This window comes from Heptranchias perlo, chromosome 5 (assembly GCF_035084215.1).
Source record: "Heptranchias perlo isolate sHepPer1 chromosome 5, sHepPer1.hap1, whole genome shotgun sequence".
NCBI classification, from domain to species: domain Eukaryota; kingdom Metazoa; phylum Chordata; class Chondrichthyes; order Hexanchiformes; family Hexanchidae; genus Heptranchias; species Heptranchias perlo.
Genome location: NC_090329.1, coordinates 101,655,006 through 102,231,721, shown reverse-complemented (window position 1 = coordinate 102,231,721; position 576,716 = coordinate 101,655,006). Strand labels below are relative to the sequence as shown.

The window sequence follows — 576,716 nt, the reverse complement described above, 5'->3', positions numbered from 1 at the left end:
TTACTCTGGCCCTGTTTAATGTTATACGCTACCTACTTAAATGAACAACCATTCAAATTTCTGAAAAACGTTGCCAGCAGACAAAGCTCCTCATCAGGACCGAAGTCGGAAAATGACCATAGAGGTTCCTTACTCTACCTTCCCTGATAGAATCATAGAATCATAGAATCATAGAAGTTTACAACATGGAAACAGGCCCTTCGGCCCAACATGTCCATGTCGCCCAGTTTATACCACTAAGCTAGTCCCAATTGCCTGCACTTGGCCCATATCCCTCTATACCCATCTTACCCATGTAACTGTCCAAATGCTTTTTAAAAGACAAAATTGTACCCGCCTCTACGACTGCCTCTGGCAGCTCGTTCCAGACACTCACCATCCTTTGAGTGAAAAAATTGCCCCTCTGGACCCTTTTGTATCTCTCCTCTCTCACCTTAAATCTATGCTCCCTCGTTATAGACTCCCCTACCTTTGGGAAAAGATTTTGACTATCTACCTTATCTATGCCCCTCATTATTTTATAGACTTCTATAAGATCACCCCTAAACCTCCTACTCTCCAGGGAAAAAAGTCTCAGTCTATCCAACCTCTCCCTATAAGTCAAACCATCAAGTCCCGGTAGCATCCTAGTAAATCTTTTCTGCACTCTTTCTAGTTTAATAATATCCTTTCTATAATAGGGTGACCAGAACTGTACACAGTATTCCAAGTGTGGCCTTACTAATGTCTTGTACAACTTCAACAAGACATCCCAACTCCTGTATTCAATGTTTTGACCAATGAAACCAAGCATGCTGAATGCCTTCTTCACCACCCTATCCACCTGTGACTCCACTTTCAAGGAGCTATGAACCTGTACTCCTAGATCTCTTTGTTCTATAACTCTCCCCAACGCCCTACCATTAACGGAGTAGGTCCTGGTCTGATTCGATCTACCAAAATGCATCACCTCACATTTATCTAAATTAAACTCCATCTGCCATTCATCGGCCCACTGGCCCAATTTATCAAGATCCCGTTGCAATCCTAGATAACCTTCTTCACTGTCCACAATGCCACCAATCTTGGTGTCATCTGCAAACTTACTAACCATGCCTCCTAAATTCTCATCCAAATCATTAATATAAGTAACAAATAACAGCGGACCCAGCACCGATCCCTGAGGCACACCGCTGGTCACAGGCCTCCAGTTTGAAAAACAACCCTCTACAACCACCCTCTGTCTTCTGTCGTCAATCCAATTTTGTATCCAATTGGCTACCTCACCTTGGATCCCGTGAGATTTAACCTTATGTAACAACCTACCATGCGGTACCTTGTCAAAGGCTTTGCTAAAGTCCATGTAGACCACGTCTACTGCACAGCCCTCATCTATCTTCTTGGTTACCCCTTCAAAAAACTCAATCAAATTCGTAAGACATGATTTTCCTCTCACAAAACCATGCTGACTGTTCCTAATCAGTCCCTGCCTCTCCAAATGCCTGTAAATCCTGTCTCTCAGAATACCCTCTAATGACTTACCCACTACAGATGTCAGGCTCACCGGTCTGTAGTTCCCAGGCTTTTCCCTGCCGCCCTTCTTGAACAAAGGCATAACATTTGCTACCCTCCAATCTTCAGGCACCTCACCTGTAGCTGTCGATGATTCAAATATCTCTGCTAGGGGACCCGCAATTTCCTCCCTAACCTCCTGGGATACATTTCATCAGGTCCCGGAGATTTATCTACCTTGATGCGCGTTAAGACTTCCAGCACCTCCCTCTCTGTAATATGTACACTCCTCAAGACATCACTATTTCCCCAAGTTCCCTAACATCCATGCCTTTCTCAACCGTAAATACCGATGTGAAATATTCATTTAGGATCTCACCCATCTCTTGTGGTTCCGCACATAGATGACCTTGTTGATCCTTAAGAGGCCCTACTCTCTCCCTAGTTACTCTTTTGCCCTTTATGTATTTGTGGAAGCTCTTTGGATTCTCCTTTGCCTTATCTGCCAAAGCAATCTCATGTCCCCTTTTTGCCCTCCCGATTTCTCTCTTAACTCTACTCCGGCAATCACTATACTCTTCAAGGGATCCACTCGATCCCAGCTGCCTATGCATGTCATATGCCTCCTTCTTTTTTTTGACAAGGGCCTCAATCTCCCGAGTCATCCAAGGTTCCCTACTTCTACCAGCCTTGCCCTTCACTTTATAAGGAATCTGCTTACCCTGAACCCTGGTTAACACACTTTTGAAAGCCTCCCACTTACCAGACGCCCCTTTGCCTGCCATCAGACTCTCCCAATCAACTTCTGAAAGTTCCTGTCTAATACCATCAAAATTGACCTTTCCCCAATTTAGAATTTTAACTTTTGGGCCAGACCTATCATTCTCCATAGCTACCTCAAAACTAATGGAATTATAATCACTGGTCCCAAAGTGATCCCTCACTAACACTTCTGTCACCTGCCCTTCCTTATTTCCCAAGAGGAGGTCAAGTTTTGCCCCCTCTCTAGTCGGGCCATCCACATACTGAATGAGAAATTCCTCATGAATACACTCAACAAATTTCTCTCCATCCAAGCCCCTAATGCTATGGCTGTCCCAGTCAATGTTGGGAAAGTTAAAGTCCCCTACTATTACCACCCTATTTTTCTTGCAGCTGTCTGTAATCTCCTTACATATTTGCTCCTCAATTTCCCATTGACTATTTGGGGGTCTGTAGTACAATCCTATCAAAGTGATCTCTCCCTTCTTATTTTTCAGTTCTACCCATATAGACTCAGTGGGCAAACCCTCGGATATATCCCCTCTCACTACTGCCGTGATGTTCTCCCTAATCAAGAACGCAACTCCCCCTCCTCTCTTACCTCCTGCTCTATCTTTCCTATAGCATCTGTACCCTGGAACATTGAGCTGCCAGTCCTGCCCCTCCCTTAGCCATGTTTCAGTAATAGCTATAACATCCCAGTCCCATGTACCCATCCATGCCCTGAGTTCATCTGCCTTGCCCATCAGACTTCTTGCATTGAAATAAATGCAGTTTAATCTAGACTTCCCTTGGTCTTTGCCCTGAGTGTACAGAACATGACCATCTGTCCGGTCATGTTCTGTACACTCTCCCTTACTGCCTTTTGTTTCTGTCACCACTTTACTTCCCACTGACTTCCTGCATCAGTTCCCATCCCCCTGCCACTTTAGTTTAAACCTTCCCCAACAGCACTAGCAAACACTCCCCCTAGAACATTGGTTCCAGTCCTGCCCAGATGCAGACCGTCCAATTTGTACTGGTCCCACCTCCCCCAGAACCGGTTCCAATGGCCCAGGAATTTGAATCCCTCCCTCTTGCACCATCTCTCAAGCCACATATTCATCCTAGCTATCCTGTCATTCCTACTCTGACTAGCCCGTGGCACTGGTAGCAATCCTGAGATTACTACCTTTGAGGTCCTACTTTTTAGTTTAACTCCTAACTCCCTAAATTCAGCTTGTAGGACCTCATCCCGTTTGTTACCTATATCGTTGGTACCTATATGCACCACGACAACTGGCTGTTCACCCTCCCCCTCCAGAATGTCCTGCAGCCGCTCCGAGACATCCATGACCCATGCACCAGGGAGGTAACATACCATCCTGGAGTCTCGGTTGCGTCCGCAGAAACGCCTGTCTATTCCCCTTACAATCGAGTCCCCTATCACTATAGCTCTGCCACTCTTTCTCCTGCCCTCCTGTGCAGCAGAGCCAGCCACGGTGCCATGAACCTGGCCGCTGACACCTTCCCCTGGTGAGCCATCTCCCCAAACAGTATCCAAAAGGGTATACCTGTTTTGGAGGGAGATGACCGCAGGGGACCCCTGCACTGCCTTCCTACTCTTCCTCTGTCTGTTGGTCACCCATTCACTATCTCCCTCAGTAATTTTTATCTGTGGTGTGACCAACTCACTGAACGTGCTATCCACGACTTCCTCAGCATCGCGGATGCTCCAAAGTGAGTTCATCCGCAGCTCCAGAGCCGTCAAGCGGTCAAACAGTAGCTGCAGCTGGACACACTTCCCGCAGGTGAAGGAACCAGGGACACAGGAAGGATCCCTGAATTCCCACATCCCACAAGAGGAACATGACACGGCGCTGGGATCTCCTGCCATGACTTAACCCTTAAGTTAGCTTAACAACAACTACAATGTCAAGAAAAAAAAAAGGAAAGAAAAACTACTTACCAGTCACCAACCAATCACTTACCTGTTGGCTGTGACTTTGTGCCTCCAGCAGCTGCAGCTGAAATAAACTAAAGACGTAAAAAAAAGATGGTAAAAGAAACCCTCACTGGCTAGCAGCAATCAGCTCCTCCCCTTGTGCTGACGTCACTTTTGATTGTCTTACCTCGCTCCTTGAAGCCCTGAACTCTTTATCGCTGATCCAGCGCTCCGATTGAGGCCTACTCCCCGGGCCTCGCTCTTTATTTAGTCCAGCGCTCCGACTCACTGCCCCCGACTCCGAACAGGTCCGCTCCTTACCTCAGGCGCTCTGATTGATAAAAAGGATGCAGAACTATTAATATCTCCATAACCCCCAATGCTCCCATCTCAGCAAATATAAATCCAGCTCCCCTTTAAAGGTGTTAATTGATACCTTCTCTCAGAGTCTGTTCCACATTTACCCACTAAGCCATCAGGAGAGCTCTGTTTTTTTTCTATATTTTTTTTAATTGAGTTGCAGATTATCACATTCTAGAATGTTTCATACTTGGTTGCAGAAATAAGCTTCTTTTTTCAACCAAACACTCCAAGTTAAACTTCAGAAAATGAATTATTTGTTTCTACACACATTAAATTGGTTTTAGTTTCCTGCTCCTTAAGCTACTGGGAATTTAAACTTATTTATTCACATAGTGTCCAATGATAGTATCAAATATTCCTCCCTGAAGTGTTGTAGTAACACCCTCTACTGCACCCAATTGTTTGGGTTCAATATCTTTAAAGTTTTTTACAGCACATTTTCCCAATTAGAGATGGATTGAATGCAGTTTTATCTTATAATCTTGTGTACACTGGGGTGTGAGCTCCACAGACTTGGTTCATTCAGTTCAGGCTGTTGGATTGAACCCAAATCCAAGAGGCGAAATGACATTAATTCTGAATAACATTCTGTCATAAATTTATCATTATTTTTGTATTTCATGAAGACTATCTTAAATTCAGTTATATGCTGCAGTTCATTGTACTAAAATAAGCCTAATCCAAGTCCTGTTCACCCATCACCCCTGTGCTCGCTGACTTACATTGGCTCCTGGCCCACCTCGATTTGAAAATTCTCATCCTCGTGTTCAAATTGCTCCATGGCTTCACCCCTCCCTATCTCTGTAACCTTCTCCACCCTTACAGCCCTCCAAGGACTCTGTGTTCCACCGACATTGGCCTCTTGTGCATTCCCCACTCCATTCACCCACCGTTGGCGGCTGTGCCTTCAGCCGGCTAGGCCCTAAGCTCTGGAATTCTCTTCCTCAACCTCACCACCTCTCTCATCATTTAAGATGCCCCTTAGACCCTACCTCTTTGAACAACCTGTCCTAATGTCTCCTTCTTTGGCTTGGTGTCAATTTGTATCTAATTACACTCCTGTGAAGCACCTTAGGACATTTTACTACGTTAAAGGCTCTATATGAATGCAAGTTGTTGTTGTTAATCGGGGCAGGGATGGGTGTTGAGCACTGGAACTTCAGGTAGTGCAAGGTTATGCAGCGAGTGATGCAAGATCAGAGTTAGGAATATTACCTTAGCAACCTTTGTAAAGTCATTGAACTTCTTCCTCCATTGGAGCCAGATCCGTGGAGGGAAGCTCCTGGCACTAACGCACTCTACCACCTGTTCCACTGCTGCTGAGCAGCTTGGCAGGATAATTCCCTGCCTTTGGTGGAAACAGGACACCTCTCCTCCAGCCGACCTCCTCCACCAGGACCTCTATTGCAGTATCGGAAAAGCACAGGGCCATTGAAGCATTTGCTTGTCCTACCATCTTCTGAATTGCCTTCCAGTTACCTGAAGCCAAAGTGCACCTCCCCTTTAAGAGTTGCAGGCTGCCTTTAAATATTCTGAAGAACGTCAGATAGTTGAAGGCCCGGTTAGATGAGCTGCCAATCAACAACAGAACCAGTGCTAGCAGCCGGCCTATTTAATTATAATGAGGGCCTCTGACTGACTTTCTATCCTTGTCCCATCCATGTGATTAGGTGCGCGCTGTCAGCGCCTCACCGATTCTCGGCCCGAAATAAAACCCGTGCAAATTTCTACCCAATGATGTACATTATGAGTTCAGAACTAGAGACCATGGACTGGTAGTTTCATTTCCTCTGGTAGTGTATTTGTTAATATATTTGTTTATTTTAAAGGGGTTAATGACTGTATTAAAATAACGCACAAAGGAATTTTACACCAATGTATTAACCACCAGAGGAAATTAAACCCATCAGAGAATTTTTACACCACAGAATTGTGCATGTGTAGAATAGATTCCAGACGAGAGTAAGTAATACTTTGTCAATCAACACCTTCTTTTAAAAAAAAAGCTGGAAATATGTGTCTAAGAGCAGTTTTGAAAGTTTCAAGGACAGGTCAGATATAAGTGATCAAATACTCTGAGCAACAAGATAGTTCCTGCGTGTCTTAGAAAATAGATCAGTCACGTGTGGGATGTAATTGGTCAGAGTTGTAACTGTGAGTCCAGTGATTTGCTTGAAATTTCGCAGAGCTCTCATCTCGGAGATTTAGCTGTGGGTGGATTGATTCTCTTGAGATCGATTGGGTAGTGCATCATGTTAACAACATTGCCCACTCTGAAAAACTTGCTTGGATGCACCACGGAGTCAGTCTGAAAGAAGAAAGAAAGAAGGACTTGCATTTATATCACGCCTTTCACGACCTCAGGACATCCCAAAGTGCTTTACAGCCAATGAAATACTTTTGAAGTGTAGTCACTATTGTAATGTAGGAAACACGGCAGCCAATCATCCACAATAGGACAAAGTTTACCTCAAAAAAATGGGCTCAAATTCAGTACAGTTTCTTTCTCATTTAAGTGGAGATACAATGATCAGAATCTCTCAAATAAACCAGTACAGCTACGTATTGTCACATTTTCCACACCCTACAAAATGAAGATGATAACATGGAAGTATGGTAACATGCATTGGTTTTATGAAGGGTTATGAATGTAGATTCAGCTCGGGATGAACTGCCTGCTGAATTTTAAATTCAAAGGTGAGTTAATTGGGCTCATTAATTTAAACAATAAAGGCGAGTACCTAGGAACATACCCAACATTGCCCACTCTGAAAAACTTGCTTGGATGCACCACGGAGTCAGTCTGAAAGAAGAAAGAAAGAAGGACTTGCATTTATATCATGCCTTTCATAACCTCAGGACATCCCAAAGTATTTTACAGCCAATTATGTACTTTTGAAGTGTAGTCACTATTGTAATGTAGGAAACACGGCAGCCAAATTTGTGTTCAGCAAAGACCCACAAAACAGCAATGTAATAAGAAAGAAAGAAAGAACGAATTTGCATTTATATAGTACCTTTCGTGACCTCAGGACCAGATAACCTGTTTTTTTCAGTGATGTTGGTTGAGGGATAAATATTGGCTAGGACACTGGGGAGAATAGAGTCATAGAGTTATACAGCACGGATAGAGGCCCTTCGGCCCATCGTGTCCGCGCCGGCCATCAAGCCCAGTCTAATCTAATCCCATATTCCAGCATTTGGTCCGTAGCCTTGTATGCTATGGCATTTCAATTGCTCATCTAAATGCTTCTTGAATGTTGTGAGGGTTCCTGCCTCCACAACCCTTTCAGGCAGTGAGTTCCAGACTCCAACCACCCTCTGGGTGAAAAAGTTCTTTCTCAAATCCCCTCTGAACCTTCCGCCTTTTACCTTGAATCTATGCCCCCTTGTTATAGAACCCTCAACGAAGGGAAAAAGCTCCTGAGTATCCATCCTATCTATGCCCCTCATAATTTTGTACACCTCAATCATGTCCCCCCTCAGCCTCCTCTGCTCCAAGGAAAACAAACCCAATCTTCCCAGTCTCTCTTCATAGCTGAAGCGCTCCAGCCCTGGTAACATCCTGGTGAATCTCCTCTGCACCCTCTCCAAAGCGATCACATCCTTCCTGTAGTGCGGCGACCAGAACTGCACACAGTACTCCAGCTGTGGCCTAACCAGTGTTTTATACAGCTCCATCATAACCTCCTTGCTCTTATATTCTATGCCTCGGCTAATAAAGGCAAGTATCCCATATGCCTTCTTTACCACCTTATCTACCTGTTCCGCCGCCTTCAGGGATCTGTGAACTTGCACACCAAGATCCCTCTGACCCTCTGTCTTGCCTAGGGTCCTCCCATTCATTGTGTAGTCCCTTGCCTTGTTAGTCCCTCCAAAGTGCATCACCTCACACTTTTCCGGGTTAAATTCCATTTGCCACTGTTCCGCCCATCTGACCAACCCATCTATATCGTCCTGCAGACTGAGGCTATCCTCCTCGCTATTTACCACCCTACCAATTTTTGTATCATCAGCGAACTTACTGATCATACCTTTTACATTCATATCCAAGTCGTTAATGTAGACCACAAACAGCAAGGGCCCTAGCACAGATCCCTGTGGTACCCCACTGGCCACAGGCTTCCAGTCACAAAAACAACCTTCGACCATCACCCTCTGCCTTCTGCCACTAAGCCAGTTTTGTATCCAAAGTGCCAAGGCACCCTGGACTCCATGGGCTTGTCCCTTCTTTTACATTCACCTGAGAGGGTAGACAGGGCCTCGGTTTAATGTCTCATCCGAAAAATGGCAATTCCAACAGTGTAGCACTCCCTAAGTACTGCACTGGAATGTCAGTCTAGATTTGGTGCTTAAGTCTCTGGATTGGGAATGAACAGTCTGGTAAAACATAAACTTCTCCTCAGCGTTTCTGCCAAAATTAATTTAACATAATGCTTTAAAGTGATTTTATTATACTGGATCAGTGATCTGATAACATCATTATCATACATCCTGGGATAACGATAACCTTATAGCTCAACCGATGACATCATCGTGTACCTCATTTACAAAGATGATGATTTTCTGCTTGATGACATGGCTCCTTTAAGAAACAGATAAGTAAGTAACTAAATATTAATGTTGCATTGTCTATCAGTAACAATTAATTTAAAATTATTTTGGCTGAAAATTGAATGTTGAAGAAAAGAGACACACTCCACTGCATGTAACTGAATTTAGACAATGAACCTTTTTTTCTAGCAATCTTTGACCTCCTGTGTATTTATGTGGTTCTACTCTAGCCCAGCAAATTCCACTATGCAGCTTTCAAAACATACACATATCTTCCGTTGTGAAATATCTGCAGAAGGTACAAGCCTGTGCACTTCCATTGCTGAATATTCCAAGACCGAATTAGGAAGTGTCAAGAACCAAGACCATCAACTTTAACTTCTACAGAAAACAATTCCAAGCTTAATTTGTTTCCATTTATTCAAAAGTTGCTGCAATGGGCCTTAAAGATTTAAAGCAGAATAGCCTTTTGTTATTTTGGTCGTTCACTGTGGCACTGCCGGTGAGGCAGGTCGCCCGATATTGATGTCTTCGCTCGGGCGAGCTGCCTGTGAAGGCACAACCAGTGCTGGCAGCTCACTCCAAGTATGCTGACCAGACCAATATCTACCCTCTCGGTCCTGTGCACAAACATTACTTCCTGCAACACTTTTGATGTCAATATTTATAATGAAAGTTCCCTATGTAATCATTTATAATTGGATTCTGTATTTAAACACTTATATAGATATTTTATAATGGGAAAAATCATATGTAAACATTTTGCTTTCATGGTGTATTGGTGAAGGTAGTTAAATGAAACTTCACTGAGGTATATAAAAAATTGAACAATACAGATAAAGTAAACCAACAGCCAGAGGAGATGAATTTAACGTAATGAAAAGTATATTTAAAACAGATATTAGGAAGATCTTGTTTATTCAGTAATAAATATTTGGGATAATCTGCCAGACAGACTAATAGAAACAAAAATGCTAAAGTCTTTCAAAATCCAGCTGGCTGCTACAGTGGGAGAGTTAGGGTACAACAGGGATGTGTATATACAAAAACCTCCAATACCTGCTGAACTCCCCAGATAGGGATACTGGGAATGAGAAGTTGAAGAATTTCTTCACTCCTCCCCCCACAAGGTTGGCAATTCCCCGCTTTATTCCTCTGCAATTGAGCCTGATACATTTGGGAAGCTTTGCAGCCAGGAGATTTTTATCTCCCCTTGTAGGGCACACCCAAACCTCTGCTTAGCTTAACTCCTATAGTAACTTGATCCTCTCACATGTCTTGCTCCATATGATTGGTTGGTCAAAAGCCAGGGACTAACTTATCCAATGCGCATATGATTCCAGACTCATATGACACCCTTGTTACAATAAGTACTAATTTCATTGCTATTCGTGTGACTCTGACCCTGATCTAGACAGTGACTGGCAAAGCACGGACCGCCAGACCTCCTGCAGGACGCTGCACAGATCTGTAACAGCCTGGTGAAACGCAGCACTGCTCCTCTGAGATGTCCAGGAAAATGACTCAGCCTATAGAACCAGTGAAGTGTCTTGGCAATGCATTCATCACAAAAGATCCAAATGAATGGGGGTGAGTGCCCCTTTAAATTTTGCTACCCGTCATGTCAGCCAGCTTCTGAGGTCAATCCCGGGGAGTTATTACTGAGCAGTTAAAATTGGCAGGTGCATTTTGGAAAGGAGTCAGTTACTCCATTAAAATTGGGACCGGTGAGTTCAGGACAGGACGGTAAGTGGATTTTAAACACTCACCAGCCCCATTCCTATTGGGCAAATAGGGCCAGTGTTTCTCATACAAGAAAGAAACTTGAATAAAATGTTTATGTTTTAATTTGAAAGAGTTCATTTCTGTGAGATTATTGTCAGGGTGAACTAACGCTGATCTCATGCTCACTCTATAAATTTTGTTGCTATAGTTTTTATATGTTTTGCTAAATTGTTGTTTCCATGTTTTGGGATTGATTCCAGCAGTAAAATTGTTGAATTCTACATTATTTTCTGTACTTATAAGCTCCTCACAACACAAAGCTGTAAATCAAAGTATTTAATGTGGTACATACCTTACAGATTCTGAAAAAATACAATTTTTGATATTTTCAGTAGATTGTGAGAAACACCCCAAAATTCACAAAACTCTGTGAGAGTCAGCAGGGGCCACCCCTGATAATCTTATTCTTATGAATCGAAGCAGTACGTTCCCCTACTCTCTTCTCCCAAAATGTACGGCAAATTCCTGTTATTTATATTCTCTCTTTCTCTTTATATAGGAACATAGGAACATTAGGAGGCCATTCAGCCCATCGAGCCTGTTAGACCATAAGACCATAAGAGATAGGAGCAGGAGTAGGCCATTCGGCCCCTCGAGCCTGCTCCGCCATTTAATGAGATCATGGCTGATCTGATTTTTACCTCAACTCCACTTTCCCGCCCTTTCCCTGTATCCTTTGACTCCCTTGCTGATCAAAAATTTGTCTAACTCAGCCTTGAATGTATTCAATGATTCAGCCTCCACAGCTTTTTGGGGTAAAGAATTCCATGTTCTGCCATTTAATTAGATCATGGCTAATCTGTACCTCAACACCATTTAACCGCCTTTGATCCATATCCCTTGCCAATCATGCCCCCTACATTCAAGTCCAAATCATTAATATTTACCACAAACAGCAAGGGACCCAACACTGAGCCCTGTGGCACACCACTGGAAATGGATTTCCATTCGCAAAGACATCCATCGACTTTTACCCTTTGTTTCCTGATACTGGGCTAATTTTGGATCCTATTTGTCACATTTCCCTGTATCCCATGGGCTTTTACCTTTCTGACCAGTCTGCCATGTGGGACCTTGTCAAATGCCTTATGAAAATCCATGTAGACAACATCCACTGCACTACCCTCATCAATCCTCCTTGTCACTTCCTCAAAGAATTTAATCAGATTTGTAAGGCATGACCTTCCCTGAACAAATCCATGCTGACTATCCCTGATTAAACCATGCCTTTCCAAGTGACAGTTTATCCTATCTCTCAGTATTGATTCTAATAGTTTGCCCACCACCGAGGTAAGACTGACTGGCTGATAATTGTTCGGCCTTTCCCTCGTACCCTTTTTAAACAATGGTAATACATTTGCAGTCTTCCAGTCCTCCGCATCTAGTGAGGATTGAGAAATGATCCTCAGAGCATCCACTATTTCCTCCCTGGCTTCCTTCAATAGCCTAGGAAACAATCCATCCGGCCCTGGTGACTTATCAACTTTCAAGGACTTCAGTCCCACTAGTACTTCCTCTCTCGTAATGTTTACCTTATCCAATATTTCACACCTTTCCTCTTTAAGTACTACGTCCAGATCATCCCTTTCCTTTGTGAATACGGAGACAAAATATTCATTTAAAACCCTACCCACATCCTCTGCTTCTACACACAAGTTACCCTTATCATCCCTGATAGGTCCCACCTTTTCCTTAGCTACCCTCTTGTTCTTAATGTACTGATAAAACATATTTGGGTTTTCTTTAATCCTACTAGCTAATATTTTTTCATGCCCTCTCTTTGCTTTCCTTATTTCCTTTTTTACGTCATCCCTGTACTTTCTATACTCCTCTAGGCTTTCTGCAGTATTTAGTTTTCTGTAACAGTCATAAGCTTTCTTTTTCTGCTTTATCTTGCCCTGTATACTTCTAGACAACCAGGGGACTCTAAATTTGGCAGTGCCACCCTTTTTCTTTGATGTGGAGATGCCGGTGATGGACTGGGGTTGACAATTGTAAACAATTTTACAACACCAAGTTATAGTCCAGCAATTTTATTTTAAATTCACAAGCTTTCGGAGACTTCCTCCTTCCTCAGGTAAATGTTCAAGAGCTCCTTGAAGCCTACGCATTTATACATATAGAACAATACATGGTGTTTACAGAATGCCCCTGCAACTGCCCGTTGCCAAGGCAATCACCGTGTTCAGACAGAGAGGTGTCACCTGCAGAACCCCCGAATACACATTCAACAAAAAAACAAACAGGAAAAAAAACAGAGAGAGGCAGAAACATCCGGAAGGCAGAGAAAGCCAGCAAATGACCCATTATATTAAAAACAGATAACATTTGTTCGCTGGTGGGGTAACGTGTAGCGTGACATGAACCCAAGATCCCGGTTGAGGCCGTCCTCATGGGTGCGGAACTTGGCTATCAATTTCTGCTCGACGATTTTGCGTTGTCGTGTGTCTCGAAGGCCGCCTTGGAGTACGCTTACCCGAAGGTCGGTGGATGAATGTCCATGACTGCTGAAGTGTTCCCCGACTGGGAGGGAACCCTCCTGTTTGGCGATTGTTGCGCGGTGTCCGTTCATCCGTTGTCGCAGTGTCTGCATGGTCTCGCCAATGTACCATGCTCTGGGGCATCCTTTCCTGCAACGTATGAGGTAGACAACGTTGGCCGAGTCACAGGAGTATGAACCATGCACCTGGTGGGTGGTGTCCTCTCGTGTGATGGTGGTATCTGTGTCGATGATCTGGCATGTCTTGCAGAGGTTACCGTGGCAGGGTTGTGTGGTGTCGTAGACGCTGTTCTCTTGAAAGCTAGGTAATTTGCTGCGAACGATGGTCTGTTTGAGGTTGGGTGGCTGTTTAAAGGCGAGTAGTATTGGTGTGGGGATGGCCATAGCGAGGTGTTTGTCCTCATTGATGACATGTTGAAGGCTGCGGAGAACATGGCGTAGTTTCTCCGCTCCGGGGAAGTACTGGACGACAAAGGGTACTCTGTTGGTTGCGTCCCGTGTTAGTCTCCTGAGGAGGTCGACGCGATTTTTTGCTGTGGCCCGTCGGAACTGTCGATCGATGAGTCGAGCGTCATATCCCGTTCTTACTAGGGCGTCTTTCAACGTCTGTAGGTGTCCATCGCGTTCCTCCTCGTCTGAGCAGACCCTGTGTATTCGCAGGGCCTGTCCATAGGGGATGGCCTCTTTGACGTGGTTAGGGTGGAAGCTGGAAAAGTGGAGCATCGTGAGGTTGTCCGTGGGCTTGCGGTAGAGTGAGGTGCTGAGGTGCCCGTCTTTGATGGAGATTCGTGTGTCCAAGAAAGAAACTGATTCTGAGGAGTAGTCCATGGTGAGCTTGATGGTGGGATGGAACTTGTTGATGTTATCGTGTAGTCTCTTTAGTGATTCCTTGCCGTGGGTCCATAGAAAGAAAATGTCGTCGATGTATCTGGTGTATAGTGTTGGTTGGTTGGAGGTCTTGTGCAGTGAAGAAATCCTGCTCGAACTTGTGCATGAAAATGTTGGCGTATTGGGGTGCGAATTTGGTCCCCATGCCAGATCATCGACACAGATACCACCATCACACGAGAGGACACCACCCACCAGGTGCATGGTTCATACTCCTGTGACTCGGCCAACGTTGTCTACCTCATACGTTGCAGGAAAGGATGCCCCAGAGCATGGTACATTGGCGAGACCATGCAGACGCTGCGACAACGGATGAACGGACACCGCGCAACAATCGCCAAACAGGAGGGTTCCCTCCCAGTCGGGGAACACTTCAGCAGTCATGGACATTCATCCACCGACCTTCGGGTAAGCGTACTCCAAGGCGGCCTTCGAGACACACGACAACGCAAAATCGTCGAGCAGAAATTGATAGCCAAGTTCCGCACCCATGAGGACGGCCTCAACCGGGATCTTGGGTTCATGTCACGCTACACGTTACCCCACCAGCGAACAAATGTTATCTGTTTTTAATATAATGGGTCATTTGCTGGCTTTCTCTGCCTTCCGGATGTTTCTGCCTCTCTCTGTTTTTTTTCCTGTTTGTTTTTTTGTTGAATGTGTATTCGGGGGTTCTGCAGGTGACACCTCTCTGTCTGAACACGGTGATTGCCTTGGCAACGGGCAGTTGCAGGGGCATTCTGTAAACACCATGTATTGTTCTATATGTATAAATGCATAGGCTTCAAGGAGCTCTTGAACATTTACCTGAGGAAGGAGGAAGTCTCCGAAAGCTTGTGAATTTAAAATAAAATTGCTGGACTATAACTTGGTGTTGTAAAACTTTTTCTTTGAGGGGACGTGTCTGCATTATACCCATAGAATTTCACTTTTTAGTGCCTCCCACTGGCTTGCCACTGATTTCTCCTCAAGTAGTTGTGTCCAGTCCACTTCTGCCAAATCACCTCTTAGTTCTGTAAAATTTGCCTTCCCCCAATTTAAAACATTTACTCCTGATTTAACTCTGTCCTTTTCCGTAATAATGCTAAAACTAACTGAATTGTGATCACTATCCCCAATATGATCACCCATTGTTACTTCACCCATTTACCCATCTTCATTTCCCAGGACTAAATCTAGAATTGCATCCCCTCTTGTTGGGCTTGTCACGTGCTGGCTAAAAAAGTTCTCCTGGACACCGATCAAGAATTTTGCGCCCTCTGTGCCCCTCACACTGTTTGAATCCCAGTTGATGTTAGGGTAGTTGAAGTCCCCTACTATTATTGCCCTCTTATTTTTGCACTCAGAAATTTGCCTACATATTTGTTCTTCTATCTCCCTTTCGCTATTCGGGGGTCTATAGTACACTCCTAGTGGTGTGACTGCCCCTTTTTTTATTTCTTAGCTCAACCCATATGGCCTCGATTGATGATCCATTTAGCATATCATCCCTTCTCACAACTGTAATTGATTCTTTAACCAATAATGCTACCCCCCCCCCCTCCTTTTTTATCACCCACTCTATCCTGCCTGAAAACTCTATATCCAGGGATATTGAGCTGCCAATTATCCCCCTCTTTAAGCCAGGTTTCCGTTATAGCAATGATATCATGCTGCTATGTGTCTATCTGTGCCCTTAGCTCTTCTGCTTTGTTTGTAATACTCCTTGCATTGAAGTATATACCCTTTAACCCAGTCAAATTCCTGTGCTGAACACTTTTTAACCTTTGCTTCTTATGCATTTCTGAGTTGCTAACTACGTCACTAACTGCTTTTCTACTTCCCGTTTCCTGGTCTGAATTTGTCCTATCTGTACCTGCCCTTTGGTTCCCATCCCCCTGCCATACTAGTTTAAACCCTCCCCAACAGAACTAGCAAATGCCCCCGCGAGGATATTGGTCCTGGTTCTGCTTGGGTGCAACCCATCCAGCTTGTACAGGTCCCGCCTTTCCCAGAATTGGTCCCAATGCCTCAGGAATTTAAACCCCTCCCTCCTACACCATCTCTCAAGCCACACATTCATCTGGTCTATTCTCCTATTTCTGCTCTCGCTAGCACGTGGCACTGGGAGTAAGCCTGAAACTTCGGACATCGGAAGCGGGGGGGATGACATCGGGGAGACATCGGATAGACATCAGAGATCGGAGCAGGGGGTGCAGGTGACATCATTTACAAGATATGTTTAGTTTTTTTTCTCAATGTGAAAAGTAATTTTATTTCATTTATTTACTTTATTTTTGCCTGAGCAGCCCTTCACACCTGGTTTCACCAGGCATGAGTCAGAAGCCGCCCAGGTATCTTCAAAATCTTTTTAAGTAGCCAAAATGCAAAAAATAAAGCACCTTAAGTACGGGTACATTTGCTCGTTTAAATATCGTCCAGCCAGCTTTAATTGCCAGCAGGACTTCTGGGTTCGGGAACAGCGCAGGCACCCTGATGACTCTGGGTCGTGTGCGTTCTTCGTGTTCGAGCTGGGAATCCTGCCCGCTCCGGATTTCTCCGATTTTCTTTGCTCAACCCCCGCCCCCAACGCACCTGGTCTTTCAATTGAAAATTGAGCTCCTTAACTCTGTTTCTTTCTCCACAGATGCTGCCTGACCTGTTGAGTATTTTCAGCATTTTCTGTTTTTATTTGAGATTTCCAGCAACCGCAGTATTTTGCTTTGGCAAACAATGAAGATTGAATCAATCCGCAAGGGTTTTAAATTTCTCCATTAATACAATAACATTTCAATAATTGGCGAAACTTATGAAGAAAACAGACTTTGTAGATTTCCTGACAAAATGGCCCAGAATTTCCACATCGTTTTCAGCATAATTTCAGCTTATAATTGAGGCAAGTGACTTGTTTTGGCAGCAAATGGGATGTAAGCCGTTTACGTTGGTTTTCTGCCGCTATGTTGATCAGACTCGAATTCCCTCGCACTTTTTGGCCCTTCCCGCAATCCGCCCGTCTGGTCCCGAATTTCTATATATTATAACGAGGTCCAGTGCTGTTGAATCTCCAAGTTTCCTGCTTCTGCATTCACACCACTCTCAGGATGAGTGAAACTGAAAATTATAAGGTGTAATTGTTGCCAGGATCAGTTGAGAAAGCTGGAATCCATCATTAAGGCTGTTGTAACAGGGCACTTAGAACATCATAATGTGATTAGGCAGAGTCAACATATTTTTATGAAAGGGAAATCATTTTTAATAAATTTATTACAGTTCTTTGAGGATGTAACTACCAGGGTGGATAAGGGGGTAACCAGTGGATGTCGTATATTTGGATTTCCAAAAGGCATTCGATAAGGTGTTGCATAAAAGGTTGCTACGCAAGATAAGGGCTCATGGGTTTGGGGTAATATATTAACAAGGATAGAGAATTGGTTAACAGACAAAAAACAGAGATTAGCGATAAACAGGTCATTTTCAGGTTGGCAGGCCGTAACTAGTGGGGTGCCACAAGGATCAGTGCTGGGGCCTCTGCTATTTACAATATATATGAATGACTTAGATGAAGGGACCGAGTGTAATGTATCCAAGTTTGCTGATAATACAAAGGTAGGTGGGAAAGTAAGCTGTGAGGAGAACACAGAGTCTGCAAAGGGTTAAGTGACAGGTTAAGTGAGTGTGCAAGAAGGTGGCAGATGGAATATAATGTGGGGAAATGTGAGGTTATTAACCTTGGTAGGAAGAATAGAAAAGCAGAATATTTTTTAAATGGTGAGAACCTATTAAATGTTGGTGTTCAGAGAGATCTGGTTGTCCTCATACAAGAAACACAGAAAGTTAGCATGCAGATACAGCAAGCAATTAGGAAGGCAAATGGCATGTTGGCCTTTATTACAAGGGGGTTGGAGTTCAAGAGTAAGGAAGTCTTTCTACAATTGTACGGGGCTTTGGTGAGGCTACACCTGGAGTACTGTGTACAGTTTTGGTCTCCTTACCTAAGAAAGGACATACTTGCCTTAGAGGCATTGCAGCGAAGATTCACTAGATTGATTCCTGGGATGAGAGGGTTGTCCTATGAGGAGAGATTAAATAGAATGAACCTATACTCTCTGGAGTTTAGAAGAATGAGAGGTGATCTCATTGAAACATATAAGATTCTGAGGGGGCTTGACAGGGTAGATACTGAGAGATTGTTTCCCCTGGCTGGCGAGTCTAGAACTAGGGACATAGTCTCAGGATAAGGGTCAGCCATTTAAATTGAGATGAGGAGGAATTTCTTCACTCAGAGAGTTGTGAATCTTTAGAATTCTCTACCGCAGAGGACTGTGGATGCTCACTCGTTGAGTATATTCAAGGCTGAGATAGATAAATTTTTGGACTCTAGGGGAATCAAGGGATGTGGGGATAGAGCGGGAAAGTGGAGTTAAGGCTGAAGATCAGCCAAGATCTTATTGAATGGCGGAGCAGGCTCACGAGGCAATATGGCCTACTCCTGCTCCTCTTTCTTATGATCTTATGTTCTTAAGTGAGGAGATTCTGAGCCTAGAAGGCATGGAAAATTTCACTCGTAATTTCTGCATCTGGGAATGAATTCTTGCAGTGATCTTTTTTATGTGGGGGGGGATTCTGCTCACACAATTCTTGCTTCTCGCTGCTTCAGACAGTGTCAGAACACAGGGAGATTTTTCACACCCCCAATTCCCCACCCACTGTGGGCATACCCTTGTATGCTATTATCAAGGAGGAGGAGGAGGAGCAGCAGCACAGGATGGAGCAAAGGAGACAAGGCAGCTCTTAAGAAGGATGGACTTGAATGAAAAGGAAAATCGGCGGGTGTATAACAAGCAACCAATCCGCTACTGCCCGCATTCCAACCTTGCCAAAGTTGAATTTCCCCCCCTCCCACCCCACAAATCTCAGGAGCCGGATGGGGGAGGGGTTGTTGTAGCTAAGACAAATATTGTCCTCACTTGACTTCAACATGTCAATACTTCCAGCGAAGGTTGCTAGACAGCAACCAGGAATGTTAATCAAAGCCAATTTCTCCCCCCTCCATCCCATGAAAACTGTAGCCAAATCTGTGCCTCCTACCAACACTGGCCTAGCTGAGATCAGCACAGACCAAGGATAGAATTTGAGACCATCCTGGTCTTTGTGGCTCAGTACTGCGGTACCCCAGTCATCAGACCTTATCTTTGAGAAGTATTTTTCTTTCCAAGTTCTGTTAGTTTACACTATCCTCCCCCCTCCTGTTTGCCTTTCTGTTGTTTCTCCTTAACAGTGGGACTTGCTTAAAGTCTGGCAGGACTGGGCATCAACAAATGGGTGGATCTATTTTAGAACACAAATCTATCAGAGCAAAGATAACAAATGAGAGGAATGTGTCCAATATAAATGGGAAAAGACATCTGAATGGAGCATTTAAAGTCCCTATTGGCCGAGGGAGGAATGTTGCTCAGAACAGTAGGAAGACCTGCTGCTCTTCAAATAGTGCCATCCTGCAGCAAATCCCACAATTTTGACTTTACAGCAGAACCTCACTCATCAATTTCTAGCCTTTTACTCAACAGCATGTTTCATAATCTTCTGTCTCTCTCAACCCACCCAACATTGAGGGAAATGTCTACCTGGTTACAACAACAGTTGGGCTTAAAATAGGCAACCATTCAGCTCACTGGCACTTTTTAAAATTAGACTCTGAATTAAAGTGCTAGAGATCATTTTCAACTTTGGCAGGGGGAGGAGAACTGGTGGAGCAGATCGGCCGCCCGTTATACAGACCGCCCGATTTCCCCTTCCATTGAAGTAAAAAAAGACGGCGTGTGTAACAGGCGGCCGGCCAATCCACTACCGCCATTTTAGAGCCCCCACTGAAGTTGAAAATTATCCCCCTGGTGCATTGAATGTTTTCTGACTAAAATACCAACTCTTACAGTAACCAGCTGGTCATACAGACTCAGAGTGATCTCCTGAGTACCAAGAAACTCTTCAAAGCTCACATTTGTCTCCTTCAATACATGCATCTGATTAAAATTAAAATGGAGTTGAGGTACAGATGCGCCATGATCTGATTGAATGGCAGAACAGGCTCCAGGGGCTGAATGTTCTACTCCTGTTCCTATGTTCCATCTTACCTACTGCCCCCCCACCCCTCAACTTTCACCGCAGTGAAACTTTTGCCTGAACCTTTTAACATCGACCTAAAACGGTTAGTTATGTCTTGGTTTAACACTCTGGCAATGTAGTAGTCCCACGGTGATGAGGTGTCAGCCTAGATATTAGGAAACATAGGAACATAGGAACAGGAGTAGGCCATTCAGCCCCTCGTGCCTGCTCCGCCATTTGATAAGATCATGGCTGATCTGTGATCCAACTCCATATACCTGCTTTAGCCCATATCTTTAATAACTTTGGTTGCCAAAAAGCTATCTATCTCAGATTTAAATTTATCAATTGAGCTAGTATCAATTACCATTTGCGGAAGAGAGTTCGAAACTTCTACCACCCTTTGTGTGTAGAAGTGTTTTCTAATCTCACTCCTGAAAGGTCTGGCTCTAATTTTTAGACTGTGCCCCCTACTCCTAGAATCCCCAACCAGCGGAAATAGTTTCTCTCTATCCACCCTATCTGTTCCCCTTAATATCTTATAAACTTCGATCAGATCACCCCTTAACCTTCGAAACTCTAGAGAATACAACCCCAATTTGTGTAATCTCTCTGGTAACTTAACCCTTGAAGTCCGGTATCATTCTAGTAAACCTACGCTGCACTCCCCCCAAGGCCAATATGTCCTTCCGAAGGTGCGGTGCCCAGAACTGCTCACAGTACTCCAGGTGCGGTCTAACCAGGGTTTTGTATAGCTGCAGCATAATTTCTGCCCCCTTGTACTCTAGTCCTCTAGATTTAAAGGCCAGCATTCCATTAGCCTTATTGATTATTTTCTACACCTGTTCATGACACTTCAATGATCTATGTACCTGAACCCCTAGGTCACTTTGGACATCCACTGTTTTTAACTTTTTACCATTTAGAAAGTACCCTGTTCGATCCTTTTTTGATCCAAAGTGGATGACCTCACATTTGGCTACATTGAATTCCATTTGCCACAGTTTTGCCCATTCACCTAATCTATCAATATCGCTTTGTAATTTTATGTTTTCATCTACTCTGAGCTCGAACCCCTGATATGGGAGTCAAATCCACAATCTTCTGACACCCCACCCCACCTAGTGCAACTAACTGAGCCAACCTGACCCACAAACATTAAGGGGTAATTTTCTGACTTTGTATTCCAGAGGGACCCTCGGCTTAATTTCCGATTTGCACTCCTGGTGGGTGAGGCTTCGTATCTATTTCCAGGTCTTGTGAAAATATTGCCGGGTCTATTAACTGGCAGTTTGATTTTCCTCTTCTTTTTAAGCACAGTATTTTTGAGCCCAAAAGGGGCGGGAATTGGATCACAGCCGACCTGGCAATTGATTGACAGGAAGGGAGAGGGGTGGGGTCAGGATAATAGACAAAAGCAAAGAGCAGCAGCGGGGAGAAGTGATGGAAAATACAGGTAATGTGAGGGGCAAAATAGGGAATGTGGGAGAAAGACAGGGATTTGGAACAGTGGAAGGGTCTCTCTTGGTAGAGAAAAAAATTCAGCAGTAACCCAAAAACAGTTCAGGAAATGGGTTAGGCACACTTGCCTTGATTTATAAATTATGTTGTAATTCATCTCACTGAAATCTTTGTATTCCACCAAACAAAATAACTGAAATATTTTATTTGGCCCTTGGTGATACGAACACTCAAATAATGAAAATGCAATAACATTTGCAAACAGTGGACACATGTCACATGATCAAAATGTCACACGATCAAAAACCACCTGTTCGAATAATATGGCGGAACCTGGACAGTACAGGAATTAAAATCAAAGCAGTAGACATACTGCTAATTTTCCACCCCACCACCACCTTCCCATCACTGTTTTAATAGGTTGCTAAGGCATCTGCCTGACTGAAGCGGGAGCCTTGTGTATACATTTAAATAGGGGTGCTATTACAATTGCAATTATGTATCTTGCAATTATACAATTGCAAGATACATAAAGTACAGCTCAAATATGATTCAAACAGTACAGTTGCACATCCTACATGATAATTACAGTTAATGACACTCTAGGATGCCTCATTTCATTACAATCAATACAGATTATTGATTACAGGTACACTACATTTCATTACATTCTGCCCAAGGGGTTTTTTCCCTGATTCCAGTCCCTCGGTATACAATGGTGGGAGGGCTCTAAACAGTGGCTTTTCCCCACAGAGCCTTTGCGGCGGCCGCACCCAGCTTCAGTGCATCCCTCAGCACGTAGTCCCGGACCTTGGAATGTGCCAGTCTGCAACACTCGGTCGGGGACAGCTCCTTGCACTGGAAGACCAGCAAGTTTCGAGCAGACCAAAGGGCGTCTTTCACCGAGTTGATGGTCTTCCAGCAGCAGTTGATGACTGTCTCGGTGTGTGTCCCTGGGAACAGTCCGTAGTGCACAGAGTCCTGTGTTATGGAGCTGCTCAGGACGAACCTGTACAGATACCACTGTATCTGTGATATGGCAACTGTATTGTATGCATTGTTACAAATTTTATGAATAAAGTATATTTTTGAAACAAAAAAAAATCTGTTCTTATCAGTTTATATCTGATACGACCCCTGTCTGGGGACCATATATTAAATTGATTTTTGGAACAGGGAGATGGAATAGGGGCTTGCTCCGTCCACTCCACGCATCGACCCAGTATTGCAGTGTCTCTGGGAATGGTGCACCTCCCTGTGGGGAGATATTCAAAATGAAAAACAGGTTTTTCCAGCGTCTCTGTATGTGTGTATGTAATATTACTGAGAATAAAGCTAATATATTGCACTTTAAAAAAAAATCGATAGGACCCCAGGGCCATTTTTTCAGCATACTGGGCAGGGCGTCCGGGCATGGCTCCTCTGCTCAGTGGAAACTGTTGGCCAAGAAGCGGAAGCCCTCAAAGGTAGGTAGAAAAATTATTTTTGTGGGGCCAGAAGAGGCAGGAGTGTCACAAAATTAATCTGGGCCACTGTCACCCCAAGCTCCCCCCCACCTCCCTACCCCCACTGTGTTGATCGCAAACTTGCTGTTTATGTGTTTCTCTCTGAAATTCTTTCCCTCTCTATTAGAATATGCCTGTCTTTTGCTTTCCACTTCCTCACAACAGCACTCAATATAGTAGAAAACTGGACTTGCATCGCAACATTTCATGGCACTGCCAAAACGCCTAAAACGATTATATACAGAGCGTGCACTGGCACGAGCAATATAGCGTTCTTGATCACATCTTGACATGATCATTATTTTTTAAATGTTATCATAATATTAAAAAATGAAAAATACATCAAAACAATTTACGCTACAGCAGAAACAGTATGCAAAATGGCAGCACTACAGTAGGGTTCTCAGAGCGACTTGTCCTTCATGTTCCAAACCTACTGAAAAAACTTGTAAAGCACAGACACTGCCCTCTTTAATTATGAGTCCAAGTAAAAGCATTCAACAGAGAATCCCAGTTCCTCTTCTCCATCCATTAGAAATGATGAATTAATGTGTATTTTCATTTGTCATGTGGCATTACCACCATAGATATTAAAACCAGAAAGGATTCATTACTGTTTGAGTGCTGACAGATACTTATTTGTAACGTATAGAAAAGAAACATCGACACATCAGTGTGACAGTCTGTAATTCCAAGGTACACGTTGTTTGCTTTATCTCTGACCCTATTTCTTCAATACTTTGTCTTTTCCTTTTCCTGACTAGCAGCAACAAGCAGTTCAACTCACCAAAGGCACCAAAGAACATAAACAGAATTTCATCTGAATCCCCCCCCCACTCCGAAAAAACTTCCTGAACTGAAAGAGAAAAAGGCAAATAAACAAAAGAGGGTAACTCGAACAGAGCGGTACAGAGCTCAGAGTTTTGTACAGAGCTCAAAAGTGCTGCGTTGAGCAATGATCACAGGGCTTTCTTTATTCTGAGGAACCAAATATGGCTGATGGGAAACCAGATGTGAGTGAGACCTAAAGTTCACAAATAACTACAGTGAATTCCTCCCTTGCCTTATCATTCATACACTTAGCGGGACACTTAGCAACTATTTGTACTGAACCTTGAGTTTATGCAATTGTTTCGGTACATAGGTTTTACTAGGTTTTCGTCCTCAGAACTTCTAACTCAGTGGGGTAGATTTTGACTTTGTGTGATTGCGTAAAACGGGTGATAGCGAATCGGCAGCCCATTTCACATCTCTCCCCGTTTTGATTTCCATTGAAGTTGTTGGAAATAAAAATGGGGCAAGATGTAAAACAGGCTGCTGACTCGCCATCACCTGTTTTAGGCAATCACACAAAGTCAAGATCTGCCCCACTGAGTTAGAAGTGCTGAGGTCTAAAACTATCACACAAAGTCAAGATCTGCCCCACTGACATTTTTTATCACTCAGATTTCCAAAACGAATGTATCCTGAATCTTTTTGCTCTGTGGTTTGTTATCCAATGACTATTATAGGAGTGAATGATATTGCATAAGTCCACATGTAAATGTAATTTTGAGAAAACAATGCAGCCAGATTTTACTGACAATCTGACTCTTATCTTCAGATAAAGGGGGTATAATTGGAACAGGAGATAATAAATCAGCAGCCCATTTTACATCCCGTCTGATTTTCTTTTTGGGGTGTAAAACGGCCAGCTTATTCGCTAACGTCCATTTTGCACTACTGCCAAAGACCAATTTCAGCCCCTAAGACTTTTTGTCGCTCTTATATGAACTAAATATTGGCTATAAATGAAAATGAAAAATATTTCACCAATAAGAACGTTCAACTAATTTCTGCGACACAGTAAAGAAGTATTATTCAGAACAAAAATCAGATATATCTTCCCGGAACATGCACTTGGCAGTTACCATACAAAAAGTTCTATGTGCCTGTATGTTACTAATATTGAACTGGTTTCAGGGTTCATTAAAGTCAAAGATTGATAAAGGAATAGATCTATTGAACACATAAAACAATTTAACATATAGCAGCATTCAACAAGTCCTGCTGGCTTCCAAAATCCAACTTGCAGACTGACTGATTTGTGAAGTCTGGATTTAACCAGTAAGAAGGAAAGAATGAAGAAATTAAAGAATGAGTTGTACCTTATCATGTGGCTCAAAACCATCTCCAAGCACTTCACATACATGAATTCATGTGAAGTAGAGTTACTATTTTTATGTAGGTTTAAATTGCAGGATTGAGAGGGTATTTAATGGTTTTAAGGAATGCCTCTAAATCCTCTACGTTTGCCTGACTGCAGTACTGGATTAACATAGTCCCTTATGCAAAACATTTGTATTTTGTAAACGGCATTTACACCATTTCTCTAGGGTTTCTGTGGATCTTCCGCCTAAGTTACAGCAGATGATTTGGATGGAAGCTTCAGACATGCACACCAGGCCCAACCAGAAGATAGAGTGGGGCCCAAAACCAGAGGAAATCCAGCCGCAAATTTGGGCATGAAGAAGACGAAAATCAGTCTCCATCAAGAAACGACATCACTACCTCCTCCAGACCTTTAACAGCACTGTCAACACCAAGTCCCCACCTGAAAGGTGGCTGGCATATCACAAGCTGTCCTGTGTAGGTCCCTTTACCCTGATGAAGGCAGATGTTTGTCAAATAACTGATGTGGAAACTCTGATACTTGGAATGACAGACAACTGATGGAAGGCATTACCTGGAGACTGTGTATGTGAACAATCACTCATATATCCAGGGTTGAGTGCCTACATTAACTGGATTGCAGAGAGGCTGCTAAAGCTCCATATTTCCAACAGGTGGAACCATCATTTAACGATGTATGTCAGTGCTTTGTTCAGGGCGATGGTGGCAATGCACGCACACATTTTGCAGCAATTTATACTGCACCCTCTACTGCTCAGGAGGAGTTCACGGTGCCTGCTGTCCCGCCTTGTGAGGGCTCAAACCTACATTTGGTTTAACAAAGTTCGGCAATGGGAAATTGGAACCAAGTTGGCAGAATCAATAATTTGATATCTGAGCCAAACAGAACCTCCTTACTCGAAGGCACTTTTGATGATTGACTAGCCAGTGTGGCTCATTGTTGGGATCTGAATGGGTTAACCTGCCACTGGGGGCTGGAATTCTTCACATTCACCTCTAGATAGTCTTGCAAACCAATTCTGTAATGGGCAGAGCAAGAATCTTAATCATTGGCCTGTGCTAATAAGTGACATAGTTTTGCCTGGTTACATGTAATCAGTACCCCATGCATTGTTGGGGGGTTTCTAAGTCTTGGCTTTCGTCAACCTGTGCCTAAGTTCCCTGGGCATAAGCACAGTGAGCCCCTATATGGACACACTGTGTACTCCTTATGTTTGAAGATTCCCAAGCACAGTGATAGGTTTCCACATGTGTCAGGCATTTGGCTAAAGAAAAAGGAATGACTGAAGATAAGATTTTTTTTTAAATGTTATGTGCGCATCTGATCTGTGAAATCATCCTGATATTTGTGATGGTTTTATGTTTATGTGATCAAGCTACTGATTACTTGGTCAGGAAGTAAACTATCCAATTGAAGTGTCTGTTTTCCATAGTTGTCTATGTGATAGCATCCATCTGAGGCAACTATGGTAGATATGTAGCCTATCCACCCGGCATCCTTGCCTGGTGTCTGATCCGGGCAGCTGTCTGTCCAAGGTATTCCTTTTCCCAGTAGACTGGAGAGAATGGAGATACTGCCTCCCAAGGCATCCATTTCTCCAGTAGTCTGAGGTGGAGGGGATGCTGTTTGTCTGAAGCGTGCAATTACTAAGCAGTCTATTCGGGGATATGTTTCAGTTCCCGAGCACCATATGGGGCTTAATCCTTGGTTTTTACCTTTATATACTCATCCTAAATTATCAGGTACAGAAAGAAATACAGGAGCATTGCAGTGCTAAGTCTTTTCAGGCCTTACTGGATTCTGTGCAGTCAGATAATGTAAATAGAATCACATTTAACCGCATTTTAGGATTCTACGAGAAAACCACATTGGAAGTGACAAGTCATGGCCTGCAGTCAGATTCAGCACATTTAGCTTGATGAATGACTGGTGCTGATGACTTCAACAGGCTTTTCATTCAGGACCAGCCTGTACGCTCAATTCTCATCTCTAATCACCCATGTAAACAGTTACACACAGACCTCATTAATAATTAGTGTACTCAGCATAGAAAATAAACACAGCCTGTTAACACAGGGTCGTGCCTATTTAATAACGGAGAATTACGGTGTGGAGCTCTGACTGTTTTGGATCATTTTTCTTGGTAAAAATGTTAGTGAGCACAAAGAATGATTCCAAACACCAATATACCTCACACTTTAGGAAAATTCCTCTGCATATTAGTACCAGCACATGCACTATAGTGCGTGTTAATATGTGGTAAATTGGCACATTAGCACTAATGGAGCAGTCACTAAGTATTGTCTATGCTCCTAAAATTCCTCCGGACAGTAATCTAGTTTAATACATACTGGCCTTGAATTTCCAAGAGGGTTCTCCGGATTTCCTGCCATAACTTTGGTGGGAGATCAGCGAAACCCCTCCGGAGAAAGGGAGTAAATGGCCATTTTGAGCTTGAGAACCACCGTACAAATTACCGGCAATTAGCTCCTAGACCCAGTGTTAACCCTGTCCTGGTTTGTTAAGAACTAATTAAAGGTGAGCGTGCAAAGTTTGCCAATGCTTGCCTTCCAGCCCTTTGCATTCGTGATGCTTCTATAAAAGGTGGCACTAAGGCAACATTGCCCTCCCACACCATAAATAGTATGAGCAATGCTCTGGCAGGTTCTTTTTTTGGATTGCTGTCTCAGATTGAATGTTGCCTTTTAGCACCCCAAAGCCTCCAAAAAAACACAATTTTATTCTCTTGATGGTGCGTTAAAAAAGGGCAAAAGAATGACCTCCCACGAAGGGAATTTCACAGCTGTTGATTTTGGGAGGCAGGCAACAGCAGCAAGCCAGCATTTATTGAACATCTCCAGCTGCCCTTCCCCCGCCTGGAGAGAATGGTGTGGGCGGGGGGGATTAAGATGGTGGGGGGAGAGGGGCTCGTGCCGCGTTCCCGATGCTTTCCCATCCCCCATCTTAACTCACCTTAGATCAGGCACGAGAGGCCTGCCCGCCGCAGAGAAGCGGAGGCTTAATTTAAATCGCAGTACGATGTCGTCGGTCGGACGCGCACGCCACTTTAACTGCAAGCCGACTAAGGGCCTCACAGTCTCAGGCCCACCAGAGGAGGCCCAGGCAAGTGTTTGTCTTAATTATTTTTTTAAAGGTTCCTTGTGCCTCCCCTGCCCCGGGCTTCACCCCCTCCCCTGACCATGATCGTTCGTGACACACACCCCACTTCCTGACAGTAAGGCAGGAACCCCTACATTGCCAGCAGCTTGCTATTGAGGCCTGAGGAACAATTTGGGCCTCCCTGTTCGGGCAGGCAGTGGTCGCGTAGCTCTGAGTTTGGCCCTGAAAACGGGTCCTGACTAATTCCTGCCCCAAAGAATCTTCACCTGCAACTTTAACCTATTTTTCTCTTCTCAGATGTAAATAGATCTCCTTTCTATTTCCAACATATTCTGTTTTGATTTCAGATTGTCAGCATTTGCAGTTTTTTGTTCTCATTGCTCTGGTTTATTTATGGCAATTCAAATTCACATTTCAAGCTGCTTCACTGGTATTCTGGAGTAAAAGAGTTGATTTATCGTGAGTTGAAATAGGTCCTGTTCCAGTGTGGGATTTTGTGGACCGCCACTTAAAGTTAAAGCCAAGAAAGAGTGTAGGATCTGGAAAGCATTTAGAAGAATTCCTGAGGAGGGGACAGGAGGTGGTGATGCATTGGTCATTAACTTCTGTTGACAAGCTCTAAACTTGTCCTTTAACACATGTGTTCTCTTTGGCCGTTTATCAACCTGAATTAGATCCTTTGTTCAAACACAAACATATCATCCTCCAAGGTAAGCACGAATTGTGAAATGTGGCAGCTATCGTTGGCACTCTGCTGCTTACATGTCAGTACTGCGGAGCTGACACATTGCGATCCACTTCTTTGCTGGTATGGATTTTTTATCACTCAAAATCAGTCCTCGTTTCTTATCAGTACCTTGTGTTTCTCAGGTTTCTCTTGAATTCAACACCATGACAGTGAAGATTTCATAGTACAAGAAGCTGTTGACAAAATGTTTTGTCACCTCCTTGACATGTCTTCATCCCATCTTAACAATGCGACACACAGTCCCGGGGCTAGATTGTGGAACGCACCTATGTTCATTTTTCAACACAATCACTCATCTAGACCTTAATAACAATCAATGTGACTACATTTTTTTTCTTCAGAAAATCGTTCTTTATCAGGTCGACCCTAATACAACAATTTTCCTTCAGTAGGTAGGTGGCCTGCTCGCTGATGATGAATGACAGTGTGGTACTCAGATTATTTTTTAAAATAAATTTCACGTTGGGTTAAAGCCCTGGAACCTTGGCTTTATGACACAATATTTAAACTAAAATTCTTCACTGTGCTGTACCACCTCCAACTTCGTGATCAGTCTGGCAGATGTTGAAGAAGGGATAAACTCTGGAAAACATACATCTGAGTTCTTTGTTTTACATGGCATGCAGCGGCATTATATCAAGTAACTAGGTAATTCGCTCCTGTAGCAAGCTGCTCAAGGTCACAGAGTGAATTTATTACAATCCCTAAATGGGCCATTATGGTTAAACACTCGATTTGACTATGTCTACAAAGCCATTCTTATTTAATGGGTGGCAGGACAGAGAATCACAGTGTCTCCATTGATAACACATGCAATTCCTTTGAGAGATACTCCATTCCAAAATTAGACTTGTTCAAGTTCCTTCAGGTGGGAGAGATTCTGGCAAAATCGAGCAGTTTCTAAATGAGTTTTATCACAACCTACTTGTCCTTCTTCTGTGGTCCTTCCTGTCCTAGTGGACCACCTTCCAGCACCAGTCTCAGACAAAAAGCTTGTGAGACCTCAACACCACCAGTGAATAGTTCAGTGGAATCTATTTACTTCGTCTGAGAAGTGTTCCCAAACTCACACCATTTACAGAATACAGCTCCAGTGTTTCCATGAATGTAACCTTCCAGTATACTTTATAGGGACTTTGTCAATTCTGTAAACCAAAATATTTCAAATGGCTGCACTCCTGTTGTCACCTTATTCTTTGATTTATTTTCTTAATATTTGGCTAACTGCTGGCAGACTTCGATGCCTTCCAAAAGGTCATTTTTGTCAGATTTGATGAAGTGAAAGAGTCTTCTTCAAATCCAGTGAAGTAAGTACAAGTGGAGACATACCCTTTCCTTCAATACCAAGCTACCAAGCAGTAAAGCCACCAGAAACTGTAGCTCTCCTGAGTGTATAAAACAGTGTATATTTGGTGATAAAATGTGAATCAATCAGCATCATGAATCAGTTTATTCCCCATTTCCAAGATGAAGTTAATAGGCACTTTCCCATTTTTGTGGCAATGACAAGTCTTCATTTCCTCCAGTCTCATCATTGTTTGCACTGCTTTGTTTTTCTGATTTATTTCACTTAGAATGTCTGGATCCGCGAGGTTCACCAGCATGTTAAAGTGTCAACAATCAGCTTAGCAGAATTTTTGTAATATTTCAGTATAAAGCCCCCAAAGGGTAGAACTTCCTCAGACCCTTTGAGGGAGGAGAAGTGTGGCGGGATTGGGACTTCTGCCTGCTGCTTTGCTCTGCCATTGAGACTATCCCAAATTGTGGGGATGGGGGTCATTAGAATATTGGGGGCAGGCCTCTGCACCTGGAGCGGTACGACAGAGACGCCCACCCTGCTAGGGAGGAGGAAGTCAGAGCATCACCTTTCTCTCAGTATAGCCTTTGGGTTTATTCTTCCTGGGGCCTTCTTAAGGCCCAGGATGGAATAGGAATATAGGAACATAGGAACAGGAGTAGACCATTCAGCCCCTCGAGCCTGTTCCGCCATTCAATTAGATCATAGCTGATCTGTATCTAAATTCCATTTACCCATCTTGGTTCTATATCCCTTAATATCCTTGCCTAACAAAAGTCTATCAATCTCAGTTTTGAAATTTTCAATTGACATAGCCTCAACAGCTTTGTGGGGTAGAGAGTTCCAGATTTCTACTACCCTTTATGTGGAGAAGTGCTTTCTGACATCACCCCTGAATGGCCGACCTCTAATTTTAAGGTTATGCCCCCTTGTTCTGGACTCACCCACCAGAGGAAATAGTTTCTCTCTATCTACCCTATCAAATCCTTTAATCATCTTAAACACTTCAATTAGATCACCCCTTAATCTTCTATATTCAAGGGAATACAAACCTAGCCTATGCAACCTTTATTGCAGGCATAGGTCATGCTGGGCCTGTCAGAAGCGAGTGAGGCAGAATTCGCCTGAGAGCTTGGAATCACCCCCCAAACTATCCCCATAGTTGTCCTTTGACGTTACAAAGGCAGAACAACAAGTAAAGCCCATACGTAATTTGGCAAAAACTTAGGAGAGACTGAAACCCAGCCAATCCGGGTTCTGCCCTAAATTGCAGCTTGTTAGAAATTAAGATTGAGAAATAGTAAGGGAAACCATTTTACGTGAAAGAATCACTTATGTTAGGTTCCATTTTATATTCTGTAGTTAAATCTTAGAATTAAAGATTGCAAAAGCAACTAATAGTACAATATCTGCACAAGAGGCATTCTCAAAGGCCAGTTGGCACATGTTCACATTTAGATTCACTTTATCACACTAAACTGGAGACTCAATATCGTTGTTTTGTTGGCATGGCTATTTTTGCGTCATGCTGACCCTAAAACATCAATGTTTTTCTGTACAACTCGAGACCGTAAACTGTGATAATGGAGATTGAGAATGGGTAAAGGGTTATGAAATGCCGAGACCTATAGGATTAGTGCAGTTAGCAACAGGATAAATGGTATAAAATTATAGGTTGGGAGATAAAGAAGGGAGACATCTGGAGTGTTGAACTCACCCGACTTTAATGTATGCATCTTCTGCAGCAAAGCATCCTTTGTGACCTCAGGTGTCGGTCGTGAATATGTTCAGGTTCATTTAACCTTTAATAAATCTTCAAGCATTTGACTGCGAGCTGAATTCATCCTTGGCATATAGGCACAGGACTGTAGCCTTTTGTCTATATTATTGCAAAATTCACATTCCTAACACCAGCCAGAATCATACCACACCCCCCAAAACACTGCTAGCTGGAATTTCCTCCCTCAAAAGTCCCAATGCCTGCTTGATGCGTCCTTATTTTAAAAGCAGAACCTATGAGATCTGGATCTCTTCACCCAAGGAGCAATATATCCTGACACTTTGGACAACAAGATCTTCCTCCTTGTGTTCCACCCCCAGTTCCAACTGCTCACTCATGCTTTGTTCATTACCCTGTGCTCTTCCTACCAGCTGACTCTCTAATGCGTCTCAGGTGGATATCTCTGCGCTGCTGATTGAGTGGGAGAGAGGTGATTGATGACATGTGACATGGCAGGGCCAGAAGCAGAGGAACCTGCTGCTTCTCCTTCTTCCTCAGATATATCTTGAGGAGGAAAAGAAGACAGGTTAGAATGGATTCACATGTGACTTTCAATACAAGGAGTTTCAAGAGTGTTTCATGATATATTATGCTGTGGGGCATAAAAGGATGAGAAGGAAGAGAAGCAAAATGTCATCATTAGCCTGCAGCCAGCACCTGCCCTTCTACTTTTCCCTATCCAACTTTATTGCCTCCCACCTCAGGAGCTCCAATGTTTGCTGCTCATAGGGGCGGAGAGGGCAGAGGTTTGGGGGTCTACCAGCTGTTGCTAATTTCTCCCAGTTGTTATAGGCTGCCTAGCCATGGAAAAAAGTACCCCCGACCCCGATCCTCCCCCCCAACTCCGATCCATCGATCCTTCCCCTCAACAATCGCGGACCCCCAATCCTGACGCCCCCCCACCCCGTGACTGACCCCTGATCCCATCCCCCATGACTCGCGACCCCTGTGCCAACCAATGCCCACCCATGCCCACCTATGCCCACCCCTGCCCCCATGCCCATCCATGCCCCCCCCCCAACCATACAAACAAAGACTTACCTGCAGACTTACCTGAAGATGTCCTCTCCCTGGCTGGTCTCCCATCCGACTGAGACCAGCCTGTCAATCAGGCCGGTCAGTCGGTCAGGAAACCAACAGAAAAAAATAAAAGACGTCCTTACGTCAAAATCGTAAGGACGTACGGGACCCGTACTAATGGGCTTCCCGGCCTTAATTTGACATCCCGCCCCCTTCCCAGCTCCATTTTAAAATTGAGCCCTAGGTGTCTGTATGCAGTCCAAAATGAAGGTGCTGACAGGTGAACACAACAAGCAATAGCATTCCATTTGAAACTTCCAATAGATGACTATACGTAAGGATGTCAGTGAAGGGTCACATGCAGGTAAAGGCTAGGGTGTACATTAACTAATGGGTATGGATGGTAAGCTCTTCAAGCATTTTAATGCAGTGGAGGGGGGGGTTGGCTTTAAAGGACAGGCATGCTTAGCACTCTGCATTCTTGAAAGGTGTGGCTAGATCCTCTAACTCTTACCTGGCATTAACTGGTCATGCATTGAATACTGGAATTGGCACTGACTGCCCTGGTTATCTCCTTCCACCTCTATGCTGTTCTCCTTCTAGCCCATTGCCTATCAATGCTACAAATTTCTTCTCTCCTATCCTAGCAGAAGTCCCTTAAGTTGAGCATCTGTGAAGTAAAGGGCACTGTGCCCAACAGCAGACCCATCTGACACTTTCCAAACAACCAAACAAATGGTTTGCACAAAGTCTTCTGATGCTACCTGCTGCAGGTGTTTAAATCTTGCAGAGCACCTATTTTCCCCATTCCCAAATGGTGCACACTGGTACAGTTCCATCCGCCAGACTTCCAGGAGTGATCGTGCTGCTGAGGAAAGTCCAGGATTTGGAATCAAAATGATCAAAATTTTACGCAATCTAAATATAAACTCTGAATTCAGACAGCACTCTGTTCCATTCAATACATTTAATGTCATTAATCACTTTATTCCACAAATCTTAAAAGTCCTGTTCAACCATCACCCCGTGCGCGCTGATCTACATTAGCTCCTGGTTCGACAACACCTCAATTTTAAAATTCTTATCCTTGTTTTCAAATCCCTCCATGGCCTCAACCCTTCCTATCTCTATAACCTCATCGAGTCCGACAACCCTCCGAGATCACTGCACTCCTCCAATTCTGGCCTCTTGAGCATCCCCGATTGTCATCGCTCCAACTTTGGCTGCCGTGCCTTCAGTTGTCTAGGTCCCAAGCTCTGGAATTCCCTCCCTCTCCACCTCCCTACCTCTCTCTCTTCCTTTAAAATGCTCCTTAAAACCTACCAAGCTTTTGATAACGCTCCTGTGAAGAGCCTTGGGATGTTTTTATTATGTTAAAGTCGCTATATAAATACAAGTTGTTGTTGTTTATTCACACCTATCCATGACAATAGGGATTAACTTTGTTAAGATGATATATTGCTTTAGATGATAATGTCTTCTTATTTCAATTGTAATCATTTTTACTGTATTCCCAAATGTGAGCCGAGTCATTTTTCAATATGTAAGTTTCTGTTTACCAGTTTATCTTTGCCTCCTCCACCAGACTATAGTATGGTCGGCTGCAACAGAAATTTCCTTATTGCCATGTCAACTGGCTAGTAATGAGTAAGCTATTAACCAGTAATTTGGTCGTATTTCCTGAACACAATTTTTGAAGTTTAACAAGACTACTGGATAAACAAGTGGCATTTGTACAGCAAATAATATCAGTCCCTATGTAAACATGAATCAGATCGTCAGATTTGCTGGATTAACAAATGTTAAATTAAGAAAACATTATTACACGCACACAAAATAAGAGAAAATGAAAAAAAGGTAAATGATAGTTTATATACTTAAGTGTAGTAAATTTAAATTTAATTAATCTGTGGAACACTCAAATGAAATTACAGCTAATGGAAGCTGTCAGACACTTTCCTTGTCTAAACAAGTTGGTTCCGATTTTAACTCCGGGTCAGTTTTGGGCCAGATGAGTTTTCGTTTCAGTTTAAAACTCACCCACTTCAGCCAAAAAACAGACCCCGGATATTTTAACTCTTGGGCTTCATTATAATCTCACCGGTGAGTTTCCCACTGAATGAGCTGACTCGGCCAGGAACCCAGACACTTTCAGGAAGCAATTTTTTGCAAGTCAGCAAGAGGTCTTTTTAAAGGGGAAATGCACCACTTAAAGGGAGGTTGCATTCCCTTCTGGCTTCTTTCATCTCTGAGGTCCTTGAAGAAGAATCTATTATGAGTCATGGGGAAGCCCCCAGGTTTGCAAAAGCCTCGGTGGAGATGTTTCTGGAAGAGGTGAGAGCGAGGACAGAATACCTGTTCCCCAGCAGTACCGGGGGGGTTGCCAAACACTGTCCACCTGGCAGGGGATTTCAGGTCGTCAGCACCAGGAGTATTACCCCCAGGACCTGGATACAGTGCAGGAAGTGCTTCAATGACCTCGCTAGAGTAGCAAGGGTGAGTACTGTTCTTCATTTATCCCCCTCTGCAGAACTCATGACAGCAATGCTTCACCGCCCCCCTCCCCCACCACTCCCAACAATTCCTTTCCCCCTATACTTCATTCACCTCCCAACACAAGGCCACACTGCACCACCTCTCATTCTCATTACAAACACACTCACCTCTTCTTTGCTACCTTCAAACCAGCACTACCACCATTCACCTCTCACTTGCTAGTCACAATCACCAACTTCTCTCAGAACACTTTCTTCACTTCACACTCCACACATTTACTTCCTATTCAACACCTCCCCATCCTGCTTGCATCATGCTTCTTCTCACTCTCAGCATATGCACTACCAGCACAGGCCCCACACATCCGCACTCTCCTTTCTGTAGCCACCCACTAACTCTCACCCTCTCTTTCTGCAGGACAAAACAGCGCATAATAATGAGAGGAGCAAGACCGGGAGAGGACCACCCAACCTCATGACCCTGAGCAAGCTGGAGCAGCAAGTCATGGAGATTTGTGGGCCCGACAGAGCTGGGCTGCATCAGCCACTTCAAGGCTGGGGGCTTCATTGAACAGGGTCTCTGACAATTACTTGTACCCCTTCATTAAGCACTTGAAAAATGCGCATTCATCCAGCTGGATCACTCCCAAGCACCAACACAGAGATTGGCGAGGTATTACTGAGCGGGTTGGCCGCTGGGGGGGGGGGCCTCCGTCCCATCCTGTTAAAATCACACTAGGGTCCCACTTACATCATGGGACCTCGATTTAAACACATTCATCGGGAACCTGCTGGTTTCGGGCAGCTGCATTTCTGAATGGAATTAATTACTCCATTAAAATCTGAGCCGATGAGTTGACAGTGGGAACGGTGTGGGAAGTGGATTCCCCTGATTTTAACCACTCACCCGCCTTAATCCCGCCAGGCGGGGAGTCTTAAACTCAGGGCCGGGGAGTTTTAACACAGTGCCGCTACAGAATGCCCACACTTACCAACACCTGTATTGAGAGCTGTTCACAGAATGGCTTCAGCACACTTTCAGCATCTGCTGCTTTCATTGAGTCCTAACTACAAATTGAAATACCACTGCAGCCGTTTTTTTCCATGCTCAAATGAAGTAAAAGCCCGTCAGAAATCCTCTTTAAACTGACCCTTATCCAAACAGGAAGTTGACCTTTGACACCCAGAGATGTAAGGCTACACCAATGGAAATTTCATTATCCCTGCTTCAGCTGTACTGAGTGAAATTTAATTGTGTAATTATCTGGGTGACTGAATGTGTAAAACTTTATGATGTGTCAGTTAAACGAAGCAGTGTATCGGTGAGCATCGTGCAAGTTGTTACGTGATTTAATGCTCATAAGGACGTTTTTACGAAGATACCTGTAGAACTTTAAAGGAAAAATAGCATATGTTAGAAGAATTGGTAAACAGAAGAAGTCGCTGGTATGATTGTTTTTTAACTCCCTGTTCTCTCTTGCTTAGAAACTGCCATGATCAGCCCTTAAACAATTCCATTGCAACTTGCAACAAAATTGTTGTTAATTAATCCAGACAATGTTTTGAAATACTTGGTCGATTCGCTTTGTTATATTCAGTCTGAGTATCAAGTCATCTCATACAAGTGTATTGTAGGGCTAGTTACTTCTTGTAGCCTGTTCACAATGTTTCTTATCACCAAATTCAAATGACCCTCCTTCCAACTGCACCAGCATTACATTTCCATTATGCAACCCAGCCATCCTTATGGTCTCTTTGAACCAGACTGGCCAGTAAATGACGCATTATGCAAAGTTTTTCTTCAACTCATGCATATTATCTGCTGAGAACTGGTCAGACTGTACATGGAACCATTCACAGTTGTAGCTTAGTTATCACAACCACTAGTTAATTTGTGCAATATCACTGCACAATTTGTACAAATACAATTTAATTTTTAAATAGAATTTTCCCCGTAAAAGTTTTTTTTTAGTGTGAAAGAATGCATATTGTATTATCTGTTTGAAATGTGAGAACATTTGCTGAATTTCCTTAATAAAGGGAGCCTTTACCCTTACGAAGAAGAGATATCAGTTACTTCATCACATTTTCCCTCACTGGATAAAAGGCAAATGAAAATGACTATGATTTTGATGCAGATGCAGGGCAGAGCTCGTGTACAGTGTTAAATTAGAAATATTATTTAAACTGGTTTAGTAAAACTAGTTCATTAGTTTTTTTAAAAATTTAGCTTTAAAAATGCCACTTCAGAAACAGAAAGCCTGTTAATGAACCATGGAGTGAGTTTATTCAGATGTAAACAGTTATCCCAAAAGTTTATGGGCCTTCCAGTGTATGTCCGCCATAGCGTTGACAGGATTCCAGCGGAAGAGCTAGAAATGTGGCCGGAACCCAGACACACCAGCTTTCAGCTTTATATCGGGAATTCTGGGTGGCCTGTTGGAGGTTGGGCCTCCACCTAGCCCAAACGTGGCCATTGGTGTAAGAGGAGGAGACAACTCCCTATGTCAGGAGTTCCTGCTTTCCTGGACTTCAGTGGGAGTCGGCATGGTGTCAGCAGAGGTCAGGGGTACCAGCCAACCAAGGGCAGAAGTGGGGCCCAGTGGGGATCTAGGCTGGGTATCGGAGAATCTATGTTTTTAAAGTATTTTTCAATACATCTCTCAATGGCAGGCTCCTTGGCAAATAGGCGCCCTAGATGTGCTCCCATTGCCATGGGTCCTGCCACTGACAGGCGTATTAGGGCAAATCCCCCTGACTTCAGAAAGTCTACTAGGGTCAGCAGAGGAGGTTCCTGGCAAGCACATCTCAGATGTTACACTGGAATGTGCCTATCACAGAATTTTGGAGCCCATGTGCATAAAATTCAGACCATATTTAGTGAATAGTCAAATGCTGCACTGCCTCATTCTTATTGTAAACAATTTTACAACACCAAGTTATAGTCCAGCAATTTTATTTGAAATTCACAAGCTTTCGGAGGCTTCCTCCTTCCTCAGGTGAATGTGAAAACCCAGCCTAGATCCCCACATTCACCTGAGGAAGGAGGAAGCCTCCGAAAGCTTGTGAATTTCAAATAAAATTGCTGGACTATAACTTGGTGTTGTAAAATTGTTTACAATTGTCAACCCCAGTCCATCACCGGCATCTCCACATCATTCTTATTGAGCTAAGTTTAAATTTTAGTTATTTGAGTTTATAACAAAACAAAGAAGAAGTTGGATGTAAGCTTAGCATCTGGAAGACACCTGCCTTAAACATTCCAGCTAATGAAGCAATCCATAAACCACTGGTCTCATATCTACTGTCCTCTTTATAACTTAAATCTGAACTGTCTACTCCATCATCCCATAAACTCTAGTGATGCTGATGTTTTAATTCATATGAACATAAGAAAGCCTGGAATAAGCCCACTCCTTCCATGAACATGAACAATCCATAATGTCACATATTTTACCCAACCTATTTAATCTCCTCAGGGAAAGTTCTGCATAAATATTGTCTGAATCCTAATTTATTGTGTCACTCTTCCTGCAGCAGGCCTTTACTGTAGCAACTGGATTTACAATACCTTAAACTTGATCTACTTTCACTAGTTCAATTAATTTATTTATTGGAGTGTGCACTTGTCCACATGTGCACTTGGCATTAGGCAAATATAACCAGCAGAATCAGAAATCTATCAGATTGTGAAATTATTTGTTTGCTTGTCAAGCCTCACCTTTCAAAAAAATTCCAGCATGTTAAATCCCATGGTTTATGTTTTATTGTTCAATAACCAGTTCTAAAATTCTTTATCTCACACCATAAACCCTGTTCGTTTGGTCTTCTGAATTCAGCAGTGGGTGGGTAGATTTACAAAGGGGTAAACCAACAAATGACTTAACAAGAGCTAGCTGATTTCTAAGATCGTTGGACTACATGCGCTAGAAATCAAAGTCTTTTGCTATTTTTCTACAAACGTGTATCCACCTCAGAGTGAAGGGGGCAAGAGAATTGCCCTGAGGTTTTACATTAGGTTTTGAGTGTTTTTTTCTTCAAATTAGGCATTTTAGACATCTGCAAATTTATGAACGGGAACCATTTCCTATTCTGAGAGATGTCCTCATTATGAACAGCTAGTCTTTGAGCTACATGTGTGTATTCAATTGTCCGTAGGAAATTTTGTAACACCCATTTAGCATATGTAAAACAAAGAAAAGACTTGCATTTATATAGCTCCCATCACGACCTCAGGATGTTCCAAAGTGCTTTACAGCCAAAGAAGTACTTTTGAAGTGTAGTCACTGTTGTAACGTAGGTATCACGGCAGCCAATTTGAGTACGGCAAGCTCCCACAAACAGCAATGTGATAATGACCGGATCATCTGTTTTACAGCAGAGGAGGCTGAGGGGGGACATGATTGAGGTGTACAAAATTATGAGGGGCACAGATAGGATGGATACTAAGGAGCTTTTTCCCTTCGTTGAGGGTTCTATAACAAGGGGACATAGATTCAAGGTAAAAGGCGGGAGGTTTAGAGGGGATTTGAGAAAGAACTTTTTCACCCAGAGGGTGGTTGGAGTCTGGAACTCACTGTCTGAAAGGGTTGTGGAGGCAGGAACCCTCACAACATTCAAGAAGCATTTGGATGAGCACTTGAAATGCCATAGCATACAAGGCTACGGACCAAATGCTGGAATATGGGATTAGAGTAGACAGGGCTGATGGCCGGCGCGGACACGATGGGCCGAAGGGCCTCTATCCGTGCTGTATAACTCTATGACTCTATGACTCTATGACTGATGTTGGTTGAGGGATAAATGTTAGCCAGAAGATTAGCAGTCACTTAGGACACTGGGTGAAAAATTGCCATCTGGCTGACATTAGCTATCACTGCAACAGTCACCTAAATTAAATGAGATTTTTAAAAGATCAATGATTTTAACTTGTAGAGGCAAGGCAAGAATTATTTATTTTTTTGTTGAAATTTACATGTGTGTAAAATTAAAAGTTATATAGTGAATACAAATTCATCTGAATTGTATTCAGTTTGTAATCCAGATTTTTTTAATGTTCTGGAAAAGTTTTCTTTGTTTAAAATGTTTTATATCAATCACTTCTGTGCCCTGTGTCTTTTTTAAATTCATGTTCTACATAAGGCTTGTACATAATGCCCACCTTGACAGAAAAACATAAAGCAAGGTTGTTGACAAACTTTCTGGAATCATCTGTCCCACATGGCATTGTTTTATTTGTGGGGCTTTCCTTCATTTACTCAGTAACAGTATATACTTTGGATTGTAAAAGTAAATGCAATTATTTGTTATAACCATAACATTGCAAATCTAGATTTTCCAAAAATGCTCTTTCAATCTAATGCAGTAACATAACAGCAATGGCAAGATTTAAATGATCAAATGTTAGTACCAACAAATTGTACAAGAGTCAATGTTTTCCCAATGGAAGTGATTGTAATCAGACACAAAATTATACAATCTGATATACTATGAACATAATTATATACCTTAGAAAAAATAAATTTGGTCTGTCTTACAGGTGACGTGGCTTTTAACCCTTAATGCACCATGGATGATTTTACTTTGTGGCCATTAACAAGTTTACCCATGTGTCGACAGCCCCTTCCTGCTCTGATGCATAAAAATGTATCAGAAATTGAACTAGTCACCTCTGTGATGCAACCACAATTGTCATATTTCTGGCTTTCAATTGTCTAAAATAAAATCGAAAAATATAATTGAAAAATAAAAATAAAACAAAAGGTAAATACTTTCCTTGTGCTTTCCCTGACATCCCATGTCTCCTCCTAGTCTCTTTTCCTCCTCTGTTTCATTTTAGTTTTTTTTATTTTACTCTTTGCTGATATAATCTATTCTACCTACGTTAACCTTTATTTTGAACTATTTTTAAGTTTGGGAATTTTCTATTTTTTTCTGCCTCGCTACTCTCAGCTTTCATTTTGGAAGTGGAAGCAACTTTGGAAAAAAAAATTGCTATTTGCTTGGCTAAAAACTATCTGCAAAGGCAATGTGAAAACGAATTGAAGGTCTAGACCTCAAGATTTACTCAACCAGGTGATCTTTGGCACAGTTCTCCTGTCCAAATATGGAGCTCTCAGCCACTGCAGAAGGAAAGTGCTCCCAGGAAAAATAAGCTTGTCCACAAGTCCCTAAGGGTTGGCTGTTTAGTTTTATAGTTCAGAGTTAACATTATATTAATAAAGCTACATCTAAAACTTTCAGTAGCTTTGTTAATGCAATATCAGTGTTTGCTTCAGTGTCACAGTGGGTGAAGTGAAAACCTACCAAACTAGCAGGCCGAAGGAGGCAATCATTTCTCGGGACCTGCTGGCCATCTAAGGGTTAAAACTAATTTAAATAGGTCAAAATTCTATGAATGGCAGAAGATTTCACGTCAACTTCCTGATTCAGCTGACTCCTAATTAAAACTGGATTGAACCCCTTATATATATAGAGAGAGAGACTATTAACATAATGTGGAAAATATTTTTCCCCAAATGAGCATAGAGTGGATGATTCAAATAACAGAAGATTGAAAGAAACCAAAATTAATACTCAATATCCAACTACTTATGTGTTTGAAAATTAGCAGAGGTCCTATCCTGGAAGATTCCTCTTTAAATCACTGAAAGAAAGAAAGACTTGCATTTGTATAGCACCTTATCATGTCTCAGAGGTGTCTTAGTTGTACTTCACATACAATGTTTTAGTTTGAAATGGACTGACTTCTCCTATGAAGGCAAATCATTCAAGCTAAATTTGTAATGATTTTAATTATGAAATGTAACTCCTTCTGTTAATGCTTATAGTCATAGTCCACACACAAAAAAAATTCAAGATTTCCATCAAAACAATGTTTATGAATACTGAGCACTGAGCACCTGCAAAAATTATAGAATTTATATACTGCATAACACTTTTTTTTTGCAGATCCATAAAAGCCTTTTGGGAAAAGCAATAATACCAGCAGTATGAGTAAGGTTTTTCTAAGTTTTAATCTCTTGATTCTTTCTTTCCCTCAGTATAGAACAGATTAGTTACCATCCCATAGTTCTACAGCATGGGAGTCTTCAGACTGCACTTTCAAAATAAACAGTCTGCTACTGCCATTTTAACATTTACAGTATATTCAATTGAACCCAGCAACCAAGTAGCTTATCTGCACCAAATAAAATCAAGGTTTGATTAATCTTGTCAACATAAATTAGGTTTATGAAACAGATTATTTCAAGTTGCTAAGAAATTTTATTTTATCTTTTCAATTTATGCCTTGTGTCATTCAAGTGTGGTGACTATGTAAGGGCTTTGGAATTCTGCAATATCAGTTCTTAAAAGCATGCATTTCCCAAGAGTAGCATCAGAGTTGGCAGTCCAGCCACCAAAAGTGATTATTGTATATTACGTGTCAGAAGTTTTAATAGTGTGGTGGAAAAAAGACTGATTGTTCTTATAAGGTAAAATTCATTTACATTCGGAAAAAAAAAGGTGTAAAATAACCCAAAAGCTAAGCTAAAAATAAAGCCATGGAGAATCGGAACTTTTTAAGCCAAACAATCCCTGATTGAAGCAAAGAAATCCAAGCCAGCACAGGGAATTCTTTCACTTGTTATCCCACTTTCATCCCACACATCTGAGGAAGTAAAATGAAAATTTCCTGGCATCCTGGGATAATAAAATAATCCCAATCTTCTTGTGAAACCACATTAATGCTGAGTCTTAACAGAGGCCCTTTGAGAAATGCGACTGCTGTCTTTCCCAGGCAAGGGCAGAATTCATATCAATTGACATGTGTAAAATAAAACACCATAATAAAATATAAGTGGAAGTAATCTGACAGAGCACAGCTAAATCTTAACTTAGGTAACAATTAGTAAGCAACACTGCAGAGCTACAGAGATATCCAATTAGGTCAAAGATTTATCATTCTTTGTTTTTGTTGTCCTTTTCCTAAAGTAGTTTTTCTCCGAGTATTTGAAAAACAAAGTATGGCAACCCCTCATGTTTCCTGTTTTATATATTTTTATTTTTGTTCTGTGTACCTATATGCATTTGGGCCAGATTTGTTATTGAGCTTGGAGAGATGTTAGCACTCCAATTTTAAAAATAATTTCATCACAAAAAACTTTTGTGCTGATATTATTAAACCCAATTCTTTGGCACCAACACCATTCTGCAATGCCACATTTTGCATTCTTTACTTTAGAGCTAAATTTAAGGGAGACTGATGCAGTTTTCAGAGAGCGATGGGGTTTTCAGAGAGCGATGGGGTTTTCAGAGAGCGATGGGGGTTTCAGAGAGTGATGGGGGTTTCAGAGAGCGATGGGGTTTTCAGAGAGCGATGGGGGTTTCAGAGAGCGATGGGGTTTTCAGAGAGCGATGGGGGTTTCAGAGAGCGATGGGGGTTTCAGAGAGCGATAGGGTTTTCAGAGAGCGATGGGGTTTTCAGAGAGCGATGGGGTTTTCAGAGAGCGATGGGGTTTTTAGCGAACGATGGGGTTTTCAGAGAGCGTTGGGGTTTTCAGAGAGCGATGCAGTGGTGGAGTAAGACACAATGGCAGAGAGTCATACAGTAGTAGATAATGCTACAATAGTGGGGCATTGTGCAGTGACAGGGAGCGGGGCCGTGACAGAGAGCGGTACAGTGACAGAGAGCGGGACAGTGACAGAGAGCGGGACAGTGACGGAGAGCGGGACAGTGACGGAGAGAGGGACAGTGAAGGCGAGCGGGACAGTGACCGAGAGCGGGACAGTAACAGAGAGCGAGACAGTGATGGAGAGCGAGACAGTGATGGAGAGAGGGACAGTGACAGAGAGCGGGACAGTGATAGACAGTGGGACAGTGATGGAGATGGCACAGTGACAGAGAGAGGGACACTGATGGAGAGCGGGACAGTGACAGAGAGCGGGACAGTGACGGAGAGCGGGACAGTGATGGAGAGCGGGACAGTGACGGTGAGCAGGACAGTGAAGGAGAGAGGGACAGTGACGGAGAGCGGGACAGTGACGGAGAGCGGGACAGTGACAGAGAGCAGGACAGTGACAGAGAGCAGGACAGTGACAGAGAGAGGGACAGTGACGGAGAGAGGGACAGGAATGGAGAGCGGGACAGTGACGGAGAGCGGGACAGTGACAGAGAGCGGGACAGTGACGGAGAGCGGGACAGTGATGGAAAGCGGGACAGTGACGGTGAGCAGGACAGTGAAGGAGAGAGGGACAGTGACAGAGAGCGGGACAGTGACGGAGAGCGGGACAGTGATGGAGAGCGGGACAGTGACGGTGAGCAGGACAGTGAAGGAGAGAGGGACAGTGATGGAGAGCGGGACAGTGACAGAGAGTAGGACAGTGACGGAGAGAGGGACAGTGACGGAGAGAGGGACAGGAATGGAGAGCGGGACAGTGACGGAGAGCGGGACAGTGACGGAGAGCGGGACAGTGATGGAGAGAGGGACAGTAACAGAGAGCCAGACAGAGGTGGAGAGCGAGACAGTGACGGAGAGCGGGACAGTAACGGAGAGCGGGACAGTAACGGAGAGCGGGACAGTGACGGAGAGCGGGACAGTGATGGAGAGCGGGACAGTGATGGAGAGCAGGACAGTGATGGAGAGAGGGACAGTGACGGAGAGAGGGACAGGAATGGAGAGCGGGACAGTAACAGAGAGCGGGACAGTGATGGAGAGAGGGACAGTGATGGAGAGAGGGACAGTGACAGAGAGCGAGACAGTGATGGAGAGAGGGACAGTGATGGAGAGAGGGACAGTGATGGAGAGAGGGACAGTGACAGACAGCGAGACAGTGATGGAGAGAGGGACAGTGATGGAGAGAGGGACAGTGATGGAGAGAGGGACAGTGACGGAGAGAGGGACAGTGACGGAGAGCGAGACAGTGATGGAGAGAGGGACAGTGACAGAGAGCGAGACAGTGATGGTGAGCGGGACAGTGACGGAGAGCGAGACAGTGATGGAGAGAGGGACAGTGACGGAGAGAGGGACAGTGATGGAGAGAGGGACAGTGACGGAGAGAGGGACAGTGACAGAGAGCGAGACAGTGACGGAGAGAGGGACAGTGACGGAGAGCGAGACAGTGATGGTGAGCGGGACAGTGACGGAGAGCGAGACAGTGATGGAGAGAGGGACAGTGACGGAGAGAGGGACAGTGAAGGAGAGAAGGACAGTGACGGAGAGCGAGACAGTGATGGAGAGAGGGACAGTGACGGAGAGAGGGACAGTGACAGAGAGCGAGACAGTGACGGAGAGAGGGACAGTGACGGAGAGCGAGACAGTGACGGAGAGAGGGACAGTGATGGAGAGCGGGACAGAGGTGGAGAGCAAGACAGTGACGGAGAGAGGGACAGTGATGGAGAGCGGGACAGTGATGGAGAGAGGGACAGTGACGGAGAGCGGGACAGTAACAGAGAGCGGGACAGTGATGGAGAGAGGGACAGTGATGGAGAGAGGGACAGTGACAGAGAGCGAGACAGTGATGGAGAGAGGGACAGTGATGGAGAGAGGGACAGTGATGGAGAGAGGGACAGTGACAGACAGCGAGACAGTGATGGAGAGAGGGACAGTGATGGAGAGAGGGACAGTGATGGAGAGAGGGACAGTGACGGAGAGAGGGACAGTGACGGAGAGCGAGACAGTGATGGAGAGAGGGACAGTGACAGAGAGCGAGACAGTGATGGTGAGCGGGACAGTGACGGAGAGCGAGACAGTGATGGAGAGAGGGACAGTGACGGAGAGAGGGACAGTGAAGGAGAGAAGGACAGTGACGGAGAGCGAGACAGTGATGGAGAGAGGGACAGTGACGGAGAGAGGGACAGTGACAGAGAGCGAGACAGTGACGGAGAGAGGGACAGTGACGGAGAGCGAGACAGTGACGGAGAGAGGGACAGTGATGGAGAGCGGGACAGAGGTGGAGAGCAAGACAGTGACGGAGAGAGGGACAGTGATGGAGAGCGGGACAGTGATGGAGAGAGGGATCGTGATGGAGTGAGGGACAGTGATGGAGAGCGAGACAGTGACAGAGAGCGGGACAGTGATGGAGAGAGGGACAGTGATGGAGAGCGAGACAGTGATGGAGAGAGGGACAGTGACAGAGAGCGAGACAGTGATGGAGAGAGGGACAGTGACATAGAGCGGGACAGTGATAGACAGTGGGACAGTGATGGGGAGAGGGACAGTGACGGAGAGCAGGACAGTGTTGGAGAGCGGGACAGTGATGGAGAGCGGGACAGTGATGGAGAGCGGGACAGTGATGGAGAGAGGGACAGTGACGGAGAGCGGGACAGTGATGGAGAGCGGGACAGTAACAGAGAGCGAGACAGTGACAGAGAGAGGGACAGTGACAGAGAGCGGGACAGTGACGGAGAGCGGGACAGTGATGGAGAGCGGGACAGTAACAGAGAGCGAGACAGTGACAGAGAGAGGGACAGTGACAGAGAGCGAGGCAGTGACGGAGAGCGGGACAGTGACAGAGAGCGATACAGTGACAGAGAGAGGGACAGTGATGGAGAGAGGGACAGTGACGGAGAGCGAGACAGTGACGGAGAGCGGGACAGTAACAGAGAGCGAGACAGTGATGGAAAGAGGGACAGTGACAGAGAGCGAGACAGTGATGGAGAGAGGGACAGTGACGGAGAGAGGGACAGTGATGCAGAGCGAGACAGTGATGGAGAGCGGGACAGTGATGGGGAGAGGGACAGTGACAGAGAGCAGGACAGTGTTGGAGAGAGGGACAGTGATGGAAAGAGGGACAGTGACAGAGAGCGGGACAGTGATGGAGAGCGAGACAGTGACGGAGAGCGAGACAGTGAAGGAGAGAGGGACTGTAACAGAGAGTGAGACAGTGATGGAGAGAGGGACAGTGACAGAAAGAGGGACAGTGACAGAAAGAGGGACAGTGACGGAGAGCGGGACAGTGATGGAGAGCGGGACCGTGATGGAGAGAGGGACAGTGATGGAGAGAGGGACAGTGACAGAGAGCGAGACAGTGATGGAGAGAGGGACAGTGACAGAGAGCGAGACAGTGATGGAGAGAGGGACAGTGACAGAGAGCGAGACAGTGATGGAGAGAGGGACAGTGACAGAGAGCGAGACAGTGATGGAGAGAGGGACAGTGACAGAGAGCGAGACAGTGACAGAGAGAGGGACAGTGACGAAGAGAGGGACAGGAATGGAGAGCGGGACAGTGATGGAGAGCGAGTCAGTGATGGAGAGAGGGACAGTGATGGAGAGAGGGACAGTGACAGAGAGCGGGACAGTGATAGACAGTGGGACAGTGATGGAGATGGCACAGTGACAGAGAGAGGGACACTGATGGAGAGCGGGACAGTGACAGAGAGCGGGTCAGTGATGGAGAGCGGGACAGTGACCGAGAGCGGGACAGTGACGGAGAGCGGGACAGTGACAGAGAGCGGGACAGTGACAGAGAGCAGGACAGTGACAGAGAGAGGGACAGTGACGGAGAGAGGGACAGTGACGGAGAGAGGGACAGGAATGGAGAGCGGGACAGTGACGGAGAGCGAGACAGTGATGGTGAGCGGGACAGTGACGGAGAGCGAGACAGTGACAGAGAGAGGGACAGTGACGGAGAGAGGGACAGGAATGGAGAGCGGGACAGTGATGGAGAGCGAGTCAGTGATGGAGAGCGGGACAGTGATGGAGAGAGGGACAGTGACAGAGAGCGGGACAGTGATAGACAGTGGGACAGTGATGGAGATGGCACAGTGACAGAGAGAGGGACACTGATGGAGAGCGGGACAGTGACAGAGAGCGGGACAGTGACGGAGAGCGGGACAGTGATGGAGAGCGGGACAGTGACGGTGAGCAGGACAGTGAAGGAGAGAGGGACAGTGACAGAGAGCGGGACAGTGACGGAGAGCGGGACAGTGATGGAGAGCGGGACAGTGACGGTGAGCAGGACAGTGAAGGAGAGAGGGACAGTGATGGAGAGCGGGACAGTGACAGAGAGTAGGACAGTGACGGAGAGAGGGACAGGAATGGAGAGCGGGACAGTGACGGAGAGCGGGACAGTGACGGAGAGCGAGACAGTGACGGAGAGAGGGACAGTGATGGAGAGAGGGACAGTAACAGACAGCCAGACAGAGGTGGAGAGCGAGACAGTGACGGAGAGCGGGACAGTAACGGAGAGCGGGACAGTGACGGAGAGCGGGACAGTGACGGAGAGAGGGACAGTGACGGAGAGAGGGACAGGAATGGAGAGCGGGACAGTGACGGAGAGCGGGACAGTGACGGAGAGCGGGACAGTGATGGAGAGAGGGACAGTAACAGAGAGCCAGACAGAGGTGGAGAGCGAGACAGTGACGGAGAGCGGGACAGTAATGGAGAGCGGGACAGTAACGGAGAGCGGGACAGTGACAGAGAGCGGGACAGTGACGGAGAGAGGGACAGGAATGGAGAGAGGGACAGTGACGGAGAGAGGGACAGGAATGGAGAGCGGGACAGTAACAGAGAGCGGGACAGTGATGGAGAGAGGGACAGTGACGGAGAGAGGGACAGTGACGGAGAGCAGGACAGTGATGGAGAGAGGGACAGTGACGGAGAGAGGGACAGGAATGGAGAGCGGGACAGTAACAGAGAGCGGGACAGTGATGGAGAGAGGGACAGTGACAGAGAGCGAGACAGTGACGGAGAGAGGGACAGTGATGGAGAGAGGGAAAGTGATGGAGAGAGGGACAGTGACAGAGAGCGGGACAGTGATGGAGAGAGGGACAGTGACGGAGAGCGAGACAGTGATGGAGAGAGGGACAGTAACGGAGAGAGGGACAGTGACGGAGAGCGAGACAGTGATGGAGAGAGAGACAGTGACAGAGAGCGAGACAGTGATGGAGAGAGGGACAGTGATGGAGAGAGGGACAGTGACGGAGAGATGGACAGTGAAGGAGAGAAGGACAGTGACGGAGAGCGAGACAGTGATGGAGAGAGGGACAGTGACGGAGAGAGGGACAGTGAAGGAGAGAAGGACAGTGACGGAGAGCGAGACAGTGACGGAGAGAGGGACAGTGATGGAGAGCGGGACAGAGGTGGAGAGCAAGACAGTGACGGAGAGAGGGACAGTGACGGAGAGCGGGACAGTGATGGAGAGAGGGACAGTGATGGAGAGCGAGACAGTGATGGAGAGAGGGACAGTGACATAGAGCGGGACAGTGATAGACAGTGGGACAGTGATGGGGAGAGGGACAGTGACGGAGAGCAGGACAGTGTTGGAGAGCGGGACAGTGACAGAGAGCGAGACAGTGACAGAGAGAGGGACAGTAACGGAGAGCGGGACAGTGACGGAGAGCGGGACAGTGACGGAGAGAAAGACAGTGACGGAGAGAGGGACAGGAATGGAGAGCGGGACAGTGACGGAGAGCGGGACAGTAACGGAGAGCGGGACAGTGACGGAGAGCGGGACAGTGACGGAGAGAAAGACAGTGACGGAGAGAGGGACAGGAATGGAAAGCGGGACAGTGATGGAGAGCGGGACAGTGACGGAGAGCGGGACAGTGATGGAGAGAGGGACAGTAACAGAGAGCCAGACAGAGGTGGAGAGCGAGACAGTGACGGAGAGCGGGACAGTAACGGAGAGCGGGACAGTGACGGAGAGCGGGACAGTGACGGAGAGAGGGACAGTGACGGAGAGAGGGACAGTGACGGAGAGAGGGACAGGAATGGAGAGCGGGACAGTGACGGAGAGCGGGACAGTGACGGAGAGCGGGACAGTGATGGAGAGAGGGACAGTAACAGAGAGCCAGACAGAGGTGGAGAGCGAGACAGTGACGGAGAGCGGGACAGTAACGGAGAGCGGGACAGTAACGGAGAGTGGGACAGTGACAGAGAGCGGGACAGTGACGGAGAGAGGGACAGGAATGGAGAGAGGGTCAGTGACGGAGAGAGGGACAGGAATGGAGAGCGGGACAGTAACAGAGAGCGGGACAGTGATGGAGAGAGGGACAGTGACGGAGAGAGGGACAGTGATGGAGAGCAGGACAGTGATGGAGAGAGGGACAGTGACGGAGAGCGGGACAGGAATGGAGAGCGGGACAGTAACAGAGAGCGGGACAGTGATGGAGAGAGGGACAGTGACAGAGAGCGAGACAGTGATGGAGAGAGGGACAGTGATGGAGAGAGGGACAGTGACAGAGAGCGGGACAGTGATGGAGAGAGGGACAGTGACGGAGAGCGAGACAGTGATGGAGAGAGGGATAGTGACGGAGAGAGGGACAGTGACGGAGAGCGAGACAGTGATGGAAAGAGAGACAGTGACAGAGAGCGAGACAGTGATGGAGAGTGGGACAGTGATGGAGAGAGGGACAGTGACGGAGAGAAGGACAGTGAAGGAGAGAAGGACAGTGACGGAGAGCGAGACAGTGATGGAGAGAGGGACAGTGACGGAGAGAGGGACAGTGAAGGAGAGAAGGACAGTGACGGAGAGCGAGACAGTGACGGAGAGAGGGACAGTGATGGAGAGCGGGACAGAGGTGGAGAGCAAGACAGTGACGGAGAGAGGGACAGTGATGGAGAGCGGGACAGTGATGGAGAGAGGGACAGTGATGGAGAGCGAGACAGTGACAGAGAGCGGGACAGTGATGGAGAGAGGGACAGTGATGGAGAGCGAGACAGTGATGGAGAGAGGGACAGTGACATAGAGCGGGACAGTGATAGACAGTGGGACAGTGATGGGGAGAGGGACAGTGACGGAGAGCAGGACAGTGTTGGAGAGCGGGACAGTGATGGAGAGCGGGACAGTGATGGAGAGCGGGACAGTAACAGAGAGCGAGACAGTGATGGAGAGAGGGACAGTGACAGAGAGAGGGACAGTGACAGAGAGCGAGGCAGTGACGGAGAGCGGGACAGTGACAGAGAGCGATACAGTGACAGAGAGAGGGACAGTGATGGAGAGAGGGACAGTGACGGAGAGCGAGACAGTGACGGAGAGCGGGACAGTAACAGAGAGCGAGACAGTGATGGAGAGAGGGACAGTGACAGTGAGCGAGACAGTGATGGAGAGAGGGTCAGTGACGGAGAGAGGGACAGTGATGCAGAGCGAGACAGTGATGGAGAGCAGGACAGTGATGGGGAGAGGGACAGTGATGGGGAGAGGGACAGTGACAGAGAGCGAGACAGTGATGGAGAGAGGGACAGTGACAGAAAGAGGGACAGTGACAGAAAGAGGGACAGTGACGGAGAGCGGGACAGTGATGGAGAGCGAGACAGTGACGGAGAGCGGGACAGTAACAGAGAGTGAGACAGTGATGGAGAGAGGGACAGTGACAGAAAGAGGGACAGTGACAGAAAGAGGGACAGTGATGGAGAGCGGGACAGTGATGGGGAGAGGGACAGTGATGGAGAGAGGGACAGTGATGGAGAGAGGGACAGTGACAGAGAGCGAGACAGTGATGGAGAGAGGGACAGTGACAGAGAGCGAGACAGTGATGGAGAGAGGGACAGTGACAGAAAGAGGGACAGTGACGGAGAGCGGGACAGTGATCGAGAGCGGGACAGTGATGGAGAGAGGGACAGTGATGGAAACGGGGCAGTGACGGAGAGCGAGACAGTGATGGAGAGAGGGACAGTGACAGAGAGCGAGACAGTGATGGAGAGAGGGACAGTGACAGAGAGCGAGACAGTGATGGAGAGAGGGACAGTGACAGAGAGCGAGACAGTGATGGAGAGAGGGACAGTGACGGAGAGCGAGACAGTGACAGAGAGAGGGACAGTGATGGAGAGAGGGACAGTGATGGAGAGAGGGACAGGAATGGAGAGAGGGACAGTGATGGAGAGCGAGTTAGTGATGGAGAGCGGGACAGTGACAGAGAGGGGGACAGTGACGGAGAGAGGGACAGTGATGGAGAGAGGGACAGGAATGGAGAGCGGGACAGTGATGGAGAGCGAGTCAGTGATGGAGAGCGGGACAGTGATGGAGAGAGGGACAGTGACGGAGAGAGGGACAGTGACGGAGAGCGGGACAGTGATGGAGAGCGGGACAGTAACAGAGAGCGAGACAGTGACAGAGAGAGGGACAGTGACAGAGAGCGAGGCAGTGACGGAGAGCGGGACAGTGACAGAGAGCGAGACAGTGACGGAGAGAGGGACAGTGATGGAGAGCGGGACAGTGATGGAGAGCGGGACAGTGATGGAGAGCGGGACAGTAACAGAGAGCGAGACAGTGACAGAGAGAGGGACAGTGACAGAGAGCGAGGCAGTGACGGAGAGCGGGACAGTGACAGAGAGCGAGACAGTGACGGAGAGAGGGACAGTGATGGAGAGCGAGACAGTGACGGAGAGCGGGACAGTAACAGAGAGCGAGACAGTGATGGAGAGAGGGACAGTTATCTGCAACACTATCTCAGACATTTCAGCATTTACGTGCGAAACTATAGAATCATAGAATCATAGAAAGGTTATGACATGGAAGGAGGCCATTCGGCCCATCGCGTCCACATCGGCTCTATGCAAGAGCAATCCAGCTAGTCCCACTCACCCGCCTTTTCCCCGTAGCCCTGCAATTTTTTTTCCTTTCAAGTACTTATTCAGTTCCCTTCTGAAGGCCATGATTAAATCTGCCTCCACCACCCCCTCAGGCAGTGCATTCCAGGTCCTAAACACTCACGGTGTAAAAAAGTTTTTCCTCATGTCAAATTTGGTTCTTTTGCCAATCACCTTAAATCTATGTCCTCTGGTTCTTGACCCGTCCGCCAATGGGAAGAATTTCTCTCTATCTAATCTGTCTAGACCCTTCATGATTTTGAATACCTCTGTCAAATCTCCTTGCAATGTTCTCTGTTCCAAGGAGAACAACCCCAGCTTCTCCAGTCTATCCACGTAACTAAAGTCCTTCATCCCCCTGGAATCATTCCAGTAAATTTCTTCTGCACCCTCTCTAAGGTCTTCATATCTTTCTTAAAGTGCAGTGCCCAGAACTGGACACAATACTCCAGTTGTAGCTGAACCAGTGTTTTATAAAGGTTCATCATGACTTCATACTTTTGACTCTATGCCTCTATTTATAAAGCCCAGGATCCTGTATGCTTTTTTAACCGCTTTCTCAACCTGCCCTGCCACCTTCAACAATTTGTGCACATACACCCCAAGATCTCTCCGTTCCTTAGTGGTATAAACTGGGTGACATGGACATGTTGGGCCGAAGGGCCTGTTTCCATGTTGTAACTTCTATGATTCTATGATTCCTGTGCCCCTTTTAGAGTTGTGCCCTCTAGTTTATATTGCCTCTCCTCGTTCTTCCTACCGAAATGTATCACTTTGCATTTTTCTGTGTTAAAATTCATCTGCCACGTGTCCACCCATTCCACCAGCCTGTCTATATCCTCTTGAAGTCTATCACTATCCTCCTCACTGCTTACTACCCTTCCAATTTCGTGTCATCTGCAAATTTTAGAATTGTGCCCTGTCCCAACCCAAGTCTAAGCCATTAATATATATCAATAAAAGCAGTGGTCCCAGCACCAACCCCTGGGGAACACCACTGTACACATCCCTCCAGTCTGAAAAACAAACATTCACCACTACTCTCTGTTTTCTGTCACTTAGCCAATTCTGTATCCATGTTGCTACTGCCCCCTTTATTCCATGGGCCCCAATCTTGATGATGAGCCTACCATGCGGCACTTCATCAGACACCTTTTGAAAGTCCGTATACACCACATCAACTGCATTGCCTATCTCAGACAATTGCTCACGTCCCTGTGGCACTATCTCAGAAATTCCCTCCTGTACTTATGCCACCATTCCACTAATGCAGGAGATGGACTCCTCTATCCTCTGCACTATTGTGGAGAGTGTCCAGCTGAGCAGAGCCTGGAGAGGAGTGCGCCCTCCGACGCAGACTCTCCACAGCTGCCCCTGCCACCAGTGTCTGCTTGTGCTCTCTTGTGTGTGGTGACGCACCAGGTGCCATCCCAACTAACTGACTACTAGGACCCACCGAGGTGTGAGTATCTGCGCTGGTGGATGGCTCGCTAACATGTAACAGTTCGCCCTCAGAGGCCGGCATGTCCTCTGAGGAATCGCCCTCTGCCGTCACTGCAGTCATTGAAGGGCTTGTCAGAGAACAGAAGGCAATATTAAGCATCATCACAGATGTGTCATGTTGCGATGAGCATACTGAGGTGTTATACACGCCAAGCATTGTTAACATCATTTCATGTTGTGTGTGATGAATGTTAAAGTTGTGTCACCAGAAATTTGTGGGGTGCCAGTCTCGGCGTCCCCGATGGACAGGCACTCGAGGGTGCAGCAGGGCCTCCTCCTCCGTGGCTTTGAGGACCAGTATTTTTTGAGGCCCCCCCCTCCAGTCCTCGTCCTCTCACCTGCATTTTGAGCTCTCTTCTCCTAGAAGGCAGGAAAGTATAGATGTGTGAGTGAGTGATGGTGAAGTGGCCAACTGATGAATGCATTGCTTTGGGTGAGGCTGACCATGAAAGAGGTGCATCAGAAGGTGAGTATAAGACATCACATTGGAATAGATTGGGGTGAGTGGTAGTGGTGGGGTCACAAATGGGGAGGTGAGGAAGTGCTCAGGAAGTGCAGGTAATTTGTGAATGAGCCTTAAGTGGGTGTGAGGAGTGATGTGATGGAGTAGTCTTGGCAGTGCAGAATGTGAGGTGGGGTGGGGGAGGGGTGATGAGCACCACGGAATGCAGGAGAATCAGTAAGTGTACTCACTTTTGCTGACCTAGTTAGGTCATTGAAACGCTTCCTGCACTGGACCCAAGTTGGGGATATGTTGCTGCTGCTGGTGACCTCCTCTGCCACCTCGAGCCAGGCCATCTTGGTGGCAGAGGCAGGGCCCTTCCTCCTGTCGGCCGGGTAAAATAGTTCCCTCCTCCTCCTCACTCCGGCCAGTAGCACCTGAAGTGAGGCATCACTAAATCTTGGAGCAGCCTTGCACCTGTACTGCTCCATTGGATCTTCTTGCTCTTTGCTGCAGCAAAATCCATTGGAGGACTGGCCCTTTAAATCCAGACGCTCCAGCTGACAGCCTGTCATGCGGGTTCGCAGTCCACCCACTGCGCAGCTTTTGGACGGAAAACCTGGAGACAAGATTAATGGCCACCAATTACATCGCGATCATGTGGGCAATGGTAAGTATTTATTAGTCGGGTTTGCCGCGTGTCCATTGACCCCCACCCTCCCCACCCCCCCCTCCCACCGCTGTCATCCTGTCGCCCTTTTAAAATCGAGCCCAGAGAGTCGGGCAGTAGTGGAGAGCGGTGCTGTGACAGAGTAAGGTAATGAGAGGGAACAGGGCAGTGACAGAGACCAATGTAGTGACAGAGGGGGTAAAATTGGTCAACACCAGTAGCACAAAATGAGCTGAGAGCAAATCGTCAGCCGGTCTTACGCAGCGTTGTAAAACGGGCTGCCAATTTGCATGTGAGTGACATTATTGTCAGAACATGGATGCGATAGCCCAAATATAGTAAGTGATACCAAGCAAAACTACAGGTATATGGTTTGGGACAGAGGACATATGAATGATGAACTACGAAGGAAGCAGTGATGTTATGCAGAATTCTGTCACAAGAATGAAAGATCCACAATTTGCCACTTGTCAGTTATGTCGGAACAAATGAATGACTGAATTCTCTATCATCATCAAAATTTTCTGTTTGGTATTTCCTACACTTATGCAAACCCAAACTAAGGAAATTAGAGGACATGTGATCCAAGTGTCTCTGATGTGGCTACTGCTAATAATTAACCTCTAGGAGAGGGGGCGTCAGAAATACAAAAAGGGCAGAGGGAGCACAAAAACAGAGACCAGTGGGAGTGCTCAGAGACACTGCAGCAATCAGGAAGGAGGGTTCTCAGAGATAGAGTGGGCAGGGGAGGGAATCTTAGTCATGGAATTGATAGGAGAGAGATCGTCAGCATGGAACAGGTTGGGGAGGGATCTCAAACATGGAATTGATGAGAGGATTCTTAGGCATAGAATGAATTTGAGGGCATCTTAGATATGCATTGGCAGAGATGTCCATGAAATTCACCTTAAACATTCACTCCCTCCACCACCGGCGCACCGTGGCTGCAGTGTGTACCATCCACAGGATGCACTGCAGCAACTCGCCAAGGCTTCTTCGACAGCACCTCCCAAACCCGCAACCTCTACCACCTAGAAGGACAAGGGCAGCAGGTACATGGGAACAACACCACCTGCAGATTCCCGTCCAAGTCACACACCATCCCGACTTGGAAATATATCGCCATTCCTTCATCGACGCTGGGTCAAAATCTTGGAACTTCCTTCCTAACAGCATTTTGGGAGATCCTTCACCACACGGACTGCAGCGGTCCAAGAAGGCGGCTCACCACCACCTTCTCGAGGGCAATTAGGGATGGGCAATAAATGCTGGCCTTGCCAGCGAGGCCCACATCCCATGAATGAATAAAAAGAAAACGTGCAAAAGTGAATAAATGGGAGTGGAAAACAATGAGTCAACATCATTTTCTGAACTGTAAAATAAAATGACAACAGCTCCTCTGGAGTATTTGATTTTTCACAATTCTGTTAAGTAAAATATAATATTACAAGATGCCACAGCAAAGATTAGTTGATACATTTACGAACCTACGAACATACGAATTAAGAGCAGGAGTAGGTCATTTGGCCCCTCGAGCCTGCTCTGCCATTTGATAAAATCATGGCTGATCTGATTGCGACCTCAACCCTACTTTCCTGTCTACCTACTATAACCTTTGACTCCCTTGTAATTCAGGAATCTATCTAACTCAGCCTTAAAAATATTCAATGACCCTGCCTCCACCGCTCTCTGGGGAAGGGAGTTCCACAGACTCACGACCCTCTGAGAGAAAAAAATTCTCCTCATCTCCGTCTTAAATGGGAGACCCCTTATTTTTAAACTGTGGCCCCTAGTTCTAGTCTCTCCCACAAGGGGAAACATCCTCTCAGCATCGTTTGTGATATTCTGCTGTGCTCCAGAAGATGAGAATGTACACGAAAGACGTAGTTGAGATGCAGAGGAAGCTAATGCACTCCAGACCAATTACAGTTAACTTTTCTTTTCCCATTCTATGAGAAAATACACTCCCTGGAATCTCTGATTTTAAATTATCAGAAAAACATGGACATAACAGATTACTCTGTGAATGAAAGCACAAGGCACAGGGTAAATTAATGTGAGATTTGTTGTTGAATGTTGTAAACAGCTGTTTGCCTAACCCAACATGAGCAATTAGAAAATTACACTATGTAAAGTGGAAGAGCAGGTTTTTCAGAGAAACAGTAAGCTAACAGAATAGTGGCAGGACGTTTTTCAATATAGGATAATCTAAACAGGATGTGCACGGTGCGATAGTGGGCCACAATTAACAAGACATTTGAAAGTGCAGTTATTGTTTTTTAAACTTCAATATGGCACTTTCATAGCAGTAACCAGTTAAAGAAAACTTTCCATAAAGCAAAGCATCAGGACAGATAAGCTCGGTGGGATTTTGCCCACTATGTTCCACCAGGGGGTTTCAGGAGTCAGTATAAGCAGCTCTCAGTCGGCCGTACATTCACAGTAGAATCTCACCTGGGACTAGAGATGTGGAGTTTCAGGGGCTCCTGAGAAGGGACGCAGCAGGAACATCACCAGAGAAAGAACGAAGCAAGACTTGGTTGTGAGAGGCTTGGCTGAGCCACATGCCAGGAAAGAAAAGTAGGCCATTTGTAAGGCATGTGCTAAGGCGGCTATATTTAGATCAGCTTCAGAGGTAGAGTGACTTTGAAAAAGATCATTATGACTCGTTTTTGCAATTGAACAGAAATAAATTTTACACGTTGTTCAGTAAAGTAAAAAAAAACAGACAAGGCTTTGTCTGAGTTTTGCTTTAAAATGTGAGAAAACCACCTTTACAGCTTTACACTAGGAGGGACCCCCATGTGTAAATGTATGGCACTCAGTTATATCATAGGCCAATTGCAGTTAACACACCAAATAAGTGAAGTCCAATACAAACTTACCATATGCCAAAACATCCCCAGCATCACCTGATACCCCATATATCATACACCACTGCTGAGGTTGGCAACAAACTGATAAAATAAAGCAGTGACATAGTGGAAACCAGAGGCGGCAGCCAGCACCTGAACTGATACTTTCCAGCAACACCTCCTGCCTTTTCCTCGGAACGAAATGATGGATCTCAAGCCAGCTGCTGTTTCACAATATAAATCAAGTAGATATGCGGCATCGTCACAGCAAAAACAGTGCGCGGAGTTTGAACCTCACTCAGGCAGGTACAAAGGATGACAGAGTTCGAAATGAAAGTTTCGCACTGATGTAATGGTCGGTTTCGTTGATGTTTTGGGTCAAGGCGTATTTTTGCAGCATAGCAGAAGGCGCATCATTCTGTACCTGGCCAAGCTATAACTAACCTGGGGGAGTTTGTTCTAAAAGCGGAACTGTTCCATTCTCCAGGACTGATATTCTTTCCAGTTCTGATGAAAGGTCATCGACCTGAAACGTTAACTCTGTTTCTCTCTCCACAGATGCTGCCTGACTTGCTGAGTGTTGCCAGCACTTTCTGCTTTTGCTTCAGATTTCCAGCATCTGCAGTATTTTGCTTTTGTATGACATTCTTTGCCTTGTTCACCTTCAAAAAAAAAATCACCAAAAATATTAAGGAAATAAAATAAAGGAGAAGCACTGGGTTCACCATCCAAACCTACAAATTGGTCAACGAGGCCCAGGTAGCAATAATTCATGGAGGTAATTTTAACCTAACTCGCCCAGTGGGAAACTGACGGGATCGGATTGCCCACTCATTTTACACTCCATCCAATTATGCTTTTCACTGAAGTCACTGTCAGCGTCAGTTTCTGACCAGGGAGATTAGGTTAAAATTATCCACCATAATTTGTTTTCAGGACATCGATGACACAGGCAAGGCCACATTTATTGCTCATTCCTCCATCCCTAGTTACCCTTGACAGCCAAGGAGCTTGCTAGGTCACTTCAGAGGATTGTAAGAGTCAGCAGCGTAGTGCGGGACTGGAGTGATGTGTAGGTCAGACCAGGCCGACTTTCTTCCCTGAAGGACATTAGTGAACCAATTAAACAATCCAGCAGCTTTCGTGACTATTTTCCCCTAGTGCTAGTCCACAATTCTCCAGATCTGTTGAATTCAATTCATTATCTTGCCCTTAAAATCAGCCGAGCCTCCCTGCTACTGCTCCTGGATGAGCCGATCATTCGCTAGGCCGCGTTCCCACCCGGAATAAAAATCGACTACTTAGATTCAAAACTATGCACGAACTACAGATGCTTTTACAATAATATGGTTGCAGAGGACAAATGACCACTTACTAACTAATTTACTTCAAGCACAGCAAATGTTTATAGAAACTGGAAATTTTACCTGAGGACATATCAGATTTTAATAAATATTGCTAGCATGTATAATAGAAAAGACATTACTATGCCGATATTTCTAACTAAAACAGACGCAGGAATTAATTATATAGCTTCCCAGACTCAGCATTAGACATTGACATTGCTGTGATGTAATCTTTGCCTTGAGGTGCACGGTTGAGCTACCATCTTTACAGATCATGAAAGGAATTTCCTGGACGCTCCATCAACCGACCAGTTGACTTGAATTTCGATGACAATGTTTCTCTTGCAAAGGCGATACGCTTTTTCTTTTGTACAGTTCTGCCAACGCCCAACGTTCCTTTTCAATTAAATATATTCCTCCTTGTTTTTACTGCACTGTCATTTTTCACCCTTTGCTGCACCAACTGCAGTAAGTTATGTCATCTTATTGGTAAAGTGGCTCATAACCTACTTGTTATGGTTGTAAACTGAAACAATCTCTACTCACCATCAGCCAGCACTAAGCCAAAAATGCAGCCCAATCACTACTCGTTAACCAAATGCAATTACTGCCCCAAACCTGTCTGAAAATAGCCCTCCAAGTTATCCCATTTTTCCTACAAGTGAAAATGTGTAGTTGGGCATCTTTGGATACAAGAAAAAAGAGGGAAGGAACTTGGATTATTTTGGTTGTTCTATTTGGCTCTTGAAAACATGGTTCTCAGATCTTCTCTCCCTCTTGGACTCTGCTACACAAGGAGAGTCTATTCTCCCAGAAGGAAGAATTTTGCCCCCTTGCCCCAGTCAATCTGCAATTGATGACCTGATCCTTGAGAGAAACAGAATGAGTCCCCAAGGTCCGGGTGATTGGCACTATTATGGCATCAAGGTCTGTGCTATCAGTGAACCTATAAGGCCTCAGAATGCCAATAATAGCAAATAGAAAAGATTTTCCATCTGTGGCAGGATGGAAATATATTAACTTATTGATCCTACTATGTGTGGAATTCCAAAAATCTTATCATATGTACAGGATTTGTTTCTTGAAGCAGCCCAGTCGATTTTTGTGTATGTAGTAGGGGTCTTAATTGGGAACATCTCTTTGTGTTCAAATTTATTAGAGAAACCTGGGAGACCAGTAGAGCCTCAATTACCTTAGCTCCAGCATCTGAATCTAACCTTGCATGTTGTAATGTATACTCACTTTAAAGCTATGTCCTCGTATGGCATTCGGTTCCTACCACAGTAAACAGTTAGTAAATTCAGTGTGTGGAATTGAAAGGGAGAAAAATGTTTTTAAAAAAGAATACAAGAAACAATAGAATGAAATAAGGCTGTTCACCCCATGAAGTTCCACAAACAATGCACAATGTACTTTATTGTGAACGGTGGCCCACCCACTTAATCTCCTGATGGAATAAACAAGCTTGTGCTTCAGGAGTCAATAAGGCAAATAACTACAGCCATTTTAGAGTACATATTTTCATAGAATCATAGAATCATAGAAGTTACAACACGGAAACAGGCCCTTCGGCCCAACATGTCCATGTCGCCCAGTTTATACCACTAAGCTAGTCCCAATTGCCTGCTCTTGGCCCATATGCCTCTATACCCATCTTACCCATGTAACTGTCCAAATGCTTTTTAAAAGACAAAATTGTACCCGCCTCTACTACTGCCTCTGGCAGCTCGTTCCAGACACTCACCACCCTTTGAGTGAAAAAATTGCCCCTCTGGACCCTTTTGTATCTCTCCCCTCTCACCTTAAATCTATGTCCCCTCGTTATAGACTCCCCTACCTTTGGGAAAAGATTTTGACTATCTACCTTATCTATGCCCCTCATTATTTTATAGACTTCTATAAGATCACCCCTTAACCTCTAAAGAAAAATATTTTTTGCCCATGAGGATACAATTGGGCCTTCCTCATTCAAAAGAGGGCTCCACCTAGTCTGGAAAGGTAAGTTGGCAACAATGCCACCTACCTCTGAGGTCAAATGTGGAGAACTCAATCAAGTGTGACTGGCAAAAAAGTGACAGAACAGGAAGCACGTTTAAACAACAAGCAGTGCGCACAGATGCATGATTTTTAATATATAATACAGATAGATGGGTTAACACCTCCCCAAAAGAGCGGAAAGACGAATTTCTGACTAATCATTAAGCATTCAGCCACTAGTAACCCACAGCGTAAATTCAGAGTCTTAATTTAAACAAGAACTACACGGTTATTAAAATATATCCAGTGTTATTGATGACATTTTATTACACAGATCTTTAAATTGTTTTTTCTGATAATCTCATCTTTTCTTCATGTAATCAATCCCCTTTTTGAATGTGAATTCAGGACTTGCTTTTCGTTTACATTCTGCCCTACGCAAATCTGCATGGTTTTCTCTTTACAGCCTTTAGCAAATGCTTAACAAGGAATCTTTTTTCATTAGTTTCCTTTTGGAGATTTAACGATTGGAACAAGACACGGTGTAGCAGTCGGAGCTGACTTTTGTCCATTACCTCTTCTATTGATCTTGCTTACCTGTTTACTCACATCTTTTTTTATTCGACTTAACGCCCAAGGAAAATAAGTATTGCAACAATATCTTTACATATATGAGGTCTTCTGGCAAAATAATTAGCCACCCATTGTGTTTCTCACTAGCTCTGAATAGAGCAGGCTCTGCATTTCTCTGTTGGTTGCCAGGAAAAATAGCCAGTGTTTCAAAGACACACTCGTTTCAAAAGTTGATCCAGATTATATTATTTACTGAACAATGTGCCTCATTGCACAGGCAGGGATCAGCCTGACTGCAATGCTGCGGGCTATTTTTAAAGAAAGTCATTTCATCTACTGTACACGGGTCCTGCCTCAAAAAAAATGCATGAGGTTAACGCACCATGGTAGCAATGATGTCACCGATGTATGTATTCTTCACACAGAAAATATTTAACCTTTGTCACACCACACAGGGTTTTTATTATAAATATTAAAAATACATTAAATAACACGCCAAATTAACTGTAGCAGCGTCGAAAGTTTAAATGTTCAAGTCCCCTGTGGGGAGCCGAAATATGTTCTGGGACTATGGAGGGAGACGGGAATAAAATGTTATGAAAAATGTTATGTGAGATGCTTGATGCTGCAATAATTCCCCGTTTGTGAGCAGGGTTCACTAACTGCTATTACCGTATGCCATTGTTGATGCAGATGTAAAAACTTTAAGCATGTTATATGAGCCACGAGAGGAACCTCTGTGGTAACCTTTCTGAGGGAGACACAGCTCAGCCAGGAGGAGAGACAACTATGAAAAGTAGAGATGCTGGAAGTCAATGAGTCGTTGCTGGTCTTGCTGCTGGAAGTGAGCCCTCTCTGCGGTCGGTCGGGTTGACTCCTCGTGCTTAGTATTCAGTAAAACCATGTTTAGGCTGTGTGTCTGCTTTCATTGGAGGCTGTTGTGCAAAGTGCTGGTGTTATATAATTCAGCCTATTTACACTGTGGGATTGTTGTGTTGTTGCATTGGCGGCAACACTGAAACAAAGGGATGTGCACAACTTGAAATTTCTGGCACCTTGATTTTCCCTGTAAGTTGGAGATGATCTGTTCAAGCAGGCAATTGGAAAGCCAGGCTGATCTGGGCGGCCTTAAAAATAATGGGGGCGACTGTTTATGTTTGCCACCAATGGCACAAGACTGGATTCACATCTTAAGATGGTTCCCGTGCCACCAAAATCACTAACGTCACCCCGTTTACATTACAGCACTGCTGACGAGGAGTCCTGGCTACCTTCAGGGAATGCACCATAACAAATGGAGCGTAACACTGCAGATTTGGATCAAAATTTTCCGAGATCCTGCACCACTGGCAGGGCCTCTCATGCAGAAGGCAGTTTATCAGAAAATCATGGTGGTTAAATTGGGCCATGTAGCGCCCATTTTTCAGGTGCTGCACAGCCTCCATAGGCCCCAAAATGGCAGGCAGGAAGTGTGCACACACTTCCGACCAGAAGTGCACTGCCTGCCATATTGGGTAAGGACAAACAAAAGGCGTCTTTTACACATGCCTGAAGCAAGTGTTGGGCCCTTTACATGTGCAAATAAGCTTCAGGTCCCTGAACATTAACATTGGGAAAACTAACCCTAAACATCGAATAATAAAAAAAAAGGTAAATACTTATCACGGTCACCATCCCCATTGCCGCCATTCCCGGTCACAAGATTCTCGCCCTCCGACTTACAGGCCCTGGTCCCGACCTCAGATGTCCCCCTCCCCCCCCCCACCAGATCCCAACATCCAAGTCTCCCGACCCCTGATCTCTCCCCCAGGCTCCAACCTCCAGTCCCCCTGAACCCCTGTTCCCGCTCGTACCCCCGATTCCAACCCCAATTCCCCAATCTCAACTCCAAGGCCCCCGATCCCGAGTCCAACTACTTATCGGTCCAGCGACCTAAACTTGGAGCACCTACTGTGCACTGTCTCCTCCCGCAGTGCCGTTCTCTTTGTAATGAGGTCCAAGACCCAATATCTGGGGCTCCTCAGACCTCGCCATTTGTGCGCAGGGTATTAACCCAGCGCAGGGGAGGAGCCCAAAAATGGAAGATAGGAGGCCGGCCAGAAGAGCAATAGAATAGTCGAGTCTGGACATAACAAAAGCATGGATGAGGGTTTCAGCAGCAGATGGGCTGAGGCAGGGATGGAGACAGGCGACATTACACAGGTGGAAGTAGGCGGTCTTGGTGATGGAGAGGATTATGGGGTCGGAAGCTCAGCTCAGGGTCAAATAGCAAACAGAGGTCACGAACAGTCTGGTTCAGCCTCAGACAGTGGCCAGGTTATATCACTGGGTTATAGGATTCGTATTACTTACAGATAGGATATTGGGGCATTACACCTATTACTACCAGTTACTGATAGACTATCAGTGAGTTATTGGGGGCTAAATTGGGTGATTTAGAGCCGTTTTGTAGATCTTGGTAAAGGCGGTTGCACTTAACCAACGCCGGCAGCATGTAGAGTAGGGAGATTATGACGTAAACCAGTGTGCAACGCTGATTTAAAGGGACCGGTGCTATTTTAGAACTCCACGCTCCAGCCAATGCACTGTCTTAACCTCGCACAGCTGAACAGGTCTTAAACGGCATGGAGGACCCCCCCACCCCCACCCCCATCAACTCTATTTAAAGGGATCGTGCAGAAGTTACAGGTTAGTTGCTGGATTATTGCTTCTGCCTGCTGATGCATTTGCACCTGTTTTTGGAGGTCTCCTATACTTGAATACTAGGACTAGGGGATATAGCCTAAAAATTAGAGCCAGGACTTTCAGGAGTGAAGTTGGGAAACGCTTCTACACAGGTGGTAGAAATTTAGAACGCTCTTCCGCAAGCAGCAGTTGATGCTCGCTCAATTATTAATTTTAAATTTGAGATTGATAGATTTTTGTTAACCGAATAAGAAATATGGGGCTAAGGCAGGTGTATGGAGTTAGGTCACAGATCAGCCACGATCTCACTGAAGGCTCGAGGAGCTAAATGGCCACTCCTGTTTCTACCTTCCTATGTTCCCTTAATAAAGTTTCAGTTCTCTACAGGGAGTGGGCTGGCTGGCTGACAGGAAACAGCAAGAGCACTGGCCGAATGGCAGGGGTGGAACAGGAATGCTGTCATCCTGAGAAAGAACAACAGGTTCATGTTCCATGGAACCACTGCCACTTGCTGCCTTCTGTTATGCGCCACCTTCTCCTGCAAGAAAGCGGGAAGTGTGTCATTCAGTGTCCTGAAAGATGTTTGGGTGATGTGTCATGGTTGAATAACTGCCAGTGTATTTTGTGGGTGTGCAGCTTGCAACAGCGGTAATGTGTGGAGGTGAGAGGAAGCATCTGATTGGAAGAGTTGACTACTGATGGAAAGAGTTTGTTGGTATGTGGGTGATAGGGGGGTGTAGTGCATGGAGCAGTGGATGTGGCTAGTGGTGCATTTGGTCAGAGATGCCACTTGACAGTTGAACTCACACACCTTGACCACTCGTGTCAAAGCAATGAGCTTCTTCCTGTACAGCATCCATGTTCGTGGTGCTATGCTCCTGGCATTGATCTCATTCCCTGCTGCCTCCCACTGCCTCGGGAGCATATGTCTGGAGGGCCTCTTGCCCCCCTGCGGCTATAGGATGCCCCTCCTTCTGTCCACATTTTCTGGCCTCTAGTGCATCATCAGAGAACCTTGGTACATGCTCTCTCACAGGCCCGGTACAAACTCAGATCGGCAGATTGGTGAGGTCTGGCGTCCAGATTGGAGGATGTGGGAAGTAGTTTTGAGAAACCTTTATTAAATATTTCAAAATAAAACAACAGTTTTTAAACATAAGGATGGAACCTGCATCTGTGTTTTACGTGTGCAATTTCTGGTCTCCGTTCAGACTCCGTTCAGACCTGTACCTTATATTTTGAAAATATAAGAGTCCTGCAAACTTTGAGCTGCCAAGTTGTTGCTCATTAAAAATTCCAGAGTTAACATCATCACCATGCTTCACTATATTGCAGCACTGTTTCGCTTCACAATTGACTGGCACCATTTCCTGCAGCCACAGTGCACCTCCCCTTTAAGAGGTGCAGACTGCCTTTAAGTGGTGCGAGCCACTCCTGATATCAGGGCCCCCTGCTGGTGCGTGCAGCCACTCAAAAGTGCAGGTAGCACTGGCTGCACGCAGCAATCATGGAAATCACCAGACAGCACGAATGTTACGTGTTGCCTGCATCGCAACGACTGGGCGTGAGTTAATCGCGCACTGTGATCCCCGTTTTCGGGGGTTAAATGATTTAACCTCCATTGTATTACCATTGGTTATGAACAGGTGCAGAAAATAATCAATAAGGCTAATGGAATGCTGGCCTTTATATCTAGAGGACTAGAGTACAAGGGGGCAGAAGTTATGATGCAGCTATACAAAACCCTGGTTAGACCGCACCTGGAGTACTGTGAGCAGTTCTGGGCACCGCACCTTCGGAAGGACATATTGGCCTTGGAGGGAGTGCAGCGTAGGTTTACTACAATTGTACCCGGACTTCAAGGGTTAAGTTACGAGGAGAGATTACACAAATTGGGGTTGTATTCTCTAGAGTTTTGAAGGTTATGGGGTGATCTGATCGAAGTTTATAAGATATTAAGGGGAACGGATAGGGTGGATAGAGAGAAACTATTTCCGCTGGTTGGGGATTCTAGGAGTAGGGGGCACAGTCTAAAAATTAGAGCCAGACCTTTCAGGAGTGAGATTAGAAAACATTTCTACACACAAAGGGTGGTAGAAGTTTGGAACTCTCTTCCGCAAACGGCAATTGATACTAGCTCAATTGCTCAATTTAAATGTGAGTAAGATAGCTTTTTGGCAACCAAAGGTATTAAGGGATATGGGCCAAAGGCAGGTATATGGAGCTAGATCACAGATTAGCCATGATCTTATCAAATGGCGGAGCAGGCACGAGGGGCTGAATGGCCTACTCCTGTTCCTATGTTCCTATGTTGTGCTTGACAAATATTGACAGCTAATTGGTACAGAACAGCTTAGACAAACAGCCCAGACTCACGCTGCAGTGGTGATCATTTATCACTATATTGCTGTCTCCCAGCCATCTGGCTGTTTATATAATACTGCAAGTGCATAACAACCGTAATATTCCAAAAATATTACAACTGGCTAATTTTTCCTGCCCTCGCCCAGGAGGCACTGAGATCAATTGTAGTACCCGATGCTTGCTGAAATTATGCAATATTCAACTTCTTTACTGTGGAAAGATGAGATCAAGTGGACTGAAGAACCTTCTTTTATCCAAACCTAGCTTGTGATCCTGTGATGTTTTATAGAAGGAAACTGCATACTATAACAGAGGTTAATGTGTAATTTAAGCAATAAACTATTCAGTCAGTCACAAAAAATAGCAAAACTCAACAAGAATGAATTTACTTGGTGTAACCAGAAAACACTTTTTGATTTTCAATGTCTAGTCACCTCACTAAAATAAGGTACATATTGAAATCACCAGGCAGCACGAATGTTAATAATATTTTTTAATGGACAGTTCAGTATTTAATTCCATTCAAACTTAATCTCTAAAGGAGCAACAAAAATATTTGGAAGGTTAAAAGGGAGGCAAATTGGAAGGAACACTTATCTCTTTAAACACAAAGAAATTACTTCATTTCTTAGTTAATTATCACCCTATCAAGGGACGACAGTGGAATTTCTGCGTTATAAAACATAACTTTACATTTAAGTCTTTTTCCCCCCAAATAAGGCCTTTAAAGAAGAGGCTAACTCTTTGTTAGTATGGGTATATCATTAAATTAATTAGCAGATAGTTATTTAAAAGATTAATGTTCCAGTGATTAGTAATTGTTTAGGTTGTCCATCTGTTGGAGGTCTGCTGTCTGCCTGTGCCCTATCAGTCCCATTGGAGAGAGGCCTGGTTGTGATGTCTTTAACCCACCCACCAAGCCATTATCCTCACTAATATGGATCCCTTCACTGTGTCCCCAGTGATAGATGATCATTCCCATTGTTGGCCTCTATTGTGACAAGAGAGAGCAGCGGTCTTTAATTCTCGCAGGGATAAAGACACGAGTTAACCAGTGCCGTTAGATCTAAGCAGTTCGTTAGAGAACGGGTCTAAGTGAGAATTGGATGAGTTAAGCACCCCACTGACAGCTTTGATGACAGCAGACTACAACTCCACCTTGATAAAATAAATAAATGTAACCTTTGGGTTGGAGCTTTATTATAGGGTTAACTGTGGATAGTTAACCCTCTGTCCAGTTTACAGCAATTTCAAATATTCAAATTCAAATAACAACCGTACTTAGATAGGTTATTGTAAACAATTTTACAACACCAAGTTATAGTCCAGCAATTTTATTTTAAATTCACAAGCTTTCGGAGATTTTCTCCTTCCTCAGGAAGGAGAAAATCTCCGAAAGCTTGTGAATTTAAAATAAAATTGCTGGACTATAACTTGGTGTTGTAAAATTGTTTACAATTGTCAACCCCAGTCCATCACCGGCATCTCCACATCATAGATAGGTTATGACATGTTTATATTGTAAGGGTTCCCCAATGTAGCAAGGCTGCTTGTCCAGTTTACATTGTAGAGAGAATTAAAACCATTGGCGACAATACTGAAACCATTGCATGCACAAAGTCAGACAAGGTTCATATAGACCAGCACTGTGAGAAACATGTATGTATAATTTGTGCGTTATGTTAAAAAAATACACAAAATTCTATATTCAGGAACGAAAATTGCTCAGCCCTTCACCGCGGTGCACGCCTGCTTCAAACTCCAGCGGAAGTGCAGTGGAAGTGCCACAAACGAGGTCGGAAGCCGAATACGCATGATCCTGGCCTTGCACAAGTTTCCTTTGGACTATGTTTTGGGCAGAACCTACGCCTTCCCCGAAGAATGTAGGTCACAGCTGGCCACTGCTCCTCCACCCACCCCCCCCTCACCCTCCCCCGGATTACTGCTGCCGCTACCTTCCTCCCCCGCCCCAGTCATGGCCACTACCTACCCCCAGATCAAGGCCAGTATCTCCCCCCATCCAGATCGCTACTGCTAACTCCTACCCCCACCCCTTCCTCCACCCTAATCGTCGCCGCTACCTTTCTCCCAACCGATTGCCGCCGCTACCTCCCTCCCAGCCACCCCTACCTCCCGACCCGGTCACCTTCCTTCCCAGTCATGCCCCTTCTTCACTTACCTCACTGCAGCGGCCCAATCTTCAATTGCACCTCACTTGCTCTTGGCAGCTCGCTGGCTCGATGCAAGTCAGACCCAAAGCCCAATGTCAAGGGCAAATCGAGCCTCGCCATTCAGGCGCAGGGATTGATGAGCACGGCGGCCTGAATTTCTGTGTTAACTTGCCTCAGTGATAGTATTCTCACCTCTCAGTCATACGGTTGTGAGTTCAACCCTGCCCTCCAGGATTTGAGCACAGAATCTAGGCTGACAATCTAGTGCTGTCTTTCGGATGCAATGTTAAACCGAGGCTCGTCTACTCTTTCAGATAGACATAAGAGACCCCATGACACTATTCAAAGAAGAGCAGGGAAGTTTTCCAAGTGTCATGGTCAACATATGTCCCTCAAGCAACAGCACTAAATCAAATTAACTGGTCATTTATCTTATTGTACGCAAATTGGCTACTGCATTTGCCTACGTAACAACAGAAACATCAGAAAGTAATTTATTGGCTGTAAAGTGCTTTTGGGACCTCGTGATAATGTGTACCGTGCTGTACAAATGTAAGTTTTTCTCTTTAATCGGTTTCTCAGAGACAAAAGCCAATCTACACAAATACTGGTGATGTAATTGCTCTGGCCAACTGAAAAGTTTGTAAGATTAACATGTTTTTTTAAGAAAAGATCTCTTCAGGGGTAAGTATTTTAGCATAATAAAAAGAAAAAATATGTATTTTGCAACCATTTAAAGATTTTCAACCCATTTTGCCATGGAGGGATTTGAGTGTAATTCATATGGCAGCATTACAGTTAAGTTAAAGTGAGTGTACAAAAGGTTTCAAATCCAATTTGCAGTCAGGGCTAGATATAGAAGGATATTTGTAGTCTTGCAGGACGAGCTGCCTGTTGGAATGTTGCCTGCCGTCTGCTCAAACAATGGGGGAAGGGGGTTGGGGATGGGGGGAGGGTAAATGCCATCAGACTATCCTTGTAAACCATCCAGGCTCATCGTATTGGGATAACACTATACATTCTGAAAACAGCAGGAGCTAAGTTTGAAAGAGCCCACATCTGGGGGAGGGGGATAGTTGGGTTAATTAGAGGTTGTTATGGCCAACACCTAGACAGCCAAGGGGGCATAAGTTGTACTTTCAACTTCCTGTCCACCAGGAAGCCACAAAAAAGACAAAGGGACACATGTTTGTGGTCAGCAGAGAGAACTGCTGCTAGAGGTAGGTCTGGGCTCAGGCTGAAAATTAAGAATAGAGCTGATTCGATTTCATTTAGGAGCTTATCAGAAAGAAAAAGACAAATGTTATTTAGCTCACTGATTGGGACAGTGTGGTGTGAGGTTCATTATTTTCTTTACGACATGGAGGAACTGAAATTAAGTTAAAGTAGGGTGAAGTCTGTTATAACTATTACTCGATCTGTTCACTTGCTGCCGGTAAAATAAAGCAGCTTAAGTGAGTGGTTATGATCTGGAAGTGAGTGGTTAGGATCTGAAATGCACTGCCTGAGGGGATGGTGGAGGCAGATTCAATCGTGGCCTTCAAAAGGGAACTGGATAAGTACTAGAAGGGAAAACATTTTTGGGCTACGGGGATTGGACGGGGGAGTGGCACCAGCTGGATTGCTCTTGCAGAGAGCTGACATGGGCTGAATGGCCTCCTTCTGTGCTGCAACTTTTCTATGGTTCTATAATTCTATGATTCTATTAATTTGTATTTGGCCTTGTCGCACTAAAGTACGTCTGATGGGAGATTGGGGAAACACATGTGAGGACACATGCAGGGATCATTGTAGCAACCCATTGGTTACATTATCATATGTCTAGATATTGGGTAGCAAAAGTAAACTGATTGTGAGGGACACAAGTCTGCTTACAGAAGAGAACAGTGATGCTAACTCCAGAGAATACTTAAGGTAGACCCAAAACTTGTAGCAAAAATAAACAGAAAAATAGCTGATTAAATTAATACTTTGTTCACCAATAACACGGCCCGAGAGAGCGGGGGGATAAGAGACGCGGTCAGGGGCGAGTCAGCACGCGGTCCGAGAGAGCGGGGGGGGATAAGAGACGCGGTCGGAGGTGAGTCAGCACACGGTCCGAGAGAGCGGGGGTGATGAGAGGCACGGTCGGAGGCGAGTCAGCACACGGTCCGAGAGAGCGGGGGTGATGAGAGGCACGGTCGGAGGTGAGTCAGTGCACAGACCGAGAGAGCGGGGGGATAAGAGGCACGGTCGGAGGTGAGTCGGCACACGGTCCGAGAGAGCGGGGGTGATGAGAGGCACGGTCGGAGGTGAGTCAGCACACGGTCCGAGAGAGCGGGGGGATAAGAGGCACGGTCGGAGGTGAGTCAGTGCACAGACCAAGAGAGCGGGGGGGATAAGAGGCACGGTCGGAGGTGAGTCAGTGCACAGTCCGAGAGAGCGGGGGGGATAAGAGACACGGTCAGAAGCGAGTCAGCACACGGTCCGAGAGAGCGGGGGGATAAGAGACGCAGTCGGAGGTGAGTCAGCACACGGTCCGAGAGAGCGGGGGGATAAGAGACACGGTCAGAAGCGAGTCAGCACACGGTCCGAGAGAGCGGGGGGATAAGAGGCACGGTCTGAGGTGAGTCAGCACACGGTCCGAGAGAGCGGGGGGATAAGAGGAACGGTCGGAGGTGAGTCAGCACACAGTCCGAGAGAGCGGGGGGGATAAGAGGAACGGTCGGAGGCGAGTCAGTGCACAGTCCGAGAGAGCGGGGGTGATGAGAGGCACGGTCGGAGGTGAGTCAGTGCACAGTCCGAGAGAGCGGGGGGATAAGAGGCACGGTCGGAGGTGAGTCAGCACACAGTCCGAGAGAGCGGGGGTGATGAGAGACACGGTCTGAGGTGAGTCAGCACACGGTCCGAGAGAGCGGGGGGATAAGAGACGCGGTCGGAGGTGAGTCAGCACACAGTCCGAGAGAGCGGGGGTGATGAGAGGCACGGTCAGAGGTGAGTCAGCACACGGTCCGAGAGAGCGGGGGGATAAGAGGCACGGTCGGAGGTGAGTCAGCACACAGTCCGAGAGAGCGGGGGTGATGAGAGGCACGGTCGGAGGTGAGTCAGTGCACAGTCCGAGAGAGCGGGGGGATAAGAGGCACGGTCGGAGGTGAGTCAGCACACAGTCCGAGAGAGCGGGGGGATAAGAGACACGGTCGGAGGTGAGTCAGCACACAGTCCGAGAGAGCGGGGGTGATGAGAGGCACGGTCGGAGGCGAGTCAGCACACGGTCCGAGAGAGCGGGGGGATAAGAGACGCGGTCGGAGGCGAGTCAGCACACGGTCCGAGAGAGCGGGGGGATAAGAGGCACGGTCGGAGGTGAGTCAGCACACAGTCCGAGAGAGCGGGGGTGATGAGAGGCACGGTCGGAGGCGAGTCAGCACACGGTCCGAGAGAGCGGGGGGATAAGAGACGCGGTCGGAGGTGAGTCAGTGCACAGTCCAAGAGAGCGGGGGGATAAGAGGCACGGTCGGAGGCGAGTCAGCACACAGTCCGAGAGAGCGGGGTGATGAGAGGCACGGTCAGAGGTGAGTCAGCACACAGTCCGAGAGAGCGGGGGGATAAAAGGCACGGTCGGAGGTGAGTCAGCACACGGCCCGAGAGAGCGGGGGGATAAGAGGCACGGTCAGAGGTGAGTCAGTGCAGAGACCGAGAGAACGGAGGGATAAGAGACACGGTTGGAGGCGAGTCAGCACACGGCCCGAGAGAGCGGGGGATTAAGAGACGCGGTCAGAATCGAGTCAGCGCACAGTCCGAGAGAGCGGGGGGATAAGAGGCACGGTCGGAGGTGAGTCAGCACACGGTCCGAGAGAGCGGGGGGATAAGAGACGCGGTCGGAGGTGAGTCAGCACACAGTCCGAGAGAGCGGGGGTGATGAGAGGCACGGTCGGAGGCGAGTCAGCACACGGTCCGAGAGAGCGGGGGGATAAGAGACGCAGTCGGAGGTGAGTCAGCACACAGTCCGAGAGAGCGGGGGTGATGAGAGGCACGGTCGGAGGCGAGTCAGCACACGGTCCGAGAGAGCGGGGGGGATAAGAGACGCAGTCAGAATCGAGTCAGCGCACAGTCCGAGAGAGCGGGGGGATAAGAGGCACGGTCGGAGGTGAGTCAGTGCACAGTCCAAGAGAGCGGGGGGATAAGAGACGCGGTCGGAGGTGAGTCAGCACACGGTCCGAGAGAGCGGAGGGATAAGAGGCACGGTCGGAGGTGAGTCAGTGCACAGTCCAAGAGAGCGGGGGGATAAGAGACGCGGTCGGAGGTGAGTCAGCACACAGTCCGAGAGAGCGGGGGTGATGAGAGGCACGGTCGGAGGTGAGTCAGTGCACAGACCGAGAGAGCGGGGGTGATGAGAGGCACGGTCGGAGGTGAGTCAGCACACGGTCCGAGAGAGCAGAGGGATAAGAGGCACGGTCAGAGGTGAGTCAGTGCACAGTCCGAGAGAGCGGGGGGATAAGAGACGCGGTCAGAGGTGAGTCAGCACACGGTCCGAGAGAGCGGAGGGATAAGAGGCACGGTCAGAGGTGAGTCAGTGCACAGTCCGAGAGAGCGGGGGGATAAGAGACACGGTCGGAGGTGAGTCAGCACACGGTCCGAGAGAGCGGGGGGATAAGAGGAACGGTCAGAGGTGAGTCAGTGCACAGACCGAGAGAGCGGAGGGATAAGAGGCACGGTCGGAGGTGAGTCAGTGCACAGTCCGAGAGAGCGGGGGGATAAGAGGCACGGTCGGAGGCGAGTCAGCACACGGCCCGAGAGAGCGGGGGATTAAGAGACGCGGTCAGAATCGAGTCAGCGCACAGTCCGAGAGAGCGGGGGGATAAGAGGCACGGTCGGAGGTGAGTCAGCACACGGTCCGAGAGAGCGGGGGTGATGAGAGGCACGGTCGGAGGTGAGTCAGTGCACAGTCCGAGAGAGCGGGGGGATAAGAGGCACGGTCGGAGGTGAGTCAGCACACAGTCCGAGAGAGCGGGGGGATAAGAGACGCGGTCGGAGGTGAGTCAGCACACAGACCGAGAGAGCGGGGGTGATGAGAGGCACGGTCGGAGGTGAGTCAGTGCACAGTCCGAGAGAGCTGGGGTGATGAGAGACACGGTCGGAGGTGAGTCAGCACACGGTCCGAGAGAGCGGGGGGATAAGAGACGCAGTCGGAGGTGAGTCAGCACACAGTCCGAGAGAGCGGGGGGATAAGAGACACGGTCGGAGGTGAGTCAGCACACAGTCCGAGAGAGCGGGGGGATAAAAGGCACGGTCTGAGGTGAGTCAGCACACGGTCCGAGAGAGCGGGGGGATAAGAGGCACGGTCAGAGGTGAGTCAGCACACGGTCCGAGAGAGCGGGGGGGGGGGGATAAGAGACGCGGTCGGAGGTGAGTCAGCCTTGTAGATGGTGGAAAGGCTTTGGGGAGTCAGGAGGTGAGTCACTCGCCCCAGAATACCCAGCCTCTGACCTGCTCTCGTAGCCACAGTATTTCTGTGGCTGGTCCAGTTAAGTTTCTGGTCAATGGTGACACCCAGGATGTTGATGGTGGGGGATTCGGCGATGGTAATGCCATTGAATGTCACGGGGAGGTGGTTAGACTCTCTCTTGTTGGAGATGATCATTGCCTGGCGCGAATGTTACTTGCCACTTATCAGCCCAAGCCTGTATGTTGTCCAGGTCTTGCTGCATGCGGGCTCGGACTGCTTCATTATCTGTGGGGTGGCGAATGGAACTGAACACTGTGCAATCATCAGCGAATATCCCCATTTCTGACCTTATGATGGAGGGAAGGTCATTGATGAAGTTGCTGAAGATGGTTGGGCCAAGGACACTGCCCTGAGGAACTCCTGCAGCAATGTCCTGGGGCTGAGATGATTGGCCTTCAACAACCACTACCATCTTCCTTTGTGCTAGGTATGACTCCAGCCAATGGAGAGTTTCCATTGATTCCCATTGACTTCAATTTTACTAGGACTCCTTGGTGCCACACTCGGTCAACTGCTGCCTTGATGTCAAGGGCAGTCACTCTCACCTCACCTCTGGAATTCAGCTCTTTTGTCCATGTTTGGACCAAGGCTATAATGAGGTCTGGAGCCGAGTGGTCCTGGCGGAACCCAAACTGAGCATCAGTGAGCAGGTTATTGAAGAGTAAGTGCCGCTTGACAGCACTGTCGACGACACCTTCCATCACTTTGCTGATGATTGAGAGTAGACTGATGGAGCGTTAATTGGCCGGATTGGATTTGTCCTGCTTTTTGTGGACAGGACATACCTGGGCAATTTTCCACATTGTCGAGTAGATGCCAGTGTTGTAGCTGTACTGGGAAGTTTGGCAAGAGGCGTGGCTAGTTCCGGAGCACTTTCACCATCTAGAAGGCACAAGTCAGGAGTGTGATGGAATAATCTCCACTTGCCTGGATGAGTGCAGCTCCAACAACACTCAAGAAGCTCGACAACATCCAGGACAAAGCAGCCCACTTGATTGGTACCCCATCCACCACCCTAAACATTCACTCCCTTCACCACCGGTGCACTGTGGCTGCAGTGTGCACCATCCACAGGATGCACTGCAGCAACTCGCCAAGGCTTCTTCGACAGCACCTCCCAAACCCGCGACCTCTACCACCTAGATATTTTTCTCTGTAGCCACGACCAAGAGTCCTGAAGGCTGTGTTGCCTGCACTGTGCCAGGTTTAAGGACATCGTCTCGTGGCTGGAAAAGAACTTGGAGCATAAGAGGGAGGATCCAGTTGTCGTGGTCCACATAGGAACCAACAACATAGGTAGAACTAGGAATGAGGTTCTGCTCAATCAGTTTGAGGAGCTCGGGTCTAAATTAATAAGCAGAACCTCAAAGGTAACAATCTCTGGATTATGACCTGAGCCACAAATTGGCATAGGGACAAACAGATCAGAGAGTTAAATGCGTGGCTCAAAGAATGATGTGGGAGGAAGGGGTTTCAATTCATGGGGCACCGGCACCAGTACTGGGGAAAGAGGGAGCTGGTCCGAAGGGACGGGCTCCACTTAAATCGGGTTGGGACCAGCGTCCTGGTGAATCAAATAACTTGGGCTGTAGATAGCGCTTTAAACTAAAAAGGGGGGGAGGAGTCAGGTGAGGGGAAATTTAGAAATCTAATGAGAAAAGTTAAGACAATAGAACAGTGTAGATACTTGGGTATAGATAAGCAAAGTGTGCCAGGAAGTGGCACAGAGTTTACCAATAATAGTGCAACAACAAGTAAGGTCAAAGCAGGAAAAAATGGTAAAAAGACAAAATTAAAGGCTCTTTATCTGAATACATGGAGCATTCATAACAAGATAAATGAAATAATTTCACAAGTAGAGATAAATGGGTTTGATCTAATAGCCATTACAGAGACATGGTTGCAAAATGACCAAGGTTGGGAACTAAATATTCCAGGGTACATGACATTTAGAAAAGACAGGCAGAATGGAAAAGGAGGGGGTGTAGCCCTAATAATAAAGGATGACATGAGGACAGTGTTGAGAAAGGATCTTGGCTCAGAGGATCAGGAAGTAGAATCAGTATGGGTGGAAATAAGAAATAACAAGAGGCAGAAAACATTGGTGGGAGTAGTTTATCGGCTCCCTAATAGTAGCTATACCATTGGATAGAGAATTAATCATGAAATAATAGGAGCTTGTAATAAACGAAATGCAGTAATCATGGGGGACTTTAATCTGCATACAGACTGGGCAAATCAAATTGGCAAAGCTAGTTTAGAAGACGAGTTCATGGAATGTATTCGAGTCGGTTTCCTAGAGCAATACGACATGGAACCAACCAGGGAACAAGCTATTTTAGATCTTGTATTGTGTAATGAGATAGGATTAATTAGTAATCTCACAGTAAAAGAACCTCCGGTGAAGAGCAATCATAATATGATAGAATTTCACGTTGAGTTTGAAAGTAACTCATAGCACAGATCCTGACGAATGGGAAAGATACAAAGATCAACAAAGGGTCACAAAACAGATAGTAAGAGCTACGAAAAGAGAGTATGAAAAGAAACTTGCAAGGGATATCAAAACCAATACGAAGAACTTTTATAGTTACATCAGGAAAAAGAGGGTGGTCAGGAGCAGTGTTGGCCCCTTAAAAACTGAAAGTGGGGATATTGTCATTGACAATGGGGAAATGGCGGACATGTTGAACGATTACTTTGCGTCAGTATTTACAGTCGAAAAAGAGGATAGCATGCCGGAAATCCCAAGAAAACTTATATTGAATCGGGGACAGGGACTCGATAAAATTAACATAAGTAAAGCAACAGTAATGAAGAAAATAATAGCACTATAGAGTGACAAATCCCCCAGAACCAGATGGTTTCCATCCCAGGGTTTTAAAGGAAGTAGGTGAGCACACTGTGGATGCCCTAACTATAATCTTTCAAAGTTCTCTAGATTCAGGAACTGTCCCTCTAGATTGGAAAATTGCACATGTCACTCCGCTTTTTAAGAAAGGAGAGAGAGGGAAACCAAGGAATTAGAGACCAGTTAGCCTAACATCTGTTGTGGGGAAATTGCTGGAGTCTATAATTAAGGATAGGGTGACTGAACACCTCGAGAATTTTCAGTTAATCAGAGAGAGCCAGCATGGATTTGTGAAAGGTAGGTCGTGCCTGACAAACCTGATTGAATTTTTTGAAGAGGTGACTAAAGTAGTGGACAGGGGAATGTCAATGGATGTTATTTATATGGACTTCCATAAGGCATTTGATAAGGTCCCGGATAAGAGACTGTTAGCTAAGATAGAAGCCCATGGAATCGAGGGAAAAGTACGGACTTGGTTAGGAAGTTGGCTGAGCGAAAGGCGACAGAGTAGGGACAATGGGTAGGTACTCACATTGGCAGGATGTGACTAGTGGAGTCCCGCAGGGATCTGTCTTGGGGCCTCAATTATTCACAATATTTATTAACGACTTAGATGAAGGCATAGAAAGTCTCATATCTAAGTTTGCCGATGACACAAAGATTAATGGCATTGTAAGCAGTGTAGATGAAAACATAAAATTACAAAGCGATATTGATAGATTAGGTGAATGGGCAAAACTGTGGCAAATGGAATTCAATGTAGATAAATGTGAGGTCATCCACGTTGGATCAAAAAAGGATAGAACAGGGTACTTTCTAAATGGTAAAAAGTTAAAAACAGTGGATGTCCAAAGGGACTTAGGGGTTCAGGTACATGGATCATTGAAGTGTCATGAACAGGTGCAGAAAATAATCAAGAAGGCTAATGGAATGCTGGCCTTAATATCTAGAGGACTAGAGTACAAGGGGGCAGAAGTTATGCTGCAGCTATACAAAACTCTGGTTAGACCGCACCTGGAGTACTGTGAGCAGTTCTGAGCACCGCACCTTCGGAAGGACATATTAGCCTTGGAGGGAGTGCAGCGTAGGTTTACTAGAATGATACCCGGACTTCAAGGGTTAAGTTATGAGGAGAGATTACACAAATTGGGGTTGTATTCTCTAGAGTTTCGAAGGTTAAGGGGTGATCTGATCGAAGTTTATAAGATATTAAGGGGAACAGATAGGGTGGATAGAGAGAAACTATTTCCGCTGGTTGGGGATTCTAGGAGTAGGGGGCACCGTCTAAAAATTAGAGCCAGACCTTTCAGGAGCGAGATTAGAAAACATTTCCACACACAAAGGGTGGTAGAAGTTTCGAACTCTCTTCCGCAAACGGCAATTGATACTAGCTCAATTGCTAAATTTAAATCTGAGATCGATAGCTTTTTGGCAACCAAAGGTATTAAGGGATATGGGCCCAAGGCGGGTATATGGAGTCAGGCCACAGATCAGCCATGATCTTATCAAATGGCGGAGCGGGCACAAGGGGCTGAATGGCCTACTCCTGTTCCTATGTTCCTAAGTCAGAAACTAGAGTCTTAAACTTAATAAAGCCAATTATATAGATATGAGGGGCGAGTTGTCAAAGGTAGATTGGGAAATTAAACGAAAGGGTTTGACAGTTGAAAAGCAATGGTAAACATTTAAATAAATATTTCAATACTCTCAACAAATATACATTCCATTGAGAAATAAAAACTCCACGGGAAGAGTGATCCACCCGTGGCTATCTAAAGAAGTTAAGGAGAGTATTAGATTGAAAGAAGAGGCCTATAATGTTGCCAGGAAGAGTAATAAGCCTGGGGATTGGAAGAGTTTTAGAAACCAACAAAGGACGACCGAAAAATTGATAAAAAGGGAGAAAATAGAATATGAAAGTAAACTAGCAAGAAATATAAAAACGGATTGTAAGAGATTCAACAAGTACGTAAAAAGGAAGAGAGTAGCAAAAGTAAACCTGGGTCCCTTAGAGGCTGAGACAGGAGAAATTATAATGGGGAATCAGGAAATGGCAGATGCGCTAAACAAATATTTTGTATCTGTCTTCACACTAAAAGACACTAAAAGCATACCAAAAATAATGGGGAACCAAGGGATAAATGAGAATGAGGAACTTAAAACAATTAATATCACTAGAGAAAAAGTACTGGACAAACTAATGGGACTAAAAGCCGACAAATCCCTTGGACCTGATGGTCTACATCCAAGGGTTCTAAAAGAGGCGGCTGCAGAGATAGTCGATGCATTGGTTGTGAACTTCCAAAATTCTCTAGATTCTGGAACGGTCCCAGTCTATTGGAAGGTAGCAAATGTTACCCCGCTACTCAAGAAGGGAGGAGAGAGAAAACAGGGAACTACAGGCCAATTAGCCTGACATCAGTCGTCGGGAAAATGATGGAATCCATTATTAAGGAAGTGGTAACAGGGCACTTAGAAAATCATAATACGATTAGGCAGAGTCAACATGGTTTTATGAAAGGGAAACCATGTTTAACAGATTTATTAGAGTTTTTTGAGGATGTAACCAGCAAGGTAGATAAAGGAGAACCAGTCGATGTAGTATATTTGTATTTTCAAAAGGAATTCAATAAGGTGTCACATAAAAGGTTGTTACAACGGTAAGGGCTCATGGGGTTGGGGTAATATATTAGCACGGATAGACGATTGGTTAAAGGACAGAAAACAGAGAGTAGGGATAAACTGGTCATTCTCAAGTTGGCAGGCTGTAACTAGTGGGGTGCTGCAAGGATTGGTGCTGGGGCCTCAGCTATTTACAATGTATACCAATGACTTAAATGAAGGGGCCGAGTTTAATGTATCCATATATTGCTGATGATACAAAGGTAGGTGGGAAAGTAAACTGTGAGGAGGACACAAAAAGTCTGCAAAGGGATATAGACAGGTTAAGTGAGTGCTCAAGAAGGTGGCAGGTGGAGTATAATGTGGGGATATGTGAGGTTATTCACTTTGGTAGGAAGAGTAGAAAAACAGAATATTTTTAAATGGTGAGAAACTATTAAATGTTGGTGTTCAGAGAGACTTGGGTTTCCTCGTACAAGACACACAAAAAGTTAGTATGCAGGTACAGCAAGCACTCAGGAAGGCAAATGGCATGTTGGTCTTTATTGCAAGGGAGTTGGAGTACAAGAGTAAGGAAGTCTTACTACAGTTGTACAGGGCATTGGTGAGACCTCACCTGGAGTAATATATGTGGTTTTAGCCTCCTTATCTAAGGAAGGGTATACTTGCCTTAGTGGCGGTGCAAAGGTTACTCGATTAATTCGTGGGATGAGAGGGTTGTCCTATGAGGAGAGGTTGAGTAGAATGGGACTATACTGTCTGGAGTTTAGAAGAATGAGAGGTGATCTCATTGAAACATATTAGATTATGAGGGGGCTTGACAGGGTAGATGCTGAGAGATTGTTTCCTCTGGCTAGAGAGGGGCATAATCGCAGGATAAGGGGTCGGCCATTCAAGACTGAGATGAGGGGGAATTTCTTAATGCAGAGGGTTGTGAATCTTTGGAATTCTCTACCCCAGAGGGCTGTGGATGCTCAGTAATTGAGTATATTCAAGGCTGAGATGGATAGATTTTTGGACTCTAGAGGAATCAAGGGATATGGGGATCGGGCAGGAAAGTGGAGTTGAGGTCAAAGAACAGCCATGATCTGATTGAATGGTGGAGCAGGCTCAAGGGGGCGGATGGCCAACTCCAGCTCCTATTTATTATGTTCTTATGTTTTTATCTTAACTACTACCAATAACTTTCACTCTCTCTCTGTCCCTCTTTTTTTTTAGCTCTGTCTGCTTCTCTATAACTCTGTCTGTGTATCTCTCTTTCTTTCTCTCTAGTTCTGTCTATCTCTGTCAATTTCTACCGCTATCTCTTTTTCTCCCTAGCTCTCTCTGACTGTGTATCCATCTCTTTCCATCTCTCAGCTTAACACACTTTCTGAAGGAAAAAATAAAGGGCTGAAATGGGATGAGACAGAGACTGTCCACAGTAAACTGGACAAATCTGTTAATGGATAAAACGACTGATGATCAGTGGTAAATGTTTAAAGAAACATTTAACGTGATACAGAATCAGTTTATACCCCTGATGGGCAAAAACAGCCATGGACAACTAAAGAGGTAAAGGGCAGTATAAGACATAAGGAAAGGGCATACAAAAAGGCAAAAAATGGCACAGATCCTGGCGAAGGGGAAAGATTAACAAAGGGTCACAAAACAGATAGTAAGGGTTACAAAAAGAGAGTATGAAAAGAAACTTGCAAGGGATATCAAAACCAATACAAAGAACTTTTATAGTTATATTAGGGAAAAGAGGGTGGTCAGGAGCAGTGTTGGCCCCTTAAAAACTGAAAGTGGGGATATTGTCATTGACAATGGGGAAATGGCGGACATGTTGAACGATTACTTTGCGTCAGTATTTACAGTCGAAAAAGAGGATAGCATGCCAGAAATCCCAAGAAAACCTACATTGAATCGGGGACAGGGACTCGATAAAATTAACATAAGTAAAGCAACAGTAATGAAGAAAATAATAGCACTAAAGAGTGACAAATCCCCAGGACCAGATGGCTTCCATCCCAGGGTTTTAAAGGAAGTAGGTGAGCACATTGCGGATGCCCTAACTATAATCTTTCAAAGTTCTCTAGATTCAGGAACTGTCCCTCTAGATTGGAAAATTGCACATGTCACTCCGCTTTTTAAGAAAGGAGAGAGAGGGAAACCAGGGAATTATAGACCAGTTAGCCTAACATCTGTTGTGAGGAAAATGCTGGAGTCTATAATTAAGGATAGGGTGACTGAACACCTCGAGAATTTTCAGTTAATCAGAGAGAGCCAGCATGGATTAGTGAAAGGTTGGTCGTGCGTGACAAACCTGATTGAATTTTTTGAAGAGGTGACTAAAGTAGTGGACAGGGGAATGTCAATGGATGTTATTTATATGGACTTCCATAAGGCATTTGATAAGGTCCCGGATAAGAGACTGTTAGCTAAGATCGAAGCCCATGGAATCGAGGGAAAAGTACGGACTTGGTTAGGAAGTTGGCTGAGCGAAAGGCGACAGAGAGTAGGGATAATGGGAAGGTACTCACATTGGCAGGATGTGACTAGTGGAGTCCCGCAGGGATCTGTCTTGGGGCCTCAATTATTCACAATATTTATTAACGACTTAGATGAAGGCATAGAAAGTCTCATATCTAAGTTTGCCGATGACACAAAGATTAGTGGCATTGTAAGCAGTGTAGATGAAAACATAAAATTACAAAGCGATATTGATAGATTAGGTGAATGGGCAAAACTGTGGCAAGTGGAATTCAACGTAGACAAATGTGAGGTCATCCACTTTGGATCAAAGAAGGATAGAACAGGGTACTTTCTAAATGGTAAAAAGATAAAAACAGTGGATGTCCAAAGGGACTTAGGGGTTCAGGTACATAGATCATTGAAGTGTCATGAACAGGTGCAGAAAATAATCAAGAAGGCTAATGGAATGCTGGCCTTAATATCTAGAGGACTAGAGTACAAGGGGGCAGAAGTTATGCTGCAGCTATACAAAACCCTGGTTAGACCGCACCTGGAGTATTGTGAGCAGTTCTGGGCACCGCACCTTCGGAAGGACATATTAGCCTTGGAGGGAGTGCAGCGTAGGTTTACTAGAATGATACCCGGACTTCAAGGGTTAAGTTATGAGGAGAGATTACACAAATTGGGGTTGTATTCTCTAGAGTTTCGAAGGTTAAGGGGTGATCTGATCGAAGTTTATAAGATATTAAGGGGAACAGATAGGGTGGATAGAGAGAAACTATTTCCGCTGGTTGGGGATTCTAGGAGTAGGGGGCACAGTCTAAAAATTAGAGCCAGACCTTTCAGGAGCGAGATTAGAAAACATTTCTACACACAAAGGGTTGTAGAAGTTTCGAACTCTCTTCCGCAAACGGCAATTGATACTAGCTCAATTGCTAAATTTAAATCTGAGGTAGATAGCTTTTTGGCAACCAAAGGTATTAAGGGATATGGGCCAAAGGCAGATATATGGAGTTAGGTCACAGATCAGCCATGATCTTATCAAATGGCAGAGCAGGCATGAGGGGCTGAATGGCCTACTCCTGTTCCTATGTTCCCATGAAATGCCAAGGGGGCTCCACCAGTCTCCTGCTATAATTGAAAATATACTCAAATTCATTGTCCAGTTAACATTCAAACCATTTCCAAAAATATTGTGGTACACAAAGACACAATTTGCTTTTTCCACAGAAAAAAATAAATAATATTACTTTTCTCAGTGGAAAAGTCATATTGTAATTCAAACATAAGCAAAAGCCTTTATTCAAATTATTTTGAAAAGAGAAAAACAGATATTGTTGGAAGCTGTCTCCTGGATTTGAAATGGGATCAGTGGTAGGTGAAAGCGGTGGGCAGATTCTTTGAGCTCGGAGGTCTGTGCAAGGCTTTTAATATATTACTAGCAGATCTCCCGTGGCATTGCTCACGGTGAGTCAGAGGATATATCTTTACAAATTCAGGCCTGCCAAAGATACTTTCTAGGGTATAGAGGCACAAGTCACTCTCGTAAGTGATCTGAGCATCTTACTTTAATGGGAATTGATTCACTCTGCCCTATATCTACTTGTACAATAGTGTAACCCAGGAATTTAATAATATAATGTAAGTATAGCGGGAGACAACGGAATCCCCAGGGAAATAGTGTGAGCATCTTAAAACGGCTGTTTTACCATTTGCCTGGGGGTTCAGGTGAGTAGTTTGACACTGGATTTACCATGTCCAATCGTCTGCAGTCTAGTTAATCTCTGAAGGAACCATTGACCCCAGGTTCAGAGCTCTGACACTCCTACTTGTGGAACCTAGAGGAGCAATCAATCATTACAATTCAATGATGGTGTATCTCTAACATACACTCCCAGAATTGCTTCACTACTTGTGCCCCCAGATGGACTTGACACAGACAAATGTATGCAGCAAAACCTTTAGCTTTAGGTGGCTCTAACTACTGCAAGATTTGTTTATGGAACTTCATGTTGGCCCCTCCTGCTTAAGTAGGTTTAAGATATCAAAGGTACTGGAGAAGTTTTGAAGAAGCCTTTAGTTCCCATTACCACCAAATATAAAGACTTATAACAGATGCCTTGAGGCATCTTTCAGCAACAGTATCTTATTTGTCTAAACTGCGCTGATCTGGAGTCATTCAATTGCTTTTCCCAACAGGAAACTTAACTTCATAATTTTTCTTTTTTAGGTGCACTTTTGAGTCTTACAGCAGGCTTATTCAGAGTCCATGCAGCAAATGTTCGGTGTTTGCACAGAAAGAAGAAACAAAAGTGAGAAATGTGATTTTTGCCAGGACCATCTGTAGGATGAAGGGGTTTGTGTGTGGTCCTTCACACAACCTACTTCTCTTATCCTCTTTCAGAACTGATTTAGAATCTATTGCTGCTGGCGCTTTTGTTCTGTTGCGACTGCATTAATAAATTATTCAGACCCTTTATTCGACTTAAAAATCTTGTAATTCAAGCCTCATTAATTTGAATGACATTGCCTTCTCCCCATTAAGAACAAAGATCTTGAAACAATAATATCTCGAGGCCATTGCTCGATATTTAAAATGTTTCCTACGTTTGGTTTATTTCTTATTGCTTATCTCTTCTTGTTATCACTCTATGAATGAGATGGAGAATGCATGACAGGGAGCAGTGAAATGCAGAAAAACGCAATGCCCCAGCGATATCAGACCAAATACCCGACAAGTGCCACCAAGGTCCAAATTCAAGAGAGTTGCATTTCCTCAGCTATTTCAGCAACCAGCTCTGTTTTATATCATAGACGTGAAAAGGGTATAACAGTATGCAAGCACTGCAGCTACACCCTGTGATTGTGATATCACTGGTATACACTCAATCTATGGGCCATGGATATTTTTTGGAACTTGAGGGGGGCAAAGAGTTGAATGAAATAGGTCTCCACTGCAAAAACCTGAATATATTCACACTGAACAGTTCTGGGAAGTGCTATTTTTAAACAGGTAAGTTTCTTTTGCTCCCACCTGTGCATCAGAAAATAATATTTATAGGCTGTATTTTCCTGTTTGCTAATTTTAGCAAAATGTAGCTGCAGGCATATATGCAAACTGTACTGCCAAATTGAGAAGTGAGGCTCTAAATTTCCTCATGGGTTCTGTTTGACTCCTGCTGTAACTCCAATAAGAGCCCAGCAATGTCCACCAGAATAAGGCAAGGACCCGATTGCATTGGAGCTCCCTGCTTCTAGGATTTTCCAGTCAGTCTTGTAAACGGTAGAATCTCTGCCCACACCTTACAAGGCTAATGACCTCAGGGGCAATCCTAAAGGCAGGGACTCCCTATGCCTGGAGTTCCTGCTTCCCTGGATCAGTCAGGACCCAGAGTAAGACTGAAGGCGAATATGCCTCATCTTATTCAGCCTCCACGTGGGCGTCGAGGCGAGGGGAGTGGCCTGGACCCATGTAGATGAGGAAATTTAAAACAAAATCTGGTTCAGCCCCCTTACATAGGGGGGCCAAAGGGGAGATGGCTGGGGTTTCAGGGAGGAGCAGACTGGGATTCCCCTGTTTGATAACAGACAGGCAGGCAATATTCTGGCTGCATTGGGCAGGAGAGCTACACCCATTGTGCCCCCATGCAAATTAGGTTCCCTCCCATTGACACCGCAAACTGCAGTTTGGTCAGCAATGGAGGGCACAATACCATCAGGATCCTATTCTGTGGATTTTCAGAGGCTAAGTATCGGATCTGACATTAGTTAATGTAAAACACACTGCCCTAGAAAACCATAGATGCAAAATTAACTACAGTGTTTGAAAGTTGTGGAACATGGCACAGAAAACAGTGATCATAGAGACCAAGCAGGGGCTGTACTGTACGATTGTTCCAGGCATCTGAAGCAAATTGCCAATAGTTTGTTCTTTGATCCTGATGGTAAATACACGGCCCTTGATGTATCTGTGTTCAGATTCTCTCCTAGCTCTTGTTACCCACAACTGAAGAGAAGTCTCGGTCTCCTGAGTGCTTCTTCCAAACATGCCTTCTCCTTCCAATACCGCAGGCATAAAGGATTGCCTTGAAAGAAAAGAATTGTGACTGCTGCCTGTGAAGTGGGCATTAACCTGCATAAATGATTATAATGGCAGAGTAGCTCAAGTAGTAACGGCAACGAAATTCTACAATGTATTCACGTCAGTTTTCAGGAACAACGGCCTCAAAATTAACCCCCCCCCCCCACAACCCACGATGGGAGAAAGAGGGTCGGGGGAGGGGTTAAAGAGTTAAATACGGTGAACGACTCCCCGACCTGCCATGCACACGCCCGCAACGTTTTTTAGAGCGGCAGATATCGGGGTGTCCAAGTGTCCCACTGTGGTGATGCGGGACACTTAATTAACATATTTAAATTGGACTCCCACAGTGCAATGGGGAGCCTGATTTAAAATTGACTGTTGTGCTGCACGGGTTTTCCAGGGGTCAGGAAACGTGGCAGTGAAAGGGAAGTGGGAGCTGCCAGCTCCACAGGGTAAATGCCTTTTTCAGCACTCCTTGTGGACCAGGAGGAGCAGGAGTGCTCCCCCCAGACCTTTCAAGGAAGCCATGGGCCTTCCCGCTCACCCAAATGCCAACCTCCCCCCTCCAGCCCTCCCAATTGGCAACGTCTCTTCCCCCTCCCGATTGTCGGGGACGGTCCCCGAGGATCCCCAGCTGCGGCTTCCTGCCTCTGGCTGCTGGCCAAGCTGTCCATTTGGCCGGCTGTCAAATTTTAATGAAGTCCTGCCGTTAAGTTCGCCAGGACTTCCGTGTCCCCGGCCTTGTTGGATTCTTTGGCCGCTTTCGGCCTCACCCGCACCCTCCCCAGCTCCCTGTAAATATCGGAGCCAATATGTTTTAGAACTGACAAGGGATATGGCCATATTTGAATAATGATGAGTATCGAACCATAATTGGTTAACAATCCGACAGAAAGGGAGCAAATTGCGAATAGTGATCATAATATTATTGATTTTGATATTAGGTTTGAGAGGGTGTAGCAAGAGTCACAAACCAAGGTTTTAAATTTAAGTAAGGCAAACTTTGAAGGGATGAAAAATAAATTGACCACAATAAATTGGGCTGAGTTGTTAATGGGCAAGCCTACAGATTAAGGAGTGGAAAGTAGTCAAAGAGGTTTTTAGCACAGTACAAAACTAGCACATACCCCTAAAAGACAAAAGCTTCACTTGTACAGTTAAACAACCATGATCAACAAATGAGGTAAGAGTCAGTATCAAGTTAAAAGAAAAGGCTGACACCAACATAAGGAAAAGTGGAAATCCAGCAAACTGGGAGAGCTATTAAAAGTAACAAAGGGATAAGAAGCAAATAATGAGCGGTGCATAAAGGGAGTTTAACAAAACTTACAGGGGATATAAAAGTTTATAAAAGTTTATAAAAGTTTATACATTTTTTATAAAAGTTTTTATAACTATATCAAGAGAAAGAGAGTGGTAAGGGGGAATGTGGGCCCATTAAACAGATGTAGGTGATATTATAAGTGATAATAAGGAAATGGCAGACTTGTTAAATTAATACTTTGTATCTATTTTCACAGTAGAGGAAGAGGACAAAATACCAGCGGTATAAAGGAACCTAAAAATAAGACAGGGTTATTATCCGATTTAATATAAGTAAGAAAATGGTAATGGAGAAAATAATGGGACTTAGGGTAGACAAATCACCAGGACCCAATGATTTCCACCCTAGGATATTAAGAGAAACAGGTGTGGAAACTGCAGATGCATTAGTCATGGAATCATAGAATCATAGAATAGTTACAGCACAGAAGGAGGCCATTCGGACCATCGAGCTTGTGCCAGTTCACTGCAAGAGCAATCCAGCCAGTCCCACTCCCTCGTCCTTTCCCCATAGCCCTGCAAATGTTTTCCCTTCAAGTAGTTGTCCAATTCCCTTTTGAAAGCAATGATTGTGACTGCCTCCACCACCCCCTCAGACAGTGCATTCCAGATCATAACCAATCGCTGTGTAAAAAGGCTTTTCCTCATGTCGCCCTTGGTTCTTTTGCCAATCACCTTAAATGATAGAAACGATAATCCGGGATGGAATTAACAGTCACTTGGACGAGGATGGATTGATTAGGAAAAGCCAGCACAGATTTGTTGAAGGCAAATCGTGTTTAACTAACCTGATAGAGTTTTTTGATGAGGTAACAGAGAGGGTAGATGAATCATAGAATCATAGAAAATAGGAGCAAGAGTAGGCCATTCGGCCCTTCGGGCCTGCTCCGCCATTCAAAATGATCATGGCTGATCGTCTAATTCAGTACCCTGTTCCCGATTTGCACTTGATGTGGTGTATATGGACTTTCAAAAGGGGTTTGATAAAGTGCCGCACGGTAGGCTTATCATCAAGATTGCGGCCCATGGTATAAAGGGGGCAGTAGCAACATGGATACAGAATTGGCTAAGTGACAGGAAACAGAGAGTAGTGATGAACGTTTGTTTTTCGGACTGGAGGGAGGTGTACAGTATTGTACCCCAGGGGTCAGTGCTAGGACCACTGCTTTTCTTGATATATATTAATCACTTGGACTTGGGTTGGTACAGGGCACAATTAAAAAATTTGCAGATGACACAAAACTTGGAAGGGTAGTAAACAGTGAGGAGGATAGTGATAGATTTCAAGAGGATATAGACAGGCTGGTGGCATGGGTGGACACGTGGCAGATGAAATTTAACGCAAAGAAATGCAAAATGATACATTTCGGTATGAAGAACGAGGAGAGGCAATATAAACTAGAGGGCACAACTCTAAAAGGGGTACGGGAACTGACAGATCTGGGGGTATATGTGCACAAATTGTTGAAGGTGGCAGGGAGGTTGTGAAGTCCAAAACCAGGGGTCACAGTCTCAGGATACGGGGTATGCCATTTAGAACTGAGATGAAGAGAAATTTCTTCACTCAGAGGGTGGTGAACCTGTGGAATTCTCTATCACAGAAGGCAGTGGAGGCCAAGTCATTAGATGTATTCAAGAAGGAGATAGATATATTTCTTAATGCTAAAGGGATCAAGGGATATGGGGAAAAAGCGGGAACAGGGTATTGAGTTAGACGATCAGCCATGATCATTTTAAATGGCGGAGCAGGCCCGAAGGGCCGAATGGCCCACTCTTGCTCCTATTTTCTATGTTTCTATGTAAAGCGGTTAAGAAATCATACGGGAACCTGGGCTTTATAAATGGAGGCATAGAGTACAAAAATATGGAAGTCATGATGAACCTTTATAAAACACTAGTTTGGCCACAACTGGAGTATTGTGTCCAGTTCTGAGCATCGCACTTCAGGAAAGATGTGAAGGCCTTAGGGAGGGTGCAGAAGAGATTTACTAGAATGATTCCAGGGATGAGGGACTTTGGTTATGTGGATAGACTGAAGAAGCTGGGGTTGTTCTCCTGGGAACAGGGATGGTTGCAAGGAGATTTGATAGAGGTATTCAAAATCATGAAGGGTCTAGACAGAGTAGATAGAGAGAAACTGTTCCCATTGGTGGAAGGGTCAAGAAACAGAGGACATAGATTTAAGGTGATTGGCAAAAGAACCAAAGGTGACGTAAGGAAAAACTTCTTTACACAGCGAGTGGTTAGGATCTGGAATGCACTTCCTGAGGGGCTCGTGGAGGCAGATTCAATCATGGCCTTCAAAAGGGAACTGGATAAGTACTTGAAGGGAAAAAATTTGCAGGGCTACAGGGAAAAGGCGGGTGAGTGGGACTAGCTGGATTGCTCTTGCATAGAGCCAGTGCAGACTCGATGGGCCAAATGGCCTCCATCCGTGCTGTAATCTTTCTATGATTCTATGATTCTGTGATGTCCTCTGGTTCTTTATCTTTCTGCCAATGAGAACAGTTTCTCTCTATCTACTCTGTCTAGACCCTTCATGATTTTGAATATCTCTATCAAATCTCTTCTCAACCTTCTCTGCTCTAAGGAGAACAACCCCAGCTTCTCCAGTCTATCCACATAACTGAAGTCCTTCATCCCTTGAACCATTCTAGTAAATCTTTTCTGCACCCTCTCTAAGGCCTTCACATCCTTTCTAAAGTGGGGTGCCCAGAATTGGACACAATACTCCCGTTGTGGCCGAACCAGTATTTTATTAAGTTTCATCATAACTTTCTTACTTTTGTATTCTATGCCTCTATTTATAAAGCCTAGGATCCTGTATGCTTTCTTAACCGCTTTCTCAACCTGCTCTGCCACCTTCAACGATTTGTGCATATATACCCCCAGGTCTCTCTATTCTTGCACCCCCTTTAGAATTGTACCCTTTAGCTTATAATTCCTCTCCTCGTTCTTCCGACCAAAATGTATTACTTTGCACTTCTCTGTGTTAAATTTCATTTGCCACGTGTCCGCCCATTCCGCAGGCTGTCTATGTCTTCTTGAAGTCGATCACTATCCTCCTCATTGTTCACTACATTTCCAAGTTTTGTGTCATCTGCAAATTTTGAAATTGTGCCCTGTACACCCAAGTCCAAGTCATTAATATATATCAAGAAAAGCAGTGGTCCTAGTACTGACCCCTGGGGAACACCACTCTTGTGTACGTTCCTCCAGTCCGAAAAACAACTGTTCACCACTACTCTCTGTTTCCTGTCACTTAGCCAATTTTGTATCCATGCTGCCACTGCCCCTCTTATTCCATGGGCTTCTACTTTGGTGACAAGCCAATTATGCAGCAATTTATCAAAAGCTTTTTGGAAGTCCATATACACCATGTCAACCTCATCGACCCTCTCTGTTACCTCCTCAAAAAACTCAATCAAGTTAGTTAAACAAGATTTGCCTTTAACAAATCCATGCTGGCTTTCCTTAATTAATTCATGCTTGTCCAAATCACTGTTAATTTTGTCCCGGATTATTGTTTCTGAAAGTTTCACCACCATCGAGGTTAAACTGACTGGCCTGTAGTTGCTAGGTTTATCCTTACACACTTTTTCAAACAAGGATGTCACATTTGCAATTCTCCAGTCCTCTGGCACCACCCCCATATCCAAGGATGATTGGAAGATTATGGCCAGCACCTCTGCAATTTCCACCCTTACTTCCCACAGCAACCATGGATGCATCCCGTCCGGAGCAGGAGACTTATCTACTTTAAGTACAGTTAGCCTTACTAGTATCTCCTCTTTGTCAATTTTTAGCCCATTCAGCATCTCAATTACCTCTTCTTTTACTGTGACTTTGGCAGCATCTTTTTCCTTGGTAAAGACAGATGCAAAGTACTCATTTAGTACCTCAGCCATGCCCTCTGCCTCTATGCGTAGATCTCCTTTTTGGTCCCTAAACAGCCCCACCACTCCTCTTACTACCCGTTTACTATTTATATGCCATAGAAGACTTTTGGATTCCCTTTTATGTTAGCCGCCAGTCTATTCTCATACTCTCTCTTTGCCCCTCTTATTTCCTTTATCACTTCACCTCTGAACTTTCTATATTCATCCTGAATCTCACTTGTATTATCAACCTGACATTTGTCATACTCCCCCTTTTTCTGCTTCATCTTAGTCTCTATCTCTTTCATCATCCAGGGAACCTTGACTTTAGTTGCCCTACCTTTCCCCCTCGTGGGAATGTATCTAGACTGTACCCGAACCATCTCCTCTTTAAAGGCCGCCCATTGCTCGATTACTGTTTTGCCTGCCAATCTTTGATTCCAATTTACCCGGGCCAGATCCGTTCTCAACCCACTTAAATTGGCCTTCCTCTAATTGAGTATTTTTACTCTAGAGTACTCCTTGTCCTTTTCCATAGTTAATCTAAACCTTATGATACTGTGATCACTGTTCCCTAAATGTTCCCCCACTGACACTTGCTCCATTTGGCCCATCTCATTCTCCAGAACCAGATCCAGCAATGCCTCCTTCCTCATTGGGCCAGAAAAGTTCTGGTCAAGAAAGTTCTCCTGAACACACTTCAAAAATTCCTCCCCCTCTTTGCCCTTTACACTATAACTATTCCAGTCTATATAAGGATAGTTGAAGTCCCCCATTATTACTAATCTATGGCTCTTGCACCTCTCTGTAATTTCCCTGCAGATTTGCTTCTCTATATCCTTCCCATTAGTTGGTGGCCTATAGAATACACCCAGTAGCATACTGGCACCTGTATTGTTTCTTAACTCTAACCAAATAGATTCTGTCCTTGACCCCTTGAGGGCATCCTCTCTCTCCAGCACTGCAATATTCTCTTTAATCAATACTGCCACCCCTTCTCCCCTCCTTTCTTTCCTTCCCTATCTTTCCTGAGCACCTTGTATCCAGGAATATTTAGTACCCAATCCTGCCCTTTTTTGAGCCAGGTCTCTGTTATCGCCACGACATCATATTCCCATGTGGCGATTTGCGCCTGCAGTTCACCAACCTTATTTACCACACTTCGTGCGTTTACACACATACACTGTAAACCTAACTTAGACCTTCTTGTATTCTCTCTTAGTCTGATCCCACATAATACTGTACTGTTTCTTACTCTAGTGCTATCTGTCTTTCCCAATCCTTTGTACACCTTGTTTCTCCTTTCCAATGCTACATCCTGGTGCGACCCCCTGCTAAATTAGTTTAAAAACCTCCCCCACAGCACTAGTGAACTTCCCCACGAGGACATTTGTCCCAGCTCTGTTGAGATGCAGCCCATCTGGCCTGTACAGGTCCCACTTCCCCCCAGAACTAATCCCAATGTCCCAGGAATCTAAAGCCCTCCCTCCTACACCATCTCTCCAGCCACGCATTCATCTGCTCTATCCTCCTATTTCTATACTCACTAGCATGTGACACCAGGAGTAATCCGGAAGTTACTACCTTTGAGGTCCTGCTTGTTAATTTCTTTCCTAGCTCCCTAAAATCTGCCTGCAAGACCTCATCTCTCTTTATACCTATGTCGTTGGTACCGATATGGACCACGACCTCTGGCTGTTCACCCACCCCCTTCAGAATGTTCTGCAGCAGCTCAGTGACATCCTTGACCCTGGCACCAGGGAGGCAACATACCATCCTGGAATCACGTCTGCAGCCGCAGAAACGCCTGTCTATTCTCCTAACTATTGAATCCCCTATCACTATTGCTTTCCCGATCTTCCTCCTCCCCTGTCCCTGTACAGCTGAGCCACCCATGGTGCCATGGTCTTGGATCTGGCTGTACTCCCGAGAGGAACCATCGCCCTCACCAGTATTCAGAATTCTTCAAAATTCTCTAGATTTGGCAATTGTGTCTTTGGATTGGAAAATTGCAGATGTCACTCCATTATTTAAGAAAGGAGAGGGGGAGAAACCAGTCAGTTTAACATCAGTTGTGGGGCAGTTACTGGAATCTATCACCAGGGACAGAATGACTGAGCACTTGAATAAGTATGAACTAATCAAAGAGTCTGCATGGATTTGTGACGGGTAGGTCATGTCTAACTAATCTAGTTGAATTTTCTGAGGAAGTCACTAGCATAGTGGACAGAGAAGTGTCTTTGGATATTGTCTACATGGACTTCCAGTAGGCATTTGATAAGGTTCCACACAAGAGATTATTAGCAAATATAAAAGCACATGGAATTAGAGATAACCTTGTACAGCAGCATAAAAAGGGCAAATCGAGCAGGGAAAATGTATCCATGCCTAATTTATCAGGCATCACATGCCCATTCCACGCTGATACAAGCATTTGCACTAAATCGAATCTCTACAGTATAAAGGAATACTAACTAATTGAAGGGAAGATTATTCAAGAGTCATATTATACATAGATTCAGGTGAAACCATCTAATGCCATGTTTACTCATATCTTTGATGCTTTTATTGATTTTTACCAGACAATGTTGTGCCGTTGTTTAAAAAGGGAGAGAGGGATAGACTGAGTAATTACAGGCCAGTCAGTCTAACCTCGGTGGTGGGCAAATTATTGGAATCAATTCTGAAGGACAGGATAAACCATCACTTAGAAAGGCACAGAGTAATCAAGGACAGTAAATGTGGATTTGTTAAGGGAAAGTTGTGTCTGACTAACTTGATTGAATTTTTTGAGAAGGTAACAAGGAGGGTCGATGAGAGTAGTGCATTTGATGTAGTCTACATGGATTTTAGCAAGGCTTTTGACAAGGGCCACATGGCAGACTGGTCAAAAAAGTACAAGCCCATGGGATCCAAGGGAAAGTGTCAAGTTGGATCCAAAACTGGCTCAGTGGCAGGAAGCAAAGGGTGTTTTTGTGACTGGAAGCCTGTTTCCAGTGGGGTTCCACAGGACTCAGTACTAGGTCCCTTGCTTTTTGTGGTATATATTAATGATTTGAACTTAAATGTAGGGGGCATGATTAAGAAGTTTGCAGATGATACAAAAATTGGCCGTGTGGTTGATAGTGAGGAGGAAAGCTGTAGACACAAGGAAGATATCAATGGACTGGTCAGGCGGGCAGAAAAGTGGCAAATGGAGTTCAATCCGGAGAAGTGTGAGGAGGGGAGGGCAAACAGGGCAAGGGAATATACAATAAATGGGAGGATACCGAGAAGTATAAAGGAAGTGAGGAACCTTGGAGTACATGTCCACAGATCCCTGAAGGTAGCAGGGCAGGTAGATAAGGTGGTTAAGAAGGCATATGGGATACTTTCCTTTATTAGCTGAGGCATAGAACGTAAGAGCAGGGAGGTTATGCTAGAACTGTATAAAACACTGGTTAGGCCACAGCTTGAGTACTGCGCACAGTTCTGGTCACCGTATTACAGGAAGGAAGTAATTGCACTAGAGAAGGTACAGAGGAGATTTACAAGAATGTTGCCAGGACTGGAGAATTTTAGCTATGAGGAAAGATTGGATAGGCTGTGGTTGTTTTCTTCGGAACAGAGGAGGCTGAGGGGTGATTTCATTGAGGTGTTCGAAATTATGAGGGGCCTAGATGGAGTGGATAGGAAAGACCTATTTCCGTTAGCAGAGAGGTCAATAACCGGGGGCATAGATTTAAAGTAATTGGTAGAAGGATTAGAGGGGAGCTGAGGAAAAAAAATTTCACCCAGAGGGTGGTGGGGGTCTGGAACTCACTGCTTGAAAGTGGGAGACTTCTACTGCCTCCCAAAGATACACAAAGCCAACACACCCAGACGTCCTATCGTATCAGGCAACGGAACCCTGTGTGAGAACCTCTCTGGATACATCGAGGGCATCCTGAAACCCATCGTACAGGGAACCCCCAGCTTCTGTCGCGACACTACAGACTTCCTACAAAAACTCAGTACCCACGGACCAGTTGAACCAGGAACACTTCTCACCACGGTGGACGTCTCGGCACTCTACACCAGTATCCCCCACGATGACCGCATCGCTGCGACAGCATCAATACTCAACACCAACAACAGCCAATCTCCAGACGCCATCCTACAACTCATCCGCTTCATCCTGGATCACAATGTCTTCACCTTCGATAACCAGTTCTTTACCCAAACACACGGAACAGCCACGGGGACCAAATTCGCACCCCAATACGCCAACATTTTCATGCACAAGTTCGAGCAGGACTTCTTCACTGCACAGGACCTCCAACCAACACTATACACCAGATACATCGACGACATTTTCTTTCTATGGACCCACGGTGAGGAATCACTAAAGAGACTACACGATAACATCAACAAGTTCCATCCTACCATCAAGCTCACCATGGACTACTTCTCAGAATCAGTTTCTTTCTTGGACACACGAATCTCCATCAAAGACGGGCACCTCAGCACCTCACTCTACCGCAAGCCCACGGACAACCTCACGATGCTCCACTTTTCCAGCTTCCACCCTAAACACATCAAAGAGGCCATCCCCTATTGACAGGCCCAGCGAATACACAGGGTCTGCTCAGACGAGGAGGAACGCGATGGACACCTACAGACGCTGAAAGACGCCCTAGTAAGAACGGGATATGACGCTCGACTCATCGATCGACAGTTCCGACGGGCCACAGCGAAAAATCGCATAGACCTCCTCAGAAGACTAACACGGGACGCAACCAACAGAGTACCCTTCGTCGTCCAGTACTTCCCCGGAGCAGAGAAACTACGCCATGTTCTCCACAGCCTTCAACATGTCATCAATGACAACGAACACCTCGCTATGGCCATCCCCACACCTCCACTACTCGCCTTTAAACAGCCACCCAACCTCAAACAGACCATCGTTCGCAGCAAATTACCCAGCTTACAGGAGAACAGCGTCCACGACACCACACAACCCTGCCACGGTAACCTCTGCAAGACATGCCAGATCATCGACACAGATACCACCATCACACGAGAGGACACCACCCACCAGGTACATGGTTCATACTCCTGTGACTCGGCCAACGTTGTCTACCTCATCCGTTGCAGGAAAGGATGCCCCAGAGCATGGTACATTGGCGAGACCATGCAGACGCTGCGACAACGGATGAATGGACACCGCGCAACAATCGCCAGACAGGAGGGTTCCCTCCCAGTCAGGGAACACTTCAGCAGTCAAGGACATTCAGCCACCGACCTACGGGTAAGCATACTCCAAGGCAGCTTTCGAGACACACGACAACGCAAAATCGTCGAGCAGAAATTGATAGCCAAGTTCCGCACCCATGAGGACGGCCTCAACCGGGATCTTGGGTTTATGTCACGCTACACGTAACCCCACCAGCGAACAAATGTCATCTGTTTTTAATATAACGAGTCATTTGCTGTCTTTTCTATGTTTCTGCCTCTCTCTCTCTGTTTTTTTTTGGTGGTTTGTATATTCGGTGGACTTGTAGGTAACACCTCTCTGTCTGCACACTGCGATTTCCTTGGCAACGGGCAGTTGGAAAGACTTTCTGTAATCACCAGGTATTGTTCTGTGATTTATAAATGCGAAGGGTTCGAGGATTTCATTTCCACAACATTCACCTGAGGAAGGAGGAAGCCTCTGAAAGCTTGTGAATTTCAAATAAAATTGTTGGACTATAACTTGGTGTTGTAAAATTGTTTACAACTGCCTTAAAGGGTGGTAGAGGCAGAAACCCTCAACTCATTTAAAAAGTACTTGGATAAGCACTTGAAGTGCCGTAACCTACAAGGCTACGGACCAAGTGCTGGAAAGTGGGATTAGGCTGGGTGGCTCATTTTCGGCCGGCGCGGACATGATGGGCCGAATGGCCTCCTTCTATGCCATAAATTTTCTATGATTCTATGATTTTCACACGGCTGTTATTGGTTGGAGGTCTTTTCATGTGGGTAAAATACGCTACAAAATTGCTACATATCACGATCACCAGCCAGTTTTATTTTCACATGTCAGACCATCCAACCATTCCTAATACAAGATTGTCATGTGAGGTGATGACACTCGTGTGTGTATTTTTTATTATTCATTCATGGGACGTGGGCCTCACCGGCAAGGCCAGCATTTATTGCCCATCCCTAATTGCCCTTGAGAAGGTGGTGGTGAGCCGCCTTCTTGAACCGCTGCAGTCCGTGTGATGAAGGTTCTCCCACAGTGCTGTTAGGTAGGGAGTTCCAGGATTTTGACCCAGTGGGTATATGTGTGTGCGCCTGACTCACAATTAAAAAATCTTTCTAATGTATAAGATTCGCTCAGTGTTGACAGAATGAGGTGTGCGTGTGTATGTGCATGGGTGGGTATGTGAGGATGGTTGTGTGTGTTTATGCGTGAGGGAGAAAATCTAGAAGAAGATTTAAAATGGGAGATAATAAAGCCTACACGTGCTTTTTTATATAAAGAAACTTAAATAAAGAAACAACACCCATGCTTCAGGGCAACACCATGGTTGAAAAGAATTGGAAAGAAGATGCAATTACCTAGTTAAATGAAGAATTAGTAGTGTAGGTTTTAAAATTCTATTGACTAGCTGTTTTCAATATATAGAATTCCCAAAGTTTAGGCATGGTAACAAATATTAATTCTATAGGAAACAAAGAATGACTGAACTTTCCTTCCCACCATCTGGATTGATGGCATTGATATTCAGGCTCTGCTTATTATTTGTGGCTAATGAAAAGAAGGGTGATAAGGGAGGAAATGTAAAGAAATTAAAATGAAAGGAAAGAAAGCAAAGCAAACCTGGATGGACAGATAAAAAATAGTACAATGATAAAAGTATCAAACTAAGATTGTCAAACTTTCAGGAGCAGCAATTGACATATTATTTAAAACACACATCTGTAGTTTTCCTGCTGTAGTGTTGTCGGTGGTTAATGGAATTCCCATATCATTGACGAAGTTGAATAAGCATTTCTAATACCAACAAATGTACACTTTGATAGGTTTGTAGAGGACTGAAGATGCAATTTGTAATGTATGTTTGCATTTGATGCAAACCATCCAATATCACCAACATATATCACTTGACTTTATTAAAACACAAAATATGTAATGTTTTCCCAACAGAGAATATTGTCAGTTTTTGAAAAGATAAAAGTTTGGCTATTACTGTGAGTGATGTTATTGTATGAATGCTTAATGCACTCATACCAAATTCCTTCCTCTGCTATTTTAACAGAGCCACTAACCCATTTATTTTAAATAAGTTATTGCCTCTGTTAAAATAGCAGATAAAGGAATTTGATATGAGTCTTTTAGGCGTTCATGTGATAACATTGCTTACAGCAATCTCTAGCCTTTGTACATCACCCTTAAAAGGAGATGTACAACAAATGCATTTATCAAGATCTCATATGAAAGAGCGAGTTGAATGAAAATGTGGGTGTGTGATGTCCAATAATGTAGTTTGTGTCAAATCATTTCCAACAACACTTGTAAAACGTTACTTTCATTGGATGCCAAATATGATGTCGTTTCCTATAAAGATAAGCCTTTACATCCTACATTTTGGGCTATGATTACCATTAAAACTAAAAAAGGAATACTTTGTGCAGTGACGGTTAAAAAGATCATTGTGATCCGTGCATTGTGATGGGCTGCTAGTTTTTCGTTTGCTTTCAGCTGAGAAAGTCGCATGGCATTGGAAGATTGAGAGATTGGAAAATGGAGAAGATAATAAATGCTTTAACAACAATAAATTGAAGAAACAAAGCTGCATGGTTCTGTCTTTATATCGAATTTGGATGCTGAAATCTCACTTTAGTTCCATGGTTCAGTGTTTCAACATATGGCCCAGAATTTCTGCATCACGCTCCCAGTATAATAGGAGTGTATCGGAGGGCGCAGGAAATCAGACAGGACTCTGAAGCACTGGACCCTAGCTTATGCCATGAGTTTAGTCGGTGCCTGTTGGAGGTGGAACCTCTATCCACTTCAAATATGACCCATGATTTTGGAGGGGGCGGGGTCTGGGGGAGAGAATTCCCAAAGCTCCAGCCTCCATTCCACCGAGCAACCTGAACACCTGGATGAACCCTGCATTTAGATCAGCTCAGGAGTGGAAGTGGGGCCCACCAAAATTTCCCAGCCAGAATCCTGGCCTGGAAGATCCCAGAAATTGTTCCCTGGACTTTTCCAGATCAGCTCCCATATAAAGGGTGGCGATCATTTTCAATCCTGCACCTTCTGGGTAAGCCCCCCCCACCCCGCCCTCTCCCCTCCCCCATCCAGCAGTTCTACTTTTTCTAGCCCTACTTTTTCTAACCACCTCTTGTGCCGGGCACCTTAGAGGCGTCCATAGTGATGTGGGCAGCCGTAGCGGCATGTTAATGAGGTGACCTCTCGTGAGCCCATATGCTCCAGCAGGGTGAGAAGTGGAGATTATCAGTTTTCAGTCCGCCATACTTCCACTCGCAGAGCGAGGCCATGGATTTGCAGCCCTGTTGTATTTTGGCCAAGAAGCTGGATGAATATAATTTTGGATCACAATTAAGCACATAATCTAGGCTGACCCTTCAGCACAATACTGAGGGAGGGTTGCATTGTCAGAAGTGCGATTTTTCAGATGAGACATTAAAGCAAGGCCCCATCTGCTCATTTAAGTGGATGTAAAAGCCCTATTCAAAGAACAGCAGGGCGTTCTCTTGGTGTCCTGCCCAACATTACTCTCTCAACCAACGCCACTAAGGAACAAATTAACTTGTCATTCATCTCATTTGCTGTTTGTGGGACCTTGCTTTGTGCAAAATGGCTGCCATATTTGCCTAATTAACAACTGTGACTTCAAAAGTAATTTGTTGGACATGAAGCGCATTGAAACAGCCTGAGGATGGCATAAGGTGCTACATAAATGCAATTTATTTCTTTCTCTTCTTACATATCATGTACTCTACCTTATTGTGGACTTTACTTATCACCCAGCAGTTTAGTATAATTTATATTTCCATTCATGAGGCTAACCAAAGCTCACTTGCAATTTCATCACCCATGATGTATTGGCTCTGTCTCACTTGTCGAAATATAAATCATGTTACATGGTTGGCCACAAGATATCCCTTATGTTTACTGAAAGCACTTTGAGATTTCCTGCACATGAAGAGTGCTATAAAATTTTAAGTTGTTATTGAAATACATTTCTCTGGGGTGACTGCCCGAAACACCTTCAACAGCACATTTTAAACAATTTTCCAGTTACAACGAATGTTGGGACTTGTGTGTGCAAGAATGAGTCCGAGTGAAAAATCTGGTCAGTGTTTTTATCAAGCGCTAAAGCTTTCATTCCACAAATGAATGTTGCCAACAGAAATATACTGAACATTGCAAGCAGCAGAATTCATTTTAAATTGTGGCAATCACTATGGACCAGATTGCAAACCTTAGACTCTGGCCGTGACCCACACTCCTATTTGTGTTCTTTTACTTTAAAGCAATCATCGGTGCCAATTTGGCTCACAATCTCACATAAAACAAGATTCTTTTCCTATTCTCTATCATTGCTTTGAATATCTACATAATACGGTGTTACATTCTATTACAAAATTAGAGATTTTCTTTGATGCATTGTGAAACTTTATACATATTATGTGAGGCCCCACGCTGCTGACGGGCTTCACAATCTGCAGGCATGAGTCAGAAAATCAGGTGCTGGACCTTGCGCATGCCGCAACCTGGATGGCTTCGAGCTTCTTGAGTGTTGTTGCAGCTGCATCCATCCAGGTAAATGGAGGGTTTTCCATCACACTCCTGACTTGTGCCTTGTAGGTGATGGAAAGAAAGAAAAGATAGACACTCATTTTATACAGCACCTTTCACGACCTCAGGACATCCCAAAGCGCTTTACAGCCAATGAAGTACTTTTTTTTGAAGTGTAGTCACTGTTGTAATGTAGGAGACACGGCAGCGCACAGCAAACTCCCACACATGTGATAATGACCAGGTATTCTATTTTAGTGATGTTGGTTGAGGGATAAATATTGGTCAGGACACCAGGGAGAATTCCCCTGCTCTTTTTCGAATAGTGTCATGGGATCTTTTATGTCCACCCGAGAGGGCAAACGGGGCCTCGGTTTAACATCTCATCCAAAAAACAGCACCTCCATCAGTGCAGCACTGGGGTAGAGAATTCCAAAAATTCATGTCCACTGGTTAATGGATTGAGGCTACCCAGACTAAATTTTTTTATAGTCAACATAGATAAGACATTCATTCCAAAAGTCTGACTGGAATTCAAACCTAACCAACTTCACCACCCAGACCCATACCTATTCTAGAATTAAAGAGCACGTAAAATACCATGAAGTATGTGTGTCGTCACATTTGTATCACACATATCAATTAAAAGTTGTACACCATTTGAACAGGAGACATTAATGGTATCTATATTTCACAGCTGCTGCCTGAATAGGGAATGCTGGACAAGTTGCTACCACCAGCTCTTCTGTCACCAGTACAGCTTGTGGTCTCCTGGACATTAGTTCTTGTGTTATGGAGGGTATGCAACTTACTGACTTTATGTTATACAAGCAGAGGAGTCACACTTTGGCAGGGGATCGATGGAACCTCTGAAGAAACAGCAAAAACAGCAATTTTTAACCGTTTATGCCTATTCTCCGAGGGTTCTGCCAATGTCCTGCCAGAGAACCACTGCCTAAATTCCAGGCACCATTGTCTACTGTAGCTTTGGTGCAACTAAAACACTTCAACAGGAAACCATCTGGTCAATGCACCACTCAGTGTGGAACGGTGTCATGCAGGCGGTAGAGTCCCAATTTTAGTCACTGATCTGTGCTGAGTTAGCTGATCTCAGCAAGGGGAACATGGGACATTTTGGAGGGGCCAAAATAGACCAATGTTCCCACTGCTGACTATTCAGCTCTACAACACCAAGTTATAGTCCAACAATTTTATTTGAAAATCACAAGCTTTCGGAGGCTTCCTCCTTCCTCAGGTGAATGTCAAGAAATCCTCGAACCTTTCGCATTTATAAATCACAGAACGATACCTGGTGATTACAGATAATCTTTCCAACTGCCTGTTGCCAAGGCAATCAAAGTGTTCAGACAGAGAGGTGTTAACTACAGGACCACTGAATATACAAACAACCAAAAAAAAAACAGAGAGAGAGAGGCAGAAACATAGAAACATCCGGAAGGAAGAGAAAGACAGCAAATGACCCGTTATATTAAAAACAGATAACTTTTGTTCGCTGGTGGGGTTACGTGTAGCGTGACATGAACCCAAGATCCCGGTTGAGGCCGTCCTCATGCGTGCGGAGCTTGGCTATCAATTTCTGCTCAACGATTTTGCGTTGTCGTGTGTCTCGAAGGCCGCCTTGGAGTACGCTTACCCAAAGGTCGGTGGCTGAATGTCCTTGACTGCTGAAATGTTCCCCGACTGGGAGGGAACCCTCCTGTCTGGCGATTGTTGCGCGGTGTCCGTTCATCCGTTGTCGCAGTGTCTGCATGGTCTCGCCAATGTACCATGCTCTGGGGCATCCTTTCCTGCAACGTATGAGGTAGACAACGTTGGCCGAGTCACAGGAGTATGAACCATGTACCTGGTGGGTGGTGTCCTCTCGTGTGATGGTGGTATCTGTGTCGATGATCTGGCATGTCTTGCAGAGGTTACCGTGGCAGGGTTGTGTGGTGTCGTGGACGCTGTTCTCCTGAAAGCTAGGTAATTTGCTGTGAACGATGGTCTGTTTGAAGTTGGGTGGCTGTTTAAAGGCGAGTAGTGGAGGTGTGGGGATGGCCATAGCGAGGTGTTCGTCGTCATTGATGACATGTTGAAGGCTGCGGAGAACATGGCGTAGTTTCTCCGCTCCGGGGAAGTACTGGACGACAAAGAGTACTCTGGTGGTTGCGTCCCGTGTTAGTCTTCTGAGGAGGTCTATGCAATTTTTCGCTGTGGCCCGTCGGAACTGTCGATCGATGAGTCCAGCGTCACATCCGGTTCTTACGAGTGCGTCTTTCAGCATCTGTAGGTGTCCATCACTTTCCTCCTCGTCTGAGCAGATCCTGTGTATTCGCAGGGCCTGTCCATAGGGGATGGCCTCTTTGACGTGTTTAGGGTGGAAGCTGGAAAAGTGGAGCATCGTGAGGTTGTCCGTGGGCTTGCGGTAGAGTGAGGTGCTGAGGTGCCCGTCTTTGATGGAGATTCGTGTGTCCAAGAATGAAACCGATTCTGAGGAGTAGTCCATGGTGAGTTTGATGGTGGGATGGAACTTGTTGATGTTATCGTGTAGTCTCTTTAGTGATTCTTCGCCGTGGGTCCATAGAAAGAAAATGTCGTCGATGTATCTGGTGTATAGCGTTGGTTGGAGGTCCTGTGCAGTGAAGAAGTCCTGCTCGAACTTGTGCATGAAAATGTTGGCGTATTGGGGTGCGAATTTGGTCCCCATGGCTGTTCCGTGTGTTTGGGTAAAGAACTGGTTATTGAAGGTGAAGACATTGTGATCCAGGATGAAGCGGATGAGTTGAAGGATGGCGTCTGGAGATTGGCTGTTGTTGGTGTTGAGTATTGATGCTGTCGCAGCGATGCCATCATCGTGGGGGATACTGGTGTAGAGTGCCGAGACGTCCATCGTGGTGAGAAGTGTTCCTGGTTCAACTGGTCCGTGGGTACTGAGTTTTTGTAGGAAGTCTGTAGTGTCGCGACAGAAGCTGGGGGTTCCCTGTACGATGGGTTTCAGGATGCCCTCGATGTATCCAGAGAGGTTCTCACACAGGGTTCCGTTGCCTGATACGATAGGACGTCCGGGTGTGTTGGCTTTGTGTATCTTTGGGAGGCAGTAGAAGTCTCCCACGCGGATGTGGGATGAGAGCGCGTAGGATGCTTTGAAGATCTGGATCGAAGGTCTTGATCAGTTTGTTGAGCTGGTGGGTGTGTTCTTTGGTCGGATCTGCGGGTAACCGTCTGTAGTGTTCCTGGTTGTCCAGTTGTCGGTATGCTTCTTTGCAATAGTCCGTTCTGTTCTGTATGACGATGGCTCCTCCTTTGTCCGCTGGTTTGATGACGATGTTGCGGTTGGTCTTGAGAGCGTTGATGGCGTTGCGTTGTGCTCGTGTGACATTCTGGTCTGTCTTGTGAGTGCGGCTGATGAATCTGGCATTGACGCATTTCCTGACAGCTTGAGCATACATGTCAAGCTGAGGGCAGCGACCCTCCGGAGGCGTCCAGTTTGACTCTTTCCTCTTTGGTTGCTGTACAGAACAGAACAGACCAACACTATACACCAGATACATCGACGACATTTTCTTTCTATGGACCCACGGTGAGGAATCACTAAAGAGACTACACGATAACATCAACAAGTTCCATCCCACCATCAAGCTTACCATGGACTACTCCTCAGAATCAGTTTCTTTCTTGGACACACGAATCTCCATCAAAGACGGGCACCTCAGCACCTCACTCTACCGCAAGCCCACGGACAACCTCACGATGCTCCACTTTTCCAGCTTCCACCCTAAACACGTCAAAGAGGCCATCCCCTATTGACAGGCCCTGCGAATACACAGGGTATGCTCAGACGAGGAGGAACGCGATGGACACCTACAGACGCTGAAAGACGCCCTAGTAAGAACGGGATATGACGCTCGACTCATCGATCAACAGTTCCGACGGGCCACAGCGAAAAATTGCATAGACCTCCTCAGAAGACTAACACGGGACGCAACCAACAGAGTACCCTTCATCGTCCAGTACTTCCCCGGAGCGGAGAAACTACGCCATGTTCTCCGCAGCCTTCAACATGTCATCAATGACGACGAACACCTCGCTATGGCCATCCCCACACCTCCACTACTCGCCTTCAAACAGCCACCCAACCTCAAACAGACCATCGTTCGCAGCAAATTACCCAGCTTTCAGGAGAACAGCGTCCACGACACCACACAACCCTGCCACGGTAACCTCTGCAAGACATGCCAGATCATCGACACAGATACCACCATCACATGCGAGGACACCACCCACCAGGTACATGGTTCATACTCCTGTGACTCGGCCAACGTTGTCTACCTCATACGTTGCAGGACAGGATGCCCCAGAGCATGGTACATTGGCGAGACCATGCAGACACTGCGACAACGGATGAACGGACACCGCGCAACAATCGCCAGACAGGAGGGTTCCCTCCCAGTCGGGGAACACTTCAGCAGTCAAGGACATTCAGCCACCGACCTTCGGGTAAGCGTACTCCAAGGCAGCCTTCGAGACACACAACAACGCAAAATTGTCGAGCAGAAATTGATAGCCAAGTTCCGCACCCATGAGGACGGCTTCAACCGGGATCTTGGGTTCATGTCACGCTACACGTAACCCCACCAGCGAACAAAAGTTATCTGTTTTTAATATAACGGGTCATTTGCTGTCTTTCTCTTCCTTCCGGATGTTTCTATGTTTCTGCCTCTCTCTCTGTTTTTTTTTTGGTTGTTTGTATATTCGGTGGTCCTGTAATTAACACCTCTCTATCTGAACACTTTGATTGCCTTGGCAACGGGCAGTTGGAAAGATTATCTGTAATCACCAGGTATTGTTCTGTGATTTATAAATGCGAAAGGTTCGAGGATTTCTTGACATTCACCTGAGGAAGGAGGAAGCCTCCGAAAGCTTGTGATTTTCAAATAAAATTGTTGGACTGTAACTTGGTGTTGTAAAATTGTTTACAATTGTCAACCCCAGTCCATCACCGGCATCTCCACATCATGACTATTCAGCTCAGTCTGCGACAAAGTACACGTCCATGGGCATTGGGTGAGGACAGGGTCAGGATCAGCTGTGATGCTCGTTATGGGCACTTCGTGCTATCCACACTTACACATCAAGAATATCCACTGATGGGCTGTGGACAGTACACAAGAAATCAGCATGAAAGAAAGACTTGCCTTAACATATCTCAAAAGCACTTCATTTACATATAGTGAAATATTTTGAAGTACAGATACATAGGCAAACGTGGTAGCCATTTTGCACACTGCAAGATTCCACAAAACTCAAGTAGATGAATGGTCAATGCTGGTTGAGAAAGGCATGTCAACCAGGATGCTGGCAAAACTTCCTCTTCTACTTCAACTAGTGCTCTGGCATCTTCAAGATTCAGAAAAGGAGATAAGGGTCTCAACTAAAAGGCAGCAACTCCAATAATGCATCATTTTCTCAGTGCCTCGTTGGAGTGTCAGCCTAGGTTATGTGCTCAAGTCCCAGAGTGGGGTTGAACCTTCAATCTTGTGATTAAGAGTGAAAGTGCAAAATTAGAGATTTTTGTTTTTAAAAAAGGAAAGGTCTTGGCCAAACCTTTTATTGTTTGGGGATGGAGAAGAGCACGTTTCAATGCAATTTACATCACTACCTTGTATGCTTGTAAAAAGTTTTTAAAAGTTCGCCAAACACAGTTTTACGATAACAGTGGCCTTTTAAACTGATCCACAAACACATTTAGCAAAAGCGAAGCGATGGCAATGACAGCCTATTCCTAGTAAGAGCGTTCGAATTGACGCTTTGTGCCGCTGGCAAGCTTAAGGACTAGAAATCTAACTGAAGTAATTCTTTCTGTACTACTTTTCTCAGTCTCACACCTGTTTCCTGTATTGCGCCAGTTTTGTTGCATCAGCTAATAAAAAATTCTAGGATTCTCATCAAAATTCTGTATTAAGTGAAACCTTTTTCATTATACACAACTGTTTTTAATACTTGCAGTCAAGTGTGAACTTGCCAGTTACACAGCAGCCCATCAATCAGGTTTTGGGCATGCTCAGTAGGTCCCAGAATCTGTCAGCATCAGTACTGTCAATCAAATAGACACCTATGACAAAATTTAATTAGATTTTATTCAGATTTAATTTATTTCATGTTTACACAGTGGAGAAGCCAATAATAACCTAACCCAAAGGCAAAAGGGTGTAAGTTATCCTTAAAATCTCCATTTCCTGTCAGTTTCAGAAATACTCTTACAATGTGCTCCTCGTTTTTGCATTAACGTACTATGTAAAATATGTGAAACAGATTTGATCTGTAAAGAAGCTTAACCTTGAAGTAATCCGACCAGAAAAACGAATGCCGTTGCAGGTGTTTATTTAGTTTCATGCTCCCTTATGTTTTCTTTGAAAAGGATTGCTGAGTTGGTAATTAAAAGTGATAGAAAAGAAAAAGGAATAAAGTCATTTTTCTAGTATTTTACTGGGAAAATATGGATTAAAACAATGCTGTAATAAGTGATTGTTCAGGTTTGAGGCTGGAATTTATGATGGAGAGCTCAATTCAGTGCAGTGCTCCACTGTCGGAGATGCCGTCTTTCGGGTGAGATGTTAAACCAAGGCCCCGTCCGCCCTCTCAGGTGGATGTAAAAGATTTCACAGCACTATTCGAAGAAGAGTAGAGGCGTTCGCCCCGATATCCTGGCCAACATTTATACCTCAACCAACACCTAAAACAGATTGTCTGGTCATTTATTTCATTGCTGTCTGTGGGGCCTTGCTGTGCGCAAATTCCAACATTACAGCAGTGACTTCATTTCCAAAGTACTTCATTGGCTGTAAAGTGCATTGGGACATCCTGATGTTGTGAACGCTGCTGTATAAATGCAAGTCTTTCTTTTTCTTTTAAAGCACAGGCAAACGGGGGCATTTCAATCTGAAGTCCAAACTAACTCAAAATTATAGAATCATAAATGTTACAGCACAAACAGACCATTTGGTCTATTAAATCTGCACCAATGTTTTTCTCCATATCAGGCCCTTGGGCTAATCCCACTCTCCTACTCAGTCCCCATAACCTTTAATATTCTTCATTTTCAAGCAACTGTCTGACCTTTATGGAGTTTGCTTCAATAATGTTTTGTGGCAGAGAATTCCACATTCTAAACATCTTCTGTGTAAAGAAATGTTCTCTCACCTTCCCTTTAATTCTTTTTGTGGTTATCTTTAATTGGTGCCCTCTAATTACTATCTTACAGAATCAAGGGGAAACAATTTTTCACAATTTACCTTATCGCAACTCTTCGTAATCTTGAAGACCATTTTCAGGTCATCCCTTAATTGTCTCAGCTCTGGTGAGAATAAAACCAGGAGCCTTGAAATTTCTCTGCTGTTTGAGTGTAATAATCACTCAAGCTGCGTGGGAGATGACTAGTTTCATTTGGCAACAAGATGTTCCCTCTTGCTATTGCTGTGGTCTTGTGTTCTGCACAGCAAAGGCTTGTATTGCATTGCTCATGTTCGCCCTTTGGACAATGTCAGCGCTGTCCAGCGACAGTGGCTGAATACGTGTTTCAGCACTGGCTGTCCTCACTTGTTTGACCATTCCTAGCTGAAGTAGTCACTCCTCATATGAGGTTCACTCTACTCCCCAGCACTGCACTGATTATGTGACCCTATGAACCCTTCCCTTTAGCAGCAAGGCACATTAGGTTGCTGTGTTGTAGACAAGAAATGTTTCGTTATCAGCCACATCGAGCTTCCATGAACAATCGATTACATGTTCCTGGCATGAAATAACTCTCTAAAGCCAGACTGTAGTGTGAGGCCTGTGTTCATTGTCTGTCTCATATAGTCCCTCAGTGAGGTGAACCTTTTCCAGTCCCACATGGTTCGTATTACACAGGGTGTCGTGGACATCTGGACACTGAGTGACATTCAGCACATGACTTGCTGGTACTCCTCCCATCTCTGCTGCATGTGTAGCCAAAACAGCAGACCTCCTGCCTGTAAGCAGACTGACATATAACTCTGTCCAACTGGGTAAGTCTCTGCCCCTCCAGCACACCGCAGCTCACCGTTCTGTTTTAGGATACATTGGGCTCCCTATTCCAACCCTAGCTTCTTTCTGTTTAATTAAATTGGACTTAACTCCCTCATCTTCCAAATCATCCCCAAACAAAACCTGAAATGGTGCAAATGATGAAACTACTACATCTTTCAGACCTGTGGAACATTCTATCTTAGCCAGGGATACATCCACCATCCCCCCAAAAATGCAGGAATGTAGGTAATCCCATTCTTTATATATATTGATCACTCTGTAGTAAATACAGTTGTGCCTGTGTCAGATGACACTCCATGACACAGAAGCCTTTTGTTTGTCACACGTTCACCATGATTGGGTGTAACAATATGAGGGCTCATCTTAATTGGACAGAAAATCATGCAGGGTGTGTTGATCTCTGCACCTGAATTCCTGACTCCAAGTACTCCAAGGCTTCTTCGACAGCACCTCCCAAACCCACGACCTCTACCACCGAGAAGGACAAGGGCAGCAGGCACATAGGAACAACACCACCTGCACATTCCCCTCCAAGTCACACACCAACCTGACTTGGAAATATATTGTCATTCCTTCATTGTCGCTGGGTCAAAATCCTGGAACTTCCTACCTAACAGCACTGTGGGAGAACCTTCACCACACAGACTGCAACGGTTCAAGAAGGCGACTCACCACCACCTTCTCAGGGCAATTAGAGATGGGCAATAAATGCTGGCCTTGCCAGCAATGCCCACATCCCATGAACGAATAAAAAAAATAGAAGGTTGTTGATTGGAGGCATCGCATACCAAACATCACCCACTGGGAATGTTAATTCATAGCATCTATCATAAGAACATAAGAACATAAGAAATTGGAGCAGGAGTAGGCCAATCGGCCCCTCGAGCCTGCTCCGCCATTCAATAAGATCATGGCTGATCTGATCCCAACCACAAATCTAAAGAACACAAGAAGTCGGAGCAGGACCCGGCCACACAGCCCCTGGGCCCTCTGCGCCACCCACAGGGCATTGACCGATCCGAACTCAGCTTCATGTCCAATTTCCTGCCCGCTCCCCATAACCCCTAATTCCCTTTACTTCTAGGAAACTGTCTATTTCTGTTTTAAATTTATCTAATGATGTAGCTTCCACAGCTTCCTGGGGCAGCAAATTCCACAGACCTACCACCCTCTGAGTGAAGAAGTTTCTCCTCATCTCAGTTTTGAAAGAGCAGCCCCTTATTCTAAGATTATGCCCCCTAGTTCTAGTTTCACCCATCTTTGGGAACATCCTTACTGCATCCACCCGATCAAGACCCTTCACAATCTTATATGTTTCAATAAGATCGCCTCTCATTCTTCTGAACTCCAATGAGTAGAGTCCCAATCTACTCAACCTCTCCTCATATGTCCGCCCCCTCATCCCCGGGATTAACCGAGTGAACCTTCTTTGTACTGCCTCGAGAGCAAGTATGTCTTTTCTTAAGTATGGAGACCAAAACTGTATGCAGTATTCCAGGTGCGGTCTCACCAATACCTTATACAACTGCAGCAATACCTCCATGTTTTTATATTCTATCCCCCTAGCAATAAAAGCCAACATTCCGTTGGCTTTCTTGATCACCTGCTGCACCTGCATACCAACTTTTTGATTTTCTTGCACTAGGACCCCCAGATCCCTTTGTACTGCAGTACTTTCCAGTCTCTCGCCATTAAGAAAATAACTTGCTCTCTGATTTTTCCTGCCAAAGTGCATAACCTCACATTTTCCAATATTATATTGCATCTGCCAAATCTCCGCCCACTCACCCAGCCTGTCTATATCCCCTTGCAGGTTTTTTATGTCCTCCTCACTCTCTACTTTCCCTCCCATCTTTGTATCATCTGCAAATTTTGATATGTTGCACTCGGTCCCCTCCTCCAAATCGTTAATATAGATTGTAAAGAGTTGGGGACCCAGCACCGACCCCTGTGGAACACCACTGGTTACTGGTTGCCAGTCCGAAAATGAACCATTTATCCCAACTCTCTGCTTCCTGTTCGATAACCAATCCTCCACCCATGCCAGAATATTACCCCCAATCCCGTGATTTTTTATCTTAAGTAATAATCTTTTATGTGGCACCTTGTCGAATGCCTTCTGGAAGTCTAAATACACTATGTCCACTGGTTCCCCTTTATCCACCCTATACGTTATATCCTCGAAGAACTCAAGCAAATTTGTCAGACATGACTTCCCCTTCATAAAGCCATGCTGACTTTGTCCTATTAAATTATGCTTATCTAAATGTTCCGTTACTGTCTCCTTAATAATAGACTCCAAAATTTTACCCACCACAGATGTTAAGCTAACTGGCCTATAATTTCCAGCCTTCTGCCTACTACCCTTTTTAAATAACGGTGTTACATTAGCAGTTTTCCAATCTGCCGGGACCTCTCCTGAGTCCAGGGAATTTTGGAAAACTATCACCAAAGCATCCACAATCCCTACTGCCACTTCCCTCAAGACCCTAGGATGGAAGCCATCAGGTCCAGGGGATTTATCCGCCTTGAGTCCCATTATTTTACTGAGTACCATCTCCTGAGTGATTTTAATCGTATTTAGCTCCTCCCCCCCGAGAGTCCCCTGTTTGTCCAGTGTTGGGATATTCTTAGTGTCCTCTACTGTAAAGACTGAAACAAAATATTTGTTCAGCATTTTTGCCATCTCCATGTTTCCCACCATTAATTTCCCGGTCTCATCCTCTAAGGGACCTATGTTTGCCTTAGCCACCCTTTTTCTTTTTATATAACGATAGAAACTCTTGCTATCTGTTTTTATATTTTTTGCTAATTTCTTTTCATAATCTAACTTCCCTTTCTTAATCAATCCTTTAGTTACTTTTTGCTGTCTTTTGAAGAATTCCCAATCTTCTATCGTCCCACTAAGTTTGGCTACCTTATATGTCCTTGTTTTTAGTCGGATACTATCCTTGATTTCTTTACTTAGCCACGGATGGCTGTCATTTCTTTTACACCCTTTTTTCCTCAGTGGAATATATTTATTTTGAAAGTTGTAAAATAACTCCCTAAATGAACACCACTGCTCATGTACCGTCTTACCCTTTAATCTATTTTCCCAGTCCACTTTAATCAATTCCGCTCTCATACCATCATAGTCTCCTTTATTCAAGCTCAGTACGCTTGTTTGAGAATCAACCTTTTCACCCTCTAATTGGATATGGAATTCAACCATGTTGTGGTCGCTCGTTCCAAGGGGATCCTTAACTAGGACATTATTAATTAATCCTGACTCATTACACAGGACCAGGTCCAAGGTTGCCTGCCCCCTTGTAGGATCAGTTACATACTGCTCAAGAAATCCTAATATCATCCCCAAAAGTCTTCAAATCACCGTGATTGCTTAACTGAACTGAACTGAACTCTCCAATAGTAGGTTCTTTGAAGCACTGTGCAACTTTAATAATAACTTAATTGTACAATAAATAAACAAGGCATGCTTTTAACATGACCTGCAGTATTTTATTGAATGAGGCAAATCCAATTGCTGCCATGATAAAAGCTCTATGGAATTCATTATTTCCATTAGATCAGTAGGTCATTAGAAAATGATGTACAAAATACTGATTGATGTTTAAAAATGGCAGTTGGTTGCATTAGCAGCAGGAACAATAAAAATTCCTATTGCATGTTACAAGTGGGTCTACTGGGGATTTTATAATGCTGTGGGAGCCAATTGTAGCAACTTTATTGTTTCAATAGCGATTTATTAGATTCTATTTGAAGAAGAGCAGAGAGGTTCTCCTGGTGTCCTGGCCAACAATTATCCCTCAGTTAACATCTTAAGTAGATGATCTGGTCATTTATCACATTGCTGTTTGTGGGACCATGCTGTGCTCAAATTAGCTGCCGTGTTTCCTGCATTACAACAGTGACTACACTTCAAAAGTACTTCACTGGCTGTAAAGCACTTTGGAACATTCTGAGGTTGTGAAAGGAGCTATATAAATGCAAGCTCGTTCCTTCTTTCTTTCTTCCCGCTATTCAGATTAATTCTGCAGCAGATTATCTATCCTCTTTCTTTCTTGTTTATTTACCAGTAATCATTTTGCCCCATGCGTCATAAAAATGTTACTGAATTAAAAGTTGTAATTGCATTAATGTTGTAACAGTGATGTTTTTTGGTAAACTGAGCAGAAGTTTTTGTTATGCTGGAAGAGTGACTTGTAATACTACCCTGATACCACAGTAAGTTTCGGTCATGCTACTACTGAGTTAGAATGAGCTTTTGATCTGTCACCTAACAATTGTGGACCGGATCCTGCAACTTTAAAACAGACTAAAGTTTATCCCTTAGTGCCAGTGCGATGTTCCATTTAGAGTATTCCTTCATCTGAATACCACAATTATGAGGACAAACGGTGTATGCTATCCAACACTTATATGTCACCTTTAAAGGTATCTGCGGGTCTGTTGATAGTAACACTACATCAAGGAGACTTTTGTGTGTATTTGTTAATCCACAGGGAGCTTATTTTAATAACTATGCTGCTTTCTGGTCATGACTATTCTTTTTTCATTGAGCAACTGAGGTGAAAGACCAATGACATAATGTAGTAAAAGTAGGAGGGAAGTCAAGGTAAATCAAAAAGTAATGGTTAGATGATGCCATGCTAAGGGTTTAAAGGCCTGTAGATTATAGGAGGAAGGAAAGATTGAGGGAGGTAAGGAGTTTGACAGTTTTGAGGTCTTGCAGGAAACAATGAGTCAGAGTAGATTCATGTTGATTAGAAGTTTGAGCTACAACATAATGAGGCAGAACTCTTCACCAGCATAAGCATGAATCACAACAGAAAACAAAGTTACAACCACAAATTGTATGACTTAAAAAACTCTTTACACGAAAAAGAGCTGCGTGTCACTGTTCTCCTGCACTTAGAGCAATTTGGAGATCAATGATTGTAAAGAAGAAAGGATGAAGTGGACTATTAATGGAGCAGAAAGCCATGGGTACAATTTCCAGACTCCACTGCACATTGTATCCCAAACGTACAGTTGTCCAAAGTGATCTAGGTCCAGTGTGGAAAGAAAAGCACAATCCGTCCTAAAACTACAGCTTCAACACTCAGTAGGTGTGATCACACACGTACAGATAATCGGAGAGTTAATATTCAGGTATTTAGGGGTAACTTTGCGAGGGAAGGCTCCCAGCATAGAGCCTCGGTAGCAGGCACACATAAGTCAGAGATAGGGCTATAACACGATAGAAAGAATGAACTTACACTTGTATAGCACCTTTCGCATCCTCAGAACATCCCAAAGTGTGTTGGAGCCAATAAATCACTTTTGAAATGAAATTACTGTTATTATATAGGCAAGCATGGTGGACATATTTGTGTACAGTCAGATCCCACAGCAGCAAATGAGACAAATGACCAGATAATTGGTTTGTGATGGTGTAGATTGAGGGAGGAATGTTGGCCAGAGCATTCAGACAAACTCACCAGGAAGATCCCAGGTTTGATCTCTCATTTGTGCAGAGTTAGCTAATCCCAGCTGAGGCAACAGTGGGCATTTTACGATAAGAATCATTATGAGAGAGTCAATGGACACTGGGGAAGTAGCAGTAGATTGGAAACAGGCTTACATGATGCCCATATTCAAAAAAGGTAATAAAACAGACACAGATAACTACGGATCCATTAGTATTACTTCCATTTCATATAAAATAATGGTATTGATTTATCAGGAGAAAACTTGAGGATTATCTGTACTACAACCTAGCAAACAGCAGTCAACACACCATTAAATGGGGAAGATCCTACCTGACTAACCTTCTTCATGTCTTTGAGGAAGTGACAATCCAAATCGACAACCCTACAACATTGTGCATTTAGACATCCAAAAGGCATTTGGTAAAATTCCACATAAGCGATTGCAAGTCCTAATTAAGCTCAAAGCAATGGGGGTTTCAGGGCAAAACTTGGGTATGGATAGGAAATTGGCTGAATGGTAGAACACAATGGGTGCTGATTAGAATGGTAAAGTCAGAAGCTTTCTTGTTCTCTTTTTTTCTGATTCATCTTCTTCTAACCTCACAAGGATGAGAATTTTAAAATCAAGGCGCTTCCGGACCAGGAGCCAATGTAGGTCAGCGAGCACATGGGTGATGGGAGAACAGGACTTAGTGTGAGTTAGAATACGGGTAGCAGAGTTTTGGATGAGCTCAAGTTTATGACGGGAGAAAGATGGGAGGCTGGCCAGGAAAGCATTGGAATAATCGAGTCTGGAGATAACAAAGGTATGGATGAGGGTTTCAGCAGCAGACGAGCTGAAGCAGGGGCGGTGATGTGGGAGATGTTACGGAGGTGGAAGTAGGCGGTCTTGGTGATGGAGGGGATATGTGGTCGGAAGCTTACCTCAGCGTCAAATAGGACGCCAAGGTTACGAACAGTCAGGTTCAGCCTCAGACAGTGGCCGGGGGAGGGATGGAGTCGGTGTCTAGGCAACGGAATTTGCAGAGGGGACCAAAGACAATGACTTTGTTCTTCCCAATATTTAGTTGGTGGAAATTCTTGCTCATCCAGCACTGGATGTCGGACAAGCAGTGAGACAAATCACAGACAGTGGAGGGGTCGAGAGAGGGGGTGGTGAGGTAGAGCTGGGTGTTGTCAGGATACATGTGGAATCTGACGTGTTTTCAGATGATGTTGCCGAGGGGCAGCGTATGGATGAGAAATGGGAGGGGATGGGAAGGGGCCAAGGATAGATCCTTGGAGGATTCCAGCGGAAACAGACATAAATGAGGGTTTCAGCAACAGATGGGCCGAGGTAGGAGTGGAGTGGGCAATGCAATACTACGGAGGTGGAAGCAGGCGGTCTTTATGATGGAGAGGATGTGAGGTTGAAAGTTCAGCTGAGGCCAAAATAGAATGATGATATTGCAAACAGCCTGTTTCAGCTTAAAACAATAGCTGGGGAGGGGGATGGAATCAATGGCAAGGGTACAGAGTTTCTCATGGGGGCCCTAACCTGTCCTTCCATGGAAACAGGACTTGAGACTTCTGATGATCTTACAGTGATTATGGTAATGCCCAGGGCCTCATTGAACCTGTTTTCAGTCTCTATCCTTGGATGTTGAAAAGGAGTCACCATCCAAGGCTGAAGTGGAAACCCCTGGTCTTGTATCAGCCATCGTGTCACAGAGCTTTGATTGTTCAGTGTAGGTATCCTGAGTTACCTGAGAATAAACAAATCATGGCTAGTCCCCGGGTAGCACGCACTGACAAGCAGAATGAACTGGCTTGCATCACTTACTATCTGGATATTCAGGGAATTAAATCCATTCCTGTTGATGACATTGATGACACTTTCAGACAGGGCTTTTATGGCCACACTCGTAGGAATCCAATCACTAGGATGAAGTTGATGGCTCTCTCTCTCTGCTTTGTTCGGTCCATGCAGAACTGAACAAACTCAGAGATAAGCCTGAATGTGGTATCCATGACCTGTCTAATATAGCCATGCACTGCTGACATGCATATAACATTGCTGTTGTTACCATCATTTGCCCTTTATGCAGCTGCAGTGAGCATTTCCCTCATTCTCAACAGCAGTAATCCTGTCAGGAGAGGAGATACCACTCCATCTCTGCCCTGCATAAGAAGTTAACCATGCCCCAGGAAAATGGGGAGTGGTTACAATGGAATCGCAATGTCAGGCCCATTGCACTTCCAACAGGAATCGGAGAAAAAATCCAATCCGATATAATTTGGGGTGCAACATATTCACTGCTTTATACCTAAAGCACATTTGCACGGATAAGATGTGCAATTGTAATTAAAAAAAACTAGGAGGACATTCCTTTCCTCCGACTTGCACGTTTCTGACAGTTTGCTTCTCCCTTAAAGCCTATTTGACCTGCTAGGTCCCATTTACTTTCCATACCTTCTGTTAAAGGCAGTGCTTCTCAATAAGAGGATGAAGAATATGCATTGAATGAGGAAATCTCCATCAACTTCTGGGCCAGTAGCTTCACATGCCAGCTTCACCCTTTGAATACTGGTAAGTTGCCCTTCTGTACTGTAGAGAGCAATTCACCACAGTCCTCGTGCCATCTACAATCATAGAATGGTAACAGCACAGAAGGAGGCCAACCAGCCCATCGAACCTGTGCCAGCTCCCTGCAAGAGCAATCCAGTTAGTCCCATTCCCCCGCTCTTACCCGGCAGCCCTGAAAATTTCCTCTCTTCAAGTATCCATCCAACACCTCCCCGAAAGCCACAATTGAATCTGCCTCCACCTCCCTTCCAGGCAGCACACTCCAGACCATAACCACTCGCCGCACAAGGAAGTTCCTCCTCATGTCACCTCTGGCTCCTCTGACAATCACCCCAAATCCGCGTCCTCTGGTCCTTGACCTCTCCGCCAATGGGAACAGCCTCTCCCCATCCGCTCCACCCAAACCCCCCATGATTTTGAACACCTCCACCAAATCTCCTCTCAACCCTCTCCTCTCCAAGGAGAACAACCCCAGCCCCTCCAGTCTATCCACACTACTGAAGTGCCTCATCCCTGGAACCACTCCAGCACCCTCTCCAAGGCCCCCACATCCTTCCCAATGAGCTGCAAGTTGTCATTGATTAATCAGGGTTTACATCTTCTGCACTCTCCTTCAATTTCTCTCAAAAATTGGGCGCTCCACAGCTGCTTTAGCCAACAGTGCTGAATAGCTATTGAAGTGGGTGAGCAGCAACCTCGCACCTGCTTTTAGATTGTCCGCTCAGTTAGCTCATCCGAGCTTCCAGAAAATGCCAAGTAAAACAAAAATTGACAAAGAGAAACTTCCATTCAATGGCTGTGTGCTAAGGAAATTCACCCTGTGCAATACTTTGCTGACCTCCGTGGCCAAAAACGGATTCACATTATACATCGATTGACGACTGTCCAGCCATGGCTATTTTTCCCCTAGATGCTGATCTTTTAAATATAACGTAAACTGTCGTAGCGTAGCGGAAAATTGTAATTCTTTAGAGCCGGTGTTTAATTACAGCCTGTGTAAGCCAACATAAAGAATAATATACTAATTTTAACGCAATCAATAGCACAGACCAAGCATTTCTGTCTGCATACCTAATGTCCAAGCAATCACTGGCACAATCCACTGATTCTTTTAACAACAACTTAATGACTATAAAAATCTGGAATTAATATGCTACAGCACTGGCCAATTAATCACTGATATTTTACATGATACTCTCTACAATGTATTGTCCGAAGTAATTTGGCTGCAATATCAAATAATTGTGCAATTATCTTTCATTTCATAATATTTACATTTTTAAGTATTGTAGTTGACTGGCCAGATACAGCCAAACGTGTTTAATAATACAAACATTGGATTGGAATAATTCCACTCAAGACTACACTGTTAGTTTAGGAAAATGGTCTCTGTGGATCATTGTGCTCTTTCAAGACAGATTTTCCTCATGTCAGAAGCCATTATGATAAAGGAGCAGTTTATAAACTCTTGAGGAAATCTGTGCACCTTCATCAATTTCTTTAAAACTGCATTATTATCACCTAATGAGGATTCCTCGCATTTGTAAGGTTCTGTTAAATAACAAGAGTGGAGAGAAAAGGAAAATATTAAGGCCATTAACTGCTTGTTGAGCCTATTGTACAAGAAGCAGTTGGTGCTTTCCTCAACTTTTATATATAGGTATATGTAAAGAAGTAATGATAAACCTGTGGAAAACATTGGTTAGTCTACAGTTAACGTATTATGTGCCATTTTAGGCAGCACATTATATAAAGGACATTAAAGCCATAGAGAGTGCACAGCAAAAATTTGCCAAGATGATGTCAAGGATAGGAAACTATAGTTATGAAGAGAGATGAGATACAGAGATTATTTTCACTGAATAGAGAAGGCTAAGTGGAGATTTAACAGAGCTTTTTAAAATTATAAATATTTTTGGTAAGAGTGAAAGGCTATTTCCTCTGGTTGGGGAGTCAGTGATAAGGGATAATCAATTTAAAATTGCCAGTAAGAGAGTGAGGAGAGAAGGTAGGAGAAATGTCTTTACAAAGGAAGCTTTGCCACAGGGAATGGTTGAGGCAGAGACCATTGCATCTTTTAAGGGAAAATTGGATAAAGAGCTGGCAAGACATAATGGCCTCGCCATTAACCACCCCACAATGGACGGGAGAGGGTGGGGGGGGTTACAAAGTGAAATGCACATAATCCGACCCCAACATGCCGCTCACACCGCCATTTTTACAGCAGCGGATATCGGGGTGTCCGAGTATCCCGCCATGGAGAGGCAGGACGCTTGTTAACATATTTAAATCGAGCTCCTACAGTGCAACTGGGAGCCTGATTTGAAGTTAACTTGTGATGCAGGGGTTTCCAGGAGTGGTCCTCCCCAGGCCCCTTCGGCTTCCTCCAGCCCCAATCTCCAGCCTTTCCCCACAGCCCCCCCCCCGATTGCTGACCTTCCCCAGCACTCTTGATTGCCGAAAACCCCCAGCCCTCCTGGTTGATGACCAGTGCTTCCGATCCCCTCTTCCCACTCCCAATTGCCGACCTCCCGCCCCCACCCCTGATTGCCGGGGACCGTCCCCAAGGGCCCCTGGCTGCAGCCTCCTGCCGCTAGTGTTCCTTCCCACCCACCAGCCAGGCTGTCCATTTGGCTGGTTGCCGGGTGGGAGGCAGAGCCATAAGATGCAAACGAGGCCCTGCCGTTAAGATCAGCAGGACCTCCACATCCCCAGCCTTGCCCAGTTCTTTGGCCATTTTCGGCTTCAATCCACACCCTCCCCGTCTCCCCGTAAAAATCGGGGCCAATGAGCCGAATGTTCGATAGTTCTTAATTGGAAATAATTTGAAGAGAGACATCTAGTCAATTCTACTGTTCATTTTCATAGGTGCAGCTGTCAAAGGAATATATTTTCCTCTATATGTAAAATTAAAGAAAAATACATTTACTAACTGCCTTTATAAATCAATGACAGTTTAATTCAACAATTTCTCTTTAATTAAACACAAAAAGGATACTATTCCTCAACTGGCCATAGATGGTTGTCTTTAGATCATCGTAGGCGATCACCCGCTCTCATTTCCCACCTGATCCCCTCATTCACACATGACACCACGGTCAGTAATGGGGCTGGATTTCCTTTCTCATGCCCCTACAGGGGCGGAATGGGACTTACGCCTGCTACCCTGATCCTGCCGTGACTTCAGCCCAGCTTCCAGGGTTGGAGGGGTCATTAAGCTTTCATGACGGCCTCCCGGTAGGAATCCCACCAGCAAATGGGAGCCCGCTAGTGACCCTGAGGGAAGTGCCAGCACCATAAAAGATGGGAGTCGCATTAAAGAGGCAGAAGAGCCTGCAGAATTGAACACATCTGCCACTGAAGGCTCAGCCTAGAGCGAGGCCATCAGGAAATAAGTGCTGGGTGGGAAAATGGAGGGAGAAAACGTCTCCTCATGGCCCTTTTCCAACATCTGGGAAATGGGACCTTCTTGTTGTTACCCCCAGGGATTACCACAGGGCTTCACCTGATAGTACCAGGGAGTGGCGGGAACAAAGGAAGATGGAAGGAAAAGGGGCTGGGAAGCTGGGCTTTACCCCCTCCCCCTCCAGCACTTGTATGCAGCGGGTGGGGAAGGATTGGCCAGTGGCAGTCCCAGCAGGGGCAGGCGGAGGGAAATTGAGATCAGGGCAGTGAGGCAGCAGTGGGTCTCACCGTTCAATTTTGCACCCTTCTCTGCTGTTATTCCACCTGATTTCAGGAAGGATAGCAGAGGAAAATCTGGCCCTTGGTCTCCATATTCAAACCTGGCTCGATGGAGCTGGAGAGTGATTTCAAGGAAATCAGATACTGGTGTATTTTCTTTGCTGGACAGCCTGTCATTTTCAGCGTAGTAAACTATATACACCGCAAATTTCTACTGGCATCCTGTAAATTCTCATCCTCAGCTACAAATCCCTCCATTGTGTCACCCCACCCTATTTCTGCAATAGCCTTGAGTGCTATATCCCCTCCTGCACCCTCAAGTCTTCTTACTGTGGCCTTTTGCCCATCTCCTACTCTCTTAGGCCCACCATCAGTGGCCACCTTGGTTCTATTTTTTGGAGTTCTCTCCCTAATTCCTTCCACCTCTTCGCTTCTCTGTCCCCCTTTAAAAGCTTTCTTAAAGCCTACCTTTGCAACCAAGCTTTTGGACACCTCTCCTAATCTCGCTCCTTTCTCTGAGAAGAGCCTTGGACATTTCTTCAAAGTAAAGGAGCTATATAAATGCAAGGTCCCAATTTTGTTGCAAGTTACCCTGCTGAGAACGCAAAATGCCATTGCTTCTTTCTATTATATATTGTTCAATTGGTATTAACTCGCAAAGCTATGCAAGTGATGTCAAGCAATGTAATCACTTACATATCTCAGTTCTGCACTCACCGTACATTTGTACATTTCTGCCGAGCCCTTGATCTCAGGCAGCACCATTGACGTTGTCAGCAGGATTGACAGGCAGCTGTTGCCTCCAACAGTGCTGCTCACCTCCTTCACTCAAGACATACAGTATTGCCGATTCCCAGGAAACCCACCAGTAGATCAATTATTTCTAACGGTGGGCTTTTCAGAGGTGAGCATGGATAGTTTATCTGTTGCTCTATAATGAGGAGCAGAAGGAAGATAACCTACCCTTGAGAAACTGATTGATACAGGCTGAGCCTGGGGGTTACTAGTATTCCTGCCCCTTACATTGACTGCCAACCAAGAGACTTTTGAACCCTGTGCTCAGTATTGGGCAGTATCACTGGTAGCCCACTGTGTCCCAGAAACAGAGGCATCTCTAACTTGCCCACCCACCTGAATCCTGATGTTGCTGCCTCTTATCATCCGTAGTTATAGAGACAAAGAGAGAGAGAGAGAGGGGTTAAACCAAAGAGTAAAAAGAAAAGAGAAGAAAAGAGTTGGAGAGAGAAAGAAATGAATACAGAGAAAGAGGGAGAGTCAAAAGTGAAGGAAGAGAGAAATTAACATGAAGGTGAAGTGAAAGACTGATGTGATGGAGGAGAGACCGAAGTAAAGGAGGAGAAAGGGTGAGATTGAAATGGATGAGCAGAGAGCAACTTAGGATGTATTTAAAATACAACTTCAGCATTTTGGTAAAGCAGTTTCTGTTTTGCACCCACACAAAAGCTATAAGGATAAATTCTGTGGACCCCCACTGCATGTCAAAAACAATTGCAAGCCAAAATTGCATCTTTAATCAGGTGCAGCCCAGTCACCAGTTCTATCGCAAGGATCCGGCTCATTGATCCAATAAAGTGAATGCTACTGGTCTAAGGGATGGTACTGGGAATGTAGTGAAAGACTGTGGTGACCAGGAAACACTGTGATGTGGCAAAAGTGAGAGCAGCAGCTAACAGAGCTGGGGAGCAGTGTTTTGAAAGGAAGGAATGGTGTGAGGCAGGAGCTGGGGGCAGTATAATGAAACACATTCTTGTGGCCACTGATTTATAGGATGTGGTTGACAGGATGTTGTGGTCAGTCTGTTTTTCTAAAGGACGTTCCCTAACCGGACAGCTTGTAATTGTTTCTGCCAGTTTCTATTTCTACGTTTTTCCATCAATCTAATTTGTTAAAGTGCACTCTGTGTGTTGATGGGATTAAGGGCTGAGGAGCATTGCCCAGATGCGTAAAGCAATGGTGTTGCATAAGGACCAGCAGTATCTGAAAGGGAAAAGGGACACAATGTGTAATGGAAGTGAGAGGTATCCGAGAGAGAGAGAGAGAGAGAGAGCAGTGGTAAAAGAGAGAGCTTGAGAGAAACATGCTTGAATTTAGCGCCTTTCACAACCTTAGGACGTCCCAAAAAGCTTCCCCGCCAACTAAGTACTTTTGAAGTGTAGTCACTGCTGTAATGTAGAGAAAAGTGGCAGCCAATTTGTGCAAAGCGAGGTCCCACAAACAGCAATGAGATAATGACCAGATAATCTGGCCCTGATTTTAGCTTCGGACGTGTTTTGGGTGGATGGGTGGTGGGGATGAGTTAAAAACTCACGCCTCATTAACATGCTGCCAGGAAGTGGTATTTAAGTAGCATCTGACCCGTCCAGGAGCCCGAGTAAAAATTGCAGTAAGCGGGATCCGAGCGGCTTTCCGGGTGATTGGTAAGCTGGGGCATTTTAACTGCCCACCTGCCCGGTTTCTATTGGACGGCTAGAGTTAAAATTGTCCCTACTGTTTTTTTTAATGATGTTGGTTGAGAGATAAATTTTGGCCAGGACACTGGGAGAACTCCCCTGCTCTTTGAATAGTATCCTGAGATTTTTTACATCAACCTGAGAGGACAGACAGGGTCTCGGTTTAACTTCTCATCCAAAAGACAACAGCTCCAACAATGCAGCCGTCCCTCAGCCTAGTAAAATGGTGTGGAATCATTTCCAATTCCACTACACTATCAGCTTCATTCTTCTTCAAATCCAACATAGGGAGCCCCTGCCTCCACCCCACCCACTTGGGGGCACTGTGGCTGTAATCTGGCACCCAAATTCACACGTAGCAAAGTGTGGAATGAAAAAAATCTTCTAACCCCAATTGTACACCCTGCAGCGCTGCCAGTGATGCCCCCACACCACCAACAGAGTCTCACAAAATTGGTCCTTGTATCCTAATGAATGGTGGTTTGACTAGTTGGAGATGCAGAGCTTCAGGAGCAGCTGCTTCCCTCTCTATTTATTCATAGGAGCCACCGATCCTATTTTTTTACACAGCGAATTATTATGATCTGCAATGCACTGTGTGAAAGGGTGGTGGAAGCAGATTCAATAATCATTTTCAAAAGGGAGTTGGATAAATATTTGAAGGGGAAAAATTGCAGGGCTATGGGGAAAGAGCAGGGGAGTGGGGCTAATTCAATAGCTCTTTCAAAGAGCTAGCACAGGCACACTGGGCTGAATGGCCTCCTTCTGTGCTGTACGCTTCTATGATTCTATGAACCCTGGCTATTTGAGCACATGCTCTCATACCTATTGTCTTTCTGTAGAAATTTAGCTTTCAAATGGTTACATGATAAACTTCAGGAATTTCCCTGGGGCTCATTCACCGCCATGACTTTGGCGGAAATCCCACTTCCGCGCACAATCGGGATCTCCGCCGAAGTTACATTGGCAGAGCAGGACAAGCCCTGAGGAAATTCAACCCCAAAGTGTTTTTCTAATTGCCTTGGGGTCAATATGGATGATTACAATTTATGCAGCTGTCTTCCCCCCCACCACCTTCAGTTTATAATTATGCTAGCGTACAGTGCCATACAAAGTATTTATTCTGTAGAATATTGTAGGAAAATCCCAGACTGCATTAAGTGGCTGTCAGATGCAGTTTGAGATGCCTCTTGGAAGTGCAGGTGGTCTTGGTGTGGGCTCCAGTGGTGGTTCCATGTTGTCAATAGAAGAGATTTAGTGCAGACATGGTATCTGTTATTGCTCATTTATTCTGCTCGATGAGCTAACACTCTGCACATACTTGTGGCCACTGATTTGTAGGATGTGGGTTGGCGGGATATTGTGGTCAATTGGTATTTGCCGAAAATGTTTCCTAATAGAGTGGTTAGTAACTTGTCTCTTTTTTGCTGTCCGTTTCTTTAAAAAAATTCTTACATTGTGTAGCATTGCTTTTAGAATTTGAACACAAGGAAGTATGAAACAAGAAAAGACTATTCCAAGCAATTGAGCCCACGTCTTCCAACAAATCATGTACAATCTGTACTATCATGGACTCTACCCAATTTACTTAATCTCCCAAGGGAAGTGAATAATCACAAGTAAAACTTCTAACATAAAACACTGGAAAATCTTTCAATGACTCCATGAGGCAATCAAGTGAAACCACCAGGATATCAGCCTACCGTCAATCTAAAGATGCTTTTATGTCACTGATTTTTATCTAATTTTGGCAGTGCACCACTCTCCCCTTTTTTACATTGCTCACCCTGCACTGCCCTCCACAGGCCTGCAGGAGGCTGATTGGAAATATCCAGCCAGGCTGCCTCTTTTAGCACACCTTTGGTGATATCCTGTATTCTCCCAATCCCCGCTCGGTTTCTAATCAGTCACTCTGTGAAGCATCGTGGGATGTTTCTCTATTTTAAAGATGCTATGCACATGCAAATAACCATCAATGAGCCCAACAAATTCTTGCCATAAAGCTTTTGCATTAAGAAATCAGCTGTTATTTTTAGGTGATTATTTTTTTAAAATTTTCTTACTTAACAACATAGAATCATAGAATGGCAACAGCACAGAAGGAGGCCATTCGGCCCATCGAGCCCATGCCGGCTCTTTGTAAGAGTATTAGTCCCATTCTCCCACTCTTTCTTCGTAGCCCCGCAAATTTTTTCCCTTCAACTATTTATCCAATTTCTTTTTGAAAGCCACGATTGAATCTGCTTCCACCACCTTTCAGGCAGCATATTCCAAGATCATAACTGCTCGCTTGGTAAAAAGGTTTTTCCTCATGTCGCCTTTGGTTCTTTTGCCAATCACTTAAATCTGTGTCCTCTGGTTCTCGACTCTTCTGCCAATGGGAACAATTTCTCTTTAAGAACATAACAACATAAGAAATAAGAGCAGGAGTAGACCCTACGACCCCTCGAGCCTGCTCCGGCATTCAATCAGGTCATGGCAGATCTTCAACCTCAGCTCCACTTTCCCGCCCGATCCCACGTCCCTTGATTCCCTTAGAGTCCAAAAATCTATCGATCTCAGCCTTGAATATACTCAACGACTGAGCATTCACAGCCCTCTGGGGTAGAGAATTCCAAAGATTCACAACCCTCTGAATGAAGAAATTTCTCCTCATTTCACTCCTAAATGGCTGACCCCTTATCCTGAGACAATACCCCCTAGTTCTAGACTCTTCTAGACTTTATTTATTTTATCTAAACTATTCGTGACTTTGAGCACTTCTCTCAGATATCCTCTTAACCTTCTCTGCTCTAAGAAGAATAACCCCAGCTTCTCCAGTCTATCCACGTAACTGAAATCCCTCATCCCTGGAACCATTCTAGCAAATCTTTCTGTACCCTCTCTAAGGCCTTCACATCCTTCCTAAAGTGTGGTGCCCAGAATTGCACACAATACTCCAGCTGTGGCCGAACTAGTGTTTTATAAAGGTTCAACATAACTTCCTTGCTTTTGTACTCTATGCCTCTATTTATAAAGCTCAGGATCCTATCTGCTTTTTTAACCGCTTTCTCAACCTATCCTGCCACCTTCAAAGATTTGTGCACGTATACCCCCAGGTCTCTCTGTTCCTGCACCCCCTTTAGAATTGTACCATTTAGTTTATATTGCCTCTCCTCATTCTTCCTGCCAAAATTTATCACTTTGCACTTCTCTGCGTTAAATTTCATCTGCTATGTGTCCACCCACTCCACCATACTGTCTAAGTCCTCTTGATGTCTGTTATTATCCTCCTCATGTTTACTACACTTCCAAGTTTTGTGTCATCTACAAATTTTGAAATTGTGCCCTGTACACTCAAGTCCAAGTCATCAATATATGTCAAAAAAAGCAGTGGTCCTAGTACTGACCCCTGATGAACACCACTGTACACCTCCCGACAGTCTGAAAAACAATCATTCACCACTACTCTTTGTTTCCTTTCACTTAGCCAATTTTGTATCCATGCTAGCGCTGCCCCTTTTATTCCATGGGCTTCAATTTTGCTGACAAACCTATTATGAGTTGTTTCTCCTTGACTTGAAAATTATTAAGCAATGTCAACTTGTTTTTCCTATTTCAAGGTGGTGAGGATAGCTTAGATCCTGTAAGTACCTTAAACATTGTGATTTTAGTGGTAATTTTCCAACTTTGCATTTCTGGTGAGCTAGGCTTCCCACCTGGAGCACAAAGATGGGAAATTACCTCTTTTGTACTAATGCCGATTTGTTTTCCACTGTGTGAGGATACTGTAGCTCAGACACTGCAATGTTGTCATTTTTGGAGTTACAGCCGCCTGTAGCACAGATACACCCATGCTGGCAGTCAGAGGGCTCACTTACTAATCGTGATAGGCTCCTACTGCCTGGAAAATGGGTGTTGGGAGCTAAACCCAGCGATCAACAATACTGTATGAAAGGTTGGTTAAAAAAAAACTGAAGAAAATATTTAAACATACTGGCCTACGCATCAAAATAACCAAATAGAGGATGCAAATTGCTACCAAACATATATTCTTCCATCAAAACAAACAAAACTTTTCAATGTACTTCCAGAAAAGAAAGGTAGCTTTAAGAATTTAACTACAATGGGCTAGGCCATTCATTTACTAATTTTATATGGTATTTTATAAGATCCTTCATCATCGCTGGGTCAAAATCCTAGAACTTCCTACCTAACACAAGAACTAGGGGGCATAGTCGGAGGATAAGGGGTCCGCCATTTAAGACTGAGATGAAGAGGAATTTCTTCACTCAGAGGGCTGTGAATCTTTGGAATTCTCTTCCCCAGAGGACTGTGGATGCTGAGTCGTTGAATTATATTCAAGGCTGAGATCGATAGATTTTTGGACTCTAGGGGAATCAAGGGATATGGGGATTGGGCAGGAAAGTGGAGTTGAGGTCGAAGATCAGCAATGATCTGATTTAATGGTGGAGCAGGCTCGAGCGGCCGTGTGGCCTACTCCTGCTCCTGTTTCTTAAGTTCTTATGTTCTAACAGTGTTGTGGGAGTACCTTCAGCGAAGAACTGCTGCGGTTCAAGAAGAATGCCAACCGCCACCTTCTCAAGGGAAATGAGGGATGGGCAGTAAATGCCAGCTTTACCAGTGATGCCCATATCCCAAGAAAGAAATAAGAAATATGAGCACAGGGTGCACCAAGACTAGAGTTCATCCACCAATGCTAATTTTGACAGGGGACATCATGAATATAACTCCTCCTTCACTGGATGAAAGCACAGCCTGCATTTTTTATCACCACAAATTGTGACGTATCACGATACTCAGAAGGTTGTGTAGCATGTGACTGAATTTCTGATATTCACCTCCCACGAGCAAGGCTCCTCATCAGGAGCGTGACAATGAAAAATATTCACTGGTATCTATATTTTATGCTGGTCTGTCATCACGTTGCATTGTTTTTTTATTTTTCACTGTGATGTTTTTTGTTCTTATCAAAAGGAGATCAATGTTTTCTTTATTAATTTTTACAAACCTTTTATTGGGAGAAGTTTTATGGGAATGCCCAGAATGCACAATGTTGTTAGGGAATCGTGATCTTTGGTTAGTTGGTTGAGGTATTGTTTCTTTGTTATGGGTCATTTACTTCCTTTTAGAAACCGCATTAAGGTTGTCAGGGTTGATCTCAAGGTCAAAGGTGCAGATGAACTTTGCCTTTTTAATTATTTTGTCACGTTTGTTTTGTAGGCTCTGCACAGCAACATGTTACTGCTAAAGCATGTGAGTAAAGGAGGTGGATGAGATGTCATTCTGTCAGGAAGCTTGCACTGCAGGTGACAGATGCCTGTTTCTCTGCCAGAAGTGCAGGCACTGCATGTCCTGTAACTGGATGTACTAGTTATTCTGTGAGAAAATCATGGAGGTATACTGATGACCAACAGCAACAACTTGCATTTATATAGTGCCTTTAATGTAGTAAAACATTGCAAAGCTCTTCACAGGAGACGTTATCAAACAACATTTTTTACCAAGCCACGTAAGGAGATATTAGGACAAGTGACCAAAAGCTTGGTCAAAGAGGTAGGTTTTAAGGAGCATCTTAATGGAGGAGAGAGAGGTAGAGAGGCGGAGAGGTTTAGGGAGGGAATTCCAGAGCTTAGGGCCTCGGCAGTTGAAGGCACGTCCACCAATGGTGGAGTGATTAAAATTGGGGATTCGCAAGAGGCAAGAATTGGAGGAGGGCAGAGATCTCGGAGTGTTGTAGGGCTGGAGGAGGTTACCGAGATAGGGAGGCCATGGAGGGATTTGAAAACAAGGATGACAATTTTAAAATCAAGGTGTTCCTGGATCCGGGAGCCAATGTAGGTCAGCGAGCACAGGGGTGATGGGAGAATGGGATTTGGTGCGAGTTAGGATACGGGCAGTAGAGTTTTAGATGAGCTCAAGTTTATGGAGGGTGGAAGATGGGAGACCAACCAGGAGAGCATTGGAATAGTCGAGTCTATAGGTAACAAAGGCATCAATGAGGATTTCAGCAGCAGATGAGCTGAGGCAGGGGTGGAGACGGGCGATGCTATGGAGGTGGAAGTAGGCGGTCTTGGTGATAGGCCAACTAATGATGTAGTAATTGTGGAAAAGTGATGAGTTCTATGTCCACAATTGCCAAACCACATGAATGCTAGAATGTTTCATATCCATTAAATAAAGTTAATGGTTACATTCAGAAGATGCTGCAATAATCATTACTAAACCCTTTTAAAAGTTTGCCAGCACAATTTCCTGAAGTCTCCAAAATGCGACATTACGGTTTTAGTAAAAAAAAGCCTCAAAATTGCCCACTGTTTCCTGTAGTTCGAATTTTCATTTCAAGCAGTAATTTAAAGCAACCACAGAACATGGGAAACCACTGGGCTAATTCACCTCCTGACCTCTCGCCCCCCACCTACCCCCCCCCAACACATTCTACCATTTAACTTTCTTCCTTCTGCCCATCTGTTTTAATCATTTGCGAAACCTCATCCTACTGAGCGTCAGCAAGTAAGATAGCTGTCATCAGAACAAATTTAAACCTTTGAGTTCCACTTTCCACTGAATCAGCTGCCTGCCCCCAAGCTTTTAATCATGAACAGGGAAGAGCACCAGCCGAGCTTCCACTAGCCTGGGGTTTGTGTCTCACCGCAATGTGAATGATGGTCTGGGGGGAAAGTTTGGACCATTTTCAGTCTTGTAATAATTACTGCTGTTCTTGGAGTACTGTGCTCTTAGCCTAACTGCATTAAGAAAAGAAAATAAAACTAGTTGATACCAATCCTAATGTGGAGCTGGAAAATAAGGAATAAAGTGCCCCCTGACCTCATCATAATGCTCTCGTTTACACTACTGTCTCTGTTATAAGGCAACTGAATAGTAGCTCCTGACTTTTTCACGTTGCCTTTCATGTTATGTCTGTGGGACATTCATTACACACCTAACATTCAAAGGGGTTGTTTTTCGATAATGAAGTAGGGAAGCTTGAAATCAGATTCCTTATCTATAGATTTACCCATACATTCACCCTCAACAAATCCACAGAAGGCAGCAGCTATGTTTGTTTTCATTCCTCCAAATATTATAAAGCCATAAATATGATGAACAAGCTTTTACAAGGAAAATAATTGCACCTGACTGTTAAAATAATGTCAACTATAAAGGGGAATTCTCCACGATGCTGCATCTGCTGAGATGGAGGACGCCTGACTCACTGAATATTCTGGAGTCCGATTTCAGGCAGGATCACAGAGGAAAATCCAGCCCTACTGTATAGATTAACACATAAAGAATGGCCACTAGGGAAGGGTACTGGAACGCTGCCAATCGCAGCATGAGTCAGCACCTTCGGGAGAGGAGAGAAACAAAGTGAAATTTTGCAAAATACATTTAAAACTGCCTTTGTAATGTACTCCTTGCTATACTCTTTGTATGGTTTCCAGAGACAGCATTCCAGAGAGTCTACTATGTTTTACCTAATTGTTGTAAATGACCAAACTTTCTGTTAACATGCAATAGTTTCAAGATCTGGAATTATCCATTCAGTTCAGCATGTAATGCAAACAATTACGCACATAAGAACATAAGAAATAGGATCAGGAGTAGGCCATATGGCCCCTCGAGCCTGCTCCGCCATTCAATAAGGTCATGGCTGATCTTCTACCTCAACTCCACTTTCCTACTCTATCCCCATAGCCCTTGATTGCCTTAGTGTCCAAATAGTCATCGACCTCAGTCTTGAATAAACTCAACAACTGAGCATCCATAGCCCTCTGGGGTAGAGAATTCCAAAGATTCACAACCTTCTGAGTGAAAATTTTTTTCCTCATCTCAGTCCTAAATGGCCGACCCCATATCTTGAGACTATGACCTCTAGTTCTAGACTCTCCAGCCAGAGGAAACAGCCTCTCAGCATCTACCCTGTCAAGCAACAGGGAGATGCTGAGAGGCTATATATAGAACAGTATATATTGTCATTTGTACCAGGCTTTTTATTACCAGTTAAACATATTAACTAACAGCAAATGCTTTAACACAATGGAATCTTTGAGCTTATCTATAAAAACACTTTCCTTCTTCGATCAAATTTTTTGGGAAGTAAAAAGTATTTGACCTATTGATTGTCTGGATGTGTTATGTATTATTTTACACACATGGATATAGTCCTGCCTTTAAATTAACTTTGTAATTTGAACTGAAGTTATACGAAGCTGCAGGCTACATGGCAACATCTTGGATTTTATCCAGAATGTGTACTTCAGCACCAAGATCTGGGTATATGAAAGACTGACAGAACCTCTCTGTTTTGAAAGTGGAGTGAGGCAAGGTTGTCCACTGTCACCCATGCGATGTAATATAGGAAGACGGTAATGAAAAAACAATAGTGCAGAAACTGTAGTATGAAAAGTCAAACAATTAACTGAATTGCAGTACAGTACAAATCCGTCAGTCACCAGTCACCACTTTAGGAATCCAAGTTCACAAGCGAACAGCATGGAAGCCCAGAGATGCCTGTTTTATACGGGTGAGCAGAGCCCCAGGAGTGAAAAGGCCAGAAGACCGTGAAATTCATTGAGTATTAAATGCAATTAAATAAAATTAGAGGGTATAACGAGATTTGGGCACAATTTTATCACCTCCGCCCCACAAACTGATGGATCAGTACTCTTCCATGCTGAACCCTATTTAGAGAAAGGACTGAAAGAACCAACGTACTCTTAGTGGGGGTGTTCATCACCTAGTGGCTTGGTAATAGCACTGATAAGCTGACCGAGTCTTGACTAGGCCTGCATCAGAAGGTGAGAGAACTAACATGGGGGATAACTTCCTTGACCTCGTCCTCACCAACTCACCTATCTCAGACAAATCTGTTCATGATAGCATAGGTAGGAGAGATCATCGCAGTCCTTGTGAAAACAAAGAGGTAGATTTTAATTTTCATTGCCAGATGGAAAACTGGCGGTAACGGATTGGCCGCCCATGATACATCCGCCCAATTTTCCTTTCCAATAACCATCTCCAACAAGAAAAAGCCCAAGCACCTCCTCTTGAGCTTAATCGGCCACCATCACCGAGTCCTCCACTATCAATATCTTGGGGGGTTGACCAGAAGTTTAACTGGACCAGCCTTATCAACACCATGGATACAAGAACAGGGCAGAGGTTGTGTGCTCTGTAAAAGTGGCTCACCTCCTGACTGCTCAAAGCCACTCCACAATCTACATGTCTCAAATCAGGACTGGTATAGAATACTCACCTCTCACTTGGATAGGTGCAACCGCAACAGCTATCAAAAAGGTCGATACCCTCTAGGACAGAGCAGTTCACTTGATCAGCACCACTGCCATTGGACTCAATATCCATCCTCTCTATTACTGGGGCACTGTGGCTGCAGTATGTATAATCTACAGGATGCATTGCAGCAACTTGTCAAGCTTACATGTTTGGCACCCCAGTTCTTCCACTTGTGTCAGCGTGTGATTGCTCTACAAGCTAATCTAGTTCTTCTACACTGTGGCAGGATATATAGGTTTCTGTGTATCTGTGAAAGGCAATAATGGGATCCTTAAAGCCCCTGTCAATGGCTCTCTCCATGTGATCCCTAAGCCTGTCCAAAGCCCAGAAGACAGTCTTTTGCACGTTGGAGCCCAAGGCCACCAAGGCAACAGTCTGAGCATTCCCGAGAGATGTCAACTGATCTTAAAGCTTCTGCAACAGGAAGCACTGCTGGAGGTGTCTCTGCAGTTGCCACATGCTCCATGGTGATTTGCAATGCTTTGATTCTATGCATCGACACAGTGCAGATGTGCATGGTGGACTCCTGCACACCAGTCATCATCTGTTAAAGATTTCACGTCACTGTCCAATAACTGCAACATTCCTTGTTGCCCTGAAATCATCCATTTGAAAGCATGTTCCCTAAGACCTGGATCCATGCCCCCATCAGCTGAGGTGGACACGAGCTGGCTTCTGGACGACAGATTCCTGTTTTTCCTCTGCCACTACCGCCTGTTCCTGTTCACATGCTCCATGCACTCTCCTACTTCTCAGTGTCAAAATCCAGTGAGATGGATGTTTCTGAGCTGCTTCTTTGGAGGGCTAGTGATGGATGCTGCACCCAGTCAGATGCTGGCTTCCTCTATTTGCCTGGTCCCCAATAGAGTGGCACACTTAGAGAATATCAAAAGGAACATATGGTACAATGGTGCATTGGTCAGAGTTCTTCAGATGTTGTTTTCAGCAAAACAAGTAGCATGAAGCTGCACTTTGGTATATGCTTTATTGATGGTGTGTGAATAGGATGAGGAAAAGAAAGCAAGGTCAGATTTCGTATTAACCCTAAGCTGAGGCATCCTACTTCACCTTAAGTCTGCTCCCTCAATTATCTCTCTGATAATGGTTTCTAGGGCCACCTTCTCAAATTGGGTAAGAGGATGGAAATGGGGGAGTTCCTCCTGTTTGGACTGTCTCCTCATTATGCGCTGTTTCCTCCTGCAACCTGAGTGGAAGAGCTAAGAATCTGAAATTGCAAGGATTATATACAGGAATGTAAGCATGCAGCCGGATGTGATGAGGTGAACACGCATCATGCAACTACATGAGATGGAAGGATTTGTCAGAGGAAAATACACACCATTGTGGTTTTATACTGATACAGTTTTTTTAAACATCACTTACCTCAAAAAAACAGCCATTTACACTGGGTGGAAGTTTTCATACAAAATAAATTTAGTTATCTCACAGGTTTTCCATTGGTAGACTGGAAAGTGGCAGGGCTTAAAAATAATGGAGGTGAATATGCACAGGGGTTTTCCCGCTTGTCCGCCTCAACTTTGACGAAAGAGCCATGGGAATCCTGGAAAAATAGCGAACAACATTTGCGTCGTTTCCTTGGGTTTCCTTGGTTATCCCACTAAAGTTATTCCAACAGATGACTGGGACAACTCCCACAGAAATTCACCACCAGCAAATCATGATGTACTCTGTAAATGTTCACAGGACTCACAAGTTGATATGATTGTCAACTGATCATGTCAATCAGGAGGAACTAAAGTCACTGAAATTACTGGGGTCCCACTCCACTGACACAAGTGCAGCAAAGTGGAACCCACATCTGCCCACATTAATGCACGTAGGCCCCATCCTACATTTCAGGGATGAGGTCGTTTGCGTGACTGGGGTGGGCACATTGCGCCTGCAAGGGTGCATCAGTGGTGCCCTCCCCAGTACACCCTTATAAGGCAGAGTGGCCCACAACAGCTCAAACTGAGATGCTCCCCAGTCCCTGCCATGTTGAAGAAAATAAAAGCCTCTCCAAGTCATCAGCTCCCAGCAGAGCCATTCCGCCTGCAGACTAAAGGTAATCAATCCCTTGCCGAGCTTATACTGTGGGGCAGGAAGCTGGTCCAGGCACATGGCTGCAACCCAAGTAGACCTAAGTTCCAACTGCTGGCCCAATACCAGGAGTGGCCAGACCTGGGAACAATGCGCAAGTGCCAGTTGGAAGCAGAATAGAGGTGCCATGCTGGAGCACGGCAGAGTTAGTGGCGGTGACAAGAAGTTGAAGCATCAGACATCAGGCAAGAAGTGCGGCAGAAGAGCACAGCTGAAGAGGCTGTGTAATGTTTTTTAAATGCGGAGCAGGCCTCAGGTGCGGGGGGTCGGCAAGCATAATTAAAGTGTTGCCACCACATCTCTTCATAGAAGCAAAATCCTGACACCATGGAGCAAATTATTTTGTTTGCAAGCAACAAGTATATCCTCCCATTGGCAATTACTGAATTAATTGAACTAATTTTGATTTCTTCAAATTAACTAACTGGTTATTTGATTGTACTTTAACAGTTAAATCCCCATTCCAGCCACTAATCTTTGCTTTATGGGTATGTGAGGGGCTGTCTGCCCATTCTGACAATTCAAATGGACACTAAAGATCCCATTACACTTCAAAAAGAGCAGGGCATTCTTCTAGTATCCTGGACAACATACCTTTCTCATCCAGTGCCAGCATAAACAGTTTTATTGGTAATTCAGTTCATTGCCGATTATGGGATCTTGATATGTGTAAAATAGATGCTATGTTTGCCAGCATTACACTGCATGGGAAGTACTGTAAGATGTTTCTGAAAGAGATGATAAGACATTGTATAAATGCAAAGCTTTCAATTCATTCAGTCCTGAGTGCAACATTTAGTTTTATGATCATGCAAAAAATGTTAAAACCTAAAGATGCCTTTATTTTGCCTTAAAAAAAATAGAGGCTTCGAAAATAAGTATTGAAATCTAAAATGCAGCCTCTCGATTTCAAATGAAATACCTCAATGTCATGTGCTAACAGATATGGATCACATAGAATGCTGGCTGTGGTGGTCACATGGCAGCTTCTTGTCACGCTTTGTCTCTGATGTTGTGTGGCAAGCTCCAGACCTTCGCCTGTCTCTGGAGAGAAGGGCTCAGACCACTGAAGAAACAAAGCAGACTTTTCAAAGAGGTGCCCACAAAACAAAATACTGACCTGTTAAAATCTTTAGGCACCCTTTACTTAAATGGTGTTTAGATACTGTTCTAAGGTGGTCTTTGAACTGCCAGAATTGAACCACTTCCAGCAATCCTCGAAGAACAAATATCCGTATTTAAGGATTAGGTTTATCCACCTAGGATTCTGAATTTACCCATTCTAAAAATACTACTTAAACGTCTGAGAAATATCAGGAGTCACAAATGCAATTGTACGTGTTTTTCTTTTAGAAAATTGCACTTTTTTAATGACTTTTTTAGTACGTATAGTAACATTATAACAGCAATGACAAATTGTTTTTCTTTTTTATTTTAAATAGCAAAGATAAACTTTAACCACAGAGGCACAGCTCAGACCTGAGTTCTATCTATCCAATCAATAATCCTGAATAAATCTCATCAAAACATATAAAATTCTAACAGGACCAGACAGACTAGATGCAGGGAGGATGTTCCCGATGGCTGGGGAGTCCAGAACCAGGGGTCACAGTCTCAGGATGCGGGGTATGCCATTTAGAACTGAGATGAGGAGAAATTTCTTCACTCAGAGGGTGGTGAACCTGTGGAATTCTCTACCACAGAAGGCAGTGGAGGCCAAGTCATTAAATATATTCAAGAAGGAGATGGATATATTTCTTAATGCTAAAGGGATCAAGGGATATGGGGAAAAAGCGGGAACAGGGTACTGAGTTAGACGATCAGCCATGATCATTTTGAATGGCAGAGCAGGCCCGAAGAGCCGAATGGTCTACTCTTGCTCCTATTTTCTATGATTCTATGATTCTATGAATAAATGATCTGAAGAACTATTTTATTAGAGGCCTTCATTTTTGGGCCGCCTTCTCAAAGCTACCAAGAATCTCCAGAGAGCAGCTTTCCTTCATTTTTCATCAAATTGTCATTTGCTGACACTATCAGTGCAAAAAGTTTACAAAAGCCTTTCCCAGTTATGGGATTTTAGTTGAGCATCACTTTTAGCATGCCGTCATAAGCATTCAATCCAAAATCTGTAGCCGCACAAATTGGCACTCACGTTTAGTCCTGCCTTCATCACCTTGAAGCTCAACTTCTCCAATGCTATCCTCATCAGCATTCCCAACTCTACAAACTCCCATTTATTCGGAGCTCTAGAGCCTGCATGTCTCCTACACAAAGCCCAGCACATCCATTGACATCCTTGGCAAGCCCCACACACATCCTGTGCTGCCAGCAAATCCATGTCTTTGATGTCTGGAACTCTCTCCCAAAATCTCTTCACCTTATCATCTCCCTGCACTCAAAAAATCTTCCTTTCAACCCCTCTCCAATTCTTCTTTTCCTGGTCCACTCTTCCATCGCCCCCAGCACCCGCTGTCCCCACGGCATCTTCCCGTATGCCCTTTCACCTCCTCTCTTCCCCACCCTCCAGGACTCCTTCCAGGTGAAACAGTGATTTACTTGTACTTCTTTCAATTTATTATACCCTATTCGCTACTCAAGATGCTATCTGCTCTACATTGGAGACCAAACGCAGATTGGATGATCGCTTTGCTGAACATCTCCGTTCAATCCACAAGCGTGATCCTGAGCTTCCGATCGCTTGTCACTTTAATTCTCTACCCTACTCCCACTCTGACCTCTCTGTCCTTGACCTCCTATACCTGTTCCATTGAAGCTCAACGGAAGCTCGAGGAACAGCACCTCATCTTTCGATTAGGCACTTTACAACCTTCTGGACTCAACACTGATTTCAATAACTTCAGATCATAACCACTGCTCTCATTTTATCGGACAGCAAGTAATGGTTTTGCCGTTGCCATTTACAACTCCTCTAGGCCCATCTTTTATTTCTTTACTTGTCCCATTACCACCTTCCTTGCCTTGCACTATCATCCCTTTCAACATTTAATCACTCCTGCCCTCCACCCTATCACAGCCTACCCTTTTGTTCTTTCCTTCCCTCCTCTTCTCCCTTCCCACCTTCCCCTGGCTCTGTACTTGCTTAGAAACTGTTAAATCTTTACTTCTTCCAGTTCTGACGAAAGGTCATCGACCTGAAATGTTAACTCTGTTTCTCTCTATCGATGCTGCCTGACCTGCTGAGTATTTCCAGCATTTTCTGTTTTTATTCCTTCTTTTCCTCTATTCAGTTTCCATTTTCTTTTCCACCTTCTCTGACACTTTCTTTCCATGAGGAGTGCTATAGTGAGTTATTGTTATTGTCATAATGATGTGAAGTCAGTTTCTTTATGAGGGCTTCAGCTTCAAGGTCTCCTTTAGGTATTCACAAAGCTGCCCATAAGATTACATTAAATCACCAGGGAAGCCAGCTGCCGCTCTACTGCTGGATACAGGGCTCCCCTTTTCCTCCACCTCCATCAGACCACTTATCCTGCCAATGTTGTCAAGGAAAAAATGATGCATTACCAACACAACTTGCTGGTTTTTACAAATTTGCAGGAATCTAAAGACTCCCAGTAGAGTATTAGATAATAAAAATCTTTTTTTAGATTAAACATCTATATAATTAAACATTTTATGTGCAGCGCACATCATACCGAGTGTGTATGTCACATTCCGAATATCACTTGTACAATAATCACACTTTTCTGATGGGCTGATTTTCCTCTGCTTTTATCTGGGTGCACCCAATTCCCGGGTCAAAGCAGACGAAAATGGGGTGAAGATCCATTGCGATCCCTTTGCACTTCACATGCATTTACCGGAATATCCCCAAGCAGGGATGGAGAGTTTCTGCCTGCAGAAGGCAGAAGCATTCAACTGGATTGCTAATGAGCTGAGAATGATGTCAAAATGCCTCTTGTTTTATTTTCCTAGGTTTCCAAATAATGGCCGTCCAGAAAGAAAGAAAGAACTTGGACTTATATAGTGTCTTTCATGAACTCAGGATGTCCCACAGCTTCACGCCAATGAAGTACTTTTTTGAAGTGTAGTCACTGTTGCAATGTAGGGAAACACAGGAGATAATTTGCACACAGCAAGGTCCCATAAATAGCAATGGGGTTAATGAGCAGGTAATTTGGTTCTTATCATATTTGGTTGAGGGATAAATATTGGCCTGGGAGAATGCCCCTACTTTTCTTCAAAAAGTGCCATGGAATCTTTTACATTCACATGAGAGGCAGATGGGGCCTCAGTTTAATGTCTCATCCGAAACACGGCACCTCTGACAGTGCAGCACTCCTTCAGTGTTCAAGTCCTGAGCTGGGATTTAAACCCACAATCTTCTGACTTAGAGGCTACCACTGAGCCAAGGCTGACAAAAAGCCAGTTAACCCATTGAGCTGCCGAGTTTGGGCTCAGCCTCCTCAAATTGGGGGCAAGCTCCTCCCACCTCCAAACAGGTAAGCTTTTCTTTGCAGGGTCAGTAAGGAGAATCAGTGGGGCTGGAGAACCCCTGACTGCTAGCAGCAAAAGATCCCAAAGCTGATGGCCAGTACTGGTGTTGCAGGGCTTTTAGGCTCTTTAGACACATTGCATTCCAAGGGACGAGTCCACACTGGAGGCACTTTAGGTTTTTTTCATATTTATTCTCAGAAGGCCACATTTTCTTGCCCATTCCTAGTTGCCTTGAGGAGGTAGTGGTGAGCCTTCTCCTTGAACTGCTGCAGTCCTTGCACTCATGGCACTCCACAATGATGTTAAGTAGGGAATTTCTGGATCTTACCCCAGAAAGATAAAGGAATGTCAAGCTGTGTCCGTCAGGATGCTATATGGTTTGGAGGGGAACTGGGTGGTGATGGTGTTCCCATGACATTGCGTCTCTTGTCCTTCTTGGTGGTATAGGTCCATGTGTCATTCTAATGATCTGAGCCCAGAATTATAGGTAGGTTCAGATCAATTCGGGCTGAGTGAACTCAACCTGGGTGCACATGCCTAACTTGCATTCAGATAGAGGGGCTGAGGAAAATTGATCCCATTATTTCTTCAGTTGATCATATCAATTTGCTCAAATATTTAATAGGCAGGAAAAGTTGCCTCATGACACAACAACCACATTCTCAACTCAATCTCTCTTTTCAACATACCTGCAGCACAATTGGCCCAGTCATCAGTCGCCAGGTCTGGCTTGACTGCGTCAAGCATTATCACGCTTTGCTTTCCTCAACCAAAATTATGACTCCAGGATCTCCTTGAATGAAAAGGATACCCCAGATCCTTTATCCCACACCCAAATGTCTCTTTAAACCATTCGACTCACCCCTTCTTACCTTCACCTCAAACACCAAAGGTGAAGAGCTCATGACTTCTTTGTCTCCAAGACCGAGACCCATGTTGCTGCCTCTGCTGATTCCTCCCCTCCCCCCTTCCCACCACCCCCACCTCCCTCCAGTGTCCCACCAATCTACCCCAAGATCCTCATCTCTTTGAAGATTTTCATCCATCTCCCCCTGCCCTCTCAAAGCTCATCATTTCCAACTTCCTCGTCTTGATCCCTCAATCCCCTCCCTACTCGAACAATCAACTCCCCATCCTGGACTTCGTACTTGCCGATAGCTCCCTTTCTTCAGGCACAGTTCCTGCCCCTTTCAAAATTGCTGACATCGCCTCTTGCCTCAAAAGCCTATCCTTGACGAATCAATCTTCTGCAAACAAGATCCCATCTCCCAACCTCTCTTTCCTCTCTAAGATCCACAAAAATGTTGTTACCTTCCAACTCCATGCCCATCTCTCCTGAAACTCCCTTTTTGAATCCCACCACTCCAATTTCCCCCCCCTTCTTACAGCACCAAAAGATCCCTTGTCACAGATGATATTCCCTGAGACTGTAGTGCTTTATTCCGCCTCGTCCTCTTCGACCTTTCTACAGCATTAAATACAGTTGACCATACCATCCTCCCCCAGCACCATGGGACGGCCCTTGCATGCTTCGTATCCTACCTATCTGATCACAGCCAGTGTATCTCTGGGAATTGCTTCTCTTCCTTCTGCTGCACTGACACCTACCTTCGTGATCCCTTCCTCTTCCTTATCTACATTCTGCCCCTTGGCTATAGCATGGAGTCAGCTTTCCCATGTACGGTAAAGGAACCCAGCTCTATCTCTCCACCACTTCTCTCAACCTCTCAATTGTCTCATGATGTCGGATTGCTTTTTTGAAATCAAAGTCTTGGGGTGAGTCACAATTTCCACAGATTAACGTCGGGAAAACCGAAGCCTCTATCATAAACTCCATTTCCTTATCACTGATTCCAACCAAGTCCCCAGCCAATCTTTCAGGTCCAACCAGATATCCGTAATTTCAGCAACCTGCTTGGCCCAGAGTTAAGCTTTAAATCCCATAACCTACCATCACCAAGACCACTTACTTCCATAAACCCAACATTACCTACCTCAGCTACTCTGCCAGTGAATCCCTCATACATGCCTTTGTCACCTCTAGACTTGATTATTTTCACTCTTTCTCTGTTGGCCTACTATCCTCCACCCTCCATAAACTCCAAATTTGCCGAAAACTCTGCTGCACATAATCCTCCACATCGAGTCTCACGCGCATATCACCCCCACCCTCAATGACCTACAATGGCCCCCAGTCCCCCAGTACTTTACATTTAAAATCCTTGTCCTTGTCAATAGTTCCTCCATGGCCTTGTCCCATCCTATCTTTGCAATTTCCTCTAGCCCCATATCCCCTCCCAATTGCTGCATTCCTCTGACTCCAGCATTCTGTACATCCCCTTGCCCTTCACCCCAACCACTCATGGCAGAGCTTTCAGTCCCCTCAGTCCTACACTTTGGAACTCCCTCCCTAAATGTCTGTGTCCTGCCACCTCACTTTCCACCTTTAAAAATCTCCTCTGGATCAATTTTTTTGACCAAGCTTCGGTTATTTCTCTTAATCTTTCCCTTCCTGGCACGACATTTGTTCCCCTTATGCCTATTTGTGAAGCACCTTGAGATATTTCTTACATTAGAGACACTATGTAAATGCAAGTTGTACTTGTTTTTGTGGTGGTGATGGTTGAAAATTGAAATTGTCCACCTTCCCAATAAAGCAGACATTCTTTTGGCTGAGCATTGAATGGCTCCAAAAGATGATAGTTCTGGATAGGCAAAAGAGAGGTAACTTTGGGGGAGGGAGGGGGAAGAGGAAGTCAATTCAAAAAAAAATTCTATTTAGATAACAAAATACCAGTCTTGTTGGCTTGCTTCATAACACTGTGAGTATTATCTCTGGGTTGCAACCTTACAAAGTAGCAAAGTATAGCTGATATACTGATAAATGGAGATATAATTTTTTATCACTGTGGTATATGACAGATTTATAGTAGTTCAAGTGAATAACAGGTCGTAGTCTATAATCACCGTTAACTCTGGGCATTTTTGTTCACTTTACTGTTTATCCCTTAGCTGCTATAAAATCCTCTCCTTTAAATGCTCTATCCGTCTCATCTGACTCCAAATCCTTTCACTAAATCCCAGCTATCCAGGGAACAGGAGCCAGACCATACCAGCCAAACCATCTGGATGATTAAATAACCCAAGGTATTAGGAAAGTACAACTGCTCTGATTTGTAGCCTTTTGAAGGCAGATCAGATTGAGGGTGTCACTAAAGAGGGAGAGCACAAGTAGCCCATAATGTAAATACTGGCCACTGTAGCTTTTGTTGCCACTTTGCTCACGGCACATCCGGTATTAGAGCCTCATCTCATGTCTAGTCTAAAATGAAAACAACGGAACTGCATTTTAAAACAAGGGGCTTGCCTGCGAGAAATATATTTGTGGAAACACGATAATAATTTGCCCAATTTACCTTGGAACTAAATATACAATGTATGTTTGTTATTGAAGCTGCAGAATGCTTGGACCATTCCCTTACAGGAAAGTGGTGAGCTGGTTTCTTAAACAGAAGTGATGACTTTAAGCCCCAGGGCTGCGAATGCTGGGAGTCAGTTTCGACAGGTTATAATCCAGCTGGTTAGAACCTATGATAGCAGTGATCCTGTGCCCAGAGCATCCCATCCTCCCCGTTCAAGAAGCTACATGGTGTCTAGTGGTTAAAATGCCATGTAAAAAATGAGATGCATTTCCTCAAGCTTGTGTTGAGCTTCATTGGACCAGAGTGGAAGGCCAAAGACAGAGAGGCAGAGTAGGAAGGGGTGAAGAATTAATGTCGCAAGCAGCAGGGAATTTGGGGTCGCACTTACTGACAGAATGAAGGTGTTCAGCAAAGCGATCACCTAATCTGCATTTAGACTTCCCAATGTACAGGAAACTACACTGTGAACAGCAAATTCAGTATACTGGATGGGAGGATGTACTTGTAAGTTGCTGTCTCACCTGGAAGGAGTGTTTGGGGCCCACGACAGTGGTGTGGAAGATGATGAATGTGCAGGTATTACATTTCCTGTGTTTGTGTGGGAAGGTGCCGGGGAAGGAGAGCAAGTGATGGAAGAGTGAACCAGGTGTCACCAAACTCCACATTCGACAGATCATCTTCTGCCATTTCTACCATCTTTAACATGATCTCTCTTCCAAAAATATCTTCCTCTCCCTTCCCCTTTCAGCATTCTGTAGGGACCAATTGCTCCTCTTCAACCTCTCAAAGCAACACTTGAACAACTAACCCTTCACATTGCACTCTGGTTAAGAGGGGCTCTAACTCGAGATTTTGCACTATGGCTCCCTAGCTCCCCTAATAGCTGTTACTTAAATGGACAACCTGAAAACCCCTTCCTCCACTTTAACAGAATGATACCCCCACATCTCTTACTTCAGCTCTCACATGTCACTTGCAACATACCCCTCAATTGCTAGCCTTCCCTTCATTTACTCTATGTTCTTGCAGGAGAAAGTGGTGCACAATGCCCGCCAGAGGCAGGCCATCGGAGGGGATATCCCTAACTTTAAACCATCACGCCATTTGAGCAGAAGGCCATGGAGCTCGTGGGAAATCACTCTGCTCTTGTCGTTGGAGATAGAGAAGCAGCAGCATATTGCCAGCGCCAGGTTAGTGACTGAATACCTACACTGTCGCTCCAGTATTTCTGTGAAGCATCACACAGACACAACATTCCACCTCTTTCTTTGTCTCCTTAATCCCGAGTGGGTAATTCTAGCCTCTACCGTCCTTTCTTGCAGACCCAATAGAGTGTATCAGAGTGAGAGAGGGATGAGTAAGCCATAGGATGTTGAGAGCTCTGTATCCAAGATAGGGATGCAACTTTAAGAAGTTATGTAAAAGGGGGTATAGTTTTAAGAAATTGTTGACCTTAATTGCTTGTAACAACTCTCAGCCCGTAAGAATAATAGGCTGGGAAATTGTTCAGTTGGGGGAGAGGAAGGAACTGAGAGGAATAAGAGGTAGGCTGGAAAGTAATACCTAGCATTGTTTTGTTCACTGCTGCAAGTAAAGACCCCATGTGGGTGAATAAACCTCACTTGTTTTAGGATCTAGTCTGTATGTTTAATGGAGCACTGGATCCTGGGCCTGCATCAGTTTGTTATGTGTGGTGTCAGAAGTGGGATTTTGGCACTCTGAGAAAGGCCAAGACCCACGATAATGGAGAAAATGCTGAGAGCATTCATGCAGGCTACATTGGTACAACAGGAGTGGACGAACAAGATTCTGTAACCCCGAGAAGAAATTAATCGTATCATGAGGGTGAAAGCGGAAGATGAGGCAGGAAAGCAAGCACCTGAGAAAGTGAAGAGAAAGCAGTTGGTGAATAGTGAGATAGCCGCAAGGCCCGAGATGGACAATCACAAAATCGAAGAGGAAAATGTGGCATCTTCTGCTCCCAAGAAGACCGAGCAGAACAAAAAGAAACCAAAGTCTGAGTCCACGCGCCCAACTAAAGAGGAGGAAAACAGCAGCAATGGGCCAAGCAAGAAGGATTTGGATTTGCCAGTGAGCATTAATGGGGAAAATCATGCAAGTGGAAACAAAGTTGAGGTAAATAAGAATTGCGCAGTGAAGCAGGAAGTTGTAGACCAGGATCTCCCAGAGCCAGGGAAGACCACCGAGGAAACAGCGTCAAAATATGAGGAGGAGAAGGATTCTTCGAAGAGTTCCATAGACACCAAGCTCTCAGACAAGGCAATGCCTGGAAAAAATACAGACAAATTTCACCAAAGGAGTGGAGGAATTTACAGGCAAGGAGAACGATAGCATCCCTGCGGCAACAGGCGCCGAAGAAGACTTTGGAGGAAGAAGCACCCCAGGAAATCAAGCATGTGAAAGAGAAACTGGAGGCCAAGCCCAATGGAGTAAGATGCTTAAGGACGTCTCTGAGAATATCTAAACAAATGGTGAAAGTGATGGAGAACCATGAGAAAAAAGGCTAATTTAAAAAGAAAGAAGAACTGAGGGGTATGTGGCCTTTCAAGAGGACAGCTCAGGTGATGAAGCAGAGAGCCCACCAAAGATGAAAAGGCCAAAGGGTATCCATGTCTTCAAAAAGCCTAGTTTCTCCAAGAAGAAAGAAAAAGATTTAAGTCAAAGAGAAGCCAATGGAAGAAAAACAAGGAGAAAAAGTTCAAAGATATAACAGCAACAGAGGTTGTTCAGCATTGGAAAGAGAAAAAGAAAAAGAAGCCTGTTCCAGACCAAGAAGCAGTTCGGATGGATATTCCTCCTTCCCTCAGGCATATCTTTGGTGGTCCATTGGCTGAGGCTGATGAGAGAACTATGTTGAATGATGGGATCCAACGGCCAGCAGTTTTTCGAGAATGCATTGACTACATGGAGAATTATGGCATTTTTAGGGTATCAGGTATCAAATCAAAAGTTGATGAGCTGAAAGTTGTGTATGATCGTGAAGAGCCTCCCTGTCTGGAGAATTATGATGCAAATAAGGGAGCCAGCCTAGTGAAACAATATTTCTGTGAGCTGCCTGAAAATGTTCTTACCAAGGAACTCGGGATGCAGTTTGAGGATGCATGTGGAAAAGGCACGGAGTGTGAAAAAGTCCAGGAATGCCAGCGTCTACTAAAGGAACTGCCTGTATCCAATTACATCCTCTTTTCTTGGCTTATCATCCATATGGACCATGTCACTGAAAAAGAAAGTGAAACAAAAATGGAATATCTGTAATATTTCCATGGTTCTTAGTCCTACTGTTTAAATCAGTAATCATGTACTGTACCTGTTTTTCACTCATGGCAAAGAGCTATTTGGGGAAATCGAGCTGAAGCCAGCAATGAAACCACTTCGCTGGTCGAATGTGGCAACAATGCCAGCCTTGCCTGAGACATGAGAGCATTAAGGAAGAAATTTGGAGGCAGGAATTCCTGTTGCATTGCTTGCACAGAGACCTGCAAGCCAGCAGAAAGGACTTCTCCAAAAAGGAGAGGTTGTGGGAGGTACAGTAAATTTTAATAGCTATATAGTGCAATCTACATGAAGCAAAAACTTGCCCAGACTGTTATGGAGAGGGTGTGCCTTAGGAGGAACTTACCAAGGCTTTGGCCTTGTAAGCACCCCCACAGCTGCATTATATGGTCAGCTGTTGGAATACCAAGGAGCAGTATGGGACTGCAACAGTTGAAGAATATTACCAGAAACTTATCATAGAATGGTTACAGTGCAGATGGAGGCCATTTAGCCCATCGAGTCCGTGCCGGCTCTGTGCAAGAGCAATCCAGCTAGTCCTACTTCCCCGTCCGAAACCCACAGCCTTGCAAATTTTTTCCCTTCAAGTACTTATCCAATTCCCTTTTGGAAGCCACGATTGAATCTGCCTCCACCACCACCCCCCGGCAGTGCATTCCAGATCACAACCACTCGTGGTGTAAAAAAAAAGTTTTTTCTTATGTCGCCTTTGGTTCTTTTGCCAATCACCTTAAATCTATGTCCTCTGGTTTTTGACCCTTCCGCCAATGGGAACAGTTTCTCTTTATCTACTCTGTCCGGACCCTTCATGATTTTGAATGCCTCTATCAAATCTCCTCTCAACCTTCTCTGCTTTAAGGAATACAACCCCATCTTCTCCAGTCTATGCACGTAACTAAAGTCCCTCATCCCTGGAATCATTCTAGTAAATCTTTTCTGCACCCTCTCTAAGGCCTTCACATCTTTCCTAAAGTGCGGTGCCCAGAATTGGACATAATATTCCAGTTGTGGCCGAACCAGTGTTTTATAAAGGTTCATCATAACATCCTTGCTTTTGTACTCTTTGCCTCTATTTATAAAGCCCAGGATCCTGTATGCTTTCTTAACCGCTTTCTCAACCTGCCCTGCCACTTTCAATGATTTGTGCACATACACCCCCAGATTCTCTGTTCCTGCACCCCTTTTTAGAATTGTACCCTTTAGTTTGTATTGCTTTTCCTTGTTCTTCCTACCAAAATGTATCACTTCACACTTTTCTGTGTTGAATTTCATCTGCCACGTGTCTGCCCATTCCACCAGCTTGTCCATATCCTCTTGAAGTCTATCACTATCCTCCTCACTGTTCACTACCCTTCCAAGTTTTGTGTCACCTGCAAATTTTGAAATTGTGCCCTGTACACCCAAGTCCAAATCATTAATATATCTCAAAAAAAGCAATGGTCCTAGTACCGACCTCTGGGGAACACCACTGTATACCTCCCTCCAGTCTGAAAAACAACTGTTCACCACTCTCTGTTTCCTATTACTAAGCCAATTTTATATCCATTTGGAGAGGAGTGTGATATCCATTATTGTCTTGTCGGCCCCTGCAAGTAAGGATTCCACATGGGTGAATAAATCTCACTTGTTTTAGGATCTAGTCTGTGTCTAATGGACCACTGGGTTCTGGGCCTGCATCAGCTTGTTACAACAGCAAAAGGGGGCAAAAGAGGAGTAAGATGATGATGATGAGGAGGAGGCAGAACAGAGACTACCTGCTGTCAATGATGATGACAAGGAGAATAATGATGAAAAGGGAGATAACAGCACTCTGAAGCCCACTCATGTGTTTCTGCCCTTCCTCTCCCCTAACTCCCTGCATCACTTGCTTTTTCATTCCCACACACCAGTTCAGATACTTTCACCCGGAAACAATTGGATATTGTTAGTACATATGTGGCACCGGGTGATTCACAGAGCACGATGGAACTGGAGGACTGGGAAGTGGGTGAGGATGTCCCACCTTCCCAGTGAAGTCCGAGGAGAAGGTTGCCTATGGCTTTGGAGTTGTGGGACCCAAAATCATGAGTGTTCACCTGAAAAGAAGGACCTTTGAGGAACATCAATTATATGCAGGCTTTGAGGACAATCTCTGAGAATATGCAGCAAGTGTGACTCTCAAGCCTACAGTGCCTGAAGCTTTCTTTTCATTTCAGGCGCCAATGTGTGTGTGTGGAAGCTTCATTTCAATCTGCAACAGATCCCCACCTAAAACAGTCAGGGATGTGGGAGGTGGTACCGGGCTACCCAGGTACAAGCTCCAGCGATGCAGCCAGCAGCAGCTCCATGCCATGAGAGGAAGGCCACCTTTGCCCCACGAACCTTCTGTAGAACATGAGCAGACAACCGCCTCCTGCAATTGTGATGCTCGAATTGCACTTGGGAGAAGTACTAGCATTGGTGAAAGAAAGACAGGCATAGGTACCCAGAGGAAGCACTGTATTAGGAAAGAGTAGGTTGGCTTTTGTTCACTTTGGACTTTATTGTATTAAAACAGAATGTGCACTGACATTGCACTGTTATTCATGGAGGTTAGAGTCATGCAGGAGAGGGTGCACTTATTTGGTGCTGACTTATTCACTGAGGTGATGATTATTGACACACTTGTGTAGGGCAAAAGAGGGCTAATGAGTTGTCATGTTGTGGGATGGGTACTGGAGTGAGGGAATGTCCCTTTATTTGAAAGTGGGGGAGAAGGAGGTGAGGTGATGGTGTCAACTGTGTATCACAGAACAGAAGGCTGCAGTGCTCTGGTTTGATGAGATGTGCTCTGACGCTTCTTGCAGCAGTCACTGAGACATCCTGACTGTAGGTCATTGTGATGCTGTCCGCCATTTCATTCTGGATTCAATGGAACTATGGCCTCCTTGCCAGCAATGTCAAGATCCAGCCCTTTCTGAATGGTAAAGTTGTGACTGATGCAGCAGGCTCGGAATATTCATAAAATGCCATCTGGAGCATACTGCAGAGTCCCTCCTGACCTGGTGTACTTTATAGGAGTGCTGGCAAATTCTTTGGCTCTGTGTCGATGTTTTGTCTGATTATGCTCCTCTGAAGTGCCTTGGAATGTTTTACTATGTTAAAGGTGCTATATAAATGCAAGTTGTTTGTAACAGTTAATAATTACATCCACATTCTTTTGCCTTTGACCGTTACTAATGGTTTTGTGCTTGGGTGACACTTGAGTACCAGTAGGCTGACTTGATTGCTTTCATGTCCAGTGAGGAACACCTGACATACTTTGTATTATTTGTTCTGAAATCACTGTTTTAATTTAAGATTTTGCATTTTTTTTTAGAAATATCATTATGGGTGAACAACCCTTCCCTAAAATTAGTAGTGTCCTCCCTCTAAAAGGAATCACCTATTGATGAGTTTACTCACAATTTACCAGCCCATTTCAAAATAGGACTCCTTCATTGTGTACAGATGTTTTCTGTTTCTTTTTCCATTGTGCATAATCTTGCATTTAATTACAGTAAAATCCATTTGTCCGTCCTCTTAATTTGTCCCAATCTCTTAGAGCACTCATGCCTCCTGGCCATACAGCTTGGTATCATCAACAAATTTTACAACGTTGCAAGAAATAATTTTCTCCATTACTTATGAATAGTATAAGCAGCAAGGAATCCAGAACAGATCCTTGTCGAGCTGTCCATTATCCCTGCCTTCAGATAATCCTTTTCCATTTATCATCACTTTCTGTTTCCTATTGCCAAATCAGATTCAATCACTTTGCCATTAATTCCATTAGCCTTAACCTTCTTTTAAGTCTCACATGTGGCATTCTATCAAATGCCTTCTAAATATCTAAGCAAATTATATCCAGTTGAGAGCCCTCAATACTAATTTAGTTACCTTCTCAAAGAATTCCAGCAAATTAGTGAAGCATTACTATTGCTTCCAAATCTATACTAACTATTCCTTGTGGTCTCTGCACTTTTTCAACAAGTGTTGATAGCATCTTTTATAATGCGGTCTAATGTTTCTCATTACAGATGCTGGTAACTTTAATTTCTATGTTCTCACTCCATTTTTGAGTATTAAGGTAGTATTTTCAATCCTCCAGTCCTTAGGTACAACTCTTGTATGAAGCTCTTAAGAATATTAACTAGTGCCTCACCTACTTCTTAGAGTCAGAGAAGTTTATAAAACAGAAGGAATATAGAAATATTAAAGATGGTTGGGGTGTGGAGCAGGAAGGCTGTTTGACTGGGCTAGGTGGTTGGAGGTAAGAGGTCATGTGATGAAACCTCCAGGAATATATCCAACCAGCATTGGCAACCCTACTCCAGCCTGATCAATGATTTGCATAGGTTTAGCATTATTACCTCCTGGCTTGTCCAGGAGGTGGGGTGATGGGGTCATGGTGTTAAGTTGCATCATGACAGTATTACACAGAGTTTACTGCACAGAAACAGGCCATTCGGCCCAAGTGGTCTATACCAGTGTTTATGATCCACACAAGACTCCTCCCTCCCTGCTTCATCTAACCCTATCTGCATATCCTTCTATTCCTTTCTCCCTCATGTATTTATCTAGCCTCCCATTAAATGCATCTATGCTATTCACCTCAACTACTCCTCGTGGTAGCACGTTCCACATTCTTACCACACTCTGAGTAAAGAAGTTTCTCCTTAATTCCTTATTGGATTTATTCGTGACGATCTTATATTTATGACCTAACTGAACTTTTCCTGTCCATTATTTTGTATTATATATTTCATATGTTTCACCCAATCCTCTCTGGTGATGCCCCATAATAGATTTGTCTGGGTTAATATTTGTGAGGTCCTAAGTGCTTTACAAGTGCTCATTAGGTGAAGCTGTTTCCTGACCTCCCTGGTGCCAACTTCATTATCTTGCTTTTAGTGGGCACATTAGTGTTCCTACCTTGACACTCTGTCAGTCTGGAGAACATTTTTTTATTTGCTGTCATAAGTGACGCACTGAGGAAACAAGCATTCACACGATTGGCACCCTCCTGGAATGTTTGTTGTACATGGACTCTTTTTGGTGAGTTACCCTCTGCTCCAAGAATTGCCATGTTCCCAGGCCCAAGTCCTCCAATAAAACTTTAAGGCTTTCTTCACTGAAGGGGGCGATTCTGGAAACCTCTCCGAGCAGCTTATCCATTAATTCACACTCCAACAAAAAACGCTGCCTTCCTTTAAAAATTCAGCAGCCCTTTAAAAGCTGCTGCACTCCCTATCCCATGCCCGTAACTGCTCAAGAGCATATTGAAATGATTTAAATGAGCCGATCTTCCACTCAAGCAATGTGGGTGCACCTGGGAGTGCAGGACTGCTGGGAGCATGGATCATATTTTAGTCCAAACACAGAATCGGCTCTTTAATTCTTTTAAGTTTCATTTTACAACACATCGAGATAAATTTTCATTTTCATTGTTCTCAGATCAGAGTTTGGTGCCCTGGGCTTGCATATCAGGAATTTGGGTGCTCCCCTGCATTCCCGGTGTATGCTCCCAGCGCGCATCAGGTGTACTGAAGAGAGACTCCACCTTTTTACTGATTGTCCACATGTATTATAGACTGTGCCAAAGTGATTGAAACAAGAGGACAGGACTGGGTTTAGCTGTGCTACCTACAGTGGTCATACAGCCTGATAACCTCCAGTTTAAAAACTCCTGGGTTTTGCTTAACTGACCTTGGGTGTTGAGTATTGTCCATTAGTGAAAACTAAAGTAATGCTGCAAAGCATTAACATTTTAACTGGCTTTTTTTGGGCGGTGGAGCAGAACGGGTGTTATAATCATTCTTCTCTCTCCTAGCTGAGAGCCAACAGTGCTAAAGATTGAAATATCTTTTCTATAGTGGAAGACGAAAGGTGCATTTGGTGTATTTTAAGTCTGGGATGCAAATAGTAGGGAATGGAGCACTTCTTCACTCTCACTTCGCTGACTGCAGCAAGTGAGCGCAAGCTAGATTCAAGGTGATGCTCCTTATTCTGCCCCAATCATACCTTAACCTCTAAAGAAATTGCCTCTGTCTTCTACATTAGCTATCCTTGAAATTTCTAAATGAGAATGCCATGTAATGATATGATGACAAACAGTGACTACAGCAACAAGAGAGTGAGGAGGGAGCAAAGAAAAGACTTGTGGCTGATTTCAAATCTAGTTTACAATGAAAAAATGCTTTAATCTGGTAAAATAGTTGTAGTCTGAGAAACTTCCATGACTTTCTATACTTTGCAAAGAAGGTATGCCTCTCTGGCTGCCATCTGCTTCTGCATAATGGAGGTAGCGTCCTTCCATTTTTACATGGTTTTCCTGCAATATCAACTACATGGGTCTAATATAACTGCACAGTGCCAGTCGTATTAAATTGCACTTTTCTAGATTGGCACATTTTAAACAACAGTATGGTGGGCTTATCTCTGCTCCATTTCTATGCCCCATTTTTATCCTAATTAATTTCTACTTGGGAAATATTTGCTGGTTCAAGTTGGAGCTTCAGGGAGTCCATCTGTATCTCAGTGCTGCTATTGCAGTGGTTTCAATTCACCAGCCCTCATCTGCCTTACGGAAATTATAATAAGATTATATTTTGAGCAAATGCAATGGTACAAATGACAACACATGGAAGTAACTCATTGAAAATGTAAATAAATTGTGAAAAATCCTGTTTTCCCTTCTGGTGTCATTGTGGGCTAGATTGTAGTTCATCATGATGTCTCTTACTCCATGTAAGACTATGCATGTCGGCAGTAGCGTTTACAGTATCTTGGCCTTTATTACAAGGGGGTTGGAGCAGAAGAGTAAAGAAGTCTTACTACAATTTTACAGGGCTTTGGTGAAACCTCACCTGGAGTACTGCGTACAGTTTTGGGCTCCTTATCTAAGGAAGGATGTACTTGCCTTAGAGACGGTGCAACTAAGGTTCACTAGATTAATTCCTGGGATGAGGGGGTTGTCCTATCAGGAGAGGTTGAATAGAATAGGCCTATATTCTCTCGAGTTTAGAAGAATGAGAGGTATAAAATTCTGAGGGGACTTGACAGGGTAGAGGCTGAGAGGTTCTTTCCCCTGGCTGGATAGTCCAGAACTAGAGGGCATAGTCACAGGATAAGGGGTCAGCCATTTAAGTCTGAGATGAGCAGGAATTTCTTCACTCAGTTGATTGTGAATCTTTGGAATTTTCTACCCCAGTGGGCTGTGGATGCTGCGTCATTGATTATATTCAAGGCTGAGATCGATAGATTTTTGGACCCTAGGGGAATCAAGGGATATGGGGATCGGACAGGAAAGTGGAGTTGAGATTGAAGAGCAGCCATGATCTGATTGAATGGCGGAGCAGGCTTGAGGGGCTGTATGGCCTACTCCTGCTCCTATTTCTTATGTTCTTATTGCACTCACTCTCTAGGCCCATATATAAATAACATCCATTTGAGTGAGGTGTTGAAGGGGTGCCAACACCCATGAAATCGTACCTCGAGGGGAGGACAGAAAGGAAGAAAATTGAAGAAAAAATCATTTTAAATGCTGTATTAAAGTCTATAGGTCCAACCAATGGCCAGAACATAGCAGAAAATCACAATGTGCCTGCAATTTTAGAATATGCACTCGCTGCATGCAATGCTTTGTCAGTGGTGCAGGGCTTTGCATCATTTATGCTTATTTATATTATAAATAAAATTTTACAGTGGGACATAATCCCAAGTTTCACATTTTACAAAATACTTCAGCTCTATTTCTATAGTTTACAACATCATCCGGAGCTCGTAGTTATGTGACACCGTTGTAACCTGCTTCTAGGTATCTATTATTGTATAATGACTTAAGTAGTAAGCCTGAATCAAAATGCAAACAATCCAGTCACAGTCCACTGTTATACTTGGGGCTAGATCTGAATACAGAACCACTAAGTCTGCTTACAATATACTACATTTTACCAAAGGATGTTGAGTATTAAAAGTAAAGTGAAGGAACATCTGTCTCATATTCACCAACTATTCATCTAAGTCTTTGTTGTGCTCAACACTGGATTCCAGCATTATTTGAATTTCACATTTATGTCTATCCACAAGTTTGAATAAAATAGCACATGTTCCATTCCTCAGGACAGTCAATCCTCTCCCTTTAATGAAGACATGATGACATCACATGGGAAACAAAGATTAAAAAGGAAAAATGAATAATATTCATATTTGCATCATGATGATTTGTTAAAATATATCAAATATGTGAAGAAAATGACTTCCGTATGTACCACAAAAGCAACTATTAATTTGCAGATAAAGCTTTGTGATTGTGCTTTCCACATTAATGGCTCAATTAGTTAATACACTGGCCAATGCGTAATTTAGCCATACATAAGAAGGGCCCAGATTTGAACCCCCGGTCTATACTGAGTTAGTTGGCCTCAGCCGGAGTGGTAAAATTGGCCTAGGGCCCCTGGCTAGGAAGGACAAGAATCAGTCTGGGTTCCTACTTCTGATCGCTATCCAGTGACTCCTGCTGTAAAGCAAATGTGTGCGGATAGCAGTAAAGACAGGAGAGCCCCTACTATTTAGTATGATAGCCCCCCCACTCATGCTCAAATAGCCTGCTTGACACTCACTATCTAGGCTTAGGCATGGAGAATGGGTGAAGTACCCGATGGCACTGGTGATTGTGAAACTGTATCCAACTGTGTGTTTGCAATTCCCAGAAAGAATGGGAGAATATTAGGGAGAAATGAACAGTTTGTGATTAAAATAGATAGAAACTGTGCTTCTCTAATGAGTCCACAAGTGTATCCAGTGAGTAGTTAAGTTCCATATGGGCCAGGAAGGTCCCAAGTTCAATCTCCCCCCGGCCTATGCTGCGTTAATTGTTTTCAGATGGTGCAGTGGTGGGAGCTTTACAATTGACCTGGGAAACCATGGGTTTGGAAGGGGAAACCACAGGATTCCCACACTTGATTGCTGTCCAGCAACCCCTGCTGGAATGCATGGGAACTGGATCAGACTCTGCTGTGATGCCCCTCACAATGAACTAACCTGCCAACATCATGGTCAAGGCTCACACACGGACAATGGTCACTCAGGAGAGGTACTGGAGGAAAACTGTCACAGTGGAATCATACCCCAAGTAGGAGCCTTCAGGAGAAGGAGGTGAGGGGAGAAAATTGGCAAGACAAGAAATTTTCATACGGCTTTCTTCTCCATTTGATTACTTTATGGTGATTGAGCTTTTGAAATAAGCATTTACGTGCAACATGCAACTATTAACAACTAATAGGCCTGTATTGCTGCAGCTGAGCCTTTTACAAAATCCTACATAATCCTGACATTGCCTTTTTAAAGTCCTGGAAGGATTAGCATGGTGTTTTCGAATTATGTCTTTCACAAAATCCTCGGTTGATAATTTACCTTTTTATTTGTTCCATATGTGTGGCTTAGAGCTCCTTGATATTTGAATTTAGTGAACATTTATTTTTATATATATTACATTTACAGTAACCATTCTGTCACAGTGGATTGTATTTATGTAGCAAAAAGCTAAATATGGTATTACAAAGGGATTCTGGAAAGACTTATACTGGAATTCTCATCCCATCCAATGCTTGCAATTAAGCATAACTTGCTATCCCTAACAGGAATTCTTGCTGAAATGTCCCCCATCGCAATATGTTGGGCAGATTCTTAATTACAATTAATCATAGAATCATAGAAAGGGTACACCACGGAAGGAGGCCATTCGGCCCATCGAGTCCGTGCCAGCTCTATGCAAGAGCAATCCAGCTAGTCCCACTCCCCCGCCCTATCCCCGTAGCCCTGCAAATTTTTTACTCTCAAGTTTGAAAGCCACAATTGAATCTGCCTCCACCACCCACCCTGGCAGTGCAATCCAGATCACAACCACTTGCTGTGTAAAAAAGTTTTTCCTCATGTCACCTTTGGTTCTTTTGCCAATCACCTTAAATCTATGTCCTCTGGTTCTTGACCCTTCCGCCAATGGGAACAGTTTCTCTCTATCTATTCTGTCTAGACCCTTCATGATTTTAAATACCTCTAGCAAATCTCCTCTCAATCTTCTCTGTTCCAGCTTCACCAGTCTATCCACATAACTAAAGTCCCTCATCCCTGGAATCATTCTAGTAATTTTTTTCTGCACCCTCTCTAAGGCCTTCACATCTTTCCTGAAGTGCAGTGCCCAGAACTGGACACAGTACTCCAGTTGTGGTCGAACCAGTGTTTTATAAAGGTCCATCATGATTTTCTTGCTTTTGCACACTATGCCTCTATTTATAAAGCCCAGGATCCCGTATGCTTTCTTAACTACTTTCTCAACCTACCCTGCCACTTCAACGATTTGTGCACATATATCCCCAGATCTTTCTGTTCCTGTATCCCTTTTAGAATTGCGCCCTTTGGTTTATATTACCTCTCCTCGTTCTTCCTACCAAAATGTATCACTTCGCATTAAATTTCATCTGCCACGCATCCACCCATTTCACCAGCCTGTCTATATCTTCTTGAAGTCTATCACCATCCTCCTCACTGTTCACTACACTTCCAAGTTTTGTGTCATCTCGGATCCGAATGTTTCTATAATTTTTTAAATAATGGATTTTATTCCGGTTTTTACATTTAAATTGAATTCTGGTAGAAGATCTGAACGATTTGTGCAGTAGCCATTTAGGATACAACTCAAAAGGTAACTTGAGTGTAACGTGGGCTGATCCACTAGGCAGTGTGCAGCACAAACCAAATTAGCCGGAATTTACCACCAAAAATATTGGTGCAGAAATCCCACTGTACCATTCCTGATCTGCTGATCCCATTGCAAGTCCTGGGGACAGGGTAATTTGAATAATAGGAGCAGGCACACTTGGCTGCAGTATGCAACAGGGGTGGTTGACTCACATTGGCAGTGGAATTCCGAGCGACATCCTGCTGTTCTGAGGGGGCAGGTCCAAAGCTCAAATCAGGCCCAAGCAAAAGGTGAGATTCAGTTTTTTGTTCCTGGTTCTCCCTGGAACAGCAGGGGCACTCAGCAATGGTACATCTCCGGCTGTTGAAATTTACACTTGAGGTCTTCACTAGGCCCAGAATGGGACCTACGCTTGCTCAGAGCAAATGTAGATCTCACTGGGACTGTCAGAGAAGCTTCTGGTAGAATTCCCAGGAACACCCTGCAGACATACCTCTAAACAGCTCACTTGATATGAGTGTGGCAGCCAGAAGAAACATCCCCCGCACCATTTCATTTGAAGCATGTTCCATTTCTCTTTTAAGCCACATGGAGTCTTGTGTAAATGGGTCTCAATGAGATGTTTAGCTCTAGGATGTATACAAGCCTGATGAGACAGGCTTGAGAATGTGTAATGTTATGGCTACATGCAGCATTGTGTAGCTGTGAATGTTTGACATCACAGTATGATGCTTGTGCTACAAACCAACTGTTTTCCTGGTGTCCTAACCCTTAGCACACCACGGACAGAGGTTACTTGCCAGAGAGCACTATTCTTGGCGGACTGTGGTAAGTATATATTTTGGTCATCAGCCTCCTTCTAGTCTGACACAACCGCGTCAATCATGAGTGACTTGTCCATTGAATAACCGAAAAACTGGCCGTCAAAGCCAATCAAATGGCAATTTTTTCGAAGATGTATTCACCTCCAAAAATGGATGGTAGAAGCAGGAGGGCAAAGGAAAATGTTAGGTAAATTATTTCCAACTAAAATAAATAGAACATAAATGTTAAAAGATGTAGAATTGCTAAAAAAAGAATGAGATTAAAGTTTAATTTGAAAAATAGGACAGAGAGCAGGAGGGGGGAACAAAGAGATGACAGGGCAAGGAGAATTAAAGTATTTCACTCTTTACTTCAAATTATGGCTCAGAATTTCCTCGGTACTGCTCGTGCTCAGTCACTGTAACATCGCCAGATGTGTAGCGGGAAACCCCATTTACATGCCTAAATGGAGTTCCTTCTGCACCTCTGGCAAAGTTACAGCAGCAGAGCGGGAGCAGCTCCACGGAAATTCCGGGCCTAAAATTTTAGCTATCTAGGGTTAATACAGTAATAGAGATATTCCTTATATAGTTCTTTAAGTAATAAAGCTATGCCGACGGCAATTCCTACCACCAGATGAAGGGTTAAATAAGTAGCATTTTCCTTTATTGCAATTGTGTCCTGTGTTCCATCATTACAAAGAGTGAGCGGGGAGAGGGGGAGCAAAGGGTTATGATAAGCATAAGAATGAAATATGCACAGGAGGTCTGCCTTGGGACAGAGAAACAGTTTTACAATTTCCTCTTAAGGATTCAAAATTAAAAGTTCAGGAGGGGCCCTTCACTAACTGTGCTGCGTGCCCCCTTGTTAGTAGATAGATTTTTTTTCTTTGAAATTTGTTTCCTTCAATTCATTAAAACATTTCACATATCTTTTCACGGATTTCCTTGAGGTATAATTGTTAACTGCACTATATCCTTTTCTATCTGCTGGAGTTGAGGCAGATTATGTACTAATGTAATAGTGATTTTGTTTTTCAGTATCTCAGGGACAGTTTTATCTCTCTTACCTCCTCGAGCCTCTGTTTTTATTGCTTGTGGGGCTGAATTAGTTATACAGGAGCTGGGAGGAAACCTCTCCTCCCCATTAAGCTAGGATCCTTTGTATCAGACACAATGATAACCAAGGCAAGATCACAACACTGCAATTGGGTGGATAGAATTAGATTATTTAGGAATACCACCAAGTCACAGTAAGAAATTTATGTCTAACTATAAGTGGATATAATGCCCGGTTCGGTCTAGAACATTGCTGCCATCGTCAATTGGAGAAATGGAAACTATGCAAATTGCAAGTTTTCAAATAACCTGTTTGGAAATCAAACTCCCCTAACTTGACTCCTCAGTCCCATAGTGACAATTTGAAATTTAAATTTGAGTGCAGATAGATTAAGCAATACAAAAAGCCAATGGAATTTTGTGTTTTATAAACAGGGGCATATAGTACAAGAGTAAAGAAGTAATGTGCAACAGAGTTTTGAATGAGCTCAAGTTTATGGAGGTGGAAGATGGGAGGCTGACCAGGACAGCATTGGAATTCAGCAGGATGATAGCACAAATGGAAATCTATATTAATGAATATACGACAATGATGGACAGGAAATGCCCACTGGTCCATCTAGCCTGTCCCATATAGTTGTGATGCCCTATGCGTCACCGAACATACACTCCCCAACTGCCTGGAGCCATGTAACCTCATGGGAGAGGGAAACAAACTGATTACAAACCCAGGCCAATTAGGGGAAAAAAGAAGAACTGCCTTACATCCAACCTGGTTCTGCCCTTATATAACTTGTAAGCGTGACTCCTGGTCCTCCTTATGTTATCCAGTTGAAATATTTGATCCACATTAAGACTACCTAGTCCCTTCATTATTTTATAAACCTTGATCCAAATTGCCCCCAAGATGACCAAAACTGGACACAGTATTCTAACTGAGGCATAACCAAGGTCTTGTACAAGGACAAAATAGTATGCTTTGTTTTGTAATGAATTGTCCTGTGAATACAACCTAGAACCCTGTTTGCTTTAGCTATAACTTCACAGCATTGATTATGAACCTTTAGAGAGTGATGCACTAAAACACCCAGATCTCTTTCTTTCACCACTGCCTTTAATTCTGTCTCTGTAGGTTATTAGTATATTCAGCATTAGAAATGTCCACGTGTATAACACTACACTTTTCTAAGTTAAACATAATTTGCCAAACACAGCACCCATTCCCCCAACACATTGAGATCTGCTTGCAGTAGTTCAGCATCTTCTACAGTCCTAACACATGCACATATCTTGGTTTGGCTGCACATTCTTTCACAATGTGATTACGATTTCATTAGAAATATAGAGAAATCCATACACTGCATTTACTGTGTCACTACACATAGTGGTTGGAGAAATTCTTATCACAACAGTCACAAGTTTCTGCAAAAGCATCTTTGATTTCCTTACACAGGTAGAGTATTGGAAGTGTCAAATCATACCTCAAAATCTCCTGGACAAACATTTGTGTTTCAAGTTTGTATAGGATTAGGTCATTCAACTTATGGAAGAAACAGACCATAGACCTTAAATACTAGTTAGAGGGTCTATCAGTTTAATATCTGCTGATGGCCATTTCAATACTATAGCTATTCTGTTTTATAATTTTAACCTTTTTGATTCAATATATGGTTTTCCAGTCATTTAGCAACCCATAGGTTTCAAGATCTTTTTTGACTTCAACACATCCATTTATTCTTTGAGTGTGTATATATATATATAAAAAACAAATTTGTATGGCTAACAATAGTTTTACAATATCTAGTTACATGGTTGGAGAATAGCTTAAGAATTGCTTTCTGTAAATTCTAACAGACAGCAGTTAAACAAAAGGCATTACTTTCTAAATCAAAGTCTTTCAGTAACTCCTCTTGAAGTAGCTGATGGCTATAGTAATCTACTAATTGAAAATATGAAACTAATCTTTATTATGGAAACTATTTCCGATTCTTCAGTTCTAAGGGTAAGCTTGTGTGTTCCTCCCACTAATCTGGTTTAAATAAAGCCACCTTGTTTTGAATGAGTATCAGATGTGTGTTAATTCCACCCTGTCGTCTAAAACATTTGCTGACACTAATTGTTGACCTAAAAGAGGATATGGATTGGCATAGCCATCCATGGCAGTAACCTGATAGGTAGAATGGGATGGTGCATGAAGACTGTTGAGATTCACAGCTGGTAACAGCTGATACAGGACATGTCACATGGTCATGTGACTAGAATCCCCTCCTCCTTGTTCTTTTAATTGTTTATTGTTTACACTTTATCAAAGACATGGCTAAAAATCCAAGTTAAAGAATGCACAAATCCAAACAAAAGCAATTATAATTTTATAATTAAAGCAACTTGAATGCAATATGGATGAGTACATGCTGTATCCTTCTTCTGCTAATTAAATCCTCATTTCCGGAATGTCCATATTTGATTCAGGATCTGGAAACATAAAAAGTAACAGTAGATTGAATTAGGAAAAACTTGCATTTATATAGCGGCTTACCACAACTTCAGGACATCCCAACCAATGGATACTTTTGAAATGCAGTCACAGTTCTTATGTAGGCTAACACATCAGCCATTTTCTACACAACAAAATCTTGCAAAGGACAGGGATGAAAGACTAGTTAGTGTGGTTTTAGGGGTGTTGGCTGAGGGAGTAATGTTGGGAGAACTCCCTGTTAAAAAAAATAAGAGCTCATGGTGTAGGGGTAAATATTAGCATAGATAAAGGATTGGTTAGCTAACAGGAAACAGAGAGTAGGCATAAATGGGTCATTTTCAGGTTGGCAAGATGTAACGAGTGGAGTACCACAGGGATCAGTGCTTGGGCCTCAACTATTTATAACCTATATCAATGACTTGGATGAAGGGACCGAATGTATGGTTGCTAAATTTGCTGATGACACAAAGGTACGTAGGAAAGTAAGTTGTGAAGAGGACATGAGGAGTCTGCAAAGGGATATAGATAGGTTAAGTGAGTGGGCAAAAATTTGGCAGATGTGGGAAAATGTGAACTTGTCCACTTTGGCAGGAGGAATAGAAAAGCAGTATTATTTAAATTGAATCCCCCACCATCAACATCATGGGGGTCACCATTGACCAGAAACTTAACTGCACCAGCCACATAAATACTGTGGCTACAAGAACAGGCCAGAGGCTGGGTATTCTGCGGCGAATGACTCACCTCCTGACTCCCCAAAGCCTTTCCAACATCTACAAGGCACAAGTCAGGAGTGTGATGGAATACTCTCCACTTGCCTGGATGAGTGCATCTCCAACAACACTCAAGAAGCTCAACACCATCCAGGACAAAGCAGCCCACTTGATTGGTACCCCATCCACCACCCTAAACATTCACTCCCTTCACCACCGGCGCACCATGACTGCAGTGTGTACCATCTACAGGATGCACTGCAGCAACTCGACAAGGCTTCTTTGACAGCACCTCCCAAACCCATGACCTCTACCACCTAGAAGGACATGGGCAGCAGGCACATGGGAACAACACCACCTGCACGTTCCCCTCCAAGTCACACACCATTCCGACTTGGAAATATTTCGGCGTTCCTTCATTGTCGCTGGGTCAAAATCCTGGAACTCTCTACCTAGCAGCACTGTGGGAGAACCTTCACTACACGGACTGCAGCGGTTCAAGAAGGTGGCTCACCACCACCTTCTCAAGGGCAATTAGGGATGGGCAATAAATGCTGGCAACGCCCACATCCCATGAGCGAATAAAAAAAAATGGAGAGAGATTGCAGAACTCTGAGGTACAGAGGGATTTGGGTGCCCTAGTACATGATTCACAAAGGTTAATATGCAAGTGCAGCAAGTGATTAGGAAGGCAAATGGAATGTTGTCATTTATTGCAAGGGGAATGGAATATAAAAGTAGAGATGTTTTGCTACAGTTGTACAGGGCATTGGTGAGACCACATCTAGAATACCGTATGCAGTTTTGGTCTCCTTATTTAAGAAAGGGCATAAATGCTTTGGAGGCGGTTCAGAGAAGGTTCACTCGACTGATTCCTGGGATAAGGGGGTTATCTTATGAGGAAAGGTTGGACAAGTTGGACCTGTAAATGCTGGAATTTAGAAGAACGAGAGGCGATCTTATTGAAACATATAAGATCCTGAGGGGACTAGAAGGTGTACATAATGAGAGCATGTTTCCCCCTGTGGGAGAGACTAGAACTAGGGGACACTGTTTAAAAATAAGGGGTCTCCCATTTAAGACGGAGATGAGGAGAATTTTTTTTCTCTCAGAGGGTCGTGAGTCTGTGGAACTCCCTTCCCCAGAGAGCGGTGGAGGCAGGGTCATTGAATATTTTTAAGGCTGAGTTAGATAGATTCCTGAATTACAAGGGAGTCAAAGGTTATAGTAGGTAGACGGGAAAGTAGGGTTGAGGTCGCAATCAGATCAGCCCAGATCTTATCAAATGGCAGAGCAGGTAGAGGGGCCAAATGGCCTACTCCTGCTCTTAATTCGTATGTTTTTATGTATGTTCGTAGTGCCATAAAAAATTTAAAATCCATCTGCATGAGCAAAACAGGTAGGCAAGCCTTCGGTTTAACATCTTATCTGAAAGATACATCTCCACTATGCAGCATTCCTCAGGATTGCATTGGAATGTCCTCAAGTCTTGCAGTGCAGTTTGACTGAAAGTTGCCATCACAACCTTCTGGGGGTTTTGCCAGATAGCTTCAGGAATCAGGGAATATTTATGCAAAACTTTCCTCTGAGATTAAATGGATGGAGTAGAGTCCATGACAAGATGCGTTGTACTTGGTTTATGGAAGGAGCAGGTTTGATGGGTCAAATGATCTTTCTTTGTGCCATGCTTTCTTAATGTTCTGATTCTGACCATGACCAATGATACCCCTGAATAATGGACATTAAGGCACTGATTGAAGCCAGGGCATTGTAACCTATCATTGGAGTCTCCTGAAAATTATCTGTGTGTTAATAAATTATATAATTTCTGATAAAGAAAGACATTTTAATCATTTTTTTATAAATCCAAACAAATCAAAACTGGGCAAGAGATTAAACACAGAGACTGGGGAAAAATGTACTATTTTGCCATAAAATGAATTCAGTTGATTAGTTTACACCCTGCGCCCTATTTGGTTAATAACCAACAGGCTTTTTTTAAAATTCACTTCCAATTTTTCCAACTGGCAATACTTGGCTCACACCTTGTTATCGAATTGGCTCCTAATGCACCACCAGTTGAATATTGTGCGTTCACTTTCTAGTCCTTATGCATTATAACTGTTCAAGACAGGATTCCTCAGAAAGATCTATCTGGTATGGTGCAGCCCTAGTCATGATGCAAAAATGCAACACGTACCAGTGAATGGGTAACCCTTTTATTAAATTCAATTTAAAGGTGATTCCAGTCATGAGAGATTTAATTAAAATGAATGGATGGGCATTCACGAACTACGTGCTCCATGTGAGTGTCCCTAATAGTACCGATCCACACTGGGAGCTCAGGATTGTGGAATCACCTCGTGTGCGTCCGTGTCTGTCTGTGTCTGTGTGTGTGTGTACATCTGCACACTTGTAAGATTGTTTTTTCTTTAATCAAACACAAAACTGTTCAGATTGTACACATAAATCTGAGTGAAACCAGGATTTGGGCTTATTGGTCGGCTGGGCAAGGATTTGCTTCACAGGAACTAATAAATCAATGTAATTTCATATATCTGATGTCCATTATTCTGAGGATTCTAATTAGGCTTGTCGTCCATGACCTTACCCCCGGCTCCAACTCTGACATAGATATTTATTAAAACGTATAAAAAAAGACATGTTAAAGTAAAAGGAAAACTTGCTGAACAGCCTGCTTCTTCTCAGGACTTTTGTTCATTTTTCCTGAGGCAAAATTTACTAGTTTTCAGAACTTGACATCATCAATTAAAAAGGTGCTCAGCCAAATGCATTTCATTAAAAATTATATGGCAAACTTCTTTTCAGAATATATAATACGGTAACATAAATTATCACTGTGAAATGCATCATCATGTTGCATGTCTTTCTCCTTCAAGCAAAAACTATTTCCTGACTTTTATTTCTTCATAAAGACAATAATGGCTCTGAAATTCCATGGGGTTCTCCTGATCTCCAACTGTAACTTCAGCAGGGGACCAATGGAACCCCCCAGAAAAATGGCACATGTCACCATTTGCACCATTTTTCCAGGCCTTCCACTGATGTCCCACTGGAGAACTCCTGCAGAAATTCCAGTCAAATGTCCCTTTAAGTGCGAATTAATTGTTCCCAAAAAATAGATTTGTTCATCCAAACAATATTTGCTTTGCATTTTGTGCAATGGAAAGCAAATCAAAAGGGGGCACAAACATGTTGTCTGGGTATAGGAGCAAAGGATGGAGAATAGGAGAAAGGAAAAGTTAAATGATTTGATGGTAGATATTGTTGGCCTATTTTCCAAAAGCCTTTAAATAAAGGCCATTCTCTCTTACCAACCTGTGTACATTTCCCTGAAGTTAAAGATTAGATACTAAAAAAGGCTACTTGTATTAATTCTAAAAACTAGTTGAAAAAGAGGGTTGTTATGTTTGAAAAACACTCAGGTTGGTGTGGTAATGTAATGGCTGCTTTTATTTCCAACTCTGGAATGTTCTCTCCAGATATAAGCAGTCCCTGGAGTATAATTGCTGTAGGATGCTTGCTTCCATCAGGGGGCCCTCTGGTGTTCAGTTGTCAATATGCACGTACAATACATATCAAGGGTAACTTTGGAGTCTTTTCCAGGCATTTGCAGTACTTGTACAGGCACTTCACAGACCAACAGTAAAGACTGGACTTATGTAAAATGAGTCTCTCAATACGTAGGCCATGTAAACCCCTTCTGATGACTGATCCATACTGATCTGAGCTGCCTGGATCTTGAAAAATGCTTTCAATTATATTGCTCTTTCAGAGCAAACTTCAAGCAGTAAAATGACAATTCTGGCATTTGTAGTAGTTAATGAAAAAAAAGACTTGCATTTATATAATGCCTTTCATGACCTCAGGATGTCCCAAAGCACTTTACAAGCAATGAAGTATTTTTGAAGTGTAGTCACTGTTCTATTGTAGGAAACGTGGCAGTCAATTTGGACAGAGCAAGGTCCCACAAACAGCAATGTGCTGATGACCAGATAATCTGTTTTTTAGTGATGTTGGTTGAGGGATAAATATTGGCTAGGACACCGGGGAGAATTCCACTGCCCTTCTTCAAATAGCGCCATGGGATCTTGTATGTCCATCTGAGAGGGCAGATGGGACCACAATTTAACATCTCATCCAAAAGACAGTACCTCAGACAGTGCACTGAGTGTCAGCCTAGATTTTGTGCTCAAGTCTCTGGAATGGGACTTGAACCCACAACTTCCTAACTCAGAAGGGAGAGTGCTACCATTGAGCCACAGTTAGTTTTCTGATAACCTTTTGCTGCTCTCAGTTGATTTATCTTTACAGCTGAATTGTTAGATTACTGGACACATATTCAGATTAAGAGTCACAGGGGCCGATTTTCAGGCTTGGTTCATGTTGGGCGGGCGGTGGGCAGAGCGATCGTGCTGCTCAGCCAATGGCGCTAACAAGAGGCTTGGAGCTTTCTCTTGGGTCAGGCCTCATTTGTATAATGCCGGCTAGACGCGAGCACTGAGCCAGCACTCATAGCTTGCTCGCTGATCGGTATGAGGGGGATATATCCATCTGCCCCTCCGTGCAGCCAAGCCAAAAGTTGGAGATTAAAGGTGTGGGGGGGGTGGCAATCGTGGGATGGGGGCACAGATGGGCTGGCAATGGGTGGGAAGATTTTTGCGGGGCCAGGAGGAGCATGAAAAATGGGGACAAAAATTATCCCCACAAACTTCAGAATAAGTAACACCATAAAAAGCACAATTATTTCGATGCAGTCAGATTGTAACTAATTTACCAACAATTTCAGCGACGACAGTGAATTTAAGAAATGTCCGAACAAACTGATAGTCCCATTCACTATAACCAACGAAATGTGCATCATTTAAACTGCATTTGGTTTGGAGGAACTGTTTTTGTAGAGTTCACCTGATTGTCCAGACAAACCACATCCATTATAAGTGAAGTGTACTGTAGTAGCAAGGGGAAGTTTTTAGCATGTTCAGAGAAATGGATAAATAAGGTGTAGGCAATTTATTTAGCTTGGTCTGTGATTATGGAAATAGAGCACACGAGAATAAAAATCAACATGTCTCAAGCAAGACATTAGATTAGAAGGATTTTTTCCCCATGGAACACAGTAGAAAGACTTCTAGCCAAATTTGCTGCTGAAGTTAAATGACTACTTTAAAAAAGAACTGGATGACTATCTGGTTAGGAATGGGATTAAGGGCCATCCTTGACTACAGTGTGGCCCTATGTCCTGCAGAACACAATGGCCTAGAAATTCGATCCCACCGGAAAACAGGCGTGCATGTGACGGGTCGTGTGCTGCGTGCTCCTGTTCACATGGTCCCAGGCTGGGTCCTCATTAAAATGATTCAGGTGGCAGCAAGTGCCACCTGCACTATTCATTGGCTGCACGTCTGTTTGGGGGGAGGCAGGAAATCGGGCATCTCTGACGCCACTTAAAGGCAGCCGGCACCTCTTAAAGTAGAAGTGCACTCTGGCTGCAGAGAACAGGGAAACTTACTAGATTGAAGAAGATGGCTGGAAGAAGTCTAGAGAGGGCACTCACTCATGCCTGTCGGAGACTCTGGTCAAGACGGTGGACAGGAGGAGGGAGATCCTTTTCCTCCCAAGGGGGCAGAAATCCCTCCGGGCAACACCTGGATGGAATTTGTTTTTTTTGTTCTGGATTTGGTGTTGTTCTTTATATTTGTGGTGAAGTGGGGTCAAGACCCATAAGGCTGGATTGAAGGGGAGTCATAAGGATTGCCGGACTGTTGGTGCATTGGGGATTGGAGGGATGGTCCACGTGTAGCGCCCTTGGATCAGCTGCTCTTTGAGAGCTCTGGCGGCTTGAGGCTCTGGTGGTCGATGCTTCTTCTTCTTCTCCTCCTCCTCCTCTTACTCTTCCTCCTGCTACATTTGCTGCCCAGGCAGGGGGTAAGGGATGGTCTCTCTTGATGGCAAAGTTTAGGAGCATGGAACAGATGACCACAAATCTAGATACCTGATCAGGGCTGTACTACTCCTCTGGAACGGTGCAGGCAGCGGAAGCATTGCATGAGCACTCCAACTGTCTGCTCCATGATGTTCCTGGTGGCAGCATGACACACACCAACCAGTTCACATTAGAACCAAGAGGCAAGCCTACCGATCACTGTCCATTCTCCAGTCATAACTTGCTGCAGTTATTGTTCAGAGAGGCTGTTAGTCTCTCAGCTTGAAAAGCTTCTACCTCACTTGGGACTTCAGAACAATTCTTTTATCTACATTTTTTTTTTAAATCCACTTTCACGAGAACCAGTAATGCTAACAGCTAGCCATTTCCCTCAGGATTTATTTCATATCATTCAATTCAAATATCTGTTGAGAGCAGAAGAGAAACTGAAGAATAAAAATATTGATGTACCCTCCTACAATACAGGGCTCTTTGAGCAGGTTACATCTGCACTTCAAGAATGTCAAGCTATTGGAGACTTTTTTTTAAGAAAATGAAGGCCTGAGGCTTTTCTACCAGGTCTGGGAGAGGTGCCAAAGCTCAGCGTGTTCACTCAGTCTCCAAGTCTAAGGGCAGACCAAACATTCCATTAGTACTAGCAGCTCTCCCATGGCGTTATTCTTGGTAATTCAGAGGAGTCACAGTTTTATAATGACAGGAGAATTATACCATGTAACACACAATGAGGTAGAGTTTCTACAGGGTTCTGTCAATCGTCCACTGTAACTTTGGTGAAATCCCCAGAGAAACAGTGTATCCTCATCCCCATTCTCCACCCTCCATAAACTTCAGCTGATCCAAAACTCTGCTGCTTATATCCTATCCCGCACCAAGTCCAGTTTACCCATCATTTACGTCCTCGCTGACTTACATTGGTTGCCCGTCACCCAACACCTTAAATTTAAAATTCTTACTGTTGTGTTTAAATCCCCACGTGAACTCACCCCCTCCCTATCTCTGAAATCTCCTCCAGTCCACAAGCCCCACCTCGAACTCTCCGTTCCTATGGCTCTGGCCTTTTGAACATGCCTCCATCCTTCCTCCCTTCAACCCATCATTGGCAGCCACGCCTTCAGCTGTCTAGGGCCCATGCTCTGGAATTCCCTCCCAAATCTCCTCTGGCTCTCCATTAAGACTCTCCCTACAATCCAACTCTTTGACCAACCTGTTTGGTCCCCCTTTCTAATATTTCCTTTTTTGGCTTGACAGCCATTTTTTTCTGATTACACTCTGTGCAGTGCCTTAAGGTGTTTTTCTATGTTATATAACTACAAGGCGTTGTTTTTGCTGTTATGTGCCACAAGCTTTATTTGAATTAGGGCGTAGCTGTCACTGAAGAAAGACTGAAACACCCTTTGCCTTATCTTAGCACAGCCCCAGAGGACTGTGTCCAGGATGAGATTGGCATCCAATTCAAGGAATCTGTCTCAATTCTTGATTGATGTTATAATGACAGGAGCTTCTGATTCAGAGCTGAAAGTTCTACAACTAAGCAGAGCTGACGCCTAGAGTTGCAAATGAACCCCATTTAAGCATCAGGGCTCTTCATATCAACTTATGTCATATCTTCATATCAACTCTGTGACTTTCATGAAGAGAATGTGTTCAAATTCTCATCACATTTAGTAAGAAACAGGAGAGCTTGGGTCCCCAGAAACCTAAATCCAGACCTGGAGATCTGGAATAGAAACCAAACCAAACTAATATTCCTGAGAGAGGGTGAGGAACGTGACGGGGGGAGTAGAAGGAATCTGTCTCTGGAACAGCAAATAAACATGTGGCTGTTTTAATAAACATAAATTGCATAAATAAACAACCACTTGTAAATAAAATGAATTAAAAATCAATTACCTGAAGCGTAGAATGTTGCAGAGTTTTACAAGCCTCAATGTATTTTGACAGTGACTGTTAAGTAAAAGTTTATTGTGAGCCTACTTAATCATATTCTTTTTGACAGGTACCTATTATACTTAAAGCTGAAATGTCAAATGTCAAGTGCCTTGCATTTTGGTCAACCTGATGGATCAGAGCAAAAACAATCACATTATCAATCACTTCTAGTGGCCTTTCTAATTAAAACCAAAATTATTGCAAAATTGACAACTCACTTGAAGAGTGCATACAGTTCCATATGTAGCTGTAACCGCGATTCAAATAGCTGCATTTAGGGATTTGTTTTAAGTTCTCCACTCCATGTGACACATGCAATCCCTACCTGAGGGAGCATATAGGAGACTTGCCGCTGGTCAGTGCTACTTGTGAAGAAATGCTTGTTGCCTCTGTCCTACAGGCATAACTAAGATTCAGAATGTTCATGTGGGAACAATGCAAACCAATGTCTTGCTACTCCATATGCAGCATAATGGTGCAACATTTTTTACTCAGTGATTGAGGGCTACCCAATTACTCCTGAGTGATTTAGTAACTGGACATATACTTGAAAAGGAAACATTTGCAGGACCATGGGGAAAGAGTAGGGGCGTGGGACTAATTAGATAGCTCTTTCAAAGAGCTGGCACAGGCATGATGGGCTGGATGGCCTCCTTCTGTGTGGTATGATTCTATGATTCTTGAGTGAGTTTCGTAGAGACACCTGACCCATTAAATGAATATTGCATGTCAATGTAACACCAACACATTGGAGTAAATTCTCATCTTCACCACATGGACGGTAATGAACAGAAAGAAAATCGGGCAGGTTCTATAACAGGCGGGTGATCTGCTCTGCCATACTGTGAGGATGAAAATTAACCCCATTGTTTCACATGGTGGTGGGAAGCACCTCAGCTTTCAATTGTGCTTCTATGGGAAGGTGAGGTGCTTCCCACCAGGAACAAGGGAAATTGTGTACGTCACTTGCACTAAGTACCCACTTCCTGCAACTTTAGTGCAGGGCATAGAGTGACCAAGAAAGAGGAAGGAACGAGATACCTTAACAAAGAAAAAGCATCGGCATCTAAGAAATCATTTTATTTTAATTGTATTTTATGGTTAAACATTCTATACTTTTTTCACAACAATAAATAAAAATTGGTTTTGAATACTTCACCAATGAGACCAAATCTTGTGGGTGATGAAAATTGGATGATATCAGAAGAATGTTGTGTTTAACATCATCATGAAAACCCTGTGGAATTCACTGAAGCACAGCTTCATAATCTGGGAGGAAATCTTTCATTTTGCACATACAGTTCCAATTCAAACAAAAATGTAACAAAAATATGGGTTCAGTCTGTGTGTGTAATGCTTGAGGATGCTCTCCAATCATGAAACAAACTTTTTTTTAAAAATGTATAGGTTATTTACTTATAGCAGTGTTAGGAAATAAGGCAACAAATTGCAATTAAGAAGTTATCCCATTCTGATTGGCTTTAACACCAACTAATGTAGTTTTGATCTGACTCTGTGTCTGATGAGCATCTCAGGTTCAAAGTAAACAGAAAATTCCAAACTAAATCCAGTTCTCTCATCAATAATGTAACAATTACTCTCACGGTAGTGAGAAATGCTGAACTGATACTCAAACCCATCCAAATATCTCAGATATCTCTGTTTAACAGGACATTATCCTCCAGTAAAGTGTCTCATAGAAAATGTCTGTTTCTAAATCGAGGAATGTGTAATAATATCATTGTTACCAAAATGACATCTTGTTACTGATCAAGTCTGCCAGCAACATTTTGTGACCTGGAATTAGAATTGCAATAAAATTATGGCAATTGCATTGCAAAAGTTTTCATTGAAGCTATTATATTACTTTGCAAATGCCCCCCCCCCCACCACCTCTTCCCTCCACCTGTCAGCAATTAACGTAGCAGCTGTTAAACTTAGTTTTTGAAGCAGACCATACTTGGTTGTTCATGAACCAGAACCTGCCAGAAAGCTCCCCAGTATGGAGACAACACCCATTTTTGCCAATATTCTCTCCTTCTCTCTCAGCGGCAGTGATATCTGCTGAGATTCGGGTCCACAGGCACTAGTCACCCTTCAGTAACTCACCCAAATGGCCATCCTTCATTTGTGTGCCAAGACAGCGAGGTCAGCAGACAATTGTAGTATTTCTAATATCTCCCTGGCTGAGGGCAGCTAACTCAGCACAGACTAGGTATCAGGCTTGGGACCTGTTGGTCTGTATAGCTTAGTCACACATTACCTTTACCAACTGAGCCACTGGGAGAGCTGACAGCTCCCCATTGATCCATTTGCCTTTTTTTTTCTGAACGATGACAGCCCAACTTTATAAAGTTAAAAATTAAAATTGTGCAATATTTTTGGATGAGCTTCTGTCTTCAGATGATTAACCCTTGAATACATCTGAACCTTTAAAATGACTGTTCCTACCATGTGTCTGAAATGGCAACTTTAACACAGTGACATTCTAATGCATTGCATGACCATGAAAAGTTAGGGTGCTAGTTGCTGATTTTACATATTACAAATAGCAGGTTGTGATTATTTTCTAGTTATTTAATGCCCATTGGTAGATTGCTAACACATTTACAATACAATGCTTACAACTTTGTTCTCTGATACTTAGGTTAATAAAGGCTAAAAATAAATATTATTGCAGGAAATAAAGTCATTGGCACTAAAAGTACTCATAAGGAATTATTTATGATTATTTATGAGCCTGTGACAACACTAACAATAAATATAGCTTATTATAATTGCCCAGTCATAATGGGAACCCAAGTGCTCATTAAACTCAATAACATCCATACTTGATAACAAGGCTCCATACAGTTTCCTTGCTTGCACACATATGGAACAAATGAAGTTTCACTCTAAAGTGATAACAAGAAGAAATATACCACCACCACATCTCATTTGTTATTTCTTTGGTGTCATTTATTTCTGGTTTGGCATTGGCGGGGCTGTTTTTGAAGTTTGGTGGGCCCAATGTGTGCCAGGGATTAAAATGTGTGTGTCTCACTCCTTACCAAAAGATATATGTTAGGGATTACAGTCAAAGATCACCTTTAAATACTGTTTCAACTCACTGTTTTGTCAAATGTAGTGCCACCATTATTTCACTCCTTCTGTTTATCAATTGTAAACAAGAGGTGATGTTTTTGCCTAACAGAGACAGAGGGAGAAGGCAGGTGTTATGCTCTCCATAATTTTGTGTTGAGCCCTCCTTTCTCAAAATGAATCTATCAGCAGTTTCACACTGATCATACTTTTGCATGAAGCTGCCTCTTCAGTCTATCGTAACACATGAGCCGCTGTATTTCCTCCAAACTATTAAGACAGTATTTTTATTTACTTAGCAAAGAACAATTCAATTATTTCAAAACAATGATATATCCTATTAAAAAGTAACAAGGGAACATTAAAATATAAAGCAACGAGAACATAAAGTATTCTTTCAATAAACTTTAAATACTTGGATTGAAGAGATTTCTGTATCAATACAGCACTTTATCACAATTAACAAATTGGAAGACACCTCCTAATTTCTTATGAAGCACCGAGGCCAATAAGCCCAGTTACACAGAACATATATTACGGAGTTAGATTGTTCTTTAAAATTAAACTGTGCTAGTGAAGGGTTAGAACTACCATCCTTGCTTCCGGAACAACAAAAAAATATATAAAACACAATAATTGTAAGAACAATGTTAAATAAGTGAACACTTAACTAACGGCTATCTATTCTCTTGTAGGTTGATTGAAGGATAGCAACTTCATATGTAATATAATGTATTAATAAAAAGAAAACCTGCGACATTGGGTAGAAACTTGGATTGTTTCTTGGCATTAGTCTGGTTTTGTGGAGCCCGGAGGAGAACTCCTGTTCCTCCCAGCACCACAAGAATAACGATAGTTACCTGTCGGCTCCACTTCAGCTGGACCGCCAGCCGATACTGGGTAGAGCAGGCGCAGTGCACTATTGTCCTGGAATGGGAAACGGAATCCTATGGATGTCATAGGACCTCGATTTGTATTTTAAATGGACACACTGACTGACTCAGGTGGGTGCTCCAGTTGTCCAGCGGTGGGCCGGGGGGAAGATTGTGGCGGCCACAGCGACGGCAGGAACGAGACGGTAAGTCATTCCCCATTTTTGGGCTAACTACCGCCCCGTATCCACCAAATCTATCCCTTTATGTGGTAGTTATAGGAATGTTCCCTCAAAACAATCCAGGCATCTGAAACCTCACTTAAAATTCACAAATCCATGCTGGCTCTCTCTGATTAACTGAAAATTCTCGAGGTGTTCAGTCACCCTATCCTTAATTATAGACTCCAGCATTTTCTCCACAACAGATGTTAGGCTAACTGGTCTATAATTCCCCGGTTTCCCCCTCTGTCCTTTCCTAAAAAGCGGAGTGACATGAGCAAATGAATATGTTTCATTTGTGTCTCATTGCATCTGCTTTCTTTTGGGATTTGATAGTTGTAAAGAGGTGTCAACAACCAGTGTTTGAGAGCAAGGGTTTCCCAGGAACCATTTATTCAGTCAGTTTCTACATTCAAAAAGGTACATCATACAAGTCAACTCAATTTGGATACATCATTTGAAGATCCAGAAAAATTTGCCATCATCTGACGGATCTTATGTTTGATATAATGTATGACTTGCATGATCATGTAGATGATGGAATTTGTAGCTAGGTAACCATATGTCTATTGGTGTGCAGTCCACAACTCACAGAGAAAGCTATTAATCACATAAAAATGCTGCTGGGTTGTTCTTGAGCTTTCAGAAATGGATGAACATTCCTCTCCTAAGAAGCTGAGCATCCATCACCTACTGCATACAATTTGACATTGAAGGTTGCACAATGTCAATGTGATCCCTTTCTGGAAGGAACCTGAAGCATATAAGTTCACAACTTCTATTACCCTGACTGCAATTGGTAGTACTGTTACTACTGTATCAGGAATGATAATTCCAGGAATGAACAGGTGGTAGATGTCACTGCTGATGATGTATAACATATCTTTAATAACTTGCTAGAGTCAGGAACTTTCCCTCAGACTAGAAGCATGCTAACATAATTTCAATTTTTAAAAAGATGATAAGGTAGAATTGGGTATTTATAGGCCCATTAGTTTGACTTCAGTAATAGGTAAGGTGTTCGAACGTATCATTAGGCTTGCCCTATATGACCATTTAGATAGAGAAGGTCTTATCAGGGACACCCAACACGGCTTCTGGAAAAGTAGATCACATCTTACAAATTTGATTGCAATTTTTGAAGAATTCACCAGGTTAGACGATGGAAGTGACCCAGTAGACATTATCTGCTGGGAATTTCAGAAAGCCTTTGATAAGGTAATTCACAAGAGGCCTCTCTACAAAATAGAATTAATGGTAATCTGCTGCAGTGGATTGAGAATTGGCTGAAAGCTCGTGGTCAGGAAGTTGTTGTCAACAGGATTTGGATCTGCTTGGAGACCGGTAACCAGTGGTGTCCTGCAGAGATCAGTGTTAAGACCTTTGCTCTTTACTATTTTCATTAATGACCTGGATATAGGTGTTCGGGGAACGATGCGCAGGGTTGCTGACAATACCAAGTTATGTGGGAGTATTAGGACTGTAGAGGATGCTCAACTACTGCAAGCAGATCTCGATGTATTGAGGGAATACGCCCATGTTTGGCAACAGCTGTTTAGCTTAGAAAAGTGTAGTACTATGCACGCAGGCAGATCTAATGCTGAATATATACTTACGCCCTACAGGGAACATAATTAAAGCAAGTGGTGAAAGAAGAAGATATGGGAGTTATCGTGCATCAATCTCTTTAGGTTCATGATCAACGCCGTGAAGCTATAGCTAAAGCTATCAGGGTTCTCGGTTATATTCGCAGGACAATTTATTACAAATCAAAGCATAACATTCTGTTCTTGTACAGGACCTTGGTTAGGTTTCAGTTAGCATGCTGTGTCCAATTTTGGTCTCCTCACATAGTGGGGGGTATTGAGGTTTTGGAAAGGGTGCAGAGGAGGGATACAAGATTAATTCTCAGCTTAAAACACCTTAGTTACCCAGTTAGGCTCAAAGAGCTGACTGTCTATACTTTAGAAAATCATAGCAATTTGATCGAGGTTTTGTAAAATCATGAAAGGACTAAATTTTGTTTATGTGGATCAATTATTCCATCTAAATAGGTTAGGGAGGACCAGAGGTCACGTTATGTAAGGGCAGAACTAGATTGGATGTTAGACAGTTCTTCTTTTCCCAGAGAATAGTGGGAACTTTGGAACAGGTTTGCCGGATCGTGCAGTGAATGTTAATTCGCTGAATTCCTTCAAGGGAGATGATCTCCTGGACTAGTTTCAATCACCTAAAGAGGTCAGAGAGGAATTTACCTCATTTTTTTCCCTAATTGGCCTGAGTTTTTATCTGGTTTTTCACCTCTCCCGGAAGATTACATGGCTCCGGGTGGGTGGGGAGTGAATGTATCGTGATCCATAAGCCATCACAACTGTAGGGGACAGGCTGGATGGACCCAGTTCGTCTTTTCCTGTCCGTCATTTTTGTGTGTTCGTATGCAAAATTTCTATACACTGCAGATCAAGTCAAGGCTTAGAAACTTTTTCTGAGATTATTCTGAATTTACGAACGTAATAAACCATTGAGGGTCTGGACGGCAATATCCCTTACTTCAGTTAGTGGAGCCATGTGGAAGATACTATTCTTTCCTAATTTAGTCATATCACCTTAATCATTTCATTTTTTTTGGTGCTGCTTTGAATCTACGGCAACTTTTTTTTTGTATACCTTGGTCCACAAACTATAATTGTTTGGCAACACTAGGGACTATTTTGCATCTCTGAGTAAGTGCTAATAACATGAAATAGTGTTTAACAGATGTCAGTCACCAAATGTACTGTTCTTCATGTGCAGCAAGCCTAGCCAATGAGTTGACCGGCAATTGTGGAGTATATCACAGTTAACCCTTTCTGCTTTTCTCAGTTGACTTTAGAAGGTTTTTTTTTATATTTGTTCTCGGAAAGTAGGCAATGCTGGCAAGGCCACATTTATTGCCCATCTCTAATTGCCCTGAAAAGGTGGTGATGAGCCATCTTCTTGAACCGCTGCAGTCCTTGGGCTGGTGGCGCTTCTATGATGCTGTTAGGCAGGGAATTCCAGGACACCGACCCAATGTCAATGAAGGTATTGGGCTCGATTTTACCGTCGGGTTTCCTGTGGGTTTCCAGCGGGGGGGCCCGGAAAATCCCGATATCCAGTCACGTGACCGGATCGCGCCACGATCCCGCCCACTTCCGGGTTCCCCGATGACGTGCGGGGGTGCGTGCGTGGCCCCCGCTGGTGGGAATCCCGCAGGCAATTAAAGCCAGCGGGATGCCACTTGAGGTTATTTATTTCGCTTGTTCAGGTCATTAACTGACCTGATTAAGGGACTGTGTGATTTTGGGGAAACATGGGACTGCTTCACACACTGGGGGAAACAGTCCAAGTTGAACTGGACGTGTTGCAGCCGTCAGCCTGTGGCAGCTGCAAAGGTCCATTTGACAGGTTGGGGGGGGGGGAGACCCTCACCCATTGCAGGAGGCCGCTCTGTCACTTGGGACAAAGTGTGGCCTCCACCACCCCCCTCCTGACGGTCAAAGTCACCAACCTGCACACTCACCCCGGGATCCGGAGACATGTGCCTACCTTGCGGACCCCCTCAGATGTACATATTGCGGATGAGGGCCGCCGTAGCTGCAGTCATGACCTCCTCGGAGGGCGCACAACATCGCCAGCCTCGCCATCCACGCCGTCCACCTCTGACACGTGGAGCTCCACAACAGAGTGCTGTGACACATCCACCTGTACAGCAGGAGGGAGGGCTACCGCAGAGAGAGACGCGTCGCAGAGGGCACTACCCTCGCCACAGGGTCCACAGACCGAGGCGCAGCTCCCCGGACCTCTCCGAGCAGCAGTGCACACGGAGGCGCAGATTCACTCGACATGTAGTCGTGGAGATCTGCAGGCTCTTTCATGCCGAGCTGCTCCTGGCTGGCCCCAGCACCACCTGCTTACCTGTCGCTGCCAAAGTCACCACTGCCCTCCACAACTTCTCCTCCGCATCCTTCCAGGGTGCTGCCGGGTACACCGCCGATGTCTCTCAGTCGTCTGCGCGGAGGAGCCCTGCAAATACACCTGCACCTACTCTGCAGTAACACAATGGGTGGCATCAGTGGTGGGTCCTCATAGTGATACCCAGGAGCGGGCATTATTGGACACAACAGACAGGATTCGCGGAGACATGGCAGTGGCGGTGCCAATATAATGTGTGATGTTTGTTGCTCTGAAATTCAATATAGGTAACACCCATGGCAAACCCTCAGACACCCTTGTGCATCCCCTTCATGCTCACGACACATTTGCCTTACGCTGCCTACTGCACATATGCGATGCATGCCCTGTGGCTGCAGCACAGGTGGTGGCAGGTTGAGTGAGGCTGGCCGTGAGGGAGATGCACGAGAGAGTGAGTATGGGATAGAGCCATGAGATTATGAGGATTGGGTTGCGTGTTAGTGGCGGGGTGAGTATTGGCGAGGTGAGTAGGTGCAGGTAAGATGAGGATGGGGTTTGAGTGGGTATGAGGGGTGATGTGACAGAGTAGTGTTGGCGGTGCCGAAGGAGATGTGGGGTGGGGGCAGTGTTGTGGCAGACGGAGTGTAGGGGAAATACTACGTGTTCTCACTGTGGCTGACCTACTGCGGTCATTGGAGCGCCTCCTGCACTGTATGCAGGTGGGCGATATGTTGGTGGTGCAGGTGACCCCCTCTGCCACCTCGAGCCAGGCCTTCTTGGTGGCAGAGGCAGGCCGCTTCCTCCCGCCCGCCGGGTGGAAGATCTCTGTCCTCCCCCTCCTCCTCACCCCATCTGATGATACCTGGGGTGAGGCATCATTAAACTGGGAGCAGCCTTCCCCCTGGGCTGCTCCATGCTGTAATTTGTTCCATTGGTTGCAGCATCTGTCAGTGGAGGACTGCCCCTTTAACTAGAGAGCCTCCAGATGACCGATCGTACTGCGCATGCGCAGCCCGCCCGACGCGCAGACAAGCAGCGCGGACCCCGGAGAAGCAGGTAAGTGGATTGCCTGCTACGATCGCGCGGGCAACCCACTAATTTCACCGGGCGCGGAGGCCACGCACCCGAAACCCAACCCGCCGGAAACCCGCAGGCCTGCTAAAATCAGGCCCATTATGTCCAACTCAAAATGGTGTTTGACGTGGTGGGGAACTTGTTACCTGTCACTTGTTAGCCCTAGCCTGGATGGTGTTCCTATGATGGTGCTGCTCTTTTCCTTATTGATGATAGAGGTAGCAGGAATGGGAAGTATGGTTGAAGTAAGCTTGGCGAGGTGCTGCACTACATCCTGTAGATAGTATGTACTGAAACTACAGTGCACCGGTGAATGGGGGGTGAGTATTGAGTTAGAGAAAAGGATGCTGATCAATCAATTGCTTTGTCTTGGATGGTGTCGAGCGTCATGAACGTTGTTGCAGCTGCAACTACCTCGGCAAATGGAAAGTGCTCCATTGTACTGCTGATTTATAGAGGTGGAGAGGCATTGAGGGGTCAAGAGGTGAGCCACACTTCACAGAGTACCCAGCCTCTGTCCTGCTCTTGCAGCCACCGTGTTGATATGGCTGGTCCAGATAAGCTTCTGCTCAATGATGATGCCCCCGCTGGATATTAATGGTGGGAGACTCAGCGATGGTGGTGCTGATGAAGGTCAGTGGGAGGTGGTTGGGCCTTCCCTGGATGGAGGTAGTCACTGCCTGGTATTTATATGGTACAAAAGTTACATGCCATTTGTCAGTCCAAGCCTGAATGATGCCCAGGTCGTGCTGTGGGCTGGAATGAGCTGCTCAGCTTGGAGAGTTGTGAATGGAACTGAACACTGTAAAATCATCAGTGAACAGTCCAATTGCTTATTGCAGAGGGATGATTGATGAAGCAGCTGACAATTGTTGAGCTAAAGACAACACCCTGAGGGTATCCGGGAGCGAGATCCTGGAGCTGCAATGATTAGCTTTAGATGACTATAATCATCTTCCATTGCGTCAGGTATAACTGCAGCCACTGGTGGTAGGGGGCCAGTTAGTTAATGTCAAGAGTGTATTACCTAGGCTGAAGGGGCTGCTGAATGACAAATACAAAACCTGTTTGATTATTCACTCCATCCAAATCTGGTAATGGGAAGAAGTTCAGGCTGTGCTGAATGATGTCACAGATCTCCATTATACACAAACAAACTTACATCGTCGACAAATTATGGAAACTCATCATTAAATTAGTCATTACTTTTTCACATTAACCTGTTTTCCTAGGGCTCCTTGGCACCATAATCAGTCAAACACTGCCTTGATGTTGAAGGCAGCTTCTGCCACCTCTCCTCTGGCATTCAACATTTGTATAGATCAAGGCTGTGACAAGGTCAGGAGCTGAGTCATTCTGACAGAACCCGAACTGAGCATTGGTGAGCAGGTTATTGGTGAGTAGATGTGACTTGTTGGCACTACTGATTATTTGTTCTATCACTTTGCTGATGATTTGGAGGAGGCTGATAGGGCGATAATTTGCCAGGCTAGATTTGGCCTACGTTTTGTGGGTAGGACTTACCTGGTCAATTTTCCACATTATCAGATAGATGCCAGTGTCAGAGCACGATCTTCATAAATCTTGTTTGGCAATTTTTGTGCATGTATGTCTGGGGTAAGAGAAGAGCTAGAAAAGCCATGTGGATTTTTGGTGTCATGACTTCACACCAAAGAGCATTTTGAAGAAATCTGTATCACTTCTTATGGAAATAGATTTGTCAAAACATTTTTCACAAGATGTGCCACTTTGATCTCCAAATCCAGCATTATCTAGTACACGTATATATGAAACATAGGAACATAGGAATTGCTGGACATCTTGTTCGCCTTCTAACATCCTGGTAGTCGCAAGATACAACGATAATGGATTTGGTGACTAATCGTAGCAATATCGCTATTGAATAAGATATTAAGCAGAGTCCTCTATATTAGCTGTATATGACTGCCTGATGTGTGATCTTGTTTCTTTTAGATACTGAAGCTGAGTCATAAATCAAAGACCCGGCAACACAAAGTGCTATGATTAAAATGTACTAACTCGGATCCTGTCTGCTGCCATACAAGGTCATACTGCCAAAAAGGAACACGGTCCATCTAGCCAGATATATCAACTCACAAATCAGATTATTGTGGAATTCAAGCTTTACAGAAGGGAACATGAGCCTTAGCAAACACTGCATAGAAAGTCGGAATAGTAGGATGTTAATTCAAATCCACTAGAGAGATTTGCAATACATGGGAAAATAATATGTGAGACCTGCTGACGTCTGTTGTCTTTTCGCCCACATTTATTTCAACAGCTTTGAGAGGTTTTTTTTCTCCGAGTTATGATAGATGTTGCCACCCACCTTACTTCTTCCTGCTTGTGCTTCATACAAAACATCTTTGTTATTTCATATAATCAGATTCAGAGGCCCTGTTACAGCTGCGTCTTTAAGAACATTCTAACAGTGTGGATCCTGCACTTCCCAGGCTTCCAGGAACTAAAAATAACCACATGAAAATCTCTGTGAACTGTCCGAGGAGCAGACACATTTGATCCTAACAAAACAGTGGAGCACAGTATTTCCTCCATCAAAGCGTGTGATTTCAAGAGTGCAGTTGTGACTTTTTGCAATAATCTTGAAGGGAATCAGTATTTATTTCTGGGAAGACTCATAAGTATTCCAAAAACAAGTGTCTTTTGGATCCACATGCCTTTTAACTCCCAAGCACAATAGCCCTTTCACACATCTGCAGTGGCTTGCCAAGATTTCTACACTAGTATTGGCGCTCATTCTTTCTTTGATTTTCTACTTCACATCTGTAGCATAGGGTCAACGACCAAGATCCAAGATCCGATCATACTTACACAAATTGTAACCCAATTTATTCTTCCAGTCATCATTCGTTCCTGCTTCTAGCTCTACTGGTTGGCAATGACTTTATTAAAGCTTCTGTGAAGATATTTGGTGCCCTACAGCTTAAATATAATCATTTCAGTTTCATCCTGTTTATCCATTTGATATTTTCTACATTCCAGTCACTTTTTCCAGTCGGCTGCTGTTAAATGTGCTTGATGAAGCAACTGCTCTATTTTTCTGCAGGGCACGCTTCAGTCTCAGCCATAATCTCTACTGAGTTTGCCCTGAGTATCTTCACCTCTCTTGATCTATACAGTACCAAAAGTCCATAAAACATCAATTTAAATCAAGTAAGTTTTGTGGGCTGACAGAGACATTTTGCAGAGGATCTGTCCTGTAGCACAATGTGTTCAGGTTGAGTTCTATAGGTTAACTACATTTGAACTAGCTAATCAGTCTATTCAGGATGACCTGTGAAAGTTGAACAGCACATTTATAGGGGGATGTGAGGGTTAGCGCACGCATTTAGGATAAGATGCAGGAATTGATGAGGCAGATTTGAATCCGCCTTGAAGAAGCGCTTTTACCAATTTTTTCTGCAGACTAAACAAAGAGTTTTGTAGGAGTTCCATTCTATGGAAAGAGCAGTGCATGGAAAAGCTGTGTGACCTGATAGCGCTTTTCAAGCTGTCTCCAGTACAGCTGCAGATTTGTATCTGATTCACAGTGGAATAATTCAAGTAAATGATACAGAATTTTCACAATGACCCCTTATGAGTAGAAACTTATCTCTAGAGACATATTTTAGAATAATGGGGAATCAGTATCAGCCTTATGTAAATGTATAATATCTCATGTTTTCTCCACATGATACAGTAGTGGATCTTTGGAATAAATTCTTGGAAAAACTAGTTAATTCTGGGTTAATTGATATATGTTACAAGAAACTGGATCAAAAGCTCTTGAAAAAGGATTGCGGTTTATAAGTTATATTAATAATGGATTCACACAGGTGTTAGGAAGGATAAAGATGGTGGTGAGGAAGGTGGAGACATGATTGAGATATTCATGTACAACCTACTCCTGTTAATTTAAAATAGTTTGTGCACAATTATCAATTAACAATTATCAAGTAACAATTCAAATTATCCAGTAACATGAATTAAGCAACTTAATTAAGACACCTACCTTTTTTGTGCTCACAAAAATTTCCATAAACCAACTCAGCAAATATTTTGTTTATATAATACATATACAGTAATTTATGTATCTTTAAAGAAGTTTCAAACCCCACTTTTGTCCAGTTATCATTCTGACTCAGAGTGATACATATTGTGAAGTCAAGTGATGTGATCCTCCAAAGAAGGAAGAAGGAGTCAATAGTATCATCAAACTAGTTTTGAAGCTGGAGTTTGAAGGGTTTCCATTGTATTATTTGACGGGTCAGTTCACAGACTTATCAAGGGTGAATTATGGGTGTAACATTATTTTTTTTTATTAGTAACAAGTAAAATGAATCATACATTAAGATTCCCAATGAATGAGTTTAATTTGTGCTCCTCCTGGCCCCCACTAAGGAGTGTATTTTACTTGGAGGGCCTTCGCTGCCTTCAGACCAGGTGTCACCGAGCCGGCTGACCGCAGCTCAGGATGGGGTTAAATTGCCATCAGTTTCTTATTGATGTCATAGAACCTCGATTGACATTTATGCACGAGGCTCCCGCCTAAGTCCAGTGGCTTCCTCACCTGCCACTAAAATCAGCGGCATTAAAATTGGACATTGGTGAAATGGAGCGGGAAATGGAGCCGCTCCATTTTAACTGCTCGCCAACTCCATTCCTGCTGAGTGGGGAGAGTTAAAATTCCCCCTCAAGTGGCTATTCTTCAAGCGTGAGTCTAGATAGTGATTGAAGACATCATGGCCAGCCCTGATTCTGTCCTTACCCAATGTCCACTGTCCAGCAGACATGACTGAATTGTAATCAGAAAAGGTAAATAAAACTATACATGGAACATAACTACCCTTTTTGCTTCAGAATACATTTTGTACTCTTCTGAAGACAACAGATTAAACAGAATATAAAATCACTCTTTAAATTTCTATTGCTTTATCTCCAGCATGGTTAATTTACTTTCCTTGCAGTGATCTACTTAGAAATGATTTCCTAAACCACCCTGTATGTACAGTGATATGTAAAGAGTTCACTCTATGCTGGTAAACAATTGCATGAATTTAGGTTATGGACAGTCAAACCTAACGATGCATGGCTTGAAATATAAAAGTGATAGAAATATTTATACAAAAATAAAGGAACTAGATGAGTTTAATGTGCTCACTTCCTGGCATTACTGCCACAGCTCGCTTGAAATTCTTACATCTCTTAAGTACATGAAAAAGACTATTTGATCCAACAATCTGCTCTTTTCTAATGACCATGTACAATTTGCTCTATCAGGGACTATATCCAACCTATTTAATTTCCTACCAGCTTTCTCCCTATTACCCAAAGGTAATTAATGAAAACTTCAGAGTTTCTAACTTTACAAGCTTCATTATTCATCATTTATTCTCCATGGCATTTCATTTAATTTTCATTGCCTCAGCAGCTCAGGAACCATTGTGTTCCATCTCCACCTATACTCATTCATATAACCTTCAATCCAGTCCCTAACCAGATATTTATCCAAAGCATTTTTAAATGTGGTGATCAACACAGCATTAACTGCTTTTACTAGGAATCTGTTCCACACATCAAGTTCTAGTATTTAGTCTTGATCATGGCATGCTAACTTTAACCCTATGTCATGTAGTTTGGTGTTCATAATCCAAGTTGCATAACTACTTAAGGCTATATTATTTAGGCCTTTTAAAGACCTGGATCATATTGCCACAACCCAACTTTTCACTAATGAAAAAAATTCAGCTCTGTGAGTGGGTCTTCATAATTCTGAGTCCCAAATCAGCTTCACTACTGTCGCAAAAACACTTTCCAAAATATCAATGTCCTTATAAGATGTAAAAAAAATCATGAAAATCCTGAAGGTTTCTAAAAATGACCTGTTCTACATGGTGACTACCGCTTTATACCCAGAACAGTGTCCTAGATACATTGTACCTTTTACAATCTTTTTTTGGCCAACTCGCTTTTGTTTCTACCCTTGGACAGTTGCAATTTGCACTGTGGGATCATTTCTGGTTGCTACCCTTGGGCTGTGCCCTACTGGGGGTGGGGGGGAGGAGTCCATATTTCTGTGCAGTCCGTTGTGTTCACATCTGCATTAATCAATCCATGCTGAACAGTCTGAAAAAAAACAGGAATTTAACTAGGCAGAGGTGACAAATAGCTTTACCCTAGTGTGGTTCCTAAACACAGCATAAATCATTGACACTTGCCCGGGAACTTGTGATAACTGAACTCAGTGGCTCTAAAAGCACCTACCAGGGAAAAAAAGACTAGACATACGAATACTTGAACAGTGATGATTGCTATAGAAGTACTGTTTTGGGGCCAGCTTGTGATACTGTGAGAATTTAAACAACCCAGTTTAAAGGTTAAAAATGTTTGACTTTCACATAGTGGCATTGTTCCAGCTTTATAACCCACACTGTGAGGAACATGAAAAGCTGACCGGTTTCTTTGGTAAGATAAGCAGATAAAAGATTCAGTTTCAAAACTGAACTCACAAATATGTGAAAACAGAGACAATGACAATAAATATCTATATGTCCTGTATGTGGTAATGTTTACACATAAGGTTCACAGCTTAGTATTCACTGAAGAGCAAACAAATACGGCCAGTCTGAGCATTTAGCTTTAAATTTCATTCATTGGAGATGGAGAATTATGAAGATAAAATTTCCAAATCAATTAGAAATGTACATGTCACTCCATAAGAGTGCGGAAAATGTGAGCATTTTTGTGAATGGTACTTTGGTTCCTCTGCCACAAGGTGATTTCCACTTTCTCACAACGCTATTGTTAATCATGCCAAAGTCAACTATTTCTGAATCCTAAATATTTAGCATTCTATGTATTTTCATTCCTCTAAGTGCAATACAGTGGTAGTCAAACTTAACCCATGGCTACTTGTGGCTCATATCCTTCTGGTTATTTTGAGATACACTGTTCCATGTGTCTCTGGATTTCCACCCACAGCCCACCAACTGAGCTGTTAAAAAGACAGGAAGAAAGGATTTATGGCAAAGGTTAGTGGGCAAACCTGGTCTAAAGGATGTTCTAGCTTTAGGAGAGCCAGGTAATTAGAGCTGTTATTAAAGGAGTATATTTTACATCAAGGAGGTTGTGCCTATTTGCAGAAAAATCTGTTTACCGTGACTTCCTCAACAGAATAGGAAAATCTAAACAATTGATTTGCTGCTAACAAGTTCTGCAAATTTCTCAACTATAATTTGCATGATCCATTTTGCCAAAGAAGTCAATCATTCTGAAAGTGCAACTTCCTTGACAGTCCAGCTTAACAGGGCACAGACATACTGTTGCAAAAACTAGAAGGTGCAACATCCTTGACAGAAAATACGGTAAGTCTTTGCGGTGAATAATGTTTGGCAAGAGAGGCCAAATGTTAATACTGCAAATTCATTTTATCACTACTGAAATGCATTAATTATCTTTTTGCAGTAGTAATCTTTGAAGGTCTTGACTTCAGTTAAATTCAGTTCAGACTGAGAAGAGAAGCTTTGATTAGACCAGTGCATATGTGGTCGAGGATAACTGAAAATAATATTCCACTTTTAAAGCGTTATTTCTTTATCTTTTCAAATCCGTACGTAAATGGAAAGTATGTACAAGTTATAATATGTTTGATAAATAGATTTTCGAAGTTAAACATAACAGGTGTGAATCTGCTCATCTTCCATAATTTCAGTAGAAGAGCTATGGAATCCACAGAAAATTGGCACAAGCCCCATTTATGCCATTTATCCTCAACCACATATGCACTGGTATAACTAAAGCTTCTCGTCTCAGTCTGAACTGAATTTAACTGAAGTCAAGATCTTCAAAGATCACTACTGCAAAAAGATAATTAATGCATTTCAGTCATGATAAAATGAATTTGCAGTATTAACATCTTCTCCCAAAGTTACAATGAAGGAGAGGGAGAATCCCCATGGAAGTTTGCCCCCCAAAATGACTAGGGAACTGAGTGGACAGTGAGTTAAACAATGGTCTTTCATTTGTATGACCTGGAATCCAGCTCAGGCTATGACTTGGATCTACAACACCAAATTGTTACTAAACTGGCAGTCTCACTCAGATAAACAACAGGATGGCTGGTGTGGGAAGTAGAATAAATGTCACCATAGATACAGTGGCAGAGATGCTGTACTGAGGTCAGGCTGAGGCATATTGTTGGAGCAGAGCAGAGGGTACTTTATCTTACTTCTAACCCAGACTACATCATCAGGGAGCACTCGATACTGACACCAGTTCCTAAAATTGAAAAACTTGCCATTTCTCATCAATAATAATTAACACAAAAAGAAATCACTCGAAAAAAAGATAGAAGTAAGAAAGAGAAAAAATAACGTAAGTGAATTTCTCTGCTGTTTTCAGACCATTAGTGATTCATAATTGGCGCAGGAAACTTTTCAGGCAGGAAAATCAGGCAAAAGATGTTTCCGCCCAGATTTCCACCATTAAAATGCTTTTCCCAAGTTTCTTTGTGTTTTTGACCCATCCCGCGATCCGTTTGTCGAGTCCCTACTGACCTTATTTGCATATGTCAAAATGAGGGCCAGTGACGCAGCAGCTCTTTGTTTCCTGGTTTCATGGAGGAAAGGAGCGAATCCCAGGTGTCCTGGACCTATTTATCCTCAACCAACAAGAAATCTCTCTCCTCCTCCTCCTGCTCCTCCTCATCATCATCATCATCATCATCTTTCTGTTTCCCTTCCCTTCGTTGCTGCAGTGGATCTGTAGGAAATTAGGTTAGAAGGCAGAAATGGGTGTCCATTAATCCCTCAGGATTAAGAAGACAGAGAAGGGGGTGGGAGCTTGTGTCTGTGTGGTGCTTTACAGGCATGCCAAGGCATAGGTGTTCAGTCACTAACATGGCGCCGGCATTATGCCGCCGACCTCACCATCTCCCACAGCAAGAGCTGTCTGCCTCCTCAGTTATAAAAGCATAGAACTAGGTTAGATGCAAGGAGATACTTCTTTTCCCAGATAGTCAGTGACCTCTAAAATAAGTTGCTGGTACATGTAGTGGGTGCGGATTCATTGCAAGTATTCAATAGAGAGCTGGATGAGTACCTGAGAGTGGCCAACATATCGACATACAGTAGGTAGGTCAGTTATTGGGGGTTGAGTCACGCAATCCTTTTGTTGGAGACTGGATAATGAAGTTGATTACCACACTATCATCTGAGGCCTCGATCAAGCCAGACTGATCAGGTGAAATTTTCCTCTATCTCTATTGGCTGTAAGGGTCCTATGTGTTGCTTGAGACGTCTCAGTATGGTTCCTAATAGCTGAATCCCCACAGCAAAAGAAACTACCTACTATCCAGCGCAAACTGACACTGAAGGCTATAAATTACTGTTGACGATATCAACAGATGAGTGCTTAATCCGTCAGTATGATGATCCTCTGCTCACTATTTTAATAGTGGTATAAACCCATCGAAAATAAACAGGTTACTACCACCATTGAAATAGAGAGGAATGACGTACAAAGGAGTTATGTGTTTACCTGCTAATAATGCTCACAGCAATACCAGCCTTAAATTGGGAAACTCCCTCAGAGGTGTCATAAGAATAGCTAGTATGCAAAGTGAAAACAAAATGCAACAGTCAGAGGCTGGGGTAACCGTGGAGAACCAGCATCTCCAGACCAGAATATTTTGAATCCTCTGCACTAACCATTTTTTAAGATTTCACCTCGGCTCTTCTAGGCTCAAGAATTATTTCATAATAAAGCTAAGATATTAGGAACGACTACCACTGTGATATCGATAAATGAAGTGTAACGTACCTAATGGAAAAGAACCAAACAATTCCAAAATATTACTCCTGTTCTACTTTTTCTCCATTCTCTTTTTGCTCCCTTTCATCTTTGTTTTCCCTTTTCCTACTTGCCTCTGGCACCGCTAACTTAGCTAGGATTTTCAGAACTGAAACCATATATTATTTAAAATCTGTCTTCTCTGTGATTGATGTCAAATTAGAACAAGGATTATTGAAATTGGAGCTCATTGTGTCAGCAGAGTGACAGATCATTCAACAACTTACACTTATGTAGAACCTTTAACATAGTAAACATCCCAAGGTATTTCACAAAAGAGCAAGCAGGAATTGAGAGAAGGTCAAGGAGGTGACCAAAAACGTGGCTGATGAGCTAGTTTTTGAGAAGGCTTTTGAAGGTAGGAAGAGAAAAATGCAGAGGATTCTCAAAATCTTCCCCTTTGTTCTTTTGGTGATGATTTGAAATTTATGCCCTCTAGTTGCTGACTGATCAATCAGTGGAAATAGTTTTATACCAATTACCTTATTAAACTATTCAGAATTTTGAGCACGTTTGTCAGATTTCCTTATGAAAAGAGCCCCATTTTCTCTGGTTTCCCTTCATAACTAAAGCTTGCCTTTTCTGGTATCGTCTTAGCAAAGTCCTTCTCTCTGTGGTCTTGACACCCTTCTAAAGTAGAATGCCCAAAACTGGGCACGATACTCCAACTACAGCCTAACCAATGATTTGTATTTGTTTAGCATTATTGCTTTGCTTTAGTACTCTATGCCCCTGATTATAAAACTTATGTGTGCTGCTATTACAGCTTTATCATCTTTAAAGATTTGTGTATCTGAATCCCAGTTAACTATGCTCCCTATTTTTGTCTCAACTGCAACTTTTGATATTGTGCCCCCATACCCAAGTCCAGGCCATTTATATATATTGAGAAGAGCAATGGTTCGAACACTGAACCATGGAAGACACTACTGCTACATCCCTTCTGGGCATAAAAACATCCATTTACCACAAAGGCGTGAATGAGGGAATTCTGGGTTGGTAACACTTTATGACTTTGAGCAGCCAACAGTGTCTTCTAGGACAGAAGGTACCTAGTCTATCAGTATTTGCAGAGGGTCCTTGGGAGTCTGTTAATATTTGCACAGGGTCTCATACAGAAAAGGTTGAAAATCATTAATCTAGGAAAACAATACCATAGTGTGAGGCTGGAGTGGAGTGCGGGGTTGAGAGGATGCGCATGCTATGAGCAGGGAAGCAAGTCTGGAGGTGGTGACAGAGGCCAGTTAGTATGAGGCCAAAGGGAGCTTTAAATATAAGGTTGAGGATTCTGAAGTCAATAAGCTGGTAAAGAGGGAGCAAGTGAAAGTTGTCAAGAACGGAGCAATAGGCGAGTGGGTCGTAGCATGAGGTGTGGGCAGTGGAATTTGGGACAAATTGTATTTTGCGCAGTGTGAAGTCTGGGAGGTTAGGAACATAGGAACAGGAGTAGGCCATTCAGCCCCTCGTGCCTGCTCCGCCATTTGATAAGATCATGGCTGATCTGTGATCTAACTCCATATACCTGCCTTTGGCCCATATCCCTTAATACCTTTGGTTGCCAAAAAGCTATCTATCTCACATTTAAATTTAGCAATTGAGCTAGCATCAATTGCCGTTTGCGGAAGAGAGTTCGAAACTTCTACCACCCTTTGTGTGTAGAAATGTTTTCTAATCTCACTCCTGAAAGGTCTGGCTCTAATTTTTAGACTGTGTCCCCTACTCCTAGAATCCCCAACCAGTGGAAATAGTTTCTCTCTATCCACCCAATCCGTTCCCCTTAATATCTTATAAACTTCGATCAGATCACCCCTTAACCTTCAAAACTCCAGAGAATACAACCCCAATTTGTGTAATCTCTCCTCGTAACTTAATCCTTGAAGTCCGGGTATCATTCTAGTAAACCTACGCTGCACTCCCTCCAAGGCCAATATGTCCTTCCGAAGGTGTGGTGCCCAGAACTGCTCACAGTACTCCAGGTGTGGTCTAACCAGGGTTTTGTATAGCTGCAGCATAACTTCTGCCCCCTTGTACTCCAGTCCTCTAGATATAAAGGCCAGCATTCCATTAGCCGCCTTGATTATTTTCTGCACCTGTTCATGACACTTCAATGATCTATGTACCTGAACCCCTAAGTCCCTTTGGACATCCACTGTTTTTAACTTTTTACCATTTAGAAAGTACTCTGTTCTATCCTTTTTTGATCCAAAGTGGATGACCTCACATTTGTCTACATTGAATTGCATCTGCCACAGTTTTGCCCATTCACCTAATTTATCAATATCGCTTTGTAATTTTATGTTTTCATCTACACTGCTTACAATGCCACCAATCTTTGTGTCATCGGCAAACTTAGACATGAGACTTTCTATGCCTTCATCTAAGTCGTTAATAAATATTGTAAATAATTGAGGCCCCAAGACAGATCCCTGCGGGACTCCACTAGTCACATCCTGCCAATGTGAATACCTTCCCATTATCCCTACTCTGTGTCGCCTTTTGCTCAGCCAATTTCCTAACCAAGTCCGTAATTTTCCCTCGATTCCATGGGCTTCTATCTTAGCTAACAGTCTCTTATGTGGGACCTTATCAAATGCCTTCTGGAAGTCCATATAAATAACATCCATTGACATTCCCCTGTTCACTACTTTAGTCACCTCTTCAAAAAATTCAATCAGGTTTGTCAGGCACAACCTCCTTTCACAAATCCATGCTGGCTCTCTCTGATTAACTGAAAATTCTCGAGGTGTTCAGTCACCCTATCCTTAATTATAGACTCCAGCAATTTCCCCACAACAGATGTTAGGCTAACTGGTCTGTAATTCCCTGGTTTCCCCCTCTGTCCTTTCCTAAAAAGCGGAGTGACATGTGCAATTTTCCAATCTAGAGGGACAGTTCCTGAATCTAGGTTGGAGAGGAAGGTAATGCAAAAGGGAAGTCGGAAGATGACAAAGGCATGAATGAGGGTTTTAGCATCTGTGAGGTTATGAGGAAGGTGGGCGATATTTCAGTGGTAGAATTACACAGTCTTGATAAAATTCTGATCATAATTTCTGGGCGACTCAAGGAATTTATAAACCACACAAAGGAATTTGCCAAAATGATTATTTCATCAGCAGTGCACAGCCGGTTAAGACACATTAATGGGACAGACTACATGGAACTTTGCTCTGCATCTTGGCGTGGTATGTGTGACCTGGAAGATCTTCATGCCAACACTGGATGCATTAAATTGAAAAGTGTTCTATTTCCCAATAATGCCATCCCTCATCTTGTTTTGCAAAATATGTTCCACCAAAACAATACATTGCTAATAGATTTGTAATATAGTTTGTTATGAGAGTTTATATAATAACAGTGTTATAAAAAATATTTGTAACAGTTTTTCCTAATAGGTATGTCAAACAAAGAATTTGCAATAATCACTGCTTGCGATAACCAGGTTCAGCTACATATCTGATGAACTCACGGTGCCGTCAATAAAAAAATTACTCTGGTTACCACAGTGGGAAGCCATAAAGGATGAATCCATTAAAATCAGCTATTAGATTTTAGCATAGTATGGACCATTTACCTTGTATTAAATGTGTGCAAAATTCTGCAAAGACTATTATCAACAGAAAATGTTCTAACTAGCATTAGTTCTAACTTCTGCAGCTATCGATCTGCACAATCAAATCTTCAACTCCACCTTTGATGCTCTTATCCTCAGTGAAACCCTTACTCTCTCCCACCTGGTACGGCCCCCATCTTTGCTCCCTTAAGTCCAAGGGACGCAGACTTGAACGTATACGACGCTCAACAGGTTTACCATTAATCATATGATCTGGCTGGACCACATCAAGAACTAATGGGCCCTGTTCTCCTCTGCCAAAATTACTCACTACTCCAGGATCATCCTGGACTGCAAAGGTAACCCCCTGGTTTTTAGTTTCTCCACTACCAACCATCTCCTTAAACTCCTCTCCCCTGCCCCCTCCACCCTCACTTCCAACAACAAGTACGAGGTGCTCACGGACTTCTTTGTCATTAAGATTGAGACCATCTGTTCAGCTGACTCTGCTGGTTCCCCCGTTCCCCTTGCCCAGCAAGCAAAACCTTCCCCCAGGCTCACCCGCCACCAACCCCCCCCCCACCCCGCCCATCTCTAATCCCACATCTTTCTCTAGTTTCTCTCGTGGCCTCTCTGAACTCATCTTGTATATATGAGACCCACCTCCTGCTCTCTCAACCTTATTCCCACTAAACTGCTGACAACTTCCCTTCCTGGTCCCTATACTAGCTGATATTGTAAACTTTTTTTTTCACTTAAGGTACTGTCCCCTCCCTTTCAAATCTGCCTTCATCACCTACTCCTCAAAAAGCCGACCATTGACTCCTTTGTCCATCCACAACTTCTCTAAATTCCTTGAATATGTTGTCGCCCCGCAAACTCATCTTTCCCGCAACAAATGTTATAGCCAAGGTGAATTTTTCCCGTGTTTGAACCTCTCCAATCAGGCTGCTGCCCATGCCACCGCACTGAAATGGCCCTAATTAAATTCACAAATGATGTTCTCTGTGACTGTGGTAAACTATCTCTCCTCATCCATCTCGACCTGTCTGCAGCCTTTGACATAGTCAACCACACCTCCTCCAACGCCTCTCATCTGTCGTCCAGCAGAGTGGGACTGCTCCTGCCACTCCCCTATCCAATCATAGCCAGTGAATCTCCTGCCTTCCGCACCAATTACCTTTGCAGTCCCCCAAGGATCTATCTTTGTCCACCTCCTATTCCCCATCTACATGCTGCTCCTTGGCAACATCATCTGAAGACATGACATCAGGTTCAACATGTGCACTGATGACACCCAGCTCTATCTCACTAGCACCTCTCTCGACCCCTCCACTGTCTCTATGTTGTCAGACTGCTTGTCCAACATCCAGTCCTGGAGGAGCCACAATTTCCTCCAATTAAACATTGGGAAGACAGGAGCCATTGTCTTCAGCCCTGCCACAAACTCTGTTCCCTTGCCTCTGATTCCATCCCCCTCCCTGGCCACTGTCTCAAGCTGCTCGCAATCTCGAGGTACTATTTGACCCTGAGCGGAACTTCCGACCCCATATCGTCTCCATCACAAAGACCACCCACTTCCAACTTTGTGATATCGCCCATCTCCGCCCCTGCTGCTGAAACCCTCATTCAGTTTTTGTTATTTCAGACTTGACTATTCCAATGCTCTCCTGGCTGGCCTCCATCTTCTACCCTACATAAACTTGAGCTCATCCAAAACTTGCTGCCTGTATCTTAACCTGCAACAAGTCCCATTTATCCATCATCCATGTGCTTGCTGACCTACATTGGCTCCCGGTCCACGAATGCCTCAATTTTAAAATTCTCATCCTCGTGTTTAAATCCCCCCATGGCTTCAATCCTCCCTTTCTCTGTAACCTCCTTCTGCCCTACAACCTTCTAAAAACTCTGCGTTCCTCCACCTCTGGCCTCTTACGCATCCCCCACTCCCTTCACCCCACCATTGGCGGCCGTGACTTCAGCCGGCTAGGCCCTAAGCCCTGGAATTCCCTCCCCATACGTCTCCGCCTCTCTCTCCTCCTTTAAGACCCCCCTTAAAACCTACCTCTTTGAGTCACCTGTACTAATAGCTGCTTCTTTGGTTCGGTATCAAGTTTTGTCTGAGACGTTAAAATCGCTATATAAATGCAAGTTGTTGTTGTTGTAGCTTTAGCAAAACAGTAGGAATCCTTTTTGGAAAAAATTCACCCTGGCTATGACATTTTTAATGCTGAGGGCTTCTTGGGAAAGTGTGTGAATATTTTATGGTGTTGTCAAGTTGTTCCAGTTATTATACTAAATAAGTTCTTGTTTAAGTTGTTTAAGTTGTTGCTAAAACAAGAAAGGAAATTTCAACATCTGATAGTTTTCACCTGCTTCGTCAAGCTGTTGTATTAGCCTCTCTGCTAGAAAGCTATGGAAATGCTTTAGTGGTCTCTTGTGGCAGAGGACAGATACTACAACACTGCAATTTATCACTCAACAGAAACACAAATGCCTGATCTAAGCGCAACTCTAATCCAAGTATACAATTCCAATGGAACAAACCACTTTCCATTCACTTCTATTACATAGAATTCTCCATCCAAGCATAAGACTTCAATACAAGACCTCATCCAAGCCCAGTGCTCCACAATTAATATCTGGCTTTCAAACCACAATGCACTCAAATTCAAACTTACACCAAAAAACAGAAGGTCACTCACTTTTATGTGAAAGGTAGGCTTTAATGAATTTTTATTTTGTTTAACAGCATGTGGTATGCAAATTTGCTAATCTATTTTTAGAAACCTTTATATTTTTTGGCAAACTAACTACACATGGATCAAGAGTCAACATTTAAATCGATATATTTTTTAAATTTATTCTCGAGATATGAGCGTTGCTAGCAAGGCCGACATTTATTGCTCATCTCTAGTTGCCCTTGATATGGAGCCTTCTTCTTGAATTGCTGCAGTCCATGTGGTATAGGTACTCCCATAATGCTGTTAGGTAGGGGGTTTCAGGATTTTGACTCAGCGATGATGAAGGAACGATGATATATGTCCAAGTCAGAATGTGAGTGACTTGGAGGTGATGGTGTTCCCATCTAAGTGATGGAACTCACAGATTTGGGAGGTGCTATTGAAGAAGCCTTGGTGAGTTGCTGCAGTGCATCCTATGGAAAATACACACTGCAGCCACGTTGTGCCGATAGTGGAGAGAATGGATGTTCAAGGCGGTGGATGGGCTGCCGATCAAGCAGGACATCGCTGCAGGAGTTCTTCAGGGCAGTGCCCTAGGCCCAACGATCTTCAGCTGCTTTATCAATTATCTTCCCTTCATTATATGGTAGAAGTGGGGATGTTTGCTAATGATTGCACAATGTTCAGCTCCATTCGCAACTCCTCAGATAATGAAGCAGTCCATGCCCGCATGCAGCAAGACCTGGACAACATTCAGGCTTGGGCTGATAAATGGCAGGTGACATTCATGCCACACAAGTGCCAGGCAATGACCATCTCTAACGACAGTCCAGTCACCTGCCCTTGACTTTCAACGGCATCATCATTGGCGAATCCGCCACCCTCAACATCGTCGGAGTCACCATTGACCAGAAACTTAACTGGACCAGCTACATAAATGCCGTGGTTACTAGAGCAGGTCAGAGGCTGGGTATTCTGCGGCGAATTACTCACCTTCTGACTCCCCAAAGCCTTTCCACCACCCACAAGACACAAGTCAGGAGTGTGATGGAATACTCTCCACTTGCCTGGATGAGTGCAGTTGCAACAACACTCAAGAAGCTCAACACCATCCAGGACAAAGCAGCCTGCTTGATCGGGAGCCCATCCACCACCTTAAACATCCACTCCCTCTACCACCGGCGCACCGTAGCTGCAGTGTGTACCATCCACAGGATGCACTGCAGCAACTCACCAAGGCTTCTTCGACAGCACCTCCCGAACCCACAACCTCTACCACCTAGAAGGACAAGGGCAACAGGCACATGGGAACACCAGCACCTGCACGTTCCCCTCCAAGTCACACACCATCCTGACTTGGAAATATATCGCCGTTCCTTCATCGTCGCTGGGTCAAAATCCTGGAACTCCCTACCTATCTGCACTGCTAGAGTACCTTCACCACACAGACTGCAGCGGTTCAAGAAGGCGGCTCATCACCACCTTCTCAAGGGAAACTAGGAATGGGTAATAAATGCTGGCCTAGCTAGCAAAATCCATATCCCAAGAATGAATGAAAAATATATATTTATGCAGTCCAGTTATTTACTCACCTCTTTGCATCCTGTATGGATATAATACATCGGTAATTTCTGGAGTTTTCGTTTGTGATGCCTAAATTGGCTTGTTATCTTACATGAAACAACTCAAAAAAAGTTTGGTTATCAGCAGAAATTAAATAAAGCATGGTTAAACCTATTTAACTGTCAGCTCACTCTAAAGTTAACAAGGACTAAATAGTTACTAACAGCTACTTTATTTCACTACATCTGTGTAATCAAGGATAACCCAACTATTAACATAATCATCACAAACTTAACTTTGAAATTATAGCAATTATCTAGATCTGATTTAACATAACTCAGTCATATTCGATTTTGAGGATTACAATATGTGTCTTCAGCCTGCACCATGGATCTTCAGCAAATAGCCTGTAGTTTTCTTCTCGGCCCTTCAGCAGTCTTGTGTTTCTCTTTTCCAGTTAACGTTGGGCATATTCTTCAACACACTCACATTCTAAACATTCTTCTGTCAACAAACTTCTATTTACAGACTTCCTCCTTCAAACTCCTCTTGCCTTCCTTCCGCAACCAAAAGCACAAATCTTCCTTTTACATACTTCAATTTATCAAGATAAAAGCCTTACTTCAGACAATTCAATCCATCAATCACTCCTCCACAAAGTTGGAGTTTTCACTCGAGCACATTTACAAATAACTTTTATCCCTGCAAGGTTTTTAACTTCTCCATTAAATGAAAGTTATCACTTTCCATGTTATATTACTAAAACTGCCTCTACTAAAATGTGATAAATGTCTAAAAGAATCTCCTTGTTTCTTGGAGAGCAAGGAAAAGTATTTGGGGGAGGATTAAAAGTGCCAATAATTTCAAACCAATTTAAACAAATAAACCCAGTATATTATTTGGTTGACAGTGCACAAGCCTCATTTCAAACAAATTAGACTCGATAGGACTAGGATTTTATCACTGGTGAATTACATAGAAATTACATGGAAACAGGTTATTCAGCCCAACCAGTCTGTGTTGATATTTCTCCTACACACAAATCCCATGTGCCTACCCTGTTCCCATATTCCTTTACCCTCCTTTCCTTCAACCACCTTATTTAACCTATTCTTAAATGTCGACACAGTCTCTGCTTCAATCACTAACTTCAGTTGGGAATTTCACAGCCTTACAACCCAGTGTGTAAAAGTACCAGTTTCCAACATGATCATTATTTTACATGTTAAACACCCTCAAAATATTTTCAAGAATGTGCGATGAGAAAAATGTTGCATTGCATGATGGCAGAGAGCAGTGCAAACCATGCATAAAGGAACCATTCATTCTCTATTATCAAAAACAAAAATAGAAAATGCTAGAAACACTCAGCAGGTCAGGCAGCATCTGTGCAGACAACAGACACGTTAACGTTTCAGGTTTGGACCCTCCATCAGAACTAGAAGATATTGTAGATGAACAGCATTTAAAAAGGAAAACAAGGGGAAAGGCGATAGTCCTGTAAAGTGCTTAAGCGAAAACCAGGAGGTAGTTAAAAGACAGAAATAATGGAGGTATGAGAAAACAGGAGGCATAAGAGAAATCAAATAATAAAAGACATCCATAATAAACAGAGTGTATGTGAATCATTGAAGGATTTGGGAGATAGGTGGATGAAAAGGGAAGCATGAAAAACTGGCAAAGCAGAGCAGGGTCCAGGAGCCTAGTAGAAGAAAAAAAATCAGGTCAACACCAAGGCTAGCTGAGTGATTGCAGCATTTTCTGGGGGGGAGAGGGGTTCAGATTTCCATCATCTGCAATATTTTGGTTTTCATTCATTCCTTCATCAATGTTTGGCGCGCGGGAATCTGGCTCCACTGAAAGACACAGCAGATGTGTCTGCGCATGCGCGCCCGGGCACAATCCCCCCCCCCCCCGCCCCCGCGCCCGTTGCCATAGCAGCAGAGCGCCGGTCCCCCATTTTGTGCGCCGGCTGGTAACCATGGAAATAAGTCCGGCTCAAGCCTTCGCGGCCCTGTGGTCGGATCCGGATCAAGAGAACACCAAACGGTCGAGGCCCAAACCCGAGCGCGGCGGAACGAAGGCCCAGGGTGAGCGAGAGGTGCAGGTGAGCGCCTCGGCCGAGGTGTCGGCGCCGCCGAATCGGGCGCGGGTCTACGTGCTGGTGTCGAGCAGCAAGGAAGCGGTGGCTCAGGCCAAGTGCAGCGTGAACCGGCGGCTGGACTACATCGTGCAGAGCGTCCGCGGACACGGAGTCCGGGTAAGCGGAGCGGGGGCGGGAGGCGCCCGAGGATCGCCAACATTCGTCGTCGCTGATAGTGAGGGATGATTTGGGGGAGGGACCGGACCGGGACCGTTAGGTGTGAGCTTCCTAAGGTCGCAGACCTCCTCACATCACCTGTCTCTGCCTCATAGAATCATAGAAGTTTACAACATGGAAACAGACCCTTCGGCCCAACATGTCCATGTCGCCCAGTTTATACCACTAAGCTAGTCCCAATTTCCTGCACTTGGCCCATATCCCTCGATACCCATCTTCCCCATGTAACTGTCCAAATGCTTTTTAAAAGACAAAATTGTACCCGCCTCTACTACTGCCTCTGGCAGCTCGTTCCAGACACTCACCACCCTTTGAGTGAAAAAATTGCCCCTCTGGACTCTTTTGTATCTCTCCCCTCTCACCTTAAATCTATGACCCCTCGTTATAGACTCCCCTACCTTTGGGAAAAGATTTTGACTATCTACCTTATCTATGCCCCTCATTATTTTATAAACTTCTATAAGATCACCCCTAAACCTCCTACTCTCCAGGGAAAAAAGTCTCAGTCTATCTAACCTCTCCCTATAAGTCAAACCATCAAGTCCCGGTAGCATCCTAGTAAATCTTTTCTGCACTCTTTCTAGTTTAATAATATCCTTTCTATAATAGGGTGACCAGAACTGTGCACAGTATTCCAAGTGTGGCCTTACTAATGTCTTGTATAACTTCAACAAGACATCCCAACTCCTGTATTCAATGTTCTGACCAATGAAACCAAGCATGCCGAATGCCTTCTTCACCACCCTATCCACCTGTGACTCCACTTTCAAGGAGCTATGAACCTGTACTCCTAGATCTCTTTGTTCTATAATTCTCCCCAACGCCCTACCATTAACGGAGTAGGTCCTGGCCCGATTCAATCTACCAAAATGCATCACCTCACATTTATCTAAATTAAACTCCATCTGCCATTCATCGGCCCACTGGCCCAATTTATCAAGATCCCGTTGCAATCCTAGATAACCTTCTTCACTGTCCACAATGCCACCAATCTTGGTGTCATCTGCAAACTTACTAACCATGCCTCCTAAATTCTCATCCAAATCATTAATATAAATAACAAATAACAGCGGACCCAGCACCGATCCCTGAGGCACACCGCTGGTCACAGGCCTCCAGTTTGAAAAACAACCCTCTACAACCACCCTCTGTCTTCTGTCGTCAGTCCAATTTTGTATCCAATTGGCTACCTCACCTTGGATCCCGTGAGATTTAACCTTATGTAACAACCTACCATGCGGTACCTTGTCAAAGGCTTTGCTAAAGTCCATGTAGACCATGTCTACTGCACAGCCCTCATCTATCTTCTTGGTTACCCCTTCAAAAAACTCAATCAAATTCGTGAGACATGATTTTCCTCTCACAAAACCATGCTGACTGTTCCTAATCAGTCCCTGCCTCTCCAAATGCCTGTAGATCCTGTCTCTCAGAATACCCTCTAACAACTTACCCACCACAGATGTCAGGCTCACCGGTCTGTAGTTCCCAGGCTTTTCCTTGCCGCCCTTCTTAAACAAAGGCACAACATTTGCTACCTTCCAATCTTCAGGCACCTCACCTGTAGCTGTCGATGATTCAAATATCTCTGCTAGGGGACCCGCAATTTCCTCCCTAACCTCCCATCATTTGTGAGATGTAAGGAATCTTACAACACCAGGTTATAGTCCAACAGATTTATTTGAAAATCACAAGCTTTAGGAGCTTACCTCCTTCGTCAGGTGAGTGTTGGATTCCTTCAAAGTTACCGCATATATATATGTTCTCTGACTATATATGCGGTAACTTTGAAGGAATCCAACACTCACTTGACGAAGGAGAAAGCCTCCGAAAGCTTGTGATTTTCAAATAAAACTGTTGGGCTATAACCTGGTGTTGTAAGATTCCTTACATTTGTACACCCCAGTCCATCACCGGCATCTCCACATTCATCTGTGAGGGGGGCGATTGGGAGGTGCGCCCTTGGTACTGGTTAATGTTAGGAGTGCGCGCTTCCGGCGGGCAGCTTTGATTTTTTTTTCATAAAGTATATACTTTATTCATAAAATTTGCAGCAAAACATACAATACAGTTGTCATATCACATTCCAAACGTACACAATACAGATTATACAATTTGCAGGTTACATCAAGTACAGTTCAATGAACACATTGTACATAATGACTGGGGTGTCTCATTGCATTACACTCAATACAGATTATTGATTACAGGTTCGATCGCTGGAAGCGAATATTGGCTGCACCCAAATTCCTGATATATATATATATATTCCCAACAGGGAGGGGTGGGCGAGAACTCTGCACTCTTTCGTGGTAGTGCTCTCGCCTCTGAATCAGAAGGTCGTGGGTTCAATTTCTACTCCAGGGACTTCAGCGCATAATCTGGGTTGACGTTTCAGTGCGGTACTGCGTTGTCCGAGGTGCCCTCTTTTGGATGAGGTGTTAAACCGATGCCCCGTCTTCCCTCAGGTGGAAGTAAAAGATCCTGTGGCACTATTTTGAAGAAAAGCAGGGGAGTTCTTAACCCGGTGTCCTGACCAATATTTATCCCTCAACCAACATCACTAAAAAAACAGATTATCTGATGATTATCACATTGCTGTTTGTGGGACCTTGCTGCGTGCAAATTAGCTGCCGCCTTTCCTACATTACAACAGTGACTACATTTCAAAAAAGTACTTAATTGGCTGTAAAGCATTTTGAGACGTCCTAAGGTTGTGAAACGCACTATATAAATGCAAATCTTTCTTTTTTCCCCTTATTACTAATTCTCCTCCCACGGAAAAGAGCTCGGGTTAATACTGTAATTGGGCTAAATTAGCATCCTGAGAGTGAGACACACCAACATCGGTCACATTTGTACCAGTGCGTCTAGTGGCAGCGACGATTTGTGGCCTCCTCGTGGATGCAGGTCGGCTGCGTTATTAATAGTCATCTAGTTAAAAGTGACATAATAATGAACTGTCTATTGACAATGCAGTGAACCTGCATCAATGATGAGATCACGATGACTATTAAAGAGGAGTAAGCATGAAATTATTCATTTTTCTTGAAATCACAACCTGGCAAATAACATTTGTACCAGACAAATCAAGTGGCAAAATAATTTTGTAATGCTGGTTTGAATTTTTCACCACCTAAATTTTTTATTGATAAAAGTAACAAAACAAAACCTTTTTTTAAAAAAGCAATTTTGAATGCTATATTCTTACTCCTAGAATTGTCTGTACAAATTTGTAAATCCCTGGAAAACTCAAAGGTTAAAGTTAGCAATTACAGTATGAGACAACAATCATGGCAAGCAGGATGAGCTGAAAGCACAAGAGGCTAAAAAGTAGAGAACTACTTGGGATAAAGCGGATGAGTGAGTTGGCAGGTTGAGAAGCCAGGAGAGAAAGAGAAACAAGTGAATGAGTAGAAACAGAAAGGAGGAGGAGATTTTTTGTTGCAGACTTCACTGTACCAGTATCTTTAACTTGAGAGACTGAGTTTTTTTCCTGGGGTTTAGCCTAATATTAGTTTTGGTGATATTTACCATCAAGAATGGCTCAAAAACGTAACACAAAATATTTTGTTCCAAAACTTCAGGATTTTGATGCAATAAAAGCAGGTGTGTCCAACTCAACATCTTCCCAAGAGCTGTGGTGGCCATACTTGAATCATGCTCACTCCACTCCACAGTCTCCATATCCCCCAGGGCTCTCCCTGATCTCAGTGCTTTCACAACCCAGTCCCTTCCAGCGCACCTACACTCAGTACTTTAAGACCCAGCCCATTTCATCATGAGCAGCGCCATGAGAAATTCACTAGCTTTATTTAAAAATTTGACTTATTTTTAAATGTATATCACTTAGTAATTGCAAAACCACAAATACAGGATGCACTATTACTTTTGGTCATCATAAATGTCACTACTGATATCTCCCTGATGCTCAGCAGCTGTGGGTATTATTGATACACTGGGGAGATATTTGGCAGGGTGACTTGCAAACCTCTGTCCAAAATCTTGTGTTATTTGTATTTGAAGAAATTGGCTGCATCATACAGACTATTGAGTGTAATGTGGTTAAGATCTTAATTTTAGTTGACTTTTATCCAGTGATCTCAATGTAATGATCTTTTCTCCTCCCGAGAGTTTGTGAAAGCGATTGCCTATTCTGAGTAGGTATTTAGAGTGTGATCCTCGAAATGATGCGTTATATTATTTGCATGAATAATGCTATATAGACTCCACCACATATGTGGACACTGTAATGACAAAATGTAAACTTGCAAGGAACAGTCACAAAAAAGCACTACGTTTCTGATGGTGACATGCTGAAAATTGTGGCTTCTAACAGTTCAACAGTGCCATCAGCAGGTACTTGGTGTTACCACAACTGTCATAATGTGTACAAATCTGTAAAATTGCGATCTGCAATGGTGAAAATGTTAAATTATGAATGTTCCAATACTAATACTGAATCTGTATCAACAACAGTGAAGGTATGGAATTGGTGAGAATAAGAAAATAATAAGATGAACAGATTCTGAGCTACGATGGAGGAGTTAGGAGAGGTGATGAAAAACATGGTTAAAAAGATGGATTTTAGGGATGGAATTCCAGAGATTGGGGCTGAGTTAGCTGGAGGCTGTTCCACTAATGTTGGGGTACAAGGTGTGAATCAGAGGACCGAAGGGTGTGGGAGGGAACAAAAGACTGGAATAGGTTCCAGCGTTAGAGTGGTGTGAGGCTGTGGAACCAATGCAGCTCAGCAAGAATGGAGTAATGGGTGAACAGGACTTAGTGTGAAACAGGATACAGGCGGCTGAATTTTGGACAAGTTGGAGTTTGTGATGGGTAGAGGATGGTAGGCTAGCAAGAGGGCATTAGAGGAATTTTGTCTTTAATATATACATTCTCCACCCCACCCAAAACCATGTGATCTCCTGGACACAGGCAAAAAAACAGATTAAAAATCCAGGCCAATTTGAGGGGGGGGGTGGAATCTGGGAAATTCCTCTCTGAATATTGGGGCAGAAATTGCTCCTGAAATAACAGAGAGCTCAACAGTGCTCTCCGTTGTTAGTGGCGAAATGGAGGAGCAAGTTCTGGCGTTCACACATGCGCAGTGAAACATGGAAATCCGGAACTTGCTCCTCGTGGTTCGCCGGCGAGACGACAGCTCCGAATTAAAGGGACATTGCATGCTGCAATCAGAGAAATCAATGAAAAAGTGCAAACTTGCTTATCTGCCCAGCTGGAAAGTAACTGATTACGCCAACAGATAGGTACACTTAAAAATACAGTTCTAAACTAAGTTTTAACAGCGCGGTAAGTCTTAATGACTGTCAAACAACTAAAAATTAACTTTCAAAAATGTGGAGTCTCATTACTCCTATTTTAATAGTTTTTGGTCATTTAAAACAAAAAAATTTGATTTAAAATGTTGTACCTTTCACTTCCTGGTTTTCATATTCCAAGCTGGCACAAACAGTGAACGCAGCTTGTCAAAAATACTGCGATCTGATTGGTTGAGGGGAGAGATCAATCCTTTCGCTTTTCCCAGGGTCCTAGCTTCACCTGAACTGATACTGGGCTCTTCTCTGCTTCCTATTAGAGGAAGTGGCTGACGAAAAGACCGCACTAAGTTAGTAGGTTAGTTTAACTCTGTGGAGCGGCGAGGAGTGTTGCTTCACCGCTCCGAACGATTTCTACCCCAATAAATAAGAATTTTGCTGCCAATGGGAGTGAGGTGGGGAGGAGACAGGCGATATTATGGAGGTTGAAGTAAGCAGTCTTGCTGATGGATAGGAAGTGGAATTTCAGTCTTATTTCTGGGTCAAAAAGGGTGCCAAGGTTTCACACAGGCCTGATTCAGCCTGAGCGATTGGCCAGGAAGGGCTATTAAGTGAATGGCAAGGGAGTAGAGTTTATTACGGTTGTGAATACAATAGCTTCAGTTGGAAATTTTGACTCATTCACAACAGTACCAAACGGGCAGTCTGACAGTACAGACGTAGATGTGGGATCGAGGGAAGAGGTGGAAAATAGATCTGGGTATCGCCAGCTGACCCCTTGCTGGTCGATAACGTTGCTGAGGGGTAGCATGTAGATGAGAGGGCCAAGGATAAATTGATTATTACTAGAAACCATAATAGTGTATTGTAAAAACTTAGGGGCCCACTTTCATGTGGGCAGTGAGCATCCCATTTCATTATCATTCAGAATGTCAGTTTGTGCTCAACAACCATATTGATTAACATTTCTGTGAACATTTTATGCAACTAAGGGAAAATTAACAGTGAATGCTAACCACGCTTAATTTCTCTGAGCTAGTTCCAGTAATGTTAAACCCATCCAAAGTAAACTTTAACTTTGCTTTAAACGTTTAAAGTGTTTGTTTTGAAACTGAACTTGCTCCCCAGTGGAAAAATAATCCTCATGGTGTGGTACTGGGCCATACAGACCAAGAAGGCCTCAGACTCAATCTCTGCTTAGTGCTGAGTTAACTTTTCTCCACTGGAGTAGCAGTGGAGCACTGCAGTCAACCTCTGAGGGGAGGAGAATCAGCAATAGAAACAAGCTTTGAAGCCCTTGTCCCCAGTAAAATATTTACTCTCTCCTGTTCTGATAATTTCCCATCTTCGCTCCCTCAATCCAAGAGGTGTAGACTTGAGTGTAACTGATTTAGCCACATCAAGCACTAGCAGGCCTCACTCTCCTCTGCCAAAACCGCCCACTACTCCAGGATCACCCTGGACAGCAAAAATAATCACTGGTTGTTTTTCCCCACCGCCAACTGTCTCCTTAAACCCTTCGCTCCTGTCCCCTCCAACAACAAGTGTGAGAAGCTCGTGGACTTTTTTGTTTAAGAATAAGACCATCTGTTCAGCTGCCTCTGCTGGTCCCCCTTTCCTCTTGCCCACCAAGCGAAACCTTCCCCCAGGCAGGCTCAGCCCTGCCCTAGCCCTAATCCCATGTCTTTCTCTAGTTTCTCTCCTGTCTCCCCTCATGCCCTCTCTGAGCTCACCTCATCCATAAGAGCACTTCCTGCTCTCTCGACCCTTATCCCATTAAACTGCTGACACTCAACTTCCCTTCCTGGTTCCCATGCTAGCAGACATTGTAAATGGTTCCCTCTCCTTGGGTACAGTCTCGTCCCTTTCAAAACAGCCGTCGTTACTCCTCTCCTCAGAAAAAACCTCCTTGCAAACTACTTCCCCATCTCCAACTTCCCTTTTGTCTCCAAAGTCCTTTAACATTTTGTCACCTCCCAAATCTGTGCTCATATATTCTGCAATTCCACGTTTGAATTTCTCCAATCCGCTTTCTGCTCTGCCACAGCACTGAAACGGCTCTAATCAATCACAAATAACATCCTCTGTGACTGGTGCACTATCCCTTCTCGACCTCTCCACAGCCTTTGACATGTTTGATCATACCATCCCCCTCCAATACCTCTCCTACATTGCCCAGCTCAGTGAGACTACTCTCACTTGGTTCTAGTCACTTACCCATTTGTAGCCAGAACATGGTTTCTCTTCCCGCACCATTACCTCTGGAGTCTCCCAAAGATCTGTCCTTGGCCTCTTCCTCGTATGCATGCTGTCCCTTGGTGATATCATCTAAAGATATGTGGTCAGCTTCCCAGCTCTACCTCTCCACCACCTCTTTCGACCCCTTCACTGCCTCTGTGCTGTAAGGTTGCTTGTCCGACATCCAGTCTTCGATGAGCTGCAATTTCCTCCACTTAAACGTTGGGAAGACTGAAGCCATTGTCTTTGGCCCCCGTCACATGCTCCATACCTTTGCCACAGTCTCAAGTTGAACCAGACTGTTCGCAACCTCCACATCCTATTAAATGCCAAGCTGAGCTTCCAACCCAGTATCCTCTCCAAAGAGCACCTACTTCCACCTCCGTAATGTTGCCCATCTGCTGCTGAAACTCTCATCCGTGCTTTTGTCACAACCGAGTTGACCTCCCATCCTCCACACTCTTGTCAACCTCAGCTTATCCAAAGCTCTGCTGCTTGTATTCTATTTCACACCATGTCCTGCTGTCCCATCACTCCATTCTTGACTAATCTACATTGGGTTCCCGATGCCTCAACGCCTCCCATTTAAATTCTCAACCTTGTGTTTAAATTCCTTTGTGGTCTTGCCGCTCCCTATCTTTGTAACCTCCTCCAGTCCTACAACCCTATCCCCCATAAATCTCCGTTGCTCTGACTCTGGCTTCTTGTGCATCCCCTCTTCCTTCATCCTGCCTTCAGCTGCCTAAACCCTATACTCTGGAATTCCCTCCCTAAATCCCTCTGCCTCTCCACCTCCATCTGCTCCTTTAAGACCCTCCTTAATGCCAGCTCTTTGACCAAGCCCTCCCAATATTTTCTTCTTTGGCTCAGTGTCCATTTTTGTCTGATTGCACCTTGATGTTTTTCTATGTTAAATGTGCTATATTGTAAGTTGTAGTTGCACCCCATGATGGGTTATCACCCAAGAAGAGGAATGAAAAAAATTGAAGTCTTGTCCTCAGCAGGGCAGGACTCCAGGTGTGTATTTCCCTTGTAGTTGGGGAAAGCACATACCTGGAAAATCCTCGGGTCCAAACTTCCTCCCCCCACTCCACCAGGGGTTCACGTCACAGCTTGGTTTCACTGTTAGCAGAAATTGTGGTTTCTGACATCATGAATCCTGTTCATGCTGAATTGAAATAAATGCCTTCTATTACCCAGAGGATGGTGGGTGTATGGAATTCGTTGCCCAAATTGGTGGTGGAGGCAGGGACCCTCAACTCTTTTAAAAAGTACCTGGACCTGCACCTTAAGTGCTGTAAGCTGCAGGGCTACGGACCGGGTGCTGGAAGGTGGGATTAGAATGGGCACCTGGTTGTTCTTTGAGCTAGCGCGGACACGATGGGCCGAATGGCCCCCTTCTGTGCTGTATCTTTTCTATGGTTCTATTACCCAGCGGGACATAGAGATTGCTGTCTCCTCGCAATAAGGTCTGCTTAGTGGGGCAATGATTTTATTCTCCCCAGGTGTAATCCTACACTACTGCATTTTTCATACTAATACTTCTTTATTAAATACTTGTTTTCAAATGATTTGTTAATGTTCTAGGAGGACAATATTACAGTGACTAAGGATATTCGGCGAGTTGAAAATGCCTATCAGATGGAAGCAGAGGTACTACTCAGTTCTAACCTTTCATAAACTTGAAAGAAAATACTGCATATAGACTATGCCCTTAGCATTAGGTTAATTACATTTTTTACCGTCAGTTTTTGGTTTCATTGAAAAGGAGTGGATGATTGTTGAATGTAATTAATTTAAATCAGTTACAAATGTAATATTGGAAATGTACCATCCTATTAATGTGGGTTTGCCTGAATGCTTTAATCTATGTTTGTGTAAACTTCAGGCCAGTTACTGGAGGTTGTAGCTTTTAATCTGTTTAGGTGGCTACTTTAATTTGTTTTCCAGAAAGTTATGAAGGCTGGCTTTCCTTCCCCCGCCCCCCCCCAGCCACCTAAGAGGCTTGCAGCAATGGTAATGGCTACCAGCTTCCGGCCCTTCTAGCTGCTGACCAAAAAACAGCAGCTGGAGGGCTTCCGTCTACAATGACCATTCAGCTGACTCCTTTTTTTATATAAAAAAAGGACTTACATTTTTAGGTCTTAAGGACTTCCTACTCCCTCCTCAGACCCTCTGGTCTGAAGGGGTTTTGGGAGCAAGCAGTAAGGCCTACTAATTGTGGTCATCCCTTCTCTGGGAAACCCCCACAAGTATGTGGTCAACAGAAAAGGGCAGAGACCTGACATTGTGGGTCTCCCCCTTTTTCCTCCGCTTTGCACCTGGGAAATAAATGTAACCCGTGCACAAAGAAAAAGGAATATTGGCCTCATTATCTCTACATCCACACACCAATAACTAACCAAGAAGAATGGTTGGCAACTTCTCGGCCTCTGGCACTGGGTGCTGTTTTCGTACCAGTCACTAGATGATGCTCAATAGTGACATAGATTGGCAGCCTCTCTGATATGATTTAAAGAGGGAAGTGCCTTATCCAGAAAATCTAGCTGAGATCAAAAGCTAATTTATAGGGAGTTACCAGGGAGAACCCAAGTCCTGTCACTCTGGGACACCTAGTGTATGTGTATCTTTTTATTGGTGTTGGCTGGGGAAAGCAATGTTGGCCAAGTCAGCAGGCGAACTCTGCTCTTCAAATTGTGCCATAGGATCTTGTATGTACGCTTGAGCAAACAGACTTAGTTCAACATAAAGACAGCACCTCTGGCTATGCAACAGTCCCTCAGTACTTCACTGAAGTATCAGCCTAGATTATGTGCTCAAAGTCCTGGAGTGAGGCTTGGAACCACAACCTTCTGACCCGGAGATGACAGTGCTACCAACTGAGCCAAACTTAGCATCTAGTGTTTGTGTAAAGCAGACAGATTTTTTTCCTCCCATCTTTAGGATCTCCATGCACTCTATCTTGAAGAGCGAGTGAGAGACCTTGTCATAGGTCCCTAGTGGTGTTGTTCTGTAACAAGGAAACAGACATGCATGAGAGCAAATTTTACACAAATTTTTACTCCCTCCCTGCAAAGAAACTGTTAGCCTGCACTCCATCATCCATGAATGTTGAGATTTAGTCTTAAACTTGTATTTAAGACAGAGTGTGAGTTTGAGTCCCATCTGCATCTGACATCAAATATTTGCTAAGTCCAAAACCAACCAGGAGACAGGATAGGGGATGGGATTATTTATGGGATATAATTATTTTCCAGGGCCGCCCAATACATTTCCTTTCCCTGTTGTTCTTCTCCTTTTTCTCTCCTCTTATGAAGTCGTTGACCGTCACCAGGAGACAGTTTCCCGGGAGACAGTTGGCTCCCAACATCTTGCCTAATTGGCCCATTCTTGTGTGGAAAGACTGGAGAATCTGGGATTGTTCTCCTTACAGCAGAGAAGGTTAAGGGGAGATTTAATAGAAGGGTTTTGATAGAGTAAACAAGGAGATACTGTTTCCTGTTTGCAATAGGACACAGATTTAAGATAATTGGCAGAAGAACCAGTGGGGAGATGAGGAGAATTTTTTTTACACAGCGACTTGTAATGATCTGGAATGCACTGCCTGAAAGGGTGGTGGAAGTAGATTCAATAGTAACTTTCAAAAGGGAATTGGATAAATACCTGAAAGGGAAAAATTTGCAGGGCTATGGGGAAAGGAACATAGGAACAGGAGTAGGCCATTCAGCCCCTTGAGTCAGCTCCACCATTTGATAAAATCATGGCTGATCTGTGATCTAACTCCATGTACCTGCCTTTGGCCCATATCCCTTAATACCTTTGGTTGGCAAAAAGCTATCTCAGATTTAAAATTAGCAATTGAGCTCGCATCAATTGCCGTTTGCGGAAGAGAGTTCCAAACTTCTACCACCCTTTGTGTGCAGGAGAGTGGGACTAATTGGATAGCTCTTTCAGAGAGCCGGCACAGGCACGATGGGCCGAATGGCCTCCTTCTGTGCTGTAAGATTCTATGATTTATGTTTTACTGATCAAGAAAATTAGTTGAAAATCTTAATAATGTCATAAAACAGAAAAGTAAATGGAAAATATCTTTTATTTAAAAATAGTCTTTTGATGTCTAGTTTACATTAGTAATTTATGGACAGCCCACTCAAAAATTTGAAGACATCCAAATGTGACTCCTACATATGGGAGGGAACCTGATATGTTTCTGCATTTCTTATCTGGTGGGGCAAAAACAGGCATCAACCTGCATAAGCACCCTGTCGGCTAAACTAGCAATAACACTGGCAATTTGTAATTGTGTTCTTCAAAAAGGAATTGGAGAGAGAAAATTAGAAGAACTACTTCTGTTGCAAAGAATTATATTTCTGGTTAATGAATTATCAACCCAGCCAAAGTCCAAAAGTTCTTTGCATTTTTTTCTAAAGGACTTATATGTTTTTCCCTTCCCTAGGTCTGTATTATATTCAGTGACTTTGGCCAGATGGAGAATTTGTGTAACCTGTTAGTCGAGAAACTAGACAGTTCTGTCATCATTGGTTCACCTCAGTTCTACCACACAACCGAAGCTGTGGAAAACATCAGGTAACGTGGTCTACTTTATGCATTATGTTACCCAGGACCAAGACACATTTAATTGTTTTACAAATTGTCCCAAGAAAAGTGTTTTAGATTGTTTCTTGTATTGCTCATTCATTCCTGGAACAGTTCATTTTTCTCTTTGATTTACCACATGCTTTCAGCCTTTTCAGTGTCCAGGAAACTGAAGTTCCTTGTAGATGGGATGATATTACCATTACTTAAGCCTTAATAAAACAAATCCACATAACAGTTATGAGCTTAATTGCGAATTACCATAAACAGACTACATTTTGAATTTGTATATCAACAGGATTGCCGTATAAGTGTATTAGCATGGATGTTTATAAGATGATATATAAGAAAGTGCAGAGTGAAAAAAAGGCCATTCAGTCCATCAAACCATTCCATCCAAAATCCACTGTTTTCTCATGGGTTTCCTCCCCATTACCACTTGTTGATCCATTACTTTAAGGAACTCTAAATTTTCTCCCTTGAAAATAAAAATCAAGCACTGCTATTAATATCTGTTTATCGCTCAACCTCCCCTCCTCGACATATATTGATCCTGTTTTCTTTTAAAAGTGTCAATTGATCCCAAATCAACTATCTTCTCTGGGAGTCTGTTCCACATGTCTGCTATCTGATTGAGTAGTGACAAGCTTTATTGGAGATGGGGTTGGTAAGTATGGTTCCTTTGAGATTGCGTTGGCTTCAAACCGATATGGAACAGTTAACCCTCCGTGGCAGTCTCTAATCCTGCACAAGGCCATTAAATTTATTGACATTGAATTCCACCTGCCATTTTTTCTTGCCAATTCCACCATATTATCAATATCCCTTTGCAGCTTCCTTTCAAAATTATTTACTATGCCTCCTAGTTTAATATTGTCTGTAAATTTGGACAGCACGCCCTACAGCCCTAAATCCAAATTATTGATATACACAGTCAACAAAAGTGATCCCAGAACAGAATCCTATGGAACACTGTTACCCACTTCCAACCACTCTGAGAAACTGCCCCTAACTCTTACTCTCAATTTTCTCCCTTCTAACCTTTTAAATCCCATTTGCTACCCTCCCCCAATTTCATTCCCCTTAATCTTCTCCACTGGTCTGTTTGGACCTTGTCAAAGACTTTGTGAAAGTCCATATACACCACATCCACTGCATTTCCACATCCACTGCATTTCCGCATCCACCACGTCTGTCGCCACTTCAGATTTGTCAAGCATAATCTTCATTTCTGCATATGTAGGTTGTGATATACTGAGGATGTGATAATGTTCAACATAAACACAAGTATTTCTTTCTATTATGCAGTACACTACTAATACAAGTGTCTGCACCACTAACTGGTGTCAATAATAATGATCCCTATCTTCATGTTGATGTCATCTACCATGTACCAACAATTTTATGAGATTAGAAAAGTAATGTGGTTTTATTGGCCAGTAATAACCAAGTAATAAGTTCAGTCAATTCAGTTACTGTAATTAACAAAGTTTTAAAAAGGAGTGCACTGGAACGTCATGATTTATTGTGTCCTCAGACATCATCATCTGTCTAAAAGGCTTTGACCGTCTGGTAACCCTTCCTATGTGCCAATTCGTTTTACCTACCAAATGCAAAATGTCATTTTACACTGTTTACAAAATAATTACTTGTTGGACCACACTGGTGCATGGTAGAGGGAAAAATGGCTTTCTGACTCTGTAATTGCGGGGTAAGCCTTGGGGTTGGGTGGCTAGAAAGGGAATGTTTCAGGTCATGCTGGCTGCTTTGTTTACATCTGGAGGATTAACAGAATCATACTATGTCACAAAGGAAAAAATCAATTTTAATATGGTTTTAATTTTTATCATGCATAGGAATTGTGGAGATATGAAAAGCTTATTGTACAAATTTTTAATAGCATGTGAAGCCTGTTGTTGTACAGTTGGAGAATTTATTGATCCAGAAGCCTTGACAACAGGCAGATAATTAATAAAACTATGGCCATTTACACTGATGCTCCAGAGATTCCACCGATCTCCCACCATAACTTCAGCGGGAAATTCGGAGACCCTCCTACGGAAGTTTGGAGACTTGTGCCTCGATTTTAACTCTAGGTGGGATCGGTGCGTGGAGGGCCAGGGCGAGTGACAAGAATTGAGCTCCCGGGCCTCATTTACATATGCTAGATCGGACTCCTGCTCCAACTCAGCAGGAACTACTGCCCAGCCATCAGGCAGGACCAGATACTCGAGCGGGAAACCAGCGGGAACGGTCCCTGGCACAATCGAAGTCCATCAGAGGACTTCAGGAGGGGAATCCAATCAAGGAAGAGGGGGTAAGCCCAGGGTAAGGGAGGCCTAAGGTTTCCTTGTGCAGCTAAGAGAAGTATTCCTGAGATTAAAAGAAAATTAAAACTTATCTCGCCTGGCCTCTTCTGGCTCTAAAATGTCTTTTAACTAAAAAACACATTGAATAAAATTAAATTACATCAAAGTTTCTTTTTTTTTATAGACGGCAGGCATGTCTTAGAGCTGTTGCTAATTCTCGACGTAAAGCATTTGACGTGTGCCGACTGCTTGGCCAATCCCTGGGCAGACCTTTGATCATCCGGGAAGAAGAAACCAAGGAGAGTGAGGGGCTAGCCTCTGAATCAACACCACCTGACAACACAAGGCCACTGACTCTTCAGCAGCAGATTAGCAACACATCTGTGACTGTTTATTCCAAAGTGTTTGTGACTTTTGAGCTTAAATCGAAAGACAATTTAAAAAGGAATAATTAAGTAAATCCTTATTGAATTTACAAATTGAAGAGTTATACTTTCAAATAAGGAAACAATCTGCATTTCTAAAAGATGCCAATGAATGTTTTAAAATGTGCATAAAATGCAGATTTGGGGAAGGCAATCCCTGTATCTGTATTTAGTGGAGATTTTCTAGAGATGTAAACGCTGTATTTTTTTAATCCGTGATGGTGTTAATTTTTAATATGCTCCTTAATGTAGGTAAAATGGATCCATCAGTCTTATGCAAAACAGCACCTGCTGTTTCTACTTATTCAGCATGATCACCAGTAACCAAAGCAACATGGAACTGACGGCAACTTGAGGCAATCAACGTTAAAAATCTCTGGGAACTAAAAGTTATTCACACAGCTTTTGGTCATATACACAACTTTGAGGCTACATGATATTTTTGTGCATCACATTGTTACCAAATCTTTTTCAGCCATTTCAGTTTCCCATCATTTGATCTCTTAATCTTCATTGCTGTGTTGATACAAAATGGAGAAGAAAACTAAAGTTGATGGTGTAAGTCTGTTTCAAGATGTAAAGCTTGCTGGTGCTATGTGCTAGTGGGTACCACTTGTATCCTTCTGAATGTGGGTTCCCTCATCTCACTGGGCATTTCCGCCTCCAGACATGTGTCAGGTCCCATAAGAGGAACCAGAAACTCCCAGTGACAGGAGACCCTGGCACCACCTCCTCCATTGTCACTGGATTTGTAAGGGGTGGGCGGAGGATCCACCCTTACAAGGCCAATTAGGCCAGGACATGGCATATCCACATCCTGGCCGATTTGCAAGCTATGCCACTGGACACCTGCCAGAGTTATGGTGGGAGTTTGCTGTAATGGCTGAGGAAACTCAACCCCCCTACATTGTTAAAGGAGGAGTGTAGTTTCTAACAATCGCTGTAATATCCAGAGTCCACTGAGTCAGAAGGATAGTGTGTCAGAATAACATATCTCCCTGGTTCACTATTGAGAACCGATACAATTTCAGGACACGACACATTGTACTTTTACAGTTATAATGGGAGAGATGAATAATGACATTGTGTAAAACTGTTTTTATTAATTATGAAAGGCTTTCACATTTTCCAAGAATTCAACACTGCTTTTCTTTAAAGATAGAAACCAAAATGATTAAATCTTTTATAGCAATGCAAATAGTGTTACTTATTCTGGCCCCTCTGTTTGCTACAGTGCTCTATAAATAATGCATTGCACAAGTGCTGTTTAAGTTTTTATTTAAGTTTGAACACCTGGCTTGTTATATAATACTCCACTTGATTATTAAAAATTCTTAGTCACTTGCATACTGCTGCTGTGGCAAATGAAAATATGTATTTTTCCCCTTTTGTTGAAGTCACCCACTCTTGTGGTTTCACAGCTGCTGGCAGCCCTTGAGTACTGCACTCAGGTGGTCAATCTTCATGCATGTGCCTAGGTAGTGATTGTCAGCAGGCTACTCCACCTTACCTTGGAGGGCCTGACACCCAAGAATGTTCTTACCCAATGGGCTAGATTTTGCTTGATTGGGGCATCTCACGGTGTGCTCAGGTAGACTTACAATTGCACATTTAGGTTTTAACAAGTGTGAGCTGATAATGGGCACAGGGAGGGCGACAGGGAATCTGGGACCTTCGTGAATAATGGGACAAACAGTGTATCTCCTTAACCAAAGGATTGAGAAATAAAGAGGAAGGACTGAGCAGGGTGAATTAGATTGGGTGAATTAATCAACGCAGGTACAGAAATAGAAACAGAGGGAAAGAAAGATTGGATTAAGAGAAAAAGCAGACAGGAAAAGTAAGAACATTTTTTAAAAATTTGTCAACCTGAAGAAATGAGACACCACACTTATAATTGTTCACTTGCTGGGCAAGAGAGGTTGGCAATCATTTACAATTATGTCGTTAAAAGAGTACTTGCGCTGTTAATAACTAGACTTAACTTTCCGCGGTGAGTTTAATGGTCAATTAACGTGCAAATGCAGCAACTTCATGTAAATCACAGCGGGGAGTTCCATTGCTACAACCATTAAAATCTAATTGTGTGGCAATTTTCCAGGGTACTTTTACATATCTTAAGTGGGCTTTCCAGCTTCTGGCAGGGATGCTGTCTGGAGGGGCCATGATGATTCACTGCTACAATTGTTTAAACATTTTTTTTGGTAAAAGGACTGAACCTTTGATCTACTGTGCCGTCTCTACAGTGCATAGCAACACTGGACAACAGAGACACACAGGTGTCCCTAGCACCCAGCATTGCTAAGGCACAAATGACAAAACATGTCAGATAAGGTATTTCTGTCATTTGCATACTATAACAATGCACCTGCTCCCATATGCGAGCCAGATGTATGACACACCCCTGTCACTTTTGGCAGAAGATCCAGAAGTGACCGGGAAGAGCTGGGAGCCATCAGAGTGACTCATGAAGAATTTCCTGCTCAAGATACAGTGGAGCACTGATGTAACTCAAGTGGAAAGTCTAGACTCAGGAGTTTGACATAAGAACATAAGAAATAGGAGCAGGAGTCGACCATACGGCCCCTCGAGCCTGCTCCGCCATACGATAAGATCATGGCTGATCTTCAACCTCAATTCCACTTTCCTGTCCGATCCCCACCCCTTCATTCCCCTACAGTCCAAAAATCAATCTATCTCAGTCTTCAATATACTCAACAACTCAGCATCCACAGCCCTCTGGGGTAGAGAATTCCAAAGATTCACAACTTTGAGTGAAGAAATTCCTCCTGATCTCAATTGTAAATGGCTGGCCCCTTATCCTGCAACCATGCCCTCTAGTTCAAGACTCTCCAGCCAGGGAAACAACCTCTCAGCATCTACCCTGTCAAGCCCCCTCAGAATCTTATATGTTTCAATGAAATTACCTCTCATTCTTTTAAACTCCAGACAGTATAGGCCAATTCTACTCAACCTCTCCTCAGGACAACCCTCTCATGCCAGGAATTAATCTAGTGAACCTTTGTTGCATCACCTCTAAGGCAGGTATATCCTTCCTTAGATAAGGAGACCAAAACTGCACACAGTACTCCAGGTGAGGTCTCACCAAAGCCCTGTACAATAGTAGTAAGACTTCCTTACTCTTGTACTCCAACCCGCTTGCAATAAAGGCCAACATGCCATTTGCTTTCCTAATTGCCTGCTGTACCTGCATGCCAACTTTTTGTGTTTCTTGTACCAGGACATCCAAGTCTCTCTGGATATCAACATTTAATAGTTTCTCACCATTTAAAAAATATTCTGTTTTTCTATTCTTCCTACCAAAGTGAATAACCTCACATTTCCCCACATTATACTCCATCTGCCAACTTCTTGCCCACTCACTTAACCTGTCTATATCCCTTTGCAGGCTCTTGGTGTCCTCCTCACTGCTTACTTTCCCACATAGCTTTGTAACATCAGCAAACTTGGATACATTACACTCGGTCCCTTCATCCAAGTCATTACTATAGCTTGTAAATAGCTGAGGCCCAAGCACCGATCCTTGCATTACCCCACTAGTTACAGCCTGCCAACCTGAAAATGACACGTTTATCCCTACTCTCTTTTCTGTCTGTTAACCAATCCTTTATCCATGCTAATATGTTACCCCCAACCCCATGAGCCCCTATCTTGCGAAACAACCTTTTATGTGGCACCTTTTTGAATGCCTTTTGAAAATCCAAACATACCACATCCACTCATTCCCCTTTAACTACCTTGCTAGTTACATCTTCAAAAAACTCTAATAAATTTGTCAAACACTATTTCCTTTTCAAAAAACCATGTTGATTCTGCCTAATCATATTATGATGTTCTAAGTGCCCTGTTACCACTTTCTAATGGATTCCAGCATTTTCCCAACGACTGATGTCAGACTAACTGGCCTGTAGTTCCCTGTTTTCTCTCTCCTTCCTTTCTTGAATAGCGGGGTTACATTTGCTACCTTCCAATCCGCTGGGACCTAGAATCTAGGGAATTTTGGAAGATCATAACCAATGCATCCACTATCTCTGCAGCCACCTCTTTTAGAACCCTGGGATGTTGGCCATCAGGTCCCCGAGGTTTATCGGCTTTTAGTCCCATTAGTTTCTCAAGTACTTTTTTTTCTACTGATAATAATTACTTTTAAGTTCCTCACTCTCATTAGCCCCTTGGTTCCCCATTATTTCTGATATGCTTTTGGACATGGGATCTTATGGTCTGTATAAATTAGTGCTACACCAGGTGGTTCCTTTATCCACGGGGCCAGTAATGGGAATTCAGAAAAGAGTTTTTAAAACCCCAGCCTTTGTTGTTGCTTGCAGAGGCAATGATTTGTGGACTAATTAATAGTGATTAAAGTGATAGGTGGAGGTGCAGAGTATCTGTGCTCAGCAAAGCAGACTCTTCCCCTTAAGGAATAAAATTCAACCAGCTCTTTTGATGATTAGGCATAGAACTACAGTCAATGAAAGAGCTGAAAACCTCTCCGTGGAGAAATGTGCAAGGCCTGTGGAGAAATGCCATCTTCATGTCGTACCATATTCCACACTTAATGCTTCTCATGCAGCTGTTTCATTCCCCTAAAGTTCTCAAGAGAATGTCAGCTTGAAATAACTAAATCAATAAAATATCCCATGGTTATTACATAATCTCAGACTAATTTCAGCCTCCCTTTTGTAAAAGCCTTTTGCTGCCATGTTGCCGAAATGAGTATTTACATTCTTTGTGCTTTGCACCAAAATGAAGAATTGATTTTAAATTATTATTTTTAAACTTTTGAAAAGAGCTAGAAGCATGATCTACCTCAGTGACAAACTATAGTTTTATATTTGGATCTAAAATGTTCCACATTTTAAATCAAAGCCCAGTTTAGGGAATTTTCGACATGGCATTGAAATATCTCTGGAAAAAGGTGAGGAAATTATACTTGTGGGTTTTTGCTGTTCATGTAAATAAATTCTGCACAAGCTGGAGGCATAGAGGAGCTCATGTATACATTTATTAAATGCACATTAGCTCCTCATTATTGTAGAGTTGTCTTCTTAATCCAGTTGATTGGGCCTCCCTCTTTAACTTTGGGTCAGCTCGACTGCCAGATGTGAAGCAAGTCTAGTACTGGCTGAGAGAGGTCAGGCTGCAGGTAGGCAGGAATGTGCAACCACAGCCTACTCAACCCAACCACTTTCCAATTTGCTGCATGGATTGTTATCTATTTTTAAATTATATACACAGATTGTTGCTAATATTAATGATCCTATCAGTATTAAACAGACATTCATAATAGTCCTAAATTCAATAACTTATTTTAAAACAAATGTATTAATAGTTTTTTTGATTGCTATAATTGAACTATGGAAGTATCTGGATATTCCCTTGGTTTCCTATTGTATTCTCTTCCATATAAATAATGTGAGGTATTTACTTCGTGCTTCTATAAACACAATGAACAACCTAGTAAACTAGGCCTTTAGACTAGGCTGGCCTTTATATCTGGAGGACTAGAGTACAAGGGGGCAGAAGTTATGCTGCAGCTATACAAAACCCTGGTTAGACCGCACCTGGAGTACTGTGAGCAGTTCTGGGCACCGCATCTTCGGAAGGACATATTGGCCTTGGAGGGAGTGCAGTGTAGGTTTATTAGAATGATACCCGGACTTCAAGGGTTAAGTTACGAGGAGAGATTACACAAATTGGGGTTGTATTCTCTGGAGTTTCGAAGGTTAAGGGGTGATCTGATCGAAGTTTATAAGATATTAAGGAGAATGGATAGGGTGGATAGAGAGAAACTATTTCCATTGGTTGGAGATTCTAGGAGTATGGGGCACAGTCTAAAAATTAGAGCCAGACCTTTCAGGAGCGAGATTAGAAAACATTTCTACACACAAAGGGTGGTAGAAGTTTGGAACTCTCTTCCGCAAACGGCAATTGATACTAGCTCAATTGCTAAATTTAAATCTGAGATCGATAGCTTTTTGGCAACCAAAGGTATTAAGGGATATGGGCCAAAGGCAGGTATATGGAGTTAGATCACAGATCAGCCATGATCTTATCAAATGGCGGAGCAGGCACGAGGGGCTGAATGGCCTACTCCTGTTCCTATGTTCCTATAATAAAGTACATGTAGTACCTTGCTATTGATCATATGGTAGTGTAATCTTTCAATACTTATATTATAATGAGTTGTAATAGCTTTATTTAATAAGTATGTAAAAAGAAATGCATACCTGGGAGGCAGTTAAAAAGCTGTAATAAAGTGTTGGATATTGTACGTAATTTCATAGACTACTTGAACTCCACTGTTAGTTTCTGAACAACCTAATTTGATTACAGTCATACTGCTGTCAAATTTACAGCAGTAGTTTGCACCTGTAACAAGCTTCCTCTGGAATTTTTCAAACCATTGCACTTGTGTGTTTTATCTGACACATCACACTTCCTGTATTACATTTTGGGCATCACACCTGCAAATTTGCAAATTTCTTGGAGCTGATTTGCAACAAAGCAGAACTGAAGAACTGGAAATGTACAAAGCAAAACAATGAGAAAGGAGTAAGCAAAAAACTGAGCAATTGCTCTTTTTGTAGAGATGCAACTCCTAAAGTGGCATAAGGTGACCAATCAAATTGCTAAAATAATTTTGTGAAGTTAGTTTGAGCTGCTAAAGGAATAAAAAAAAGGAACAATTCTGAACAAAATGCTTATTCTTACTCAGAGTTGCTCATATCGTGTTGTAAGGCCACATTTTCTTGGAGAGGCCTACTCATGAGGCAGTAGCCTGAATTCAATTTGGAGTACTTGCCTCAAAATTCAATTCTTTGCTTGGGCTTTCCTGTTGTCAAAGTAGCTGTCCGGGGCTCATGAACACCGTGTAGTCTGATGATGTACACAGGCACCATATTAATGCTGCATTGAACAATGCTGGATTTGCCGTGATCCATTTCTTTGCCTGTGCAGCTCCCTAAAACTGCTTCCCCTCTCCAGACCTGAAGACCCTCTTTCCCCAGTGCTGTCAGAGCCTAGGACCCCTACTCCCATCCCGACCTCCTCTGGTGCTGCTTGACAACAGGGCCACCCACATATGCTCCTAGACACGGAGGTCCCCTCGTCCTCATGCCTCCAGGCCCCACATTGCCTCTTCAATGCAACCAGACCCCAGGACCTCTTTCAGGGTGCTACTAAATCTCACCCCAGTTCTGTGAAACCCTAGGAAAACCCCCCTAGTACTTCAAATATTCAGCAACACCTTCCCCAGAGGGCTACTGAACCCCAGTATCCCTTTCATAGTGCTATTAAATCCCAGGACTCCATTAGTACTCTTACAGTCAACAATATACAGAAAGAGACAAAAATTGGAAGACAATTAGACACAGCAACGTGGAAAGAATTGAAGAGTAAGACAGAACAAGGGATAATTGCAGGATCAATTTTGCTTTTACTTTTGTCAAGTGCAATAGCACAGGAGATCAATTGTATTATATAACAATACATTGCGTTTTACATGGCATAGAACCCCTGCCGTTATAAGACCACATCACCCTGACTCACTTCGAACAATGTGATGAAAGATCAGCCAATAATTTGTTAAAACTGCAGTGAGTGTGAGTTCTTTAAGGAACATTAAACTGTCTCTCATTCTTTCCCATTCTCCATTTCTACCCGTGCTGGTCTCTAAGGCTGATTCCACAATCGGGTAAACCTAGTGAGGGGCACTGCTCACGACATGTCCACAAGCTGCAGGCCCACCATTTCCTGATCCATCTCTCTGCAAGTGTCAGCTCTTGCTGGGGGTACCTGATTACTGAACCAGTCCTTATGTCTTCCTGTTTGCCTCTAGATATTTTTTCTTTCTCTCTATGACTCTGACTCTTCTATTTTGGCGTCTGCCTAATTATTATTTGACTGAGATGAGATTCCGACCACATATCCGCTCCATCGCCAAGACTGCCTACTTCCACCGCCGTAACATCACCTGTCTCTGCCCCTGCCTCAGCTCATCTGCTGCTGAAACCCTCCCTCATCCATGCTTTTGTTACCTCTAGACCTAACTATTCCAATGCTTTCCTGGCCGGCCTCCCATCTTCCATCCTCCATAAACTTGAGCTGATCCAAAACTCTGCTGCCGTATCCTAACTCGCACCAAGTCCCGTTCTCCCATTACCCCTGTACTCACTGACCTAAATTGGCTCTGATTTTAAAATTCTTATTCTTGTTTTCAAATCGTTCCATGACCTCGACCCTCCCTATCTCTGTAACCTCCTCCAGCCCTACAACCCTCCGAAGTCTCTGCGCTCCTTCAATTCTTGCCTCTCGCGCATCCACAATTTTAATTGCTCCACCATTGGTTGCTGTACCTTCAGCTGCCTGGGCCTTAAGCTCTAGAATTCCCTTCCTAAACCTCTCCACCTCTACCTCTCTCTCCTCCTTTAAGACACTCTTTTTTGACCAAGTTTTTGGTCACCTGTCCTAATATCTCTTTATGTGGCTCGGTGTCAAATTTTGTTTGATAATCACTCCAGTGAAATGCTTTGTGATGTTTTATTGTGTTAAAGGCGCTATATAAATGCAAGTTGTTGTTATTTGTTAATTCTTGCAGCAATGCTAACTTACAATTTATTTTGATGTTGGATTTAGGTTAATATGAAATATGCAACTTCCCAAGAAAACCAACTAACAAACTTTTATAAAACTGTGTGTGTAATGTCATTTCTTCAAGCTTAAAACTCTGGACCTCCAGAAATGCACAAATCCTTACCATATCATATACCATGCTGCTACCCTGAACTACAAGTGCCCTATTAAATCCTGCTAAAGATATATAAATGTTCATACTTTGGAGATATATAATAAATGCCATTCTATTATATAGAGTACACATCAGTATTGGTTTATTTGGGTCCTGAATATAGTAATTCACTCATGCCTGTGGTGAGTTGATGGTTCACTTTAGGTAAACCATTGGTCCTAATTACATATCCTTTATGCAACTACCTTTCGCGTACATTATTCAACATTATCTGGGGTTAGATGCATGTGAAGCACAATGGAGGCAAAAACAGGTAATTAAAGAAATTAAGGCAGTTAAAAGCTGGTAATGACTTATCAAAAACATTATGTTGCAGCTGCATGAGGAGGCTGGCAATGGTACAACGAAAATATTCTGGATAAGGAATTTATCCCATAAATGAATGGGATCAAATATCTCAAACACTCCAATTTTAAAATGTATAAGGGGCTCGAAATCCCGGAGGCCACTCCATCACCAAAAGTGTGGTGGGGTGAGATTTCCGGCCGCCACTCTACCCTGGCATTGATGCCATCCTAAATCACGGGACGGGGTCACCCGCATAAAAGGAAGGGGGGATGCCAGCATCATTTACAGCGCTTCCTGGGCATTCCTCGATAGGGGCCCAGGCACCATGCCATTCCGTTGGGTGAATGGGAAAGACCGTGCTGGCCAAAGATCACATGATTTTAAAAACTGATCCATTGTGCAGCAGCTGCTCTGTGGTCAACTGCCATCAGGATACCAGTATTGTGGGCCTCAATTCTGCACAAACATACCTGCGTCATGCATCATAATTTGTATTTGGTGCAAAGGATGCTGAACTGGTGGGATTTCTGGCGGGTGACGTCAGCCCAGCAGTTACCTTTCGGAGGTCAGCACAGTGGAGTGGACATAAAAATCACCCCTCCCACCATTGGACTTTCTCATCGGCACCAAAAGGGATCGAGATCTCGTGGATCAGTGTCCCAACTCATATTCCACCCAGCCTGTGTACTCCCCTGTAGTGCTTCCCCAAGCCCAAGAATTTCAAGCCCGTGTTTTTTATAAAAAGGAAGACTTTAGTTTTAAGAAACAAACTCAAGGATAAGGCTGGTGTAGAACTTTATCAGAGATTGTTTAACTTAACAAACTAATCTTCAATTCCACAAAATGTTCTGTAAAACATGGATAAAGTGAACTAATTTTCATTGTAAAGTAATTCTATTGCTCTTTAATTACTGTCACTGTAATTGTTCCTAGTCAGAAGGACCCATGTCCATTAACCTAGACCTCCTGTGTGGGTTGGATAGATCTTATTTAGTTAAGAATGGTAGATAAGTGATGGCATCCTTTAACTCCATTCCTAGTTAGAGCTCAATTTCTAGGATATCCTTGTTTGAATAACTTAGCATTAGGGACAGCGAATAGATATTACCCAAAAGTCCAGTTACATCATTTATGCGAAGTTCTTAGAAAAATATGACATGGGAGTTCCTGATGGTTTACATTAGTGAGCACAGGCTGTTCTGACCTGAAGAAAAACAGCTCAGAAAAACTCAGACTAATGAAATGGAGTGAAGAATGATTGACACAATGAGAACAGTGACTTCAGATATTTCCATCCTGAAAGATTACTTGACCAGACCCATCAACATAAAATTTGTCAAATATTTCACACCCCCCTCCCCCTTAATATTTTTAACCATCTCACCTTACACGAAGTCCATTGAACATGCAAAATAAATTACATGTTAAGAGCTAGTTTTGACATTTCCTTTATTCACAGCAATTCATGAAAGGAATAAAATGTTCTCAGACAATGCTTATTGCAATAGTCATCTACATACAGCTTGTGAAACTGTTTTTAATGAGGGGTGATATAAAATCAATGGTACAGAATGAATGCAAAGTTTTTTCTATAAACTACAGTACTGTTTCACATTCAATTCCAGTGGACAAGTTTAGGAGAAAAATGCACATTTCTCAACATATCAAGTATACGGAGCATTAAGCATTTGATCAGCTCACTGACAACAGTGCAATAATTGCACGTTTTGAACATACAAGCAGAAAAAGCTTAGATTTGGATTTCTTGGGGCCTGGTCCTAGTATATCTGCATCTATTGTACATGATGCTTGAATATGCATGTTAAACTATGGCTCTGTTAAGCAATGTTGCTTTCAATATATCATTTTAAAAAGCTCAAGGATAGTGAGAATGGATGTGGGATCTGATTCCCTAAGTTCACTCATCTCCCACTCTCAGATGCATACTGTTGGGGAAGGTTCCAGACACCAGGTGTTGTCTTACTGGGAGGGGAATAATAAACATATCAGGAAGAGAACTGTCCCACTGGCATGCTTGCACAGCTCCTGGCAGCCAGGTCACAGTGATACTAGCAGCAGGTCACCCATCTCCTTTCTCATGCAAAGATGGTGCTGGATTTTGGGGAATTACCAGGCAGAAGGCTCTTAAAAAATGAGGCTTCCCTGATGGCTCAGCAGGTTTACACAGACTAGGTGAGCCACATAGGTCAGGAAGATCCCAGGCTTGATCCACACTCTGCTCAGTTAGTTAACCTGGGCCAAGACAGCAACAGCTTGCACTTATGTAGCACCTTTAAAGAAGCAAAACGTTCCAGTGCACTCGTCAGGGGAGAACAGAGCCAAGCAGGAGTCAGGCAAACAGTAAGAGCAGGTAACCAAAAGTATGGTTTTAAAGAAATAGGTTTTCAGGAGTATTTTGAAGTTGAGAAAGCTGTGGAAATGAAGAGGGGTTTAGGAAGAAAATTCTAAATTGCAGAGGCCCAATAACTGAAACCTCTGCCAGCAATGGAGGAGTGGAGAAAGACAGGGGTTCATAGTCCAGAATCGACAATGGCAAGGGGTCACTAGTAGGGTGCCACAGGAATCATTGCTGGGGTCATTGTTGTTTACAGTTTATATAAATGATTTGGAGCTGGTTGCAGAAACAAAACTGCCTAAGCTTGCAAATGACACCAACTGGGAGAGGGGAGGTCCACAATAGGGAACAGGCAAACTAAATACAAAGCGAGCTGGATAGATTGGGAAGGTGGGCTGACGAGTAGCAAATGGCATTTAATGTTGGCAAATGCAAGGTTATTAGACTAGGGAAGGGAAATAAACAGCAAGAATATAAACTAAATGCCTCTCGGTTACAGACACAACATAGGAGAATTATCTGTGGGTAATGATGAATAGCTCATGAAACTAACATCACAGTGTGTGACAACAGTAAGTAAAGCAAACTTAATATTGGGATATCTCGCCAAAAGAATAGAGCACAAATCCCAGATGTCAATGAATCTGTACAGGTATTGGCACAGACACGCCTGCAATACTGTGTACAGTTCTGGCCACCATACTACACCAATGATATCTAGGAATTGGAAGCAGTGCAAAACAGGGTAACAAACTGATACCCAGCGTAAGGCATCTGATCTATGAAGAGAGGTTGAAGAGAATGAGATTGTTTACACTGGAGAAGAGAAGGCTCAGGAGAGATATTATTCAAGCATAAAGGCTCTTAAGGGAAGAGATCAATTAAACCCTGATAATATAAGATTTCCAAGAACTCTAGAATGAAGGGACACTGGATCAAGCTTGAAAGAGAGAAGGTTACAGATAGTTTAGTCTTAACTGTTTTACACAGAGGGTGGTGTTGAATGGACTTTCCAGAGAAGCAGATAGTATGGAAAATATTACGGGAGAATTGGATAAATATTTATGTAATGGGTGATTGAGAGTGATTAGTTTTTGGTCCAGATGGAATTTTCTATTCTTGTATTATTCTATGTTCCTATTTAATTAATATACCGGGGATAGGGAGCCAGTGAAAGTTGGTGAGGATGGGATGATAGGGGACAGGATAGAACTCGAGGAGTAAAGTTTTGGATGAATTGGAGTTTGTGCAGGTGGAACTCAGGATGCCTGCGAGGAAAGTACTGGTAAGGAAAGACCTGGAAATGACAACGGCACGGATGACTTTCAGCAGCAGTAGACGTGAAGTAAGGGTAGAGGTGACAATATTACCAAGGTGCAAATAGGTAGTATTTGTGATGGACTAGATGTGGGGTTTGAAGCTTTTCACGGGGTCAAACAGGGTAGAATGTTTGGTTCAGCCTTAAGGGAGCAGCCAGGGTAGCGGATGGAATCAATGGGGAAGGGAGCTAGTGTCCGGAGTTTATCCATGGTACACGGTCAGGACAGCTTCAGTCTTACCCATGTTGACTGTTATTAATTCCGAACAGTACCTCACCAAATCAGCCAGTCTTCGTGTGTGAGTCTGGACAGCGAGTGTCGGTAAGGTATTATACCATGGAGGAGTGAGCATGACTCTGTCCATGCCTAGCTTCCACACACGTGCACTCTCCAACAGGGGTCACTGGACAGCAATCAATAATGGGAACCCTGGCTGATATTTCCCCTTCCCAGCCCAGAAGACCAATTGAAGCATTCCGACTGATTCTTCTAACTCATCCCAGACCTGGAATCGAACCTGGAATCTTTCCAGCAATGAGCCGTGCATATTGGAGAAGCTTCTGAACTTTTAAAAAAGAAACTCCAGAGCTATAACTCAAGGAAGTAGTGGTGGGTATACCACTACCCAATGGTTTCCACTGTATTACAGTGTAAAGTCAAAGTTCAATTCCTACTCCCATACAAACACAATGGAAGCTTCAACTTACTTTTTTTCTTATTTAACGACACCATATTTTTCTTAGCATAGAGACAGTAAGGACATTCTACAAATTACTACTGGCAAAACACATGTTACCCTGTCCCTTTGATTTTTCTCTCACTATAATCTAACACTGACACTATGTCAATGAATGATTAGAAAGGTTTGACCGTAATAGTCTGTCACTGGTAGCAGAACTTTTATGTAATGTACAGGCTAGAAATATGTGATAAGCTTACCCACCATGCTGTGCCCCTGTTAAAGGGAGATATGTATTGAATAATTTTCTCAAAAATATGTAGAAAAAATAAATTTGATTTTTATATAGTGATTGAATCATCTTGCAATTATTTCACATCTCAAACGGAAATATCAACAAATATGTGCCTGGAATGGTAATATTTTTAAAACTTTCATTAAATAGTTTGGCATGACATTTTAAATACATTATACATTCAGGACCTACACGAATTTAAAGGCTTCACATTAATTCTCCTTGAGCAAAATATTTTTCCTACATCATTTGGCAGTTAACCTCCATTCAGTCATGGGGATAGATTTGCTTCAACCATGGCATCATTATATACTGGGCTCCATCAAACATGCTGAAGAAAGATGCTAAATGCGGGTGGAACACCTAAAAATAACAATGAACAAAGTTGATCAGCATTCAGTGAACAAGTATAGTTTGGATAACAGATCCTCAGCCTGGGGAGGGGTAGGGGTTCTCCAAACAACCTTAAAGTCCCAAGGTTAGGAGGGCAAAAACCTGCCACAGCTTCCACCCTCAATTACTGTCCAATAGCCTCCTATGCGTATGTGGAGGTTGGGTGAAGGCAGGATTGGGCTTCAGTTGTGACGCCCCATGCAGTTGAACAGACTAGCATCAAATTCTATCAAAGCTCACACATGAAAAATGAGTACTTGGGAGAGGTACTGCGGAACTGAACCCCAGGCAAGGAGGTCAGTGCTTTCAGGGAAGGAATAGAAGGAAACTAATGGGAAGAAAATAAATCTGAAGCCCATAACTAGCAGTAAGTTGAGGGAGAAAGAGGGAGATGACTAGAAGATGTCAATTTTTCCCAACCGTTGAAACCCACAATTTCAAGGTCTCAACAGACACCCAGGTGTGCCTAATGATGGAAGTTACAAGACTTGCCGGCTTCCATCCTGGATTAGCTCCACTTGTACTTGTACCAGGTTATGTACCTCCAAACTGGTCTGAAGCACTCACTTCCACAAGTGATGTATATCGTTCCGTTTGCTTTTTTTATATATTAAAAAAATGAGTATTACTTTGTGCTCAAATTATTTCCCCTGGGTTTTCCTTCTCCTTTACTGAGACACTATGACAGCTTGTTTCCTGATAGATTACCAGCTTTCCTTTACTTCCTTCCTATATATGTTTACAAGAATTTTTCTTGTAAATTATCTTCAATATAGGAACACAGTTATTTGATCAAAACCTTAGAATGTATCACTACCTTCAAACACGCCCCATCCAATCTGAAACATTAAAATAGGCTCTCAGACCATGACCAAATGGATATTTGAATGTTGAAGTACTTCTAGAGATCACTTTGGGACCAAAGTTTGTAGTAATTGGGGAAAGGCTTTGAACTATGCTCCAATCATATTGCATAAAAAACTGAATTTGAGTCCTCTACACCTCAGCTTTTACACAGCACCTTGTTCCCAAATCTACCGCCACCCCTCACCCCCCCAACCCCTCCCCTCCGCCAGCCACACTCAAACATACCTGTACACCTGTTAGTATGACAATATCCTTCTCTGGAATGTAGTCTGTTGCTGAGTTTTTTCCATCAGTTGTGTGAATCAGAACCTTATAATGAGGAGTATATTTCAAATTCTACAGACAAAAATATAGCGATCAGTGATCATTTATCGATGCAAACAAAAATAAAGCACTATCCAGGTATATAATTTAAAAAGTTCCGGCAGAACATAACCAGAGATTGCTCCTGTGATTCTTAGTGGCCAGTTCCAAAGTGGCACAGAGAAACTCCAAAAAGATGGAAAGAATATTCCTTAAAATCCTAAAGCAAAATATACATCAGAGCTACTTGGCTTGGACTACTTCCTTTCCTGTGAGAAGTATCCCTCAATTCTGACATAATGCATTACCAGAAAGGCACTTTCCATCTGTCTCTAGAATCGTGGATGTACTGGACACCAATAACAGCCTAGATCAAACTCAACTTTACAGATATAATTCAGTGTGTTTGAGATAAAATACATGTAAAGTTAAACCAAAAGAGTTGCTTACTATTTTTTCTTTTCTGCTAAGATAACACAAGTTAACAGCAATGAAAATAGATCTCACAATAGATGCCTGCTCATTTAACAAAGTTTCCTTTGTGCATCACTGTCATACCTGCATGTTTGAAGGATATCTTTGGTTAATCCAATCTTCTGGGCCTTTTGCATTCTCATCCCAGCCTACAATCACACCGTAGTATCCATCTTGCCGGTGTCTGAAGACCTGTCCTACTCTGTATTTGACAGAAACTGGCCTTGGAGACCGAGGCTCAGACGAGCCTAATAAAACAAGTGGAAAATGGCATCTTTAACAAGTATGTACTGGGATTTAATTTGGAGCCTTTGAACAATTCTTTTATACAAGCTTACATTTCAAATGATTGTTTCAAATTATTTTGATGCAATTTTATGAAAGCCTGTAATTTTGGGAGATTGGGTCGCACAGCAGAGTAGAAAGAAGACATTCCTCCTATCAATGTGGGCTGGATTCAATTCCTAGCCTCGGAGGTGAAAGAACAGTATGGTAACTCACTATCACTCAGTTCCCCACCTCATGTTTCTAAATAATCTTGTTAATAAAATTGGTATTTTTAGCCAAACATGATGCACATTTGCTATTGTTCATTTAAGTGTCAAACTGGGAGTTTTCTGAAACACCACAAAGCTGATCATAGAAAAGCACCGCGATGGTACAGCCCAAAACATCTACCTGCAGACAAGATGTTAAGAGTGCATAGATCTCAGCGTGGTCACCAAACTACACCCTGGCTTTGGAAAGGATACAGAGAAGTGCAACCACACTGATATCAGGGATTAGACACCTGAGCTTGAGTTACAAGGAGAATCTAAGGAATCCTGGAAATGAGGGTTCACTTTACATCAAGTTGTTTATGTAACTAGGAGCCATGGACAGTGAAGGTAAACAGACTGTTTAGATTTAGCTATTTCACACAAAAAGTGATGAATGGTGGAATAGACTGCCTGGTGAGACAGTAGAAAAGAAGTGTCAGTGAATTCAAGAAGGAGCTGCATTTTTATTTTGGCAAAAGAAGTGATTAGGGAGTATGGCAGATAAGAGTAAAGTTTGTTTGTTTTGAACTCTGAGACTAAACAGGTGGTCTTTTCTGGTCCTCTATATTCTTATGTTCCCAGGTACCTGCAAAGTATCCATCTTTCTCTTTCAATAGAAAGACTTCTATTGCTGGTGACTCTCCAAGAGGATCTTCATTCTGGATAGTTCTGCAGAACATCAGGGAAAATATGAAACTTCCTGGAAAACTCTTGTCCCAATCAATAAAACCATATGCATTGCGAAGATCTGAAAAATTCCATTTCTCAACTCATAAGGAGGAAGTTACTTTCCAGTTTTGGTGAGAGGAAGCAAACAGACCCAACAGCTTTGTTAACAAAACCAGCATCTCCATACTTCCATCTTTGGCCTTTTCTAGCACCACTCCTAAAGGCATTGCCAAAATCAAGTCCACACCAGTGGGAAATTAAAGGTGTGATTCTCCCCACTCCCCTATGGCAGTGTCACTGTATTTTGGAGTATTAATTGTACTCCATTTTCTAACAAGTCTTTTTCTTTCTTGTTTTGCCCCCAATCCTATCAAAACGCAACATTCCTCACTTACTAATGCAGGCAACTTACCTCAGCTGCTCTCATGCTCGAGCAGGTCACAAGGAGGCGCACCAAAGACGTCTGGTCCATTTTCCTCCCCCCATCCCCCACTGCGAAGTGCCTGATCCTGACTGTAGTCACAACCATCACTCCCGCCAACTTATTGTTAATTTTAGTTGTTTTCTTCCTGGGGTGCATTTTGTTCCATTTCAGGAGTAATTTTTCTTCAGTTGGAGTTTGCAGATGAGTTACTTTAAATGAGTAAAATTAAAGGTGAGCTAGGCAAGCAACAAGTAATTCATAAAACATTATGCAAACTAGTGCCCAGGTATTATGATAGCATGTGGTTCTATAGGTAGTCCTCTTCAGCAGTAAAGCAGCAGCTATGCACTATATCACCAATGAAAATATTTTCCACCCTCCATAAACTCAAACTTGCCCAAAACCCTGGTACATCTATCAGGTCCCATACTAAGTCATGCATCACCCTGTCCTCATTGACCTACACTGGCTCCCTATTCCCAAATACATTAAACTTAAAATCCTCGTTCTCATTTTGAAACCCCAAAGTCCTTCCAAGAAGCAATTCTAAAGCATAAAATACAGCAAGTGGAGTGACCTAAGAGACAACAATAGCCAGAACAACTACTTACGTTTATATTGTGCCTGTAATGTGAAGAACATCCCAAAATGCTTCAGAGAAGTGCAAGGAAAAGTGGCCTTGCGCCAAAAAGAGAAGGGTTAGGAGTGCCGACCAAAGACTTGGTCATAGAGGTGAGGTTTCAGGAAATTTTTAAAGGAAGAGAGGAAAATGGGGATCCAGAGAGAATTGTGGAGAGTAGGACCCAGACTGCTGAAGGCAGTGCCACCAATGAAGGAACGAACAGGGGTGGGGAGAGATGCATTAAACTCCAGATTCAGATGAATGGAGTGTTTGGGTGGGGGGGGGGTGGTGGTGGAACACAGGCTGGAAGAGGTTGCAGAGACAGGATGGGGTGAGGCCATGAACGGATTTAAAGATGAGAACAAGGATTTTAAATTTAAAGTACTGGGGAATAGGGAGCCAATGTAGGCCAGGAGAATGGGGTGATGCATGACTTAGTATGGGACTGGTGACACGTGTCAGAGTTTTAGACAATTTGGAGTTTATGGAGGGTGGAGGAAGAGAGGCCAGAAAGGAAAGCAATGGAGTAGTCGAGTCTGGAGGTGATAAAGACACTTACGAGGCTTTCGTTGGCGGAAGTAGGGAACATTGTGAAGGTGGAAGTAAGCAGTCTTTGTGGTAGAGGGATTATGGGGTCTGAAACTGTGCTAAGGAGCACAGAAATTCCACTGTTTTAGGGGTGGAAATCTAGCATACTGGGTGTGGAAGGGCAGGTAAATGGTGTGGAACTCGTTTGTGGGTCAGAAGAAAAATTGGAATAGGGGCACTTCTTCCAACCACCACCAACCCCCCACCCCCAGCCCCTCCCCCCAACAATGTCACATTTAGGGGGGGCGGGATCTTGGGCACCTCCGGAAATCCCACCAGTTAAGCCTCCTCTATGGCGCACTTACTGTAGAGGGCCGAATGTGGGCTTTGCATTACCGTATTCAAATAGCAATCAATCCCAGAGAGACAGATTGCTATTTGGATATCAAGTCCACCAGCGAGGGAGCAACACAAAAGTAAGTTTGTATCCTTTAAACCTTTGTTCAGACTGATCTGAATCTCTGCTGGGTCTGCAAGGAGGGCTCTCAAGTAACCAGAATTTCTAGGCTAGGATCTAACAGAATGCTAAGGCTGTGAGTGGCCTGGTTGAACCTGGGACAGTGACCAAGAAGGGGAAGAGAACAGAGTTTGTGGTAGGGGCCGAAGACGATGGCTTTAATCTTCCCGGTGTTGAGCTTAAGGAAATCATGATTCATCGAAGGCTGGATGTCAGACAAGCAGTTGAGGGGTCAATGGAGGTGGTGAAGGGGTACAGCATACATATGGAAGGTGACCCCATGCAGATAATGTCTCCAAGGGGCAGCATGTAAATGAAGAGAAGGCCATAGATAGGTCTACCATAGGTAGGTCTAAGGATAGATGGGCACAAATATCTTCCTGTATGATCTTAGGATTATTACATGTGTTGCCAATGGGAGTGTTTAGGTGCACATGCCAGTTGGATTGCTCAATATCCTACCTCTCTTTTAATTGCCATTCTTTTAGCCAGTCCTTCCATGCTTGTAAATTTAAGTAAGATCTTCTGAATCGGTTCCAGTTATTGATTAACCTTTTTAAAAAGGAATTAGAAACATTCAATATATTAGGGCGTGGGAGAAGAGAGGGAAAAACACCACAGACCACATATTAGTGAACAGGCCCTGGCGCATGGAAGTCAGAATAAATTCTTACGTGTTATCTTGCAAATGTGTGGTATGCTCGGAATGATTTGCCACATATCATGTAACAACACGCTTCTTCATTTTTAGAAATCATGAGGTGACACATTAACATGGTGCACAACACACTATGGCAGAGTGGTCATATGCCAATTCAGGTCAAGTGTTCCCCATACAGCAAGCTCCAAAGCTCCACTATGCCCTGGAAGAGTGGAGACAAGGGAGGACTGTACTTAACCATGGGGAAGCAAATTGTTCCAGCCCACTCCCATAGTCACAAGGTAGCCTTCCTATCCTATCAACTAAGAAATGGTGCGTGACCTGGGAGGACCACAAGAATATTATACAGCAAGCCAGGACAGAAAGTAATACAGATCTTTTGGACACCATTGATATAGTTATCTCATTCATAATCAGAAATACAATGAATCTAGCAATGGAATGGTTTAATGACTAAGATGTGCACTTTATAATTTCGTAGATTTTCAGCCAATTAGATAGCAACCCAGATGTTAGAAGTAGATAAACTCAGTGACTCTTCTACATATTATATCTGTAAATCAATACAGAACCAGCACCTACATTCAACATTACAAACCTAACCATTTCCACACATTCCCTTCTTACATTTTTCAAGCAATGGCGGTTGGGAATACATTTGCAAGAAACAAAATAAATAAACCAGCATTTATCACAGTTCAGGGGACTCTTTTCAGGAAAAATATTAACATAGTTTTGATATATTCATTATTTGGCAAAAGTCCATTTTCGCAATGCTTCCACTTGCACAGCCTATTTTACAGGGAACTACAAGGCCAGATCGCACAGGTGCTGACAGTAAATTAGCTTCATAAACATGCATAATCCTGGCAATGGCTGACATTTGAATCCTCTCACAACTTTCCATTGGGTGTCATGTTTCAGCTACACTACACAAAGGAACAATTATTTGTATTTTGCTTTCACAGATGTCAGCACTACTTAGTGTGCTGCGATAGAACTTGTACGCTAAGTTTTAAAGTTTGTCTATATTTCTTCTAATACACTTACTCAAATGTATTTTACTCCCCAATCACTGAATTAAAAAAGGGCACAAACTTGGCAGTGTCAGCATATTGCCATGTACCTCATTTTAGATACACTAAAGACAAAATAACACCATTCATTTCCCCCTTTATTCATCCATCCATCAGCACTATAAATACGTAGAAGCAGTACTGTAGCACCATAGTAGTTTTACAGCACAGAAGGATGCCGTTCGATTCATGAAGGCTATGACAACTGTTTGCCAGGCCAATCCAAATCTAATCCCACTGCCCCGCGCTCTCTCCATTTTGGGTTATACAGTCAGAACTGGACATTTGAATGTTCAAACACAGAATTACACTGGTTTATATGTCAACATCCTGCAACTGGAAGTTTTGAATTTGCAGTGCTAACCCAAGAAATAATCCATTAACTGCACATGTGGTTGTTAAGGTTGTTCTAATTCTGGGTTAATTGTTTTGAGGTTGCAAATTAAGATTTGTTAATTAATGTGGAGTTATTTCATAAGCCAATATAAAACAGACTTTGGGTTATCTGATCAGACCCAGAGAGTGGGCAAGTATCGGCTAAGGTTCACTTACCAGGGATGTTAAAGCTGGGTGGAGGAGGAGGTGGGGGGAGAAGGGAAGTCCACTGTGCCCAAAGAGACATGATGTGGAGATGCCGGTGATGGACTGGGGTTGACAATTGTAAACAATTTTACAACACCAAGTTATAGTCCAGCAATTATATTTGAAATTTACAAGCTTTCGGAGGCTTCCTCCTTCCTCAGGTAAAGAGACAAGCAGTGACTAATACAGAGCTTTGGATACATGACATACCGTCAGCAGAATATACTAGAATCTCTTCATGCTGCACTGACATTACAGCTGAGAAGTCGTTCTGCATTTGCATTACTTCTACACTACCTGCTGACACAATTGAGAGAGTTTCAAAACAGTCAAATTAGATGTTAAATGTGGGCCTATTTTGTGCTGCAGTCCAGCATTGGTTTGCATCAGACACTCAACTAAAACAAACAAAAAAATGTTTAATTCAATATGTAAATGGATTAAGAAATGCAGGCAACGTTGAGTGTGTTCAGCACCATTGTGTCCCTGTGTCAAAAGTTGCTGCTTCTTGTCCTTTAGCCATCCCCACTAATCACCCAGCACTAACCCAGTCAGATAACAAAAGCCATGCAACGCATGATAAAATTATAAGATCATGGGCAGGCAACAAATAGATACATCAGACTATGGCCAGGATTCTCCCAATAAGGCCCAGCAGTAAATACATACGTTTTGCTTTTCAAAAGTTATTGGGGACGACCAAGTCACTAAAAGCCATTGAATCCTGAGCACTAAGCACCAATTAATAGCAGTGGCAAGGTGAAATCCTGCCAGTGGAAATTTGGATTGAAAACACATTTTGAAAGCTATAAAATTCGATTGTTTCTCCTGAGAGCCAACGCAGGCGCAGAGAGTCGGCATACTGCCTTTTCATCTGGCTATGCCTGACATGCTGGTAGTGCTAGATGCTGATGCTGGCTGTGCAAAGTTTGTGATGTGCTGTCTTTCCCAGCAGTGACATGTTGCTAAAAACACCAACAAATATTAAAGAAAAAGAATGTGTAACAGTACCTTCTTGATGCCTGGATGCGCTGGGTAGAATTACTGCCAGACCACCGAGATAAAATATACTGTGCAGGAAGTGCAGATATTAATAAGCCAATCTGCAAAGCGGCAGCTGCATTTAATTGAGGCATCCCAGTGTTAACCACCCTCTGCTTTCACTAACAGTATGGAGGACTTGAAGATAACCAACTTGAACTGCTGTTAATTGAAATAAAAGAATATTAAATACTTGGCACATTTTTTGCTATTTACATTAGGAAGAACTTGCATTTATATTGCGCCATTTATGACCTCAGGACATCCCAAAGCGCTTCACAGCCAATGAACTACTTTTTGAAGTGTAATCACTGTTGTAATGTAGGAAGTGCGGCAGCCAATTTGTGTGCAGCAAGATGCCACAAACAGCAATGGGATAATGACCAGACAATCTGATTTAGTGATGTTGGTTGAGGGATAAATATTGGCCTGGACACCAGGGAGAACTCCCCTGCTCTTCTTCGAATAGTGCCATGGGATCTTTTACGTCCACCTGAGAAGGCAGACGGGGCCTCGGTTTAACGTCTCATCTGAAAGACAGTACTTCCAACAGTGCAGCAGTCCCCTCAGTACGGCAATGAAGTGTCAGCCTAGATTTTGTGCTCAAGTCTCTGGAGTGGGATTTGAACCCACAACCTTTTGACTCAGAGGCAAGAGTGGTACTACTGAGCCACAGCAGACACAGATATCTACAGGATACTACAGGTTCCAAACATGACACTATTTTAAGCAGCTGAGTAGACTCAGCAATATAATACATGGCAATGAGCTCCCGAATGTTTTATATCCAGTCTGATATTCATTTTGTTTAACCATTATATTGCACAGGAACCCATTGGGTGTTCTACTTATACAAAAGGCTCATAAAACAAGTGTTGTGAAAACGAACAAAATAAATATTTTAAAAATGTAAAGAATTGAAGGGCCATATATTGAGGTGCATCATGTGGTATTAATAAAGCAGTTGTGTTTTGTGATTGTTTCTTTTTTGCAAGTACTGTAGTTGGGTATGGCTCTCAAGCTGTGAGTTTTAGTGTTCCCAATGTTGGGGTACTGATATTTGGTAGCAAAACAGAGATCAATGCAATTGTGTGAATCAGTCATTGGAGTATGGAAACAGTTTTGTAATATGCTGGTGACAATGCAACAAATAACTTTATTCCATCCCACCCCAATCTCAGCCTCAGACAGCAGTCCAGGAGAGGGATGGAGTCGATGGCTCTGGAACAGAGTTTGTGGCAGGGACCAAAGACAGTGGCTTTGATCTTCCCAATATTTAGTTGGAGGAAATTTTTGCTCATCCAATACTGGATGTCGGACAAGCAGTGTGACAAATCACAGACAGTGGAGGGGTCGAGAGAGGTGGTTGTGAGGAAGACCTGAATGTTGTCAGCGTACATGTGGAACCTGACGTCGTGTTTTCAGATGATGTCGCCGAGGGGCAGCATGTAGATGAGAAATAGGAGGGGGCCAAGGATAGATCCTTGGGGTACTCCAGAGGTAATGGTGCAGGAGTGGGAAGAGAAGCCATTGCAGGTGATTCTCTGGCTACAACTGGATAGATAAAAACGGAACCAAGTGAGCACAGTCCCACCCAGCTCGACGACAGAAGCGAGGCATTGGAGGAGGATGGTGTGGTCAATCGTGTCAAAGGCTGCAGACAGGTCGAGAAGGATGAGGAGGAATAGTTTATCATGGTCACAGTCACATAGGATGTCATTTGTGACTTTGATAAGGGCCGTTACGATACGGAGGCAGTACCAATATTCACATCTGCATGCTTTCCAACCAGGACAACTGAATAGCAATTAGGAGCATGAATCATGAATGATATTTTTCACCTCCCTAGCTCACGGACACCAAGGCCAACCATACTGCTTCCACCACAGCTCCAGCTAAGATATACTTGCCTAAATCAGCACTACTAGGTAGTGATACCTTCTTGATCTGGATGTCTCAGTACTACACCATGATACGCATTTACTCACCGACCCATCAAGAGAGCAGAAAGATTATCTTAAAAAAAGAACTTAACATTTTAATAAAGAAAGAAATAAGAAAGGACTTGCGTTTATATAGCGCATTTCATGTTCTCAGGACATCACAAAACTCTTGACAGCCAATGAAGTACTTTTGAAGTGTAGTCCGCCTTCTATCATTTAAATTAGGCCTGGGAATTAAAATCTCACTGGCCTCACTGCCCCGAGTTAAAATCAGACTTAGGAGTTAAGGACAGTTGCTCAGAATGGTTGGAAGTTGGTAGTGGTGTACCATCAGGCTCTGTTTTAGGAACTCTTCTGTTTACTGTGTACAATAATCATTTGCATTTGGAGCTAAATGGAGTGATGTCCAAATTTGCAGACAATACTAAAATAGGAAATATAAATAATTTCCAGAAACAAAGGGTGCTGCAAAGGGATATTGATAAGATGGTGGAACTGGCAAAAAAAAAGATGGATTTCAATGTCAGTAAATGTGAGGTTATACATTTTAGTAAAAACAGAAGTACTTTGAATGGAGAAAAGCAGAGGGATTTGGAGATTCTGGTTCACAAAGACATTAAAAATAGCACCTCAAGTGGATAAGGCTATAAAAAGAATTAATGGATATTGGGTTTTAAGTAATCGATTCAAATGCTGTACTTGAGGAGAACTTAAAAAAAGACAAAAGGAAATGTTTGCTCCTTGCTGGAGTGCAAATTTTAAAATATTGTTTGAATTGTGACTTGTGACAGTTCTATGATCTCTCTTTGTAGTTTGCAACAATTCAATCATTTTCTTTTAAAAGCTAAAATGTAATCACTCTCTATTCTCCGTATCTTTTCTCCTAAGCTTCACACTAGGCAACACACTAACTGCAACCCAGACTACTTGTAGGGTTCTACTAATACTGAAATGAATCATCAGGCAGGTGTACAAGAGTAATCCATGAAAAAAAAAACCCTCAACAAATTCCCCTTCCTTCCATGTGCAGAAATGCATAGCAACGACTCCCTCAGCATCGCCCCAGAGCAGAGATCAGGAACTCAAGAGAGTGGAAGAAACTGAATCTGTGCCCACGCACTCCATGGAGCGGTGTTTTTGAGCTCCGACAGTACATTACTGCACTTTCCTACTATCATAATGCAATAGAATTGATAACAAAACTATGATGAGGACCAAAGCTCTGTCAAAGAGCCGGCATAGGCACGATGGAACATTATTGAATAGCCTCCTCCTGTGCTGCACCTACTATGATTTGAAACAAGAAGTTATTTTCTAATTCAGCAGCACAGCTTCTACTCACATCATGTCCCTTCTTAATATAACTTCTGTAAGGAATCTTACAACACCAGGTTATAGTCCAACTGTTTGATTTGAAATTTTCAAATAAAACAGTTGGACTATAACCTGGTGTTTTAAGATTCCTTACATTTGTCAACCCCAGTCCATCACCGGCATCTCCACATCATAATATAACTTCCACTGAGATTGCTGGCATGGCTAATCCTTCTCCACAACACACATTTAATATTCAGATGGGAGGCAATAAAACAAGGTCACACATTTATTTGTTAATTTCTTCAGTGAAAGTTGTGACGAATCATTCACATTCAAACACAAAGTAATAAACAGTTTAGAAATAGGGAAGGATAAGTCAGACTTAGGATATTTTCTGGATTTTTTTTTTAACCACTGAACATCAGTCAGACTGATCATAGCCCAGTAAGGGCTTGTGGAACACTCATTAGGAAACCCAGTTTGTATCATCTGAAGAACTTTTTTGTTGGCTTGTTCAAATTGAGGTAAAAGGCAGGTCTGAACACTCCCGTCATCTTGGGAACAACGTACTAAATACAAAATCTATCCCTTGTTTTGTCGCATGTTTTCAATGGCCTGGGAACAATTGTGGGGGGAGGCGTGAACCTCTAAATATAACCAATAACACACCATTAAATCTTGACATGAAGGATAAATGTGCCCTAAACACAGTCTCCCTCGTCTTATTAACAACAGGGATTTGCTCCCATTAACTGATGGAGCAGCACCGAGAAATTAAGCATTCCAAAGCAAGGGAAGGGCTGGATGAGATAGGTCTGACAATGTCCATCTCTGGTCATTTAAACTCAGCCTCCTGGAGCGGTTTAGTAACTAACATCTTTTCTCCCCACAGTCCTCCTGCCTAGTGAGAAATGAACTGCAGTCTGCCAGAGAAAAGCAAAATATGGGGAGTGGCCTTTTTTGGAGGTGGGCAGGTAATAGTGCAAACCTTATATGATTTTCCACAAGCTCAAACAGCCTAAAAAGAGGACAACCTTGCAAATGGCATTCTCCTGTTTATAATCCTGTGTTAAAAGTTTAGGTGCTTGCAAGCTGGTACTCAAGGAAGCAAAATTAATCATGACGCGTCAGCAATGGACGTGACTTTTACTCGCTTGTCTTAAAAGTTTGTTGAAAAATCCTTTAACTTTCTGGCGGTGGCAAAATTACCGGGACAACATTCTGCTCGCCTCAATCGGTGAAAACTTGTTTGCGTTCAGAAGCTGTTCAGCGGTGCTCGGTGCAAACAACGCGAGCAGCAGCGGTAACCGGGGCCACTTAAATCAGTTGGTAAACACACATGATTGTGGATTTATCCCAAAATATGGACTGTTCTGTACTGCGGAGTCACATTTATGAGGAAGTGGGTTAGAATGACGGAGATTGGGGCTTTATCTGAAATGTATTAAAACATGAACATGGAAATTGTTCTGCACTATCTACAAAGTGCTTAATATTGTAAGTATAAAAACATTTGAAAATAAACTGGGACATGAATTTCTGGTCTCAGAAGGCAGATCAACACATATATTTTCATTAGAATCCCTTCAAATACAAACTTATTTACAGTTCACAAGAAACCACGGAAGTAAACATAAGAAAATGTGCTGGTGAAGTTTTTAAAAAATCTTTAAAATTAAAAAAACACACTTTAAAAACTTTCAGTTATAAAACACACGTTCTCCTTCCAAATCAGCCAGAGTTACTGACTTTCCAACTTTTGAGCTCAGTTACTGCAAACACTGACTTTGAAGAGTTGGACCTAGAGCAAAGGATAAATTCAGCAGTATGAAATGGGCCCAACTTACCAAAGACTGGATATTTTTATTACGTGAATTTTGTAGCACTCTCTATCAGAGCCTCCTAAATCCAGCGCACACACGGGGCTTGATCAAATTCAACATCCGCCGCCAAAGGGACAGGGAAACAATTGTACAAGGACAGACCCACGGACCCGCAGGTGTCACTTCAGAACCTCACTAACCCACATCTCAGTTTCCAGCAGAGTCTACAAATACCGCCCATAAACAGGAACTGAACATTCATTCAAAATGCAAACAAGTGTTCTGTTTGTATGCGTGTGCCACTCAGATTCAGCGCTACACATCGCAGCCCCTGTTCACCAGCACTGCACCACATCCACAAACTGCAGGTGGCGGCCTTGTTGCCAATGTTTCTTATCCAATAGTTTCGCCCCACGAGTTGTTCGGAAGCCGTTTCATACGACGCCACGTCAGAAAAACACGTCTCCAATCCCGCACATTGAGCCAGAAAGCAACAGAGCCTCTGTTTGACCAACTATTGGTGTATTAGGAATTCATCTGTCGGTTGCACCTTACTGATTTCAAGATGCTACTTTGATCGGTCAGATACGAAAATGTGCATTGTTATCGTTGCATTTTCTTTTTATTGATACCTTGCCGTAAGTTTTTAAACAGGGAAGCAACATAATCTGTTCGTTGTCGGATCCCGAGGAGCATTGTTCAAAATTACGGAAGGAATTGAGAAAGTAAAAATATTATTTCTAATGGTCACTCAACTTTAACACCAAGAGCACAACGGGGTGGGAACGTTTTTTTTTACAGGAAGAGTTATTAGCATATAGAATGCATTATAAGTTCTAATGAAGCCAGGCTAATCATAACATTTAAGGGGAATTAGATAAACACTGGGGAAAATATATTGGGCCAGATTTTGCTGGAACGGGGCATCTCGTGGATTATTAGTCTCGGCTTAATTGCAGAATACATTATCCTCTAAGTACATGCAGCGATGCCAATATTTCAGCTTAAAACATATATACCTCCACACCACTTTGTCCTACGAGTGAATGAATTATATACTTACAGAGAATGGCAATATCTTGTGACAGTCAGGTTATTTCACACTAGAAACATTGAACTTTTCTTGCAAACTTAGCAGTTTTTAATACAAGAAATGTAATTACAGTTCAAAAGGTGGGAGATGTATATAAACTTATATAGCACAAGGTAAGATCCTCTGCTGGACCCTGAGAAGGTGAAGAAATGCAACATTTTAATTCTGCTTCCATAAACTGTGATAGGACCATAAATAGAAATGTAGAGTGGAGTAGCAACAGCTGCACGAACTCTAATAAAATTTAGTTTCAGTTCCTTAGTAAGTACTACATATAGTCCAGTATGAATTGAGGGATTCAAATCTTTAATTATTTAAACACCAAGATGTAACATTTTCAATTTGGTATTTTATGTCTTCAAGTAGACGGTTCTGCAAGTACGGTAGCATAGTGGTTATGTTACTGGGCTAGTAATCCACAGGCCTGGACTAAAATCCAGAGTCATGAGTTCAAATCCTGCCACGGCAGCTGGCGAATTTAAATTCAATTAATAAATTAAATTCAATTAATTAAATAAAAAATCTGGAATTAAAATACCAGTATCAGTAATGATGGCCATGAAACTACAGGATTGGTTCACTAATGTCCTTTAGGGAAGGAAGCCTGCCGCCCTTACCCGGTCTGGCCTATATGTGACTCCAGACCCACAGCAATGTGGTTGATTCTTAATTGCCCTCTGAAATGGCCTAGCAAGCCACTCAGTTGTAAAATCTCGCTACGAAAAGTCATAATAAGAATAAAACCGGACGGACCACCCGGCATTGGACCACTAGGCACCGGACACGACAATGGCAAAACACCAAGCCCAGTCGACCCTGCAAGGTCCTCCTTGCTAACATCTGGGGACTTGTGCCAAAATTGGGAGAGCTGTCCCACAGACTAGTCAAGCAACAGCCTGACAGAGCCATACTCACATCTTTCAGCCAACGTCCCAGACTCTTCCATCACCATCCCTGGGTATGTCCTGTCCCACCGGCAGGACAGACCCACCAGAGGTGGCGGTACAGTGATATACAGTCAGGAGGGAGTGGCCCTGGGAGTCCTCAACATTGACTCTGGACCCCATGAAATCTCATGGCATCAGGTCAAACATGGGCAAGGAAACCTCCTGCTGATTACCACCTACCGTCCTCCCTCAGCTGATGAATCAGTCCTCCTCCATGTTGAACACCACTTGGAGGAAGCACTGAGGGTAGCAAGGGCACAAAATGTACTCTGGGTGGGAGACTTCAATGTCCATCACCAAGAGTGGCTCGGTAGCACCACTACTGACCGAGCTGGCCGAGTCCTGAAGGACATAGCTGCGAGACTGGGCCTGCGGCAGGTGGTGAGCGAACCAACACGAGGGAAACACTTACTTGACCTCGTCCTCACCAATCTACCTGTCGCAAATGCATCTGTCCATGACAGTATTGGTAGGAGTGACCACCGCATAGTCCTCATGGTGATGAAGTCCCGTCTTCGCACTGAGGACACCATCCAACGTGTTGTGTGGCACTACCACCGTGCTAAATGGGATAGATTCAGAACAGATCTAGCAGCTCAAAACTGGGCATCCATGAGGCGCTGTGGGCCATCAGCAGCAGCAGAATTGTATTCCAGCACAATCTGTAACCTCATGGCCCGGCATATTCCTCACTCTACCATGACCAACAAGCCAGGGGATCAACCCTGGTTCAATGAGGAGTGTAGAAGAGCATGCCAGGAGCAGCACCAGGCGTACCGAAAAATGAGGTGCCAACCTGGTGAAGCTACAACTCAGGACTACATGCATGCTAAACAGCAGAAGCAACATGCTATAGACAGAGCTAAGCGATTCCACAACCAACGGATCAGATCAAAGCTCTGCAGTCCTGCCACATCCAGTCGTGAATGGTGGTGGACAATTAAACAACTAACAGGAGGAGGAGGCTCTGCAAACATCCCCATTCTCAATGATGGCGGAGTCCAGCACGTGAGTGCAAAAGACAAGGCTGAAGCGTTTGCAATCATCTTCAGCCAGAAGTGCCGAGTGGATGATCCATCTCAGCCTCCTCCCGATATCCCCACCATCACGGAAGCCAGTCTTCGGCCAATTCGATTCACTCCACGTGATATCAAGAAACAGCTGAGTGCACTGGATACAGCAAAGGCTATGGGCCCCGACAACATCCCAGCTGTAGTGCTGAAGACTTGTGCTCCAGAACTAGCTGCGCCTCTAGCCAAGCTGTTCCAGTACAGCTACAACACTGGCATCGACCTGACAATGTGGAAAATTGCCCAGGTATGTCCTGTCCACAAAAAGCAGGACAAATCCAATCCGGCCAATTACCGCCCCATCAGTCTACTCTCAATCATCAGCAAAGTGATGGAAGGTGTCGTCGACAGTGCTATCAAGCGGCACTTACTCACCAATAACCTGCTCACTGATGCTCAGTTTGGGTTCCGCCAGGACCACTCGGCTCCAGACCTCATTACAGCCTTGGTCCAAACATGGACAAAAGAGCTGAATTCCAGAGGTGAGGTGAGAGTGACTGCCCTTGACATCAAGGCAGCATTTGACCGAGTGTGGCACCAAGGAGCCCTAGTAAAATTGAAGTCAATGGGAATCAGGGGGAAAACTCTCCAGTGGCTGGAGTCATACCTAGCACAAAGGAAGATGGTAGTGGTTGTTGGAGGCCAATCATCTCAGCCCCAGGGCATTGCTGCAGGAGTTCCTCAGGGCAGTGTCCGAGGCCCAACCATCTTCAGCTGCTCCATCAATGACCTTCCCTCCATCATAAGGTCAGAAATGGGGATGTTCGCTGATGACTGCACAGTGTTCAGTTCCATTCGCAACCCCTCAGATAATGAAGCAGTCCGAGCCTGCATGCAGCAAGACCTGGACAACATCCAGGCTTGGGCTCATAAGTGGCAAGTAACATTCGCGCCAGATAAGTGCCAGGCAATGACCATCTCCAACAAGAGAGAGTCTAACCACCTCCCATTGACATTCAACGGCATTACCATCGCCGAATCCCCCACCATCAACATCCTGGGGGTCACCATTGACCAGAAACTTAACTGGACCAGCCATATAAATATTGTGGCTACGAGAGCAGGTCAGAGGCTGGGTATTCTGCGGCGAGTGACTCACCTCCTGACTCCCCAAAGCCTTTCCACCATCTACAAGGCACAAGTCAGGAGTGTGATGGAATACTCTCCACTTGCCTGGATGAGTGCAGCTTCAACAACACTCAAGAAGCTCGACACCATCCAAGATAAAGCAGCCCGCTTGATTGGCACCCCATCCACCACCCTAAACATTCACTCCCTTCACCACCGGCGCACTGTGGCTGCAGTGTGCACCATCCACAGGATGCACTGCAGCAACTCGCCAAGGCTTCTTCGACAGCACCTCCCAAACCCGCGACCTCTACCACCTAGAAGGACAAGAGCAGCAGGCGCATGGGAACAACACCACCTGCACGTTCCCCTCCAAGTCACACACCATCCCGACTTGGAAATATATCGCCGTTCCTTCATTGTCGCTGGGTCAAAATCCTGGAACTCCCTTCCCAACAGCACTGTGGGAGAACCGTCACCACACGGACTGCAGCGGTTCAAGAAGGCGGCTCACCACCACCTTCTTGAGGGCAATTAGGGATGGGCAATAAATGCCGGCCTTGCCAGCGACGCCCACATCCCGTGAACGAATTTTTTTAAAAGTCCTATCTACACATGTATCCTACTGGCCAGCCTTCTGATTTTGACTGCACCTGGGCTTGAGATGAGTTTCCCCTCACCAAGCCATGCTTCCTCCCTATATCTACCTTGCTGACTGACTGCCCCTCTTTTTTTTCGTTCTGTGTTTTCAGCCAGTAGGAGGGCTGTTCCTTTGACTTCTTGCCCATTCAATGATTCACCAGTAAGCCTGTCAATAAAACTGGCTACCCATCTTCCTCCCTTAGAGTGCGGGTTTTGTGAAACCATTTGTTGATATTCTCAGAATGAGTAAGTGTCATCCTGGCTTAGTAGGCCTGGAATAAGACAATTGATTTTTATTGTCTCAGTTTGAAGTAGATTGTGAATTCTGACATTCCACAAACTGGCTCATCTGGCTTTAATGCACAACTTTAATGCTTGGCCCATTAGCAGATGAACCCTTTGTCTACGTGGCTTGAGCCTGTGACTTTTTAAACCTGTCTGAAATCACTGTTTTGAATCACAACACAAACATAAACTCATTTCCAAATCCATTCTGTGAAAATGAATAAAAATCAATAATCACAAAACATGACAGTTGACATGTGACAGAGATGATCAAATTCTGTATAGGCCATGATGCCACCTGAGCTGCTGGAACCATAGATGTGTCACACCAAGGAAAACAACTGGTTCAGGAAGTGTAATGTTAACGGTGTGTAAATACGATGATTAAATATAATTGCAAAGCAACACTATTCGATGTAATATTACCTTTGATTAATTTGTAATATCTATACAATGGGTGGCAAATCACACTTTGTTTTTATCACATCCAAGTTGAATCTCCACTTGTTAAGTTCTGTGTGGGACCTACTCCTGTTCAGTTCTTTTTTTTTTATTCGTTCACGGGATGTGGGCGTCGCTGGCAAGGCCGGCATTTATTGCCCATCCCTAAGAGGGCAATTAAGAATCAACCACATTGCTGTGGGTCTGGAGTCACATATAGGCCAGACCGGGTAAGGACAGCAGGTTTCCTTCCCTAAAGGACATTAGTGAACCAGATGGGTTTTTACGACAATCCGGTAGTTTCATGGCTATCATTACTGATACTAGTATTTTAATTCCAGATTTTTTATTTAATTAATTGAATTTAAATTCGCCAGCCGCCGTGGTGGGATTTGAACTCGTGACTTTGGATTTTAGTCCAGGCCTCTGGATTACTAGCCCAGTAACATAACCACTACGCTACCGTTCTGCCACTATGTTTTCTACTCACAATAAGTGCCAGTATCCCAGGCATGACTCATATCCTGCCTGTGGTCCTGGTCAAATCTATCGCTGCTCCTGCAGCCCAAAATTTCACTCTTTGGCCCTGCGACCCACCATCCCAAACCAGGCCCGTGACCCTAGCTGGGTCCTTCCTGTGACCCATTGCCTGATCAGTGCTCTGTACATGGCAACTGAACATGCAGCCTGCAACTGTGCGCAGCTCCCTTCTTCACCCGACCAGTACCTGCCAGCAGAATTGTGGTCTGCAGTCCTCGACAGTTTCCTTCCCTAGGACACGATGCCATCCAAAAGGAAAGAAAGTGAGGGCAAGAGAACGAGAAGCAGAAGGGAGAAAAGAAATGCTAAAGAGACAAAGAGGGAGGGAAGCAGAAAATGAGAGAGAGAGAGAAACGGAAAAGAGAAGCAGCCACACAAAGATGTTAAGACCGGTAAGAAAGATATCACATGCTATGACGTCTCATGAACAATACAATAGGAGATCCGCTAGTATTCAATAAATACATATTCATCAGATCAATTATACAAATTAACTGTACATACTATATTATCTGAGCTACACACCTATCCCTACTCAAAATACATTGTACATAGAATTACATGGTCTACACAACAGAAACAGGCCATTTGGTCCAGTTGGTCTATGCAAGCATTTATGCTCAACATGAGCCTCCTCCCACTCCTCTTCATCTAACCCTATGAATGGTGTTGAAATAGCTTCAGATGAAGCTGAAAAAGATCTAGGAGTCTCAGTAGATTTGACGCTCAGCACATCCAACCAATGCAGAGCAGCAATAAACAAAACCAGTAGAATGTTGAACTACATAGCCAAAGCAGTAGAATACAATTCAAATTGTGATCAAACAGTACAGTGCTCCAGGCAGACCACACCTTGAGTTCCATGTCCAGTTCTGGTCCCTGAGACAAAGGATGACCTTCAAGCACTGGAGGCAGGGCAGAGAAGAGCCATGAGGCTAGTCCCCAGTGCCAGAGCTCTGAGTTATGAGGAAGGATTGGAGAAATTTGGGGTTTTCAGCTTTGTAAGGAGACATCATGAAAGGTGATTTTATAGAAGTTTATAAGATAGTAAATGGTATGGAGAATGTGGCTCCAGAAAATGGATGCACAGAGTAATCAGTATATGGAATAGACTTCCATGTATGATAATGAAGATGAAAACTGTGAAATAATTTAAGAACCAACTGAATGCTGCAATGGGGGTACATTAGGGTACATCCGGATGGATGAACTAACATGGGCCAATATGGACTCCCTCATCCATAATTATTTTGTGATCTGAACAGCCACTGGCAGAGCAAATCATACAGTGGAGGTGGGCTTGCAGCATGTAGCATAACTCTGGCGGCTTCCTTTGTAAAATAAGAGCACTGTTCCTCAAGCAAATGCAGGTAGGAGCATCTCTGCCTTACACTTTTGTGTGGGGCAGGAAATCTGGGCTTGTATCTTTTAGTATCAGTAAGGTATGTACTATTTTTACTTCAAGTCAGGAATGTAAATTTGCTTCAGTTAATTTGTAGCCTTAGATACACATCAAAAAACACATTCCAGGTGCAGAACTACCCATGAAAAACACCACAGGAGATCCACTAGTAATCCATCTATATAATCTCTCCATCTATTATAAAACAGTATGTCTAGCATGTGATTTGGACACATTTCTCTGTCGCACCTCATCATTATTTTCTTACATGCAAATTATGTAAATGTCTTATGTCCTAATTTCTTGCAGGTGATGTCTGATACGCAAATTTATTTCAGCTCAATGAAAATTACTTTATCAGTTGATATGCAGATTTGTGATTTAAATTTATTAATTGCAAATCTGTCATATGCAATTTTTTTTTAAAGGAGAAAGTAAACTAATTAAATTGTTCAAACCACTTCTTCCAAAATATTTTGTCTAACCTTTTTTCCTCTCGGCCAACCAATGACGAACTTTAAATAAGGTTTCTAACATTCCAAAACCATTGAAGATTATATATTTCACAATAGCATGACTAAATTGACTCCTTTTGTCTTTGAGTACCTTCATTAATGTCTTTACTTGAAGGCCTCAGCCTTAGACTTGATGGCCCAGCCTTTCCACTGCACTTCTGCTGGTGTAGCAATGTAAATTGGGCAGCCAGAGGCTTAAACGTTTGTGAGGACATGCTCCACTAGTTCCAAGCCTTTTTTGCCTTCCCAATTTCTGCTGGCAGTTACATGGGGTGTCCACCCACTGTCCGGAGTGAGAGCATTAAAGTAAGGCAGTTATGACGGTGACATCATGCATCATAATTTCCACCCTTACTTTGCTTGCAGCACATGACATCGGGGGTACCTGTATATTTCATGGAGGGGTCCTGGAGGCACCACTCACAGCCTGTGGTACCTACCGCCATTTCACAGCTGCCGCCGATCTGAAGGAACCTCTTTCCCTGCTCCCCCAAAAGGCTTTTCCTACTCTTCCTGATGGAGCACCTCTGGCAGCCCATCACTGAATTTTGTCGAGCAGCATCCTGATATAATTAAGACCATCCGTTAAAACCCTGCAATACTTTATGCTCTTCTTGCCAGAATCCTCAGTGAACTTCTACTACACACAATCTAATCACAGCCTTCTTTGTCTTGTTCCCCTTCATCCAACTATCGTCACAAACTTTCAAAAACCCTCCACAGGTGAACATGGTCCCAAGAGAAGCAGCAGTACTTTAAATCCTGCTGCAAGACAATGACTTTTTGCCTCCCCACGTGTCTGTGCCCAAAAATCTCCATTGGAAGCCTGCCCTTGCTCATGCAAATTAGCTGACCCGAGAAAACACCCCAGGGTCAGTAGTGCATAGGAGCAGAATTGACCAAATGCTGAAGTTTTACCAGGACAACTGCCTAGCGGAAAGCCTAGGTCAATATTTCTGTCCAGAACTATTGGTTAGCCGAAGGGAGATTCCAGTCTGAGCAGATGCAGTGTGCGTGCGTTTCCCAGAATGCATCTGGACAATTTTGTCAGCCAAAATGGAAGGTTTCTCTTTAACCTCTACCAATATGTATCATGATGTGGAGATGCCGGTGATGGACTGGGTTGTACAAATGTAAGGAATCTTACAACACCAGGTTATAGTCCAACAGTTTTATTTGAAAATCACAAGCTTTCGGAGGCTTTCTCCTTCGTCAGGTGAGTGTCGGATTCCTTGAAAATTGCCACATATATGGTCAGAGAACAATGCCTGATGATTACAGATAATCTTTCCAACTGCCCGTTATCAAGGCAATCAAATAAATTGAATAGTGTTCAGACAGAGAAACATTAGATACCAGACTACTGAATATACAAACGGCCAGAACCAAAGATAGAGAGGGAGAGAGAGAGAGAAACATCCGAAAGGAAGAGAAAGAGAGAGAATGACCAGTTGTATTAAAAACAGATAACTTTTTTTTCCGCTGGTGGGGTTACGTGTACATGAACCCAAGATCCCGGTTGAGGCCGTCCTCATGGGTGCGGAACTTGGCTATCAATTTCTGCTCGACGATTTTGCGTTGTCTTATGTCTCGAAGGCCGCCTTGGAGAACGCTTACCCAAAGATCGGTGGCTGAATGTCCTTGACTGCTGAAGTGTTCCCCGACTGGGAGGGAACCCTCCTGTCTGGCGATTGTTGCGCGGTGTCCGTTCATCCGTTGTCGCAGTGTCTACATGGTCTCGCCAATGTACCCTGCTCTGGGGCATCCTTTCCTGCAACGTATGAGGTAGACAATGTTGGCCGAGTCACAGGAGTATGAACCATGTACCTGGTGGGTGGTGTCCTCTCGTGTGATGGTGGTATTTGTGTCGATGATCTGGCATGTCTTGCAGAGGTTGACGTGGCAGGGTTGTGTGGTGCCATGGATGCTGTTCTCCTGAAGGCTGGGTAATTTGCTGCAAACGATGGTCTGTTTGAGGTTGGGTGGCTGTTTGAAGGCGAGTAGTGGAGGCGTGGGGATGGCCTTAGCGAGGTGTTCGTCGTCATCGATGACATGTTGAAGGCTGCGGAGAACATGGCGTAGTTTCTCCGCTCCGGGGAAGTACTGGACGACGAAGGGTACTCTGTTGGTTGCGTCCCGTGTTTGTCTTCTGAGGAGGTCTATGCGATTTTTCGCTGTGGCCCATCGGAACTGTCGATCGACGAGTCGAGCGTCATATCCCGTTCTTACGAGGGCGTCTTTCAGCGTCTGTAGGTGTCCATCGCGTTCCTCCTCGTCTGAGCAGATCCTGTGTATTCGCACGGCCTGTCCATCATGGCTACTATCGACACCAAAAACTGCCGGATCTCCAAGAAAATTGCGCACATCGACACAGTTTTTACAGAGCTGCAAGAAAGCAGACAAGATCCCGAAAGGACTACAGAACACGAACCCACTCAAGTCAACATACAACTCAGATTACGCTGAGAGACTCTGCCGTCGTACCTCTCGCACACTCTGCAACCATCTCGTACACCAACTCTACAGCAGACGCCGCAACCTCGAAACCAAGATAGAGTCCATACTCTCAACCTGTACTCAGGACACAGCAGACCAGCTACGAGATACCGCCAAACAGACGAGACAACGGAACTACGCTGCCTACATGAAAACCAAGAGCAGGAAGCTTGAGAAACTCGGCATCACCACCAGCATCAACCAAGCCTCCCCCGGTACCACGGTTGCAACCACAGGGAAGTCTATCATCAATTTGTCCAACCACACCCTTCAACCAGACGAAATCGAAGTTCTCAGCCGAGGGCTCAATTTCTGCCCCACCACCAGAATGGACCCCATCGGTCTCGCGGCGGACACAGAGGAATTCATCAGGAGAATGAGGCTCCGGGAATTCATCCACAAATCCCAAGATTTCAGCAGCGAACCCAATGAGACAATCAACGATCCAGAACAGCCGACAGAGGGATCTGCGGTACAGCAAACGAAGAAGAGTCAAACTGGACTCCTCCGGAGGGTCGCTGCCCTAAGCTTGACATGTATGCTCAAGCTGTCAGGAGATGCGTCAATGCCAGATTCATCAACCGCACTCACAAGACAGTCCAGAATGTCACCCGAGCACAACGCAACGCCATCGACGCTCTCAAGACCAACCGCAACATAGTCATCAAACCAGCGGACAAAGGAGGAGCCATCGTCATACAGAACAGAACGGACTATTGCAAAGAAGCATACCGACAACTGGACAACCAGGAACACTACAGACGGTTACTCACAGATCCAACCAAAGAACAAACCCACCAGCTCAACAAACTGATCAAGACCTTCGACCCAGACCTTCAAAGCATCCTACGCCCTCATCCCACGTACTCCCCACGTAGGAGACTTCGACTGCCTCCCAAAGATACACAAAGCCAAGACACCCGGACGTCCTATCGTATCAGGCAACGGAACCCTGTGTGAGAACCTCTCTGGATACGTCGAGGGCATCCTGAAACCCATCGTACAGGGAACCCCCAGCTTCTGTCGCGACACTACAGACTTCCTACAAAAACTCAGCACCCACGGACCAGTTGAACCAGAAACACTTTTCACCATGATGGACATCTCAGCACTCTACACCAGTATCCCCCACGATGACGGCATCGCTGCAACAGCCTCAGTACTCAAAACCAACAACAGCCAATCTCCAGACGCCATCCTACAACTCATCCGCTTCACCCTGGATCACAATGTCTTCACCTTCGACAACCAGTTCTTTACCCAAACACATGGAACAGCCATGGGGACCAAATTCGCACCCCAATACGCCAACATTTTCATGCACAAGTTCGAGCACGACTTCTTCACTGCACAGGACCTCCAACCAACGTTATACACCAGATACATCGACGACATTTTCTTCCTATGGACCCACGGCGAAGAATCACTGAAGAGACTGCACAATAACATCAACAAGTTCCATCCCACCATCAAACTCACCATGGACTACTCTTCAGAATCGGTTTCTTTCTTGGACACACGAATCTCCATCAAAGACAGGCACCTCAGCACCTCACTCTACCGCAAGCCCACGGACAACCTCACGATGCTCCACTTTTCCAGCTTCCACCCTAACCACATCAAAGAGGCCAGCCCCTATGGAAAGGCCGTGCGAATACACAGGATCTGCTCAGACGAGGAGGAACGCGATGGACACCTACAGACGCTGAAAGACGCCCTCGTAAGAACGGGATATGACGCTCGACTCGTCGATCGACAGTTCCGATGGGCCACAGCGAAAAATCGCATAGACCTCCTCAGAAGACAAACAAGGGACGCAACCAACAGAGTACCCTTCGTCGTCCAGTACTTCCCCAGAGCAGAGAAACTACGCCATGTTCTCCGCAGCCTTCAACATGTCATCGATGACGACGAACACCTCGCTAAGGCCATCCCCATGCCTCCACTACTCGCCTTCAAACAGCCACCCAACCTCAAACAGATCATCGTTCGCAGCAAATTACCCAGCTTTCAGGAGAACAGCGTCCACGACACCACACAACCCTGCCACGTCAACCTCTGCAAGATATGCCAGATCATCGACACAGATACCACCATCACACGAGAGGATACCACCCACCAGGTACATGGTTCATACTCCGGTGACTCGGCCAACATTGTCTACCTCATACGTTGCAGGAAAGGATGCCCCGGAGCATGGTACATTGGCGAGACCATGCAGACACTGCGACAACGGATGAATGGACACCGCGCAACAATCGCCAGACAGGAGGGTTCCCTCCCAGTCGGGGAACACTTCAGCAGTCAAGGACATTCAGCCACCGATCTTTGGGTAAGCGTTCTCCAAGGCGGCCTTCGAGACACAAGACAACGCAAAATCGTCGAGCAGAAGTTGATAGCCAAGTTCTGCACCCATGAGGACGGCCTCAATCGGGATCTTGGGTTCATGTCGCGCTACACATAACCCCACCAGCGGAAAAAAAAGTTATCTGTTTTTAATACAACTGGTCATTCTCTCTCTTTCTCTTCCTTTCGGACGTTTCTCTCTCTCTCTATCTTTGGTTCTGGCCGTTTGTATATTCAGTAGTCTGGTATCTAATGTTTCTCTGTCTGAACACTATTCAATTCATTTGATTGCCTTGATAACGGCAGTTGGAAAGATTATCTGTAATCATCAGGCATTGTTCTCTGACTATATATGCGGCAATTTTCAAGGAATCCGACACTCACCTGACGAAGGAGAAAGCCTCCGAAAGCTTGTGATTTTCAAATAAAACTGTTGGACTATAACCTGGTGTTGCAAGATTCCTTACAATATGCATCATATCAACAGGTTCCTTTCCAAATTATTTGAAGAAAATGTACAGAGCAATTTTTAAAATCTTTATTCAGATAAGGTGAATATTAACTGTTTCTTACTGAGACAGAGAGATAGATAGAAAAAAAACCAGAAGGCCACCTGCACTTACCTAGCGGGGTTTAGAGAACAAAGGGCAGTTGTCTTTATGAACCCTCTCCCTGGGATACGTAGTTTGATATAATCTGTTATAGACTGCAATCTGTTGTAGGCTGATAATTTACCAAGTCTCTGATTTAGCATCAATAACCAAAAATCTGATTTTGTCTGGAGTCATTACTATCAATCACAGGGTTAATCAACAATCACAGAAGCTGGTTTGGCACTAATCATCTCCAATGAAAAGTGTAAATGTTACAAAGCATTAGGATTGAAGTTCTGAGTTATTTACTTAACAAACATCTACTACCACAGTAACCTAGGAAGGAAAGCACTCACAACTATCAGTAAATGGACAAAAAACTTAAAAGTACAGATGCACACACTGTGCGCGAATGAGTATTGAGATCACATGTCTAACATTGGTATCTATTATTCAATTTTAATTTACTAATCAGAAATGCAATTATCCACATCTGGATTCCCAGTTAGCCACATGTGGCTAGTGGCTAACATATTGGACAACATTGTCTTAGTGTATCTGTGTTCTACCCTCTCAAAAGCCTCAATATCCTTCCAATGTGTGGAGCCCAATACTTCACACAGTACTCCAACTGAGGTCTTCTTAAGGTTTTATATTGGCTCATCATTACCTCTTGACTTTTATTTTATATACCTCTTGAGGTAACACCTAAAATTCTATTAGTTTTTTTCACAGCCTTATAAACCTGAGGTAATGCCTTTAATGTTCTGTGAACCTGTACCCCCAAGTCAGACTGCTCTTCCACAGTATCGAGTTTACTTCCATTCAGAGTATAATTACTCCTGTTATCTTTTTTTACATTAACGCATCTCCTCATACTTACTGACATTGAATTCCATCTGCCACTTTTTAGCCCATTCCCTCATCTTATCAATATCCCTTTGCAGTTTCCTTTGGTCTTCTAAAGTATCAACTATACCTTCTATTTTGGTATCATCTGCAAATTTAAATACCGCATCCTCTAGGCCTATATCCAAATCATTGATACACAGTGAAAAGCGGCCCCAGAACTGAACTCCGCGGGGTACCACTACCCACTCTGGAAAACTGACCTTAGCTCCCACTCTGTTTTTTCCCTTCTAGCCAATTTTTAATCCAGTTTTCTCTCCCTAATTCTATGACCATTACTTTAGGGTAATCCTCAATATGGTATTTTGTCAATGGCTTTCCTGATGTCCATGTACCCAACATTGACTGCATTTCCTCCATTTTCAAAAATTCATTCCTGGGATAGCAAGGCCAGCATTTATTGCCCATCCCTAGTTGCCCTTGAGAAGATATTGGTGAGCGTTTCACTATGTTAAAGGTGCTAAATAAATGCAAGTAGTTGTTGAGCCGCCTTATTGAACCGCTGCAGTCCGTGTGGTGAAGGTTCTCCCACAGTGCTGTTAGGTAGGGAGTTCCAGGATTTTACCCAACGACATGGTGAAGAAATGGTGATATATGTCCAAGCAGAATGGTGAAGAAATGGTGATATATGTCCAAGCAGAATGGTGTGTGACTTGGAGGGGAATGTGCAGGTGAAGGTGTTTCCATGCGCCGGCTGCCCTTGTCCTTCTAGGTGGTTGAGGACACGGTTTTGGGAGGTGCTGTCAAAGAAGCTTTGGCGAATTGCTGCAGTGCATCCAGTAGATAGTACATACTGCAGCCACAGTGCGCTGGTGGTGGAGGGAGTGGATGTTTAAGGTGGTGAATGGGCTGCTGATCAAGCACGATCGTCCCTTTTGATATCTGTGCTGGCTACTTCTAAGTATTTTCTCTTTATCTAGATATGTGGTAATTTCATCTTTAAAGACTCTAAAATTTTCCCCTAACACAGATGTTAAGCTAACTGGCCTGTAATTACCCAGATTAGCTCTGTCTCCCTTTTTAAAAATGGGTACTACATTGGCCACACTTCAATCTTCTGGCACACATCCACACTCAATGGAGTCCTGAAATATAATTTCTAGAAAGATAAAGACTTGCATTTATATAGCACCTTTCATAACCTCATTAAGTACTTGAAGTGTAGTCACTGTTGTATAGTAGGAAACGCAACAGCCAATTTGCACACAGCAATGTGATAATCTGTTTTAGTGATATTGAGGGATAAATATTGGCCAGGACACCGGGGAAAACTCCCCTACTCTTCTTCGAAATAGTGCCTTGGGATCTTTTATGTCCACCTGAGAGGGCAGGCGGTGCCTTGGTTTAACGTCTCATCTGAAAGACAGCACCGGTCTAGATTGTGGGCTCAAGTCTCGGGAGTGGGCCTTGAACCCACAACCTTCCGACTCAGGGCGTGCTACCAACTGAGCCACGGCTGACACCTCCCACTGCAATTTCCTCCCTCAACTCTTTCAGGATTCAAGAATCTATCGCATCAATTTCTGGTGCTTTGTCTTCCTTTAGTCTAACTAACCTATCTAAAATTTTCCTTTTATCCATCCTAATGTCACTCATTTCACCATCATACAAGACACTGGATTTTTTTTTTGGGCAGGTTTAGCAGAGCAATAATGTGGTGTTGCTTAAGAAACAAAAGTCAATATTTTAACTAAGAAATGTAATGGTATGTATCATTTCACTTACATAAAAGAAGTTAAAGGTGAATCTACTAAACCCCAAATAATGGTAAATTCTATCCTTGGCCCACTCCTAATTCTCATCTACATGCTGCCCCTCGGCGACATCATCTGAAAACACGTCAGGTTCCACATGTACACTGACGACACCCAGCTCTACCTCACCACCATCTCTCTTGACCCCTCCACTGCCTATGATTTGTAATGCTGCTTGTCCGACATCCACTATTGGATGAGCAGAAATTTCCTCCAATATTGGGAAGATCGAAGCCATTGTCTTCAGTCCCTGCCACAAATTCTATTCCCTAGCCACCAACTCCATCTCTCTCCCTGGCCGCTGTCTGCAGCTGAATCAGGCTGTCCTATTTGATTCTGAGCTGAGCTTCCCACTCCATATCCTCTCCATCACTAAGACTGCCTACTTCCATCTCCATAACACTGCCCTTCTCCTCCACAGCTCATCTGCTGCTGATACCCTCATCCATGTCTTTATTACTTCTAGACTCAACTACTACAAAGCTTTCCCGCCTGGCCTCCCACCTTGCACCCTCCGTAAACTTGAGCTCATCCAAAACTCTACTGCCCGTATCCCAACTCGAACCAAGTCCAGTTAATCCATCGCCCCTGTGCTCACTGAGCTACATCGGCTCCCGGTACGACAACACCTCGATTTTAAAATTCTCATCCTTGTTTTCAAATCCCTGCGTGGCCTCGCCCCTGCCTATCAGTGTAACCTCCTCCATCCCCACAACCCTCCGAGATCTCTGCGCTCCTTCAATTCTGGCCTCTAGCACATCCCTGGTTTTCTTCACAAGAACATAAGAAATAGGATCAGGAATAGGCCATAAGGTGCCTTAAGCCTGCTCCACCATTCAATAAGATCATGGCTGATTTTAGTCCTCAACTCCACTTTCCCGCCTGATCCCCATGTCCCTTGATTCCCTTAGAGTCCAAAAATCTATCGATCTCAGCCTTGAATATACTCAATGACTGGGCATCCACAGCCCTCTGGGATAGAGAATTCCAAAGTTTCACAACCCTCTGAGTGAAGAAATTTCTCCTCGTGTCAGTCCTAAATGGCCGACTCTGCATGTCAACTTTCTGTGTTTCGTGTACAAGGACACCCAAATCTCTCTGTACACTAACATATAATAGTTTCTCACCATTTAAAAAATATTCTGTTTTTCTATTCTTCTTACCAAAGTGAATAACCTCACATTTCCCCACATTATACTCCATCTGCCACCTTCTTCCCAATCACTAAACCTGACTATATCTCTTCGCAGGCTCTTTGGGAGTGATTTTAGGAGGCAAATGCGGGTGCGTTGGGTGCTCCGAAAATTGCGCAAATCCCTTCCAGGTTCGGAAGCCAGCTCCAACCCACAATTAAAGCCGGCGGGATGACAATTAAAGAGCCAAATGTACCTCATTGAGATACTTAAGGAACTTTACCTGTGACAGATGAAGGGATTAGAAAGATTTTTTTTAACTTACCTGGGCAGCTTGCCCACCGCTTCTGATTCTGATGGGCCAGATCAGGGAAAAAAAAACTAAATACGTTAAATAAAAAACCATGCAATGAAGTGTAAACACTAAATGCACCTACCTTTGAAACCTGCTCCGATGTTCCCCTCGTCACCCTCCCGATGTCCCCCCGATCTTCCCCTCTCCCCCCCACCCCGATCTTCCAATCCAGAGCCGGATCTTCCATTCTCCCCTCCCTCCCCCCGGTCTTCCAGTCCAGCACCAGATGATGTCTGGCTCTTTCTCTTTCCCGCCCCCCCCCACCTCGCATTGCAGCTCCTGATGGCAGCCAGCTTGTCAATCAGGCTAGCTGCCGGGCGCAAAACCCAGAGAGGACGTTAACCACTATCAATCAACGTGCGATTGCGTCGGAAACAGTAAGTTTGGTTCATGTGGGTTTCCCACGCGCCCAATCGACCCCCCCGTTGCCATCCCGCCTCCCCGCTAATATCGGGGCCTTTGTGTTCTCACAGTTTACTTTCCCACATGTTAGTGTACATCATCAGCAAACTCGAATACATTACATTCGGTCTCTTCATCTAAGACATTAATATAGACTGTAAATAGCTGAGGCCCCAGCACTGATCCTTGGGCACCCCACCAGTAATAGGCTGCCAACCAGAGAATGACCCGTTTATTGCTACTCTCCGTTTTCTGTCCATTAATTAATCCTCCATCCATGCTAATATATCACCCCATGAACCCTTATCTTGTGTAACAACCGTTCATGTGGCACCTTATCAAATGCCTTTTGAAAATCCAAATATACTACTTCCATTGGTTCCCATTTATTTACCCTGCTAGTTACATCCTCAAAAAACTCTAATAGATTTGTCAAACATGATTTCCCTTTCATAAAATCATGTTGACTCTGCCTAATTATATTATGCTTTTCCAAGTGCCCTGTTACCACGTCCTTAATAATGGATTCCAGCATTTTCCTGACGACTGATGTCAGGCTAACCAGCCTGTAGCTCCCTGTTTTCTCTCTCCCTCCTTTCTTGAATAGCGGAGTTACATTTGCTAACTTCCAATCCACTGGGACCATTCTAGAATCTAGGGAATTTTGAAAGATCATAACCAGTGCATCCACTACCTCTGCAGCCACCTCTTTATGAACCCTAGGATGTAGGCCATCAGGGGAGTTGTTGGCTTTTAGTCCCATTAATTTCTCCAGTACTTTTTCTTTGCTAATATTAATTACTCTCATTAGACACTAGGTTCCTCACTTTTTGTGTCTTCTACTGTGAAGACAGATACAAAATATTTGTTTAACATCTCTGCCATTTCCCTATTCCCCATTCTAATTTCTCCTGTCTCAGCCACTAAGGGACCCATGTTTACTTTCACTGCTCTCTTCCTTTTTACATACTTGTAGAAGCTCTTAGAATCTGTTTTTATATTTCTTGCTAGTTTATTCTCATATCCTATTTTCTCCCTCTTTATCAATTTTTTGGTTATCCTTTGCTAGTTTCTAAAATTCTCCCAATCCTCAGACTTACTACTCTTCTTGGTAACATTATAAGCCTCTTCTTTTAATCTAATGCTAACCTTAACTTCTTTAGTTAGATATGGATGGATCACTTTTCCCGTGGAGTTTTTATTTCTCAATGGAATGTATATTCGTTGAGAATATTGAAATATTTCTTTAAATGTTCGCCATTGCTTATCTACCGCCATATCTTTTAATCTAATTTCCCAATCTACTTTAGCCAACTTGCCCCTCATACCTATGTAATTGGCTTTAAGTTTAAGACTCTAGTTTCAGACTTAAGTATGTCACTCTCAAACTCAATGTGAAATTCTATCACATTATGATCACTTTTCCCCAGAGGATCCCTTACTATGAGATTACTAATTAACCCTGTCTCATTACACAAGACAAGATCTAAAATAGCCTGTTCCCTGGTTGGTTTCATGATGTATTGTTGAATGCATTCCATGAACTCGTCTTCCAAACTACTTCTGCCAATTTGATTTGCCCAGTTTATATGAAGATTAAAGTCCCCCATTTATTGCATTATATTTATTACAAGCTCTTCTTATTTCTTGATTAATACTCTGTCCAATAATATAACTAGTTTTAGGAGGCCTATAAACTACTCCCACCACTGTTTTCTGCCCCTTGTTATTTGTTAACATGTTAATTCTACTTCCTGATCTTCCGAGCCAAGATCCTTTCTCACTACTGTCCTTATGCGATCCGTTATTATCAGGGCTATCCTCACCGTTCCCCCCCTCCCGCCCCCCCACCTTTCCATTTTGTCTGTCTTTCAGCCTCAGCAAGCAGAGGAAAATATGCCTAATACTGATGTTTCTACAAAGTAAAAATATTTTTCTTTTAAGCTTATAAATGTACAGTTCTTTCTTGCGATAGTTACTGGTCGAATATACGTTCAAATAGTATTGCAATATGAAAGTGTGTAGTTTAATGCTGAACATATCTTAGAACACTCCTCTTTAAAGTAATTTAAGCTGGGTTACAAGTTTTCATAATAATGACAATTATTTACTTTTTATTTTAATTGGCTTCATTTAGAAGTGAGCCTCCTTAAAATATATATATATGTAGCCTACTGTGGAGGTTAAAATGTGTTGAGATAGAGTACGAGATTTTTCACAAATAAGCTGCAAGAAAGGAGGCATTAGGGTCAATTTTAGGATGGCCGAGCGGGTGCTTTCATGGCGGGGGGGGGGGTTTCCTAAAATTGGGAAATCCCGGAGCGCGTTCGACCCGCCCACTTCCTGTTCCCCAATGACGCGAATCGTTGCGCGCACAGCCCCCTCATGCGGGACTCCCACCGGCAATTAAAGCCGGCGGGATGAAAGTTTAGATAGTTAGGGGGGTACTTGAGGTCATTGACAGAACTCACTGGGAAGAGATTTTAGCAGGGATGTGATTTTGGACTCTCCTCAGCGTGTTTCCCATGCTGTGGGAAACACTCTCTGTTGTTGCAGACGTGTTTCAGTCAGCAGCCATTGGGAGATGCAGAGGATTCCTTGACAGTTGGGGGGAATACCTCATTCATTGCAGCAGGGCACTCTGTCACCTCAAAGTTTTGCCTGCCACACCGTTGTCTCTACACTCAAAATTATTAAATCATACCCTAAACTCTGCTGTCCAAACGCATTTACCTACTTTGCGGACCCCCTCACACTCACACCGTCAGGATGGTAGGGGGGGGTTCCATAGCTGCATTCATCCATTGGAGGACGAGCAACATCATCAGCCTCGCCAGGCACGCCGTCCACCTCCACCACGTGGAACTACATAACACAGTGCTGTGCAACAGGCGCCTGCACAAAGTAGTCGTGCAACTACACATACACCCACTGTAGGGTGACCCAATGGGTGGCATCAAGGGTGTTCATGGAGAACCTCATGAAAGGGCCTATTGCACAAGCCAGTCAAGAATGGCCAAGACATGGCAGTAGTAGTGACAATATATGTAATGTGAGTTGATCAGAAATCAAATAGAAGTAAAAACCATGACAAACCCTCAAACACCCTTGTGCATCCCCTTCATGCTCATGACACGTTTGCCTTACGCTTCCTACTATACATACGTGATGCATGCCCTGTGGCTGCAGCACAGGTTGGGTGAGGCTGACTGTGAAAGAGATGCATGAGAGGGTGAGTATGAGACAGAGCCATGAGATTGTATGAGGATTGGGTTGAGTGGTAGTGGTGGGATGAGTAATGGGGAGGTGAGGAAGTGCAGGTAAGATGGGGATGAGGGTTCAGTGGGTGTGAGGAGTGATGTGATAGATTAGTGTTGGCAGTGCAGAAGGAGATGTGGGGTGGGGGCGGTGATGTGGCAGAGGGAGTGTAGGGGAATGAGTAAGTGTACTCACTTCAGCTGACTTGGTTCAGTCATTGAAGCGCTTCCTGCACTGTATGCAGGTGCGTGATATGTTGGTGGTGCTGGTGACCTCCTCTGCCACCTCGAGCGAGGCCTTCATGGTGGCAGAGGCAGGCCACTTCCTCCCATCCTCCGGGTGGAAGATCTTTCTCCTCCTCCTCACCCCATCCAGTAAGATTTGGAGTGAGGCATCATTAAACCTGGGAGCAGCCTTCTCCCTGGGCTGCTCCATGCTGTAATTTTGCCTATTTTCTGCAGCATTAGTCAGTGGAGGACTGCCCCTTTAAATAGAGCTCCTCCAGCTGACAGCCTGTGATGTGGGTGTGCAGTCCGCCCGCCGCGCAGCTTTCCAGAGCGAAACCCGGAAGCCAAGGTAAGTGGCTTCAATTTACTTACGATCGCGTGCAAAACCCCACCGATTTCACCGACCCCCGCTGCCAACCCTAATAACGGGCCCATTGTTTCTCTAATTATTCAAAAAGGCAACCAATATTTTGGTCAATTAATTACAAGAATATCTGCAGCAGTTATTTGGCTAGCTTTTACAAAGTACAACCACACCAGAAATGTAGACCTGTTTGTTACTATGCAACACCATTGTAAGGTCCTTGCACTCGAAAGTCTTTTCAGAAAAAATGCGGACTATTTTGTCCATTTTTTTTTCTCCTTTGTACATTTAGGTTTATGCACTGTTCTTATATCTTTGGGACTTGGTTTTGAATCGAGCCCAGAGTAATGGAACAAGATTTTCCTCTGTTGGCCAGCTAAAAGGTCTCAACTGACCAAGCAGTCTTGATCCAGTTTCATGTGCATATCAGTCCATAATTTGACACAAATTGGCACTAAATCGACCATCTCACTTAGAGAGATTATGACTTAAAGCCATCATGGGGCAGTTAGGAGTTTTGCTTGAGATTAGGGATAGAGCAGAGCTGGGGACACCAGAAAGCAAAAGTGGAAAAGTGTTCAATTTCCTATTATTGACATCTTTCACAGTCAGCACAAAATAATCACCTACTCCGATTTTCTTTCCATTTCTGCCAAAGCAAATTTTCTTGAAAGTGGTTCTACTATATAAACATTTTCTGTTCAAAGTAATTTCTATTCTCCATCATTTGAAATAGGTTTGGGGAGAGAAGATTTAAAAGCACATGCAAATGTTTACCTGTTTTAATATTATAGTAATATCATTTGGTTCATTGCAAATTTTAAGGTACTTACTATTGACCTGAATGAAATAAGCAGTTTGGTGGATATTAGTTACTTTAGTGCTTGAAAATAGTATTATTACTGTGTGAAGCCTTATTTCAATTTTCTTTCTATGCTGTCTTGATTTGATATTTTCAGCGATCAACAGCAATAAATTTAAATGTAATTTAAAATAGTTTTGATGTTGATGAAGTTGTCGGTATTCCAGTGTTTAATCTTTGAACTCAACACTTGAGCTATTATGGCTTACACATTAGAGGACTGTTGCTGACTGAATTTTGCAATAGGATGTAGACACGTTTGTGTGCGTGTCATATATTCTTAAAAGGCAAGACCTTCAAACCCATCAATTAAAAATAACAGCTTAAATTTTTTTTAAAGCATGAGAAATTGAAAGTTTGCTTTTGAATCAGAGCGCCTTGTTGGTTGTTGAAAATTCTTTAAGAACAAAGGTTTCAATTTCTTCATTTAGTTGCATCCGCATACTATTGATAAAGCAGGATTATATAACTGCAAAAAATGAGAAAGACACTTTACATTTCAGTCTGGAACTTAGTAATCTCTTACTAAGTCTGTAAGATGGCGCTTCTTAATTTTAGATAACTTTTCTCCTGTTATTAGCATCAGTTGCAACCTGAGTTGTTAAAGATGGCAGTCATTATTCTGTAACAATGTTTTTGAAACTGTTTATAAATAATTTGCATACAGGTTTAAGACATTATCTGCTTTTAAAAGCTGAACAGGGTTCATAAAATACTGCAAGTAAAAGCTAAATAATAAGTTGGCATCCATACCTTGCAGTGCAATTCATGCAGCACTTATCTCACTGATACACTCACAAGTAGAATGTGGTCATCAGACTTGACACTACTTGTGGACTGAAATCTGTTATACTGAAACACTCAGCAGGTCAGGCAGCATCTGTGGAGAGGGGAAAACAAAAAAGCAAAATACCGCAGATGCTGGGTTCTGGCGAAAGGTCATCGGCTTGAAATGTTAACCCTACCTTGCTCTTTCCACTGGTGCTTCCTGACCTGCCGAGTGTTTCCAGTATTTTCTGTTTTTTATTAAAGTTGACATGCTGCTGCATGAGACCACTGCAAGGAGAGTTGCCCTGTATGACACTCCAGAGCAATGTTCCCAGAGGACAGCAGTTCACCAGGTCTGTCTGGAACTGCTGGTTAAGCTCAATGGTCTGAACAATACATTGGTGCCATTTATGAAGTTCTGCACTCTTGTGGAATCCTGCCACCTCTGCGTCCTGTTGAACTGATGCTGCTGTTCCATCAAACAAGTTGCTTGATGCATCTGTAGCCAGCCACTTGACTGATTTGGTATACATCACCGATGGTGGCTCAGAAGGATCCAGTGGTGTATAGTTTATTTCAACAATGACCTTCATGGCTGTAAGAGCCACATGGTACAAGCCCTTTGCAGGCTGGCCTCCAGAAGCCTCATTTGTGAAGGGGAGGCACTGAAGACCGGCTTCCTCTGACACAGTCAGTAAAAGTGGGTCTTGGAATAAGCGCTGGTGTGTATATAATACATGAGGTATAGCCACATAAGCCTTTCTTGTCCCCTCAAGAACTGCTGTTCCTCCTCCAAATCTAAGTACACCATTGGAACCGCAAAAGGAATTCCCATCCTGCCCACTTTGGAAGATGCAAAAGTAATACCAGCTGAAAGCAAGACAGTTGTAATTGGAAGTAAAAGTCTTGCAATGCAAAAAAATCAACAAAAGTTAATGCACCAAATTAAAATGCAAATAAAGCAATACAATAAGTGGGGGAAAATAACTATCCAACTGACAATTAAAAAGTGATACCGTTAAGATTTCTACTCACAAGGCCACCCGCACACTGCTGCATCCGTTTCAAATGGGTGATCAGCGCTGCCGGCAAGAAAGCAAAAATCAATGTGGGATCTTTTTACATGCCTTTTTAAACATTGTTTATGCTGATCACCTGCAAAATCCCCATCATTTTTCCTGGTCATGAAATGTGTAGGCTAAGGATTGGGGGCACAAATCTTCATGTTTGATTTTGCAGCCCACACTCATTCCTTAGTGAGGCTCTGTTATATTAGTGGAAATTAGGGCCCAGGTGTTACTTCATAGAAAAGTAGGAAAAATCACTTGGTAAATATCTAGTTCCTCTAAATTAACTTCTCGTGTGCCACTGGTAGAAGCTTGTGAACAGGTTGCCTAGGTGATTAAAAAAATTGTAGGGAGAAAAAAAATCAACCATGACACTCGCAAGAATAGTGCAGAAAAAATGTTATCAGTGATGTTAGTTTGAACAATGTTTAAATAATGCAGTGTTTTAATGAATTTACCCATCTGCTCCCTTTTAAAAATATTGCATTGTGGTTTTGAAATGAGTGGCTGCTGCTAGTTGGGTGAATACTGCCTAAATGTCAAATCTAAACTCTATTTAGCTGTAGTGCACTAGCAGTGAAATTAAAGCCTTGTGATTTTCTAATGGAATAGCTACAGTTGTTGTTGTCACAAAAACATGTAGTATTGCTAGCAACCTTCTTAGATATCATCCAATTACATCTGGCATAGCGAGCACGTAAGATTTTAATGGTCCAAAGCCATATATAAAATTTGTGATATTATCTAAACAGTTTTTACTGTACTGATAATAGGAAAAGGAAGTGTGTTTCTGATTAAAGCTAACAGCTCTCATCAAATGCTCAGATCTATACCAACAAGAGCAAATGTCCTTAAAACTTACAGTCAGCAAAGCCCAATTGCATTTGAGTTTTATAAAATACTTAAAATAGAAAATGCTGAAAATACTCAGCAGGTCAGGCAGGATCTGTGGAGCGAGAAATAGAATTAACGTTTCAGGTCTATGACCTGTTGTCAGAACTGGAAGAAGTAAAAATGTAACTGTTTTTAAGCAAATACAGAGTCAGGAAAAGGGGGGGGGGGGAGAAGAAGGGGAGGAGAGGAAACAACAAAAGGGTAGGTCTGTGATAGGGTGGAGGGCAGGAGTGATTAAATGACAAAAGAGGTCAATGAAATCACTTTACAACATTGATTTCTATAACTTCAGATAATAACCACTGCTCCCATTTTTTTCGGACAGCAGGTGCGGGTAATGGTTCTGCTGTTGCCATTTACAGCTCTTCTAGACCCATCTTTTGTTTCTTTATTTGTCCCATTACCACCCCTTTGCCTTGCACCATCATCCCTTTTGTCATTTAATCAGTCCTGCCCTCCACCCTATCACAGACCTTCCCTTTTGTTCTTGCCCCCTTGCTTTCCCTGGCTCTGTACTTGCTCAAAAACTGTTAAAATCTTTACTTCTTCCAGTTCTGCCGAAAGGTCACCTTCCTGAAACATTAGCTCTGTTTCTCTCTCCACAGACGCTGCCTGACCTGCTGTGTATTTCCAACATTTTCTGTTTTTACTTCAGATTTCCAGCATCAGCAGTATTTTGCTTTTATTTATAAAATGTTTATTTTTCACTTCAGAATGACTTATTTTTGCATATTAGATTTGGCATAATCTTACAGTTTTACATAGCACGGTTCTGTTCATCGTTGATTTATTTCAATCCTGGACTGCCAAACATAATGACTTAGAAATTCGAGCGTGCTGAAAAATGGGTACACAGCGAAAGATCCCTGGGCCTGAATGGATAGACTCGAGGCACATATAATGGGCATCCACAGGCAGATCACCGGGGCAGAGGACTCGGAGATCCTCTCAGGTAAGCGGCTCTCAAGTAAGTCATTAAAGGGAACCGGGAAAGGGACATCAGTGGGGATCAGGAGCGAGGCATCGGTGGCCAGGATCGGGATGAAGGGTGGTGGCGGTGATTGAAGAGGGTCGAGGTCACGAAGAAGCCGTGGCCAGCTGCAGCCGGCGTGGTTTTAACGTGGGGCCAGTAGGAGCGCTCCTGCTCCTTTGCATCTTATGGTGCCATTTTAGGCAAAATGACATAAGTTTTCAAATAACAGATAAATTTATGACCAAATGGTTAAAAATTGTGGGAGGATGGCACATCATGTATTAAAACAGGCACCACTAGATATCAAAAAAATTGAGAAAAAAATTGATCAGGAACTATTTTTATTTGTTATCTTAGTCAATAGTATCAAAATAAGATGTTGCCAAATTGGTTTTAAGAGTCTGAATTCTTAAAACATATAAGCTTTAATCTACAAAATTCAAAAGTGTGAAATATAAAATATACAAGTACAGTTATAATTGTACTTTTTAAAATTTGACTCTCCCATTTATATAAAAAAATGAATAGCAAAGATATAGGGTGTATATGACATTGTTCTGTATTACAAAGCATGCTCTGGGATTTTCTTTAATTTCAGAGGGAGGGAAACGTCAGTTTAATTTGCAAAAACTGCCTTTTAACCATCTTTAAACCCAGCATGCAAGTCATACACTTTAGGCAAATGTTTGTGCCTCCTTTGTACAGAGGCCTGACCTTTAGAATCAATAATGAAATGGTAATTGTAAATAGAGGGGAATGCTAGCATAAACAACAATCAGTACTATACAGCATTCATAAACGTAGGTGTTTTGTGCAATATTTACATACATTTTCTTTGCTTTTATTTCAGATACGTAACCAAAATACATAAATGAACACATTATGAAACTTAATACATTCTTTTTATCCCCATTTTTTTCTCCAAGGGTGGAGGAGGAAGAAGCTTGCATACTTTGGCTGCATGTTCAAATACAAAAAAAATCATGAATCCTCAAACTTAATAAAGACAAAGATCAACCTCTCATAAAATAATTTTCTTGAATTAAGTTTTATTTTAAAAATAGGACCGGAATAAGGATCCTAAAGGGAAATGGCAAAATGCTGTTCTGCAGATATGAACAGTATAACAGAAGTTTATAATATATACTGTGCATGGAGTTTCCCTGTAATCCGCTGCAAATTATTTTTGATAAACCCACAGTAATGATGTTTCAAGGGAATAAACACCTTAAAATGAATACCATTTATGTTATGCACTGATGTTCCAAAATGCTCTTAAAACATCAAGAAACCCACAAATTTTCACAAAACAGTAATAACTTCAACTAAAATTCCAAACACAGTATATGTTATATGACAAACATATCAGTGAGTGAATTAAAAGGTTGACCTAATCTCGGGGTTCTGATGACATTCACGAGCTGTTCAGATTTAATTCTTATCAGACTCCCCTAAATAGGATATGGCCTCAAAACTCATTCACAAGTATTCATTATTTTATTTACACAATGTTCGACAAAGAATTACAAAAGGGAAAGAGACACTTTAATTCAGTTTGTGGGAGCATTACTGTTAAGGACCAGTAAGAATGAAACAAGGTCACATTTAACTTGTACAGAAAATGACAATTATTTCTTGGTTCACTGGCTATTAAATTTTTTTTTAACAGAAGCAGATACTTAAACAAAAGGCAGAATGATGCATGGGTACATACCATAGCAACAGTCTCAAACTTGACCATCGGATATAGCACATTGGTATTTTAATGAGTATGATCCTCCTCTAGATATCTGTAGTATTTGTAAGTGATGAATAAAGAAAATTGTTTGCTTTTCTTACCAACAGTTAATACAAAAAAACTCATAAGTGGGTGGTGATCTTATTTAAAAACAAATTTTATAAAACAACTAATTGTCTTAAAAATCCAATCAAATAAAAATGGTAAACCAAGAAATCAAAAATTGTCACATTACTTTAGAAAAATGAACTGCAAAAGAAAATAAGCGCATCTCAGTGAGAAGATGAAGTGCTTATGCAGTCAAATCAAACATCACCCATAAGTTGCCAGAGGGAAATCAGAACTGGGACAAAATTCTAAGTATCTTAAAGAAATATTCTGCTTCAGAGTGTACTGTTTACATTTGGCAGTTTGGAAGAAAAATGATCTGCAATCATGTATACATTTACTGCATGCAGTGCATGGCATCTCATCACTTTCACAAGTGATTATCTGTGCTCTCATGTTAAAAACACAGTTTTGCTTCTGTTATATACATATAAGTAGGTGGTGTCAAAAGGTAGAAAAGCTCCGGAGTGTAACAATCTTTGTCCCAGCCCTAACCATTAACAAGAAAAAAGAAAAAAAAATATATATTCAAGGCACAATCACCAAATGCTATTCCTTTCGAGGGAAGATACTGACTTAATGTAGCATAGTGGACATAGGCAGAAAGTGCACAAAACGACACTGTGTAGTAAGGTACTATTTGCAAACATCCAATAAAAATTCATTTGACCACTTAAAACATACTGATTACAAAAAAGCCAACTTTTCTTTAAAATCAGAAAATAGGGTGCAAGCTCCAGAACAGATTACTGCATGGAATGAATTTTAAACCATGTTTCTCTCTAGAAAGCCCAGTAAGGGTAATTGAGCTAATATTCATATACAATGGGACCTTTAAACCATGACATTTGTTAATTGCGTACCAGTGCCAAGTAAGTTCCCATGAAATCCTGTACTGTTTTCTGTCTTTGAAGGGGTGGGGGAAATTCTCACAAACTAAACAAGTCTGGAAATTTCGGCACGATTCACATGCTTGATAATCCTAAAATCTCATAACTTTTCCCAACCAATAAAGGAGTTGGGCATGTTCTCATAAATCCTTTATAAAGATGGACAGCGTTTATATGTGAGTGTGCTATAAAGCCATTTGAATAGACGGCACATCTCAACCCCATCCCTGTTCTATATCTTAAAATATTTTTTTTCTACTTACAATATACAATAATTTTTTTTGTGTCTGTGAAAGCATAACTAAAACCAGTCTCCTTTTCTAATTCGCCAACAGTTTTTTTTTCCTGATTGTGTAAGGTAAGCAAGAGACAACCACTCAGTTCCAGTGCAATGCAGTCTTTTTTGTTTGCCTCTACATTCAATAAATGGGAGAAGCAGCTTACAATTGCTTCACACTACAGTGGGAACATGATGGGCCATTGGTGCAATTCTTTAAAACGCTTGAATTGCAGGTGCCCAAATGCACTTGAAGTCAACTGTGGGTTCTCTGCAGTACATTATGACTGACAAATGAGCAAGGACTTGACTGTTAACTTGGGGGAGAAAAAGTGCAACCTGAAATGTCTGGCAAAGTAACTATCTAAATGTATTTTTGATGACAAGAACATAATGGTACCTGCATAGTAGCAATGAGCAGATAGTGACACATAGCGCAAACACTTGCAAACATTTGCTGATTGATAATGAGTGTATGAAATGATCAGAAACTGGAAAAGCAAAGCATGTAAATGGAAAATTTTTGACAAGCTTTGATGGCACATATTTTGGGATTCACAATAAGAGTAAAAGTCAGCTTTTAACATCCTTACCAACTTAGCATTAAGCTTTCAAAAATAAAAACAGAAAATGCTGGAAATACTCAGCAAGTTAGGCAACATCTATGGAGAAAGAAACAGAGTTAGCGTTTCAGGTTGATGATCTTCCATCAGAACTAACGTTTCAGGTAACTCTGTTTCTTTCTCCACAGATGCTGCCTGGCTTGCTAAGTATTTCCAGCATTTTCTGTTTTTATTTCAGATTTCCAGCATCCACAGTATTTTGCTTTTGATTAAGCTTTCAGACTTCAACCTAAATAGGCTCATTGATTTTTAAAGGGTAGGTCATGCATGACGAACTTGATTGAATTTTTTGAAGAGGTGACTAAAGTAGTGGACAGGGGAATGCCTATGGATGTTGTTTATATGGAGTTCCAGAAGGTATTCGATAAAGTCCCTCATGAGAGACTGTTAACTAAAGCTGAAGCTCATGGTTAGGAAATTATCTGAGCGGCAGGAGACAGAGAGTAGGGATAATTGGCAGGTACTCAAATTGGCAGGATGTGACTAGTGGTGTCCCACAGGGATCTGTGTTGGGACCTTAACTATTCACTGTATTTATTAATAACTTAGATGATGGGATAAAGAACCACATGTACAAGTTTGCCGATGACACAAAGATAGGCAGCATTGTAAACGGAAGCATAAAATTACAGAAAGATATTAATAGACTAAGTGAATGGGCAAAACTGTGGCAAATGGATTTCAGTGTAGGCAAGTGTGAGGTCATCCACTTTGGACCTAAAAAGGATAGATCAGACTACTTTCTAAATGGTGAAAAGCTCGAAACAATGGAGGTTCAAAGAGACTTAGGAGTCCATGTACATAGATCATTAAAATGTCATGGGTAGGTACAGAAAATAATCAAAAAGACTAATGGAATGCTGGCATATATATCTAGAGGACTAGAATACAAGGGGGTAGAAGTTATGCTGCAGCTTTACAAAAGCCCTAGTTAGACCACACCTGGAGTTCTGTGTTCAGTTCTTGACACCGCATCATAGGAAGGATATATTGGCCTTGGAGGGAGTGCAGCGTAGATTTACTAGAATGATACCTGGACTCCAAATTACGAGGAAAGATTATATAAAGTAGGGTTGTATTCCCTTGAATTTAGAAGATTAAGGGATGATTTGATCGAAGTTTTCAAGATATTAAGGGGAACTGATAGGATTGATAGGGAGAAACTATTTCCGCTGATTGGGGAGTCTAGGACTAGGGGACATAGCCTAAAAATTAGAGCCAGGACTTACTTTCAGGAGTGAAGTTAGGAAACACTTCTACACGCAAAGGGTGATAGAAGTTTGGTACCCTCTTGCGCAAACGGCAGTAGATGCTAGCTCAATTATTAATTTTAAATCTGAGATTGATAGATTTTTATTAACCAAAAGTATTAAGGGATATGGGGCTAAGGCGGGTATATGGAGTTAGGTCACAGATCAGCCATGATCTCATTGAATGGTGGAACAGGCTCGAGGGGCTAAATGGTCTACTCCTGTTCCTATGAAGACAGGGAGCTCATCATGGATGTACAAACCAATCTAATGATAAACAACAACACTGTTTCAACCTTCTCCCTAAAAAATGCAAGGCAGCACAACATAGATGGTTTACATTTTGTACTGAAGGTAAATAATACTACACATATGAATATATGCCAACTCTAAGAAATTTAAGGAAAACTAAGAAATTTTAAAAATACTGACCAATGTACATTTCTGAAATTGAATGACCATCAATGCAGACCTTTTTGGGGCAGCAAACAATTCACCTAAATATTACACATGCTTGCAGGGATACTAAAACAGGAAAATCACATTTTGAATGTATTTGATTTTATTATTTTAGATGACTTTCATAAATGCTTGGCAGGTTCAAATAACGGATTAAAAACAGAATGGAATAACTAAAATATCTCCACACATAAAAAAATGAAAATCAGAAGTTTAAAAGGCATTTTTTTTTAGATGAAAAGAACTTACCGAATTTAGAAGCAACCAGTTGGCAAATCTGTAACGATTAATGATTGACAAGTGCAAATACTAATTGATCCCAACCCGCTAGTCTGCAAGTGTGTCCCCACCACCAAAACAAAGCCAGAATCTGCAGTTCTTCAGAGGACATTAGATGGAAGTAGAAGGTGAAAATGTACATCAGAACGCCAATATTCTAACATGAATTAATGCTGGCAAACATTAAAAATTTGTGCATTGATAAAATGTACCAGGCAGTAACTAGTGAATACAAAACAAGATCTTAAACTTTCTAGAGATTAAATGGTTACTAGATCAGTCCTTGCTCATTTTGTCTTCTCATTACACCAAACTTAAATCACATCTTCAACCGGTCTGCAAGTGAGAATGCAGTGACCTCAAGTGCAACAATCCCTTACCTGTTCTTGTCTAAACAAGAAGCTTCATTGAGTAGACAAAACACTACTGACGTTTACCAACCAATCAGGTTGGCCTTTGCTTTTTCAGTCAGTTTCCGCAGCCTGCCCCTACTGGATGTTCCAAAAGTTAAAGTGGAATCTTCAAACAGCAGCTGCCTTTGCTCCTCCTCTGAATCCTCCTCATTGTAGCATGTTGTCCGTCTACCTTGATTCCTTGTTTTCATGACAGATTTAGAGCTCATGGCCTCCTCAGTCCTTTCGTCCTCTTCCACAGGCTCTATTGGCTCAATGGGCTCCACGGGCTCCACAGGCTCTTCAGGCTTCCTACTGTTGCTCCTCGTCTGCATCTTACGTTTAGCAGCAACTGTCAATTTGGATTTAGCTTGTAGACTCTTTCCTTTGGGTTTCCTGCCTCTTGTTGGCTTCTTCTGCAAAGATTCTCTTTGTGTGTTGCTCTCTGAACTAGAGCTGCTTTCTGAGGTAGCTTCTTCACCATTCTCATTGGATAAGTCTCTTTTTACTTCTGCTTTCTTCATTTCATTCTCATGTCCAAAACCAAGTAGTTCTTTTTTACTTTTCCTACCTCTTTTCTTACCAGGTCCTTTAAGACTTTTTACCACCTCTGGTTTCCTACCAGGACCTCTCTTGACCACAGGTTCAGAGAGACATGCACTGTGTCCATTTATTTGTGGGCTCCTCTGTGCTGAAGATTCAGCTTGAATGTTACCTACATAGTAAATGGAAAATAAATATGCATGTAAAGAAAGTATATACATAAAGGTAATATAAAATGTACAAAGTATTACTCTTTGAATAATGAAATTGAATTTTATTAAAATTACATTCTTAATTTTGTGACTTTTTTTTAGTTAATGATGTATAAGTTCAAGTTTTGGGTCAAACATAAGAAATAGGAGCTGGAAGAGGCCATGGGGCCCCTCGAGCCTGCTCCACCATTCAATCATGGCTGATCTTCAACCTCAACTCCACTTTACTGCCCGATCCCCATATCCCTTGATTCCCCGAGAGTCCAAAAATGTATCTCAGCCTTGAATATATTCAACGACTCAGCATTCACAGCCCTCTGGGGTACAGAATTCCAAAGATTCCCAACCCTCTGAGTGAAGAAATTCCTCCTCATCTTAGTCTTAAATATCCCCTTATCCTCCGACTATGCCCCAGAATTCTAGACTCTCCAGCCATGGGAAAGAGCCTCTCAGCATTTACCCTGTCAAGCCCCCTCATAATCTTATACTTTTCAGTGTGATCACCTCTGATTCTTCTAAACTCCAGAGAGTATACTCAACCTCTCTTCAAAGGTCAACCCTCGCATCCCAGGAATTAATCTAGTGAACCTTCACTGCACCGCCTCTAAGGCAAGTATATCCTTCCTTAGATAAGGAGACAAAAACTGTATGATGTACTCCAGGTGAGGTCTCACCAAGGCACTGTACAATTTTAGTAAGACTTCCTTACTTTTGAACTCCAACCCCCTTGCAATACAGACCAACATGCCATTTGCTTTCCTAATTGCTTGATGTACCTGCATACTAACATTTTGTGTTTCTTGTACCAGGACACCCAAGACTCTCTGAACACCAACATTTAATAGTTTCTCACCATTTAAAAAATATTCTGTTTTTCTATTCTTCCTACCAAAGTGAACAACCTCACATTTCCCCACATTATACTCCACCTGCCACCTTGCCCACTCACTTAACCTGTCTATAAACCTTTGCAGACTCTCTGTGTCCTCCTCACAGCTTATTTTCCCACATAGCTTTGTATCGTCAGCAAACTTGGATACATTACACTCAGTCCCTTCATCTAAATCATTAATATAGATTGTAAACAGCTGAGGCCCAAGCGCCAATCCTTGCGGCACCCCACTAGTTACAGCCTGCCAACCTGAAAATGACCTGTTTATCCCTACTCTGTTTTCTGTCCATTAACCAATCCTTTATCCATGCTAACATGTTACCCCCAACCCCATGAACCCTTATCTTGTGTAACAACCTTTTTTTCTGACACCTTATCGAATGCCTTTTGAAAATCCAAATATACGACATCCACTGGTTCCCCTTTACCTACCCTGCTAGTTACATCCTCAAAAAAAACTTTAATAAATTTGTCAAACACAATTTCCCTTTCATTAAACCATGATGACTCTGCCTGATCATATTATGATTTTTTAAGTACACTGTTACTACTTCCTCAAAAATGGATTCCAGCATTTTCCCGACGAATGATGTCAGGCTAACTGGCCTGTAGTTCCGTGTTTTTTCTCTCCCTCCTTTCTTGAATAGCGGGGTTACATTTGCGACCTTCCAATCTGCTGGGACCGTTTTAGAATCTAGGGAATTATGGAAGATCATAACCAATGCATCCACTATCTCTGCAGCCACCTCTTTTAGAACCTAAGATGTAGGCCATCAGGTCCAGGGGATTTATCGGCTTTTAGTCCCACTAGTTTCTCAAGTACTTTTCTCCTCTGATATTAATTACTTTAAGTTCCTCACTCTCATTAGACGCTTGGTTCTCCACTATTTCGGGTATGTTTTTTGTGTCTTCTACTGTGAAGACAGATACAAAATATTTGTTTAACGCATCTGCCATTTCCTGATTCCCCATTATAATTTCTCCTGTCTCAGCCTCTAAGGGACCAACGTTTACTTTTGCTACTCTGTTTCTTTTTACATACTTGTAGAAGCTCTTACAATCCGTTCTTATATTTTTTGCTAGTTTACTTTCATATTCTATTTTCTCTCTTTTTATCAATTTTTTGGTCATCCTTTGCTGGTTTCTAAAACTCTCCCAATCCTCAGGCTTACTACTCTTCTTGGCAACGTTACAGGCCTCTTCTTTTAATCTAATATTATCCTTAACTTCTTTAGTGAGCCATGGGTCTCAAACTCAACATGAAATACTAGATTATGATCGCTCTTTCCTGAGAGGATCCCTTACTGTGAGATTACTAATTAACCCTGTCTCATTACATTATACAAGATCTAAAATAGCCTGTTCCCTGGTTGGTTCCATGATGTATTGCTCTAGGAAACTGTCTTGAATGCATTCCATGAACTCGTCCTCCAAAATACCTTCTCCAATTTGATTTGTCGCGTCTATATGAAGATTAAAGTCCTCCATGATTACTGCATTACCTTTGTTACAAGCTCCTATTATTTCTTGATTAATACTCTGTCCAACGGTATTGCTACTATGAGGGAGCCTATAAACTACTCCCACCAGAGTTTTCTGCCCCTTGTTATTTCTTATTTCCACCCATTCTGATTCTACTTCCTGATCTTCCGAGCCGAGATCCTTTCTCACCACTGTCCTTATGTCAACCTTTATTATTAGGGCTACACCCCCTCCCTTTCCGTTCTGCCTGACTTTTCTAAACATCATGTACCCTGGAATATTTAGTTCCTAACCATGGCCACTTTGCAACCATGGGCTCAATATTAAAAGGGCGGCAGGAGGCGGGGGGTGGTCAATGGGTGCACAGCAAACCCGACTGATAAAAACTTACCTTTCCCCACGTGTTCGCAACTTAATTGTTGGCCATTAATCTGGTTTGCCGTCCGAAAGCTGCGCAGTGGGAACAATCTGGATTTAAAGGGCCATTGCTTCAATGGATTTTGCTGGAGCAAGAAGACCCAATGGAGCAGTACAGGGGCAAGGTTGCTCCAAGATTCAATGATGCCTCACTTCAGCTGCTACTGGTCTGGGTGAGGAGGAAGAGGGAACCATTTTACCCGGTTGACAGGAGGAAGGGCCCTGCCTCTACCACCAAGAGGCCTGGCTCGAGGTGGCAGAGGAGCAGCAGCAACATATCCTGCACCTGGGTCCAGTGCAGGAAGCATTTCAATGACCTAACTAGGTCAGCAAAAATAGGTACACTTATTGATTCTCCTGCATTCCATGGTGCTCATCATCCCCACCCCCCAGCCCAACTCATTCTGCACTGCCAACACTACTCCATCACATCACTCCTCACTCCCACTTAAGGCTCACCCTCAACTTACCTGCACTTCCTGACCTCCCCATTTGTGACCCCACCACTACCACTCACCCCAATCCTCATCCAATGTGATGTCTCTGTCCCATACCCTCTGATGCACCTCTTTCACAGTCAGCCTCACCCAAAGCAATGCATTCATCGGTTGGCCACTTCACCATCACTCACTCAGAACGTCTGTACATTCTCCCCTTCTAGGAGGAGAGCGTAAAATGCACGCGAGGACTGGAGGGGGGTGGGGGGGCCACAACAAATAGTGGCCCTCACAGAGGCGGGGGAGGAAGCCCTGCAGATCAGCCACACCCTCAAGTGCCTGTCCGTCGGGGTTGCCGAGACTGGCACCCCACAAACATCTGGTGAAACAACTTTAACTTTCATCACACACAACATGAATTGATGTTAACAATGCTTGGTGTGTATAACACCTCAGTATGCTCATTGCAACATGACACATCTGTGATGATGCTTAATATTGCCTTCTGTTCTCTTCCAGGCCCTTCAACGACCGCAGAGGGCGATTCCTCAGAGGAGCTCCAGGCCTCTGAGGGCGCAACGTCACATCTTAGCGAGCCATCCACCAGCGTAGATACTCACACCTCGGTGGGTCCTAGTAGTCAGTTAGTTGGGATTGCACCTGGTGATTCATCACACACAAGTGAGCATGAGCAGATATTGGTGGCGGGGCAGCTGTGGAGTGTCCGCATCGGTGGGCACACTCCTCTCCAGGCTCTGCTCAGCTGCACACAGATGCTGAACCCCAGGGGCCATCCTTTAAAAGGAGAATGATCGAAGGACAGCAGCACATTTGCGAGGTACTGGAACAGGTGCCACACACACTCTCCACAATAGTGCAGAGGATAGAGGAGTACATCTCCTGCATTAGTGGAATAGTGGCACAGGTACGGGAGGGAATCTCTGAGATAATGTCACAGGGAAGTGAGCAACTGTCTGAGACGGTGTCGCACGTAACTGCTGAAACGTCTGAGATAGTGTTGCAGGTAAATGCGGAAATGTCTGAGATAGTGTCGCAGCTAAGTGCAGGAACATCTCCGTTGAGCTTCAAGCACGGCTCACAAATGGCCGTTCGGACTCAGGGTGAACAACATTCTGCTGCCTTAAACAGGCAGACAGATACTTACAAGGCATCACACATATCCTCCAAACTGTTATCCAGCAGGGTGTAGGAGTGATGTGGGCCTGGCCCAGGAGAGGGATGATGGCAAAGGGGGACATGGAAGTGGCAACGCCACTCAAAGCGATCCCATGTCTCACCCGTTGCCCCCCTCTCAACCAGTACCCGCAATGCTGCCTCCTCTCCAGGTGGCCGAGTCAGCCCCTGCACAGGTGCAGGTGGAGTAGTCTTTGGAGGGGCCCTCATGGGCTCCAAAACCCAGACGGCTTCTGCGCAAAGCATCTAAGCAGTTCAGCCATGGACATGAGCAACCTGCCACAACCTCTGCTGCAGCCACAGGGGATGGACCATGTAGAAGCGGTAGGAAGAGAAAGGCTAAGGATTTGTGATCACGAAGTGTATGCACAAGAGTGTCTGACAGACTGTCATGTTTTTCATTTATATTTGGTTTTTGTTAAATTCACATTAATAGTTATCATTCTCACCACTACTGCCACGTCTTGCCCATTCTTGACTGACTTTTGTGATAACGCCCTTTCATGTGCTTCACCATGAACAGCGACACTTGATGCCACCCATTGGGTCACTTTACAGTGGGTGTATGTGTAGTTGCAGGACTGTTTTGTGCGGGGGTGGGGGCAGGGATGGGCGCAGGTCTTTTCAGGTGGTGTGAGGACTGGACTCTTCTCACTTTCTGATCTTATGAGAAGCGTTCACATATGAATGAGAAGCGTTCACATATTTTTTGTGTATTAGAAATGTAAAACTCTCTGGCCTCATGAGCAGCCAGTGAGCTGCTGCTCTGCCCATGGGTTTGCCTCCTCCTCCTCCTCCTGCTCCTCCTCCTCAATGTGGATAGCAGATATGGATGGTGGGTGAGGGCATGGGGCCTCCTCAACAGGTACCCCTCTCTGTTGCGCCATGTTGTGCAGGACACAACACATTACTATAACGCGACCCACTCTCGCTGGTGCATATTGAAGCACTCCCCCAGAACAATCGAGGCACCGAAAACGCATCTTCAGCAACCCTATCGCATGTTCAATTATAGACCTGGTGGTGACGTGGCTGTCTTGTATCAACGCTGTTGCTCACTGATGGGGTTCTTCAGAGGTGTCATGAGCCATGTCTGTAGGGAGTATCCCTTGTCCCCGAGGAGCCAACTCTTAAGTGTGTTTGTTGCTTGGAAGAGCCCTGGGATGTTCGATTCCCTCAGAATAAACGAATCGTGGCAGCTGCCAGGGAATCTGGCACACACGTGAAGAAATCTTTTGCGGTGGTCACAAACGAACTGAGCGTTGATGGAGTGTCGATGAACAGTCCTGGCTCATGTGTAGGTGCTCGGATTGCTACATGCGTGCAATCGATTGCACCCTGGGAAGCCAGCCACAGAGTGGAATCCCACTGCCCTCTCCGTCTGGCTGAGGTCGTCCATGGGAAAGTTGAAGTATTGCGAGGCTCTACGGAACAAGCCATAGGTGACCTACCTTATGCGCTTGTGCACAGACGTCTGAAAGACCTCGGCGATGTCACCGGTGGCACCCTGGAATGATCCGGAGGTGAAGAAGTTGAGGGCAGTGGTCACTTTAACTGCTACGGGTAATGAGATGCCACCAGACCCAGCTGGGAGCAGTTCGACCTGAAGGAGGCTGCAGTTGTCTGCGACCACCTGGCGACTCACTCTCAGCGTCCGTATGCACTGCTCCTCAGAGAGGTCCAGGTAACTGAGCCTCGGTCTGTAGACCATCTGATGAGGGTAGTGCCTTCTGCAACATCGCTCCCTCTGTTGTCCCCCTCTGTGCTCTTGTGCAGGTGCCTGTGGCGCAGCACTGTGTTGTGGAGCTGCAAGTGGCGGAAGTGCACGCCGTGCCTGGCGAGGATGTTGCTCGTCCTCGGATGTAGTAGTGAATGGAGCCATCGCGTCCCCCATCCTGATGGTGTCAGTTTAAGGGGGTCCGAAAAGTTAGTAAATATGTGAACAATTCTGAGTGTAAACCAAGAATTTTCAGTCTAATCACAAAGACCTCACAGCCAAAAGTTTGTCTGAGAGAACTGAGTACCCTGCTGCAATAACTCACCTTTTATCCCCATCTGTCAAACAGGCATTTAAATGTCCAAATGGCTGCCGGCTGAAACATGACTCCTTCCCCATGATGTGTTTCACACAGCACAGGAAACACTATGAGGCAGCATTGAAATCGCTTGCCAGCATAATTAATTACATTCATGCACATTTCAAATACTTCAAGCACTTGAACTGTTGGTTTAAATATCGTCCCGCTGACTTTAATTGCCGGCGGGACTTATGGGTTCGGGAACGGCACGAGCTCCCAAATGACTCAAAGTTCTTGCCTGCTTTCACCTGATGTGAATCATAAGTGATGGAAAACCCGAACAGGTAAGGTTAAATTTGTTTTACATTTCTAATACACAAAAAATTAAGTTCCTCAACTATCGCATTGAGATACATTATCCTTTTAAATATTGGCCCGCCGGCTTTAAGTGGGGACGAGAGTTCCGGGTTTCTGTTGTGTGCGCGCATCCAAACGCGCCTGGGTTAAACCCGGAAGTGGCACTGTTGGAGCCAGGATGCGGTACCGCTGAAGAATTAAACTATTTTTACTACCCACCCGCCGCCAACCCACCCGTTCTAGGGGGTTAAAATTACAAACCGAGTCTCACTAGTTCATCACCTCTGTAGTTGTTGACCTATGCTAGCTCCCTGTCTTGTAATGCATTACATTTTAAATCCTTATCCTCATCTTCAAATCGTTCCATAGCCTGGCCATCTCTTTACGATATCCTCCACCCTTATATCCCGTCCTGTACCCATTTGTATATCCTACCCTCCCTTTGTCTGACCAGTAGCAGCAGAGCTTGCAGCTACCTCTGCCCTACTCTCTGGAACTCCTTCTTAAATCCCTCTATGTTTCCACTTCTAAAAACATTATCAACCTATCTTTTCAACCATGCCTTCAATCACCCCCTTCTAATCTCTTCCTCCATGGCTTGCCGTCCATTACCCCATCTATTTCATTTGTGAGGTGCTTGGAATTTTGTTTTACGTCAAAGGCACTATATAAATGCAAGTTGTTATCATTGCAAGGGTTCCTCAGCACAGAAAAGTTTTGAAAACTACTGATGTACATGATATAATTAGTATATGATCTGAGGGAATGATTTCTCCTGGAAAATTATGCAAAATTACAAACATAGTGGGGAGATTTCCTCTGGTTGCTACGCATTAGCAACACTGTAATCATTGCAGCAAAATTTCCTGTGGTTGCTATGCATTAGGAACATTGTAAACGTAGCAGGAACAGTTCCTCTGATTGCTATGTGTTAGTAATATTGTAAACATAATGGGAAGTTTTCACTGGTTGCTACGTAGTACTAACATTGCAAACATAATTGGGAGAATTTCCTCTGATCATTATTTCTAGTGAAATCATAAGCATATTCTAATCGAACACTTTTATGATTTTGTTGGAAATAAGAAATCTATCCAACTATATTTACGATGTCATTAACACATACTGACCAGAGGATTTTTTTTTCTGTGTAGTTTCTTAGATCATGTTTAACGGAAAAGTCCCTTTACTGTAATACTAATACTAATCATTAACCTGATAGCTAGGTGGGTGACATGTATTGGCTGAAAAATATGAACGGGTTACTACACATTAACAAGTTATTCGCTACTAAGAAGAGTTAATATTTTTGTGGCCATCAAAACAATCAATTAGATATTTCACTACAAAAACAATTGGATGGAGGAAGCCAGTTTTAAGATACTTGCCTTTAGGTTGTTTATATGGTGTTGATTTATTTCTTCGCGTTAACCTCCTTTTCTCCGGCCCTTCATCTGTCAATGCAGTCTGAGTATTGTGTTTTGATTCAGATAGTTTAGGATTACAGATATTGTTCTGGGCTTTCGATGGCTTAGAGGTATTGTCTGCTGAATTAAATATTAAAAAGAGGAAAAAAGTCTTAAATACATTATGTCTTTCCTTTTACCATTAGAATAATTGCATTTGATATTTCCAGTTAAGTGCTTTTTTTGCAGATGTTGTAGAACACTAGTCATAGCAAGGTTCACATAATTATAAATTATTAAACAATTTGTTATAAAATACAGATACTGATTCTGGGCCTGATAACTCAAGTGACAGCGTGCTTGGCTCCTGACAATGTTGCTCAAATTTCTCTTCATATAATGAGGGATTCAAAAGGCAGACCAGTACAAGGAACTTAGTTGTGGAAGAAGTGAATGATTCTCATTTCACAGTCCCTTGGGAACCAATCACAAAGCAGCCAAGTCAGTCCTGTCCTCTCAGCTCAGTTGCGGGGGGTGGGGGTGGTGTGTTGAGCAGTATTCAGCAAAAGAGGGGAGTGGAGGGATAAACTGATGAGCATGAAGGATCTGAGTGTGATCCAGTGAATGGGAGTTCAAATCCCACCATGACAGTAGTAAAGGATTAAAAACTTACTTTTACTATTATCAGCCCTAACCTCTTCAGCAATTTGATGATGTTAAGTCAGCGTGCTACATGATCCTCAGCTAAAATGATGACTTGCCGTCACGCCACCAAGCGCGGGCGCGACTCTTGACCGTGTATAAATATTCAGCTCGAACAAGGGTTCAGGGTAGAGGAACAAGATGAGAACTCCGAGCAACAACCAAGTTACAGTCCCTATCCAGAAGACAATCAGTTAATATAATTCCTTATTCTCTGTAAAATTACCACTTATAAACTTGTACGTGTTAATCCTTGCCTGTGCTCAAAATAAAAGAACAATCACTGTAACCAATTGGTGTCAGGCCCGAATTTGTCTTACATAATTGGCGATCGCGGTGGGACTTGACAAAGGTGCTCACCTCCTTTGAGTAAAAGGAAGGTCCTAGGACTGACCAGAGGACCTACCTAGTTGGTTAAGGAAGGAAACCTTAGGGAGTATAGGAAGTGATACCACCTACCAGTAATTTAGTTAACTATGGAAGGAAGAACAGAGGTAGAAAAAGCCTTACAGAAGAAACTAGAGAAAATCTGTGTTACAGATTTAGTGCCAGTACTGACAAGTGGAGACAGAACATTTGAATCAATAGTACAGTGGATTCAGGGTCAAATAAATGACAAGAAGTTGAAGTTAGACAAAGGTTAGACAGTTGTTAATATATGCAGCTCATTTCAGTGCACGGAGAAGTGAGGAAAAATTAAAAGAAGTAACACAAGAGAGTCAAAAAGACAAAGAAAAAGAAAAGAAATGTGAAAAATTAAAAAGTAAGAATCGAGATCTGAGATGTAGAATGACTAATGCAGGCAGGAGCTGCTACTACGGCTGTGCAGGGATTAGGAGTGCAGCAAATGAAAGATAGAATTGATGAATTAAAGAGAGAAAACAATGTCTTGAGACAACGATTAGAAGATGCGTGAGGAGCTCTTAGAGAAATGGTAAATAGACCTGCCAGGGAGGCAGATCACACCAAGTTTCAGCTAATAATATGAGTTGCAGGTCAAACTAGGACAACAGGCAGCCCTTGTATCAGCTATCACCACAGGAAGACCAAACTGTGGGGTAGGAGAAGGAAACGGAGAAGATGATGTAAATTGGGATTCTTTGGGTAGAGAGGCAGCATGTTGTAATAATCCTGATTGTGGAGGTTGGGGAAACCAGCCCGTAAATGTGATAACAACCAGTGTGAGAAGTAACCCATATGGAGCGGTCACGGCACAACACAGTGAAAATAGACCCCTGAGGTCCGACGAAACAGCTGCCCTGACTAGAGAATTAGAGTCCATTAAAAATGGGAATGATCCTATTGTACTCATTAGAGCCTGGGGAGATTTTAGAAGAGGATGCGGGGAATTGGAGGATGCAGACCTAAAAACTGTTCTGTTTGCAGCCCTCGATGGAAACTTGAAACAGTGTCTCGGCCCCACGATTTATGAAGCTGCGAATGGATCTGATGTATTGTTCGGAGAGATAGTGGGCTTATTGGGAATAAACAGCCTAAATTTAATGCAGATTTGTTGGCAGACCGTACAGGGACCAACAGAACATCCCACTGCTTTTGGGAACCGATTGTTTGACGTGAACGAAATGACACCTTTCCTTTTAGGAGCAATTGGAAACAAATGGCTGAATCAAATGGTGGAAAATGCAAATAAAACTAACAGATTTGTAGCGCTGAATATTGGAAAATCTAAAATCAGATCAAAAAGTATTTCGACAAAAAGGCAAAACCTTCCAAGTTTGAAGTAGGAGATGTAGTTATGGTCTTAAATTATGGGAAACGAGCGCACATGTTTGAACCAAAATGGAAAGGACCTTTTCCAATAGTGGGGAGAGCTAGTCCAGCAGTATATTTAATACAGTACACAGCAAAGAGAAAGAAAAAGGTCATGAGATGGTACCACATTAATCAGCTTAAGTCAGCAAAGGTCAGAGGTGAAACTGGTAAATAACACATAATATGCTTGGTCTTTAAGTTACACTGACGATAATAAGATGATCGGGGTAATTACGACAGCAATACTAATACTCGTGCTAATTAGGGTACAGTCAATCAGGGAATGTGACATCACAGCGGAAGGAGGAATCAAGACATCTGCCCCCTCCCTCACCGGAGCTCGGGCTCTACTCCATTATGACACAATGAAATGTAAAAGTCACAATGACAACAGACCACGTCGCAAAAGGAAAAGGTGTATGTCTCAAGTGTACCTGCCCGGATTATAGGATGCCAGTTGTGTGGCCAGTCATAAATGGGCAAAGGGTAACCAAGCTCAAGGGAGGACATTTCGTCCCAATCTTCTTCGAGGCAAAGATATGGCCGCCGGAATGGCAGGAAGTGGGAGACATTGGGGTTCCACACCAAGAAGAGGATAAGTTGTGTTGGCCCACATTCTGGCCCTACAACAGTGGGACATATATCTGACACTGTTCACGAAGATGGGTTTTGGCCTTTTTTGCATAGCAACGACCAGGATGGCGTAAGATCTAGAGAAAATTCACTCCTGCTTGTGAAGCAAACGGGGCCCAAGGAGTGGTACGGCTGGACTGCGTTAAGAAACCAAAGAACCACTAGGTTGCCCTACCTTGGAGAAAGGACTCACTAATGGACTGATCGCCTATGAGTCTGGACAGATGTTATACAATGAAGTACCCTATGAGATTGTTCCCGTAATGTAAGCTTGTCCATCCCGCTGTGTAATGAAAAGCATGTAACCTTCTATTGACAGGTTAGGGAGGAAATTGCGGGTCCCCTAGCAGAGATATTTGAATCATCCACCGCTACAGGTGAGGTGCCTGAAGATTGGAGGGTAGCAAATGTTGTGCCTTTGTTTAAGAAGGGCGGCAGGGAAAAGCCTGGGAACTACAGACCAGTGAGCCTGACATCTGTAGTGGGTAAGTTGTTAGAGGGTATTCTGAGGGACAGAATCTACAGGCATTTGGAGAGGCAGGGACTAATTAGGAACAGTCAGCATGGTTTTGTGAGAGGAAAATCATGCCTCACGAATTTGATTGAGTTTTTTGAAGGGGTAACCAAGAAGATAGATGAGGGCTGTGCAGTAGACGTGGTCTACATGGACTTCAGCAAAGCATTTGACAAGGTACCGCATGGTAGGTTGTTACATAAGGTTAAATCTCATGGGATCCAAGGTGAGGTAGCCAATTGGATACAAAATTGGCTTGACGACAGAAGACAGAGGGTGGTTGTAGAGGGTTGTTTTTCAAACTGGATGCCTGTGTCCAGCGGTGTGCCTCAGGGATCGGTGCTGGGTCCGCTGTTATTTGTTATTTATATTAATGATTTGGATGAGAATTTAGGAGGCATGGTTAGTAAGTTTGCAGATGACACCAAGATTGGTGGCATTGTGGACAGTGAAGAAGGTTATCTAGGATTGCAACGGGATCTTGATAAATTGGGCCAGTGGGCCGATGAATGGCAGATGGAGTTTAATTTAGATAAATGTGAGGTGATGCATTTTGGTAGATCGAATCGGGCCAGGACCTACTCCGTTAATGGTAGGGCGTTGGGGAGAGTTATAGAACAAAGAGATCTAGGAGTACAGATTCATAGCTCCTTGAAAGTGGAGTCACAGGTGGATAGGGTGGTGAAGAAGGCATTCAGCATGCTTGGTTTCATTGGTCAGAACATTGAATGCAGGAGTTGGGATGTCTTGTTGAAGTTGTACAGGGCATTGGTGAGGCCACACTTGGAGTACTGTGTACAGTTCTGGTCACCCTATTATAGAAAGGATATTATTAAACTAGAAAGAGTGCAGAAAAGATTTACTAGGATGCTACCGGGACTTGATGGTTTGACTTACAGGGAGAGGTTAGACAGACTGGGACTTTATTCCCTGGAGAGTAGGAGGTTAAGGGGTGATCTTATAGAAGTCTATAAAATAATGAGGGGCATAGATAAGGTCGATAGTCAAAATCTTTTCCCAAAGGTAGGGGAGTCTATAACGAGGGGGCACAGATTTAAGGTGAGAGGGGAGAGATACAAAAGGATCCAGAGGGGCAATTTTTTCACTCAAAGGGTGGTGAGTGTCTGGAACGAGCTGCCAGAGGCAGTAGTAGAGGCGGGTACAATTTTGTCTTTTAAAAAGCATTTGGACAGTTACATGGGGAAGATGGGTATCGAGGGATATGGGCCAAGTGCAGGCAATTGGGACTAGCTTAGTGGTATAAACTGGGCGACATGGACATGTTGGGCCGAAGGGCCTGTTTCCATGTTGTAACTTCTATGATTCTATGATTCTATGAAATGATTGCACATAAGCTTGAGGCCTTCTTGAACCGTAACTCGCAGAATTACTTGTAGGATGCATCTAACCCCGCCTACACCCCCAATAACCTGACCACGAGTGACCCTGAGCCAGAATCCCAAGCTGAGGCACCCCCGTCTCTGACCACACTTGGGGGAAGAAGAAAAAATAATTGTGATTGATTGGCCCCTGTAGTGCCGCAATCTCAAGGTGGGGATTGTAAATGGTTAAAAACTTATTTTTGCTATTATCAGCCCTAGCCTCCTCGGCAAGTTGATGATGTTAAGTCATCGTGCTACATGATCCTCAGCTAAAATGACGACTTACTGTCACACCACCAAGCGCGGGCGCAACTCTTGACAGTGTATAAATAAACAACTCAAACAAGGGTTCAGGGTAGAGGAACAAGGAGAGCTCCGAGCAACAACCAAGTTACGATCCCTACCCAGAGGACAGCCGGGTAATATAATTCCTTATTCTCTGTAAAATTACCGCTTATAAACTTGTATGTATTAATCCTTGCCTGTGCTCAAAATTAAAGAACAATCACTGTAACCATTTGGTGTCAGGCCCGAATTTGTCTTACACAGTTTGAGAATTTGAACTCAGTTTAAAATATCTGGAAATGTAAAGCTGGTATCAGAAAAAGTGATCATGGAGCTGTCAAATTGTCACAAAAGCCCAACTGGTTCACTAATATCCTTTAGGGATGGAAACCTGCCAGCCTTACATGGTCTGGCCTATATTGACTCCAGTCCCACACCACGTGATTGACTCTTAACTGACCTCTGAAGTGGTTGAGTTAGCCATTCAGTTGTATCAAACTGCTACACTGCAGTGGTTCAAGGAGAAGGACCAGCACCAGCTTCTCAGGGCAACTAGAGATGGGCAATAATGCCAGCTTTGTCAGTGACATTGACATCCCGAGAATTAATAAAAGCTTGGTCAAAGAGGAGTGTCATAAGGGAGGTGGAGAGGTGGGAGGTGGGGGTTTTATGGAGGGGATTCTACAGAGTGTAGCCATTGCAGATAAAGGCATGGCCGCCTATCCTGGGGTTGAGGAGGAGGGGTGGGATGCATGGAGAAGATGCACAACAATCTGGAGTTAGAGGAACAGTATTCAGAGGAGGGGGTTTTAGGGCTGGAGAAGGTTACAGAAATAAGGAGCCACGAGTTCATAAGACAGGTTTAATTACAAGATTGCGAATTTTAAACCCGAGGTATTAAAGTCAATATAGGTCAGTGAGAGCAGGGGTGATGGACAAGCAGGACTTGCTGTATGATAGGATAAAGGCAGATGGGTTCAAACTTGCATGTGGTGGAGGACAGTAGGCCAGCTGGAAGCACATTAGAATATTTGAGTCCAGAGTTGCCTGGATTAGAGGTTCAAACGAAGATTTCAGCATGGAGAGGACAACGGTGTTGGCGGGGGGGGTCCTGCAGGGGGATGAGAGAGGCTGCAATCGGCAGAGGGGAGGCCAAAGGCTTCTTTGAGGGGCCGGTATTAGCACTCCTGCTCCTCCTGGCCCAAAAGGAGTGCTGTAAAAGGCACTTACCTTCTTGAGCCAGCAGCTCCCACCTCCCTTTCACTGCCGGGTTTCCCGAGCCTTGGGAAACCCGTGCGGCAACTGTTAAATTTCAATCAAGCTCCCAATTGCACTGTGGGAGCCTGATTTAAATATGTTAATGAAGCGTCCGCCTCTCCATGATGGGACACTCGGACACCATGAAACCCACCGCCGTGCAAATGGCGGCAGGCGCGCACGCAGTGGGATGGGGTTGGGGTCGCGTTCCCCATTTTTTCATTTTTAAGCTCCCCACACCTGACCCTCTACCGTCCATTGAGTGTGGGGGTGGGGGAGGTTAATATCGAGGCCAATGTCTTCAGCCTTCCCAATGTTTAGATGGAGGAACTAGTTTAGTAATTACATTAATTAAAAACAATGGAAACATAATGAAAATCTTCAAAATAAACCTAAATGTTTGGCAATTTTAAGAGCAGATTTTACAAATTTGAGTTCCCAAAGCACAGCTACAAGTTCCAGGAGAGCATATTGCAATTTGGGTGTGGAGGCCTGCAGGATTTTACATGCACAAATCTCAAATTCATAAAAGCCAACCTTTAGTGTTCAGAAAGTAGAATGCATTATATCTGCTTAAAATGGGACGCAGCAATGTATACTTGTATTTTATTTAAATGTAGTGTTCTTATTCCTTGTCAGGTTGCACCTGATCCTATCTGTCACTGTACTATGGGAAGCCTGGGAGAGAGAGAGTCTGGCTGCTGCAGATAGCAATACACAGCTGCAGTCTCCTTGGCCATCTGCCTGTAAATCAGCAGTCCGAGTGCATTTTATTTGACAAGTTGTTGGTGGTACAGTAACATTAGGAATTCTACTGCCAACCCTAAAACAAGGCATTCAGCAACAAAATCTTCTTACTTGCACTTCCTGTTGATGAGGCAACAGAAGACTTTGAAACTGCTGCCACTGCCCCTAATGAAGATGGTGTTTCAGTCCCAGAGGTGATCGCTGGTCGTAGCCTTGTGCTTCTGGTACGCACCGCAGAAGCAGATTCACCTGCCTTGCCGTTGGCCTGAATAACAGAGGGTTTCATACTTGTTGATCGCACAGGCATAGATAAAGGTGAAGAAATGGGTTGCTCTGTCTTGGCATGGGGTTTTAAAAACTTTCGTTTCCTTTCAGGGCTGTAATTAAAACACGGACTGTCATTATATATCCACAATGGAAAACTTCACATTAAAAGCAGATTATTCTTGAATTATACAGCCAACTTTTGAGTTAAATTTTTTTTTCTTCACATTATTCCAGGGAAGAGGTAAAAAATGCCACTGGTTACACTCTTATCTCTTATTACATCCATTCAGCTAAATAAAAGGCAGACAGTAACTAATTTAAATTCACATCACTATCTGTTTGAAAATGTTGAATCAAAGAAAGATAAGTCACAAGAATAATTTATTCCTACATTGTCCCTTCATCTATTAAAAAAAACACGACTTATTTGTCAATTTTTGTTAATTCATCATCAGAGCCACTGCACTGTATTTCCTCTCCACTTGTTACAGCAAATTCAGTTTCTTTAACATCATGTTACACCGAGCCTACAGCACAGAAACAGGCCATTCGGCCTAACTGGTCTATGCCGGCATTTATGCTCCACACGACCCTCCTTCATCTAACCCTATTTGCATACACTTCTATTCCTTCTCCCTCATATGTTTATCTAGCTTCCCCTTAAATGTATCTATGCTATTTGCCTCAACTACTCCTAGTGGTAGTGCGTTCCACATTCTAACCATTTTTGGATAAAGAAGTTTCTCCTGAATTCCCCATTGGATTTACTAGTGGCTATCTTATATTTATGACCTCTAGTTTTGGACTGCCCCACAAGTGGAAACATTTTCTCTACGACTAGTCTATCAAATGCTTTCATTATCTTAAAGACCTCTATCAGGTCACTCCTCAGCCTTCTATTTTCTAGAGCCCCAGCTTGTTCAGCCTTTCATGATAAGCATATCCTCTCAGTTCTGGTATCATCCTTGTGAATCTTTTTTGCACCGTCTCCAATGCCTCTATATCCTTTTTATTATATGGAGATCAGAGCTGTGCACAGTACTCCAAGTGTAGCACAGTAATCTGAGTACTGATGAAACTCTATTAAAAATAAGCTCAAACCTCATGAAGATGAACAATTTTTCAAACATTTCTATATTCTAGGTCTCAATATTTTTAAATTTGATTTCCTCCTCTTGTTAGTTATGTATGGCATGCATGATTATGCAGCCAAGTGGACAGGCATGCAATCTGGCTTTTGCCAGTACCACTCTTCATTGAACCAGAGTGGAGGTGCATCATACTTGCTCAGAGAGGCTCACCATTCCAATTTTCTCTCCTTCTGCAAATCACTTCACTTCTGCTCTGCTCCTTCTACTAAAATCACGTCAGAGATCTAAAACTCCTCCCTTTCTCCTTTAAACCTCAGAGCTGGTGCTACAATTTTATTGGAGACAAATAGCTCTTCTCAGTTACATGCACAGGTTGTTGGATGAATCAAATCAGTGTTTAACCACACAATGCTCATGTACAACATCCTCCTGCACCATTTCACTGTCCCACACTTGATAACACCCACTGACTTAGTATCAATTAATTTGTGGAAGGAGTTTGACTATACTTAGAATCACCAAATTTCCCAGCACTGAAGGAGGCCATTCGGCCCATTGCATGTGAAGGAGGTCTCAAAGAGCTATCTCCACTTTGTCCTCTTTCTCTGCCCTTTCAAATATTTATCGATTTCCCTTTTAAAAGGTATTATGGATTCTGTTTCCACCACAATTTCTGCTGGGCATTCCATCTCCCAACAACCCTTCGCATTAAAAAAATTCTCTTAACTTCTCCCTTTGTTCTTTTGGTGATGATCTAAATTTATCCCCTCCAGTTACTGACTCAATCATCAGTGGAAACACTTATTCCCCATTTACCTTATTAAAACCCTAATAATTTTGAGCACCTCTATCAAATCTCTTGACTTTCTCTGTTCTAACAAAAAGATCCCCAGTTTTTCTAACCTAACTGGTCTTTACCAAGGAAGAAGATGCTGCCAGAATCTAGGTGAAGGAAGGCATAGGGGTCAATTTTCGGATGGCCGAGCGGGTGCGTTCGTGGTGTGGGGCTCCTAAAACTGAGCATTCCAGGAGTGGGTCCGGAGCCCGGCTCCAACCCGTCCACTTCCGGGTTCCCCAATGACACGAATCGGTGCGCACGCAGCCCCCGCATGCGGGACTTCCACCAGCAATCAAAGCCGACGGGATCCCACTTAAGATCATTATCTGGGTACTTGAGGCCGTTTACAGACCTCATTAGTTGCAGATTTTAGGAGGATTTGGATTTTGAACTACCCAGAGCGTGTTTCCCATGCTGGGGGAAACACTCCCTGTTTAAACAGACGTGTTGCAGCCAGCAGCCAGTGGCAGCTGCAAAGGTCCATTTAACAGGTGCGGGGTAAACCCTCATTCATTGCAGCAGGGCACTCTGTCACCTCAGACAAAGTTTTACCTGCCACACCATTGTCTCCACACTCCAAATTATTAAATCATACCCTAAACTCTGCTGTTCAAACACATTTACCTACTTTGTGGGCCCTCTCGCGCTCACACCGTCAGGATGCGGGGGTTCCATTGCTGCATTCATCACTCCATTGGAGGATGAGCAACATCACCAGCCTCGCCAGGCACGCCGTCCGCCTCCGCCACGTGGAGCTACACAACACAGTGCTGCGCAACAGGCACCTGCACAAAGTAGTCGTGCAACTACACATACACCCACTGTAGGGTGACTCAATGGATGGCATCAAGGGTGTTCATGGAGAACCTCATGAAAGGGCCTTATTGCACAAGCCAGTCAAGAATGGCCAAGACGTAGCAATATAATATGTAATGTGAGTTGATCAGAAATCAAATAGAAGTAAAAACCATGACAAAGCCTCAAACACCCTTGTGCATCCCCTTCATGCTCACGACACATTTGCCTTATGCTTCCTACTACACATACGTGATGCATGCCCTGTGGCTGCAGCACAGGTAGTGGCAGGTTGGGTGAGGCTGACTGTGAAAGAGATGCATGAGAGGGTGAGTATGAGACAGAGCCATGAGATTGTATGAGGATTGGGTTGAGTGGTAGTGGTGGGATGAGTACTGGCAAGGTGATTAAGTGCAGGTAAGATGAGGATGAGCTTTGAGTGGGTGTGAGGAGTGATGTGATAGAGTAATGTTGGCAGTGCAGAAGGAGATATGGGGTGGGGGCGGTGATGTGGCAGACGAAGTGTAGGGGAATGAGTAAGTGTACTCACTTTGGCTGACCTGGTTAGGTCATTGAAGTGCCTCCTGCACTGTATGCAGGTGCGTGATATATAGGTGGTGCTGGTGACCTCCTCTGCCACCTCGAGCTGGGCCTTCGTGGTGACAGAGGCAGGCCACTTCCTTCCGCCTGCCGGGTGGAAGATCTCCCTCCTCCTCACCCCATCCAGTAGGACCTGGAGAGGCATCATTAAACCTGGGAGCAGCCTTCCCCCTGGGCTGCTCCATGCTGTAATTTTGGCTCCTTTCTGCAGCATTAGTCAGTGGAGGACTGCCCCTTTAAATAGGGCTCCTCCAGCTGACAGCCTATGATGCGGGTGTGCAGTCCGCCCGCTGCGCAGCTTTCCAGCGCGAAACCCGGAAGCCAAGGTAAGTGGCTTCAATTTACTTATGATTGCGTGGGGAACCCACCGATTTTACTGGGCAGGTTACTCACGCACCCAGTCGACCACCCCGCTGGCAACCCGCCTTCCTCCTAATATCGGGCCCATAGTTAAGATACTGAATGAGATAAAAATTGAGAAAGAAGGGGTACTTGAAAGGCTAGCTGTACTTAAAATAGTTAAGTCACCTGTTCCGGATGGAATGCAACCTAGGATGTTGAGGGAAGGGGGGAAATTGCGGAGGTACTGGCCATAATCTTCCAGGTATCCTTAGATATGGGCGTGGTTCCAGAGGACTGGAGAATTGCAAATGTTACACCCTTGTTCAAAAAAGGATGTAAAGATAAACCCAGCAATTATAGGCCAGTCAGTTTAACCTTGGTGGTTGGGAAACTTTTGGAAACGATAATCCGGGACAGAATTAACAGTCACTTGGATGAGTATGGATTGATTAGGGAAAGCCAGCACGGATTTGTTAAAGGCAAATCGTGTTCAAACAACTTGATAGAGTTTTTTGATGAGGTAACAGAGAGAGTAGATGAGGGCAATGCAGTTGATGTGGTGTATATGGATTTTCAAAAAGCGTTTGATAAATTGCCACATGGTAGGCTTACTATTAAGATTACGGCCCATGGAATAAAGGGGGCAATAGCAACATGGATACATAATTGGCTAAATGACATGAAACAGAGAGTATTGTGAACCGTTGTTTTTCGGACTGGAGGGAGGTGTACAGTGGTGTTCCCAGGGGTCGGTGCTGGGACCACTGCTTTTCTTGATATATATCAATGACTTGGACTTGGGAGTACAGAGCACAATTTCAAAATTTGCAGATGACACAAAACTTGGAAGGGTAGTGAACAGTGAAGAGGACAGTGATAGACTTCAAGAGGATATAGACAGGCTGGTGGCATGGGCAAACATGTGGCAGATGAAGTTTAATGCGGAAAAATGCGAGGTGATGCATTTCAGTAGAAAAAATGAGGAGAGGCAATATAAACTAGAGGGCACAATTCTAAAAGGGGTAGAGCAACAGAGGGATCTGGGGGTATATGTGCACAAATCGTTGAAGGTGGCAGGTCAGGTTGAGAAAGTGGTTAAAAAAGCATATGGGGTTCTGGGTTTTATAAATAGAAGCATAGAGTACAAAAGTAAGGCAGTCATGATGAACTGGTTCGGCCACAACTGGAGTATTGTGTCCAGTTCTGGGCACCACACTTTAGGAAGGATGTGAAGGCCTTAGAGAGGGTGCAGAGGAGATTTACCAGAATGATTCCAGGGATGAGGGACTTAAATTACGTGGATAGACTAGAGAAGCTGGGATTGTTCTCCTTGGAACAGAGAAGGTTGAGAGGAGATTTGATAGAGGTATTCAAAATCATGAACAGAGTAGATAGAGAAACTGTTCCCATTGGCAGAAGGGTCAAGAACCAGAGGACATAGATTTAAGGTGAAAGAACCAAAGGTGATGTGAGGAAAAACTCTTTTACACAGCAGGTGGTTATGATCTGGAATGCACTGCTCAAGGGAGTGGTGGAGGCAGATTCAATCATGGCTTTCAAAAGGGAACTGGATAAGCACTTGAAATGAAAAAATGTACAGGGTTACAAGGATAGGGCGGGGCAGTAGGACTAGCTGAATTGCTCATGCATAGAGCCAGCACAGACTCGATGGGCTGAATGGCCTCCGTCCGTGCTATAACATTCTATGATTCTATGAACTGAAGCTCCTCATCCCTGGTATGACTTTAGTGAATCAATATGCCCTCTCCATAACTTTGAAATTCTTCCTAAATTAGAATGTCCAGAACTGGACACAACATTCTAACTACAGCCAAACTGATGATTTGTTTGGGTTTAGCTATTGCACTCACTATCAACTTTTTAAGATTTGTGTATCTTTCATGTCACAAGTCTCTCTGTTCTATTCTTTTACCAGTTAGTGTATATTTACTCTCCATATTCTTCATTCCAAAATGTATCTCTTCAAAATTCTTTGCATTAAATTTCGTCCAAATCCATATGCTGAATATAATAGTTTGGCTATGTCCTCCTGAACGTATTTACAGTCCTCCTCACTGTTAACCATGCTCAATATTTTTACGTTGTCTACAAATTTTGATATGCCCCCTATACCCAGCCAGATCATTTATATATATTGAGATCAGCAATGGTCCCAATCATTACCCCATGGGAGGACATAATTGTTTACACTCCTCCAGTCCAAACAACATTCATAAACAATATTTTCTGTTTTGTATCCTTTAGCCAACTTCTTATCTATGCTGCCACAGTCTCTTTAATATCTTGCACCTTATGTTTATCAATAAGCCCCCTGTACCACACATTACCAAAAGCCTTTGAAAAGCCATTTATAAAACATCACCTGCATTTCCTTCATCAATAAGCTTTGTTATTTCCTTAAAAAATTGTCATAACTTCATACAGTGCATTATTTTTAAAATAGAGTTACTTCCAAAAAGTTTCTTAGAACTGAGAACAGTAACAAAGTACTTCTCACACAATCAGAACTACAAAAAACATGCCAGGTTACTGTTTGACAAAATCTTTTAAAAATCCAATTTCTGACTTTGGAGTTATGATACATTCCCAATACAAGACTAACTTGTTCATCATTCAGCCAATTCATGCACTTTTAAATCTGTATCCAATGGAATCAACCCTTGTACACTCTTGTCATCATTGACAAAATGGTACTTATTGTAGTCCTCCCTTTCTCCTTTAAACCTCAGAGGTGGTGCTACAATTTTACTGGAGACAAATAGCTCTTCTCAGTTACATGTACAGGTTGTTGGCGGCTGAAATTCCAGGGCCCCTGTTCATGACCACAATTGCAGTGAAGTGTGTCTTCCCATCACTTGCAGCAAAGATTAAGACCCTATCCCAAATTGTGGGCACAGAGTCATGTAGATAGTTGGAGCAGACTGCATGCGCTGTACAGGTGCAACTATCCGGAAGAAAATTAGAGCATCCTCTGCCATTCTGATGAGGGAGTCTGAGGCCCTTATTGGGCCATAGAGGCATTATATATTACATGGTATTTACAGCACGGAAACAAGCAATTCGGCCCGACAGATCTATGCCAGTATTTATGCTCCACACCAACCTTACTTCATCTCACACTATCGACATATCCTCCTATTCCTTTCTCCCTCATGTACTTATCCAGCTTCCCCTTAAATGCATCATAAATTCTTCAGCTTAAAAGGACATCAAGGCCTGATTTCTACAGGTAATTGTTCCTCACTGGCATTGATTACCTTTGTTGGAAAGCATTTGGAATGTCCACTAACTCTCAGTTGGCCTGGCCTCTGCTTAGGCCTAAGGAGGACATAGTTTCCTGTATAGCCTGGGAACACCATCAAAAACTTATGCTAACATAGAAGGGGCAGTAGGAAGACTTGCCCGCTCCAGCTTGACTGGAATTTAGAGTGCTTCCCACACGGCACGCAAGTCCGGTGGATTTGGATTACGTGCCAAATTCTGACCCCTCCGCTCCCACCATGAGTGATGCACCCACTTTGCCTCCTTCCATTCTCCCCCCAAACAAGGAATTTGAGGTCCTTTGTTTAAACAATAAATTGAGCCAAATTGAGCTCTGTTTTAACTTCTAATGACACCTATGATTATTCTTTTCCAGAGCTCCTACAAAGTAGCAGCACAATAAATGGTAGAACTAAATGCAACTTTGCAATCAAATGCTGCTAAACTTTGTTTTGTACCAGACAGAAGTTTTTGCATTAACTGTCATCATTGCTCTACATGGGTGGTGTTAAGAATATCTTGCCCAACAGGTGAAAACAATCTAAATACTTTAAGAGCTTTCATTAAGAAGGCTGCAATATGTAACAGCAGGAACAGTCAGCTAATACTTTGAGACTTGAGTAGGTTAACAGGTCTGTCACTTTTTGGTTACAAGGCTTTGTTCAAACTAACTTCTATGACAATTTATTGGTTTTAATATTCAATCTGTTTCCAGAAAAAGATAAACTAGTATTGAATCTGTACCCTCAAATTAAAACCACTTTCCTGTTCTCTATACCTAATGACAATGTGGTTAACGGAAAATATTGCCACAGCAATTTATCACCTATCCTTTGACTACCCTGAATGAATATACCTTGATGCTGCACTGCTCGAGGGAGAGCTACTTCTTCTTCGCTTCTGCCGTTGGCTGGAAGGCTTCTTTCTTGAATAAAATCGAACTGCTGACTTATAATCAGCAATGACCGAGCTTATGTGTTCTTCAAACAATGCCGACAGCCGTAAGCTCATGCTGTAGATCTGGTGAGAATGAACATTTAATTGTGAGACTAGACCAATGCAATCTCCTTTTCTGAATGCATATTTAAGTGTCTAAATAACGCAAAAGTAATGTTACCATAATAAGCCTGACAATGCATTCCAGTTTATTATATCATTTTAGGAATTTGTTAAATAGGCTGTTTTGTTACAACAATGTTGCCCAAACTAGGGGTGACATCTCTAAGGTGAGACCTAATGACTTGGTCTCGGGGGCATGGAAAACTGGGCAAATTATTTTTTTACTTTACATCATCCACAAATTATGCATTCCTGTGACTCCTGCCACTCCTTCATAAATGGAGACATTAAACCGAAGCTCCATCTGCCCTCTCAGGTGGATGTGAAATATCCCATGACACTATTCATATTTTGTCTCGAGAAGTGATGCACACGTCAGAGTGGGTGGTTGGATTGTAATGTTGCTTCTAGCTGTTGACACTAGGAACATACGAGCAGATGTAAGTCATTTGGCTATTTTGCTAGGCATGGCAGCTCTTATCTTTTTTCACCAAGCTTTTGGTCACCTGTTCTACTATCTCATGTGGCTTGGTGTCAAATTTTGTTTGATAACGCTCCTATGAAGTGCCTTGGGGCATTTTACTATGTTAAAGGTGCCATATAAATGCAAGTTGTTGTTGTCAATTCCTTGCCTTTTGTTCATATCAACAGGAGGGAGAGATTCAAAGCCTTCCTAGACAGACAGACCGATAGAGAGAGAGAGAGCGCAAGAGAGAGAGAGAGAAGGGAAAATGTGAATTTCAGCCCATAATATTTATATTAGTTTAGATAGAATTGAGTTGGGAATATTCGGATTTTGGGTTGGAGTGGAGTTCACAAATGTAAATCTACTTACCTTTTCGTCCACAGCTAAATGGCCACTGTCAACCAAAGTCAATAACATGCCCTCTCCTTATTTATTTTGGACGACTCCTATGTCATTTCAACAGTTTCTTTTGACTGTTAGCTTACCCGTGACTTTTTGCTGGGAGTGTAAGCTTTGGAGTTGCTAAAAACAAGACGCACGTCTTTATACAATTCCAATGGCGTCTCATAATTTCCAGCCTCTAGTGTCTCTTTTACTGTTCCAAAATCCATTGGTGTATCAACAATATCTCTATAATCCTAAAAGAAAAAAAATGTTTACAAAAAAAGAGGACGTCAGTAATCTATAAAATTGAAATAAAAGCTGGTCAGCTAAATCAAGACCACAAATTTGAGAAATGAAGGCATAGGGGAAGAATGTGCAAGTGGTCTAATGGGCCAGCGTGAAAGCTTTCCCATGCTGAAATCTGCACTGGGAATTTCCTTGGGGATCTCACGATCGGCTGCTGTAACTTTGGTGGAAACCCCAGATACACCGCATAAACGGAGTTTCCGCCAAATTTCCGCTAACGTTACGGCGGCTGATTAGCTGAACCCCCAGGAGATTACCGGCGCTGGCCTCTGTATCACAATGGTGCTGTTGAATACTTGTGTGCGTGTGTAAAAGAAAGTATAGAATTAATACCCTTAATATAAGGTAGCCAGTGATTCTTGCTTATAGACAGCAATGACTATTTTCAGGAATAATAAGAAAAAAATGTCAACACAGGAAATCTGAAATAAAAATAGAAAATGCTCGAAGTACACACAGCAGTAAACATCTGAAAAGAGAAAGATAGATTATTGTTTTGGGTGCGATTGCAATATAATTTACCTTTCTCTTTTATATAGGCCAGCTGCACTATGGGGGAAGGAAATCCCAAAATGCACAAAATCTGGCAAATGGCTAATTTCCAAAGGAATTAGAAATGAAACAAGGTCATGTAGATCAGCAGCAAAGCCTCCAAAATGCAACATAGCAAATTTCCGTACGCAATTCTACAACCTGCACTCCCCAAATTGCAAGGCTCTGTGCCATGAGCAGAGTCTCCAAAATATTCCTTTGTATATCTTTTTTAAGCACTCAGTCAAAGTGCCTTGAAGTTACTTAAAAGAAAAATAATGATGTAGACAACGTGTAACCAAATAAAGCAAAACAGGTATTTACATACTGGATACTCAAATAAATCCACAGGCCGACGGAAAGGCTCCGAGTCTTCACACTGCAAGATTAGATCCAGCAGCTCCCGACAGCGCACCTTCCAGGCGTTAATATCGTGTGACTGAACACGATTGCGCTGTGTCCTCCTGGGCTGGTGTTCCTGGATTCCCCAAAATACAAGAATTAAAAGATTATGCCTAAAACATATTAACATACTTTAAATCTCTTCCAGCGTGTGACTGACCCTTCATCACTACCTGAAGTATCTAATCTCCATGCAACATCTACTCCTGACAGCGTAGAGCAGATATTAACCATACAGGTTGAACCTGAGTCCGTGCATTCTGTGCATTTCATGGTGGAGCATGAATGCCCTGTTATTTCCAAGAAAGTCTACTTTGGGCACAAAACTTGTAGCATATCACATTATGAAATGAGTATCAGGGATGAGAAAAGGGCATTTAGCCCAGTGAAGCTCATCTCACTTACGGATGCATTAAGGCTAAAATAGATGCTAGTTTCACAACTAAGACGGGTTACTTTTAAAAAAATTATTAACAGTTTATTTATTGAAGTAGCAGATTAATATTTTGTACATAACGTACAATATATTTACTTTATCTCCCCCCGCAACCCCCACAAAAAGCTACCAACAAATAAATACACTACGCCAGCTGATCTGCATACATATGTGCTGACACTTCTGTTACACAGAAACAAGGATCAGGTTACCTTCTTATTCCTGGTGGAGGTTCCTGGAACATCAGAATTCTCTGCCTCATTGTCCTTATAACCAGAAAAATAGGACAGAACAACTTAACACAAACATTACAGTTAGAAACAAACATCTATTAATGTGGTATGGATAATATGGAATGTTGCAGTTTGAGTGTATCACGAGTTTATTTAAGGTTCAAGAATAGTTTTAAAACTCTGCAAATCTTCATAAATAACAGGCCAGATTTTGCTGTGAGCAGCGAACAAACAGCGTCGTTCGTTAGACTTGCAGTTGCCCACAGACTTTCTATGAGCTTTTGCACGGCAAGTTCCTGGAAATTAGAGATCCAAAACGGATGGTGCCCTCTACAGGGCATCTGGGTCCTGTGTGAACAGGGCAAGCAGTGGTGTATCTCCTCAACCAGATTGAAGCATCATTAATAACAGCGCTGAGTCAGAACCAGGAAGTGTAAGTGAGAATAGTGAATATAATGCCAAATCAGGTACAAAAAGCGAAATAAAGAGAGGTTAAAAAAGATTGAATTAAGAGAGGTAAAAGAGACAGAAAGAAAAAGTTTTAAAAAATTATTTAACATTTTTTTAATATCCGACAATAATTAAAATCTGAAGGAATGAGATTCCACACTTGTAAAAGTTAATTTTCAGTGCCAAAGAGGTTGTTTGGCCGTAATTAAGGCTTATCACACATTTAAAAGGGTGCTTAGACTGAAATGGACAAGCTCTAATTTATAGGAACAGGAATAGGCCATTTAGCCCCTCGAGCCTGTTCTGCCATTCAATGAGATCATGTGACTGATCTGTGACCTAACTCCATATACCCGTCTTAGCCCCATATCCCTTAATATCTTTGATTAACAAAAATCTATCAATTTCAGATTTAAAATTAACAATTGAGCTAACATCATCTGCCATTTGCGGAAGAGAGTTTCAAACTTCTACCACCCTTTGCGTGTAGAAGTGTTTCCTAACTTCACTCCTGAAAATCCTGGCTCTAATTTTTAGGCTACGTCCCCTAGTCCTAGACTCTCCAACCAACGGAAATAGTTTCTCCCTATCTACCCTATCAGTTCCCCTTAATATCTTGAAAACTTTGATCAAATCACCCCTTAATCTTCTAAATTCAAGGAAATATAACCCTAGTTTGTGTAATCTCTCCTCATAATTTAACCCTTGGAGTCCAGGTATCATTCTGGTAAAACTACGCTGCACTCCCTCCAAGGCCAATATATCCTTCCTAAGGTGCGGTGCCCAGAACTGAACACAGAACTCCAGCTGTGGTCTAACCAGGGCTTTGTATAGCTGTAGCATAACTTCAACCCCTTGTATTCTAGTCCTCTACACATAAAGATCAGCATTCCATGAGCCTTTTTGATTATTTTCTGTACCTGTCCATGACATTTCAATGATCTATGTATATGGACCCCTAAGTCTCTTTGGACCTCCACTGTTTCGATCTTTTCACCATTTAGAAAGTACTCTGATCTATCCTTTTTAGGTCCAAAGTGGATGACCTCATACTTGCCTACACTGAAATCCATTTGCCACAATATTGCGCATTCACTGAATCAATTAATATCTCTCTGTAATTTTATGCCTCCATCTACATTGCTACAATACTGTCTATGTGTCATCTCCAAACTTGGATATGTGGCTCTCTTATCTCATCATCTAGTCAATTTTTGGTAAGTTTTGTCTGTATCCATCAGATAATAACATAAGAACATAACTGGAGCAGGAGTAGGCCACATGGCCCCTCGAGCCTGTTCCACCATTCAATAAGATCATGGCTGATCTTTGACCTCAACTCCACTTTCCCGCCCGATCCCCATATCCCTTGATTCCCCTAGTGTCCAAAAATCTATCCATCTCAGCCTTGAATATACTTAACGGCTGAGCATCCACAGCCCACTGTGGTACAGAATTCCAAAGATTCACAACCCTCTGAGTGGAGAAATTCCTCCTCATCTCAGTCCTTATCCTGAGACTATGCCCCCAGTTCTAGACTCTCCAGCCAGGTAAGTACAGGAACTTGCCATTCAATACAGCGAGATGCCATTTTTGTGCAGTTTTTAGAGGAGCATCGCATCTCGGCCAGCAACTTCCACTTTTAACTCCACATGTGCGATCGCCGGAAGTTACTGTCCAATTTGCAAATAACAGTACTCACTGTCATGTTTACAGCAAAATCCAGCCCAATGTTTTATTTTCATACATGTTGGTGAGTAAATAACTAGGGCTTTAATCTGATCGCAAATTCAGGGAACTAACAGCAGGTTTGACAGTCTCTTAAGTGCCCAACACTGAAGTGTGCATTTATTAAAGTAGATTACATTTTACTAACATTGTATGCACTGCTAGTAAAGCATCCATTTCCCCATCATCTAACAGTTGAGGCAATAATACAACCCTGATTACAGGGGTCGTCCCTCCCTCAAAGGAATTGACTCTTGTTGGGTGCAGTCCATGGGCACTGACAACACTTCCAGTACAAAACCCAAGTGCCAATTATTTATGTGACCCTAGACAATGATTATTAACAGACTATTCTACCACAGAGGGCATCACAACAGAGTCTGATCTTATCCTTGCTCAAAGTTCAAACACATGAACTTTATATTAGGGGTCACTGGACCACAATTAGCAGCAGGAATCCTGAATGATTTATTTTTTGCTCTCTGAAGCCAAAGGTGCTGAGGTCAATTGTAGCCCTCAACTACTGCCCCAAATGAGACCAGCCATTTCGGGACAGACTGAGGACCAAACCAGGAAGCTCTGCCCTAAATGTCACAGTAGTAATCCAGCCAGTGTCTACTCACTAGGCCATCAGGTGTGCTCAGCGGGTACATTCTCATATCTCAAAGAGTCTATTTTTCCAGATTTCAGGACTTTGCATGTTACTCTGTGTTTATTTTCCCAGTCTTATTTTACCTCATCTTCCTCATCTGACATCATTTTCTTCTTCAGGTTATTGTAGAATGGAAGGATATCAGTACAGCTCTGGTCTCTGCAGCAATAAATGTGCAAGGTTAAGCCTCTGGATATATTCAAAAGGCATGTCCATCAACAAAAGGACTACTGGCAGTTCATAGATATCATAGGAAAAGGAATAACAGAAAGGAAATGACACTTTGTAGCTGTGTAAACCTCCAGTGACGACTTGTCATTTCCATTTTAAACATTAAGATTTGAAAGGTACCATGGGAATATTTTTGCACTGTATCACTTTACCCTAAGGGTACAAATTTAATTATTATGCTGGAGTTTTTAAAAAATGTTTGTATTGGAAGAACTGGAAGAAATGTAACAGAAAAATAAAAAAACACTTTTAATATAATGAAGCAAGAAGGGGAAAAATTATTATTTTTAAAAAAAGAAAATTAACATTGAATGACTTCCAGCAAGTTTTTTTTAACAAGTAAAAATAGTGTAAATGAAGTTAGTTTGTTTGAAACTTCAACACAACTCAGCCTAGAACACCATTCAGTGATAAAACCGGGTATCAAATACTTCTACATTTACTTTAATTTTAAAAAATATATATTGTAATTTATTTTTTTTACACCGGGTGTGAAATTCCTGGGATCAGGAGGCGCAACTGGGACACTTTTTAATGCTGAGGGGCTGGAATTGGGGGTGGTGGAGGGAACTAATTCTGCTGGGACTCAACCCCATGGAAAAAAGTGCAGGAAATTCCATTCAGGGGGCAGATAAGTCCTCCACTCTGCATGAAGGGGAGCATGTCTAGAGGTAATCCTGGACTATTCTGTGAATTGTGCCCATTACTCCCCTGTAAGGCCTCAATGAAACTTTAACCAGCTCAGAGCTGGCATATATATTCAATTGAGGCCCCTGGAAAAGTTCCAAAATGTAGTAAGACTAAGGTAATCAATTTTTTAAAAAGATTAAGGCATTATAAACAAAAGCAAAATACTGCAGATGCTGGAAATCTGGAATAAAAACAGAAAATGTTTTCTATCTGACCTGCTGCCTGTTTCCAGCATTTTCTGTTTTTATTTAAAGCATTATAAATGTATACAACTACCCACAAGTTGAAATTGTAAGATTTGAGTACACAATATTGTTACAGGGACTGGTACCAGAAAAATGACCATGAAAGCTGCCAGATGTTTCCCTGTTCTTCAAGACAGGCATCTGCTACCCCTTCCTTGTCTGGCCTACATGTGACTCCACTTTCACACTACATCTTAATGTCGTCAGGATAACTAGGGATGAACGGTAAATAGTGCCTCGTCAGTGCCATCCCATCCCAGGAATGAATTAAAAAAATATTGCAACATAGAAGTGAAGTTGCACAACAGTGCAACTACCAAAAACGTCGTGAAGACACAAGCAAAGTCTGAATTACTAGTTGTTGTACAAGAACAACAACTAGCATTTATATAGCACCTTACATGACCACAAGATGTCCCAAAGTACTTCACAGCCAATGCAGTTTTTTATAATTATTATGAGTTGTATCACCAGGGGCTGCAATTTAGTCAACTTTGGGAACAAAACCTTCTGGTAAGTGCTGGTTTGATGCGCAGCTTTTCACCAGAAAGAAACAGCATTACTTCTATGTAGATGTGCTAATAAGCATAAAACAAATTTTATCTGCCAAATAAAACAGCTACATATTATTTTGAAAGCCAAAATTCTTTGGAAAGTTTTACAGCACAAACAAAGCACAAAGCTGGCTACAATGGGACCATCCTTCCTGGAATGCACTCAATGAAGCAATGGAATTCCCCAGTTAAGAAAATGTACAGATTTCTCCATGGTAAAGCACCACGTTGCTCACAGTACTAAAAAAAAAGTCCTGAAAAGAGTAACCAAACCAAGGTGTGAGGGAGCTAAATTAACATATACAATTGTTGTTGAAGCACCCTTAGATTATTGACAATTTCGACCAATGACCGCCTCCGAATCTCATTGAAAGCAGAACCCCTCCCCCATGAACACGCCAGCATTTCTCCTTCAAGCAAAAGCAACCCAAAATCAACAAAACTGTGCAGAACAAAAGTGATACTAATGTTCACTGCAATTTTTTGAAACTATTTGAGTTTATAAAAGGGGACAAACCATGGGAGGACCTCTAAGATACCAATCCATTATAATTTGGTGTATGAAAACCTAAATGCCAAGAAAAAACTTGAAGGTTTCACTTAAAATGTAATTAAATTCAAACATTTAGTTTTATTATGGAAATGGTTCTGTTCACCCTACCCACAGGTCATGCAGCATCTGTGGAGAGAGAAGCAGAGTTACTGTTTCATGTCGCTGACCTTTCGTCAGAACTGGAAGATGTTAGAAATTAACAGTTTTTAAGCAAGTACAGAACCAGGGAAAAGGAGGGGAGGAAAGAACAAAGGGGAAGTTCAGTGGAGGGCAGGAGTGATTAAATGACAAAAGAAATGATGGTGCAAGGCAAAGGGGGTGGTAATGGGACAAGTAAAGAAACAAAAGATGGGTCGAGAGGAACTGTAAATGGCAACAGCAGAACTATTATCATGTCCGAAAAAATGGGAGCTGTGGTTATTGAAATCAGTAACAACCTTCCAGACTCAACAATGATTTCAATAACTTTAGATTATAACCACTGCTCCCATTTTTTCAGACAGCAGGTGCTGCTAATGGTTCTGCTGTTGCCATTTACAGCTCCTCTAGACACATCTTTTGTTTCTTTACTTTTTTTTTATTCGTTCACAGGATGTGGGCGTCACTGGCGAGGCCAGCATTTATTGCCCATCCCTAATTTCCCTCGAGACCCAACTTGTCCCATTACCACCCTCCTTGCCTTGCACCATCATCCCTTTTGTCATTTAATCACCCATACCCTCCACCACAGACCTTCCCTTTTGTTCTTTTCACCCCTCCCCCTTCTCCTGGCTCTGTACTTGCTTAAAAACTGTTAAGTCTTTACTTCTTCCAGTTCTGATGAAAGGTCATCGACTTGAAAAGTTAACTCTGTTTCTATCTCCACTGAAGCTGCCTGACCTGCTGAGTATTTCCAGAATTTTCTGTTTTTATTTCAGATTTCCAGCATCTGCAGTATCTTGCTTGTAATGTTTACCTGTCAGGATGGATCTATGTTTAAACCTGGCCTATATTGTCACTGTTCAGCTACTTCCTGTGGAAATATGATCTACATAAGCATATTCTGATGTCAATTACAGGCTAATTGCTAAATGTCAGCTCCCTGCTTCTCCCTCTGGAGAGATGTCAGTCTATGAAGATCAAATAAACCATCTAGAAGTATCTGTCCGCCTTTCTTTCTCTCTTTGTGTACCTTTTTTCTTAAGTTTGTTCAGTTGTGATTTGTTGAATATGATATTTGAATTAATCAGGTGCAAGCATGACACATACTTTGCATATGTAACAATGTGTCACAATTTGAGGTGTGACAGATGTGTACTAGATGCAAGACTTTCATATACAGACAGACACACAACAAACAAAAAACTTACTTTATAAACTGTAGAAGGACATCAATGACAAATTTGGCAGATTTAACGATAGGGCTTCCAGGCTCATTGAAAGTCCGTGCATTGTGTTCAATATATCGTATCTCCCACATGAGGGATGACATGCGCCTGAAAAATAATAGCATCACTCTGCTTAACCATACAAAATTAAAATTATTACACCACAACCACTGAAGGGCACCAGCAATAGGTGTGTAGGAGGAAATATATCCTACAATCCAGCATGGGGAGAAAGTGAGTGCACTACTCTTCTGGGATGCTGGATCCAGCATGGTATCACTCAAATGATACCAAAAATAAGTTTCTATTGGTATGTGATTCATGTCATCCTTCATTTAGTGCAAACCAATTATTAAAGCTGAGAGTTAGAATTGGAGTAAGTTAAGGAATAAAAGACCAAAAATAATTAAATGACAAATCATTCATTAAATATTGCCCATTCATTTAGGGAATGCAACTGGATTAAAATAGTTGATGCCTGTGACTAAATTTCCATTGTATTGTATTATTTGTAAAATAATAGTGGACGGAAAATCTTGCTAATCTCCGTATCCAAATTCACTTCTGGAAAGCAAAGCTACATGACGGGAGCATGAATTTGTAAAATCTAATTGTACACATCTCTACATCCTTCATTTCCAACCTGTTGCAAATTTTCACAGTACATGCATCATTATCGCTTTAGTATCTACTGAAATATAATATAAAGCAGATTGTTATAGTGGCTGCGGTCACTTTTTCACTTCCCAAATGTTTTAAGTTCAAATCAATTGTCAATATTTTAGAACTATGCACATATAATCTACTCTTCATTAAAGTTATTTGATAATTTGACTTTTTTACACTAATTTCCTACTTTACTATGTTATGTATATTGCTTAATTTATTAGATAATCCAACTTTTAAGCACTAAAACAATTTCAAATTATCAATAAATCAAATGCATCAAACAAACAAAATAACACAATTCTGAAATTTATTAGATTTTAGTTATTACCTTACTTGCCTTTAACGTAACTTTCATTTTTTCTAGTTTAGGTACTTCAGTCTCTAACTTGTGCCACCACTACCAGAAACATGGAAGGTTCGTGATGGTTCTGTGGTAGTGACACCCATTTCTTTATCTGTTGCTTAAGATGTATTTATTGTAATTTACTGTATGTTTTTCATACCTAAATTTCTTTTGACTCACTCGCTGAAATATGAATGCAGCCCTGTCCTCCCAGACATATCTGAGCTGAAGGCTAGTTTTAAATTTTAATCTTGATGAATTTTTAAAGCAGTACTGAGAGTTTTTTTTAAGTTAAAAATCTAGTAATATTTAAAATAATTATATTAAAACCATGTTACATCTTTATTGAGATGCCCAAAAACTATTCTTGTTTGGAAGTAGTAAGGTTTCACTGATAAAAAAATTTCCTGAACAATTTACTCAGATTTATGAATTTGAATTTCTTGGGGCCAAATGATAACTTTTACAATAGTACTCAAATATCCTATTCTCAAATTGTAAAAACTCATGGTTGTCTAAAAACAAATACCCATCATTAACAAGAGCGGAGGGGAAAAATGTTATGATTTTTCATCTTTTATAAGTCATCCAAGATATTATTTAATCCTTTCTTACTTAATAGTAATAACTTGCATTTATATAGCACCTTTCACAGCCTGAAAGGCATCCCAAAGCGCTTTACAGCCAATGAAGTACTCTTGAAGTGTCGGCACTGTTGTAATGTAGGAAATGTGGCAGCCAATTTGTGCACAGCAAGGTCCCACAAACAGCAATGGGATAATCACCAGATAATCTGTTTTAGTGATGTTGGTTGAAGGATAAATACTTCCCCGGACACCGGGAAGAAATCTCCTGTTCTTCTTCGAAATAGTACCATGGGATCTTTTATGTCCACCCGAGAGGGCAGACTTAGTTTAACATCTCATTCGAAAGACAGTGCATTACAGTGTCAGCCTAGACCTTGTGCTCAAGTCTGATTTGGGACTTGAACCCACAACCTTTTGACTCAGAGGCGAGAGTGCTATCAGTGAGCCATGGCTGACACCTAGTTCTTTACTAAGGCGGACACCTTCTTAATGAAGAATAACTGAAAGTAAACATCGGCAGTGAATTTGTCCATTTCATTTCACTTCATTGTTCAATTGAGAGAACTTTTTGGATAAACGCAAATCTATTTCTTTTTCACTCTGTAGTACTGACAGCAGTACACACTTTTAGCATTCCTCCCACTGCAAAGTTTCCTCCTTCAGTAAAGAGGGCTGAATTGCTAGGCTGTGGGCGTTTCCTATCTGCCATCGAGGTGCTTTTAAGTATTTTCTCCCCCTTAAATCTGTCAACCATTTCCCTAATTGATGGGCAAGACGGACCTGAGCTAGTGCAGGTGAATTCACTCTTTACCTTTCTCCCTCTTTCATCCCTCCAAGTGCAGCTTTACAACAACTCGGTGCATCTTCCTGCTTCTAAATTGAGATAATAATCTCGAAAATGTAAGAAACTGTGTGCGAGCTTTTGACCTATTGTTCCATGTTCTAGTACATTAATACACCAACCGGGTTGCCTGAGATGGTATGCTAATGCAGAGTCAGACGCAGGTTGTTCTTTCCTGCTGAGAAGGAATCCTTCATTACAACATACTCCTTCTCCTGACAGCAAGTAGATTGAAATCCCAGTCAAAACCGGGATTTGAATTCATGATCCCTGAGTTAAAGGTCCATGTTCTATCATGAGTTATTGGCTACCACCTTTATTCTTGCTCTCAGGTAAGACAAAGTGTAAACTCACCTGTAAAACCTATTCTCTACCCTCTCTTTAATTGTGTTGAGGTCTGTGGGATAAGCCACGACAGTACAATATAAAGGATAAGCCTGAAGGTCCACAGGCGCCACAAATGGAGCAGCAATATCTGAAATGAGTTCAGAAATGTTTGAACAATTTACAATATGAAAAGTTACTGTACCAAAACCGTTAAACCATACATATTGAAAATCCAGCCATTATTCAATTTATTGAAACAGAACAGAATAATATTAACAAACATGAAAGAAAAACGTTTTCAATGCCAAATGAAGTTAACATAATGAATCTCCTCAATGAAAGCACTTCATTCAGCTCATATCAATGTTCGAGTGAAATCATTTATGAATTAAATGCATTTGTGGTTCCTTATATTACTTCACTCACCTCATTTAAGGAAGCAGTGCTCTAAAGGACATTTTTTAATCCTTAAGGTGTAGTGTATATACAAAAGAAATATTTGTGATACTTTTAAAATATACTAGTTGCTTATATTTTAGTGTTAACTATACCCTGATTTCAGGCACAGACAGGGCATACTTAACCCGAAAATCTGGTGGAAGTCAGTTTGGCTGGATTGCAGCCCAATTTAGGTTCCACTCCATTAAGCGGCTGAACTTAGGGTGGACATTTCAAGTTCTGTGGGATGCAAATAGGAGCTTCATTAGGTTATTCAAAAAGAGGTAGGGAATGGCACCCCTCTTAGCTGACACGCTTGGAGGAAAAGGAGGAACTGGGGAGAGACGCCAGGTTGGTCAGGCTGCCCAAAAGGCAGCCCGTACCCTCCTCACACAGCCAAAACCTACATCTTCACAGAGAGGTGAAATGGCTTTGCTTTGACAGGTATCCTGCTGTTGTGAAAACAGACCCCCAGTGGCTATGAGATATAAATGTCAACTAACTAACATTTAGACTAGTTGGTTCTTCAGATGTACCCCAATAATGGGATGCAATACTTTAAATGCTACTGCATGAAAGAAAATACGCTTGGGCGATTGGCAGAACTTGTCAAGAAGTCACCAATTGTTTATGCAGGTCCTGGCACATTCTTGGAAACAATGTAGAGATCGGTCTTCTTTGAACCTGAGTCAACATAGAGGCAGAAGCCAAGGTGTACCATCTGTTGCAAGAACACCTGTGACTTTTTGCAGCAGGGGGCTGGCACATGCAGGGGTAGTAACGGTCTGCTGTGGCCTGAAACTTGGCTGCACCTCCTTTCAGATGTGCCATGAGGCTGCCCTATGGGGGTAGTGCTGTAGAGTGGTACAGAAGACAACCCTGCCTTGACATCAAGGAAGACTGTAAAGGCCTTAGAGAGGGTGCAGAGGAGATTTACTAGATGAGGGAAGAAGGGTGAGGGACTTCAATTATGTGGAGAGATTAGAGAAGCTGGGATTGTTCTCCTTAGAGCAGTGAAGGTTAAGGGGAGATTTAATAGAGGTGTTCAAAATTATGAAGGGTTTTGTACTAGAAATTAGCTAATTTCAATGGACCTAGACCAGATTAACTAATTGGAAACATGGTAGAGCACAGATTGGACCAAACAATCAGAGATATTTAAATTAAAATGGATGTGGTACATATTAAATGCATTTCAATTAGAAGTAATGGGATATGTCAAAGGCGGGGGTTCCATGGATAAATAGGGAGATTAGAGCAAAAATGTTATTAAAAAAGAGGTATATGAAGAGGGAATGATATAAAAAAAGCTGAATTATAAAAAGGTATAGAAAGGAAGCAAAAAGAGACATTGCAAAGACCAAGAGGAAGTATGAAACAAAACTGGAGGTCAGCATAAAGGAAAATAATAAGGGCTTTTGGGAGTTACCCTTTATGCGAGTATATATGGTAAGCTATAGAAATGAGTAATTTTTAGTTAGCCTTTTCGCCAAAGCGATTATTAACAGTGAGGTCATGGCATGTGTGTGCATAATAATTCACTTAAATAAAAACAGAAAATTCTGGAAATGTACAGGTCAATCATCTTCTGAAAATAACAGGCAGGTTAACGTTTTGGGTGCAGTTCTTCATCAAAGTTGAACCAGAAACCTTAACATCTTTTGGCTTTCAGATGCTGACTGAAAAGAATTGGAGAGCTTAACCATCGTGATTATTGATCACAGAGGTATTGGCAGAAGCCTGGAATCAAGAAGACTGTTTGATTTCTGCACAGGATCTAGCTAATAGCATAGAGACACCAAAAAAGCATTGGCGGGGCGGGGTGCTAAGAAGGTACAGAAAGTGAAACTTACTTAAAAGGACATGTAAGAGTTTTAACAAAGCTTCATATTCCAACTGCAGGTTTCATTTGAATTTAGTTACTTCAGGTTTTATTGGATAAGAACATACCAAGAGTTATGAGCTGATTGATCCCACCAAGGATTCTTTCACATTCTGCTTCTCTCTTCCTGCAGCCCCATTCTTCTTCCTGAGATTTGTACAGCTGTATTTTATGTTCAGCAGCAGTCAAGGGAACACTTGACCCAGGCTCAGTGGGGAAAACAGCTGAAATACAATAATCACAGTTAATCCAAAGGAAATAATAAATTTCTGATATTCTCTTATTAACTGAGGGTCAAAACTAACTGAATCATGTTGGCTCCAAAGTACATTTTTAAAAGCTTTATTCAGATAAAGTTTATAACAAGTTTTTTTAATAAAAAAATAGAATGGTTATGTTTGCATGTGTGCACCTGTACACGCGAGTGTGAGTGAGAAAAAAGTGTACTGATTATACATGTTACAGCCTTTGTATTGTACTCTATATGCTTCAGAAAGTGTATTAGGGAGACAGAGTGAGAGAGATACAGAGAGATAGATAGATGGAGGGAATGAGAATGCAAGTGAGGGAATGGGGGTCAGGGGGTGGGGGGAGAAAGAGAATTATGTTGGCAGTCTTAGACAAGGCATTGGAGGTCTGTTGCTGCCCATGGAAGAAAGGAAGAGATACAGTGAGAGACAAACATAGGAAGTAACTCTGAACTATAGCAGGAGCGTAAAACATCAACGGAAAGGAAGGTGGGGCATGGTGCATAACAGCTGATCGATCCGAGGCCGTCAATTTTCCGCCCCCGCTGAAATTGAAAGTTACCCCCATGGTGTATTTCCTCATTCTAATTCAATTTTGTGTTTTAAAAAAAACATAAGTAGATCTCTGAAAGTAAACAAAGGCTCTGAGAGAAATTGATAGGAGAGGAAGGAAATAGGTTAAGGTTGTGGGAATCTCTGGCCTCTTGCCACTTAGGTTTGAGGGGGAGCAAGTGGGTGTGGAGCACAGGGGTGGATGGAGGTTTGAGGACGAGGTGAGTGACAACAGAGCAAGGGAGAGGGGATAATACAAGGCTTGTGCAGATAGCTCAAAGAGACAGAGGTAGTGATGGGAGTGAGGAAGTGGTAGGAAGGAAGAAGAATTACATACAGTTTTACAGTACAGAAACAGACCATTCAGCCCAACAGGTCTATGTCAGTGTTTATGCTCCACACGAGCCTTCTCACACCTTACTTCATCTCATCCTATCAACATATCCTTCTATTCCTTTTTCCCTCATATATTTATCTAACTTCCCCTTAAATACATCTATGCTAATCGCCTCAACCACTCTATGCGAGTTCCACATTCTCACCACTTTCTGAGTAAAGAAGTTTCTCCTGAATTTCTTATTGGATTTATTAGTGACTATCTTATATTTAAGGCCGTTAGTTTTGGACTACCCTACAAGTGGAAACATCATCTCTATGTCTACCCTATCAAACCCCTTCATAATTTTAAAGACCTCTATCAGGTCACCTCTCAGTCTTCTCTTTTCTAGGGAAAAGAGCCCCAGCCCGTTCAGTCTTTCTTGATAGTTGTACCCTCTCAGTTCTGGTTTCATCCTTGTAAATCTTTTTTGCACTTTCTCCAGTACTTCTATCTCCTTTTTGTAATATGGAGACCAGGACTGTGCGCCGAACTGCAAGTGTGGTCTAACCAAGGTTTTATACAAGTTTAACAGAATTTCTCAGCCTTTGAATTCTATTCCATATTCTATTCAAGGAGTATGAGGCCTCCATATTCTTCTGACCAAGAAGTACCACCTCACACTTAACTATATTGAAATTCATTTGCCAATTACATGCCCATTCTGCAAGTTTATTAATGTCTTCCTGTGTTTTGTCACAGTCCTCCTCAGTATCAACTATAACCCCAATTTGGTGTCGTCCGCAAATTTTGAAATTGTACTTCCAATTCCTGAGTCCAAATTGTTGATATAAATGGTGAACAACAGCACCGATCCTTATGGAACACTGCTTCCCACCATTTGCCAGTCTGAGTAACTACCTTTAACCCCCACTTTCTCTTTTCTGTTTTGTAGCCAGCTTGCCATCCATTCTGCAACTTGTCCCGACTCCACCTCTGCTGTCTCTTCCCTAACTTTTTTTTAGTATGTGCGGATGCAATCCAATATTCATTGTCTACACTTCACATTCTGACAGCTGATCATCAGATATTCAGAACATTTTGCACAACAGTTTCTGTTACACCAGTTATTTTTACCCAGGAGTAGCAATTCACTTTCACTTCCTTAGTCATCGATCTTCTGAAGATTGCAATAACATTTTCACATCATAATAAAGAGTGCTCTCTTTGATATAGAAATAAATTATGAGATATTATTCTTCATATATTTCTAATTCTACTTTATAATACTCAGGATTAATTACAGAAAATACTTTTCACAAAAATTAGAAAATATCTAAAATCATAAAATCCAATGTATAACTGTGACCTGTGTATAACTGTATAATTGCCATTTTACTAAAAGTAATCAGGTGCATTGCATATAAAAAGTCCACAAGAATAAAATTATGACATACACATTATACAATATCAATGGCAATGGGCAGTGGATCTTCCTATAATTCATATAATATAAAGTACCCATCACTATGTATTTTTGAGCTCTGACAAGTAAATGGTTGCTCAGGCACAAAAAAAGCACCTCATCAAGGAGAACAAAGAATACACACACAACTCAAAAAAGATTTAAACCTTTGTATTTTTGTTTATTCGTTCATGGGATCTGGGCGTCACTGGCAAGGCCAGCATCCCTAATTGCCCTTGAGAAGGTGGTGGTGAGCCGCCTTCTTGAACCGCTGCAGTCTGTGTGCTGAAGGTTCTCCCACAGTGCTGTTAGGCACAGGATTTTGACCTAGTGGCGATGAAGGAACAGCGATATATTTCCAAGTCGGGATGGTGTGTGACTAGGAGGGGAACGTGCAGTGGTATTGTTCCCATGTGCCTGCTGCCCTTATCCTTCTAGATGGTAGAGGTCGTCGGTTTGGAGGGTGCTGTCGAAGAAGCATTGGCGAGTTGCTGCAGTGCATCCTGTAGATGGTACACACTGCAGCCACGGGGCGCCAGTGGTGAAGGGAGTGAACGTTTAGGGTGGTGGATGGGGTACCAATCAAATGGGCTGCTTTGTCCTGGATGGTGTTGAGCTTCTTGAGTGTTGTTGGAGCTGCACTCATCCAGGCAAGAAGAGAGTATTCCATCACACTCCTGACTTGTGCCTTGTTGATGGTGTAAAGGCTTTGGGGAGCCAGGAGGTGAGTCACTCGCCACAGAATACCCAGCCTCTGACCTGCTCTTGTAGCCACAGTATTTATGTGACTGGTGCAGTTAAGTTTCTGGTCAATGGTGACCCCCAGGATGTTGATGATGGGGGAATCGGCGATGGTGATGCCATTGAATGGCAAGGGGAGGTGATTAAACTCTATCTCGTTGGAGATGGTCATTGCCTGGCGCGAATGTTACTTGCCACTTATCAGCCCAAGCCTGGATGTTGTCCAGATTGTGCTGCATGCGGGCACGGACTGCTTCATTATCTGTGGGGTGGTGAATGGAACTGAACACTGTGCAATCATCGGCAAATATTCCCATTTCTGACCTTATGATGGAGGGAAGGTCATTAAAAAGGGTAGTCGGCAGAAGGCTGGAAATTATAGACCAGTTAGCCTAACATCTGTGGTGGGTAAAATTTTGGAGTCTATTATTAAGGAGACAGTAGCGGAACATTTGGATAAACATAATTTAATAGGACGAAGTCAGCATGGCTTTACGAAGGGGAAGTCATGTCTGACAAATTTGCTTGAGTTCTTTGAGGACATAACGTACAGGGTGGATAAAGGGGAACCAGTGGACATAGTGTATTTAGACTTCCAGAAGGCATTCGACAAGGTGCCACATAAAAGATTATTGCTCAAGATAAAGAATCACTGGATTGGGGGTAATATTCTGGCATGGGTGGAGGATTGGTTATCTAACAGGAAGCAGAGAGTTGGGATAAATGGTTCATTCTCGGACTGGCAACCAGTAGCCAGTGGTGTTCCGCAGGGGTCGGTGCTGGGTCCCGAACTCTTTACAATCTATATTAACGATTTGGAGGAGGGGACCGAGTGTAACATATCAAAGTTTGCAGATGATACAAAGGTGGGAGGGAAAGTAGAGAGTTAGGAGGACATAAAAAACCTACAAGGGGATATAGACAGGCTGGGTGAGTGGGCGGAGATTTGGCAGATGCAATATAATATTGGAAAATGTGAGGTTATGCACTTTGGCAGGAAAAATCAGAGAGCAAGGGCCCGATTTTAGCAGGGCTGCGGGTTCTCGGTGGATGGGCTAGCGGGCGCGTGGGTAACGTGCCCGGTGGAATTAGTGGGTTTCCCGCGCGATCATAGCAGGCAAACCACTAATTGGATTCACTTACCTGCTCCTCCGGGTTCCCCGCTGCTGATCTGCGCGTCGGGCGGGCTGCACATGCGCAGTAAGATCTGTCAGCTGGAGGCGCTCTATTTAAAGGGGCAGTTCTCCATTGCTGCAACCAATACCAAAGATGACTGCATGGAGCAGCCCAGGGGGAAGGCTGCTCCCAGTTTAATGATGCCTCACCCCAGGTATCAATACATTGGGTGAGGAGGAGGGGGAGGACAGAGATCTTCCACCCGGCGGGCGGGAGGAAGCGGCCCGCCTCCGCCACCAGGAAGGCCTGGCTCGAGGTGGCAGAGGGGGTCACCTGCGCCACCAACATATCGCCCACCTGCACACAGTGCAGGAGGCGGTCCAATGACCTCAGTAGGTCAGCCACAGTGAGTACACGTAGTCTTTCCCCTACACTCCGTCTGCCACATCACTGCCCCCACCCCACATCTCCTTCGGCACTGCCAACACTACTCTGTCACATCACCCCTCATACCCACTCAAACCCCATCCTCACCTTACCTGCACCTACTCACCTCGCCAGTACTCACCCCGCCACTACCACGCAACCCAATCCTCATACAATCTCATGGCTCTATCTCATACTCACCCTCTCGTGCATCTCCCTCACGGCCAGCCTCACTCAACCTGCCACCACCTGTGCTGCAGCCACAGGGCATGCATCACATATGTGCAGTAGGCAGCGTAAGGCAGACGTGTCGTGAGCATGAAGGGGATGCACAAGGGTGTTTGAGGGTTTGTCATGGGTGTTACCTATATTGAATTTCAGAACAACTCACAGCACACATTATATTAGCACCACTACTGCCATGTCTTCGCCAATCCTGTCCGGTTTGTGCAATAATGCCCGCTTCCTGGGTATCACTATGAGGACCCATCACTGATGCCACCCATTGTGTCACTGCAGAGTGGGTGTAGGTGTATTTGCAGGGCTCTTCCGCGCTGACGACTGAGAGACATCGGCGATGTCCCCGGTTGCACCCTGGAAGGCTGCGGAGGAGAAGTTCGGGAGGGCAGTGGTGACTTTGACAGCGACAGGTAGGAAGATGGTGCACGGGCCAGCCAGGAGCAGCTCGGCATGAAAGAGGCTGCAGATGTCCACGGCTACATGTCGAGTGACTCTGAGCCTCCGTGTGCACTGCTGCTCAGAGAGGTCCAGGAGGCTGAGCCTCGGTCTGTAGAACCTGTGGCGAGGGTAGTGCCCTCCGCGACGCATCTCTCTCTGCGGTAGCCCTCCCTCCTGCTGTACAGGTGGATGTGGCACAGCACTCTGTTGTGGAGCTCCACGTGTCAGAGGTGGACGGCGTGGATGGCGAGGCTGGTGATGCTGTTCGCCCTCCGAGGGGGTCATGACTGCAGCTACGGCGGCCCCCATCCGGAAGATGTACATCTGAGGGGGTCCGCAAGGTAGGTACATGTCTCCAGACCCAGTGGTAAGTGTGCAGGTTGGTGACTTTGACCGTCAGGAGGAGGGTGGTGGAGGCCAAACTTTGTCCCAAGTGACAGAGTGGCCTCCTGCAATGGGTGAGGGTCTCCCCCCCCCCGACCTGTCAAATGGACCTTTGCAGCTGCCACAGGCTGACAGCTGCAACACGTCCATTCGAGCTGGGAGTGTTTCCCCCAGTGTGGGAAACAGTCCCATGTTGTTCCAAAATCCCACATAGTCCCTTAATCAGGTCAGTTAATGACCTGAAATACCAAACTAAATATTGTCAAGTGGCATCCCGCTGGCTTTAATTGCCTGCGGGATTCCCACCAGCGGGGGCTGCGCGCGCACGCCGGCGCGTCAGCGGGGAACCCGGAAGTGGGCGGGATCGAGGCGGGATCCGGTCCCGCTCCTGGATTTCGCCATTTTCGGGGCCCCCCCCCGCTGAGAACGCACCCGATAGCGGGTGGTAAAATTGAGCCCCAAGTTATTATCTTAATGGCGAGAAACTGGAAAGTACTGCAGTACAAAGGGATCTGGGGGTCCTAGTGCAAGAAAATCAAAAAGTTAGTATGCAGGTGCAGCAGGTGATCAAGAAGGCCAACAGAATGTTGGCTTTTATTGCTAGGGGGATAGAATATAAAAACAGGGAGGTATTGCTGCAGTTATATAAGGTATTGGTAAGACCGCACCTGGAATACTGCATACAGTTTTGGTGTCCACACTTAAGAAAAGACATACTTGCTCTCGAGGCAGTACGAAGAAGGTTCACTCGGTTAATCCCGGGGATGAGGGGGCGGACATATGAGGAGAGGTTGAGTAGATTGGGACTCTACTCATTGGAGTTCAGGGGAATGAGAGGCGATCTTATTGAAACATATAAGATTGTGAAGGGGCTTGATCGGGTGGATGCGGTAAGGATGTTCCCAAGGATGGGTGAAACTAGAACTAGGGGGCATAATCTTAGAATAAGGGGCTGCTCTTTCAAAACTGAGATGAGGAGAAACTTCTTCACTCAGAGGGTGGTAGGTCTGTGGAATTTGCTGCCCCAGGAAGCTGTGGAAGCTACATCATTAAATAAATTTAAAACAGAAATAGACAGTTTCCTAGAAGTAAAGGGAATTAGGGGTTACGGGGAGCGGGCAGGAAATTGGACATGAATTTAGATTTGAGGTTAGGATCAGATCAGCCACGATCTTATTGAATGGCGGAGCAGGCTCGAGGGGCCGATTGGCCTACTCCTGCTCCTATTTCTTATGTTCTTATGATGAAGCAGTTGAAGATGGTTGGGCCTAGGACACTGTCCTGAGGAACTCCTGCAGCAATGCCCTGGGGCTGAGATGATTGGCCTCCAACAACCACTACCATCTTCCTTTGTGCTAGGTATGACTCCAGCCACTGGAGAGTTTTCCCCCTGATTCCCATTAATTTCAATTTTACTAGGGCTCCTTGGTGCCACACTCGGTCAAATGCTGCCTTGATGTCGAGGGCAGTCACTCTCACCTCACCTCTGGAATTCAGCTCTTTTGTCCATGTTTAGACCAAGGCTGTAATGAGGTCTGGAGCCGAGTGGTCCTGGTGGAACCCAAACTGAGCATCGGTGAGCAGGTTACTGGTGAGTAAGTGCTGCTTGATAGCACTGTCGACGACACCTTCCATCACTTTGCTGATGATTGAGAGTAGACTGATGGGGCGGTAATTGGTCGGATTGGATTTGTCCTGCTGTTTGTGGACAGGACATACCTGGGCAATTTTCCACATTGTCGGGTAGATGCCAGTGTTGTAGCTGTACTGGAACAGCTTGGCTAGAGGCACAGCTAGTTCTGGAGCACAAGACTTCAGCACAACAGCCGGGGTGTTGTCGGGGCCCATAGCCTTTGCTGTATCCAGTGCACTCAGCCGTTTCTTGATATTGCGTGGAGTGAATCGAATTGGCTGAAGACTGGCTTCTGTGATGGTGGGGATTTCGGGAGGAGGCCGAGATGGATCATCCACTCGGCACTTCTGGCTGAAGATGGTTGCAAATGCTTCAGCCTTGTCTTTAGCACTCATGTGCTGGACTCTGCCATCATTAAGGATGGGGATGTTCACAGATCCTCTTCCTCCTCCCGTTAGTTGTTTAATTGTCCACCACCATTCACGACTGGATGTGGCAGGACTGCAGAGCTGTGATCTGATCCGTTGGTTGTGGAATCGCTTAGCTCTGTCTCTTGCATGTTGCTTCCGCTGTTTAGCATGCATGTAGTTCTGTGTTGTAGCTTCACCAGGTTGGAACCTCATTTTTAGGTACGCCTGGTGCTGCTCCTGGCATGCTCTTCTACACTCCTCATTGAACCAGTGTTGATCCTCTGGCTTGTTGGTGATAGTAGAGTGAGGAATATGCCGGGCCATGAGGTCTGGCTTATTCCTCACTCTACCATTATGTATGAATATTTCATTCACTTCTGGCCACAAACAAATTATATTTCCAGTCATCTCTATTATGCACAGAAGTGATATCTAATGTTTAATAGTCTGGAAGCTGTAGTTAAGGCAGAAGTATACTTGGATGCTTTTGAGTTTTCTCTACATACCATCATTAGGTATCGCCTCCATATCCCAAGGGCTCATCTTCTCAGTGTCTCCATTATCCCAGCTGGAAGTATAAAGGCAAGACATAAGCCTCTAAAGCCTGTATTAATATTCACATATCAAACTCTGAATCAGGTTGGATTTCAATGATACTTGAAATTTTTTTTTAAACTGAAGATATAGTTTTTAGGTCATACATTGTACGCTCTTATGTGCCATGTTGGGATGTGGGCTCATGTCTACAATTCTCCACAGTGAATTTTTTATGTCAATTGTGCCATCATGAGAAAGCACCCGTAAGGGGAAAATCGAGTGCCTTCCCAAGGGAGTTACAGGTTTGTGGGCATGGAGAAGGAGAGAACACAGGGGAGAGAGGATGTTGGGGGAGAGAGAGGATGTTGGGGGAGAGAGAGGATGTTGGGGGAGAGAGAGGATGTTGGGGGAGAGAGAGGATGTTGGGGGAGAGAGAGGATGTTGGGGGAGAGAGAGGATGTTGGGGGAGAGAGAGGATGTTGGGGGAGAGAGAGGATGTTGGGGGAGAGAGAGGATGTTGGGGGAGAGAGAGGATGTTGGGGGAGAGAGAGGATGTTGGGGGAGAGAGGATGTTGGGGGAGAGAGAGGATGTTGGGGGAGAGAGAGGATGTTGGGGGAGAGAGAGGATGTTGGGGTAGAGAGAGGATGTTGGGGGAGAGAGAGAGAGAGAGGATGTTGGGGGAGAGAGAGAGAGGATGTTGGGGGAGAGAGAGGATGTTGGGGGAGAGAGAGGATGTTGGGGGAGAGAGAGGATGTTGGAGGAGAGAGAGAGAGGATGTTGGGGGAGAGAGAGAGAGGATGTTGGGGGGGGAGAGAGAGAGGATGTTGGGGAGAGAGAGAGAGAGGATGTTGGGGGAGAGAGAGAGAGGATGTTGGGGGAGAGAGAGAGGATGTTGGGGGAGAGAGAGAGAGAGAGAGAGAGAGAGGATGTTGGGGGAGAGAGAGAGGATGTTGGGGGAGAGAGAGAGAGGATGTTGGGGGGGAGAGAGAGAGGATGTTGGGGGGGAGAGAGAGAGGATGTTGGGAGGGAGAGAGAGAGGATGTTGGGGGGGAGAGAGAGAGAGAGAGAGAGAGAGGATGTTGGGGGAGAGAGAGAGAGGATGTTGGGGGAGAGAGAGGATGTTGGGGGAGAGAGAGAGAGAGAGGATGTTGAGGGAGAGAGAGAGGATGTTGGGGGAGAGAGAGAGGATGTTGGGGGAGAGAGAGGATGTTGGGGGAGAGAGAGGATGTTGGGGGAGAGAGAGGATGTTGGAGGAGAGAGATAGAATGTTGGGGGAGAGAGAGGATGTTGGGGGAGAGAGAGGATGTTGGGGGAGAGAGAGGATGTTGGGGGAGAGAGAGGATGTTGGGGGAGAGAGAGGATGTTGGAGGAGAGAGGGAGAGGATGTTGGGGAGAGAGAGAGAGAGGATGTTGGGGGAGAGAGAGAGAGGATGTTGGGGGAGAGAGAGAGAGGATGTTGGGGAGAGAGAGAGAGAGGATGTTGGGGGAGAGAGAGAGAGGATGTTGGGGGAGAGAGAGAGAGGATGTTGGGGGAGAGAGAGAGAGGATGTTGGGGGGGAGAGAGAGAGGATGTTGGGGGGGAGAGAGAGAGGATGTTGGGGGAGAGAGAGAGAGAGAGAGGATGTTGGGGGAGAGAGAGGATGTTGGGGGAGAGAGAGAGAGAGAGGATGTTGAGGGAGAGAGAGAGGATGTTGGGGGAGAGAGAGAGAGGATGTTGGGGGAGAGAGAGAGAGGATGTTGGGGGAGAGAGAGAGAATGTTGGGGGAGAGAGAGAGAGGATGTTGGGGGAGAGAGAGGATGTTGGGGGAGAGAGAGAGAGAGAGGATGTTGAGGGAGAGAGAGAGGATGTTGGGGGAGAGAGAGAGAGAATGTTGGGGGAGAGAGAGAGAATGTTGGGGGAGAGAGAGAGAGGATGTTGGGGGAGAGAGAGAGGATGTTGGGGGAGAGAGAGAGGATGTTGGGGGAGAGAGAGAGGATGTTGGGGGAGAGAGAGAGAGGATGTTGGGGAGAGAGAGAGAGGATGTTGGGGGAGAGAGAGAGAGGATGTTGGGGGAGAGAGAGAGAGAGGATGTTGGGGGAGAGAGAGAGAGGATGTTGGGGGAGAGAGAGGATGTTGGGGGAGAGAGAGAGGATGTTGGGGGAGAGAGAGAGAGGATGTTGGGGGAGAGAGAGAGAGGATGTTGAGGGAGAGAGAGAGGATGTTGAGGGAGAGAGAGAGGATGTTGGGGGAGAGAGAGAGAGGATGTTGGGGGAGAGAGAGAGAGGATGTTGGGGGAGAGAGAGAGAATGTTGGGGGAGAGAGAGAGAGGATGTTGGGGGAGAGAGAGAGAGGATGTTGGGGGAGAGAGAGAGAATGTTGGGGGAGAGAGAGAGAGGATGTTGGGGGAGAGAGAGAGGATGTTGGGGGAGAGAGAGAGAGGATGTTGGGGAGAGAGAGAGAGAGGATGTTGGGGGAGAGAGAGAGAGGATGTTGGGGGAGAGAGAGAGAGGATGTTGGGGAAGAGAGAGAGGATGTTGGGGAGAGAGAGAGAGGATGTTGGGGGAGAGAGAGAGAATGTTGGGGGAGAGAGAGAGAGGATGTTGGGGGAAAGAGAGAGAGGATGTTGGGGGAGAGAGAGAGAGGATGTTGGGGGAGAGAGAGAGAGGATGTTGGGGGAGAGAGAGAGGATGTTGGGGGAGAGAGAGAGAGGATGTTGGGGAGAGAGAGAGAGAGGATGTTGGGGGAGAGATAGAGAGGATGTTGGGGGAGAGAGAGAGAGGATGTTGGGGGAGAGAGAGAGAGGATGTTGGGGGAGAGAGAGAGAGGATGTTGGGGGAGAGAGAGAGAGGAAGGAGGGAGAGAGAGAGAGAGGAAGGAGGGAGAGAGAGAGAGAGGAAGGAGGGAGAGAGAGAGAGAGGAAGGAGGGAGAGAGAGAGGAAGAAGAGAGAGAAAGAAGGGGGAGAGAGAAAGACAGAGAGAATGAATGATAATGCGTGCAAGGGTAGGATGGGAAGAGAACTACTTTGGCAGTATTAAGACAAGGAATTGGGGTTATGCTGCTGCCCATTGAACCATGAATCACAGCCTTCCAGCCAGAAAGATTTAAAACGGCAAGAACGCTGAAAGACATTTTTACAACAGTCTGAAGCAATGAAGATATTTTTGTTTGTGAACACATTTTATAGTGTCTTTTACTGAAGTACTGCATAAATATTTGTAAAACAATAAATTTAACTGAACAAAATTACAGCTCTATTATAGAGCAGCCAATCAGCTGGAGGAGTGGCACAATCAACAGGAACAGAACAGAAATTGCTGGAAACACTCAGGTCGGTCAGCGTCTGTGGAGAGAACAAACAAGTTAACATTTCAGGTGTAGACCCTTCATCAGAACCGACAAAGCATTTATACCTGAAACATTAACTCAATTGTTCTCTCCACAGTTGCTAATTAGCCTGTCGAGTGTTTCCAGCATTTTCTATTTTTGTTTCAGATTTCCAGTATCTTCAATTTTTTGCTTTTTATTTACAATCAACAGGAAGTTGGCATTGCTATTAATGTTAAAACCAACAGTGAGAAACTCTTCCAGCATTATAATAGAAAAAGTATTATCCAAGATGAATCCAGAACTCTTAAAGATGCAAACAGGGTTAAAACAAAGAATGATCAAAAAAAGTCAACACTAAGGCCCAGAAAGCAAAGAATAGTGGTGAACGGTTATTTTTCAGACTGGAGGGAAGTATACAGTGGTGTTCCCCACGAGTCAGTATTCGGACACTGCTCTTTTTGATATGTATTAATGACCTGGACTTGGGTATGCAGGGTATAATTTCAAAGTTTGCTGATGACACAAAACTCGGAAATGTAGTAAACAATGTGGAGGATAGCAACAGACTTCAGGAGGACATAGACAGACTGGTGAAATGGGCAGACACATAGCAGATGAAATTTAACATACAGACGTATGAAGTGATGCATTTTGGTAGGAAGAATGAGGAGAGGCAATATTAATTAAATGGTACCATTTTAAAAGAGGTGCAGGAACAGAGAGACCTCGGGGTGCATATACACAAATCTTTGAAGGTGGCAGGACAAGTTGAGAAGGCTGTTAAAAAAGCATATGGGATCCTGGGGGTTTTATTAATAGAGGCAGAGAGTACAAAAGCAATGAAGTTATGCTAAACCTTTATAAATCACTGGTTAGGCACCAGCTGGAGTCCAATTATGGGCACCACATTTTAGGATGGGTGTAAAGACCTCGGTGAGGGTGCAGAGGGGATTTACTAGAATGGTACCAGGGATGCGGGTTATGTGAAGAGACTGGAGAAGCTGGGGTTGTTCTCCTTGGAACAGAGAAGGTTAAGGGGAGATTTAATAGAGGTGTTCAAAATCATGATGGATTTTGAATGAGTAAATAAGGAGAAACTGTTTCCAGTGGCAAAAGGGTCGGTAACTAGAGAACACGGATTTAAGGTGATCGGCAAAAGAACCAGAGGCGAGATATGGAAAAAAATTTTAACACAGCAAGTTGTTATGATCTGGAATGCATTGCCTGAAAGAATAGTGGAAGCAGATTCAACAACAACTTTTAAAAGGGAATTGGATAAATACTTGAAGGGAAAATATCTGCAGGCCTGTGGGGAAAAGGGCAGGGGAATGGGATGAATTGGATAGCTCTTGCAAAGAGCCGTCACAGGCACAATAGGCTGAATGGCCTCCTTTTGTACTGTATCAATCTATGATCCTATGAACGTCTTTGACTTTTTTTGAGAAAAGCCGTAACTTGTCAATGGGAAGCTAAATCTTAACGCAATGGATATCAATGATAAAGCCTGGAGGTGGATAACAATTTACATTCCCATAGTGCTTCTCGTGGAAATGAAATTGGCTGAAAGACAGCAGATACTAGCTAGGGAAGTGATATCAGATTGAGGACGATACACCGGGAATTGGTGTTGTGATCCCAATAGTTCCTAATTAATAAACAAACTGGATTCAGAACCAAAATTCAATTTGGTTGACTTTGCAGATAGTCGAGGGGGGGTGCAGAAATCAAGTCTAACAAGGTAACTTAGGAACTACAGACAATCTAGACAAAATTTGCAAGTGGGCATAATTATGAGAGATGAAATTCAGGACATATAAATGCAAGGAATTACACCTAGGAAGAAATAAAGGGAGACATGGTCAATGAATGGTCTTGAAATAGCTAGGAGGGAAGCTGAACATATGAACATACAAAATTGGCAGGCAAGAAAAGACCAGTTGGACCATCAAGCCTGCCCCACATCATGATGGATGGTGCATCATGAAAGGAATCTGGGATTAACAGTGGACTAGACACTTAGCTTCATGTTGGGGCAATGTACTCCCCATTTCCCCACTTGTTCCCTGTATATACTTACATATTTTTCATCCCCAATTACTGAGTTCCCTCTTGAATATAATGGCTGATTCAGCTTCAGTAGACATCTATGGTAAAGCTTTCCACTTCCTAATAAGCCTATGCATGAAAAAATATCTTATAAATTCCCTCTTTATGTCCTAGTACTAATCCTAAGCTTATGCCCCTAGTTACCAATTTGCAAATTGGTGGTGAATTAATTTCCTTATTATCAATTTGCTATTCAGTGGTGAATTAATTCTTGGAATGTCCTTCTGGGTAGGGTAGTGGAGGCAAAAGCTTTGGAATCATTCAACAGGCAGTCAGATGCTGTGATGGCGGGGCTGTACATTTCTATGGAAGAAAGAGAAATTGATGGGCCAAATGGCCTCCCTCATCCGTATGTAACTTTGCAACTATCCTACTTAATTTAAGTCAAAGTTAATTTATGTTCAGTTTTTACAGAACACTTCAATGATTATCTTACCAGACATTGTAGCACTGGAATAGACTATCTGGATAGACTGGCTGTAGCGGCTCCTGGCTTTCAATTGTCCCAAACCACCATGCATCATCAATCACTGACCGAAATCGATCACCTAAAGAGTAGCAGGAAAAAAGGACATTGGTATTCAGATTAGAATGGAAAGCCTCTGCATGTCAACCGTATTAAAATAATTACAATGCAATCTTAAATAGATTATATTTAAATAATCTAGCAAGCCAAGTCAGCAATATTTTTTGTAATCTCCTGCAAGATCCCTTACTTCTGACACAGTAAAATCACTTGTTCAATCTTGCAAAATTCAGCTGGTCTTATTTGATCTATAACATCCTACTAAAACTTCAATAATGCTTTTATGTCCAACTGTGGGTGGTCCAGTACAAACATTTTATTTTAAATAATATTAATTGCAGGGATGGTGAATATCCAGTTGCATTGCTCACAGTGAGTCGAAGGATACACTGTTTTATAAGACAGTATATCATATAATGCACAAAGTATTATATAATGCAAGTGCACCGTCAAACACATTCCTAACATCATCCTCTACATAGGGATATTCAGTGGGAACTTTAGAAGGAATATGGAAGATTAAAATTTTAAAGTCACTTTCACCAGCGGGAAAAATAGGAGACAAGATGATGGCAGGCACCCCTCAACCTGCAAAATTGGGCATGGAGGTCAGAAGCATATTCTGCACCCAAGATGATCACTGCAACCCAGTGTGGCCAACAAGCACAAAGGGCTGGAATCCAATGCACAACATGCGCACTAGGTTCATTAAGGCCTGAGAGCTATTTAAATAAGACCTTTACCCCATATCTGGCTGGAGCAACTGAAGTTGCATAGAGCCCATTTGGAATAGATGCTAAAAGGGAGGCCGCAATGGTTATAACAAAATTCAGGCACTTCTGCTTTGTGTCCCTCAGCACCAATGCCCCCTTATCCAATGCCCCACTCCCTGTGAAGAAAGTGCACAATGCAGAACAGGCAACCTAGAGCACTTGCCCAACAATGCAGCCCTGGCAGCTCACTGAGACACGCAACTGGAAAACAAGTAAAATATACAGTTGAGCTGCCCTCATTTGATGGGGCACGGTCAGACTAGTTCTGCACAGGCTACATTATCAGACCGCCACGTTCATGTTTAAATCACTTGCTACTATTTATTCCTGCTTTTAAAAAAACTGCTATATAGTACGTACATTTTGGTTATAAAGTTTCTTTCCTCAATATTACCAAAGTTAATCATGATTCTGCAAGGCAGCTATGAGCACCAGAGGTGGCACCTAATAGCATTCCTGCTACTGTAGTCACTACAGAAGTAATGAGCCTTGGATCTATGACCAATGCCAACCAGAATATTCAAAAACAAAGGATATCCATTTGATTCGCCTTTACATACCAATCTTCCATTGTCGATTTTTTGTTTCATCAAACTGCTGTCGTAGCACTAGAAAATCAATGACATCTGGCATATCATGGTACCTACAGTCAAGATAAATACAAATACTTAAAAAAAAAAATCAATCTACATTCTTTACAGACAATAGAGAACATTCAAGCAATTTTTTAAAAACAGATTGAAATGGCAGGAATACAGATGGAAAGGGCCAATACTGTGTGGCAACATATAGAAATGGCAGCTGGTTATTGTAGATTTTTAAACATTTTGTCCAATATCTACATATTATGAGGCATTTAGAAATGATATAGAGAATGCACAAGCAGAAGTAATCTAATCATAGGTTAATCATAAATGAGTAATGATTGGCTTCATCATAAGTTCAGTGAACTAGGTACACCATTGAGGTACAATGGGGTAGATCTTGACTTTGTGCGATAGTGTAAAATGGTAATAGTGAGTCGGCAACCCGTTTTACATCTCTCCCGATTTTTTTTCCATTGACTTCACACAAAGTCAAGATCTATCGCATTGTGTTGTCTGTTTATACAAATGTGAAAATAATAATAATTTAAAATGACTTTTAAATTTACTTTAAATGCAATTACTAGAAGCAGAGAACATGTTTTAATATTTTAGATTTACATCTTGCTAGTTATCTCATACCATCAAAGTGGGACTCGAGCACCATTTTGAAAATTCCTTCAATTGACACTAAATTCATACGGTCTGATTTTAACTCTGCTTGCCTGGCAGGAATGGGGGAAGTGGGTGGTTAAAATGGCAGTCCGGCATTTTGCACTGCCTTCCCAACACACACCCGCCTACCGCCATTTTAACTGTTGGGTTTTTGGCAGAGTCAGGGCTGCCCGCTGAATGCAAGCAAGGGCTTCATTAATTTAAATGTCGGGAACCTATAATGCAATCTGGACCTCAAAGCGATGTTAACTGCTTCTCGCACCAGTCACGCAGTGCCGGAGCCACTAGTGAAAGCTGCCGGCAAGCAGGAGCGGGGCCAGAAGAAGCCCAGAGAAGTCAGTAAAATTATATACTTTTTGACTCCTGGTGAGCCGAGAGGAACAGCAGTGTTCTTCCGGCCCCATAAGGAAATTTTGGGTTTCCCCTGCCCCGGGCTTCCCTCCACCTCCCCTGACCGTGTTCGCCTCCAGACCCCTCTTCACTACCTCCCCGCCTCCCCCACTACTTACTTTATGCCATGGACCATTCCTTTGGATCCCCAGCGACGGCCTCCTGCCAGAGAAATCCCACTCTCACCCACCGGCCAGGTAACGATTCCCACCTGGTTCGGGTGGGAGTCCAACTTGGAACATTGAGATGAGTACCGGGAGTTAAAATGGCCCGGGCCTCACACTGCACTCATGCCCCGAGTTAAAATCAGGGTCATAGTGTCACCTGGGCCTCAAACAATACTTGTTTTCACCTGTATGACTTTTTAATCACACAGAACCAAAAGCTTATTTTGTCAAATTTATTACCAGGTCACGAGCGTGGTGCTACTGGTGTCAAAAGCATAAATGCGGCCAAGTGACATTCAAGCATCCATTTATTGAGGTCTATTTATTACTTTCTAGAAAAACAAACAGCTCTTACTTCATAGAAAATGAGCCTCCTGTCAGTTTGCCAGTGTCTGGATCGATGAAAGCCAGTTTGAGACAGCACAAAGATGGAGGTCCCACTTCGTATTTGATCCCAACTATTTTCACCAGCTCTTGCTCCTGATACAAGTACAAAATATGTTCCATGTTGTACCTTTCATGACTGTGGCTGTGTCTACATCTTGGATGAGTACAATTAATCTTAGCATGACCACTGCAATAGTAGGTTTAAAGAGATAGTACTGGGGAAGCACTTCTAATAAAATCTTTCCTCCATCTGTTACACAAAAATAAAAATTAAAACATTTCCTACCTTTTAGGACTTTCCATTTAAATTTTTAAAGAGCAACCCAGTGGCGGATTTCTGTTTTTTTTAAAAATTGAGTCCCCTAACAGCTTTCAAGCAAAAAGAAAATGCACAAAGCACAGCATTTTTTCTTTGTCAGCCTCGCGCCCGGAACGTGCAGAGGACCATGTTTAGGAGTCTCCATATGAGAAATCCAAAAAGGTAAAGCTTCTGTTGGCCCGATATGGCATGCAAATTCTACCTCCAACCCTCCCCCTTCCCCACAGCAGCACAACTCACTGATCTAAGTCCAGGACCTTAGGTACGGACTGGTGAGAGCCATGGCACACAGGTTTGGTTGGAGTTTAACCATCTCCTATCAGGGCCTCGCTTGTAGCCAGCTCATACCAGAAAATCAGAGGTGTACTGCCTGCAACTTGTCGTCCATTGTGATCAATGGATGGAAAATACAGGGCAGCTCACTTGCAATTTTCCAAAATGTGTTGGCTGTGTGTAAGGCCCTGCCAGTGGCAGGGGTTTCTGATAAATTTGCCTGTAGATCCTCAGCTGAGTCCACCGACAACACACAATATCTGCAAAAATGAGCATCACAATTCTTTAAGAAATGTCCAGACAATCCCAGGCCATCCCTTACAACATCATCCAACAATATAATTGATGATGACAATGAACAGGCCAGATAACAATGGACATTAGCCCACAGAGCGAGAGAGAGAAAGAGAGAGAGAGATATTGTGATTGGTTCATTAAGTCTCCCTTTTACCCTTACACATCCTGGATAAAATCCAAGATTCTGCCATGCATTCCCACAGCTTCTAGCTACTTCATTGCCACGAGCCACTGGGTTGAATGTCTCACAAATATTGATGACAACAATGGTAAATGGGTTTCCCTGAGCCTTATGATGGTCCTTGATCTGTCCTCACAAGAGAGAAAAACAGCCAGCTGAGAGGAATGGGTTGGAGATACAACAAAATACAGCTGTTTTTACACTTAAAGTGCCCCCTTCAGTTATGGGGAAGCCAAGTACCTCCAAACTTTGTAAGGGGTGGGGGGGGGGGGGGGGGTGGAGGCAGGATAAAAGAGTGGGGGTAGGATTGGAGATACAGTCAACCATGAGTCATTCCCGCAGACTTGCCAGCATCAGTTAAATCACATTATTGGCAGGGACCTAGGAATAGCCTGTCTGCATTGCATGTTCAGCTAGGACAGTGAATCGCAACACCTAATTAATACCTTAAGACATTTCACAAAAGAATTTTTTCTCCAGGATTCTAAGAAAAACTAAACTGTTTTGCTAAATGTTACCTGTTGGCTAGCAAAACATGACAATGCAAATTATCTTAGAAAATTCTGCCAGCATGTCTCCAAAGATACTTTACCCGTAAATCCATCTTGTGCCATGCCTGCTTTTTAGCATTTATGCTAACAAGTTTTAGCTTCTTAGCCATTTCAACATAGGCTTCGTGACCCTGTCGAAAATAGTAAACCTAGAATTCAAACAAAAAAAAAATTGTAGCTAGCTTGCTATTCCCAAAACAGCACACAAGCATAAATGATCACATTATGTTACAAAACAATGATTTACTACAGACAGTAAAGAAAAATTCCTGGGTCAATGAATAATAAGTTAACCATGGCCAATCAAAATTCCTTAATTTGTCAGGTGAGATGTACAATATTACAAGCATAATTATATGAATTTATTTGATGTTAATACCTACATTACTGAAATTAAATGAGTAAAGCAATGCAATCTTTAGCACTGATGCGTGAAAAGGATGATAATGCACCAAATAATTATTTTTATCTGCACCAATGCAAAAAAGGATTCTTTCATTCTTGTTCCTAGAAGAAATTATGTTTTCACACATATTATAAATCAAATTAGAGGCAGTCACTCATGCATAATTCACACAATTATCTGCATGAAATACAGAGTTTGAGTCTTGGACTCAGTGTAACAGAGCAGTAAGGATGTGGCATAGTTTAATTTCTTTTTTGGGGGGGGGGGGGGGCGACATTTTGTGTTTATCAAGGTGACATATTATTGCTGCGGAATGGAACAGTTTCTCAATTAAAGAATGCAGTATCAACATCAAGCAATCCCAAATCAAGTATAGCACAAAACAAAGCAGAATAAAGCCTTCTATTCTGCCCAAGCAATGTGGATCAACCTCAAAAGAACAACCCATAAATCCCTTTTCCCACACCAGCCATCCTTATAGCCTGCATCTGATTGATACTGCCTATTCAGTACCAAATTAGGAGCAGCTTGTGGTATGGACCAACATTCAGTAGGAACGGAGATGAGACCAACCTAATTTCACATAGAAGCCAACAGAGAGAACACGTTCATTCCATCAATCTGGCCTGAATTCAAATCCAAAGCTAGTATCCTAGCTCAATATATCACTGAAGTTCCATTTCTCTCCTGCACTCACTTCTTGGGCCTAAATTTTAACTTGGAAAAACGGGTGGGTTGGGGATGGGGGTGCAGTAAAAATTTTAAAAATTTAAAACCCGCTCCAACAGGCCCATTTCCGGTTTTAACGGAGGCGGGACAAGCAACCAACCCGCTCTTAGGAGGCAGGTCGATCAGTAAAAGCTTTCAAGGAGGCTTCAGGCCTCCATTTTGATAGTTTTTCTATTTTTAACCCCGGGGGGCCGGGATTCCCGGGCCTTCTACTTCACACCACGTATGAGGAGGCGAGAAGGCTCGAAATAGCAGGTAAGTGCCTTTATAGCACAGCTTGTGGGCCCGGAGGAGCAGGAGTGCTTCCCTCAGGCCCAACAAGCTTATCTGCAGCGACCCCCACTATGATCTCCGACCCCCCCCCCTTCCAAGCTTGGAGAGAGAGGGTGGATGTGGGAAGGAGTGGAAGACGGTGAAGAGGAGAAACAATCTATTTGAACTGAGATTTGGTAAGCAATTGAACAAGCAGTGAATGACACTGAAACAACACATCCCCTTCATGGACAGACAGTCAGGCTCAGGTCCCGGAATTAAACACCTACAATTTGTAACAGGCAATGGATATTCCCAATTGGGCAGGAGAACACTCCAATTTATACCATCACTCTAGTGGCCTAGTGCTACGACAGAAGCAGTGAAAAATTGCTTCTGCATATAGAGAGGGGTGGTACAAGAGAGTCACTTCTTGTATCACTCAAATGTAGCAATAATGACAGGCTCCATGGAGATGATTACAGATTGTACCATCATAATTTCTCTAAAGCCAGGAGGATGGATGGATTCAAGGCAAATTTATAGGGTGGATGGCAAAGAAATAGGAAAAAGACGATTTACAAAAGTTATGTTGTAATAGTGATAATTTACTTCAGCATTAAGTTACCATCAGCTTAGAATGGTTATTGCGAGTGGTTAAATTGGAATATGTTAAGAAGAGGTACACACCCCCTCCAAGTCAACCATAACTTTTGACCCCTTTCTTAACCTTTCACATTGCCAACTTGAATATTACAACTTGAGCTAAGTATCTTAAATCTGTGTCCTCTGATTTCCGACTCCTAGGTCTCTTTCAGCTTCATCTTTAGCTATTTCAACACCATTCATACCGTGTCAACTATTTTTTCTTTCCTAAGTGTAGGTCGTTACACTTTCTGCATTAAATTTCATCTGTCATTGTTCTGCCAACTTATATATCTTGTCCAACTGTATTCTGTAATTTCTGGGCTGCCTCCTCCAATTCCACTGCCCCTCCTAGTTTGGTAACATCTCCAAATTTTACCACTTTGCATTAGTTTTGATTCCAGGTCATTTATGTAAATTAGAAGCTATAGTGCTAAGCCCTGAAGCATCCCACTCGGTAGTTTCCCCACACTGACATTACTCCTCTAATGTTGTTATTTCTAACCCTTTAGGCAGTTTCTTACTCATTTCCAGAGTTTACCCTGAAATCCATTGTGAATTAAGTGCCCAATATGCATATCCACAGTGAACATGAAAGTTTCACTATGAAATCTAGTTGGAACCAGCACTACATTGTATATTTAAACAGTTCTGCAATTAGAATGCATTGTATATTTGACATGAAACACATTTTTGAGGTCCAGAAGTAGCAATTACTGTGCCCCTCTATGTGAGAGTAAGTACATACGTACACTCCTCTCTCCAATAATAGACAGTGAAAACACCTGTAAAGTCTTACCTACTTAAATGAAATTTAATGAAACCATTTTCCTGGCACGGGTCTGCTCCAGTGCTGGCCAGCAGCAGCACACCTAAAGTATGCTGTGCTCATCGAGGACCAGGGTACCTTAATTGCTTGTCCCATGCCATTAATATGGTCCAGGGACACCCATGGCACAGGCCTGTCCCCTGGCTGGATTTAATGCTAGAAAACAGGACTGGAAACAGAAACATGGTTGCAGGCCTCAAAGGCTTATAGATGCATTCCAGCCACCGGCTTTGGGCCTTCTGGAGTGCAGCAACCAGAAATCTCCAAGACCAGAAATTCTGCTGAGAAAGTTTGAAAAAAATTTTAAACTTACTATGGGGTTCCTCTTCAGCTGGCTTCCTTTTTGCACCCCACCCCCCTCCCAACCACCCCGGACCCTTTAATCTGAGGAGGGTCCTGATGCAAGCCCCCACCACCAGCTTCATAGGACACCCCTACACCTGAGTACTCATTGCCAGAGGAACAGGAAATTGAAGTGGAAGGACCAGGAGCGCCCCACTCTCACCTCAGTAGCATGTTAACACTGGGCTTGCACCTACTGCAGACATAGGCACTGTTCTACTGTTCTCCCCCCTACCAAAGAAGCCCCAGAGCTTCTGGGACAATGTAAATTTACAGAGACCCAGCATAATGGGCTCTGCCCCCCCCTTTTTTTTTGCCTGACCTGGGGAACCCAACCATTTGCTGGTTACAAAAATACATTGAAACCTGTAAATTAAGGATACCTAAGGGACTTGCATCAGGTGTCCTTCATTTGCAGGTGTCCCTATTTTCAAAATGGTCACTGTCTGTACAGTAAATTATTTGGGACTGTCAATTAGTGCCCCTTTTTTGCTGTGTTGCTTTGTACAGGCTTCACTGTATACTCATCAGCATTAAGTGCTATTCTTTTTCCACCTTAAACGAAAGTGAATTTTGTGCTCAAGGTACCGGGGTATGAACAATTTTTCCATATTATTATATTAAAACATTACTATTAGTATCACACCCCCTGTAATCTGGTTACATTTGATGGCATGTGATCCTGGAGCAGAATTCATCAATCCGACACTGCCAATTTCTTGCCAGATCAATGTAAACATTACATTTATTTTGGCGTGAACGTGCTGTGCACCATCGCTGGTGGGGGCCTGCGAGTAGGTCTGCAGCCCGCTCTCTTGGCCAGCAGAGGTGCTTAGTATTGGGAGATTACAGGAGGAGAAAAGGAAAAAATAAAAGGTACAATGTTGTCAGATATCATTACATTATGAATACATTTGCTTTTTCAGTGTGACCAACTAGCAATATTATAAATTTCTCAGAACACTGCACAAGTGAACATTACAAAACACAAAGATGCAAAAGATTAATGAAACTGAAGGAAATTTCCATCTTTGTGGCAGTGAGGTAAACCAAACCAATCAGACTAAATTCATCCTATGTTGAAGGAACAGTAAGCAGCCATCACAACAGCAAAAGCGTAAAATTATAATACCTCATCACCCATTTGTGGTACGAAAGGGCAGCGTCTGGGTATAGTGTCTGTGATCCACACTGGTGGCAGCCATTCTTCCAGAGTCTCTCCCTGCTCCGGTAAGACTCCAGCTGGTGGTCTCTGTAAAATCACAAATTTTCTATCAATTCAACTTCTCTAGTGCCACCATTTATAAATGACCACGGTGCATCTGTAATCACAAATAACTTTCAAACGGACACTCTCTGGCCAATTGGTTCTCCGCCACTTCTGCTTAGTTCTACAGAGGACATCAAAAAAATCTAAAAGAAATAAGCCATCACCTTTATTCTTTTCTCCCGCGGTTTCCTCCTTATCTTTGGAGTTGCTGAATCATCTTTGTCTTCTTTATGTTTCTTCCTTTCTTTCTTGTTCTCTTTTTCTTTCTCTTTCTCTTTTTCTCCTTCATCTTCTGAACTGCTAGCAGCTTTCTTTGCTTGCTGCCGTGAAGATTTCTTTGGTGGCTGGAGGTTAATGCCGGCATCCGCTGTCCAGTCAGAATAGTCACTTGAATAATCACTAGAAACAGAGAACTACAATAAGTTGCACAAACTACAGTTCTGATGAAAGGTCATTGACCTGAAATATTAACTCTGTTTCTCTCTCCACTTATGCTGCCTGGTCTGATGAGTGTTTCCATCATTTTCTATTTTTATTGCACAAACTACCTTCTGGGCATCTCCTCCAGAATACTTTCCTAACCATTCCTCTAGCTTCTTCCAGTTGTATGTATTGCTTCTTAAAAGGAAACAAGCTTGGCTGCACAAAGCAGCCTAAATTTTCCGATACTGGAGTAGTTTAAATTGGGGTGTTTACTGGCAGGTTTTTTAGACAAATGGGGCAGGATTTTAACTGTGAAAAACTGATGGGTTGGGGGCAGGGGGGCATTGAAAATTGCAACAATTTCAGACCCACCCCAACCCGCCCATTTCCAGTTTTCACCGGGGAGAGTCGAGGGGAGGGCAACGGGCCTCCATTTTTTCAGGTTTTGTGATTGCAACCCCTGGGGGTCGGGATTGCAGGGTAAGTATTCCCAGGAAACTGCAGGTAAGTGCCTTTCTGGCAAGGCTTGTGGGCCCGGAGGAGCAGGAGTGCTTCCCACAGGCCGAACAAGCCTACCTGCAGTGACCCTCACAGCCCCCACAACAATCACGACCCCCCCTCGCCTAATGATCGCGAAGCACCACGATGACCCCTGATCCCGACACTCCCACCCTCGGTGACTGACACCCAAACCCCCCCCCCCACCCAACCCCCGCCATGACCCCAGGTCCTACCCCATGACAATCAATCAGAGTCCATGCAATCTGTAAATAATAAACAGAGGCCTTTATTCTGTAGCCAACCACAAACTTCAACAACAGTTTCCAGCCAATCAGGCTATCAGTCTGCAGTCTGAGCACATCAAGGGGAGAACACTAACATGAAAAATTGTGAAATGGACAGAGTAAAAAGCACTAGGATCAAAATCAGTACAGGCTCAGTGCTAAGTATTAGCTGGCCGATATTTCCAGGTAGATAAGATTAAGCACCTAATCAGTTTGGAACTGAACGATCTGGTTTCAGGATGGCTACCTGGTAATTCCAATATTTTAAAACCGTTCTGTGACAGGACACCTATCCAATTCTGGGTTATAAAAAAGGCTACACACATGTATGAATCAGTCCGAATGTAAAGAAAGCTTTCCTTTTCTTTTTTATGAAGTTCAGGATTAGTCATAGTATTCTTATCACAAGGCTAGAAATACAGTTTCTTTCTCTTTAATAGAATATGCTAGATCTAGGTTCTTTTATATTTACTGTACCCAAAAATAATCTGATTTTAAAACAATAGCATCAATCAGGCCTGTGGGAACCCCTAAGTCAGGTATTGCTACGGCTGTACCATTTTGTTTTTGCCTGAAACTGTTCTGCCCTTTCTTTTGAATGGGTGGAAGAAAAACTGCACCTCCCACCTCTCGCCCTTCCTTGTAGGCTTTCCATCTTTTAATGTGTGTGCGTAAATTTTTTAAATCCTCAGATTATGCAAACACTTCGGAATTTGGTTTGGAACCTCTTGGATTCTGAAACACTCTACATCATCACTAGTGGAAAACAACAGCAGCAGCAATACATAACCATTGATTACTGTTCAAAACTTTTGAAAAAATTAAACAGAAAATAGCTTAAAACATCATCGAGTTACATCAAAACTACAGTACAAAAACAGGCCATTCGGCCCAACTGGTCAATGCCAGTGTTTATGCTCCACACGAGCCTCTTCCCATCCCTCTTCATCTAACCCGATCAGCATACCCTTCCATTCCTTTCTCCCTCATGTGCTTATCTAGCTTCCCCTTAAATGCATCTATGCTATTTGCCTCAACTACTTGTGGTTGCGCGTTCCACATTCTTACCACTCTTTGGGTAAAGGAGTTTCCCTTGAATTCCCTATTAGATTTATTAGCGACTATTTTACATTTATGACCTCTAGTTTTGGACTCCCCCACAAGTGGAAACATTTTCTCTACGTCCACCCCATCAAACCCTTTCATTATCTTAAAAGACCTCTATCGGGTCACCCCTCAGCCTTCTCTTTTCTACAGAAAACAGCCCCAGCCTGTGCAGCCTTTCCTGATAAGTATATCCTCTTAGTTCTGGTATCATCCTTGTGAATCTTTTTTGCACCCTCTTCAATGCCTCTATATCCTTTCTATAATATGGAGACCAGAACTGTGCACAGTACTCCAAGTGTGGTCTTAATACTTGCCTAGAGCTACTGCTTTCGTTGTGCCAGGCATCCCCATCTTCTTCTGAGGTCGCACCATTGACAACACGGACTTCAACCTCCTGAAGATTAAAATCCAATTCGCTGAAGATATTTATTTATATCAATAAAGGCAATTCACACAATATGCATTGATGGTATTCCAAGTAACAAGTTCCTTAAGTCAGACATGCATTTAAAAAAATATAAAACTGGATCAGATTAAAGCAGCCATGCGATTTGTTAATGATGAAGTTTTAAAATCATTAGACATCTGAAGCCACAGTCGGACGCACTGATTAAATGTTCAGAAATTGCTGCTCAGTGGGACTGTTGTGAATGTTCACAACATAAAATACCGTCAGAAAATAAATGCTTTTTCAAAAACTTCCTAATTATAACAAACGTAGGAGGCACTTGCCTCTCCTCTGAGTGTCTTCTTGCCCCTCTCACATCCAAGAGAACACATCGCAGTTCTAGGATGCAGGAGGGAGCCAAAATAATACACACTCAAAAAACAGAGACTGGTAACTCTACCACAGATTTAATCTTTTATAATTCAATTCTATGCAAAAATCACGCCAATTCTTTCTCTAATAAATTATAAATGCAATTCAATTTTACTCTGTAAAGGCCCTCCTCCTATCCCCCTCCATTGGATTTTTCCAAAGATAATTGCTGTTGTGTCCCGATGAACTTGGTTTCATTAATATTAATTGAGCAAGCTGCCAGCGTCTGTCGCACCTCCACAGGCAGCTCGCCAATTTGAACAAAATGAATATAGGGAAGTGAGGTGAGGTCGGGAAACTGTGGTTTCGGTGAAACATCCCTGCTCCTCCTGGCTCCAGAGCAATGATTTTTAAAATATATCGGGGAAAAAATTCGATAAAGGCCATTTTCGGTCGCGGGTAACGTGATGCGCTATTACCCCGCGCCCGATGGCCCCTATGCAGGCAGCACGTGAATTTCGAGCTGCCTGTTACTTACCATGATATCTCTGTGCAGCCAACGCTACCCACGCTGCTGAGAGGCTGCACGGAGAATGAGGAAGTCGAAATGGGGCGTGCACAGTATACGTCATCAGCAGCCTGCACCTCTTAAATGGGACATGTATAGTTCACTAGGAGGAGGGAAAGATAGCCACAAGGATGGCAGGACTGGTGCGAGAGAGGGCCCCCACGCTTCTCAGATGATGCACTGGAGGCCCTGGTGGAACGGGTGGACGAAAGGAGGGCCAACATGTACCCACACAGTGGCAGGAAACCCTCCAGACTGCAGCTCTGCAGGCATTGGCAGGCTGTGGCGCAGGAAGTGAACGCCAGGAGCATGGCACCACGCACGTAGGTGCAGTGCCAAAAGAAGTTCAATGATTTGACACGAGTGATCAAGGTGAGTGAATGCAAGTGTCAAGTGGCGCATCCTCCCATCTGCACCACTGCTCCAAGCATCACACTCTCCGTCACCCACCCACCAGCGACATGCAACGCTGCACTTGGCACGCTGCATCTCACCTGCACATAGTACCACACTTACAGGCCACACAACCATTACTCACAGGTCATACACACTGGCAGCTATTCGACCACGACAGGGAGATCACCCACACACCTTGCAGGATACTCACTGACACACTGTCCTCTGTCTTGCAGGAGAAGGTGCCATATAACAGCCGGCAGCAGGAGAGACCTGAGGGTGGACGGTGACGCTTACACGTCCTCAACACCCCCCACCCACCCAAAGAAGAGACAGTACTTCCGACCATTGGGCGGGCCGTCACTGCAGCCGTGACAACATGCCACGCTGGAGGTCCCGATGAAGGGAGTCTCTGCATATCTAATGCTCCTTCTCCTTTCCCACATCTCCTTCCTCCCATAATCTTTTCTGACTCACGTGCTGCAGATGCTGTCGGCACGCACGTCTTACTTGCTCCTCTCCCTGCTCCACAACTCAGCTTGTTTCCCTTTGTCATTGCAGATACCCAAGAACAAGTGGCGGCACAATCCGAGGAGAAGGAGGAGGAGGAGGGGGACACTGAAGCCACACCATCACTCGATCTGACTCTTGCTTCCACCAACTCAGAGACTGACACTGAGCATCCTTTAAAGGTTAGGTTAGAGGAGGGATCTGCACGTGGTGAGACACCAAGCACAAGTGCGCAGGAGCCGGGGCGGAGGGAACGGATACCACAGGAGCCAACTCACCAGAGGGCGAGGTCGCTCACTAGTTCTGCTGCAGAGGAATCAGACGAGGACTTCGAAGGGTCAGGCTACAGAAGACAGCTGATGGGCGTACACCACTAAATGCTTGGGGCACTGGAAAGCCTGCCAAAAAGCCTGCGCATAATGAGAAGGGGCATGGAGGAGTCGAGCTCCAACTTGGCACAGGGCTTAACGCCAAGCTTGGAGCCCATCCTTTCCAACATGAAACGGGTGGTCACCTCCATCAGCACACCTATGGAACCCACCACGAGGCAGCCTCTGATGGCCAATGTCGCGGCTTCCATTGCAGCACAAACATCTGCCATCAAAGGTCTGCAAGCTACGGTTGCTGTTCAGACTGCTGCAATCGAAGCTCAGACTGCTGCTATCGTGGGACTGGGGACCACTGTGGAACGGGGCTTCCAGAGCACCACAGCACTCCAGCAATCCGTTCTCCAGCTGATCACCAGGATTGCTGAGGCACCGCCCCGGGAGAGTGGCAGTGGCGCCATGGCAGTCGGACCTACTGTCTTCTCCCAGGACGACAGAATTCCTGCTCCCACCCCTGCCACTCCGCCAGTGCCCCTGTTGTTGCCTATCGGCCAGCCAGGCCAGACTGCTGCAGCCCATACTGAGATTTTACAGTCTGAAGCTGGACCCTCCCGGCCCAGAGCTGCTTGAGGTCGTCCTCCAAGACCATCTGCACGCTCCTCCATTGAAGGCCAGCAGCCTCCCACCACCCATGCTCCAGCCACTGGGGAAGCACCTCATAGCAGCACTAGGACAAGTAAAGGCACATGAACAACAGGGGGGCATTAAGGCAATGCACACGGGTGAATAGTTGTGTTCTGTTTCCATGATTTCATTTATTCATTGATAAACGTGACTTTGAATTTGCATTTGGTGGTGGTTTTTATTTGTGCGATGAGCTAAGAGGGAAACCAATGTGCAATCAGATGAAGGGCGATTGAATGTCTTGTGGGAGCGGGAAGGTGGGGAGTGTAGGACTGTTGGTGAGTTGGGGGATGTAGTTGACATTATTGATAGCGGGCACTGATCAGGCGAGCACGCAGAGCCTTTACAGACAAGGCGTGTGGTCCCTGTTGCCCCATTGCATCTTCCTCCATTTCCTCTTCCGACTCCTCCCCCTCCACACTCTTTTCCTCCTCCTCCACCTCTAGCTCAGGGTCTTCGCCGATCATTGGTGGTAAAGGCAGGTCCCTCATGATGGCGAGTTTGTGCAGCATGCAGCAGACCACCACGAATCTGCGCACCCGCTCAGCTGAGTATTGCAGGGCTCCTCCAGACTGGTCCAGGCAGTGGAAGTGTTGTTTGAGGAGGCCTATGGTGTGCTCCATGACGATGCGTGTGGCAGCATGGCTCTCATTATTGGCCCGCTGTGCACGTGTGTGTGGGTTCCTGACCGGAGTCTTGAGCCACCGCGTGAGGGGATAGCCCTTGTCGCCCAGTAGCCAGCCTGAGACTTGCCGAGGCGGGTGAAAGATAGCTGGCATGTTGGACTGCCACATGACAACGGTGTTGCAACTGCTCCCAGGGTAGTGGGCATCGACCTCCATGATACGATACATATGGTCGCACACCAGCTGCACATTGAGGTGGTGGAAGCCCTTTCGGTTGACAAAAAGAGCCGAGTTGATGTGCGGGGCACGCAGGGCAATATGTGTGCAGTCAAGGGCACCCTGCACCATGGGGAAGCCAGCAATACGAGCAAACCCCTGTGCTCACTCGTTCCGCTTGTCTCTGTCAAGAGGGAAGGTGATGAACCTGTTCCTCATCTGGTACAGTGCGTCTGTGACCTCCCTTATGCAGCAGTGCACTGCACACTGCGAAATGTTGCACATGTCGTTAGAAGAGGCCTGAAATGATCCTGAACTGGAGAAATTCAGCGCCACGGTGAACTTCATGGCCACATGCAATGCTGTCCTTGCCCTGCGCTGAGGCTGCACCAGTTGACAGATCTCGGTCACGGCTTCCTTGGTGAACCTCAGGCATCGGATGCAATCCTCCTCGGTCATGTTGAGGTAAGAGAATTGGTCCCGGAAGGCCCTCATTGGACAGGGCCTCCTGCTCAGTAACCTGCGTCTCCTCGTCCTCCCTCTCCTCGCAGCTTGACCTGCTATACATGGCCTCTCTGCATGCTCCCAGTTGTGCTCAATGTCCAGCTGGAGCCCTAGCAGACCACCCATGGTTGCCAGGAATGTTGTTCAACCACAGATGTAACTTTCCAAACCGTAAGGCAGTACCTGCCAAACCACTCTCAAATGTAGTCTAGGAACTCTCAGTAAGTATAGGGAGCTTCAAAAAACACTTCCCATTCCACCAGCAGCCAGAAGCAATAATCCAGCAAGTAACCTGCAGCACCTGCACGGTCCCCTTAAATAGCGCTGGTGGGGTGGTCCTCCACGCATCCTAAGACACATTGAGGTGGTCGGGGTTAAGACTGTGCGTTGAGTTGAGTGTTAAGTACCAAAATGGTGTCTATCACTTCAAATCAGCGTTGCACATCGATTGCACGCATTTTCTCCCTACTTTACATGCTTCCAGTGTTCTGTATTGGCGCATTTTTTTTTATTCGTTCACGGGATGTGGGCGTCGCTGGCAAGGCCGGCATTTATTGCCCATCACTAATTGCCCTTGAGAAGGTGGTGGTGAGCCGCCTTCTTGAACCGCTGCAGTCCGTGTGGTGACGGTTCTCCCACAGTGCTGTTAGGAAGGGAGTTCCAGGATTTTGACCCAGCGACAATGAAGGAACGGCGATATATTTCCAAGTCGGGATGGTGTGTGACTTGGAGGGGAACGTGCAGGTGGTGTTGTTCCCATGCGCCTGCTGCCCTTGTCCTTCTAGGTGGTAGAGGTCGCGGGTTTGGGAGGTGCTGTCGAAGAAGCCTTGGCGAGTTGCTGCAGTGCATCCTGTGGATGGTGCACACTGCAGCCACAGTGCGCCGGTGGTGAAGGGAGTGAATGTTTAGGGTGGTGGATGGGGTGCCAATCAAGCGGGCTGCTTTATCTTGGATGGTGTCGAGCTTCTTGAGTGTTGTTGGAGCTGCACTCATCCAGGCAAGTGGAGAGTATTCCATCACACTCCTGACTTGTGCCTTGTAGATGGTGGAAAGGCTTTGGGGAGTCAGGAGGTGAGTCACTCGCCGCAGAATACCCAGCCTCTGACCTGCTCTCGTAGCCACAGTATTTATATGGCTGGTCCAGTTAAGTTTCTGGTCAATGGTGACCCCCAGGATGTTGATGGTGGGGGATTCGGTGATGGTAATGCCATTGAATGTCAAGGGGAGGTGGTTAGACTCTCTCTTGTTGGAGATGGTCATTGCCTGGCACTTATCTGGCGCGAATGTTACTTGCCACTTATGAGCCCAAGCCTGGATGTTGTCCAGGTCTTGCTGCATGCGGGCTCGGACTGCTTCATTATCTGAGGGGTTGCGAATGGAACTGAACACTGTGCAGTCATCAGCGAACATCCCCATTTCTGACCTTATGATGGAGGGAAGGTCATTGATGAAGCAGCTGAAGATGGTTGGGCCAAGGACACTGCCCTGAGGAACTCCTGCAGCAATGTGCTAACTCCTATACCAAAGTGGGGTCCGGCGCACACCACGCTGGAAACGTGCGTGCGCAGCCAAGACGCCATCTTGGATGTTGGAGAGGCCGCGTCGCGCTGAAACAACGGGCGCTACACAACCCAATTTAGTGCCCACCTTTTTTAAACTCATCAGCAACCACTGAAGAATCCTTAGCAGAGCAGGCCAGGCGCCTGCTTCACTCATCAAAGATCAATTTCACAGAGGGGGATCCTTGAACAGCTACTAGGCCCCTCACTAACATATTCAAGGGGTCGAACGCCTGTTTTAGGCAGCCACCTGGGACAGCTAAAAATGGTCCCAACAAACTTAACAGTGGCCCAAACACACATGCAGATTGGGGCTCAAGTCCTCCCACTGCTAAATTTGTCATAGTTGCACCCAAAAAATGGGCGTAACGCATAACAATTTTTACCCCAGTATTTGCAAAAAAAACCTTTTTGGGAAAGGAAATCAGCTCCGGAGAAAAGCGGTCATTGAGACGTCTGGCTGAAATCAAATATAGTATTAACTTGAGTTATTGCATCAATACACATAGTGGATAAGGCTCCCAGTATGCATACCCAGCATCTGATGACGTAAAACCGCTCAAGCTTTTGTTTTAAATCCAGTGAAGTCTTTTTAAAGTTCTGAATGAAGAGTTAGTTACATGAAGGCCTCAAAATCTAAACTCAGTCAGCTCTATATTTATGAGAGGAAAAATTACATTTTTTTTCCAAATGGTATTCTTTATGTATCTAGAAAGTGTAAAAAAAGAGAAAGTATAGAGGAGTTTCTAAGAAAACATGTTTAACTGAACAATTTTTCACTCCTTAACCAACAATTTACTTACATAACAATAGTCAATGCACTTCAGAAGGTCATTTGTTGTGCAAAGTGCTTTGAGGTCTTTCACAATCATGGCGTTCTACTTGACCCTGAGATGAGCTTCTGACCACATATCCCCTCCATCACCAAGACCACCTACTTCCACCTCCGTAACATTGCCCTTCTCTGCCCTGCCTCAGTTCATCTGCTGCTGAAAACCTCATCCATGCCTTTGTTACCTCTGGACTGGACTATTCCAATGCTCTCCTTGCCGGCCTCCCATCTTCCACCCTCCATAAACTTGAGCTCATCCTAAACTCTGCTGCCTGTATCCTAACTCACACCAATTCCCATTCTCCCATCACCCCTGTGCTTGATGACCTCCATGGCCTCGCCCCTCCCTATCTCTGTAACCTCCTTCAGCCCTACAACCTCCGAGATCGCTGCACTCCTCCAATTCTTGCCTCTTGCGCATCCTTGATTCAATCGCTCCACCACTGGCGGCCGTGCCTTCAGCTGCCTAGGTTCTAAGTTCTGGAATTCCCTCCCTAAACCCCTCCGCTTCTCTACTTCTCTCTCCTCCTTTAAGACACTCCTTAAAACCCTACCTCTTTGACCAAGCTTTTGGTCACCTGTCCTAATACCGCCTTATGCGGCTCGGTGTCAAATTTTGTTTGATAACGGTCCTGTGAAGCACCGTGGGATGTTTTACTACGTTAAAGGTGCTATATAAATGCACGTTGTTATTGTTGAGGCATTAACATGAGAGATGTTTTATAATATTTCAGTTGTTGTGACAGTAAATATATCACAGTTATCAAGTGAAAGAGATTTGTTTAAACTGGGCAATTTAGTAAGTTACTACAAAAGCTACTTTCTCTCCATGAAACTTACCTCTGAAGAGCTGTTGTAATCTATATTCTGCTGTGAACTTCTGCTGCCATCATCCACTGCAGATCGCGTGCAGTAATTGTGTATGTTCTGGCGGCTCTGTTTTCTCCCTTCTCCATTTTCTTGCAAGCGTTCATAAGAATGGGTCTAAGAAGCACGCAGTGGCATAATAGGTTATTAATACAGAATTAATTTTAAAATACAGTTGTGCTCAAAATTACTAAAATCATCCCACTGCAATTTACTGCTCAGTTTCCAATACTAATTCCATCACCAAGTTTACAGCAGTTCAAACTATGTGATGGATTGCTGCAGTCTAACATAACACACTAATTTCCAACTTCAACTGGAACAAAATTAGAGTTCACAGAATAGAAATGAGATGAGGATTAACTCAAGTTAAAATGAATGTTGCTTCTTACAGAGTTGATAATTTCTAATATAAAATCTTGTATTTAATAACAGGAAACCACGTGCCTGAGGTATGCACATGGCAGGAGCAGGGACAAGGGACATTCAACTTAAATTGGGGTAGAACAAAAAAATCTCCAACCCCCCACCCCATCCTTCCCTCCCCACACACCAATTTTCAAACCTATTTTAGTTGGGTTTTTATTTAACACTAGCAGGAATGTGATACTGCTTTGAGCTCTGTGTGTTTTCAAAACCCCATTCCAGAGGTACACAGTCAAGGCTGTCATTCCTCTCACTGGCCAAAAGGTTTCATCTGCAGGCAAATTCAAAGTACATCGGGCCATGCACCGCAAGTATTCCCCATTGTCGCTCCATTTATTTCTGTGCAGAAATGGAGTCCTTGGGCATAGGCTTCAACTGGTGTATAATATGGAGCATTTTGGGATCTGGGACAATCAGGCAAATCCAGGAATGGTTAAGATCTTTTTATGTACTCCATCACCCAACTGTAAGGTAGGAAAATTTTAAAATACAGACAACAGTGGGCTGGAAGCATATCAGCAATTTGCTCTCTCGCGTGCTTAAGTTCAGAATTGTACTGTGGAACTGTTTCTATGTTGATGTTTTTCAAAGATCCAATTTGAAAAGATTTCTCTAACTACTAATTCAGAAACTGATTAGACAGTATTCCCTTAGTTACTGGAGCATTAGGGTATGGATTTATCTGGTTGTTATGTGTAGTAGCCTCATAAATGGTTTTATTTAAAAGTTTTCGACAGTAATACAATTATGAACACATCCTAAAATAAACTTATATAGAGCCTTGGTTAGACCACACATGGAGAACTGTGCACAGTACAAATAGGATATAGATGCACTGGAGAAAGTGCAAAAAAGATTTACGATGATGATACCAGAACTGAGAGGGTACAACTATCAAGAAAGACTGAGCAGGCTGGGGCTCTTTTCTCTAGAAAAGAGAAGACTTCTTATCATAAAGTGCTCTGGAAAGTCTTCTTGCAATTGAGAGTGATACAAATGCAAGGTGTTGTTGATCTGGCTTTAAAGCTTCACAAAAACTGAATTTACGATTTTTGACTTTTATGGTAATTATTTTATGATTCAGCCAGAGCACATATCCAAATGGATGAAAATCCACATGTCAGCACATCTCAGCATAAATACCGAGATGCATTCACCCCAGACTTCCGCTGCCAACTCTGCTGACGATGGTAGGGTCATAAACTGTTCTGCAATCTGCACAGTAATGGTGGGCTAGGGGCAACCCTCCTGAAATTTCCAGCCTCTTCCAAAAAGGCTGGAAATTTCAGCTGAACAGTCTCAGCCAGGCTGGGGAGGGGGAGGTGGTATCGGGTCAACACCTCCCCCCCACCCCCACCCCCTAGAAAAAAAAATTCACGTTCAGATCTTCAACAATGCAGGCCTCTACTCCGACTTGGACCCCTCCAAGTGGGCCCCATAACTGGCGGTGGATCAGCTGTTACGCCTGATCTGATCAGAATGCAGGAACTCCTAGTGTTCAGAGTTCCCGCGCCCCATTACAGCCATGACCTTGTAAGGGATGGGCAGCACCGTTTCCTGTAAGCTGCGCACGTGCGTGACCGCGCAGCAGTCCATTGAGTGCTGCGCACTTCGGAACTCCGTCTGGGCAAGGCCAGGATAAAAAGCACGGTCAGCAGAAGACCCGAGAGCAGAGAGGAACAAGAGGATAAAAAGTGCGGTCAGTGGAAGGCCCGAGAGCAGAGAGGAACAAGAGGATAAAAAGTGCGGTCAGTGGAAGGCCCGAGAGCAGAGAGGAGCGAGATGATAAAAAGCACAGTCAGCAGAAGGCCCAAGACGATAAAAACCACGGTCAGCAGATAGCCCGAGAGCGGAGAGGAGCAGGAGGAGCGAGAGGATAAAAAGCATGGTCAGCAGAAGGCCCGAGAGCGGAGAGGAGCGAGAGGATAAAAAGCACGGTCAGCACTAGGCCCGACAGCGGAGAGGAGCGGGAGGAGAGGGTACACGCAGTTTTTACACAGTTGGCATCAACTCACACAGGCAGAAATTGAAAAAGTGACATCACAGGTCAGCAGGTGGGCAAGTGTCACTTTTTTTTCTCTAAGTTCAGGTCAGGGCAGGGGTTTAACTAAGAGCTTAAATCAATAACTTAAATTAGATAAATTAATTAGTTAATAAAACCAAAATGTGGGGAAATGTGAGGTTATTCACTTTGGTAGGAAGAATAGAAAACTGAATATTTTTTAAATGGTGAGAAACTATTAAATGTTGGTGTTCAGAGAGATCTGAGTGTCCTCATACAAGAAACACAAAAAGTTAGCATGCCGGTACAGCAAGCAATTAGGAAGGCAAATGGCATGTTGGCCTTTATTGCAAGGGGGTTGAAGTACAAGAGTAAGGAAGTCTTACTATAATTGTAGAGGGCTTTGGTGAGACCTCACCTGGAGAACTGTGTACAGTTTTGGTCTCCTTATCTAAGGAAGGATATACTTGCCTTAGAGGCAAACAAAGGTTCACTAGATTAATTCCTGGGATGAGAGGGTTGTCCTTTGATGAGAGTTTGAGTAGAATGGACCTATACTCTCTGGAGTTTAGAAGAATAAGAGGTGATCTAATTGAAACATATAAGATTATGAGGGGGTTTGACAGAGTAGATACTGAGAGGTTGTTTCCCATGGCTGGAGAGTCTATAACTAGGGGGCATAGTTGCAGGATATGGGGTAGACAAGTAAACTTGGACAAAACATATAAACACTGGAAGACAGGGAGACACAGAAGAGAAAAACATCCGAGCCAGAGACAGCCACCCTCTTCTCCATCATCTGGCCTGTCATTTACAGACTCTGGGTCTCAATCAGGATGTCCCCATTCCTCTGGTGACAGTGTTTACTTCTGAGATTTCTATAACCAGTTTTGTTTAATTAAAAATTCTTGACAGTTCACCTTGTTACAATTATCCATTATTTTGTACATTTGTTGTTTGTTATTTACCCTGAATAATGTTTTCTAAAAAGATGTTCCATTCAAAGTTGTGATTTTTTTTTACGGTAACACACACGCCCTTCATAACCATGCACAAATCCAAATTCATTCCGCACATGGCCGAAAAATATTAGAGGGAACATTGATGGGCAGAGGCTCCTCTTCCACAAGGGCATCCAGGAAACTTGGCCGCAAGGTTGGGACCTGGCATAGCTGGGATTAGTTTCCAGCCATTCCACCAAAGTTACATTGGGAGTCTGCTGGAACAGCTGAAGATTGTCAAGGCTAACACAATAAATGTAATTCACTTTCTTAGCAAAACTAATATATTCTGCAGGTTTCACGAAGATTGCCAATTATCTCCTCTCCTGAAAATGCTGACTCCTTGCTGTTACACAGTTCAATGGGAGGGAGGGGGTGTGGTTGCCCTCCCATACTTCACTCGAAAGACCATTACTCGTGGGTGAATAAACTGCCACTTTTTTCACCTCCCAGATGAAGCAAAAATAAATTATAGAACATAACTTCACAAATCGATCATCGTTTGGAATCATCTACCAATGATGTAAATGTTTTACATCATTCACCGTGACTATGGCATTACATTATACTAAATAATTCAGAAATGGATTTAATTATACAGTACCATTAAGGGAATGTCATTCCTTATTATGACATTCAATTCATGACTTCTGTTCATCCCAAAACTTTAAATCTCCATCAACAAGACTCTGATGTTTGCCTAACTGCGCACGCAAGTACAAATATTCATAAATTCTAATAGCAGTCACTTTTCTCAAAGGCAGAATTAACTGTCAAGTTCATGCTTTTCTGGAATCTTTTTATCAATATTAAGGATATCACTCTTGGCACGTATTTAGTTTTATTTTAGTTACAACATATCACCTGTAAAATTATGGTTAATCTTATAAATATTAACAAGCAACCAGTTGACGGCTTCAATAGGCAATGGCAAGGAAGGCTGGAGAAAAAGTTTGCAGCTGTAATTTCAACTGTGTTGAAAATTAGGGATGTACGCAGCTGAGAAAGTGCTTTACCATGGGAAGGAGAGAATAATAGATGACGATTCATCCAGATTGCTTTTTTCACCTCCTAGTGGTCAGTTCAAGTGTGAAATTAACAGAGTGCTGGAAAGATGTTTGCCCTCTTAATTTCTGCTGCACTCCAATCACATCGTTGACTGCCTTCAACTGACTAAGTAACTTATTGTTAGTGTTTTTGATACAAAATTCCTTTTTCAGTTTCACAAACACACACACAAATGCATCCTATCATGGAATACGTGGAAAGAATCTCCTTAAAACTCTAATGCCGAACAATACAAACGTTACTGAAGTAGGCTGAACCATGAAATCTTTACTTGCAGTGCTTTCTGAATAGACCTAAGCTAATTGTAAGTCCACTGCATTTTTACATCACTAGGTGCAGAAATGACATCATTATCCCCAAAGGATTGATTTATTTTCCCTTTATAAATAACAAGTCGTCAAACATTAAAGGCGAGGGCATCTCAGAAAGCAACAAAGGAAACAAAATAAAATTAGTTTTTCGATAATGGTTTATTCAAGATTAACCTTTTGAATATTCTGCAGCTGTAAAAATAGGGACATATTTATTGTCATGGGCCGTCGCCAGAAAGGATTGTCTCTAAAGTTCTAATATTGTTTATAATATATAACTTGAGAAATACACAGAAATGTGTAAGATTCAGAACATGTAATACTTCCAGAAAAGAAATCTAGAAAAATATTTTTACTGTAATCAGTGATGCTATTGCAGTCCTGAAAAGAGTCAGTAGTGAACAGGGGTAGTCAGATACAAACGTGATGAATATGCTTTAAACTACTAAGAATCATCTGACCTTTAAAGACAAGTATCTAATTTCTCTCAGCCTATTCTTCTGGAATTGCCGAATGTATCTGATGGAGTAGTTACCTTATTTTCTCGTTGAACCTGACTTGCTGATTTCTTTCTCTTCTCATATTTATAAATGTTTACCTCTTCTTCCCCTTTGGCTGTTCTGCATTCTTCCTGCTTACTGTAACATTAGAGAAGTATAATTACAAAAGAGAAGTTAGAGGTGTACACACACACTACCACTATCCACCATGTGGCTATTGCAGAAAATGAATGAAAGATGACACATTAATATATATTATATCACATAACATAATCAAGGCAGTTACTAATCAACTCCAAAGCGAAAACAAAACTGCAGAGTGGCCCGTTTTAATTGGAAACCATGTAATTTGTAAAACTCAATGCCGTGCTGATGTTTGGTTGAATGCGGTTTTACAAATGCCTCATTTCTTTTAATTAATGCTTCACATTAATCAGATGCCTGCCTCTTTGGCAGCACCAAATATCGAGAATGCATTCTACTGTTGAAATTCAGCAATTCCTTAAGGACTGACTGATAGCTTTCCCTTTAGTTTCTGAGAGAAAAAAAATTGAACATTCTTTCCAGAACGACGTTTCTGAGGGCAATTGGTGGCAACCTACATCTTCAAAACTTAGATGACATTTGAACCTTGAGATAAAATGAGAGTGTCTGTCAGCTCAATGGTCAAAAACGAAATTGGTTTTGGACAGTCTCAATTCAATTCCCAGCAGTTAGTGATCTTTGGAACATGCCCTTAAATTTGTCGCTAATTATCTTCAGTTATGAAAATCTTGCTCCAAGATACGACAAGCATGCAGGATGCTAAAAACTGAAAAGAAAATTGAGTGTTCTAATATTGGAGTAGAGGCACACTGCAAGGCAACATAGGCTAAAATCCTATTTAAATCTTCTGCCCTGTGCCACACTTATTATGTAGAAAGTGGGCAAATATTTACAACTGCCAGGTCTGTATACCCGTGCACATCTAAAAAAAAAATTGAACAAAATAGGAAGATACTACGCTTGCTGAAGAGTTAAAACTTTACACTGTGAAACAAGGTTAAAAACAAAAGGTGGATATAAGATACTCGGTGCAAACACGTGATACTTCACCACAAGGACTGATTTTACACGTCCAGTGAGTGCCTTACAAGGCCGCAACGTAAGGTATTATAGTCCAAAAGGCTACAAATATGGATAACTTATCGATTACCATTCATATTCTGAAGATGTACTGAACCCTTTAAATGACGCCAAACAAAGTTCATTTCAAGTTAAAAAAAAATCATGACAAGTAGCAACATTTTTTTTTAAAGAAATACGTATTCCCACCTGGCTACACCTTGGGTTAATTCTGGCACTACCACCCTCCGACTCCAGGCCACGAGGTCCCGTTCAGTAGCAATTTCACTTCTTGGTGCATTGCTGTGCATCTGCCGCACACCTTCGATTTGTCCACTGCGTCTCAATCCAACATTTGGAGGCGAATGCATCTCAGAGGCAGAACTTTGAGAGCCTGGTAGGAACAAATTCAGAAACGTTGCAATGCATGTTACCACACTCAATACAGGTGAAAAATTAGATGGAAGTAAATTAGCAGAAACATATTTCAAACCCATAATTTGTTTTGGAAGCATTACTGAACATTTAATTGTCCACAAATACTAAATGAAAATAATGGAAAGCAGGATATGAAAAGCCTTGGAACTAGCCTACCGTTTTTTTTTTAAAAAACAGATACACGAAAGTCTCAGTTTCCCAATGCAGCTTGGATGAGTTTAATTCTCTCTCTAGATGGAGCACTCTGTGAAGCATGCCACCAGAAGATGGATAGAAAAGGGGGTAGTGTTAATGAAAATTTGTGAGAGTAGGTGATAAATGATCAGAAATCCTCCCTCTCCAAAATAATTAATGCCACTAGAAATAAACAATTGTAGAAATCATTAGAGAAAACCAGAGTCCTGAGAATAACGCACAGTAATGCAAATGTCATTATAAATCAATTCTTGAGAGATTTTAACATAATATTAGGTTTATTTTGGCATCGAAGTGCCATTTTAAAGATGCATTTTACACTGGCAATCATATAGGCAGTTTTTGGGATTGTATAATTTTAATCATTTTGTTCTCGGGATGTGGGTGATACCAACAAGGTCGCACTGCTTGTCCATCCCTAATTCCCCTGATTTTGTACAATATTTAAGAGGTAATGAAATGGAAGGACCTACGAAGTTATTTTAACAGATGGAAGCAACTTATTTGCAAGTTTGATTAAAATCTAGTGAAGTCAAACTTGCTGAGATTACAAATTAGTATGAATTAATGCATGGATTCCAGTGTAACAACAAACAAACTCACATTTGTATAGTGCCTTTATCACATGCTCAAATAGGCAAGGTGACAAAAACAAAGCATTTTTGTTTGTGATACATGACATTATTGGCCTCTTTTTTTCTTGCTACAATATGTACAGGGTTATAGGCAGGTTCCATTACAGAAATGTCCAGTACACAATCAGGACAGAGTTGAAGGCCCCTATATTCCTCCTCCCTCTTTGCTCGGGTGCTGGTCAGGCTCTCTGAGGCTGAGGTACAATGGGCTCGATATTAGCAGGGCGGCGGGTCGACTGGGCGCATGGGTAATGCGCCCAGTGAAATCAGTGTGCTCCGCACGGAATCGCAGGCTAATTGGAGCCACTTACCTGTGCTTCCGGGTTTCCCGCTGGTAAGCTGCGCGGCGGGCAGACTGCGCATGCGCAGCAAGGTCTGTCAGCTGAAGGAGACCTATTTAAAGGGGCAGTCCTCCACTGACTGATGCTGCAGAAAATAGGCAAAATTACAGCATGGAGCAGCCCAGGAGGAAGGCTGCTCCCAGGTTTAATGATGCCTCACTCCATGTATCATTGGATGGGGTGAGGAGGAGGGGGAGAACAGAGATCTTCCCCCCGGCGGGCGGGAGGAAGCGGCCTGCCTCTGCCACCAAGAAGGCCTGGCTCAAGGTGGCAGAGGAGGTCACCTACACCACCAACATATCATGCACCTGCATACAGTGCAGGAGGCGCTCCAATGACCTAACCAGGTCAGCCAAAGTGAGTACACTTACTAATTCCCCTACACTCCGTCTGCCACATCACCGCCCCCACCCCACATCTCCTTCTGCACTGCCAACACTACTCTGTCACATCACCCCTCACACCCACTCAAAGCTCATCCTCATCTTACCTGCACTTACTCACCTCGCCAGTACTCATCCCACCACTACCACTCAACCCAATCCTCATACAATCTCATGGCTCTATCTCATACTCACCCTCTCATGCATCTCTTTCACGGTCAGCCTCACTCAACCTGCCACTACCTGTGCTGCAGCCACAGGGCATGCATCACATATGTGCAGTAGGAAGCGTAAGGCAAACGTGTCGTGAGCATGAAGGGTGTTTGAGGGTTTGTCATGGTTTTTACTTATATTTAATTTCTGATCAACGCACATAACATATTATATTGGCACCACTACTGCCACGTCTTTGCGAATCTTGTCTGGTTTGTGCAATAATGCCCTTTCCTGAGGATCACAATGAAGACCCACACCTGATGCCACCCATTGTGTCACTGCAGAGTGGGTGTAGGTGTATTTGCAGGGCTCTTTTGTGCAGACGACTGAGAGACGTCGGCGATGTCCCCGGTGGCACCCTGGAAGGATGCGGAGGAGAAGTTGTTGAGGGCAGTGGTGACTTTGACAGCGACAGGTAAGAAGATGGTGCTCGGGCCAGCCGGGAGCAGCTCAGCATGAAGGAGGCTGCAGATGTCCACGACGACATGTCGAGTGACTCTGAGCCTCTGTGTGCACTGATCCTCAGAGAGGTCCAGGAAGCTGAGCGTTGGTCTGTAGACCCTGTGGCGAGGGTAGTGCCCTCTGCGATGCATCTCTCTCTGCGGTAGCCCTCCCTCATGCTGTGGAGGTGGATGTGTCACAGCACTGTGTTGTGGAGCTCCACGTGTCAGAAGTGGACGGCATGTCCGGCGAGGCTGGTGATGCGGTTCACCCTCCGAGGAGGTCATGACTGCAGCTACGGCGGCCCCCATCCAGAAGATGTACATCTGAGGGGGTCCGCAAGGTAGGTAAATGTGTCTGGACACCGGGGTAAGTGTGCAAGTTGGTGAATTTTGGTGTTAGGAGGAGGGTGGTGGAGGCCAAACATTGTCCAAAGTGACAGAGTGGCCTCCTGCAATGAGTGAGGGTCTTCCCCCCCCACCCCCACCACCTGTCAAATGAACCTTTGCAGCTGCCACAGGCTGATGGCTGCAACACGTCCGTTTGAACTGGGAGTGTTTCCCCCAGTACGGGAAACAGTCTCAGTTCATTTCAAAATCCCATCCCTCCTAAAATAACAGGTCAATCAGATCTGTAAACAAACTGAAGTACCTGTTTAATTGCCGGCGGGAGTCCCACATGCGGGAGCTGCGCGCGCATGTCAGCACGTCACTAGGGAACCCGGAAGTGGGCGGGTTGGAGTCGGGCTCCAGACCCGCCCCAGGAATCCCGGATTTTCGCAGCCCCCCCACCACGACCGCACCCGATTGCGGGTGCGAAAATAGAGCCCAATGTGTCTGTCCAGGTCTTACAGCATTCATACTTGGTGATTGATATTTTGTTCAATTCTGGGCACCAATTTAGGAAAGATGTCAAGGCCTTAGAGAGGGTGCAGAAGAGATTTACCAGAATGGTACCAGGGATGAGGGACTTCAGTTATGTGGAGAGGCTGGAGAAGCTGGGGTTGATCTCTTTAGAGCAGAGAAGGTTAAGAGGAGATTTGATTGAGGTTTTCAAAATCATGAACGGTTTTGATAAAAGTAAATAAAGAGAAACTGTCTCCAATGGCAACTAGAGGACATAGATTTAAGGTGATCATCAAAAGAACCAGGTGACATGAGGAAAATTTTTTTTAATGCAGAGTTGTTATGATCTGGAATGCACTGCCTGAAAGGGTGGTGGAAGCAGCTTCAATAATAACTTTCCAAAGGAAATTGGATAAATACTTGAAGGGAAAAAATTTACAGGGCTGTGGGGAAAGAACAGGGGAGTGGGACTAATTGGATAGCTCTTTCAAAGAGCCGGCACAGGCACGACGGGCTGAATGGTCTCCTTCTGTGCTGTAAGATATTATGATACTATGAATAGGTCATTTGCAAGGTCTGGTCCCACCTCTGGTGCAGGCTCATTCATTGGCAGGGGCTTGCTTCGGGAAACAGGAGCGGGAATGCAGGCACAATCATCGAATCATAGAAAGTTACGGCACAGAAGGGGGCCATTCGCCCCATCGTATCCGTGCCGGCCGAAAATCAGCTATCCAGCTTAATCCAACTTTCCAGCACTTGGTCTGTAGTCCTGTAGGTTACGGCACCTCAAGTGCATATCCAAGTACTTTTTAAATGAGTTGAGGGTTTCTGCCTCTACCACCACTTCAGGCAGTGAGTTCCAGACCCCCACCACCGTCTGAGTGAAAAAATCTCTTCTGAGCTCCCATTTAATCCTTCTACCAATTACTTTAAATCTATGCCCCCTGTTCACTGACCCCTCTGCTAAGCGAAATAGTTCCTCCCTATCCACTCTATCTAGTCCTGTCATAATTTTATATACCTCAATTAATTTTATATACCTCAGCCTCCTTTGTTCCAAAGAAAATAACCTTTGTTCCAAAGAAAACAACCCCAGCCTTTTCTCATAGCTAAAATTCTCCAGCCCTGGCAACATCCTCGTAAATCTCCTCTGTACCCTCTCTAGTGCAATCACACATTTCCTGTAATGTGGTGACCAGAACTGTATGCAGTACTCAAGGTGTGGCCTAACCAATGTTTTGTACAGTTCTAGCATAACCTCCCTGCTCTTATATTCTATGTCTCAGCTAATAAAGGGAAGCATCCCATATGCCTTTTTAACCACCTTATCTACCTGTCTTGCTACCTTCAGGTATCTGTGGACATGCACTCCAAGGTCCCTTTGTTCCTCTACACCTCTCAGTATCCTCCCATTTATTCTGTAGTGCCTTGCCTTGTTTACCCTCCCCAAATGCATTACCTCACACTTCTCTGGATTGAATTCCATTTGCCACTTTTCTGTCCACCTGACCAATCCATTGATATCTTCCTGCAGTCTACAGCTTTCCTCCTCACTATCAACCACACGGCCAATTTTTGAATCATCTGCAAACTTCCTGATCAAGCCCTCCACATTCAAGTCCAAATCATTAAAATTTGTCATGTCTGACAAATTTGCTTGAGTTCTTTGAGGATATAACATATAGGGTGGATAAAGGGGAACCAGTGGACATAGTGTATTTAGACTTCCAGAAGGCATTCGACAAGGTGCCACATAAAAGATTATTACTTAAGATAAAAAATCACGGGATTGGGGGTAACATTCTGGCATGGGTGGAGGATTGGTTATCGAACAGGAAGCAGAGAGTTGGGATAAATGGTTCATTTTCGGACTGGCAACCAGTAACCAGTGGTGTTCCACAGGGGTCGGTGCTGGGTCCCCAACTCTTTACAATCTATATTAACGATTTGGAGGAGGGGACCGAGTGCAACATATCAAAATTTGCAGATGATACAAAGATGGGAGGGAAAGTAGAGAGTGAGGAGGACATAAAAAACCTACAAGGGGATATAGACAGGCTGGGTGAGTGGGCGGAGATTTGGCAGATGCAATATAATATTGGAAAATGTGAGGTTATGCACTTTGGCAGGAAAAATCAGAGAGCAAGTTATTTTCTTAATGGCGAGAGACTGGAAAGTACTGCAGTACAAAGGGATCTGGGGGTCCTAGTGCAAGAAAATCAAAAAGTTGGTATGCAGGTGCAGCAGGTGATCAAGAAAGCCAACGGAATGTTGGCTTTTATTGCTAGGGGGATAGAATATAAAAACAGGGAGGTATTGCTGCAGTTATATCAGGTATTGGTGAGACCGCACCTGGAATACTGCATACAGTTTTGGTCTCCATACTTAAGAAAAGACATACTTGCTCTCGAGGCAGTACAAAGAAGGTTCACTCGGTTAATCCCGGGGATGAGGGGGCGGACATATGAGGAGAGGTTGAGTCGATTGGGACTCTACTCATTGGAGTTCAGAAGAATGAGAGGCGATCTTATTGAAACATATAAGATTGTGAAGGGTCTTGATCGGGTGGATGCAGTAAGGATGTTCCCAAAGATGGGTGAAACTAGAACTAGGGGGCATAATCTTAGAATAAGGGGCTGCTCTTTCAAAACTGAGATGAGGAGAAACTTCTTCACTCAGAGGGTGGTAGGTCTGTGGAATTTGCTGCCCCAGGAAGCTGTGGAAGCTACATCATTAGATAAATTTAAAACAGAAATAGACAGTTTCCTAGAAGTAAAGGGAATTAGGGGTTATGGGGAGCGGGCAGGAAATTGGACATGAAGCTGAGTTCGGATCGGTCAATGCCCTGTGGGTGGCGCAGAGGGCCCAGGGGCTGTGTGGTCGGGTCCTGCTCCGACTTCTTGTGTTCTTTAGATTTGTGGTTGGGATCAGATCAGCCATGATCTTATTGAATGGCGGAGCAGGCTCGAGGGGCCGATTGGCCTACTCCTGCTCCAATTTCTTATGTTCTTATATACCACAAAAAGCAGGGGACCTAGTACAGCGCCCTGCAGAACCCCACTGGAAACAGCCTTCCAGTCACAAAAACACCTGTCAACCATTACCCTTTGCTTCCTGCCACTGAGCCAATTTTGGATCCAACTAGCCACTTTCCTTTGGATCCCATGAGCTTTTACTTTTTTGACCAGTCGGCCATTTGGGACCTTGTCAAAAGCCTTGCTAAAATCCATGCACACTACATCAAACGCATTCCCTCATCGACCCTCCTTGTTACCTGCTCAAAAAATTCAATCAAGTTCATGCTGACTGTCCATGCTGAATGTTCAATCCATGCTGTCCTTGATTAACCCATGCCTTTCTAAATGATGATTTATGCTGTCCCTTAGAATTGATTCCAATAATTTGCCCACCACCAAAGTTAGACTGACTGGCCTATAATTACTCGGTCAATCTCTTTCTCCCTTTTTAAACAACTGTACAATGTTAGCAGTCCTCCAATCCGCCAGCACCACACCTGTAGCCAGTGAGGATTGGAAAATGATGGTCAGAGCCTCCCTTATTTCATCCATTGCTTCTCTTAGCTGGCTGGGATACATTTCATCCGGGCCTGGCGATTTATCTACTTTCAAAGATGCTAAGCTCCATAATACTTTCTCTCCCACTATGTTTATCCCATCCAATATTTCACACTCCTCTTCCTTAACTACAATATTTGCATCATTCCACTCTTTTGTTTGAATGGCCTGCAGGCCAGCTCTGGGACCTTCCATTGAAGGACAGCAGTCAAAAGGCCTTCAAACCCACAGATCCATGGGAAGGCTGCAAATGAAGGTACAACTTAACTTCTCAATCCTCCATTGCCTTCCTGCCTAGCCCTCTGAAACCCTCCAATATGAAGGCGGGAGGGAGGGGCGGGGCTAGTGCAAGGCCTAAGCTCAATTACTTTGGATGCCCTTCAAAATGGTCATCGTTCCATTGCACCAATATGAAATCGAAGCAAGAGGACCAGGAATGTCCCCTGCTGCCTCATTCCTAGGCTGACCTTGCCCTACAGCTGTTGTAGGTGCAGATGCTGGTCTGCTTATCTAGCAAAACCTGGAAATCCTGGGGCAACGTAAAGGGGCAGAGACTCACGGTAACAGTCCTAGAGGGCGAGATCGGGGTGGGGGGGGGGGGGGTTGGAGTAGGGATCGGCTGGTCGCGGGGCAGGTTGGAGGGAGGGGTGGGGCTGGCAGATCCCGGCAGCAGGGAAAGGCCACGATCAGCAGAAGGTTTACTTGAGGGGCCGGAGGAAGCACTCCTTCTCCTCCTGGCCCAAACTGAGTACTCTAAAAAGCACTTACTTGTTGGATCCGACTGCTCCAGTCTCCATTTCGCTGCCGGGTTTCCCGAGCCCTGGGAAATGCGGCCTGCAACTGTTAAATTTAAACCAGGCTCCCAACTGCACTGTGGGAGTGTGATTTAAATATTATAATGAAGTGTCCCGTATCTCCAAGACGGTACACGCACACAGCTCGCATCCCGTTGCCACAAAAATGGAGTCATGCACGTACACGACGGGTTGAGCATGCATTCCCCGATTCTTAATTTTTAACCCTGTCCAACCCTCTCCCGCCCTTTGTGGGGGTGGGGGTTAATATCGACCCCCAAGTGTCTGCTGATATAGTTCAGGAAGGCCTTGCGATGCAAAATTTTACTGCTAGATATTCTTAGATGAGGGACCATATCACAGTTCATCCAAAGTGTTTGAATTTGCTCCCAAGAAGGAACTAAGCACTGTAAATCAAATACAAATACATTATGGATTTATAGGGTAGAAATTGCACCATCAAAATTGTGTGTACTTCGAGTGTAATTACGGTGGGCAGTGGTGTGGGGGGGGGTGCGGGAGAAATAGAGCAGAACCCATATCTGCTGGGTTTCCACCCATTTTACACTGCCCAACAAATTGCAATCCAGGGGCAGGGGCTATCTGAACCCACCCCCCCAACATTATGGAGGCAGTGTGAGGTAGTTTATGGGGGCATTTCTAGGTTACTCTGGGAATCCTACCAGACGGACCTGAAAGGTCCAATTGAGAGCGGGTATGGATTTCATTCTGGGACTTAAATAGGCAAAAGCAAATAGCAATCAATCTGAGAAGGATCAACTGCTGCGGCTGGGAAAAGGGTCAGCCAACATGGGACAACATGAATTCTGAATTTAGCCTACCTTTCCAAGTGGTCTCTTGCTCCCCCTCTCAGGGCAGCAGGTGTCGCTTCGAGATAATGCTAGTTCTGTAGGTTGGGTGCTCCTTTTGCACAGCTACAGGTAATTGCTCATGTTATTTAAATGGGCCCATCGTGGGATCTGGAATGGTCTCACGGTGGAAGTTTAGCGGCCGTGGGAATTTCTAGGCTTATATATTTGACTGGCAGCTCTATTTAAGTTTGAGAGATGCATTTTTAATTTCCTTTATCTCATGCAATCTTCAAAGGATTTTGAATGTGCGTCAATGTCCAAAGCCAGTTTCTCAGTCCTTATAAGGAGAAAGAGAGAGGGAGGGAGGGAGGGGGAGAAAGAGAAAGGGAGGGAGAGGGAGGGGGAGAGAGAGAGAGAGAGAACAGACACACACACACGCACACAGGGACTACACGAAGAGTTAGCAGCAAACTCCCGTGTTAGGTTTATGGTAAGGGATCTGTTTTCATTTCCAGTGCTACTGAGTTTTAGCACAGGAGACCCAACTATGTCTATTATGTCTATGGATGAATACTCAAGCTTGTATATTACTGTAAATCTGCTGCTTGGCTTTGCCATTGTTAACTTATCTATTTATTGTTAATAAATATATTTGGTAGTTCATAGCCTACACCATAGCCTGGTACAATGGGCATTCCATCGCTTTCTGAAGTCACGGAAATCATGAGGGTGATGTGATATATCCTGTGTGCTGAAATACAGTGACAAGGGTTTCTATTTGACACCTGGACTTGCTACAACTACCTAGATAGTGAGTAGGAAAAGACATATTCCAATTCATAGTGAGCCAGGACTTGTTACGGGAGTGGTCTTTGGCACTAAACACAAGGAACTTATTGGAGTTAATGTTCAAAAATATAACAGTGGTGACAACGAAGGTTAGGATTAGAATATCACATGCAGACCAACAGGTTTTTTCAATCTGTTTAAATTTAAAGTAAGTTGAGAGGTAGCAAACAACAGTTTTCAGAATGTCTAAAAGGTCTCAGTAAGACATGGACATAGCTATAAATAGCCTGACTAGGAAAAGGGGAAAAGGGCCAGGAATGAGCGTACCATTTAGTAGTGCCAAAACTTTTTTTGAACTGTAGTCACTATTGTTACATGGGCAAATGCAGCAGCCAACTTTCGCACACCAAGATCCCACCAATAGCAAATTTAATGAATTGGGAGTTAATCTTTTTGCGGGGGATGCTGTTTGAAGAAGGAATGCTGGCTAGGACACCAGGAAAACTCACTGCTCTTCTTTCAATAATGCCATGGTAAGTTTTTTGCTCCATCTAGCTTATCTAATATTGAAAAGCACCAGGGGCATGATTTTATCGAGGGGGCAGGGGGGTTGAATTTCTGAAGGAAACTAGGAAGTACAAGTTTCCCGGACGTCTTTATGATTTTGACGTATGGACGTCTTCTTTTTTTTTTGACGGTTTCCCGCCCAACGGGCCAGCCTGATCTCAGTCGGACGGGAGAAGAAGGAAGGGGACGTGAACGAGTAAATATTAGATGGGGAGGATGGGTGCTCAGTTATCGGTAGGGTCAGACGTGGGGGCGCGTTCAGAGATCGTGGGAGGCATTCGGAGATCGTGGGGGGGGGGAAATCGGAGATCGTGTGGGGGGGGGGGTAAATCGGAGATCGTGGGGGGGGGGGGAAATCGGAGATCGTGGGGGGGGAAATCGGAGATCGTGGGGGGGGGGAAATCGGAGATCGTGGGGGAGGGGGAAAATCGGAGATCGTGGGGGAGGGGGAAAATCGGAGATCGTGGGGGGGGGGAAATCGGAGATCGTGGGGGGGGGGAAATCGGAGATCGTGGGGGGGGGGGAAATAGGAGATCGTGGTGGGGGGGGAAATCGGAGATCGTGGGGGGGGGAAATCGGAGATCGTGGTGGGGGGGAAAATAGGAGATCGTGGTGGGGGGGGGAAATCGGAGATCTGGGGGGGGGGGGGGGGGAGAAATCAGAGATCATTGGTTGGGGGAGGGGGGGTTCGCTGCAGGTAGGCATGTTGGGTCTGGGGAAAGCACTCCTGTTCCTCCGGGCCCACAAGCTGTGTTATAAATGCACTTACCTGCAGTTTCGGGCCTTCTTGCCTCCTCTCACATAGCATGAAGTAGAAGGCCCGAGAATCCCTGCCCCCAGGGGTTAAAAACAAATAACCTGTCAAATCAGAGGCCTGCCGCCTCCTTGAAAGCTTTTTGTAACCGACCCACCTCCTCTGAGCGGGTTGGTTACCCGCCCCTCATCCCACCTCCGTGAAAACGGAAGTGGACGGGGTGGAGGCGGGCTTTAGGTTCTTAAAATTTTTACTGCTCTCCCGCCCCCAACCCACCCGCTTTTCCCATTTAAAGTCATGGCCCAGGTGTCTAATAACAAACTATTTATCGAGTCAAGAAAATCTGAAGAAAACTTCTTTTGGCAATTCTATTCCCTCCACTACTGAAAGTGTTGACTGTTTCCTGGGGCACAGCTTCAAGGGTCGGATAACCTCCACTACTTCGCCCAGGTTACCGTTACTCATAAGTGAACCTTGACAGTAAAGAAAAAAGGACTTGCAATTATATAGCACTTTTCATGACCCCAGGACGCCCCAAAGCGCTTTACAGTCAATGAAGTATTTTTGAAGTGTAATCGCTGTTGTAATGTAGGAAACACAGCAGCCAATTTGCGCACAGCAAGGTCCCACAAACAGTAATGTGATAATGACCAGATAATCTGTTTTAGTGATGTTGGTTGAGGGATAAATATTGGCCAGGACACCGGGGATAACTCCCCTGCTCTTCGAAATATTGCCGTGTGATCTTTTACGCCCACCTGAGAGGGCAGATGGGGCCTCGGTTTAACGTCTCATCCAAAAAACAGCACCTCCAACAATGCAGCACTCCCTCAGTACTGAACTGGAGTGTCAGCCTAGATTTTGTGCTCAAGTCTCTGGAGTGCGATTTGACCTGTGACCTTCTGAGTCAGAGGTGAGAGTGCTACCAACTGAGCCACAGCTGACACTGTGTCAGCATGCTATTCCACAGGAGGACATTTCTAGATGAGCCTAATCCTTATCCCTTCCTGATGTCCAGACATATATACTTTCAGCAGCGGATCACTGGTGAGCAATCAGGATTGGAAACTCTGGGCAATTCCCCCTGCCATCCCCCCACCTAGGGATAGTGATACAATGGCCCAAATTTAGCACTTCTGTGGATTTGCAGATGAATCTCTGGTATGGTGGAACTTCCAAAGATGGGGCCCTGACCCCAGCCAATTCTCCAGTCTCAGGGCCACTTGGATGTTTTAGGAGGGCTCTGTTAAGGAGTCCGGGTTCCAACATTAGAGGGGTTGAAGACCTGCCGCAGTGTAATGTTGCCAGTGACCTCAGAACTGAATTCCACTCCATACTCTCTGTGCTCAACTGCCGAGTCTTCGATCTAACAGGCTACTTGACTTTTAAAATTTAACCCTACCTCCCCCCTCACCCCCTCCTTCCCACCCCCCCCAACCACCCGTTCTGCTGTCATAGCAACACTTGACACAAAGGATGAATCGGTGTCTCTTATGCCCACTGCTGCTATGTCACAAATGATGGAAAAAACATCAGATGACGTATTTCCGTCAATTCTACCTGATTACAATATACAGTTGGGTGTGTTGTACACTGGCCAGCCCTTCCCCCGGCAAATCAGAGGGGCATAAAAATGAGCAGGGAGACAGCAGACCACTTCCTTGACCCAGTTCCACCGAAAATCTGATGGAGAGATAATGTGAAATCCTGACCAGTAAATTTAAGTTATTTTTCAACTATGTGTTCAAAATGTTCCCAAATGCACAAAGGGAAGTCTTTTTTAAAAAGAAATTCACAGGAAGAGGATGGAATAAAATGGCTATTTAAGTTTGGTAAGTCTTTACAAGAATATTGAGGCAGACAACTATTTCTTACCAAAATCCAAGAGCTCATGTCTATTTAAGAAAATAACTTGGTGTCTAATGTAATGGAGGACACCTGAGAGCCAATCAAATCCTGTAGAAGTTGTCTTAAGTTTTTGAGGTGACAGTTTAGTGCTCATGGACAGGTGGATGAATGGCATAAAAACTATCCTACGCTAATTTTCCTGCTTTTTTTTAAACCCGCAATAATGCATTTATTGTTCGGTTATTAACTTATCCTACCTATTCTTCCTCTGTTCATGGTGTTGTTGGTACCTGTAGTCAGTCTCTGATCTTGTTCCTGCTGAAGTCGTTGGATTATGTTGTCCAAAGGGCTGACTTCATGGCTTGCTTGCTGACTAAGAACCTGATTCAACCCTAAAGAGATAGTGACAAACAACAAAACCAGAAGATTAAGCAAAAAAATTATTTTATTATAATTAACATAAAGAATTAATAAACAATCAAAAAAGATCATATTTTCCAAAATAGGTAGCTTTGTACAGTCTCTACTGGTCCACAGTATTTTATTAAACGCCAATTGTTAACAATCCATAATAATCAGTGTTTTATACTTATTTGACAACAGCAGCATTTGAAATTCTGACACTCTCATTGCTACACTTAGCACATATACTTAATGGTTACTTAACACTTACCCTGGCAAGGACAATAAGGCCCACATATTTGTATGTTTCCAGCATGGTCTGTAACGTGCCCTAGGTTGTATATTTATACTTCTGAATTTGTACTGAAGCAGAAAAAAGGGGCATATGGCACATGTCAGGTTGATAACACAAATGAGAACCCAGTTAAATATAGAAAGTTCAGAGGGGAAGTGAAAAAGGAAATAAGAGGGGCAAAGAGAGAGTATGAAAATAGACTGGCAGCCAACATAAAAGGGAATCCAAAAGTCTTCTATAGGCATGTAAACGTTAAACTCGTAGCAAGAGGAGGAATGTGGCCGATCAGGGACCAAAAAGGAGATCGATTCATGGAGGCAGAGGCCATCGCCGAGGTACTAAATGAGTCCTTTGCGTCTGTTTTTACCGAGGAAGAAGATGCTGCCAGAGTCTCGGTAAAGGAAGATATAGTTGAGATACTGGATGGACTAATAATTGATAAAGAGGAGGTACTAGAAAGGCTAGCTGTACTTAAAAGTAGATAAGTCACCCGGTCCAGGTGGAATGCATCCTAGGTTGCTGTGGGAAGTAAGGGTGGAAATTGCGGAGGTACTGGCCATAATCTTCCAAACATCCTTAGATACGGGGGGTGGTGCCAGAGGACTGGAGAATTACAAATGTTACACCCTTGTTCAAAAAAGGGTGCAAGGATAAACCCAGCAACTACAGGCCAGTAAGTTTAAACTTGGAGGTGGGGAAATTTTTAGAAACAATAATCCAGGACAGAATTAGTAGTCACTTGGACAAGTGTGGATTGATTAGGGAAAGCCAGCACTGATTTGTTAAAGGCAAATCGTGTTTAGCTAACTTGATAGAGATTTTTGATGAGGTAACAGAGGGTCGATGAGGGCAATGTGGTCGACGTGGTGTATATGGACTTTCAAAAGGCACTTGATAAAGTGCCGCATAATAGGCGTGTTATCAGCATAAGAAATAGGAGCAGGAGTAGGTCATCCGGCCCCTCGAGCCTGCTCTGCCATTCAACAAGATCATGGTTGATCTTCTACCTCAAACCATTTTCCTGCACCATCCCCATATCCCTTGATGCCTTTAATATCTAGAAATCTATTGATCTCTGTTTTGAATGTACTCAATGACTGATCCTCCACAGCCCTCTGGGGAAGAGAATTCCAAAGATTCACCACCCTCTGAGTGAAGAAGTTTCTCCTCATCTCAGTCCTAAATGGCCTACCCTTTATTCTGAGACTGTCACCCCTGGTTCTAGATTCTCCAGCCAGGGAAAACATCCTCCTTGCATCTACCCTGTCGAGCCCTGTAAGAAATTTGTATGTTTCAATGAGATCACCTTTCACTCTTCTAAACTCTAGAGAATAAAGGCCCAGTCTACTCAATCTCTCCTCATACGACAATCCCGCCATCCCAGGAATCAGTCTGGTGAACCTCAGTTGCACTCCCTCCATGGCAAGTATATCCTTTCTTAGGTAAGGAGACCGAAATTGTACACAATAGTCCAGGTGCGGTCTCACCAAGGCCCTATATAATTGCAGTAAGACATCTTTACTCCTGTACTCAAATCCTCTTGTAATAAAGGCCAACATACCATTTGCCTTCCTAATTGCTTGCTGCACCTGCATGTCTGCTTTCAGTGACTCATGTACAAGGATACCCAGGTCCCTTTGAACATCAACATTTCCCAATCTCTTACCATTTTAAAAATACACTGCATTTCTGATTTTCCTACCAAAATGGATAACTTCACATTTTTCCACATTATATTCCATCTGCCAGTTTCTTGCCTACTCACTTAGCCTGTTTGTATCCCTTTGAACCCTTTTTGCATCCTCCTCACAAATCACATTCCCACCTAGTTTTGTGTCATTAGCGAACTTGGAAATATTACATTTGGTCCCCTCATTCAAATCATTGATATAGATTGTGAATAGCTGGGGCCCAAGCACCGATCCCTGCGGTACCCCACTAGTCACAGTCTGCCAACCTGAAAAAGACCTGTTTATTCCTACTCTCTGTTTTCTGTCTGTTAACCAATTCTCAATACATGCCAGTATATTACCCCCAATTCCATGTGCTCTAACTTTGTTCACCAACCTCCTGTGTGGGACCTTATCAAAAGCATTCTGAAAATCCAAATACACCACATCCACTGGTTCCCCCTTATCTATTCTACCAGTAACATCCTCAAAGAACTCCAATAGGTTTGTCAAACATGATTTCCCTTTCACAAATCCATGCTGACTCTGCCAAATCCTATTATTATTTTCTAATCAAGATTGAAGCCCATGGAATATAGGGGACAGTAGCAGAATGGACACAAAATTGGCTAATTAACAGTAAGTTGAGAGTAGTGGTGAACAGCTGTTTTTCAGATTGGAGGGGGCTGTACAGGGGTCGGTACTAGGACCACTGCTTTTCTTGATATATATTAATTAATGACTTGTACTTGGGTATACAGGGCACAATTTCAAAATTTGCAGATGTCACAAAACCTGGAAGGATAGTGAAGAGTGAGGAAAATAGTGATAGACTTCAAGAGGACATAAACAAGCTGGTTTATTGGGCGGACACGTGGCAGATGAAATTTAACGCAGAAAAATGCGAAGTGATACATTTTGGTAGGAAGAACGAGGAGAGGCAATATAAACTAGAGGGCATAATTCTAAAAGGGGTACAGAAACAGAGAGATCTGGGGGTATATGTGCACAAATCGTTGAAAGTGGCAGGACAGGTTGAGAAAGTGGTTAAAAAAGCATATGGGATCCTGGGCTTTATAAAAAGAGGCATAGAGTACAAAAGCAAGGAAGTCATGATGAACCTTTATAAAACACTGGTTCGATCACAATTGGAGTATTGTGCCCAGTTCTGGGCACCGCACGTTAGGAAACGTGTGAAGGCCTTTCAGAGGGTGCAGAAAAGATTTACTGGAATGATCCCAGGGATGAGGGACTTCAGTGGATAGAATGGAGAAGCTGGGGTTGTTCTCCTTGGAACAGAGAAGGTTGAGAGGAGATTTGATAGAGGTATTTAAAATCATGAAGGGTCTAGACAGAGTAGATAGAGAGAAACTGTTCCCATTGGCGGAAGGGTCAAGAACCAGAGGACATAGATTTAAGGTGAATGGCAAAAGAACCAATGATGACAGGAGGAAAAACGTTCTTACGCAGCAAGTGGTTATGTTCTGGAATGCACTGCCGGGGAGGGTGGTGAAGGCAGATTCAATCATGGCTTTCAAAATGGAACCGAATAAGTACTTCAAAGGAAAAAATTTGCAGGGCTACAGGGATAGGCCTGGGGAGTGGGACTAGCTGGATTGCTCTTGCATAGAGCTGGCACGGATTCGATGGGCCGAATGGCCTCCTTCCGTGCTGTAACCTTTCTATGATTCTTAAGTTTAGAATAATATACTTCACAACTTAAATGTGATGTAAGCTTCTGCCAAGACATTGACACTGTGATTTCTTGGCAAGACAGTTATCTTCCCTGTACAGTATTTAGAAGCTACACCGACATTAAATAAGTGATAAAAGTCCCAACCAAAGGACAGAAAAAACAGTGCAGCAATATAAATAGCTATTAACAGGTCATGTGTCTGTACTTCAGGCTTCTGAATAAAAATGCAGTATTTTTAAAGTGAATATTAATCAACTTCAGAACAGCAATCATCTATTTCAGATATTTCAGTTTGTAATACTGCATGTGACAATCCTAAATCAGTCTTTAAAACTACTCTTGGAGCATGAGTTTTCTGTTCAAGTTACCTGTGGCAGACACGCCCATCTGTGGGATGAGTTGGTCATCTTTACAGTTCTCCCGGCCAGGCACCAGTCGTTGGTATTTTGGTGGATGGGGGTTGCCATCCACATCCACCAGGAATGGAGGCGGCATAAGATGTGGCGCCTGCTGTGTCTGCTCATCCAAGACATAGTTGTTGGTATCCCGAATTAGAGGTCGATAGTCCGTGTGGAAAAACATCTGATCAGAAATCTACAGGAGGAGATTTCAAAAGATGTTAGGATTTATTTTTGAAAGCTTTATTAAAGTGATTGCGTTTGTTTATGTTTTTAATCGACAGTTACATAAACGAACCAACTGGAAGAAACCATTTTTGCTTCAGTCTTTTGAAGTACAATTTTAAAATTTGCGAATGACACCAAATTGAGAGGATACAGCAAAGGCTATGGGCCCTGACAACATCCCAGCTGTAGTGCTGAAGACTTGTGCTCCAGAATTAGCTGCGCCTCTAGCCAAGCTGTTCCAGTACAGCTACAACACGGGCATCTACCCGACAATGTGGAAAATTGCCCAGGTATGTCCTGTCCACAAAAAGCAGGACAAATCCAATCCGGCCAATTACTGCCCCATCAGTCTACTCTCAATCATCAGCAAAGTGATGGAAGGTGTCGTCGACAGTGCTATCAAGCGGCACTTACTCACCAATAACCTGCTCACCAATGCTCAGTTTAGGACCAGACAATGACCATGCTAGATTGTTGTAAAACTCCAGCTAACCCTGTCACCCCTACCTGCTCTGGTCTACCTGTGAATCCAGTCCCATGTTATGTGGTTGACTCTTAATTCTCTCAGGAAAACATTAAAAAGTCAAAATTTTAATTATAATTAAGCAACTGGAAGAAAAAATATAAGCTTAATTGTCCCTAGACAATGTGTTTACCCCTCAGTGTGTAAAGTTAAAGAAAAAATGTCTTAATAAATTATTGCTGGGTTACAGTGATAGTTTAATAAAAAATCATTTTTCTTTAACTTTACACGCAGCAGAAAAAATACCTCCTGCATCATCAAAAATACTGATTCACTGACCCAAAGCCAATTTCTTAAAAAAAAGTTATCTAATTTCTCACTGAAAAACTCATCTGTCATAAACAATTTGGACTCGGGAATTGGAAGCACAATTTCAAAATTTGTGGATGACCCCCATTTAGGGGGTATAGTTAATACCGAGGAGGACTATGATAAAATACAGGAAGACAATAATAAACTCGCAGAATGGACGTGTAATTGACAAATGAATTTCAATATAGATAGGTGTGAGGTATTACATTTCGGTAGGAAGAATAAGGGGGCCATATACTGCTTGGATAACAAGAGACTAAATGGGGTAGAGGAGCAGAGGGATCTAGGGGTACAGATACACAAATCAGTAAAAGTAGCGATGCAGGTTAATAAGGCCATAAAAAAAGCAAACCAAGCATTGGGGTTCATTTCTAGAAGGACAGAATTGAAAAACAGAGAAGTTATGTTAAACTTGTATAGAACCTTGGTTAGGCCACACTTGGGAGTAATGTGGACAGTTCTGGTCTCCATATTATAAAAAGGATATAGAAGGATTGGAGAAGGTGCAAAAAAGATTTACTAGGATGATACCAGAACTGAGAGGTTATATCTATCAGGAAAGATTGAGCAGGCTGGGGCTCTTTGCTCTAGAAAAGAGAAGACCAAGGAGCAACCTGATATAGGTATTTAAGATTATGAAAGGGTTTGACAGGGTAGACGTAGAGAAGATGTTTCCACGTGCGGGGGGAGACCAGAACTAGGGGCCACAAATATAAGATAGTCACTAATAAATTAAGGAGAAACTTCCTTACCCAGAGTGGTTAGAATGTGGAACTCGCTACCACAAGTAGTTGAGGTGACTAGCATAGACACATTTAAAGGGAAGCTAGATGAACACATGAACGAGAAAGGAAAAGAAGGATATGCTGATAGGGTTAGATGAAGTAGGGAGGGAGGAGGCTCGTGTGCAGCATAAACACTAGCATGGACCCATTGGGCCAAATGGCCTGTTTCTGTGCTGTACATTCTATGGAAGGGCAGACAATACAAGAAATGCAAGCTTGGGATAGCTTTGCACTGCACTCTTCTGACCTCCAGTAGCCTACCCACATACTGAGCTAGCAGCAAAGTAGAATTAAACACTTACATAATAAGGTCAACTGACAGTATAATCTGAATTAGAAAATGTTCGTTACCAGCACACACAGAAAAAATGATACAACAAACTATGTTTTTTCCTACTTCATACCTTGTCATATTTACTACTAGAGCCAAAGCCAAAGATGAGAAGATGCCCATGGGAGTCAGTACATGCAAAATGCTGCCCATCAGGGGAGCATTTGCAATCAAACACTGCTCCATGTCCCTGACCTTCAATCTGAAACATAAATACATACGGCATGTAAAAATAACAAGGAGGAAAACATACATGTAAAGCAGTTGTATATGTTGCATTATAAAAAATAGATGTTTCACAACAAGCAGCTTAGGCTTGAACATGAATTTTAGGATATTATCAGAGAAGAATAGTATGGTTTACTTTATTGTCAGTACAGCATACGTATAACACGTTGAAATTATGACATTTCTGATATAGAAGTATTATTTTAAAATTAGAATTAAACAACTACACTATATTCCCTAAGGAGGAAAACCATTCTGTAACCACACTCACCACAGAAATTATACCACAATTAGTCCAAGAGAAGTCAGTGATTTAAGACAAAAAATCAGCAGCAGCAATGGAAGAGAGACTAATCTTTCCTTTAAATGTAAAGAAAACCAAGCATTTTTATTGCGTGGGCTAAAGCACAAAACAATTATTGAACTCATGCCCAAGGCTACTCGTTGAGAACAGGCAGAACACTACATGCAGTATTTCAGCTGCATGAATTACACTCATCATCCCCACGTGACTTGAGTGGCTTTAAATAGCACTAAGATCACACAATTCCCAAGTCAATGTGCTGACAACAGTATGTACATTTGCATTTGTAGTGATTATTTGGAGGGAGGAAGGAGATGGCTGTTTTCAGTGTTACAAGAACCCTAGAAGTGGCAGTCATTTGTGGTGCCAAGTGTACAGAGTTCTGGATTATTCAGCAGGTTACAGACTAATAAAAATAAGTTGAAGCAGCATTTTTATTTATAATCAAGTTAGATTTTTAAAAAATCAATTTACATACTGCTTGATCTCTTTACCCTCCTAGTATCAATTGAAAATACCAGTGAGGGAGATAGCAAAAAGTAAACTACAAAATCAGGTTTCAGCTTTCTCAATGGCAAAAATAAACCTCAAAATATTTTACAATTAATCCCCATTAACAAGGAACCTTGCAATATTCTATGTGATCTTACAATATTGTTACCCAAAAGCTCCACCATGCAGTTCAGTTTTGATAGGAAAGATGGGAAGTTTTGACATAGAATAAATCTCAGACATTTTCTACAAAAACAAAATGAGCTATAAGTTATGTAGCCAGGAGTAGGATGAGTGGCTACAAGAGCAGGGCAGAGGCTGGGTATTCTGTGACGAGTGGTTCACTTCCTTAAAACCAATCTCCCACCCTCAAGATTCTAGACGGGAGTGTAATAGAATATTCACCAGCTGCCCGGATGGGTTTCAGCCGCAACATCACTAAAACTCAATACCATCCAGGGCCCGGCAGTTCGTTTGGTGGGCGCCCTTACCGCTGGACTCAATATCCAACCCACCCACCACTAGCACACTGTGGCTGCAGTATGCAGTATAGAGGATTCACTGCAGTAAATCACTAAAGTTACTTTGATAGCATCTCCCTCCCCTGCGACCTCTACAATCAAGAAGGACAAAAACAGCAACGTTGTCGGAATACAATCACCTCCAACTTCCCCTCCAAGTCCCAATTGGATATATAGCACTGTTTCTTCATCATGGCTGGATCAATATCCTGGAATTCCCTACCTAACACCATAGTGGGAACAACATCACCACAAAGACTGCGGTGATTCATGGAGATGGCCAACTATAGATGGGCAATAAATGAGGCCTTGCCAGTGTTGCCCACATCCAGAGAACAAATAATATGAAAAGAATATGAGTGGGATGAGGAGATGACCATGATCACCACCAACCTGGTTTAATATAGAAACATATTTGAAAACACTTCACGGAAAAAAGTGAATACTGAGCCAAAGAAAGGGATATTAGGCAGGGTAACCATAAGCTTTGTCAAAGAGCTAGTTTTGAAGGATAGTCTTAAAGGAGAGGGAGGTGCAAAGGTGGAGGGGGTTAGGGAGGGAATTCTAGAGTGTAGGACTTAGACTAAAGGCACGGCTACCAATGGTAGGGTGAAGGGAAGAGGGGGGGGGGGGGGGGTTGGAAGACATGCACAAGAGGGCCAACTAAGAAGGGGATCTCGAGTTGGGGGGGGGGTGGGGGAGGTTGCAGCGCTTTAGAAGGCTAGAGACAGGGAGGGGAGAGGCAACTGTTGGATTTAAACACATGATAGGAATTTTAAGATTGAGGCATTGGGGGACCGTAAGCCACTGTGGGTCAGCAAGGACAGGGGTGATGAGCGAGCTGGACTTGGTGTGGGATGGGATAGGGGCAGCAGAGCTTTGGATGAACTGAAGTTTACAGAGGGTAGAGAATGGGAGGCTGACCAGTAAAGCATTAGAGTAATGAGCCTGGAGGTGACAAAAGGTTATTGTTGGTTGTGGTTGTTGTTACAGGTTGGGAGTAGACTTTTCCCATGATTTTATAGCTTGATCTAAAGAACATGTTGTTTTGAGCATTGACACTAAATCTAAGCTGGACTGGAACTTGGCACCTATAACAGTGATATTGAGATTCGCAACTATGTCCAATTAAGTCAAGGCTAAGACTTTCTGAAGGTTTTCTGCTCCCTAAAGGTGGATTTACAAGAATCATAATTGTAAGACAACAGTGGGCTTGCATTACCAATGTTGGGGGTGGAGGGCATGGTGTTCCTTCCAAGTTAAATAGGGATCACCGGAAATCACAAGATTGGACTCTTTTGCAAAAAAGCTTCAAGTGTTTTTACATTGTTTAGATCCGACTGCAGGATAGCGGCATCCATAAGCCAGCAAGTTATGGCGAATCTATGGCTCAATCACAAGAATGAAGAGGCCAATTTAGGTAGCATAATTGCAGGGTGACATCTTACAGACCTTGTTCTCCCACAATCAGAACCAAACAAGCACCAATCTAAAAGGGCATTACAACAATCTTTGTGGCTACAAAAGAGGTCTACAGCACACCAGTTTCTTAAATATTTGCAATACAACAGTGAACTTCTGTTATTATTACTTCAGTAAAGATAAAGTCTGCGTTGGCGCTGAAGACTTAATATGCTCCCACCAAAACCCAAATCACTCTGGATTGAAGCAGCTCAATTTAAGTTTTTCTCTCTCAAAATCTTGTGGTAGGGCAAAATATTTTTCAAGTAAAATTTAAATAATTGCGGTTCTTGGGGGCAGAGAACGGGATGGTTCTCTGTAGGAAATTTATTCGGTTCGCATTATCCACAAGTCAAATAACTACTTAAAAGTAAACGTGCATAGGCATTATGGGAGAATAAGGTCAGGCTCTGTGGTTATACCCCTCCACAATCATATAGCCTGCAGCTCTCACTGTTTAGGTACATACATGAAAAATATAATTGCCATTTAGGAGGCCTGCAGTACCCACAGAACCACTGAAGTCACAATCTTCAGAAGAACGAAGATCATTTGTGGGTAAAGGAAGCATTTTTTTCTTATGTATGCTTAAGTTGTGACATGTGCATGCTGTGCAGTGACTTAGGGCTCAATTTTAAAACGGAGCCGGGAAGGGGCGGGTCAAATTGAGGTCGGTAAACCCATTAGTACGGGTTTCCTGGATGTCCTTACGATTTTGACGCAAGGATGTCTTTTTTTTTGTTGGTTTCCCATCCATAGAAACATAGAAAATAGGAGCAAGAGTAGGCCATTCGGCCCTTCTCCACCATTCAAAATGATCATGGCTGATCGTCTAACTCAGTACCCTGTTCCTGCTTTTTCCCCATATCCCTTGATCCCTTTAGCATTAAGAAATATATCTAGCTCCTTCTTGAATACATCTAATGACTTGGCCTCCACTGCCTTCTGTGGGAGAGAATTCCATAGGTTCACCACCCTCTGAGTGAAGAAATTTCTCCTCATCTCGGTTCTAAATGGCATACCCCGTATCCTGAGAATGTGACCCCTGGTTCTGGACTCCCCAGCCATCAGGAACATCCTCCCTGCATCTAGTCTGTCTAGTCCTGTTAGAATTTTATATGTTTTGATGAGATCACCTCTCATTCTTCTAAACTCTAGTGAATTTCGGCCTAGTCGACCCAATCTCTCCTCATACGTCAGTCCTGCCATCCCAGGAATCAGTCTGGTAAACCTTCATTGCACTCCCTCCATGGCAAGGACATCCTTCCTCAGATAAGGAGACCAAAACTGCACACAATACTCCAGATGTGGTCTCACCAAGGCCCTGTATAACTGCAGTAAGACATCCCTGCTCCTGTACTCAAATCCTCTTGCAATGAAGGCCAACATACCATTCGCCTTCCTAACTGCTTGCTGCACCTGAATGCTCACTTTCAGCGACTGGTGTACAAGGACACCCAGGTCTCGTTGTACCTCCCCTTTTCCCAATCTATTACCATTCAGATAATAATCTGCCTTTCTGTTTTTACAACAAAAGTGGATAACCTCACATTTATCACATTATACTGCATTTGCCATGTTCTTGCCCACTCACCCAACTTGTCTAAATCACATTGAAGCCTCTTTGCATCCTCCTCACAGCTCACATTCCACCCCAGCTTTGTGTCGTCTGCAAACTTGGAAATGTTACGTTTAGTTCCCTCACCCAAATCATTGACATATATTGTGAATAACTGGGGCCCAAGCACTGATCCCTGCGGTACCCCACTAGTCACTGCCTGCCACCCAGAAAAAGACCCGTTTATTCTTACTCTCTGTTTCCTGTCTGTCAACCAATTCTCAATCCATGCCAGTATATTCCCCCCAATCCCATGTGCTTTAATTTTGCACACAAACCTCTTGTGTGGGACCTTATTAAAAAACCTTCTGAAAATCCAAGTACACCACATCCACTGGTTCTCCATTATCTATTCTACTAGTTACATTCTCAAAAAACTCCAGCAGATTTGTTAAGCGTGATTTCCCTTTCATAAACCCATGCTGACTTTGTCCAATCTCGTCAATACCTTCCAAGTGTTCTGTTATCACATCTTTTAGAATAGACTCTAGCATTTTCCCCACTGCTGATGTTAGGCTAACTGGTCTGTAATTCCCTGTTTTTTTTCTCTCCCTCCTTTTTTAAATAGTGGGTTACATTTGCCACCCTCCAATCTGTAGGAACTGTTTCAGCATTTATAGAATTTTGGAAGATGATCACCAATGCATCCACTATTTCCAGGGCCACTTCCTTTAGTACTCTGGGATGTGGATTATCAGGCCCTGGGGATTTGTCAGCCTTCAGCCCCATTAATTTCCCTAGCACTATTTTTTTTTAACTTATATTGGTTTCCTTCAGTTCCTCCCTTTCACTAGACCCTTGGTTCCCTAACATTTCTGGCAGGTTATTTGTGTCCGACTGACCGGCCTGATTGACAGGCTGGACTCAGACAGACGAGAGACCAGCCAGGGAGAGGACATCTTCAGTTAAGTCTTTGTTTGTATGGATTGGGGGGGAGGGGGGGTCACAGGTTAGCACGGGGGTCATGAGTCATGGGATCAGGGGTCAGTCACGGAGGGGGTGGTGGTGTCGGGATCTGGGGCCATTGTGGGAGTCCGTGATCATTGAGGGGGAGGATCGGAGTGGGGGAGGATCAGGGTCAGGGGTCCACGATCGGGGGTCAGGTGTCCGCGTTCATTGCAGGGGGCAGGGGGGTCGGTGCAGGTAGGCTTGTTGGGCCTGGGGGAAGTATTCCTGCTCCTCCGGGCCCACAAGCTGTGCCTTTCTAGGCACCTACCTTGGGCCTTCTCGCCTGCTTTCACAAGGCGTAAAACAGAAGGTCCGGGAATCCAGGCCCCCCGGGGCTGAAATCAGGAAGTCCAGAAAAATGGAGGCCCGAAGCCTCCTTGAAAAGTCTTAAGGCCCGACCCGCCTCCTGGGTGCAGGTTAGTCGCTCGCCCCGGTGATGGACAGCTTGGAGTCAGGTCTGAAATGGTGGCAATTTTCAATGCCTCCCCCACCCCCAGCCCACCTGTTTTTCAATGTTAAAATTGAGCCCCTAATGTCTGTAAACTGAATGCCTGCATTTTGTGACAGCAAAATAACCACACTATTATACATGCTTTTCAGTGATCGTCTCTCAAGGGCTGTAGTGTAAAAAAAAATACTTTTTAGAGTGCTTCTAATATGTTTTATGCCGACCATTATGCACAATTAAAAAGGCACCAAAATGTTAAAGCAAGGTATCTGTAATAGTGCCGGAGAGGTGACAAAGTACCAAAACACCAGAATACTCAAAGGAACTTGCATCTCTATCACCTCAAAATGAGTAATTGTAACCAGCAATAACGTTAACAATTATCAACAGGAAATAGGTTAATCTCATTTTAGATGTACACTTCAGAAAACATAAATATTTGTACCATATTGAAATATGATCGAATTTTCACTCCTCTCACTATATCCCAAACTATCACGTTGCCATCATGTCCCGCAGAGAAGAGGACCCTGGGATCAAAGGGGTGTGGCTCAAGTACAAACACTTCATCTTCATGTCCCTGCAACAACAACAAGGTTGAATTATTAATAACCAGTAATACAGGTAAAGACTGTCATTATCATGTCCTTTTTAAAAAATCAGTCACAAATAATTCACAATTTTTTTTTCTGGTCAAGGTACAGACTATTAAGTTGTCTTAACTGCCACTGTTCACTCCTCCCTGTCTGTCCCACCCACCTTTCCCCCCATCTCTTTTCAATTTTGCCCCTTCAGCACCCACACCAGGTCAATTTCCTTCATAAGGTTTACGTCCTACTTTCTCGATTCCCTTCCCACCCAAATCCTGACCACTTAACTACTTCTCCTTATCCCAATCTTGGCCAACATCATAAACACTTCCCTTAGCACAGGCAATGGTCCCCTCCCCTTAAAAACTGCTATCATCACACCCCTCCTGAAAAAAATCTACCCGTAGTCCTCCAACTATCATCCGATACCTAGTCTCCCTTTCCACTTTAAGCTCCTCGAATTCGTTGTCACTAACCAGTAACCATGCTCACTTCTCCCAAAACTCCTTCAAATCCCTTCAATCCTGCCCACAGCACCAAAATAGCCCTGGTCAAAATCACCAATGAAACACTGGTTAGGCCTCAGCTGGAGTATTGTGTTCAATTCTGGGCACCACACTTAAGGATGTCAAGGCTTTAGAAAGGGTGCAGAAGAGATTTATTAGAGATTCATCACCACCACCTGCTCAAGGGTAATTAGGGATGGGCAATAAATGTCGGCCTTGCCAGCGACGCCCACATCCCATGAACAAATTTTTTAAAAGATACCAAGGATAAGGGTCTTCAGTTACATGGAGAGACTGGAGAAGCTGGGGTTGTTCTCCATAGAGCAGAGAAGGTTAAGAGGAGATTTGATAGAGGTGTTCAAAATCATGAACAGTTTTGATAGAGTAAATAAGGAGAAACTGTTTCCAGTGACAGAAGGGTCGGTAACCAGAGGATGCAGATTTAAAGTGATTGGCAAAAGAACTAAAGGCGACACAGAGAGTTGTTATGATCTAGAATGCACTGCCTGAAAGGCTGGTGGAAGCAGATTCAGTACTAACTTTAAAAAGAGAATTGGATAAATACTTGAAGGGAAAAAATTTATAAGGCTATGGGGAAAGAGCAAGGGAATGGGACTAATTGGATAGCTCTTTCAAAGCGCCAGGACAGGCACAATGGGCTGAACGGCCTCCTTCTGTGCTGTAACATACCATGATATCCTCTGTGACTGCAATCATGATGCATTATCCTTCTCTGTCCTCTTCGACCTTCCTGCATTGAACACATTCGACCTCTCCATCCTTTTCTACCAACCTTTCTCCATGGTTCACCTCCAGTAAACTGCCCCTGTTTGCCTTTCCTACCTATCCCAATGTACTCTGCGCATCTTCAGCAATGGCTCCCCCTCCCACCTCCGAACATTGGCGTACCACAAGGTTCCATCCTTGCCCTCGTTCTTTTCCTTATTTACATACTGCCCCTCAGAGACATTATTCATAGGCACGGAGTCAGCTTCCATATATATGGTGAAGACACCCAACTTTACCTATCCAAACCCACCTTTGATTTCATGACTATCTCTGTTCTTTGAGAGTGCCCATCTGACATCAAGTTATGGATAAGTCAGAATGACCAAAACTGCAGAAAACTATGAGGATTATAAAAGGAATAGAAAGAGAGATTAGGAAGGCTGAGGGAATATGAAAAAAAATTGAGGTCAATGGAAAAAGAAAAAGCAAAGTACATAAGGAATAAAAGGATAGCAAAAAAAAGTGATGGGACCACTTGGAGGTGAAGGGGGTCATCTTGTACTTGAGAGTGACAGAATGACAGAGATGCTTTTACAGAAGATGAAAGTAGGCTTATAAGAGTATCAAAAATGGTTCTGAATGAGCAACTATTAGAGGTTAATATTCAAAAGGACTCTGTATTAAAAAATCTTTGGAAATGGGAATTGGGCCAAATGATTGGAGTGCGGCAAATATTACACCTCTACTGAAAATAGGAAAAATAAATAAGCCAGGAACTTGAAGCCCAATTTGTCTATTTCAGTTGTGGATAAACTTCTAGGTGAATAAAGAAAATTATTAATAATGACCATCACAAATAATATGGTTTTGTAGAAATTTTTAAAACTTTTTTTAAAAAAAAGAGTATAAAAGGAATAGATTCCTTTCTTAAATGTATGGTGTGCTGCTGAGCTAAAGAGTCTAAATTTGATCACTAGTCTTAACACCACCACTGAGTCCTGCAAGGTAGTGATGGGGACGGTATATCTGACTTCAGTGTCCTTTGGCTGAGGTGAAGGAAAGAAAAGAGCTGAGATCCCCATTCTTGATTGCTAGCCAGTGTCTTTGCTGAGAAGTGCACCCATGGACAGAATCAGACTTGGCTGCGATGTCTACCATCATTACTCTGCCTGGGCACAAACATGAAGAGCAGCCACTTTGGAAGGATACTAAAGAGTTGTCAGTACGAGCCAGCAAATGTAGGAGAGGAAGGTAGAAAAAGGGAGAAAAATGTTTTTTTTAAAAATACTTGCCCTATACGACAAATGGCTTTACTCTTTGTCATGGAGAGGAAGAAGGTATTCTTTATTCTGTAACACTAACTGAAAAATTCTGGTGATGTCCTAGATTAGGCTACTCAAAATTAATAATGCAGCTTCTTACCATCAGAACATGTATGAGCTGACCAGTGCAAGAATTCCAAACCTTCAGTGTAAGGTTATTGACTGCTGTAATAACAGTGTTGTCGTGACGATCCCATGCCACCATGGTTACTTTCAGTTTGTTCACTTTGTCTTCTAATCCTTGTGGATTATACCTTTAAGAACAAGAACATTTTACATTAGTAACGTTCTCTCTAAAAGTAAAATAAAATTAATCTTCTCAAAATTTAAAACTTGAATTTATTTAGCGCCTTATCATATCTCAGAAATGTCTCAAAAGTGCTTCACGTATGATAAATTCTTCGAACTCCAGTAAATGTTAGCAAGGTATCGCAAATAGCAATGATATATAACTAATGTAACTGTTTTTGGTGATATTGGTATACCAGGACACCAAGAGAATTCTTTATTCTTCAAAATTCTGCATTGGATGGTGAATGAACCACTGAAACAAGGAGACAGGACCAAAGGAGGGCACCCCTAATAACTTAGCATTCACTCGGTACAGCACTGGAGTGTCAGTTAAGATTATGAATTCAAATCCCTGGCATGGGACTCGAACCCACAACCTACCGACCCTGTGGCAAGAGTGCTACCGACTGAGATAAAGAAAGAACTTGCGTTTATATAGCGCCTCTCATGACTTCCGGACGTCCCAAAGCGCTTTACAGCCAATGAGGTACTTTTGAAGTGTAGTCACTGTTGTAATGTAGGAAACATGTGCACAGCAAGATCCCATGAACAGCAATGTGATAATGACCAGGTAATCTGTTCTAGTAGTGTTAGTTGAGGGATATATATTGGCTCCAGAACGCCGGGGGAGAACTCTCCTGCTCTTCTTCCAATAGCGGCCATGGGATCTTTTACGTCCACCTGAGAGATCATATGGGGCCTCGGTTTAACATCTCATCCGAAAAACGGCACCTCCGACAGTGCAGCACCCCCTCAGTACTGGCACCAGGAGTGTTGGCCTAAATTATGGGCTCAAGTCTCTGGACTGAGACTTGAACCCACAACCTTCTGACTCAGAAATAAGCTGATATACTTGTAAATTGTTAAATATATCACATTTCTCAAATGAATTCTTACTGCACTTTCAACTTCTATCGCAAATCCTCTACCTCCCCCACTAAAATTCAGATTAAAGTAGCCTGATTCAGGAGAGGGAAAAAAATTGTATATACTCCTTGCAATTAGCTCTAACTTAGATTCGAACACTTGACACTTAATTAGTAATAATTCAGTCATTTTTTAAAATCTCATTTCTAAGTGAATAAAGCATTAAGATGTACACATTTCTGAAATGTGTGCTAAACTTATAGCAAGCCTATGTAAGGTGCCCATAGAAATCAAGCAACAGTTTAGTCACAGTACCTTGGAAGTGTAGCAAGATGTACCTGGCATTCATCTACAATGCAGTCAATAACAATCTGAATACCTTTGTTTCTACAAATTTTTTATATACACCCAATTAGTTGTACTAATGGTGCATCGCCATTTGTCTAAAAGACACATTTGAATTTAATAAGATGGTGCACTGCCTGCCTGTAGTGCCCATCAAGATACACTTGACAGCATCTAATGTTCAACATACACCACTGTGCGATCTAAATAGGCCATATCTGTTAAGACAATCATGAATTCAGCAAAAAAGGACCCAGAGAATGAGAATTCAGCAAAAAAGGACCAAGAGATTGATTAAGAGGGGAAAAATAGAGTAAAGTTGAAAGGAACATAAAAGCGGTCTGTAAAAGCTTCTACAAGTATGTAAAAAAAAAGATTAGTGAAGACAAATGTAGGTCCCTTACAGTCAGAAACGGGAGAATTTATAATGGGGTACAAGGAAATGGCAGAGCAATTAAACAAATACTTTCATTCTGTCTTCATGGAAGACACATATAACTTCTCAGAAACGCTAGGGAACCAAGGAACGAGTGAGAAGGAAGAATTAAAGGAAATTAGTATTAGTAAAAAAAGTAGTGCTGGAAAAATTAATGGGACTGAAAGCCGATAAGTCCCCAGGGCCTGATGATCTGCATCCCAGAGTATTAAAAGAGGTAGCCATGGAAATAGTGGATGCATTAGTTGTTATCTTCCAAAATTCTATAGATAATGGAACAGTTCCTACAGATTGAAGGGTGGCAAATGTAACCCCACTATTTAAAAAATGAGGGAGAGAAAACAGGGAACTACAGACCAGTTAGCCTAACATCAGTAGTAGGGAAAATGCTAGAGTCTATTATAAAGGATGTGATAACGGGACATTTAGAAAATATCAATGGGATTAGACAAAGTCAACGTTGATTTATGAAAGGGAAATTATGTTTGACAAGCCGACTGGAGTTTTTTGAGGATGTAACTGGTAGAATAGATAAGGGAGAGCCAGTGGATGTAGTTTATTTGGATTTTCAGAAAGCCTTTGATAAAAGTCCCACACAAGAGGTTAGTGTGCAAAATTAAAGCACATGGGATTGGGGGGTAATATACTGGCATGGACTGAAAATTGGTTAACAGACAGGAAACAGAGAGTAGGGATAAATCGGTCTTTTTCGGGGTTGCAGGCAGTGACCAGCGGGGTACTGCAGGGATCAGTGCCTGGGCCCCAGCTATTCACAATATATGTCAATGATTTGGATGAGAGAACCAAATGTAATATTTCCAAGTTTGCTGACGACACAAAACTAGGTGGGATTGTGAGTTGTGAGGAGGATGCAAAGGAGCTTCAAGGCGATTTAGACAAGTTGAGTGAGTGGGCAAATACATGGCAGATGCAGTTTTATGTGGATAAATGTGAAGTTATCCTCTTCGGAAGGAAAAACAGAAAGGCAGAATATTATTTAAATGGTGATAGATTGGGAAATGTTAATGTACAAAGGGACCAGGGTGTCCTTGTATACCAGTCACTGAAAGCAAACATGCAGGTGCAGCAAGCAGTTAGGAAGGCAAATGGTATGTTGGCCTTCATTGCAAGAGGATTTGATACAGGAGCAAGGATGTCTTACTGCAGTTATACAGGGCCTTGGTGAGACCACACCTTGAGTATTGTGTGCAGTTTTGGTCTCCTTACCTAAGAAAGGATATACTTGCCATAGAGGGAGTGCAGCGAAGGTTCGCCAGACTGATTCCTGGGATGGCAGGACTGTCAGGAGAGATTGGGTCCACTCGGCCTGTATTCACTCGAGTTTAGAAGAATGAGAGGGGATCTCATTGAAACATATAAAATTCTGACAGGGCTAGACAGACTGGATGCAGGGAGGACATTTCCCCTGGCTGGGGAGTCCAGAACCAGGGGTCACAATCTTAGGATACTGGGTAGGACATTTAGGACTGAGATGAGAAGAAATTTCTTCACTCAGAGGGTGGTGAACCTGTGGAATTCTCTACCACAGAAGATTATGGAGGCCAAGTCACTGAATATATTTAAGAAGGAGCTAGATAGATTTCTAGACACAAAAGGCATCAAGGAGTATGGGGAGAGTGCGGGAATATGGTATTGAGAAAGAGGATCAGCCATGATCATATTGAATGGCGGAGCAGGCTCGAAGGACCTGCTCCTATTTTCTATGTTTCTATGTCTAATCATGTCAAAGGTCCTTCCTCACCCCCCTCCCCCTATGTTAGTCTAAGAACCTCTAAAGCCTGTTAACCTGAGGTTAGTTTCAAATCAGTAGCTACAGTATCTATTCCAAATGAATTTCAATATTGATTAAGTGTGAGGTGGTATATTTTGTTCGGAAGAATAAGGTGGCCACATACTCCTGGGAAAATAAGGGTCTAAATGGGGTAGAGGAGCAAAGGGATCTGGGGTACAGATAAACAAATCACTAAAAGTAACGACGCAAGTTAATAAGGCCATAAAAAATGCAACAAAGCACTGGAATTCATTTCTAGAGGGATAGAATTGAAAAGCAGGGAAATTATGTTAAACTTGTATAGAACCTTGGTTAGACCACACTTGGAGTACTGTGAACAGTTCTGGACTCCATATTATAAAGAGGATATAGAGGCGCTGGAGAAGGTACAAAAAGATTAACTAGGATGATGCCAGAAATGAGAAAAACACTAAACAGGCTGGGGCTCTTTTCTCTAGAAAAGAGAAGGCTGAGGGGTGACCTGACATAGGGGTCTTTAAGATTATGAAAGGGTTTGATAGGGTAGACGTAGAGAAAATATTTTCCACTTGCGGGGAGACCAGAACCAGAAGCCATAAATACAAGATAGTCACTAATAAATCCAATAGGGAAATCAGGAGAAACATCTTTACCCAGAGAGTGGTGAGAATGTGGAACTTGCTACCACAAGGGGAAGTTGAGGCAACTAGCATAGATGCATTTAAGGGGAAGCTAGATAAACACATGAGGGAGAAAGGAATAGAAGGATATGCTGATAGGGTTAGATGACGATGGATGGGAAGAAGCTCATGTGGAACATAAACACTGGCATTGACCTGTTGGGCCAAATGGCCTATCTGTGTTTTTTTATATATTCGTTCACGGGATGTGGGCGTCGCTGGCGAGGCCGGCATTTATCGCCCATCCCTAATTGCCCTTGAGAAGGTGGTGGTGAGCCGCCGCCTTGAACCGCTGCAGTCCGTGTGGTGAATGTTCTCCCACAGTGCTGTTAGGAAGGGAGTTCCAGGATTTTGACCCAGCGACGATGAAGGAACGGTGATATATTTCCAAGTCGGGATGGTGTGTGACTTGGAGGGGAACGTGCAGGTGGTGTTGTTCCCATGTACCTGCTGCTCTTGTCCTTCTAGGTGGTAGGGGTCGCGGGTTTGGGAGCTGCTGTTGAGGAAGCCTTGGCGAGTTGCTGCAGTGCATCCTGTGGATGGTACACACTGCAGCCACTGTGCGCCGTTGGTCAAGAGAGTGAATGTTTAGGGTGGTGGATGGGGAGCCAATCAAGCGGGCTGCTTTGTCCTGGATGGTGTCGAGCTTCTTGAGTGTTGTTGGAGCTGCACTCATCCAGGCAAGTGGAGAATGTTCCATCACACTCCTGACTTGTGCCTTGTAGATGGTGGAAAGGCTTCGGGGAGTCAGGAGGTGAGTCACTCGCCGCAGTATACCCAGCCTCTGCCCTGCTCTTGTGGCCACAGTATTTATATGGCCGGTCCAGTTAAGTTTCTGGTCAACGGTGACCCCCAGGATGTTGATGGTGGGGGATTCGGCGATGGTAATGCCATTGAATGTCAAGGAGAGGTGGTTAGCCTCTCTCATGTTGGAGATGGTCATTGCCTGGCACTTGTCTGGTGCGAATGTTACTTGCCACTTATGAGCCCAAGCCTGGATGTTGTCCAGGTCTTGCTGCTTGTGGGCTTGGACTGCTTCATTATCTGAAGGGTTGAGAATGGAACTGAAGACTGTGCAATCATCAGTGAACATCCCCATTTCTGACCTTATGATGGAGGGAAGGTCATTGATGAAGCAGCTGAAGATGGTTAGGCCTCGGACACTGCCTTGAGGAACTCCTGCAGCAATATCCTGGGGCTGAGATGATTGGCCTCCAACAACCACTACCATCTTCCTTTGTGCTAGGTATGACTCCAGCCACTGGAGAGTTTTCCCCCTGATTCCCATTGACTTCAATTTTACTAGGGCTCCTTCGTGCCACACTCGGTCAAATGCTGCCTTGATGTCAAGGGCAGTCACTCTCACCTCACCTCTGGAATTCAGCTCTTTTGTCCATGTTTGGGCCAAGGCTGTAATGAGGTCTGGAGCTGAGTGGTCCTGGCGGAACCCAAACTGAGCATCAGAGAGCAGGTTATTGGTGAGTAAGTGCCGCTTGATAGCACTGTCGACGACACCTTCCATCACTTTGCTGATGATCGAGAGTAGACTGATGGGGCGGTAATTGGCCGGATTGGATTTGTCCTGCTTTTTGTGGACAGGACATACCTGGGCAGCTTTCCACATTGTCGGGTAGATGCCAGTGTTGTAGCTGTACTGGAACAGCTTGGCTAGAGGCGCAGCTAGTTCTGGAGCACAAGGCTTCAGCACTACAGCTGGGATGTTGTCGGGGCCCATAGCCTTTTCTGTATCCAGTGCACTCAGCCGTTTCTTGATATCAAGTGGAGTGAATCGAATTGGCTGAAGGCTGGCTTCTGTGATGGTGGGGATAATGGGAGGCAGCAGAGATGGATCATCCACTCGGCACTTCTGGCTGAAGATGGTTGCAAACGCTTCAGCCTTGACTTTTGCACTCACGTGCTGGACTCCGCCATCATTGAGGATGGGGATGTTTACAGAGCCTCCTCCTCCCATTAGTTGTTTAATTGTCCACCACCATTCACGACTGGATGTGGCAGGACTGCAGAGCTTTGATCTGATCCGTTGGTTGGGGAATCGCTTAGCTCTGTCTATAGCATGTTGCTTCCGCCGTTTAGCATGCATGTAGTCCTGAGTTGTAGCTTCACCAGGTTGGCACCTCATTCTTAGGTACGCCTGGTGCCACTCGTGGCATGCTCTTCTACACTCCTCATTGAACCAGGGTTGATCCCCTGGCTTGTTGGTAATGGTAGAGTGAGGATTATGCCGGGACATGAGGTTACAGATTGTGCTGGAATACAATTCTGCTGCTGCTGATGGCCCACAGCGCCTCATAGATGCTCAGTTTTGAGCTGCTAGATCTGTTCTGAATCTATCCCATTTAGCACGGTGGTAGTGCCACACAACAGGTTGGATGGTGTCCTCAGTGCGAAGAAGGGACTTCATTTCCACGAGGACTGTGCGGTGGTCACTCCTACCAATACTGTCATGGATAGATGCATCTGCGACAGGTAGATTGGTGAGGACGAGGTCAACTAAGTTTTTCCCTCATGTTGGTTCGCTCACCACCTGCCGCAGGCCCCGTCTGGCAGCTATGTCCTTCAGGACTCGGTCAGTAGTGGTGCTACCGAGCCACTCTTGGTGATGGTGCTGTACATTCTATGTAATTCCCAGTCAGCAACGACTTATTTATACTACCTCGGTGCAAATGTGATTTCTTCTAGCCAGGAAGAAATTTGCACATGTTTATTTTTTGCCAGTAAATTTTAAATGTACTGAAAGTGCAGCAGGAGCATCTGCTTTCACAAGGTATTTAAATAAGCTCTATTACAGTTTCTGACATGCCCATCTCACACCCTTGCCTTTCAGAGTCTGGAGCTGAATGGTCGCTTTTGGGTCGTTACCAAGTGGAAATGCAAAAGTGTCAGTATAACTGCATTCATAGACTCATATCATCATAATATATCATTAATGGTACTGTTCTGTGAGACCTCGGAATCAACTAAAGTGAGCGGCCTTAATTGATTTTCTTGGACTAATGTAGAGAGGAAAAGTCTCAACTAAAATGTCATTCCATCAACAAGAACATACTTTTTTTTTCTGGATAAATATGTTTCAAGACAGAGGAACTGCAGCACGGCAACTGTAGCACCAGAATACTGAACTCTTTACTATAAGTCTATAATTAAAATCTCAGACTCAACATATTATCCACATCAAGCTTCCACTCGACTAAGTTTGATCATTTCAGGGAGGGATAGAAAATTAGACCAGGGATGAATCACAATTTACATCCCATCTGAGATATCAATCAACAAATGATAATGCCAGCATCCATCAGAGATAGTGCGCTGAATCATCCTAACCTTCCAAACAAAGAAAAGAGCCTAGATATGGGACAAAATTTGGTATCAATTTTTTTTGGTAAACAATATTTACAGCAAATGTGCACCATTAATGTTTCTGAACAAAAAGATTATTTCAGGTTAACCAAAAACATTTGAGAAAGTAACTTTTGCAATAAAATGCTTTAGGAAACATAAGCTGTTGACTAAATATGATCGATTTTTGTTAGGTAAGGGTATCAAGGGATATGGAGCAAAGGCGGGAAAATGGAGTTGAGGTGCTGATAAGCCATGATCTAACGGAATGGTAGAACAGGCTCGAGGGACTGAATCGCCTACTCCTGTTCCTAACTATTATAATGGCTGAATAAACAACAAAGACAGCGCAATAATGAGAAACATTTCTGATTTAGCTAAGTTAGGGGAATGGGCCCCGTGTGTGGCAGATGTCCTTCAACATGGGCAAGTGCAGTGTCATGCAATTTGGTTGCAGAAACTACAGACATGTTTATACAATGCAAGGATGCCTGTTAAAGGCTGTGGATCAATAGAAAGATCTGGGGGTAATAGTTGACAACTCGTAAAAAATGCACACGCAGTATGAGATGGCTACAGTGAAGGCAAATAAGTTTTAGGGTGTACTAAGAGGACTGCTAAGTATAAAACACGGAGCACCATACCTAGGCAATACACAGCTTTGGTACACCAATACTTGGAAGTATTCTGTCGAGATTCTGTCCCAGTGCATGGTGAAGGATATTTAGGCTCTGGAGAAGGTGCTAAGCAGGGTTACCAGATTGACATCTAGCCTTAGAACTCTTAGTTACCAGGATAGATGTTAACAGTTAGGAATATCGACATTAAAGAAACACGGCTTAGAGGGGATATGATTTAGGTTTTTAGAAAGGATGATGAGATTAAGCCTGTTGGATGGGTTATTTGAGGTGGATAGGGTTGGTGGGACTAGAGTTCATTTAGATGCCAGGAAGTATTTCTTTTCACAGCAGGTCATCACCCTTTGGAACAGACTAAGAAAACATGTGGTGAGAATGGATTCACAGCAGTTCTTTGAACAGGAACTTGACAAGTTCTACATTTGGAGTTCTACATTTGGCTCTGAGCAAACACTGCTCTTTGAATCAGTGGTTAGAGGACTGAGAAACAATGGTAGATTTAGTACCTGGTATTGTGGTATTTAATGCAAAATCTTGTTTAAGATCTGGAAAGTTGGTAGTGTTTTTTTTAAGTTTGAATACCATTACTGGTATTCAAATAGCAGCTAAATAAATCTGGATTTTATTTAGTGTAATTGCAGCGATGTGGAGATTTGAGGCCAAATTGGGTATGTACTTTTTACAATGAATGTGACAGACAAAACAGGTCAGCGTATCTGTTGTTTCAATATCTGCCATTAGTCAACTAAAGACAAAACCTTCAGTGAGCAGAAAACAATTGCAATAAGAACTGGCTCATTCTAAGAAGTAGCATCATAACAACTATCATCAGGTGATGCATGATGCCATCAAACATATTGGTTTATAGAAAATTAGGACACAATCAAAAATTTGTTCCTGCTGAGCTGTATCCACATTCTTGGCTTTTCCTACATGCTGGCTTGGTTTCTATTTGGCTCCAATACATCACTGGCTGTCCCCCATTGAATGAATCATTTCCAATATTCCGTAATCAGAACCTCCCCCATCTCCAGCTCCACCCAAATTCAAAAGCCTGTCTCAGCAAGCTCTTCAGTGCTTGCTTTGCAGGGAACATTTTAAGCAACACTGATAATACATTTTCTTGTTGCTGCCAGTACTTTTACACTTTGCAGCCACAGTTTGCGAAAGAAAGACTATTTCTAGATCAATGTCCAGGGTGTTGTGGTAATAATTCTTTATACTACAGAGCAACATCAAAGAACAAAAGCTGGATGTTGCAGACAGTGCTGGTCGCTTACCCAGCTGGCTTGACAGCCATGTCCAATAAAATGCTCTTCCACTCTTGCCGTCGAAACTGCCAGATCCTTGCTGTCCCATCACGACTTCCACTAACAAACCTACCAACAGGGTCAAGAGTCATGTAAAATTACACGTGTTCTTCTTCAGTTAGAAAGAGCTGTCAATTTATAGTCCAAAGATAACTTCTGGATTGCCTTTCACTGAGACAACTTATCAAAAGACATGCTTGTACTTTATGTTGAAAAAAACTAGGCAATATAATCATAAATGCAGTGAATGCAAAAAGTAAAATAGGGTAGAATTTTAACTAGTAATATTATACCTAATCACCCTTCAAAGTGTACAGGACATGTGAGACTGGGTCTGGCTCTACATATTCAAAAATCAGCATATGTAGTTCAAAGGAATTACATATCAAAATTAGGTAAACCTCTTGAAACGTTTGGATCTATAACTCTAACTCAGAACAGAAATAGAAGTTATATTTCAAGGAACTTTCAACTAATAGTATTATGTGGGTTCAGACTAAGAGAGAATATGAGAAGGTCTAAGATAGGTTTAGAATGCGTGTGTGTAAATGCATGAAACGTGGTAAATAAGGTTGGTGAGCCGCAGGAGCAAACAGCCACATGGGAATATGATGTAGTGGCGATAACGGAGACCTAGCTCAAAAAAGGGCTGGATTGGGTACTAAATATTCCTGTATAGATGGTGTTTAGGAAAGATAGAGGAGGAAAAAAAGAAAGTGGGGGTGGGGTTTGGCAGTATTGATTAAGGAGAATATTGCAGTGCTGGAGAGAGAGGATGTCCTTGTCAAGGACAGAATCTATTTGGTTACACTACTGGGTGTATTCTATAGGCCACCAGTTACTGACAAGGATATAGAGGAGCAAATTTGTAGGGAAATTATAAAGAGGTGCAAAAACTATACAGTAGTAATAACGGGGGACTTCAACTATCCTAATAGAGATTGGGATAGTAATAGTGTAAAGGTCAAAGAGGGGGAGGAATTTCTGAGGTGTTCAGGAGAACTTTTTTGATCAGTATGTTTCCAGCACAACGAGGAAGGAGGCATTGCTGGATCTGGTTCTGGGAAATGAGGTGGGTCAAGTGGAGCAAGGATCAGTGGGGGAACATTTAGGGAACAGTGACCATGGTATCATAAGGTTTAGATTAATTATGGAAAAGGACATTGAACAATCTAGAGTAAAAATACTTAATTGGAGGAAGGCCAATTTCAGTGGGTTGAGAATAGATCTGGCCCGGTAAAATTGGGATCAAAGATTTGCAGGCAAAACTGTAATCAAATAATGGGCGGCCTTTAAAGAGGAGCTGGTTCGGGTAGTCTAGGTGCATTCCATTGAGGGGGAAAGGTAGGGCAACCAAAGCCAGAGCTCCCTGGATTACGAAAGAGATAGAGAGTAAGATGAAGCAGAAAAAGGGGGAGTATGACAAATGTCAGGTTGATAACACAAGTGAGAACTAGGCTGAATACAGAAAGTACCAGAGGAGAAGTGAAAAAGAAAATAAGAGGGGAAAAGAGAGAGTATGAGAATAGACTGACGGCTAACATAAAAGGGAATCCAAAAGTCTTCAATAGGCATATAAATAGTAAACGGGTAGTAAGAGGACGGGTGGGGCCGATTAGGGACCAAAAAAAGAGATCTATGCATGAAGGCAGAGGACATGGCTGAGGTACTAAATGAGTATTTTGCATCTGCCTTTACTAAGGAAGAAGATGCTGCTAAAGTCACAGTAAAAGAGGAGGTAGTTGAGATACTGGATGAGCTAAAAATTGACAAAGAGGAGGTACTAGAAAGGCTGGCTGTACTTAAAGTAGATAAGTCACCTGGTCCAGATGGGATACATCCTAAGTTGCTGAAGGAAGTATGGGTGGAAATTGCAGAGGTGCTGGCCATAATTTTTCAATCCTCCTTAGATATGGGGGTGCATGAATTGGTTGGGGGAGTGGCGAGCGGGAAGCCACCATGACACGGTGACCATGAAGTATCCAAAATTGGGCGGTATGGCAAATTGTAATGATTATGAAAAATTGCAGGAGAATATAGGTAGGCTGGGCAGGAGCAGCTCAATGTAGAAAAATGTGATGTGAAATTATACATTTTGAAAGTAAGAATAGGGAAAGGATAAGCTTTTAAATGGAATAGAGGTGCAGAGGGACCTTTGTGTGCAGATACACGGGCCATTCATTAAAAGTACCACCGTAAGTCGATAAGGCCACAAAAATGGCAAATGGAATCCCTGGTTTCCTATTAAGAGGCACAAAATATGCAAGCGAAGAAGTAATGTTGAATTTGTACAATGCCTCAGTTGGTGTATTTTGTACAACTTTGAGCATCTTGTTATAGGAAATTATATAAAAGCAATGGAAAAGGTGCAGTGTAGATTTACTGAGATGTTCTCCAGGATGAGGGTTACAGTTATGAACAGAGACTTGAGAAGTTAGGGCTTTTTTCACTCGAGCTGAGGAGGTTAAGGAGTGACCTGATAGAGGCCATCAAGATTTTGAATGGGTATGATGAGGTAAATAGTGATATTGTTTCGACTGGCTAATGATACAGTAATAAGAGAGCACAAATTTATGATAATCACAAAAAGGAATAAAGATGAGGTTAGAAAAAATTCTTCACACGGAGGATTGTTAGTATGTGGCATTCTCTGCTTAAAACTTATTGATGATGTGCAGATGCCGGTGATGGACTGGGGTGGACAAATGTAAGCAATCTTACAACACCAGGTAATAGTCCAACAGTTCTATTTGAAAATCACAAGCTTTCGGAGCTTACCTCGGAGGTAAGCTCCGAAAGCTTGTGATTTTCAAATAAAACTGTTGGACTATAACCTGGTGTTGTAAGATTTCTTACATAAAACTTATTGAAGCAGAGTTCATAAACTCTTTTAGAAGGGAATTAGATAGTTGCTTGAAAAAGAGGAATGTTAAAGGGTATGGAGAGTGTACAAGAGAGTGGGTAGCTCAAGGTGTGTGAAGTACAGGGGTATGGGGAGACAGGAGGGCAGTGGGATTAGTTTTGGGTTGCTCTAGCAAACAGCTGGCACAGTCACGGTGGGCCGAATGACTCGATTTTGCGTTGTAAAATGTTATGTGGCTCTCTTTTGGGTTGTAAAATGTTATGATTCTATGTGAAAAAAAACAGCAATGCAGACTTAATGACTGAGAGACCTGTTTCTCTGCTGTAACAGTAACATTCTATGATTCTATCAATTTACACTTTTACAAGTTTTGAAGTATTTGAGAACATTCAAGTTCACCGCATCAGCAAACATAATCCAAGTCATCAGTTAACAAATGTAATCTAACAATCTCCAGCAATTGCACTGATAGTAAAAAAAAAACATGCTGCTTTCACTTACCTGTCACTCATGTTGGAGAACTGAATACTGTCAACTTTGTCCTAACAAAAATGTAGACAGGAGATAAAATTAGATGAGTGTAACCATTATGCATTTTTCTTTTATTTTTAAAACATCTATAATACATTAAAATCAGTATGTATGTCAGATGCTCCATTTTATAGATAGGCAAACATCTCTCATGGGTTTTCCAATATTAAACGGTCATATTATACTTAATCACCCTTCAAAGTGTACAGGACATGTGAGACTAGGTCTGGCTCTACATATTCAAAAATCAGCATATGTAGTTCAAAGGAATTACATATCAAAATTAGGTAAACCTCTTGAAACGTTTGGATCTATAACTCTAACTCAGAACAGAAATAGAAGTTATATTTCAAGGAACTTTCAACTATTAGTATTAGGTGGTTTCAGGCTAAGTGAGAACACGAGAAGGTCTAAGATGGGTTTAGAGTACATGTGTGTAAACACACAAAGCGTGGTAAATAAGGTTGGTGAGCTACAGGTGCAAATAGCCACATGGGAAAATGATGTAGTGGCGATAACGGAGACCTGGCTCAAAAAAGGGCTGGATTGGGTATTACCTGGATACAAGATGTTCAAGAAAGATAGGGAAGGAAAAAAAGCAGTCGGGGTGGGGGGGTTGGCAGTATTGATTAAGGAGAATATTGCAGTGCTGGAGAAAGAGGATGTCCTCGAAGGGTCATGGACAGAATCTATTTGCTTAGAGTTAAGAAACAATAGAGGTGCCATTACACTATTGGGTGTATTCTATAAGCCACCATTGAGTGACAAGGATACAGAGGAGCAAATCTGTAGGGAAATTAGAGAGGTGCAAGAACTATACAGTAATAATGGGGGACTTCAACTATCCTAATATAGATTGGGATAGTAATAGTGCAAAGGACGAAGAGGGGGAGGAATTTCTGAAGTGTGTTCAGGAGGACTTTCTTGATCAGTATGTTTCCGGCCCAATGAGGAAGGAGGTATTGCTGGATCTGCTTCTGGGGAATGAGATAGGTCAAGTGGAACAAGGGTCAGTGGGGGAACATTTAGGGAACAGTGATCATAGAATCATAAGATTTAGATTAGTTGTGGAAAAGGACAAGGAGCAAACTAGGGTAAAAATATTTAATTGGGGGGATTGAAGATTGACAATTAAGGGGATTTAATTTCAATCATCAGCTTCACAGAGGATGAATATTAGTCTTAAGGATTTAAATTATTATATTGCCTGGACTTCAAATTTGAGTTAATGAAACTGTTAACTTTGGCCCAGAGTCTATGATGACAGCAAACATACTCCTTTTCTTCGAGCCTGTGACTTTGTAAAGTAGCTGGAAGGCGACACTCTACCAAGTTTGCCGATGACACAAAGATTGGTGGCATAGTAAGTAGTGTAGACGGGAGCATAAAATTACAAAGAGACATTGATAGATTACGTGAGTGGGCAAAACTGTGGCAGATGGATTTCAACGCAGATAAGTGTGAGGTCATCCATTTTGGACCAAAAAATTAAAGATCAGAGTATTTTTTAAATGATGAAAAGCTAGAAACAGTGGAGGTCTGAGGAGATTTAGGGGTCCATGTACACAGATCACTAAAATGTAGTAGCCAGGTTCAAAAATTAAGCAAAAAGGCTAATGGAATGTTAGCCTTTAAAAATCGAGGGCTAGAATATAAAGGGGAGGAAGCTTTGCTGCAGCTATACGAACCCCTGGTTAGACCACATCTGGAGCACTGTGTAGAGTTCTGGGCAACGCACCTTAGAAAGGATATACTGGCCTTGCAAGGATTGCAGCGCAGATTCACCAGAATGTTACCAGGGCTCCAAGGGTTAGATTATGAGGAGAGATTACATAAACTAGGCTTGTATTCCCTGAAATATAGACGGTTAAGGGATGATTTGATTGAGGTTTTTAGGATTTTGAAAGGAATTGATAGGGTACATAGAGAGAAACTTTTTCCGCTGGTGGGGGAGTCTAGGACAAGGGGACATAATCTTAAAATCAGAGCCAGGCCATTCAGGAGAGAAGTTAGGAAACAATTTTTCATGCAAAGAGTGATAGAAGTGTAGAACTCTTTCCCACAAGATAGATGCTAGCTCAATTAATAATTTTAAATCTGAGATCGCTAATGTTATTCCCATATTTAAAAAGGGAGATAGAAGGAATTAGGACAGATACACAAACCACTAAAAGTAGCGACGTAGCTTAATAAGGCCATAAAAAACGCAAATCAAGCACTGGGTTCATTTCTATAGGGACAGAATTAAAAAACAAAGAAATTATGTTAAATTTGTATAGAACCTTGATTAGACTACACTTGGAGTATTGTGCACAGTTCTGGTCTCCATACTATAGAAAGGATACAGAGGCATTGAAGAGGGTGCAAAAAAGATTCACAAGGATGATACCAGAACTGAGAGGAAAGACTTATCAGGAAAGGCTGAACAGGCTGGGGCTCTTTTCTCTAGAAAAGAGAAGACTGAGGGGTGACCTGATAGAGATCTTTAAGATGATGAAAGGGTTTGACAGGGTAAATGTAGGGAAAATGTTTCCACTCGTGGGGGAGTCAAAAACAAGAGGTCATAAATTTAAAATAGTCGCTAATAAATTCAACGGGGAATTCAGGAGAAACTTCTTTACCCAAAGAGTGGCAAGAATGTGGAACGCGCTACCACAAGGAGTAGTTGAGGGAAATAGCATAGATACATTTAAGGGGAAGCTAGATAAGCACATGAGGGAGAAAGGAATAGAGGGGTACGGTGATAAGGTTGGATGAAGTAAGAAGGGAGGAGGCTCATGTGGAGCATAAACGCCGACATAGACCAGTCGGCCTGTTTCTGTGCTGTAGTTTCAATGTAACTCGATAGATTTTTGCTTGCCAAAGGCATTAAGGGATATGGAGCCAAGGCGCGTGGATGGAGTTAAGATACAGATTAGCCATGATCTCACTGAATGGCGGTACAGACTCGAAGGGTTGAATGGCCCACTCTTTTTCCCTATGTTCCTAATGTTAAGTCACAGCTCTTTTAACATTCCAACTGGCAATCACAGCACCAACTACAGGTGTAACTGGTATTGCAGGTATTGACGGTTTTCCAATGATTTTTCTCATTAACAGATAGGAGCCTGATATTGGAGCTTCCAATGTAATTTGAAATGGAATGTTGCAGCCCACACCGCTACTTTAATATATAATTGATTACTGATTGCATTATATTTAATACATTATGATTTTAACATTTATCATTTCTTACAATTAATATTTTTTTTATTTTATTATTTCATATTCAAGACATTCACTTTGTTTTCACTATGGGGGATCAATTAACCTTCCTTTTAAAAAAAGGATGCTTACAGTATGAAACTCCAATTCCGAAATCTTCTCAGGTTGCCCTGACCCAAAGTAGTAAACTCTTATTATGTGATCCGTGCTCCCTGTTGCCAAAAACATTCCACCTGTAAAGAAAGAGACAGACTCATGTCAGCATACACCATACACCTATAATTATCATCTTTCTCACAAGAATATAATCAGTAATACCTACACAGAAATACAAAGAAATTAGAACACTGAAAAAGGCCTTTCGGCACAATTAGTCCATGTGGCTTTTACCCTCAACACGAGCAAACTGTCCTCAGCATATTTGCAAGACCTGTTCACATAACCCTTTATCCTATTTTCCTTCATCCAGCTATCCAATTTAATCTTGAATGTTGACATAGAAGTGAATTCCATAGCCTTGCGAATCTATGTAAAGAAGTTTCTTTTGATCTCTGTTCTAAATACCTTATATTTAGTCGTATCTATGGGTCCTCATTCTTGACGCCTCAAATACTGGAAATAGTCTGCTACTATCTACCCTGTCCCCTCTTGTCAATTGTAAACACTTCTATCATATCTCCCTATAATCTGTGTTGTTTTAATGAAAAAAGCCCTAATTTTTCAAGTCTTTCTTTGTATCTTCATTTCCTCATACAAGCAGTATCCTAGTAAATCTGTGTTGGAATGAGAATTTAGGAAGCATGGTTAGTAAGCTTGCAGATGACACCAAGATTGGTGGCATTGTGGACAGTGAAGAAGGTTATCTAGGATTGCAACGGGATCTTGATAAATTGGGCCAGTGGGCCGATGAATGGCAGATGGAGTTTAATTTAGATAAATGTGAGGTGATGCATTTTGGTAGATCGAATCGGGCCAGGACCTACTCCGTTAATGGTAGGGCGTTGGGGAGAGTTATAGAACAAAGAGATCTAGGAGTACAGGTTCATCGCTCCTTAAAAGTGGAGTCACAGGTGGATAGGGTGGTGAAGAAGGCATTCGGCATGCTTGGTTTCATTGGTCAGAACATTGAATGTACGAGTTGGGATGTCTTGTTGAAGTTGTACAAGACATTAGTAAGGCCACACTTGGAATACTGTGTACAGTTCTGGTCACCCTATTATAGAAAGGATATTATTAAACTAGAAAGAGTGCAGAAAAGATTTACTAGGATGCTACCGGGACTTGATGGTTTGACTTATAGGGAGAGGTTAGACAGACTGGGACTTTTTCCCTGGAGAGTAGGAGGTTTAGGGGTGATCTTATAGAAGTCTATAAAATAATGAGGGGCATAGATAAGGTAGTCAAAATCTTTTCCCAAAGGTAGGGGAGTCTATAACGAGGGGACATAGATTTAAGGTGAGAGGGGAGAGATACAAAAGGGTCCAGAGGTGCAATTTTTTCACTCAAAGGGTGGTGAGTGTCTGGAACGAGCTGCCAGAGGCAGTAGTAGAGGCGGGTACAATTTTGTCTTTTAAAAAGCATTTGGACAGTTACATGGGTAAGATGGGTATAGAGGGATATGGGCCAAGTGCAGGCAATTGGGACTAGCTTAGTGGTATAAACTGGGCGACATGGACATGTTGGGCCGAAGGGCCTGTTTCCATGTTGTAAACTTCTATGATTCTACCCTCTTCTAAAGCCTCAATAGCCATCCTATAATGTTGAGTGAGAACCAAAAACACAAAGATGACCGTCAATGTATGCTGCAAATTAACATCAGCAATACCATGGCAGATCCAATTATATTAAAGAAGTTGATCTATTCTATCTATCTTGTTAGTATTTTAAAAAAACAATCTCCCCTACATCAAATGCTTATCTTTCTCTGCCAAAACTTCAAGTTCTTCATATACCAAACTCCTCCCCATCTTACCCTGATCACTGACTTGCTGTGAGCAACACAATGGCAGATCCACTAGTATATGAAAAATACATAGTGATCCTTATTGCTGTGTGTAAATAATGACCCTTACAGATGGCCCCTCAATCAAGAAGTATTACCATTTTCATAACTGTTCCACAAAGGTCACTTGTTGAGTGTCATCCTCATGTTATGCCTTTTAATGATAAAACTCAAACATGGCCTGCCTTGCCACATAAGCTGAGAGAACACACTCCAACAGGGAGAACGGCAACACGCACCATAAATTTTGCCATCTAGCATGCTGATCTTGCCGTCCATAACTTCCTCCATATTTTTCTGCATTTCTAATTACCAAAACGCCACAGTGAGCATGGTGGTAAATCATAATGGCTAATGTATTGATCCTATCACTAATGGTGGCATTTCTTTATTGTCATGGTAAAATGCTACAATTTAACTCAGTGACAACTTGAAATAAGAGGAATTGGCTTTTCCAGATATTTTTTTAAGTTTTAAAAGTTCTGTTTATCTAAAACAAATAAAATATAGATGCGTCCATAAAATGGATCATACAATGAATCCCAATTCCTATTTACCCTTATTTTAGTTGATTATATAATCTGGTAGCGCGGGTTCTTTGATTATCTTAAGCATCCACAAGCCTTATAGCAATGTGCAGGGAAGTTTCGCACCTATCTGATATCCCCCCCACCCCTTCAATTTTAAAGATCTTTGTTATTAAATTAATGATAAAATGTATGTAGTCATGAGCATTTACTGGGCGTATAAATTTTAGAAAGGTTTGTTTGAACCCATGTTTGGTCAGAGATCTTTGTTCTGTTAGCTATTAATGAAAATATTTGAACAATGGACCCCGCAATCAGATTCCTCCACGCCACATGGAAATTCAAAGTTTCAAAAGAGAGGGAAGGCAGATGACCAGATTGATCTTCATGTGCCCTACTGCCGAGACAGTGATGTCAATCCCTCGTAAGGGATCATGAGAAGAATCAGACTTAAAATAAGTCTTATTTTTCATGCACTGCTGACAACCATCAATTGATTTAGACTGCACATACTATGGATTTTATGTTGCCTATTAAAACATAGTTGTCAATTAATTAAATTCCATGTGCTTTAAAGATAATTGACAAAATTAGCAGTGAGAACATTTCTAATTCATGCATGGAGCGTTTGTATGGATATTGATATATTTAATTGCTGCACATGCATGACTGCTGGATTATGTTATCCACCACACACCAATTGAATTCCGATAAAGGAATCATTTGTTTGCCAACAAATGTTGGACTGGGATTGCGATGTCGATGATAATTGTTACCGCTGAAGTTCTTCTGCTAGTTCAGGTGAGATGCTTCATTTGGTTCGATTTGATTTTTGGCTCTCCGTTTTCCATACCAACCTTGGAGCAATAAATCACGCCACTGCCAGGCCTCTTAGACCATTATTTTTTAAGTCTACATGGCAGCAGCATGAAAACTGGCTTAAATGCAGGAAAATCACGAGTGTCATTGATTTTAATGGGGGTGGAGCTATGATAATTAACTTTTAACTATTTTGGCAAGGGTAACTGCAGAGCGGCACCAAGGATGGAGTGGCATAATTAAGGGTGTACGTCATTTACTCCACAATTCCCTCTTTCTTTTGTGCGTTTCAAGGGTCCCTATATGTGCCATTACAGTAGTGCAAGTTCCGAAGAAAATCTGAGCCAACCACTCAATTTTAGGAAATGCAAAACCAACAAGTCTACGATTTCATTTGAAATTAGTGGCAATTCCATTGAAAGTTTTGCTGACCATATTGCAGCTTTGCATGCATTACAGCATTGTTAAGTTACAATTTTAGCAGTCAAAAGAAAGTTTGTTATCCAATGGCTTGGTTGGCATTCATTTTTCTTCTGCAACTTGAGCTTGTATTGAAATTCAATACAAGTTGCTAAGGAATTGGGATCAGATTCCAAAAAAGCTACCATCCTCATGATGCAGATGTGAGGAATGCTTATTCTCCAACCCACAGCTTGCTTAGAGAAATTTGCAATATGTCCTTAACAAAACTGTTGTATGCATCCAAAATGAAATCAATTTGTCCTTGGAAACAATGGAATTCTGCACCATACTCACAGAAATGCAGGAAAAGTAACTATGTATAGTGATAAACTATGTAGTCAACCGTGCACACGATGGTTTTATGCTATTCTAGTGTAGGACGGAGAAAGAACCAAAAAAAGAGAACCAGTCCCTAAAACATTTATACGGTGGTACAAAATGAAAATTCACAACTTTACAGAGCTGTAATACCATAACACATTTGCATTTTCAATGTGCCATGTTTACACAGCAATTTAATATATGATTTGTTCGGCAGTAGAACATGATGATCCAATGCACCACTGAGCAGAGAAGATCAACTAAGTCTCCAACCCAAGTCCATCAGAAACAATTCAGAGGTGGGACCAGTACAATTAACTAGACCTCCACAAAGAATTTGATAAAGCTTCACAAAAAAGGCTATTAGTTAAGCTCAAAGCCGTGGGGATTTTGAGTAAACCCTGGGAATGGATAAGAAAATGGCTATGGGGTAGGGAACAAGTTTTATTTGGAGTTACATTGGGGTAGAGATGAAAATAATGGCGGAGCGCCGCAACTTGGACAGCAACTTTTGGATACTCGCATTTGACCTCACAGCTGTCCCTTGCCTTAAGTTGCTGGGGTATCATTTATGCATAAAGAACAGCAAGTGCCATTAGCCTCATCGTTATTTTGACAGCAAAATCTGGCCCAATAGCCCAGTTGGGTGGGGGTGGGGTGGAAGAATTCACAGACACATCTCTCTTTATATTCCATAAAATGACAGTACATTAGCCTCATCAACCAATGAGAAAGGAAAGTACAGAAGTATCCACCTGCAAACCAAGCACTCGTCCATTGTTTCTAGAAATAGTTGCTGATATAGCCCACATTATCTACAGTCAGAACATTTTTTTTAAATTTTAAGAGATTATAGGCATGATTCTAGCTTGGAGCCGGGAACCCAGCACTTGCATAGATATTCGAGGGGGGAGCCCAGAAGTTAACTGAGTACGTCGCAATCTGCAATTGGAACTCAACTGAACGTAAGTATTTGTGCTTTCGGTTTGCCCATGCGCCAGGCAGCCAGATTGACAGGCTGCCTGCCTGTCGGAACGGAAAGGAGCTGCAAATCGGAGAGTGGGGGAGAGAGAAATCATGAGCCTTGGAAGAAATCGGAAGTGGAGGGTAGACAACATCGGGTGGGCCTTAGATAAGACCTGGATGATGAGGCATTCCTGCTCCATCCCGGCCCACAGGCAGTGCAATAAAGGCACTCACCTCCTGGATCCAGCCCTTCTTGCCTGCTTTCACCTGACGTGAATCAGAAGCGATGAGAAACCCAAACAGGTAAAGTTAAATTTGTTTGACATTTCTAATACACAAAAAAGTCGCAATGAGGCACACTCTCTTTAAATATTGTTCCGCTAACTTTAAGTGGGGACGGGGCTTCTGGGTTTCTGTTGCGCGCGTGCATCTAACCTGGGTTAAACCCGAAAGTTGGAGCCGGAATGCGGTCCCGCTCCAAAAACAAACTATTTTTACTGCCCACCCGCCCCATACCCACCCCTTCTTGGGGGTTAAAATTACCCCCTATATATTTGACATCTACCTACACACTGAGTTTTAAATCAATTACTACCATCTAAAGCCTTTAAGGCTTAAAACTGACAATTTCACTTACCAGCACTGAAAGAAGAACAGATCATTTGGACCCCTGGCCTTGGTCGCTCAGTAAATTTAATTGGCCGATGGCTGTATTCAAAACAGAATATTAAAAAAATTATTATAATTACTAAGGTCTTAACCAGTTTATTAAAAAAAAACTAAGGCATAGCACATTTCCCATTTAGATTGGAGAGCATTTTGTAGCTTTTTTCCTCCTGGAGGTTAATATTATTCAAACTGAAAATTGACCATAGGCAGCAATAATTAGTATGGACTGACTTGGAAGTTTTTTTTAAAGATCAATGTCAAATTTACATAAAATTAACTACTCAAAGGTCACATTAATTACTATGTTACTGAAATGGCACACTTCGAAACCAAGGTCAGAATGGTCTGGTACAAGATCTGAAAAAAAAAGCGATGTTTGGCATAGTCTTAAAAAATTGTACAATAGCTTCATAAAATACAGACATGAATGTAAACCCTTGAAAACACTATTCAAAAAAAACAGCCACTTCAGAGGCCAGAGAATTGCACATATCTCTAATAAAGTAACTGTAGAAGAAGCACAATAAAGTACTCCAATTCATCATACAAGCTATAACAATACAAGACAATAAGTCTTGGTAGAACTGAAATCCATGAATATTGTTAGATGTCCTCATAAGACAAATATTGCACCCAAATTCATTAATGTACTGAACACACATTTTTAGCATCTTCAACTGACAGGTATTATAATTAAAATGCCAGGTCAATGCTCCAATGTCCACCAATAGAATCACAATTCCAGCAGAACCTAGTGCTTCAGGCTTTTTCCAGCTCTGGAGACAGCAACTCCCCTGTCAATGGCAAGTCATTAATGATGTACATTACCTCAAGCTTCATTACATGTCCGCAGCAATCCCGGTCAAGTAGGTATTGAGAAATTACTTCTCCTCCCATGAAGGTCCTTTTGGTTGTTGACCAGGTGATATTGTGACTATCAGACTAGGTACTGCATTTATTAATATATTAATAGGTCCATTTAAGCAAAAGGAACTGGGTTATATTATATTATAAAATTACATAATTTAACCGCACTTCCTTACTGGTGAATGATACTGATTCGCACATGAATAGTTGCTTAGAAATTGCAAACACAACTTTAAATGTCAGAGACTAGACACATATTGAGTCTCCATTTGCAAATCAGACTCTTTACAGAAGAGCAGAGGCAAATTACAATATAACCAAATGAAATATGGTTCTTGTTCTTTCAATTGCCACTGTAAACTTTTTTAAAAATAGGTTCAACAACCCAGAGAAAGCTAAAAAAAAATTGATATTGAATTTCATAATGATAATGAGCTTGTTCTATGCATCATTCTCCTTGCATCGTTACATTATTTTGCTTCACATCAGAACAATGACGCACTGAGCTGACTCAGCACATTTAATGGGTCAGAAGAGGAGGCAGTTCATTCAATGCCACATTGAACCACCCAAGAAAAAGTAGTGGGTATTTTGAGTTAAAGCAGCATAGATTTTGTAGTAGAAGTAGCTTCCCAAACTATATTACAGATTTCTGGGAAGCTCTGAACCACATTATGAAATTCTGGGAAGCCAGCTCTGTGGGAAAGCAAAGATTCAGGGACATTCACACTCAGATGGATGTGGTGCCATTGTTCTCTCAGCAAAGATTATAAACATGTCTAACAGCAGCCTAAAAGGCTAATAAAAATGGATCAATTTGTTTGGGAATCTAGTCAGGTGATCAGCAGAAATAGCTTTCAGGAAGACATCAAAGTCCTGGTTTATGGCCCGAGCTGTGGCTAAAGTGCTGTGTAAAGTTAAAAGATAAATTTTAAAAATGACCCGATGATCTGGCCTCAGTGGAACATGTGAAAATCGACCATCCATAATTTCTGACATATGTGCCTTTCAAAACTGTCACATTGGATGAGACTCACATGACCCAACTAGCCTTTCTTAATTGGACATTGAGGCTTAAACCCAGAAAGGGGATTTATCAGTGAAATTTAAGATATAAAAAGGCCATTCCTTGACTTCCTCTCAGTTCAGACATTTATCAAGTCAGACAAAGGCATTCGGGCACTAGTAAACAGCCAGTCAGGCCAGAGAACAGTCTAGCAGAACCAGCAATCAGTCAAGTCAAAGAAAAGAGTCAAAAGGGTTGCAGGCAGTCAGTCAGAGAAGCGGCACAACAGTTGGGCAGATTCAATTCAGGCCAGAATTAAGAGTTGACGTTGTAATGCTATTAGAGTTTCAGGATTTCATCCAGCAACTTATACTTGGAATGAGTGACCACAACATGGTTGAATTCCATATCCAATTAGAGGGTGAGAAGGTTGATTCTCAAACAAGCGTACTGAGCTTGAATAAAGGACACTATGATGGTATGAGAGCGGAATTGATTAAAGTGGACTGGGAAAATAGATTAAAGGGTAAGACGGTACATGAGCAGTGGTGTTCAGTTAAGGAGTTATTTTACAACTTTCAAAATAAATATATTCCACTGAGGAAAAAAGGGTGTAAAAGAAATGATAGCCATCCGTGGCTAAGTAAAGAAATTAAGGACATATAAGGTAGCCAAACTTAGTGGGAGGATAGAAGATTGGGAAGTCTTCAAAAGACAGCAAAAAGAAACTAAAGGATTGATTAAGAAAGGGAAGTTAGATTATGAAAAGAAATTAGCAAAAAATATAAAAACAGATAGCAAGAGTTTCTATAGTTATATAAAAAGAAAAAGGGTGGCTAAGGCAAACGTAGGTCCCTTAGAGGATGAGACCGGGAAATTAATGGTGGGAAAAATGCATGTGGCAAAAATGCTGAACAAATATTTTGTTTCAGTCTTTACGGTAGAGGACACTAAGAATATCCCAACACTGGACAAACAGGGGGCTCTAGGGGGCGAGGAGCAAAACACGACTAAAATCACGAAGGAGATGGTACTCAGTAAATTAATGGGACTCAAAGCGGATAAATCCCCTGGACCTGATGGCTTACATCCTAGGGTCTTGAGGGAAGTGGCAGTAGGGATTGTGAATGCTTTGGTAATAATTTTCCAAAATTCCCTGGACTCAGGAAAGGTCCTGGCAGATTGGAAAACTGCTAATGTAACACCCTTATTTAAAAAGGGTAGCAGGCAGAAGGCTGGAAATTATAGACCAGTTAGCCTAACATCTGTGGTGGGTAAAATTTTGGAGTCTATTATTAAGGAGACAGTAACGGAACATTTAGATAAGCATAATTTAATAGGACAAAGTCAGCATGGCTTTATGAAGGGGAAGTCATGTCTGACAAATTTGCTTGAGTTCTTTGAGGACATAACGTACAGGGTGGATAAAGGGGAACCAGTGGACGTAGTGTATTTAGACTTCTAGAAGGCATTCAACAAGGTGCCACATAAAAGATTATTGCTCAAGATAAAGAATCACTGGATTGGGGGTAATATTCTGGCGTGGGTGGAGGATTGGTTATCTAACAGGAAGCAGAGAGTTGGGATGAATGGTTCATTCTCGGACTGGCAACCAGTAACCAGTGGTGTTCCACAGGGGTCGGTGCTGGGTCCCCAGCTCTTTACAATCTATATTAACGATTTGGAGGAGGGGACCGAGTGCAACATATCAAAATTTGCAGATGATACAAAGATGGGAGGGAAAGTAGAGAGTGAGGAGGACATAAAAAACCTACAAGGGGATATAGACAGGCTGGGTGAGTAGGCAGAGATTTGGCAGATGCAATATAATATTGGAAAATGTGAGGTTATGCACTTTGGCAGGAAAAATCAGAGAGCAAGTTATTATCTTAATGGCGAGAAACTGGAAAGTACTGCAGTACAAAGGGATCTGGGGGTCCTAGTGCAAGAAAATCAAAAAGTTAGTACGCAGGTGCAGCAGGTGATCAAGAAGGCCAACGGAATGTTGGCTTTTATTGCTAGGGGGATAGAATATAAAAACAGGGAGGTATTGCTGCAGTTATATAAGGTATTGGTGAGACCGCACCTGGAATACTGCATACAGTTTTGGTGTCCACACTTAAGAAAAGACATACTTGCTCTCGAGGCAGTACAAAGAAGGTTCACTCGGCTAATCCCGGGGATGAGGGGGTGGACATATGAGGAGAGGTTGAGTAGATTGGGACTCTACACATTGGAGTTCAGAAGAATGAGAGGCGATCTTATTGAAACATATAAGATTGTGAAGGGGCTTGATCGGGTGGATGCGGTAAGGATGTTCCCAAAGATGGGTGAAACTAGAACTAGGGGGCATAATCTTAGAATAAGGGGCTGCTCTTTCAAAACTGAGATGAGGAGAAACTTCTTCACTCAGAGGGTAGTAGGTCTGTGGAATCTGCTGCCCCAGGAAGCTGTGGAAGCTACATCATTAGATAAATTCAAAACAGAAATAGAAAGTATCCTAGAAGTAAAGGGAATTAGGGGTTATGGGGAGCGGGCAGGAAATTGGACGTGAAGCTGAGTTCGGATCGGTCAAGGCCCTGTGGGTGGCGGAGAGGGCCCAGGGGCTGAGTGGCCGGATCCTGCTCCTACTTCTTGTGTTCTTTAGATTTGTGGTTGGGATCAGATCAGCCATGATCTTATTGAATGGCGAAGCAGGCTCGAGGGGCCGATTGGCCTACTCCTGCTCCTATTTCTTGTGTTCTTGTGTTAGCTAAACCAGAAATAAAAGATGATGGATGAACCACACAAGGAAGATGGCTAGGGATGATGACATTGTCAAAGTCTGACAAACTAAACCAAGGTTTCCTGAACAAGTGCACAGGTAAAAAGAATGCAGCAGGTGATACATTTACACCCAAATTGTTAAGCCAGGTGGCAACCTTAGACCTTAAACTTGTTATAATTTATGATAACTCCATTATAGCAGAGATATGGCAACATAATAAACTAATTTTGTTGTAAACTTAATGCTGAACTAAGTGCCTGCTGTAATATCATTATCTTATGAAAAAGCTGGTTGTACAGATTTGGATATTGATTAAATTAGTAATAGTGACTTCTCTGTCTGGCAAGAATGAATTATCTCACTTCCGACAGGCTGTACTGTTATTTCTAGGTTGACTGTCTCAGGGCGTAGGTATTAAAATACTCTGGACTGGGAATGTAAGACAGTTCAGGGGTAAGCTAAATTGTCATTTTATAAATCTTAGACGTACGTGGTAAATTTCCAATCTAGTCTGTATACTTGAGGGAGGAGAAAAGATAAAGATTGGTCTGATACCTCTTGATATATTTAGACTAAATATCAGAAGATCTGACAGTATATTTCAGAATCATGGAATGTATTCTACCGTATACACTAATTATCTTGCACTTTGTTAAAGGTGAGAAAACTTGAGTTTTATGAAGAAGTGGCTAATTGTATGGAAAAAGGGAATTTAGTAGATGCAGTGTATATGGATTTTCATAAGGTGTCTCATAAGATTCTTGTTACAAAAATGCAGGCGTATGGTAATAGAGGAAATAAAGCAGCATTGATAGAAAATTGCCTGATAGATAAGAAACAAAAGGTTAGGGATATGGGTGCTGCTCAAATTTGATAAAGGGTGGAAGTGGTCAGTGTTGGGTCCACGTTTTATCTAAATGATTATCTAGATGATTTAGACTTGAACATAGAGGGCACAGTTTCGAAATTTGCCGATGACACAAAAGTAAGGCAAACAACAAGGTGGACTGAATATCTCCAGGAGGACATGGGCAGGTTACTGGAATGGTAGCAGATGTAATTTAATGCAGAGGAGTGTGAAATGATGCATTTTGAATGAAAAACAATGGAATATACACTCAATGAAAAGCCAGTGAAGGGTGTGGAGGAACAAGTACATAATGCTTTGAAAGTGAAAGTGCAGGAAGATAAAATCATAAAAAAGTCCAATAATATTTTGGGTTTTGTAAACAGATGCAGAGAGTACAAAAGCGAAGAGGTTATAATTTTTTTTACAAGGCAAAGGTAGGCCAAAGTGAGAGTATTGTGTGCAATTTTCGCCATCCCATTGCAGAAAGGACATTAAAGCCACAAAAACATACAGCATGAATTTATCAGGGATGAGAAACTATAACTACAAGGAGAAATTTAATAGATTATTTCCACTGGTGCAGAGAAGGCATAGTGGAGATTTAATAAAGGTTTTTAAAATTATGAAGAGCTTTCATAGAATGCATGGGAAGACTATTTCCTCTAGTTGGGAAATCGGCAATGAGTGGGGTCATCAATTTAAAATGGTCACTAAGAGATTGAGGACAGAGATTAGCAGAAATATATTTACACATTGATTTGTTAAAGCATGGAAGGCTGTCTCACAGAAAATAGTTGAGGTAGAGATCACTACATCTTTGAGGGAACATTGGATAAATACTTGAAGCAGAGGAAGATACAAAGCTATTGGAAGACAGCAAAGGGAGGTTGGATTTGTTTTTGATTGCTGTAGCATCCTTCTGTGATGTAAACTTTTATGGTCCTACTCAAGGAAGCTTTCTTTCAAATAAAGATACCTTAAATACTTGCAAGCTGACTCAGCTGAGAATGGGAGGACTTCACTTAAAAAAAAAATCTTCATTCCAGATGTGAAGAGCAGATGATCATAGATATATATGCAGTCCTGAGTTAGCTTTGGTCAGCTATGTGATTGGCTTGCAAACCTGTTAACCCAAATTCAATCTGGAATCCTCATGCATACTTGAAATTTACCCTGAGACCACCCACTATTTTAATATGCACATGCTACTTTCTCCTTACCCTTTATTTCCATTTGTGAAGTATTACTTGGGTCACGTGAGAGAATTGTGAGATGAGGGCATCAGTAAAAATAAGGAATAATAGTTATGACACTCCATTCAAGAGACCAATGGTTATGTGAAAAATGATCTTTGTGTTCTGACATAACAGCAAGCAGTTTCTAAGGATGGGATATGAAGTACCATGCAGTTATAAACTGCTCAATGGAAAAGGACTTTCAGTTTAGAACGATCATAATTCTCAAATTATGCGACTGATGGTGTTCTATATCAATGTCAGAGTTGGAATCTCACTCAAATCACACTCAGCTGCCTTTGAATTTGAATACATGCGCTGTGGGGATGTACTGGTGGCCTTTTCTCATTCAATTTCATTCTTTAAGAATCAGTCTAGGACTGAATACTTTTACTGTCTCCATTCACATGATTCAAATGTACAGCCATTCTTCAGGAGGGAGCCGTGCTTCCATACAGTCCGAACAAATTTACAAGAACATGTGGAAGAACTGCCAGGCTGTATCCGCATACGAATGGTTAGTTCTTTATAAAAGGATCAACAAATAAAAAAACATTTGCATAATTACCACCTTCAAGAGTGGAAATCAAAATGTGTTTTTCCTTCTTCCGGGGATGAGGGTAGGAAGTACTTTTTGTTCAAAATACTCCCACTTTAACAGAACAAAATAATACTCTTACCAAGATTCCTTTGATTTTATTTTTAAAACATCAATTTTGTTGCAAATTTCCTAGCATGTTGTGTGACTTCTCGGGATCGACCGACTCCAAAGCAGCCCTCAGGCCCATTTGAAGTTGCATACGCCCCCTACCCCACTGTTTCTAATAGGGTGCAGACAGACACTGCCCATAACCTATATCACAGGAGCTGCCTAGTAGGGAAGGGAACCGTACTCAAGTCACTCCATGTCTTACATATATATTTTTTAAAATCCAATGAATTTCAGTAAGAGTACAATCTACTTTTAATTTGAATTATCTGTTAATTCAATTGAGATTGTTCAAAAAAAAGGCCTTCTGTGCTAATTTATTAAAATTGCTTAATTTGTACTATTAGATAATTCAATTGTTTTTCGAGTTCAAAAAATGGCTTTGAATTAACAGGAGTTGAGAGCATTATTTTGTTCTATAAAAAGGGAGTGCATGTTGGACCTACACTTTTAATAAATTAAATACCGAAATACATAGCAGCAATTAAGTACAGAATCTCTCATTTATTTTAAGAAATCCAGTTAACATTTTCTCAAAAAAAAACATTTACTGACCTAAATTTGTACATGCCAGCATCCCACTGCCAGAAACAAATTGTGCCATCTGCCCCCGTAGAAGACAGAAACCTCATAGAGCCAGTGCACATTGGCGAAAACTGAAAATCAGCAAAATTGAAAAGGTTAGCATTGGGCAACATACAAAAGCATATTTCATTGACAAAAGGTGCAGTACTCATCAACATAAAATGTTTGTTATCTACTGTTGATTAAGTGGAGTAGCTATAAACACAACCAGCTTTCTCCCAAACTACCCCACCAATGGTCCACTTTCAGATTACAATATTCTGACTAATAAGGCAACCAGGGATTTAAGAATAATGTAGGAAGCAGAAAATATAAATTGGGAGGCAGTGAAGAGGAACTTTTCCCAGTAACTCTGTGAATAAATAAAAGCACTTGGTGTCATGCTGAGTGATAGAGATGAGGAAGATCTTAAGTCCTTGCTGAACTGGCTGCCTTCAGGTGGGGTTACAGTGGGGCACCAATATTGGCCTCAGTGTCCTCAAGCTAGGAAGGATTTTTTTAAAAACTTAGCCAGATGCCCATGATCATTATTGAAGACACAACCACCAATCATGAGGTGAAGGGAGAAGGATGCTCAAGAGGCCAGAGTCTGAGAAATAAAGAGTAGCACTGGAGAAGGTTGCACAGATAAGGAAGGGTGAGGCCATGAAGAGATTTAAATACAAGGATGAGAATTTTAAATGTGACAAACTGGGGGACCAGGAATCAATGTAAATCAGCGTGGACAGGAGTGATGGACTAACAGGACTTGGTGTAGGATTGGATATGGACAATAGAGTTTTAGATGAGCTAAAGTTTACGGAAGGTGGCAGATGGGGGTTCAGTCAGGAGAGCAATGGAATAATAGCTTGCAGATGACAACGGCAAAGGTGAGGGTTTTGGCAGCACATGGGGGACTCCCAAATTATGATGCAGGGGTGGGAAGAGAAGCCACTGTTGGAGATGCTATGGCTATGATCAGGTAAGTAAGAGTGGAACCAGGCACAGCAGTCTCACCGAGCTGAATAATGAAGCAGAGGCATTGGAGGAGGGTGGAGAGATCAAGTGTGCCAACTGCTACAGAGAGGTCAAGGATGGATAATGCACCATGGTCACAATCACAGAGAATGTCATTCATAACTTTGGTTAGGGCCATTTTGGTGCTGTGGGAGGGACAGAAACTTGGGAGAGATTCATACAGGTAGCTGTGAAAGATGTAGGCACAGAATGAGAGAAAAGGGAGGTCGAAGGTGGAGTGGAAGTTTGCAAGGAAAAAGGGATCAAGGGTTTTCTTTTTAAGGAGGGAGCGATGACATCGGCTTTGAAAGGGAGGGGAATAATGCTTGAGGAGAGGTAACCATTTACAATGTCGCTGCACGTATGAGGCTACCATTTAAATTCATTTCAGATGGTGTGATATTATGCAAACTCCTGTTGAAGGTGTGAACCCACTGGTTTTTCTAGGCTCTTGTTATGCCAGCATAAATACAAACCAATCAATAGATCTAGGCCCTTCACCTATGTGTATCAAGACCAGATAAATCTGGTCCTCCAGTACCTATAACAAGCCTCTTTTATATTTTTCTTGTGCTGCTTAGCTCCCACAGCCCGTGCCTCATGCAGCCAGTGGAGGATGCAGCTAAAACTGACGGATTTTAGATTAGCACCCAGGAAGACCCACTGTTTCTTGGACCTCAGCATTAGTCTCCAGTGTAATTGTACGCAATAAAAGCACTGCACTGGTGGCAGTACAATAGATATACACTTCTTCCATGACATGATCATATACAAATCCCCATCCCATATACTTTTTTTTGTCAATATGTCACTAGTTGATGACACTGATGCAATTACACTGCACATACATGGTGGTTAATTTGTCATGACCACTATACATATGTTTCCAGTCGCCACCGGTTCATAGGGAAACCAGTGGCATAATTTAAAAGTTAATCTCTGAGATCAGCGTTATTTGGCTGCTCTTTCAAGAGTTGGCCTATTATAAAAATAGCGCTTTGATTACAAGTCTATCCCGTCTTCATTAAAACTTGACTGGTGGAGCTTGGTCAGCTCCTTTCCCAGTGTGGACAGTATTACAGCTACCTGCCGGTTACTGATGCACCGATGACTAATCTTCAATATTATGGGCTCGATTTTCAAATGGAACTGCGGGTGCATTGGGGGCAAAGAAAATCAGGATTTCCAGCAGCGGGCAGAAATCCCAGCTCCAACACGCCTAAGAACATGCACAACCCAGAGTCATCTGGGTGCGCGCCCATCGTTCCCGAACCCAGAAGTTATGCTTCTGGGTTCGCGAACGACATTAATCTAATTGAGTGAAGGCAAGCGATTTCAACACTGCCTCAGCGTGTTTCCCATGCTGTGTGAAACACGCCATGGTGAAGAAGTCGTGTTTCAGCCGGCAGCCATTTGGACATTTGACAGATGCGGATAAAAGGTGAGTTATTGTAGCAGGGCACTCAGTCGTCTCAGACAAACTTTGGCTGGGAGATCTTTGTGTTTAGACTGAGAATTCTTGGTTTCCACTCAGAATTTTTCTGTTTACACTTATTTACCAACTTTTCGGACCCCCTCAAACTGACACCATCGGGATGGGGGGCAACGGCTGCATTCACCACTACATCCGAGGACGAGCAATATCACCATCCTCGCCAGGCACGGCGTGCACTTCCGCCACTTGTAGCTCCACAACACAGTGCTGCACCACAGGCACCTGCACAAGAGCACAGAGGGGAACAACAGAGGGACCGACGTCACAGGAGGCACTACCCTCGTCAGAGGGTCTACGGACCGAGGCTCAGCTTCCTGGACCTCTCTGAGGAGCAGTGCATATGGAGGCTGAGAGTGAGTCGCCAGGTGGTTGCAGACATCTGCGGCCTCCTTCTTGCTGAGCTGCTCCTGGCGGCATCTCATTACCCGTCGCAGTTAAAGTGACCACTTCACTCAACTTCTTCGCCTCCGGATCATTCCAGGGTGCCACTGGTGACATTGCCGGGGTCTCTCAGTCGTCTGCACGTAAGTGCATAAGGCAGGTCACTGACGGCTTGTTTTGCAGAGCCTCGCAATACGTCAACTACCCTATGGACGACCTCAGCCGGACAGAAAGGGCAGTGGGATTCCACTCTGTGGCTGGCTTCCCACGAGTGCAGAGTGCAATCGATTGCACAAATATAGCAATCTGAGCACCACCACATGAGCCAGGACTGTTCATCAACAGAAAGGGATATCACTCCATCAACACTCAGCTCGTTTGAGACCACAGGAAAAGATTTCTTAACGTGTGGGCCAGATTCCCTGGCAGCTGCCACGATTCATTCATTCTGAGGAAATCCAACATCCCGGGCCTCTTCCACGCACTGAACACCCTTAAGGGCTGGCTCCTCGAGGACAAGGGATAACCCTGCACACGTGGCTCATGACACCTCTGAGGAACCCCATCAGCGAGCAACAGCGTCGATACAGCAACAACCACATCGCCACCGGGTCTACAACTGAACATGCGATAGGACTGCTGAAGACGCGAGTTTGGTGCCTCGATTGTTCTGGGGGAGCGCTTCAATACGCACCAGCGAGAGTGGGTCGCATTATAGTCATCTGTTGTGTCCTGCACAACATGGCGCAACAGAGAGGGGTACCAGTTGAGGAGGCCCCATGCCCTAATCCACCATCCACATCTGCCATCCACATTGAGGAGGAGGAGGAGGAAGACGACGAACCCATGGGCAGAGCAACGGCTCTCCTGGCTGTTCGTGAGGCCAGGGAGTCACTCATATGTGAACAGTTCTCATAAGATTAGAAAGCGAGAAGAGTTCAGTCCTCACACCACCTGGAAAGACCAGCTCCAACACCAGGCCTCCAACCTCCAACTCCACCCCCCCCCCCCCAACCCCAACCCCACTCCACTCCCTGCACAAAACAGTCCCGCAACTACACGTACACCCACTCTAAAGTGACCCACTGGGTAGCATCAAGTGTCGTTGTTCATGGTGTACAAAATTATGAGGGGCATAGATAGGATGGATACTAAGGAGCTTTTTCCCTTCGTTGAGGGTTCTATAACAAGGGGACATAGATTCAAGGTAAAAGGCAGAGGTTTAGAGGGGATTTGTGAAAGAACTTTTTCACCCAGAGGGTGGTTGGAGTCTGGAACTCACTGCCTGAGAGGGTTGTGGAGGCAGGAACCCTCACAACATTCAAGAAGCATTTGGATGAGCACTTGAAATGCCATAGCATACAAGGCTACGGACCAAATGCTGGAATATGGGATTAGATTAGACTGGGCTTGATGGCCGGCGCGGACACGATGGGCCGAAGGGCCTCTATCCGTGCTGTATAACTCTATGACTCTATGAAAGGGCGCTATCACAAAAACCAGTCAAGAATGGGCAAGATATGGCAGTAGTACTACAAAATGCTGCGGTATAGAGGGATATAAGTGTCCTCATACATGAAACACAAAAAGTCAACATACAGGTGCAGCAAGTAATCCGGAAGGCAAACGGAATATTGGCCTATATTTCTAGGGGGATGGGCAATAATGCCGGCCTCGCCAGCGACGTCCACATCCCATGAACAAATTTTTTAAAAAGCAGGGAAGTCATCCTACAACTATACAGGGTGCTGGTGAGACCACACCTGGAGTACTGCGTACAGTTCTGGTGCCCTTATTTAAGAAAGGACACACTTACATTGGAGGCAGTTCAGAGAAGGCTCACGAGCTTGATTCCGGGTATGGGAGGGTTGTCTTATGAGGAAAGATTGAACAGGTTGGGTTTGTACTCATTGGAGTTTAGAAGAATGAGAGGCGATCATATTGAAACATACAAGAGTCTGAGGGGACTCGATAGGGTAGATGCTGAGAGGATGTTACCCCTCACGGGGGAATCTAAAACTAGGGGGCAGAGTCTCAGAATAAGGGGTCACCCATTTAAGACAGAAATGAGGAGGAATTTCTTTTCCCAGAGGGTCGTGAATCTTTGGAATTCTTTGCCCCAAAAAGCTATGGAGGCTGAGTCATTGAATACATTCAAGGCTGAGTTAGACAAATTTATGATCAGCAAGGGAGTCAAAGGATATGGGGAAAGGGCGGGAAAGTGGAGTTGAGGTAAAAATCAGATCAGCCATGGTCTTGTTGAATGGCGGAGCGGGCTCGAGGGGCCGAATGGCCTACTCCTGCTCCTATCTCTTATGGTCTCTTATAGTGGTGAGAATGGTGACATTTAATGTGACTTTAACAGAAACCAAATATAAATGAAAAACATGACAGTCTGTCAGACACCCTTGTGCATACACTTCGTGATCACAAATCCTTAGCCTTTCTCTTCCTACCGTTTCTACGTGGTGCATCCCCTGTGGCTGCAGCAGTTGTAGTGGCAGATTGCTCATGCCCATAGCCGGACTGCTTAGACGCTTTCGGCCTACGCCCTCTGGGTTTTGGAGCCCGTGAGGGCCCCTCCAAAGACTACTCTGCCTGCATCTGACTCAGCCAACTGGAGAGGAGGCAGCATTGCGGGTACTGGTTGAGAGGGGAGCAATGGGTGAGACGTGGGAGTGCTTTGAGGGACTTCCCCATTTCCATGTCCCCTTTCGCCATCATCCCTCTCCTGGACCAGACCCACATCACTCCTACCACCCTGCTGGAGAACAGTTTGGAGGACACGTATGATGCCTTGGAAGCCCAGTTGTAAAGTTTCTGTCTGCCTGTTTAAGGCAGCAGAATGTTGTCCACCATGAGTCCGAACAACCATTGTCTGGGCCTGAATGGACTCATTTGTGAGCCGTGCTTGAAGCTCAACGGAGGCTAGCCTTCTCTCCATCACAGACATTCCCGTACTTACCTGCAAAACTACCTCAGACATTTCCGCAGTTACGTGCAACACAATCTCAGACAGTTGCTCACATCCTTGCGACACTATCTCAGAGATTCCCTCCCATACCTGTGCCACCATTCTATTAATGCAGGAATTGGACTCTTCCATCCTCTGGGCTATTGTGGAGAGTGTGCGTGGCACCTGTTCTAGTACCTCGCAAATGTGCTGCTGTCCCTCGATCATTCTCCTTTTAAAGGATGGCCCTAGGGGTTCAGCATCTGTGTGCAGCTGAGCAGAGCCTGGAGAGGAGTGCGTCCATCGACACGGATTCTCCACAGCTGCCCCTGCCACCAGTGTCTGCTCGTGCCCACTTGTGTGTGGTGACTCACCAGGTGCCAACCCAACTAACAGACTGCTAGGACCCAGCGAGGAGTGAGTATCTGCGCTAGTGGATGGCTCGCTAAGATGTGACGTTGCGCCCTCAGAGGCCGGGAGCTCCTCTGAGGAATCGCCCTTTGCGGGCACTGCGGTCGTTGAAGGGCCTGTCAGAGAACAGAAGGCAATATTAAGCATCATCACAGATGTGTCATGTTGCGATGAGCATACTGAGGTGTTATACACGCCAAGCACTGTTAACATCAATTCATGTTGTATGCGATGAATGTTAAAGTTAGGTCACCAGACATTTGTGGGGTGCCAGTCACGGCATCCCCGATGGACAGGCATTAGAGGGTGCGGCTGATCTCCAGGGCCTCCTCCTCCGCATCTGAGGACCACTATTTGTTGTGGCCCCCCCATCCAGTCCTCGCTCTCTCACGTGCATTTTGTGCTCTCTTCTAGAAAGGGAGAAAGTATAGACGTGTGAGTGGGTGATGGTGAAGTGGCCAGCTGATGAATGCATTGCTTTGGGTGAGGCTGACCGTGAAAGAGATGTATCAGAGGGTGAGTATAAGACAGAGACATCACATTGGATCAGGATTGGGGTGAGTGGTAGTGGTGGGGTCAACAAATGTGGAGGTCAGGAAGTGCTCAGGAAGTGCAGGTAAGTTGAGGATGAGCCTTAAGTGGATGTGAGGAGTGATATGATGGAGTAGTCTTGGCAGTGCAGAATGAGCTGGTGGTGGGGGGGGGGGGGGGGGGGGGGGGAGCGTGGTGATGTGGACCACGGAATGCAGGAGAATCAGTAAGTGTACCTATTTTTGCTGACCTAGTTAGGTCATTGAAACGCTTCCTGCACTGGACCCAGGTGCAGGATATGTTGCTGCTGCTGGTGACCTCCTCTGCCACCTCGAGCCAGGCCTTCTTGGTGGCAGAGGCAGCGTGCTTCCTCCTGTCGGCCGGGTAAAATAGATCCCTCCTCCTCCTCATCCCGGCCAGTAGCAGCTGAAGTGAGGCATTGCTGAATCTTGGACCAGCCTTGCCCCTGTGCTGCTCCATTGGGTCTTTACTCCATCAAAATCCATTGGAGCAATGGCCCTTTAAATCCAGAAGCTCCAGTTGACAGCCTGTCATGCAGGTGTGCAGTCCGCCCACTGCGGAGCTTTCAGATGGCAAACCCAGAAACAAGGTTAAGGGGCACCAATTAAGCAGCGATCGTGTGGGGAAGTTTTTATTTTTCAGGTTTGCCGTGCGCCCATTGGCAGCCCCCTCCACCTCCACCCCTGCCATCCCACCGGCCTTTAAAAATCGAGCCCAGCCCTATATCTCCCTATCAGTCAACATTCAAACATTCCCTGCATGTTTTTTTTTGTGATGGTTATTTTTCCTCCTACTCCGAAGTCCAAAAACTCTCCTTCCCAGCCTATATAGTCTTAGATTTGCAATCCTGTAATGAGGGGCCCTCCAGTCCCTTGCCCAAGTGGTCCTTCTTCATTTGTGAGCTTTGGAAGTGGCAGCAGGCTATCTGATTGTGGAGAACAGTAAGTCCAATCCTATCCTTAGCCAACACTGATACATGCATGCTTTCCAGCAGCGTCAGCAACAGGAGCTCAGTTGTCCCTTCCCTCACCCACTAATCTGAATTTGAAATTGAATTCTATTCTGTTCTTCCCAGCTCGTGTCTTCAGGATATTGTCCTGCTTTGAAAAGGCTAATTTTTCTCGTTTATGAGCTCTTAAAAAATACTAAGTAAAAAGCATCCATGGACAGCCAAGAGTCAGACCATTGGAAGGTTTTTAGCCATAGTATTATTATGAGATAGTGAAGCTAAAATTACAGTGGTTGTTAGCACTAGACTTGTCAGCTTTAAAGATTTAATGAGTGCTCATTTCATTTACTGGTCTTGTAAAAAGCTCAATTGTTATTTGCTGTCATTATTCTCCCTGATTTAGAAGTGGGTAATTGACAAAGCTACTGCGTTCCTCAGATCCAGAAACTACTTCTCAGACTCCCTTGCTAGAATCAAAAGGACTCCCTGTTGCCCAAAGTGGTCATGCTAGACGCATAAAGTTGATAGATCAGATATTCAAATAAGCACTCCTTGTCACAGTTTTCTACAGTCAAACAGGTATTGGATTGGTTTTGTTCTAATACGTAAAGATATTACAAAAGTTAGATCAAATCAGCATTTATTAGCTTTAAAATTAACCAGTTACTCAAGTATTACCTGGAGCAAGTGAAGAAACCATTACTGATTTAATGAGGCATTCACAGTTTTACTGTATCAACCACGTACATTTAGACATGCACAATAAGATTAGCCAGGTACCCAATGAAGACATTTTTGAGGAAAAAAATAAAATAACATCCTGACTCCACATGAATACAGTACACAAAATTAGTGCCATATAGTTTTAAAATGATTGAGTGAGTGCCTTATTCCTTAAGCCCTCTGCAGCTCTGAAATGGGCTGTGAACATTCATTTTTTGGTGCACAACTTCAGTGGCAATAAAGTAGCTGAGTTTTGTTTAAAAAGCAGTTTTGTTGAGATCGCATTTATAGAAGTACGCGCTCCAATGATAGGTCATTGACCTGAAATGTTAACTCTGTTTCTCTCTCCACAGATGCTGCCTGACCTGCTGAGCGTTTTCAGCATTTTCTGTTTTTATTTCAGATTTCCAGCATCCGCAATATTTTGCTTTAGTTTTAGTTAAAATTTCAGTTAGGGCTTGAATTTTTTTTTAAATGTTTAGTTATTTCAACTTCTGGTATCATGTTTTAGATAGCTGGACCAATAATGGTTAATGTGAATCAATCAGAAAGTAATTAGGAATGCTATGAGTATACAATTACACAATTATGTAGGTAGATAAATTCCATAATAAAGGTGCATTAACCTTACTTGGAGTAAACTGTTTTTAACTTTGAAAATGTATTCCTTTTCTGCAACCACCAAACATTATAATTGAATTGAATAAATATGAGAATGCTTGTTACTGGCTCAAATACATAGAAATCTAGGAATTCTATGAGCTTCATATTTATGTTTTTTCTCTCAGTAGGAACACAGGATGCACATTTTTATTAAATCTGTTAAAAGAAACCCTTCCTGTGTAAACATTTGTAGTTTTCCATTAATTTCAAGCAGCTATAGCAAAATTTGATGTCATCAGTGACAACTGCTGCTTAGCAATCACTCCAAAGCAGTTAGCAGCTTCTACCAGGCAAGCAAAAGCATCCACTTATTTTTATTAGATAAAGATAAATTCACTGAAATTGTTGTTAGAAACAAGGCATTTAAGGAGTGTTCTGTCCTTTACAAGTATTTATAATTAAAATTTGCTTTTAAAAATGGTTACTTATTGCCCAGAACCTGTCTGAACAAATAAAAATAATGCATTGCCAGGACTGTTATTTAGGAATCCAGGTTCCATTAAGCTAAATAATGTCAGCATGCATTTGATACACTAAAAAAAAAATTGGCAAAGTTTTAAGAACCAAGATTTAGAATGTTGCTTTAAAATGGATCTGGTAACTAGAAAATGCAATATTATGGTTAAGTATTCCAAGAATGGCCTCAGTAAGAGACATAGATCCCAATTTTTATGTCTATTACACCCCATAAATTGGCGCACACAAGGCATATCAGACAGAAAAAAGGGTGTATGTCAGTAATGCTGGGTCTCTGCCTTTTTGCATGTTGCACACCTTTCCACCGGCATTTAAATGGGGCCAGGAAACTCTCACCTGTTTCAGGTGGGACCATCATCAAAATATTAAAATGAGGGTGGGATGGCGTCATTTCATCCCGCACATTATTTTCCAATATTTGAAAGTGCAGGACGCCAGGTGTAAATAGTGCCCAAAAACAATAGGTATGCAGGGTTACCAGGCGATCAGCTGTAGACAGAGGTTGATTAAAAGGGCACTGTAAGATTCAGTTAGCAGTGTTAAACCACTTCTGCATCACCTTCTTAATTTTTTCTGGTTTTTTTTACTGCCATTTAGTCATTCATGAGCCTTTGTGGTAAGTGCTATGTTGCTTTTTCTTCTTACAGCTCCGTTGATTGGTTTCCCAATGGGAATGTTCATACATGTGAGCTTTCTGCAGGAGGAGGAAGAGGCAGAAGAAGATGGATGCCTGGCACATCAAGATGCACTAGAGGTATTCTGTACACACTTGTTGGTACCCTCATACCCGCACCTGTGGATAAATGTGCACATACCTCGCTTTGGCAGAAGATTAGTGAATGCGAAGGCTTCAACTCCAAAGGAATGCTGTGATAGCAGGCCTGATGGCATATATATGATATGCACCCATAGGAACAGAGTAGGCCATTCAGCCCCTTGAGCTTGTTCCGCCATTCAATTAGATCATGGCTGATCTGTGACTTAATTCCATCTACCCACCTTGGTTCCGTAACCTTTAATACCCTTGCCTAACAATAACCTATCAATCTCAATTTTGACATTTTCAATTGACCCAGCCTCAACAGCTTTTTGTGGGAGAGTGTTCCAGATTTGTCATGCTTTCAGTGGTACTGCATTAAAGATATGCAAGGGTGATTGATGAACAACCAGCATAGCCTGATTGCGGCACCACCAAGTTGCCAACAACCATATCTGCAGGGATGGTCACACCTACCCAAAAATGACCATGGAGAATTCTCTTAATAAGCTCCAGGTGAACAAATATGCAAAGCTGTACCATCTGCTGCAAAGACACATGCAGCTAATATGCATCGTAGGACAGGCACCGCCAGTGACAGTAACAGTCAGCTCCAGCCTCCAATCTGCCTCCTTCTCCTTGCATGAAAGCTGAGCTATGGGGAAGGTGCCATAGAGTGGCAAACAGTGCCACCCAACCTCCTCGCAACCACCTCATGCAGCACTGCCTCCACTCCAACAGCCAAACAGAAGGTTGGGTTCTAGGCTGTTCTTCACTTGTCTGCAGCCTCATGGCTGTATCATGGGTTTCCTTTCCCTTCTTTTCTGCGCATAATATCTTAGCCCTCTCCACTTTCAGTCTTGGCAAAGAGTGTCAATGAATTGAAATGCCTTTTTTTTAGGCTTTCCAAAGGTTGAAAGAATTTTTGTCCCCTATTTTGACACTTCCACTTAGTTGTCCATATCTCTTTAAATGTAACCTATATGCAATGGTCTAATCCAAACCACTAGTGTGTTCCTACACATGTCCAAAATACAGCTGGAGCTGTGAATAATTATGCAAGCAGAATGACCTACGAAAATTGAGCACTATTAGCATATTGCTAATCTGGCAAGATTTGCACCACTTCTTAACCATTCTGAACTCACTTACACTAGTACATGAAAATCAGCCCCATAGTTTATTTACCGTTATTGGTAGGGCTGTCAACCGATTTAAAAATCAATCGCAATTAATTCCCCAATTGAAAACTTAAATCTCAGTTAATCTTGGTTTAAATCACATATTTAATTGATACCATAGTCGCCTGCGTTACTAAGTATTTGTATGCCAGTTTTGCTATTCTTATTTTTGGCTGCCATGTTGATTATAGTTATATGTTGGTGTCTGGTTGTCCTTTGTGGTCTTCCCTGTACTGTTAGCAGGGAGTGATTTGTCTGCCGGGCAAAGGTTGATTATAAATTGGATACATTAGTACAAAGAGCATTGGTGTTTATACATGTTAGAATTAACAGCACAATACAGACAGACAGTCAGAAGTGCTCAGAAATCTCTAACCTGAAATCTAAAGGAAAAGTAATGGAATGCCATTCGCAGCCTTTGGTACAGGTAATGAGTTCCTGATTCCCTCCTCTCTCAGGCTTTCCATCCCTGTATCCCATTCCCGCCCTAGCCCTGCTCCATCCTCTTTCAGACTTTCCTTCTCCATATCCCGTTCCCTCCCTGCTGCCTCTTCTCAGGCCTTCCCCCCTTGTATCCTGTTCTTGCCCTGTGGCTTCCTCTCCAGGTAACATCCACGATGATTGAGTTAAAAAAAAATAATCACCAAAAAAAAAACTGGAATTAATTGACAGCCCTAATTATTGGTAAGATCAAAGGTTCTCTTTACCTGCAAGGATGTGATGGACGCAGTGTGACCTTGCAGAACAGCCAAGGGTGCACATGTCCGAAGACACCAAACCCTGATGATTTTATCACAGCTGCCTGCAGCAATCATGGTGTTTTCATAGTTAACTGCCATGTCCGAGATTTCAGCAGAATGTCCTCTCAAAGTGGCCAGCAGCCTGCCATCATCTGTTGTCCAGATCTTCACCAGACAATCATCAGATCCCTGTATATTAAGTTTTGAAGAAAGTCAGTTTATAGCTTGACGATGCAATCCCTATTAGCAAAAGTTGTTTTAGCTTACAAAAACAAGATTTATTCACTAGGTTTCCATTAACTAAGACTCCACGCATTTGTGATTTATACTCAACTATACAAAGATTATTATGAAGACCAGAAGCATAGAATTCACAATTGTCACCAGGTTTTTGCTGAAGCGCAATGGTACGTACCACACAAATCATTTTCAAAAATGGGAACATTTGTATTTTGCCTAATTTTCCTTCCAAATTACATTACAACAAACTTACCCAAAATCCATGAAAATGTGCAGCAATTTTATTAATATATTTAGTTTTGTCATTCCTGTGACAAAAGCAATCTATTACATTGACTGTAATAACTGTTGCTCTGCTGGTATAATCATTTTTCCCCAGAAAAAATAATCTGAGAATTTAATCCTCAATAAAAATTTAATTTCCTGATAGGTGGATAGATAGATCAATCAAATTTTCTCAAAATTAACACTAATCATATTTATTTGGAAACCGGCATTTAAGTGTCAAATCTGGTGAGATTATCAGCCCCGCACTGCCTAGTTATAACATAGCTGTATTTATACCTACCATTTGCAACATTGGGCCAGAAATTGCTCGTAAAATAACGGTGAGCCTAACAGCGCTCACCGTTATTAATAGGCAAATCGAAGAGCAAATTCCAGCGACTGCACATCTGCAGTCAAATGCGGAAATATGAAACTTGCTCTTCCTGATTCACCGGCGACGTGAAAGCTTCGCGTTAAAGGGATCTCGCCAGCTGCAATCAATGCACCAGCAGAACTTGCTCTCCTCCAAGCTGGAAACTGACTAATCATGCCACAAAAAAAGGTACCATGAGTTTTTTTTAGGTCTAAACTAATTTTTAACGGCATGGTAAGCATTAATGACTGCCAAACAACCTCTCCGGCACTGAAAATTAACTTTTAAAAACATGGCGTCTCATTACTCCTGATTTTAATAGATTTTCGCACATTTAAAAAATATATTTTTTTAATTAAAAAATGTTTTAAAATTTTTTAAACTTTTTCTTTCTGTTGCTTTTATCTTAGTCTTTAAATCTTACCCTCTATTTCGCTTTCTCTATCTCATTTTATTGTACATTTACTAACCTTATTGGTCACTTCCTGGTTTTTACTCTGTCAAATGAGTTTCACTTCCTGGTTTGCGCAGCATGGCTTGCTTCAAGCTCATTGGTTATGGGGACATAGAGATCCTTTCCCTGCTCACACAGCCCTGGAAAGAACGCTCCTGTTTTTTGAACTCGGATTTCAAGGAAGTTGCCGCCAAAAAGAACATGGTAACTTAGTGGGTGAATTTAAATCTCATGAGCGGCGAGCACTGTTGGTTCACCACTCAGAGCAATTTACGGGCCAGTACGTGATCCCTAGACCTGATTCAGCCAAATTCTAAATGCATGAGGCGTAGCCAAATTTTCTAGGGATTCAGGGCTGCTTTGGGCCCTTTGGGTTGTGGCACACCAAATAAATTAGAATAAATGTGTGATTGAGGTTATATACATTAATTTTTTTTAAGCTTGTAGTTGTTCAGAATTGTGAGGGACACTCTTCAAATGAGGGAACTTTGGATCAATTTAGATTTCTGTAGCGTTCCTCGTGTTCAGGGAGATATTTCAGTGCTTTACAGAATAGAGAAAAAAACAGAACACTGAAAGGAGGAACAAATGGGATAATAGAAGGATTGTGGAGGGTGGGGGGGCAAATGCACTGTCAAACTGAAGGGTTTTGAGGACTTTTTTGAAAGTGGAAAGGCCATTGGCAGGGTGGAGACATTGTCTGAGTTGAGTTCCAGAGGGAAGGGACATAGTGCCTAAACAAGCAGCTGTCAATAGAATAGTAACAAGGAGTCAAAGGTGCTGGAAGAGCAGAGGGAAAAAGAGAAGCCATGGAGGTATTTGAAAGCAATTTAATATCTGAAAGTTCATTTGCAAGGACATAGGGAACATGCAGGGACATAATGGAACTTATCAAGAATAGTGCTGATAGGAGTAAGGCACCCTGAGCAAGTTATGACATGTACCATTACATTCTGAATGAGTTTTAATTTGAAGAGGGTGGAGGCAGGTTAGAAGGATATTAAAGAAGTCAAATCACTTGGTGTTAAAGGCACAGAGATTTTGTTGTAGAGGGGGAGAGATAGGGGCAGAGGTGAGCGCTCAGAGATGGGAGATGGTCTTGGTAAGGAACATAAAGCTCAGTTGGGCTTGAGCAGTACAATAAGGTTCCACACCTTCAGACTTAGTTGAGATAGAAATCAGGGAAATTGATAGAATCAAGGAAGGCATTCTCCCCCCTCCCCTACCCCCACCCCCACCAATCCCCTCTATTATTTCAAATGGCTCTTTTGACCACCAGCAACATGTTTATTTAAAGATATAGAAACTCTGCACATCTCTTATCTCCCATGAGAGTCCTCCAATAAACCTGTAAGATACATTTAATGCACATCAGGCTACTTGCTATCTTCGCTACAGCACAGCAATTGACAAAATAGTCAACAAATAACGATCAGCACCGAGTGTGGGATATGCACAGATTTTCATAAAGTGCAACACAATGAAAACTAATACAGTAAAGAAGTAAAGTTAGATAACAGTAACAAAAGGGTTTAGTGACATACTCTATTTCTTTGCGAGAATCATAGAATCATACAGCACAGAAGGAGGCCATTCGGCCTATCGTGTCTGTGCCACCTCTTTGAGTGAGCTATCCAATTAGTCCCACTCCCCTTTTCTTTCCCCATAGCCCAGCAAATTTCTCCTTTTCAAGTATATATCCAATTCCCTTTTGAAAGTTCCTATAGAATCTGATTCCACCACCCTTTCAGATAGTGCATTCCAGATCTTTGCAACCCTCTGTCTTCATTTCCCCTCTAGTCTTTGCCAATTATCTTATATCTGTGTCCTCTGGTTACCGACCCTCCTGCCATTGGAAACAGTTTCTCCCTATCCACTCTTGTCAAAACCCCTCATAATTTTGAACACCTCTCCCTTTAATCTTCTCTGCTTTAAGGAGAACAATCCCACCTTCTCTGGTCTCTCCACATAACTGAAGTCCCTCATCCCTGGTACCATTCTGGTAAATCTCCTCAGCACCCTCTCCAAGGCCTTGACATCCTTCCTAAACTGTGGTGCCCAGAATGGGACACAATACTCTAGCTGAGGCCTAATTAGTAATTTATAAAGGTTTAGCATAACTTCATTGCTTTTGTATTCGATGCCTCTATTTCTAAATCAATATTCACATTAATATTAATTGTTCCATCTAAGCTCCAAATACAGCACCATATATGTTCCTTCTCCTTCCTGCATCCACAACATGTTCAAATCAAAACTCATCACACAGTATTACTACTCTCATTTTTTCCCAGGATCTCAAGGCTGTGGAACTGTGGTTCCTCCTTTGTACTTTCCTTCTTCTTACAACCTTTCTAGCTTTTAAAGTCCAACCTTGGTGTCACCTAATCACTGGTTCCTGATTTATCTAGTCTTCTTTATTCTTTTCCATCTTGATGTGGTTGCCACTAAGGGCCTTGTCCCTTCACCTTGGCTTTTCAATTAAAAAAATTAGGCTACCATTTTGTGGTCTGCATTCAGAATATTTACTTAGAAGTTACAAAATAGAAACAAGCCATTCAGCCCAACCAGTCCATGTCGGCCTTTACCCTCCATGTGAGCAAACCGTTCTAATCATATTTACCCACCCTGTTTCCATATCATTTCAACCCCATTTCCATGTGTGCGTTGTTCACCAATGAATTAACACCTATGAGAAGGGAATTTTTTTTAATGGAACTATTTCAGTTCCATACATAATAGAACATGTTATGAAAGGTGCTTTGCTTTCATGTTCATGCTAAATAATAACCACACTATCAAATTCAAATGAACATAATTCAAATTAAGCAACTTTCAATTAATAGACTGTATTTATATTTACTCATGACAAAAAAAAACTTTAAATACATTTATCCAGAGCCAAGCCCTAATGTCGTAAGACACACACACACACACACACACACAAAATTCAGTTGCATCCAACTGTTGACTAAATATAGCATCCAGCTGATCAGACACCTACCCTCTACTTAACCTATGAGCATTCCATTCAAACAAGATGCAACTTATCTCCTCATCATTTTAACTTTACCTGCCTAAACTTGTGTGTCTGCTGCCAAGAGGATGGACCATTCAAGAGTCTTACATAAAATGAGTTCAGGCAGACTCCGCCCAGGCTTAAAGATATCATTTAGCACTAATTGTCACTAAGCCAATAACCTCAGAAGGGCAAAGAGATATATAGAATGGAAATTCATACTCTTGCAGTAGAGGGTGCTCTTGAGATTGTACCCAAGATAAATTTTTGGACAGAGTTTATGGGCTCGATTTTTGGACATCCGAGCCGGCGGGTTCGTGGCCGGGGAGGGGCTCTGAAAATCGGGGATTCCCGGGGCGGGTCCGGAGCCCGGCTCCAACCCGCCCACTTCCAGGTTCCCCAGTGACGCGTGTAGATGCGCGCATGCGGGACTCCTGCCAGCAATTAAAGCCAGCAGGATCCCATTTAAGGCAATTAATGTGATAGTTCAGGTCGTTAGCAGAACTGATTTGTAGGATATTTTAGGAGGAGTGGGATTTTCATCTCAACTGAGCGTGTTTCCACTGGAAACACTCCCAGTTGAAATGGACATGTTGCAGTCACCAGCCTGTGGCAGCTGCAAAGGTCCATTTGACAGTGGGAGGGTGGGGGAGAGGGAGGGTGGGGTGGGGTGGGGGGGAGGGGGAGAGGGAGGGTGGGGTGGGGTGGGGGGGAGGGGGAGAGGGAGGGTGGGGTGGGGGGGAGGGGGAGAGGGAGGGTGGGGTGGGGGGGAGGGGAGGGGGAGAGGGAGGGTGGGGTGGGGTGGGGGGGAGAGGGTGGGGGGGAGAGGGTGGGGGGGAGGGTGGGGGGGGAGGGAGGGGGGGGGAGGGTGGGGGGGGAGGGAGGGGGGGGGAGGGAGGAGGGGGGAGGGGGGGGTGGGGGGGAGGGAGGGGGTGGGGGGGGGGGAGGGAGGGTGGGGGGGAGGGTGGGGGGGAGGGAGGGTGGGAGGGAGGGTGGTGGGGGGAGGGTGGTGGGGGGAGGGTGGTGGGGGGAGGGTGGGGGGGGAGGGGTGGGGGAGGGGTGGTGGGGGGAGGGGTGGTGGGGGGTGGGGGGTAGTTGGGGTGGGGGGGTGGGGGAGACCCTCACTCATTGCAGGAGGCCACTCTGTCACTTTGGACAAAGTTTGGCCTTCACCACCCTCCTCCTAACAATCAAATTCACCAACTTGGAACCTCAACCCCGTTGTGCAGATACATTTACCTACCTTGCGGACCCCCTCAAATGTACATCTTCCGGGTGAGGGCCGCCATAGCTGCAGTCATGACCTCCTCGGAGGACGAACAGCATCACCAGCCTCGCCGTCCACCTCTGACACGTGGAGCTCCACAACACAGTGCTGTGACACATCCACCTGCACAGCAGGAGGGAGGGCTACCGCAGAGAGAGATGCGTCGCAGAAGGCACTACCCTCGCCACAGGGTCCACAGACCGAGGCTCAGCTTCCTGGACCTCTCTGAGCAGCAGTGCACACGAAGGCTCAGAGTCACTCGACATGTAGTCGTGGACATCTGCAGCCTCCTTCATGCCGAGCTGCTCCCGGCTGGCCCGAGCACCATCTTATTACCTGTCGTTGTCAAAGTCACCACTGCCCTCAACAACTTCTCCTCCACATCCTTCCAGGGTGCCACAGGGGACATCGCCGACGTCTCTCAGTCGTGTGCACAAAAGAGCCCTGCAAATACACCTACACCCACTCTGCAGTTACACAATGGGTGGCATCAGTTGTGGGTCTTCATGGTGATCCTCAGGAAAGGGCAATATATGTAATGTGAGTTGATCAGAAATCAAATATAAGTAAAAACCATGACAAACCCTCAAACACCCTTGTGCATCCCCTTCATGCTCACGACACGTTTGCCTTATGCTTCCGACTACACATATGTGATGCATGCCCTGTGGCTGCAGCACCAGGTAGTGGCAGGTTGGGTGAGACTGACTGTGAAAGGGATGCATGAGAGGGTGAGTATGAGATAGAGCCATGAGATTGTATGAGGATTGGGTTGAGTGGTAGTGGTGGGATGAGTACTGGCGAAGTGAGTAAGTGCAGGTAAGATGAGGATGAGCTTTGAGTGGGTGTGAGGAGTGATGTGATAGAGTAATGTTGGCAGTGCAGAAGGAGATGTGGGGTGGGGGCGATGATGTGGCAGACGGAGTGTAGGGGAATGAGCAAGTGTACTCACTTCGGCTAACCTACTTAGGTCATTGGATCGCCTCCTGCACTGTATGCAAGTGCGTGATAAGTTGGTGGTGTTGTGACCTCCTCTGCCACCTCGAGCCAAGCCTTCATGGTGGCAGAGGCAGGCCACTTCCTCCCGCCCGCCGGGGAAAGATCTCTGTCCTCCCCCTCCTCCTCACCCATCCAGTAGGACCTGGAGTGAGGCATCATTAAACATGGGAGCAGCCTTCCCCCGGGGCTGCTCCATGCAGTAATTTTTGCTCCTTTCTGCAACATCAGTCAGTGGAGGACTGCCCCTTTACATAGGGCTCCTCCCGCTGACAGCCTATGATGCGGGTGCGCAGTCCGCCCACTGCGCAGCTTTCCAGCGCAAAACCCGGAAGCCAAGGTAAGTGCCTTCAATTAGGCTGCGTTACCCACGCGCCCAGTCAACCCTCCGCTGCCAACCCGCCTCCCTCCTAATATCAAGCCCTATGAAGCTTTTTTTTGCACTTGGTTGTTGTACCAGAGCAAAAGATGCTGTTACTAGGTGTCTGGAATGGAAAAAGGGTACCATTCTTCAATGCAAATATCTTTCACCTTCATCAAAAAGGAATTAAATTTATATAGCTGCCATTGCATCACTCAAATACTTTGCATACAATTAATTACTTTGAAGTGCAATCTCTTTTATGTAGACAAATTGCAGTCATATTGCACACACAAATTCAGAAGAAATTTTTCATATATCAGAAATGAGTTCCCTCCCCCATCATGCCCTCCAGAGTACTCTAGTGTAGACCAATGTAGCCACTGATCCTATCTTACTTTAAGATAGACAAAATACAAATGAGCTCCAAAAATCTCAAACTTTTGATTTGGAATTTCATAATATAACCCCGATTTGTTTTATTTCTTTTAAAATTAAAGAAAATGTTTCTCTTTTTCCATTCTATATTAAAGAAACACATAAGACAAAGCTCTAAAATGGCACTTGCATGCAACGTAATAATGCAGCAAATCTATAAACTCAAACAGTGACTGTCCTCCTCCCATCCACAAATCTGGAGTCCCCCAAGGATCTATCCTTGGACCTTTCCTCATCTACATGCTGCCCCTTGTTAACATTTTACTTGGACAACACCCAGCACTCCTTCTCTACCACCTCCCTCACCCTACTTGTCTGACATCCAACAACAAGTTGCATTTATATAGCACCTTTAACGTAGTAAAACATTCCAAGGTGCTCACAGGAGCGATTATCAGACAAAATTTGACACCGAGCCACATGAAGACATATTAGGACAGGTGACCAAAAGCTTGGTCAAAGAGGTAGGTTTTGAAGAGTGACTAAGAACATACGAAACATAAGAAATAGAAGCAAGAGTAGGCTTAACAGAGGTTGAGAGAGGTAGAGAGGCAGAGAGGTTTAGGGTGGGAATTCAAGAGCTATTGTCCTAGGCAGCTGAAGGCACAGCTGCCAATGGTGGTGCGATGGTGATGCGCAAGAGGCCAGGCTTGGATAAGCTGCAATTTCATCTGGTTAAACATCAGGAAGACCAAAGCCATCATCTTCAACCCCTGCCACGAACCCCATACGCGTCACCAATTCCCGGCCACTGTCTCAGGTTGAACTAGACTGTTTACAACATCTATATCCTCTTCGACCCTGAGCTGAGCTTCCAACCCAATATCCTCTACATCGTAAAGACTCCGTAACATCACCTGCCTCTGTATCTGCCTCAGACCATCTGCTGAAACCCTCATCCATGCCTCTGTCACCTCCAGACTTAACAATTCCAATGCTCTCCTGGCCAACCTATCATCCTTTACCCTCCATAAACCCCAGCACATCCAAAACTCTGCTGCCTGTATCCTATCCTGCAGCAAGTCCCACTCACCCATCACTACCCATCTAACCACCTCCCCTTGGCATTCAATGGCATTACCATCGCCGAATCCCCCACCATCAACATCCTGGGGGTCACCATTGAACAGAAACTTAACTGGACCAGCCATATAAATACTGTGGCTACAAGAGCAGGTCAGAGGCTGGGTATTCTGCAGCGAGTGACTCACCTCCTGACTCCCCAAAGCCTTTCCACCATCTACAAGGCACAAGTCAGGAGTGTGATGGAATACTTTCCACTTGCCTGGATGAATGCAGCTCCAACACTCAAGAAGCTCGACACCATCCAGGACAAAGCAGCCTGCTTGATTGGCACTCCATCCACCATCCTAAACATTCACTCCCTTCACCACCGGCGCACTGTGGCTGCAGTGTGTACCATCCACAGGATACACTGCAGAAACTCGCCAAGGCTTCTTCGACAGCACCTCCCAAACCTGCGACCTCTACCACCTAGAAGGACAAGGGCAGCAGGCACATGAGAACAACACCACCTGCACGTTCCCCTCTAAGTCACACACCATCCCGACTTGGAAATATATCGCCATTCCTTCATTATCGCTGGGTCAAAATCCTGGAGCTCCCTACCTAACAGCACTGTGGAAGAACCTTCACGGACTGCAGAGGTTCAAGAAGGCGGCTCACCACCACCTTCACAAGGGCAATTAGGGATGGGCAATAAATGCTGGCTTTAAGAGTTGTGCCTTTGTTTAAGAGTTGTGCTTTTGTTTAAGAAGGGCGGCAGGGAAAAGCCTGGGAACTACAGACCGGTGAGCCTGACATCTGTAGTGGGTAAGTTGTTAGAGGGTATTCTGAGGGACAGGATCTACAGGCATTTGGAGAGGCAGGGACTAATTAGGAACAGTCAGCATGGTTTTGTGAGAGGAAAATCATGTCTCACGAATTTGATTGAGTTTTTTGAAGGGGTAACCAAGAAGATAGATGAGGGCTGTGCAGTAGACGTGGTCTACATGGACTTCAGCAAAGCCTTTGACAAGGTACCGCATGGTAGGTTGTTACATAAGGTTAAATCTCATGGGATCCAAGGTGAGGTAGCCAATTGGATGCAAAATTGGCTTGACGACAGAAGACAGAGGGTGGTTGTAGAGGGTTGTTTTTCAAACTGGATGCCTGTGTCCAGCGGTGTACCCCAGGGATCGGTGTTGGGTCCGCTGTTATTTGTTATTTATATTAATGATTTGGATGAGAATTTAGGAGGCATGGTTAGTAAGTTTGCAGATGACACCAAGATTGGTGGCATTGTGGACAGTGAAGAAGGTTATCTAGGATTGCAACGGGATCTTGATAAATTGGGCCAGTGGGCCGATGAATGGCAGATGGAGTTTAATTTAGATAAATGTGAGGTGATGCATTTTGGTAGATCGAATCAGGCCAGGACCTACTCCGTTAATGGTAGGGCGTTGGGGAGAGTTATAGAACAAAGAGATCTAGGAGTACAGGTTCATAGCTCCTTGAAAGTGGAGTCACAGGTGGATAGGGTGGTGAAGAAGGCATTCGGCATGCTTGGTTTCATTGGTCAGAACATTGAATACAGGAGTTGGGATGTCTTGTTGAAGTTGTACAGGGCATTAGTAAGGCCACACTTGGAGTATTGTGTACAGTTCTGGTCACCCTATTATAGAAAGGATATTATTAAACTAGAAAGAGTGCAGAAAAGATTTACTAGGATGCTACCGGGACTTGATGGTTTGACTTATAGGGAGAGGTTAGACAGTCTGGGACTTTTTTCCCTGGAGAGTAGGAGGTTTAGGGGTGATCTTATAGAAGTCTATAAAATAATGAGGGGACTAGAGAAGGTAGATAGTCAAAATCTTTTCCCAAAGGTAGGGGAGTCTATAACGAGGGGGCATAGATTTAAGGTGAGAGGGGAGAGATACAAAAGGGTCCAGAGGGGCAATTTTTTCACTCAAAGGGTGGTGAGTGTCTGGAACGAGCTGCCAGAGGCAGTAGTAGAGACGGGTACAATTTTGTCTTTTAAAAAGCATTTGGATAGTTACATGGGTAAGATGGGTATAGAGGGATATGGGCCAAGTGCAGGCAATTGGGACTAGCTTAGTGGTATAAACTGGGCGACATGAGATTCTATTTCATGAACGAATAAACAAAAACCTCCTCTCCTTGATGACCTACACTGGCTCCATTTCCCCCAAAACTTCCAAATTAAATTCTCATCCTCACATTTAAATCCCTTCCTGGCCTCACCCATCCCCATCTCTCCGACTTCCTGCCAGAACGCTCCATTCCTCTGGCTTCTTGTGCATTCCCTCTTCCCTTTACCCTACCATTGGCATCCATGACTTCAACTATTTAGGCCCCAAGCTCTGGAATTCCCTCCCTAAACCCCTCCACCTCTTCTGTTCTTTAAAGACCCTCATTAAAACCCACCTCTGACCAAGCTTTTGATCTCCCCTCCTAATAGCTCCTTCTTTGGCTCATTTTTATCTAATTATGCCTCTGTGAAGCACCTGCGGACGGTTTCCATGCTAAGGGCACTATATAATTGCAAGTTGAAATGCCTTGGGATGTTTTACGATGTTGAAGGCTTTATATAAATGCATGTTGTTGTTGTTGAAATGCTTGTTTGTAAAATATCTCCACCTTATCTTCAGGTGTGGAGAACAATGAACAGGGAAGGAACCCCAACTCTCTAGGCATGTTATCCAATCAAGCCTAGTAACAAGTGCAACATCGCGCCTGTTCAAACGTCCCATTGAACAGAAACATTTCCACACTGCATCCATTTGATATTCCTCCCAAGAGCTTAAAGATTAACATATGTTCAGTTAAATGCCTCCTATTTATTGCTTTCACTTATTGTCTATAATTTGTACTGTATATAAGCCTGTCAACTCATCATGTCACCACTCTACTTGTCTGCTACCTGTTTTATCCATATGCTAGTTGCGCTTAGATTGATTTACCCAGTTGTCAAGATTACCTTGTGCTGTAGTAATAATGGAAGTCTAGGACATTTTTCAGTGTAGCCACCAGAAGTGTAAAGCATGTCATGAGATCTGCATAATAAATCTTCAGAGGGACTGGAAACCATTTCTGTTTTTATAGGTTAACACTCACAAAACTAAATTTTAGAAAAACAAATGTATTTCTACACAGAATTTAAAATGAGTCAGAGCTTCTTAACAGAGTAGTTTCCCTGTATCCAGCCAGTAACTAATCTGATAACATGCCTATTTATCAAACCATTTAGCCTACATAACTACTCACTGCAGTCTCTAACTAATGTGTACAGATGACCTGGTATTCATTAGTGGACCCTTAAATCTGTCAGTAGATAATGTCATTAATAAAATGGCTTTATTTCACATTTAAAGTGCCTTAAAACCATGGGCTTGTGAAAGAGAAAAAGAAATTCAGCCAACGTTCCCATTCCTGATCATTATCTATGCTGGAAAGTACGTGCATGCGTATGAGGGATATTAGAAGAGAAAGGAGTTGGTCAGCTGTGATGCCCCCCCCAACTCTTCTCTCTCCCCCTCCCCCACCTCTCCTCTTCCCCCCCCACCCTCCCTCCCACCCTATAACAGCTTGTGGGGCAGTGGGATTCATTTTGAATTGAGACAAGTAACAGATCAAGAAAGAAATTAAGATAATAGCGAATCACTCAGTAAAGGTTCACAAACGGTGTACGCCAGCTCATTAATAGGGTTTTAGGTTGTGTTGCCTTGATAATGATCCAAGTGCAAATAAATGGTATTATAGTTAGGCTGTATAAGGCTCTGGTGCACTCCACACTTGAGAGTACTGTGTCCAGGTTTTGGTCCCCACACGTTAGAGATCGAGGCTCTGCAGAGGATGATGATTCAAGTTGTTAAAGCTCTTCATTATGCGGATAGTCCAAGAGTTAGTCTTATTTACTATGGATAAACACACACGTAAAAGGAATATGATTGAGATTTTTAAAATGAAGACATTGGAACTAATTCAGTTAGATAGGTTATATGAAATGGACAGGGATGTTAGGACTTCAGGTCATCCCTCTAAAATTCAAAGTAGAGTTTGGTTAGATGCCAGAAAGTACTTCTTTTCACAAGACAGCCATCACCCTCTGGAACAGACTGCCAAAATAGGATAAATATGGAGTTGCTACAGCCCTTTAAAACAACTTGCATTTATATAGCGCCTCTAACGTAGTAAAATTACCCAAGGTGCTTCACGGGAGCATTATCAAACAACATTTGACATCGAGCCACATAAGGAGATGCTAGGACAGGTGACCAAAAGGTTAGTCAAAGAGTTGGGTTCTAAGGAGCACCTTAAAGGAGGAGAGGTTGAGAGGCAGAGAGGTTTAGGGAGAGAATTCCAGCGCTTAGGGCCTAGGCAGCTGAAGGCACAGCCGCCAATGGTGGAGCGATTAAAATCAGGGATGCGCAAGAGGCAGAAATTGGAGGAACGCAGAGATCTTGGGAGGTTGTAGGGCTGGAGGAGGTTACAGAGATAGGGAGGAGCGAGGCCATGGAGGGATTTGAAACCAAGGATGTGAATTTTAAAATCGAGGCGTTGCTGGACCGGGAGCCAGTGAACACAGGGATGATGGGTGAAAGGGACTTGGTGTGAGTTAAGATACTGGCAGCAAAGTTTTGGATGAGCTCAAGTTTATGGAGGGTGGAAGACGCGAGGCCAGCCAGGGTTAGGTTGGAGCACTGGAATAGTCAACTCTAGAGGTAAAAAAGGCATGGATGAAGGAACTTGGCATGCTTCTGGGAGAAGACAACATGGCCAGTTATGGGGGTGAATTGCTCGTTAGATATGATTGTGTTGAGTTATGGATACAATAGTCTGTGGAGCTTGTTCGATTGCCGTAGCAAGTTGGAATGGAATTTCCCAATGTTTTCCTGAATTGACTACAGGTTTTCTTCCTCTGGTTTTTGCCTCTCCCAGGAGAAATCATGGTAAGAGAATGGATGAATTGTATACAAAGTTGCACTGTTGACTCAAGATGATGGGCTTTTTTTCTCCTTTCTTTTTATAAGTTCATGTTAATCGCTCTGCTATTTTCTAACAGCTCTCTTCTTTCTTCTCACTTTCTCAGATGGAATTGAAATATTGTTGTTGCAGTCTACTTCTCCAATTAAGTCCAATTATTTAAAATATTAGGAGGGAGAAATTGCATGTGTATATCAATGTTTTCCCACAAGATCAGAAATTTCGCTAGATGGGAATGAAATTCTCTTGCACTTCTTTCATCCAATGTAAGGTTTAAAAAAGTGGCAGATTAGATACAACCAGATGCAGAATAGACCTCATACTTCTCTGCTTCAACAGTTTGTTTTTCAAACCCCAATTTCACAAATAGCAACTTCCACAACGCTGAATATTTCTATTTCCTGTACCAACTGTTCTTGTGCTCTGAATGAGATTGTAGATCTATGCCAAATTATGGGCAGTTGTCCACTGTGGGCCTGCAACTGGGTTAAATCTCCCCAAACTCATTTCACATAATCCAACATAACCACTTAAGCGGGGAAGCTTTCATTCCATCAGTCTGGACCACAATGAAACTGAGGATGAAAAGGCAGTCTGTTTATACAGTGTGCCATCCGCTGTTTGTGAAGCGCAATTTCTAAACATTTATCTGTTTTAAAATCATGTTTAACGGAATCTATCACAGCTGTGTAGGAAGAGTTGGAAGGGACGTAAAGGACAATTCCTGGGTGTGTGCTGAGAAAGAAGTTGGGGACATAGGCTATTGTGGGGGTGGGGGGGGGAAGAAACATATCTCACCCATTCCTCTCCTCTTCCCCACCCCCACAGTGATTGCAAGTCTGTTGTGATATTATTTTTTTTAAATCAGTTGTAAAGTATTATTTATTCCTTTATCAGTAGAGCAAAGATCATAATGTACTAGAATTAATCTACAATAAATGAGATATTTATAAAAGGAAGTCCATGCGAGTTGATCAAGATCAATATATTTCTGCCAAGAGGCAGAAGGAGAAGACTAGAGGAACAGCAATGGTTATTCAGTTGTTATTGTAAGTATTGAATGCAATATATTAGATGGCCCAGTAGGTGTAGCAGCAGAGCATTAGACTCTCCCTTCACGTTTCTGTATGTGAACCTTAGGCTCAACTGTCATTCAAATTCAATTATTCTCACTACACACTTTTGTTTTCCCCTCGGCTGAGCTGCCAAATGAAGTATTTTATGCTGTAGCAAAAAGGTCTCCATCTCTGATGTTCAAGAAGCTAGCAGGACCAGTTCACCCCATAGAAACACTCTTCACGTTGGATTGCTCCGGGAAAGACGACGATAGCAGCCACGTGGAAGTCCGCAGCCCAGACCATTCTGCTTCCCCAGCTAAAGGGGGAAATGCAGTGTCCTGAGGCAGTGAACATCAAACAGATTACCAGCAAGGTACAATTCTACACTGTGAAGTTTGAAAATGCTCATTAATTTTGTCGATATCCTGACTGGGGACAGGGTGGACCATTTGGGGGGGGGGTGGGGGGGGAAGGGGGCTGTGATGGGGGAGGAAGGAAAGGGGTTGGGCCATTTGAGAGCACAGCGGGCACAGGAAAAGGAGCAATGTGGGCATAGCAGTTCCAGGGGGACAGTGTAGATAGAGTTCAACACTCAGGCTGTACCCCAGATTGCATGTGGGGATAGCTACTCTGGCAGGAAAGATTGCAGGCTGTGCTCTGGGTCACATGATGCCATGACGAGCCTGGTGCTGAGGTTTGGAACCAGGTTGGTACGAGAGCTGGAAGTGCAGGTAGGGGACCGAGGTTCAGGCTGAGGCCAGGTCCTGTGTCGCATCCAGTCTGGGGGGGTGGGGACGGAATTGCAGACGGCGACCAGGCCCCAAGTTGAGTTTTGGTGAGTCTGGCTATGAGGTCAGTGGTTTTGCTGAGAGCAAGGAGGCCGATTGTGGAGTTGGCCATTGACCATTGAGTTGGCCAGCAACTGGATGACAGGATCAGCATTAGCAGAGATCAATCAGAAGTCAATAAGGGAGATAATGATGGTCCAGTGCTTCCTATGGACTAATCAGATGTAACAAAAAGGGAAATCGGACAGAAAGTTGTTTTGAGCCAGTTTTCTTCTGTACCCTCCCCCCCCCCCTACCCCGCACCAATATTGTCCCCTCCCCTGAAGGTATTGATTCCTTACTGGGCTGCATTTCTACAGATTCAGGACCTTTTTGGTAATTTACACATTATGTATGTTTGAACCTTGACAGTGAACGTTAGCTATTTGACTAAGGTGAGCATCACAGCTAAGCTCAATTCTGCTCTTCGATTTAGGAACAGCATTAAGAGGATACAATGAAAAGGCAGAGAAATTGAACTAGAATAGACAGCACCAGTTAAAGAGTTAGCACCAGCAGAGACATGATGCGCTAAATGGCCTCATTCTATCCTGAACTTGTAATTGCATGAATGCCTAAAATACCTCTCCAACATTCAGGTGTTCTCTTTCAGGAGGATTCACTAGATAGCAATTAGGTGTATAAACGCTGCTTGATCTTTTTCTTCTAACCCAGGAATGTGTACACTAATCCAGGTAACCATACCATTGGTCTGCCTGAGATCAGCTAATTCAGCATAAAGCAGTGACCAAACCCTAGATCTTCCCAGTCTACATGGCTCAGCTACTCACTGGCTTAATCAGCCGAGCCATCATATGAGACAGTTTAGCTTTATATTATTATAAATGTACCTGGGTTATTCTAACTACTCCTCACAACAAATACATGGTATAGTATTTACTGATTAATTGTTCTTGTAGTGATCTCTACATAAATATTTATTGAGAAAGGAAACCGAATGATGAAGGGTTTATTCAAATTAATATTTTTCATCAGCTGCTCTAATAATGTCTTGTCTTGCAATTTGTGAAATGAACACAGTTGACAGTGATAAACCATTACCACTATATGCAGGAATACAAACACACACACACACAAACACTTAAAAGGCAAAGTGATCAGTGATTGTCATTTCTGAACAACCATATTTTGAAATTTGTTAATTTTGAATGATTCATTTTAAAGGCAACAAAACATGAATCCATCACTTATAATTAACCATTGACTTTTCGAGATAACTACAAAACCTGACATCCTCCCGCCACCAAGAAAGTATTTTTTTTTAATTTCTGATTTTGTTCACATCATTTTAGAGATGATTAAAATAGATCACACCATAGATATGATATTTTAATGAATTTTTATTCCACTCATGAAGCTAGCTGCATAACTCAAACTGTGCATCGCATAAGCAAAAATCAAAATGTCTCAACACGCAGCATTCAACTTATAAAATTAATACATTTTAGTTTCATTTCAATTTAACATTATTTTTGGGGATACTAATCATGGTCACATCACAGCACTGGAAAATTAACAAATCCCATTCAGAACATCCGGTGTCAATATCACGTACTCCCACTCCAGCCAAAGTGCAGCTTCATCCAGAGTAATGCTCTCTCTATTCTGTCCCCAAAATCTGCCTTGGCCAAACTTCGGTACAGCACCTGCTACACTACCGGTGTGACTTTTCCACTTTTTACAGCCACCCTGTGGCATTTGAGTGAGTCTATCATTCAAGTACCAAATGGGGTCTTTTCTTTTCACGTGCTGGACCTGTCCCCTTACCATCGACAGAGACGGCTTTCATTCCTTCAGTCTGGGCTGAATTCAAATCTAGGTTCCCAGAAATTAAAGACCCATCCTCCTTTTTTAGGTGCTTAGTCACTTCCATTTGGTGTTATAAATACAGGAGTAGAATAATGGAGTAGAAACAGCAGTGCTATAATTTATATGCAAATTAAAAGTCTGTGCAACTGGTTTTAAAAATTGTGAACTTACATACAAAAGGCATTTAGATAAGAATATATTAAAAATACGTTGTTATACTTCGTTGTGACACTAAACAGAGTAATATCGTTGAAATGGAATAACTCTTCCCTCTCATAACTCCCACTGTCAACTGACTGTATTCTACAGCAACAGCGCAACATAGACACACAGCTGTACAGAATTTGGGCTTAAAAGGTCTCAAATGAGTTTGAGAACCATCCAAAATTAATTACTGCTGGTGAGCAGTTACTCTATGCTTCCCCGCTTTTTGACAGAGATTCCAAATGATAGAATGATAGAATGGTTGCAGCGCAGAAGTAGGCTATTTGGCCCATTGAGCCCGTGCCGGCTCCTTGTAACAGCAATCCACTTAGTCGATTCCCCCGCTCTTTCCCCATAGCCCTGCAATTTTTTTTACCTTCAAGGATTTATTCTATTCCTTTTTGAAAGCCATGAATGAATCTGCTTCCACCGCCCTTTCAGGCAACACATTCCAGATCGTAACAGCTCGCTGCATAAAAAAGCTTTGTCTCATGTCACCTTTGGTTCTTTTGCCAATCACCTTAGATCTATGTCCTCTGGTAGTCAAACCTTCTGCCAATGGGAACAGTTTCTCTTTATTTACTTTATCTAAACCCTTCATGACTTTGAACACTTCTATCAAACCTCCTCTTAACTGTCTCTGCTCTAAGGAGAACAACCCCAGCTTCTCCAGTCTATCCACGTAACTGAAGTCCCCCATCCCTGGATCCATTCTAGTAAATCTTTTCCACACCCTAAGGCCTTCACATCCTTCCTAAAGCGCAGTGCCCAGAATGGGACACAACACTCCAGCTGTGGCCGAACCAGTGTTTTATAAAGGTTCAACATAACTTCCTTGCTCCTGTACTCTAAGCCTCTATTTATAAAGCCCGGGATCCTGTATGCTTTTTTAACCGCTTTCTCAACCTGCCCTGCCACCTTCAATGATTTGTGCGCATATACCCCCAGATATCTCTGTTCCTGTACCCCTTTTAGAATTGTGCCCTCTAGTTTATATTCCCTCTCCTTGTTCTTCCTACCGAAATGTATTACTTCGCATTTTTCTGCATTAAATTTCATCTGCCACGTGTCCGCCCATGCCACCAGCCTGTCTATATCCTCTTCAAGTCTATCACTATTCTCTGCACTGTTAACTACCCTTCCAAGTTTTGTGTCATCTGCAAATTTTGAAATTGTGCCCTGTACACCCAAGTCCAAGTCATTAACATATATCAAGAAAAGCAGTGGTGCCAGCACCGACCCCTGGGGAACACTACTGTACACCTTTCTCCAGTCTGAAAAACAACCATTCACCACTACTCTCTGTTTTCTGTCACTTAGCCAATTCCGTATCCATGTTGCAACTGCACCCTTTATTCCGTGGGCCGCAATCTTGATGACAAGCCTACCATATGGTACTTTATCAAACACTTTTTGAAAGTCCATATACACATCAACTGCATTACCCTCATCTACCCTCTCTGTTACCTCATCAAAAAACTCTATCCGGTTAGTTAAACACGATTTGCCTTTAACAAATCTGTGCTGGCTTTCCCTAATCAATCCACACTCATCCAAGTGACTGTTAATTCTGTCCCGGATTACTGTTTCTAAGAGTTTCCCCACCACCAAGGTTAAACTGACTGGCCTATAGTTGCTGGGTTTATCCTTACACCCTTTTTTGAACAAGGGTGTAACAATTGCAATTCTCCAGTCCTCTGGCACCATCCCCATATCTATGGATGTTTGGAATATTATGGCCAGTACCTCTGCAATTTCCACCCTTACTTCCGTCAGCAACCTAGGATGCATCCCATCCGGAGCAGGTGGCTTATCTACTTTAAGTATAGCTAGCCTTTCTAGTACCTCTTTATCAATTTTTAGCCCATCCAGTATCTCAACTATATCTTCCTTTACTGAGACTCTGGCAGCATCTTGTTCCTTGGAAAAGACAGAGGCAAAGTACTCATTTAGTATCTTGGCCATGCCCTCTGCCTCCATGAGTAGATCTCCTTTATGGTCCCTAATCGGCCCCACCCTCCTCTTACTCCCCTTTAAGTGTTTATATGCCTGTAGAAGACTTTTGGATTCCCTTTTATGTTAGCCACCAGTCTATTCTCATACTCTTTCTTTGACCCTCTTATTTCCTTTATCACTTCACCTCCGAACTTTCTATATTCTGCCTGGTTCTCACTTGAGTTATCAACCTGACATCTGTCATATGCCCCTCTTCCGCTTCATCTTACTCTCTATCTCTTTTGTCATCTAGGGAGCTCTGGCTTTGGTTGCCCTACCTTTCCCCCTCGTGGGAATGCACCTAGACTGTACCCGAACCATTTCCTCTTTAAAGGCCGCCCACTGTTCAATTACAGTTTTGCCTGCCAATCTTTGATTCCAACTTACCCGGGCTAGATCTGTTCTCATCCCGCTGAAATTGACCCTCCTCCAGTTGAGTATTTTTACTTTAGAGTGGTCAGTGTTCTTTTCCATAGCTATTCTAAACCTTATGATACTACGATCGCTGCTCCCTAAATGCTCCCCCACCGAAACTTGCTCCACTTGGCCTGCCTCATTCCCTAGAACCAAGTCCAGCAATGCCTCCTTCCTCGTTGGGCCAGAAACATACTGATCAAGAAAGTTATCCTGAGCACATTTCAAAAATTCCTCCCCCTCTTTGCTCCTTATATTATTATCCCAGTCTATATTAGGATAGTTGAAGTCCCACATTATCACTACTCTATAATTTCCCTGCAAATTTGCTCCTCTATCTCCTTCCCACTATTTGGTGGCCTATAGAATGCACCCAGTAGTGTAATGGCACCTCTACTGTTTCTTAACTCTAACCAAAGAGATTCTGTCCTTGACCCTTCCAGGACATCCCGTCTTTCCAACAGTGCAATATTCTTCTTAATCAATACTCCACCCCCCTCCCTTCCTTTACTTCCCTATCTTTCCTGAACACCTTGTATCCAGGAATATTTAGTACCCAATCCTGCACTTTTTTTAAGCCAGGTCTCTTATCAGCATGACATTGTATTCCCATGTAGCTATTTGCGCCTGCAGCTAACCAACCTTGCTTGCCACGCTTCGTGCATTTATGCATATGCACTGCAAACCAGTCTTAGATTTTCTTGTACTCTCTCTTAGTCTGATCCCACCTAATACTGTATTATTTCTTACTCTAATGTTATCTGTCTCTCCCAATCCTTTATGCACCTTGTTTCTCCTTTCTAATGCTACATCCTGGTGCCCATCCCCCTGCCAAATTAGTTTAAACCCTCCCCCACAGCACTAGGAACATCCCTGCGAGGACGTTGGTCCCAGCTCTGTTGAAGTGCAACCCGTCTGTCTTGAGCAGGTCCCTCCTGCCCCAGAACTGATCCCAATGCCCCAAGAATCTGAAGCCCTCCCTCTTGCACCATGTCTTTAGCCACACATTAACCTGCCTTATCTTCCTATTTCTGTACTCACTAGCGCATGGCACTGGGAGTAATCCAGAGATTACTACCTTTGAGGTCCTGCTTTTTAACTTCGTCCCTAGCTCCTGAAGCTCTGACCGCAGGATCTCATCCCTTTTCTTTCCTATGTTGTTGGCACCCACATGGACCACGACTTCTGGCTGTTTCCCTTCCCCCCACAGATGACAACGGTAAGCTGGCTATTGCAGATTTGTTCTGTGTGGTTCACTAATCTCTGGTAGCATGTAGGGTTCATTATTTGAAAACGTTTCCACCAGGAAATGTCATTGTTCCATCTGAAATTTACTATAGGTTTCTCCCCCTGAAGTTGTTCAACAGCACCAACGTACAAGTGCCAACTTTAAACGTTTCAGTTTAGAAACTCTCCCTACACACCCTTCCAACTTCAACAGAACTGAAGCAACAGGAACAGATCTCATTCCTTCACAGAGACCAGCAGTTACCCATGTATTCACAATGTTAGTTTTGTATTGTACATAGATTTAAGGAAAGCTCCAGAATGAAGCTCTATAGCGATATTATCCCCACTAAGGAAAAGAAGAGGAAGAAAACAGCTACTTGGGAGGAAAAAAAACTTAAAGCTCTTACGGATTTTAAAATAATTTTGTTTGAATTCTCTTACCCACAGTTATCCTTTGGATCACAATCATTATATTTGGACTACAGCTGGGACATATAAACCTAACGTAATAGCTTCAGCCAGGCAATTACAAACATCAGCCTAACCTTCCAACTTTCAAAGTTCTGTTTATATTATTAAAAACTGAGTTACAATAATTTTTCAAGAATTCCTCTAACTTTTTTGAAAAAAGAAAAATGAACTCTCCTACTCAAATATCATCACCGACACTCAGAACTCCTCTGTATTCCATCATTTCTTGCCCGTTTTGTTCGACAATTATCCCAAATTACAACGCTCCTCAATGGATACCCATAGTCTTGGACTGGACCAGAATAAGCAGGAACACTCCACCACTCACATTAATCTTTGAGATAAATAATGTGAGTCCTTGGTGTGGAGCAGGACTCTCGTACATCTGTTCCATACTGGATCCATCAAATTGACATTTTCAGGACTTCACACAAGATAATTGCAAAACAATTGCAGCAAAAATACTGGAGAGCACCAAGGAACTTTGCTAGTATATCCAAAAATGACGTTGCTTACGTACTTAGCTACCATCCGTTGAATTAAATGGCTAAGCACTAAATGTACCTACTGCAGCAGAATGCCATACAAATGTAGCTTCGAAAGCTGTTCCAGCCGTCAGATGCACCAGGAAAAAGGCTGAACAATGGCAGAGGTTGGTATTGCCTAGCTAAGTGCCACAAGCTTCTGTGGAAGCTGCAGAATGGAGGATCCATTTGGAAAGAGAACCACGGGTGAGAAAACTTTTCCAACCTATGTATGATGGGGAGATTTTGTTTTTTCAGTTTACGTTCCCGATACTCTGGAATCTGCCCATTTACACTACAGGCTGGATTCCACAGCACCAGCAGCAATAGAAAAACTGCACCCATGATCTGACTTTCGTTTTCTGGCCATCAACCTGTCCTCAAGCAGGTTCAGCCGATTCACCAGCAGCAGCTGTTTAATATTTGCTGCCTGCAGCACCGCTGCCTCTGGAACAGCCTCAGAAACCTTCTTCTAAATGGTTCTCCACTCCTGCAGTGGCAGCTGCACTGCTTCATTTGCATTAGAGCCATAAAATTCAGGCCTGTAACATAAAGGGAGTATAAAAGAAGCCATTGCAAAGCCTCGTCCTGGACTATTCCTTTAAATATCCTACTCACGCAATCTCCATGACTCAATTCATGAAAGCAAGAAAAAAGGCATGGCACATAAATGTAATAGAATAAGGTCTTACTATAGAATAAGGTCTTACAGTGGTATTGTCCTCCAGTACTTAATTGCAAAAAAAAAATGCAGCATGAATAATTCAAAAAAAAATCTTTAATTTAGATAGATTTCTTTCCAAAAATAACATTTTGGGATACAATATGAATAATTTGAGACGTGACGTGATAAGTGTAACATGCTTGGAACAGGTGACTTTGGACCTATGGTTCCCAAAACTCTCCACCACTGGGGTGTTCCTCATATCATTTCTGGGTCTGCTGTAGACGAATTGATAGTGACTGATTGCTATGATCAGTCAACAACTCCATTATCATTGTATCATGCAACTACCAGGATGGTAGAAGGCGAACTAGATGGTCTTTTTTCGTCTAGCAATTCCAATGTTCTTAGTACCAGTTGGCAGGTCTCTTGATTGTACTGCCTTCTTCTCAGTGTCACCAAGGCTCACATAAGAAACATAGTATTTTATTCTTGAGCTTTGGCTTTACTGCCAAAAAATAAATATACAGCCTGAGATACCAAACGGATAAACGATGTTATGTAAATGATACGATGTTCTGTAAGTCCTGCCTGAAACTGTCACAATATTAAATTCATGAGATATCTATAATGAGTTTATACTATACTGAACCTTTTCAAATTGAAGTGGTTATGTAGGCATCGCTCCAAATGTTTTGGAATTTGTTCCATTTATAGTGCGACTATAAGCATGGCCATTCTATGGTACCTCACTGTTCATGTGTGAGGCTCAACAGTAAGTGGCGGCAGGCTATTCAACTATGAGCAGTATCATGTCAGGCCTCATCCTGTCCTCACCAGAAATTCATAGATGTACATTTCCAGTAGGCATTACTGGATAGCGATGAGGAGTGGAAACCCTGGTTGACTGTCCCTCCCTAAACCAAGAGTGCTGAGGACAACCGTAGCATTCCTATCGCCACCCAAGTTGAGATCAGCTAACTCAGCACAGACTGGCGATTGAAGCTGGATTTTCCTGGTCTGTATGGCTCAGCTACTCTCTAGTTCAACTTGCCGGTAATGTGGGGTGGGGGGGGGGGGGGGGGGTGGAGGGCGGGTGCGGGTGTTCTACTGGCAGTGTCAGGGCTGCCACAATGTAGTACATGTAGCAGCGTTAAGGAAGCTTTCATTTTTTAAAAACACTACATATAGAGAATTATTACGTCGACTTCAGAAGACTATCTTTATGTACCATTGTTAAAATTATCTTTTATCTTAAAACTGGTAAAAGAAAATACAGATGAATTTCATACAAACACATTAATGTATTCATTTACTGATACCACAAAGTGCAATTTCATCCCAAAAGTCTGAAGCAAGTTATGAAGGTTATCAGTACTCAACCACCTACTATAATCACATCATATGGCACGATTTAAATTTTCAAAATGCCTCATTTACCACCAGCAAGGGCTACAGATGTAGAGCATATATTTAACACTCCCCTTTGGGTCACATCTCTAAGACAGGAAGCAATTTTTTAAAAAATAACCTTATTAAGGACAAAGAATTAAATGCATAAATCCATCTCGGAACTCATCACAGTGCTAACATTTGATGTACGCTCCCAGCAACGTCTAGAATCCACCTTTAGAAACTACGTCAGGGTGGGTTCATCAAAATCATGAAGAAAAATGTGGTTATTAATTGGGGGAGGAAGGAGAGTGAACTGGCCATTGGCCTACATGCACAATGTGCCAGCATATATGGACCTTTAGCTTTATTTTGATCCCATTTTCGTAGCACAATTTTAAAATGGTCAGAAGAAAAGTTGACTGGACCCACAGTAAGACACAGATGGCCACGTTTGTTTCCACTACTTCAAATTCAATATTTGTAGCCCTCCAGCATTATACTGGCAAAGGCGGCATTTATTCTATACACTAGCAATGAAACCAGCATGCTTGTTTCAAATTCTCTAAATTTAAATCAGTTATTGTGACAAACAGGAGTCAAACCATTTGCCTTATTTTTGGTGATTTTCCTCCCATTTTTCATTATGTAAAAATCAAAAGATACCAGTCAAGGATCTAACAGGCTTCAATTCAGTAAATGAGCCAACCTCGACCTTTAAACAAAAATAAAGAGTATTTTAATATATTATGCTTATACAAGCTCTGTGCTCAACCTTCTTTCTGGTTTAACATAAAGATGCATGCTTATTTTTTCCCTCCTTTGCCATTAAAGGAAAAAGATAGTTGGAGTATGTTCACTTGGCTTCATACTCTCAGTTTCTTTTTGTTTGGCCAACATTAGCGTAAAGAAGAAAATATATCCCAGAGAACACCACCACATTTTTTTAAATTAATTCTCGGGATATGGGCCTCGCTGGCAAAGCTGGCATTTATTGTCCTTGAGGTGCTGGTAGGCCTTCTTGAACCATTGCAGATGATAATGGTACTCCTACAATGCTGTTAGGAAGGGAGTTCCAGGATTTTGAACCAGTGACAATGAAGGAACGGTGGTACATGTCCAGGAATCAGGAGGTAAGCCACTCGCAGAACACCCCAGCCTCTGACCTGCTCTAGTATCCACAGCATTTCTGTCTTTTGCATTCATGTGCTGGGCTCTGCCATCAATGAGGATGGGGATGTTCATGGAGCCTCCTCCTCCTCCTGTTGGATGCTTAATTGTCCACCACCATTCGTGACTGGATGTGGCAGGACTGCAGAGATTTGTCCTGATCCACTGGTTGTGGGATCGCTTAGATCTGTTGATAACATGCATGTAATTCAATGTTGCAGGTTCATCAGCTATACATGCAGCTATGAATCCTCCCAACATACTCTTCTACACTCCTCAATGAACCAGGGTAGGTCATCTGACTTGATAATGATGGAGGAATGAGGGTTATATACTGAGCCATGAGGTTACAGATTGTGGCGGGATACAATTCTGCTGTTGCTGATGGCCCATATCGCCTCATGGATGCCCAGTTTTGAACTCCTAGATCTGTACTTAATCTATCCCACTGTGGTAGTGCCACACAGCACGATGGAGGGTGTCCTCAGCATGAAGTCGGGAATTGATGGTCACTCCTACCAATACCGTCATGGACAATCGGATCTATGATAGGTACATTGATGAGGACAAGGTCAAGTAGGTTATTTCCTCCTGTTGGTTTTCTCACCATCTGCCGCATGCCCAGTCTGATAGCTATGTACTTCAAGACTCGGCCAGCTTGGTCAGTGGTGGTATTACCGAGCCACTGTTTGTGATGGACATTGAAGTCCTCCACCCAGAGTATATTCTGTGCCCTTGATAGCCTCAGCATTTCCTCCAAGTGGCGTTCATATGGAGGAGTATTGATTCAGCAACTGAGGGAGGGCAGTAGGTGGTAATCAGCAGGAGGTTTCCTTGCCCATGTTTGACCTGAAGCTATGAAACTTTATGGGATCTGGAGTCAATGCTGTGGACTCCCGGGGACACTCCTGCCTAACTGTCCTGTCAGTGGGATGGTGATGGAGATTTTTGGGGCATTGGCTGATAGGTATGGTTCTGTGAGCATGACTATGTCTGTGGACCAGCTCTTCCAACTTTGGCATGAGTCTCCAGGTGTTAGTGAGGAGGACTCTGCAGAGTCGAATGGGCTAGGTGTGCCTTCGTCGTATCCTAATTAGATGCCTAGGTCGCAGCCCAGTGCTCCATCCAGTTTTATTCTTTGTAGCAGTTTGATACCACTGAGTGACTTGCTAGGCCACTTTTCATAGGACAATTCAGAGGGACAGGAGTCACATAAGCAGCAGGTTTCCTTCCCTAAAGGATATTAGTGAAACAGTTGGGTTTTTACGACAGCTTCACAGTCAGTTTATTGATACCAGCTCTTTATTCCAGACTTAATTATTTTAACTGAATTCAAATTTTCAAACTGCCATGGAGGGATCTGAACTCACATTCTCTGGATTATTAGTCCAAGTCTCTGGATCAATGTTACCAGTCCAGTAACATAACCGACATGCTACCTCACAGCGGTTATGTTATTGGACTAGTAACATTGATTTACCATCCAGTGGTAACTATCTTTCACTGTTCACCTTGTTAAAATCTTTTATAATTTTGAAACCCTCCATCAGATCCCCTTAGCTGCCGCTAATGCACAATTTTTCAAGTCTTTCTTCATAACTATGACCTCTCACCCCTGGTATAGTTCTAGTCAATCTCTGCTGCACCTTGTTCATAGCTCAAATACCCTTCCTAAAATAGGGTAGAATACTCCCAATAATAGACTAACCAGTGTCTTTTCTATCTGCACTCACACCTTTAAAAGATCTACATACCTGCACAATTTTTCAAGTCTTTCTTCATAACTATGACCTCTCACCCCTGGTATAGTTCTAGTCAATCTCTGCTGCACCTTGTTCATGGCTCAAATTGTGCAGGTATGTAGATCTCTGTTTTTTCATTCGTAAGAATCTTATCATTTAGGGTGTACTTCCTTTTACTGTTCTTTATATTCCAAAATGTATAATTTCACATTTCATTACATTGAACTGCATCTGCCACATGTCGCCCTACATTCTTCCTCAGTTTGCCCCCAAATATAGTGTCATAAGCAAATCTATTCCTCTTGTGGCTATGTCCAAATCATTTATATAAATGCAAAACATCGTTCACCTGAGGAAGGAGGAAGCCTCCGAAAGCTTGTGAATATAAAATAAAATTGCTGGACTATAACTTGGTGTTGTAAAATTGTTTACAATTGTCAACCCCAGTCCATCACCGGCATCTCCACTTCAAAAGTCATGGAAAGGGTAGACCGATGATTCACTAAAATGATACCTGGTATAATAATGGTTCAAAAATTTGAGACTTAGTTTTTATTGAAATAAAATGATTCAGGCAGCGGGATGTTTTCAAAATTATAAAATTATGTAGAATGTGAAAGATTCTTTGCACTTGATGGTAAATTGGTAACAAGGGGGCATAGACTTAATATCTCCAGAACAATGAACGGGGAAGTAAGTGAATTGTTTTCAGCAGAGGGTTATTAAAATATGAAATAGATAACAAATGTAACAAGGACTATAACAACAACAACTTGCATTTATATGGCACCTTTAACATAGTAAAACGTCCCAAGGCACTTCATAGGAGCAATATTAAACAAAATGTGACAGCATGCCACATAAGGAGTTATTAGGACAGGTGACCAAAAGCTTGGTCAAAGAGGTAGGTTTTAAGGAGCTTCTTAAAGGAGAGGTAGAGAGGTTTATGGAGGGAATTCCAGAGCTTAGGGCCTGGACAACTGAAGGCACAGCTGCCAATAGTGGAGCGATTAAAATCAGGGAGCGTGAGAGGCAACAATTGGAGGAGCGCAGAGATCTCGGAGGGTTGTAGGGCTGGTGGAGGTTACAGAGATAGAGAGAGGCGAGGCCATGGAGGGATTTGAAAACAAGGATGAGAATTTTAAAATCAAAGCGTTCCTGGACCGGGAGCCAATGTAGGTCAGCAAGTATAGGGGTGATGGGAAAACAGACTTGGTGCGAGTTAGGATACGGGCAGCAGAGTTTTGGATGAGCTCATTTAAAAGGAAATTGGTTACGTTTTAGAAAAGGAACAAAAATGAATGGATATGGGGAAAGAGCAGTTGAAAAGCTAGCAACGGCACAGGTGCAATGGGCCGAATGGCCTCCTTTTCTATAATTTCAGAATGTCCTTCAAAACTCCCCTTTGCCACCCTCCCCCTAACAATTTAGTGTCCAATCTTCAAAGGCACAAAGTACAGCACTTTATTGTTCTATTACATGTAGAACATATTTTACTCAAACCCACTCCCCCCTCCACCAAAATCCTTTAATGAAACTGAAAGTTGTTAACATGTTGTTGTGAGTCAGCTACTTTAACATACATACACAGAACCGCCCACTCAATCTCTCGTACCAATGGAGTAGAGTTGCTGCAGAGCTGCTCAAATGTGTAATGTGTGAAACATCCAAGCAAATGCAGAAAGATTCACAGTAAATTACTAACGCCAGTGTAACACTATCCCTGGCATGTAATTTAGGAGTACAATTCTGGAAAAATTTTACCTTCCACCTCCAGCATTTTGGGTTACAATTTCTCTCTCCGTGATTTTGATTGCTGACGTTACTAACTGTAACTGTTATGTTCCTTTTGCTGTATTTTTTTAATTTACTAAATAACACTAAAATTGTGTAGGATTCCAGCTAGACATGAAACAGCACTTAAGATTTATACAGAATGCAGGTTAACATACAGATCAGATTCCTTGAGGGTATCTCTGTCACTTTAGAACCATATTCTACTATTGATCAACTACTAATAAGTATCTACTAACAAAACCATGACTAAGTCATAGAGTCATAGTCATAGAGTCATCGAGTTATACAGCACGGATAGAGGCCCTTCGGCCCATCGTGTCCACGCCGGCCATCAGCCCTGTCTACTCTAATCCCATATTCCAGCATTTGGTCCGTAGCCTTGTATGCTATGGCATTTCAAGTGCTCATCCAAATGCTTCTTGAATGTTGTGAGGGTTCCTGCCTCCACAACCCTTTCAGGCAGTGAGTTCCAGACTCCAACCACCCTCTGGGTGAAAAAGTTCTTTCTCAAATCCCCTCTAAACCTCCCGCCTTTTACCTTGAATCTATGTCCCCTTGTTATAAAACCCTCAACGAAGGGAAAAAGCTCCTTAGTATCCATCCTATCTGTGCCCCTCATAATTTTGTACACCTCAATCATGTCCCCCCTTGAGGAACTCTAGACTTTATTTGCGTACTAGCTAATGCATCAGGTCTTGCTGTTGAATAAGTTCCAATTTGACAGTAACATATTGTGCAGAGAGAGTTAAATCAACTAACTATCTTCATCAGTAAATTAAATATAACATAACACATTGTTTTGTGTTTGCGTCATTTCTAAAGAATAGTGTTTCTATTCTTTAGAAATGACGCAAACACAAAACAATGACATGCAAGACCTTTACGTAGATTTAGTTCTCACAAAGTATTAACTTAATACCTGTCATTTTTAACATATAACATGCACTCCCCTATCTAAATATTTTTGCATAAAACATACACTCACATAATGCACACCTGCGATCTACTCTATTTTCAATATAAAATAGCACATATTAAGTGGCCAGAAAATTACAATACATGTTTAAAATAACCCACTATCTGCAACCTGCGCAAAAAAATAAATGCAGTACTTTATTACAAACCATACTGATTTAGTCTGAGTCAGGCCCGACTGATGCGTTGTTTGATGATTACCCTAAACGTGATTTTATTTATTTTTCTCACCAATTTTGCTCCTTTCTGCATCCTCTCCGAGGTTTCATGGTTACGTCCTCTGGTGCCTCTCTCAAGTGTCCATTCATTATGTGTGAGTCTGTTGGGCAGCCTGGTCAATCATGAGGAGTGACATAGGACATAGCTATACCTAATCTTGCACATGCGATGACCATACAAGTGTACTTCCAGCAGGGGGTGTTAGCAGATCAAAAGCCGGATGACTGATTCTCCACTTTAACTCAGGAGTGCTGAAGCCAACCGTGGTGCCTCCACCGTCACCAAGACTGAGATCAGTTAACTCAGCACAGGTCTGGAACTGATCCTCCTAGTCTGCATGGCTCAGCAAGTCACTGCCTCAATCAGCTGAGCCACCAGGGGAACTCTAGACTTTATTTGCGTACCAGCTAATGCATCAGGTCTTGCTGTTGAATAAGTTCCAATTTGACAGTAACATATTGTGCAGAGAGAGTTAAATCAACTAACTATCTTCATCAGTAAATTAAATATAATCTTATTTCATGCCCTGTAAATGCTTCCATGTTTACTTGAGCTACAAGTAACTTTTACCAGTACTCAATGTCCTGCATCTACAATCAATCTTGTGTCTCTGAGAATCATGTGAGGGAAGGGGGAATAGTGTGGGTACGGTAGCAAAGCGGTTATGTTACTGGACTAGTAATCCAGAGGCCTGGACTAATAATCTGGAGTCATGAATTCAAATCCCGCCACGGCAGCTGGGGAATTTAAATTCAATTAATTAAATAAATAAAAAAAACTAGTATCAGTAATGGTGGCCATGAAACTACCGGATTGTCGTAAAAACCCATCTGATTCACTAATGCCCTTTAGGGAAGGAAACCTACCATCCTTACCCGGTCTGGCCTATATGTGACTCCAGACCCATAGCAATGTGGCTGATTCTTAATCGCCCTCTGAAATGGCCTAGCAAGCCACTCACTTGTTCAAGAAGGTGGCTCATCACCACCTTCTCAAGGGCAATTAGGGATGAGCAATAAATGCTGGCCTTGCCAGCGATGCCCACATCCCATGAACGAATAAAACAAAAGGAAGAAGAAATAAACTGTACTTCAGCAACAGCCAATTCTACATCAGCAATACCCTACCCAGTCTGAGATCTGAATGCAGCAAGCACCCACAGTGACGATTCACTGGAACGAATGGTCATAGTTATATAGAAAGACTCCAGTAAAATTAAAATTAAGTTCTTAAAACAAAACAACAACATAATTGAATGGATTAGATTCGAAGTCTGCATCAACACGCTGTGGAGATTATTTAACAACTGTGTAACACCTCTGTATGTGGTGCCAGTGAGAATAGTTCAACTCGCAAGCAATTGACCTTCAAGTAACATATGTCACCTGTGACTCTACCTACAACTCTAAAACTTGTCCCTCACTAAAATCTTCAAGCTCTGGCAGTCTGAAGCATTAATCTAGCAGACTATCTGAACACTTAAGAGCACTATTAGTCTCCTAGTCAGCAAATGCTAAATTCAAGTCCTGCGACTGTCACTTTTTTTTAAAGTATGTCTGTGTATCAGCAAAATGTCAAACGTTTTCTCAGGAAAATCTTGAAGGCTTTACAGGCTCAATAAAATCTGGGGGAAAAAATGGTTTGACTATAAGCTTGGAAACTACCGATTCCTGGGTAGTTCTTGATATTTTGCTGATTTCATCATGAAGAACAGTATTCGCTGTATGCTTGTGCAATTGATTTCAAATTCAAACTGGATGACAATTTTGCCCATAAGTCAAAAGTATGTTTCAAATTATAGAATAGTCCACAAAACATCTATTTGTAATCTAGTTAGTATATTCTACTTTATCACACATCTTTATGAACAGATGCATAAAACCATTATTTTTCAAAATAATAATTCTATATAAATAACATGCTGCAAGCTTCAAAGGGTGATTTGATATGCAAAAAATTGATCATCCGTTAAGCTGTCAAATGCAGAGAAGTAAGTACTCAGCTGGTTTCCAAAACAGCACACTGATTACATCTTTTTTTATAAAATCTTTTATGATTGTAAAAATGAGCAAAGTGACAACAAGAGATATCCTGAGGTTTCTTGTTGCTGTTGTTTATTTTGTTTTTGTTTAAAAATGGTAGGAAAATAACGACATGTCTGGAAATACAATTATGTCACTTTCCATTCTTCAGCTGTCCTCAGCATTTTATAAATCGCTGTCACTTCAAATCCATTCAAGCCATACAACACATAAACATGACAATTTTAATTATTTGTCACCTGCACACCCTAGACAAAATTGCATGCCCAAATTGACTCCTTCAAAAAGGGATCGATAAAGGAAAATCGAGAAAACAAATTCTAAAAAAGGGAGAGGAAGATGGTAATTGATGAGGATCTGTGAAGCTTTCCTAGATATTGCATTTTACCTCTATCAATTTTGACAGAGAGAACACAGGCTCTACTAGCAAAGCCCTCCTGTTTAATGGAAGTGACAAAAAGATACACAAACCATCTGGATACAACCTTGCTGTCCTTTCGAACCAAGTCTTGGACAGAAGGCTAACAAAGAAAAATAATAAAACCTCACTATATTATTTTCAGATCAAACTGATATTTTGTTGTACCAGTTAGGCAGGAACATTTGTTTTTCTGAAATAAAGTACATATGAGGTAGTACATCTTTGCGGAATCAATTTTTATCTAGTTTGTTTTTCAATAAAACACATTTGTGTTAATCTACATATGTGGATTGGAAAATGTATTCCATGTACAAAATACATGACATAGCCTTTAGTTAATGCATCAGCCTTAATTGCTATCACCTAGAAAATCACAGAAATTACAAGGTGGTGGTTACTCGGTCAATTGCACCTGTGCGCGTGCCATCTCTTAAACTAGACTCTTTCTCTAATCCTTTTATATTCTTCCTTTTTAAATACTTGTCCACTCTATACTTAAAACTTGGTAATAAAAAAATTCTCTGAAGAACTATTTTTAAATCAAACACTTGTTATATAAACATTTTTGAGAAAAAGATGAGTCTTTTATTTATTTAAAACAGTCTAACAATCGTATATTTCCATTACAGAATGAGTCTAAACTAAAGGCATCTAATCTAAATGAAATTCTCTTTCCCTAGTGCCCACCAAATATATGCAAAACCCATTACAACTTAAAATGAACATTTCTGCATCCAGTTTCCTTTAGGCAATCAAAAGCAAAATACTGCGGATGCTGGAAATCTGAAATAAAAACAGAAAATGCTGGAGAAGCTCAGCAAGTGAGGCAGCATCTGCGGAGAAAGAAACAGAGTTAACGTTTCAGGTCGAAGACCTTTCGTCAGAACTGGAAGATGTTAAAAGAGTTAAAGTTTTTAAGCAAGTACAGAGTCATGGAAAGGGGGGGGAGGGGAGGAAAGAACAAAAGGGAAGGTCTGTGATAGGGTGGAGGGCACGAGTGATTAAATGACAAAAGGGATGATGGTGCAAGGCAAGGAGGGTGGCAATGGGACAGGTTAAGAAACAAAAGATTAATCAGGAGTAGCTGTAAATGGCAGCAGCAGAACCATTACCAGCACTAGCTGACCGAAAAAATGGGAGCTGTGGTTATGATCGTCCCTTTTGTCATTTAATCACTCTTGCCCTCTACCCTATCAAAGACCTTCCCTTTTGTTCTTTCCTCCTCTCCCCTCCCCCTCCCCCTCCTTTCCCTGACTCTGTATTTGCTCAAAAACTTTAACTCTTAACATCTTCCAGTTCTGACGAAAGGTCTTCAACCTGAAACTTTAACTCTTTCTTTCTCCACAGATGCTGCCTGACTTGCTGAGCTTCTCCAGCATTTTCTGTTTTTATTCCTTTAGGCAATCATTTGTTAAAGCAAAGGAAGCACGGCAAAGATCTGTCTAGCACGGAAGAAGGAAGCAAAAAAAAAACTCCAACAAGCAGCTGGCAATTTTATTTAGAACTGCAAAAGCAGTGTATCTGAAAGTGGCAACAGACTGATTCAATTCTAAACACTCACAGGAATTTCATAAATATTTTGCTTTATACACACAAGAAATGACAGCTACAGGCAACCATAACTAGTGCTTTGTATTTTTAAATCGAGCAGACTAACATGGTACATCATAGTTATCTGTTTAAGAACAGATGCTAATATTCTTTCTTTCTGCAATCTAGTCCTCATTTCCCTATGGTACAGTATAGTTTTTACTTAATAATTGATTTTTTAAAAGCACCTCGTGGAGCACAATTGCCATTCCCAAATTTAAAAAAACTTACATTTCTTTCGCGAATCTCATGTAAAGTCAGATCTCAGAACGCTTTACAGGGTAAAGGGCACCAAGCAGGAAAGTAGAAGGGAAGAGAGGGGTTTAGAAGAAGGTGAAAACACAAGGAAAAGGGTTTTTTGGAGGCTTCTGAAAAAGGGAATTCCAGAAGATGGGGGAGTAGTGGCCAAAGCAGCATCTACTGATAGGTCGAGCAGTAGGTGAAGGAGAAGTAGGTGAATTTTATAAAAGTGGAGGGTACACCAAGGGTTGTACAGTTAGAGGAAATAGGGAGGGGGTGAGATCATGGAGAGATTTGGTGACCGTGAAGATTTGAAGATAACAATCTTAAAGTTAATCCTTTGGAGCTCATGGAGCCAGCAGAGGTTAGGGCAATGTGTATGCAACCCCTAGTATAGTTGAGGATATGGGGTGTAGTGCATTGGATGACGATTATAGAGGGTTGAAGAAGGGAAGACAACAAGGACAGCAACAGAGGAATATAGCCTCTAAATAATAAATGCATGGTTTAGCATTTCATAACCGAGAAGGGAGAGGTTGGGGCAGAGGCAGAGGGAGGCAAAGCTTATGAGATGAAAGAAATGAGTTTTAATAACGGGTCAGATACGGGGGAGAAAGCAGAGATCAGGATCAAACAGTACGTCAAGGTACCACACCTCTGGCTTTAACCTGAATTGACAACTGGGGAGATGGAATCAAGGTTGGATGTGGATAGTGTTACAGGGGGCTGAAGAGGATGATTTTGGTTTTGTCAGCATTTAGTTGGACGAAGTTCATCTTAAAGAATTCAAAATTAACATAACATGAGCCAAGGCTTGGGCTGGAGGTCAGGGACCAGAAGGACAAGAATACAAGTGGAGAGAGCTGGAAATCAAAGTGTGAAAACACAGCAAATTTTTTTTTAATATAAGGCGCTTACTTTTCAAGTATAAAAACTTAGAGCTCCGTATGCCATTCATTTTAGTCACTAAACCAGCATAGTAGAATAATATGGTGAAGCTCAGGCGATGTCAGCCATGGGGAATCCCTCTTGTCTCTTTCCCTCTTCCCCCAAAGTGTATAGTCAGTAAAAATTTGCACTGTTTGCACTAGACAAATAAAGGACTCCTGTAAGAATCTTATTAATAAATAGAATTATTACCCAAGTTGCGAGTGAGAATTATAAGAAACAACTCTTGGTATCTGATCTATAGCTGTTCTACAGGGAAGAGATCTGTACTGCATGTTACTTTAAAGGAAAGCTTTAGCCTTGGTGCCATTATAAAAATATTTACTTAAAACAACATTTAACTTCAGGATTTCGCAATAGATGGGAAAAATGTGTCAAACTTTTTCAAAGTGCTAAAATTACTGAAGGAGGAGGTTAGAGTAAACAAACAAAACCAGAAACTCACAGTAAATATTCTCCTCCCTGTCCGGTCAAAAGTAACACAGTAAACAGATGATAGGTGCCCCAGAATCCGCTTGTGCATCTTCATATGTAGATATACAGCAGTAGGAACAAGCTGACTGAGTCGAAAGCTCCCGGTAAGTTGTCGTGCCCGAATGGTATCCACTACAAACAAGAAAAAGAAACAGTTTACAATCTGCGAACCATAGGTGATATTGTTTGAAAAACAGAGCATCTAGTGACATTTGTACCATATCTGAATTAATTCAAAATTAGAAAAAAAATGAACCTTTTCTGTTTGGTGTTGTTACTCAATGAAAGAGCTCATGCACTACTTTAGCAAGGTTCAATAAAATCCATGCATTCACTTTAAAAAAAAGGAAATAACCACTAATTTATAATCTATATTCAGGATTCATTACACTATATTTTGCATGTGTGATGCAGAAAAGCAGTGACTGTCATGACACATATTACAATTGTAGGTAGCTCTAGTTAAGCATTTTAAATAGAAGGAGAATTTACATTATGTTGATAAAGCATTTTCAAGAAGTAAAGAAACCATCGCACCCCTTACCAAAGGGAGTGCACAGCAAATTAAAGCAAAGATTACAAGCTTAGTGCTTTAAAATCACCTTGAAAGGCCCCTACCTTAAAACAGAACCCCTACACTGCTGACATTAGTACACAGTTCCTTGAGTGGACTCTACAAGAACATCAATATTGTGATTTAAAAAAATAAAATAAACAAAGTTAAAGGAATGAGAGAATCCAGTCAGGGATCGGTGTCTACTCTTCAACCAGTCGATTAATATTCTATAGCGCTGCAATAGCAATCATTTCAGGGAAGCACAGATGTACTGACATTTCCATAGTGATGCTATCATTTCCCAATTCGGTACATTAAAATATTAATAAAAACAATGATGTACAGGGCCTCATAACTGCATCATTAGCTTGACTCACAACTACAAGACCTTTGACTTGAATCAGTCTTGACTAACATGCACATTAGCTTCCTGGGGAGGACAAGAATTACTAGTCTCAGTTGAATTTTCTGTTAGGTAGAAAAAAAGAGAGAAAGAGAAAGAGAGAGTGAGAGAGAAGTGGACTACAAAGAGGGAAGAAAAATGCTGGGAAATATGAATAAATAGCATATGTAACAACAATTGTACAATTTGGTGATAATAACAGTATGCTAACAGCTGTACCCCTTTAATATACTCAATGATAAACATTAAAAATGACAGTTGGATTCAATGAAAAATGTTTCACCTCTGGAATGCAAAACTGTACTTTGGGTGTGCCATTGTTAATATTTCAACTGCCTTTAGCAGTAAAGAGTGGCTTTTTTGTATGGATTGTTTTTTTATTTTAAAAAAACCCATCAAGTATACGTTCAACACCATACATTGTTGGTGTCTTTATTTTCCTGTTTGTGGAATTTCTTATCACTATAAAGCATACAAATCTGTATTTGTCAAATATAGTGAAAAAGAACTGCAACTGTCAGTGAAAAGTAATTACCACCCTCCCCCCACCTCCCTTATTTGCCCTCTTTTCTCCTCCTCCTCAGAATACCCACCACGTTCATTCAAAATGGAAAATAAATAATACAACCCGTCGACATTTTCTTGGAAACCATCAACAACCTTTGTCTTCACTCAGAGAGCTGAACTAATTAAGCAGATGGACTTTAATGTTGATATAAATGTAACGTAACACATTTTGATCAACAAATTTGTTTACAATGAGTCCTATTTTGAAAGTCCATTAGCAAATGTGGAAAAGGAAAAAGATTTGGGTGCAATTGTTGATAATTCTCTGAAGGCTCCCAGTCAATATGAAAGTGTTATACAGCTAACATACATCTGGAACATGTGTGTCTGTAAGTTCCAAATATGTTGCCCTATATGTCTAAATATCACTTGTTTGCAATAGTGTTTGTAGTTTTGGACATAATACCATCAAGTCCACTTGATCAGCACCCCTGCCACTGGACTCAATATCAATCTCCTCCTCCACTGCGGCTGCACTACATACTATCTACCTATGTTGACAGCACCTCCCAGCCTTGTATCCCCTACCGCCCGAAGGAAAAGCGCAGCAACATCACAAAAATACCTTCACATCCAAGTCACATCCTTTGTCCGTACTGGGTCAAAATCCTGAAATTCCCTACTCAACACCATAAAAGGAGCACCATCACCACAGTGAGAGCAGCGGTTCACAAAGATGGCCCAACATCTTCTCAGGGCAACTAGGGACGGCCATTAAATATGGTCTTGCCAGCATCACCATATTCAGTGAACAAATATGAAATAAAGAATTGGAATGGGCTTAGAGATCAACAAGAGTGATTCTGGTACATAGGGCTCTAAGTTAGGAGATATGATTTCATTGTCTGGGGGGAAGAGGGTGGTCATGATCAAGTACTTATGGGTCCTGCGAGGCATAAATGATATAAATTAAGTAAGCTTATTTGTTTTGGACTGTGAGCACAGAATTAGAAATGACAGTTTTAAAACTAAACAAGCTCCAAGCAAGACTACATAGAATATACAGCACAGAAACAGGCCATTTGGTCCAACTAGTCTGTGCAAGTGTTTATATTCCACACGAGCCTCCTCCCACCCTCTTCATCTAACCCTATCAGTATAATCTTCTATTTCTTTCTCCCTCATGTGTTTATCCAACTTCCCCTTAAATGCATCTATGCTATTCACCTCAATTACTCCTTGTGCTAGCAAATTCCACATTCTAATCTCTCTCTGGGTAAAGTAGTAAAATTAGAGATTAAGCAGGCGCAAATAGCATTCAAACTTAGGTCTTCTACTTGACTGTTCAATGCTTTAATTCTGTAACTATTGAATAGTGTTTCAAATATGCAATGCCGACAGAAAGATGTCATGGCTCCAATGGAGTATAACTTTACAATGTAAGCTTACAATGGAGATTGGCACTGAAGTATAATTGGCTTCAAACTACTTTCAATTATATGAGTTCCTGAATCCTTTGAGTTATTTACTGTGGCAGGGCATTGGAGATCAGTATTATGCATAATTTGCACAATATGGAGTTTCTGGAAACTACAAGTGCCCAATGGGGTGAGCCTTGGCTCAGTGGTAGCATTCCGTCTCAGCCCCCTGGAGCTCCCTCAGCATCATCCCCTTTGCCACCTCCTTTAGTCATTAAAAACCAAGAGTACCCTTTTCAACCATCCCTTTGCACCCTCCTGATACTCTTCCTCATTTACCAGGGACCAAATATGTCTGTATGGCCCATTGCAACTCCAGGTGGTACCTTTACACAATAGGTCATTAAGGAGCTTCATCTTCCCTTTTAGGTCTACCCATATGCACCATTCCTCGTCTGGGAGAACAGGCAGGAAAGCTGCTCCCTGCTTAGGCAGTTCCCAAAACAGTCACCGAGTCACGTGGAACAGCAGCTTGGGATGATTTGCCAGCCTATATTTCCTCCTTCGCTATTCTGTACCATCTCTCACAACTGAGATCTTTTGGGCATTGGTCCACATCTTACCATTCCACGGCAGTATCCGTAGCACGAGTAACACTGCATGCAAGCTTCTCTGCTCCACTATATCACATAGAGGGATGGCCAATGGAAATTGATACAGCAAGAAACTACATGCAACCATCTTCAGCCAGAAGTGCCGAGTGGATGATCCATTTCGGCCTCCTCCTGATATCCCCACCATCACAGAGGCCAGTCTTCAGCCAATTCGATTCACTCCACGTGACATCAAGAAACGGCTGAGTGCACTGGATACAGCAAAGGCTATGGGCCCCGACAACATCCCAGCTGTAGTGCTGAAGAGTTGTGCTCCAGAATTAGCTGCGCCTCTAGCCAAGCTGTTCCAGTACAGCTACAACACTGGCATCTACCCGACAATGTGGAAAATTGCCCAGGCATGTCCTGTCCACAAAAAGCAGGACAAATCTAATCCGGCCAATTACTGCCCCATCAGTCTACTCTCAATCATCAGCAAAGTGATGGAAGGTGTCGTCGACAGTGCTATCAAGCAGTACTTACTCACCAATAACCTGCTCACCGATGCTCAGTTTGTGTTCCGCCAGGACCACTCGGCTCCAGACCTCATTACAGCCTTGGTCCAAACATGGACAAAAGAGCTGAATTCCAGAGGTGAGGTGAGAGTGACTGCCCTTGACATCAAGGCAGCATTTGACCGAGTGTGGCACCAAGGAGCCCTAGTAAAATTGAAATCAATGGGAATCAGGGGAAAAACTCTCCAGTGGCCGGAGTCATACCTAGCACAAAGGAAGATGGTAGCGGTTGTTGGAGGCCAATCATCTCAGCCCCAGGACATTGCTCAGGATTTCCTCAAGGCAGTGTCCTAGGCCCAACCATCTTCAGCTGCTTCATCAATGACCTTCCCTCCATCATAAGGTCAGAAATGGGGATGTTCGCTGATGATTGCACAGTGTTCAGTTCCATTCGCAACCCCACAAATAATGAAGCAGTCCGAGCCCTGGACAACATCCAGGCTTGGGCTCATAAGTGGCAAGTAACATTCATGCCAGATAAGTGCCAGGCAATGACCATCTCCAACAAGAGAGAGTCTAACCACCTCCCCTTGATATTCAACGGCATTACCATCGCCGAATCCCCCACCATCAACATCCTGGGGGTCACCTTTGAACAGAAACTTAACTGGACCAGCCATATAAATACTGTGGCTACGAGAGCAGGTCAGAGGCTGGGTATTCTACGGCGAGTGACTCATCTCCTGACTCCCCAAAGCCTTTCCACCATCTACAAGGCACAAGTCAGGAGTGTGATGGAATACTCTCCACTTGCTTGGATGAGTGCAGCTCCAACAACTCTCAAGAAGCTCGAAACCATCCAAGATAAAGTAGCCCGCTTGATTGGCACTCCATCCACCACCCTAAACATTCATTCCCTTCACCACCGGCGCACTGTGGCTGCAGTGTGTACCATCCACAGGATGCACTGCAGCAACTCGCCAAGGCTTCTTCAACAGCACCTCCCAAACCCGCGATCTCTACCACCTAGAAGGACAAGAGCAGCAGGCACATGGGAACAACACCACCTGCACGTTTCCCTCCAAGTCACACACCATCCCAACTCAGAAATATATCGCCGTTCCTTCATTGTCGCTGGGTCAAAATCCTGGAACTCCCTTCCTAACAGCACTATGGGCGAACCTTCACCACACGGACTGCAGCGGTTCAAGAAGACGGCTCACCACCACCTTCTCAAGGGAAATTAGGGATGGGCAATAAATGCTGGCCTCGCCAGCGACGCCCACATCCCATGAACGAATAAAAAAAAAAGAAAATGCCTGATGCATGATAAAAAGCCATTCGATAAGAGGTGAAAACATTCAAAGTTTATATTTAAAAGCACCGTAATGTTAACTTAGAGTTTCAAGACAAACAGAAGAAAAACTTGCATTTATATAGTGCCTCATCATACCTCAGGATGTTACAAAAGTGCTTCACATCTAATTAATTATTTTTGAAGTGCAGTTTTGGACAAATGCAGCAACAAAATTGCACACAGCAAGATTCCATAATCAGCAAATGAGATGAACGATCAGTTAATTTTTTTTTGTAATTGGTTCAGGGGGGCTGTTGGCCAGGACACCAGGAACAGGCAGATGGAGCCTCAGCTTCAACATCTCATCCAAAAGATGGCACCTCCAACAATACAGCACTCTGTCAGTATTGCACTGGAGTGTCAGCCTACTTTATGGCCAACTAGAAGACTTGTATCCTTAAAGTCAAGAAAATACACTTGAGTATTAAGAACATTTGAATTGCAGTTAAAAACTTTGCACAGTACAATCCGATTTACATTTTAAAATAACAGTCAATAGTTGCACAGTTAAACTGGTTTTAAGATAATCAAGTGACATCGATCTGCTGACAATAATGGTCCAATGCAAAATGGAGTTTGAACATTCTCAAACTAGTTCCTATTAAGTCCGAGTTCAAGGCACAGAGCTGTCCCTAACTTAGCAATTTCACTCAGAAGAGGATAGCTGCTGTGGGAAATGCAAATGTCAGACTGGTGCAGTAGAGGGTGCTGTTCTGCAGTCAAGATTATGGCACACTGTTGAGCACAGAGAACTTTACTCTGTATCCTGCCTTTGCTACAACTGACCTGAAGGCAAGTAATATTGGCTGAATTCTGCAGCACTAACATCCTTTACATGGATGAGTAGAGAAACTTAAAAAAAAAATGGAGCTCAAAGCTTCTATTCTCTGTGTGCTGCCTCCCACGACCAGCTTAAAATCAAATTAACCTTGCAACTATTAATGGCAGAATTTTAAAAGGAAAATTTAACTGCATTGTAAATTAAAAATCAAAATCCTTAAAGTCATTTAAGACCAATATTTAATATTACACTACCTTAAAAGCACACAAACCTTTTCAGCTCCCACAAAATTTCAGTTTATTATGGTGTCAACATTTGCTTAAAGAGATTGTCATCTTATCAAGAGTTTTGGCCAGACTCAATTCCTATAACAATCTGATTTGCTTTTGAGTGAGGAATTTATTTTTTCCCCACTTTCCACCATCTCCAACTGATGGCAGACAGGCAACCTGTTTCCAGTCTCTGCCAGAATCAATGTAATCAATGGTGGGGAGGCATGCGAAAGTAGCTTAGGATGAGTCGCCCTCCAATTTTCCCTCTTTGTCAGGAAGCAGCAGCCACCCAAGGCAGTATGGCTGAGATCAGGAAATTACCACGTAAAGAACCATGGACACAACCACATCCTAACCATCGATCACACATGTTGGACCACTAAAACGGTGCACCACCAGTTCACATTTTACTAGTTTTTGTTAAAGCCAGTGAAAAAGAAACATTGAGTAGAATGGGAGTTACAATGTGTTAGCACAGTGTTTCACTTCTAGGGTTTAGATTTGAATCCAGCTCATAATGAAACAGTGCAGGACTCCTCTTTCTGTTATCCGGAAGGGTTTTATGTGAAATGAATTTTGGCTGTCTTAACTCAGTTCCTAGTGCATGAGTCCATAGCATGCACAAATATTGCCTCTGTGAATGATCTTGGCAAAAGGAAGCTAGGGTGACAAATGGGAAAATTCACATTTCATGCAGAGTGCTTTTGAGGTTGATGTTAAAACACATTGCGTGGCACAGTAGAGGGAGATTTACTCTGCATATAATCTATACTGTACATGGGCGGGCTTGATGCAAACACTGGGTGACCAAAATAGGGTTATTTTTTTAAAAAAGGTCCATTCCCTAGCAGGCATCCCTCAGTTTGATAAGAACAAGCACAGAAATTCAAAGAAAAACACATTTGTAGCACCAAAAACAGTCTGTGGCGTGCTGACATAATTGCATCCCAGTGCCCTTCTTAGTGTATCAGTAAGATAAAGAATCTTCACCTCAAAAACACCACCCCTATTAACTGTTCATCGTCTCTGAAATGGGCTGTCCCACTACAATGGCCCATGTGGCCTCGTAGTTGTCACTGGTACAATATCATTGAAAGCAGAGAATTTGGAATTTCCCAAATAAGGGAGAAATATAAAGGCTCACAATGCTAATGAATAAATCCAGCTTTAGATGTATATACCTGCGTGCTTTCATTTTAAACCTTACCTTTAAACTATATCATATATACATCATATTCTACATCTGATTAAATTTGAACATTCATAATCAATACCCACCTATTTTTAAAAGATAGAACCATATGGGACATTATATTTAAACAATTGTTGTAATAATATCTGAAAAATATTGAGATTCTTTCCATCCCGACCCAAAATAAAACTGGCCTAAATTTCCCATTTTCAGTGACGTGTAATACATGAAGGATTGATATACAGGATACATACATTTAAGAGGCTGCACAAATAACCACCCGTCTGACCACAGCATTTTGTACCATTATTCTACAAGCACTCATTACATGAATGTTTGATCTTATTCTGTGAAGTAACAGCACTTCAAAAAATTCCTACTGCTGAATTATCTAAGACAGGATGTTTTATTTTTTGCTTCTAAGATTTGTTCTACAATGGTAGTTAACTTACAAAATCCTTACAAATATTTTAAAACACAGAAAACAATTAAGTGCACACATTTAAACAACTTGCAATTCATCTGGTCATTTACCACAAATTCCCAATGGACTGATGCAGAAGACAAGCACTTAAAACCTGCAAAATGAGAAAGGATCATTTGGCCCTTCATGTTTGTTCCATCTAATGGGCTGATGATGTGTCCACCCTAACTGTTGTTATCCTAAATCTCCACCATTAACTTCAATCCTATCTACAGGCTTAAGCTCTCAACCCTCCTGAAATAAAGCACTTTTGAGGGAATCTGTAAATTCTTTTCAAATGGACATGTTCAATGCGTGTATCAATATATTAAATTTGCTATGCACTAGCATCACCACTGTCTCTCTCTCTCTCTGTCTCACACACACACGGTGGGCAGTAAAAATAGTAGATTTTTGGAGTGGGACCGCATCCCGGCTCCAACGCGCCCACTTCTGGGTTTAACACAGGCGCGTTAGGACGCGCGCACGCAACAGAAACCCAGAAGTCCCATCCCCACTTAAAGCTAGCGGGCCGATACTTAAATTGACAATGTACCTCATTGCGATAGTCAAAGCACTTAATTTTTTTGTGCATTAGAAATGTCAAATAAATTTAACCTTACCTGTTCGGGTTTCCCATCGCTTCTGATTCACATCGGTTGAAAGCAGGCGAGAAGGGCCGGATCCATGAGGTGAGTGCCTTTATTGCACGGCTTGTGGGCCCGGAGGAGCAGGAATGCCTCGTCATCCAGGCCCAACAAGCTCACCTGGCACGATAGGACCCACCTCGATCGGTCGACAACGCCGCCGCCGCCACCCCCCCCCCCCAATGCTGGACCCCCCCACTGATGCTGGGCACCCCCCCCCCCCCCGATGTCATCTGCATCCCCCCACCCTTCCAATTTCTTCCACGGCCCACGATCTCTCTCTACCCCCTCTCCGATTCGCGGCTCCTTTCCCTTCCGACAGGCAGCCAGCCTGTCAATCTGGCTGCCTGGCACGTGGGAAACCCAGAAGCACAAATACTTACCCTCAGTTGAGTTGCGATAGCCGACTGCGGCGCAGTCATTTGGCTTCCGGGTTCCCCATGCGAATATCTACGAGCGCGCTGGGTTCTCGGCTCCCAGCTAAAATCATGCCCCGTCACTCCTATTGCTAAACACTTCTAACACTAGATGGAGCTTCATAAGCTCTGGAAGTTGCAGATCCTCATACCTAAACTTAAAGCAACACTATTCAAACAGCCTCACAGCTCCAGGGCACTGCTAACCTCCTTCATTTTCCTCCTGGCCAACAGTAAGTTTGGAACAACTACTTACCATTGTCTTCTTACCAGGTTTCAGTTTACTCCCTTTCAATGTTTAAATAAACAATTCATTACATTTTTCTGAGTATTTTTCTCTAAGAGATCAATTCTGCAGGCTGTTCCTGCCGCTTCCCCTCCCATCGCCAGCTGCACATTTCTACCACCAGATGGAGCTTCATAAGCTCTCCATATATAGGATGACATAAATAGAATTTACAGCACAGAAACAGGCCATTCGGCCCAACCGATCTATGCCGGTGTTTATACTGCACACAAGCCTCCTCCCACCTTACTTATTCTCACCCTATCAACATTTCCTTCTATTTCTTTCTCCCTCATGTGTTTATCTAGCTTACACTTAAATGCATCTGTGCTATTCACTTCAACTACTCCCCAGCGTAGCAAGTTCCACATTCTAACCACTCTCTGGGTAAAGAAGTTCCTCCTGAAGTCCTTATTGGATGTATTAGTGACTATCTTATATTTATGCCCTCTAGTTTTGGACTCCCCCACAAGTGAAAACATCTTCCACATATCTGCCCTATCAACCCCTTCATAATTTTGAAGACCTCTTTAAGGTCACCTCTCAGTCTTCTCTCTTTTTAAAAAAAAAGCCCAAACCTGTTCAGTCTTTCTGATATTTGTACCCTCTCACTTCTGATATCATCCTTGTAAATCTTTTTTGCACTTTCTCCATCCATCTTTTGCTTCTATATCCTTTTTATAATATGGAGACCAGAACTATGCACAGTACTTGAAGTGTGGTCTAACCACAGGACCTCCGCTAGTATCCCAAACAGCAAGTACTGGTCACTGTACTCCAGCTCACTGGATACACCACGCGCTGTCACATAACCTCAACTTCAGAAAGGTAGAAGAAAAAACATTATATCAGATAGAAAACAACAAAAATGTTTGTACTGCACTAACACTCAGCATGAAACTGACACTTGAAACATCGTAGAATCATAGAATCATACAGCACAGGAGGCCATTCAGCCCATCATGCATGTGCCGGCTCTTTGAAAGAGCTATCCAATTAGTCCCACTTCCCCGCTCTTTCCCCATAGCCCTGTAAATTTTTCCTTTTCAAGTATATATCCATTTCCCTTTTGAAAGTTACTACTGAATCTGCTTCTACCACTCTTTCAGGCATTGCATTCCAGATCATAACATCTTGCTGTGTAAAAAAAAATTCTCCTTATCTCCCCTCTGGTTCTTTTGCCAATTACTTAAATCTGTGTCCTCTGGTTACCAACCCTCCTGCCAGTAGAAATAGTTTCTCCTTATTTATTCTATCAAAATCCTTCATAATTTTGAACACCTCTATTAAATCTCCCCTTAGCCTTCTCTGCTCTAAGGAGAACAGTCCCAACTTCTCTAATCTCTCCAAATAACTGAAGTCCCACATCCGTCCCTTATGTCTTTCATACTGTTCACAACCACCTTACCTACTGTTTTCAGATTCAGAATGACTGCTAATTGGGAAAGTCAGCGTCGGCTATATATACCATTCAAAATACTTTGAAGATACACTGACAAAAAAGCATTAAAAATGTAATTCTCATAACTACATTAGGTGGTCAGTTAGTCACGGGATTCAAAACCATGTTTGTCCACACAAATACAGCTGCTAGTTACAGCAGGGTTCAAATTAGCCTTTAAATTTCTTGTGCCTTCATTTTATTTACAAACTTCCTTTGCAGCACCTTCTCAAATATCTTTTGAAAATCCATATACACAATATCCACTACATTCCCTTTATCAATGCATTGAGTTATTTCCTCAAAGAACTAGAAGATTACCCCACAAAAAGAAACCATTCGGCCCATGTGTCATTGCCAGCTCTTTGCTAGAGCAATCCACCACTAATCCCACTTATCTGCTTTCTCCCCATATCCCTGTACCTCGCTGCTTTAAATATTTATCCAATTTTCCGTTAACGATGCAACGGTCTCTGCCTCAACCACTCCCTGTGGCAAAGCATTCCATGCTCCAACAACTTCCTGTGCAAATAAATTTCTCCTAACTTCGCTGCTCACTGTCTTAGTGACAATTCATCACCAATTCCCCAACTAGTGGAAATAATCCTTCCCCATTCACTTTGTCAAAACCCTTCAGAATCTTAAAAACCTCTATTAAATAGGAACATAGGAACAACATGAGTAGGCCATTCAGTCCCTCGAGCCTGTTGCACCATTCAATTAGATCATGGCTGATCTGTATCTTAACTCCATTTACCTGCCTTGATTCCATATCCCTTAATACCCTTGTCTTACAAAAATCTATCAATCTCAGTTTTGAAATTTTCAATTGACCTAGCCTCAACAACCTTTCGAGGGAGAGTTCCAGATTTCCATTATCCTTTGTGTGAAAAAGTGCTTCCTGACATCACCCCTGAACAGCCTAGCTCCAATTTTAAGGTTATGCCCCCTAGTTCTAGACTCCCCACCAGAGGAAATAGTTTCTCTATCTACCCTATCAAATCCTTTAAACATCTTAAACACCTCAATTATATCACCCCTTAATCTTCTATATTCAAGGGAATACAAATCTAGTCTATGCAATCTTTCCTCATAATTTAACCCTTTTAGCCCTGGCATCATTCTGGTGAATCTGCGGTGCACCCCCTCCAAGACCAACATATCCTTTCTGAGGCGCGATGCCCAGAACTAAACGCAGTACTCCAGATGCGTCTAACCAGAGCTTTATGCAACTGTAGCTTGACTTCCACCCCTTTGTATTCCAGTCCTCTCTTAGCGTTCTTTGCTCCAGTGGATGTAGTCCGAGTATCTCAAATCTCTTCGCATAATCAGTTTCTCATCTCTCGCATCATCCTGTTGAATCAACGCTCTCTATGGCTTTAATGTCCTTTCCGTAATACGGCATCCAAAATTACACACAGTAATCTAATTGTGGTCTAACCAATGTTTTGAACAAATTTATTACTTCTTTGCTCTTGTACTCTTATGCCCCCATTTAATAAAACCTAGAATGTTGTTGGCCTTTTTTATGGCTTTTTCTACCTGACCTTCCAATTTGAATCCCTAGGTCTCTATTCATCCACACTGTTCAGTGTCTTCTATTAGTGTATACTCCCATTCCTACATACTCCATTAAATTTGTTAGACACGACCCATGGTTGTCTTTAAATGGCCATGTCTTTCTAGGCGAGTGTTAATTTTATCCCATATTATTATCATCTCTAGAAACTTACCTAGCCAAATAGTGTCTTATGTTTGTTGCCTGTAATGATCATGTGCGAAAATCAGTTTGGGCTGCCTTAATCCAGTTCATAATGGATATGGGCATACAGCACAAAATTACCCCTAATTTGGCTCTGATTGACAATATCACTAAGATATGCTTAAGGATGGTAGGTAGAAGATGGAAAAAAATGATACACTGGTGCTGTAGAGAGTGCTCTTTTGAGCTTAGGGCAGAGTAGAGGTAGTTTTGCTCTGCATCTGCTGTGCTACACCTAACCTAGTAGTGCTCGATGCTGATATGCGGTACCTGAAATGGGAAAATGTTCCATTACCAGTACTGGCATGCTTTCATTTGAATAGCAGGAAAAACTATGGTTCTAATGAAGGATTCCACCCAAAACATTAACCAATCTTTCCCTTTTAGATACTATCAACTTGCTGTGAATTCCCAGTATTTTCTGGTTTTCCTTTCAAAGATATGATGGCTAGGTAACACTGAAAGTGCAGTGTCATTAGTGCTTTTATTGACAGTCAATAAAATATTTTTGGGTTTATACATCATGAATCTAGCAATGCACCCTAACTTTCTGCCTTATTAAGTTGCCGTCTTCGTCTATTTTATTGATCTACAAAAATTCCCAATTTTCCTTCCTGCTCCACCTATAACAAAATTCATCAGATGACCACAATTAATTTTTATTTAATATCTGTATACACATTGGGCCAGAATTTGCTGGAAACTCGCACCATAGTATTGGCACATCTTCAGTGTATGCCAATACTACGGCACAGATGCATTTTCCAGGAAACTGTGGCACAGGTGCCTCAAGCCATTACTTGTGCCACACCAAAATTTCCTGGGATCCTCTGCGCCACTCCGCTGTGACCCTAGCCGAAACAGTGAGACTTGTATTATAGCTCCGCCCTCCCCTATAAAATCAATGGCGATGTCCAATTTGCTGTATTAACGCTGCTCTGATCGCCGCTGCTACTTAGACTGATCCAGAACAGTGCTGGCGACCTGGCAGCGGTGTGATTTGTATTGAAGGAAGAGGAATGCAAAATTGAATTGGGGAACTTTAACAAGTTGGAAAAGGTACTGGCTTGGTGTTAAACTAACTTAACGGCGATTATCCTTAGCAGAATCAACACAAATTGAGATGTGTATGCGCAGATAACAGAACCAGTCGAATACCCAGTAGTTGAAGACGCTGACCAACTTGAAGCAGAACTTTTACCCGTTGCAAATATCAAGACCTTTGATAATAACTTTTTAAAAAAAGACAACTATACTTGTTTTAGGTTGATGACTCATTCACCCTATCTGGGAACACAGGATTTTAAATAAGTTGGTAGTAGGTCTCCAGGTATCTCCGGGCCACTTCCTGGTCACTCTTTCTGATTGGACTCTTGCAGTTCACAGCAGATTTTCCATCATCCAGCTCTTTCATCACTTAGGCTTTAACAGTGAATATTTAACTTTGGATAAACACCCAAATAATTAATTTAATACAGCATGGTATACTAGCTGGAGATTGTCGCACCTTTTTATATTCTTATCTGTTAGCACTAAGGGATCAATACATTGGCTCTTTTTGAGTTCGCCAGCAAATTTTGGATCAAATTCCCCACTGGAGAACTGGGGCATACAAAAGTCTAATTCATGGCGTTCGTGACAATATGCACTGTTCCAGCAAATTCCAAGCCATTATCTATGGATTAAACTCAGATGCCTAGGAGAAAATCATTTGCTTGTTCTACCCACAAAGGGGGATATAAGAAAGAATCTTTAAAAACTGACCAGTCTCAGATATTCAGAAATGATCCAGAAATTCTTCTTGAATTGAAGAACTTTTTCGGCCATACCATAACTTCCTTCAACTAATCTATATTCTCATACTATACAGAACCAGCCTGTTTCTCAACCCTCTACGAGTTATGGATGTAACTGAATATTCAGTTCCCCCCACCCATCAAAATTTGTTTTTCTATTTGTCTTCCCCAATTTTAAATGTAATATTTCCTAGTTCTCTCTTACCTTATCTCTTTACTTTCCAAATTTCTTATCTATCTATAAAAATTAATAGTCTTGCATCTAATATGCATACCTCGCATCTCAATGTCAGACACTGTAAGTATCCTTGGTCCAAAAATCCTGACTGAGTGAAATAAATAGAGCAATAAATTAATTTTAAGTGAACAATGTGGATTAACTGCAGTGGAATTACAGAGTTATCAAAAATTACCAATGAACAACTAAGCAGCAAAAAGATACCAATGACCAAGCTGCGCACAACATAAAACTTTCAATAAAGAGTGAACAAGTGGCAGAAAATGAATCAATAGCTACCATTAAAGAAACAGCAACTAAATGGGACAGTACAAATCAATGAAATTTCTCAAGATTTCTTAAAAATAATGATCTCATTGTCATCTTGGTTTCTCACTAAGCCCAGGATATACGTCTTACATGATTTACATACAAGATAACAAAAAAACCAAAATGATTTATATTTATCTGTATAATTTAATCTGACTTTTTTGCTCTAAGAATGTTTATTTGTAGAAGCACAACCTCTCTAGTGAGTCTTAACCTAGAGTTTATGTCCTTGCTTACAGATTATCTTCTTCAGGTGGATTTTGGTGCTCATTTCTTGGTGACTTCAAGTCGGGCCCGATCATGCATTCATGGCTTCTGACCAGGCACCTAATATTTATCTTGGGACCTGTTATTTTTCATTAAAAAGCACTTTGGAAGATGACTTGATTCCCTTTGACCATTTCTCTCTTTGGCCTTTGATTTGGGACTTAATTGTCCTTTGTCACCTCCAACACAGCATTCTTGCATTCACCACTGAGCACAATTTTCCTAGGAGCTATTATTTTTGATCACACGCAGTTTGAAGCATTAATTACATATTACTTCTTTCTTTTTGATTTAAAATGGAGCTGTATCATGTGCACTTAGTCTTTGGCCTGGCGATCTGCACATGCACGATTGGTGCCCATTTTCCATGACACAGATTATTGTCAATTTTGTAGCAAAATTTGGTCAGTATTTGTAGATTGCACTTTGCTGCTTTTTATGGGAGGAAGGGGGGTGGGAGGAGGAAAGTGGCAGTTCACTCAGCCTATGTGACCTGTCTGATCTCTGGTTTTATATAACACATTGCGAGTTACATGATATATTACTCCCATCGTTATACAACAACACATTCTCAGACTCACCAGCAGCAATGCCATGGGAGATCCAGGATTACGGCTTGAAACAAATTTTCTTGTTTCTTATTCTTTTCTTTGCATCTTTATTCTGCCATTCAGTCCCAGTATAGTTGTATTATGTAATACAACTGAATCTCTCAACTTTTCTCAAACATATTTCTCTGTCGCTGTTTACCCGTATAATGTTTCCTGGGTTTTTATCTGCCCCCAACAGTATTAAGATGTGGCCTTTCGAAATCTGGCATTCTAACCCCACTATGCTTGAAGTTAATCCTCACCAATGTCTACGGTCAAGCTCATTTGTGGTTAAACATCCTCCACCACCTAGTTACTAACCTTAGGTACAATAATCTTTTCAGAAATTTCATAAATCAAACCTGGATTAGCTCAAATTTATTTTTGCCCCACCTTATCCAAATTCTAGATAATTAAAGTTACCCATGACCACAACTGCACCTTTCTAGCCACCTCAAATGATTCTAGAAAAAAAAGATATCTCATCACATATCTCAGAAACATCCCAAAATGCTTCACATATACTGAATTACTTTGAAGAGCAATGACTTGTGCAGGGAAACATTGCAGTCATCTTATGGATAAGATACTATAAACAGCAATGAGATGAACGACCATTTAATCTGTTTTTAGTGGTTTTGCTTGAGCGAAGACTGTTCACAAGGACTGTGGGAAAACACCTGCTCTTCTCAGAAGTGTCATGGGATATTTAATATCCACATGAACTGCTGGAACACACAAATGGGACCTCAGTTTAACGTCTCACCCGAAAGACTCCACCGCTGATGTTGCGGTACTCATTACTGCATTGAAACAACAGCCTAGATGATATGCTCAAGTCTTGGAGTGGAGCTTGAACTCTCAACTTCCTGAATAGATTACTTTGTTGCTCAGCTCTACTGATCATTAATATTTATCAAGGACATGATTTTAGCCTGGGAAAATGGGTGTGTTGGGGGCAGGAGGCAGTAACAATTGCAAAAATCTAAAATCATTTCCAGTTTTCACGGGGGCGGGTGACCTGCTCTCAGGAGGCGGGTCGGGCATTAAAAGCCTTGAAGGAGGCTCAGGGCCTCCATTTTCAAAGCTTTTTGATTTTAGCCCCTGGGGGCTGGGATTCCCAGGCCTTCTACTTCAGGCCATGTGAGAGGAGGCGAGAAGGCCCGAAACTGCAGGTAAGTGCCTTTATAGCACAGCTTGTGGGCCCGGAGGAGCAGAAGAGTTTCCCCCAGGCTGAACAAGCCTACATGCAGTGACCCCCAACGATCTCTGACCCCCCCCTCACGATCTCTGACCATCCCCCACGATGACCCCCCGATGGCTGACAGCCCCCCTACCCCCTCCATGACTGACCACCACCCCCCCCACCCTGGTGACCTCTGTACTTCCGGGTTTCCTATCAGGAATTCCACCCCCCGCCCCCTTCCTGGCTCCGGGCTAAAATCTTGCCCCAATAATCTATTTCCCACCTTGATGTCACAGAACGTATTCAACACAACTGCACTATTCACTTGTTCCCAGTTAACTCATTCTAGAAACATGTAACAGCTGCTCCTCCCTCTACTCCACTAATCAACATTAAACTGGCATTATTCCAAACAACAACGATACAAATCTCTTGACAATCTCCAGGAATTAACCACATATAAGTGGAATATAACACTAACTGATATGTATGCTTTCATGCTATGACAGTTCATTCCTATTACTCTTTACATTTAGAGACCTTCCAAATCTCATCGCATCTTTGTCCCTTCTCATGCGGTGTTCATCACATTAAAAGTGCACAGGCGCCCCTAGGGCTATAATTCCACAGTTCTGATGTACACGATATAATGTGGACAGTCTTAACCCAATTTCTACTGGGCACTGATTGACAGCACAAACCTTATAATTCAGCACGGGATGATACTAAACTGGCACCTTATAAGTACGAGTAGTGTAGTAAACAGGGACATTCACACTGATAAAAGAGTAGTGCTCTTCCACAGTCAGGTACATTGTTCCAGAGTCAGGTACATTATTACAGCAGAATAGTGGGAATTTTACTCTGCACCTCACTATACGATACCTGAAGATTCAAAAAATAGAAAACTGTGCCATTCTATCAGTATCGCCATCCCTCACACTAATCATCATGCAAACATAAGAGACAATGAACTGGTAAAATAAATATTGTTTTGACCATTACCAAAATGAAACAGAACCCAACATAAACATACCTATATTAGGTGGGCTGCCATAATTGATTGGTGGCTCAGGGGGCCTCCCTCGATGCAATGCTGCGAGTGCAGAGCCTTTCCATACCACATGTTTACAACCTGTTTTTTAAATTTAAAAAAAATTCAGAATTGTCATAATGAGTACGCTTTGTAATGAAGAAGAAAAATTATGACATTGGTTTACTACTTAGCTGCTCGTACTTTTGTTTGTTCGAAGCAAAGACTGTCTTCCAGCTCCCAGTAACGAATGCACTCCTGGCACACTCTGTGGGGTCTCTTTCTCTAGGAGAGGTCCAAGTCGCTGACATATCTGAAGGAGATGATCTGGAGCTATGTGTCTATGAGTTTTCACCTTTTTAATAGACAGAAAAAAATGTTTGCTATCAGAAATAAGCATGAGAAATTATTAAATACCAGCATTCAATACAAAGATTGTTTATCCTTCATCAATATCCATTTTCTTTTCAACAATATCTCATAGCAAAAAAGAACAGTGTACCTTCATTTTACAAATCTGCTGAGTCATATATACATACATTATATAATATATAAATATTACTATAATACATTTCACTGGCTGTTCCCCTATATTTAGGGCATAAGCCAAGCAAAGACCTGTGCAGTACGGATCAGATTGTACTGTAAAATCTAGTTAAACAGGTAGCCAGCAGCTTGCAGAAAGCAGCTATCACCGTTATCATCTAGCCTCTAAATAAAGACTGGGACAATTAATGTACATTTTCACTAAGATCACATGAAATAGCTCCAGAAAATTTGAGAATCATAAAATTTTCCAGCACAGAAGGAGGCCATTCATTCCATTGGGCCCGATATTAGGAGGGAGGCAAATTGGCAGCGGGGGGTCGACTGGGTGGGTGGGTAACGTGCCCAGTGAAATCGGTAGGTTTGGCACGCGATCATAAATAAATTGAAGCCACTTACCTTGGCTTCCGGGTTTCGCGCTGGAAAGCTGCACAATGGGCGGACTGCGCACCCACATCATAGACTGTCAGCTGGAGGAACCCTATTTAAAAGGGCAGTCCTCCACTGACTGATGCTACAGAAAATAGGCAAAATTACAGCATGGAGCATCCCAGGGGGAAGGCTACTCCCAGGTTTAATGATGCCTCACTCCAGGCCTTACTGGATGGGGCGAGGAGGAGGGAGATCTTCCACCCAGAGGACAGGAGGAAGTGGCCTGCCTCTGCCACCACGAAGGCCTGGCTCAAGGTGGCAGAGGAGGTCACCAGCACCACCAGCATATCATGCACCTGCATACAGTGCAGGAGGCGCTTCAATAACCTAACCAGGTCAGCCAAAGTGAGTACACTTACTAATTCCCCTACACTCTGTCTGCCACATCACCGCCCCCACCTCACATTTCCTTCTGCACTGCCAACACTACTCTATCACATCACTCCTCACACCCACTGAACCCTCATCCTCATCTTACCTGCACTTCCTCACCTCGCCAGTACTCATCCCACCACTACCACTCAACCCAATCCTCATACAATCTCATGGCTCTGTCTCATACTCACCCTCTCATGCATCTCTTTCACGATCAGCTTCACCCCACCTGCCACTACCAGTGCTGCAGCCACAGGGCATGCATCACGTATGTGTAGTAGGAAGCATAAGGCAAACGTGTCGTGAGCATGAAGGGGATGCACAAGGGTGTTTGAAGGTTTGTCATGGCTTTTACTTATATTTGATTTCTGATCAACTCACATTACATATTATATTGTCACCACTACTGCCACTTCTTGGCCATTCTTGACTGGCTTGTGCAATAAGGCCCTTTCATGAGGTTCTCAATGAACACCCTAGATGCCACCAACTGGGTCACCCTACAGTGGGTGTATGTGTAGTTGCACGACTACTTTGTGCAGGTGCCTGTGCGCCGCTCCGTGTTGTGTAGCTCCACGTGGCGGAGGCGGATTGCCGATGGGAGTCCCGCATGCGGGGGCTGCGTGCGCACCAATTCGCGTTATTGGGGAACCTGGAAGTGGACGGGTTGGAGCCGGGCTCTGGACCCGCTCTGGGATTCCCCAATTTTAGAAGCCCCCACCCCCCCAGCCACAAACGCACCCGCTCAGCCACCCGAAAATTGACCCCATTGTGTCTGTGCCGGCTCTTTGAAAGAACTATCCAATTAGTCCCACTCTCCTGCTCTTTCCCCATAGCACACCAAATTTCTCCTTTTCGAGTAAATATCCAATTCCCTTTTGAAAGTTACTATTGAATCTGCTTCTACTGCCCTTTCAGGTAGTGCATTCCAGATCTGCATTAAAAAATTCTAATTTCTCCCATGGATTTATAACCATCTGAGTCCTTTGGTTACTGACCCTCCTGCCAGTGGAAACAGTTTCTCCCTTTCTACTCGTCAAAATCCCTCATAATTTTGAATACTTCTATAAAATCTCCCCTTAACCTTCTCTGCTCTAAGGAGAACAATCCCAGCTTCTCTTAATCTCTCCACATAGCTGAAGTCACTCATCCCTGGTACCATTCTGGTAAATCTCCTCTGCATCCTCTCCAAGGCCTTGACGTCCTTCCTAAAGTGTGGTGCTTGGACACAATATACTAGATGAGGCCTAAACAGTGATTTATAAAGGTTTACCATAACTTCCAAACATTTCTAGAGATCTTAACAATATTATAACTTAGCTTCATTGCTGTTCCGCGTAGAATATATATTTTTTTATTCGTTCATGGGATGTGGGCATCGCTGGCAAGGCCAGCATTTATTGCCCATCCCTAATTGCCCTTGAGAAGGTGGAGGTGAGCCGCCTTCTTGAACCGCTGCAGTCCGTGTGGTGAAGGTTCTCCCACAGTGCTGTTAGGTAGGTATTTGACACAACAGGAAAGCTGCGTTACGGGAAAGACTAATATAATAAAGATTTTTATTATATTAAATCCCAGAAGAATCAACTGCAGTTAAACAAAATAAAACTCTTGAGTAGTATGAATGTATATCCCGTGTACCTTGCGACGACATAATCTTTTACATTTTGCTGGATGGTTCAGCACTCACTAACTCACTTTTGTTAAGGATAAACGACAATGACCGTGGTGCTTTGTGGGGTTTTCTCCCCCCTAGTTTGAAGCAACTATAATTTTCTTAGCAGTTACTAAATAAAGAGATGCAAACGGGTCACCATTCATGCTCCTTCTAGCCCTACAAAATAAGTCAGTGCTAGAGGTATTTTGCCACGTTTTCTGAGCAGCCATGACCACTGGTTAGGTGGCTAGTACTTATGGCGGCACACAGGTTGGTAACTAAAAACTGCATCAGGGTAGGACCCCGATTTTTATATTGCAAGTAGGCACCAAGCTGAAAGAGTCGGGTCAGAAACGGCGGTGGACAGGTCAGGAGCAGGATCTGGTGGTAAATTCAGCCCTGCAATTTTCGGAGAGCTACCACCCTGTTCCTGCCCAGCGATTTACAATTTAAAATTTACAGAGCTGCCCCGCCCACCCCCTTCACACTCAACAACCTAATGGATAAAGGAATCAACTGGTATACGATTTACACCAGTATGAATGCACATCCCGTGTACCTTGGGACGACATAATCTTTCACTTTTTGCTGGATGGTTCAGCACTCTCATTCACTCATCGATGTTAAGGATAAACTACAATGACCGTGGTGCTTTGTGGGAGGTTCCCCCCCCAGTTTGAAGCAACTATAATTTTCTTTGCAGTGACAAAAATAGAAAGGAGGGAATCGGAAGTACAATCTCTAAATTTGCGGACTACACCAAATTAGGGGGTGTAGTTAATACAAAGGAAGAATGCGTCAAAATGCAAGAGGATATTAATAAACTGGCAGAATGGGCGTGTAATTGGCAAATGAATTTCAATACAGATAAGTATGAGGTGATGCATTTTGGTGGGAAGAATAAGGAGGCCACATACTGCTTGGATAATAAGAGTCTAAACAGGACAGAGTACTGTGCAGTTATGGTCTCCCTATTATAAAAAGGATATAGAGGCATTGGAGAGGATGCAAAAAAGATTTACAAGGATGATACCAGAACTGAGAGAATATCCTTATCAGAAAAGGCTGAACAGGCTGGGGCTCTTTTCTCCAGAAAAGAGAAGGCTGAGGGGTGTCCTGAAAGAGGCCTTTAAGATAATGATAGGGTAGACGTAGAAAAAATGTTTCCACTTGTGGGGGAGTCCAAAACTAGAGGTCACAAATATAAAATAGTCGCTAATAAATCTAATAGGGAATTCAGGAGAAACTTCTTTACCCAAAGAGTGGTAAATGTGGAACGCACTACCACAAAAAGTAGTTGAGGCGATGAGCATAGATGCATTTAAGGGGAAGCTAGATAAGCAAATGAGGGAGAAAGGAATAGAAGGGTATCCTGATAGGGTTAGATGAAGTATGGAGGGAGGTGCATAAATGCCGGCATAGACCAGTTGGGCCGAATGGCCTGTTTCTGTGCTGTAGTTTCGATGTATAGCACTTAGACATCCAGACCTAAATGCCCCTGTTTCAATTATTGAGACTATCCTGAGTTAGCAGATCTTGTCTGGGGCAGTAGTAGGGACTCCATAATTGGCTGCAGTGCTCCTGGACTAAGGAAGGGAAAACAAAGAATGGTCATTTGGATCAGATACCGATGGTATTACCCATGGAACTGCACCCTAGAAGCCAACAAAATCAAGGAGGGAAAAAATCTTACTAATTTAGGGGGAAATAACTGTAATATCATTAATAGAATTCCATCTCAGAAAATAGAAATATTCAAAAAGTAGATTATTTTGTTGCACTAACATTTCCTCATGAATTTCTGTCTTGTGAATAAAATATTTACTAAATTCATTTATGAGAAAAAGTCTGCACTGCCCTAAAATGTAAACATTTTTTAAAATAACTGTTTCTCCAGCCGACACAATTTTAAAAAGTTTTCTAGCAATAGTGATGCAACAAATAATGCAATACAGCTATACAAAGTTCAATAAGGTTTTCACCCACTTGGCTCTCCTTAGAACACAGACTTGCTAGGATTATAGTAAGAATGAGAAGATGTACTTATACGAGGGAGTTGAAAAACTAGGACTGTAATCATTGGAACAGAGAAGGTTAAAGGGAATCTATAGAAGTGCTCAAAGTTTTTTTTGAAAAAAGGTTGAGAAGATAAATGGTGAAAGATTATTTCCATTTGTCAGTAACCAGTAGGCATAAAGTAGGACTTTGTACTGAAAGCATAAAGGAGGAGATAAGGAGAATTTTTTTCACATAAATGGTTATTATAATACAGAATATACATCACCAGCAGTGGCTATTGAAGCAAAGTAAATCACTTCATTTAAGAGGGAACTGGATTGGATAAACACTTGAAGAGGACAAATATTAACGATTAAGCAGATTTAAGTAGATCATTCCAAATGTGGAGTTTGTACTGACACAGGTACAAGTAGCCCCTTTCTGTGCTGAAATTTCTATGATTCTAAAATTTGCCTACACTGCATCATTTGTGAGTCCATACATCTGCTGTGCAGATTACTAAGCGTATTGAGAATCTTTATTTAAAAACCATCTTAGTGTGCCGTAAGAAAAAAAAATCATTTTCGTTCATGATTTTTGTAATGCATCGTTTCATATTCCGTACTCAGCCTAAGGCAAAATGGTCCTGTAACTTAGCTGTATCAGCACATCTCAGGCGTCCTGCTAAAAAACATACTAACCAACTAAAGTCTCCAACAAATTACTTATGATTTTTTTCTTAAGTACTGCATTTTTAAATCTATTATAAGAGTGTTATTTTAAAAAAAGCATTTAAAAATAAAAATGCCATTTACATACTTTTTAAGCAAGGAAGTGAAACTAAGGACAAGCAACTCCCACCAGTGGTTTTACCAAATTAAACCAGCACTCATGCTATAAATATCAGACCTCCTCTAAGGGTAAGCCATGCTCCTCATGCTGTGTATATTTAAGATTTATTAAGTTTAAAATGCAGTACTATTTTGTGATCAATGAAAAGATTTATTTTTGTTTCACCATTTAATTTTTTATCTTCTAGACGCCTAATCAATTAGCCCTCAAAATGTGTTCCTCCCACATGTTAAGAAGATTTATTTACAACAGAGAAGAGAGCCCCAAAACATCATAGGTCAGCTACAACAGCAAACTCTCAACCAATGCTCCACTTAGGCTGGAGGTCAGAGGTTGTATTGGCTCAAAATTGGCTGGAAACGCACTTCTATTTGACAATGAAAAGCAAGTGAAATGTACATGCTGCACTGGTAAGATTCAATCCTGTGCAGATTTAGCCGCATCCTAGAGTAAACTAGAGGTAGACTTCAATAAAAATTTAGGACTATGCCCCAGTTATGTTTTAAATTTAAAGGACACAAAAACTGCCCACACAAAGATGAACTTCAGACAGCGGAGCGCCATAAGCATAAATAGGGCAACTCTGTTTATTTCACATTCTCATACTCATATACCGAGCTTAGATTGTGGCACTAAGTCTCAATAAAACACAGAGGACTAGGGTTTTACCCTTGAAAACATTTACAATTTAACTTCCAGCCAGTAGTGGTAGAAGGGAATTTTTGCTTGTCTCACACATGTCCACGAGGTTGATCACTAGTGCCAAAAGTTTGAGTTATGAGGAATTATTGGAGAAGCTTAGGCTTTTTATCCTTGCAACGAGGTGTCTGAGAGGTGATTGGATAGTAATATATAAGTTTACAATATGGAAAAGGTAAATGCAGGAAATTACTTTAAATTAAATTGAGTGGGACAAAAGGTTCAAACTAGTGAAAGGCAAATTTAGGACTGATATTGGACAGTGTTTCTTCACACAGAGTCTGGATAGTGTAGTGTAATAGAAATAGAAGGAAAAATGGCCAGAGAAAAAGCTTTTCTCACACATCTCAAAGTCACTTCCTGGTGTTTCAGTCGGGGAACATTATTGCTAATATCCATGAAAATATCCATAAACTGGATTGTCCTGCCCTCCAGACAGTGAGGTAAAATAGATGTGGGGGGAGACAACTAAATTAGGAAAAAGATAGATTTATTTTTAAAAGTACACTTGTCCGTTTTACATTGCTGTTCATTACTAAAGAGAACATATGCAAAAAAATAAATTTTATGAAAAAAGTTATTCCAATATAAGCAAAAATGTAATCTTTTACGGCTTTCAGATGTCAGTATGACTGCATACTTATGGGATGTTTTAAAATTAGATTGTCAATAGATTGATCATCCAAGTTATTTGTTTTAATCCCTCCAAAACTTTTGGAAGTTTAATGAATTTTATATTTACATTGGGCAGAGAAAACACTTTGGCACGTTCCCACTAGGTTAAGAAAAATCCCCATTAGACAATACAGGGATTGCCAATTGCCAGTTTACAACTGTTCTATATGACAGCAATGGTGTGTTGCGATCTCTCAATAAAGTTCCTTAAAAAGGAAATGCAATAATCAACCCAGTGATGAAGCAACATTTTAGAAATAATTCCTGACGTTTCTTAGCATCTGAAGCCATGTAAAATTAACAGAATATGTAAACTGTGACAGCATGCAATTAAAATTGTACCACATCAAATTTCATTGAAACCTATGGGCAGTCACAAGTAGCAGTGGTATGGCTTTGATAGCTGATCTGCCTTCTTTGGTCAGATGGTCATCTAAAATGCTAGTAATGCTCCTAAAGTCATTTACTTTCTCCAATTGGCCAATATAATGTGCTACAAAGGGTTAAATAACTTTAGGAATTTGATGGAGACTAGTTTTTAAAACCAAAAGACATAAATATTTACCATCCAACAAATTATCTACCAACGACTGTTAATAGAAAGAATTAAGTTTTCACTGCAGTAAACAGATACATGGAAATAAAGTCCCTCCTGAGATCTTGATCAGTTTTGAAAATACACAGATCTCATATCTCATCTTATTGAGCATGTGCTTCTGAAAAAAATATTTTCTGAATTAACAAAGCAGAATTGGACAAGTGCACAAATCATTACAGTATTTTGCCATAAATTTGAAATCTGTAATCATTACATTTATTTGTGGTTCAAAAATATTAAAGCAGTACTTTAACAGGTTAATTCCTAAATCATCACCAATATTAAATGGAAAGCTTTATTTGGTTCTCTCAGGATTTAGTTCAATCAGAAACATCTATATGATATACCTGCAAGAAGACAACTGGTGTATGCTTATGCACACACACACAAAGTTTAGCAAACTATTGCGCATTTTGCTACATATTTTTTGACTGGCTGCATCTTTCCAATTTTTTTTGGGGAGGTGGGGGAAGGTTCTTGGCAAAAGTGAGTCACAACCATATTGTGCCTAGCACTCTATTACTCATAAATAATCACACGACGTCAGTTGTTTTCCAAACTCTTCTCATACTTCCAGTGAAAATTAATTTTCTTAGAAGTTTCACTTGCAATCCAACTCTCATCAATGGGGAAAATATAATAAAGTATTGTACAATCACAAAAAGTATCTTCAGAAGATTATAAGAAAACTCTAACAAGTATATTTCCAGATATTGAGTAAACAGGCTGGTTCCAGTAGCATATCTATTCAAGCCTTGTGTAGTTGAGGTCACACACTACGTATAGTGTATATTTTCAGTATACATTTTCATTTATTCCTAAGGCTGTGAATAAGTAAGGTGCCCAATTTATGCAGTATTTCCCATTTCTTTGGCCAGTATCTTCATAAACAATTGTGCAAAATTTTGTAAATATTCCACAGTATTTTATGTTAAAAAGAAATATTCTAAAATTAGTCAGGATTTACTTGGGAAACTGGGTATTGAATTCCAAAAGAAAGACCAGTCAGAAATAAGAGTTCACTACTTTCTTGGAAAATGTGAAAAGTCTTGCTACAACAGAAATAGACCAAATCAGCAATATCCAAAACAATCTTTAAAAAAATGAAATAACCTCATTGCCTGCATTAATGAAAACACCTATATATTCCAAGAAAAAAAAGCTATAGGTTTTCAAATTTAGTATGCAAAACAATTGTATAGTTATTGACTTGTTACAACAAAATAGCTCAAAAAGTTTTGCCACCAGTTTCCTATTTTTCCTGTACAGTAGTTCTCGCTCCAGATTCCTCCACCACCACAATTGAACAGGTGTATTGTTCACCCTTTTTATGCTAAGTAAGAACCCATATAAAAACTTTATTTAGAATATCCTTTCTCCATAAATCCAAGGACAGTATTGCACAGAGGAGTTTCTGCTGTAGTATTTTATGAGAAGGGAATTCTGAAAGTTTTCACTTACAAAGTATTTTTAAAAATCCACCTTTTATATTTGTGAAAATAATATTGTAAACATAGTCTTGAAATCAATGAACTCCTCCATCCATGCCTGCAGCAATGTTTGTAAATTAATTATCTTAATTCACAAAATTATCCATCCTATTTCTCATCTAAAAGTATTTCACACAATACATTATATCTGATCTTAATCTTGTTTGGTTCTTGTTTTTTAACTGGAAAATTCCCCCATAAACCCAAAAATCTAGTTCATCTTTTAAGTTATTTTAACTACATAATCACGCAACAACGTTAAAAAAAACGATACTTTCCTCCTTTTTCTGGCTTTCAATAAACTCACTGCTGCAAAATAAATAAAATAACTTAGCCACTTATTTCTGTAAAATTTAATATTGTTTTGATTTTTTTTTGTGTGTGTGTGTTTTGTGTGCAGATCTGTAAATGAACTAGAGAAGCTTTCAGACCAATCAGCGTTGCCAAGCTGCATTAGTGCTGAGTGTATAGAGAGAGAGAGAGAGAGAGTCAAAGCGCCTCCCTTCTTCTCACTGCTGCTCTCTCACCACAGTGAGCGCTCGCGTCACTCAGGCAGCCCTGCTCCTGCACAATAATCATGACGTATCTTTATTTCCACTATACTTAAAACTACATATTTTTTCTGATAATCATAATTTTAACCCCAAACTCCAAACAAATTCCCAATCACCTATCACTTACTACTGACTACTCTTTTTTCTCTCTAAAGCATTGTTTTTTGGGGGGCTAATCCGGTTTTCCTGGTAAAATTTTTGCGGGAGATTCAATTTTTCCTCACTAAAAGTTTTCTCAGTGATATGAATCTCTCACCAAATTTTCGTAGGTCCTGGGATGCTCCTTCCCCTTCCAGTCTATTCTTGTCGGCAGCAGCTGGAAAAAATAAACCCTGGTTACAATCACCAAAATTCTCCCAAAATCCATGCCAAGCATCTTTTCTTAAAATATTAAAAGACGATACAGTTTTAAATTAGAAGTAAAAGTCCTCTGCAGAGTTAGAATGCGAGCTGAACAGCCTACCTGCTTCTCCTCCACTTCGCGTATCAGGACCTGAAAGAGCACATAAAAGCCGTTTATTGCACATAAAGATCAGTCACAAAACAGTATTAAACCCCAAAATGTAGATTTACTCACCTCAGTCGCCTTCTGACAGGGTCCGGATGCCAAAAATCTGGCTATTAGGAAGTACAATTCTATTAAAATAATAAGACAGTGTTCAGTGATCAGATGCCTGATGGTGGATGTAAATGTAAAAATAACCCACATAATCCTTTCTGCTTCATGTGTTTACTCACCAGATTCCAACTCATAGATTTGTTTAGTATCAGCAGGCATGTTTTGGGGTGATTTTTTAGTGTTAAACAGTGAGGGATCCGATGTAATCAGCTAGTCTGCGCGTGAGTGTTTACTCTCCAGGAAGAGTCTCCTCCATTCACCCACATAGAGAGAGAGGAGCAGACTCCTCCACCAGAGCGACTCCTTCCGCACCAAAAACAGAGTTCCCAACAACAAACACACAACGTTGAAACAGAATACCCTTCAGCACCCTCTCTCCACCACCCACGAAACCCCACCAAACACTTGCAAAAACAAACAAAAAAAAAATCTTGCATAAAATCACTGCTGCGTGTGTTAGCGTTGGAAGTGTTCGGGTGAAAGCTTTAGGGTTTTCTTTTTTTTGTGTGGTGGTGGTTGTCGATTTTTTTTTGTGAGGTTGCGCTGGCGGATGGATCTGACGCATGGTTTTGGTTGGGGGGGGGGGTTGGGGTGAGGTGACATTACGCAGAGTATCAGGAATGAGCGCAGCTACAATGTAGCGAGAAAAGGGGAAGGAAATGTTGCGAGAGACAGACACACGGATACCGCGCGCTGTTCCACGGCCTGGGAGCGCGCGCTCAGCAGCCCAGCCTAGCCCACCCCCACTCCCTCCCTCTCCCTCCCTCCCCCTTAGACCACAATCAATTATTATCATATTATTAATACTGTGAAATTATTAAAATAATTCATGTAAGAACCCGTTTCTGTCCGTGCGAAACTGAAAGTGGCCCGAAGACGGTGGAAAAGGAGGGGCGAGAGGAAAATGAGAGCATGTTCGTTTTGGAAATAGCAGGAATTCATGGTCTCGCCACAAAGCATTCCTTCGGTTCGAGCATGCCTTCAAACTGCTTGTTGCTGGTAACTGGAGCGACCGATTTATACAGTAAATCACGGTTTATGGGTAGATAGAGAATATGTTAATGTTTCCATTGTTGCAAATAATCCAAACAGTGAAACATTGTGAAAATGCTACTTTGCCAGTCGTGCCTTAGTTTTCTTTTTTTTTAAGTCCATTCAAAATTTGGAAATAACCACGTGTATCTACTTCTGTTTTTAAAAAAATGTATTTTTTGAGAAGCCATGTGAAAGGCTAATTAATTGTGAGTTCTTGCATTGTAGCCTTTGTTATTTCGCGTTGTGCATTGAGTAAAATTGCATGTGTGTTTTATATTCGACCTCTTCTAATATACCTAAGACTTAAACTAGATCTTGCTGGTGTAAGTTACATATTTTATAATTTAATAGAAACGATCAAAAATACTATTATGCGACTTGTGATTCGGCGTTATGAGGTGGTTCTTTTCATTTATATTTGTCATAAACCATATTTTTATGTAGTCTAGCTGGTAAACCCAAGAAATCAAAATAAATGTAATTCCTTGCTGTTTAATTTTTAAATGGTAATTTCTAGTCGAATAAATAACCTTATAATTTATTCACTTTAATTTCTGGCGTACATTAATTTCTGAGCAAACTGCCTTTCGACGTTGGACGATCTGATCAGTACTGTCCCAGGAACTGTGTTAGTTGTCGGATTACTAAAAGGATTAATCGAGTATATTAATGTATTAAACCGTCATGAAAATTATATATTGGCGTTTAAATTATTACTGCCATCATCATGTCAACAATCTTACGCAGAACAAATTTTGCATGAACTGATCAACGTGTAATACCACTCGAGATAAAATTGATGTAGATTGTTTATGTCAGTGCAAAATTTACAGTCCATTGTGATCAATTGAAACAAAACAAGCCCTAGTTATAAATTTATCCATTTGTACTTTTTTTTTCTTTACAAAAATGTATTATATACAAATTACACATTAATATCCTCATTATGCTGTAATTTGTTCCGGGTAACTAAATGAAATCGCACATGAGCTAGGTAGGAAGAAGGTCAACTGAATCAGCACAGTGCATTACTGTAAATTTACAACGGGAATATTGTATTTTGATATGCAAATTGGTATAGCCAATCTGAGAAAAATAATTTTCCTTTTGTCCTTGTGTTTAAAAGTCTTAGTTTCTATTTGGGAAAAATGCAGAGTTTATGTTTTCAGTACAATGTATTAATATGCCTGCAAAATGTTTGCCACCCTTTTGCATTTTTTATAACAATTACTGTACTACATTGTGAAAACATTCATTCTATAGCTTCTTTTAAAGTTTCAATATTCCTGTCCAACTAGGAGATTGGAATTTCGTGATGTGTGTTGGTGCCCAGCACGTTTTGCCACAGACTAGTTCACATTAGCAGTTCTGCACAGAGTGAGTTGTTGAACTTGGCTGGATTCTTACAAGGGCAATACTGAGTAGAGATGAGGGATTTCTTCCACAGAACTCAAGTACAAATAGGGAACAATGAACAGTTGCATCTTGTGTATTTCCATAAATTCCTATTACTGTCCTATGAAAGAAGAGATTGCAGTTTGATCTTTCACCAACAATAACTGTAAACAACCATCTGTCCTGCAGTCCTCGCTAAAGGTTTGTTTATTTTATATTTTACACCTGATTCTTGTCACCAGTATTACTGTTCTTCAGTCATAACAGTGGAAGGGAACAACCAGGAATGTGCACTACCACGTGATCATTGTGTAGGAGTGAGTCAGTCCCTGTAAGCTCTTCGCTAATAAAATAGGGCGCTGTGCCTCTGTGTGATGCTGCCAATGGCCCACCATGAAACTCACAGAACAACTCACTCGATCAAGGTAAGAGAGTTGGAATGCTTGTAATATGAAATAAGGCGCTAACCAAAATAACTGATCCAATCATGTAGATTCAATTTTCAGTGAATAATGATGCAGTACAGTACCATAGGCACCAGTTGCCCTCTGGTACCTTGCCTAAGTGGTCATTCTTTATGTATGAACCCAGTAGGGAAAATTGGCAGGGTATTTGACGGTGTAAGGCTTCTCCACTGAGCCTGATCTCATTTGACACCCACACATGCTCAGCAGGGATTACTAGATAGCAATAAGGGGTGGAAACCATGGGGGCTTATTTTTGTATATTTTACCCCCTCCTTTGCCCATGGATTCTGGGGCCGATTCTAGTGCCTCATCACTGTTTTGGCTGAGATCAGCTAAGTCAGCACAGACCAAAAATTAACCTGGATCCTTCCTGGTCAGTATGACTCAGTATCATGTTAAGTGAGTTGTTAAAGGGAGCAGTAATTTAAAGCAATAGATTGTGTCTGCAATGTTCAATTTCTAGCCTGTTGGCAGGATTCAGGCCACATTGGCATTTCATGCAGTCTGCTGCATCCTTGCATTGCAGCACACTAAACAGGCCCTCATTCTAGTTTGCTGCACCCTGCTTGGCTGGCTTCACACAACAGCTAATAAGGTGGCAATTTGAATAGCCTCTTTTGTTTTGGATTTGCTAAATTCTATGTGAATGCAGTGGTAGTACTGGAATTGGTGGCTGCACTCAGGCTGCCCAATGCTTCCTGTTGAACCAGTTATGGACATAAGTCCTTTGTGAGCAGTCCAGGGTTTTTTTTGTGTAGAATGTACAGCACAGAATCAGGCCATTCGGCCCAACTGGTCCCTCCCGGTGTTTATGTTCCACACGAGCCTCCTCCCACCCTACTTCATCTAATGCCATTGGCATATCCTTCTATTCCTTTCTCCCTCGTGTGTTTATCTAGCTTCCCCTTAAATGCATCTATGCTGGTCGCCTCAGCTACTCCTTGTGGCAGCGAGTTCCACATTCTAACCACTCTCTATGTAAAGGAGTTTCTCCTGAATTCCTTATTGGATTTATTAGTGACTATCTTATATTTGTAGCCCCTAGTTCTGGTCTACCCCGCAGGTGGAAACATCTCTACGTCTACCCTACCAAACCCTTTCATAATCTTAAAGGCCTCTATCAAGTCACCCCTCAGTCTTTTTTCTAGAGAAAAGAGCCCCAGCCTTCTCAATGTTTCCTGGTAGGTATGACCCCTCAGTTCTGGTATCATCCTAGTAAATCTTCTTTGTACCTTCTTCAGTGCCTGTATATCCTGTTTATAATATGGAGACCAGAACTATTCACAGTACTCCAAATGTCATCTAACCAAGGGTCTATACAAGTTTAACATAACTTCCCTGTGTTTCAATTCTGTCCCTCTAGAAATGAACCCCTGTGCTTAGTTTGCTTTTTTTATGGCCTTATTAGCCTGCGTCGCTACTTTTAGTGATTTATGTATCTGTACTCCCAGATCCCTCTGCTCTTCCTCTACGCCATTTAGACCCTTATTATCCAAGCAGTATGTGGCACCCTTATTCTTCCTACCAAAATGTAATACCTCACGCATCTGTATTGAAATTCATTTGCCAAATACATGCCCATTCTGCAAATTTATTAATGTTTTCCTGTATTTTGTCGCAGTCCTCCTCGTTCTCTGCTCCTTTTCCTTTCCAGTCCTCCGTTTCAGCTCAGAATTGGCATGCAAGGAAAGGCCTGACTCTGGGGGTTATTGGAATAGTTTCTGAGTAAGCTACAGGTTGCAGCCACGTGAGAGGAAATTCAAAAGAAACCCTTTTTTCCCTGGTTTATTGAAAAACTGCTCTTGCCACACACTGACCATTTGCATTTGTAAGAGGAGGCAGTTCATGCAATAAGGAACACTAAAATTTTATTTTATTTTTAAGTTATCATAAATGAGTGTCAGTAAAACTTACAGTATGTGGTGTGATCATTGTCGAGATACAGAATGGTCAATGCAGAACGGTACATACAGCGTTGCCAACCTTCGATTCAGTCATGATTTCAGAAGTTTTATTTTAATGATCACAATTTACATAAGAATGTTAAACATATATCTTTCTACATGTTCAAGTTTCTTGAGCATTAAAAAAAAGCAGCACTAAAATAAATCATGGGAACGCACAGAATTTCAGTTTTGGTAAAGCTGAGAACATTCCTATGACATAATTCTGCATTCAAGCTGAAAATGTCAATTTTTTTAAGTTATCTGCTGATGGCGGAGACACCTCGGAGTATAATGCAGAAAAACCAGGAGCTGAACAGCAGTGCCTTTGACTCTGTTTTCCCTTTCAATTGATGGCTTTTGGGTGACCAGGTTGTTACAAATGACTCAATTGCCAAGAGAAATATGTTTCTGTTTTACATGCTTTTGACAAGGTCCCACGTGGCAGACTGGTCAGAAAAGTAAAAGCCCATGCGATCCAACGGAAAGTGGCAAGTTGGATCCAAAATTGGCTCAGTGGCAGGAAGCGAAGGGTAATGGTCGACGGGTGTTTTTGTGACTGGAAGGCTGTTTCGATTGGGGTTCCGCAGGGCTCAGTTCTAGGTCCCTTGCTTTTTGTGGTATACATCAATGATTTAGACTTAAATGTAGGGGACATGATACAAAAATTGGCCATGTGATTGATAGTGAGGAAGAAAGCTGTAGACTGCAGGAAGCTATCAATGGACTGATCAGATGGGCAGAGAAGTGGCAAATGGAATTCAATCCGGAGAAGTGTGGGGTAATGCTTTTGGGGAGGGCAAACAAGGCAAGGGGAGTACACAATAAATGGGAGGATACTGAGAAGTGTAGTGGAACAGAGGGACCTTGGAGTACATGTCCACAAATCCCTGAAGATAGCAGGACAGGTAGATAAGGTGGTTAAGAAGGCATACGGAATACTTTCCTTTATTAGCCATGGCATAGAACATAAGAACAGGGAGGTTATGCTAGAACTGTATAATACACTAGTTAGGCCATAGCTAGAGTACTGCGTACAGTTCTGGTGAACACATTACAGGAAAGATGTGATTGCACTAGAGAGGGTACAGAGGAGATTTACGAGGATGTTGCCTGGATTGGAGCATTTTAGCTACAGGGAAAGATTGGATAGGCTGGGGTTGTTTTCTTGGGAACAGAAGAGGCTGAGGGGAGATTTAATTGAGGTGTTATAAAATTATGAGGGGCCGAGATAGAGTGGATAGGAAGGATCTATTTCCCTTAGCAGAGAGGTCAATAACCAGGGGGCATGGGTTTAAAGTAATTGGTAGAAGGATTAGAAGAGAGTTGAGGAGAAATTTTTCACCCAGAGGGTGGTGGGGGTCTGGAACGCACTGCCTGAAAGGGTGGTAGAGGCAGAAACTCTCATTGCATTTAAAAAGTACTTGGATATGCACTTATGAAGTGCAGTAATCTACAAGGCTACGGACCAAGAGCTGGCAAGGCATGTATGGCTGATCTTGCATTTCTAGTGAACCTCATAAACTACCTGAATGTTTTCAACATGAAGCTGTATGGGGTTTACCAAGTCATGACAGCTGTTCGCCAGGTGTGGGCTTTTAAGATGAAACTTTACCTGTTCAAAAATCAACTGACTTGTGGTGAATTGTTGCACTTATCCTTATACCATTCAGGAAGAGCTGCAGAGACCTATTGCACTTTCAAGGTGAAGTCAGCTGCTTCAAACTCTTCTTCAATTGATAGCGAGATGTGTTCAGAAACCCTTTTGCCATCTCTGTTGATCAGCCCACCAGAAATTCATATGCAACTGATTATGGTCCTATGTGATCAACTCAAGAGCCAGTTTGATGTAGTAGATCTGCCAGTATTCCCTGATGTGCCAGAAGTATTTGTAGTCATGTATTGTAATGCTCACTTCATGCTATTACTGTTCAACAGAACTAACCTGCAGAAGTCTAGGTTCCATTCAAGGATCACAGGCAAACATTTGGAAGACTTCTTCCTTGTCCACAATAAAGCTGGTACCAAGAACAAAAGAGAAGCAAGCCTAGATCTCCACTTCAGAAACAGTGATAGCAAAAGGATTCTGAGAGAAATAATATTCCAAGAAATGTGGAAATGTTCTTTTGTAAATCCTAAAATTGTGATTATGTTGTTGAATGTGATTTTATCACAAACATAATTTAATCAGACCCAACCCATTCCCGAGATGTGATGCATGAGCCTAGCCAACTATTCCAAAAGGTTAGAGATCTCCGTGCTATGCTGTGGCCTGCGCTTTGATATGATAATCACCTTTACGAATGTAGCTTACCAAGTAACCTACAAACAAATAAAGCCAATTATATCCAGAATATAAACCCAAAATGTCATTTCCTGCCATGTGGGAGATGATGGCTTAGACCATATTCCTACACTCTTTCAATGTGCTATGACGGAAAATATATGAAAATTATATTCATGAGTATCTTGGGCGAAAGAAATCAGTTGAAAGTGAATTGTAATGTGACCAGTGAAAATGATTTACTACTTCTGGTATTTCTCCACACAAGTGTTAGAATAACATTTTTTCCTACAACATTAAGTGGTTTTAGCCAGCTGATTCTCTCTACCTATAAGTGCCCTAAGGAGTTTCCGATTCCAGGTACTTGGAGGGAATATCCTCTTAATTGTTCAGGGAAACATCTGCTTCTGTCTTTACAGAATACACTGTGTGAAATGCTGTCATCACCTGCATGTCTTTAATCCCCTAACATCTGTTCCCCATAATGATTTACAAAAAAATAACCCCACTTTCGTCTTTCGGCCACAATACAAAAACATCTTGGGGTTAAGTCTCTCAGATTATCATGCACATTTGCACATGTAATTTATGCTCAAAAAGCAGGACAAATCCAATCCGGCCAATTACTGCCCCCATCAGTCTACTCTCATTCATCAGCAAAGTGATGGAAGGTGTCGTCGACAGTGCTATCAAGCGGCACTTACTCACCAATAACCTGCTCACCGATGCTCAGTTTGGGTTCCGCCAGGACCACTCGGCTCCAGAGCTCATTACAGCCTTGGTCCAAACATGGACAAAAGAGCTGAATTCCAGAGGTGAGGTGAGAGTGACTGCCCTTGACATCAAGGCAGCATATGACCGAGTGTGGCATCAAGGAGCCTTAGTAAAATTGAAGTCAATGGGAATCGGGGAAAACTCTCCAGTGGCTAGAGTCATACCTAGCACAAAGGAAGATGGTAGTGGTTGTTTGAGGCCGATCATCTTAGCCCCAGGACATCATTGCAGGAGTTCCTCAGGGCAGTGTCCTAGGCCCAACTATCTTCAGCTGCTTCATCAATGACCTTCCCTCCATCATAAGGTCAGAAGTGGGGACGTTCGCTGATGATTGCACAGTGTTGCGTTCCATTCGCAACTCCTCAGATAATGAAGCAGTCCGTGCCCGTGTGCAGCAAGACCTGGACAACATCCAGGCTTGGGCTCATAAGTGGCAAGTAACATTCACGCCAGGCAATGATCATCTCCAACTAGAGCGAGTCTAACCACCTCCCCTTGACATTCAATGGCATTACCATCGCCAAATCCCCCACCATCAACATCTTAGGGGTCACCATTGACCAGAAACTAAACTGGACCAGCCACATAAATACTGTGGCTACAACAGCAGGTCAGAGGCTGGGTATTCTGCGGCGAGTGACTCCTCACCTGACTCCCCAAAGCCTTTCCACCATCTCGAAGCCACAAGTCAGGAGTATGCTGGAATACGCTCCACTTGCCTGGATGAGTGCAGCTGCAACAACGCTCAAGAAGCTCAACACCATCCAGGACAAAGCAGCCCACTTGATTGGCACCCCATTCACTCCCTCCACCACCGGCACACCGTGGCTGCAGTGTGTACCATTTACAAGATGCACTGCAGCAACTCGCCAAGGCTTCTTCGACAGCACCTCCCAAACCCGCGATCTCTACCGCCTAGAAGGACAAGGGCAGCAGGCGCATGGGAACACCACCTGCACATGCCCCTCCAAGTCACACACCTTCCTGACTTGGAAATATATCGCTGTTCCTTTATCGTTGCTGGGTCAAAACCCTTGAACTCCCTACCTAACAGCACTGTGGGAGAACCTTCACCACATGGACTGCAGCGGTTCAAGAAGGCGGCTCACCACCACCTTCTCAAGGGCAATTAGGGATGGACAATAAATGCTGGCCTTGTCAGTGACGCCCTTATCCCATGAATGAATAAAAACTGTCTTTTGGATGCCACACACGGAAGGTATGCAATGGAATATATTACAACAAAAATGATTATGATTCTGACATGTCAAACATGACGTGTTTGTGCAGTTTTAGGTAATGTATGTGCAGGTTATTTAATTTGTTCATTTCAGTACATTGCTCTCTTTAGACTTTGATTCTACATTGACAGTTTTGTAAAGGCAGCACCAGTGGTTCTAAAACAAAGTATTTTTAATTTGTTTTCTTTATTTTTATTTTCCCTTCAACCATTATATTCCATTCTTTGCAGGGTTCAAATAGAAGAAGATATAAGTTGGAGCTTTGATGGAATGCACCATCATGTTACTACTATTCCATTACACGGGGGAAAAAATTGTTAAAATTATTTAGTAATAACAATAATTTTAACAAAGGAATTGTTTTAGTTTATGTGAATATCTGAGACGTACTGTGCTCCAGCAATACTCCCTATGAGGGAAGGTTTGCAACTTTATTTGTACTTTAGGTTAGGATTCAACTTTGAAGTGTGCATAATGTATGTAGTCATAAATCGCAAGCTAAATTGCAAATAAAAAAAGAAAGTCTTGCATTTATATTGTGCCTTTCACGGCCTCAGGACATCCCAAAGTGTTTTACAGCCAATGAGGTACTTTTGAAGTGTAGTCACTGTTGTAATGGAGGAAATATTACAAGGGGAAAAATTTGCAGGGCTATAGGGAAAGAGCAGGGGAGTGGGATTAATTGGATAGCTCTTTCAAAGAGCCGGCACATGCATAATAGGCCGAATGGCCTCCTTCAGTGCTGTTATCATTCTATGATTCTTCTATGAACCCCAATGCAATGAATCCCAATGCATAGCTCAAATTGTCACCCTTCTTATCCATACTCCAAAAGTTTATAAAATAGATCCTCCTCCATAAGTTAGGTATTTACAATAACTTTGGTTTCCAAGTGTATAGGTATGTGACATATGGATCTAGCTGCTGTTGGTTTCCCACCAATTGAGAAAGCTAATTAGATGGAGCACTTTTTTCTGCAGTTGGTTGAAACAAAATAGTGAGGTTTCCATATTTATCCATTGAATAGCTAAGCTTTGCAGCTCAGGAAGTTTTCAGTTTGGTCCCTAATCTGTACTAAGTTAGCTGAACTTAACTGTGGTGTGGGTTCTGAAATTCCCACAGCACCCCTGAACAGACTAAAATCTTGATGGAGGGCCCCAGCAGGGATTTGTTGCCTACAGGAGAGGGGCAAAAATGGGGGGAAAAAAGGAAACAGAATAATGGTACAGCAGGCTGCCTGAGTTTTTAAAAATCTACAAGTTTAAAATGACTCAACTGGTTGTCATACAGACTGGCGCGGATCCTGGTGGAGAAGGCTTGATGGGCCAAATGACCTATCATTCCTAGAAGTACTTGGGTTTGATCTCCAGCTGTGCTGCGTTAACTTATCTCTCCTGCGGTGGCAATGGGAGTGCTGCAGTTATGGAAAGGAAAATATACACAACAATGTTGTCACTGTACTCTTAAATACTGTTCAGAAAATGTACTGCAACTCCAGCATTATGTATGATCTTCCTCTTTAAAGAATTTTCCAAACATTTTTATATCTTAACTGTTAACAGTTCAAATGTTTAACTGCTTTCCTTTTTGGATTTATATTAATTGTCTTCATGAAATACATCTTTTTAAATTAAAAACTTTTAAGTTTAAAAAGTAGGTTCGATCCCTGGCCTGTCATGAGTTAGCAGATCTTAATCAAAGCTAAAGTAGGAACGTTACAATTGCCATCAATGCCCTCCTGTTAAGGAAGGAAAAATTAGCCATTTATCCCACCTCAACGCTACCCCGTGACCCTGCTGAAAAGTTCTCGTATGTGGGCTACTTGTGATGGCACAGTTAGGCTCAGCGGGATGCAGCCAATGCTTATTGTCAAGGCTGACATGAAAAATCTCTATTTGGATGAGATGCCAGATGGCGACCATAGTCTGCTGAACACTGACTTTGAGGGAGTCAATGGGGCTGATTTTTAACTTAGCCAAATCGTCATTAACGACCTCAAAATGAGGTTGATCGACTTACCGCCCCATTAACGCTGTGCTCTGGCCCCCACCATTTTTAAGGAGTTTACCACTGGACAGCCAGAAGGCCCATCTATTTCAGGTGGTAGGCCCTTTTACTATGCAAATCGAGGTCCTACGATGTACATAGGACCCTGATTGCCATTTTAGGACAGAACTGAGTGGAGCGTGCGCCGTGCAAGTTCCGACCAGTTTTACTGATGGTACAGTCGATGAGGTCCAAAAATGGTGAGTTTGAAATTATTTTTGTGGGGAGTGCTTCTCCAGGTCCCCAAAAATAACCTAGACAGCTGTTCCAATACCCCCCACCCCCCAACCCCACTCCCTGGACTTACCTTGCTGCTGGCTGGATGGCCTCTGGGCCACCCAATGTTGCGTCGGCCCAAATCCAGCGAGCTGCATCGGGACGCCTGTTTGGGTGGGCCGCTTGTCAGCTCCATTTAAATGAGGCTCAGGCCTTGAAATGGCTTTGGTCTCTTCGATTCCGGCACAGGCGGGTAGCTGGCTGCTCTGCCGGACGGTCATCCGAAAGTTAAAATCTACCCTTATGTCTTCAGAGGGGAAGAGTGGAAAAATAAGGGGAAGAGGAAGCTGATTTACTTAGTACTGAAAGCAGTTACATCGGCATCAGTGAAAAACAAAAACAATGCAAAACTACATAGTGGACATTTGTCTTAATGAAATTGATGAAGGCTTGCACATGCAATATATGTACCTTGGCATTAATGCACAACAAAGAAAATCTCAATCCAGCTTCTGAAAGGTGCAGTATAGAGCTATGTTAGCTCTCTCCTTGCAGCATGCTTTATTGATCCAATAACCAGACCTCTGGTTATCACTGAGTGTGACAAAAATGACTTATTTTTGTCTAGTTTTGACTCAGTGGCTGGATCTGTAAATCCAGTCACAATATGTAGGGAGTTTAAAAAGTAAAGTACAACTAAATTCCATCCCAATCTAAATAGATGCAAATGATGCACGGTTTGTTTAGTTGTTTCCAGGGAAAAGGAGTAGGCCATTCAGCACCTCGAGCCTGTTCCACCATTTTTTTTTATTCATTCATGGGATGTGGGCGTTGCTGGCAAGGCTGGCATTTATTGCCCATCCCTAATTGCCCTTGAGAAGGTGGTAGTGAGCCACCTTGAACCGCTGCAGTCCGTGTGGTGAAGATACTCCCACAGTGCTGTTAGGGAGTTCTAAGATTTTGACCCAGCGATGATGAAGGAACAGTGATATATTTCCAAGTCAGGATGTTGTGTGACTTGGAGGGGAATGTGCAGGTGGTGGTGTTCCCATGCGCCTGCTGCCCTTGTCTTTCTAGGTGGTAGAGGTCGTGGGTTTGGGAGGTGCTGTCAAAGAAGCCTTAGCGAAATGCTGCAGTGCATCCTGTAGATGGTACACACTGCAGCCACAGTGCGCCGGTGGTGAAGGGAATGAATGTTTAGGGTGGTGGATGGAGTGCTAATCAAGCGGGCTGCTTTATCTTGGATGGTGTCGAGCTTCTTGAGAGTTGTTGGAGCTGCACTCATCCAGGCAAATGGAGAGTATTCCATCACACTCCTGACTATTAGATCCCATTAGATCATAGATGCACAGTACCTCAACTACATTTACCTGAGGTGAGTTGAGAGTGACTGCCCTTGACATCAAGACAGCATTTGCCCAAATGTGGCACCAAGGAGCCCTCGTAAAATTGAAGTCAATGGGAATCAGGGGGAAAACTCTCCAGTGGCTGGAGTCATACCTAGCACAAAGGAAGATGGTAGTGGTTGTTGGAGGCCAATCATCTCAGCCCCAGGACATTGCTGCAGGTGTTCCTCGGGGCAGTGTCCTAGGCCCAACCATCTTCAGCTGCTTCATCAATGACCTTCCCTCCTTCATAAGGCCAGAAATGGGGATGTTTGCTGATGATTGCACAGTGTTCAGTTCCATTTGCAACCCCTCAGATAATGAAGCAGTCGATGCCCACATGCAGCAAGACCTGGACAACATCCAGTCTTGGGCTCATAAGTGGCAAGTAACATTCGCGCCAGATAAGTGCCAGGCAATAACCATCTCCAACAAGAGAGTGTCTAACCACCTCCCCTTGACATTCAAAGGCATTACCATCGCCAAATCCCCCACCATCAACATCCTGGGGGTCACCATTGAACAGAAACTTAACTGGACCAGCCATATAAATACTGTGGCTACAAGAGCAGGTCAGAGGCTGGGTATTCTGCGGTGAGTGACTCACCTCCTGACTCCCCAAAGCCTTTCCACCATCTACAAGGCACAAGTCAGGAGTGTGATGGAATACTCTCCACTTGCCTGGATGAGTGCAGCTCCAACAACACTCAAGAAGCTCGACACCATCCAGGACAAAGCAGCCCGCTTGATTGACACCCCATCCACCACCCTAAACATTCATTCCCTTCACCACCGGCACACTGTGGCTGTAGTGTGTACCATCCACAGGATGCACTGCAGCAACTCGCCCAGGCTTCTTCAACAGCACCCGCGACCTCTACCACCTAGAAGGACAAGAGCAGCAGACACATGGGAACAACACCACCTGCACATTCCCCTCCAAGTCACACACCGTCCCGACTTGGAAATATATCGCCGCTCCTTCATCATCGCTGGGTCAAAATCCTGGAACTCCCTTGCTAACAGCATTGTGGGAGAACCTTCACCACACGGACTGCAGCGGTTCAAGAAGGCGGCTCACCACCACCTTCTCAAGGGCAACATGGGATGGGCAATAAATGCTGGCCTCGCCAGCGACGCCCACATCCCATGAATGAATTAAAAAAAACCTGGCTTTGTTCCACATCCCTTGATACCCTTCCCTAATAAAAATCTTTCAATCTCAGTCTTGAAAATTTCATTTGACCCAGCCTTCGCAGCCTTTTTGGGGGAGAGAGTTCCAGATTTCCACTTCCCTTTGTGTGAAAAAGAACTTCCTGATTTTACTCCTGAATGGTCTAGCTCTAATTTTAAGAGTATGCCCCCATGTTCTGAATTCTCCCACCAGAAGAAATATATTCTTTGTTGCTACCCTATCTACTCCCTTCATCAATTTAAACACTTCAATTAGATTACCCCTCAACCTTCTGAACTCCAAGCTTATAGGATTAAGAGAAAAACTAAGCTAGATAATTCAAATATCAACAATGTTGGTTGTCACGTATATGACTGACAGCTCTTTTTTGAATTGAGTTATCAGTTTAAATTCAAGGAGTCCCAGCAATTGTTTTAGGGGTATTTAAGTTGAATTGTTAAGTCAGACCAATGTAGTTCTCCCAGTGCTGAGAGATGAAAGAAAGAATGGTACATTTCTAATAATCCTGAATCCCATTTGTTGACGAACCTGTCTAGTTCCTTCTTGAAACCCATTAAAGTTATTTGTTCCATCACTCGTGCGGGTAATCTGTTCCTCCTACGTACCACCCTTTTGTAAAAATTTCTTCCTGCATTTTCTGTTTTCTTTTGTTGCCCATAATTTGTTAATATGATCCCTTGTGTTTAAATTATGTACATGGCAGAAACGCTTACTTGGATCCAATTTGCCCAAATCTTTCATAATTTTAAATGCTTCTTTCATACCCCATCTCAGTCTTCTGTTTTCAAGAGAGAAAAGATCCAGAGTAATCAAACGTTCCTTATATATTCCGTTAAGTTCTGGGATCAAACATGTAGCCCTTCTCTGTCCCCACTCCAATAACTGAATATCCTTTTTGAAATGGGGAGACTAAAACTGCATGCAGTACTCCAGATGTACACCTGAAGTGCCGTGACCTTCAAGGCTACGGACCAAGTGCTGGAAAGTGGCATTAGGCTGGGTGGCTCTTTCTCGGCCGGCGCAGACACGATGGGCTAAATGGCCTCCTTCTGTGCCGTATGTTTTCTCTGATTCTATATGGTCTCACCAGGGCAAATATAGTTTTTAAATGACCTCTCTGGTTTTATATATTATATCCTTGCTATATGCATCCCAGCATTCTGTTTGCTCTTTTCACAGCCTGGAAACATTGTGCTGATGACCTATCCATTAAAATCCCAAGATCTCCTGCTTTGATACCTCAATTACTTTCACATTTAGCACATAACCTACATCAATCTTTCCTCTGTCAAATCTGATAACTGTACATTTCCCTGTTTTAAATTGCATCTGCCATTTCTCCGCCCACCGATTTGAGCTTGTCGAAGATCCTTCTCAATTTGTCCACATTGATATTTATGATTTGCCACTGCTCCAAATTTGGTATTTGCACACTTGGACACTATTCCTTCCTGTACAGCATTTATAAAAATTATAAACAGTAATGGCCCCAGCAGTGAACCTTGTGGCAGTCTACTGGTAACTGACTGGCAGCCAACCAGGTACCTGCCCATGCATTACTATTCAATGTTGTCTACCAACTAATCATTTGCCAATCCATTTTAATACATTCCCATCTATCCTACTGGCTTGGACCTTATGTTGTAGCCTATTATGTGGGACAGTGTCAAATGCCTTCTTGAAATCCAGACAGATAGAGGGAGTAACTTTCAACTTTGGAGGCACAATGGAAAGGGACATTTGGGCTGGGTGTACAACAGGTGGCCAATCCGATACTGCCAGTTTTCCGCCCCTGCAAAAGTTGAAAGTTACCCCCCATCATCCACTGTCTCACCCCTGACAACTAGGTCTGTCATCATCTCAAATAACATAACAGTGAACACTATCGTGTGCATAGGATTGACCCCAGCTGACTCACCTACTGGCTGTCCCTTCTTGATGAGGAACTGCCTGCTGGCATAACTGAGATCAAGAGTTTATTATGTTGGAAATCTTCAACATAAGACCCTATTCTGCCATTCAGTGGCACCACAAGTTGTTGCACCAATACATCTGTTTGCAATATCAGTGAAAAAGTTTGTTAATAATTAAGTTAAATAATCTCAACTTTCAGATTGCTCACTTTGAATAAAACCTATTCGGACCACTTTTTGAATAAATTGATGCCCAACAGCTGTCCCCGCCCCTCACACGCAGACACACACACACAATGGTCCCATTAACAAGTATGAACTTCAGAATTCACTTAAGTTTTACGTCAGTTTTCTTTATGCCTAAAAGCTGTTGAATCCTAGTTTTGAGGTATGATTTCATGTTTTCTGTTATCTTACCCAGATGCTGTTATTGATGACTGAATAGTTTCACATTCACAATCATGGGAGAGGGATAGCACAGCCAAGTCCAATCTTGTCTCACCCAAGAGCTACAAATGTTCTCTTGGAACGGGTTGCTGGATAGAGATTAGGTACAGAAATTCTCTGACTTTTTTTTCTTAACTTCCCTAACACAGCGCTGCCCCCACAGTTACCTCAGCTGAGATTAACTAATTTGGCACAGGACAGGGATCAACCTGGGCAGATCATGGTGTCTGTGGCTCAGCTACTCGCCGGATAAATTCACTTAGCAATTCGGGTGCTAAAATTACTATCTTAGCAGTGATGGATACCATCTCACTTGCCAGAAAGATAAACTCAATATGGATTCAGAAATATGTATCCTGGGTTACACATCCAGCACTAAAGCACCAGCATGTGATCGCAGAATGATGCTAGTGGTAAAGCAGTTCAGTATACTAACCATGATTCAAATCTCTACTTTTTATTGGGGAAAATGCTATTAGAAAAATAATAATTTTGACCAGTTCTGGAGAAACTGAAGTTATTAAGACAAATTACTGCTCCACACATCTGTGGCATAAGCACATCCATGGTGGTAGCACAGGGGCTGAGTTGCACCAAATTTTGAGATGCAAGGCCTGCTGTATTAGCCTACAAATCCCTGTGTGTGTAAAATGTGCACAGGTCTGCAAGCTGACTGACTGCCAGTTGAAACATCTGGCCAGTCAGCTGCATTTAAAGGAATGAAGCTCACCTTTACAGACCAAGCCAACATTTGCTTTCTGGAATAATGGCTGCAAGAAGTGACGTGGAAAATTATCTGTTTTAATGATGAAGTTTGGCAGCAAAGCAAGGTTGTGATTTTTTTTTTTGTTCAGCAAAGTAGCTGCACGAGTTGCCTGGAAGGAGGTAGTGGATCAGGTCAACACAGCCTCCTGGGTCATGCTAACCTGGGAGCAAAATCAGAAGATGTTTTCAGGTGTTCATAAAAGTACCACAGTAAGTAGGCTATCTTTTGAAAACTTACTGCTTTTCTCTGCAAGGCAGGTAGGCTTCAGAATACAGAATGAAGAGAACTTGTTTTCCTTTCCACAACATTCTTACAGGAAATACAAGGTGCAGACACATTTGCAGTGCAGCATCATTATTACATCTTTTATTTAGTACTTGAAGTACTGTGCCAACTCAGTACTGCCATGAAAAAGACTATGGGGAGGTGGAATTAGCCAGAGTGCCCTCTCCTGTCATTTACCAGTGATTCTGCTGGAAAGTGCATGTCAGATGAGAACAGAATTGAACTTGGCTATGATACCACCCCTCTGCTGAAGTAAAATGACAACTCTTACTGCCTAGACTTACATGTACAGAAAAATCACGGGTGAGGTGCAGGATGGCTGCAATATCTGTGGCCTCATACCCCATAGTGAGTTACCATATTCAGCAAAGGAAGGGAGAGAACGGGAGATTTTTTTAAAAATGTATGCTCATTGGTGTCCGTATACCACAGACTAAGATAAAGCACTCCCATACCGACAATAAAAAAAGAACAATAAACAAAATATTAATAGCTCTTTACTAGGCACAGGAGAGAAAAGTTGCTGTCTCTTCCAATCTAATGTAGAAATAAATAGATTCTTAAGTTGCTTTATAAAATAAGGCAAATATAAAGAATATGATAAAGCCTAGGATTGCTGCATTTAGTAATTATTGAAGATACAAATTTCCATTTAGTGCCAGCTTTGTACTTTAGATTCTTGCTCACTGGGAACTGGTTGAGTTGCTAAATTCATTTTATGTAGGACAGCAGGGAAAGGAAACATTCATCTCATAGAACCACAGAAATTTGCAGCACAGAAGGAGGCCATTCTGCCCATCATAACTGTGCCAGATCTTTGCTAGAACAATCCAAAACTAATGCCTTGTTCTCTCCCTGTAACCCTGTACCTTTCTTTGCTTCAAACATTCATACACTTTTCCCTTAAACGATGCAATGGTCTCTACCTCAATGCATTCCATGCTCCAGCAACCCTCTGGCCACCAGTTTGGGCTGAACTCAAATTCCAGGTCTAAAAGGAGACCATGCTAATGCATTGCACCACCTAGTCACTGTCTGAGTTATCTAATTCAGTTTTGATTTTGGTGACATTGACACTCATGGCAGACAGTGCCAGTCTAATGAATGATCACATCTATGCTGAAGGATTAACAATTGTGACAACATCACTGCAGGTTTATCAGATGAGAATCAACAGTTGAATGCTGGAAATAATATTGTCAGTATATATTAAAATTGTTTTATGAGCTTTGCAAACACGGTTGACCAGTTATACTACACATTTTGGATTGAGGAGTAACAGTTCTAGCATTACATTAATGCAAAATATATAGTTATCTTAGGTATGAATTTGCCAAATTAATGGTACTTCACATTTTAGCAAATTGTGTAAGACACCAGTAGGTAGTCTTACTGCTTTGCCTTTGCATCATCTACAGTATGATTGCAACCAACCTAAAGCTTTGTTTGGATTGCCTGGGAATTTTTTTAATGTAATTTATAATCTTTTTAAATTGGAGGCCACTTCAACATTAGGGTGGATAAAGGTAAAAACAAAAATTGAATATTGGCAATCTGAAATGAAAACAGAAAATTCTGTAAAGCCAAAGGAAGCCATCAGTTTCTGAAGTGAAGAGGGAAGTTAACATTTCTGCTGTGACTGGTTTTGAGTCTTGGAACAGTTTTCCCAAGCTCTGACAAGTAGCATTGACTCGGCATCTCCTCAGAGGATCCCAGCTGAGATCCAAATTCACCTCTAACTTCTACTATACTTTATCTTAATAAATTAATTTTTCTAAGACTGTGCTCAAATTGTTGCAATAAAATTTTATTACCTTCAATGTAGCCCATTAAGTGATACATTTTATCCATTTTAATTGCCACCTTTTCACTGATTCTTTACTCATTCTTTGATCTTATTTCCCTTTCACTATCTCTGTTTCCATTTCCTTCTGATATTTGTTCTCTTGCTCATCCCTTATTCTCTTCCTGGATTTATTCCTGTCTCTTTGTTAAGTGAAAATGGATTGTTTGTTTGTGTGTGGGCGGGGTGGGAGCGGGATAGATCGGGCATATAATTGTCCCTATGTAATTTCTCTAGGGAGTCTTGAGCACAACTACTTCATTGGAGCAAATATGATGGAGTGATGCAAGTTATAATGATTCATCATAGCCACTCATTAAGGATTGAAAAGAAGAACCTCTACACAACACTGTAAACATAGTGATCCCATTGCCATTCATGCTGTGGAAATGAATGCATCACAAGGGAATTCCTTTAACTTACATCACTCCAATGCATGCAAAATAAAATTAACATATGCAAAGTTCCATGAGAGAGTCCTATAAATATAAAAATTAAGTTAACTAATAAGGTCTGTGTAATAAAGTCTGTCTCTGGGTCCTGTAGATGAATAGTGCCAGTACCAGTCTCTTCTACTCCACCTTGTTTTTGATTAGCTGCTGCACCTTTCCCCAGGCGATATCATCTTCTGGATCATCCTTCTCTGCAATGGGTTGGCAGGTTAATCTTGGCCTTCCATGCTTCCCTTTTTCATTTGGCTGCTATTTTAGTGTTTGACAATAATAATTTGCATTTATATGGCACCATTAAAATAGTAAATATCCCAAGGCACTTCACATAGGAGAAATGAATGTTGTGCAGTAACAGAAGAGTTAGCGGAGATGACTGAAGCAGGGACAGAGATATTGGTTTTGAGGAAGCTTTTGAAAGTTGGGAGACAGGTAGCAATGAGGAGGGACTTCCAGAGAGTAAGTGGGGCTGAAGACTACTGCTCTTATTGCACTAGTCTGCAGTTTTTCATCCTGAGCATGTGAATTAAATGCTTTTGTTTTGCAAGTTGGCTCCTTGGGGGTTGCTTTGTTCTTTATCTAGTTCATTACTTTATTGGTCCAACTGATCATAAGTATCTTGTGAAGACATTTGATGTTCAAGTGTCAAGTTTCTTCTCTGTGGTTTTTCTTATTGGCCAGGTTTCAGAGCATGTTGCCAGGAGGATAAGACACAGCTGTTGCACATCCTGATTTCTGTTTTTAGTAATAGTTTAGTATTTTTCCAGATATTACCCAGTTTGATAGAAGTGATAACCTCTTTCCAAACTCTGTCTGAAAGCTCTTCCAATATCCATACTTGCACTTCCAAGAAAGGCAGCTAATAAAGGGAACATAATGGAACTAATTGCATGCAATAAAGCACATGCCATTTCTTGTACTTAACTCTACACTAAAGTCCCCATTTAAAGTGATTTTACTTTTCTTCTATTCTTTAGGCCTCCCAATATAACAAGGCAGGCAGATGACATGCTCCCGGGCAGACCTCTGCCAGTGCCAGATGCTAAACTCAATGGTAAGGGAAAATATATACCAAAGGAATAGGATGAAAACATTTGCAGGCTGAAAGCTCATTGGAACCAATGCGAGGTAGAGGAATACTGGGAAGGAGCCCCAAGCAATAGGAACGTAGGAACAGGAGTAGGCCAGTCAGCTCCTCGAGCCTGTTCCACCATTCAGTTAGATCATGGCTGATCTGTATCATAACTCCATCCACCCTTCTTGGCTCCATATCCCTTAATATCCTTGGCTAGCAAAAATATATCGATCTCAGATTTAAAATTATTAATTGAGCTAGCATCTACTGCTTTTTGTGGGAGAGAGTTCCACACTCCTATCACCCTTTACGTGAAGAAGTGTTTCCTAACTTCTCTCCTGCATGACCTGGCTCTGATTTTAGGGTTATGTCCCCTTGTCCTAGATTCCCCCACTAGTGGAAAAAGTTTCTCTCTACCTATCCTATCAATTCCTTTCAAAATCCTAAAAAGCTCAATCAAATCACCTTCTATATTCCAGGGAATACAAGCCTAGTTTATGTAATCTCTCCTCATAATCTAACCCTCGGAGTCCTGGCAACATTCTGGTGAATATGCGCTGCACTCCTTTCAAGGCGTATCCTCTCTAAGGTGCGGTGCCCAGAACTGTACACAGTGCTCCCGATGTGGTCTAATCAGGGCTTTGTATAGCTGTACCAAAACCTCTTCCCCTTTATATTCTAGCCCTCTAGTAATAAAGGCTAACATTCCATTAGCTTTTTTGGTTATTTTTTGTACCTGACCACTACATTTTAGTGATCTGTGTACAAGGACCCCTAAATCTCTTTGGAACTCCATTGTTCCTAGCTTTTCACCATTTAAAAAAATACTCTGATCTATCCTTTTATGGTCCAAAATGGATGACCTTACACTTACCTGCATTGAAATCCATCTGCCACAGTTTTGCCGACTCACTTAATCTATTAATGTCTGTTTGTAAATGTAATAGAAACATTTAATTGAAGATGGAAGAAAACCGTAATAAATTATAAGCAGCTTAGTATTCCCAGGCAATAGACAAGGATACCATCTTTAACAACAACATTTATTTATAAAGATTATTTAATGTAGAAAAAATCCCAAAATGCTTCAAAGTGGCGTAATCAACAAAATGGATGCCAAACCAAAAAAAGAGATATTACAAGCTTTATCAAAGAGATGGGTTTTAAGGAGGGTCTTAAAAAAGCAGAGGGAGGTAGAAAGGCAGATGGCTTTAGGGAGGGAACACCAGAGTGTAGGGCCTAGGCAGCTGAAGGCACATCAGTCAATGGTGAGGTGAAAGGAGGGAGGACCTCTGCCAGTGCCAGAGGAATTGAGAGTTCGATGGGGTGGTCACAGGGCTGGAGGAGGTTAGAGAAATAGGAATGGATGGGGCCACGAGGGGGATTTAAACAAAAGAATGAGACTTTAAAGCTGAGGCATTGGGGGATCAGGTGCAAATAGAGGTCAGCAAAACAGGGATGATGGGTGAGGGGGACTTGATGTTGGATAGGATACAAGCAGCAGAGTTTTGGATGAGCTGAAGTTTACAGAGGATAGTGTTAGGAGAGCATTGGAATAGTGAAGTGTGGACGTGGCAAAGGCACGGATGAGGGTTTTAGCAGTAGATGGGTTGAAGTAGGGCAGAGGCAGGCAATGTTACTGAGTGAGCTCATGTATTATAGTCTGAATAATGTAAGATCGTAATACAACTTAATTATATAATTCCAGTTTTGTCTTACAAACAGATATAAAAAAGCTATGTAAATAATGCGAATCTGACTTTATGTGTGAAGTTATAAAATTCCTTTTGGTGTTTATTCCTGGGGCTATTAAGTGTTCAGGAGAAAAGCAGACAAAATTAATCTCAACGAATTACTACTCTTAAATCATCAATCCTGTCTCCCTGTATCCTCCCCCTCGGGAAGATATAATAAGTACAGAAACAGTTGAGGAAGAGAAATCCCAAGCAACTTCTATACACAAGGATAAATTTTGCAAGGGCTTCTGCTGTCACCAGTTTTTCTGATATGCCCTGGCTGCATGTGAGGCCAGCAAAATTTATCCAAAAGGTCAGTCTTCTTGAAGGTCAGTTTTTAACATTAGCTGATTGATTTTTTTTAGATAAATATGAGTTTAGCTGGTATAGCTCAATGCTAAGGTAATTATAAGTCTTCTTACATGATTTTTTTTGGTATTTTAAAACTCCTTAATCAAAATGACAGCTGTTTTCCTGCCATCAATTTCCTAACACCAGAAAATTGGCCAATCACAACTCACTTGAAATAAAGCTACTTTAACACTTCACAATGATCTAAATTGCCACTTAATCCCTATAAATGTTTTGTTCAGTTAGCTGCGGAGTATAGAGAAGACTGTGATGGCTGGTCACTGAATTTGCATTGCATGATTCACAGACCATGATGTGGGCGTTCCTGTAGATGCATTATGGGTTCTTCTAGAAACGGTTTTGGTTATACACAAGTGATCTCCAGAACATAATTTTATTCTCATGTTTTCCAGGAGCTTTCTAACTTCCGGCTAGGCCATAAAAACATTACAACTTCACATACCCCCAAATCAGATTATAGCCACTTTCTCTATCTTCACAGGCACTCAACGATCCCTCTGCTGACCTCTATTTACTTTACACATACATAATGTCATATCTAACCCTACATTCTCCTTTCTTAAAAACATTGCCATAGATTTTAGATTTTCTATCATTAACAAATAATAGACTCCTCGTTTAATTGATGTTTATGCATTTCCCTGAATCAATTCAAACAACAGTATTCCAATAAATGTTCACTCTGCCAGAACTACAGTTATAAGCCCAGATTTTTGGAGGGATATTCTCTTCAAGCTTGTGCTACTAACTTCATCTTTCCTTTCCTCAGATTAATGAAGTAGAATCTGGTCTAGCTCCAGATTGCTTTTGTCATTTTTGCTCTGGTTATCCAAGCCCTCGAGGCTGCTAGGTTGATGCTCTGCATTTATCTTCTGTTCATTTTGGAATCTGAGGTCTGTATTTCTTACAGAGCCACATGGTATTTGTATACCACACAGCTGAGGTGTTGAAACTTCTTGTTGCAGTGTTTCCCTGGTATTCGAATCATCCAGATGTGGTCACCTTCACACAGATTTGGCGAAGCTTTGATTCTGTGTCTGAAGTGATGGTTTTCCACCAGGTAGGATTTATAGCCCTGCACCTTTTTCCCTACTGCTCTGTGGGTATTTAGGGCTATCTGTAAGATGACTAAACCCATATTCCTTGTGGAACTTCACGTTAGTCAGTTCACGACAAATGCTTTGGCAGAACAGAAGGAACCAGAGGTTCAGCTAAATTTGTTTTCTCTTCTGCAGACTCAGTACAGTTTATGATGTTTTGCTAAAGCTGCATGTTGAAGCCCGGCCACCATCTACTTTGTGTAGCTCGTTCTCTACATTTTTGTATCTTGTCCAGCATCTCAGAGCGCACTGATCTAGGAATCACAAGCTGAGTGCCTTTTAAAAGGAGTCCATCTTGAACCATTATTTTTCCTGCCACAGTCCAACATGGTATCCGTCTGCTATCCAGCTTTTTTTTGTTTGGTCATTCTTACATACATCGCTCCATGATCAGCTTTACAATCTTCAGAAAGTATATTTTTAAATTTGTTATAGCCAATCTGCCATAGCTGGATTGCTTTGTAAGATTCCATCCATGTAAGACTTTGGGGTGAATTCCCATGGGGTTTTTCCCGCTTGTCTGCCATAACTTCGGCATAAGTGCCGTGGAAACTCCAGAAAAATGGTGTAAATAGCTCTTCGAACAAAGTTACGGCAGATGAGTGGGGAGAACCCCCATGGGAATTCACCCCCTTTGACTCTACTTAGAAACCTGTTTCTTTTTACTAGATCTTAAAAGGTCTTGTGCAAAATATATTTCCTGCTTTTTCTCAGAGGTTAAAATCATCATAACCAACCTCATACACGAAATGCATTATGGACCTCAGAGAATTTTATTTGGCCATTTCCTTTATATTGGAATCGGCTATTACTGAAACATCTGCCCTAAGGGAGCAGCAAAAGTAAACGTTGGTCCCTTAGAGGCTGAGACAGGATAAATTATAATGGAGAATCAGGAAATGACAGATGCGTTAAACAAATATTTTGTATCTGTCTTCACAGTAGAAGACACAAAAAGCAGACCAGAAATAGTGGGGAACCAAAGGGTAAATGAGAGTGAGGAACTTAAAACAATTAATAACACTGGAGAAAAAGTACTAGACAATCTAATGGGACTAAAAGCCAACAAATCCTCTGGACCTGATGGGTTCTAAAAGAGGTGGCTGCAGAGATAGTGGATGCTTGGTAATGATCTTGCAAAATTTCTAGATTCTGGAATGGTCCTAGTGGATTGGAAGGTAGCAAATGTAACCCCGCTATTGAAGAATTGAGGGAGAGAGAAAACAGGAAACTACAGGCCAGTTAGCCTGACGTCGGTCGTCGGGAAATTGCTCGAATCCATTATTAAGGAGGTGGTAACAGGGCACTTAGAACCGCATAATATGATTAGGCAGAGTCAACATGATTTTATGAAAGGGAAATCATGTTTGACAAATTTATTAGAGTTTTTTGAGGATGTAACTAGCAGGGTTGATAAAGGAGAACCAGTGGATGGCAGTATATTTGGATTTTCAAAAGGCATTCAATAAGGTGCCACATAAAAGGTTGTTACACAAGGTAAAGCTCATGGGATTGGGGGTAATATATTAGCATGGATAGAGGATTGGTTAAAGGACAGAAAACAGAGAGTAGGGATAAACGGGTCATTTTCAGGTTGGCAGGCTGTAACTCGTCGGGTGCCACAAGGATCGGTGCTTGGGCCTTAGCTATTTACAAACTATATTAATGATTTAGATGAAGGGACCGAGTGTAATGTATCCAAGTTTGCTGGCGATACAAAGCTAGGTGGGAAAGTAAGCTGTGAGGAGGACACAAAGGCCCCGATATTACCAGGGAGGCGGGTTGGCAGCGGAGGGGGGTGGGGGCAACTGGGTAACCTGCCCAGTGAAATCCGTCGGTTCCCCATGCGATCGCAGGTAAATTGAAGCCTCTTAACATGGCTTCCAGGTTTCCCGTCGGAAACCTGCGTAGCGGGCGGACTGCACACTGTATCACAGGCTGTCAACTGGAGGAGCCCTATTTAAAGGGGCACTCCTCCAATGACTGATCCTGCAGCAAACAACGACACAGGACCATGGAGCAGCCCAGCGGAAAGGCTGCCCCTCGGTTTAATGATGCTTCACTCGAGGTCTTACTGGATGAGGTGAGGAGAAGGAGGGAGATCTTCTACCCGGCGGACGGGAGGAAGTGGTCTGCCTCTGCCAGCGTGGCTCAAGGTGGCAGAGGAGGTCACCAGCAGCAGCAACATTTCCCGCACCTGGATGCAGTGCAGGAAGCGCTTCAATGACCTAACTAGGTCAGCGAAAGTGAGTACACTTACTCATTCTCCTACACTCCGTCTTCCACATCACCGCCCCCACCCCACAACTCCTTCTGCACTGCCAACACTACTCTATCACATCACTCCTCACACCCCCTCAAATCTCATCCTCAACTTACCTGCACTTACTCACCTCCCCAGTACTCAACCAAATCCTCATACAATGTCTTGGTTCTGTCTCATACTCACCCTCTGATGCATCTCTTTCACGGTCAGCCTCACCCAAACCAATGCATTCAGCGGTTGGCTACATCACCATCCCTCATTCACGCCTCTCTACTTTCTCCACTTATAGGAGAAGAGAGCCCAGAATGCACGGGAGAGGATGAAGACCAGTGGGGGGCCGCAACATCAGGTCATCCTCACAGACACGGAGCAGGAGGCTCTCGAATTGAGCCGCACCCTCGAGTGCCTGTCTGTCGGGGATGCCGAGACTGCCACCCGATAAACGGCTGGTGATAGAACTTTAACATTCAGCACTCATGATAGCAAATGATGTTAACATGCCTTGCCATCTTCAGCACCTCAACATCTGTCATCATGCATAATATTGCTTTCTGTTCTCTTACAGGGCCTTCAGCGTCCGCTGTAACGGCGGAGGGCGATTCCTCAGAGGACCTGCCGGCCTCTCGGGGCACTGTCACATCTGAACAAGCCATCCACCAGCGCAGATACACACACCTCGGTGAGTCCCCGTCCTCAGTTGGTTGGGGTTGCACATGGTGAGTCACCACACATGTGAGCACGAGCAGACACTGGTGGCAGGGGCAGCTGTGGAGAGTCCGTCTTGGTGGGAGCATTCTTCTCCAGGCTCTGCTCAGCTGAACACAGATGCTGAACCCTGGGGGTCATCCTTTAAAAGGAGAATGATCGAGGGGCAGCAGCACATTTGCGAGGTGCTGGAACAGGTGCCACGCGCACTCTCCACAATCGCGCAGAGGATGGAGGAGTCCAACTCCTGCATGAGTGGAATGGCGGCACAGGTACAGGAGGGAATCTCTGAGATACTGTCACAGGGACGTGAGGGCATCTCTGAGATAGTGTCGCGGGTAAGTGCGGGAATGTCTGCAATGGAGGGAAGGCTAGCCCCCATCGAGCTTCAAGCACGGCTCAACAATGAGTCCATTCAGGCCCTGACAACGGCCTTTCGGACTCAGGGTGAGATACACTAGCACTGGCCTTACAAGGCTTCACACATGTCCTCCAAACTGTCGTCCAGCAGGGTGGTAGGAGTGATGTGGGCCTGGCCCAGGAGAGGGATGATGGCGAAAGGGGACATGGAAGTGGGGACGCCATTCAAAGCACTCCCACATCTCACCCGTTGCCCCCCTCTCAACCAATACCCGCAATGCTGCCTTCTCTCCAGGTGGTCGAGTCTGCCCCTGCACAGGTGCAGGTGGAGTAGTCTTTGGAGGGGTCCTCACGGGCACCAAAGCCCAGAGGGTGTCGGCCCAAAGCATCTAATCGGTCAGGGCATGAACAACAGCTACCTGCCACTACCTCTGCTGCAGCCACAGGGGAAGCACCACGTAGGAGTAGTAGGAAGCGTAAGGCAAAGGTTTTGTGAACACAAAGGGGATGCACAATGGTGTTTGACGCTTTGTCATGTTTTTTTATTTATATTTCATTTTTGTTCAACTCAAATTAAATATTATATTGTCACCACTACTGCCACGTCTTAACCATTCTTGACTGGCTTGTGTAATAAGTCCCTTTCATGAGGTTCACCATGAACACCCACACTTGATGCCACCCATTGGGTCACCCTACAGTGGGTGTATGTGTAGTTGCATGACTATTTTGTGCAGGTGCCTGTGGTGCAACACTGTGTTGTGGAGCTCCACGTGGCAGAGGTGGATGCATGCCTGGCGAGGCTGGTGATGTTGCTCGTCCTCGGATGAAGTGATGAATGCAGCCATGGCGTCCCCATATCCTGACGGTGTGATTTTGAGGGGGTTTGCACAGCAGAGTTTAGGGTATAAAGTAATAATTTTGAGTGGAAAGACAAAGGTATTGCAGCCAATAGATTTTTGGACTCTAGGGGAATCAAGGGACATGGGGATCAGGCGGGAAAGTGGAGTTGAGGTCGAAGATCAGCCATGATCTTATTGAATGGCGGAACAGGCTCGAGGGGCCATATGGCCTACTCCTGCTCCTATTTCTTATGTTCTTATATCAATTTTAGACTATACTGGAATAGTTTTACAATCCATGAGTTTTCTCCCTTTCCATCTTGTTCATAATATTTCAGATAGGGCCCAGGAATAATATCAGTTGCTTTTTCATTCCAGAATACCTCCTGAAAGTGTCCCTTTCAATGATAATTAAGGCTTTCTTCTCTAGCTTGATATAAATATCTGGGATTTAGTGGGAGCCTTCCACATCCATCACAGTTTCCCTGTTCCTCTGGTGCCCTCACTCCCTTTCTATAATGTACTTTTAGCTGCTGTGTTTTTCAGTTTGCTATGGTCTTCCCCACATTTTTAACTGGTCAATATTGGCTCCATCTACTGGCTGCCACCTGATTGCTACTTGCTGCTCCATAATAGCATCACTCTGTCTCACTTGAATTATTGCTTTAACACAGGTTAACGTGAGGTCTAACTGTAATCTGTCAGAGAGTCTTGTGGTCCCACTACAATATATGAAGTAGAGTACAATAGACATTATTTAGCTAAACAGAGCAAACTGTCCACTGATTCAGCATCGTGCTTCCTTTAATCAAATTTAGCTTTTCAAAAATTGGGTTCCTCTGAACTACAAAATGTTTTCTGAATCAGTCTCGTCCTGATGCATACCCCACTGTTCTTAGACAGTTGAAAAAAGGCCAAAATACCTCACTTATCTACTATATGAATGTGTCAATCTGATTTCATTCTTCATTATCTAAGCCTAGAGTAATTTTAAATCTTTCAAATCATTACTCCATCTTGGCTATCCTGCTGGCTTATTGAAATCAGACTTCTCTATTGGGGTTTGTGTGAAAAGGAACCATTTCTCCGTGCTTTTAAAGTTTCTTACTTATTTGTAGACCCTGGGGTAGAATTTCCGCAATCTCTTGCCATAACTGTCCCAGAAGGTCGGCAGAAACCCCGGCAGAACAGCAAAAACTGCCGTTTTGCCATTTCTCCAGGTTTTCTGCCGATGTCCTGTCGACGGTACAATGGGAGATCAGAAAACCCCCTGCAGAAATTCCAGGCACATGTCTTTTCAAAACATTTCTCCTGTCTGGTCTCTGACCAGTCATTCTCTGTTTTTCACGGTTTCCAGGTAGTTCCTTTAACAAAGAAAAACAGCAACTGCCACCATTAGATGTTATGGGTTCCTCTACATATGGACTCAGACACAATAGATCTCCAGAATAAAACATTATTTACATGTTTTATGAAGCTTTCTAGTTTCCAGCTAGGCCTGGAAAATTCTGCAACTACAACCCCCTGCTCCAAACCAAGCATTTTCTCTATCTTTACAGTGATTGAGCACTCCATCTGCTGGTCTTTATTTACATTACACATACTGTAGCATCCAACAACAACAACTTGCATTTATAGAGTAACTTTAACGAAGTTAAACGTCCCAAGGTGCTTCACGGGAGCATTATCAAACAAAATTTGATAACGAGCCACAAAACGAGAAATTAGGAAAGCTTAGTCAAGGAGGTAAGTTTTAAGGAGCATCTTAAAGAAGAAGAGAGAGGCAGAAAGGTTTAGGGAGGTAATTCCAGAACTTAGGGCCTAGGTAGCTGAAGGCACGGCTGCCAATGGTGGAGCGTTGAATATCGGGGATGCGCAAGAGGTCAGAATTGGAGTAGCGCCGAGATCTCCGAGGGTTTAAGGCTGGAGGACATTATAGAGATAGGGAGGGGCGAGGCCATGGAGGGATTTGAAAACAAAGATGAGAATTTTAAAATCGAGGCTTTGCCGGACCGGGAGCCAATGTAGGTCAGCGAGCACAGGGGTGATGAGACTTGGTACAAGTGAGACTTGGTACAAGTTAGGATACGGGCAACAGAGTTTTGGATGAGCTCAAGTTTACGGAGGGTGCAAGGTGGGAGGCCAGCCAGGAGAGCATTGGAATAGTCGAGTTGTAGTCAGCTGTAGATGAGCTGAGGCAGCAGCTAAAATAACATAGCTAACTATATTAAAACTCCTTCATATGATGTGCACTTCCTGTACACGTTAACCTTACTTCCTGTGTCATGATGTTTTAATTTTATAAGGTGTCAATATTTGTGTTGTTGTCAATGTAAAAGTATACGTTAACATTTAACTGTCGCACATCTTTAGTTTAAAGCCTTGAGAGAAGGCCCAGGCAGTGAGGTCTGCTACCAAGGCTGCAGTGCCTATTCTGGTGCTGCTAAAGTGTATGTAGGTAGATGCATGGAAAAAGAGGGTTTCAGATACCTGTTTAATGAAGAAGTGGATAGTATCTGTAATGTTTCCTTTGGATGCCTGCAAGGTCAGGGCAGTAACTTTCAGGCAGTGCAGTGCTGATGGTTGGCTATGTCACTCACAGCCTCCTTGCTGACCTAATGTGTCATCATATATTGGCCCTCCATTATCCCCACATAGCTGACTGTGGTACGGTACATCCACCCTCTGGTAGTTTGTTCCATAGAAATTACTACACAGAAACAGGCCATTCAGCCCAACTAGTCCATGTTGGTGTTCATCTTCCACATGACAAGTAGTCTTAATCTCAAGTGTCCGCTCTGTTCCCATATCCCTTTATTTTCCTTTCCTTCAACCACCTACCTAACCTATTCTGTCAGTGGTGTGCTTCCTGTGCTAACTGACATTATGTTCTGCCCTCTCCTCCAACTGCTGGTGCACTGTGATATATTTGACCATGGCATTCTGTGGGAAGAAAAATCCGCTGCACAATTCACTTGTAATAAGAACAGAAAATGTTGGCAACGCTCAGCACGTCAGGCATTATCTGTGGAGGGAGGAACAGAGTTAACGTTTCAGGTCGATCACCTTTTTTCAGAACTGGAAGAAGTTAGAGATTTAACAGTTTATAAATACAGAGCCGGAGGAAAGAACAAAGGGGAAGGTCAGTGATAGGGTGGAGGGCAGGAGTGATTAAGTGACAAAAGGAATGATGGTGCAAGGCAAAAGGGGGTGGTAATGAGACAAGTAAAGTAACGAAAGATGAGTCTAGAGGAAGTGTAAACGGTAACAGCAGAATCATTTCCAGCACCTGCTGTCTGAGAAATTGGGAGTGGTGGTTGTGATCTAGTATGATCACTTGTAGTAATGCTGTGCTGATGCATGCATCTCTTGCGCTTATTTCTTTGAACATATATATATTGCCATTAAAAGTGCAGGAAAAATGGGAAACAACTGATAGCAGCTTCCGCTGGCAATTTTAGCATTGTTCCCAGTTTTCTGCCTTGTGAAAACAGAAGTTATTATCACTAACGCATCATCCGAAAACACAATGTCAGGTTCCACATGTACGCTAACGACGCCCAGCTCTACCTCACCACCACTCCACTATCTCTGATTGGTCACACTGCTTGTCTGACTGGATGAGCAAAAATTTCCTCCCACTAAATATTGGGAAGACTGTAACCATTGTCTTTGGTCCCCTCCACAAACTCTGTTCCTTAGCCACCGACTCCATCCCTCTCCCTGGCCACTGTCTGAGGTTGAACCAAACCGTTCGCAACCTTGCCGTCCTATTTGACCCTGAGATGAACTGCCGACTACATATCTGCTCCATCACCAAGACCGCCTACCTTCGTAACATCGCCCGTCTCCAGCCCTGCCTTAGCCCATCTGCTGCTGAAACCCTCATTCATGCGTTTGTTATCTCTAGACTTGACTATTCCAATGCTCTCCTGGCTGGCCTCCCATCTTCCACCCTCCATAAACTTGAGCTCTTCCAAAACTCTGCTGCCCGTATCCTAACTCGCGCCAAGTCCTGTTCACCCATCGCCCATCACCCCTGTGCTCGCTGACCTACATTGGCTCCCGGTCTGGGACCGCCTCAATTTCAAATCCCTCCATGGCCTCGCCCCTCCCTATCTCGGTAACCTCCTCCAGCTCTACAACCCTCTGAGATCTATGCACTCCTCCAATTCCTGCCTCTTGCGATTGCTGGTTTTAATCGCTCCACCATTGGCGGTCATGCCTTCAGTTGTCTAGGCCCTGAGCTCTGGAATTCCCTCCATAAACCTCTCCACCTCTCTACCTCCCTCTCCTCCTGTAAGACGCTCCTTAAAACCTACCTCTTCGACTAAGCCTTTGGTCACCTGTCCTAATATCTCCTTATGTGGCTCGCCTTAGCTTGTCAATAAAATTGAAGCCCATGGCAACATGGATACGAAATTGGCTAAGTAATAGGCAACAGAGGGTAGTGGTGAACGGCTGTTTTTCAGACTGGAGGAAAAAGTCCTCCAGTCTGAAAAACTGCTTTTCTTGGTATATATTAATGACTTGGACTTGGGTGTACAGGACACAAAACTTGGAAGTGTAGTAAACAGTGAGGAGGATAGTGATAGACTTCAAGAGGACAGAGACAGGCTGGTGGAATGGGCGGACACGTAGCAGATGAAATTTAATGCTGAGAAGTGTGAGGTGATACATTTTGGTAGGAAGAATGAAAAGAGGCAGTATAAACTAAAGGGCACAACTCTAAAGGAGGCACAGGAACTGAGAGATCTGGGGATATATGTACACAGGTCATTGAAGGTGACATGACAGGTTGAGAAAGTGGTTAAGAAAGCATACGGGATGCTGGGCTTTATAAATAGAGGCATAGAATACAAAAGTAAGGATGTTATGTTGAACTGGTTCGGCCACAATTGAAATATTGTGTCCAATTCTGGGCACTGCATTTTAGGAAGGATGTGAAGGCCTTAGAGAGGGTGCAGAAAAGATTTACTGGAATGGTTCCAGGGATGAGGGACCTCAGTTACATGGATAGACTGGAAATGCTGGGGTTGTTCTTCTTAGAGCAGAGAAGGTTAAGAGGAGATTTAATAGAGGTGTTCAAAATCATGAAGGATCCAGACAAAGTAAATAAAGAGAAACTGTTCCCATTGGTGGAAGGGTCACGAACCAGAGGATACAGGTTTAAGGTGATTGGCCAAAGAACTAAAGGCGACATGAGGAAAAACTTTTTGATGTGGTGAGTGGTTAGGATATGGAATGCACTGCCTGAAAGAGTGGTGGAAGCAGGGTCAATTGTGGCTTTCAAAAAGGAATTAGATAGGTACCTGAAGGAGAAAAATTTGCAGAGCTATGGGGAAAGAATGGGGAAGTAGAACTAGCTGGATTGCAGAGAGCCGGTGCAGGCTCGATGGGCCGAATGGCCTCCTTCTGTGCCGTAACCATTCTATGATTCTTAAGGCGCTATATAAATGCAAGTTATTGTTGTTATTATTGTTGTATAAGGCCAATAAGCAGTCAGGTACACCAGTGGCACTTGCACCCATCAAGCAAGCGGGAGATGCAAATGCACAGAAGTCTCCATTCTGTTGCCAGCCTGTGTTTTTAGCAATAACCTCATTATTTTTTTGAAATTTGTGCTAATTCATATCCCATGTGCAATGCCAGAAATGTACTAAAGTTGTGTTCCCATTTAAAATTGGCACTGTATTAAAGGCACCTTCAGTCATTTTGGAGATTTCACTCTTAAAGGGGAGTACAATTATTAACTGATTCTGGGTTTTTTTGTATTGTTGTTTTCAAAAAAAAATTTTGTTGTGGTCTAGTTTCACATATTTTGGATTTATTTGTTTTTCATCTGTTTGTTGTAAACTGCAATTTAAGTTGCTACCAGCTCAACTCTGAAGATCAGCATCTTGCTGGGGTTAGGAGATAAATTAAAAAGCAGGACTTCAAAGGTAGTGATCTCAGGATTACTACCGGTGCCACGTGCTAGTGAGTATAGGAACAGGAGAATAGACAGGATGAATGCGTGGCTGCAGGGATGGTGTAGGAGGGAGGAATTTAGATTCCTGGGACATTGGGACCGGTTCTGGGGAAGGTGGGACCTGTACAAGCGTGACGGGTTACACCCAAGCAGGACCGGGACCAATGTCCTCGCGGGGGTGTTTGCTAGGGCTGTTGGGGAAGGTTTAAACTAGAGTGGCAGGGGGATGGGAACCTGAGCGGGGAGTCAGAAGGGAATAAAGTTGAGAGCAGCAAGAGAGGGGAAGACCCAGGGGAAATCTACAATACAGATAGTACAAACAGTTGTTCAAGAACAAGTGAAAGGGAAAAGCGTAGAGCAGCGGAAAGAAAGTGTACTTTAGGCACGACAGATAAAATAAAATCTAGAAGGCGTAAGGCGACTAACCCAGCATCAAAGCTGTGGCAGGGGGTTGGGAACCTGAGCAGGGAGACAGAGGAAAGCGTGTCAGGAAGGGACAGAAGGTATGGAGTAAAAGGTAAAGTGTTAAAAAAGGAAAAAGCAGGAACTAGGTGTCACAAAACATATTTGAAAGTCCTTTATCTGAATGCACATAGCATTCGTAACAAAATGGACGAGTTAACGGCACAAATAACTACGTATGGGTATAATCTTGTGGCCATTACAGAAACATGGCTGCAGGGTGACAACGACTGGGAATTAAATATGCCAGGGTATTTAACAATCAGGAAGGACAGGCAGGAAGGAAGGGGAGGTGGGGTGGCTATGTTAATAAAGGAAGGAATCACTGTAATACAGAGAAATGATATTGGGACAAAGGATCAGGATAATGAAACAGTTTGGGTAGAGATAAGGAATAATAAGGGGAAAAAAACACTAGTGGGCGTAGTATATAGGCCTCCTAATAGTTGCAACTCTGCTGGAAGAAGTATTAATCAGGAAATAGTCGGGGCATGTAATAAGGGAACAGCTATAATTATGGGGGATTTTAACTATCATATTAACTGGACAAATCAAATTGGGCAGGGCAGCCTTGAGGAAGAGTTTATTGAGTGTATTAGGGATGGATTTCTTGAGCAGTATGTAACTGATCCTACAAGGGGGCAAGCAACCTTGGACCTGGTCCTCTGTAATGAGCCAGGATTAATTAATAATGTCCTAGTTAAGGATCCCCTTGGAATGAGTGACCATAACATGGTTACATTCCATATCCAATTAGAGGGTGAGAAGGTTGGTTCTCAAACAAGCATACTGAGCTTGAATAAAGGAGACTATGATGGTATGAGAGCGGAATTGATTAAAGTGGACTGGGAAAATAGATTAAAGGGTAAGACGGTACATGAACAGTGGTGTTCATTTAAGGAGTTATTTTACAACTTTCAAAAAATATATATTCCACTGAGGAAAAAAGGGTGTAAAAGAAATGACAGCCATCCGTGGCTAAGTAAAGAAATTAAGGATAGTATCCGACTAAAAACAAGGACATATAAGGTAGCCAAACTTAGTGGGAGGATAGAAGATTGGGAATTCTTCAAAAGACAGCAAAAAGTAACGAAAGGATTGATTAAGAAAGGGAAGATAGATTATGAAAAGAAATTAGCAAAAAATATAAAAACAGATAGCAAGAGTTTCTATAGTTATATAAAAAGTAAAAGGGTGGCTAAGGCAAACGTAGGTCCCTTGGAGAATGAGACAAGGAAATTAATGGTGGGAAACATGGAGATGGCAAAAATGCTGAACAAATATTTTGTTTCAGTCTTTACGGTAAAGGACACTAAGAATATCCCAACACTGGACAAACAGGGGGCTCTACGGGGGGAGGAGCTAAATACGATTAAAATCACTAAGGAATTGGTACTCAGTAAATTAATGGGACTCAAGGCGGATAAATCCCCTGGACCTGATGGCTTCCATCCTAGGGTCTTGAGGGAAGTGGCAGTAGGGATTGTGGATGCTTTGGTAATAATTTTCCAAAATTCTCTGGACTCGGCAAAGGTCCCGGCAGATTGGAAAACTGCTAATGTAACACCCTTATTTAAAAAGGGTAATAGGCAGAAGGCTGGAAATTATAGGCCAGTTAGCCTAACATCTGTGGTGGGTAAAATTTTGGAGTCTATTATTAAGGAGACAGTAACGGAACATTTGGATAAACATAATTTAATAGGACAAAGTCAGCATGGCTTTATGAAGGGGAAGTCATGTCTGACAAATTTGCTTGAGTTCTTTGAGGACATAACGTACAGGGTGGATAAAGGGGAACCAGTGGACGTAGTGTATTTAGACTTCCAGAAGGCATTCAACAAGGTGCCACATAAAAGATTATTGCTCAAGATAAAGAATCACTGGATTGGGGGTAATATTCTGGCATGGGTGGAGGATTGGTTATCTAACAGGAAGCAGAGAGTTGGGATAAATGGTTCATTCTCGGACTGGCAACCAGTGGCCAGTGGTGTTCCGCAGGGGTCGGTGCTGGGTCCCCAGCTCTTTACAATCTATATTAATGATTTAGAGGAGGGGACCGAGTGTAACATATCAAAGTTTGCAGATGATACAAAGATGGGAGGGAAAGTAGAGAGTGAGGAGGACATAAAAAACCTACAAGGGGATATAGACAGGCTGGGTGAGTGGGCGGAAATTTGGCAGATGCAGTACAATATTGGAAAATGTGAGGTTATGCACTTTGGCAGGAAAAATCAGAGAGCAAGTTATTATCTTAATGGCGAGAAACTGGAAAGTACTTCATTACAAAGGGATCTGGGGGTCCTAGTGCAAGAAAATCAAAAAGTTAGTACGCAGGTGCAGCAGGTGATCAAGAAGGCCAACGGAATGTAGGCTTTTATTGCTAGGGGGATAGAATATAAAAACAGGGAGGTATTGCTGCAGTTATATAAGGTATTGGTGAGACCGCACCTGGAATACTGCATACAGTTTTGGTCTCCGTACTTAAGAAAAGACATACTTGCTCTCGAGGCAGTACAAAGAAGGTTCACTCGGTTAATCCCGGGGATGAGGGGGCGGACATATGAGGAGAGGTTGAGTAGATTGGGACTCTACTCATTGGAGTTCAGAAGAATGAGAGGCGATCTTATTGAAACATATAAGATTGTGAAGGGGCTTGATCGGGTGGATGCGGTAAGGATGTTCCCAAGGATGGGTGAAACTAGAACTAGGGGGCATAATCTTAGAATAAGGGGCTGCTCTTTCAAAACTGAGATGAGGAGAAACTTCTTCACTCAGAGGGTAGTGGGTCTGTGGAATTTGCTGCCCCAGGAAGCTGTGGAAGCTACATCATGAAATAAATTTAAAACAGAAATAGACAGTTTCCTAGAAGTAAAGGGAATTAGGGGTTACGGGGAGCGGGCTGGAAATTGGACATGAATTTAGATTTGAGGTTAGGATCAGATCAGCCATGATCTTATTGAATGGCGGAGCGGGCTTGAGGGGCCGATTGGCCTACTCCTGCTCCTATTTCTTATGTTCTAATGTTCTTATACCTTTGTATTTGCTGATTTTGATGGTGGAACAAGAGGATCTGTGGAAGCATTAGGGGGTGATGTGTTTACACCTGTGTTAGTCTTGCCACACCATCCTTCCTCAACCATCCATGTCTGCAGACCAAGGCTCATCTGCCTAGACATACTTGAAGAGATCTGTCTTCACTGCCTATGCTTCACTAGGGAGACACTCGTGGGAATATACCCTCTCTTTAAGCCAGAAAAATTTACATGCTTGGTTTTGAACTTATACATTACTGGATCCTTTAAAGAGCAGCAGACGATATATGCCAAATATTGCAAGTAGCAGTGCATCGATGCATAAAGCATATGACAGATGTTTTGTTTGCCAGGGGATCATCACATTTTGAAAGAAGAGCAGCCAGCACCATAAGAGAGTACTGCACCTTTTCCATGGATGCCATGTTATGTAATCAACTGTCACAAAAAAAAGTGCTGTCAGATGGGATAATGGTATTTTGGACGCACTTAAAAGTATAACTCGTATCATACTATTTCATTGGTATATTGCTTTAATATCCTATTGTGTGATATTAGTAATGAATGCATTTATGCATTCATATGAAATTCCTCTGACCAGTATTTTAACAAAGTCATTCATTCATTTAATAGAGTGGACATAGGAAATTTGTACTAACATGTTGCCATTACTACTCTCACACAATGCAATTTCAAGGTAATGAAGACTAATGATGGTGGCTTTCATGCTGGTGAGGTTGCGGGATATGTTTGGAACTAGTTTTCGTTTACCCTTCTGACACGAGCAGACACAGTGAAATTGAGATTTGAGGTGAGTTGGCTGCAGATCTGAGTGGAACAATGATGAGCCAGAAGTAAATTGTTGTTGGGTCTATGTCAATACTTTGGAATATTTAGAGGTATTTGGAGGTATCAATGGGCCGGATTTTGCTGCGACCGGCGAATGAACAGTGCCAGACGTTCGTTAAACTTGCACTTGCCCAGAGACTTTCTATGAGCTTCTGCATAGCCAGTTTCTGTAAGTAAGAGATCCATTCACTGCCCTCTACAGGGCATCTGGGACCTCCGTGAACAGGGCAAGCAACTGTGTATCTCCTTAACCAATCAGGTTGAAGAATCATTAATGAGCAGCGCAAGGGCTGAAGCAGGAAGTGTCGGTTAGAATAATGAATTCAGTGTCAATTCAGGTACAGTAAGCGAAATAAAGAGAGGGAAAGAAAGACTGGATAAAGAGACAGAGATAAAAGAGACAGAAAGAAAAAGAAAGAAAACATGTTTTTTTAAATGTCTAACAATAATTAAAAACTGAAGGAATGAAACTTCATGCTTGTAAAAGTTAATTTTCAGTGCCTGAGAAGTTGTTTGGCAGCAATTAAGACTTACCACACTGTTAAAAGGGTGCTTAGACTGGAATGGACAAGCCCTAACTATTTTTGGCGAGTTTAATCCGTGTCCATGAGGTAAGTACAGGAACTTCACAACATTCAATACATTTGAACATTGAGTAAGCCGGCAAGATGCCATTTGCGTACAGCTTTTGGAGGAGCATCGCATCTCGGACAGCAACTTCAAGATTTCTGCATTTAACCGTGCATGTGCGTTTGCCGGAAGCTACTGTCCGATTTGCACATAAATAACGGTGAGCGCTATTAGCCTTACTGGTATTTTTGCAGCAAAATCCGGCCCATTATCTTTAAAAAAGCATCAAAATCAAAATTTTGCAGATTAGGAATAAAATTGACAGAAAAGATAATTTTTAGAGAAACAAAAAATGAGCCTGCATATGGTAGAACTAGGAACATAGGAACAGGAGTAGGCCATTCAGCCCCTCGAGCCCACTCTGCCATTTGATAAGATCATGGCTGATCTGTGATCTAACTCCATATAACCGCTTTTGGCCCATATCCCTCAATACCTTTGGTTGGCAAAAAGCTATCTATCTCGGTTTTAAATTTAGCAATTGAGTTAGCATCAATTGGCGTTTATGGAAGAGAGTTCCAAACTTCTACCATCCTTTGTGTGTAGAAGTGTTTTCTAATCTCAGTCCTGAAAGGTCTGGCTCTAATTTTTAGACTGTGCCTCCTACTCCTAGAATCCCCAACCAGCGGAAATAGTTTCTCTCTATCCACCCTATCTGTTCCCCTTAATATAAGAACATAAGATAAGAACATAAGAAATAGGAGCAGGAGTAGGCCAATCAGCCCCTCGAGCCTGCTCCGCCATTCAATAAGATCATGGCTGATCTGATCCTAACCTCAAATCTAAAATCATGTCCAATTTCCTGCCCGCTCCCCGTAACCCCTAATTCCCTTTACTTCTAGGAAACTGTTTATTTCTGTTTTAAATTTATTTAATGATGTAGCTTCCACAGCTTCCTGGGGCAGCAAATTCCACAGACCTACCACCCTCTGAGTGAAGAAGTTTCTCCTCATCTCAGTTTTGAAAGAGCAGCCCCTTATTCTAAGATTATGCCCCCTCATTCTAGTTTCACCCATCCTTGGGAACATCCTTACCGCATCCACCCGATCAAGCCCCTTCACAATCTTATATGTTTCAATAAGATCGCCTCTCATTCTTCTGAACTCCAATGAGTAGAGTCCCAATCTACTCAACCTCTCCTCATATGTCCGCCCCCTCATCCCCGGAATTAACCGAGTGAACCTTCTTTGTACTGCCTCGAGAGCAAGTATGTCTTTTCTTAAGTATGGACACCAAAACTGTATGCAGTATTCCAGGTGCGGTCTCACTAATACCCTATGTAACTGCAGCAATACCTCCCAATATCTTATAAACTTCGATCGGATCACCCCTTAACCTTCGAAACTCTAGAGAATACAACCCCAATTTGTGTAATCTCCCCTCGTAACTTAACCCTTGAAGTCCGGGTATCATTCTAGTAAACCTACGCTGCACTCCCTCCAAGGCCAATATGTCCTTCCGAAGGTGCGGTGCCCAGAACTGCTCATAGTACTCCAGGTGCGGCCTAACCAGGGTTTTGTATAGCTGCAGCATAACTTCTGCCCCCTTGTACTCTAGTCCTCTAGATATAAAGGCCAGCATTCCATTAACCTTATTGATTATTTTCTGCGCCTGTTCGTGACACTTCAATGACCTATGTACCTGAATCCTTAAGTTCCTTTGGACATCCACTGTTTTTAACTTTTTACCATTTAGAAAGTACCCTGTTCTATCCTTTTTTGATCCATAGTGGATGACCTCACATTTGCCTACATTGAATTCCATTTGCCACAGTTTTGCCCATTCACCTAATCTATCAATATCCCTTTGTCATTTTATGTTTTCACCTACACTGCTTATAATGCCACCGATCTTTGTGTCATCGGCAAACTTAGATATGAGACTTTCTATGCCTTCATCTAAGTCGTTAATAAATATTGTGAATAATTGAGGCTCCAAGACAGATCCCTGCAGGACTCCACTAGTCACATCCTGCCAATGTGTGTACCTACCCATTATCCCTACTCTCTGTCACCTTTCGCTCAGCCAACTTCCTAACCAAGTCTGTACTTTTCCCTCGATTCCATGGGCTTCGATCTTAGCTAACAGTCTCTTATGTGGGACTTTATCAAATGCCTTCTGGAAGTCCATATAAATAACATGGGCTTCTATCTTAGTTAACAGTCTCTTATGTGGGACTTTATCAAATGCCTTCTGGAAGTCCATATAAATAACATCCATTGACATTCTGCTGTCCACTACTTTAGTCACCTCTTCACAAAATTCAATCAGGTTTGTCAGGCACGACCTACCTTTCACTAATCCATGCTGGCTCTCTCTGATTAACTGAAAATTTTCGAGGCATTCAGCCACCCTATCCTTAATTATAGACTCCAGCATTTTCCCCACAACAGATGTTAGGCTAACTGGTCTATAATTCCCTGGTTTCCCTCTCTCTCCTTTCTTAAAAAGCAGAGTGACATGTGCAATTTTCCAATCTAGAGGGACAGTTCCTGAATCTAGAGAACTTTGAAAGATTATAGTTAGGGCATCTGCAATGTGCACACCTACTTCATTTAAAACCCTGAGATAGAAACCATCTGGACCTGGGGATTTGTCACTCTTTAGTGCTATTATTTTCTTCATTACTGTTGTTTTACTTATGTTAATTTTATTGAGTCCCTGTCCCCGATTCAATATTAGTTTTCTTGGGATTTCCAGCATGCTATCGTCTTTTTCTACTGTAAATACTGACGCAAAGTAATTATTCAACATGTCCACCATTTCCCCATTGTCAATGACAATATCACCACTTTCAGTTTTTAAGGGGCCAACACTGCTCCTGACCACCCTATTTTTCCTAATGTAACTATAAAAGCTCTTTGTATTGGTTTAGATATCCCTTGCAAGTTTCTTTTCATACTCTCTTTTTGTAGCTCTTACTATCTGTTTTGTGACCCTTTGATGATCTTTGTATCTTTCCCATTCGCCAGGATCTGTGCCATTTTTTGCCTTTTTGTATGCCCTTTCCTTATGTCTTATACTGTCCTTTACTTCTTTAGTTGTCCATGGCTTTTTTTTTTGGCAAGTAGAGTTCTTGCCCCTCAGGGGTATAAACCGATTCTGTATCACGTTAAATGTTTCTTTAAACATTTCCCACTGATCATCAGTCGTTTTACCCATTAACAGATTTGCCCAGTTTATTGTGAACAGTCTCTGTCTTATCCCATTGAAGTCGGCTTTACCCAAGTCTAGAATCTTAGCAGTTGATTCACTTTTTTCCCTTTCAAACACTACCTTGAACTCGATCATTTTATGATCACTATTGAATAGATGTTCATGCACAGTTAAGCTGTTAACTAAATCTAGTTCATTACTCATTACTAAATCTAGTATGGCTTGCCCCCTTGTTGCCTGTGGGACATACTGCTGTAGAAAACTATCCTGGACACACTCAAGAAATTCACTACCTTTCTGACAGTTGCTAGTCTGCTTTTCCCAATCTATGTGAAGGTTAAAGTTCCCCATTAAGACCACTATGCCTTTGTTACACGCTTGTCTAATCTCTGCATTTATACAATCTAGCACTTCAGAGCTGCTGCCAGGGGTCCTTTACACAACTCCCACTATAGTGTTAGATCCTTTCCTATTTCTCAATTCAACCCATAAGGTCTCTGTTGGCTGCTTACCTCAAAAATTATTTGACATAGAGGGTATAGCTTTGAATCTTTGCTCTATAGAGATCCCAGTTTCAGTCAGGCTACAGTAAGGAGCTGTTGAGTAGAGGCCAGGAGAGAAAATCAAAAGGAGAGTTGTCTCTAAAAACATTGCCACTCACCTTCCAGCATTCACCCAGGAATAGCATTGACAAAGGCCTGGACGCATATTTCTTGCCCCGCGCCTAGACTCTCAGCTTTTGGTGCTGCATAATCTAGGGAGATCAAGGGGCTTTGGATAAATTGGAGGGATTGACCTCACTAAAAATTACAAAACAAGGATTTTTTTTTAAAAAACTGCTGATTTAGTAGATTGTAGCTGCATGTTCCTGCCCGCCTATGTTCTCACTCTGTTGCCTAAATCAGAGATTTTTCAAGTGAGTCCAAAAGATGATGCCTGGTAATTCTGCAAGGCCATCAGATTTCTGTATATTTCTACATTTCTTGGCTCTCTCACTGTATGCTTATTAAAAAAAAATTCTGCAATGATAGCACTTTTCTCCTTTAGGTCACTAACACCTATAGGAACACTGAGATCGATACCCTGTCAAGAATATTTATCAAGGGCACCAGACAAGTTCTTAACCCTTCGCCTTAACTCCTCATCAAGGAATTGTCTGGGGTTTATCACCCACTTTATGCTTAAGAGTTAATGATGCCTAAATTTGGCTTGCTGAACTGTCTTACATCAACCAGTTCAGATTATATTAGCATTTACATTACCAACCTCCCATCAGGATCCGAACGAGGTACTGAGCACATGAATTCACCATTTCTTAATTATCAAATAAGTCTGACAATAAAGACTGACAATTGTTTATTAACCTTAAAATCATGGTTAGAAGCACTTTAACAAAAAAAAATAGATGGGGTTAATTGATTAAATTAAAGGTTACAAAGGCAGTTCAGTTATATCACAGCAATTCAGCATCAACTGCTTGCTGATTATAAATTTACAGTTGAGATCAGTGTCTGAGATTGATATAAATTGGTAAGATTAATTTAGAATTGAATGCCTTAGATAGGTGACAAGTTAACAGCGTTGAAAAGATTAAAGTTTATATACTTGCAGTTAGCAACATTTCTGGAACTTGTACGATCTTGTCCTTTTGAGCTGGCATGGATGAACTGGTTGCCTCACTTTCATCTGGGAAGATAGTGTTAGCCTTCTGCGACATCGGTGACGAACCTCTGTCTGTAAAGGTGCTGCTCATTTCTCTTGCATCCTCTGCTCCTGGGTAAATTCACTTTGTGCACTGGTAGATATATTTGGTCTATCTGGCTTAAATCTCACCTCCCTTGATCTCAGGAAAACATGTACATCTGCCTGGCATGGCAGTACATTTTTAACTTCTGTAATCTTTCACTGTCAGAGATACACTTTCAGACTCTACAGAGACACCCTGCTATGTATCATAGACAAAGAACTCCTACACCTTCTACTACAAAGACTATTACAAGAAGTAAAGTAAGAACTGAGAAGTGAGACTAACATCTGAATATTTTAGTGGCAAAAATACCATTTTATATGCTTAATTTCCAAATAATCTCCCTCAATTATATTGACCAATCTGAGTGATATATGTAAGAAGGCTTCCGCCCTTCTCTTGCCAATCACCTAACCTGATGACCTCCAAATTAGTGAGACACCGGCATCTAGACATGCCAGGTCACTCATTTACTCCCTTGCTTCTCAGGTCTTTGCTAACAAAGGGACTCACACAGGTCTAGATAAAGCAGGACATCTTTATGTCCTCCTTAATGAGCTGTCTCCTGACCTGTGGTGTTGATGACTTGCTTTCTATCCCCAGTAAGGAATGTTTTGTTGTATAAGCCTTTGTGGTTTAATTAACATTAGCCTTTTCCTAGCATTCAGTCTGACTACTGACTCAATTTTGGGGACACATTTAAAGCAATCCTTAGGGCATTTCTCCTACACACCGCCTTTCAAAAGTTAGTACAGAGGTTCCCAGGTGTATGTCAATATATGCATGAGGTTCTGCGGGATTGTGTGAATATATGTACATAAGAAATAGGAGCAGGACTAGGCCAATCGGCCCCACGAGCCTGCTCCGCCATTCAATAAGATCGTGGCTGATCTGATCCTAACCTCAAATCTAAATTCATGTCCAATTTCCAGCCCGCTCCCCGTAACCCCTAATTCCCTTTATTTCTAGGAAACTGTCGATTTCTGTTTTAAATTTATTTAATGATGTAGCTTCCACAGCTTTCTGGGGCAGCAAATTCCACAGACCCACTACCCTCTGAGTGAAGAAGTTTCTCCTCATCTCAGTTTTGAAAGAGCAGCCCCTTATTCTAAGATTATGCCCCCTAGTTCTAGTTTCACCCATCCTTGGGAACATCCTTACCGCATCCACCCGATCAAGCCCCTTCACAATCTTATATGTTTCAATAAGAGCGCCTCCAATGAGTAGAGTCCCAATCTACTCAACCTCTCCTCATATGTCCGCCCCCTCATCCCCGATGTAGGTGATTTCCCCCATATAGAAAATTTTGAAAATCATCGTTCAAGGATAGAATCATAGAAATTTACGGCACTGAAGGAGGCCATTCGGCCCATCATGTCTGTGCCAGCCAAGAAAGAGCTACCCAGCCTAATCCCACTTTCCAGCTCTTGGTCTGTAGCCTTGTAGGTTACAGCACTTTAAGTGCAAATCCAAGTATTTTTTAAATGCGATGAGGGTTTCTGCCTCTACCACCCTTTCAGGCAGTGAGTTCCAGTTCCAGATCCCATTAACCCTCTGGGTGAAAAAAATTCTTGCCTAATCCTTCTACCAATTACTTTAAATCTATGCCCCCTGGTTATTGACCTCTCTGCTAAGGGAAATAGGTCCTTCCTATCCATGCTGTCTAGGCCCCTCAATTTTATACACCTCAATTAAATCACCCCTCATGCTCCTCTGTTCAAAAGAAAACAACCCCAGCCTATCCAATCTTTTCTCATAGCTAAAATTTTCAAGTCCTGGCAACATCCTCGTAAATCTCCTCTGTACCCTCTGTCGTGCCATCACATCTTTCCTGTAATGTGGTGACCAGAACTGTACACAGTACTCTAGCTGTGGCCTAACTAGTGTTTTATACAGTTCTAGCATAACCTCCCTGCTCTTATATTCTTTGCCTTGGCTAATAAAGGAAAGTATCCCGTATGCCTTTTTAACCGCCTTATCTACCTGTCCTGCTACCTTCAGGGATCTGTGAATATGCACTCCAAGGTCCCTCTTTTCCTCTACACCTCTCAGTATCCTCCCAGTTATTGTGTATTCCCTTGCTTTGTTTGCCCTCCCCAATTCATTACCTCACGCTTCTCCAGATTGAATTCCATTTGCCACTTTTCTGCCCACCTGACCAGTCCATTGAGATCTTCTTGCAGTCTACAGCTTTCCTCTTCACTATCAACCACATGGCCAATTTTTGTATCATCTGCAAACTTCTTAATCATGCCCTCTACATTTAAGTCCAAATCATTAATATTTACCACAAAAAGCAAGGGACCTAGTACTGAGCCCTGCGGAACCCCACTGGATACAGCCTTCCAGTCACAAAAACACCCGTCGATCATTACCGTTTGCTTCCTGCCACTGAGCCAATTTTGAATCCAACTTGCCACTTTCCCTTGGATCCCATGGGCTTTTACTTTTCTGACCAGTCTGCCATGTGGGACCTTGTCAAAAGCTTTGGTAAAATACATGTAGACTACATGAAACACGCTACCTTCATCGACCCTCCTTGTTACCTCATCAAAAAATTCAATCAAGTTAGTCAGTCACAACCTTCCCTTAACAAATCCATGCTGACTGTCCTTGATTAATCTGTGCCTTTCTAAATGACGATTAATACTGTTCCCTCAGAATTTTTTGCAATAATTTGCCCACCACCAAGGTTAGGCTGACTGGCCTGTAATTACCCAGTCTATCCATTTCTCTCTTTTTAAACAACGGTGCAATGTCAGCAGTCCTCCAGTCCTCCGGCACCACGCCTGTAGCCAGAGAGGATTGGAAAATAATAGTCAGAGCCTCTGCTATTTCCTCCCTTGCTTCTCTTAACAGCCTGGGATACATTTCATCCGGGCCTGTTGATTTATTTACTTTCAAAGATGCTAAACCCCTTAATACTTCCTCTCTCATTATGTTTATCCCATCCAATATTTCACACTCCTCCTCCTTAACTACAATGTCTGCATCGTCCCCCTCTTTTGTGAAGACAGATGCAAAGTATTCATTAAGAACAATACCCACGTCTTCTGCCTCAACACACAGGTTACCTTTTTGGCCTCTAATAGGCCCTACTATTTCCTTAGTTATCCTCTTGCTTTTTATGTATTTATAAATCATCTTTGGGTTTTCCTTGATTTCACTTGCCAATACTTTTTATTGCCCTCTCTTTGCTTTCCTAATTTCTTTTTTAATTTCACCCCTACACTTCCTATATTCCTCTAGGCTTTAGACAGTATTGAGCTCTCGGTATCTGACATAAGCTTCCCTTTTTTGTCTTATCCTACCCTGTAGAGATAATAGTTTTTAAAAATTCACTGGTTATGGAGACTAATTTGATAGTAGGGGTGTCAAATAATTTTTTAGGCTCATATAAACAGATTTAAAGGCTGTAAATTGCTGAGTGTCTCTCGCAGTTGTTGAACAATGCTTTGCTAATCATAGTGAGCTGCAATGGGTGGTGGGTCACAAGGAAATGTGCTAAAATGTTATGTCTCAACACCAACTTGAAAAACAGCAGGGAGCTTCAGTTGGGAGGCCATCATCTGCAAGTTAATTTTTAAATCATCTTTGGAAATAAAAATATGCTATAGTATATAAGTATGTCTAAATAATAATGGTTAAAAATAAGATAGTTGTAATAATGTTTTATATTTATGTTTATTGTTGTGTTGCATGTAATGGACGGTGAACAGGAATGGCATAACCTATAGAGGGAGTTCTTGGGCTCTTTTGATAAAATGGCCACCTCTTATTTTCACTCGCAGATTTTTCGTGATTCACTAGTTACTGTGGAGTTCCTGCATTTTTAAAAATAAAGAATGTTATATGTTCATCTTTCAGCACTGTGATTTACTGATTGAAGTATTAATTTTAGAAACCTCTACAATTAATAATCTAATTTTCATATAATGGCTAGAACTCTTTTTTTTAATTGACAACTAATTGAGCCAATTACAATTTAGCCAGACACTTGCTGTCCAATCAGCACATGCAAACTGGATGATTGACAGAGAATTCAAGAAATTATAGAAAGGATTTTTTTTTGGTAGTGTTACCATGAATTTTTTAGGATTTTAAAGGACAAATCCTTCCTAAGTGGCTCTAAAGACTGCAACCACAGTGAACTGAAGCTTAATAGTGACAATAAATGAGACATTGATTTTATCCATGACCAGTGATAACTAATGGTAGTAACAGCAACAACTCCCGCTCCGTTCCCCCATGGAAGCCGCAGAAATGCCAGTGTGATTTAAAAGAGGTAGAGACGCAGCGAACGAGGTCTTAGCCACTTTTTACGGAACTTGGTGCTTGGGAAATGGACAATCCTCCTGGTCAAGGGTCAGGAAAATTAGCCTCATGTCCCTGCTTTGCCCATGTTGTGCTGGAGAGTTTGGAGCCTGATGCTTTGGCAAACTATTAAATTAGGAGTTGTCAAGTGTTCCTTGCCTGAGAAATTCTTGTTTAATTTTGGGATGTGAGAAGTTCCTCTTGCTCTCTGGGGCCTCTTTTCTTTAAGATGCCTTGGAGACAATATCAAATCTGCATATTATGAGACGGACCGATCAATTTTTAAAATATGAGCAACTAGGAATGATAAATGGAAGCAGGAAGACACAAAGGGTAATTTTGCTCTTAGGGCCTCACCCAACCAGTACATGTTGGAAAGTCACAGGCATGCTTCCTGTCATTCTACAGGATATATTTTGACAGGCTAGTGCCACATGGTCTTACAAAATTTAACCTGTAAAGCAATGAGAATTGCTGCTTTCCTCCTTTTAGAAACATTGGGAACTAAAGGCTGATTTCATAGGCTGTGATTTTCTGTGCATTAAAAATTAATGGTGGAAAATCAGGAGCTGCATGCCAGAGATTTCCTGAAATGCAATTCCTGTAAGTACTGTTTCCTGCCTGATGAACTGAATCACAGAAGCACCCTTCAAATGTCTCCTCAAACATGAATGGTTGGAAAAACCTGGGCAGTGCCCAGCAAAGTTTTTGACTCTTAAAATTATCCCCAATATTTCGGCTGTAACCCTTCATGAGAATTGGAAACTTGGGAATCCCTATTTGTCTGGGAGCACTGAATTTGTCTCATTCAATCAAATGGCTAAGAGATACCTTTATGTTCTTTTGAACACTAGCAGATTGTACTACTATTTACTGAACCACTGTTTTAATTCAACAAGCAACTGCCTGCCTATTCAATAATAGCGCCAGGAAGACACAACAGTTTCACTTTAACATCTCAAACTCTGCACATTGCAAATTATTTTCAACAACTGCATGTGGGCTCACATCAAAGAACAATCATTATCAATAGTGTCAGAACAGTTACATTTTTGGCCTGTAGCCTTTCACTTTTATAATCCCTGAACACAATGCAACAGTTAATTACACACTTTTCTGCTTGCCTGCCTATCTCTATCTTCTTTCCAGCTTTATCAGAAAGCCCACAATTCTTCTCAATCCCTCCTGTTTGTGCAGTTTTTAAAATTCCCAGTTCCATCTCACTACCATTCCAAGCTATCTTCCATTTTCTGTAAGTTTGCTTTTATTTGTCGTTCAAGTGAATGTCGCTCCTCTGAGCAGTGAAAATATTGTTCATTGAGAGTCCTACAGAGTAAAATATATTTCTGACTGACTACACTGTGTCAGCACTGCAGGCTTTTTCTAAGGTTTCATCTTCCTGCTATGTTTTTGCTTTCATACAACAATAGAATGGCAGCAGAAGGAAGGTCAAGCCTTTCAATCCTGAATGTTATTTGAATTGCATTGTGATTAATGCATTTATCCATTACAAAAATATTTATTTCTCTTAGTCTTTGGAAGGTGCGTACTATTAATGTGACTTTTGCTGTAAAATTTAAGTGCTTTGTAGATCTTTTTGTGCAGCGATTCCCTCGAAAGTTGCTTCGTTTGGTGGTTGCAGGCTATTGAATTCACAGTGATTTCTTTGCAAGTTGAAAACAAATGCTCTTTAAGTAGGGCAATGCTGGAACTCATGTGACTTTGCTGTCGAGCACATGCCAATATAAATAGAACAAGACTGACTCACAGTTCTTCTGGGAAATTTATATTAAAGCAATAAATAAACTCCTGTCCCTGCATGTATCTTTTTTAAAAAAAAACAGTATTCTAATGCATTCTGTACCAGTAAAGATGAAATACTCAGAAGTCTGAAATAGAACTGGAAAATACTAAAAATGCACAGCAGTTCAGTTAACATCTAAAAGAGGAACACAAAAAAGAGCAGAAAAATAGCAAGGGACACAATGTTATATTAAAACTATTGTAAACAATTTTACAACACCAAGTTATAGTCCAGCAATTTTATTTTAAATTCACAAGCTTTCGGAGATTTTCTCCTTCCTCAGGCAAATGTTTGAAACTATTAAAACTAGCCCTGCACCCAAGTGCAAGCAATAGTTTATAAGTTATTCTATAAATGTTAGGTTTGAGGTTGTTTTGATAATGTCAGATAAATTCAAAATTCATCATCTCAACACCATGATCCGTGATATGAAAGTATGGTCGTGACTTCTGCCTTAGCACATTTGCAGGGCGAGCAGCAGGCTAACAGAAATCTGTGACAATAATTGGGAAAATGTTTGGAGCTATTAGGTGAAAGATCATAATATAGCTTTTTTTTCCTAAATTAAAACGGCTTAAGTAATTGATTCCAGGTATGGCATTATAACAATATTTAATGTTGGAAAGAAAAAGGACAAAAGTAGGGAAATCAATATAGATTTTAAGCCTTTTTACAGCTGGTAGCAGACACATTGATCATCACATAACATTCACTTTAAACTTACCAGTAAAAATAGAGATGGAAAATGGAGCAAATTTGAACAATCTGCTAGACTAAAATGACATTGTTAAACCAGGATAATGAGGAAACTGTGCTGCTTATTATGATAAAAACCCCCAGTCGTATGATTCTATGGACTTGAATTTAACGTGAGTGGGGTTTTTTTGTTTTTTGCTTTGCTGGTCAGCATTCCTTTCGCTAGCAGAATGTTGCAAGCAAGATTCATGACCCCATATATTGGTATCCAAGGATTCAGTCTTTATTTTACAAACCAGTCGTCAATCTAGTTTAGATTCAAATTGATTTTGCTAGTCGAAAAGAAAATATGCCAGTAGCAGTTGGGGTCTGTAACTAAAATGTTACAATGATATAATATATTTTGAGGCATAGCTACTTTTTGTGTAAATAAGTAAAATCCTTTTTAGCCAGGTACCTCTTGATAATAAAGAACAGATGTATATATTACAGCAACACATGCATTGTGGGTTAACTTGGCTTTGTTTTTTAAAAAAAAAAGCTTTAAAGTCACACAAAATGAGGGAAGCAAACACAACATGTATTTAATGACACATTAACTGACTATACATTTATGGTATTTTTATATGGTGGAGCTACATACAGGAAGTTCGTTAAACTATATCACAGTAAGGCCGGTCCTTAATAACAGAGACTGGCTAACTCAGCATAGACCAAAAACCCTGATTTTGCTGGCCCATGGCAAAGGCTCACCTGTAGAGAAGGTGTGGAGAGAGATGCGTTGGTATCTGTTCTGGTTCGTCCCCAACAGCTCGGTAACACAGGACTCTGTGCTCTACGGGCTGTTCCCCGGGACGCACACCGAGACAGATATCAACTGTGGCTGGAAGACCATCAACTTGGTGAAGGAGGCCCTTTGGTTCGCCCGAAACCTGCTGGTCTTCCAGCTGAAGGAGCTGTCTACGACCGAGAGTTGCCGACTGGCACGCTCCAAGGTCCAGGCATATGTGCTGCGGGACGCACTGAAGCGAGGTGTGACCTACGCAAAGGCTCTATGGGGAAAGGCCATCGTGTAAGGCCACCTCGCCTTGTATTGTAAAGCATGTATTATAAGATATGTACTGTGTTTAAATTGCAATATTGGAATCATGTGTATGATCCATGTTGTATTATTCTGAATTGTATCACCTTGGAATTGTGGTATCTAAAAAATTTTATGAAATAAAGTGAATTTTGAAATATTAAAAAACTTTGGAGAGAGATGCATTGGTATCTGTCCTGGTTCATCCCCAACAGCTTGGTAACACAGGACTCTGTGCTCTATGGGCTGTTCCCCGGGACGCACATCGAGACAGACATCACCTGCAGCTGGAAGACCATCAACCCGGTGAAGGAGGCCCTTTGGTCTGCCCGAAACCTGCTGGTCTTCCAGCTGAAGGAGTACATGCTGCGGGATGCACTGAAGCGAGGTGTGACCTACGCAAAGGCTCAATGAGGAAAGGCCATTGTGTAAGGCCGTCTCACCTTGTATTGTAAAGCATGTATTAGAAGATATGTACTGTGTTTGTATTGCAATAATGGGATCAGAGGGTGTACGATCTGTATGGTATTATTTTGAATTGTGTATTACAGTGAACTATGTGTATCCTTAAATTTTATGAAAAATGTGTATTTTGAATTTTTTTTAAAAGTGCCAAAAGCATGGGAATCAGGCCAAACTGAATGTTGCAATGGGAAACCTTTCCCCTAATTTGAATAGGCTACCAGGATATGAAAAGCTTGGCCTGTAACACACTTGACTTGGGAATGTAAAATTTGGTGAAGTAGCAGCTTTATAAAGGGTAAACAAAGGCAAAATATTGCAGATGCTGGAAATCTGAAATAAAAGCAGAAAATAACAGAAAACACTCAGCAGGTCAGGCAACATCTTTAAAGAGAGAAACATTTTTTAAAATTTCAAAAAACACTTTATTTCATAAAATTTAAGGACACACACAGTTCAATGTAAATATTACAATTACAATTCAAAACACCTACGTACACACCCTACGATCCCATTATTACAATTTAAACACAGTACATATCTTCTAACACATGCTGTACAATACAAGGCGGGATGGCCTTACACGGGTAGTCTTTCCATAGGCTGCACCTCGCTTCAGTGCCGCAGTGAAATAAACCTGGACCTTGGGGTGTGCCAGTCGGCAACACTTAGTCGTGGACAGCTCCTTCAGCTAGAAGACCAGCAGGTTTCGGGCAGACCAAAGGGCCTACTTAACCATGTTGATGGTCTTCCAGCCACAGGTGATATCTGTCTCAGTATGCGTCCCGAGGAACAGCCCACAGAGCACAGCGTCCTGTGATACCAAGCTGTTTGGGATGAACCGGGACAGATACCCCGTACTCCACCCCCCCCAACATACCAAGCTTCTGTTTCGCCTTGGCGACCTGTTCCTCCCAGTTCTTAGTGCAGGCCTGGGGCCCTCCTGAACCAGATCCCCAGCACCTTCAGGTAGTCGGACCTGATGGTGAAGGGGACAAAGGATCGGGTCTCCCACCTGCCAAAGAACATAGCCTCACTCTTACTGCAGTTCACTCTGGCCCCTGAGGCCAGCTCGAACTGGTCGCAGATGCCCATCTATGGAGAGAGAAACAGTTACCGTTTCACATCGATGACCTTTCATCAGAACTGGAAGATGTTAGAAATTAACAGTTTTTAAGCAAGTATAGAACTAGGGAAAAGGACGGGAGGAAAGAACAAAGGGGAAGGTCAGTGATAGGATGGAGGGCAAGAGAGATTAAATGACGAAAGGGAATGGTAATGGGATAAGTAAAGAAACAAAAGATGGGTCCAGAGAAGGTATGAATGTTTACAGCACAATAGCAGAGAGGGAAGGCAGCATGGAAATCTGGGAAAAAGTAGGCGGCTCCCATGGCCTGGGAATGTGGCAAAGAAATAGCCACATTCCCAGGCCACAGGGTAGGCCCTGGGAGTGTGGACCCACCCTGCCGGCCGTGTACTGATAGGGGATCCCCACCCTGAGCACAGCCTACACCTCCTCCACTCCCAGTAGCTCTGGTGCAACCATCCTCCATTACCAGTAACTGCTGTCCGAGAAAATAGCTCGTTAAGGGCGGCAGCTTGCCACAAAAGGTGAAGCTGTGATGTGACAGAAAAGTGAACAAATTATTCATAATGGCTCAGTGGAGACATGTAGGCAACCTAGAACCATAGAACCGTAGAAAAGATACAGCACAGAAGGGGGCCATTCGGCCTATTGTGTCCACGCCGGCTCGAAGAACAACCAAGTGCCCATTCTATCCCACCCTGCTCCCCTTGTTGCTGTAGAGTTGGAGGTTCTACTGCAGGAAGTGCACTGAAGGATGGTGGCTATTCCTGGGCTATTCTTCAGTCAAAGCACAGATGCAAACTGCATAGAAGGAGGTGGGTTCCTCATACAAAATTGCAAAGAAGTTTGCTGCTATCAAGAACATGAAGGTAAGTGTGCTCACCATAAGACCATAAGAGATAGGAGCAGGAGTAGGCCATTCGGCCCCTCGAGCCTGCTCCGCCATTCAATGAGATCATGGCTGATCTGATTTTTACCTCAACTCCACTTTCCCGCCTTTTCCCCATATCCTTTGACTCCCTTGCTGATCAAAAATTTGTCTAACTCAGCTTTGAATGTATTCAATGACTCAGCCTCCACAGCTTTTTGGGGTAAAGAATTCCAAAGATTCACGACCCTCTGGGAGAAGAAATTCCTCCTCATTTCCATCTTAAACGGGCGACCCCTTATTCTGAGACTATGCCCCCTAGTTTTAGATTCCCCCATTAGGGGTAACGTCCTCTCAGCATCTACCCTATCGAGTCCCCTCAGAAGCTTGTATGTTTCAATAAGATAATTTTTCAGATAATTTCTGTGGAACCCAACATCTAAGACATGAACCTAAGTTGGAAACTGCTGCACTCTTTCAACAGTTCCAAGTGAAGTATTGTACAGAATACAACCATTACTCTTTTGCACACTCGCTTTCATTGCGCAGAAAAGCTGCAGTGAAGGTGGAGGTGACAGCCAAAGAAAACCAAACAGATACTGAGGGATCCAGGCCAAGGTGTTTTTCTGTGTTAGGGGGTTTCTGAAGGAGGATGTTGGTGAAGTCGAATCTAAGCGTGATGAGTGCATGGATAAGAGTTTTGGCGGGAGTGGAGGTAAGGTAGGAGAAAGCAATGTTGCGGATGTAAATGGTCTTTGATTGATTAGTGGAGAGCATATGAACTCTAAGAGAAACAGAATGTTGAGGTTTCAGTTCAGCCTCCTCAACAACAACAACAACTTGCATTTATATAGCACCTTTAACATAGTAAAACATCCCAAGGCACTTCACAGGAGTGATTTTCAAACAAAATTTGACACTGTGCCACATAAGGAGATAATAGGACAGGTGACCAAAAGCTTGGTCAAAGAGGTAGGTGTTAAGGAATGTCTTAAAGGAGAAGAGCGAGGTAAGAGAGATGGAGAGATTTATGGAGGGAATTCCAGAGCTTAGGGCCTAGGCTGTTGAAGGCATGGCCGCCAATGTTGGAGCAATGAAAATTGGGGATGCACAAGAGGCCAGAGTTGGAGGAGCACAGAGATCTCAGAGGGTTGTAGGGCTGGAAGAGGTTACAGAGATAAGGAGGGGCGAGGCCATGGAGGGATTTGAACAAGGATGAGAATTTTAAAATCGAGGCGTTGCCAGGCTTGGTGCGAGTTAGGATACGGGCAGCAGAGTTTTGGATGAGGTCAAGGTTATGGAGGGTGTAAGGTGGGAGTCTGGCAAGGAGAGCATTGGAATAGCTGAAGCAGCCAGAGAAGGTGGATAGAGTCAATGGCAAGAGTGCAGAGTTTTAGGCAGGGACTGAAAAGAATGGCTTTGGTCTACCCAACGTAAAAGGGAACCCAAAAGTCTTTTGTAAAGATATAAAAAGTAAAAGGGCAGTCAAAGGAAAGGTGGGACAAAAAAGAAGATCTTCTTTTGGAGGCAGAGGCCATGGCTGAGGCACTAAATGAATACTTCACATTCAACTTCACTAGAGAAGAAGATTTTTTTTTATCCGTTCATGGGATGTGGGCATCCCTGGCAAGGCCAGCATTTATTGCCCATCCCTAATTGCCCTTGAGAAGGTGGTGGTGAGCCGCCTTCTTGAACCGCTGCAGTCCGTGTGGTGAAGGTTCTCCCACAGTGCTGTTAGGTAGGGAGTTCCAGGATTTTGACGATGAAGGAACGTGCAGGTGGTGTTGTTCCCATGTGCCTGCTGCTCTTATCCTTCTAGGTGGTAGAGGTCGTGGGTTTGGGAGGTGCTGTTGAAGAAGCCTTGGCGAGTTGCTGCAGTGCATCCTGTGAATGGTACACATTGCAGCCACTGTGCGCCAGTGGTGAAGGGAGTGAATGTTTAGGGTGGTGGATGGGGTGCCAATCAAGCTGGCTGCTTTGTCCTGGATGGTGTCGAGCTTCTTGAGTGTTGTTGGAGCTGCACTCATCCAGGCAAGTGGAGAGTATTCCATCACACTCCTAACTTGTGCCTTGTAGATGATGGAAAGGCTTTGGGGAATCAGGAGGTGAGTCACTCACCACAGAATACCCAGCCTCTGACCTGCTCTTGTAGCTACAGTATTTATGTGGCTGGTTCAGTTTAGTTTCTGGTCAATGGTGACCCCCAGGATGTTGATGGTGGGGGATTCGGCGATGGTAATGCCGTTGATTGTCAAGGGGAAGTGGTTAGATTCTCTCTTGTTGGAGATGGTCATTGCCTGACACTTGTCTGGCACAAATATTACTTGTTACTTATCAGCCCAAGCCTGGATGTTGTTCAGGTCTTGCTGCATGCGGGCTCGGACTGTTTCATTATATGAGGGATTGCCGAATGGAACTGAACACTGTGCAATCATCATCGACCATCCCCATTTCTGACCTTATGATGGAGGGAAGGTCATTGATGAAGCAGCTGAAGATGGTTGGGCCTAGAACACTGCTCTGAGGAACTCCTGCAGCAATGACCTGGGGCTGAGATGATTGGCCTCCAACAACCATTACCATCTTCCTTTGTGCTAGGTATGGCTCCAGCCACTGGAGAGTTTTCCCCCTGATTCCCATTGACTTCAATTTTACTAGGGCTACTTGGTGCCACATTCGGTCAAATGCTGCCTTGATGTCAAGGGCAGTTACTCTCACCTCACCTCTGGAATTCAGCTCGTTTGTCCATGTTTGGACCAAGGCTGTAATGAGGTCTGGAGCCGAGTGGTCCTGGCAGAACCCAAACCGAGCATCGGTGAGCAGGTGCTACTTGATAGCTTGATATCATCACTTTGCTGATGATTGAGAGTAGACTGATGGGGCAGTAATTGGCTGGATTAGATTTGTCCTGCTTTTTGTGGACATGACATACCTGGGCAATTTTCCACATTGTCGAGTAGATGCCCGTGTTGTAGCTGTACTGGAACAGTTTTGCTAGAGGCGCAGCTAGTTCTGGAGCACAAGTCTTCAGCATTACAGCTGGGATGTTATCGGGGCTCATAGCCTTTCTTGTATCCCGTGCACTCAGCCGTTTCTTGATATCACGTGGAGTGAATCGAATTGGCTGAAGACTGGCGTCTGTGATGGTGGGGATATCGGGAGGAGGCCGAGATGGATCATCCACTTGGCACTTCTGGCTGAAGATGGTTGCAAATGCCTCAAGCCTTGTTTTTTGCATTCACATGCTGGACGCCATCATCATTGAGGATGTTGATGTTTACGGAGCCGCCTGCTCCAATTAGATGTTTAACTGTCCACCACCATTCACGATTGGATGTGGCAGGACTGCAGAGCTTTGATCTGATCCGTTGGTTGTGGAATCGCTTAGCTCTGCCTATAGCATGTTGCTTCCGCTGTTTAGCATGCACGTAGCCCTGTGTTGTAGCTTCACCAGGTTGGCACCTCATTTTTAGGTACACCTGGTGCTGCTCTTCTATACTCCTCATTGAGCCAGGGTTGATCACCTGGCTTGTTGGTAATGGTAGAGTGAGGAATATGCCGGGCCATGAAGTTACAGATTGTGCTGGAACACAATTCTGCTGCTGCTGAAGGCCCACAGTGCCTCATGGATGCCCAGTTTTGAGCTGCTAGATCTGTTCTGAATCTATCCCATTTAGCACGGTGGTAGTGCCACACAACACGTTGGATGGCACCCTCTGATGCAAAGACGGGACTTTGTCTCCACGAGGACTGTGCGGTGGTCACTCTTACCAGTACTGTCATGGACAGATGCATCTGTAACAGGTAGATTGGTGAGGACGAGTTCAAGTAGGTTTCTCCCTTGTGTTGGTTCGCTCACCACCTGTTGCAGGCCCAATCTGGCAGCTATGTCATTCAGGACTCGGCCAGCTCGGTCAGTAGCGGTGCTACCGAGCCACTCTTGATGATGGACATTCTATGCCCTTGCTACCCTCAGTGCTTCCCTCCAAGTGGTGCTCAACATGGAGGAGGACTGATTCATCAGCTGAGGGAGGACGGTAGGTGGTAATCAACAGGAGGTTTCCTTGCCCATGTTTGACCTGATGCCATGAGATTTCATGGGGTCCAGAGTCAATGTTGAGGACTCCCAGGGCCACTCCCTCCTGACTGTATATTACTGTACCGCCACCTCTGGTGGGTCTGTCCTGCCGGTGGGACAGGACAAACCCAGGGATGGTGATGGATGTGTCTGGGACATGGGCTGAAAGGTATGATTCTGTGAGTATGGCTATGTCAGGCTGTTGCTTGACTAGTCTGTGGGACAGCTCTCCCAATTTTGGCACAAGTCCCCAGATGTTATTGAGGAGGACTTTGCAGGGTCGACTGGACTTGGTTTGCCTTTGTCATGTCCGGTGCCTAGTGGTATGATGCCGGGTGGTCCATCCGGTTTTATTCTTATTATGACTTTCTGTAGCGAGATTGTACAACTGAGTGGCTTGCTCAGCCATTTCAGAGGGCAATTGAGAGTCAACCACATTGCTGTGGGTCTGGAGTCAAATGTTGGCCAGACTGGGTAAGGACGGCAGGTTTCCCTCCCTAAAGGGCATTAGTGAACCAGATGGGTTTTTATGACAATCCGGTAGTTTCATGGCCACCATTACTGATATTAGTTTTTTTAAATTCCAGAATTTTATTTAATTAATTGAATTTAAATTCACCAGCTGCTGTGGCAGGATTTGAACTCATAACTCTGGATTATTAGTCCAAGCCTCATGGATTACTAGTCCAGTAACATAACCACTATGCTCCCGTACCTGGATGCTGCCATTTTAACAGTAAAGGAAGAGGTAGTAGCGATATTGGAATAGGATAAAAATAAAGAGGAGGTACTTAAGGGATTGGCAGTATTCAAAGTAGAAAAGTCACCCGGTCCAGATGGAATGCATCCTAGGTTACTGGAGGAAGTATGGGTGAAAATTGCAGAGGCTCTGGCCACAATCTTCCAATCCTCCTTGGATATGGGGATGGTGCCGGAGGACTGGAGGATTGCAAATGTCACACCCCTGTTCAAATAAAGGGGTGCGAGGGATAAACCCGGCAATTACAGGCCAGTCAGCCTAATGTCAATAGTGGGAAAATTTTAGAGATAATAATGCGGGACAAAATGAATTGCACTTGGAGTAGTATGGGCTAATTAAAAAAAAGTCAGCACGGATTTGTTAAAGGAAAATCATGTTTGCCGAACTTGATTGAGTTCTTTGATGAAGTAACAGAAAGGGTTGATGAGGGAAGTGTTGTTGATGTGTATATGAACTTTCAAAGGACATTTGATAAAGAATAGACTTGTTAGCAAAATTAAAGCCCGTGGGATTAAAGGGACAGTGGCAGCGTGGATACAAAATGGCTAGGGGACAGAAAGCAAAGAGTGGTGGTGAACAGTTGTTTTCAGACTGGAGGTAATTAGACAGTGGTGTTCCCCAGGGGTCAGTATTAGGAACACTGCTATTTTTGATATATATTAATGACTTGGACTTGGGGAAAGAGGATATAATTTCAAAGTTTGCAGATGACACAAAACTCGGAAATGTAGTAAACAATGTGGAGGATAGGAACAGACCTCAGGAGGACATAGACAGAGTGGTGAAATGGGCAGAAATATGGCAGATGAAATTTAACGTAGAGTTGTGTAAATTGATACAGTTTGGTAGGAAGAATTAGCAAAATTAAATAAATGAATAGTACAATTTCAAAGGGGATGCAGGAACAGAAAGACCTGGGGGTGCACATACACAAATCTTTGAAGGTGGCAGGACAAGTTGAGAAGGCTGTTAAAAAAGCATATGGGATCCTGGGCTTTATTAATAGAGGCATAGAGTACAAAAGCAAGGAAGTTATGCTAAACCTTTATAAAACACTGGTTAGGCCTCAGCTGGAGCATTGTGTTCAATTCTGGGCACCACACTTTAGGAAGGACGTCAAGGCCTTAGAGAGAATGCAGAAGAGATTTATTAGAAAGTGTACCAGAAATGAGGGACTTCAGTTATGTGGAGAGACTGGAGAAGCTGGGGTTGTTCTCCTTAGAACAGAGAAGGTTAAGGGCATTTTGATAGAGGTGTTCAAAATCCTGAATGGTTTTGACAGAGTAAATAAGAAGAAACTGTTTCCAGTGGCAGAAGGGTCAATAACCAGAGGACACAAATTTAAGGTGATTGGCAAAAGAGGCAGAGGTGACATGAGGACACATTTTTTTATGCAGTTGTAATGATCTGGGATGCACTGCCTGAAAGGGTGGTGGAAGCAGATTCAATTGTGGCTTTCAAATAGGAATTGGATAAATACTTGAAGAGAAAAAATTTTGCAGGGAAAGGGTGGAGGAATGGGGCGAACTGAATTGCTCTTACAAAGAGCCAGCATGGGCTTGATGGGCCAAATGGCCTCCTTCTGTGCTGTAACCATTCTATGATTCTATGAAATCCATGTCACCATATGGCAGTATGTAGATAAGGAAGGGCAGAGCGTCAAGGATGGATCCTTGAGGAATTTCAGTTGTGACATTTCAGGAGCTGGAAGAAAAGCTGAAGGGGGCTTTGTGGGTCAAGGGAGAATTTGGAGATGTACTGGGAACCACCTGCACAGGGCTGTCCCACTGAGAGTGACCATGGAGGAGAGGTGATGGAGGAGGATGGTAAGATCGGTGCTGCATGGAGGTCAAGGATGGATAAAACTCTACAGTTACAGCCACGAAGGATATCATTCATGACTTTGACCAGAGTGTACTTGGTATTGTGGGCGTCAGAAACCGGATTCCAACAGGGAGTTGTCAGAGAGCTGAGCATGGAGTTGGGAGAAGATGACAAAGACCTTGGATAAGAAAGGGAGATTAGAGATTGAGTGATAGTTGGAGGGGATGGACGGGCCAAGCGTGGGTCAAGCTGCAAAATGATGGAAGACCAGGGTTAGGATGAGTGCAGTGTTGGGAGGAATTTGGCTGCAAAGAGAAGCAGGAGGAGGGGGACATGGCACCTGAGACAGCTGTGCGGAGAGTCTCAATCTTTGAGATCACCACCCTGGTTAAGATCAGCTAACTCAGCACAGACCTCAGGTCAAACCTGGGGCTTCTGGTCTATTGGGGTTCAACTACTCACTGTTTTGACCAGCTGAGTCATTGCGAGAACTGCCTGTTTATCTTTGGTAAATTAAAGCTACTTCATACTATGAGACTAATTGGATAGCTCTACCAAAGAGACAGCACAGGCACGATGGGCCAAATGGCCTCCTTCTGTGCTGCATCATACTATGAACTATGGTGTTTTATTCCCCTGTTCTATATGGATAACTTTGTATCCACTTAATAGTTTCTGATCTTATCTTCAGTTACAAGTATCCAAAAGCACATCAGTGCTGGTAAAGGACCAACTTGAGTAGCTTATTTTTCAGGCAACAATCTGTACAATGGCATCAAAATGAATATTTGGAAAATACACAGCTAAATAAAAATATATAGGCACTGAACTTCCTTGGGAGTTCTGCCAGAATCCCACTATTACTCTGGCAGGAATACAGAAGACTCACCAGAAAATGGCAGGGACGTAATTACGTCAGATCCTCGCCATTTTTGATATTTTCCATTCAACCTTGTATAGGGCAGAACCTCCACCTGGGAGCTTGTTCTTCTCTAGCTTTGTCAGGGTCCAAAGGACTGGAGGTCAGAATACTGAGAAAGATGAGGCATGCCCGCCTGCAGGTAGGCGCAAGTGAGGCTTCATGAGTCCATGGAAGCAATATTTTTTTGAATCAGCCACCTTACACAGGGGGCCAAGGAAACAAAATGGGGTTGGGGGCAGGGCTGAGCAATCTCCTCCTTGTGGCAGGACAGATGCCAGGCATTCCTGGTGCATGGGACAGGCTGGTGCCAGAGATGCACCTGTAGTGGCACAGGTGCCTTGTTGGCCTCATGCAAATTAGAAATCCTCCAGTGAGGACAGCGCTGGACAGCACAGCCTGACGCAAAAGGTTTGATCCCAAAATAACCACCAGGGTTGTAGCCCTTGGATTTTCACAGCCATAATTTTTATTTTATTGGAATAGCTAAATTATATGCTAGGACAATCATTAAAATGATTCAAGATTCAATATTAAATGACAAAAGGACATTAGTTATTAGCAAAATGTGTGATTCCCTGTCCTGATGGCCTGGCCAAGACCAAGAGAATTCTTGCTGATCTCAGGAATGTACTTATCCTGCATTTCCAGTATTATTCTTTCAAAGGTTTTTCATTTGTCATCTTCTGAAATGTTAACAAACATCTTCTTTCAATCTACTTGTTTTAATTCTTCCCTCATCTTTTTGAATTTAGCCCCCTTGAACCTAAACCTGGCTCCTGCTCTTTGGTATAATTGCGTCCCAGATCATGTTAAACTTCTGTGGTCACTGCCCCCTGGTAGTGCTACAACTTTTATCTCCTATACATTGTCTGGGTCATTTATGAATAACAGGTCCAGATGAGCACCGCCTTTTGTAGCTTTCCTTACGCACTGAATCATGAAGCAGTCTTGCATTACATTTAACAAATCCGACTCTAAACCACTTGGGTTTCCCAATTTATGTTGGGTTGACTGAAGTATCCTGTTAATATAACTTTTCTGTTCTCACACAGCCTTCTTATCTCTTCATTGAGCAAACTGTCCTTCTTGTTTTGATCTGGTGGTCTGTAGCAAACCCCAGTATCAGCTTGGATTTTTTCACATTTGGAATTTCTATCCAGAGTAGTTCTTTCTGTAGCTTACACCCTCCCACTGGATCAACTTAATTTACCTCCCACTTGTACCTGATGTATATGCCTACACTCCAGCCTTTTCTGCCCTTTCTGAACATTCCCCTGAATATTAAATTGATTTTTATCCTCTGAGCACATTTCTGATATTCCCACCACATTGTAGCTCCCTACTGGCACAACAGGCTCCAGTTCTGTCATCTTATTTCTAATGCATCCAGCATTCATATATAAGCATCTCCATGCGGATTTGCCGCCTTTCATATTTCCCAGTGCCAGCTTTTTCCTGAGACCCTGTAAATATACATTTCACAGGGTTACTGTGTCCATATCCACCTGTTGACTACCTTCTAACCTATGTACAGTTTTGGTCTCCTTACCTAATGAAGGATATACTTGCCTTAGATGCAATGAAGGTTCACTAGATTGATTCCTGGGATGAGAGGGTTTTCCTATGAGGAGAGATTGAGTAGAATGGGCCTGTACTCTCTGGCGTTTAGAAGAATGAGAGGTGATCTCTTGAAACATATAAGATTCTGAGAGGGCTTGACATGGTAGATGCTGAGAGGCTGTTTCCCCTGGCTAGAGAGTCTAGAACTAGGTGACATAGTCTCGGGATAAGGGGTCGGCCATTTAGGACTGAGATAAGGAGAAATTTCTTCACTCAAAGGGTTGTGAATCTTTGGAATTCTCTACTCCAGAGGACTGAGGATGCTCAGCCATTAAGTATATTCAAGACTGAGATTGATAGATTTTTGGACTCGAAGGGAATCAAGGGATATGGGGATTGGGCAGGAAAGTGGAGTTGAGGTCGAAGATCAGCCTTGATCTTATTGAATGGTGGAGCAGGCTCGAGGGGCCGTATGGCCTACACCTGCCCCTATTTCTTATGTTCTTACGTTCAAGCCTACAATCCATTTGATTTTGGATCTGGTTATTTCCCTCCCCTCCCCCACCTAACTAGTTTAAATCATTTTCAATTGCTGCCTCATTGTTCCTTGCAAGTCTCTTTGTTCCTATTTGATTAAAGTGCAACCATCTGTCCTGTACCAGTTCTTTTTAAATTGCTGCTTTGACTTCAGGTTGCTAGCCATTTATTTACATTCTTAATTTTATAATTTAACTCATCTCCTTTCCTAAACACTGGAAGTATGCCAGAAAACATCATTTTTCATCCCTTCTCTATGAGTTTTGAGATAACCCTCGTTTAAGTTGCTAATAAAGCCCTTACTATGACCACAGGGGCACAGTCCTGACCCCTTCAGTATGCCTTCTATCCTTTCCTTAATGTGTACTGGTCTAGTTCCAGGTAGAAGCTTATCCTGCTGTAGGCCTTGTCTTTCTGACACACATGGCTATCCATTTCCCTGAACAAAGAATTCCATACAACCTACAGATTGCATCCAACTTGTCTTCTCTGATATTCTGGTTGCCTTTTCTTCCAGGACTTTGTTATCATCTGCAGAATTGGACAGCGCCTGCAATCTATTCATTATAGAAATCGTATGAGTATCTTTGCAAACTTTCTTACCATTTTTGTTTCTTTTCCCAACTTTAATCTATCCAATACCCCATCACCCTTGGCTCCCTTCTGCACTGGTCACTATATTTTCACAACCATGTCCCTGGTTAGAATCATAGAAGTTACAACATGGAAACAGGCCCTTCGGCCCAACATGTCCATGGTTATACTAGTCTCCAGCCCCACTCCCTGAAGGCTCATGCTCAAGGTCCAGCCATTTCACTGACCTACAATTGCTCACTTACTGAATCTAATCCTGGCCACTTGCCCTGCAAAAGCCCCTCACTATTGTCAGCTCTTGTAAGTTCCTGTACCTTGCTCTCTAAGGCCATAACCCTATCTTTAAGCTTACTGATAACAGAGTAGTTATCACTTCTCATCACCTTTTTAATGTACCTGACTTTCTCATTTGTAAACATTCCACAAGAAAGACACTTCATAATCTCCATCTTATTTTTAGTAAGCCATGTGTTAGCCATGGCTCGTTGGTAGCGCTCTCGCCTCTGAGTCAGAAGGTCATGGGTTCAAGCCCCACTCCACAGGCTTGAGCCCATAATCCAACCTGACACTCCCAGTCTAGTACTGAGGGAGTGCTGCACTGTCAGAGGTGCTGTCTTTTGGATGAGACATTAAACCAAGGCCCTATCTGCCCCTTCAGGTGGACATAAAAGATCCTATTTCGAAGAAGAATAGGGAAGTTCTCCCTGGTGTCCTGGCCAACATTTATCCCTCAACCAACCTCACCAGAACAGATTATCTGGTCATTATTTCATTGCTGTTTGTGGGATCTTGCTGAGTGCAAATTGGCTGCTGCATTTCCAACATTACAACAGTGACCACGCTTCAAAAAAGTACTTCATCGACTTGGAACATCCTGAGGTCATGAAAGACGCCATATAATTGCAAGTTCTTTCTTTCTTCAGTTAGATGCGGTCCTCACAACATTTCTCTCAATTGCCCTCTTTTAGTTTTAGTTTATTATCTCTTGATTTTACTGATGTCCTCTTTTGATTCTTGCTTCCTCTGGGTATCCTTTTTAATACTGACTTCTTCAGTGGACTCCTTTATTAGCTTTTACATACTGGTGATCTCTCACAGCTGAGCTCCTCTTCCCTATTAACACCAATTACTTTTTTAGCTGCTGTCCCGTTAGAATTTATTACTGCCTTTAAAAGAAAAATCTTTATTTCTCTTTCTTTATCTGACCCCTCTACTTGCATACTGTTCCTGAAGCTTTATGGAGTGGAGCTGCCCCACCATGACGTAATTCACTGTTTTTCCAATCCTGTGCACGTTTCCTGCCAATATTGTTAGCTCCCATCAGAGACTATCTGATGCTTTTAGTATTAGCAACACTCAGCATCTGTGCACCTGGATGCCATTGGATTTATTTTGCAAATGTAGGAACCTCCCAGAGGAAGAGCCACTCCTCTGGCCAGCCAGAAGAAAGATGAAACCCCCATCTCCTACTTTATGGCAGAGCGTTAGGGCTCCAATGCAATAAAGCCTGGAAATTATCCTATGCAGCATTATCATAGAAACATCAAATTTCTTTTTTCGTTTAATTGCGGCTTTATTTCTATTTATTTTAAATAGGTTGCCACCTCCAGTAAAACAGGATTGAGGGAAATTTGGTATGTATTCATGCCATAATAACACACAGTATAATTTTTAGGCTTGTATCACTACATTCACTTCATTGGCACATTCTTATATTCTTAATATGACTAAATTAAGAGTATCTTAAAGTTTTTAAGGAAAACAGCAGAATCTTGCTAGTTGCATTTTAGGGCTTTGAGTTATTTTTAAAGTTCATTTAATTAGTTTAAAAGAACATTTAATGGGTTTGTTGAGCTTCTCCAGGGACAATTTTCTTGCACATAATTCAATGTTTCTTTCCTCAGCAATTGCTTGTTTTTATAATATCTGACTGCTCAAAAGGATTTATTTATTTTTTTGCTCCAGGGGTCTGATTCAAACCGTAGCACAAAGCAGGCAAACATATAGTTAAACACATTGTGTAAATTGCTCCATTCACGGGCTATGCACACATAGTTCAAATTTTGTGGTGATTCTTTGAATCACATGAGTATTATTTATGCACTGTAACTAATTGAAGCAATTGAAGAAGATAAGACATGCAGCTGAGAATTATGCCCCGGTGTGCAAGCCGAATAGAAATGCCACTGGCATTGTTAGACACATCTCTATGGAAGAATACAGTTGAATAGCTGGAATATATTGCATGCCAGGGAATCAGAAGAAGAGCTTTAATCAACTTAAAAGGCTACAGGGAATTGATCCGCATGAGATAGGCAAACACTTTTATCAGTAAATATGTGAATAGTGTGTATTTACCACTGCTCTGTAAATACAGTATTGTTTGCATTCCCCGCGTGTTAATTTACTGGTAGTAATAACTTAGACCATTCATTAATAAGCCAGATGAAAACATTTTTTTAAATGATTCATTCTCAGGGTGTGGGTGTCAATGGTAAGGCTGGTATTTATCGCCCATCCTTAGTTGCTTTGGAAAGGTGGTGTTGGGCCTTCTTCTCGAAGCGCTGCAGTTCTTTGTAGTGGTTTGATACAACTGTGTGGCTTACTAGGTCACGTATAGGTCTGTCTTTGGTGGTGTTGTTTGAAGGATGAATATTGGCCAGGATGGAAAGAGAGCTCCCTGCTCTTCTTGAAATAGTGCCATGGCATCTTTTACATCAGCCTGAACAGGCAGACAGGGCCTTAATTTAACATCTCATCTGAAAGATCGCACTTCTGACAATGTAGTACTCCCTCTGGATGGCACTGAAGTATTAGCCTAGATTACGCACTCATATCCTAGAGTGGGACGTCAACCCTCAACCTGATTCGGAAGCAAGAGTGCTACCAACTGAGCCGAGCTAACAAATGGATTTGTTACTAATATTGCAAACTGTTATTTCAATCTATTGGAAATTAAGGAACTTCTAGGACAAGAACTTCAATCGTGCCACCTCTGAACATGTAATCTGAGAATCAACATAAGGCAATGGAAGGGACACGTCAGATACAATAGTTAGAAGTTTAACCCTCAAATCACCCACCGCACACCCAGAGGCAGGGAGTGCCTCATGATTCAGGGTATTGCTAACATGGAATGGAAAGCTTTTACACCAGCTGTCAAGTGATTCAGGATGATTTTGCACAGAGTACAATGGGAAAACCAGAGATGCTAAATTGTGATCTTTGAGAACGAAGATATTGGATACGAGCACCCATTGGTCCATGAATGTAAAACCAAGTCCAAGAAAGTCAGCTGGAAAGTGCCCTTTTAATTGCCAATAGAAAGCAGGTTAGCTTCAACCACCAGCAGTTTCTATCGACATTGATAAACCATGAGAGCTCAATTATTTGCCACTGTTGCAGCACATAACAAAAATACCACGGGGACAGTGAACATCAACCATAGTAATTCATGAGCTACATCCAGATTACAGGCCAGCAAATAGGTCTAATGATTATGGTGAGGGGACACTGTATAAAAGATTCAATTTGTTTTACAAATTATTAAAAAAATGTCCATCATGACTTCAAAGAAGATGCTAAACAAAATTGGCAAAAGGAGCCTGTGTTATTAATTAACTGTAATACCTTGCTCCGCAGGCTGAGTGCGAGCATGACTTTGCCCACGTGAACTTAATTATTACCCCTACCTACCCTGTGCATCTAATCAAGTTTTTACAGAGCTGCAAGAAAGCAGACAAGATCCCGAAAGGACTACAGATCACGAACCCACTCAAGTCCACATACAACTCGGATTACGCTGAGAGACTCTGCCGTCGTATCTCTCGCACACTCCGCAACCATCTCGTACACCAACTCTACAGTAGACGCCGCAACCTCGAAACTAAGATAGAGTCCATACTCTCAACCTGTACTCAGGACACAGCAGACCAGCTACGATATACCGCCAAACAGACGAGGCAACGGAACTACGCTGCCTACATGAAAACCAAGAGCAGGAAGCTTGAGAAACTCGGCATCACCACCAGCATCGACCAAGCTTCCCTTGGTACCACGGTTGCAACCACAGGGAAGTCTATCGTCAATTTGTCCGACCACACTCTTCAACCAGACGAAATCGAAGTTCTCAGCCGAGGGCTCAATTTCTGCCCCACTACCAAAATGGACCCCACTAGTCTGGCGGCAGACACAGAGGAATTCATCAGGAGAATGAGGCTCCAGGAATTCTACCACAAAACCCCAAGATTTCAGCAGCGAACCCAATGAGACAATCAACGATCCGGAACAGCAGACAGAGGGATCCGCGATACAGCAACCGAAGAGGAAAGAGTCTCACTGGACTCCTCCAGAGGGTCGCTGCCCTCAGCTTGACATGTATGCTCAAGCTGTCAGGAAATGCGTCAATGCCAGATTCATCAGCCGCACTCGGAAGACAGTCCAGAATGTCACCCGAGCACAACGCAACGCCATCAAAGTTCTCAAGACCAACCGCAACATCGTCATCAAACCAGCGGACAAAGGAGGAGCCATCGTCATACAGAACAGAACGGACTATTGCAAAGAAGCATACCGACAACTGGACAACCAGGAAAACTACAGACAGTTACCCACAGACCCGACCAAAGAACACACCCATCAGCTCAACAAACTGATCAAGACCTTCGATCCAGACCTTCAAAACATCCTATGCACTCTCATCCCACGTACTCCCCGCGTGGGAGACTTCTACTGCCTCCCAAAGATACACAAAGCCAACACACCCGGACGTCCTATCGTATCAGGCAACGGAACCCTGTGTGAGAACCTCTCTGGATACATCGAGGGCATCCTGAAACCCATCGTGCAGGGAACCCCCAGCTTCTGTCGCGACACTACAGACTTTCTACAAAAACTCAGTACCCACGGACCTGTTGAACCAGGAACACTTCTCACCACGATGGATGTCTCGGCACTCTACACCAGTGTCCCCCACGATGACGGCATCGCTGCGACAGCATCAATACTCAACACCAACAACAGCCAATCTCCAGACGCCATCCTACAACTCATCCGCTTCATCCTGGATCACAATGTCTTCACCTTCAATAACCAGTTCTTTACCCAAACACACGGAACAGCCATGGGGACCAAATTCGCCAACATTTTCATGCACAAGTTCAAGCAGGACTTCTTCACTGCACAGGACCTCCAACCAACACTATACACCAGATACATCGACGACATTTTCTTTCTATGGACCCACGGTGAGGAATCACTAAAGAGACTACACGATAACATCAACAAGTTCCATCCCACCATCAAGCTCACCATGGACTACTCCTCAGAATCAGTTTCTTTCTTGGACACACGAATCTCCATCAAAGACGGGCACCTCAGCACCTCACTCTACCGCAAGCCCACGGACAACCTCACGATGCTCCACTTTTCCAGCTTCCACCCTAACCACGTCAAAGAGGCCATCCCCTATGGACAGGCCCTGTGAATACACAGGGTCTGCTCAGACGAGGAGGAACGCGATGGACACCTACAGACGCTGAAAGACGCCCTAGTAAGAACGGGATATGATGCTCGACTCATCGATCGACAGTTCCGACGGGCCACAGCGAAAAATCGCGTAGACCTCCTCAGAAGACTGACACGGGACGCAACCAACAGAGTACCCTTCGTCGTCCAGTACTTCCCCGGAGCGGGGAAACTGCGCCATGTTCTCCGCAGCCTTCAATATGTCATCAATGATGACGAACACCTCGCTATGGCCATCCCCACACCTCCACTACTCGCCTTTAAACAGCCACCCAACCTCAAACAAACCATCGTTCGCAGCAAATTACCCAGCTTTCAGGAGAACAGCGTCCACGACACCACACAACCCTGCCACAGTAACCTCTGCAAGACATGCCAGATTATCGACACAGATACCACCATCACACGAGAGGACACCACCCACCAGGTGCACGGTTCATACTCCTGTGACTCGGCCAACGTTGTCTACCTCATACGTTGCAGGAAAGGATGCCCCAGAGCATGGTAGATTGGCGAGACCATGCAGACACTGCGACAACGGATGAACGGACACCGTGCAACAATCGCCAGACAGGAGGGTTCTCTCCCTGTCGGGGAACACTTCAGCAGTCATGGACATTCAGCCACCGACCTTCGGGTAAGCATACTCCAAGGCGGCCTTCGAGACACACGACAACGCAAAATCGTCGAGCAGAAATTGATAGCCAAGTTCCGCGCCCATGAGGACGGCCTCAACCGGGATCTTGGGTTCATGTCACACTACACGTAACCCCACCAGCGAACAAATGTTATCTGTTTTTAATATAACGGGTCATTGACTGTCTTCCTTCTCTCTCTCTCTCTTTTTTTTGGGGGGTTTGTATATTCGGTGGCCTTTTAGGTGACACCTTTCTGTCTGCTCACCGTGATTGCCTTGGCAACGGGCAGTAATCACCAGGCATTAGAGTCATAGATAGAGTCATAGAGTTATACAGCACGGATAGAGGCCCTTTGGCCCATCGTGTCCGCGCCGGCCATCAAGCCCTGTCTACTCTAATCCCATATTCCAGCATTTGGTCCGTAGCCTTGTATGCTATGGCATTTCAAGTGCTCATCCAAATGCTTCTTGAATGTTGTGAGGGTTCCTACCTCCACAACCCTTTCAGGCAGTGAGTTCCAGACTCCAACCACCCTCTGGGTGAAAAAGTTCTTTCTCAAATCCCCTCTAAACCTCCCGCCTTTTACCTTGAATCTATGTCCCCTTGTTATAGAACCCTCAACGAAGGGAAAAAGCTCCTTAGTATCCATCTTATCTGTGCCCCTCATAATTTTGTACACCTCAATCATGTCCCCCCTCAGCCTCCTCTGCTCCAAGGAAAACAAACCCAATCTTCCCAGTCTCACTTCATAGCTGAAGCGCTCCAGCCCTGGTAACATCATGGTGAATCTCCTCTGCACCCTCTCCAAAGCGATCACATCCTTCCTGTGGTGTGGCGACCAGAACTGCACACAGTACTCCAGCTGTGGCCTAACCAGTGTTTTATACAGCTCCATCATAACCTCCTTGCTCTTATATTCTATGCCTCGGCTAATAAAGGCAAGTATCCCATATGCCTTCTTTACCACCTTATCTACCTGTTCCGCCGCCTTCAGGGATCTGTGAACTTGCACACCAAGATCCCTCTGACCCTCTGTCTTGCCTAGGGTCCTCCCATTCATTGTGTATTCCCTTACCTTGTTAGTCCCTCCAAAGTGCATCACCTCGCACTTTTCCGGGTTAAATTCCATTTGCCATTGTTCTGCCCATCTGACCAACCCATCTATATCGTCCTGCAGACTGAGGCTATCCTCCTCGCTATTTACCACCCTACCAATTTTTGTATCATCAGCGAACTTACTGATCATACCTTTTACATTCATATCCAAGTCATTAATGTAGACCACAAACAGCAAGGGACCCAGCACCGATCCCTGTGGTACCCCACTGGCCACAGGCTTCCAGTCACAAAAACAACCTTCGACCATCACCCTCTGCCTTCTGCCACTAAGCCAGTTTTGTATCCAAAGTGCCAAGGCACCCTGGATTCCATGGGCTCGTACCTTCTTGACCAGTCTCCTGTGGGGGACTTTATCGAAGGCCTTACTGAAATCCATGTATACCACATCCACTGCGTTACCCTCATCCACACGCCTAGTCACCCCCTCAAAAAATTCAATCAAATTAGTCAGACATGATCTTCCCTTGACAAAGCCATGTTGACTATCCCTGATTAATCCTTGCTTCTCCAAGTGGAGACTAATTTTGTCCTTCAGAATTTTTTCCAATAATTTTCCTACCACTGATGTTAGGCTCACTGGCCTGTAGTTCCCTGGTTTTTCCCTACTCCCCTTCTTGAATAATGGTACTACATTAGCGGTTCTCCAGTCCTCTGGCACATCCCCTGTGGCCAGAGAGGTTCTGAATATATGTGTTAGAGCCCCCGCAATCTCCTCCTTTGCCTCACACAGTAGCCTGGGATACATTTCGTCCGGGCCTGGGGATTTATCCATTTTTAGGCCTGCTAAAACCGCCAATACCTCCTCCCGCTCGATGTTAATATGTTCGAGTATATCACAGTCCCCCTGCCGTATTTCTATGTCTACATCGTCCTTCTCCATAGTGAAAACAGATGCAAAAAATTCATTTAGAACCCCTCCTACATCTGCTGGCTCCACACACAGATTGCCATTTTTGTCCCTAATGGGCCCTATTTTTTCCCTAGTCATCCTCTTACCCTTAATATACTTATAAAACATCTTAGGATTTTCCTTTATTTTGCTCGCCAGTGTTATTTCATGGCCCCTCCTTGATCTCCTAATTTCTTTTTTAAGTATCCCCCTGCACTTTTTGTACTCCTCTAGGGCTTCCTCCGTCTTTAGCCTTTTGTATCTGCCAAAAGCCCTCCTTTTTTTCCTAATCCATTCTCGTATATCCCCTGACATCCAAGGTTCCCTGGAGTTCTTGGAACCACCCTTGACCTTTACGGGAACATGTTGCCATTGTATGGTCTCAATCTCCCTTCTGAAAGACTCCCATTGCTCCGATGCGGATTTTCCTACAAGCAGCTGATCCCAGTCCATTTTGGCCAGATCCTGCCTTATCCTATTAAAATCAGCCTTCCCCCAATTTAGAACCTTTATTTCCGGCCCCTCCCTGTCCTTTTCCATGACCACCTTAAATCTCACCGAATTATGGTCACTGTCACCAAAGTGCTCACCTACTAGCACTTCTTCCACTTGGCCGGCCACATTCCCTAGAATTAGGTCCAGTACCGCCCCCTCTCTTGTAGGACTTTCTACATGCTGGCTCAAAAAGCTCTCCTGGATGCACGTTAAGAATTTTGTACCCTCTAAGCCTTTTACGCTCTGAGTATCCCAGTTAATATTGGGGAAGTTGAAATCCTCCACTATTATTACCCTATTATTTGCACAATTTTCTGAGATTTGCCTACATATCTGTTCCTCTATCTCCCCCTGACTGTTTGGGGGCCTATAGTACACTCCCATCAAAGTGCTTGCCCCCTTTTTGTTTTTAAGCTCCACCCATATGGCCTCATTCGAGGAACCTGCTAATATATCATCCCTCCTTATGGCAGTAATTGATTCTTTAATTAATATTGCGACCCCCCCTCCTCTTATACCTCCCCCTCTGTCTCGCCTGAAGATTCTGTACCCCGGAATATTGAGCTGCCAGTCTTGCCCCTCCCTCAACCATGTCTCTGTGACAGCAACAATATCATACTCCCATGTGTTTATCAACACCTTCAGTTCATCCACCTTATTCGCAAGACTCCTTGCATTAAAATTCACAGTGTGCGGATATTACACAGTGTGCTGAGAGTTCGGTAAGTGTGGGAGTTTGGTGAAGTGGGGGAAGGAGGTGCTGCTTTGCCTTGCTTTTCCAAACTTTTCCTGCAGAGCGGTAGTGGACCTGAGAGTAGAAGACTGAGATTGTGGAATAAAAGCAGCAGCAGACCTGCACCAAGAGACAACTACTGTGCGACATCACAGGGACTTAACTCCTGGACCTAAGATAAATAAGAAGCAAAAAGTAATCCAAGTGGGACGTCACCAAGGAAGAGGTAAGTGATTGGCTGGTGAGTATTTTCCTGCTGAATTTGTCTAAGGTTAGAGTTTGTGGATTCTCGGGTCTCTGTTGTGTAGTGGGGGACTGCTGTTCAGCAAGGGCCCTTGAGTATACCTTTTAATTGAAGTGAAATTGGTGGGATTCATTTAATTTGAATTAATTAGTTAAAGGGTAAGTCATGTCAGGACAGCCCAGCCCCGTGTTATGCTCTTCCTGCTCTATGTGGGAAATCAGGGACCCTTCCGGTGTCCCTGACGACCATGTGTGCGGGAAATGTATCCAGCTGCAGCTACTGACAAACCGCATTGCGGCACTGGAGCTGCGGATGGATTCATTAAGGAGCATTCGCGATGCTGAAAACGTCGTGGATAGCACGTTTAGTGAGATGGTCACACCGCAGGTAAAGGTTGTACAGGCAGGAAGTAATTGGGTGACCACCAGGCAGAGTAAGAGGAGCAGGCAGGCAGTGCAGGGGTCCCCTGTGGCCGTCCCCCTCTCAAACAAATATACCGCTTTGGATATTGTTGAGGGGGATGACTTATCAGGGGAAGGCAGCAGCAGCCAACTTCCTGGCACCAGGGGTAGCTCTGCTGCACAGGCTGGGAGGAAAAAGAGTGGAAGAGCTATAGTGGTAGGGGATTCTATCGTAAGGGGAACAGACAGGCGTTTCTGTGGCCGTAAACGTGACTCCAGGATGGTTTGTTGCCTCCCTGGTGCCAGGGTCATGGATGTCACTGAGCGGCTACAGGGCATTCTCAAGGGGGAAGGTGAGCAGGCAGAGGTCGTGGTCCACATTGGGACTAACGACATAGGTAGGAAGGGAGATGAGGTCCTGCATCAAGAATTTAGGGAGCTAGGTAGCAGATTAAAGAGCAGGACCTCAAAGGTTGTAATCTCTGGATTACTCCCAGTGCCACGGGCTAGTGAGTATAGAAATAGGAGGATAGAACAGATGAATGCGTGGCTAAAGAGTTGGTGCAGGAGGGAGGGTTTCAGTTTCCTGGATCACTGGGCCTGCTTCTGGGGAAGGTGGGACTTGTACAAGTCGGACGGGTTGCACCTGAACCAGAGCGGGACAAATATCCTTGCGGGGAGGTTTCATAGAATCATAGAAGTTACAACATGGAAACAGGCCCTTCGGCCCAACATGTCCATGTCGCCCAGTTTATACCACTAAGCTAGTCCCAATTGCCTGCACTTGGCCCATATCCCTCTATACCCATCTTACCCATGTAACTGTCCAAATGCTTTTTAAAAGACAAAATTGTACCCGCCTCTACTACTGCCTCTGGCAGCTCATTCCAGACACTCACCACCCTTTGAGTGAAAAAATTGCCCCTCTGGACCCTTTTGTATCTCTCCCCTCTCACCTTACTAGCACTGTTGGGGGGGGGGGTTTAAACTAACTTGGCAGGGGGATGGGATACAGAGTGGAGCTACAATAGGGGGTGATGTGCAGCCAAATATAGAGAAAAAAACAAGTCAGCTTGGAAGACAGGGCAAATATGTGAGGGCAAGGCTGGATGGCATCTATTTTAATTGTTCTGTGATTTTCAAATGCGAAGGATTCGAAAATTTCATTTCCACACCATTCACCTGAGGAAGGAGGAAGCCTCCGAAAGCTTGTGGAATTTAAAATAAATTTGTTGGACTATAACTTGGTGTTGTAAAATTGTTTACAATTGTCAACCCCAGTCCATCACCGGCATCTCCACATCATATCTAATCAAGCACATGTCTTCCCTGATATTTATCAAATGTCATGGGCCTCCAGTTTACCCATCGAGTCCAGAGCCAGATGTGAAGACCTGGCTTCAATGTCACAGATCTGCAGATGACACCAAGCTCGGAAGATAGATCCTCATCTATTAGTCTTCACAGACCTCCCATCCCATCCCCCCAGGGAAGTTCCTTTGAACTCAGCTCAGTGACCATGAGACTTTTATAGACTGGAATTTGCTTTGTAAATAATACTTTCTCATTATTTTATGCATTATCATGAACAGATAGTTGTACAGAGTACATTATAATTATATTTCATTAAAATTAGTAAATTTATTCATTTTGAAACAACTCTGTTTATTTGAAATTGTACTGTGTATGACCCAATGATTCATGTGATATTTAACTGAATGTCAGAAAGTATTCCTGCACTTCTAATTTTACCACTGCACCACTGGTCACGCATTTGTAAAACAAGTGAAAAAAAGTTTTACCAAACACTTTTTCATGAAGAAGATGCCCCTTTAACTATCAATAGCAATGAAGTCCAAATAATATAGTCACTCATCATCCTCTATAATACGCATTCATAACGAATAGATGTCTCTGTGTTAAAATCGGTAAAATCAGTGATCACTTGCAGATTTTATTCGAAATAGCTCCTGAAGCTTGTCCCGATGAATTGTATGCCCAGTTCTAAACATTCTAGCTGCTGTAATTAATTAAGTTGCCAGTGGGGGCAATATATCTTTCCCCTGTTGCTGATGTCACATGGTAACAAAGGCTAGACCATAGCAACAACGGTAAAAACCTGCAAGAGCAGTGAAAACGTCTGGAAGCAATTAAAAATTGATTTAAAAACTCATAGCAGGAATGCAGTTTCAATCCAGGTGGTGCATAAGAGGCCCAACAATGGGCCCAAATCAAATTGTTTAAATACTTTTACACCCATAAATATATATATTTTTAAGATCTTTTAATAATTACAGTCAGAAAAAGGGAAATATTCGCTGCTCAAAATCTGCATTAGAATTATGATATTTGTGATTTTTGCTATGTCACAGCAACAGTGCATATTCCTGCTATTAGTTATTGTGCACCTTAGAATTCTAGAATTGGGCATTTCTTCAGGAGGGCAGAGTGTTATCACCAGGAGGGCAGAGTGTTATCACCAGGAGGGCAGAGTGTTATCACCAGGAGGGCAGAGTGTTATCACCAGGAGGGCAGAGTGTTATCACCAGGAGGGTAAAATATTATCACCAAGAGGGCAGAGAGTGTTATCACCAGGAGGGCAGAGTGTTATCACCAGGAGGGTAAAATAATATCACCAGGAGGGCAGAGTGTTATCACCAGGAGGGTAAAATATTATCACCAGGAGGGCAGAGAGTGTTATCACCAGGAGGGCAGAGTGTTATCACCAGGAGGGTAAAATATTATCACCAGGAGGACAGAGTGTTATCACCAGGAGGGCAGAGAGTGTTATCACCAGGAGGGCAGAGAGTGTTATCACCAGGAGGGTAAAATATTATCACCAGGAGGGCAGAGTGTTATCACCAGGAGGGCAGAGTGTTATCACCAGGAGGGCAGAGTGTTATCACCAGGAGGGTAAAATATTATCACCAGGAGGGCAGAGTGTTATCACCAGGAGGGTAAAATATTATCACCAGGAGGGCAGAGTGTTATCACCAGGAGGGCAAAATATTATCACCAGGAGGGCAGAGTGTTATCACCAGGAGGGTAAAATATTATCACCAGGAGGACAGAGTGTTATCACCAGGAGGGTAAAATATTATCACCAGGAGGGCAGAGTGTTATCACCAGGAGGGCAGAGTGTTATCACCAGGAGGGTAAATATTATCACCAGGAGGGCAAAGTGTTATCACCAGGAGGGCAGAGAGTGTTATCACCAGGTGGGCAGAGTGTTATCACCAGGAGGGCAGAGAGTGTTATCACCAGGAAGGCAGAGTGTTATCACCAGGAGGGCAGAGTGTTATCATCAGAGGGTAAAATATTATCACCAGGAGGGCAGAGTGTTATCACCAGGAGGGTAAAATATTATCACCAGGAGGACAGAGTGTTATCACCAGGAGGGTAAAATATTATCACCAGGAGGGCAGTGTGTTATCACCAGGAGGGTAAAATATTATCACCAGGAGGGCAGAGTGTTATCACCAGGAGGGTAAAATATTATCACCAAGAGGGCAGAGAGTGTTATCACCAGGAGGGCAGAGAGTGTTATCACCAGGAGGGCAGAGAGTGTTATCACCAGGAGGGTAAAATATTATCACCAGGAGGACAGAGTGTTATCACCAGGAGGGCAGAGTGTTATCACCAGGAGGGCAGAATGTTATCACCAGGAGGGCAAAATATTATCACCAGGAGGACAGAGTGTTATCACCAGGAGGGTAAAATATTATCACCAGGAGGACAGAGTGTTATCACCAGGAGGGTAAAATATTATCACCAGGAGGGCAGAGTGTTATCACCAGGAGGGCAAAATATTATCACCAGGAGGGCAGAGTGTTATCACCAGGAGGGTAAAATATTATCACCAGGAGGACAGAGTGTTATCACCAGGAGGGCAAAATATTATCACCAGGAGGGCAGAGTGTTATCACCAGGAGGGTAAAATATTATCACCAGGAGGGCAGAGTGTTATCACCAGGAGGGCAAAATATTATCACCAGGAGGACAGAGTGTTATCACCAGGAGGGTAAAATATTATCACTAGGTGGGCAGAGTGCTATCACCAGGAGGGCAAAATATTATCACCAGGAGGACAGAGTGTTATCACCAGGAGGGTAAAATATTATCACCAAGAGGGCAGAGTGTTATCACCAGGAGGGTAAAATATTATCACCAGGAGGACAGAGTGTTATCACCAGGAGGGTAAAATATTATCACCAGGAGGGCAGAGTGTTATCACCAGGAGGGTAAAATATTATCACCAAGAGGGCAGAGTGTTATCACCAGGAGGGTAAAATATTATCACCAGGAGGACAGAGTGTTATCACCAGGAGGGTAAAATATTATCACCAGGAGGGCAGAGTGTTATCACCAGGAAGGCAAAATATTATCACCAGGAGGACAGAGTGTTATCACCAGGAGGGTAAAATATTATCACCAGGAGGGCAGAGTGTTATCACCAGGAGGGTAAAATATTATCACCAGGAGGACAGAGTGTTATCACTAGGAGGGTAAAATATTATCACCAGGAGGGCAGAGTGTTATCACCAGGAGGGCAGAGTGTTATCACCAGGAGGGTAAAATATTATCACCAGGAGGGCAGAGTGTTATCACCAGGAGGGTAAAATATTATCACCAGGAGGGTAAAATATTATCACCAGGAGGGCAGAGTGTTATCACCAGGAGGGCAGAGTGTTATCACCAGGAGGGTAAAATATTATCACCAGGAGGGCAGAGTGTTATCACCAGGAGGGTAAAATATTATCACCAGGAGGGCAAAATATCATCACCAGGAGGGCAGAGTGTTATCACCAGGAGGGTAAAATATTATCACCAGGAGGACAGAGTGTTATCACCAGGAGGGCAGAGTGTTATCACCAGGAGGGTAAAATATTATCACCAGGAGGGCAGAGTGTTATCACCAGGAGGGCAGAGTGTTATCACCAGGAGGGTAAATATTATCACCAGGAGGGCAAAGTGTTATCACCAGGAGGGCAGAGAGTGTTATCACCAGGTGGGCAGAGTGTTATCACCAGGAGGGCAGAGAGTGTTATCACCAGGAGGGCAGAGTGTTATAACCAGGAGGGCAGAGTGTTATCATCAGAGGGTAAAATATTATCACCAGGAGGACAGAGTGTTATCACCAGGAGGGTAAAATATTATCACCAGGAGGGCAGAGTGTTATCACCAGGAGGGTAAAATATTATCACCAAGAGGGCAGAGAGTGTTATCACCAGGAGGGCAGAGAGTGTTATCACCAGGAGGGCAGAGAGTGTTATCACCAGGAGGGTAAAATATTATCACCAGGAGGACAGAGTGTTATCACCAGGAGGGCAGAGTGTTATCACCAGGAGGGCAGAGAGTGTTATCACCAGGAGGGCAGAGAGTGTTATCACCAGGAGGGTAAAATATTATCACCAGGAGGACAGAGTGTTATCACCAGGAGGGTAAAATATTATCACCAGGAGGGCAAAGTGTTATCACCAGGAGGGCAGAGTGTTATCACCAGGAGGGTAAAATATTATCACCAGGAGGGCAGAGTGTTATCACCAGGAGGGCAGAGTGTTATCACCAGGAGGGCAGAGTGTTATCACCAGGAGGGTAAAATATTATCACCAGGAGGACAGAGTGTTATCACCAGGAGGGTAAAATATTATCACCAGGAGGGCAGAGTGTTATCACCAGGAGGGTAAAATATTATCACCAGGAGGGCAGAGTGTTATCACCAGGAGGGCAAAATATTATCACCAGGAGGACAGAGTGTTATCACCAGGAGGGTAAAATATTATCACCAGGAGGGCAGAGTGCTATCACCAGGAGGGCAAAATATTATCACCAGGAGGACAGAGTGTTATCACCGGGAGGGTAAAATATTATCACCAAGAGGGCAGAGTGTTATCACCAGGAGGGTAAAATATTATCACCAGGAGGACAGAGTGTTATCACCAGGAGGGTAAAATATTATCACCAGGAGGGCAGAGTGTTATCACCAGGAGGGCAAAATATTATCACTAGGAGGGCAGAGTGTTATCACCAGGAGGGTAAAATATTATCACCAGGAGGACAGAGTGTTATCACTAGGAGGGTAAAATATTATCACCAGGAGGGCAGAGTGTTATCACCAGGAGGGCAGAGTGTTATCACCAGGAGGGTAAAATATTATCACCAGGAGGGCAGAGTGTTATCATCAGAGGGTAAAATATTATCACCAGGAGGGCAGAGTGTTATCACCAAGAGGGTAAATATTATCACCAGGAGGGCAGAGTGTTATCACCAGGAGGGCAGAGTGTTATCACCAGGAGGGTAAAATATTATCACCAGGAGGGCAGAGTGTTATCACCAGGAGGGTAAAATATTATCACCAGGTGGGCAGAGTGTTATCACCAGGAGGGCAGAGAGTGTTATCACCAGGAGGGCAGAGTGTTATCACCAGGAGGGTAAATATTATCACCAGGAGGGCAGAGTGTTATCACCAGGAGGGCAGAGTGTTATCACCAGGAGGGTAAAATATTATCACCAGGAGGGCAGAGTGTTATCACCAGGAGGGTAAAATATTATCACCAGGTGGGCAGAGTGTTATCACCAGGAGGGCAGAGAGTGTTATCACCAGGAGGGCAGTGTTATCACCAGGAGGGTTAAATATTATCACCACGAGGGCAGAATGTTATCACCAGGAGGGCAGAGTGTTATCACCAGGTGGGTAAAATATTATCACCAGGAGGGCAGAGAGTGTTATCACCAGGAGGGCAGAGAGTGTTATCACCAGGAGGGCAGAGTGTTATCACCAGGAGGGTAAATATTATCACCAGGAGGGCAGAGTGTTATCACCAGGAGGGCACAGTGTTATCACCAGGAGGGTAAAATATTATCACCAGGAGGGCAGAGTGTTATCACCAGGAGGGTAAAATATTATCACCAGGTGGGCAGAGTGTTATCACCAGGAGGGCAGAGAGTGTTATCACCAGGAGGGTAAAATATTATCACCAGGAGGGCAGAGTGTTATCACCAGGTGGGTAAAATATTATCACCAGGAGGGCAGAGAGTGTTATCACCAGGAGGGCAGTGTTATCACCAGGAGGGTTAAATATTATCACCACGAGGGCAGAATGTTATCACCAGGAGGGCAGAGTGTTATCACCAGGTGGGTAAAATATTATCACCAGGAGGGCAGAGAGTGTTATCACCAGGAGGGCAGAGAGTGTTATCACCAGGAGGGCAGAGTGTTATCACCAGGAGGGTAAATATTATCACCAGGAGGGCAGAGTGTTATCACCAGGAGGGCAGAGTGTTATCACCAGGAGGGTAAAATATTATCACCAGGAGGGCAGAGTGTTATCACCAGGAGGGTAAAATATTATCACCAGGAGGGCAGAGTGTTATCACCAGGAGGGTAAAATATTATCACCAAGAGGGCAGAGTGTTATCACCAGGAGGGTAAAATATTATCACCAGGTGGGTAAAATATTATCACCAGGAGGGCAGAGAGTGTTATCACCAGGAGGGCAGAGAGTTTTATCACCAGGAGGGCAGAGTGTTATCACCAGGAGGGCAGAGTGTTATCACCAGGAGGGTAAAATATTATCACCAAAAGGGCAGAGAGGGTTATCACCAGGAGGGTAAAATATTATCACCAGGAGGACAGAGTGTTATCACCAGGAGGGTAAAATATTATCACCAGGAGGGCAGTGTGTTATCACCAGAGAGTAAAATATTATCACCAGGAGGGCAGAGTGTTATCACCAGGAGGGTAAAATATTATCACCAGGAGGGCAGAGTGTTATCACCAGGAGGGCAGAGAGTGTTATCACCAGGAGGGTAAAATATTATCACCAGTAGAGCAGAGAGTGTTATCACCAGGAGGGCAGAGTGTTATCACCAGGAGGGCAGAGTGTTATCACCAAGAGGGCAGAGAGTGTTATCACCAGGAGGGCCGAGAGTGTTATCACCAGGAGGGCAGAGAGTGTTATCACCAGGAGGGCAGAGTGTTATCACCAGGAGGGCAGAGTGTTATCACCAGGAGGGTAAAATATTATCACCAGGAGGACAGAGAGTGTTATCACCAGGAGGGTAAAATATTATCACCAAGAGGGCAGAGTGTTATCACCAGGAGGGCAGAGTGTTATCACCAGGAGGGCAGAATGTTATCACCAAGAGGGCAGAGTATTATCATCAGGAGGGCAGTGTGTTATCACCAATACTATTGTTACTTGCTGACAGGTCTGTTCTAATGCAATGTTTGTAGGACATGTATTTAAACATTTATTCTGACCTTTGGCATGCAGAATAGCAACGGTAGGTAACTTTTAAAACTATTTATTGTGCTTATTCAAAAAACAAGAATTCAGTGAAAGTGGATTAAACTCTACGAGTTCCCCCTATTGCTTACCAAGCTTTTCCATTGAGTAGCTGAGCTATACAGACCCAGGTTTGATCCCTAAATCAGTTAACTGATCTCAAAAGGTATAGCGACAGAGGTTGCCGTTTGACTAAGCATTCCTGGGTTGAGGAGGGGAAAATCAGCCATGGTTGCCGCTCCTGATTGCTATCCATCAATCCTTGCTGTGAACATGATCGTGCTCAGCTGTGATGCAGCTTGTGGTCAAATAACCTTCTAACATTCACCATCAAGGTTCACACACGAATAATGGCCACGTTGTCAGCCTATCGGAAGGCTCCCTGTGCCCATGGAGCTATAAATGCAAGGAATCTTACAACACCAGGTTATAGTCCAACTGGTTATAGTCAAACAGTTGGACTATAACCTGGTGTTGTAAGATTCCTTGCATTTGTCAACCCCAGTCCGTCACCAGCATCTCCACATCATGGAGCTATAAGCCAGTAATGAGACAATGCCTCAGAAGAGAGGGGAAGCAGAGAAAACTGGCAAGAAAATGAAAAAGCTCCCACACTGTATACTAAAAAAACTGTCTCCTATGTATGGAATAAGGCAAGAATAGCTAAACCTAATTGGTCCTTTTCCTCACTTCAGACACCAATTCCACTGCTTTCTCCCTTTCCCTATATCATCACTGCCACTGGTATTCCTTCTCAGTCTCAGATTTTTGACACATATAGGAATAGAAATATTAACTCACAAAAGGCTATAATAAAGAATACTAAACATCAGTATTCTTCTTGAAGATTACTATCTTACTGTAATTTTCTCAAGGACTAAAAGGTAATCAAATTCCATGAATTACTAATAGTTAAAGAAGCATAATTTTCATGAAAAAGTGTTTGAAACACCTTTTACCATTTGTTCACAAACAGACAACAGAATGAAGAAATCCCTTTGAAACGTATCATTGCGTCACTTATGTATGATCTCATGACAAAACTGATGTACAGCTCTTCTGCTTCTTTTCCTTTCCTAAACAAATAAAGGTTTGCCAGATGCTTTTTTAATTAAAGGACTTCCCCTTTAACTTAACGTTTAAAAAAACATTAATATTTGCCTTATGCCCTAAGGTAGTTGCCTGTCTTTCTGTCCTGTGGTGCCCTAGGGTCAGCACTAGTCTCTTCCACTCCATCCTGGTATTGACTAGCTGCTGTGCCTCTTCCCAGGTGATGTTAGCTTCTACTAGGTGCTTCTCTACAAAACTCGGCTTGGTTATTCTTGCCCTTCCACGTTTCTCTTTTTGATTCGATTGTCATATTAGTGCTTGATAAAATAGCCTGGACTCTTGCATCCTCAGCACATGATTTAGCCAGCAATTAAAGCAGCAGCATGCTTCAATTGGTGGTGTTGGCAGGGGAGTTGCTAATATTGCTATTCTACTACCAACATCTGCCAAGTAAAAATTATTTATTACATGCAGAGCCACATTCCTTCTACCCTGTTAGGGCCTCCACTTTGACTCTGAAAAGACCAAGTAAAATACTTCCTCTTACCTAAGCCCTAACTCTGTTTTCCAAATAGGTTGTGGCATAATGGCAGGTATACTAGGCTTATCATTGCACATGTTACTCTTACCTGACCATGAGGCAAGGGCGTGGCACCAAACAGGTAAGGAGTGCAGCAGCATTATTTATTTTACCACTTAAAAAAAAAGTACCCTCTAGGAGGCTGATGCTACATTCATTCCTAACAATTACAGCAACATGAGGGAGCCACGTAATTTAATCACCGTATACTGTACTGTATACACAACTGAATTAAAAGGGGAGCATGTGTATGTTGATTGCACTTTAAAATTTGAGTGAGGACAATCCAGCACAGTTAAGAATATTCTTCTTAAGACAATTCAACTCATGGTGGACCTTCAGGTCCAACAGTCACCCTAACTTACCTTAAGGTCTCGTCAGCAGTAGGTGGTGCTTCGTGGAACAATTGGAAAATCAAAGAATCATACCACTTCTCTCGCAGTCAAAGATTAAAACAGTTTTCTTTTGGCCCTCAATTAAAATGAGCTGGTTATGGATTGTTATCTACAGGATTGAGTGGTGTCCAGACAAAATTGGATAGGGCCTGTTTTTGGGCAGGGGTAGCGCGGTCCGCTATTGCCCCGTGCCCAATGGCCCCTGCGCAGGCAGGACGAGACTTTCGTCAGGCCTGAGGACTTACCTGCAATCTGCGTTGGAAATCAGCGTTGAATGAGGATTCCATGCAATTCGCACTTTCCATTAGCAGGGGAGCTCCAATCTCTTAAAGGCAGGCTATATCTTAAAGGTAGTTGGTACCTGTTATCTGCTGAAAATAACAGTGTGCTTTCTGCACGGAGATTGAACGGAGATCAGACATCGCACACGTAAAACACAGATGCAGGTCCCGTCCCTATGTTTACAAACTGATGAGTTATGTTAAAACATTGAATAAAGGTTGCGCACTACTAAATCCTACATCCTCCAATCTGCACACCAGACCTCACCAATCTGCTGATCTGAGTTTGTACCAGGCCTGCGAGAGTGTGAGCACCAAGGTTCTCTGCTGATGTACTAGAGGTCTTGGTGCAAGAGGTAGAGAAAAGGGGCCATCCGATATCCACAGTGGGGGGGCGGAGCCCTCCAGACATATACCCAAAAGGCACTGGGAAGCAGTGGGGGATGCAGTCAATGCCAGGCACATAGCACCACAAACATGGATGCAGTGCAGGAAGAAGTTCAATGCTTTGACACGAGTGGTCAAGGTGAGTGAGGTCAACTGTCAAGTGGCGTCTCCTACCAACTGCACCACTAGCTGCATCCACTGCTCCATCCACTACACCCACCATCACCCACATACCAACAAACTCTTTCAATCAGTACTCAACTCTTCCAATCAGACGCTTCCTCTCAACCTTACACATTACCACTGTTGCAAGCCGCCCACCCGCAACTCACAGACCACACACACTGGCAGCTATTCAACCATGACAGGCACATCACCCAGACACACATCCCGCTTTCTTGCAGGAGAAGGTGGCGCATATCAGGAGGCAGCAAGTGGCAGTGGCATTTAGTCCCTTGAGCCTGTTCCGCCATTCAACGAGATCATGGTGGACCTCTGACCTAACTCCATATACCCGCCTTAGCCCCAATCCTTTAATACCCTCGTTTTACAGAAATCTATCAATCTCAGATTTAGAATTCACAATTGAGCTAGCATCAACTGCCATTTGCAGAAGAGCGTTCCAAACATCTCCCACCCTTTGCATGTAGAAGCATTTCCTAACTTCACTCCTGCATGTCCTGGCTCTAAATGTTAGGCTATATCCCCGCATCCTAGTATTCAAGTCTAGGAGACCTCCAAAAACAGTTACAAATGTCACAGCAGCCAGAAGCAATAATCCAGCTGCTAGCCTGTAAATCCTGCATGGTCCCTTTAAATAGAGCTGTTGGGGAGTCCTCCAGGCACTCTAAGACATGTTCAGATGGTCGAGGTTAAGACTGTGCGTTGAGTTGAGCGTTAAGTGCCAAATTGGTGTCTATCACTTTAAATCAGTGTTGCACACTGATTGTATCCATTTTCTCCCTACTATACATGCTTCCAGCATTTGTTATCTGCGCCTGCGCTAACTCCTATACCAAGATGGCGCACGTCACGCTGTAAACGTGCGTGCGCAGCCAAGACACCATCTTGGCACTTCGGGAGGCTGCGTGGTGCCGAAACAACGGGCACTACACAGCCCAATTTAGCGCCCATAGTGTTTTGAAACTTGTAAAATACACAAAGAAATTATATATTCAGCAAATATATCCAAAGCAATAGATTGAACGATCAATGTTAAGCACTAAAAATTGCCAAATATAAGTTTTAGATGCAAATTTAAAGAACTTTGATGTCCGCTCTCTATAGCGCAGCAGCATAAACAAACTCGGTGTCTCCGCAACACAGACTGGGAGCACAGCAGAGAAAAGGAAATTGAAAACAAACAGGGCAGACATTTTTTTTTAGTAAAGCATAACCGGATGGTCCACATTGTGCTCTACTTCAGTATTTATCTATCTATTTATTTGAAACCAAGACCAAAGAAGTTCACCATATACTGTTATCAGGGACCTGAGTACACTTAGTTCAATTGAAGGACTGGATCAAACAGTATCTTGTTTTTCAAATCAACTATTTATAAATCAGTTTCTGGGACAGTACATTGGGTGTTTCTTGACTGCAACACTCAAATGGACTCTTAAAAGTGTGGGATTACTTTTTATATCATTGTTATTCTGCAGGCACCATTTCCCCATGTTGGAAGCAAAATTGTTTGGTGTAAGAAAATCATAAAATATTTTTTGAATGCGTTTGTAATGTCACTATACATAATGACCTGAACAATTCTTCCCCCGATTGTTACCCCAACAAAGACCACCGGGCCACTAACTGACCTGACAAGTGTTGTACCGCCAAGCAGTCAAACAGCTGTCATTAGCCACAATAACATTTCCAAACATAACTAATGTACATTTTAGTAAATACTAATTCGCACTTAACTATCAATTAAAAACAGGCCCTCGCAATCTTGATCCCTGGTCTCTTTGGATAATCCACACAATCTTTAGCCCGCACAAGCTCACCACTAACGTTGGTCAAGGTTGATCCTTTTAAGTTTCCAATCCATCTTCCAATTTCTTCCAATTTCTTCCTGCTAGTTTTCTGATTTTTACTTGTTCTCAGCCAAGGCACAAAATGGTGCTCAACACTCTGAACTCCCAAGGCTCAGGTCTGCCGTAGATATTTTCTCGGATGTAGTGTTGTTAGTTACTCCAATAAGAGACCTGAGCATCTTACTTTCAGGCGTGTGCCCGAATATCT

General features: G+C 43.2%; 3 protein-coding genes, 1 long non-coding RNA gene and 2 pseudogenes across 6 annotated transcripts; 4 read left to right on the top strand and 2 right to left on the bottom strand.

Annotated features, from left to right (window-relative positions):
* Positions 1-22,891: 22,891 nt before the first annotated feature.
* On the top strand, positions 22,892-23,065 carry LOC137322384 (U2 spliceosomal RNA; annotated as a pseudogene).
* Positions 23,066-145,902: 122,837 nt separating this feature from the next.
* Positions 145,903-147,635, top strand: LOC137322186 (ralA-binding protein 1 pseudogene; annotated as a pseudogene).
* Positions 147,636-199,783: 52,148 nt separating this feature from the next.
* Positions 199,784-216,389, top strand: irak1bp1 (interleukin-1 receptor-associated kinase 1 binding protein 1). Its single transcript, XM_067984935.1, has 4 exons — positions 199,784-200,112; positions 209,274-209,339; positions 212,143-212,273; positions 214,776-216,389. Exons 1-4 carry the CDS (start codon positions 199,834-199,836, stop codon positions 215,044-215,046), a joined length of 747 nt encoding a protein of 248 aa, XP_067841036.1. The 5' UTR covers positions 199,784-199,833; the 3' UTR covers positions 215,047-216,389.
* A 12,419-nt stretch (positions 216,390-228,808) lies between these two features.
* si:dkey-261l7.2 (uncharacterized protein LOC569751 homolog) lies at positions 228,809-242,925 on the bottom strand. The gene is made up of 7 exons (XM_067984934.1): positions 242,584-242,925; positions 237,447-237,638; positions 234,579-234,668; positions 231,943-232,025; positions 230,902-231,065; positions 230,266-230,376; positions 228,809-229,143 (listed from the first exon to the last, which is right to left on the bottom strand). The coding sequence occupies exons 2-7, from the start codon at positions 237,569-237,571 to the stop codon at positions 229,048-229,050; spliced, it is 669 nt and encodes a 222-aa protein (XP_067841035.1). The 5' UTR covers positions 237,572-237,638; positions 242,584-242,925; the 3' UTR covers positions 228,809-229,047.
* Positions 242,926-269,995: 27,070 nt separating this feature from the next.
* Positions 269,996-489,143, bottom strand: phip (pleckstrin homology domain interacting protein). 3 transcript variants are annotated; one of them, XM_067984931.1, is made up of 40 exons: positions 488,995-489,143; positions 488,834-488,892; positions 488,720-488,749; positions 488,513-488,572; positions 478,588-478,738; positions 478,387-478,485; positions 460,327-460,487; positions 424,675-424,896; positions 412,400-412,500; positions 404,379-404,449; positions 398,777-398,877; positions 395,411-395,451; positions 392,017-392,115; positions 382,452-382,605; positions 379,650-379,784; positions 373,258-373,386; positions 370,976-371,201; positions 366,802-366,936; positions 354,122-354,305; positions 352,843-352,945; positions 347,473-347,616; positions 339,966-340,045; positions 337,501-337,735; positions 337,199-337,318; positions 332,905-333,012; positions 331,211-331,335; positions 329,600-329,682; positions 328,177-328,288; positions 322,295-322,356; positions 313,888-314,043; positions 311,527-311,647; positions 308,715-308,840; positions 305,176-305,251; positions 302,242-302,295; positions 301,520-301,669; positions 300,456-300,608; positions 299,302-299,465; positions 291,342-291,607; positions 283,920-284,078; positions 269,996-275,694 (listed from the first exon to the last, which is right to left on the bottom strand). In XM_067984931.1, the coding sequence occupies exons 1-40, from the start codon at positions 489,032-489,034 to the stop codon at positions 275,021-275,023; spliced, it is 5,469 nt and encodes a 1,822-aa protein (XP_067841032.1). In that variant the 5' UTR covers positions 489,035-489,143; the 3' UTR covers positions 269,996-275,020. The 3 variants fall into 3 exon arrangements, with proteins under 3 accessions (XP_067841032.1, XP_067841033.1, XP_067841034.1); XM_067984932.1 differs by having other exon boundaries at positions 283,920-284,075; XM_067984933.1 differs by having other exon boundaries at positions 366,835-366,936.
* A 341-nt stretch (positions 489,144-489,484) lies between these two features.
* LOC137321487 (uncharacterized) lies at positions 489,485-496,516 on the top strand. The gene is made up of 3 exons (XR_010962834.1): positions 489,485-489,874; positions 491,564-491,730; positions 495,654-496,516. It is a non-coding gene; the product is annotated as an uncharacterized lncRNA (long non-coding RNA).
* The last annotated feature ends 80,200 nt before the right edge of the window (positions 496,517-576,716 follow it).

What these genes read in the sequence shown, in the direction of transcription:
- irak1bp1 (XM_067984935.1), top strand. Translation starts at nt 199,834, where the DNA reads ATGGAAATAAGTCCGGCTCAAGCCTTCGCGGCCCTGTGGTCGGATCCG. An exon ending in CCTATCAGATGGAAGCAGAG is followed by an intron (nt 209,340 to 212,142) that starts GTACTACTCAGT and finishes TCCCTTCCCTAG; the next exon opens with GTCTGTATTATATTCAGTGA. An exon ending in GAAGCTGTGGAAAACATCAG is followed by an intron (nt 212,274 to 214,775) that starts GTAACGTGGTCT and finishes TTTTTTTTATAG; the next exon opens with ACGGCAGGCATGTCTTAGAG.
- si:dkey-261l7.2 (XM_067984934.1), bottom strand. Translation starts at nt 237,571, where the DNA reads ATGCCTCAATTAAATGCAGCTGCCGCTTTGCAGATTGGCTTATTAATA. An exon ending in CGCATCCAGGCATCAAGAAG is followed by an intron (nt 234,669 to 237,446) that starts GTACTGTTACAC and finishes CTTTTTAAAAAG; the next exon opens with GTTAATCAATAACTGGAACC. An exon ending in GATATCCTTCAAACATGCAG is followed by an intron (nt 230,377 to 230,901) that starts GTATGACAGTGA and finishes TTTTGTCTGTAG; the next exon opens with AATTTGAAATATACTCCTCA.
- phip (XM_067984931.1), bottom strand. Translation starts at nt 489,034, where the DNA reads ATGCCTGCTGATACTAAACAAATCTATGAGTTGGAATCTG. An exon ending in TTAACCCAAGGTGTAGCCAG is followed by an intron (nt 352,946 to 354,121) that starts GTGGGAATACGT and finishes CTAATGTTACAG; the next exon opens with TAAGCAGGAAGAATGCAGAA. An exon ending in TGTCAGATGAGGAAGATGAG is followed by an intron (nt 302,296 to 305,175) that starts GTAAAATAAGAC and finishes TCTGGTTATAAG; the next exon opens with GACAATGAGGCAGAGAATTC.